The sequence below is a fragment of the Jaculus jaculus genome, chromosome 9, assembly GCF_020740685.1.
Source record: "Jaculus jaculus isolate mJacJac1 chromosome 9, mJacJac1.mat.Y.cur, whole genome shotgun sequence".
In the NCBI taxonomy this organism is placed as follows: domain Eukaryota; kingdom Metazoa; phylum Chordata; class Mammalia; order Rodentia; family Dipodidae; genus Jaculus; species Jaculus jaculus.
In genome coordinates this window covers 138,683,936-139,169,074 of record NC_059110.1, presented here as the reverse complement: position 1 = coordinate 139,169,074, position 485,139 = coordinate 138,683,936, and the positions used below count along the sequence as shown (strand labels likewise).

Below are 485,139 nucleotides of genomic sequence, written 5' to 3'. Positions count from 1 at the left end.
GTATTCAGGAGGCAGAGGTAGGAGGATCACCATGAGTTTGAGGCCACCCTGACACTATATAGTGAAGTCCAGGTTAGCCTGAGCTAGAGTGAGACCCTACCTAAAAAAAAAAAAAAAAGAAAGAAAGAAAGAAAAGAAAAGAAAAGAAAACCCAAACCAGAACTCATAGACAGCAAACCCTAGAATCAGTAAAGAGACTATTACAAGGAAAAACAAAGAGGACAAGTGTCGAAGGAGGACACCTGATGTTCTTCAGCCATCATAGGCTAGGCAAGCCCACAGGGTGCTAGAGGCAAGCCTGCAGGGTGCTGCACCAGCACATACACATGCATAAACCACACACACCACAGACAGACACACAAACAGACACACATATACCACATGCCCTCACCACCCCCCGAAAAAAGTTAGATGTGGCCATATATGCCTATAACTCCAATGCTTAAAGAAGCAGAGATGGGAGAATTGTCAGGGCTTCTGTCCAGCCAATCTGACTGAAAAAATGGCAACACCAGGTTCAGGGAGGGGTTCTGCCTCAATGAAACAAGGAAGAAGAACAATAAAGAAGGACTCCTGACTTACTCTTGTAGCCTCCACACACATCTCACATACATGCGTACACTACACACACACACACCTTTCCATATATCATGAGTACATCTTGTGGGGAGCATTATGACCACTGTCCATTCCTCTCCACAGTCCTCATCCAGGTGTGTCCCCAGCTCACTTGGATCTCAGCACTTGGTCTGTCTATGCCCAAGATTCTATAATCAAGTTATTTACTGGAATGTAAAAACTTTTACTGGTTAAAAAAGAGGGGAGATATGCCAAAGGCTAATGCAGAGCACTAAGAAAGTCACCTCTCTTCATAGGCCTTACTTGCCACTTTCAGGAGGACATGGTGCTGCTGCTATAGTGTGCAAGGTCAGAGAATATTTCATGAGGAAAAGCATTTGAAGAGCAGGGTAGACATGTGCCTTTAGCCCAACCAGGCCAATTCCTACCCATCAGCTAAAGAAACCTCACAGTGTGTTAAAAGATTAGAATGCTTTTCTCAGTGGATAGAAAAGCAGATGAAACAGGTATTTAGTGAGAATCAAGAGGTAGTTTTCAGGATCTTTAAAGCTATGATTTCTTTGTGGCCACAAACCCAGGTAGCAATATACCTTATATCATGGGCCAGGACACAGGTACACATACACACACAGCATATGCAATGATGTATATCCATAGAACACAGGCACACATTGACATATACATGTGCCCACATATGTCTAATGCAAGTACCCTAGAATGCAGAAAATCCTGGAAATCCCAAATGACCTGTTGACTTGTAAACTTTGTCCCAGCTAGTGGCTTTTCTGAAGCTTGGACCAAATCCATACTGACACACAGCCCAGAGACAGGCATGGCCAGGGAGTGTGGACCCTGACCACAGAAGTGCATCCCCATAGCTATTTCCAGTAGTACAATTGTCCCTTGGTGGCAAGAGAAATCATGCCTGCCTCCACACTGGGGTCTGGGCTGAGGACAGGAATCCTAGGGCGAGGACATGGCAAGGAAACTGCAAATTTACTGAGGATCTTGGAGGTTTGCTTCTCTCATATCTGCAAAGAGCTAGTTTTTCAGGGGTCAATATTTCCTCTGTCTCATCAGCAGCTACATAGAGTTCCCCCACACCCTAAGCAAGGTAGCAGCACAGCCATGATGGAAAGTCATGCAGCCAAGAAAGTCAGTCTAAGGTTATAACCAACATTAGTAGACAGGGACATCCTGGGAAAGAAGAAGCTCTACTCCTCTCAAGGCAATCCTACAGCCTACATTCTGTCTCCACTTACGGGCACTGGAATATAACCCACAATTGAGGTGAGGCAGAGAGAGGCCCTCAGGAATGGGGTTGCCCTCATGGGAATACATCACCTCATCTGAAATCTTGGCCCTGAGGAAATAGCAAGGGGACTGCTGGATGGGAAGAGTCCAGCTCTTGGGTAATGTTCCCCACACTCCCCATACATATACACCCAAGGAGCCTCTCTGCTCATAGAAACATGACCCCAACAAACCTGCCAGTTTTATGGAAGCAATGAGAAGACAAAGCTGTAATCACCACCTATGTGAAGAAGCTGACAGCAGGCTCTCTTACTTTCCTTTATTTGTCTCTCTGTTGGTGTTTGACACAAATGACCTGCCTGAAGCATAGAAGCCTCAGCCTGGCTTTCCTTAATCAGAATACATTGTAGGGAAGAGCTACAAAGACTTCTTGGTGAGGCCAACAGGACATCAGAGTTGAGACCTGAGTATGAGAATGGCCCAGAGAAAAAGATGTGGTTCAGGTAAAGCTGAGTATGGAACTTGCACACTTAGGGAGAGGGAATTCTGGTCTTAATACTTGGCTTCAAAAACCCAAGGAGGGCTGGAGAGATGGTTTAGTGGTTAAGCGCTTGCCTGTGAAGCCTAAGGACCCCGGTTCGAGGCTTGGTTCCCCAGGTCCCACGTTAGCCAGATGCACAAGGGGGCGCAAGCATCTGGAGTTCGTTTGCAGAGGCTGGAAGCCCTGGCGCGCCCATTCTCTCTCTCTCCCTCTATCTGTCTTTCTCTCTGTGTCTATCGCTCTCAAATAAATTTAAAAAAAAAAACCCAAGGAATTTTCATGGAGAGACTGTGTCCTATCTGCTACAGAAGCCTTGGTTTCCTCATCTATAGAGCAGATTGTTGTCAAAAGTGTTACCAGCCACTCCAACAAGTAAGTGAGAGAGTGAGGCAGGCCAAGTGTGAACTGCCTGAAGAAGTTACTGCTGGCCCATGACTAAATATTGGCTAATTCAAACAGCCTGTGAAAAGTTGTAAGAAATATTAGCACATGGGTGAGCCCTGGGCTTCCTATTCCAAGAAATACTCCACACCATAGGAATGGTTGTTCTGGGGTAGGCAAGACATTAGTGAGTGAAGGAATGAGTAGAAATGGTCTGACAGAGTATCAAGCTGAATCTGTATGTCCAGAATCCTAACACTGGCCTTCCATTCTCCTAGGAGGACTGTTAGGCCCACACACTGTCTTCAGTAAGAGCCAGATTTTATGGGGAACTGTACAATGTTTCAAATGTTCAAGCAAGGCTAGATGCCCCAACTAATGAGGCCAAGTGGTGGGGTATGGACAAGATTCAAGCAAGGGTAATACGAAGTGCCAGGGCTGGGATCATGGCTTGAGAAGGAAGCAGCACATGTCTACAACAGACCTGGAGTATACTTAACAGTCACATGCATTTCAACAGCCCCTACAACATGTATACTTCCTCATGTCCTGTGAGAATCCAGCTCGTTATTCCTTCCACAGATCCATACCTGTGCACTACTACTTATATAACCCAGGGAGGACTCTTCTCCTTTCCTAGACCCTGTGTCACCAAGGTGAAGCAAAGGGGTGGCCTGGGAGAATGGGAAGGGTGGAGCTGCCTGCACAGGTCACTGAAGCTAGTGTCCATTCCTCCTGTACTCACTCACTTTTGGGGGCCAAGCCTTTGCCACTGCTAGAGAACACTTCCTTGCCTGGCAACTTTGCACCCCACCTCTAGGTCATGTGGTTCCTAAATGCATTGAACTGGTGCCAGCTGGTCCTGGAGCTCTTCAGAGATGGGATCAGATAGGAAAGCCTGGTACCAGGAGGAAAAGTGGAAACCCTGGGTCCTGAAGGATGATAGGTACTTGGGCAACCTGTTCAGCCTCTGATGTCTAAACAAGAATAATAGTAAGGCCCAGGACACTTGCAGTGTTGAAGCTGGAGGACAAAGATGGGATAAAAGTCTGCTAAGCCTGTATCAATGACTTTCCCACAAGTTCTGTCCCCCATTCACATAGTTTTGGGTTTCTCTAGAGTATCTTGATCTCTTATGTTCTTTGGGGTACATGTGTATGATGTGGTATGTCCCTTTTGTGTATAAGCATATGCATGCAATATGGCATGTTCTATATGTGATAACATGTGTAATATAGCGTGTTATTTATGTGAGCACACATGTGAAGTGTTGTGTGCTCTCTGTGTGAGAACCTGCATGTGATGTGGTATGGCTTTTGTGTATATGAGCCCATGTAGGTGTTGTAGTATGTTCTATGTATGAATATATGTGTGCAATATATTGCATCCTTTGTATGTGTGCCCACATATATGTGATATGGTGTGTCCTCTATGTGTGAGCACATTTGTGTGATGTGGTATGTTCTGTATACAGTGAACACATATATACACTGGGTGTGTCCTTTGTGTGTGTGAACACATACATATGATTTAGGGTGTACTTTATGTGAGACATACACATGATTTGGTTTGACCTTTGTGTAGAATGAACATGATGTGTGCCTGATGCATTTACATGTATCTCTGTGTATATGTATGCCAGGTCTGGCATCTGTCCTGTAGTTGTATATGTTACTGTTGTCTCTCAGTGCCAGTAGGTTCACTCCTTCTATGTTCTCTGACATTCAGACAAATTTCCTCTTGACTGTATAACATAGCTGCAGGTCATTTTCCCTGATTGTGGAGAATAGCAGTGTCTGCAGAGATACCTAAGTCTTTGATATGCCTGCAGAGCTGCCTTCAGTCAGCACTCTATCACGTACTGCTGAAGAGTGATATGTGTCTATTACCTATTAGTGGACAAGATGTCATCTATCCCATGGCCTGATCCCAATTGCACAGCTACATTACCATAGAATGGACCCAGGATACCCTTCCTGGGTGAATGTGATAGAGGTCCACTCTGACCTCAGGATCATCATCTACACTGAGGGATGTCAACATAGAAAAGCCAGTGTACCAGCTGGCACTCAGTTCTTCCTTTCTCTGCTTTCTCTTCATTCCTCAGTTATACTTTAGCCTGGCAAGAGGCCTAGGTGCTATTATGAATCCCTGTGAGAAATTAAGATGAAAACAATATCTGAAATAGTTTCTGGAGCCAGTCACTTGCTGGCAACTGGGAGAAAGCACTAGCCAGTCAGGGAAACCCTTGCTCAAAAGTCACACCACAAAAATTTCCAGCCCAGCTGGAGATATAACTCAGCAGTTAATATGCTTGCCTGCAGAACCAAATGACCCAAGTCCGATTCCCCAGTAACCATGTAAAGCCAGATGCACAAAGTGGCATATGCACCTGGAGTCAGTTTTCAGTGGCTATAGGCCCTGGAATGTCCATTCTCTCTGCCTGCCTGTATTCTATTTGTCTCTGCTTATAAATAAATAAATAAAAATGTAAAAGGTCCATCCCTTTGAAGGAAGTCCTCTGGAGAAGGGAAAGGAGCTACATGGATGAGGGGGGGCCTTTCAAGCCTGGGTCGTGGTGCCTGCTAAGCAAATGCTATGTGTACTGAGGAGACTCCCAAGGATATCCTGCAAATGAAAATGGTCTGTGCAAAAGTGTGGCCCATAGACTTCATGCATGGGCCATGCAAGGCAGAGGGGGGTTCCTGGACTGGTCAGGGGCTACAGTGGTACCTCTCACCCTTACTTCTTGAGTTATGTCCTTTGGAAAACTCACTCCAGCTCCTTAATGCCATCTCTACTGACCCAAGTTGCCCAGAGATGACAACCTCCAAATGCTCCTCTGACTCCACAAAAGCCATAATGGCTCACACAAAGCATAAACTCCAAGCTGCCTCAGCCTGGAAGTCACATGGCCAGGCTTCCTACCTGAAGGTGATTCAGCCCCATAAGACCTCAGCTGCATTCTACAACCCTACCCCTTGGAGGACAGCCTAGTTAAGGCTATGCTCCAGACTCCATGGCAAATTCAACCCCACAACAAAACAGGACCCAAATCAAAAGTCCAATAAGGGCTGGAGAGATGGCTTAGCGGTTAAGCGCTTGCCTGTGAAGCCTAAGGACCCCGGTTCGAGGCTCAGTTCCCCAGGTCCCACGTTAGCCAGATGCACAAGGGGGCGCACGCATCTGGAGTTCGTTTGCAGAGGCTGGAAGCCCTGGCGCGCCCATTCTCTCTCTCTCCCTCTATCTGTCTTTCTCTCTGTGTCTGTTGCTCTCAAATAAATAAATAAACAATTAAAAATAAAATAAAATAATATTTATTTTAAAAAAAAGTCCAATAAGCAAGATTGTTGTTTCATATTCTTTAAAATCTTCAGAAGTGGCAGATAAGAAGCCTTCAGCACCCTGAAACATGGTCCAACCTTTTAAACCACTGGCCTTTAGGTGCTTCTGGTGCCCTAACCACCGTCCCTGACAACACAATCCTGGGAACCAGTGTCATAGGCACAGCTGATCTCAGCACTTCCTCCTCAGGGACCCCAGCCCCAAGTGCTGCAGGCACCCCAGCCACTTCTGTTTGCTCTGCCCTTGCAGTCCTTGCTGCAGCACTACCTTAAAAGCATTACTGTTACAACTGCTATGCAACAGGCACTGTGTCAGCAGTTGCATGCAGATGCTACCAGGACTGACACCAATAACATCTAACATTGATAACATCACCACCTGTTGTAGTCTGATTCAAGTGTCTCCCATAAATTTAGGTATTCTGGATGCTAGGTTCTCAGCTGATGGAGATTTGGGAATTAATGCTTCCTGGATGCAGTATATTGTTGGGGGCAGGGTTATGTATATTATAGCCAGCTCCAACCATGCCAGTGTTTGTCACACTTTCCTGTTGCTGTTGTCCATCTGATGTTGGCTAGGAGATGATGTCCACCCTCTGCTCATGCCGTTTTTTTCTCCTGCCATTGTAGATCTTCCCCTTGAGTATGTAAGCCAAAAAAAGGGCCTTTTCCCTCCAAGCTGCTCTTGGTGTGGTGTTTTTCTGCCAGCAATGTGAACTTGACTACAACAGTAAAGTTGGTACCAACAGAGGGGTCATTGCTGCTTGAAACCTGAGTGTGTGGCTTTTGACCTTTTGGAACTGCTTTGCAGGAGGAATATGGACAAATTTGAAATATTGGCCCAAGAGATACTTCGCAGTGCTGTAAGTACAGCTTTATGGACCATTCTGGTCAGAGTTGAAAGACCTGAATGCATTAAGAACTATGGACTGTGAGGTCTGGCTTGTAAGAGTGAGAATAAGCTTTGCCTAGACTGGGCAATAAGCAGTTTGTGTGAGAGGCTTGCTGTTATGTCCTTGTCCTGAGAACTTGTGCAAGGTTGCATTGCATAGAAATGGACTAGTGTGAACAAAGGGATATGGCACAGAAAAAAATCTCTGGTCTGAAACTTCTGACTGTTCAGCTGCAATTATATGAGAGATTGCAATCTTTAAGATTGGGTCCGTTGGCCTGCATTGGGACAACAGAAAGAATGCAGAATCTTTTGAAGGAGCCTGAATGCTAAAGAAGTGTCCTATTCTTCAAAATCTGCTTGATTTGCCCCTGGATTAACAAATTGGCACCTCACCTGGTATTGTGGAGTATAAGAAATGCAGGAAAGAGAAGGTCATTGAATTTGCAACATGATCTTATGTTTTGGAAATGGCCATGGGCAGTATGAAGTAGGTTTTCTAGATTGCAAACCTCATGGAACTATGAGGATGAACTGTGGCTTGCAATGGAGACACAGTGGAGATGCCAGGGCCACAAGACAGCTGCTGAGGAGAGCTTCTGGCCCCAGATAAAGTTTTCCAGGACTGTGAGTAGTCTAGTTGGAGGGGCAGAATTGGAACTTCTGAGACTTGTTGCTGGTTAGAATTATCAGACTTGGAGACTTGTCACTAGTTAGAGTTGTTGGACTCGGAGCTACAGAATTTGATGTTTGCCCTGGTTGTTTTAAAATCCTGTGTTGATTGAATATTTCTTTGCTATGCCCAGTACCATCTTTTGCAGTATGAATGCTTATTCTGTGCCATTGTGGGTCTTGGAGTTTTTGTTTGTTGGTTTGTTTGTTTGTATAATGGCTCAATTAGAAGATCTTAGACTATGGGATGTTTGAACATCATTGGGATTGAAAAAAAAAGTATGGAAACTTTTAAAGTTGGATGAATGCACTGCATTTTACATCATGTATGGTTATCAGTTTATGGGGGCCAGGGGCAGAATGTGGTGGTTTGATTCAGGTGTCCCCCATAAATTTAGGTATTCTGAATGCTAAATTTGTAGCTGATGGAGGTTTGGGAATTAATGCTTCCTGGAGGTAGTGTATTGCTGGGGGTGGGCTTATGGGTGTTATAGCCACTTCCCCCTTACCTGTTTTTGGTACACTCTCCTGTTGCTGTTTTCCATCTGTTGTCGGCCAGGAGGTGATGTGCACCCTTTATTCATGCCACCATTTTCTCCTGCTATCATGGAGCTTCCCCTTGAGTCCTGTAAGCCAAAATAAACCCTTTTTCAACAAGCTGTTCTTGGTTGGGTGTTTTCTGCCAGCAATGTGAACTTGACTGCAACATCACTACAGTGGCCTCCCGCCCACTTCCCCTCAATCGCTAATGGTGCCAATGCAGCTACCTTTCTGATGCTGCCTCCATTACTAGGAACTCCCTCCCCAAGACCTCATACCCTGATAGAAAAAAAAAAAAATTTCAAGAACAGAAGAACGCACTTGTAGCTATGTCAGCCTTTCATGTCACATAGACTAACAATGGCTGGCCCAGGCATAACAATCTATCATTCAATATTTTGAAGGAATTATGTCAAAGTATTTTGACAATGGAGTGGCCAGCACTTTCACTATAGAGATTATAAGAGGTCTGAGACAAGGATATGAGATGCTCCCCTACTATTGGAGAACTCTCTACCTTACAGTAATCCCTATGGACACAAGAATTTAACTTAATGCTGCTATTGCCCAATCTAGAGAAAATGCAGAAAATAACATCTCAATTACTTTTGATTTGATATGCTCATGGTACAAGGAGCTCATTTACAAATTGATGAACAGGTAGGATTACATAGATGAGCTTTTCCTAAGATACCAAATGAAAAGACCCCAACAGGATCTTTCTCATCTGTAAGACAGGATGCCACAAAACATTATATGAATTTCATAAGTAGACTACAGAATGCAATAACAAGACAGATTGATAATGCTGAAACTCAAAAGGTTCTCATTTTATAATTGGTCTATAAAAACTCTAATGAAGGTCTGAAGAGATTGCTTAGCAGTTAAGGCATTTGCCTGCAAAGCCAAATTATCCAGTACGCATATAAATCCATATGCACAAGTTGGCACATGCACCTGGAGCTCATTTGCCATGGTTAGAGGCTCTGGCTTGTTCATTCTCTTTCTCTCTCTCTCTCTCTCAAATAAATAATATTTTTTAAATGCTAATGAAGATTGCAAAACAGGTATTAACTCCTTTAAAGTCCCCAGAAGATCACACTTGTGGCTCATATTAAGGTATGTCAAATGTTGGGATAGCATCTTACAATGCATATCTTCTAGCTGCTGCCTTATGTCCCACCAAATGTTTTAAATGTGGGAAAGAAGGACATGTAAAAAAGGAATGTGAAGAAAAGCAGATTTAAAAACCATCACAAAGGCTGGCAAGATGGTTCAGTGGTTAAAGGCACTTGCTTACAAAGCTTGACAGCCTGTGTTCAATTCCCCAGTACCCACATAAAGCCAGATGCACAAAGAGGTGCTCATTTGCACTGGCAGAAGGCCCTGGGGCACCCATACTCACTCTCTCTGTCTGCCTCTTTCTCTCTCTCAAATAAATAATTTAATTTAATTAAGTTGTTTTTAAAAAAAAATCACAAAAAGGTCCTTGTAAAAGAAGCTTTCACTGGGCTTATAAATATAGGTCTAAGGTTGATGTTGAAGGGAAACCCATTCATGAAAACAGGAAATAGGGTGCCTACCCCAGTGCCCAGCCCCCAAACAAGGGACCTCAGATGTGGAACATGAATGCCATAGATTTCTCCCTACTCTAACAATCCCTTTCAGACAGAGCTTCCACCTCTCAACTAACATTAATATTAATATTCATAGAAAAGACTAACTTTAACTTACTTACAGATGGAACTGTGATTTTAAAAATATTATTATTTGTTTATTTGAGAGAGAAACAGAGAGAGTATGGCACTCTAGGGCTTCTTGCCACTGCAAACCAATTCCAGACACATGTGTTACTTTGTTCATCTGACTTTACATGGGTACTAGGAAATCAAACCTGGGTTGTCAGGCTTTGCAATCAAATGCTTTTACTACTGAGCCTTCTCTCCAGGCTAAAATGTTGTTGTTGTTGTTGTTTTTTAATGTAATAGGAGAAACAAAAACTGTTTTTACTGACATGACAGGAAACCTGCCACCTTATTATGATATGATTAATCCTAAGGACACCTTATATTGCTTTAAAGGGAGCTCATATTTTCCCCAGACTCATAAATCCTGAGTCTTCAGACAAATAAAAGTTAGGACAACAACTCTTTCTTACTAAAGGCAAATTGTCACAACTTCTGCTATTACTCTATTTTTCCCCTAGAGGACACCAGAATGCCTCAATTAAAGATCTCTCCTCAGCATTCTAGACAGTTCCCATTACAGAATCCCTACCTATACTTACCTTAATTAAATATAAATGGTCATTCCTTCCAAAGACTTTTATTTATTTTTAAACATGTTTATTTACTTGCAAGCAGAGAGATATAGAAGAGAGACAGAGAACATAGGCAGATGAGGGCTGCCAACCCCTGCAAATGGACTCCAAATTCATGCACCACATCTTGCATCTAACTTTATACGGGTACTGGGGAATTGTGCTCAGGTTGTTAGGCTCTGCAGGCGAGCACCTGAACCTCTCAGTCATTTCCCTAGCCCTCCAAGGGCTTTTAGATACTGGTACAGATATTAGTATTATTTCTAATCACATATGGCCAGCTACATGTCCTTTAACCAAGGCTTACTGTTCAATATTAGGAATTAGCAGGACCACCATGCACATAAAAGAAAATATGCTCTTATGTTGACCTAGATGGTACCCATGCCACCTTTACCCACCATGTAATACACATCCCTATTACCTTATGGGAAAGAGATTTATTAAATCAATGGAATTTATAGCCGTAATCAAATTTATCCTATGGGTCATTGCTAATAAAATTCCCCCATTCAAAATATCTTGAAATGAGGATCCACCTGTGGGTGGACCTCTTAAAGAGGAAAAATTAAAGCAAATTCATATATTAATAGAAGAACAAAGTCAATTAGGACACATTGAACCCTCAACTATCAATCGGAATACATCCATTTTCACGATTCCTATAACATCAGGTAAATGAAGACTTTTGCATGACCATAGACATCAATGCCCACATGCTTCCAAAGGGAGTATTATAACCTGATATTTCAAATCCAGGTTTAATATCCCAAAAACCAGCTTTTACAGATTATTGACTTAAAAGATTTTTTTAATCTGCCTTTGTATCCTGCTGATAAAAATATTTTAATTTCTCAGTTTCAGTTTCCTCAAATACTCAGTTGCCATTCATGTCTTATTATTTCAAAGAAGATTTAAAAAACTGTCCCATAGAAGTATTCAAGCTATACTTTGCTTTCACATAAGGTAATATCTCCAAATATTGCTCTTAAATGGCCCCAAAAACTTAACCTACATTGTCTTCAGAAGTTTTGGGGTGACATTAATTGGACTTGGATTTTTCCAGTTCTAGGCATCCCCACCTATATGTTCACAGCATCATTTAACCTCCTTATGGGAGACTCTGACTGCTTCCCCTCACACTGTCACTTCCAAAGGCCAAGAACAATTAAACTCTATTCAAACCCACATTCATGAAACCTTCCTAGATAACTAGGATACTTTGCTTCCATACTGAATTGTTATAATTAATATGACTCATTATCTTACTAGCCTCATTACTAAAGTTCTCTGCCTCTAAAATCCTAATATTAGAATTGTTGTTTTCTTTTGTTCTCATCATAGTAAATCTCGAATTGCTCCATATTTATCCCATCACATCGCTCTTGTCCAGCAAGGGAGACAGTGCATACAACTCACTGGTCATGATCCTATTTCTATTTTTCTTGGACTCTCTAAGGAAGAACATGAAACTTTGCCTCAACTTTTAGAGCCTTTATAAATTGCTCTTGATGACTACATGGGTACTTCTATGTACTCCTTCCCTCAAGATAAATGCATTTCTGTGCTGGTTCAGCTTAATGTTTTCTATACACGTCTTATTTCTTCATTTCCCATAAAGGGTGCCTTAACTGTTTTCATTGATGGTTCAGGAAAACCCCCAAAAGGAGTTATGACCTGGCATGATAAACAAGCCTGGTCTCACATGTTCACCTTGCCTCAGCCTACAACTCAGCAGGATAAACTCACTGCTCCTCTTCTTGCTTTGAAATCTTTTCCCTATCATTTTCTCAACATAATCACAGACTCGCTTTATGTTATTAATATTCCTCATCTTTACCCTGCTGCTCTAAATACACAGATAAGCATTTATTGCAACTTTTCATTTCTGTTCAAACTCCTCTTAGGGTGAACACCATCCCCTTTTTATTAGACATATAAGTAGCACTCTTCTCTTCCTGGTTCTCTTATTTTTGGTAATGACAAGGCTGACTCATTGTTACTTAATTCATTTTTCTCTGATGGTTTGTCTTCACACCAGTTTTTTTTTAATAAAAAAAAAACTGCTGCTCTATCCCTACATAAACATTTTCATATTCCCTTACAAAAGGCTAAACAAATTGTCCATTCCTACCTTACCTGTCAAACACATTCTCCTGTTACTTTCCCTCATGATGTTAGCCCCAGAGGTATCACACCTATCCAGATCTGTCAAATGGATGTTACTCATTATCAAACCTTTGAAAATTAAAATATATTCATATTACTATAGATACCTTTGCTGGCTAGAAAGATAGATAGATAGATAATTGGCAGGGCAGGGCTCACACCACTGCAAATGAACTCCAGATACATGCATCACTTTGTGCATTTGGCTTTATGTGGGTACTGGGAAATTGAACCCATGGCATCAGGATTTGCAAGCAAGTGTCTTCACTTCTGAGCCATCTTTCCAGCTGTGCATGCACATTTCTATGCTATCTATTATCACTGCCAATTCTAACAAAGTAGGTCTCCCTTTTCCATGTTTGTTAAGCTTAATATCCATAATCTCTTGTAGTGTGTGTTGGGCACATGTCATGTATCCCCCTGTATTTTTTAAAGATTTATTTTTATTTGTTTATTTATTAGAGAGAGAGAGTGAGAATGGGCATGCTAGGTCCTCCAGCCACTGCGAGTGAACTCCAGATACATGCACCACCATATGCATCTGGCTTACATGGGACCTGAAGAATAGAACCTGGGTCCTTAGGCTGCACAGACATGCCCCTTAACTGCTAAGCCATCTCTCCAGCCCCATCCTCCTGCATTTTAACTTAGTTACATGGAAGGATCCTGAACACTCACTTTCCTCAGATGACTCTCTTGATGAAGATAATGACTGAAGTATATCTCAAAAAGGAATGTCTTTATGTGTCAAATCCAGTGATGATTTAAACCCTATTAACACATCTGTGTACGTTCCCTTCTTTAAACAATTGTATATGAATAATCTAATTAAGGTACCCACAGATATTTTGAGATCATACATAGTAAAATATCATTTATTTATCAATACAGTTGGAGTTTCAGAACATATATTACCAGACTAGATGCTCCCCAAGCCTTCAATCTCACTCTATGCTCATACTCTGGTAATAATGGAAATTTATGATGGGCTTTTGGGGGAAACTTGCCACTAATAATCTCCTTTAATCTTCAAAATTCTAACTTTAGAAAACTGGAGTCCTCAAGAGCTACTAGTCTTACATAAGTTACCTGATGATACTCTTCCTTGTTGGAATTGGACATTGCCTTTTCTTCTTTCTTTCTTTCTCTTTCTTCCTTTCTTTCTTTCTCCCTTCCTTCCTTCCTTCCTTCCTTCCTTCCTTCCTTCCTTCCTTCCTTTCTTTCTTTCATTTGTTTTCTGGAGTAGGCTCTTACTCTAGCCCAGGATGATCTGGAATTCACTATGTAGTCTCAGGCAGGCCTTGAACTCACAGCGATCCTGAGACTACAAAATTAATTCCAGGTCAGCCTGAGCCAGAATGAGACCCCACCTTGAAAAACAAAATAAATTATCCAGATAGCTAATACTACCCTACAAAGATACTTGCTTGAAAGATAGGACTGCCTTAAAGCCACAAATTTATCATAATGGGCCAGTCCCCTTTGAACATGGACAATTTAAGTGAAAATATTATGATGACACTGAGTTGGGGCATATCTGCACCTCATGTCCCTATGTCTTTTCATTAATAAATAAGTTACCACATATGAAATCAAATTTTAGCACTTTTTCTATAAATATTATAGTCCCTGTCTCCATTGTGCCAATGTCACAAAAGACACACACACACACACACACACACAGCTAAATAGCATGGTCAAGCCTGGATCCCTGTTAACCTTAACCAGAAATGGAAAAGAGGGCCAGTCATAGAATAACTGATATCTTCTGTTACCAATGAAAAATAAAGAAGCACTCTGTTGGCATAATAATGGCTGTCATACTTACTGTAATCTCTATAGTTACTGCTGGAGCTACTACTGCTACTGCTCTTGATGTCTCTCTACAAACAGCTAAACAACCACAGGCTTATATGAATAATGTTACCAACGAGCTTTCAAACCAAGTAGCTATTGATCAAGTAGTTCTTAATAGAGCTGAAGAGATGGATCAGTAATTAAGGTGCAAAACCTAAGGACACAAGTTTGATTTCCCAGTACACACATAAAACCAGATGCATAAGGTGGAACATGTATCTGGAGTTTGTCTGCAGTGGCTAGAGGCCTTGGCATTCCCATTCTTTATCTCTCTTTTTCTGTGTGTGTGTTTTTCTCTCTCTGTCTCAAATAAATAAATTTAATTTTTTTTCATGTAATATATGCTTTATTGTGCTTCAAAAGGGTTCAGGGTTTGTTTTTAAATCAGGCTGCACACTGTTCATCAGTCTGATATCTCTCACCATGTCAAACTGGCTTCAGCTAGCAATACTTCATTAAACACAAAAGAAAAAAAATGTTTTGAGGAAAACGTCCAGTTCTGAGAACAGTAAATATTAGTTTAATTTAAAACAAAATGGGGCTGATTTATGTTTCTCTACACACCCTCCTCCTCACAGAACCAGGAATTTAATTCTTCCAACTCAGGCAGGCATTGATATTGATGGACGCTGCATGCATGCACCCTCACGTCACATGCATGTGCACACACACACATACATACACACAAACAAAATTCAGAGTATGTCAAATAAGAAAGATTTTGTTGGTGTTTGGATTGATCAAAACCCTTGCAGTCAACAGTTTACTAGAGTTAAAGGGTTAGATGTTCTGATTATGAGTCTATGTTAAAGGAATCGATTGTCATTCAAAAAATAAGAGGATTTTGGATAGTACCATAATTTTTACTTTAAAGTTCCAGAAACAATGTCAGAAAGCATTATTTTTCATTTTCTAGGATGAGGGAAGACAACTACGTATTTGCATTTAGTTAGAAGTCAAAACAACTCCAACAATAAGAAATAGGCAGTTCACATAGCTGGCCAACATCTGAGGTATCATCATTGTGAGATAATGTCTCAGTCCATTCCTACTTGCCGAGCTGATGCTAAGAAAATAGAAACCTTATGACTCTGCACAGAAAATTTAAGTGGGACAAGATAACTTGAGGCCTGTATTCAGGGCCTTAGAATCAGGGCAATTATGTATGTGACCTTAAGGTGAAAAGTTCAAGAGCTTCTGATTATGCCCCTTCATGTGCTTTGCCAATGCAACCTGGTCACAGCAGTCACCACAGATAAGAGGACAGCTTCTCTAGATCAACACACTGATCCCAGCAGAGAATTTGCAGGTGTTACCACTACACACATTATTTTTTTAATTTAGAGAAAGAAAGAGATAGAGAGAGAATTGATGTGCCAGGGCCTTGGCTACTGTAATTGAACTCCAGATGCTTGTACCACCTAGTGGGCATGTATGATCTTGCACTTGCCTCACCTTTGTTTGTCTGGCTTATGTGGGACCTAGAGAGTCAAGCATGGGTCTTTAGGCTTCATAGGCAAGTGCTTTAACTGTTAAGCCATCTCTCCAGCCCAATAAATATATATTTTTAAATGAAGTTTTTTGGGAGTAAGTCAGCCAGAACTCCTACTTCCTTCTGCTCCTCCCAGTTCCCTGATCCTGGTTTCCCTGCTGTTGGCTTAGGCTGCCCTGCCTGGACCCTGAGAGCTTGCTAAGCTTGCTACAGAACCAGGGCCCTTGCTACACCTTCCTGACTGAATGGCCCCTGGGTTCCCAACTCCCAGATACCTTGCTCCAGAGGATGCCCACATGGAGTGAGTAGGCCAGAGCTCCTGGCTCATGCCCCACCTCCAAGTTCCCTTGTTATAGTAACCCTGTTGCTGGCTTGGGCAGCCTGGTCTTTGCTTGTACACTGTGGAAGCAGGCCTTTTGCTCTGCTTGCCTGATTGAATAGTCCCTGGGTCCTCAAATCCCTGTTCCCCTTAGCCAGAGGGTGCATAGGCCATTGTGGAATCTGGCCTCTTGCCCCTGGCTCCACAGCCCCTAACCCCCTTGTGCTAAAGAGCATGTGCAAGTTGGATGAGTAGGCCAGAGCTTCCAGTTCCCCAGGTACCTTTGAAGTATTTGCAATCTCTATAATCTGCACATCTGTGGTTATAACCCCATCACACACCAATCAAGTTCACATTTAAAACAGAACACTCACTGAAGATCCTACAAGAAAAAATACTTGCTTCCATCTCAATAAAATAAAAATTATCCCCAAGATGGGTAGACCACAATGCAAAAAAAAACACAAACGTCAGAAAACAGAGATCTCCCAGAAGGATACCTAGTCCCACAATGGAAGTTTCCAACGAAATCATAGGAAACAAACAAACAAACAGTAATTGAATCCCAAAATGAAAACACAATAAGCAATGTGACCCTGATCAAAAGAATTGCTGAACTGGAAGCAAACCATCAAAAAAAAAAAAAAAAACCTGCATAAATGAAATTGAACAGAATCATCTCTTAGAGCACTTAGCTTTTATCACTAGGCTTATCTTAACTGAAAAAAAAAAACAAGAAAAGTCTAAAAAGTAATATAAATGAATTGAAGGTGAGTCAACAAATAAAGGATCTCAATAACCAGCTGATTAAGCTTAATTAAGACATGAACAAATGCAAGAATGAATTCCAAGAATCAGCCAGAAAATCAGACCTCAAACTGAAATCATACCTCAAAAAAAGGATGGACATGCTGCAAAGTAACACAACAGAAAACAAAAATCAAATAGAGCTTTTAAAAATCTCTCTAGAATCCCTCACTAACAGAGTCATTCATGTGGAAGACAGACTCTCTGAGCTGGCAGACATAACATAATAAATTGATCGGGAATCCAAAAAATTTGCTGCATTCAAAAAAGTCATGTGAGGGCTGGAGAGATGGCTTAGTGGTTAAGCGCTTGCCTGTGAAGCCTAAGGACCCCGGTTCGAGGCTTGGTTCCCCAGGTCCCACGTTAGCCAGATGCACAAGGGGGCGCACATGTCTGGAGTTCGTTTGCAGTGGCTGGAAGCCCTGGTGCGCCCATTCTCTCTCTCTCCTCTATCTGTCTTTCTCACTATGTCTGTTGCTCTCAAATAAATAAATAAATAATGAACAAAAAAATTAAAAAAAGAACAAAAAAATCATGTGAATAGAATACCAGGGAAATGTGGGATACCCTAAAATGACCAAACATCCAGATCATGCGTATACCATAAGGAGAGGAAATCCAGACCAGAGGCATAGAGAACATAGTCAACAAGATTATTGAAGAAAAATTTCCCAATCTTGCAAAAGAGAATCCTACCCATATACAAGAAGCTCATAGACCACCAAACAGATAGGACCAAAGAAAAAACTTTTCAATGCACATCATAGTTAAAACTCTTAACAATGAAAAAGAGAGAGAGTGCTGAAAGCAGCAACAGAGAAAAACACATTACATACAAAGGCAATCCCATCAAAATTACCTCAGCTTTCTTAATGGAACCCTGAAAGCCAGAAGGGCTTGGAATGGTACACTTTAAAGTCTAAAAAACTATGGCTTCCAACCCAAACAACTGTACCCAGCAAAATTATCCCTCATAATAGATAGTGAAAGGAAAACATTCCATGAAAAAACTCAACTCTATGATTATATGAACACAAAGCCAAACCTACAGAGAATACTTCAGGGGATACTCCACACAAAAGAGTCAAAAAACAAACCTCAAGAGCCTACAAGAAGAAAATCACAATAACCAAAACTAGAGAAGGCTCAAAAAAGTACAAAGCACAAGAAAGCACCAAACTACATAAAGCACCCCAACATGGCAGGGATTAAATAGAACCTCACAGTTATAACCTTAAATATTAATAGTCTTAACTCATCCATCAAAAGACATAAGTTAACAAGGCAGATCAGAAAAATGGACCCTAAGATGTGATATCTTGAAGAAACCCACCTCACCACTAAAGACAGACACCTCCTTAGGGTGAAAGGATGGAAAATTATAACCCAAGCAAATGGAAATAAGAGACAAGTGGGTGTTGTTATATCAATATCTGATAAAATAGACATCAAAGTAGTCAAAAATGACAAAGAAGGCCACCTTTCATTTATCAAGGGAATGATCCAACATGAGAACATCACAGGTGCACCACAGTTTATAAAACAAAACCTACTTGACAACAAAACATAAACAAACATCAACACAATCATAACTGGGAACTTCAATACTCCACTATCAATAGACAAATCACCCAAGCATAAAATCAACAAGGAAATAATAGAGCTCAACAACACATAGACCAACTAGACCTAATGGACATCTACAGAACTTTCCAATTCTATAGAATACACATTCTTCTCAGCCACTCATGAAACCTTCTCCAAAATAGGCCACATATGAGGCCATAAAGCATACCTCCATAATTCAGGAAAATTCAAGTAGCTTCTTGCATCATATAAGATAAGACTACAATGCTTTAAAGCTAGAAATTAACAAGAGACACATCAGGAACTTCACCAGCTCCTGGAGACTGAACAATATACATTTTCTTTTCTTTTTTTTGGGGTGGGGATTTGAGTTAGGGTTTCACTCTAGCTCAGGCTTTCCTGGAATTCACTATGTAGTCTCAGGGTGGCCTCGAACTCATGGCAATCCTCCTACCTCTGCCTCCCAAGTACTAGGATTAAAAGTGTATGCCACCAAGCCCAGCCATTGAACAATATACTTTTAAGCAATGACTGGGTTGTGGAAGAAATCAAAAAAGAAATCATAAATTTTCTCAAATTGAATAGTAATGAAAATACAATTTACCAAAACTTATGGGACACAATGAAAGCAGTCCTGAGGGGAAAATTGATCATGCTAAATGCCTTTATATCAAAGACAGAGAGATCCCAAATTAATAACCTAACTGTCTACCAAGAGGTGTTGGAAAAACAAGAAGAATAAAACCCTAAGAGTTCCAGACAGAAGAAATAATCAAGATCAGAACAGAAATTAATGAATTGGAAGCTAAGAAAACAATTAAGAAAATTGATGAAACCAAGAGCTAGTTCTTTGAAAAGATAAACAAGATTGATAAAACCCTGGCCAATTTGATCAAGTGAAAAGAAAGAGGAGTCTCAAATTTTAAAAATCAGACATGAAAAAGGAGAGGTTGAAACAGACATCATTGAAATCATCAGGACATACTTTCAAAGCCTCTACTCCACAAAATCATATAATCTGGAAGAAATGGATGAATTCCTAGCCACATACCACCCACCAAAACTAAACTCAGGGCAAATTAATATTCTAAACAAACCTATCACATTCATGAAGATTGAAAAAGTAATCAGAAACCTCCCCTACCCCCCCAAAAAAAGTCCAAAATCAGATGGCTTCTCAGCCAAATTCTATCAAATCTTCATTGAAGAACTGAAACCAATTTTTCTCAAACTGTTTCACATAACAGGAGAGCAGAGAATGTTCCTCAACTCTTTTTATGAATTTAGCATCACCCTAATACCAAAACCAGACAGAGATACAAGAAAAGAAAACTATAGGTCTATATTTGTGATAAATATAGATGCAAAGATCCTGAACAAAATCCTTGCAAACCAAATTCAACAATGCATCAAAAGCATTATCCACCATGATCAAGGAACCTTCATTCCAGAGATGCAGGGATGGTTCAACATATGGAAACTGGTCAACATAATGCACCACATAAACAAACTTACTCACAAGAACCACATGATAATCTCAACTGATGCATAGAGGGCCTTTGACAAAATATAATACCACTTCATGATCAAAAGCTAGAGAGAATAGTCATGGAGGGTTTATATCTCAACACAATAAAGACTATATATAAAGCATCTAAAGCCCAAACAATACTTAATGGGGAAAGACTTAAGGAATTTCCATTGAGATTGGTAACAGACTGGGGTGCCCACTCTCACCACTGATCTTCAACATAGTACTGGAAGTACTAGTCTGAGCAATAAGACAGGAGAAAGAAATAAAAGGGATTTAAATTGGGAAGGAAGAAGTCAATTTACCCCTATTTGCAGATGACATAATCCTATATATATGACCCAATAGTCTCCATCTCAAAACTTTTAAAGGTGATCAATTATATCAGTAAAGAGGAAGAATACTGACTCAACACATAAAAATCAGTAGCCTTTTCCAAGGACAAATATACAGAGAAAGAAATCAGTGAGGCTGTCCCATTTTCAATAGCAACAAAAAATTAAATATCTTGAAATAACACTAAGCAAGGATGTGAAAGACCAATATAATAAAAACATAAAATGTTTCAAGGGAATTATCAGAGGAATAAATACAAATGGCTAACATATACTTAAGAAAATGTTCAATATCCCCAACCATTAGGGAAATGCAAATTAAAACAACTCTGAGATTCCAACTTACTACAGTAAACATAGAAATCATTAAAAAATCAAATGACAACAAATGTTGGTGAGGATGTGGGGAAAGAAGAATCCTTATCATTGTTGGTGAGAATGTAAACTTGTACAACCACTATGGAAATCAATATGGATACTCTTGAAAAGTGTCAGGAGCCATAGAGCAAAAGCCTCTCCATTTTGCCTGGGCCTGCTTATTAGCTGAATCATTACTCAGAAAGCTGGTCCATCCAGCTTTCTGTTAGGTACTTCTGGAACATCTGTCAGCAGGCTGCTTACAAAATCTTATCTTTTGCAAAAGGCCAGTTTATGGTCAGGATGTAAAGCCTGGTGCAGTCAGGATTTAAGCCATTGAGGCAAGATTAGATGAACACCTAATTACATCCCCTCTAGGTTTCCTGACAATTCCAAAGCCATAAATCACATCAGCCAGCTTATTCTCCCACTTTTCTTCCCCTATATAACCACTGTGTAAAAAATAAAGACTCTGAGGCCTTGACAAACATCTAGCATGGTCTCCTTCTTGTGTCTGTTTGCCTTTCCCACCCAAGTTAGCTTCTCCTTGTGTCCTTGTTCAACTCCCTGCTGGCTGGGGCAGAAAAGGATGAATATAGAGCTACCAACAGACCTAGTTATTCCTTTACTGGGCATTTATCCTAAATGATCCATGCTTCACTACAGAGATATTTTCTCAACTATGTTTATAGCTGCTCAACTCATAATAGCTAAGAACTAGAATCAACCCAGGTGCCTATCATCAGAAGAATGGATAAAAAAATTGTGATACATTTACACAATGGAATTCTACTCAGCAATAAGAAAAAAAATTGTAGGAAAATGGACTGGCTTGGAACAGGTCATAGTCAGTGAACTCACACAATCATGGAAAGACAAAGATCACATGGTTTTATTCATCTGCAGTTCATAACCTGGACTAGCTTGAGTTGCTGACATACCTGATAGGCAACTCAAGGCCCAGACAATAGGGATGAAGGGGTTTGTGGGGAAGGGAAGGGTGGGTGAAAACAAACACAAAACTAAATCCAGAATTAACTGGTAACACAGAATCCTTTATCCTTGATGACAGACTAAAAGATATAACCCTCAACAGGGTAAGGGGGGAGTACCTAAAAAGAAGGACATTGGAGAGGATGGGAGGAAACCTAACCTTAAAAAAATTTTTTTTTGTGTCTCTGGCCTGTAATTCCCAGTGCCAGAAAGCCATTGCTGCCCACAGCAAGCTGTTGATCTGAGAGACCTACAAGATCCCCCAAACAAGACAAGCTTCTGTCAAAGCACCTGATTACCCACCTGAGGCAAAAGGTAAGACCCTATTGCTGAAGACCCCATATACTGCGGACATAGAGCATGGAGAGACTTGGCTGGAATCCAGAGTAGAACCAATCTCCAGGTAGTTAATCTGTCTAGTGTTGCAAAGCACTACATGAGCTACTGAGGGAAAGTGGCCAACAATGGTCTGAGCAACAAGAGGTCTAAGCTACTCAGAAGCAAACACCCTGACAGGATGTACACCCCAGTGTAATAGTGGCACACAGCTTTGGTGAGTGACCAATAGCTTTCTGATTGGCTAAGAGATCTGCTCAGTGTAAAGGAACCCATATCTGGAATTGAGAACTAGGTCAGAATCTTATGGAGACAAAGATTATGCTCCCCAGTGTTAAATTCTCATTAGTCTTTGGCTAAAAGAGGGGTTTCAAACAACAAATTCTACCTAAATTAATAATGCTTATCCCATTTAACCTATGCTGACTTCACTCTGTTAGAAAATCTGTTTGTTTGTTTTTTTCAGAAGGTAGCAAGACCCAAGGAGATAAACTACCCCTTGCACTTCAGCCAAGCCACAGCTGAAACCACAGGAATTGGGGAGATAAGCAAGAATGCTCTTCCATGGTGAACCTGGCAATCAGTGCCATGGTGAAGGAGAAAGACCCTGAGTATATTCAGCACTTACCAAATCAGAGATCCAGAGGCACCTAAGAACTCATCACTGATGTAGACTTAAAACACACCCACCACATCTCAGGGAATATTGCAGAATAAGGGGCAGAAAGACTGTAAGAGCCACAGATTGAGACATCACGTCCAGAGGTATTGCCTCTCCACAAAAGCTGACTGCTGCTCCCACAACACATAATCCACAATACCATGGGGAATACCTGCAACCCTAGAGGGTCCCCAGAGGAATGAGGACAGAGATGAGGGACAAGAGGGTAGCAATACATGATGTATCCATACAAAATATATTGTTAATAATAATTTTTAAAAAAATTTTAAAAAAGAAGTTCTTGGACTGGAGTGTTGTCTTAGTGGTTAAGGTGCTTGCCTACAAAGCCTAAGGACTCATGTTTGACTCTCCAGGTTCCACATAAGCCAGATTCATAGTGATGCAAGCACGCAAAGTTGCACATGTGCACAAAGAACAGGCATCTGGAGTTTGAATGCAATAGCTAGAGACCCTGACGCACCAATCCCCACCCCCACCCCCATAAAAAAGGTCAGTCTGTTGGGCTTGCCTTTCAAAAAAAGGAGGGCCGGAAAGATGGCTTGGCAGTTAAGCGCATACCTTCAAAGCCTAAGGACCCAGGTTCAATTATCCAGGTCCCATGTAAGCCAGATGCACATGGTGCACATGCATCTGAAGTTCATTTGCAGTGCCTAGAGTCCCTGGCATGCTCATTTCTCTCCCTCCTTCCCTCCCTCTCTCTCTCTCTCTCTGTCTGTCTTAAGTAAATAAATATCTTTTTATTTATTTTAAAATTTTTTTATTTCTATTTATTTGAGATAGAGAGAGAATGGGCACATCCAGGCATCCAGCTACTGCAAATGTACTCCAGATGCATGCACTACCTTGTGCATCTGGCTTACATGGGCCCTGTGGAATTGCACCTGGGTCCTTTGACTTTGCAGACAAATGCCTTAACCACTAAGAAATCTCTCCAGCTCATAAAAATCTTTTTTTAGGGCTGGAGAGATGGCTTAGCGGTTAAGCGCTTGCCTGTGAAGCCTAAGGACCCCGGTTCAAGGCTCGGTTCCCCAGGTCCCACGTTAGCCAGATGCACAAGGGGGCGCAAGCATCTGGAGTTCGTTTGCAGTGGCTGGAAGCCCTGGCGCGCCCATTCTCTCTCTTTCCCGCTATGTGTCTTTCTCTCTGTGTCTGTCGCTCTCAAATAAATAAATAAAAAATGAACCAAAAAACTTTAAAAAAAAAAAATCTTTTTTTAGAAAAAGAAGAAATTCTTTATAGACTGGCTGCTATTGAATCTGCAATTATTTGGCTGGGTGTTCATCAAAGAGCCTTATGGACACATTCTAAATGGACCTATGACACAGGATTTACCAAATTTTATGTGGCTCCCTAACTGGCTTCATTTAATGACACTTGGGAGAAACAACTATCTTCCTTCTTCCTTAGCCACTTAAACAATCCTATAAGTGGCCTAAGAGAAAAATTGTGACAATTTACAAATTAAAATAATAAGCTGAGTGATAAATCACTGATGCTCTGAATTATGTGGCTAAACACCCAAAATTGGTTCTGTGATCTCAACGTAAAATCCTGGGTATTTTCTGCTTTTTTAATTGCTGGTACTTTATGCCTCCTTCTTCTAGTGCAAATGATCATTTACCTGGTCTTCAGGCTCACCAAGACTGAAGCCATAATTACTATCTTGATGGCAAACTCCTCTCTCTACTTGATCATGTTCCCAGAAGAAATTGAAGTTTAGGAAACAAAAGCAGGGGAGTTGTTGAGATTCAAAGTTGAACTTTTAACCTACTCTTTGCCTGATCTATGGGTACAGTGCTAATCTCCAGCAACATGTACCCTTTATTAATCTTATATATGCTGTCTTCATGTATTTTCTGCTATTCTGTTCTTTTTAAAAAGCTGATACATTGTCTATATTTTCTTCTTTACCACCTCTGCATGCAGTACCAGCAGAATTCTCTTCTAATTCCTTCCTATCTTCTCTTTACATAGGATATGTTCATACCCTCTTTAAAGTATAAACTTTTTTCATGATTAGTTTTTAGAAAAAATCTTCAGATGTACTCTCTTTAAGCTCCCTAATTAGTTACCTACTACCCAAACCTTTTACCTATAACCTTGACAAAAGATGGATATACCTTTCCAGAGATGTACTCACTTTAAGTTCCTCAGCCAGCTGCTATTTGAACTTTTACCTATATCCTTTAAAATAAGCAGATGTAATTTTTCTAATGAAAGGACAAATACCCTTATGGGCTATATGATTCTACACCTGGGGTTTCCATCCTGCAATGCTGCTCAAAGTCAATTTTGTTTGTCTGAGAGATTTCTTTTCTTTAATTCTGTCATGAGATCACTTCCATTCCTGAAAATGTAACAGAACATAGACACCTGGAGTTGGTGCTAGGCCAACTAGTTTAGCTCCCATCCTATAAACTCCCATAACAACCATAATCTGTGTCTTTAGGTGAGCTTTTCCATTTTCTGGACCACCCTCTTGCCTCTGCTTGGGCAAGAACTTTGCATTCCTTCCTTCTCTTAAGCCTTATAATCTACATAATAAAATCTTCCCAAAGTTTATCCTCTGGTCTGTGGGTTTCATTCATCAAAATTTGTAGGACAAGAACCTGGAGGACTCTAATTCAGTAGAAGTTTTGCAAGACTGTGAGTGTCTGCCACCATAGCTCTTGAGTTATTGTCTACCCAAGAGTTGAAAAAGACTCTGTCACTCTAAATTCCCATGTCAACAATATGCTGGGGTCTCCTGCAGAGGAGGCTGGAGTTAGTGCAGCCAATCCTAATCCTATGGGGATATGTATAGCCTGGGATGAAAGTTCTCAAAAGCAGAGGAAATTGGGTATGGTGACATGGGCCTGTAATCTTAGCACTGAAAATGAGGAGGTAGTAGGATGTGAAGTTCACGGCCAGTTTGGGCTTGTAGTAAGTTTCAAGACAACCTGAGCTATGTGGTGAAACCCTGTCTCATAAGATCAGAAATAAATAAAAAATTAAGGAAGATCCATGACTGAGCCTTGACCACAGGAGCTACCTTAGTTTATAGTTTCCTCATTGCTGCTGTTCTGGCTGCTACTGGCCAAACATCTAGCTCTCTTTGCTACTAATATGCAGTCTTTCCTTGGCACAGGCATAATGTAGGCCCTCTTTGCTAATGAGCAGCCTTTACTTTGCATTCTTAGCTGAGAATCACTTAGAGGAAGAAAATGTGTACCATTGGAATAGCCCAGGTGGGGGCTGGAGAGATTACTCAGTGGTTAAGGCACTTGCTTACAAAGCCTAATGGCCTAGGTATGATTCCCCTATACCCATATAAAGCCAGATGCACAAAGTGGCACATGCATCTGGAATTCATTTGCAGTGGCCCATTCTCAATCTCTCACCTTGCAAATAAATAAATTAAATTAAATTAAAATAGTCCAGTTGGCAAGTGTGTTTGCCTGCTATATGCCTGCATACAGCTTGAGAGCTGCAGCCACTCTGGACTAAAACCAAACTGTAATGCGGGTCACTTTTGCAGGATCCAAGTGGCCCCTTCACAGCAGAGGGAAGGTGCTGAAGGAGTGAATATGGCCAAGAGTCACATAATAATAGCACATTCTTCTGGGACCTGGGAATAGGTCTCCTGTGCTCTTCTAGAGTCCTCTGCCTGGTGGAAGAGATGAGGTTGGGGTTAGGAGAGTACCCCAGCATAGTGCTGGAAGAGGAGAATCACTCAGAGATGGCAACCTCCACAGAAAAAAATAGCTTCTCAATGGACCATAAGGCTGCGGCCTAGCCTGTCTACCTTGTCTATGGGGATATTTGTGGCTTCTCTGAGTGTCAAGGCCTCTCTAGCCTGTCTTCAGCCCAGTTGTCAGGTAGCAAGGAAAGACTGAGTCTTTCCTGACTGGGCTGTTTTGATGCTTACATCTCTGTGCACTCATATGTATGACCTTAAGCCAGCCCTTTACCTCTCTTCATCTATAAAATGGGTATTTTTCAGGCCTGGTATCCTGTACCTGTTCAGTCTGGCCAGCAACAGACCTTACACCTGCTGAAGATACTGCTCCAGATGTAGGGAATGGAGTGGACATTTAGGATGGTGGAATAGGTACTAGTGATTATAAGGTCCCTATCCTTGAAGGTGCCCTTCATCTTTCTGAGAAGGGCTGTGAAGGCATGAAGCAGTCTTAGTCAGCCCTCAAGGGTGGAGATGGTCAACAACCCTGAATGCTAGGGATGTCTTCTTACTGTTTATTTCACAGCACTCATGACACCAAATGTCCAGTGCTATGGATGCCTGCCAACTGTGTATCCCACTGTGTAGTCCAATTTCAGCAGTGGCTCTTGGAATTAGCACAGACCCTATATTAAGGGATGACTCTCACAAATTACCCCACTTTAGATACCTGTGGAAATCCAATTCATCACTCACCATACCTCCAGGGTTCCCATGGCCCCTCACTATATTGGTTAATTTGCATACAGAACTCAAGAAAGCATTGTACTTACTGTTATGTTAGCTATATAACTCACAAATTCATGTTGTAAGAGGTTTAGTGTGAGCTATGGATAAAGAATACCAAGTTCCCATGCCTGCTCCAGTCACCTCAGTCTCCCAGCACCTGGATGTGTTCATCAACCTGAAGGATCTTCATCCAGGAACATTATGGGGACTTCCTCAAGTGAAAATTATCTGTTTTGGTTAAGCCACTCTCATGGGTGATCAGCTCAATGTTCAGCCACTCTCTCCTCTTCAAACGTAGGGGAGAGGTCCTCTAATGATGGCTTTGACTTTTTCTGACAGCCTCATCCTACAACTATCTAGGGTTGAAGTCCTAGTCAACTATCTCACTAGCATACAAAAGACATTCATCACTTTGCAATACAAGAGCTACAGTGTCTATGTGCCAGGAACTGAGGACAAACCCCAAATATGCTCATCATGTCTTATAGCACAAGGGATATGTAGAAAGGCCAGAACCAGAGAATGTTTCTGGGGACTGAGGCAAAGAGAGAATTTTGGACAGGGTTGAAGAAGAACAGGGTAAATTCCAAAAAGGGGCATGAAAGCCATAGTGAGTGGGACTATAGGAAAGGAAGAGGAGGAGTGGGAAAGTGGGTGGAAGTATGGTGGGTGGGCCCACAGGGCAAGAGAAATGACAGGGTGGGTGAGATCCCAGAGTAAGCTGCAATTGAAAGCAATACCAGGGATTCATACCAAAAAAAAAAAAAAAAATCTCTGAGTCTCCTCTACTAACTAGGAATAGTAAGGTCTATCCCACAGCCTTGTTGGGAGAGTGTGTGACAGAGTCTGGCACAAATAAGGAGCGATCTATCATCAAGCCCAAGCCCATCTGAGCCTCCCTCTCCAGTTCCAATCATACAGGATCAGTCTTCTCACTGACAGGTATAGAGCTCAAGACTGGCCTTGTGCTATGTTCTGAGTTCATTCAGCCATGTGGCCATTGGCCAGTGAACACCTTCTGAGGCCAAAGACCAAATGAGAAGTGTAGTCTTATGTGCATATGAGCATATGTGATGGGAGGCATGTATTGTAGTCAAAGGTATGCACACTGAGGACATACTTTGCATAAGTATGAATGCATGCACAGGTTATACATTGATATGTGTACACAGAGACATAGGTATATGTGAGTACATGAGCATATGGGGAAAGGCTACTAGTATTGCTAATTCCATGCCAAACCCAAGTGGGCTTCCCCCTTCTCTTTCTCTTTTACCACCCAGAGCATATACATAGGAGAAAGGTCTGTAACCTTGAAATATTTAGCCATAATATCCTAAAGCTCAGGATACAAGGTCCATAAACTTCAAGGGGTCTATGAAAATATTAAAACTAGGGGAAATTAACTTTCATTGGCTCATGTACCTACTTTTAAGCTTCTGTGAAATTACAGTGGATTTTTTTGAGGGGGATCCGAGGTTGAATCTCTCTCTAGCCCAGGCTGACCTGGAATTCGCTATGTAGTCTCAGGGTGGCCTTAAATTCATGACGATCCTCCTACCTCTGCCTCCCGAGTATTAGAATTAAAGGCCCGCACCACCACACCTGGCTCACACTGGATTTTTGTTTGGGGAATTTCTTGGAAAGAATACATTCCCAGATAAGCCCTTTCTCAGCCTAAGTAACTTTTGCTGATTCCAGAACCCACCCAGCCAGGAGAGGAGCAGGCCTAGCCCTGTGTGACCTCCCCCTAGAAAAAACCCTCTAAATGCCAATTTTCCTCAGCTGCTGGCAGTTTTATGCTTCCCCTCTGGACATCATGACAGTATTTCTGGCCCTTCATATTCAAACCAACTCTCCAGAAACTGGCTGTCTTGGGCTGCTCTTTTTTGGGACTTTTACTGCCCCCTCTGCCCCATCCTAGATAACCATCCTAGATATGGAAGCCTGAGGTCAGAAAGTGCTAAGATCCCTCAGGTTGCACATAAATGACAGTGCATGAGCTGACTCTGCCCACAGCACCCAAACCTAGAAGTCACTGGAGACATGGGTCTACTTTCCTCAGAGCCCAGTCCTGCCCTGTGGTAACTGAATGGTCTGATGCCAGAGCCTCAACACTACTCTGCTGAGTTAATCAATCTATAGTAGCTTCAGACTCTATAAAATGTGCTAACACAGTCCTTAGTGACTGTATAGGACAGTGTGAAGCATCTGAGACCATGTAGGTCTTGATTTTTCACAAGTAAAACAGAGTCTTCAGAACACTCACAATATCATAATATCCAGGTGGAGATGGGTACGCTCTGCTATCATCACATATAGTGTCCTCAGGACTAGCTGATGTGTGTGCTTAGACTACTAGCTTCTCTAAGACAATTCTGTTTGGTCTAATTCAGGAAATAAGCCCTAGCCTTTGAAAGGCACAGAAGTCACACAGTATTAGATTTTGCATTGGGTGGCCTTTACAGGCTACTATAGGATAAGGAGAGAGACTTCCAGGCAGCTCACAGGGGGCCCAAAGGCCTTGGACTGTCCCCACCTTCCTGTGACTCAGGGTGGCTGATTCATGTATTTTCTGTGACAGCAGTATCATGTACTCTCTGAGAACTTTTATCTGATTTATATATGTCTTTCCTTTCTTAAAAAATTTTATTTTTATTTGACAGAGAAAGAGGGAGAGAGAGAATAGGGGCGCCAGGGGCTCCAGCCACTGCAAACAAACTCCAGACACATGCAGCACCTGTGCATCTGGCTAACATGAGTCTTGGGGAATTGAACCTGGGTCCTTTGGCTTTGCAGGCAAATACCTTAAATGCTAAGCCATCTCTCAAGCCCCTGATTTATATATTTCTTATGTGAGGAAAACATCAGCTCCCTTCTGCAAGACAGTGTTGCCACATTGCAGCAATACTGACACCATGGGCCAGCAGGGAAACCAGCCTGACCTCCAAAAGTTATACAGAATTGATATGGTTGGAAGTGAGTCAGGCATGCAGGCCACTAATTTTGTAAAGGAGGAAATTCAGTTATTAGGCCATTCTAAGCAATCAACAGACAAAATCTGAGAAAGAACACACTGTTTCTTTGCATCCCTGTGGAACTGCTATTCCCGTGGAAGTGCCATAGATGATAGAGTTTGGAGTTTGGCACTGGTTCTGTCTTGTCCTCCTATGAGTCAGTGTCACTGTGGGGCAGGCAAGGCAAGGCTTCTGGCCAAGGCAGTGCCTAAAATTTGCCTCCTTGGGGTCTCAGAGCATCCTTGAGGCCAGGGTATCTTGAGAGTAGCACCTATACCCATCCCCTAAATAAAAGGGTGCAATAAAGGCTATGCAAGCATATGACCCTGGGCATACCCTAGAAGATCTAAAGAAAGTATCTCTCAGTGCTCTGGGTGGCAGTGGCCTGAGGACATCAGGACTGTCCCCACTGGCCAATTCAGTAGCACCAGAACCCACAGCACCCACTTGAAGCTGACTCCAGACTTCTTTCCATTTTCTTAACTTCTTCCCTTATACAGGAGGCTGCTCACCAGCTACTGAGATGCTACCAGGTAATCATGAAAAACGGGAACAGAGGACAAAGGAGGGCAGAAAGACTAGAACCAAGAAGCAGACAGATGACTCATTCAACTTTGTGGAGACTCAGAGTTAGGACTAAGAGTGGGTGCAACTTGAAGCATATGAGTGAGGGCAAGGAAAAGTGCTATAGAGAGGTGTAGCCAGATGAAGACCTTCTGTCAGGACAGTGTCCACCAGAGCCACATTCAGTAAGGGCAGCAGTCTGCACCATCTAGGCTGCAGGGGCAAGGCAGCCTTGGATAGATGAACATGGTTTCCCTTCTCAGCTGGGCATTGTTTACCCATAACAGATTAAGAGATGCTGTGGTACCTGCTTAACAGATGAAAAAGCTGAGACTCTGGGCTGCCTGTCTTGACCCCCACCCTCCCCTAAACAGATGTGGTGACTTCCATATTGAAGTTCAGGAACCTTGCTGAGCTGTCTAATGTCTGATTGAGCATGACTACATTGTGAGACAGCTGAAACCCTGGGAAGATTGGGAATTGTCTCTGTCCCTGACCAGGATGGGGGTGGGGCCATGTTGAAAGCAAAATGTGTTCTTGCTGTTCTCACTGAGTCACCTGGTAGGCTTTAGGAATCTAGTTTTTTCCCTGCCCAACTCTGCTGGACTGCTAGAAGGGGTTAGACTATAAGTCCAGGAAATGGCTTGAGGTAGAACCTAGGCCTGCTGCTGAACACTGATGCTGAGACACCATATGAGGTACTCAAGGGAGGATGATATTTTTCTCAGTACAACCATCTACTTGGAGTATAGGGAATGGAAGTTCAGCTACTAGCCAGCACCCAGTCTCCATGCTGGCTGGACTTCAGCCCAGGAAGCTGACTCCAGAGTTACTCCAGCCCCTAGGCTATAATTTGTGTCCTCCAGGGCTTGAGATATCCAAGTTTTAATGTGGAAAAATGGTTCCACTCTGTCTCACCCCATACCCCAAAATAAACTTAGATTAGGGGCAAAAAACATAATTACAAACGTTTTGGAAGACAATACAAAAGCAAGACTATACCCTTTTAGGATGTAGGCAAAATTCATAAATCAAAGCCTCATAGGAAACAACTGACAACTGTGACTATGCAAAAATTTTAAAACTTCTATATGATGAAAACAGTACCATTAGAAAGACAAAATGGCAATGTCAGCAATGTGGACAAAGCCCTGGCACTCATTCTATACATTAACCTCCCACAAATCAAAGGGAAAAAAACAACCCAACATAAAAGTGGCTAAGATTAAGAATGGAAAAATGGAGCCTGGAGAGATGGTTCAGCAGGTTAATGTGCTTGTCTGCAAAGCCAAAGGACCTGAGTTCAGTTGCCCAGTACCCACATAAAGCCAGATGCACAAGGTGGCACATGCGTCTGGAGTTTATTTCCAGTGGCTAGAAGCCCTAGCACACCCATTCTCTCTCTCCCTCCTCTCTCTCTCTCTCTCTCTCTCTCTCTCTCTCTCTCTCTCTCTTGTGTGTGTCTCATCTGCCTCTTTTCCTTACTCTCAAATAAATAAAAATAATAATAATTTTTAAAAGAATGGGAAAATGTAGTAAAGTGAATGAACAAATATAACAAAGGATGGAACTACCCTATTAATCACCAAAAGAGAAGTTGAAAATATTTCACTATCAATAGTGGTGTTAATGAGCTAAGACAGTATAATTCACATGTCTTATGTAGGGGTGAGTGTGAATGGACTTGGAGAAACAATCTGGAATCTTTCAGGTGTCCTGAGTCCTCGGTCAGCCCTGTAGATGATCCTGGTACAGAGGTTATATGTGATATGAAGATTTGAGAAGCTAGCCCTGAGGTTCTTTCCTTTCTAGTGAAACTAGGGCCTTGGAGGATCCAGTGTTTGGATAGCCATCTTGGCCTGCAGGTTTTATGTCTAGCTGTCCAAGGGGATGTGGACAGAGGACTTGGTGCAACCATACGGTCTAGATTCCACAGACCCCTTTAGCCTGGTGGAAATGTAGGATGAATACCTCAGAATTAGGGGTAAAAGCACAGAAGTGATGGTCTACAATGGTTTGGAGGGTCTGGGGCATATATGTATGTCACTAGGGCACTCCCCAGGCAGTAGCTCTACCCAATCCCTTCCTGCTAGTTCAGGACCAACCCACTCCAACCCCTCCAGGCCAGACTTGTATCTGAAGATTCCTTCTCCTGTGACTTGGCGCCAACCTTCCCTCATAGGCAGCACCATCTTTCCCTTTTCCCATTATACCCCAATAAGATGGAGGTCTCCTGCGTGCATTATATTTTATATGTGATATGAACCAGTAATTTGATCCAGACACCTGTGAAATTTTCAGCTGGATCATTGAGGATAGGTGGTAGGTAGCTTCATGGGGTTCCTACCTTAAAAATCAGGAGCAATGTCTGAAAGACTCTTCATGAGGAACAACATGGATTGTTCTAGGGTCACACCCTCTTGCCACAGGAACCTCATGTTGAGTCAACACTCATGTTGTTCCACCTTCCAGGAGAAGAGAGGAATGAAGAGGCTGTGGGGATAAGTCTTACATTCACTCCCCTGCTTGGGGCCACTTCCTCTCCTCACTGTGTCACGAGACACTGCCAGGTTCCACAGCTATGGAGGACCTTGCACCCTCCTGAGCTAGCTAAGATACAGGTCACCCTTTTCTCTTCCTCCAGTTCAAATCTGGCTCTAGGGCACTTCTAGAAGTCTCTTTCTCCTAGTGCTCCACAAGCTGCCACAGAGTCACTATAGACATGAGCTTCTCTCCAACTACTTCACTTTTGAGCCACAGCGCTCACTTACCACTGTCACCTGTTGCCATGTACCAGGGCTTAGGCACAGAGGACTCAGAGCCATATGAAGGCCTTACACACCCATGGAAGCTGTACCTCCACTGACCAGCCCCATTGTGTTCTGTTTGTTTTTTTATTTTCCACAAAGAATTTATTTTCTTTTCCTTTTTTCTCCTTCTTAGAAAAAACATGATTTACTGACTTTGGTATTTATTGTTTATTCTCTGTGGTATGCCCACAGGTAGCTCTCTGTCTTTTCCACCATGGTGTGTCCAGGTGACTAACCTACTTGGCTCATAGTTTGTGTTAGATTGGTGTTCACTGCAGACTGGTGAGAGGTATCAGCTAGGCATTAGTTGACATACCACAAAGGTATAGAACCCTCCCTAATACCTGTCTGCACTGCAGTCACTCTGGGATGATGTTGGTATTGAAAGACACATGGCCTAGGCCAGGGCTGAGTAGGGTTGTCAGACAGAGGAGTGGAGGCACTGTGTGGAATACAGGTTACTTCGCAACTCCTTACATAAAAACCTATTCCTGGACTGGAGAGATGGCTTAGCACATACCTGTGAAGCCTAAGGACCTCAGTTCGAGGCTTGATTTCCCCAAGACCCACATAAGCCAGATGTACAAGGTGGTGCATGCATCTGAAGTTCATTTGCATTGGCTAGAGGCCCTGGTGTGCTCTTTCTCTCTATCTGCCTCTTCCTCTCTCTCTCTCTCCTCTCTTTCTCTCACTCTCATAAATAAATAAAATTAAATATAAAAAATACTTTAAAAAAGAACATGTTCCTCTCTGCTGAGGACTCAATGGAAAAAGTAATGGTGTTAAACCCCCCTCCTCAGCTCTAAACACCCCAAAATACCCCACTGGGGTGTCCTCAGCAAAGCCAGCTCTGAATCTCAAAGTCACCAAAGGCAAGCAAGATCCAAGCCTGGCCTCAAATATGACTCATGAATTTAAAATGCAAAATACAACTTGTTTAATGTGGGATAGAGCCCATTCCCACACCAAACCAAGGCCCAGGGAGACTTTTCCTCCCCAGCAACAGACATGTCTACCAAGGACAACCACAGACTGGGGTCATTTCCAAAAGACACACTCCTCAGCCATATCCAGGGTCCAAGAACCAAGGGGGTGGCTTGCAGAGTGAGGAGGCTCAGGGCAAGGTTGGAGAATATACCCAGACCAGACAGCCTAAACTAGAAATCTGTTGGGAAGGAGGCATGGATGTTAGGCCACAGATTCTGGCCCTAGACATAAATCAGTGTGTGATCCTCTGCCCTGGGCTGGGCAAAGGGGCCATATAGCCCTAGGTGAGCAGATGGCCCCATAGGGGCCACACCCCCACTGCCCTGCAGGAAGAGTCTGCTGGAAGCCTGACCCTGGAGCCAGGCCTTCCTGTGGTGTGGCCAGCTCCTACCCACAATCTCGACTTCCAACAAACTGAAATGCCAGATGAATCTAAATATACCCAAGTTACCACTAAGAGCATATCTCAGGTTCCCTGTCCCCAGAGGACAATGCCACCTGATCTATGGAACAAAGTAAGTTAACAGTTACTCCCAACCATTGCACACTTATACTGTCACTTATACAGCAGGGCTCTGACACACTTGGGCCTCTGCTGCTCCTTGAATGGACTAGATACTTAGTGACTCACAATTGAGGATGATTGCTCAGCTACCTGGAGACCTACATTGGGGCTGGGTCTTTCCACACAGCCATGCCCAGCTTGAGAGGCAAGTCCTCCTCTAATTCACAGGCCTTGCTCCTCATCAGTAAATGACCCTGGGAAGTCTTATAGTTCCTGAACCTTGGCCATGGCTTAGTCCTTTGCCTCAAATCTCCTCCTGCTTCTAACAGAACTGCTATGCTTAACAACTCAGCTCAATTACCAGCTCTATGTTCCTAGGAGACAACAGCAACAATGGAAGAGAAGTGCAGTGTCCTTCTGGGACACTGGAGCCACCTCAATGGCTTTTCACCTCCTAACCTGAGACTGTGAATGGGTCAGTCAGCTTCAGGACTTTGCCTCCTGTGCAGAATCAAGTCTTATTATAGGGACATTCAATGTTCTTAGAAGGACAGTATCTGGCCCCAAGGCTAGCCTTCTTGGGACCCAGGGAGATGGGTTCAGCTCCCAGGGAGGACTGTGTGAGCCAGGGCCAGGGATTCTGTGAGAGACAGACAAGGCAAGCCCCTGCCCTTGGTTTACTCTGATCAGAGGTCTACATGACCAAGCAGAGCTAGCAAAGTACAAGGGTCAGCAGCTTGTCAGGGGGACATCTGCTGCAACCCAAGGGGGCACTGTGGGTATACCATGTCTGCTCTACCCGATAGGAACCCAATTCAGATGATTAGGGCTCCAGTCTTCCCCCCTATGTGAAGGCCAGGGGGCACAGGGAAAATATGATCACGTGCCAAGGAAGGGCCATATGTCTCCAAGAACAGGCAGTGGGGTAGTGTTCTGGCTCTAGCAAACCCACTTTCACAGGCTCACAGTTTTTAATACACGGCATCCACATGTGTTAAAACAGAAAACAAAGTATGTGATAAACAGCATCCCACATACTCTCAGAGTAAGAAACTACTTCTCTGCCCTCAGCCCCCCATTTGCCCCTAGAAAGCTTTAGGAGAAATACCTAGACACAGTCTTCACCATGTCCTTTACCCCTGCAATTCTGAGCTGCTTTTCCTCTGAAGTCATTTGAGAAAGGTATATATTCACACACAAGCACAAGCATATCTCAAAAATGCATGACCTCTGCAGCTTCTCCCTCTTCATTTAGCTGTAGACACCAATGTAAGTGACAACAGGAGGGCAGTACCATGAATCAAATCCATCCTGATGGCATAATGGGGTAGACAGAATGCTGGGCCTGCTCTAAACTTCACACATGTAAAGGTACCAGGGAAAAGTCAGGATCTAAGCATTACAGAAGATCCTTAAGAAGTTGACCCACGGGTAGTGGTAAATGATACTGACAGATGCATATGCCTTGGGAGATAAAAGAATGTATCTCCTTGGGACCTACTATCATATCTCTAGCACTTGCCCTACTCCTGGGAGTTACCCCATGGCCCAAACTCAAGGGAAGCAGTTCCACATAGCAGCTAGCACTTGTGGCGGCTGGCTGCAAGCCACTAAAGGGAGGCATTTGGGTCAAAATCATCACATGGTCCCAGGTGGGGACCCCCTAGCTACGTGACCCTACACAGATGGGGCCAAGATAGGGCAGTAGCGTTTGATAGCTTGTGAGTCCTTGTCTGTCTTCTCAGTCCAAGTGCCAGTTCAGAACATTCTGCCTCTGTAAGACCTCTGATCCAGGGTGTGATTGTAGAGTTTTGGTACATCATGGATGTTGGAGAATGTAGTGGTTTGATTCAGGTGGGCCCATAAACTTAGGTGTTCTGATGTTAGGTTTCCAGCTGATGGAGATTTGGGAATTAATGCCTCCTGGAGGCAGTATATTGTTGGGGGTGGGCTTATGGGTATTATAGCCAGTTTCCCCTTGCCAGTGTTTGGCACACTCCCCTGTTCCTGTTGTCTACCTGATGTTGGTCAGGGAGTGATGTCTATTCATGTCATTTTCCCTGCCATCCTGAAGTGTCACCTCAATTCTTTAAGCCATAAAACCCTTTTGTCCCAGTAGCTGCTCTTGGTCAGTTGATTTCTGCCAGCAATGTAAACCTGACTGCAACAGAGCATATGTTGTCATTGCAGGCTTCCTCTTATTTTGGAGACTGCCAGTAGGGCCAGATTCTCCTTTCTGGTGTCATGTCCTCACAGTGGGTAGGAATGGGTTCCTCTCTGGCTAAAGCATTCATTGACCCTACATCTGTCCCAGAAGGCCTGATCTCTTCCTGATGGGCAAAGTGCCACTGTGGGGCAGGCTGGGGTCCCATGGCTCCAGGAAGACAGAAAGACCCTCTGTATATCTTGCTGCAAACTGAGGGGCCACTTTGGGTGACCTGGTCCGAGAACACAGGACAACTGCCTTCTTGCCCCAGTTTCCAGTTTGATACCTTGAGAGGTCTTTGGTCTCAGCCTCTTTGCACTGAGGCCCTCACAGCTATCCATTGGAATTGTCAACAGAGAGGCAGGTGCTGTAGCAGGATCCTGAGAATGGGTCCTGCCAACCAAGAATGAGGTTGGCTTAGAAGTTATAACCTACAGCCACCACTGTCATTCTGCAACTATGTCTTGATCCATATACTGAACCTAACCAGGGCAGTTCTGTGTCTTATGGGTGGGACCCCATTTCCAGCTTCTTGGCTCTTCCTCTCCCACAACTCCAACATCACCCTGGATATGGACACTGAAGCCAAGGCTTTCCTCCTTCAGCTAGCAGAACTGCATCCTCCTGTAGATGAATAGCTTTCTTTGCACGATACATGGACTGTTCCTGTTGCTTGTATGTCTTGTGGTTTGGGGTTGATGGTAGAGCAGGAAACTTCAAGGTAAAGGCTGTAGACAGGTAGGCCTTGATCACCGAAGACAGACCTGGGAGCAAGACTAGAGATTGGCAAATATCTCACTGACTTTTGTATAGACAAATAGGGGAATAAGTAAAGAAGCATTGATAGCAAGATAAATGGACTATACACAGACAGAAGAATAAATATGTGAGCCAAGATTTCATAAACTCAAAGAGCTACTAGGTAGTAACTGAAAACATTGACATTGCCTTACTAAAATTAGCCACATGTCTGTGAACACACATCAAGTCTTCAGCTTCCTGGGGTTTTTTGTTTGTTTGTTTGTTTTGTTTTGTTTTTTTTGAGGTAGGGTCTCACTCTAGCCCAGGCTGACCTGGAATTCACCATGTAGTTTCAGGTTGGCCTTGAATTCACAACAATCTTTCTACCTCTGCCTCAAAAGTGATGGGATTAAAGGCTTGTACCACCAAGGCCAGCTCCTGATTTATTTTTTTTTATTATTTATTATAGAGAGAAAGGAGAGAAGGAGAGAGAGAAAAAGAGAGAGGAAGGGAGAGAGTACTAGGGCCTCTTGCCACCTTGCCACTTCAAAAAAAAAAAAAAAAAACTCCAAGAACACGTGTTTGGCTTTATATGGGTACTGGGGAGCTCTTTGAGAGGTTTGTAGTAGCTGTGAGGGCTCAAGACTTGCTCTCTGAAATACCATTCTTACCTAATGGATGCTGACCATCACTATATAGTCATGGACACAGACTGGTGCACAGAGTGCCCCAGTGTGGGGAGGAGGCCATGTACAGAGCAATACAGCCCATAGATCTCAGACCAGATCAGGGATCTGTCAGCAGACCTGGACAGTGGCCTCCATGGAAGGGGACCTGAAAAGGCCAAGGAAGGAGAAGACCCCTGAAGAACATAAGTGAAGGCAATGGTGGGGGAGGCACAGGATCTAGATGGTCCCTTAAGATCAGATTTAAGCCAGGCTACCTTGAGACTACATAGTGGATTCCAGGTCAGCCTGGGATAGAGTGAGATCCTACCTCAAAAAACAAAAAACAAACAAAAAGATCAGGTCAATGATTTTAACCTATACTACAGATCCATAGTAACAAAAACAGTGTGGTACTGGCACAAAAGCAGACATGTAGATCAATGGAACAGAATGGAGGACCCAGATGTAAGTCCAGGTAGCTATAGCCACCTGATATTTGACAAAAATGCCAAAAATGTTCATTGGAGAAAAGACAGCCTCTTCAGCAAATGGTGTTGGGAAAACTAGATATGTACCTGTAGAAGGATGAAAATAGATCCTTCTATCTCTCCATGTACAATAATTAGGTCCAAATGGATTAAAGACCTTAACATCAGACCAGAATCTCTAAAACTGCTAGAGGAAAAAGTAGGGGAAACCCTACAACATATTGGTCTTAGCAAAGACTTTCTGAATACAACCCCAATTGCTCAGGCAATAAAACCACACATTAATCACTGGGACCTCACAAAATTACAAAGATTTTGCAGTGCAAAGAATAAAGCAAAGAGGCAACCTACAGAATGGGAAAAAATCTTTGCCAGCCATATATCTGATAGAGGATTAATATCTAGAAATACAAAGAACTTAAAAAGTTAACTAATAAGGAATCAAACAAGCCAATCAAAAAATGGGCTATGGAGCTAAATAGAGAGTTCTCAAAGGAAGAAATATGAATAGGATATAAGCTTCTAAAAAAAAGTTCTACATTACTAGTTATCAGGGAAATGCAGATTAAAACTACATTGAGATTCCATCTCACTCCTGTCAGATTAGCTACCATCATGAAAACAAATGATCATAAATGTTGGCAGGGATGTGGAAAAAGAGGATCCCTTCCAAACTGGTGGTGGGAAGGCAATCTAGTCCAGCTATTGTGGAAATTAGTGTGGAGGTTCCTAAAATAGCTAAAGATTGATCTACCATATGACCCAACTATAGCACTCCTAGGCATATATCCTAAGGACTCATATCATTACCTTAGAAATACTTGTTCAAGCCGGGCGTGGTGGCGCATGCCTTTAATCCCAGCACTCGGGAGGCAGAGGTAGGAGGATCGCCATGAGTTCAAGGCCACCCTGAGATGACAGAGTTAATTCCAGGTCAGCCTGAATCAGAGTGAGACACTACCTCAAAAAACAAAACCAAAAAAATGAAAAAAGAAATACTTGTTCAACCATGTTTATTGCTGCTCAATTCACAATAGCCGGGAAATGGAACCAGCCTAGGTGCCCCTCAACTGATGAGTGGATAATGAAGATATGGCAACTTATACAATGGAGTTCTACTTAGTGGTAAAGAAAACTGAAGTTATGAAATTTGCAGGAAAATGGATGGATCTGGAAAGGATTATACTAAGTGAGGTAGCCCAGTCCCAGAAAGCCAAGGGCCACATGTTCTCCCTCATATGTGGATCCTAGCTACAGATGATTGGGCTTCTGCGTGAGAAGGAAAAAAATCAGTAGCAGAGGCCAGTAAGTTAAAAAGGAGATATAAAGGGAAGAGAAAGGAAGGGAGGAGGGTACTTAATAGGTTGGTATTATATATATGTAAGTAGAATGATTGAGATGGGGAGGGGATATGATGGAGAATGGAATTTCAAAGGGGAAAGTCGTGGGGGAGGGTATTACAATGGGATATTTTTTATAATCATAAAAAATGAGAAAAAAAAGATCCCCTTCACATAAAAGACCAGACAGGATTAAGACATAGTGAAGGGGGCTGGAGAGATGGTGTAGCTGACGCCATATGAAGACCATCATAAGTCTCAGAATGAGGGCTGGAGAGATGGCTTACTGGTTAAGGTGTATGCCTGCAAAGCCTAAGGACCCAGGTTTGATTCTCCATGTAAGCCAGATGCACAAGGTGGCACGTGTATCTGGAGTTTATTTGCAGGGGCTTGAGGCCCTGGTACGCCCATTGTCTCTTTCTCTGGTTGCAAATAATAAATAAAAAATACATATTTAAAGTCTTCAGTTAAAAAAAAAAGATCAGGTCAAGGTGCCCCCTGACCAATGCCTGAATTTCATGTTTTCACTATTCCAGGGAAGATGGGACTTGAAGCTGGCTCCAGCTTGACTAAAAAAAAAAAAAGGAAAATGCAGCACTGTGACTTGTCTGGCCCACTGGAGATGTGGAATGAAGTTTATGGAAGACTTTGCTTTGACATGCACTTGGGGCACTAGAAGAGAAATAAGACAGGCCTGCCTTCATGTTCCACAAAGGCCAAAGGGGACACAGGGACACACTGGGCATGTGGCTAAGAGTAGTTTGAATGCATCCATGTATCAACTGACAGATGCCAGTATAATTCTTGGTTCTCACATAATCTCCAAAGACAAATGAGTTGTATGGGGTCAAGAGGCAAGTGAGAACCCTGTTGCCTGGTCAGGGCTGAGCTGCTGAGCCTGAGCCAAACTGTGCAGTATCTATCACCAGCTTCACAAACAATCTGAGGCACTTTCAGGACTGTGAGCAAAACAATCCCAACCTTATTTTCCACAAGTGCCAACAGATGTTTAAAATTGGGGAGGAATCTCCAGACCGAAACGTTTCTCAGGCAGAGCCCCTGGAGCAGCTCCAGGGTGCTGCACGCCCATGGCTTGCACTGTTGTTCTAAGCTGCCCTTCACACATCGGGAATGTCAAACAGAGCTGACCTCAGCACCCTGACAGCCCTACTCCAAACAGCCTTGGGCTGTGCTGTCCTGCAGCAGGCAGGCTCTGGGGTGTTTGATTTAAAACAAGCTAGTTGGGTGGTGTATTATTTCCAACCAAACAATATTGAAGCCGCATGTACAACCATCACTATTGCCTCCTGCACATCATGCATCCCTCAAGTATGCTCAGCACATCTCACAAAAATGTGAAAAGAGATTATTGTTTCTCATTTCACTGAGAAAATAGAAGCAATCCGAAAAGAATTTCCATGTGCTCCCTCTAGGAACCTCCCCACCCCCAGCTAGCTCTGCGCATGCATCTAGGCCTAGTGTTTCCTCTACTTAGAAACAGTACAGTGATCTTTTCTTGGGTGGGGCCACAACACAGCAGCACTGTCCTGGGTGCAGCATGGTAACAAGCTGCAGTTTTAATACCTGCCTATCTTGGCTCTTTACTGAAAACTCCACAAAAAACAGTAGTGCCATCTCCATCCATACTCCTTGTCCTTCCTGAATCCTCTCCCTACGATTTAATACTGTGGCTGGGGCTATCAGTGGCCTAAGTTGCTTAGTCTGGGTGTCATTTCAGCTGACCAGCAACATCCTGCACAGAGTGTTATCACCAGTAGAAAGTGGATTCTTTTTTTTTTTTTTTCCCAGGGATGGTCTCACTCTGGCCCAGGCTGATCTGGAATTCACTATGTAGTCTCAGATGGCCTTGAACTCATGGCACTCCTTCTACCTCTGCCTCCCGAGTGCTGGGATTAAAGGCATGCACCACCAGGCCTGGCGAAAGTGGATTCTTAACACAACATGTGGTTAGGATCTTACAGTTATGAAGAACAGAACTCCAAAATTTACCCAGTGAACAAAACTTTACTGGGAAAAATAAGGGTTCAGCAAGATCACCCTTCTTTTTTAAATTAATTTATATTTATTCACAGCTTCCATGATTATAAACAATATTCCATGGTAATTTCCTCCCTCCCCCCACTTTCTTCTTTGAAACTCCACTCTCCATCATATCCCCTCCCCCTCTCAATCAGTCTCGCTTTTATTTTTATTATTTTTTTAAAGTTTTTGTTTATTTTTATTTATTTGACAGCGACAGGCAGAGAGAGAAAGAGACAGAGACAGAGACAGAGAGAATGGGCACGCCAGGGCCTCCAGCCACTGCAAACGAACACCAGATGCGTGTGCCCCCCTTGTGCATCTGGCTAACGTGGGTCCTAGGGAATTGAGCCTCGAACCAGGGTCCTTAGGCTTCACAGGCAAGCACTTAACCGCTAAGTCATCTCTCCAGCCCCTCTCTTTTATTTTGATGTCATCATCTTTTCTTCCTATTATGATGGTCTTATGTAGGTAGTGTCAGCCACTGTGAGGTCATGGATATCCAGGTCATTTTGTGTCTGGAGGAGAACGTTATAAGGAGTCCTACCCTTCCTTTGGCTCTTACATTCTTTCCACCACCTCTCCCGCAATGGATTCTGAGTCTTGGAAGGTATGATAGAGATATTGCAGTGCTGAGCACTCCTCTGTCACTTCTTTTCAGCACCATGATGCCTTCTGAGTCATCCCAAGGTCATTGCCATGTGAAAAGAGAAGGTTCTCTAACCAAAAGTGAGAGTAGCATTAATATATGGGTATGAACATTAAGAGAAGTGCTTACTTGGCAGTTACAGCTAAAATATATAGAGGGTAGAAAGTTAATTAAAGGGAGATTAATTATGTAGTTACAGAGAAGTCACCATCATTTATGCTATGGTCACTCATGCTCCTGCAGGAAGCCAAATAAACTCATTGGCACACCAAACTAGAGTTGGGTGGAAGTGTTACTTTTGTCTGTTTTTGGTGCTCTTTCTGAGGTGAATAGACATGAGTTCACATCTCCCAAGGAAATGTTAACACAACAGGAAGCAAGCCAGAAATCCTTTATAAAAACTGTTCTACTATATACAATAGATAGGAAGACCTTCTAATCTGCATCAAAGTGACCCCAGTCTTGGGATGTCCAGCCCCATGGGTAAGCTGCACATAGACCTATAGGGGCTGAGATAGTTCATTACGCACATTCCTGACTCCAGCAAAACTCAGATTTCATTTGGCCAAAGCCCTCCTCACCTCCTCTGGCCTCTTCAAGACACAAAACTCACATGTTTCTGAGTCATTTCCCCTTGAATCCTCCACAAACATCATCTAGTCTCCTTGCTAACCTGGCTCAGTCCTTCTCTGGGCAACAGAGATTCCTATTTGTGCCATGCACTGAACATCATGTCTGAGAAGCTCAAGTGAGGTCTGAAGTATGCTGAGGTCACATTTCTATGACCATAAAGTTAGGCATTCAAAACCCATGGAGCTTATTGCACTGGCATGGTGGCTAGAACCAGGACCCCATGCTGGCCTACAGGGAAGTGCACTCTCAGGGAGCATGATAGCAACAGAGTTACCTATGCTGCCAAGCACAGAGTGAACTGTATCCCTTTTAGACTCTATCTGTTCAAACACACAGGGAGCAGTTGAGAGGCTAGCCATGCTGGAGACATTCAGTGCTCAAGGAAATTCACACCCTGAATTCTAAGTGCATGGCTCACTGTAGACCAGGTCTTTCAGTAGGCATGTAGGCCAGGCAACTACAAAGATTTCTGGGAAAACAAAAGCTCTCTGACCTGGAATTAGGAGGTAGGGTGATGCCCATAGCTAAGATCCATAGGAGAGGGAGCAGCTTGCTCAGGCCCAGGGAGGTCTGTGTATGATTCATGTTCTGGGAATAGGCATGGTGCATGTGTCCCTCCCTGATAAAGTGGCTTCATGAGGGTGGCTTGTGAAGGGTCTGGTCCTGGGGAAAGGGCAGGGCCTGGCACTATTTCAGCCAGGAGGTTCAGAACATAGCCTGGGCAGGGAGTGGAGGGGCAAAGGGGATGGGGCTCAGCTCTCTCTTCTTTACAGACAACTTCTTTAAAAAAAAATCTTGGGCTGGAGAGATGGCTTAATGGTTAAGGCACTTGCCTGCAAAGCCTAAGGACACAGGTTCAATTCTCCAGTACCTACGTAAGCCAGATGCACAAGGTGCAGCATGGGTCTGGAGTTTGTTTACAGTGGCTATAGGCCCTGAAGCACCCATTCTCTCTCTCTCAAATAAATAAATGAAAATTTTTTTAGAAAATTTGTTCTAGGGCCGAAGGGATGGTTTAGTGGTTAAGGCACATGCCTACGAAGCCTAAAGACCCAGGTTTGATTCTCCAGGTCCTATGTAAGCCTGATGCACAAGATGGTGCATATGTTTGGAGTTCATTTGCAGAAGCTAGAGTCCCTGGAATGTCCATTCTCTCTCTCATTCTCTCTCTCTCTCTCTCTCTCTCTCTTTTTCTCTCTGTCTCAAATAAAAAATTTAAAAACCTAGGGCTAGAGAGGTAGCCTAGTGGTTAATGCACTTATCTGTGAAGCCTAAGTACCCAGGTTCAATTCCCCAGTACCCAAGTAAGCCAGATGCACAAGGTGATACATGCATCTGGAGTTTGCTGGCAGTGGCTAGAGGCCCTGGGGTGCCCATCCTCTCTCTCTCTCTTTCAAATAAATAGATAAATTTTTAAAAATCTGTTCTAGGGATGAAGAGATGGCTTAGCAGTTAAGGAACTTGCCTGAAAAGCTTAAAGACCCAGGTTTGATTCCCCAGTACCCATGTAAGCCAGATGCTCAAGGTTGTACATGCACCTGGAGCTCATTTGAGGTCCTGGCATGCCCATACACTCTCTATCTATCTGCCTCTCTCTCTCTCTCTGTAATAAATAAAAAAAATTTTTTTAATCTGTCCTAGGGCTGGAGAGATGTTTTAGTGGTTAAGGCACTTGCCTGAGAAGCCTAAGGACTCATGTTCAACTCTCCAGTTCACATGTAAGCAAGAAACACAAACTGACATGAGCATGCAAGGTCGCACATGTGCACAAGGTACATGTGTACCTAGAGTTTAACTGCAGTGGCTGGAGGCCCTGGTATGCCAATTCTCTTTCTCATGTGCACACATTTTAAAAAAGGGGGTCCAGTCTGTTGGGCATGCCTCAAAAAATGTGTTCTACAGACTCTTATGACTCATAACGCACAACTCCATGGTGAATACCAACAATTCCACTAAGGAGGGCCCTCAGTGGAGTGGGAAGGAGGAGGGAAATGATGACACCAACATATGAGGTGTCCATACAAAGTTTCTACTTAATAAAAAAAATCTGTTTTTATCTTTATTTCACTCAGAATCTACAGACTGTTTCAATACATTTGGAATTATGCAAACTAGTCTTATGAATAATTTACACATTGAAGCAAGTTCTGGTGCTGTCTTGTCCCTCATGTGTATAGCCCTTCAGAGCTAGAGAGGGATCCCACCTAGATCCGTCTGTGCTTTCACCTTGATGCTCACCATTAAGGAGGGCCAGGGTGGAGTAGCTGACCTTAGCCTCCAGAGTAGGAGAGGAAGGAGGAACAAAGAAGAAATGGCCTGCAATCAGAAATCTCCCTGTGTGCCAGCTTCTATGTCACCATTAGAAATTCATTGCTTTGGCTTGCATTGGATCAGTAGTATTTTCTGTTCTGTGCAAATCTCTTGAGGAGGAGGGCACTAGCAAGTTGTCAAGCACAGGCCACTCTGTGGGTTTTGTTTGTACAACATGTCACAGTGAGGGATCCCAGAGCAGTGACAACTAGTGTCACTGCAGTGTCCTACTGAGTGAGAGGATTCCTAGTGTTCAGTGAAGCTAGGCAAGTGATAAAGGCATACATCTTTAGGCCAATGTAGGGGATACTCCCAGGCAGGAAGACACAGAAATGAGGCTGAAATATCTACAGTCAGGTAGGACAGGGAAGAAAGCAGAGTGAACTGGGGCATCTTTGACCTTTAGAGTTCAATGCAAAAATGAAGAGCCTTGTGCAGCTGACAGGAGACTGGCTTATGTTCAGCAGCCCTGAATACTCAAGATAGTGCAGGGTGCAGACTTCCACAGAGAGTTAGGTTTTGAGTAAAGTGAGCTTGTGTATGTCTCTGGACTCCATTGGCATGGCCTGTGGATGAGCATGATGGGGGAGAGGTTATGGTAGAGCAGAGCTACTCACCTCATGGCATACAGAAGGAGAAAGAAAGAGAAAGGCCAAATATAGCTCCAAAGCCCCAATGACCTTCTTCTAATTGTCTCATCTCTGAATTTTCCCCTTCCCCTTCCCCTTCCCAATGATGCCATCAAATTGTGAGTTCATCAGTGTGACAGCTAATTGATTAGGTAGAGCCCTTATAATCCACTCACCCCTCAATGATTGTATTGCTCAGCAGAGAACTAGACCTTCAACATTTGAGCTGTTTGGGGAGAGACTTCATATCTAAAACAGAAAATACATGTTCATACACATAGCATTAAGACAGAAAGCCCAGCCCACAATTGCCATACAATCTGAATGTCAACTCACCATTCTGACATAGCTTTTCTTATCAGGGGAATATTATCCAACTGAGCATCAAGAGTTACCTTTGGAGTCTTAGCTTTCAAGAGCACAGCACAAGAGTCCTTGATGCAACTCCACCCTGTGGGGCCTGTTCTAGTCCTGGAATCAGAGTGGTTTCCCCCATGCTGTCCCACCACTATCCCAGGAAAACTTGCCCCAGAAAGATAAGCAAAGCATGTCAAGCAGCAAGACCCCTCCAGCATCCCTGGAGGGAACCTGAAACTGGTCTCTCCTGACTCATCAGCTGCTGGAATACTGCACCATCATTTGTTCCTCCTTCAGTAGCAGCTGAGCCTCTATCTAGTGCCAGGCAGGGGAAGAAGTAAGTACTATGTTCCAAAATCCTCACCTCATGGTAGACCCCACAGGGGCACAACCAGGCAGTATGTTGAAGTTCTTGCCCCTGTCCCAGCCCAGCCCAGCCCAGCCCAGCTTTAAGGCACTGGTTTGAGGCACACAGGCCCATCTAACCCAAGCAACACTTTCTGTTCACATCCTCTGCTGTGCTTGGCCTGCCTCCTCCAGACCTGTGCATCCCCTGACTCCCACAGATGTCTGTCTTTGAGACATCATTGGGAATACCATAACTCAATACCAAGAAAAGCTAAACATTTTTTGTTTTATTTATTTTTATTTATTTATTTGAGAGTGGCAGACAGAGAGGGAAAGAGGTAGAGAGAGAGAGAAAAAAAAATGGGTGCACCAGGGCCTCCAGCCACTGCAAATGAACTCCAGATGCATGTGCCACCTTGTGTATCTGGCTTATGCAGGTACTAGGGAATTGGGCCTCGAACCAGGGTCCTTAGGCTTCATAGGCAAGTGTTTAACCACTAAGCCATCTCTCCAGACCAAAGCTAAACATTTTAATAAAAAAATTTTCCCTTTGTCACACCTACAAGGCTCTCTATGAACAATGAAGGACCTGGGTATGGCTGGTGGCGCTACTTGTCTTTACAGGAAGCCTGTACAGGAGTTTAACTGCGTCTCTGAGTAGCAGTCAAATCTTGATGCCCAAGCACATGGAAAAAAAAATAGCATCTTCTATTCTTCTGAATCAGAAAACCACAAGTTGAAGTTGTTCCAGTCTGACCCACAGGCATAACAGTCCATGTGGGCCGTCCTGTGGGGCTGGCCACCCCCAAACTGCACAGCTGGGGAAGCTGAGTCAGAGCATCATGCCTGAGGATACTCTGAGCTGGCATACAACCTGCATGGAAGTACTACTCTGATGCGTTCTCAGGTTCTCTGCTGAGTGGAAGTTCTAGACACAACAGGCATTGCCCCCATCCCTTCCCATCCATGGTCTAGTTCAAGACCTCCATTCTGATGAATACAAAATCTCTTCCCCTAAGTTCTTCCCATAATTCACATAGAAGCTGGAAATATTCCCACCAAATGTCAAAGCTTATAGTATTTATTTAATAAATATTAAATGCTTACCATACATAGGCTTTGCCTGACTCCTTTCAGGGGTTCCCTACAGGTGGTGCTGCAGTCAGTTCTAGCTCCTAGAGATTTAGAACTGTCCAGCCCTCATAGGGTCAAAGACCTAGGCTTCACTGTATTCAGAGGGCTCCCTTGTTCTCTCCCCTCCCCACCACACTACCTCATTAAAGTCAACTCTGTAGTTCCTTTGTCTGATATATTATCTTCCTTTCATCAGAAAATCACAGGCAGAAGCAAGCAGATCAAAGAAGCTAAGGTTGCTTCAGAGCCAGAGTTGGTCTTGGCAGGTATGGTGGAGTGACCAGGGCAGGAAAGTAAGCAAAGACTGAAAAATTTAAAAAATAATGAAAATGAAATGGTGAAATCAAAACACTCTAAGAGAAAGTCAGGTGTGGTGGCTCATGCCTTTAACCCCAGCACTCGGGAAGCAGAGGTAGGAGGATTGCCGTGAGTTCGAGGCCACCCTGAGAATACATAGTGAATTCCAGGTCAGACTGGACTAGAGTGAGACCCTACCTTGGGAAAAAAAAAAAAAAAACTATAAGAGAAATGAAGACAGCCCTCAATGAGTTCAATAGCACCAGTATATAACTGCAGGAAGAATACCTGAGCTTAAGAATGTGACCGTAGATATTCTCCAAGTGGAAAAGAAAAAAAGACTGAAGTAAAAGATAAGCAATAGCACCCAAATAGCTGAGACAACTGCAGAAGGCATAGCACATGAAGGAAGTGCATACCAGAAGAGAGAAAAGGACAGAGCAAAGTCTGAAGCAAAAATAACTAAGAAATAATGTTAGATACCAAGCCAGTCTCAGCAATCTCAGAGAATAAATACCAAAAGCAAACCAAAACAACCCCACATGTGTCGCCTAAGGCATACAAAATTCAAACAAGAGAAAATAAAAGTAGAAAAACCATAAAAGAAGCCAGAGGAAAAAACACCTGTACTTCAGGTGAGTAAACGGCAGCGCATTTCTGAGAGATCATACAGCAAGTCAAAAGCAGAGTGTGGTATTCAAAGTACTAGAGAAGAAACACTGCCTTTGAATCTGCACTCCCATGAAGCTGTTCTTCATAGGCAAAGTGAGACATTTAATGTAATATTATCTCTTGATCTTTAATGTAATATTAAAAGCTCTTCAGAGAGAAGGGAAAATGCACAGTTCAAAACTCAGATCTAGGGCTGAGGAGCCTAAGGATCCTGATTCGATTCCCCAGGATCCATGTCAGCCAGACACACAAGGGGGCACAAGTGTCTGCAGTTCGTTGGCAGCAGCTAAAGGCCCTGGTGTGCCCATTCTCTCTATCTGCCTCTTTCGCTCTCTCTCTCTCAAATAAATAAACAAATAAACTTAGATCTACATACAGAAAATAAGTATGTTAAAGAAAGAATAAGTGAAAAACAAAAACTCTCATATGCTTATTTGTCTATGTGTGTGTGGTGCTGAACCAGGAAGGCAAGTGCTATATCACCAAGCTATATCCCAGTATTCTTCCTTTTTTTTTTTTTTTTGCCTAAGTTAGTGTGTGTGGAATACATGCATGTGTATATGCATGTTCACATATATGTGGGTTCATTATGTGTATATGTGTATGCATGTAAAGGTCAGAGATTGATATCAAGGGACTTCTTCAATTGGTCTCTACCTTATTTATTTATTTTAATATTATTTACTTATTTATTTGACAGAGAAAGAGGGAGAGAGAGAGAGAATGGGCATGCCAGGGCCTCCAGCCACTGCAAACAAATTCCAGGTGCATGGACCACCATGTGCATCTGGTTAACATGGGTCCTAGGGAATCAAACTTGGGTCCTTTAGCTTTGCAGGCAAACACCTTAACCACTAAGCTATCCCTCCCACCCTGCATATACAATTTTATGTCATTCATCTCCAACAACCTCATAAGAGTATGATGTGCACGCAATATGATGTACCAGTTATAATGAGCTCTGACAAGTGTATGCACAACTGACCACCAGCCATCCATATCTGGGAGCTGTTTCTCCCACCCCAGCAATCTTCTTGCCCTGCCCTGTTCCTAGAACCGTAGTTTTCCTGGACATGTCATAACCATTCCCATAAACTTCCGACCTCATGTGAATTTTCTGTATGTAAATGGCATATATACGTATGTATATGAATGTTCATATGTGTGAAGGCATGCATGTATGTATGGGGGGTCAGAGGTAGACACTGAGTATCTTTCCCAGTTATTCTCTTATCTTATTTTTTGAGATAGTCTCTTATCAAACCTGGAGCTCACCAATTCCTCTAGACTAGGCCATCAAGCCCTGGGTATCCTCCTGTTTCTGCCTCTCTAACATTGGTATTACAGCACATGGTGTCACACCCAGCTTTGATGTGTGTGTTAGGGACTCAAGTCCTCATTCTTGCATGGAAAGCACTTTACCCAATGAGCTATATCCCCAGCCCACTTATGAGATTTTTTTTTTATTTTAGAGACAGGGTTTCACTCTAGTCCAGGCTGATCTGGAACTCACTATATAGTCTCAGGGTGGCTTTGAACTCACAGCAATCCACCTACCTATGCCTCCCAACTGCTGAGATTAAAGGCATGCACCACCATGCCCAGGCACTTATGAGATTTTTTTTAAATTAATTATTTATTTGAGAGCGACAGACACAGAGAGAAAGACAGATAGAGGGAGAGAGAGAGAATGGGCGTGCCAGGGCTTCCAGCCTCTGCAAACGAACTCCAGACGCGTGCGCCCCCTTGTGCATCTGGCTAATGTGGGACCTGGGGAACCGAGCCTCGAACCGGGGTTCTTAGGCTTCACAGGCAAGCGCTTAACCGCTAAGCCATCTCTCCAGCCCACTTATGAGATTTTTAAAAATATTTTTATTTCATTTATTTTCAAGCTGAGAAAAAAATGAGCATTCCAGGGGTTCCAGTTACTGTAAATGAACTCCAGATGCATGTACCACTTTGTGCATCTGGCTTTATGTGGGTACTGGAGAATTGAACCCAGGTCCTTAGGCTTTGTAGGTAAGTACCTTAACTGCTGAGCCATCTCTCCAGCTCCCATCATGAGATTTTTGTATGCTACATAATATTTCATGATTCATCTTTTCAGTAATTAGTTCTCCAGAGAGATGCTGAGAGGATTGCCTAGTCACTGCTCCAAATATGGAGCCCTTAAGTGTGTCTCAGTTTTCCTAGTAATAAGTCAGGGTGTGAAAACACATTGTTGCATGACCTTTGTCCAGTCCTGTCCATATCTTTGGGCTGATTTATTTATTTATTTATTTATTTATTTATTTATTTATTTATTTATTTTGATTTAGAGTGAGTAGGTAGAACAAGGTGAACATTCTTGAGGATACTGGGCCTCTTCCCAGAGACTAATGCCTGCTACATCTCTGGTCACACAGGGGCTGTGCAGGCTATAAATGCAAGAACCTTACTGTTTTGCTCTAATTTCCTTGATCACTGGAAAGAAAGGTTTCTTTCATGTTAAGATTTTCAGGACTCTAACTATCTGCTTATGGCCAGAGTTGCTTGAGCCCAGAGAGCCCAAAACAACTGGATAGTTTCAGTGCCTTTGTGGCTGGCCTCCATGAGTGAATACCCATTAAGGCTAAACTAATAAACTTCAAGCTCCACTCTCCAGTGATGTATTTCCTCCAGTAAGAGTTCATCTCCCAAGCGCTACACTACTTTTCCAAATTGCCACTAGCTGGAGGCAAAGTTTTCAAAAAAACTGAAGCTATCAGAAACACTCAAACCACCACAGATGTTGTGTGAAAGGTGCACAGAATATGTGAGAAGTACCACAGAATAGAGAGACTTACATAGGAAAGAGGATAAGAAGACAGTGTGTACTCTAGGGAGACCCTAGCTTAGAGTGCTAAAGAGAGCAATCAAGTAGAATGGGGCAAAACACACAAAGAAAGTCAGGGAGAGGTGCCTGGGGCTCAAGTAACACCAAGACAGAAAGGGACCCAAGTGGAGGTAAGAGAACTTAAAATACAAACATTTGGACAGAAATCATGGGGATGCTGTACAGAAAAGTCTGTTATTCCAGGATATCAAGGGGATGGGAGGTCCTTGCTCAGAGCAAGGGGTAAATATAGGTGGAGGATGTAAGGATTTAGAAAAGCACTGGGTAAGGTGGCGAGAGATCAGGAAAGATCAATAACCCAAGACTTGTCAAGTAATAAGTTTCAGTGATCTGGACAAAACCAAAGACACTACATAGAAATTAAAATACTAAAAACCTCTTTTGTAGGCCAAGCAACATATTAGATAAACCTGAATACAACACTAGCGACCTTGAAGATAGATATAATGACATTATCTAAAATGCAAAAGAACAATCAGGAGAGTAGGAAAATATAAAATAAGGTTAAGAAACCTGAGGAAGAGACTCCTGCTGCAGAGTACTTGATGTAAATATCTCTCCTATTTCAAACAACTGAAAAGCTTAAGAAATATAGTGGGAAATGCTGATTCTTTTCTTTGCTGCTTCTTTTTCTGGGACAGTGTCTTGCTAGCTGACCACACTGGACTCCAACTTGTGGCCTCAAGTTATCACAAGCCTCCAGATTAGCTTAATGCCACTATACAGATCAGAAATGCAGGTTTTTAGACAACAGATGACAGTGCAGGACAGTGATTTGAGACCAGGGTAACAATCCACGTGACCATGGACCTCTTGGCTTACTCTCATAAACATGTTCTAACCCCACAATAAACAGAGGATCCTTGGGAGAACACAATGGTTCAGCTGAGCTGAGGAGACAGAGCTGCGTTCACAAAGGCTAGATCATCATAGCAGAGACATAAGAGCTATTTAGAGAAAGAATGGCAGAGAGTTTCACAGCAGGCCTAGCCTTAGCTGGTACAACACATGTGTGGAAGACCTGAGAGACCAGATAGCAGCTAGAGGGACCTTTGTCTGAACAGCTGTGGCTCCACATGCACTTGAGATATTTTGGGCAGTATTCACCCATGTTTCATCATGTGACTTCACTGAAATCTTTGTTCTGAACATACACCATACGCATTTTGCACCGCACATATAGTCATGCTACACAGTGCCAATGAATACTGCCTGAAACACCTCAGCTCAGATTTGAGGCTATTGTGTGTCATAAATTGCACTGGTTTTTTGTTTGTTTGTTTGTTTGTTTTTGTTTTGTTTTACTTACCTGCAAAGTTTCCTTCTCTTATAGAAACATGATGGCTTATTTATAGAAAACAAAGACTTTTTTGAGGTAGGGTCTCACTCTAGCCTAAGAGGCCTTCAACTCAGGGTAATCCTCCTACCTCTGCCTCCTGAGTGCTAGGATTAAAGGTATGTACCACCACACCTTGCAGAAAACAAAGACTTTTTACTGTTTTTCTTGCATTCATTCTTTAGCATGTAGGTATAAAGTTAGTATGTCTTTGAGTTAAATTGTGGTAAAATGCTTGATCAATTGGTATTTAAAGCCTGGTATGGTGGCACATGCCTTTAATCTCAGCACTTGAGAGGCAGAGGTAAGAGGATCACCATGAGTTCAAGGCCACTCTGAGACTACATAGTGAATTCCAGGTTAGCCTGGGCTAGAGTGAGACCCTATCTCAAAAAAAAAAAAAAAAAGTTATTTAGGTCATTAAATGAATCTGGGTCTGAGATCATGACAATTTCCAACAATTTTGGAAATGATCCTAAATATATTTCTGTCATTTTGTGCTTCATATTTATGCAAAGCCTCATTTTCAGCATTGAGGATTATAAAATGAAAATATCAATCAACTCTGAAAATATTGAAGATGCTGCATATCCTACAATTTCAAACATTCAGCCAGGATGTAATTCTTTATATGAAAATGAACAAATACACTCATCTCATTAGCATGCAAATTTGCTATATCGTCTTTTTAAGAAAACATTTTTTGCTACTTTTATTTATTTGAGAGTGACAGAGTGAGAAAGAGGCAGAGAGAGAGAGAATGGGCACTCCAGGGCTTCCAGCCACTGCAAACGAACTCCAAGTGTGTGCGCCCCCTTGTGCATCTGGCTAACATGGGTCCTGGGGAATCAAGCCTCAAACCAGGGTCCTTAGGCTTCACAGGCAAGTGCTTAACCACTAAGCAATCTCTCCAGTCCTGCTATATCATCTTTAATAAATTTATGAGTACCAAATAATTGTTTTAAAATAAATTTCTTTATGATTTGGTATTAGTAAATGTTTGATTTGTATACCTATTTTATGTTACTTGTATACCCAGAATCACATAAACATTTCTCAGGTGAGAAGGGGCTGTGAATGGAAAAAAATTAAGTTCTGGTCAAAAGAACTCTCACCCACTGCCTTCAACAGCAGCCTACCCACCAGCACCCAGTTCTCCTTGCTTTACCTACTCTGTAGAACCTTCTATTACCGTGTTTGTGATCTTTCTTTCTCCATCCAGAGATTGGCTTCCAGAATGCAGATGTTTTATAAGGGTGACTTTCCCTGATACATTGTAGGATTCAATAAATACTTAAGTGTATAGATGAAGAATGATGAGCTTGACCTATGGGAATCTGGTCTATAATCTAGAAATAAGGGATCAGAACAAGGTGTCTTGGAGTAAGACAGACAGACATAAGTGTATCCCACAAACTGCCCTGTGTGCAGAGGTAACCTGACACACAGCAGGGCCAAGATGCAGATATATGAGTGGTGCCAGGGTCTGGTTATGCACACAAAGAAGAGTGAATCTGGACCTGACCTCAGCCCACAAGAGAAGATGAAAAGAGTGCTTCCAGATGAATGAGCACTTGCCTCTAAATGAGAATAACTCTGTGTACTCAAGGCTGGGAAAGATTTGTTAACATGTAAAAGAGACAAATCATTAAAGAGTAAGCTGGGGGTGGTGGCACATGTCTTTAATACCAGCACTCAAGAGGCAAAGGTTGGAAGATCGCTGTAAGTTCAAAGCTACCCTGAGACTACATAGTGAATTCCAGGTCAGCCTGGGCTAAAATGAGACCCAACCTCAGAAAAAAAGAAAGAAAGAAAGAAAAGGTTGATAGTTACCTATTGAAAATTAGTAGTTAAGACAAAAGACACTAAGAATGCAAGTCATGAGCTGGGAGAAAAATATTTGCTTACATAGCTAACAAAAGATCATGTAAAGTGGAATAGCAGAAAAGAAAAAAATGATATCACTATGGCCAGATGAACATGGAAGGTGGCAACGCTCATAAATAATCAGGAGATTCAAGGCAGATCCTATGCAAAGCTCTTTCATTTTCATAGTCACCAGATTCTGAACTCATACCCAGTAAGGAGCAGAAAGGGAGTATGGGAGCATCAGGATCAGTCTGTGATCCCTTAAACTCTGCACTTATGCTGGCATATTTTACTTTTCTATCTACATGACAATTTTCTTATAAAATATAAAATTCTATCCTATTTAGAAAAAAGGTGAGTTGAAAATATAATTTTTGAGCCGGGCGTGGTGGCGCACGCCTTTAATCCCAGCACTCGGGAGGCAGAGGTAGGAGGATCGCCGTGAGTTCAAGGCCACCCTGAGACTACAGAGTTAATTCCAGGTCAGCCTGGACCAGAGTGAGACCCTACCTCGAAAAAAAAAAAAATATATATATATATAATTTTCATCTGTCTTCCCTTTGCTTTGCTTTCCCTCAGGACTGACGTTGTAAGTTGCTTGTACTTTTCTTCTCTGCATTTTCATTCCCAATACTTGCTGCAAAATAATCAATTTGAGACATTGACAAAAATGGAGAATCAATTCCACAGAGATCACCATCACCCAAAGCCAGTAATTTCAGATATGACTGTAACAAATGAACAGGTCAAGCTACTGGTAGTGAACAGGTTCAATGAGGATAGGGATCTCAACAGGGTTACAATTTTCAGAGCTTTCCAATGCAGCAGCCTTTACGATAAAGACTTATCAGTTAGTGGTCTTAAAGATGAGTTTTCATACTTAATAACAGCTGGTTTATCTGAATCTCAGAAAAAACTTGGCCATGGACAAGGTCTGGTTGTCTCCTACCCCCCACCACCTGAAAGCCCTGTTGCCATCCATAATCTAGACAGGTAGCCCCAAGTATTGACTTTGGCACCTGACTGAAGTCTGAGCCTACTGGTTAGCAATAGTCTCTGCTAACACATGGGGCTCCTCACACCTATGGCCATTACAAATCCAGGAATGGGGGTGCTAGGAAGGCCAAGAGTCTTGTGCTCATGCAGTCACCACACCTCTCCATGGGGATTTCTGACCAACGCTCCACTGAGCCTGCCCTGCTGGTACCTGGAACAGACTCTAGGAGCCCCTTGGAACTGAGGGTTATTCAGGGGTAAAAGTGTTTCATTTTTAGGAGCTAGTGGATTGTCAGAGAAAACATAATCGTGTGGGGACCAAGAAGGAGACAAATCAGGAACCCACTTTGTAGACATAGGGGGAGATGGGACTCATCTTGCCTGACCTGGGGCATGGTTAGCATCTGAGTTGTCTGAGGCTAGTGATATCCACCCTCATTTAGAGCTCCCTGGGAGGAAGCAGGAAAATCCAGGTTTGTTTGTTTTTGTTATTGCTATTCTCTGAGAAAAAATCTTGGGATTGGGGATAAAAACCTCAGAAGGCCTTTTCCCCTCCATGTCTGGTGACTTCAGGTGTTATTAGGGTGTAGGGGTACCATGGCTGGGTTACTTCCCAATCCCAACCCCTACTTTTTCATAGATGCAACTAGGGTCACAGATACTGAGCATGCCTGGGCCCTTGGGGTGATATGAGGAGCAGGGACAGGGTGACATAGTATGGGGACCCTATCCCATGGGTGGAAGGTTCAATTCAGGCAGGGACTTTTTCTGCCAGTGTGAAAAGGGTGTTCTCAGTTCCTTGGACTACTCCTGACCATGTGGTGACAGATTTACTTACTCCACTGGGTTTCAGGATTTCCTCATACCTCTGCAGTAAGTGACCCTCACAGCCTCAAACCTCGGCCAGGTCAAAGTCTTGAAAGGAAACAGCCAGGTGACAGGACCCTTCACCTAGAAGTCACTGGTGCCTAGAGGACTAAGGGATAAAATGAAGTTTGGGGCCCCAGGGGAATGTGGCCAGCTGGTCCTCCTAGGTTTAGTACCTGCCACTTGGACATAGCTATCCTACTCTTCCACAGGGGATAGGGGTGCACACTGCTGCGCATCCACAGCAGGGACCAGCACCAGGCACCAGCTGCTGTTCATGCATACTTTTCAAGTGAGGTATTTAATAATAATTTTCCAAACTGCCTGGCAGGACACAGCTTGAAATCAGTACATGAAAATGGTTTTAAAAGAGAGCAGCAAGCCCTGGTTACACATAAAACAGGGACCAAGGTACAAGGATGGGTCTGGGACAACCAGTGAGCCTATGGTACACTTTGGGAAAGTAGTGAGGCTTGAGGACAACATGCTGGGGAAAGGGTCTCAGAGCTTGGCCTCTTGTCGAGCCACAATAGAAATGTCTTTGCAGTGAAACATCTTGATGCCAAGGTTAGCCCACACAGCATAGACAATCCTTACGCAGATGGTTCAGAGCCAGTGGTTACTTGACAGGCACCTTCTTCTCCCCACCAGGCCTCAGCCTTGAATTGAATAGGGTATAAGTCCTCATCCTTGAGGTCATGTTCTGATGAGATTTCAGTTTGACCCAAGACCATGCTCCCACTTACCTCTGGCCCTGTGGCTTCTGAGTAGGATCCCAGGGGTGTGGTCCTCACAGCCCCTTGCACAGGCAAGGAAGGGTGCTGGCAGCCTGGAGCTGTTTGTAAGGGAAATCGACAGGAAGCCCTGTAGCCCTCCTCATGTCCTCTTCTCAACCATCTAGGACTCAGCCTCTGGGCTGCAGGGAAAGATCTGATGTCTCTGTCTCTGTTCCCACCACCAGCTTGTCACAGGGACACCCATGCCAAACTATTCAGGCAAAGCCTCAGAGTTTCAGGTTGTGTGGCTAAGGGGAGGAGAGTGCTTGAAACTCTTTCTGATTTCTGCCCAATTCTCAACAATCTGAGGAATTTTGGAGGTCTCCCTTTGGAATGTAAACAATACATCATCCCAGACTCAGTCAAGGTCAATGACCCTCACACAAACTGTAGCCACCCCTGAGCCTCATTACTGATATGTGTCTTGGGTCTTGTAACATGTAGTTCAGCTTTTATACATAGCAAGTTCACAGATAAGCCACAGCTTTCAAGTGCCAGAACAACTGCTACTTCTTGACTTTCCCTTTGTGTGTTTTCTTCACCTTCCATAGGCCTCTGTGTGAGCCAAGCTGACAACCCAGGCATTGCTGACATTATGGTATGAAGCTGAATGACATATGGGTGACTTCTTGCACCTAGAGTATCTTCATACCTATCTCTCCTAGAGAGAACTACATGGAGGCCAGGGGACAAGTGCTCTCCTAAGCACTGTACAAAGGCCACAAGGGAAGAAAAGGAGTCAGATTTTGTCTAGATACTCAATCTTATCATAAGAAAACAGATATTGAGGGGCACAGTGTCCACTGAGGTAAGGCCAGTGGGAAGAGACAGGTGTTTTAGCCCCTCACTACACCTGCCCTCAGTATTGTACATGTATTTATAGGAAAAAAAAAAAAAAGTTCCCAAAGGAGCAATGCCCTGTGAGAAGTACTTTGTCTGGCTACCAGTTGATTGAGGCAGTGTTGGTCTCAGACAAGTCCCACAGACCAAGCAGTAAAGACTGCATGAGTCAAGATCTCTGCAGCTACAGCTATTTCCCTTTGTTTCTCCTGTCTTATTGCTTGAGCTAGGACTTCCAGCACTATATTGAAGAGCAGAGGTGAGAGTGGACACCCCTGTCTTGTTCCCAATCTCAGTGGGAATTCCTCCAGTCTCTCTTCATTAAGTATTATTTGGGCCTTAGGAGCTTCATAGAAGGAGTTGGGGAGCTTTACCTGGTCTCCAATTGTGTGGCACAGTTTGAGAAAGATTGATTTGAGTTCTTCCATGAAGGTTTGATAGAATTCAGCTAAGAAGCCAACTGGTCCTGGACTCTTCTTTTGAGGGAGGTTTTTTATTACTTTTTCAATCTCGATGAGTGTGATAGGTTTGTTTAGGAGATTAATCTACTCTGAGTTTAGCTTTGATAGATGGTATGTGTCTAGGAATTTATCCATTTCCTCCATATTATCCAGATTTGTGTAGTAGAGGTTTTTGAAATAAGTTCTGATGATTCTCCCAATTTCACTTATGTCCCTTGTGATCTCCCCTTTTTCATTTCCAATTTTGTTAAGTTGAAGTGTCTCTTTTTTTGTTTGATCAAATTGGCCAGGGGTTTGTCAATCTTGTTTATTTTTTCAAAGAACCAGCTCTTTGTTTTTCAATTTTCTTAATTGTTTTCTTAGTTTCCAATTCATTAATTTCTGCTCTGATCTTAATTATTTCTTTCCTCCTGGAGTTTTTTGGGTTGGATTTTTCTTTCTTTTCCAGTGCCTTTAGGTGGATGTTAGGTTATTGATTTGGGATCTCTCTGTCTTTGTTATGAAGGCATTTAGGGAAATTTCCTTAAGATTGCTCTGGGCTGGAGTGATTCTGCTGCTGGTCAGGAGCTCAGCTTCCTTAACCCCATTGCAAACACCATTATCTAAACCAAACTTAGAGTTTTACAGAGAAAAAGTAGATTCCAGAAAAGAAATTAAAAGAATGGAAGCTAAATCCAAACCTTCATGGTCTAAAGGTCCATTGGTGTATGCTGAGGGACCGAGCTGTACCAAGGGGGTCCCTTCTATCCTGTGAGAAAGAAATGATTGGCCACTGGAGACAAAGTGCTGCCCCACTCATATATCTAAAATGCAGCTATGCCAGGAGCCTGAGATAACCTCAGAGCCCTCATCTAAATTTCTGAGTTTCAGGAGCTGGATCACCTTCAAGCAGGAAGACAGAGATCCTGAGATAGGAGGGAGCAGCACATAGGCAAAAGGGGACCAAGGAAGGTATATCTAGGAATAGACCCTTCAAAATTCAATTGTCCCACATGGGTCATGTGAGAGTCTGCTCAGCAGTAGAGGCCATGAGAGAACTTGAGGTCTCAGGATACAGAGACAGGACTCAGGAAACAAGACTAGCCACAGTCCCTTCAGACTCTATCCTGAGATTGAGAGCAAAAAGTGCCCTCATGGCCTAGAGCTCCAAAGACAATTTGAATGCCTGATGATAATGGCCATCTTGGGGTCACTTTAGCTTTACTAGCACCTAAACAAGACTAGAGGGATTTTTTTACAAAGTTGGCAGGATTTCCCTACACAAACTCTCAAAATGTGGATTATCCAAGAACCAGCTAACATGGTAGATACATCTCCAAATTTTTTAATGTTTTTTATTGGTCACTTCCATAACTGTAGACAATAACCCATAGTAATTTGCTTCCTCCCCCATCTTTCCCCTTTGAAACACTGCTTATCATCATATACCCCCACCCAATCAGTTTCTCTTTTATTTTGATGTCATCATCTTTTCCTCCTATTATGATGGTCTTCTGGGCCATTTTGTGTCTGGAGGAGCACGTTGTAAGGAGTCCTACCCTTCCTTTACCTCTTATATTCTCTCCACCACCTCTTCCACAATGGACCCTGAGCCTTAGAGAGTGTGATAGAGATATTTCAGTGCTAAGCACTCCTGTGTTACTTCTTTGCTGCACCATGGTGCCTTCTGAATCATCCCAAGGTCACTGCCATCTGAAAAGAGAAACTTCTCTAATTAAAAGTGAGAGTAGCATTAATACATGGGTATGAACTTTAAGAGAAGTGCTTACTGGACAGTTTGGTGAGCATAGTATATACATTTAGCCAGACACCAACAGACATTACACCCCTAGGGCTCATGACTAGCCCTGTTATAGGTTTTCAGTATCAGGGATGTACTCCTTCCTATAGAGCACGCCTTCAGTCCAATTAGAGAGTGGTTGGTTTCCCCCATAACAAACATGCCACTATTGCACATGTTGGCTCATTTGGCCTGGGTGGCCAAGTTTAAGGCTTGCAGTGTCCACTGTTGACTATATTCACTGGTGATTCCATTCTCTCCCACTGAATTGGATGTAGCATAGCTTTTTCCAGCTTTCTGCTTAGCTGGTACATGGAGGTGGTTTCAGCTCAGCTCCAACAGGATTTCTCAGTGACTTTGCAGCCCAAGTATGTGGAGTTTTCAGCACTAGGGTCTTACCATATATTCCTGTTGGGAAACCAAGAGCCTTGGCAATGGCCTATGATGTTTTGGGGGCATCAGGGACCTCCCTGGCCAACAACTTGCTGGAAGGTATCCCATCCTTGGCACTGAAAAATTTCTAGTAGCAATCTATAGCTTCTGAGTGTTCTGTTGTCCAAAAAAGTAGGTTTCCATATGACTTATTTATATCCTCTTAGATTTTGATTAGCCCTAGCTCCAACTTTCTTTTACTCAATCTCTTTCCCTGACTTCACTTAGGCCTTTTCACCTCCATTAATCTGTTCTTATACTTACATATATACAATACCATCCTATTATGTTCTCCTTCCTTTTATCCCCTTTCTAGCTTACTGGACTCTACTACTGAGTTGTATCCCTACTCACATATAAGTCTTATCATTTGTAGCTATTATCCACATATGAGAGGGAACATGTGACATTTGGCTTTCTGGACCTGGGTTACCTCACTAAGTATAATCCTTTCCAGATCCATCAATTTTCTCCCAAATTCCATAACTTCATTTTTCTTTACCACTAAGTAGAACTCCATGGTGTAAATGTGCCACATCTTCATTATCTACTCATCATTTGAGGGACATCTAGGCTGGTTCCATTTCCTAGCTATTGTGAATAGAGTGGCAATAAACATGGTTAAGCAAGTATCTCTAAGGTAGTGAGATGAGTCCTTCAGATATATGCCTAGAAATGATATAGCTGGGTCATATGGTAAATCTATTTTTAGCAGTCTCAGGAGTCTCCACACTAATTTCCACAATGGCTGGACCAGATTGCATTCCTACCAGCAGTGTAGAAGGGTTCCTCTTTTTGTACATCCTCACCAGTATTTATGGTTATTTGTCTTCATGATGGTAGCCAATCTGACCAGAATGAGATGGAATCACAATGTAGCTTTAATCTGCATTTCCCTGATGACTAGGGATGTAGACATTTTTTTAGATGTTTATATCCCATCTGTATTTCTTCTTTTCAAAACATTCTGTTCAGTTCCATAGACCATTTTAAATGGGTTATTTGATTTATTAGTTTTTTGAGTTCTTTGTATATCATTGATTATTTATTTTTTTGTTTCTATTCCATCAATTTCTGCCTTAATCTTTATTATTTCTTCCCATCTACTGATTTTAAATTTGTCTTGTTCTTCTTTGTCTAAGGCCTTAGGGTGAAGCATTAAGTTGTTTATTTGCAACCTTTCTAGTTTCTTAATACAGGCACTTAAAGCTATAAAATTTCCTCTTAAGACTACCGTTATTGTGTCCCAAAAGTTTTGGTACATTATGTTCTCCTTATCATTTGATTCTATGAAGTTTTTGGTTTCCTTCTTGATTTCTTCCTTGACCCATTCATCATTTAGTAGTGTATGGTTTAGTTTCCATAATTTTATGTATGCTCTATAGCTTTTTTTCTATTCATTTGTAGTTTGATCCCATTGTGATATTATTAGATGTATCAATCAATCTGATGTTATATATCTTTAGGGTAGTTGCTTAAGGTGTTAGGTGTGGCTCTTAATATTTTCTAACAACAAAAGTGACCCTAGGTGTTGTGTTTGCCTGGTATGAGAGTATTCAAGTAGGCTGGGTGGAACAAAATGCATGAAAAATTTAAAATTTAACTAAACAATACATGTTCAATGAAAAACAGCACAGAGTATTTATGCAAGGGTAGGTATTATGACAAACACATCCTTTAACATATCACAGTCCCTAAGGATGTGTGTTGCCCCACACCCTTAATCCTGTCCACTGGGAGGCTAAGATTTCTGATCTATAAAGGGTTCTAAGGTCAGCTTGTGACTAAGTGAGACCCTTCCCCAATGAACAACAGAAGAGAAAACGAAAACAAAGGCACTATAATCAGAAATCAACAAATGACAAGCCCCAAATATAGCTTATTTAAGAATGGTAAATCCAACCATTTATCAGATTTAATATGTAATTTACCCTGACATGGAAGGTGCAATTAACACTTCCAATGCAAGCCTATATACCAGGCTTATTTAGTGGGTACTGATCTGGTGTAATCCCAGTTACCTTTTGGGATGGCTTTGATCTCAATTATGCTGCACACCACTTGGGTACCTCTTTGCTGCACTGTGGCCTCAGGTAGGCTGGCTGGGCCACTAGGTCACTGCTCTGATTGCCTGTGCCAGGTGCTGTGTAGGTGAGTTCCCTTCCCTGTGTCTCTGGTGCTTGCTGGCACTTGTGCTGGTGGGGGGGGAGGGGAGGCTATGGATAGTAACTGAATTTCTCCCACTGGTCCTCATGATCATCTTCCTCGTGAGCTGCTCCACTGGTCCTTGCCACTCCTTACTTCCATGTATCTTGAGTTTGTGAGGGGCTGATGTGAGTTAAAAATCCCCTCACCTGGCTTTTCCTGCAGCTCAGTCCAAGCCTGGCAGCCACAGCCACACAGACCTGGTACCGCTGCTGCTGGAGCCACTTCTGTCTGATTCTGTGTCTGTGGTCTCTAGATGCTCTGGATCTCTCCTACTTCTCTGCTGTGGTTAATAATTTCTTATACCCCTTTACTTTTTAGTAGAAGAGTGAATTTAGCTTTTGGTTTTGTTTTTGTTTTGTTTATTTTTGGGGGTTTTTGTTGCTTTGTTTTGTTTTGTTTTGTTTTTCCTCTAGGCTGCTTTTGTGTAGTTCCTATACTGCCATCTTAACCAGAAGTCCTGTTTATTTTCACATCTCCAATTTTTAATGTGAAAGTGATTCTGCAATCAGATAAGCTCTGCTGGCTTCTGCACAATCTGGGGATGATTGTCCCTCTGTGCATGCCTGATCAGTTTAGAAATATATCTTAACAAGGAATCAAAAGCCAAGGCTATGGGGTACAGAGATTGCTCAATGGTTAGACATTTGATTTAAAAGCCTGATGACCAAGGTGTGATCCCTCAGTACCCACATAAAGCCAGATGAGAGTGGCACATGAACCTGGTATTCATTTGCAGTGGCAGGAGGCACTGGTGTGTCTATTTCTCTCTCTCTCTCTCTCTTCTCTGTCTCCTTGCAAATAAATAAAAAGTTAAAGTCACATGGTTCCAACCAACAAACTCTAGTGGGCCTGTTTATACACCAGAAAACCTACAACAAGATTATGTTTGATTCAAATAACATTTTTCCTAGTAACTCTTTAAGAGATAGGGAATATGGGAAAGCTGAGACTGAAAGATCACTGGCAAAGTACTCTTCCTAAGTTTGACTGTGGCCACCCCATCCACGGAATGAGGTCAGCAAAGTGACCTGGAATTATGAGTCCAAGGTATACCATAATATATGAAAGTAGGCAAGCACAGATCCTAGACTGAACCCCACCTGCTCTATGTCAAGGCTCACAATTTGCCTTCTTCCTGAACCCTAATGCAGAACCAACACTTTCTTTCTATGTAACTTCTCTACAAGTCATTTTCTTTTTTTTTTTTTAATTATTTATTTATTTATTTGAGAGCAACAGACACAGAGAGAAAGACAGATAGAGGGGGAGAGAGAGAATGGGCGTGCCAGGGCTTCCAGCCTCTGCAAACGAACTCCAGACGCGTGCGCCCCCTTGTGCATCTGGCTAACGTGGGACCTGGAGAACCGAGCCTCGAACCGGTGTCCTTAGGCTTCACAGGCAAGCACTTAACCGCTAAGCCATCTCTACAGCCCTCTACAAGTCATTTTCTTTCTTCTGTCTAACCTTAAGTTTGTGATTTTGATCATGGTGTTGTTCTCAATGGGGCTAAAGCAGCTGAGCTCCTGACCAGCATCAGGGCCTCTCAAGACCACAACAACCTATAGGAGATTTACTAAAAGCAGTCAATAAAGACAGCTGTACCCTAAAAGTAATCACTTCCATAAGCTCTTTTTGTCACCCACTTGCTGGCTCCACTCCAGGCATCACTCCCTATAGGAAGAGGCAAAGTGGGTGAGGAGCCAATGCTGAAGCATCCACATTTTCAGCACTATAGAGTGACTTCATGGTTGTAAGAAAACCCTTAGACCCAGTATCCACCACTGAGGCAACATCCAGGTAAAGAGCTTGGGATTTTCCTGTCTAGGTAATGTAAGGAGTTCCTGGTGGATTCAGAGTCAAGGAAGACAAACCAGAAGGGAAATTCTTTTTTTTGTTTGTTTTGTTTTGTTTTTTTTTTAATTTAATTTTTATTAACATTTTCCATGATTATAAAAAAAATCCCATGGTAATACCATCCCTCCCACCCCCACTTTCCCCTTTGATATTCCATATCATATTACCTCCCCATCTCAATCATTATACTTACATATATATAATACCAACCTATTAAGTACCAGAAGGGAAATTCTTATGTTCAATGGCTGAGCCTCTTCTAGTGCCAGCCACTCTGCTGAGTTATGGCTAAGTCATCTCATGTGACCAAGGGGCTAATATTAGGTGTCCAATGCAAGGAAGCTTATCAGATTAAAGGACAATCCAAAATCAGAAGCTGGTGGTATGAAAATACAGCAACTAGGTGAAGAAGATTGGATATAGATTATCAAAATCAAGAAGAGGAACAATCACTACTGAACCCACAAAGGTTTAAAGGATTCTAAAATAATACTATATACAAATAAGAAGATATTATATCAATAAATAAAATAATCTTGTAAGAAAATCTCAGGTGGCTTCAATAGTGCATTCTAGCAAATATTGAAAGAATCCTTCACAAACTACTCAAGAAAATAAAGAAAGGAATTTTTACAATTCATTAACAGAAAAGAACCAAAGTCCCTCATGAATATAAACACAAAAAATCCTTAGAAAATATTAACAAACCAAACCCAGAAACATATAAAAGCAGTCCATGTCCAGGGAAGATTTATACCCTAACATCTGAATGGGATACATCACTTATAAAAGAGAAAAAGACATATATTAATGTATAAGTAGAATCAAATGCCTAAAAATATCCAATACTCAGTCTTTAAAAAAATAAGAATGGAAAGAGGACATATATATAAAACCTATATCTGACATCATACTTCAAGTTTAAAGACTGATGAAAACCTTGCCAAGACCAGGACTAAGGCAAAAATGTCCACCCATGCTTCTAGTCAACTTTGTACTGGAGATTCTAATTAATTGCAATAAGGGAAAACAAATAAAGATTTTTGCATTAGAAAGGAAGAAGTAAAACTGAATTTTCAGACTACCCTTATATACATAATTCTAAGAAATCCACCAAAAATATTTCTGAAATTAATAAACTAGTTCAGCAAGATCAGAGAGCAGAAGTTCTGCTTTAGAAAAAGTTATATTTCCATATATCATCAACAATGGTCACATATAGTAGGAGCAATTAATAAAAAATTAAAATTCCAACAGTTTTTCTCTTAAAAAATGTGTGTGTGTATATGTGTGTGTGTGTGTGTGTATGTGAAAATGTGTATGGTGTGTGTATACATTGGCATGCTTATGGCACAGCACACATGTGGAGTTCTAAGAAAAACCTCAGGGTATTTGTTCTCTCCTTCTACCTTTTTTGATGTTGTTGTTGTTGTTGTTTGTTTGTTTGTTTTTGTGAGGTAGGGCTGACCTGGAATTCACTATGTAGCTTCAGGGTGGCCTCGACCTCACGGGGGGGGGGGGGGGGGGGGGGGGGGGGAAGAATTCTCCAACCTCTGCTTCCTGAGTGCTGGGATTAAAGGTGTGTCCACCATGCCTGGCTCATTGTTTTTCTGCTGAAAACACCAGAATTAGTGATTTCTCCATAAATAAACTTAATAATTCAGAATTTATCCTTCTTTAATTTGTCTTTATCAATTCTTTGTTAAAGATAGGATAGAACCCAACCTTGGGGTTCATAAATTTTGGGGAACACTGAACCCCAAACTCCTGAATCACCAGCACTTGGGAGGCTGAAGCAGAAGGATCACTGTGAGTTTGAGGGAAGCCTGAGACTAATTCCAGGTCAGCCTGGGCTAGAGCAAGATTCTATTACAAAAAAAAAAAAGCCAGGCGTGGTGGCGCATGCCTTTAATCCCAGCACTTGGGGGGCAGAGGTAGGAGGATTGCCATGAGTTCAATGCCACCCTGAGACTATATAGTGAATTCCATGTCTAAGCTACAGCAAAACCATACCACAGGGGGAGAAACATAACATGCGGATGTGGAGAGATTATTCCTTGAGTACTGTTGGTGATAGTGTAATCTGGTACTATGGAAAGTGGTATGGTAATTCTTTAAAAAAAAAAAAAACATTGAAAGAAAAGTGCATAAAAAGGACGGCCAACTGGAGTGGCTTACTTTTTCAAGGGACTGATTCACAGTATCCAAGATTACAGACTGATGTATAAACCATTTCAACTCATCAGCTTCCTACTCTTCTGTCTCACCATTGTTTCTGAGACAGTTTAGGGTAACGACCTCCAACCCTCAAGTAAAAGCAAAGAATGTCCTTGAGCCTGCCCTTGCAGTCTCTACTTTACTAGAGGACATAGAAGGATACAGTTTCTCCTTATCTCTTGGTGCCTAAATGAGTTTCCTAGATCTATTTTTCCATAAATTCAACCTGAGGCCCTCCCTAGGAAGGAGTTTCCCTTTCCTAGAATTAAGATTTCTGGAAAGGGCTGGAGAGATGGCTTAGCACTTAAGGCACTTGTTTGCAAAGCCAAAGGACCCAGGTTCGATCCCCAAGGACCCATGTGAGCCAGATTCACACATGGCATTTGACATGTGTTTTCCCATGGAGGAGAGTTAAAAGGGCAAATGATGAAGCTCAAGGAAGAATAAGAGGGAAACCATCAAAGCAGAAACCAAGAAATTCAGAGGAGAAATGAGTAATGAAGAAAGTTGCAATCATGGTTACCCTGAATTTAAAGAGTGGCACATGAGTCTGGAGTTCATTTGCAGTGGTTAGAGGCCCTGGCGTGCCTATTCTCTCTCTCTCTCATTACTAAACAAAAATAAAACAAAATAAAAGGTTTCTGGAAGGATTAAATCTGAGCCTGGCATTGTGGTTGGCTATCTCAGCCCCCAAAACTTGGTTCTAGGGCTGGTGAGCTCAGTCCCCATTCAGAACCTATAAATTATTCCAATTTGGGTCTCCAGGTTAGCTTGATTCAGCTCCTACCTTTGGCAGGGGATCTCTATCTTCTCTTAAATTCTAGACTTCCCTATTTCTGAGAACCTTACTCATGCCTTTTGGCATGAGTGCTACCTTCCTTCCTTCTTTAAGTACTATCTAAAATTTAATAAAACCTGGGCTGGAGAGATGGCTTAGCGGTTAAGCGCTTGCCTGTGAAGCCTAAGGACCCCGGTTCGAGGCTCGGTTCCCCAGGTCCCACGTTAGCCAGATGCACAAGGGGGCGCACACGTCTGGAGTTTGTTTGCAGAGGCTGGAAGCCCTGGCGCCCCCATTCTCTCTCTCTCCCTCTATCTGTCTTTCTCTCTGTGTCTGTCGCTCTCAAATAAATAAATAAAAAAATTTAAAATTTAATAAAACCTGCAAACTTTGTCCTCTTCTCTGTGGATGTTAATTCATATTAAAAAATCCAAAGATACCCCAAAATTTCCATATCATTTTGGTGCACTTACAATATTGATACACTGGCAGGAGAGCCCCCAATTCCTGTTTCACTTAATTCAATAGGAAAATAATTAAAAGAAGCAAAATAATAATCAGAAAATTAACAAGAAGGCAGTTCCAGTACAGTAGTTACAATGACTCTAATAGGGTATCAATACAGAAGATCTGGGAGTACCCACTGCTCCCATAAGGATGTACCTCGTACACATGTCAGAGGTACATGTTCAGAGCCAAAGTGCCCCCCCCTCCATCCAGAGCAGTGCTGGAGACATAAATCCACATTTTGTTACCCAGGGCTCCATCTTACAGATGCCTACAGACCAGATAGCCCCATGAACACTCTCCTTCCACATGGAGTGCACACATGTGCAGGTACTCTCTATCGGCCAGGATATGCAGAAACAATTTCTTAGACCTGTCTTCACATGGCTTCTCTCTTGCCTTTGTATCCCTCTTAACTTCATATATACATTAGTTTTGGAACACGGAGCATACTGTCCATGAGATGGTCCATAGATTCACTGACCCAAGCCAGTGGTCAAGAGAAACACCCCTGAGTCAAGAACTGGCTAGTGGAGCAGAGGGCAACTATTGTGGTCGTGGCAGCCCACAAACTTGCCTTCACTCACCTGCTGTGCTTAAGAATGCACCTTATGGGCTGGAGAGATGGCTTAGTGGTTAAGCACTTGCCTGTGAAGCCTAAGGACCCTGGTTCGAGGCTTGGTTCCCCAGGACCCACGTTAGCCAGATGCACAAGGGGGCGCAGGCATTTGGAGTTCGTTTGCAGTGGCTGGAAGCCCTGGCGCGCCCATTCCCTCTCTCTCTCTCTCTCTCTGCCTCTTTCTCTGTCTCTGTCACTCTCAAATAAATATGAATGAACAAAAAAAAAATTTTGGAAAAAAAAGAATGCACCTTATTCCACTGTGGCCATAAGTGGGTGATGGTGTGGGGTAGGGTTGGCCCAGAGTTCTATGTCTAGCATGAGGATCACAGGTATAGTCAGCATTACTAGGGGCTGTGTCTGGCATGGGTGGCCTTTCTAGTCCCCGAGCCCACAAAGTTGTGCCCACGAAAACTGGTACACTTGTGGCCCAGCACCAGCCAACATCCAAGGCCTCCTCCTGGCACCCTATGCATCTTAGTTCTGTGTTGGTATGGTGGCCAAACAAAAGTTATCAGGCCACCCAGTAAAAATTCAGGCATGATTCATGGGATCACCACAGCACTCATGGACATGGGGTATAAGCAGGCAGAGCCCCACATACTGTTTGCTGAGAACCAAAGTAGGAAATCACCAGATTAGGTTCCCAGGACCCCTCTGAGCAAGTGGAAAACTGAAATTCAAAATGCGTCAGGGTATGGATCCTCCTGCCTCCCCAGCCTGACTCAGCCAAACTCTGCAGCCCCCACAGAGTTGTGAAGTCCAGAGAGCCATTAGAGATAGGAGTGGCCACCCCCAGCATCCTGGCAGGAGGACACAATATATTCTGGAACTGCTGTGCCATGAAGGCTAGTTATAGGCAGCAAGTCCAACAGGCCTATCCTGGAGAATCTTCAACCTTCCTGGGCATCACTCAGCACAGGGAAGTGATAAAGAGCAAGGAAGGAAACAATGAGGTCAGTAGCCCATCAACATGATCCTGAGAGTCACATGAGAGGCTTGGAGACAGGATTAAACTCTTCATTTTCTTGTTTCTAAATTAAAAACAAAATTTTCTGAATATATACTACATACATGGAAGACTAGTTATGGATGAAGGATAAGGGAAAGGGGAAAAAGAAAAGGAAAAGTAGACAGGTAAAAGAGTAAAATGGGCAGGTGGTGGGAAGGATACTGGCACACAGAGAGAGAGAGAGACCATAGGCAGGAGTGACCTCCTGTAGTCATGTCCCCAAGCAATGCTTTCTCTACCTTTCTACCACAATAGGCACAGATTTTTAAATTCCCACAGTCAAATGGAAAGTTCATTGTTATTCAACTTCCTTACTGTAGATGTGAAGCATTTTCTTAATGTTTCTTTCTGTATTCATTTTCTATTGTTGTGTGACAAATAGTCAACCTAGAAACAACCTCCATTTTTATTCCACATTTTCTGTAGCTCAGAAGTGAAGCCTTAAGCTAAGGGCAGTGTTTTTGGCTGGCCTGCACTCTCATCTGGAGGTTCAGACAGCAAAATTTCCTTTCCCAAATGTACATCTTCAGGTTTTTGCAAGATTCACTTCCTTGTGATTATAGAATTCAGGGTTCTTTGGTTAAGGCCCACAGGAGACAGACAGACTCCATTGTATGAGTCCAAGTCTAAGGAAGCCTAAAGCTCTGGTGAGCTCATCCATTAAGTCAGGCCCAGCCAGGAGAATCTTTCTTCAGACCACCTCAAAGGCTATAGATGAGCAACCTCAGTTTTATTAAGAAATCTCTCTCTTGCCAGAAACCTAAAAGTCATGGAAGTGGCATCATGTCATTCTTTTGGGTCCTGCTTGTGAGCCAGTTGCTCCTCTATCCATGTTGCTACCTCTTTTATTTCCATCTCCCTGTCAATGTGTGAAAGGTTTTGACATTACACTCATCTTTCCTCATATACAGGGGATGTACTCCAAGACTCCAGTGGATGACTGGATCATGGGTAGGACAAAAACTCATAAGTACCATGTTTTCTCTATACACACAGATCTTTTTTTTTAAGTATTTATTTTTATTTTTATTTTATTTTTAAATTTTTATTAACATTTTCCATGATTATAAAAAAAATCCCATGGTAATTCTCTCCCTCCCCCCCTCCACACTTTCCCCTTTGAAATTACATTCTCCATCATATTACCTCCCCATTACAATCATTGTAATTACATATATACAATATCAACCTATTAAGTACCCTCCTCCCTTACTTTCTTTTCCCTTTATATCTCCTTTTTAACTTACTGGCCTCTGCTACTAAGTATTTTCTGTCTCACACAGAAGCTCAATCTTCTGTAGCTAGGGTCCACATATGAGAGAGAACATGTGGTGCTTGGCTTTCTGGGCCTGGGTTACCTCACTTAGTATAAGCCTTTCCAGGTCCATCCATTTTCCTGCAAATTTCATAACTTCATTTTTCTTTACCGCTGAGTAGAACTCCATTGTATAAATGTGCCACATCTTCATTATCCACTCATCAGTTGAGGGACATCTAGGCTGGTTCCATTTCCCAGCCATTATAAATTGAGAAGCAATAAACATGGTTGAGCACATACTTCTAAGGAAATGAGATGAGTCCTTTGGATATATGCCTAGGAGTGCTATAGCTGGGTTATATGGTAGATCAATCTTTAGCTGTTTTAGGAACCTCCACACTGATTTCCACAATGGCTGGACCAGATTGCATTCCCACTACACACAGATCTTTGATAAGGCTGAATTCACAAATGAAGCATGGAAAGAGATTTATAACACCAATGATAAGATAGAACAACTATAATAATGTCAGAAGCTGTAGGCATGGCCTTACCTTTCTTACGATGTTGTAAGATGACAGGATGACTCCTTGATGACATGAAGGGAGGTAACAGACATTGTGACCAAGAATTAGCCTATTATGTCAGGACACTTGGACAGACATGTTGCAATGCACATCTGTGAAGTAATGGAGGTGCATATACAGCATGGATATGTTGAGCAGAATGGTGACTCATGTCCTGGGAAGGACTTTAGGATGGCATGAAATTTCATCAAGCCTAACAAATCTTTAAGATAAAAGAACAGAGAACAGAACCTCAGAAGTGAAATCACTATTACCTATGCTAATGCCCATCTGCACAAAGTTAGTATTAATGCACTAAGTGATAGCACAATGTCCTGTATTTCTGTACTGACCAGGTTATTATCCAGGTGAACTGGCCAGAGACTAAGGGTACATCACAGATGAAAGACTGTGGCAGGAAATGCAACTGGACCTATTGTACACTGTCCCTATCACAGGGTGCTCATTCTGGCTTTAATACTCTTAGGTCACAAGAAGCATTTCTTAATGGTTGGAATAATATTCGGGCACTAGGAACCTTAAGAATGAGCAGTTTTTCTTTTTTGGTTTGTTATTTTTTTTCAAGGCAGGGTCTCACTTTATCCCAGGATAACCTGGAACTCATTCTATAGCCCCTGGTCTTGAATTCACAATGGTTCTCCTATATCAGCCTTCTATGAGCTCAAATTTATAGCTAGTTCATATTGCTATTGTCTCAAAGAGGCTGTCAAAGAGAAGATGCTCAGGGAATACATACACCATTTAGGCTCCTCACAGGAGATACTGAGACAAACTTGGGAAAAACATCTACACAGGCTGCTCCTCAGAGAAGATACTGAAGCATACTCAAGGATCGCATCCACCATATCCCTCAGTAAGGTCCTTACAGAGTGAGGAAATGCTGGCCAAACTCAGGAGGTCATTTATCTAGTGTCTGACAAGCAAAAACAGATGAGTAGATAGAGAGAGGCCTGTATTTGAATAGCCCGAACCTCATTTTTTCCTCAATATCTGGAAGAACACAGGAACTACTATGCCTGTGAGCCTTTAAAATCCTCAAGGAATCCCACTGTCAATGGCCATGGTGGCACAGGCCTATAATTATAGCACCTGGGAGGCAGAGGTGATAGGATCAGGAGTTCCAGGTTATCTTCAACCACACAGTGAGTTCAAGGCCAGCCTGGGATACATGAGACCCTGTCTCAAAAGCAGACAAACAACCTTTAAACTATAAAATCCCTGTATTTCTTTACTTTCATTTACTCTCTTTGTTTTACATTTTTCTTTCAATGGTTTTAGCTAATTCCTTCTGCTACCATTTATTCTTAAAACAAGGACTAGCATTAGGGGTAGTTTTACAGGATCTGTGCCAAGCAAAGATTAATGCCTTCCCACCCCTGACTGGAACCAATGGAAAGTCCCTCCTCGCCTCCCAAGGAGTCACCTCTGCTGCCCCACAGTGGAACATGTCACAGCACTTAGAAGAACTTCCTATTTGAACAATAACTGAACGAGAAGTTTCAAAAGAGACTTTGGCCACAAGTGTCACAGCCTTGTCCTTCCCTGCCCACACCCTCTGCTGCGGTCAGCCCAGCCCAAGGCACTTAGGGCTGCAGTCTCTTAGAGTCTCACTTCTGTTATCTCCCTGGCATCAAAATTCTGACAAGTTGAACAGGAAAACCCAGATCAGGACCACATGCTAAACACCTGGCCTCATCATCCTCTATTGAAACTTCTTTGGCATCTATCTGGGCCTTCTTGCCTGTCTCCCACACTTATCCCATTTACCCATATTCCTACTACAGTCCATGCACAGCCTCAGGATTACACAGGATTAGCACAGTGAATACTTGCAGGGCAATATATTCCTCCAGAAAGACCTGAAACACAGGTGGATTTGTTGAGGTAAATTATACCTTGCAAGGAAGATCTTGGAGCCTGATGCACCTGAGTCATAAATATCCCTGGCTTCAGTTTCCTGTCTGGAAATCAGATGAATTCCTACCTAGGGAAGTTTCTGTCTACATTGAATGAGATAACACATGAAAAGCCAGTGACACCTCTTCACATCCACTCAGAAGCCAATAGCTTAAGCTTGTAAAGGCTTTTATAATTTATAATTAACTTATGAAGTCAATAAAAAGTTGTAGGTGCAGCAAAAATAAGTAGTGCAACAACTAAGGTATTGGTGAGTTTGTGGTTGATTCCACAGGTTTGGTGGGAGTTTTAACAATTCCCAGCATGCTGTGTGCTGCAGCCCCAAAGAGCAGAGTGGTGCTAGCCAGAGTACAACTTATCCTTAGGTGTGTTTGGAAAGAATGATGTGAGAAACTTAGAAAACAGTGGAAGCCCCGACTGTGTGGCAGCTGGTTTTTACCCAAAGCCAGAGGCTAGCTATGCCCTAGCACATAGAGACTCAAGCCCTGCCAGCCTTGCTGGTCTCATTTCCTTCTGGAAGAATCTAGCTCTATTTCTGTAACAGGGTATTATAGGGGAGTTCAGGACTAGTCCTTGCACTCCAAATCCTGAGTTCATGTCTGTTATTTAACCAAAGAACTGGCAAATCAGACTGCGAAGGATAATTGTTGAATTGTTATATTAATTGAGGAAAGTATAAAACCAAGCAAAGGAAAATGGATATACACACATGGTCTGAAAGCCCATGTGGTGGGCCTAGAAGAAATATGAAAAGGGATTTAGAGAGGAAAGAGAAAAAAGTGCAGTGAGCTTCTGCCATGTGGATGGCAGGAGAGGGAAAGAGCCCATGTGGGAGTATAGGTAGAGGTAGGTGTTTCCTCTCATTTCAGCCCAAAAGACTTACTAAAACATGGAAGTTCAGGAGTCAGCTAAGAGAGCTTGTCCCCCTAGTAAGGATCTATTTATAACTTTACTATGGTGGGCTTCATCTTAAGGCTTTGGTGAGCCATAGTGAGTGCTGATAAGTCTGAGGTAGGGGCTGGCTCAAGAAGAGGACAGCCATGACACCAAGTTTAGGAACTGAGATTAACCAACCACAATGTCAGGATCAGATTTAAATTCTAGGAAAGGGGAACTCCCTCCCAGGGAAGGGCTCAGGTAGTTCATGGAAAAACACATCTAGGGAACTCCTTTAGACAAGAGATAAGTAGAAGCCAGATTCTTCTCTAATCTCTAGCAAAGAGGAGATTGCAAGGATATGCCCAAAGACATCCCTGATTTTTACTTTGATGGACCCAATCACCCTGTCTCAATTCCCTCTCTGAAGAAGTAACCCTAACTAGCATTAGGGAATCAGGTCAGAGACTGATCTGGCTTCTTCAAGTTGAATGGGGTCATTGGATGTGTCAGTTGAGAAATTTCTCCAGTGGAGCTATCTAAGGGACTCCAGAAGTGTATTGGAGGAAGGCAGGAAGACAGTTCTGGAAGAAAATGTTGAGAAGAAAGAATAAAAGCAAGGAATTAAGGGGGAATGGGCCCATAGCAAACGGGCATTTGGGGTTCCATTCTTGTGGACTTCTAGGTCTTGGAGAACATTCATGGGAACCTAGGTAGATGGAGTTAGATTGGCTCAGGACTGTCTGAGCATTATCTGACTGAGATCCACTCTCAAAACTGTTCACCAAATAGTATAGTAATGTCTGACATGGTCTGAATCTGTTCCTGTAGGTCTTGTAGAGCAGATGAGACATTTGCAGAGTTCAGGAATTTAATCTTGATAATGACAAATATGCCACCATAGCCTGCTGTGAGGATATCCAAAGCCATTTGACTTTGTATAATTTTTTTTATTATTATTTGAACCTCAGAATTTAGAAGGGAGATTACCATGTTCAGTGGTGCTGGAAGTGGGCAGGAGCTCACAAACCCAATGGTTAGTCTTATTACTATGCATGTTCTTGGGCCCATACAAGGAATGTGTGGCACATATATCTGGAGTTAGTTTTCAGTGGCTAGAGGCTCTGGCACACCTATTCTCTTTCTGTCTCTTACTCTTTCTGCCTAATAAAAATAAAATATATTTTTTTAAATGAGCCAAAATATATCCTTCCTTCCTTAAGTTCCTTGTTTGAAAACAATATTTTATTTGTTTATTTAAGAATAAGAGAGAGGGCTGGAGAGATGGGTTAGCAGTTAAGGCACTTGCCTACAAAGCCTGTGGACCCACGTTCAATTCCCCAATACCCATGTAAGCCAGATGCACAAAGAGAAGCATGCATCTGGAGTTTGTTTGCAGTGACTGGAGGACCTGACATACCCATTCTCTCTCTCTCTCTCTCTCTCTCTCAATCTAATAAATAAAATATTTTTTTAAAAAAGAGAGAGGGCTGGAGAGATGGCTTAGCGGTTAAGCGCTTGCCTGTGAAGCCTAAAGACCCCGGTTCGAGGCTCGGTTCCCCAGGTCCCACGTTAGCCAGATGCACAAGGGGGTGCACGCGTCTGGAGTTCATTTGCAGAGGCTGGAAGCCCTGGCGCGCCCATTCTCTCTCTCTCCCTCTATCTGTCTTTCTCTCTGTGTCTGTCGCTCTCAAATAAATAAATAAAAATTTTTTTAAAAGGTTAAAAAAATAAAAATAAAAAAAGAGAGAAACAGAGACACAAAGAGAGAGAGAGAGATTGAGAATGGGTGTTCCAGGCCTACTGTCATATCTGGCTTTATGTGGCAAACCATCAGGCTTTGCAAGTAAGTGCCTTTAACTGCTGAGTCATCTCTCCAGCCCCCTTGAGCTGCTTTGTTAAGTATTTTGTCACAACAATTAAGAAAAATAACCAATACATGAAATTGGTACCAATAGTGAGATTGTTACTGTGACAAGCTTACAATATTGGTTTGTAGGCCTTTGGAAGAGATGTGAAGGGACTGTATGAAGAGTTTGGAGGTGTAGGCTATAGAAGCTCTAGAATGCTATAAGCAGAATTTAATATTTCTGGTGAGAAATAGTGAAAAACTAGAATGGCAAGAGAAATGTGGACAGTGGAGGATCAGTTAATGGGGGTTTTCAGGGGAGGAAACAAAGATTGCCCTGGGGACTAGGCTAGAAGCTATTGATGTTTTAGTCTCATGTCCTGGGAACTTAAATGAGGCTGAATTCAAAAGCAATGAACTAAAATGTCTGGTAAAAGAAATTTTAAGACAAGACAGTATTCAGGCAATGTTGTGGTTACTGCTCACTATTATTACAGTCCACAGTGACAGAAAGCAACAAGTAGAACAAAAAGATATTAAAAAAATACAGTGTTGAGGAAAAAAGCATAAGTAAGTTTAAGGTTGGAGATGGGAGCTAAGAAAGCATTTAGAATTTTTAAAACATTAGTATCATTAAGGAGAAGTGCAGTGTTCTGCACTATGACAGTAGGAAAAGTACCCTGGGTACAAGACCCCACCCATTAAAAGTTTCAACTTATGATAGTGCAAGTTCATATGAAAGAAGGAAACCTGAACTGAGAATGCCACTGGTGGGACTTCTTACCTCAAAACCACTGCCTAGGAAAGTGTTTTCTCAGATCTAGCCACTAAGGAAAACAGAGGTCAAACATATGTGATAGAAATTACAAATTACATCTCAGCTGTAGTAGAACTTGACAGTGTCATCCATATGATGCTTGTGCTCAGTTTGCAGGTATGTAAAATGCAAGAGTAAGGGGTTCATAGAGACTTCACCAAGGTTCTAGAAAGCTGCTAAGGCCAGGTAATGTATGACAGTGTTGGATTCCCTATAAGCAGGCCCCAGGAGGCATTGTGTGGAATTGTAAAGGTGAAGTTTAAGTTGCAATGGATACCTCGGGATGTTGAAGATGCCAGGGCCACCTGACATCTACTGGGGAAAGTTGCAGGTAAGGAGTGGAGCCAGCCCAAGAAAAAAGTCATATGCCGTAGACAGCAGAGCAGGAAGGCAATGCTCCTCAAAGCCACTGAATCCAGCTGATTGCACAGATGCCAGATTTTGAATTGCATGGTTTGGTGTTTATCCTGTTGAGTTTGGGTCTTCCTTTGTATCAATCTTTCCTTATCCTCGTGCTTCTCACTTTTGGAATGGGAATGTTTACCTTGTGCCATTGTATATTGGAAGTATATAACTTCTTCAGGGGCTCACAAAAGATTTCCTTGTGTCTTTGAAAAAATTTGGGACTTTTGAACAGTGTTAGGACCTTTAAAGACTATGGAGACTTTTAGAGATTGACTAAACAAAAAGGAGAAAATGGGCTGGAGAATGGCTCAAGAGTTTAGGTGCTTGCCTGCAAAATCTGATGACCTGGTTTCAATTCTCCAGTACCCATGTAAAGCCAGATGCACAAAGTGGTACATATGTGTGGAGTTCTTTGGCAGCAACTAGAGTTCCCTGGTGTGCCCATTCTCTGTCTGTCTTTCTCTCTTTTCTCTGCTTTCAAATAAATAAACATTTTTTAAAGAGGAACAAGTGAATTGAACACTAGCATTCACATCCCTTGGCTTCCTGACCAGAGAAACAGTTTGACCAACTATCTCACACTTGAATCACCATCCCTTCCCTATCATGATGAACTGTACCTTCAATCTGTGATCCAAAATAAACCCTTCCTTCCTTAAACTGTTTTGCCAGCTATTTTCTTACATCAACAAGAAAAGTAAGTAATATACTGCCCAACGCACCTGTTGGCCATTCCCACCCCCAATAGTCCCTATTAATCATGTTGCATCCCTTGGTTCAAAGTGAAGCAACTTCCTCTGCCCCAGCCTCTAGAGCATCCCCAATGCAGGGACCAACCAGACACCTACAGCAAGCTCCTAGCTCTGTTCCTGACTGCCCCTGCTTATTGTCTCTCTGACCTAGAGGATTGCAGGCTCCTGAGAATAGACAAGGATGATCACTGATGTGTTCATTGCAGTCTTTGGAGCATGGGAAAAGCAGCTCAAATGTGGGAAGAATAGGTTTTTTCTCTCTTTGGTACTGAGGATAGACATAATTTCCTAAGCAGTGAAAGTATTCCTATAAAGTGACAGAGATAGCTACTAGGAAGGCCTGGGTTTCATCCTCAGAGAAATGCTTCTTGAATTCACTCTGATTCTATTTTAGATAAGATACATTAAATAGTTCAAGAAAATTGCTTGGCATGGTGGTGCACTCCTTTAATCCCAGCACTTGGACAGCTGAGGTAGGAGTACTGCTGTGAGTTCAAGGCCAGCCTGAGAGTACATAGTGAATTCCATCTAGGTCAGTCTGGTATAGAGCAAGATCTTACCTAAAAAAAAAAAAAAGAAGAAGAAAGAGAAAGAAAGAAAGAATGAAAGAAAGAAAGAAAGAAAGAAAGAAAGAAAGAAAGAAAGAAAATGACAAGCAGAGCACTTGCTCTCAGCATCCCTGTTGCAGTCCGGTTCACATTGCTGGTAGAAACCACCCAACCAAGAGCAGCTTCTGGGAAAAAGAGATTTATTTTGGCTTACAGGCTCGAGGGGAAGCTCCACAATGGCAGGGGAAATCGATGGCATAAGCAGAGGGTGGACATCACTCCCTGGCCAACATAAGGTCGACCACAGCAAGAGGAGGGTGTGCCAAACACTGGCATGGGGAAACTGGCTATAAAGCCCATAAGCCCGCCCCCAACAATACACTTCCTTCAGGAAGCATTAATTCCCAAATATCTATCAGCTGGGGAGCTAGCATTCAGAACACCTAAGTTTATGGGGGACACTTGAATCAAACCACCACAATCCCCATATTCTGTCTTCTTCTGGGTTTCTTCACTACCTCAGGGTCTACTTGAAGCTCAGACCTCTCTCCAGTGATAACCTAATTGTCTTCTCTCAAAATTATCATTTGTCCTTGGGCTCAAGTAGGATGGACAAAGCTCTGAAGCCACACCAACACAGGAGGAGAATGTCCTCAGAATAAGCTCCATGTGTATCCATAGGGACAAGGCATTAAGGGTCTCCTAATATCCCAGACTAATTTCTTCCATTTGTCGGGATCTGACTCAGGCATTCTTAGGGGATAAGTCATCCAACAAAGCATCATTCACCAGGAAAAGTGCACCCTGTTCATGTTTAACTGCATCTAGCCCTCCAATTCCCCTTTTAATTCCCTGACATTTGAGTCATGCAAATAACAGAATAGGAAGTGAAAGAGAACGGCTGCAAGCCCCAGGGAGCCCCACCATAACTAGGGCAGCTCATCAGCCCCGCCCCATTCAGGACAGATATTCACCCTGTCCCTACAACCAACTGCAGCCCACAGTTGGACATTTCCAGGCACTGAAGGCTTTGTGATTTTTTTCTCTTCAAATGAATTTATCACTCATTATTAACACACATGGAATTTTGAATATGATGGATATGTAACACCCTAATAAGATAAAACTGAGCCCAAACCTGTTGCTTATTATATAGCAAATCACAGTGCAGCTTATACTTGACTTTACAGCATTGTTGACACTCACATTTTGTGCACATGATGACTATGAAGCAGTCTGGGATCATTGCTGTCTTGATAGATAAGCTAGAGTTCTCGGATGGACATTTTTCAGAAATTAACTTCCACCAATGGGACCATACAAAGCCTTTTCCACACTCATGCCGGGGTTGGCCACAGCTATGACCACAGACTTAGGCCACACAGTCTAGAGATATGGACATTAGACAGGTGACCTGTGGATGTTAAGGCATTAGCCTCTAAGCAGAGAAGATACCTTTAGGGGAAACTTCTATATTAACACACCTTTCAAAGTCATGTGCTCCATGACTTTGGGTTAAACATACACAAAAATATGCCTGCCATCTTTTTTAAAAATATTTTTTATTGATTATCTGCTAGCAGAGAGAGAGAGAGAGGTGATATGCCAGGGTTTCTTGCCACTGCAAATGAACTCCAAACACATGTGCCACTTTGTATATCCAGCTTTATGTGGATACTAGGGAACTGAATCCAGAACATTAGGCAAGTGCTTTAACTGCTGAGCCATCTCTCCAACCCCACCATCTTTCCTTAACTATGACCTTAAACTGAACATGCTCAGAAATGCATCTGCCCTCACAGTGCTTTTCTATTCTTTTTACAGGGCTCCCTGAATAAAATTCCCATGATTCCTTTTTTGAGAGAGAGCATAGCTTTGGAAATAGTTCCCATGCTCTCCTTATTACTGATCATCTTTCTCTAGCCTTTTATGCCTTTGACCATGCTTCATTTGGACTTTGTATTCACCAAGATACAAAGATACACCATTGCATCAGTTACAAGGGCTTCTTGTGAGGACTTCTTGAAGTAGGACCAGGAAAATGCCCTGTGGACTTTCAGGCTCCATCCCACCACCCATAGGGCCTAACTTTCATGCCCTTTGGCTGTGCTGCAGCCATTAATTGACAATCATGAAGCTTTTAGACATAGGGGCTGCCTTCCAGGAGTTCCCTGTGTTCAGTATACCAGTCCTCCAGAAGACATGGCTTTCTGCCTTGGATTACGTTGTGGCTTTGTTCATACAGTGGAAAGTAGGAGTACATGTCCCACATAGATTCTGAAAGGTTTCTTAACTCCATATCAGGGTGACTGAGACCCCAGATGAAGAAATGCATGGTGCACTGTTAGCATATCAAACTCAGAAGGAAGTACTACAGTAACCTCTTCCAGAAGAGTAAGTATGCAGCATGTTTTGAGCCCAAATGAGTACCTGTGACGCATGAACAGGCCCAAGAGGTATATGCCACTCAGTCAGTTCACTATTCCATCTGCCAGCTGTACTTCATGAGCCCTGAGACTCCAAGGATCAGGGATCTCTACCTTCTAGTTATACAGAGTTCACAGGTGGGTAGAGGCAAACACTGTGGAAACCATAAGCAAAAGCCATGTGCTCCTCACTGGGAAGGGCAGCCCTGTGGCTAGAAGGGTCAGGGGTATCTCAGATAGGCATAGCCAAGATAGAAGTGTATCCTCATAGGTGAAAACAGAAGGAGGACACTGAGAGAAGAGTATCTCATTATGCAATACACTGGTTCTAGGAAGAGCCTGTGTTGCAGAGAGTGACAGTCTTGAACTTCTACCTCTGAGAAAAACTACTGAGTGGTCTTCATATTTGCCAAAGTGCAAAGATCCACTGTTGCATCAGTCATAAGGCCTTCTTATGAGGATTCTTTGAAGTAGGACCAATTGTTGATGGATCAGATTAGAACTAGTTATAAAACAAATAAACTTAAATTCCAAAATAAAGTCCATCTAAGACTTCACATCTGAGGTGGTTTGATTCAGTTTCCCCCATAAACTTAGATGTTCTGAATGCTAGGTTCCCAGCTGATGGAGATTTGGGAATTAATACCTCCTGGAGGCAGTGCATTGTTGGGGGCAGGCTTATGAGTCTTATAGCCAGTTTCCCCTTGCCAGTGTTTGGCACACTCTCCTGTTGCTGTTGTCTACCCAGTGTTGGTGAGGAAGTAATTTCCATCCTCTGCTCATGCCATTGTTTTCCCCTGCCATCATGGAGCTTTTTTCCCACAGGTTGTTCTTGGAGAGGTGATTTCTTCCAGCAATGCAAACCTGACTACAACAACATCTAGGTGGAAAATGATTATTTACAACATATTAGACTATCAAAAGGCTCTCTCCAGAGTGATTCGCCCTTCCAAATATGAGGCTATCCTCAGTCAATGAAACACTTCTGTGCAAAGTGTCTTCTGAGATTTGAGCACACAGACAAGGTTTCTCCTCTAATCACTTGCGCTTAGCCAATCTAGCAGGAGGAAGAAACCTTGATGACTAAACAGCATGTGATTAGACCTCGGGACTCCAAGCTGGCCTGTCTTATTGCTCCTCAGACCTTGGAATTAACTCTACATTTGGTGTTTGGGGAAAAAAATTACTCTTGGGAAAACATCTGGTCAGATTTTCTGAGCAGATCACAGTTTGACAAAACCCTAAATACATGTACAGGTGCCAATGTGTGGTAAAGCAGCTCCTCACATAGAGATAAGGAGATTTTCTACCAGATAACACTATGAGAACTAGCAGTCCCCCAAATTAGAAACACAATCCCACCAGACACCAGCACAGACTGGAGGACCAAAGCATAAATGCTAAGCATCAAAGCCATAATAGCACTAGAAGAAAATGCCATAAAAGCCCACAGAAGCAAAACGGAAACAATTTCTGCCATGCATGCTGGCACATGCCTTTAATCCCAGCCCTTGGGTGGCAGAGGTGGGAAGATCACCATGAGTTCAAGGCCACCTTAAGAGTACATAATGAATTCCAGGTCAGCCGGGTTAGAGCAAGACCCTAACTTGAAAAGCAAAAAAAAAAAAAAAAAAAGTCTTCAGGCCCAAAACAAAGACAATATAAAGATTAAAAACAAAGGAATCATAAAGAAATGTATAGCCAACTCGTGTCACATGCAGAGTATGTCTGTACATAAAGAACTCTGACAGCTCAATGAGCAAATTTTTTACTCAAAAAAGAAGGAAGGGCTGGAGAGATGGCTTAGCAGTTAAGGCACTTGCCTGAGGAGCCTAAGAACCCAGGTTTGATTCTCTAGGTCCTACCTATACCAAATGCATAAGGTGGTACATGCATCTGTGGCTAGAGGCCTTGGAATGCCCATTCTCTTTCTCTCTCTTTGTCTCCCTCTTTCTGTCTCTGATAAATAAATAAATATTTTTTTAAAAAAAGAAGAAGGAGGGGCTGGAGAGACTACTTAATGGTTAAGGTGCTTGCCTTCAAAGCCTAAGGACCCAAGTTTGATTCCCCAGTACCTACATAATATCAGATGTACATGGTGGCACATGTATCTGAAGTTCATTGTGAGTAGCTTGGGGCCCCGGCACACCTATTATCTTTCTTTCTTAAATAAATAAATAAAATAAAAAGAAGGAAAAACCAGGCATAGTGGCAAACACCTTTAATCCCAACACTCAGGAGGCAGAGGTAGGAGTATTGCTATGAGTTCAAGGCTACTCTGAGACTACATAGTGAATTCCAGGTCAATTGGACTAGAAAGAGACACTACCTCGAAGAAAAAGAAGAAGAAGAAAATGATCTCTAAGCATTTAAGACATACTCAGACACATGCATAATTAAAGAAATGAAAACAGCTCACCCTGGATGCTTCTCATTGGCCACACAACTGGAATTGGCCATACCCGCTGCTTCCAGGGAAGCAGCCAGAGTAGAGGGTGCCGGAGAGCACCAGGCTTTTTGCTGACAGTGTCTTCTCATCCATCCACTTCCCAAAAGTAGATACATTGCTACTGCTTTCTTCATGTATTATTTTAATGAGCTGGGCCATGAGATCCAAAGCCAGAGTTTGTTTCCTAGAGTCCTAGTTAAACTCTATGCCAGAGAAATGATCCTCAATCTCCTCATACAACTGCTAATGGATCAGAGCTGAACTAGTTATAAACCAAACACACTTAAATTCCAAAATGAAGTCCATCTACGATTTCACATCTAAGTGGAAACTGATTATTTACAAAATATTTGACTATCAAAGGCTCTTCACAGGCGGGCCTGGTCGCATACACCTTTAAACCCAGCACTAGGGAGGTAGAGGTAGGAGGATTGCTGTGAGTTCAAGGCCACCCTGACACTACATAGTGAATTCCAGGTCAGCCTGGGCTAGAATGAAACCCTACCTCTAATCCCACCCCCACAAAAAAAAATGCTTTTCTCATTTACATCACAGATACAAACTTGTACACATTTGTAATATGACAATTGCCCATAACCTGTATAACCTTCAAAATATAAAAGCCTCAGAATTCCATGAAGAAAACAAATCTTTTATAACAAAATAAATACTTGAAAAGCGGAAACAAATAGGCTTTTTCCATAGACAAAAATGCCCAGTTTCTTACCAGTGTGTGCTAGGCAATGGAAACCCTGAGAACAGGATCCTGGGAGATCTAGTGATCTCTCATAAAAGCAGGGATTAAGCACTCTTCACTTTCTCTCTTATTTATTATTTGTTTGAGAGAGAGAACAGCAAGAGAATCGGTGTACCAAGTCCTCCTGCCACTGCAAACAAACTCCAAATACATGTATTACTTTGTTCATCTGGATTTATATGAGTACTGGGAAATCAAACCTGGGCCATCAGTCTTTGCAAGCAAGCACCTTTAACCACTGAGCAATTTTCCCAGCCCTATTCTTCACTTTCTCTATAAACTTACCAATAGCAAACTTGTCCCCTGGAAATGAGCTGGGCTGAACTTCAACCTCCTATGTTAGCCACTAAACTCAAACTAACAGAAGCAGGAGGGCCTCATGTCTAACCAGACATTTCCTCAGCCTCTATGCCATGATGCATTAATGTCCTCAGGGAATGTCTCGACTGGAATAATTGCATCTGGTGGCTATTAGCTAGTCCAGAAACCTGGGTCAGACTTGAATGTATATCCACTGAACCACCAAGGTTTGGACCAGCCCTGGCCACACAGTCACACCACTATAAATCAGCATCTTGGGCTGAAGAAATGGCTTAGCAGTTAAAGCGCTTGCCTGCAAAGACCAAGGACCCAGTTCAATCCTCCAGAACTCATGTAAGCCAGATGTACAAGGTGGTAAATGCACCTGGAATTCACCTGTAGTGGCTAGAGGCCCTGACCCATTCTCTCTCTCTCTCTTTCTCTCACATAAATAAATAAATAAATAATTTTTAAATCAGCTTCTTATCTATGAAGTGGAGAAGGACTGCCTCTACCCTCCCAACCACACTGTCTTGCCTGACTACCCTATAGCCATTCAGCTGTCATGCTGGTCAGAGCTATCTATTACTATAATGTCCAACAGAACATGAGGGTGGTGTGGATGAGCATCAGGTACCTTGGGATGAATGGCTGGTTAGTGATCCAGACCCATACCAAGGAGATGCTTTCCAAACTGCCCAGCCTAGAAGCAAGCTTTCATGGCAGACAGGAGACCCTTCTCACCAGGCCTTAAACAGATTAGGCAAATTCCCACAGGAAGAGATAGGTGCTCTTCTGAAGGTCCTTTTCCTTTGGTGAAAGATTGAGCAAGGCCTACAGTCAAACAAGTGTGCCATTCTACCCAGGCCTGTTCTTGGGTGGGGCAGAGGCCTAAGGCAGTGAGTGGAGTCCCTTCCAAGCCCATGGCTCCTCCTCTTTGGACTCCTTAGAACAGGATTGGGATCAAACAACTTCTAAACATACCCACCTCCAGCGCTGTTCCAGCAACCATCTATGCTTCCCAGTTGTCTGCTAGACTCCAGTCTGCTTGTCTCCCTGCTCCAGATCAAACATCAGATGCATGGCACCTGCACAACCCTGCAAGGGGCCATGGTCCCCCACCCCCTAGGAGGAGCCAGGCCCAGAGCTTCTCACTCTCCTTTAGGCCACAGGCAACCTTGGATGAGTGGTCCTTGTGTTGGCTGTTACACACTTTCTCTTGTGTGTACTGAGCTTTTCAGCAAGGCCACTCCCTTACTTGCAAAGCATTTGTTACTTAACATGCTACAGTTTCTCAGTTGTTTCACAGATACACATATGTACATCAAAATAAAAACTCTGGAAAAAAATCAGTTGTTCACTGTCTTTATTGGGGAAAATACAAAATAACACAAAATAGGAAGAAACAGCACAGTGAACCCCAGATCACCACCACCTAGTTTCAATAGCTATCAACACATTCCATCTCCTTGGTCTCTTTCTGATCCCCTCATGTGCTGTGAAGCAGATCCCAACCATGTAATTTGTCTGTAAATACTATTGTGGAGTGCTGCACAAAAATTTTTTTCCCTAGGGAAACACAAAAACATGTCTTTTTGCCCCAGATAAGACACAGACAGCAGACCAAAGTATAATTACACCAAAATCAGGTTTTGGTGCACCAATTATTTTAATAGGGTTACTTACAGAGTAGGGTGAGGGTTTACTTATAAGAACATAGGGCCTCCAAAGTAGCAGTGCCCCTGAGAAATCTCATCTCAGCATGGATAATGACTTCCCCATAGCTGCTTAGAGCTCTCTGTGTCAGGATTATCCCCATGGATGCTCTTTCCTCAGCCTCAGGATGAGGGCTTACTTACAAAGCATGGAGACCCCCAAAACAGTCATACCATTTATAAGGGTCATCCCAGCATGGATGACAACTTCCCCATGGCCACTTAGATGGAGCACATTGATCCTTGATATTTACCCTATACATACTCTGTCTTTTCCCAAGACCACAAAACATCATGTATCATTACATACAGCTAGCACAGGAAGCACCTGAGATTTCAGATGACAGTCTGAAGACCTTCTTGCATCCTTCTTTCTATGGGGGAACGCCAATGGGTCTAATCTCATGAGTTTCTCATGAGTTGTCCCATTTACTTTTGATGAAGCTGGCAATAGTTGTTTGCTGCTTTCAATTCAGAGGCATTTGCCATATAAGAAGCAATAATTTTGTTTTTGAGACAAGCCCAATATACTGGCCTTTTTATGAGAGAGAGAGAGAAAGAGAGAGAGAGAGAAAGAGAGAGATTGAGAGAATTGGCATACCAGGGCATCCAGCCACTGCAATCAAACTCCAGACACATGCACACCCTGTGTGCATGTGCAACCTTACATGTCTGGCTTATGTGGGACCTGGAGAGTTGAACATGAGTCCTTAGGCTTCATAGGTAAGCACCTTAACCACTAAGCCCTCTCTCCAGCTCAGAAACAAGAATTTTTAATGAGCTTGACCTCAATACCATTATCATACCTAAAACTTAAATAGCTTTAAGCTGTCATTGTGCTAGAAAATGCTATGCAGGGTTCAGAAAGAGAAAAATCGTCAGTCTTATCCAGCAGTAGACTCTGTGAGGTACACAACTGACTAGCCAAGCAAAATGTTCCCACTGGTGCAATAGTGGCATGGCTGTTATGTGGGTAACCAGTTGTTCTGTGATTGGAATTGAGGCTCACTTCACAGGACAGAATTCATGCCTGGTACTGAAAAACTAGTCTAATAGCCTACGGTTTAGAAGGTCATAAGTGCTAAAGGGGAAGCTAAAGGGACATGTTGTGCCAATCAATTTTCCCTCTAAGCATGTATATTTATGCCCACAGATTATTATTGCTCTCATCTTTGGTCAAAGAAGCTTCTTCTTACAGTTGGTGGTGACTACTGGGGAGAGTCAAAACTCATAAAAGTGCTGAGAATAAGTGACTTTTGAATGCTCAGCACTAAATGTCTATCATACCCTCTAAGGCTCAGGGAACATTGTGAAAGAGGAGGGGTGTGGTGGTTTGATTCAGGGGTCCCCTATAAACTTAGGTGTTCTGAATGCTAGGTTCCCAGCTGATGGAGATTTAGGAATTAATGCCTCCAGGAGACAGTGTATTGTTAGGGGCAGGCTTATGGGTGTTATAGCCTGGTTCCCCATGCCAGTGTTTGGCACACTCTCCTGTTGCTATTGTCCTCCTTATGTGGGCCAAGGGGTGATGTCCACCCTCTGCTCATGTCATTGTTTTCCCCTGCCATAGTGGAGCTTCCCCTCAAGCCTGTAAGCCAAAATAAACCTCTTTTTCCCAGAAGCTGATCTTGGTTGGGTGATTTCTATCAGCAATGTGAACCTGACTGCAACAAGGGATAAAAGAATGTAAGAGCTAGAGGATGGGGAAGGGTGCTTTGGAATGCTATCTTCCAGACAATAAATGGTCATCTCATTCATGACAGTGGCTGGCATTACCTGCACAAGACCTGAACTATGTTGGGCCCACCAAGATTCTATCATTGTTGGTGATGGAGGAAAATAAAAAAAAAACATGATATCAAAGTAGGAGGGGGTTGGTGGAAGGGGTTTGAGAAAAGAACAAAAGAAGGTAATGGGAGAGGGTTATGATCAAAATACATTATGTACATGGATGAAAATTGTCATTTTTTAATTGGTTTAAAATAAAAAGGGAGAGTCACATCCAGAATCCCCCAATTTGTTGTTTTGTTTTGTTTCCAAAATTCAGAATCCAGACAGTATCTGTGAATTGTAATTTATTGTCTTGGGTCTTTTATGTGGAGGAGGGGTTGAGGTAGGACCTCACTCTAGTCCAGACTGACCTGGAACTCACTCTGCAGTAGTGAGTATTTCTAGGTTGGCTTTGAACTCAAAGCAATCCTCCTACTTCAGACTCCCAAGTGCTGAGATCAAAGGCATATGCCATCATGCCCAGCTGTCTTGGGTTTTATCAATACTACTATCCTCCCTCTTTTGTTTCCTCCTGAAGGAACTTGGTATTAGCCTGGCTTTCTCACACATGTTATCCACGACTTGTGGCAGAGTCTAGTGGAGCCAGTGTTACTTTTCAGTGAAAACATGCCCATGGGGAAGCTGTCACTCAAGATGCTCACTGGATCTGGACATCTCTTACAATGTGGACATTAATGAAGGATCCCAAGATGTGGAAAGCCAATTTCAATGTCCCTGTGTCTCTACTACAGGAATAGTCTGACTGACTACAGGTCACCAGGGTGCAGGGCATGTGCTGGCTCTTTCCTCAACTCCTAGAGTGGTTCCTCTAGGCTCTTCTTTCTATTCTTTTTATCCTGATTTTGATTTTGTTTGTCCTCTACGTATGTATATTTACATTTTGAGATAGTTATGGACCCATAAAACATAGCTTGCTATACACCTTTTAGTCCTATTTCCCTGTACCCCTTTACTCTATGTTACTGACTTATCTGCATCCTGAACCGCATCCAGGAAGACAGGTTGAATTGCTCTGCTTGAGCTGCTCACAAAGAACAGTTGGTAAACATGAGTGAATGTATAGATTACAGTCTTAATACAAACAAAATGTATCCTCTTTTGTCTTCCATGAGCTTGCCTGGACTTAAGAGAGCCACGCTCTATCTTCCATTGCTCTCTCTGTTTCTGAACATATTTCCAACAGTCTTTGTCCTGTGGTGCACCTTGACACCTGAGACTGGGCCTGCAACTGAACCTGTGGCCCTCACTGAGCTGAGCCTCCAGCCCCAAGGTCTATAGCCTCCACTGAATTGGATGGCCCACACATCAACTTTATGGCTTTAGACACTCAGTGGTTTTTTGGCTCCTAAGATTGTTATGTGGCAGAAGCAGGAAGCTTCAGTGTTGGCAATTCTCCTTAAGGCATCACCATGTGCAGAAGTTGTGCCTTCAGTCTATGGTGATTTTGTTTCCTCCTGCATATGCCAAGACTGTAGCATAAAATCTCTTCCTATCTTCCTCTCCTTCCTATTTTGGAACACAGTGTGCTCTGGGCACTTGCTGGGTATCCTCTACTGTTCTCCTTCTTTGCTCCCTCCACTTATTTCTATACTATATGTTTTGCTTCAAAATGTTCTTATCACTACCACGATGTGATCATCCATATACCATAACTTCTGGCATGCTTGGCCCAAGGGCCTGCCCACCACCTCTCAAATAAAGCAGGAATGTCTCCATTGCCTTCAGCATCACTTTCCACAAGAAAGACATGAATCTTTTTCCATGCTTTTCTTTTTTAATTTTTATTTTATTTATTTATTTGCAAGGACAGAGGGAGGAAAGAAAGAGAGAGAGAGAGAGAGAATGGGTACCCCAGGACCTCTAGCCACTGCAGATGAACTGCAGATGCATGCACCACTTTGAACATCTGAATTTACTGAAGAATCAAACCTGGGTCATTAGGCATTGCAGGTGAGCACCTGAACTGCTGAGTCATATCTCCAGCTCCCTTCCATGCTTTTCTTATGTCACCTGTGGGATTGTCTGTGCACTCAGAAAACAAGACTGAACCCCCTTTGCTATACAAAATTACCTATGTAGTGCAGTCTTAGAGTACCATAGCCATTGTCAACCATCCTCATGTACCCCTACCCATATTCAAATTCCACACTCTCAAACACACATGCTCACACCCACAGAGCACACCCCTGAATACACACCCCACACACTCATATTCACACAGGAATGTCTTCTTTCTTACTCAAACAGCGTCACTGAGAGTAAACTCATACACTATAGCACTACCCACCAAGCCATGAAACTATCACCAATATGCAATTCCAGGACATTCTTGTCACAGAAAATAAAGCCTGGATGGCCTTAGGTTTCTGTCTCAGTATCCCTCTGCCCTGAAAACCTGCTTCCTGGACCTAGCCAGGTCTATTCTGACACTCATGAGTAGAGCTGTGTAGCATGTGGTCTTTGATGAATGCTTTTCCCTCCTGCACAGTTCAAGGCTTGGTGTACTACAGCATGCTGGTACATTCCTCATTACTGTTTCTGCAGAACAACCCTTCTTCTCCAGCAATTGGTCTCTGTGGGTGAGGTAAGTCAAAGAAGCAGGAGACAATCCATATGCATGCAAAGTTGTAAACTGTGTCTTTCACTGAATAGCTGACAGAATTGGACTCCCTTCCTTAATCTAACTCTCAGGCTTTGGACACCAGGAAAAAACTGAATCTGCTGTTCATCTCCAGTGACATTCTCCTGCTTGTCTCCTGTCTTTCCAAGACAAGCCCTCAGTCCTTCCTAGACAGATATTAGTAAATCTTGCACCGGAATTAACTTCAGGCTTGACAATTACACCTAGAGACAGAGCCTACTTGAGCCTCCTTGAGGTATGATGAGAGGGGAGATTGGAGCCAGGTGGATGGTGACAGGAGTCTCTCTGGAAAACCAGTAAGGTGGCTGTGCAAGGCCTTGGCCACCCTCCCACTGCTTGCACAGGAATAAGACCCAGCCCCCATCCCTACCATGATGAGTGATACAGCTTTCCAGATAGCGTGGGAACCCAAGGCAGGACTAGGCATGAGCAGCCACTAGGGCCATTGAAGCAGGATCTGCATTTCCATTGTTTGCTCTTCTGCCTTTCTCAAGCTCAGTGCCTTCTCTCACACATGTTGGTCAACAATCTCTTCCATTCTGGCTTTCTCAATGTTTGTCCACTGGGACAGCTGTCAGTGGCAGGAGGCCCCATACCACATGATCATTCTTCACCTACCTTTAATTTACTTCTGACCCCAAGAGGCTTGAGCCCCTGGTCTATAGAGATCTTGTGGTCCTAGCTCCAGGGCAACCCAGACAGTCCCTCATTAGCTCAAACTAATGAGGATGCTGTAGAAGGTCTGGAGCAGTGCTGCCATGGAGACAGCCTTGTTCCAGTTGTCCCAGCACCATGCAGTCCCAGGCCAGCAGCAGGAGAATTGTGTCTTCCAGCTATCAGTTGCACAGTGGTCTTGAGGCACAAAGAAGCTAAAATTAACACTGTAGGCTCCACATCCTCAGCCACCAACACTACAGGGCAGGTGTCTCCCAGCTACTGCTTGAAAACAGACACCCTACCATCCCCCAAGCAGATGAGCATCTCACAGAGATGGCAGGACACAGATCTTGGGCTTTTCAAGGATGACAATCAAATGTCCTGGGGAGATGGACTAGAGGGTAAATCAGCTGTAACGGTGGCCTCCATATTCTTCTCTTCCTCTCCCAATTGGCCTCTTCTCAGACTCACCAGTGAGACCCTTTAATTACTTTTTGCCTGTCCTGCCTCAGGCCTTGGGGTCATACCAGTTCCCATGAAGACACTGCAAATGGGTGCTGGTGTGAAGAGAAAAAAGGGCAGGACTTGCATAGTGAAGGAAGCCATGCAACAGATGCTCATTTCTTAGCTCCCATAACTGAGGCTTAGACAGATCAACTTGTCTAACAGGTAACATCCTGAAGTTGGTGGGTATGGTGAGCAAAGTAATGTCTGAGCACCAAGGCCAAGCTCCTTCTGACTCTCCAGGAGACAGGTCAGAGGCTGGTGCTCACTGGGAGGAAGGAAGGCCCCGTTAGTGAATAGATTGGAACATAAACTCCAAATGTCCCACCACTCACCTTGCATGGTTTGCTTGAATCTTCAGTGGCAGGTCTTATTCTTCAGGGATCATGAGGCCAGTGCCCCCAGCGTAAGCACATGGCCCTTCAGGGTGACTATGCTATGACACTGTCAGGAGTAGAGAAGCTTCCTTCCAAAAGCCCCTAGAAAATATCACAGGGTGGAGAAGAACTCTGGGTCCCTCTGTGCCCGGAAGAACTATGTCCAGGGTCCCCTCAATGTGGTCAGAACTAAGAACCATGCCAGGCTAGCACTACCTGGAACTGTTGGCCAAGGTACAGTATAGCTTCTGGCCTTCCAGCTCTCACTAATATAAAGAACATTATTCCAAAGCTAAAAAGTCTTTCTCTATCATGGCACACATCTTGTGCTTTTTGATAATGCCATATGAATACTAGATGAGCATTTGGGTCCAGGCAACCCCAGCCCTAGACAACATTTGCCACAGATCACAGGGCCCTGTTTGCCTCTACTACAAAATGCCTGCTAACTATGCTTCTCCTTCCTGTCCTGCGTTCTCTCAAGGCTCAGAGAGACAACACTGGCTCAGACCCAAGCCGGAGGGCCAGGTGGGTCAGGCCTTTTCCCTACTTGCTGCTCCTATGGATAAGTATAAATATACCCAGTTGTCACCATCTCATTTCTAAAGAATAAAAGGGTGGGATCCCTAAGGTGAATCATGGGATGGGGGCTTGGGGCTGGAGGGGAATTGATTGGAGGGAGAACTCTTCTTCTCTCTTCCCTCCCTAAGCCCTGCTGTGGGTCATAGTAGGAAAGGAAGTTTGTAGAACAGAATTCATACTGTCCTGGGGTCCCCTCCTAAGCTGTTTCAAAGCTTCTTGATAACCCCGGGCGTATGTCTTTGATCCCAGCACTCAGGAGGCAGAGGTAGGAGGATCTCCATGAATTCGAGGCCAGCCTGAGACTATAGAGTGAGTTAAAGGTCAGCCTGGGCTAAAGTGAGATCCTATGTCAAAAAAAAAAAAAATCTTCTTGATGAAGGGACTGTGGGCCAGAGTATGAATTTCTGGGTCTACATACATTGTGACAGAGCCACTGGTTGTTAGCCAAGGATTTTCATCCCACCCACCACCTATCCTTACCACCCAGACACTGTAGTACCAAGTCCCCAACACTCTCCAGCTCCCCTTTCAAACTGAAGGGGTTGTCCTCCATTCAGAGACCCCAAACCCCTTAAATCTTCCTATGAGAACATTGGAGAAGAAATAAGAAAACCTTATGTTTGCAGATTCTGTTCTCCCAGGGAAGCACAGTGCCAGCACACATGGGGGATCATTTTTACCATTAACTGCCCCAGAGCATAGGTCTTGGGTGCACTGTTGTTCTGACCCATGTCTTAGCTTACCAAGTTACCTGTACCCAGCCTGGTCAGGCCCAAGCCAGCCACTCAGGAAAAGCCAGAAGCTTCCATGACGGTTTCCATGTCATTAAGTCTGAACCTTCTGCCCATCAGGAGAAGAGGGTCTTCCTGGGGGAGGTATGTAGCTCCCAGGAGGGGCTAGAGAAGTCACTGGTGGCATGAGAACTCCAGAGCCTGTGTGTACGGTCAACAGGAGGAGTCAGCAGGGCCCTGTGGGGCTTCAGTTTCAGGTAATTCTTCAAACTTTTTTTAAATTGTATATATGCTGTATACACCCTAGTGGTACCCCATGCACTTACCTGCCACAGGATGTGCTTGTGGCTGAAGAGGAACCTCCTGTGTTGTTCCGTTCTATCACTCTTCTGCCCATTCTAATTTGAGTTTGTCTCTTACTGATCCTGGAGCCTGCAGTGTGAACCATATTTCTGCTCCCCTCTTGGACTGGAGTTACAGGCTTGCATGGCCATACCCTGTTGTTTAATATGGGTTCTGAAGATTCAAATGTGAGAAGTCTCAGGCCCTCATGCTTGTAAAGGAAAACACCATTAACCACTCTCTCCACACTCGTTCTTTTTTTAATTGAGATGAATTTCACATACAATATTAATGATGTTAAAGTGCATTTAACAGAGTAGCATTTATTCCATTCACAGCACTATTTGGCTATTGTCTCTAACAAGTGCTAGGTTACCCTTCCCCCAGAAGAAATCCCAATCTCATGGGCTGTGGGTCGTTTCCTGTCATGCCAGGAACACTGCTGGTTGGCTGCATCCTGCCTGTGAACCCAAGTGTCCACAACATCTCATAGAACCTAAGCTGCACCACTCACATATTGTATCTTCCAAGTCCATCTAAGTAGTAGCTGTCAGAGCCTACCCCTTCTTAGACTGAGCAAGACTCATGGTATGAATAGACCATACTTAAGTTTGAGAGAGGCTGAGAGGAACAAGCTAACTCTCTGCCCTGCTCCTTATGTCCTCAGGCAGACTCAAGGGTATGAGCAAAGTACTCAGGTACCCAGCCATCAGCATGTGAGGCACTGTGTGTTTGGTATCCCGAAGACCTGTGCGTAGCCTGAAAACTCAGGTGGAGAATAGTGTTCATCTCAAGAAACCAGAGCTGCTTATTCTTGGAGCCAGCATTATAGAAAGGTCCAGCATTGAACAGAACTAACCAGACTGTCCCCAAGAATAAAGGACAAAAACTATGCTTTCAATTTTCACAGAAAAAATAATAAAATCTTTCCAAAATTAGCAGCAGACACTTACATTTAGAGGAGAAAGCATCCTGCAGGCCCTACTAGGACATAGCCTTCAACTGCTCAGAATATTGCCTCCACTATCATGGAAAGGAAGGAGATAAAGGGCAGCTGCCCTTGAGTGTACAGAAATATATGCTTCCCCAGCTCCAGGTACACCTTCAGGCTCTGAAACCATCAACTCCTGCCCAAGCCCAATAGACTTCTGGCTTTTAAGGGTGGACACTGGCCTGGATACTACCCCCTCAAGAACAAGAAACTGGTTCGGCCTCTTCCAGGGAACCCATCTATTATTTCATTCTAACTAGCCTCTCATTCTATGCCCTGACCTCCCTCTCTTGCCTAAGGGGCAGTACAGCCAGAGTGGGGTTGGCTACATGAATAAGCTTTTTGTGGCCCCCAAACAGGGCCAACGGAAGTCAAATGCTAACTAGCAGCAGGCCAGCTTCTGTTCCTAGCCTAGCATCATGAGACTTCTCAAGTTTCAAAGAGAGAAGCTCAAATGAAATGGGGTGGACTGGCCTCAAAATTCCCAGGACTGGGGTAAGCCAGAGGGAGCAATGGAGAACTCCTAGTGTAGGTCTGAGAGGACACAGCAGACCCTGGGGTCTGTGTGGGTGATAGTGGCCACATGACAGCCCTGGGACCTCAGTCTAGTAGTAACTATGCACAAAGAGCACATATGTACAACTGTGGTATTGAGATGTAGGAATAAGGGAGATCTCTTGCCTGATGCCCATTAACGAGTTACTGGAGTGGACTAACTGGAATCTTCAACACTTGTCACTCTCTACTGACAGATAACTGTCCCAGTGCTAGAGAATTATGAGTAGCTGACCCACCAGTGGCTCACTCTCTCCATTACATAACTTTGCAAGTGAGGATGACAATGGTGCATATCTCACTGGGAGAGGTGTCTTATGTGTTCAGCACTAAGGGAGGCATCCAAAACATTCAGTCTTGATCAGGTACGGTGGGGAAGGAGAGCAGCCTGGCCCTTTCAAATGACAGGGGGTAAGACCTGTCTGTCTTTGTGCAAACCTCCTGTCTCTTTCCTTATCCTAGGCCCTGTACCATACTCTTCCTGCCTTGAGCTCATGTCCTTGTTTTCCTTCCAAAACACCAGCTTACCACAAAATTCCTGACTAGTAAACAAGACTAGGATGCTCAGAGGTGCTAAGTTGGGGAGGCAATTTTAAAGCATCTCTAGTGTTTGTCTCTGTGATAGGTGGAGGTAGGTTCTTCTTTAACTTTCCCATTTCTACCCTTCCCAGTATACTTTGAATGTGTGTGAAAATTACAAAGTCCCATTTTAAATCTTCAGCGATTTTTGTCCTCCTCTTCACATTGGTCTTCTATGCTGGCCACTCCTGTCCCCTGCTCCACTGCACTGGAAACACCTCTCATTCTAGCACATCTGACACCCCCTCCTCAAGGTCCATGGGTTCAACTGAGTCTACTTGGATGTTTTTGTCTTATCCACAGTGACTCCTTAGGGGCTATAGGCGAGCCAGAAGTGATGCTGTCTGAGCAAAGACCCTGATTTCCATCCACCTTTGTGTTCATTCTGTCTCTTGCCTTCATTCTCACAAGGTTTCTCCTATTTCTGCATTTTCCTCTTGCACCAAATTCAGACACCTAATGATTATGTCTACAATGGCCAGTGTGCAAACTGTCACCTTCAGCTCTGGGTAGGACATGGGCACACAATCATATGGAATTTCATCCAGTCACCATGGTGGGGAGAGGCAGCTACTATATAGTGAATATTAATGAAGTGAAAGCCTTCTGGGAGTTGCAGCTTGGCTACTACAAACCCTACCATGGGGCCACAGTATTTTCTCATCACTTGCTTTTTAGTCAAAAAAGTAACAATTAAAAAAAATACTAAATTTATTTAAAAGATCTTCAAAATCAGTGTTTCACACACAAACTAAAGTTTACAGTTATCAAATGATTATCACAGTTTACACTCTGCTGTGGTTTGGATGAATTTGCATAATGAGGCTTGCTACCAGGAAGCTGAAGGAGAAGTTTAGTCTTTGTAGGAGCTGGTGGGAAGTTTTGGGTAGGACCACAGCCATACCCACTCTTGCTCTCCTTTGCTTCCTGTGTGATAAGACAAGGGGCTTTGTTTCTCCACACAGTACTGCTATGATATACTGTCTTGCCACAAGCTCAAAGCAACAAAGCCAGCTGGTAATGATCTGAAGCTCCAAAACTCCAACTAAACATTTTCTCTCTAAAAGGTGAATAAAAGGTATTGGTTAAAGTGACAAAAAGCTGATATACACTATGCTTCATTGTTTTAAATGTTAAGTACACAAAAACTGTAAGTCACATAAAATCAGAAAATTGACAATACAACTTATCCTTTCTTCATCTTTCTACTCACAGTGCTATCATTGTTTACTTCTGATCTACAGTCTTAACACAGATATATGTCGCACCATGAAACTGAAAAAAAAAATCAGCTGAGCCTAAGAGAACTACAAGTGCTTCAACCATTAAAATGTATGGTTTAAATGGACACACGTCTCAGAGCCTGGGTTGGGCTGTGCTGGGAACAGATGTGTAACAAGAAGTGCTATAAGTAAACACTCCAGACAGGCCTCAGAATGAGTGCTAACTTGGAAATAGGGTCGTTGTAGATTTAGTCAAATTAAAATTAGGTCATGGGATGGGCCTTAATCCAAAATGGCAGATGTCCTTATCAAAGGAGCAATTTAGACACAGAGACACAAGGGAAGGTAACGTTAACACAATGGGAAAAGATGGCCAGGTTAAAGGAGTGAGGTACGTGCAACCAAGTGCTCCCAGTACCGCTAGCAGGAAAGTGGGAAGAGGCAAAGAGGCTCTCACAACTGTCACTGATAACTTCCCCCAGACTCACCATACCCCTGAGACACCTCAAATCCCATGCTGGTCTCTGGTCTGTGGGAAGTTTTGAAGCCAACTACTTTTGGTATTTTGTTAAGCAGCCCCAGAAACTAATACAGTAGGTAATGAAAATATGAAGCTTACAGAGATTATCAAAACCCATCAGTAACCATAGCAATGGTTGTGAATGTTGGCCAATAGGTACTTTTTTTTTTCCCTGAAGCAGCTTTATCATTGATAATTAAAATTCTTTTAAAAGTAGCCTCATTGCCATTATTTTCTCTACTAAAAATGGCCCCCTGTCCAGAGATGAACCATATCCCCCACCTGTTCTTGCAGCTGTGGCTTCTGAACTCCTGGCATCAGAAGGATCTTGGGAAGCATCAGTACCTTATTACTAAAGCAGCAACTGCAGTATGTAAGTGTCTCAGACAAGTGTCCCCAAGAGTGTTGATGACTAGAGAAAGGTTCTAGGCTAAAGAGCCTCAGCAAGCAAAGAGAAGAGAGAGGTACCTCCCTAGGTTCCTGACCCAGCTCTCAACAGCAAAGGTATCTAAAGCCTCATCCCTCAAGCCCAGTGACAGCACTATTTAGTCTAGATCCACACATTCAACTCCCAGGTGTCAAGAGCACCAGAGTAACCAAAAGATTGTCATTATTTCAATATAATTTACAGGATCTGAAAGATGGCTTAGCAGTTAAAGGCACTTGCTTGCAAAGTCTGCTGGCTGGGTTAGGTTCCCTAGTAGCCAAGAAAAGCCAGATGTACAACGTGGCACATGTGTCTGGAGTTCATGTGTAGCTAAAAGTGATCCTGGTGATAACATATTCTCTTTCTCTCATAAATTAATTAATTAATGTTTTTTAAGTATCTTTTAGCCAGGTATGGTGGTACATGCCTTTAATTCCAGCACTCAGGAGGCAGAGGTAGTAGATGCCAGCCTGGGACTACAGAGTAAGTTCCTGATCAGCCTGGGCTAGACTGAGACTCTGCCTTGAAAATAAAAACTAAATAAATAAATTTCTTTTACAAATAATTGACCATCTAGTATATATATATATATATATATATATATATATATATATATATATTCTATAGTTTATAACATGGTTAGAAGTAAAATATATAAGAATAGTAGACATCCTATAGGAAAAATGGAACTACAGTGGCCTGTTTCTTTTTTCTTTTTAATTTTAAAGGTTTTTTTTTTATTTGCACATTTGTGGGGAGGGGCATGGGTAAAGTATGGACACATCTCTTCCCCTGGTTGCAAATGAATGCCCCTCTGGCTTTATGTGTGGGGCTGGGGAATTGAACCTGGGCTGGCAGGCTTTGCAAGCAAGTGCATTTAACCAATAAGCTGTCTCTTCAACCTCCTACATTTCTTATACCATAAATGAATAGTATTCCAGCTCACTTGGAGGCAGAGTGTGCTGAGCTCAGCATGTGCACTATAAATGCTGAAAAAATAGTAAAACCAGGACAGAGTCACAGATACACATTCTTTCCAGCCATATACAATCTTATCTTGTGGCATTGTGGGTCATAAGATAAATTTTAATAAAATTTAAAAGTTTCAAGTAAAACAAAATATAGTCTCTGACTACTAAGCATTGAACTAGAAATCAACAGTAGAAATATGTCTGGAAAATGGTTGTCTATTTGAGAATTAACCCACTTTTAAGTACTCCACAAATCAAAAAAGTTAAAAGCAGGCTAGAGAGAAGGCTTAGTGGTTAAGGTGCTTGCTTGTGAAACCTAAGGACCTAGATTTGATTCCCTAGAACTCATGTAAACCAGGTAGATGCACATGGTGGTACATGCATCAGTAGTTCATTTGCAGTGGCTAGTGACCCTGATATATTCTCTTTCTTCCTCTATGTTTCTCTCAAGTAAGTAAACATAAATTTAAAGTGTTAAAAGTATTTTGAACTGAATAAAAATAAAAACATAGAAAAACAAAACATAAGCAACAGTATTTTCAGCTAATGCATTAGAGGAAAATGAATAGCATGAAAATGCCCAGATTCTTCCTCATGAAGTTTCATAGTTACCTCATGAAGCCAGAAGAACAAGGTTCAAAACCCAAAGCAAAAAAAAAAAAAAAGCACATAGGAATAGAAGAGAAGTAAGGCAGGGGCTTAAGTATTTATAAAGGTTTGTTTTGTTTTTATTTTATTTTATTTTATAAGAGAGAGAGAGAACTGGCATGCCAGGGCCTCCAGCCACTGCAATCAAACTCTAACACATGTGCCACCTTATGCACATGTGCAACCTTGTGCACTTTCATCACCTTGTGCGACTGGCTTTCACAGGACCAGGTGAGTTGAACATGGGTCCTTAGGCTTTGCAGGCCCAAGGCCTTAACTTCTAAGCCATCTCTCCAGCCCAGAATTCTTTTTTTTAGTTGATAAATAAGCCTGTAGCCAACCTTGGAGGGCATAGAGACACAAATACCACCATCAGAATTTAGAGTAAGCAAAGTCTACAAATAACCAACAAACATCAAGATGATATTGTAGAGAACTTTCTGAAATCTGAAAATACAGATAAAATTCCATGAAAGTCACTGTGGTGGTTTATATTAGTTATCAATTTGACAGGACCTAGAATCTCATAAGAAACCAGTTCCTGGGCATATATATGAGAGATTATTTAGATTAGTTTAGCCTCTGGTCATGCCTATGAGGAATTATCTTGACTGATAAAACAGTCCATCTTAGCTGTGGTCTGCACCATTCCATGGGCTAGGGTCCTAGACTATATAAAAAGAGAGAGATAGCTGCACACCAGCATTAATCACTCTCTCTTTCTTGACTCAGGTGTAATGTGATGAGTGGCTTCACAGTACTGTCATTATGGACGTTACTCCCCTTGGAAATATATGCAAAAATAAATCCTTTCCTTAAATTGCTTTTGCTCAGGTGTTTTTGTCCCAACAATAAGAAAGTAACTAATACAGACACCAACTACCAAATCTGTCTAGAAAGAAATAGAGGACCTGGTAAGTCCATATATATTAAAGAAATTGAACTTAAGTTTAAGTTCTCCCCACAAAGGCAACTCAGGCCCAGAAGGTTTTACTAATGAATTCCACAGACATGTAGAAAGGAAGCAATGTCAATTCACACAAATGTCTCAGGTTTTCCAGACTTTAACTCATGCTATAAAACAGATGAGGAGTCAGGAAGAACGTTTATATAATTGATGGAAGTGTCCATTATCCTTTTTTTTTCCTTTTTTTTTTTTTTTTAACAGATCCTTGTGCTGAAGCAAATCATCTGCAAATGGTTTAGTGCCAGGTGACAGGCAAGAGGGCAGCCCCCTTTCCAGCCATGTCCAGCTTCCCTGGACTAAGGGCTCTCTGCACCCAACCTCGTCCTGGCGCATGGAGGGTGCACAGGACGAGACCCAGCTATCCGAGACCAACCGAGGCTCTTTTAGCGCTACCATATAATTCCACCTGGGTGGGATTCTGACTTAGAAGCATTCAGTCATAATCCCACAAATGGTAGCTTTACCCCATTGGCTCCTCAGCCAAGCACATACACCAAATGTCTGAACCTGCAGTTCTTCTTGTACTGAGCAGGATTACCATGGCAACAATATATCATTAGGGTAAAACTAACCTGTCTCACTAATATCTAAACCCAGCTGTGTTCATTATCTTGACAGTGGTGATGTTATGGTTGATACATGTCAAAACCTGTCAAACCATATCCTTTGAATATGTGCAGCCTGTCATCTGCCACCAATGCCTTGCAAAGCTTATACTGAAACTAGTGAATATGACTGCAGGGCTCTAGTCTCTGCTCAGGGACCGAGGAGTGAGGACTGGGAACATACCCTACCTGTTTTTCTAATATGATTGTGTCTCATAGTCCAGCCTGTGAGCACCTTGGCCAGGGTCAGTTACTCAGAGAGGTTTCTGGAACAAATGAGGGATTAGTATACTTACTCCTCAGTTGTTAAAAGTCTCAAAGTAAACTCAGGCCTAAGGGAAGAGAGACAGGAACCCTAAGACCTGAATGAGGCTTACAGCTAACATATGGACAGCAATGACAAAGGTGGACACAATGATTTCTGCTCACTTTGCCTTACATTTTTCCTCATCAGAATAGGGGCATCTTGATGGAAGTGCAGTGTATGATATCTGCTCTCAGTACATTGGATCCAATCCCTGTCTCAGGAGAAACTTAAACCAACCCTGGATGCTGGCCTTCCTAAGTGGGAAAGACAGCAGCTCCTCCCTGAGGCCAGAAGAAAAGAGCTTCTGTCTGGGGTCTGCTAAGTCTGCCCAAAGCACTAGCCCTTCCATTTGCCCACCCATTCCCACTTGACACTTTCTCTTTTTCCCAACATCCACACAGATAAGATGCCACTCCCCTTCCTGAACCAGGTGGTTGTTACCAGCTCAAACACAAGATTCCAGTGGATTACAGTCTGATCAGCTATTTGCTGGGATGGAGTTGGATGTTAGTGATCAGGAATCCATGATGGATAATGGTCTTCCTCCCTTAGCCTGGGGTCAGGGGACTTCATAGGTTCATTAAGGTGGTTCCTTTGTAGGCACAGAGGGCTCACTGCTGTGTGCAGCTGGAGGGAAACAGAAGGGGCCTTTTCCAGGTCTTCCTTCACAGAGGCTGACCCCTGCCCACAGCCCTGAGTGGATCTGATTGGAAGAGGAGCCGACTGGGCTATGAGCCTCTGAAACATCTCCTAGGCAGAGCCATTGCCAATCTGGGTCCCCAAGTCTATATGTGGGTGGGAGAGGAAGCACCTGTCTGTGGCCCAGACAACATCTCAACTCATCACTCTATGATGGATCCAGACAAGTAGCTTCCACCCAAACCACCCTTCCATACTATTTTGCCTCCCCCTGAGCTCCTATTTGTGTACACCGAGTACCGACTATATGCTTTACACACATCCTGTAAATGCCACCCTTGTTGACCCTCCAAAGACTCCATGACCCTGGTTGACCAACACAGAAACTGAATAGGTAGCAGGGCTAGGAAGTACAGCTGTGTACAGACAGGGTGGTGACACCCAGCTGTCTATCCCTGGCCCAACATCAGCCACCCATGATCATGGGTGTTCCTTGGCTATTTTTATGCCATCTATGTTTTCTTCATTTCTCTTGGGTTTTGTAAAATGACTTTTGGGACATTTTAGTTCAGCAGGGCAATTTTAAAAGAAGGGAAGATATCTCTGGCTCTTGAAGGTGGGAAGGATCCTGGGTAGGAAAAGAGTGGCTCCTCGTGGCCCCATGAGTGCCCCTTTCTTCCTGTTCCACCCCACCCTAAATTTTCCTTCCAATTACTGGAGGGGTAGCTACTTAGACCAGAAAAATAAAAATCAAAACCAGGCTTTAAGATGAAGCAGGTCTAACAACTATCACCTGGGTTGGTTGTCCAAAAGCTACACAGTGTAGCTAACAATGTTGGATGCCCACTAATCTAGAAACCACTCAGGACCCAAATGTCCAGGAAACTTCTGACCTTCTGCCTCCTAGACCCCTGGAAGGCCAGTGAACTGGCCTCCTCACCACTCTTTTATGTCTTCCTCAACAGCATCCTGAGGACTGCTCTGTCCAGATCCCCAACATCTCCTGACCATACCCAAAACACAGTTTCCCTGCCTTCTCCTTGGGCCTCTGCCTCTGTGGCCCATCATCTCAGTCTTTCCCCTGCTCCACCTGTCAGAGCCTTCCTTAGGATTTGTTCTCAGCCATCTTCTGAGCCAAAGTCCCATATATCTACTCATGGAACCATTCCCCACCTAGGTGGTCTCAACCTTCACCCACCTGCCCACTCCATACCTCCACACAGGGTACCTCATCTTCTGATAGCAAGGCAGGCATGGTAGAGGAAATGTTCCTTATTTAGACAAGAAGAAATGCCTGGGGAATGACCCCAGAGAGTTACCTGCCCCAAAGCCATGCTGGACCAACAGAGAAATGGAACTTAGTATGGACAGCAGACTAAGTCAGGAAAGGTCCTGCTAGGCTGAGAGATCCCAGAGGACAGAGAAGATGAAGCCCAGTCAAAGATGCTGAGAAGTGTGGCCACACAGCCTAAGACTCTGCCCATTTGGTGAGTAGCTGGGAGCCTGGTCAGGGCTCCTGTATCCCTTAGGAAGTGTCATTGTATGCTCTCCACATAGTCATACAAGCCAGATACCGAGATACACAAACAGAAACCAACATATAGAAGCATACAGATAGATACTCAGACACAGCCAAACACAGACACAGTTAAGAACCCTTCATGTTCTCCCATCTGATAGATGTTCCATTTGTCTGCAAGCCCTTCCCAGATCACAGCACCACAGCACCCACTCTCTCCTCATATGAGAATATTTGGGTTATTTTATTTCTTTTTAATTTAAGCACTTTTCCATCTTGCTTCTGATCAAACTGATGACTGGAAAGTATGTGGCTTGTCAGCAGAATTTTGAAGATGATATTACAGAGTCCCTGATCACCGTGATCTCACCACCAAACCTCCTGTTTTTACAAACCATTGCCCGCCCCTGCAGTAGTGCACAATGGTCCAGTGTTGACACTGGATTCCTCACGTTCCCCAGCATCCCCCATGTGGCTTCAGCATGGAAAGGTTGGAATTGGGTCATATGCTCCCTGGAAAGCCCTATCTTGGGGCCACATCTTCCCAGTGGCCATCCCCCCAGGGCCACATCTCTCAATATCTTCCCCAGATCCACCTTCCCCCCAACCCCATCCTGCCCACAGTGCCATATATTCCCTAAAGACTATGTCTTCCCTAAGCTACATGTCATGCCTGGCCTTGGTTTTTGCCCCTCAAAACCCCTGACATGGCTACCTGACACAATCTCCCATTGTTACCTGTTTGCTTCCTCCTATTTGGGTGGATATGAATAAGTGTGGATGGACAGTCTCAGCAGTGTTAATTAGGCCCAGGGAAGCTCTTCAGAAGGAATAGAACCCAAGCACCCACTGTGTACCAGACCTACAACCCACCCTGGGAGCTGAGGTCCTTCACTCCACCCAGGACTCAAACCTCTGTGGGAGACATAGACCCCCATCCCAGGCTGATGCTGTGGTGGCAATGCTGAGCAAGGGAAGAGCTTTTGGTACCCTTCCAAAAAAAGAGGAAGTAGTTGGAACCAAAAGAGCAGAAAAGTCCAAGCATGGCCATCTAATCCTTGAACAAGGACTAGAACCATGCCAAGTTTCCCTCCCTGGAAAGCTCCCAGCTCCTACCACCAACACAGCATGGCACCCCCTAGACATCGACCCCTGCCCCTGAAGTAACTAACATCTGTCACTCATAATTATGATTAGTTTATTGTGTACAGTGGACTGTCCCGACTGGCACACAGTAGACTTTCCCTCAGCATCTGCCAAATGAATGGTCAGTGAGGAGGATCCTGGGGTCTCACAAACCTTCTTGAAACCTTCATCAATTACTAATATGAAGCAGCATAGAAAAGGTAGGCAAGGGGGTGGGGCACAACCAGGCCAGGACTGTACACCACCAGCCTCCACCGATGAACTCTAGGAGCTGATGTCCCCACATTTACCCCATGGAAGGATATGAATAGTCTGGCTGGGGCCAGTTTCCATCACACTAAGCCTGCACTAAACAGTTTTAAACAGTTTAATCAATTAGTGTAATGTAGCCTTGGTGTCAGCTGCAGTTCTAAGGAGGGCTCCCACCCCCACCCGTGAGAGCATAGCGCCTTCCAGCCTTGGGTAGGTTCTCCCCGGTGGTAGGTCCCAGAAGAATGCCTGAAAACCTGACCCTGCAGCTCGTGCCAGACACTTAGCTTTGGTGCCAGGTCCTCCCTGTGGCCTTTCTTTATCCTCTGACTACACGTCTTCCCAGCTCAAGAGGCAGCACCATATGCCAACCACAAAAGTGAGAGCTCCATTTTGTGGATAAGAACTTGGGTCATAAGAGAAGACTCCCCATGGCACTGGCTTGTGTTGTCTTATACATGCACATGCATGCATACATGTGCATAAATACTCAGAAACTCATAGGTATGCTTGGGTGGTAAGCAAGCTTCTACAAACCAGGGGGGAGGGGGAATACCTGCCCAGGGTGAGACCACTCTGAGATTATGATCAAAGTTATAAGCCTGTTCTGCAAAAATGCACAGACATACAACTTAGTATTCATATACATTTTAGGGGATTTGTGTGAACCCAGGGCTGTCTGAGCCTATGAGGCAGCTCAGCTCCATGGTACCAAGGCATGTAGATAAGTTATGGTCCTGGGGCTGCTGGAATTTATCACCTCCAGTTCAGAGTCCTAACAACAAAGATGTGTTATCATTTGACTCTGGAGGTCAGAAATCACAGTGCCCTAAACTCAAGGTTTCACAGTCCTGGTTCCTTGCCTTTTCTGGCTTCTGTAGTACCAATACTCCTGAGCTTGTGGCCTCTTCTTGTGTCTCTGCATCTCTCCTGACTCCCTCTTCCACTTTAGAGGGCCCAATGACTATACTGGGTCCACCAGAGGATCCAGGACCATCACCATCTGATGAGCAGCTGTAATTGCCCTTGCATACCAAGCTTCAGGGTTAGGATGAGACAGACCTCGGGACTAAGCACATGAAGGACAAGGTTCAGATCAAAGGTCAAAACACAGCTGATATATCACAGTACAAGTTTTTAAGGAGAAATTCCTTCTTTTCCCAAGGCCAACCACTGGTCTCAGAGCTGACAGAAGCCAGGAAAACAGAGGAATCATTGAAAATCTTAAGAAAGGCAACTCTTTTCCTGGCTACTTATGTCTGTGCTCCTGAGGAAACACCATAAGTAAAGGGTCAGGAGATATTAAAGCCAGTGACCACTGGACCACCATGGACTATCTCTGAGGGTCTGTGGAAAAAGAGGTGGGAAGAGTTGTAGTAAGAAAGACACTGGCGGGGCTGGAGAGATGGCTTAGCGGTTAAGCGCTTGCCTGTGAAGCCTAAGGACCCCGGTTCGAGGCTCCGTTCCCCAGGTCCCACGTTAGCCAGATGCACAAGGGGGCGCACGCGTCTGGAGTTCGTTTGCAGAGGCTGGAAGCCCTGGCGCGCCCATTCTCTCTCTCTCCCTCTATCTGTCTTTCTCTCTGTGTCTGTCGCTCTCAAATAAATAAATTAAAAAAAAAGAAAGAAAGAAAGAAAGACACTGGCAAAACATGGGTGAATATATTATACTCAATAAAATATTTGCCCAGAGGGATGTGTCTATTTTTCTTTATACTTTTCAGTATTTGCAAAATTCCCTTGCTAAATTGTCACTTTGATAATGGGGGGACGGGGAGCTTTTAGCAATCAGTGAGGGGAAAAGTTCTGATCCATGTCAACATGTCTTGGCCCCACCAGAGACCTTAGGTAGAAACTGCTCACCACATATTCCAGAGGCCCAGTTAGTCTTTTCTCTGATCCAGAACACTTAGAGCCTTCTGGAGGTAGGATCTAGGAGCTAAGAGTAGAAGAGCCCCGATTTAAACCCAGGTCCAAGACTGGCAGAAGAAAAGTAGAGGCCAGAGGCATGGTTTTGCAGCTCCAGTAGACTGTGGAAGCCTCAAGAAGGTACTCATGGCACCAGTGGTAGTAGTCAGAGCAAGTGATCTGTAAGATCTTTGAGTTCCTGGACTTATGTTCCCATGATTCATGGCCTTATGTTCCCACAACAGATAACGATGTTCCTTGTTCCTACCAGAGACTGCACACAGAGCCACTGTTCCCATAAAGACAAATGTGATACCTATGATAACCTGTAAGAGGCCTAAGAGAAATATATTTGCTTAGAAAAGCCATTGCCCTACTGGGCTGAGAGTTACTGCCTCACCCTGGCACTGGCCCTGGCCAGTGGCCATAGAAGCCTGGGAGCCCCAGTAGATTCAGCAAATTCGCACTGGCACCCTCCACTGTTCTCACACCCAGAGCCTCTGCAGGCATGCCCTTCCCAGGAGCCAGCTTAGTTAACTCTTCCCTTTCTCAAGGCCTGAGTCTCTTATACTCACTCTACTCCCTTGGTCACCATAGTTAAAACTGAGTTCTGGCTAAGGTGTAACTTAGTGGGAGAGCATTTGCCTAACATGCACAAGACCCTAGTTTCAATCCTCAGTACTGATAGAAATAAAGAAAAAAGAAACTGAATTCTAGGGTTCCTATCTATCACCTACTCTCCACCCCTACTGGTACCTTGATTCACATTGGTAGGCTTATATGTTGATAAGCCACTGGTCTGCCCTCAGAAAGGCAGGCAGATGGGAAGCTCCAGTGCTGGCAGGATCTTCATGAGGCTATTCTGGCTGGCCCATCTTGCCTGGGGTTCTCACCCCACTGAGGCCACCTCAGTGTGGACCCACAAGATTCTGACAGAGACACCTACAGCTGAAGGTTTCTTAAGTCCTAATGAACCACAAGGCAGGTCTGTGGGTAGATGGGCCACCCACCTCTTTGGCATACCCCATTCAGTCCCTCTGGGCAGGAACAAGGCAGTAAATGAGGTCCAGGGCAGGATAGTCACTTGCTAAAATCTGTAGGGTCCATCCAGATGCCAAGGAGATGTGGATGGCCACACAACCTGGTGGCCTATGGGGGAGGTTGTGGTAGTTTGAACATATGTCCCCTAACAGACTCAGGTGTTTTATTAAAACTTGGATTCCCAGGACTGGGCATGGTGGCACACACCTTTAATCCCAGCACTTGGGAAGCAGAGATAGGAGGATTGCCATGAGTTTGAGGCCACCCTGAGACTACACAGTGAATTCCACATCAGCCTGAGCTAGAGCAAGACTCTACCTCAAAAAAACCCAAAAAACAAACAAACAAAAAACATGGATTCCCAGACTGAAGGAGGCGTCACTGGAGGTGGATTGGATTTTTACCCCTAAGGTATGCAAAGTACTCTGAGTTCTGCTTGGGTCCCTGCTGTTTGCTACTGGTTTTGTGCTTGCTAGTGGTTCTGCCTGTTTGATGATATCTTCCTGCTTGGATATGTAAAAGGGGGTCAGCTTCTTCCATCATCTTGGAACTTACCCTGGATCTGGAAGCCTTAAATAAACCCCTTCCTCCCATAAACTGTCTGATTTGGAAATTCATCTCAGCAATGTGGAGCTGACTACAACAGAGTCCAAATATGCATTCTCAGATGTCCTCACATTCCTAACTGTAACACGGAGCCCTGATAGGTAAGATTATGGGAAGAGGCAGGACTACCCAGACATAGTAGGATACCCACAATGTCCTAGTGAGGAGCATGGCAAACCATAGCCTATTGCTGAAGCTGGGCTCCCCCAGTGTGCTCCAGGAACTGATAAAGGGTTCAGGGCCACAGAGCCCTCAGGACTTGGCCAGGAGGCAGCAACTACAGGAGCAAGCAGGCCTGGCCAGAACTAAAGTGAGATCAAGGCCTGTGAAATGGGATGAACAGGGAGGAGATGCAGGCAACAGTGATATTTGGTCTACAGGTTTTGAGAGAGCGAGAGGGAGGGAGGGAGAGAAGAAGGAAGAAGAAACAAAAGAATGTTGGTAGTTGTCTTGATACCTACAGCAGGACAGAAAACAGTAGGGGATGGTAAAGTGCAGGACAAGAGGATGGGGGAGGAATGACAATGCATGGGGAGGGAACAGTGCAGGAGGAGGGGCCAAAGGAAGTGTGAAAGGGAAGTGAGCCAGTGCAGAGGAAGAGGTTAAAAAGGAGACAGAAGTGGAAGGGACAGACAGCAAGGCAAGAAGAGGTATGTGCAACTTGATAGAAGGGAAGGTAGGATTTGGTACACAAGCAGGTCAAGACTTTGATCTTCTACATAGCTCCCCAATAATCTCTGGATATAACTCCCACTGCACCATCACATGTGAGTGCTAGAGCTTATGGGGTCCCTTAATACAGCTCTGCCCCAAAAGTGATTGCACATCAGAGGCCACTGTAGGGTATACATGAAGGGTCCTCGAGAGACCCTCCCAAGTATCTGTTTTTCTAGGGGCCTTCCCCAAGGATAATGTGGTGGGAAGACAGGATATTCGGTCTGAGAAGTGAGAAGAGATAGGAGACTGTGACAGTAGGGGAGCTTAGGTAAAGGAAGTAGGAGGTACAGCACTAAGGAGAAATGGGGACCTGCCGGCTCCTTTCAGCACTGTGGGTCCTTCCAGCACCATGGCTGCTTCCAGCACCATAGTTCTTTCCTACCCTGCAGGAGGCAGCCCAGGCCATGGGAAAGGAGGCTCCTATAAGGTACCCACATATACCCATCTGCAAGCTGCGGAGGCTCAGCCACACTTCTCTACTTCCTAGATCCTGCCAGCCCCAGCCAAGGCTCCAACAAGGAGGTCACTTTTTCACCTGTCCAGTTCTCCCCAATCTTGGCTTCAAGGCCAGGTGTGGTGGCACATGCCTTTAATCCCAGCACTTGGGAGGCAGAGGTAGGAGGATTGCTGTGAGTTTGAGGCCACCCTGAGACTACATAGTGAATTCCAGGTCAGACTGGGCTAAAGTGAGACCTTATCTCAGAAAACCAAAACAAAAAAAGGAAAAGCCAAGGCCATTTACTAGCAAAGCTGACCCAACCTCCTTGCAGAAATAGAAGGCAACCAGCCTGTCATTCCTGTTCTGCAGCTTCCTGTAGGCCCAGAAAGCAGGAACTAGGAGGGGCTCAGGTCCCTCCAGCCCTGAACTTGGCACCTCTGTGTGATACCTAGTCCTGCCTGCATAAGGTATTATAATTACCATCCACAGTTGGGCCCAGCCCATCACAAACCTTGCTGTTTCACCTGCTTCTTGTTACCTGCAGACTTGTGCCAGCCCAACCCAAGCTGACACACATGAGCCTATACATATTGAAACAGGCACACACTTAGTGGTGCACGCCCACCTAAACTAGCATACAGCCTTGTGCTTACTGGTCATTATCAGGCTCTTCTAGGTCCCTCTGTGTCTCAACAATTCATAAATGAGCAGTTTGGTCTGTTTACCCCCTACTCCAACTTCTTATTCTGGAGTGACCCAAATTTTATGTTTTTTGGCTATGAATGGAAATGGAGTCTGTGAACAAAATCATGTGAAAATGTGGTCATTAGGGTGGGCCCTAAATTCAATGGCTTCTATTTTCACAAGAGAGAAATTTAGACACAGAAACACATGGGACATTAGTTACATGGCAGGGAGAACAACCCCAGAGTAATTTGACCACAAACCAAGGATGCCTGGAACCACTAAGAGATAGAAGGACCATCCTGCACCCTAAAGAGGAAACATGGCCCTGGCCACATTAATTTTGGATTCTGGCCACCAAAACAGTGTGAATATAAGTCTGTTGTTTAAGCTCCAATTTGTGAAGATACGCTATGGTAGCCACTAAAAATTCACACCCAATCAGGATATGGGATCAATGACCAGGACCATCCAGGCATTTGGGGGAAGCTGGAGTCAAACAAACAAGAATGAATGAATGGAAAGAGTGGGCAGGTGCTGAAGGGTTCAGTAGGAACAAAGAAGAAGCCCATGGCTAAGGCCAGACAGCCCTTCTGGATTACAGAAGGCCTGTTACAGGTGCCCATCTGATGGTTGGAGATGGATACCACTATCTGCTCAGATCCTGGTCTTTATTCTCTGAAATAGAAGCAACCTGCTGCAGCCTAGGAAGGCTCCCAGATGCAGAGCTTACTCTTCAAAAACTCAAAACCAAAATGAAGGAAAAAAAATACATATTTGGCTTCTTGGTCCCATCATAATAATAATAACATTGAATGGTATCCATTGAAACCATCACTGTGTACCATGACCCAGCTCCCAGAGACACATCAGACCAAGTGCATTGGCTTAAGATAACTGTTAAAAACAATATCAACTGGCGCACCAAGTCATCTTCAGACACATGAGTTTGTTTCCTATAGACATTTTTTTACAAAAAATAATAATAACTTAGTTTTCATTTTACAGCATTCCAATGGGTCAGGATGTCCCTGGCTAGGACCTGGTGGGTTCAGAGCAGTGTGTACCTTCCTGGCTTGAGCACCAGGCTTAAGTACCAGGCTAGACCCACACCTCCAGCCTGCAGCCCACAAAAGGATTTGAGCAATTACAGCCTTAAGTAGTGGCTCATTTGAAGGAGGACAGCACCACGCTGCACTGTAGTCACTCTATGCTGATCTCACATGGGTTCAGCCCCCTCTCCACTGCATCCCTGTACATCCTTTGGAAGTCACTGAAGCGTGGGGCACAGCCAAGCCGTGCTTCCCCAAAGTGCATGTGTCCAGTGAAGAGGAAGTCCCCACGTCCTGGCCGCACACCACACTCAAGCAGTGTTGTGACATGGCCCAGCCAGTGGCCATCACCGTCAGGAGCTGGCTGGAAAACCCTGCTCTTCTGCCGGTGGATCCTATTCACCCGCAGGTGAATAACTGATTCCTGTCGCTCTGGTGCATGCATGACATCCTGGATGGAGCCACGGACCACTGCAGAGGAAGAAGACACAAATCAGCAGATCCAAGGAGTACTTCCAGCCAAAGAAGGTACATAGCATATGACATTCCAGGCACATCCCTGGCATCATAACCAGGAGCTGAGCCCATCCTACCACCTAGGGAGGGCCTTGGGAAGCTCCATGATGAGTAGCTATCCCTGATATTGACACTGTTAGAGACCAAGGCATTTCATTGAGCACTAGCCACACTGTGTATCTGCTCAAAATTAGGCTGGAGAGATGACTTAGCAGTTAAGGCTCTTGCCTGTGAAGTCAAAGGACCCAGGTTTGATTCCTCAGGACCCACACAAGCCAGATGCACAAGGTGGCACATACGTCTGGAGTTCATTTACAATGACTAAAGCGTGGGCATGCCCATTATCTCTCTGTCTCTATCTGCCTCTTTCTGTCAAATAAATAAAATAAATAGATATTTAAAAAAATATTTTAGGGCTGGAGAGATGGCTTAGCAGTTAAGGTGCTTGCCTGTGAAGCCTAAGGACCCATGTTCAACTCTCCAGATCCTATATAAGCCAGATGCTCACAGGTGAGGCAAATGCAAGGTCGTACATACCCACTAGCAGCAGCTCAGCAAGTACCACTCCTGGTCCAAGCCCAACCCCAAGAACATAACAATAAGCCTCCATCTTCCAGACTATATCCCTGAATCCAGTAGGGCCTCCAATACTCTAGCTACCAGGGCATTTGAATGAGGAACAGGCAAGCTTGGGGATAGAGCTAACAGAAGGACACTTGAGAGAGAATTGCTGGGAACTGAAGAACTTTCAGAGTCCATAAGGGCAGTGAGCTGCTATGCAGAGTGGGAACACTAAAACACCTAGAATGACAAATCCAGCTCTGGGTGTGTGCATTGTGTGCAGAGATCTACTATAATGCACACAGAAGCACTATTATCTTGACTCCTGGAGGGAGCCACATTTAGCAGCTGCAGCAAACCCCTTACAAAGGAAATCAATGCCAGTTTGGAAAGTCATCAGGCCCCTGAAAAGGACAGTCACAGGAACCAGGTACATAAGACTAGAGCCTCAGAGGCCGACTCACCAAAGTCACTGGTGCAGATGGCAAGGAGGACCTCAGTGTCACTGCAAGGCCGACATGGAGCTGAGAAGAAAACAGAATAGGGTAAGGACATAGCCTGGATAATGCTAGTCAGTCATAGACCCTCCCAACTCTGATACTGCAGAAGGCAGACATATCAGCCTGCCTCTATGACCTACACTTGGGGGTGTATTCTGGTCAGACTCAACACCACAAAGTTGTGGTCAGACCTCTGGCCAGCTCCAACTCTACCATGGAGGTACTCAGCAGAACGGGAGGCAAAAAAAGTAACTTTGGCTAACCTAAGGACTAACTTCAGGCAATCTCTTTGTTACCCTGGGCCTCTAAAGCTCACACTGTGACCACAATGGCATGTGCCTAGAAAGAGAAACCTCAGACAGAGGGAACTCTATTCCACCATTTACCTTGTTAGTGTAGTTGGGTCAGATAAGCAACTCTACTCACTAAAAATCACACTTATGGGTTGGGGATATGGTTCAGTGGTTAAAGGAACTTGCTTTCAAAGCCTTCTGGCCTGGGTTCAATTTCCCAGTGCCCATGTAAAGCCAGATGTATGATGTGATACATGTATCTTAAGTTTGTTTGAAGCCACAAGAGGCCCTAGCATGCCCATTCTCTCTCTCCTCACAAATAAATTTTTTAAATATGAAAAAAAAATGCACTCTAACATGCCCATCACAATGCAAAGCCAACCCCCAGACCAAGAAACTATGTCCCTACACTGCTCAGCCAAGCGGTCCTACTCTAGCGTCCATATCCACACCCTAAAATAACAGGAGAATTTCACTCAAAAACAGAGCTTTTGGGTTGGGGAGATAGCTTAGCAGTTAAGGTGCTTGCCTACAGTGCCTGACTCATGTTCAATTCTCCAAGTCCCATGTAAAGCAGATGCACAGTGATGCAAGCATGCAATGTCACACATGTGCACAAGGGGGCACACACATCTGCAATTCGACTGCAGTGGCTGGAGGCCCTGGTACACCAATTCTCTCTCTTCCTTTTTTTAAGAAAAAAGGCCAATCTGTTGGCCTTGCTTCAAAAAGAAAAAAGAAAAAGAAAAAAAAAGCTCCATCCTATAGATAGCATCAATATGCATATTCCTCATATCAAAGCCCTGAGCATTGACTATAAGGACCAAGGCTAAGATTGCTCAAAGAGGTAGCTAACAGGAAGGGGTGTGATAATAAGGATGGGGGGGAGGGCTTGGGCCAGGGTCATTAGTTCAGACCATTCCCCAGCCCCCCCCACCAACCCTGAAAAAAAGTGTGCACCCCAAGTGCCTGTCAAATTGAGCCCTGTTCTGAGGCTCCATCTGAGGCCCCCCCAAACCCAGGCCTGGTTTCCTCCAGAAAATCCAAAAGTGCACATCCTCTCAGAAGGAGCTCCCTTACTGCACAGCCACTTACTTAACCACATTCTCCAGGGACAACCCTCACTTGCCCTTCATCTTACTTCCCCTGGCATGACACAAAAATTCTGGCTCAGTGGCTTCCCCACAAATCAAGTCAAATAGGCTCAGGAGAAAAGAAGCTTGTTATTTGCTGTGATTTATAACTCAAGCCTCTGTCCTCAAATTTTTTTAATATTTTCTTTTTATTTGTTTATTTAAGAGAGAGATTCAGAAATAGGCAGCTAGAGAGAGAGAGAGAGAGAGAGAGAGAAAGAGAGAGAATGGGCACCAGGGCCTCCAGCTACTGTAAACAAACTCCAGATGCATGCACCCCCTGTGCATCTGGCTTACATGGGTCCTGGGGAGTTGAACCTAGGTTCTTTGGCTTTGCAGGCAAGTGCCACCGCTAAGCCATCTCTCCAGCCCCTTGATTTTTTTTTTATTTGGGCCTAAGATTTCCAAGTCAACAGAAAGCCTGAGGTATAGATGTGCATCAACTGATGAATGGATAATGAAGATATGGTACATAAACACAATTGTATTTTATTCAGCTGTAGAGAAAAATGATATTTTCAGGAAAGTGGATGAATCTGGAAAATATTACACTAAGAGCAGTAACCCAGGTACATAAAGACAAATGCTGTATGTTCTTTCTCATATGTAGATCCTAGTACTGAATTTTTACATTAGTATGTAAGATGAAGTAAGAATCAGTAATAGAGGCCAAGACACTAGAAAGAGGCCATGAAGGGGAAAAGAGGGTAGCTTTTAAGGGGAGAGGATAACAGATATGTAAGTAGAGGGAGGGAATACTGGGGGTGGAAAGATCTAAGGAGGGTTAGAGGAGAGGGATAGAAGAGAAGAGGGTTGGGGGTATTTAACCAAAACCAAAGACAATACAAATAAAACCAATGGAAATCCATTTATTTGTTAGGCAACAAAAAATAAAACTTAAGCCATAGGTTGTCACAGGAAAATATCAGTGCCAGGGTTAAGAAACCTGCTTTTGGTCAGGAAGGTCCAGCACCCCCCCCAAAAAAAAAACAACAATACAGGCTATTGCCAATGGATCTAAGACCCTACTGCTGAAGATAATACATGAGCTGGTTGCTAGGCCCTGGGAAATCAAACTGGTACTGAGCTGGAAGCGTCCTCTCTGCTGGCTAGCTGCCAAAATGCTGGAAAGTACTTTGCTGGCTGCTGAGGGAGAAAAGTCACCAACAGTATTAATTAGGAGAGAACCTTGTGAACTATATAACTAGTCAGCCAGGCAAGATGAAACCACTAGTGTAATAGTGGCATGACTATTGTGGAAGTAACCAACTACTCTCTGACTGGACTGAGGTCTGCTCCATGAGAGGGAATTCAAGCCTGGTACTAAAAACCTAGTCAAGCTGGGTGTGGTGGCACATTTCTTTAATCCCAGCACTCAGAAAGCAGAGGTAGGAGGATCACCGTGAGTTTGAGGCCACCTGAGAATACATAGTGAGTTCCAGGTCAGCCTGGGCTAGAGTGAACCCTACCACGAAAAAACCAAACAATAAAAAATAAAAACCTAATCAAAGCCTGAAAGTCAGAGATCCTAGAGGGGAAGCTACCACTGCTGTTTGGCTAAATGGACATGTTGTGGCCCTCAAATTACCCTCTAAATACTCATGTTTATGCTCATATAGTAGTGCTGCTGTCCATTTTGATCAGAGAAGCTTCTTTTTGCAGATGGAGGTGACTACAGGGAGACTCAGACTCATCAAAGTGCTAAGAAGCATTAAATAAGACATCTCTATCACATCCACCAAGGCTTAAGGAACATTGTGGAAGAGATGGTGGGAAGAATTAAAGAGCCAGAGGATGGAGTGCTTTGGAATGCTGTACTTTGGATGCGTGGTGGCTGTTGCAATTATGACCTCACAGTGACTGTCATCACCTCCATAATAGGCCCATCAACATGTCACCATGGATGACGAAAGAAGGCAAAAATAAAATGAAGACATCAAAATAGTAGAGGGACTGGTGGGAGGGAGGAAAGGCATTCAGTGGAAGGGGTATAGCAAGTGGGGGCAAGAGAGGAGGACAATGATCAAAATGAATTTTGTGGGCTGGAGAGATGGCTTAGCAGTTAAGGTGCTGGCCTGCAAAGCCTAAGGACCCAAGTTCATTTCTTCAGAACCTATGTAAGCCAGATGCACATGATGACATATGTGTCTGGAATTCATTTACAGTGACTGGAGGCCCTGGCATGCTCATTCATTCATATTCTCTCTCTCTCTCTCTCTCTCTCTCTCTCTCTCTCTCTCTCTCTCTCTCACACACACACACACACACACACACACACAAATATTTTTAATTTTAAAATGCATTGTGTGTGTGTATATTTTAATAAGAAAGTTTCTAAAAACAGAATTCTGAGGTGTGAAATCTCAACAGACAACTTTCCCTATAAAAGCTTAGGGACAGCCCTTGTTTTGAGAGTCTTTGGCTCTGGATAAAGCTCATCCTACGTGCCTGGCCAGCCCTGAGCTGAACTGGGCTAAATTGCCACCTGCCTGGAGACTACATGGATTACACCTGAGTGCTGGTGACTCATCTCCCTGGGGAGCACTTGTGTGTGCACCTCTGGAGGGCAAACAGGTCATGTTTCCAGGCCAACAGGAGTTCAGATGGGCTTTCTGAGATCTTGAAGGTACATGGCCCTTCCACTTAGAGGCAAGCTAAGGTAAGGCCCTAGGGTTTAAAATATCCCAAACAGGCAGTTTTTGTGGACCCTGGGCTGGGTGTGCCTATAAACCTGGCCTCTAGTCTTGCCCCAAAAGACAGGAGTGGACACTTCCCAGACGCAGCACTTGCTGACTCACTGGCCCACCCACCTGCCAACACCTTCACTTCTATTAAGTTATCAGAAAAAGTAGAAGCTGCAGAACAAGAACAACCTGTTGGCATCAGTACAACCATCCAGGGAGCAGCGCCATCCCAACACCAGCTCCACACTTAGCCTTCTGCTGATTAGGCCTGGCTGCAGGACTCTTGGGAGCCTGTAATGTGCTAATCCCTCTGATACCTATCCCAACCCTGGCTGCCTTAGAGCTCCTCCCCTTCCCACAGCCCTTATCACTGGGGGGTCACATGACCTTCAACCCTGAAACTGCTGGTGGGAAGTCCTGCAGGCCTGGGGTGTGCCCCCTGTATTACACCCACATTGGCTGAGAGCCAATTGCCCATACTGGGTGTGGACAGACATGAGTTGGGCAGGGGCTGGAATATAGATAGAGGATAGGAAGTATAGGAAGCCCAGGGTCTCAGATTTTGAGCAGCATCTAGACTCAAGGTATGAACTCTCCACCATGGCAGTTACCTAGCCAGTGCCCACAAGTAGGCTACAATCAAGCCCATAGTGACTTGAGAGTCCCCTTTAGTAAAGAGGAGAGGGGGCTGGAGATCCAAACCACACACTGATGAGAGGTGGTGCTAAGGGTCCCTAGGAGCTCCTTCAAAGCACTCAGGTTGAGAGTTAGCAGAACAGAGCCAGAGTAGCTCCTTGTACAGGGGTGCTGCCCCTCCATCCTGGAGCTTGTATCCTGGCAAGGAAGTCAGTGGAGACTAGCCCTTTCCTCCCCCTAAATGAGGAGAAGGTTAAGATGAAAAATAATCACAGTGGACTGATAAGCCATCAAGACAGGAACCAGGGCTATGGAGCTAAATAGAGAGTTCTCAAAGGAAGAAATACGAATGGCATATAAGCATCTAAAAACATGTTCTACATCACTAGTCATCAGGGAAATGCAGATTAAAACTACATTGAGATTCCATCTCACTCCTGTCAGATTGGCCACCATCATGAAAACAAATGATCATAAATGTTGGCGGGGATGTGGAAAAAAAGGAACCCTTCTGCACTGCTGGTGGGAATGCAATCTGGTCCAGCCATTGTGGAAAACAGTGTGGAGGTTCCTAAAACAGCTAGAGATTGATCTACCATATGACCCAGCTATAGCACTCCTAGGCATATATCCAAAGGACTCATCTCATTTCCTTAGAAGTACATGCTCAACCATGTTTATTGCTGCTCAATTTATAATAGCTGGGAAATGGAACCAGCCTAGATGTCCCTCAACTGATGAGTGGATAATGAAGATGTGGCACATTTATACAATGGAGTTCTACTCAGCGGTAAAGAAAAATGAAGTTATGAAATTTGCAGAAAAATGGATGGACCTGGAAAGTATTATACTAAGTCAGGTAACCCAGGCCCAGAAAGCCAAGCGCCACATGTTCTCTCTCATATGTGGATCCTAGCTACAGATGACTGGGCTTCTGCGTGAGAATGAAAATACTTAGTAGCAGAGGCCAGTAAGTTAAAAAGGAGACATAAAGGGTAGAGAAAGGAAGGGAGGAGGATACTTAATAGGTTGATATTGTATATATGTAATTACAATGATTGTAATGGGGAGGTAATATGATGGAGAATGGAATTTCAAATGGGAAAGTGTGGGGGTGGGGAGGGAGGGAATTACCATGGGATATATTTTATAATCATGGAAAATGTTAATAAAAATTAAAAAAAGAAAAAAGAAAAAAGACAGGAACCAACTAGAGGATGGGGCACTTCACAGAGCATGTCCTCTGCTTCTTAGCTTCTTAGCACATGAGGCTTCCTTTCTATTTTGAAATGTGGCTACCAACCCTTAATACCTGTCAGGGTCACCCCTGAACTCAATCTTCCGAAGGAGCCTAGACAGCAGGGCACCACGCCACCTCACAAGATGGCTGGGAATGAGGAGACATGTCTAGTGCAGCAGGCCCCACCTGGTGAGCCTGAAGTGCAAGTGACAGCACTAACCAGGAAAAGCCTCCTGCTGCCTACCTCTCCAGGTATGTATCTGCACATCACTGTTGCTACAATCCCCTCACTGGGGCCTGAACTTGCCCTCCATTCATAGAGTCCCACAACAATGGCAAGGCTATAAGCCAACAGGACAGAATGGAATCAGGGCTCACCCCAGCTGTACCAGCTCCCTAGATCCAGATGGAGCCCCACCCTTGCTGGTCACCCCCACAGGACAGGCAAGGGAGCTCCTCCAGATAGCCTCTGCCAATCCATCAGCCTTGGATTTTTATCTGTAGTCAGGGTTACTTGCTGCCTCTTGTGTTTTGCCAGATTTCCTAAGTGTCAGAGGGAGTGCCGCTGCTCAGGTGCCTGGCAAGGCAATGAAAACAGCACACATGGGGCAAGCAGGTCCTGCCACTCCTTCTGGATGGCAACCAAATCTTGGGGCCCCAGATGGTGGAAACTTCTCACCTGACCCATTTGTGCCCCCAAAGAAGCAGCCTGCCTCTTGTTTCTGGTTCCCTGACTTTGGTGCAACTCAGAAGTCCATAATGTAATCCAATAAGCCTCAAAGCTAGCACACTGTAAACACTCTCGTAGGGCTATCTAGAATAGCAGCAGGTTTCCGTTCATGCAAACATTTATACCCACCCCCTCCACACACACACACACACACACACACACACACACGTCTTAGTTTCAGTCCATGGTACCTATATTCTTTTGCGTCAGCACAAATGACAACTGATTCATATGAGAGCTCATCTGCCTCTGGCACAACCATGGGGATCAGATGGTGCACTCAACCTCCTCTGGCTGGAGCTGCCTTGGCTCTGGCTTCTATCACAATTCTTAAATTGCTTGAGGACCAGAGGAAATGATGAGGGAAAGTCTGGCACTAGCCAATGAGGCCTTGGGAGCAGGCCCACTCTGAAGAGGACAATGTCACTGTTACCAGATGGCCAATGCAAACATTCCACATTACATACCCATTTCTTAGGCATCAATAGTTCAGGAGCCCCTTTCCCCACAGCATCCAAATACTCTGGAGAGAGAAGACAATGAACCCCCCAACCTTCCTTCCTGAGCCATCAGGAGGGACTTGTGGAGTGCTCCAGGAAGGGTAGATACCTGAGCCTATCTCGCAGCAATGCCAGTCAGGTCTCAGCTCTCAAAGCCTACAGCCATCTCACTCTGGGTCCCCATCCTGAGTTCTGATGGTCACTGTATCACTGTGTTGCTCTCACTAGGTACCCATCATTGGCAGGATGCCCCAAGCCACAGCAGGCTCAATTCCACAGACACCCAGGGCCACATGTGTATGCTGTAGAATAATGAAGGAACCTTAATCACCTGCCTCAAATGAAGCAAAGCCCCAGGCACAGGAATAATATGACAACCCACCTAAGCCACTGTCTTGTGTGGGACCCTGTGGTCTAAGTACAGCACTGTGGCCTAGTGCCTACAACCAGGGCCACTGTAACCTCAGGAGTACCCTAGCCCTGTAGGGTCTTGAAGCTGACATCTCCCTAGTGTCTACCTGCAGAGGCACAATCCTCAATGCCACCCAACACATCTATTTCCATTTGCCACATAAAGAAAACAACTGGTTATCTCAAACAAACAACCAATCTCAAAGTAAAGCCCACAGTCTCATCCTCCAGGCACACCTGCACCTGACAGCAGCTTTGCCCTTGCCTGGTCAGAATTGCATTTCAGGGCTACAGCAGACACCAAAAGACCAGGCTGGTTTATGAGGCAATTAGAAGGGTAAAAGCCCCATCTAAAATGAGTTATGAGCAATCCTTTAGGAACCAGAACCCTAAGCCATTATCAGGGAACCTTCACCCCTACATGCTTCCCCAAGATCAGAAGCACAGGTTCCTAAAGGTACATCACAACCAAATGTGATCTTCTTAAAGGGGACTTTGGTTGAAAAGGCTGCATTTCAAAAGTAGTTTAGTTTCATGGTCAAGCACTGCCCCACCTTGCAACTTCTCTAGGAAGACAGGGGCCTCAGAGGGCAAATGGACCACACCCAAGTCATAGACATGTAGTGTTTCACATAAGTGAGCAGAGGAGTGGCTGGAGAAAATCAGAGTGGCCAGGAAAACCCCCACTGTTATCCAGAAAAAATTGGAGTACAGGTTAGCCTGTGCCAGCCCCCAACAGGGTACTCACCAGACAGCACATGCAGGTCCAGTCCCCTGTGCCCACTCATCAGCTCGTACTGGAAGCCTGTGGTCCTCCTGCTGATATCCTGTTGAGGTGTTGCCTCCACAAACAGGCCACCCTGCTCAAGGCTGAAGCACTGCACCTGGCTGGGCTCACTGCTCTGGTCCTGCACCAGCAGTGTCAGTTCTCCAGTTTTTTCCAAATAAATATTGGCTCCTGAGGAGTCCCTGAAGAGTTTGATGCACACAGTCAAGTGCCGGGCAGGAGAGAAGGTATTGGGCCGCAGGTTGACAATGAGTGCCCCAGCTGGGTACAGCCATTCCACAGAACCTGCTGAGCAGCGTAGGTACACCTGTTCTACCTCCTTGCTGTGTGCCTCACGGGTCAGCCCACTGTGGGAAGAAAGGACAATGTCAGAGCCTCATAGCCCAGTTTGACAGCACCTCACATATGGTCCTACCCAGAGAAGAATGTGTATGGATGATACCTACCATGGTCACTCACACTCAACACATGCTCAAGTGGCCAGAGTCCTTGTACAGCCTCCCTGCTAGTCTCCTTCCAGTGAACCTGCTACAACAGCTGAGCTGAGCCAGTATACAGTTTTGTTGGTGTAGATGACACCAGCTCCCCAGACCCTATAAGCCCTACATTCTATAGCAGGGGCCACCAGAGCTCAGCAGATCCCTAAGCCAGAAGGATGGAGCCAGGAACAGAGGGTGAGAGAACAAAGTAAGGACTGGATCTTCCAAAGCATCCAAGAAACCAGGCCAGAAGGACCATAACATGAGTCAAAGTTTCAGTAATGCAGGACAATCAGGATATTAACAGGAAGATGTTGTGGAACACAACAGAAGATGAACAATGAGGCTAAAGCTCACATACAAGAGCACCAGGGTCTATAGTGGTACCATGCCCCAGAGAGCAGTTTCCAAACCAGTCAGAAGGGTAGTAATGAAGAGTAAGTAAGATATTCCAATTTTCCTTAAGCTGAGGACTTAAACCAGTTTTTCATCCATTTCCAAATCTAATGTTCCTTGCATTTCCAATTGTAATTTTTAAAATAAATCCAAGTTGTCATGAAAGCAAGATCCATTATAAATATGAAGGAAACATCCTCCTTGAGGCAGGGATGTGGAGAGGTGTGAGGACAAGAGGGCAAGACCCTCTAGAAGAAATTACTAAAACAAGGATGATCCTAGACCTCATAAATAAATGCAAAAGAAAATAACACATGTAGTGTGCTATAGTCTCATGAGGCAGGTTTTTTGTTTTGTTTTGTTGTTTTGTTTTTCGAGGTAGGGCCTCGCTCTAGCCCAGGCTGACCTGGAATTCACTATGTAGTGTCAGACTGGCCTCACAGTAATCCTCCTACCTCTGCCTCCCTAGTTCTGGGATTAAAGGTACTGCACCTAGCTAATGAGGCAGTTTGTTTGTTTGTTTTAAGAAATTGAAATCACCAAGTGATATAGTTTCTCTAGTTCAAAAATGTAATGCAAAAAAGTTTTTTAAAAGACATAATGCAATTGTCAGCTTGTCACTAAAAGTTACATCATAACCATAAGTGGGTCTGGAATGAAATCAGTAACTTCAGCTGAGTTCTATTACATGAGTTTGGTTCTGATCAGATCTGGGTCAGGTTTACCCACATTCTTGGGATTTTTATGTAAAATAAACAAGGCTACATATCCAGAGCCATGTTTTCTGCAAGGAAGAAAATGCTAGCACATGGCAAATATTTCCTTCATGCTCCTGGACTCCCCCCCCCCACCACCCCAAACTTCACTTTTGATACAAGGGTGGCTGCAGATTAGGGCTACAAATCACTCTGCAGACCACATCAAAAAGAAGCATCAGGGGTAAAACACCTCTTGACCTACTCCCCACCCAATAAGGCCTTGGGTCAGGAGCAGCCAATCTGTAGGTCACACAAACTTACAAATCACAGTCAATAGAACTTACACAAGCTCTTGACACCTATGTAGAGATGAGCATAATTATAGTGATGTGTGAAAATTAGACTAAATGGTGAGTGACTGATATACATAGCTATAATCAGCTCTATCCTCCTGCAGCCAAAGCAAACCTAATTGTTGTGTCTCTCCCTTCTATCTCCAGCATCAAGGGAAGTTGATAATTGCTCCAACTCTCTCCCATATAAAGCACTCAGACTGAGGTTTTCTTGCTTGTTTGCTTGCTTGCTTGCTTTTTTGACATAGAGTCTCACTGTAGCCCAGGCTAACCTAGAATCCACTATGTAGTCTCAGTATGGCCTCAAACTCACAGTGATCCTCCTACCTCTGCCTTCTGAGTGCTGGGATTAAAGGCATACACCACCACACCTGGCCAGACTGAAGTTTTGCTTCCCTCGCAGAGTCCTGGGGGTCAAGAGGGTGGAGACCCCACTTCAGAGGTTCTGCAGGCCTGGTAGCATTGTACATCAGTGCAGAGGGTTGGGGAGAGGAATCCCATCAACACCCATAACACAGGCAGGTACAGAGAGAACCCAAGGGGGCAGGTGATCATCAGCCCATTGTATTCTAACCTATGTGTGGAGTCTGTCATCCTGTCATGTCCACCCAGCTCAACTTAGTTAGAAGGAACAAAATGAAGGGGGACCCACAGAAATTAGTGCCTGTTACTTTACCTCTTCTCATATCCTTGCTAGCCTAGGGAAGAAGAGAAGGGTCAGGTGCCCATCCTGGAACAAGCAGTGGTCTTCCCTCACATTCTCTTAAAATATTCAGAGCAATGGGAATTAATTCAGGAGGCTGGCAGAAGACCTTTTACATCAAAACTGTGCAATGCACCCAACCCATTTAAACAGTTACTCAGGAAACTAAAGCAAAGGGTTCCTGAGCCTGGGACCAGACAGATTTTTGATGAAGACAAGACCAACCACCCTATGCAGATTCTGACTGGAACACCTAGAGTCCTAAATCTCTTATTCCTAATATGCAGGAGTACAAATGCAAACATATCCTCAATGGCTACTGGTAATGGGACCTCTCCATTTTCACGAGATGCAGGTGATATGCCAACTACACAAAAATAAAGCTGCTATTTTCTACTCTATTTTCTACTTCCCCTTGATGCTGGAGATAGAAGGGAGAGACACAACAATTAGGTTTGCTTTGGCTGCAGGAGGATAGAGCTGATTATAGCTATGTATATCAGTCACTCACCATTTAGTCTAATTTTCACACATCACTATAATTATACTCATCTCTACATAGGTGTCAAGAGCTTGTGTAAGTTTTATTGACTGTGATTTGTAAGTTTGTGTGACCTACAGATTGGCTGCTCCTGACCCAAGGCCTTATTGGGTGGGGAGTAGGTCAAGAGGTGTTTTACCCCTGATGAACATATGGGGTATGGCATGGTCAAATATATATGCATAACTGGTACACCCATCTTCCCTCTCTCAAATAAATAAATTAAAATAAAAAGTAAATATAAAAAAAAGCAGCTATGTCCCATGGTTGTGATGACGCTAAGAGACAGACAAAACTTGTTCTATCCCACTTCATAAAACTGAAAAGGCTGATTTGATAATAGATTAATTAAACTAAATTAATGTTCTGTGTGCTTGGGTGCATATTCGGGAGCAAACACACAGCCTTGCACATGCTAAACAAACAGCATATCACTGAGCCACATCCTCAGTGCAATACATCTTCTAAAAGTCAGCAGATGGTCACACATTTGGGTGGTCTTATGAGAAAGTGTAAGTCCCAAGTTGACACTGCTGACACTGTCCCTACCCATAGCCCTGCCACCAGGTCAAGATGAGGATCTCCGGAAGAGTTTTGGGTCAGGATGAAAGTTTTTTATTTCATTTCCCTGTCTTGTAGGGTGACCACACCTGCCATGCCCCTGCTGATAAGAGTGGTAAAGTCCATGGTACACCTTTATGGCTAATGGCTAATAAACCAGGGAAAAGGATTTCAAAATCTCCAACTTGATTGCTTGGAAACACCTAGAAGCTTACATGAGTCAAATGTGAGTGGCCAGTGCTGTGAAGAGTGTCTCTCTTCCCACCAGGGGCCAGAATCCACCAACATTTTGAGGCTTAACATTTCTGAACAGCTCATAAAAAGTCACAAACCCTTTGGAGTAGCAAACACACCAGCATGTTCTGCAGTACCTAGCTAACATGTAAAGTGTACTGATAACTGGGGGCAGCCAGTGGCTATAAGACAAGGGAACCTTATGTATGCTCCCAACTGCACACACAGCTCTAGGCTTTCTTCGGCTGCTCTGTGTCAGGCTCTGCCTTGGGAGAGTGGCTCTTGAGGGAGTTCCAAATCAGTAGTTTGTTGGCAGTGATGGGAGAAAAGGCCCAGTTAAGCAGAAGGCTGCAGAGCTACTGGGCACCTTCTCCCACTGCTGAGGTTGGAGGTCCCTGCCTAGTTCTGGAGGTGAAGGATGACCTCCTGCCACTCTTCTGGGCTTGGCAGAAGGTAGCCTTTCAGACACACAGTCCTCAAGGAACCTGTAGAGGAGGTCGAGAGACTGGAAACCCCACTTACAGGCAGGACCAGTTTTCTGGTTTTAGTCTGTCCAAGGCTTGGGGTTAGGGTGCACTGATTGAGTGGAGCAGGCTGTGAGCAGGGAGCTAATTACCATGGGGGAAAGGGCAGCCCCAGAAGAGCTCAGCATCAGAGGCTCTTGGCCAGCTCTGTGCTGGCGCCAGCATTCCCTAGACTAGCCCTCCCCCAGACCTCCATCCGCCCTCGGCTCAGTCCGGGTTCTGCCAGACAGGAGAGATTTCTGCTGGGGAGGGAGAGAGCAAACTCAGAGGAGGTGCCCGAGCTCTCAGGAGCCAGGATTCAATCTTCCAATCCAAGAAGCCTGGCAGGAGACTTGGGGAGGGATAGACTGTGGTCACTGTGGTTTCCTCAGAAAGCTGGCCACCGTAAGTGTCCAAGATGACCAGCAGTGCACTGCTGACGCAGAACTTGGGCACTGCTCAACCCCCAACCTTCTCAGAAAATCTTCTTCACCAAATTCACTCTTCACACATGCAAAACCCCAACCCCCATTCCTACTCCCATGAGCTGTCTACGCTGAAGCTGGCGCATCTGATGGGAGGGGAACTGCGCGGGCGCCCTGCCCACTGGGTGCCCCATACCAGACCCAACGGCTGCCCCAACACAGCGTTTTCAGAGGAGATGCGCATCTGCGCAGTGAGCTCCGCAAACAGCTGAACTGGCAACTTGAAGCGCGTAAAACTGGCTGTGTGAAGCGACAGGGCCCGTCGCGGTGCCGGACGCACTCTCCGTGGCGGTCTGGAGTATCAGCGGCTTCCCCAGGATCCCACCGGCGCCTAATTGGACTTGCGCTCTTTTCTGCAAGTCACACTTAGTTTAAAAAAAAAAAAAAAAAAAAAAAGTCTTCGGCTTCCACCGCCGAAGACGGGGGAGGGGGTCTTAGAGCCCCGCGCGCGGCTGCCAAGGGCGGCTTGACCTTCACTAAGCTCCACCGGGGCCCCACCGCACACAGGTGTCCTCGGGTAGTCGCTCCACAGATGTGGATGGCACTGCAGTGAGAGTCCCATTTCCACCCCAAAGCCACCGCGCACTCGGCGCTGCCGCTGTCCCTCCTCGCCGAGCCACAGACCCGGCTCCTCCCGGGAACAGAAACCTGGAGGGTGGGAACACCGACCCCATCCATCGCGGCGGCCCGAGAACTTGAGGACCTACGGGGACCTCGATCCGCTGGCAGCGAGTAGGAGGCCGCTGCGCTCTCCTTCCCCGAGAGTCCTTTGGATCCAGATCCCGACATTGAGAACTCTTTTGTTATGGAACCGGAGTGGGGGTAGGGGGCACCGGACTCTTCCCGCAGGGCGGCCCGACCCAGCTGTCCTTTTTGGTTTGGCCCCCAGAGCTTAGGACTGAGAGCCCGGGCCAGGCAAGCTGGGGTCGCACGGTGAAACTCACCTTCCCTTCCAGCTGCACAGGTCGCTCGAGTACTGAGCGCCCGCGCCGCCCAGCAGCACCACCAGCACCAGCAGCAGCGGGGGCGGGCCCGGGCCCGAACCGGGGGACCGGGGCAACAGCAGCCCCGTGCTCCGCCCGGGCGCCCGCGCCACGTTCCGCATGCTTCGGTGGGCTCTGAGCCCGGCCCGCGCCCACCGAGTAGACCCTCGATCCAGCGAGACAGATGGAGTAGCTCTGTGTGCAGGCTGGTCACCTCCCGCGTCCCTGGCGCAGCCGCCCGTCCATCCCGGCCCGCCTGGGGCCGCCAGCCCCACCGGAGGCGCCCGAAAGGCACGCACAGCCGTGCGACCGCGACCTCCGCCACCGCCCGAGCTTTTGAGCTGGCGAGTTTCGGGCTGCGGTCCGGCTCGCCTGCGGGGCGGGAACGAACGGTCGCCCCGCCCTCGCCCGGCTGCTCCGCCCGGCCCCCAGTTCCGCCCAGCGTGCCAGGTCACAGATCACAGTTCTCCACGCCCCGCCTAGGAGCGTTCCGACTGCACTCCACGGCTACCCAGTGGTCAGCATCTCGTGGCACTGGACGCCAGGACGTGTAGCCCTGGATGGAATAGGCAACAGTTCTACCGAGGAAAGCGTGCAATGGGTGGGGACATGATTCTGGAGGAGAGCCAGGACTGGAGTGCGGAGGCCCTAATGGATCTAGGGGAAGTGGGAGTGGTTCGAGTGGGGAAGAAACTTGAGAGCCCAAGTATGAACCAATCCTCTACCGGAGATCCTGACCAGCGGCCACCCGCTCTCAAATCCCCACGACAGCCTTAGTAGCCTCTAGGCTTCAGCTGCGGCTCCTGGCAGTACCAGTTCTGAGACCATCGAACCTCTTAGTGCCCCAGTGAGTTTCTGACACTCCTCCACCCAACCCTGTTTATAGCAGAAAACTGCGGTGTGTTCTGGAATGGCAGACTCCACAACCCATAGGCAGGCTTTGGGTGTGCAGTCCCCAAAGTCACCTCACCCAAAGGACATGTGGCTAGGGTTCACTTCCCCACTTTAAAGGTAAGGTTTGGATGATTCTTCTTTTTTTTTAATATTTTATTTATTTATTTGAGAGACAGAAAAGGGGAGAGAGAGAGAGAATGGGCGCACCAGGACAATCCAGCCACTGCAAATGAATTCCAGATGCATGTGCCACCTCGTGCATCTGGCTTATGTAGATCCTGGGGAATGGCTTTGCAGGCAATCACTTTAACCTCTAAACCATCTCTCCAGCCCAGGATGATTCTTTCCAATGGGGCGAGCCTACGCAGTGTGAGATCCCTCTTGACCCTTATTCTAGACAGTAGTATACGTGCCCACACACAAGCACGCACGCACGCACACACATAGGTTCCACAACACAATCTGCCTGTAGACATTGCCACACCCTCCTCTTCCCCAGCATAAAATTGCCATCTGAGAGCTCAGTTCTGGCAGGACATAACTGAGGATTGTTCTTCCAGTATCTTCCTTCTCTAGGTAGAAGAATCCATGTAGGAAATGTGGGCACAGCAGCCTCAGCAGGATGGAGACAGGGAAGGAGAGAAGCACTTACCCTGGTCTGTGGCCTGTTTCAGAGAAAGCAGGGAGGCATGATGAAGAAAGGAGCAGCTGGCAATTCGTAATAGCTAAGAGCTGGAATCAACCCAGATGTCCATCACTAGAAGAATGGATAACTAAGATGTGGTATGTCTACACAATGGAATTCTATACAGCAGTAAGAAAAAATGACACAAAGAAATTTGAGGAAAAATGGTTGAACCTGGGACAGACCATTCTCAGTGAACTTACCCAATCACAGAAAAAAAATTGCCACATAGTCTCACTCATCCACAGCACCTAACCTGAATCTACCCAAGATACCTTACACACCCAGCAAGCATCTCATGGACTAGACACTAGGAGGGATGGGGAGGGAGGGGAGGGCATCGAAGGGGTGGAAAACACTAATCTAGCCCCAAACGGCAATGGTACCATAAAATTCTACTTCCTAAAAGGCAGACCAAATGGCTGAACCTTCACCAGGCCCTTACAGGAAACACCTGAACCATAAGACACTGGAGAGGGTGGGATCAAATCTAACCTAAGTCCTCTACAACTTCCCTCCCTCCCTCTCCCTCTCCCTCTCCCTCTCTCTCTCTCTCCTCTCTAACTCCTATATATTAGTTACCTTTTGTCCTCATTTTCTTAGGGGACACTGACCTGTAACTCCCAGTACCAGTATGGGGCTATCACCCACAATGAGCTTTTGATCAGAGAAACCTACAAGGTTTTCTAAAAGAATGACAGATTTCTGTCAGAGTACTTGATGACCCACCAAAGGTTAGTGGTAAGACCCTATTGCTGAAGACACCATATGCAGCTGACATGTAAAATGGAACAGCATGGCTGGAAACCAGGAGAGAGTCAGTCCCCAGTCAGTGCATCTAGTGCCAGAAGGTGGCACATGGGCAACTGGGGGAAACAACCAATATCTGTCCAAGCAACTCATGGTCCAACCTACTTAGCAGCAATTAACCTGGTGTGATGCCCACACAAAGTGCAATAGTGGCACACAGCCATGGTGGGGAACCAACTGCTCTTGATTTGGCTAACTGATCCCCTCAGTGGTACAGGACCCATAGCTGGAGCTGGGAAACAAGTCAGAACAATAACCAAACATAAGCCCACTCTCCAATATCAAGCTACCATCAATCATGGGCTACAAGAGGGCCTACACCTATTAAACTCTCTATAAAAAAGTAAAGGCTATCTCATTTGTCCTGGTGCTAACTTACTCTCTGTTGGAGAATCTGCTTCTCTTTTTCAGATAGATGCAGATCCTAAGGAGAGAGCCACCCCATCATACCTCAAAAGGGCCCTGGCTGAAACTAAGGAAAATTGGAAAAACAAGCAAGGTTGCTGTTTTCCTGATGAACCGAATACCAGCACAAGGGGGAAGGACACCAACACAGAGAAAAATCAACTCCTTCCAAATCAGAGAGCCAGAGCCCCAGAGGCCCCCAACACCTCATCACTGAAGCAGACCAAAAATGAACCCAACATGGCTCAGGGAAATTTTGTGGAAAAGGGGGCAGAAAGAATGTCAAAGCCACATGTTGGGTCATAATATACAGAGACATTTATCGTACCAATAACTGTGGGCTCCACAATGCATGACCCATATACCTCAACAAGGAAGGGCCAATGGGGAGGGGGTAGGCCATGGATGAGCCTAATAATGGTACCAAACTGCCTGTACTTGCAGAATAGAAAACTAATAATAAAGAAAGGAGCAGCTGGAACTCTAAGCTGCCCTGCTCTGCTGATCTGAGGTCCAAAGCCCCAAAGAACATCCAAGGGCCTTATGTTAGCATCTGTTTTTCAGCCTGTATACTGTTGCACCCGCACATATACTGTTGCACCACACATATACTCAGCCTGTATATATTTCAGGAGGAATTTCAAATGACCAGTTGAGGTGGGAGACTGCAAAAATGCACCATTCCATGATAAGAGGCCTGGAAGTGTAGTTTATTGGGTGGTAACTGTACTAGGGGACAGGAGAGAGATGGAATTACAAGTCTTCAGGACAGAGGAAGAGTCAGCACCACACATGGAACCAAGGTCACTCAGGAAACCTGAAGCATCTGAGGAGATAGAAAAGACATCTACAATTTAAGGATCAGTTTAGAGCAGCCCTGGAACTAAACAGGTCTTTCTACCTGGAGCAGAGACGCTACCTAGCACATAAAGTGATGTAAACCTGAGATGCAAGTCCTTGTTCAGTGTTTGGAGGCTTCTTTACTAACCCACCCTTTATTCAGAGCATGAGCCCTAAACCCATTGCTGTGGGTTCCAGGGTGTAGAACTGATGTGAGAGCCAGATGGCCAAGTGAAACCAACAGGCTGCTGAGCAAAGGATCCTGCTGATCAGATACTGAAAACTGCAACCATTTTCTGGGCAGCAGTGCTTCTTACCCAGGGTTCTGTAGGGTTGAATACAGCATTTACACATAATCCAACAGGCCCCATACATCTTGGAAGGGCTGCAAAGCTTGTCAAAGTTCAGCCTATTGCACCATGGGAGCAGGTAGGAGCAGTGTCCAATGCAGACACTGAGACCTAACGAGTCATTTGCCCAGGGTCTCAGGTGGGCCAATGCTGGTTCTATCCCAGGGAATGATACCCTGACACTAGGAATGTAAGATGGTAGATACAAGACTATGTACATTTCTCAAAACCAGTGGACCATATAGCATAACATACAGTGAACCAAAACTCTGGCCTTTAGTTAATGATGTCATCAATATTGGTTCATTGACTGCACATGTGCATACTAAGATAAGGTATTAATCATAGGGAAAATTCAGTGAGGAGAAGGGGTAGATACTAGAGAATCCTTTCTATGATCTGCCCAGTTTCTATGTAAACCTAAAAAATAAAAAACTAATTTAAAAAAACAAAAATAGAGCTGGACGTGGTGGCGCACACCTTTAATCCCAGCACCTGGGAGGCAGAGGTAGGAGGATTGCCATGAGTTCAAGGCCACCCTGAGACCACAGAGTGATTTCCAGGTCAGCCTGAGCTATAGTGAGACCCTACCTCATAAAATAAAATAAAATAAAAAAGGGTAAAATGAGCACTTGCCTAGCAGAACTCTTGGAAGAATCCCTTAGGACATTAAGGAGGTTGGCACTGCCTTCAAGGACCCTAATCCTCTAGGATCACTGAAGCAGGAATTCTCAGATTCCCATCTCCCTGGCTCATCAGCCAGCCCAGGGTGGGGACAGGGCAGCAGAACTAGTTCCCAGAGCTGCCACTGGGATGCTACACTCTGCTGATACTTAAGAGGTTGTGCTACAGAGGACCCTCAGGGCCTCCTTGACACCTCTATAGATCACTGTCTTGCACCTGCAGTAAAGTCTTCTGCAAAGGAAACATTCCCAAAGATAGGCTCCTGGGGGAAGGAGGATTAGGTAGGTCAGGCTATCTGAGTCTACCCTCTAGACCCTATCTCCTTCTACTGCTAGGTCCTGATACATTGACCAGGGACCCACTGAGACTGGCCAGTGCCTTCAGCTTGGGTGTGTTATTCCAAGATGGCTGAGAAGAGGCCAGTTCACAGGCTAGACCCAGAAAAGACCCCAACATCATCATCCCACCCCACAGTGGGGATAGATGGCCCCCATAATGGTCCTCACAGCACTGGAAACACTTGTAGGTTTTGCTTGGTCTTGAGGTTGCAAATGTGTACTAATGGTTGTTTGGTTATTCAAAGTGGCCATCACCTGAAGGCCCTCACTGAAGAATCACCTATGACCTGGAAGCTTCCAGAAAATGTTCAGTGTTCCAAAACCCTATAGCTTTCTCTCTTACATTTGAAATCATTGCAAAGGTTTGTCAGCCACAGTCTGACTTTGCCCTTACTGTCCATAAGAGTACACTTAACCCTAATTTCCTGCTCAGCCCTGGCCTCCAAGTCAACTGTAACCAGTGTCCCCTTCTGAGGTCACTTTGTTGACCTTCTTGCAAGGACATAATTATCATAATTGTGGTCAAATGATGCATGGAGAACTAACGCTTGTAATTTAACATTTAGCAACTGCAGTGAGTAACATGTAATTACAACATGAAACAGCCCAGCCAGCCTCAACCCAGGAACCTTCACCTAGCTCCCCCTAACCTAATTTACTATCTGAGTCAGAGAAAAGTGGGAGGAAGAAAGTCACAGCCATCTTGGCTGAGCCAAGGGCCTCTCTGGAGTCCTCAGATCTAGGGCCTTGACATCCATTGCTGTCAGGTTCGCATTGCTGGTAGAAATCACCCAACAAAAAGCAACTTGTGGGGAAAAAGAGGTTTATTTTGGCTTATAGGCTTGAGGGGGAAGCTCCATGATGGCAGGGGAAAACAATGACATGAGCAGAGAGTGGGCAGCACTTCCTCACCAACATCAGGAGGACAACAGCAACAGGAGAATGTGCCAAATACTGGCAAGGGGAAACTGACTATAATGCCCATAAGCCTGTCCCCAACAGTACACTGCCTCCAAGAGGCATTAATACCCAAATCTCCATCAGCTGGGAACCTAGCATTCAGAACACCTAAGTTTATGGGGGACAGTTAAATCAAACCACCACATTCCGCTTCAGGCCCCCATAAACTGATAACCATCCATTTTGTAAAATGCAATGTACTCAGCCTATCTTTAAAAGTCCCCATGTTTATTTTATCAATCCTAGTGATATTCAAATATCCCCATAATACAAGGTCTTTTAACTGAGATATAATACAAACAAAATCCTCCCCAAAATCCATAAAGACACAAAATAAACATTCACACTGCAAAAGGTAGCATTGGGCATAGGGTAATATTCAACCAATACAAGATTTAAAAAGCGCAAACATCAAACTCTGTAGCTCCAAGTCCAACAACTCTAGTTAATGACAAGTCTTCAAGTCTGATAATTCTAACCAGCAACAAATCTCTGGAGTTCCTATTCTGCCCCTCCAACTAGGCTATTCACAGTCTGGGAAAACTTCATCCGGGTCTGGCAGCTATCCTTGGCAGCCATCTTGGGGTCCTGGCATCTCCACTGGGTCTCCACTTCAGCCCACAGTTCATTCTCACTGCTCCATCAGGTCTCGATGCAGGCATCCAGCAAACCTGCTTCACACTGCCCATGGCCATTTCCAAAACACAAGACTGCATTGCAAACTCAATGACCCTCTCTTTCCTGCATTTCTTATACTCCACAATACCAGGTAGGGTGTCAATTTGTTAACCCTGGCAAAGGGGGAGGGAATAAAGCAAACTTTGAAGAACAGGACACTCCTTGAGCATTCAGGCCCCTTCAAAAGAGTTTACATTCTTCCTGTTGCCCCAGTGTAGTTCAGTTGGCCCAATCTCAATGATTGTAATTTCTTAATTGCAGCTGAATGGGCAGCAATTTCACCCAAAGATTTCATTTTTTCTGTGCCATATTCCTCTGCTCACACCAGTCCATTTCTATGCAATGAAACACTGTACAACTTCTCAGGACACAGTTATAACAGCAAGCCTCTTGCACAAACTGCTTCTAGCCCAGTCCAGGCAAAGTTCTTTTTCACCCTCACAAGCCAAACCTCACAGTCCATAGTTCTTACTGCATTCAGATCTTTCAACTCTGACCAGAATAGTCCATCAATCTATACTTACAGCACTGCAAGGCATCTCTTAGGCCAATGTTTCAAATCCTTCCACATTCCTCTTGAAAATCAGTTCAAAAGGCCAAAGTCACACAGTTAGGTGCCTAGCAGCAATCTCACTACTTGGTCCCAATTTTACTATTGCAGTCAGGTTCGCATTTCTGGTAGAAGTCACCCAACCAAGATAACTTGTGTGGAAAAAAGAGGTTTGCTTTGACTTATAGGCTCAAGGGGGAAGCTCCATGATGGCAGGGGAAAACGATGGCATAAGTAGAGGGTGGCCATCACCCCCAGGCCAACATCAGGTGGAAAATAGCAACAGGAGTGTATGCCAAATATTGGCAAGGGGAAACTGGCTATAATGCCCATAAACCCACCCCCAACAATAGACTGCCTCCAAGAGGCATTAATTCCCAAATCTCCATCAGCTGGGAACCTAGCATTCAGAATACCTAACTTTATGGGGGACATCTAAATCAAACCACCACAACCTCCATAGCCTTAGGTCCAAGTTCAAGCAGACTCTGTCTAGTATGTAACCCTGGGTGGTGCCCATTCCATCCCTATGGGGCACAACAGTGCACACAGTTCTGTGTGGAAACTGATAGAACACGGATTCAGGGGCAGAAAACTGTACTTTGCTATTGGGCACTTGGACTCCCTTGAGTCAGCTATTATAGGGAGAAAGTGGCTTAAGTAGGGGGTTCAATAACAGCACATGTGAACTCATATATAGAGGTGTCAGTGTGACATGCAAGTGGACCCTAGACGGCCAATCAAATTTGTGCAGAGACCAGGACCAAGGGAGCTGTGATAGAGAACAAGGCTGTCCACAGGTCTTACCCAAGTGGGGCTGAGCACTGGGGTCTGTGATTTGTGGCAGCTGACATATCTCAGCTGCTGTCTGTGAAATTGGAGAACAGGTAGTTCCTCCAAAAGAAGGTATAGAGAATCTGAGTACCCAAACTGAAACTGAAGGGCAAGGGCATGCTCTCCCCCAACATAGGAAAAAAGAGAAAGACAGTGAGAAACAAACTCAGAGAACAAGGTGGAACATGGTGGGTTCACCATATGACAGTGGCCAAAATCCAGGGTCTGGCCAGCTGGCCAATGTACATGGGCCTGTGATCACTCAGAATCCCAGCCAGAGGGGTCTACTCTCCCATTCTATAGGAGACCACAACAAAAATACTTGGAAGGAATCAGCCTTCTTCTGTCTAAAAGAAGAGGGATATACCCATGTAGCCAACATGTGGATGCTCCATGTGTGTGCCTAAAACATCAGAAACCTTATAATGGTTGAAGGCACTCTCTTCACCTCCTCCAGGCTGAAGGCTGCGTCTGTTGTGTGTGTGTGAACACACACACACACTGAAAACCATGTGAGGTCATGGGTTCAGCTCTAAACACTACAGGAGGAGCACTGTCTACAAGCTCAGGGCAGGCCCTCCCCCACAGAGAATGGCTACCTTCACGTCAATGACTCAGCAGAGCAGGCAGGGGCAGCTGTAAACACCTGCTTCACCAAGGGGATGTCAGTGGGACCTGAGTCCACTCATATCATCAGCCCATCCAGTCCTGTCTCTATAGAGGAGCAAGACTGGGAGTGTGGAGTTCAAGGCTTCTCCCAACTGGAGGGGCTAAGAGCCAGGCCTGCAGCTATGGGGCAGTGAGAGCTATGACAGAGCCACCCTAAAACAGGGCCTCTGGCTAGGTGCATATGAGACATGGGAAAGGGCAGAATCCTAAAACCTAAAACATGCCCTAAGGGTTCCACTGGGCAGATGGTTCCACCCTGAACCAAGAGACAATGGTGGGCCAGGTCTTCTGTCCCCATCATAACAGCATGTCATTATGTGCACTCCTGTGTTCCTGAGGCTTCTGGATTCTGGGAAGAACATCTACAGAGCTGGGCATAAAGAGAGCATCCAGAGACCCAGTTATGTACTTAGCAATGGACAATAACCCCCTGCAGAGTGTCAAGCAGGAGGGAACTATTACAGAGGGCTTGATAGGACCCCCTAGAAGTAAGGGAAAGTTGGAGCAGATACAGTGAGGAAGAGAGGATGATAGGACACAGGGATAGCCTAATGCTATCAAAGTGTACCTAAGCAAGATGGGCAAGGATAATACTTGCCCTCACATAGCCCTCATGCTGCCTGTGGCTGAACAGTAGAAGGAAATGCACACTTAAGAAACCTTCAAGAATGGCACATGAGTAAGGATGTTTAGTGAGGTCCTCTTGGGGACTACAAAGCTGCACATGAGCAGCGCCTTCCTCAGCATTTCCCTATTTAGGAATGAGGGGACCCTTCAGTCCACATGGTAGGTACTAAGACCCCTTGCTGCAATGTGGGCTACTCTGGATCAAGCAAGATATACAAAGTCCTAGCTCTAGCTCTTCCCTATTCTCCCCATTGTTAGACTCTTGCATCCCTAAAGCCAGTGCTGTGCCTCATGAAAGCTTCTAGAAGTAAGACACCTTAGAGGGTCCCTCCATGAGCCTAGGATGGTAGGCTGAGCATTTAGCTGTCACTTCAGCTTTAAGAAAGTCAACCAGGCCCAGGAAAGCAGCATCCTTTTACAGTCCCTTGACCCTCACCCTGATAGAACTGATAGAACACGGATTCACATCCCCATGCTACAGCCCACTCACCCCATAGATGCTTCACCTTGTCTAGCCTGGGTAGGAGCTAGACAGAGCCATTCAGAACCAAAGGCACTCACTCCTCAACCTCAGCTTCATGTGCAGATGGTCTTTGACCCACCTAGTGTGGCCAGTGTAGACTAGTGCACTCTTATAGCTTTCTGGAGTTGTTGTTCCTAGGAGTATCAGTGTTTTGGGAGTGTGAGAGGCCCAGCCCAGTCTAGAGGAGCCTCTCAGTAGCCTGATTCAGGAAAATCAGCACTCAGCCATGTGGAAGGCAAGTGATATTAGCAGGAAAATTAAAACGTTCATCAATGCTTGAGTACTGAGACTCTTCTAATTGCCTGCATGGTAGGGTTGTGTGATAATCTGTAATATATCCCCCAATTTTCTACAGTGATTATATTTTGCTGTTATAAGAAAATGATTTAAAAGGGAATAATGGGAGAAGAAGTGGGATGAAGAAGAGAGAGGCTGGTCTGGAGAGATGGCATAGCGGTTAAGACATTTGCCTGCAAAGCCAAAGGATCCAGGTTCGATACTTCAAGACCCACGTGAGCCAGATGCACAAGGGGGCACATGCATCTGGAGTTCATCTGCAGTGGCTGGAGGCCCTGGTGTACCCATCCTCTCTCTCTCTCTCTCTCTCTCTTTCTCTCGCTCTCTCTCAAATAAAAAAATAAATAAAATATATTTTTAAAAAAGAAGAGAGAGATTATTCTGGATTTGGGAGGAACATTGTTGACCCAAAAGATAACTGTAGCCTAAGGACCAGGCCTGGGATCAGGCTTGGGGTGTTACTGACAGGAGGGTGGCTGAGGGGCTTCCAGATACAGATATTTGACAAGTGTTCACCATAGATGTGAGTCATTTGGGACTACCATGAACCACCACCTGGTTTCTACCCAAGTAGACTAATCATATCCAAGTGCAAGGGGAGAAGAAAGGGAAAGGCTTGACCTACTCGGCAGGAAACTGAAATTTCCATTTCTTAAATTTTTGTGTTTATTCTTATTTATTTATTTGAGAGTGACACAGAGAGAGAAAGAGGCAGAGAGAGAGAGAGAATGGGCATGCCAGGGCCTCCAGCCTCTTCAAACAAACTCTAGATGCATGCGCCCCCTTGTGCATCTGGCTAACGTGGGGTCTTTAGGCTTCACAGGCAAGCACTCAACTGCTAAGCCATCTCTCCAGCCCTCCATTTCTTTTGAGATTTTAAGCAAAGACAGTTTTCCTCATCCTGTCCATTTCCCAGCCCTGAACTTAGCCTCCCTGTCCTATCACCCCACAGAGGCTGTGATTACTAAAAATACCAGTGGGGATGGCCAGTCCCTCACTGCCTTCTAGAAGTTTTTTTACCCTCTGTAGGGCCCAGTGTCCAGTATCCTGTCTCAAATATCTACTGGAATTTGGTATCTATCTTCCCACCCAGCCCCCTGAATGAATCAGTGGTCTTTTACTAGCCTATGTGTATCATAAAGAAAACAAGGTTAAAAAAAAAAAAAGAGAGCGAGAGAGATAAAGGGTCTAGAGAGATAACTGGAGTGTGTAAGACATACTTTTTAAATTTTGGGGGGGCTTTTTTTTTCAAGGTAGGGGCTTGTTCTAGCTCAGGCTGACCTGCAATTCACTATGTAGTCTCAGGGTGGCCTTGAACTCATAGTTATCCTCCAACTCTGCCTCTCCAGTGCTGGGATTAAAGGTGTGCACCATCATGCCTGGCATGGCATATTTGACAGCATATAAATAAGACTGTGCCAATCAACAGAAAGGTCAACTGTTCTGAAAGTATGGGGAGAAACCATTTCCCCATGGTCTTCTAGTAGTCCCTAGTGTGTTCCTTGGACTTCCTGAGTGCTGTGCATGTTTCTGCATATTTAAAGTTCTATATGAAATACGGTTCATGGTGGTCTGGTTCAACTCTAACTTCCAGAACAAACTGCAAGGCACTGGTGGGCAGCATGGGACGGGTGTGTTGGGCAGCATCTGCCTTTCAAACAAAAAGCACAGTGCAGGGCTGAGGGCTGGGTGGCATGGGTTCATGATCCATGGTCTGCCTGCCACTCCAGGAGGGGTAGGTGGAGCCCAACAAAGCACAGCCTGGCCCCAGAAAGGAGGAAGGAACAAAGTGTCAACTGGAAGCTTTTTTCTGTGGGCACTTTTAGGTTTCACAGACAAGTGCCTTAACCACTAAGCCATCTCTCAGACCTTTTGTGTGAGCACTTTTAAATGTCATCTGTTCTCACTTTTTTGAAGTCCAGGGAGGGTGGTCAGAGTGCTGCCATCTCCTGAGTGACCAGCATATTCAGCACCCTGAAGCCACTTTCCTGACCACCTCCTGGCCCTGCCCATATTCATCATCCCTTCCTGATTCTTCTCAGAGTTTCAGAGTCCCATGAACCCCACAGCCTCACAATATCCATCCTATAATGGCTATAATCAGAACTCAAACTGAGCTGAGAAGCTAAAAGCCAAATATCATTCTCAGGTCAGTGGTCAGGGCGGTGCTACTCAGATGGACTGGGTCCATGTCATTCTATCTCTGTCCACCATGCCACTGCCCACCCTCCCCATTCTCTCTCAGTGCCTTTCCTGTGCCCCAGAAGGTAGCTTCCAAGGCAAAAGGCAGTAGCACCAAGCAAGCACTGCGTACTGTAGGGTTCAACCCTTACCCACATTTGCCACAAGACCCTGGCTAGAAAGAGACATCCTCCAAGGCATCCAAGGAGAGGGTGACTTGCACAATATCACCCTGACACTGGGAATCTAAACCTTATCTTCTGTGGTTTAGGCTGCAAGGAATATCATCTTAAGGGAGAAGAATACATGTTGGACTGTCCTGGCAGGTGCTATGCTCAAGACCCACTTGAGGAAACTCCAGTCGTAAACTTCTACCTGTGACTTGGAGGATAAGCCAAACGTAAGTGGACAAACTGGCATGACAAGCATGTGCCAGGATGTGGGGGCACATACAGTCATGTGCAAATGTGTGTGCCAAATGTACAAGGAAGAGAAATGATGGCCTTAGCCCCAACCTTAGTTCAGGGTAGTGTTAGTTTTAGTTGTGCTGTTAGTTTTTCAGGACAAAAGCTTCCAGTGCTTTCTTAGGACAGACTGACCCTCAAAAATCCCAGCAGGACCCCATGACAGCCCCTGTAAGGTGGGCTGGGCCACCAGAGGCCCTGCCATTGCTGGAATAGTGACCTGACCAATGTCACAGACTATGTTCCATCTGACTTCACTTGGGCTTCACTTGGGGTTTGTTTCACATTACTCCCTGCTGTGCATAAATGACTTCCATACATCATTAAGAATCTTTGACTATCACTCATTCTAAAATCACAATCTTAGATAAACTTTGAAGATATCTTTCTCTGGAAAAGGTGGGTTCTGCTAACTCCTTGCCAGCCTGACTCTCCAGGGCCACAGTGAAAGGAACAAAATCTCTAGTACACACTCCCCTGCGGAAGGCTCAGGTTTTGAGAAGCACTTTCCCTCAGCTAAACCTCATGTATTTCCTGTACTTCCAAAAATGTCCAGGCAGGAAGTACAAAACCTCAGAAAGCAAAAAATAGCTAAGCCTCCCTTAAGAGTTATGGCCCCCAGAAACCATGAAGGTTCTAGGTCTTTCAGGTCTTGTTGTTATTATTAGTAGTATTAATTATGTTGGTATGTTTTAAAGAAGGGGACAAAGAGAAAGAGAGAGAGAGAATAGCCATGGCATGTTGGGGCTCCTTGCCACTGAAGATAAACTCCAGATGTATGTGTCACTTTGTGCATCTGGCTTTATGTGGGTACTGGGGAATTGAACCCAGGCCTGAAGAGTTTGCAAGCAAGCACCTTTAACTGCTATGGCATCTCACCAGTCTGTTTTGTCATTTTAGATCCTATTTGACTTAAGCTTACTTCATTCTCAAAAGGATTAATATTAGGCTTCAGTCTGTGGGCCCTCACTTATGTGTGGAGGATACAAACACTCTATAGCAACAAGATACAAATAGAACTGACTGCAGCCTGCCTAGACCTGGGGGTCCCTCGCTACAGGCTACTTTGGCTCCCTCCTACTCTCAGTGTTCAGGGAGACAAGCCCTTGTATCCTGGGAGGATAGCAGCCTGTTTTCAGAAGAACCAGTGTCTCTCATCTCCAGTGGGGGAGGGAGAACACAGCCAAGCTACTGAGAGAGCCTAAAATTGTCTGTGGGCTGTTCCATGGGCTCCACCCAGCTCTGAAAAGATCTCACCAAGGCTTCTCTGCAAATGCATCAGGTTCAGCACAGAACCCAAATCCTATTCTAGCACCAGCAGACCTTGAATCTTGAAGTTTAATGCCAATCCTTCAATTTTATACATCCACAGTATTTATTGTCTTCTACACATTTTTAAATCTCAGGAGAAAATGCCAAGTAGTCCCCAGTCAATCTGGTATGGGTAGTGTCCCTCATAATCCATGTGCAGATTTGTTGATACTGTTTGGAGGTATGGCTGAGGCAGGATAGAAAGGCAAGGAAAATAAAGGGGACACAGAAGAGAAAGAAGTCCCTCATCCCTGCTGACTGAGAATCAAGAGATTAACAAAGGGGCTAAAGAGATAACTTGGTGGTTGAAGGTGTTTGTTTACAAAGCCTTCAGGCACAGGTTCAATTCCCCAGTACCCACATAAAAACAGATCCACAAAGTGGCACATGCATCTGGAGTTAGTATGCAGTGCCAAGAGGCCCTGGTGTGTCCATTCTCTCTCTCTCTTTGCAAATAAATGAATAAATAAATTTTATTTTATTTTTAGGGAGAGTGAAGTAGAAAGAATTGGTGTTCCAGGGCCTCAGCCACTGAAATTGAACTCCAGATGCTTTTGCCACCTAGTGGGTATGTGTGACCTTGCACTAGCCTCACCTTTGTGTGTCTGGCTAACTTGGGATCTGAAGAGTAGAACATAGGTCCTTAGGCTTTGCAAGCAAGTACCTTAAGTGCTAAGTCATTTCTCCAGCCCTAAATAAATATTTTTTTTAAAAAAGACTCACAAAGAATATTATGAACAATGTTTGTAGTTAAAACATGTCTTGACTTTCTTGTGACATACATATAATATGAATTCCATTGACCTTTTGACCTGTTTCTATCTCCTCAGCCTGTACACTAGTATAGTGTACCTGATAAACTACCATGTGACCTCATTTACTAAAGAAAAGTTCTTTTTTATTATTGACAACTTCCATAATTATTCCATAACTTCCCAAGTAGATTGAAGACCAGTGCATACTGAAGACCAGCAACAACTAAAGACCCATGTGGATCAAAAACCAGTGGCTCCTCAGGAAGCCTCCAGGCCTTCAGTGCCGGATTAGGACTACTGAGGCATCTGGACACATGGACTGAGAGCTACTAGGTTTCTTGATTCTTGAGCCTGCAATTGCTATTGGACTACCATAAGATAAGCCAATAAATTCCCTTTTTATTATAATTCATTCTAGCAGTTCTGTTCTTCTAGAGAACCCTGACTAATACACCTCCCATGGAGTGGTCCTTCAATCCAATTAGAAAGCAGTTGGTTTCCCCCATAACAGACATACCACTATTGCATCTGTTGGCTCATTTAGCCTGGCTGGCCCAACTTAAGGCTTACAGTGTCCAGTGTTGTTTATCTCCACTGATGACTTCTCTCTCTCCCATGGAGCTGCATGCAGCATAGCTTTTTCCAGTTTTCTGTCAGCTGGTCTACACAGAGTAGGTTTTCAATGAGGCTCCAGCAAGATTTCTCAGTGACCTTGCAGCCCAAGCATGTGGAGTCTTCAGCAATAGGGTCTTACCATCTGTTGTTAGTGAGAAACCAAGAGCCTTGGCAATGGCCTGTAATGTTTTGAGACATCAGGGACTTTGCTGGCCAACAACTCACTGGAAGGTATCCCATCCCTGACACTGAAAATTTTCTAGTAACAATCTATGGCTTCTGTATGTGCCATCATCCAAAAAAGTAAGTTTCCATATACTTATTCATACCCTCTTAGATTTTATTTATTTATTTAAGAACAACAGACAGAGAAAGAGAAAGAGAGAGAGAAAAAGAATGGGCACATCAGGTCCTCCAGCCACTGCAAAAGAACTCCAGATACGTGCGCCATCTTGTACGTCTGGCTTACGTGGGTATTGCAGAATTGATCCTCAACCAAGGGTCCTTAGGCTTCACAGGCAAGCGCTTAACCACTAAGCCATCTCTGCAGTCCCCCTCTTAGATTTTTTTTAAAGTTTTTTTGTTTATTTTTATTTATTTATTTGAGAGTGACAGACAGAGAGAAAGAGGCAGATAGCAAGAGAGAATGAGCACACCAGGGCCTCCAGCCACCGCAAACAAACTCCAGACGCGTGTGGCCCCTTGTGCCTCTGGCTAACATGGGTCCTGGGGAATCATGGTTTGAACCTGGGTCCTTAGGCTTCATAGGCAAGCGCTTCACCGCTAAGCCATCTCTCCAGCCTCCCCTCTTAGATTTTGATTAACCTTTCCCTACTGTTCCTTTACTCAATCTCTTCCCCTGACCTCACTTGGGCTCTACTCCCAGAAATCTGCTCTTCTACTTACATATATACGATACCATCCCCTTCAGTCCTCCACAAAAAGTTCTTTAAATAAGAATACCACTAGTGGGCTGGAGAGATGGCTTAGCGGTGAAGCGCTTGCCTGTGAAGCCTAAGGACCCCAACTCGAGGCTCAATTCCCCAGGACCCACGTTAGCCAGATGCATAAGGGGGCACACACACCTGGAGTTCATTTGCAGTGGCTGGAGGCCCTGGAGCACCCATTCTCTCTCTGTCTCTCTTTCTGCCTCTTTTTCTGTCTGTCACTCTCAAATAAATAAACAAAAATTAAAAAAAAAAAAAAAAAAAAAGGAATACCACTTGGAAGGCAGGGGTAGGAGGATTGCTGTGAGGTTGAGGCCACTCTAAAACTATATAGTGAATTCCAGGTCAGCCTGGGCTAGAGTAAAACCCTACCTCAAAATAAATAAATAAATAAATAAAATAAGTACACCAAACATTTTATTTAATCTTTACACCTTTAACAATGCATTTTCAGAAGCTACCAAAATCACATATACAGCTATTAAATTTGACTCTCTTGAGAATCTCTTGCCATTCTAGTGTGTTTAAAATTCTCTTTCTTTTATTTCTCTTTCCCTACCTTAATGTCTGTGCTTAAATCTATATTAGACACCCTCAATTTTTAAAAGATTTTAAAATTTTTTTATTTACTTATTTACAAGTAGAGAGAGAGAGATAGACAAAGGAGACAGACAGAGAATGGGTGCACCAGGGCCTCTAGCTACTGCAAATGAATTCCAGATGCATGTGTGCTCCCCCGCCCCCTTGTGAATCTATCTGGCTTATGTGGGCACTGGGGACTCAACCTGGGTCCATTGGCTTTGCAGGCAAACACCTTAACCTCTAAGCCATCTCTCCAGCCCCAACTGCCCCCCTTTTCTGAGATTGGATCTTGCTGTAGCCCAGGCTGACCTGGAATTCACTCTATAGTCTCAGGATGGCCTCAAACTTGTGGTGATCTTCCTACTTCTGCCTCCCAAGTGCTGGGATTAAATGTGTGTGTCACCATGCCCGGCCATTTGTTTTCTTGTTTTGTTTTGTTTTTGAGACAGTGTCTCCCTATGCCTCCCTATTCCAAGCTGGCCTGAAACTTGCTACAATTCTCCCACATCAGCCTTCCAACAGTAAAACCTTTTCTTAATAAACCCCAAATTTTCTTCATACTGACTTGTCCTAAAATTCTTTTCTGTGGTAAAAGTCAAGAATCTTGGCTTCACTTGAGTACTGGTCTGTGAAAAGAACTCAGGCTGCTATAGCCAGCATTGTTGAGCCATATCACCCACTGCTACAGGCAGGGCCTTCTGGTGGCGATTAGAATTAGATAAGGACATCCAATTCAGCCCAAAACAATGACATTATTTATTTATAAGAAGCAACAGAAGCTTGGTGTAATGGCACATTTTTGTAGTCCCAGCTACTTGGAAAGCTGAGGTGGGAGACTATTCGAGTCAGAAGTTCAAATCCAGCCTGGATAACATAATAAGATGATAAAGACAAAGAAGAAAAGTGAGGAGGGAAGAGGAAAAAGAGAAGGAGGACCCTAACAGGTAGCATGTTGACTTTGTCTCCCTATATGATACCCTTGCCAGGTCATAATCTGGCAACACAAGTCTTCCTTAGATGCTGACATTGTGCTCTTGGACTTAGTCAGCCTCCAGAACTATAGGCCAAATAAACTCCAATTTCTTATAAATTATCCAGGCTGTGGCCTTATTGTAGCCACAGAAAATAGACTAAGACAGGTAGGCATAAAACAAATAGGTCTATTGACGGCAGGCTGCAGACTTGTGCTTTGTTGAATAGCTGGCAGGAGCACAAATCCTCAAACTCAGACGGACTGGCAGGAGCCACAGTGTCTGGGGACAAACCTTCCTTTCTGCCCATCTGGTAGTGCCCGGTGTTGCTGATTACTACTTTTTATTCTTATGTGTGTTCAAGTCACAAAGCATAGCAGTAATTCTGATGAGCACCAACACAATGGTAGGAATACTACACATTCTTAACACACATGCTCTGAGATATTCTGGAATCCAAATGTTCATTTTAAAAAGTTAACTTATTCCTATTTGTTCAGGGTTCCACTTATAATAGAATTCAAAATTTTTGTTTTGTTTTGTTTTCCAAGGTAGGGTCTCACTGTATCCCAGGCTGACCTGGAATTCACTATCGAGTCTCAGGGTGGCCTCGAACTCACAGCAATCCTCCTACCTCTGCCTCCCGAGTGCTGGGATTAAAGGCGTGCACCACCACGCCCGGCTGAATTCGAAAATTTTAAAGTTTGGAAATAAATTCAAACTCTCTTGCAGAAGGTCAGCTGAAAAGTTCACCTACTAAGAAAGTCAAATCTGCAATACTGATGTGTACAAGGCAATTGGCCATCTGAAGAGCAAGAGGAAGTCCCAGACTCAGGGTTACTTCTCCATTCATTTGTCCAGAGGGAGAAGCTATCATACCCAGCCTCCACTGAAGGTGCCCCCCAGGAGTACACAATATGTGTCTAAGGAAGCCAGAAAGCCATACATATGTGGAATTATCTGGCATCTGATATGCTCTGTCACCCTGCAATCTGTGTAAAGATGTGTGCCCAGGTAAGGAGACACTGGCCTGTAGCTCTCACAGATCACAGAACAATAGTATAAACTCTGGGAGAGCTAGGATTACTTCCTGGCCTTACCATCCCTGCCGATCAAAATAATCAGATAATCCAAACCACCGCACAGACCTGTGTAATTTCTATACCACCATATGAAATTGATCAAAAAGCACTTTGGACAATTTGAATGATTTTGGTAACATTTTTTGTCTCTGAGTGGATATAAATGTATACATAATTTTATTTTTTAAATTTGGCTATAGGGGCATTTGCTCATTCTAGTGCTAGCCACAGTTTCAATGCCACATGTCAGTAGAGCCTTCATGGAGCTAACGTACCAGAAAAGAAGATAAACACTAGGATTTTAGGTTCCTGAGTAAGAAGCCAACTCATGACCTCTCCAGCATGAGGACCTCTGTCCTTCATGGCTGTGCTAATAGGGCTAGAATTGCCTGGGTGTGTAACCACCTTGAGTTAGCCCCAACAAATGTCCTCTCAGGCATGAAGATTACTCTTAGCTCTTCTCTTGTGGAGTTAGCCCCCAATGATTCAGGATCTGTCTTGAGGAGCCAATTCTTCCCCACCCTGTTGTCCATGATGCTTCCTGGCCCTGCATCAGCAACCAGTTCACGTGATTGCTGGTTTCTGCCAGCTACAGGGACTTGGCAGTGCACAAAAAGACTCTGTCCCTGCCCCCACTACGCAAGCAGTTTAGAGACAGTGGTAGAGGGCACTTAACAGAACGACTTCCTGCAAAACGATGAGCAAGCACTGGGGAATGAGATGGGTAGAATTGGGGTGGCACACAACAGCTCACAATGGGGGGATAGCCACACTTTCCCAAGGGGGCAAGTGTCACAAACAGCTGACATCTGAGTGGAACTGGATTCAACTTAATTCTGGAAAGATGTCCCTGCACACTGTAGAGATGAAGGGAAAGGCAGGAAAGATACAGAGGTGGCTCTGCCTAGAAAACATGTGGCCTAGAGTGACCATAGCACAGCTTCTCTTTGGTTAACCCAGAGACTTGCAGGCGAGTCTCAATTCTCCTTGCACCCTTTGTGGCTGGATAGCTGAGTTTGCTCTTCGGGGATCTGGGCTGTACTCTCATACCTGTCCACTGATGTGATCCCTCTGTGTTCGCAGGACTTCCCATGGGACAGCATCCTCTATCCAATGTCATAACTTTCAAAATGTGGCAATGGCCACAGGGACAAATTCACTTTATACAATAGAACAACCAAAGATAGACTGTTCTGTTTAGGCATTGCTTATTGTGGCCCACTACATTGACCCTGTGACACTAGTGGTTTGGAAGCTGCTCTAGGGCCTTTCACCCCTGCCTCCCACAAATGGAGCTTGTCCTAGGGTGGATACCAAGGAATGTTTGAGGATTCAGGTAATCACTGTGACAGCTGTCCTCTCTTTGATGACATGACCATTGAGGACAACCTGAAATTGTTTGATGTGGATTAAAAAAGACCCACAGCGAAGCTCAAGAATGTAAAGGGGCAGAATAGTGGCTGCAAAGCTAGCACCTCACAGTTTGGCCCCTGGTAGTAAGGACTATTTCATGCATTGTGGAGAACAAGTATATCACCTACATTAACCAGTTTAGCTTTTATTTAAACAATGAATGAAATCTCCAGTTCACAAGGAGGTATAAAAGTTCACATAGGCACAGTGGCTAAGTTGCTCCAGGGTCACTTGGCCAAGGCAGGGCAGAGCTGAGAGGCAAGTCCCCATATGGTCCTGAGCTATTGGTTTCACTCTCTATCCCAGGCTCCTGTCCAGAAGCAGCCTCTTCTGTAGACCATTATAGCTCTGGACCAAAGACGGTTATAATAAGCATGTTCTAGCATGTCCTGTGTAGTAGAACTACAAGTTGTTCAATACTGAAGCTTTCTTCTTGGAAAGTGTCTTCCTTCCATGAATTCAGGGAAATTCTTGAGGTGGTTGTCTCTAGGGAGAAATCTTGTCTTGGGTGTAGGCTAGTAGCTTCTTAAGATCACCAACTTTGACAGTCATGTTGGCTTACTGCTGCTTCCCCCCAGAGGGAGGACATTGTCATTTAACAGAGTTGTTCTGCCCAAGCTGCCCAAGTCAGCCAGATAATGTACCCAGATGCAGCTCTGAAATCACCTGGCATCCACCCCTGAATTTTTCAGGAACTACAGGGACAGCTGGCTTTTGATTCCTCTGAACCACCTTCAAGGACTAAGTGTTCAACAGGGTAGTTCCTTTTGCTTGAAATGTCCCACTGGAGGTCAATCTACTTCTATGCTTCTTTTTGTTTCATTCCTCAGCTCATCCAGGCCCACCCTATGTTCATGTCTTCATCCCGATTCCAGAGAGTACCTTATCTGGCTAGATGAGCCCAAAGATTGGCACGTCTGTGAATCCTTCACTGGCCACAGGAGAAGCAACTCAGCCTCAGACTCAAGGATTACAGTTTATTTGCTCAGGTGGACAATTTTCCAGGGAGTAGGAAAGGCTTGGGGCCCAGTTCTTGTGTGGACAGCATACAGGAGTCCACATGTCCTGGCCTCCTCTCCTTCTCTGTGTCATCATAGCCTCTTCAGTTTCCTGAAAACAGAAGCACCCAATGAACAAACCTAACTCAGGCTCTGCTTTCTGTGCTGGTGGGGATCTAGGCCAAGACAAATACATGATGCATAATGCTGACATGGAATCAACCCAAAATGCCTGCCTTTGCTCATTAAATGTTTCCTGCCATAGCAACCTCATCCCTTCCTACAGTGGATCTGGAGAAAATCAGAAGGAAGTCAGGCTGTGGCTCTGGGTGGGGTCTTGCTGTCCCCCTGGGAGCCATACAGAGCTGCCTCATCATCTGCCATGAGATACTTTTTCAGGTATCTGTAGACTGTTACAGAGTGCAGGATCTGCGTCACAGGTTTGACTTTCCTTTCTCAGGAACTACCCATGGCCCTGGGAACTCCTACAAAATCCTCAAACAACTGCTTGTGGCTTTTAGCAGTGCCATGAGAGAAGGAAGCCATCTCCTCAGAAATGATGGTGTATGGTCCAGGGAGGTCAGAACCCAAACAGCACAGGGGCTGTCCAGACCAATGACTGTACTAGGTAATAGGAAGTGTTGGTGGGCTCCAAAAGGGTCTTCCCTTTGGGGCTGAAAGTGGTCACATTCAAAGAGAATGGCTGATGTGGAGTAGTGAACAAAGGAGAAATGGGCATCACTGTGGGAGAGGGAAAGCCAGTTACCCCCACCCACCTGCTTTCCCATGGTGCTAGTCCAAACCTTATTCTCCTGGATAATTTGACCCTCTGCTGTAGGGCAGTGATGGGTTTGGTATACTGAGTCAGGCACACACCACACAGGACTCATTCTCCAAATATATCACAGGGTTGCCTTGTAGAACTCTAATCCCAAGGCTTGGATTCTAGAAGCATGTGCAAACAAAATATTGAATTTGTGTGATCATGTCTACATCAGACCTTTGTCCTTTAGATTACAATTCTAAATATCATGAGCCACAGGTCTTAAATCTGAAGAGTGAGGTACAACCAGCCTTTAAACTAGTGACACAGTAGAGAAGATGGAGCTTCATGTACAGCAGCCTGTTTTCTACTGGAGGATTGGAGAGTTCTTGGGGATGTGCTGGTCACCATGCATAGTTCCCCACAGTCCAGGCCCTGCTGACTTCCAACAGCATCCTTGAAGGGGAAGTCAGCTGGAGTTTGGTTGATGTCTATTTCATTTGGAAACTGGTAAAGCATATTGGAGTTCTCCCAGCTTGAGCTGTCATGACAGCCTGTCGAGCTTTTGCTTTAAGGCAACAGCTTAGCCTTTGCTGATAGTACCCATGGCAGATTCTCACTTGTGTCCAGCAATGCCTATGTCATGCCACCTGCAATGAGGCTTTGCCTTTTGTGCCAGCATCATAGGAGCTGCTATGCAGCTCTTAAATTTCAAATCCAGACATATTGGTCCTTTTTATTCTTTCTTGAAACCTATTGCCATTTTCTTTTCTGTTACACAAGCCCACTTCGAGTGATCTGGTTTGGATTTTTTTTTTTTTTTTTTTTTTTTTTTTTTTAGGTAAGGTCTCGCTCTAGCCAACAGTAACCGAGAATTCACTATGTTCCTGGAACTCACAGCGATCCTCCTACCTGTCTCCTGAGCTGAAATTAAAAGCGTGCACCACCACACCCGTCTTGGTTTGGATCTTTGGGGTTTTATTTTTTTTTAAATTTTTCTCCAGAAAGAGGCTCGTTCTAGTCCAGGCTGACCTGGAATTAGTGTGAGTGGCCTCACGGCAATTCAACCTCTGGTTCCCGAGTGCTGGGATTAAAGGCGTGCGCCAATACGCCAGGCTTGATTTGGAGTTTTAAGTCACAACCTTCGGACAAAGTATGATGGCTCTTATGAGAAATACCGCAAGAAGTATTTTCATAACACTCGCTTTTGCTGCGCATTGCAGTTTGCGACTGTCTCCATCAATGTATCAATTCCTTAATCAAGGTGAGGTCCCAGAAGTCACGCAGGCCAAACACAAAGACAATCGGCCACCACCGAGCGCCTACAAGGCAAGAAGCCTAGAGCGACTCCCGCCCGCCAGCCGGCACAGCCCTTGGCTCGGGAGGCGGGACGCGACGAAGCTACTTTTGATTGGCGAAGAGACACGTGGATCCCTTAGGACAGGCTTCAGGTAGCGCAGAGGGCGGGAAGAATACGTCGCCGCTTTCTGTTGGCGCAGGGACGCATCCATCTTGGAGGGCGGAGCCAGCGGAGCTGCGCGTCCCGCCTCGGCTGAACGCCAGTGCGCGTGTGCACACGGCCGCGCCTGCTCGGCCATGCAGCGTCCCTGTGAGCCCGCTGTCCCTGGCCCGCCGGCTCAGGTGGTAGGTGCCGCCAGTACGACAGGCCCTGCGCCGCGTGCCCTCCCTTCTCCACCCTTAACTGGAGTCGCGCCTAGCAGCGGTCTTCCCTGGTCACTGGGCGCTCGTCTTCCTCAGACTGTGCTGCCCACGTGAAGCCGTGGGGTTCTCTGGGTGACAGGCTGCGGGGTACTCGGCCCATCTAACCTGCCGGCACTCCCGCACCCTCTCCGGGCAGAGTCAGAACAGGGCCAAGGAAAGTGTAGCCTTGCTCCATAGGTTCAACATTGACTAGCGTGTATTTTTTTAATTAATTAATTAATCGGGGGGGGGGGCGGATCTAGCCACTGCAAACGAACTCCAGATGCATGTGCTACTATGTGCATCTGGCTTAAGTGGGTTCCGGAGACGAGTCGAACCTGCTGCACAGGCAAGCGCCTTAACTGCTAAGACATCTCTCCAACCTTGGCTTGTATTTTTTATGTCAGATTTCCTGAAACTGGGCACAGGCCCATCTTTGATGGAAATTCACACCTTTTTGTGTGTGTGTGTTTTGAGACAGATCACATGTAGTTCAGGTTGGCCTCCCGACTCCCTAAGTACCAGAGGTATGACCTTGAGCTAATCCTCCTGCCTTCACTTCCCATATGGGATTACAAGCAGGTGCCATCACACACATCTCCACATTTTATCTTGTAGATCTTGAGAAAGATAAAAATGTTATTTTCCTTTACAAAGTAAATTCAAAGGTCTGGAGATGTACTTTACCATGGACGGACAAAAGGCCCTGGGTTCAGTCCTTAAACCTAAAATAAATAAATAAATTAAATAAATGAATAAATAAAATGTAAGTAAATTTTGAGGGAACTGGTTTCAAGGACAAAGAAGATTGAATATCACTTTTGAGTCACATTCTCAAAGTTTCTTATGTAGAGAACTTGAATTGTGTCTTCACTATTTATAAGCTTTTCATAATCATATTTGGGTTTAATAATCACATCTGTATTATGTATCAATATTATTTATTAAGTATATTAGGTATAGATACATATATTAGCTATAGATGTTTTCTATTGAGTTCCATGTAGATATTGTCTATATGTAGATGCTTTCTTAGAGATCTATGTAGATGTTGTCTATGTTATATATATGTACATACATGTATGACCCATTGGTTTTCTTGTCCAGAAACTTGTCTACTTTTATTGATCTGGACATTAACTCAAGGGTGACAGCTGACTATAAATTCTGTGGCTGTTCTTTATTGCTTACTATGACATATAAAATTAAGAGAGTTCAAGCTGGAGAGAAGGCTTATGGTTTAAGGCGATTGCCTATGAAGTCTAAGGACCCAGGTTTGATTTCTCAGTACCCATGTAAGCCGAATGTATAAGGTGGCACATGCATCTGGATTTTATTTGCAGTGGCTAGAGGCCCTGGCATGCCTGTTATCTCTCTATTGCCTCTCCCATAAATAAATAAATAAATTTAAAAATTAAGGCAATTCCAAGTTAAGACCAACATATCAGAGAGAACATGTGATTTTGGTCTTTCTGCATTTTAGTCATTTAATATGATTCTCTCCCGATACATTAATTTTCTTGCAAATTTCATTTTTCTGTACTGCTGAGTAGAATTCCATTCATTGTGTACCACATTTTCATCATCTATTTATCTGCTACTTGTAGTATCTATAAGAATGTACATATAGGGGAACACGTGTGGATAAAACCTATGCACATAGGGCTTGGGAGATGGCCCAGCTTGTAAAAGTGCTTGTTTGTAAAGCCTGTAAGCCTGGGTTCAATTTCCTAGAATACATGTAAAGCCAGACACACAAAGTGGTCCATGAATCTGAAGTTCATTTGCAGTAGCAAGAGGCCTGTAACACCATATACTTTCTCACTCTTTTCTCTCTCTCAAATAAATAAATAATTACAAATATAGAAGATTTCTTTAGGGCTGGAGAGATGGCTTAGCAGTTTTAACTGCTTGCCTACAAAGCCTAAGGACCCAGGTACAAGCCCTTGGACTCACCTAAGACAGATGCATAAGATGGCATGTGTCTGGAGTTCGTTTGCAGTGGCTGTAGGCCCTGGTATGTCCATTGTCTCTCCAATAAATTCATAAATTTTTTAAAAAAGATTTCTGGATGGAGAAATGGCTTAGCAGGTAAAGTGCTTGCCTATGAAGCCTAAGGACTCATGTTCGACTCTCCAGGTCCCACATAAGCCAGATGCAGAGTGACAAAAGTGCACAATGTTGTACATGTGCATAAGAGGGCACATGTGTCTACAGCTTGATTGCAGTGGATGGAGACCCTGGTGTGCCAATTTTCCCTCCTCCCTCCTCCTCCTCCTCTTCTTCCTCCTGCTCCTTCTCTTCTTCCTCCTCCCTCTTCTTCTTCTTCCTCCTCTTTCGCCTCCTCCTCCTTCCTCTCTCTCTGTCTCTCTCTCTCACTCTCTCATAAAAGCAAAAATGGCCAGTCTGTTGGGCTTGTGTCGAAAAAAGATTTCTAAAAAAAATAAAATAAAAACCTATATTGGTGAAGGCACTTGCCTGCAAAGCCTAAGGACCCAGGTTCAATTCCACAAGGTCCACATAAGCCAGATGTACAAGGTGGCACATGTGTACAGAGTTCATTTTCAGTGACTAGAGGCCCTGCTGCACCCATTTTCTTTTTCTCTTTCTCTCTTTCAAATATATAAAGTATTTTAAAAATAACTTTTAAAAGTGAATATAAAGATAGGAACTGGAAGAGGTGGGAGGAATGGGTAAAAGAATACTTGTGACATGTAAACAGAAGGAAGGAAATAACAATGAGGAAGGAAGTAAAGGGGAAAGGGGAAAAGGGTTGGAGAGGACCCAGAGATCAACAAAAAGAAATTGTATTTGAAATGCCATAAATAATAAAGTAAGGTTAAGCCGGGCGTGGTGGCGCACGCCTTTAATCCCAGCACTTGGGAGGCAGAGGTAGGAGGATCGCTGTGAGTTCAAGGCCACCCTGAGACTACAGTTAATTCCAGGTCAGCCTGGACCAGAGTGAGACCCTACCTCGAAAAAACATTCCTATGATGGTTCCATTGCTATCAAGTTTTACTGATTTTATTCCATACTACTTACAAACTTTTGACTTTTCTGGACTCCCTGAATTCAAGTATAGAACAAAGAGAAAGAGCTCCGACATGTACTTTTGGCCCAGGTTGACTCTTGCAGGAGAATGAAGGGCTCACTCTTGCAGTTTCTCTAAAGCTATGTCTGCAACCTAGCACATGTTGGGTTTTTCTCATGAGTGGGAGATGCACAAATGCCTGTTTAACCAGAATGAGGATTCTTCTGCATTTTGATTAAAAATATGAGCCAGGGGGGCTGGAGAGATGGCTGAGCAGTTAAGTGCTCACCTGTGGAGCCTAAGGACCTTGGTTCAAGGCTTGATTCCCCAGAACCTATGTAAGCCAGATGCACAAGGGGGCACATGCATCTGGAGTTCGTTTGCAATGGCTGGGAGGCCCTGGTGTACCCATTCTCTCTCTATCTGTCTGCCTCTTTCTCTCTCTGTTGCTCTCAAATCAATAAATAAAAATAAACAAAAAAAATTTAAAAAATAATGAGCCAGGCATGGTGGTGCATGCCTTTAATCCCAACACTTGGAAGTCAGAAGAGGAGAATCACTGTGAGTTCAAGGCCAGCCTGGAAGTACAGAGTGAGATCCAGGTCAGCCTGCCTGAGCTAGAGTGAGACCCTACCTCAAAAAAAGCTTAAAAAAAAAATTACCAATGAGTTAGGCAACAGTTTAATACTTTCTGGGTTTTTCCCCTTTCAAAAGCATCTGAAAGTTCAGGGAAACCTAAGACAGGATAAGTTTTATGGAACAAAAGAATGTGAAGAGTTTGGAGGGGAAGAGTGGATATCTTTGCTTTGTCAGATATGCCCTTTCTAAAGGGCTGTCTGAACTTCCTGTAGGCCAGGGGATACTGAAGATACCTCAGAGAAGTGGGGAGGGAATGTAGTTCTTCATGGTTGTTTGTTAACACATTTCTCTGAATTCCAGTCTATTATCCTCCCAGTACGCAACGCTGAGCAGTGGTTGGATGAGTGTTTGAGGTCTGTTTTACAGCAGGACTTTGAAGGCACCATGGAGCTCTCTGTTTTTAATGATGCCAGCAAGGTATTTATGGGCCTTCTTTTAAGTGATTCAGCTGTCTACAAATCCCATTTAAGGGAAGGTTCCTGACCTGCAATGGCAATCTTGCAGGACAAGTCTATGACCATCATTGAGAAGTGGAAAGTAAAGCTGGAAGATTTTGGCATTCCTGTGGTCATTGGAGGCCATGACTCTTCTTCTCCTCGAGGAGGTAACATATCTACTTTATTAAATTGTAATGCATGGTTTCTTATTAACTTACAAACTTAAATGGTTTCAAATTACTCCGATCCTGGGAAAATAGATCCTGGTGATCATTAGGTCTGCTGTCCACTAAGAACCAACTGGAATTCAGTCTCTCATTTTTGGGTACAGTTTTGTTGTTGTCTGAATGCTTACATCACCTCTCAATTCATAGTTGGAGCTTCATCTCATGTACAGGTGTTAGGTAGTGGAGCCTTTAGAAAGTATGAGGTCATGGGACTGGAGCCTTATGAATGAGATCAATGCCTTTATATTAGAGACCCCAGATAGTCCTTCACCCTTAATTGCAGTTACCATCTTGTTGCTGAGGAAAAACACCCAGCCAAAAGCAGTGTATGGAAGGAATGGGTTTATTTCCATTTATAGTCTTGAGGGCAAGTTTCAAAGCATGGCATAACACAGGCTGGTTATCTCATCTTGTCACATAACCTGGGAGATAGCAGCAAGAGTGAGCTAGCTACTGCATGTCCAGTAGGTCTGGACTAATAAATCTCAAGGTCCAGTCACACCTCCAGGAAGGCTTTACCTCACAAAGACTACCAGTTTGGGATTGAGTATGAGGCTTAATCACACACACATTAGGCTGTGGGGAACATTTCATATTCAAACCACCACAAACTTTATCCTGTGTGAGGATACCTCAATGGACCGGGAAGCAATCTTCCCCAGACACCAATCTGCTAGTGCCTTGATCTTGGACTTCCATCACATGGAATGTGAGTGATAAATTTTTGTTATTTTATAGCAACTCAGTGTACAGCATTCTCTTAAGTGTACAGGTTACTACAGTCAAAGGCAAACAATGTATTTTTTTGTCTCTATGGATTTGCCTATTCTGGACATTTCATCTGAATGCAGTCATAGTAGTGCTCTTTTGAAACTGGTTTACTTCATTAAGTACAGTGTTTTTCATTTTTATTTTGTTGTTTGTTTGTTTGTTCTTTCTTTCTTTTGGTTTTTCGAGGTAGGGTCTCACTCTAGTCCAGGCTGACCTGGAATTCACTCTGTATTCACAGGGTGGCCTCAAACTCATGGTGATCCTCCTACCTCTGCCTCCCAATGTTTTATTTTATTTGAGAAAGAAGCAGAGAGAGAGAGAGAGAGAGAGAGAGAAAGAGAGAGAGTATGAGAATGAGTGACCAGGGCCTTCAGCCACTGCAAACAAACTCCAGACATGTGTGGCTCCTTGTGTGCATGTGCGACATCGAGTGCTTTTGTCACTGAGTCTGGCTTATGTGGGACCTGGAGATTCAAACATGATTTCTTAGGCTTTGCAGGCAAACACCTTAACCATTAAGCAATCTCTCCAGCCTCTTTTTTTTTTTATTTGAGAGAGAAAAAGAGCCATAGAAAGTGAAAGAGAGAGAAGTACAGTGTTTTTGATGTTCAGCTATAGTAGTATGTATCAGTATTTTATTCTTATGGGAGAATAATTCAGTTATATGAACCTGCCATATTTTGTTTATTCACCCATCAATTGATGGACATTTAGGTTGTTTCACTTTCTGAAAAACTCTTGTAAATGGTGCCAGTACAAATATTTATGTACACATTTAAATTTTTTTCATTAATTTATTTATAAGAGAGACAGAGAGAGAATGGGCATGCCAGGGCTTCTAGCCACTGCAAACCAACTCCAGATGCATGTGCCACTGTGTGCATCTAGCTTATGTGGGTTCTAGAAAATTGAATCTGGGTCTTTAGGCTTCACAGGCAAATACCTTAATGACTAAGCCATCTCTCCAGCCCCTATGTACAAGTTTTTGTTTGAACATTTGGAAGAGAATTTCTGGATTATACTATAATTTTTGTTTCTTTTTGTTTATCAAGGTAGGGTTTCACTCTAGTCCAGGCTGACCTGGAATTAACTATGTAGTCTCAGGGTAGCCTCGAATGCATGGTGATCCTCCCACCTCTGCCTCCCAAATGCTGGGATTAAAGGCGTGCACCACCACAGCCAGCAAATACTATAATTTTATACTTAACATTTTGTGGAAAAGTCAGACTATTGTCTGTGGTGCCTGTACTCTTTTATTCTCCTAGTAGTCCCAGTTTCCCCTATCTTAGCACTGGTTGTTGTTTTGTTTTTGTTCTTCAAATATTTATTTATTTATTTATTTAAATATTATTTATTTATTTGCAAGGAGAGAGAGAAAGAGAGAAAAGAGACAGAGAATGAGCACGTCAGGGCCTCCAGCCACTGCAAACAAACTCCATACACATGTGTCACCTTGTGCATCTGGCTTACGTGGGTCCTGGGAAATCGAACCTGGGTCCTTTGGCTTTGTGGGCAAATGCCTTAACCACTAAGCCATCTCTCTAGCCCTAGTTATTTTCTTTTTATTTATTTATGTTTTTTTGAAGTAGGGTCTCACTGTATCCCATGCTGACCTGGAATTCACTATGTAGTCTCAGGGTGGCCTCAAACTCACAGCAATCCTCCTACCTCTGCCTCCTCCCAAGTGCTGGGATTAAAGGCATGCACCACCACGCCTGGCCATTGTTTTCTTTTAAAATTATTATTATTATAGTCAACTGAATGAATGTGAGTATCTCATTTTGGGCTTGTTTGAATTTCCCAGTGACTAATGATGGTGAGCCTCCTTCATGAGCTTGTTGGCCATTTGTGTATCATCTGAGAAGTGTCTATTGAAATCTTTGCCCATTGTTGTCTTGGGTCATTTGTCTTTTTTTTAAGGCAATTTTCTTAAAAGCCTGTCTATTTTATTTTATTTATTTATTTGAGAGAGGGAGCCCAGAGAGAGAATGGGCACTCAGGTCTAGCCACTGCAACAAACGAATGAACTCCAGATGCATGTGCCACTTTGTATATCAGAGTTTACATGGGTACTGGGAATTGAACCAGGGTCCTTAGCTTTTCGGGCAAGTGCCTTAGCCACTGAGAAATCTCTCCAGCCCTCATTTGTCTTTAAAAAAATTTTTTTTCTTTTTGAGGTAGGGTCTCACTGTAGCCCAGGCTGACCTGGAATTCACTATGTAGTCTCAGGGTGGCCTCGAACTCACAGCAGTCCTCCTACCTCTGCCTCCCGAGTGCTGGGATTAAAGGCGTGCACCACCACGCCCGGCTAAAATTTTTTTAATATTATTTATTTATTTATTTATTTATTTATTTATCAGAGAGAAAGCAAGAAAAAATGGGTGTGTCAGGGCCTCTAGCCTCTGTAAACAGATTGCAGATGCATTTGCAGTATGTACATGGGTTCTGGGGAATTGAACCTGGATCCTTAGGCTTAGCAGACAAGCATCTTAACCACTAAGCCATCTCCCCAGCCTTCATTTGTCTTTTTTTAAAAGAATCTTTTAATTTAATTTTTATTTAAATATTTAATTTAATTTATTTCTTTGAGAGAGAAAGAATCAAATAAACACACAGAGAGAAACAGATAGAGAGAGAAAGAGAGAGAATGGGCACACCAGGGCCTCTAGCCTTCAAACAAACTCCAGATGTATGTGCTACCTTGTATATCTGGCTTACATGGGTCCTGGGGAGTCAAACCTGGGTCCTTTGGCTTTGCAGGCAAGTGCCTTAACCACTAAGCCATCTCTCCAGCCCTAAAATGATTTTTTAGATTTATTTATGTATGTATGTATGTATGTATGTATTTATTTATTTGAGGGAGGGAGGATGGGCACACCAGGGCCTTTAGCCACTGCAAATGAACTCCAGACTCTTGCACCACCTTGTGCATCTGGCTTTATCTGGATCCTGAGGAACTGAACCTGGGTTCTTTGGCTTTATAGGCAAGAGCCTTAAAGCCTTAACCGCTAAGTGATCTCTCCAGCTCCCAAATGTATTTTTATTTCATTATCTGAGGAGGAGGCAGAAAGAGTGTGGATGTGCCAGGGCCTCCTACCACTGCAAATGAATTCCAGACATATGCTCAACTTTGTATATCTGACTTTATGTGGGTACTAAGAAATCAAACCTAGTCTGTTAGGCTTTGCCAGCAAACACCTTTAACAACTGAGCCCATCTCTCCAGCCCTCATTTGTCTTTTCATTGCTGAGTTGTACAAGCCATGTATATATTCTGCATGCTAGAGCATTACTAGATGTATGATTTGTACAAATTTCCTCACATTTTTGTGTGTCTCTTTGTTGTTGTTGTTTTAAGGTAGGGTCTCACTCTAGCCCAGGCTGACCTGTAATTCACTATGTAGTCTCAGGGTAGCCTCGAACGCTCCATGATCCTCCTACCTCTGCCTCCCAAGCGCTGGGATTAAAGGCATGCACTACCATGCCCAGTTTCTGTGTGTCTTTTTTATTCTCTTTTAGTGCACAAAAGTTTATAATTTCGATGAAATCCACAACTTTTTGTGGCATACCTTTTGGTGTCATATCTAAAAAAACCATTGCCAAATTAAGATTATGAAGACTTATCCCTGTTTTTTTTCCTCCAGATTTTTATCCATTTAGATCTCATATTTAGTCTTTAATCCATTTTGAATTAATTTTTATAAATAGTAGCTGGTAAGGGTCTAACTTTATTCTTTTGTTGGTAGATATTATATCTTGTTTGAACAGCATTTATTTAAGAGACTATCATTTTTCTATTGAAAATCAATTAATCATAAGTGTATGTGTTTACTTCTAGACTATTCTATCACATTGGTTGGTATTTGTGGTCATCCTTATGCTAGTACCACAGTTGGGACAATTGTAGCTTTGTAATAACTTTTCTGACCATTCTTCTATCTTGTATATGCAAACAAATACCCTGCCACTGAGGTATGTTCTCAGTTGAGTGGATTGCTTTCTAAATTTCCTACTGGACTGCTTAATTTTAGTAGATATACAGACAGATGCTTTTTCTTATTGTTGATACTGCATCCTACAACTTTGCTAAATTTATTAGCTATAATAGCTTTTTTATTTCATTTTATTTTTTTAATTTTTATTTATTTATTTATTTGAGAGCGACAGACACAGAGAGAAAGACAGATAGAGGGAGAGAGAGAATGGGTGCGCCAGGGCTTCCAGCCTCTGCAAACGAACTCCAGACGCGTGTGCCCCCTTGTGCATCTGGCTAACATGGGACCTGGGGAACCGAGCCTCGAACCGGGGTCCTTAGGCTTCACAGGCAAGCGCTTAACCGCTAAGCCATCTCTCCAGCCCTATAATAGCTTTTTTTGTTGTTTGCTTATTTTCAAGTTAGGGTCTCACTCTAGCCCAGGCTGACCTGGCCCTCATTCTGTAGTTCCAGGCTGACCTCAATCTCACAGTGATCCTCTTACCTCTGCCTCCTGAGTGCTGGGATTAAAGGCATGCACCACCATGTTTGGTTTAGCTTTTTTTTTCTTTTTCTTTTTTAAGACCATGCCATCTGTAAGCAGAAATACTGTCTTCTTCCTTTCCAATTAAATTTTTTTTGGGGGTGGGGGAGTGAGCCTTATAGCCTAGGCTGGCTTAGAACTCACTTTTTATATAGCATAGGGTATTGGATCATTGAACTATGGTCCTCCTGCTCTATATCCTGAGTGCTATGCTTACAGACATGTATAATCATGCCTGGCTTCTGATTTGATTAATTTTTTTTTCTAGTTTAATTGCTATGGTTAAAATTTTCAGCGAAATATTAAACAGAAGTAGTAAAAGTAGCCATTGCTGTCATCCTGATGTTAGGGAAAAGTTTTTCATCTTCCACTGTTGAATATAATGCTAGCTCCGAATTTTAGGAATGCCTTTTAACAAACTGAGGAAGTCCTCTTCTGTTTAGTTTATTGAGTGTTTTTTTTTTATACCAAAGCATTTTATTTGTCAAATGCTTTTTCTGTATCATTTTGAGATAGTCAATTAGTTTTTTTCCTCCATTCTATTACATTGATGATATCCTGTGTTTAACTACTATTGCATGAACTCTTCCAACAGAGTTCACCCTAGCAAACCAGTGAGTTTATTGGGCATCCTTATGGAGCATGGGTGAGGATTACTTACAGGAGTGTGGAGGCCTCAAAGCAGCCATAGCATCAAAATGTCTCATCCTAGCATGATGACAACCTCCTTATAGCTGCTTAAATGATTTTCTACCCTTTATATACTCTATATTCACCCAAGGCCATGACCATGATACTTTGTGTGTCATTGCATACATCTGGCACTGAGATCCCAGTTGTAGGTCTGATGATCCCTTCCTTGCCTCTCTCTTTTCATGGAAGAATGCTGACAATCTCAATCTGAGGAGTCTTATGTGTGTTGTTGTAGCTGCTTCTGGTAAAGATAGCAATAGTTGTTTTGCTTAGAGGACCACATCACACAACTACTCATATGTAAGACCATGGTATGTAATATTTCTAATATATTCTTGGATTCTATTTCCTAGTGTCTTTTTAAGGGTTTTTGCATGTATGTTCATGAGGGATATTGGTGAATAGTCTCTACTTCTTATAATATCCTTGTGGCTTCGGATTCAATAATACTGGCTTGTGGGAAAACTTAGGAAGAGAGGATGTCTTCTTCTTCTTGGAATCATTTGGAAACTACTGGTGTTAATTCTTTGTGTTTGGTAGGATTCACTGGTGAAGCCATTAAATCCTTTTTTCTATGTTTTTTTTTTTTTTGCTGTTAATTCAGTGGTTTTAATTTTAATCTTTATGGTGTGGCTTTTTTATTAAAGAGAGAGAAAAAGTTGGCATGCCAGGGCCTCCAGCCACTGCAATTGAACTCCAGACACATGCACCACCTTGTGCGCATGTGCAACCTTGTGCATTTGCCTCACCTTGCCCGTCTGAGATAAGTGAGATCTGGGGAGTCAACATGGGTCCTTAGGCTTCACAGGCAAGTGCCTTAACTGCTAAACCATCTCTCCAGCCCTAATTTGAATTTTTTATACATATTTATAATGTATTTTGGTTATATTCACCGCCATTACCTTCTCTTGTCCCCTCCCCCTCCTGTTGAATGCTTTCTTCTTCCTAACTAGTCCCAGTTATACTTTGATATCTCATTTTAATTAAGGTTGCTTGCATGATCATGGGTGGGTAGCTATTTATTAGATCATGGACCGTTTACTAGAGAATACATCATTGAAGAAAAATTCCCTTTCCCCAGCAACTATTAACTCCTTATGGAGGGGTAAAGGCCTCATGAGCCACTCCCCCATCCATCATGAAATGTTGATAGGCTGGGTTTTTTTTCTTTGTTGGGTGGTTTTTGTTCTTGAGTCAGTTTGTTCCTGAGTCACATTTTGGTTTGTACTTCCCAGGGTTTCTTCTTTGCTTCACCCAGGTCACCTAGTTTGCCAAAATGTAGTGTTGATAGCATCCTCTTTTTTTGTTCCTTTTTATTGACAGTTCCCATACCTATAGACAATAAACTATGATAATTCTCTCCCCATCCCACTTTTCTCTTCACAAATCCACACTCCATCATATCCCCTCCCTCTCCATTAGTCCCTCTTTTATTTTGATGTCATCATCTTTTCCTTCTATTATGAAGGTCTTGTGAAGATAATGCTAGGCACTGTGAGGTCATGGATAGCAAGGCCAATTTCTTTCTGGTTAATTGATAGCATCCTCTTTTAACCCTGCAGACTGTCATTATGGTTGGCTGTAATATGCCCACTCTTGTTCCTCAATTTGGTGATTTGAATCCTTTTGCCTTTTTTCTTAGTCTAGCTATTTTGATTTCTTCAAAGACCTAGCTTTGTTTTGTCTCATTTACTCAATGATTCTGATAAGAGGTATGTGGTTTTATAATTATTGTCAGCTGTTAGCCTCATTGAGAGTCCCCTGTAAGTGACAAGTCATTTCCCTCTTGTCATCAATTTTTTTCTCCATGTCTTTTGGTATTTTCACTCTGTGATTCTTTTGGTTTTTACCTAATTGGAGTTCCTTTAGCTTTTTGATATATCTAGGATGTTTTAATTTATTTCTTCAGTTGTTTTTTTCCTACTTATTTCTCTCCTTCTCTTCACATCTATGTATCTGGTATGCTTACTGTGGTCCATGTTCTCTGTTTTTCTTGATTTTTTTCTCCTCTCTGTTCTTCAGGTTTCATGACCTTTATTTTTCTATTTTCAAGTTTCCTAATTCTTCTGCCAATATAAATATACTCTGGAAAAATCAACTTCTATAATGTACTTCCAGCTTTAGAATTTTTATTTGGTTCTTGTTTCTTAATTCTTTATTTTTATTAATACTTTTTTATGTTATGGCATTTTTAAGGCTTTTTTATTTTTGTAATCATGATTTCCTTCGCTTTGAATATGTTAATAATGGCTGCTCTGAATTTGTGCCTTAAACCTGATATCTGGATGTTCTCATGGGAAGTTGTTTCTGCCTCTCCTTTGTCCAAAGTATAGAATATGCTTTCCTGTTTCTTTGCATGTCTCCCGGTTTTTGCTGGACACTGACAGTTTAGATAATACTTCACAGTATACCTTGCTGCTTCCATGCTTGTTACTAATATCACTTACCTGTTTGGTGAATAGCTGGGTGGCTTTGATGCTTCTCAGAGGCAGGTCACTGGGATGTCAGTTGGTCTTGGCTGAGCTGTTAGCCTCTTTCTCTGACCACATCATGCTGTTTAGCTGCAGTAGCTGCTGATGTTTTGTTTTCCATGGTGCCATAGCAAAGCTATAGAGAAAGTCTAAATTCAGTGTTTGAAGTTTTTCTGTTTTTAGGAGGGCTCTTCCCAACTGTCTCTTTGGCTTGTGTCAAACTCTCTGGGCAGCCTGAAGTTTGTCAGCAACTGCAGATAATCCACTGGGCTCCTCTTAGATGCCTGTTCCCACTATTTCTGTACTTCTTTTTAAAGAAACTAGGCTTGGATCTTTTCATAGTGCTGCAAGAAAGGTCTGTGTCCTTGCCTTTGTTTTGCTAAGCTTGCTTCTCTTGGGCAGATGCTCCAGTCATAGCTCTGTGCTGGGACAGTGGGAGCTCCCCTCTGCCTAAGCTTTTCTTAGGAGATAAGGGCCTATGACTGATAGGACAGTGACCCCAGTGTCATCTCAACTTGCCTCTCCACATAATATGCCTGCCCCAGGAGCCAAAGCAAGGACACTCAGGGTTCTAGTATCCTCTGGGACACCGCTGTCAAGATAGAAGGAGCCTTCATCCAAGAGAGTGTGCTAGGGAGCAGGTAGGAGCCCTCAGTGCTCAAGCTAGCTCATCTGGGACTTAGTTAACAGCAGGTACCTGAGACAGGATGAGAAATGTGGGTGGTGTTCTGTCCTTCCTGCATGTAGTAGCCAGGAAACACAGCCTTGTGTCCCTGTTACCTATTGCTTCTACCTTGCTCTGCTGTGAGAGGGAAAATGGTCTCAGTCTATACCATAGCCATTCACTGTGCTTACTGAGTTTTGGTAGATTTTGTTGGATAATGATTTCTTCATTGGCTGTATGCCTTAGAGCCATTTCCAGAGACTGTACATGTTGTTATTAAAGAATACTTCTCACCAGCTTTATTGGAGAACAGAACACCTTATGCTGTTATGTGGAAGCACAATTCCAGTCACATTCTTTTGCCATTTTATTTCTTTTGTTGATTATTGGCCCTAACTCCTTGTTCTGGTATTTTAGTGGCTGACCAGAATTTATGGCGTATGCCTTGAACTTACTTCCCTTTAAGTGTTTGTGTGCAATATAGAATCAGAACCTGGAGCATGTTCCCTTGTGACCTCTGCTGCTACTCCATACATTACTTTAAATGATTGTGAATCCTTAGCACACTGTCACTAATTGAACTTATATGGTCCATACTCTTTGAAAGAGACTTGAACAAAAAGAGAATATTACTTATATTTTATCATATGCTCCATTTCTAGCACCCTCCATTTCTTTATGCAGAAGAAGATTCCTGTTTTACTGTATTCCTTCTGCCTGGAGAACTTCTAGAAATATTTCTTATAGTAATGGATTATTTAGCTTTTATGTATATTCCTCTAGCAAGTATGAATGTTGACAGGTAGCACTAAGAGTAATGAGCCCCCACATCACAAGTATGATTTCCTTTCTACCTTTGCTGACTCCACCCCTTCCCATGCAGATGAGCTTGCCCCTTAGGGAGCCAGCCTGTAACTCTTTGCCTACCTGCCCTGCTCTGTTTTGCCTCTCCCTTCTTTCCCTCCATTATTTGCCTTCTTTCCTCCCTTCTTCCTGATGTTCATTTCCCTTTTCCAGGTGCTCAGGGAGAAGAGAAGGAACAGGTGAGGTGGGCAGCCTTCTGTGTATGTGTAATAATTCCCTTTGTGCTGTACAGATGGGCAGTGAGTTACCTGAGAGCACCATCCAGTCCCTGACTGGAGCTCTCCATTCTCCCAGCTTCACCTCTTCTTCCACCTCTGGTATTTTTACATATTATCTTGGACTTTCTATGTAGATAGTCTAATCCTGAATAGATATTATACTCTTTTTATGTTTAGTTTTCATTTCTTTTTATATTTTTGCTTGAAAAAGAAGTATAGAAGGATGGTATACAGTCACATTAGTAGGGGCAGAGTCCTAACTGCTCCTGAAACAAGTGATAACTAGAGACTGTGATAAGGAGGCTGAGACCAGAGGAAGCTAAGCTATACCTACGTGTCACCATCCATAGAATATGAACTGACTTCATAGACCACCAAACAAAAATCATTTACTTATTTTCACAAATAAATGTCTGCTTCAAATAGGTAACATTTGCTTGAAATGTGGCAGTGTGGTGAGGAAGGGTCTACAGTGAATAGTCTCCATCTCAGAGGCAATGGGACCACATATTCCCTGGTTCCTTTGTTATTATGTTATAGTTCTATTGTCAAGACTTGTTGAATTTACTGTAACTCTTGTGTTACATGTTTTGTCAATAGGTAAATTCCAATATTCAGAACTTATAACAGTAGTGTTGACAGAATTATAAATACAGAACTACTCATAGTAAACATGGTTGGTGTTGACTCAGAAGGAGCTAAAGCCACTGCTACACATAGGTCCTCAATTTCCTGAGTGTCACAACCCTGTGGAGCCATTGACAATCTTTTTTTTTTTTTTTCTACAGCAATTCTTTCTTTGGTTTCTATTTACATGCTAGTTTTTAATCCCTTTAAAACATTTTCTTCTTGGGCTAAAGAGATGCTCAGTGGATAAAATGCTTGTTTTACAAGCAGGAGTACCTGTAAGATCCCCAGAATCCACGTAAAGCCAGAGGAACTGAGTGAGAATTAATGACATTCTTTTGTGGCACAGTGGTACAATGGAGTCCATGTGGTTCTATAGAAGGGCAAATTTTCCTGCAATAGATTAAATAGGATGTATTATATTATCCATTAGATAATATAGATCCAAAGGTCTGGTTTTTTTTTTAATGGGTTAGGACTTATTTATTATGATTTCATATCATCATAATGTGGCCCTTGCTAAAGTCAGAGAAGCACAGTTCCATTGCTCCTCTCCAGGAGTGAGGAATGTTAATATCTACTCAAAGCTGTTTTTTTTTTCTTGCTGTGACCATGGCAACCAGCTCCCCTCACAAAGGAACTGATCTCCCTACACATGGAGTCCCCACACAAATATTTGACTTTCTTTAAGGCAATAATATTAAAGCAAATTCCTTGTCTTTGCCAAACACAAGATTCATTGTGAGAAACTTCTGGTGTTCTCAGCGAGATACATTTACTGTCATATACAAATTCAGGGGTTCATTTTTTTTGTCATAAAACCTGACTTCAATAAGCCACTTTTGGAATAGAATTGATAATTTCAACAATCATGTAAAAAGTATGTCTCTGTTTTCCTTTTTTTTTTTTTTTGCTCCAGATAGGCTGACCTGGAATTCACTATTTAGCCTCAGGATAGCCTCGAACTCACATGGATCCTCTTACTCTGTCTCCTGAGTGCTGGGATTAAAGGCTTGTGCCACCATGCCTGGCTTGTGTTCCATTTTTGCAAGCAACTCCGTGGTTGATGTTCCTGTGAGGTACTCTCTGTTTGCTTTGCTATACAAGGATGGTCAGGTTTCCTGATATTGAGTAATATTGCCTCCCCTGGTCATTTCCTTCTACTTTTATTTATACCTATGGTTCTTTTCTTTGTTTGAGGTACAATCTCACTCTAGCCCAGGTTAACCTGGAATTCACTGTGTAGTCTCAGGCTGGTCTCAAACTCATGGCAATCATCCTACCCTTGCCTCCTGAGTGCTAGGATTAAAAGTATGTGTTACCATGCCCATCTTATACCTTTATGGTTCTTTAGGGTCATTTAAAAAACTGGTTTGGGTTAGCTAAGCTCTAGGGTTTAATGCTAGAAATAAAACTGCTACCTTGTAAAAGCCCTGCAAAAGGGTGATGCTTTGGGCTGGCTCCTTGAGAGCATGGGCTGGACTGTTTCCTATCTTACTTCTTGGTCACAACATTGTCCCCTACTGGGGTTTTCTTGTGCCAGGCAGTAACAAACCATGTGGGAGACCTCTTCCCTTCTTATAACAGAAAGTGGAGGAGTGTCATGGTTGGCTGAAATGCACAGTTGGCTGGTGTTCTTTTGGGTTTGACAGTTTTCTTCAGCTTTTCTTAACTTGGAATACCCAAGAGATTTATTGTTTCAACTCCACACACATCTGTTTTTCTTTGTGTGCCTTTTCTTGGTGGCATCTAATCTAATGTGATTCGGGTGTTGGCAGCCTCTTTTCTAGGGACAGGCTTCTTGCTCCTCAAAGCTTCACTTGTGCCCTCTTCTGGACTAAACTTCCTATTATGCACCTGCCCTTGGCTTCCAGTTCAACATGTGTCACTTTCTGTACAGTGCTCCTATTTTGAAGCCTCTGTGAGTGCCTTACTCACAGAGTGATCTTAAGCCTTCCCTGCCTGACATCAGTTCCTACAAGCAGCTCATGCTTCCCTGCAAACATAAGTGTTTCCTGAACTACCAGGTATTCTCCGGTGGTCTGTCCTGCACTGTTGGAAATTCTGTTTTAAATTCTAGTATTTTTCCCTCTTTGATTCCCTTTGCAGTGATAATTTTGTCTTTCATCTTATCCCTTTTCAGCGCCATTCATTTGGCAGTTACTGTAGGTCATTGTTTAACTTCAGCTCAGCTGTTGTAATATCCTTAAAAGAAAGGATTTTTTACCATTTTAAAATTAAAAGCATTAAAATTTTCATAATCCCCTCCCATCATATTCCTTTCTTTCCCCCTTAATTTAACCCCCTCTTCTTTCAACTATTTCTTCTTCTATTTTGATGTCTTTTTTCCCCTTTCTTTTTTTTTCTGTTTTTTTGTTTTTTTCAAGGTAGGGTCTCACTCTAGCTTTGGCTGACCTGGAATTAACTCTGTATTCTCAGGGTGGTCTCGAACTTATAGCAATCCTCCTACCTCTGCCTCCTGAATGCTGGGATTAAAGGTGTGTACCACCATGCCTGGCTTCCCCCTTCTTTGCTCTCTTCATCCATGACACATGTTGATGGACCCAGTATTATACAGGTCTTTTGCAGATAATAGCAGTTGCTGTGAGGTCATATATGCAACACCACTTTGTGTCTGGAAGACAGTGTTCCCAAGCATACCTCCCCATCCTTTGGCTCTTAGCATTCTTTCTACTACCTCCTCTACAATGATCCCTTAGCCTTGGAGAGTATGATAGAGTTGTCTCATTTAATTGAGATGGTTCACCTGTTAATGCTCAACATGTTGCAAGTTTTGAGTCTTCCCAGTAGTCACCACCATCTGAAAAAGAAACTTCTTTGGCCAAAAGTGAGAGCAGCACTAATATATAGACATAACAAATATTTATAGGGCAATTTGGTGGCATAATATAGCCACTTAGACAAACAACAGTAGCAGCTTCCACCCTAAAGCTTATGACCAGTCATAGGCTTCTGACTAGGTTTTCAGTATCAGGCTTGAATTCCTTCCTGTGGAACAGACCTCAAGAGCAGTTGTTTTCCCCTGTAACAGACATACCACTAATGCACTGGTTAGCATCTTTTGCCAGGCTGGCCAGTTATGTAACTTGCAAGATCTTTTACTGGTTAAGATTTTTGATGACTTTTCTTTTTGCTCTCAGCAGGCTGCGTAGCACTTCTAGCATTATGGCAGCTGGTCAGCAGGGAGGATGCTTGATTGCTCAGTGTCCTGCAACTGAAGCTTGTGGTATCTTTAGAAGTAGGGTCTTACCATCTAGTTCTGGTGGGCAACCAAGAGCCTTAGCAATACTCTGTGTTATTTTGGGGGCCTCAGGGCCTTCCTGACCAACAGCTCACTGCAAGGTATCCCACCCTTGGCACTAGGATCTGCCTGTAACAACTTATAGCTTCTGGGTATAGCATTATCCACCCCCAAGGGTACTTCTGCCCAATTTTTTTTTCTTAATTATGTTCCTTCAGAATCCAACCTGACTTTTTGATAGAAATGCAAAAGTCCCTGGTTATCTTAAAGTGTAACTAACTTTATCATATTGAAAATTGAATTATAAAAGAGCCTCTTTCTCTTTTACCCAACAGTTGGATATTCTAAAAATCAAGCAGTCGTACAGAGCACAGGGTCTTACCTTTGCTTTTTGGATTCAGTAAGTAGCTCTGTTTTATTTCTAATGGCTAATGGTTGAATAATGATCATGCATTTTTAAGTAGTTCTTAAAAGTCAATTTTATGATATATTATGGTATGAGATAGAAAGATAGATGGTAAAATGCTTGCCTCAAAAGCCTGAGAACCTGAATTCAATCACCAGAACCCACATAAAAATGCAGGTATAGTGTGGTACACTTATAATCCTAGCATTGGGGAGGCAGAGGATGGAGGATCCCTGGGCTCACTGGCCAGCCAGTGTAGCCTAAGTGTTGAGCTCCAAGCCATTGAGAGACCCTGTCTCAAAATGATGGATGGTGTTCCTATGGAATGACAGAGGTTGTCTTCTGGCCTCCACATGTGTGCAGCACACCTGTATGTGCATTCCACATATACAAATATGTTCTCACACATGCATAAGAAAGTCAAGCTTAATGAGCTGTTGTTGCTTATTTGCCTTAACATTTAATTAGTTAATTAATGATGAATAAGATTATGTAAAAATATAAAATTGCACCACAGAGAATATAAACAAAACAAAGATAAGTTAGCATAGTCTATGCTGCCCACTGACTTCTTAGTCTATAAGGTGAGTTGTGAGAACCTTCTTCCCTCTTGTCTTCCTGTGCCCAATCTCCCATGGGTCAGCATGCTTAGGGCCTTTATGTGCTCAGCTTCTACCTGAGCAAAATTAATTTTTTTTTGTAGGGGGGTTTTAAGGTAGGGTCCCACTCTAGTCCAAGCTGACCTGGAATTCACTGTATAGGCTTAGGATGGCCTCGAACTCTCTGTGATCTTCATACCTCTGCCTCCCAAGTGCTGGGATTAAAGAAGTGCGCCACCACACCTGGCCAAAATTAATTCTTTACAAAATAACAGTTTCATGTCATATTCATTCAGCTCTGCTCCTCCATTACTAATAATCTCTGCTAATCTGGATACTTGTTAGATTCACGGTTGTGTATATTTGCTAGCCAGGTGAACCTGCCTGTCAGACATATGGCTCCCAGATCACTCCCCAGGCCCCCTCAATGTGTTGTGCTTCTGCTCCACTGCCCCTGCCTCTTTGATCCCTATTGCCATATTTTCTTAGGTTGAAGTACCTTAATTTCTTAATTTTTCTTCTGTGGAGCATCCAGGTTCTGTCTTTTTAAAAATGTCTATTTAGGCCGGGCATGGTGAAGCACGCCTTTAATCCCATCACTCAGGAGGCAGAAGTAGGAGGATCGCTGTGAGTTCAAGGCCACCCTGAGACTACATAGTGAATTCCAGGTCAGCCTGAACTAGAGTGAGACCCTACCTCGAAAAAAAAATCTATTTATTTGATAGTGAGAGACAGACAGACAGACAGATAATATGGGCATTCCAGGGTTCTTGATGAAACTGCAGATGTACTCACCACTTTATATGGCTTTTTTTGCTACTTGGGAATCAAACCTGGTCTATCAGGCTTTGCAAGCAAGTGCCCTTAATTCCTGAGCCAATTCCCCAACCCAGTCCAGGTTTGTTGTTGTTTTATTCCCTTTTTAATTTTTTTTAATTTATTTACTTGAGAGTGACAGACACAGAGAGAAAGACAGATAGAGGGAGAGAGAGAGAATGGGCGCGCCAGGGCTTCAGCCTCTGCAAACAAACTCCAGACGCGTGCGCCCCCTTGTGCATCTGGCTAACGTGGGACCTGGGGAACTGAGCCTTGAACCGAGGTCCTTAGGCTTCACAGGCAAGCACTTAACCGCTAAGCCATCTCTCCAGCCCTTATTCCCTTTTTAAATATTGTCATTTATTATTATTTATTTATTTTAGAGAGAGAGAGAGAGAATGGGCATGCCAAGCCCCCAGCCACTGCAAACAAACTAGATGTATGTGCCACCTTGTGCATCTGGTTTACATGGGTACTGGGGAAGCAAACCTGGTCCTTGCTTGGGTCCTTAGGCTTCACAGACAAATACCTTAACTGCTAAGCTATCTCTCCAGCTCCTTACCAAAAAAAAAAAAAAAAAAACCATCACCTTACAGACTCTTGGGGGTTCCTGTTTCACACTCTGGGAGGCGTTAGCTGGTCCCTTGTCTTAAGGGGCCAGCAGTACCTAGAAAGTCAGAGACTCTGCTATTAGTGTTCATTATGGACACACAGACACCACCTTATATTTTCAGACTTTATCACTCTTTTAGTGGGTATTTGTAGCTAAAATAAGAAATGCAGAAGACATAGCCAAAGAGAAAAGGGCCCAGAGAAAAAAGAGTGGTGAAAGGATAATTTTGGAGGGATCTAATGATAGTTTGAGGTCAGACCAGTACATGTCCCTGTGGCTCAAAAGAAGACTGTTATGAATCTGCCAGCTAGTTTTTGTGAGTGAACAGAATGAAATAATATGGATGCACCTTGTGCTTGGGTTTGCTTTGTGCACAAGAAAGTTTCTTGGTGGTCATGTGGATGATGTTAAAACAGGAGGATATGGGCTGGAGAGATGGCTTAGCGGTTAAGCGCGTGCCTGTGAAGCCTAAGGATCCCGGTTCGAGGCTCGGTTCCCCAGGTCCCACGTTAGCCAGATGCACAAGGGGCGCACGCGTCTGGAGTTCGTTTGCAGAGGCTGGAAGCCCTGGCGTGCCCATTCTCTCTCTCTCCCTCTATCTGTCTTTCTCTCTCTGTCTGTCACTCTCAAATTAAAAAAAAAAAAAAAAACATAGGAGGATACTATACACATGTCACTCCAGGAGTTACAGAGGAGCTAGATATGGCTTCTGCTGAAGTCCAGCCCACTGTTCACTTCATAAGCCTGGCTTAGGAGAAAGTCTGCCATGATAAGGGTTGGACCTGTGGAGACTATAGTGGCTTTGATGAGAGGGGAGTGGCTGCCAGCAGAGTTCAGAGGATGAAAGGTAACTTCTTAAGGATCCTTGCGGTTCTGCCTTCTGGCCACCAAGAATGCTTCCTGGGAAGTGAATGTAAGTACACTCTGTGCAGGGGTTTAGTAACCATAGTTCCCGACAGGAGTTCCTGGTGGGTGAGTGGTCTCATTTGCTATGCTTTTGCATTTCAGCCTACAATAGAGACATTGGTTGGAACCCAAGTGAGTGTTTATAGGCCTTTTTTTTTTAAATTTTTTTGTTTATTTTTATTTATTTATTTGAGAGTGACAGGCATAGAGAGAAAGAGAGAGAGAGAGAATGGGCGCGCCAGGGCCTCCAGCCACTGCAAACAAACTCCAGACGCGTGCAGCCCTTGTGCATCTGGCTAACATGCGTCCTGGGGAATCGAGCCTCGAACCGGGGTCCTTAGGCTTCACAGGCAAGGGCTTAACCACTAAGCCATCTCTCCAGCCCTATAGGCCTTTTTAAATGTCATATTCAGATCCTATAAACAGCCGTCGGGAGGCCTGAACAGTCAGATCCTTAAGTTCCTGTTAAGAACTACAGTTCCACTTTTTACTGGACACTGTCAAATCATCTGGATTGTTTCTGTCATTCTTGGAAACTTGTAGACTAGAGGAAAGCAAACAAGCGTCTAGCTGTTTTGTTGTTGCCTTGTTTTTGTTTCTTTTTTTCAAGATAAAGTCTTACTCTACCCTGGCTGACCTGGAATTTACTATGCAGTCCCAGACTGGCCTCGAACTCACAGTGATCCCCCTACCTCTGCCCCCCAAGTGCTGGGATTAAAGGCATGTACCACCATGCCCAGCAAGTCTGGCTTTTAAATGAACAATGCCAGGGCCTCTTGCCACTTCAAATGAACTTCAGATTCATATGCCACTTTGCCCATTTGGTTTTATGTGGGCACTGGAGAATCGAACCTGGGCCATTAGGCTTTGCAAGAAAATGCCTTAAGTGCTGAGCCATTTCCTCATCCCCCAAATGTAGTTTCTTTTCTTTTTTCTTTTCTTTTTTTTTTTTTTTTTTTGGTATTTCAAGGTAGGGTCTCACTCTAGCCCAGGTTGACCTGGAATTTACTATGTAATCTCAGGGTGGCCTTGAACTCATGGTGATCTTCCTACCTCTGCCTCCCAAGTACTGGGATTAAAAGCATGCACCGCCATGCTAAAAAGTTTTTAATTTATTTATTTGAAAGAGAAGCAGAGAGAGAGAATTGGCACACCAGGACCTCCTGCCACTGCAAACGAACCCCAGACATATGCACCATCTTGTGTATGTGGCTTATATGAGTACTGGGGAAATGAACCTGGGTCCATAGACTTTGTAGACTAGTGCCTTAACTACTAAGCTATCTCTCCAGCCCTCAACAGTGTAGTTTTTTATTTTTTATTTTTTAAATACTTTATTTGAGAGAGAGAAAAAGAAAGTATGGGCACACATGGCCTCTAGCCACTGCAAATGAGCTCCAGATGCATGTACCACATTGACTTTATGTGGGCACTGTGGAATTGAACCTGGGCCAGTGGGCTTTGCAAGCTTGCATCTTCAACCTCTGAGCCATCCCCCCAGTCCAAAATAATAGTCTTTATGTATGTATAGAAGTAATTACATGGATTGGGCTTCTGGATTCTTAGAAATGTGTGGACCAGGGCCTGTGGAACCTTGCTGAAAGAAGTGTGCTAATGAGGGTGGCTCTTCCTTCCAGCCCTAGATATGAATTCAGAGTCATCTCATGCTTGCTGGTGTTGGCTGTTGTCTCTGCAATGGATGTATGATTAAGTGAACCAGCTTTCTTCACCATGATAAAGCTTCCCCTGCAATCAACACTTTCTTCCCATAACCTGTTTCTGATTGGGTGTTTGCCCCACCAATTAAAAGATAACTGCAAGTGTTCTTGTTTTAGCATTTCTCACCAGACTTACCTGGAGAGGTGTCCCATGAGTTCAAGCATAACATTTTAGTAACTACCCAGTTATATTTTATAATCTCATCACAGTTTCATTCTCTTCATTTTAGACTTTGGTTTTGGGATCTAAGGAGCGCAGAAATTAATCAGTTATGCACGTTGGTCAGAATACCCTCGTCATTTGTACATGGTCCCATTTACTTGTGTTTTTCTCTGTTTAAATATTTATTTTGCTTATTTGTTTTTTTAAAAAATATTTTTGGGCTGGAAAGATGGCTTGGCTTAGCAGTTAAAAGTACTTGCCTGCAAAGCCAAAGGCCCAAGGTTTGATTCCCCAGGACCCACATAAACCAGATGTACAAGGTGGTGCACATGTCTGGAGTTCGTTTGCAGTGGCTGGAGACCCTAGTGTGCCATTCTGTCTTTCTCTCTATCAACTAAATAAATAAAGATAAAAATATTATTATTGGGTTTTCTAGGTAGGGTCTTGCTTTCAGCATGGGATTAACTAGAATTCACTATGTAGTCTCAGGCTGGCCTTGAACTCACAGTGATCCTCTTACCTCTGCTTCCCAAGTACTGGGATTAAAGGTGTGTACCACCATATCTGGCTAAAAAATATTTTATTTATTTATTTGAGAGAGAGAGAGAGTGAGTTGGCACACAAGGGCCTCCTGCAAACAGACATCAGACACCTACACCATTTTGTGCATCTGGCTTTATGTGGGTACTGAAGAATCTGACCCAGGACATCAGGCTTTGCAAGCAAGTGCCTTTAACCATTATTTCTCCAGCCCCACTTACTTTTTTGGGGGGTGTTTTCAAGATAGGGCCTCGCTCTGGGACAGATTGACCTGGAATTCACTATGTAGTCTCAGGGTGGCCTTGAACTCATGGCAGTCCTCCTACTTCTGCCTCCCTAGTGCTGGGATTAAAGGCATGCACCACCACACCCAGCATACTTACTTGGTTTTTGAAACAGTTTCATTATATAGCCCAAGGTGGTTTTAAACTCACAAATCCTTCTGCCTAATCCTTCTAGGGATTACAAGTGTACTCTACCGTACCTGACCCTGTTATATTTATTTATTTATTTGTTGTTTTTTTTTTTCCTTGAGATAGGGTCTCATGTCATCCAAATTGGCCTCCAACTTGCTATAAGTAGCCACAGATGATCTTGAATTCATGGTCCTCCTGTTTCTACCTCCCAAAGTACTAGGATTACAGGTGTGTACCACTGAACCCAGCTTTGTATATTTGTTTTAATAATGTTGTATGTACACTTGGCCCTTCCTTAACAGCTACTCTATGACTAGTACTACCAACCTCCTGGTCCATGCTGCCCTTTTAAAATCATCTTGGATTCTGTACAAATGTGAAAAAGAAAGAATTTAAGAAAGCTGTAATATTTCTAACTTAACAGAGTGCCATTCTGTTCATAATACTTCAGGGTTCTTAAACTTATTACTATGTTGTTAAGATTTATCCATAATGTTGTCTGTCATAGCTCATTCATCTTTTTTTTATCTCTCTCTCTCTCTCTCTCTCTCTCTCTCTCTCTCTCTCTCTCTCTCTCTCTCTGTGTGTGTGTGTGTGTGTGTGTGTGTGTGTTTATGCATGTGTATGTATGTTGAGCTCAGAGGACAACCTTGGGTCTTTTTCTTGTTCAGTGATACATCTGCATTTACCATGCTAGCTGGCAGGCAAGTTTCCAAGGATTCCTTTGTCTCCATCATTCATCTTGCTGTACAAGGCTTGGGATTCTACTCACTGCTGCATCTAACTTTTTATGTGAGAATCTGGAAATCTGAACTCAGGTTATCATGCTTGCACATAAAGCACTTTTATCTACTGAGCCATCTTCCCATCCCCTTATTTAGTTTTTAAAATAGAATTAAAATTTATTTACAAGTTGGGCATGGAGGCTCCCACTTACAATCTCAGCATTCAGAGAAGCTGAAATAAGAAGATCACCAGGAGTTTGAGGCCAGTCTGGTCTATTGAATGAGCTCCAAGTCAGCCTGGGCTAGAGATCCTGCCTCAAAAAAATTATATACAGTGAAATGCAAGATTTCAGTGTGAAATTTGTGTACGAAGTGAACATCTTGGTATGTTTTGAGGGCTTGTATACAATATCCCTGATGAAATCAGCATTTCCTTTTTGCTTTCCCTCCCTACCATCATCATCCATGGTGTCTCACCTGACAGTGGTTTATTCATTAGTTTTTCTTATTTTTTCATTGTGTTACTATACACAGCTTGTTTCTATAGTCTGTGAATGTACATAGGACTGCAGAATTATCTAAGTTACACTGAGTGTGAGAAGAAAGCCTGTGAGCTATGTCTCTAATCCAGCCCAATCTCATCAGAGTGAGCCCTGAGTTCCATCCGTTGGGGTCATGCAGACAAGCCTACATTTGCTTCCTTGCTAGTCATCTCTGCTGGGAATTTCTAGGATGATTCCCACTGTTTCCTCCAAGAAGATGGTCAGTCTTTACCCATAATAGACCAGGCATCCCAGGAAGTTCACCCCACTCATCATGGTCATGAGAGTTATTTCTGTGAGGTCTTAGGACTCAGTTTCTAGCAGAGTATCTATCACCTGTATTAGAGTGTCAGTAATCTGGTTGATGAGAATGTCAGTCTGGGAAAGCCCATATAGCCAGGTTGCTGAGTTAACTGGTAGCAGTTAGATTCAGGAGAAGCTTCCTCCAATTGACTTGAGAGTTTCTTGCTGATGAGTCTATCATTTTTCCTCTTACTTTTCCCAGGGTAAACACAAAAGCATTGTTGACATCTGCAGCTGATAGAACAGGTCAGAGATTTGTACCCATGGCTGTTATGTGCTCTGAGCAGGTGCTACTATTGACACAGGTGGGTGTGCCCTACCCTGAGGCCATTTGGAATTGCCGTCCTGATAGCCAGGAGAGCCACTCTGCTACTAGCCTCATGTTCAGGAGCCAACTGTCTTGAACCTTGTATATATGTCTCCCATCCTTCAGTTTTGAGTCCATAGGAAATGTCAGAGGCAGCAGGCTCGTAGTGACTGCCAGCATCCCCAGTGTGCTGAAACCTGTAAGCTGGCACTAGAGAGTGGGTGAAAAGAACCAACACAGATTCAACCAGAGAGGAAGACATTTTTTTTTTGAATATGTGTAGTATGTGTCATGGTGTGGTATGTGCTGTATATAGTGTGTACGTGTGTGTGCTGATGTGGTACCCTATGTGCTTACCTGTAATGCCCAGTGGGCTTGCCTGCAGTGGCCAGAAGAGAACATTGTCCCCCTCCATCATTGATTTACCTGATGTGTTGTTTTGTTGTTGTTGTTGTTTGTTTGTTTGTTTTATAATAGAGTCTCATACTGATTCCAGACCTTGCCATTCACAAGCTCTAGGGATTCTCCAGTCTGTCCTCCCCATAGGACCGGGATTTTGTATGTGCATGGACATACTCAACTGTTTATGTGAGTTCTGGAGATTTGAACTCAGGGTGTCTCAGGACTCTTCAGGCCCTGATGCTTGCATAGGAAACATACTTAACCATTGACCCATCTCTCCAACCCAAGAATGATCATTTAGATCTTTTAACTAAGGAATTGGAGAAATGGCTTAGCAGTTAAGGCATTTTCCTACAAAGCCTAAGGACCCAGGTTCAACTCCATAGTACCCACATAAGCCAGATGCACATGATGGTACATGCATCTGGAGTTTGTTTGTACTGGCTGGAAGCCCTGGTCTGCCCCTCCCTCCCTCCCTCCCTCTCTCTCTCTCTCTTTCAAATAAATAAATAAAAATAAAGTATTTAAATCTTTTGTGGCAACTAAGTCACTTCATCCTCTTTTTTTTTTTTATTAAAAACATCTTTTAAAAAAATTATTTATTTATTTGAGAGCGACAGACACAGAGAGAAAGACAGATAGAGGGAAGAGAGAGAATGGGCGCGCCAGGGCTTCCAGCCTCTGCAAACGAACTCCAGACGCGTGCACCCCCTTGTGCATCTGGCTAACGTGGGACCTGGGGAACCGAGCCTCGAACCAGGGTCCTTAGACTTCACAGGCAAGCACTTAACCACTAAGCCATCTCTCCATCCCAACTTCATCCTCTTTTGCTGTTATTAAACGTTTGGTCCAACTGTTAATAAGTGAAAATGTTGGCCATTGGCTGATACAGCTATTTCATTTCCGTTTTCATCTAGTTAATGCAGGTGCTAGAAAGTGGGAAAGTGTCTTGGGTTGTCTGAGAGCACTGTTGAAGGCTCAGTTCTGCATAATTTCATCTTCACTGTATTTAGACAGCATGCCTGTTGGTAACCTACTGAAGGTAGATGTGGCCAGCTGAGTGAGGAAGCCATCTCTTTATCACATGCCATCTGACTTTTGTATTTGACTTACCTATTTTCATGTAGAATTGCTTGTTAAAAAAATTGGGGTCTGGAGAGATGGCTTAGTGGTTAAGTGCTTGCCTAAGGTGCGTGCCTGCGAAGCCTACAGACCCACATTTGACTCTCCAGATCAGATCCCATGTAAGCCAGACGCACAATGACACAAGCATGCAAGGTCCCACATGAGCACAAGGTGGTACATGTGTCTGGAGTTTGATTACAGTGGCTGGAGGCCTTTGTGTGCCAGTTCTCTCTGTCTCTCACACACACACATAAAAAAAGTAAAACAAAAACAAAAAACACAGGAATTAGCCATGTAGAGCCAGCTGCAGCTGTAGGAATATCACTGTTTTTAGCCCTAGTGTTGGTAGTTGACAAGAAAAGGCTCTGTTACCATGGGCTCTGTTACTGACTCTCCAGAAGACCCTGAGAAGCATGGAGGGGAAGAGAGGTGGGCCTGGGACTCAGGTCCCACTGGTGGCTTTTTTTTTTTTTTTTTTTTTTTTTTTGAGGTAGGATCTCACTCTAGCCCAGGCTGACCTGGAACTTACTCTGTAGTCTCAGGCTAGCCTTGAACTCACAGCATCCTCCTATCTCAGCCTTCCAAGTGCTGGGATTAAAGATGTGTACCTAACACCTGGCTCCACTAGTGTTTTTGCTGGCTAAGTTTCTCTTGTCTGGTGGTACAGGTAACCATAAGTTTCATATGAATGTATCTGCAACTTAGGTGATAAATTTTCATATGAATGTGTCTGCAATTTAGGTAAATTCAGTTTTTTGCAAATTAACAGTACTTTGCCAAATTATAAAGATACTTCTGCCAAGTTATTTTTCATGTGGGTTAAAGTGTATTGTAGTGAACATTTTTCCTCCATTAAAATAAGCAGTTGGCAAAATATTCAGGGCTGCTTGAATAGAATTTAGAGGTTCTGCAAATGCTCTGTGTGTGTGTGAATGTGCACGTGCTGTCTCTTTGTGACATGTTGACCTCTCATCTTTTTGCCTAAGGGTGCAAATTGTATTTGTTCACATAAAATGGTTGTAGGTTTCCCTACAGGAAGCTCCATGCATATGAAGGTCAGTCAGGGCTATAGGGGGCAATAATCCACAGCACAGTGCCCCCTGTCCTTCTGTTTTATTCATCTTTTTAAAAAAAATTTTTTAATTAGCATTTTCCATGATTATAAAAAAAATCCCATGTTAATTCCTCCTCTCCCCCCCACACTTTCCCCTTTAAAATTCCATTCTCCATCATATTACCTCCCCATCACAATCATTGTACTTCCATATATACAATATCAACCTATTAAGTACCCTCCTCCCTTCCTTTCTTTTCCCTGTTTTATTCATCTTATTCTTTGCTTCAAGAAAATTATGAGCTTATGTTTGAGGCCCAAGGTCCAAAGGAGTTTCAGTTGCTAGGAGGCAGCTAACTTCAGTGGTTGCTATTCACCAAAAGATTGGAGTGACATTAACCAAAACAGCAACACTCTTATTTGAGGAAGCTGTTCCTCTTATTAAGTCAGCTGCATGCATTTGTGAAACCTGTCCATATTCATGGCTCAACTTTTGCTCTTTGAAAAAAGAGTTATGTTCAGAATATTCTTGCAGAATGGTTTTATGAAAAATGAAAATTTATCCATCAAAGGTTTTATATGAATCTCAGTAAATCTTGGCCACATCATAGCTGTCTAAATTTCTGAAGGTGCTTGCAGTCAGATGCACTATATTTACTCCTTGTTTCCGTCCACACCATAGTGTTATTCTTAGCAAGTTTGCCTCCTGACAAATACCACTAAACTTTTTTTTTTTTTTTGAGGGCTTAATGCCACAGACAATAGGGAGCCTTGAAATGTTATATTTTTGTGGCATTCTTGTTTCAGTGCTTCAGAAAGAACATCCTCTCCAACATTTATTCAGCTGCTCTTGCAGAGAGCTGGTTCCAAAACCTGCTGATCAGGGAAAAAGCATGTAGAAATACAAGCTGTCCTGCTGATTGCAGGTGTGTACCCACCAGGTCTTACAGTGAACTCTGTTTTATTTTATTTATTTTATTTTATTTTTTAATTTTTTTTTTTTTGTTTGTTTTTTGAGGTAGGGTTTCACTCTAGTCCAGGCTGACCTGAAATTCACTATGTAGACTCAGGGTGGCACGCCAATCCTCCTACCTCTGCCTCCTGAGTGCTGAGATTAAAGGCATGTGCCACTACTCCCAGCTGAGCTCTGTATTTTTAACAGACTTTGTGGTGGTTTGAATCAGGTATCCTCCATAAACTATGTGTTCTGAATGCTCGGTCTCCAGCTGTTGGCAATTTAGGAAGTGGATCCTTAATGGAGATATGTCTTCTGAGGTGTATGGTGTGGTGGGGGGAAGGTGGGTTTTGGGGTTTTATAGCCAGCTCCCCCTTGCCAGAGCTTGGCTCACTTGTTTGGTGGTGTTTTCTACCTGCTGTGACAGAAATAATGTTCATCCTCTGCTCATGCCATGCTTTCTCCTGCCATGATAAAGCTTCCCTTTGAGTCCATAAGCCAAAGTAAACCTTTCCTCCCTTCAGCTGCTTTTGGTTGGATGTTTTGTCCAGCCATGCTCAGTGATTTTTGTAGCTAATACAAGTGGCTTGCAAACTGCTTTTCGGAGCTGTAGTACTTTGACTTCACCTGATGAGAGAAAGTTGGTTTCAACTAACAGGTGTGGAAGTTGAAGCCCATGACCATGGTCCCATTGTTCACCTCATAGCCGGACACCAAAGAACTAGAGAAAGAGAAAGCCTGGATATCCACATCCCATTTTAGGACATACCCTAGTGCACAAAAGACCTCCACCTGGCCCTACCTCTTCAAGTTTTCTCCACCTTTCCAAAATGCCAAGCTAGAAATCAAGCCTTGGATACATGAGCCTTGGGACTAGAGAGATGGCATAGCAGTTAAAGGCTTGATACATGGTCCTCCTTAGGGAACATCCCAGATCCAAACTACAGCACCCAGAAATAGAGGAGATGGAAAAACTCTTTACTCATTCTGTGTTGTTGGTGTTGCCTCAGACCAAGAAAACACAAAAGAAACTGGGAGCAAGGTTTCCCACAATATAGATGACAGAATCCTTGGCAAACTGCCAGCAAACCAAACCCAGTATCACATGGGAATTTGTTCCCAGTGGGAGGCAAGACTGCCTGGCACCTAATGCTATTAGTATTGTGCAGCATATTACAAAAAAATGAATGATCACTATAGGACAATTCAATAAGTGGCCAAAAAGCTTCTTACAAAATCAAAGTTATTCATGATAAAAGTTCCAAACAAACTTACAGGAACATCTTTTTGGAGGTGGAGTCTTGCTGTGCTGTTTCAGCTGGCCTTTACCTCCTGGATTTACACAGTCCTCCTGCCTCAGCTCCCAAGTAGCCAGGATTACAGGTGTCTGCTTCCTTGCCTGGCTTACAGTTGCTATTCCCCTGTGAGCAACCAGACCCTGAATGGGAGTAAGGAAAGCAGCTGCCTTTGTAGCTTCTGAGTAACACTGTGTGGAGGTTCTGGTTCAGCATAATCAGATAAGAAAGGAAAATAAAAGGAATTTAGATTTGAAAGGAAAAATTAAACTGTCAATTTGCAGACAACACAATTTTATATGCAGAAAATCCTAAGGAATCTCTCAAGTCTTCTAGAACTAGTAAACCTAATAAGCAAGCTCAGCACAATCCCAGAAGACAAGATCAAGATACAAAACTCAGCTGCATCTCTATAGGCTAGCATTGAATACTCTGAAAATAAAAGTAAGAAAGTAATATTCAGAATATCAGAAGCATAAAACTCATATGCCACAAATTTTACAACATTTACATTCTTGACACCAACAGATCTTTGCAATAAAAGGATTTACTGAGCCATGACAGCCATGGTCCAAAAAGGACAAAACATCTCCTGAGACAAGTTTTTCCAGCCATGGCACTGGATAGGGCATAGCTGGAAAAATGTTCAGAGGACCTAGATACCAGAATGCTCTATAATGAAAGTTGGGGAAGGCAGGAACAAGTTGTTGACATTGAACTCCCCTTGACTACTGATAGAAGGGGTAGGTTCACAAAGTCAAGTGGCTCTGGTGGTAGGTGGCAGTGACCAGGACAGGCCAGCCTACCTCTGAACTGAGTGGGTATGGAATAAGAGGCACTGGTACCTAGGCAGTCACCCAGGATTCCAGGCACAGTCTTAATATACATTAAGAATGTAAAACATGGAAAGAATGTAAGAGCTGAAAGATGAGAAGGAGTGCTATAGAACACTGTCTTCTGGGTATGACATGGCTGTTGCCATTACGAACACATAGCAACTATGGTTACCAGCACAAGATTGGCCCATCAACATTTGGTCATGGATGGGGAGGAACTCATAAGGCCCCACTCATCCCAGAGGAGGTATTGGCAGTTACTGGTAACAGGGAAATCATTCTCTTCAGTGGTATAACCACTGTTAAATTGCCCATACTCCATTAAATGCCCCTGTACCCATAATCATGCAAGCACCCATAATTAAACTTAGTGGGATGTGTGCATGCACACACACACACACACACACACACACACACACACACACACAACATGAAAGTAAGCCGGGCGTGGTGGCTCACGCCTGTAATCTCAGCACTTGGGAGACAGAGGTAGGAGGATCACCGTGAGTTCGAGGCCACCCTAAGAGTTAATAGTTAATTCCAGGTCAGCCTGGACCAGAGTGAGACCCTACCTCAAAAAACATGAAAGTAGGAGGGAAGGTAGTTGGTAAAAGGGGGTCTAGCAAGAGTGAGAGGGGGATAAAAGAAGGTAATGGGAGTGAATATGATCAAAATACATTGTATACTTGTATGAAATTGTCAAAGAATAAATTTTATAAAAAATAATGTAAAATAGCTAGGGACATAGCTTAGTGGTAGACCTCTTGCCAGGCAAGTCCAATAACCTAGGTTCATTTTCTGAATCACCAATAAGAAGTCAAAACACAGCCAGGCGTGTTGCCACATGCCTTTAATCTCAACACTTGGGAGGCAGAGGTAGGAGAATTGCCATGAGTTCAAGGACAGCCTGAGACTACATAGTAAATTCCAGGCCATCTTCAGTTTGAATGAAACCCTACCTCAAAAAAAAAAAAAAAGAAAAAGAAAAAGAAAAAACAGCTAGTCATGATGGTACATGACTATAATCCTAGCACTAAAGTAGAGGCAGGAGGATCAGTAGTTCAAGGCCATTCTAGGCTCCCCCCCAAAAAAAGGAGGAGGAAAAGAAACCCATGTAGAATATTTTATCCCACCTTCGCTCTGTCTCTCTTTCCTTTCACTCCTAACCTTTGTAATTAAATTTAGGCCTTTTTTTTTTCTTTTCAAAGTATTAGTGCCTGTAATCCCAGAATTTAAGTGGCTGAAGTCGAAATAGTTGTATGAGTTTGAGGCCAGCCTGAACTATAATGTAAAGCCCTGTCTCCAACAACAACAACAAAAAATGGAATAAGAAGAAGATAGGAATGAAAAAAGAGGAAAGAAATGATTCTTATAAAGCCAGACATGGTAGTGCACACTTATAATCCAAAACTGAAAAACTTGGAATTTAGGGAGTAAATCACAACCTTGACTAAACAAAGAATTCTTTGTTATATGATACCAGAGACACAGTTAACAAATTGGGCTTCACTGAATTTAAACTTCTGCTTTAGTTTGGGTATAAATTTAACAATGAAATGAGAAGACAAGCCATAGGTTGTAAGGGGAGATTCAGCATCTGTATCAGCAGGAGTTAGCAATTTACCAGTGGCTCACTCAGTCCTGAACAGAAAGACTGTTGGTGGAAATGCAGACATAGAGTCCAGCTATGGCAGGCCCCAAGTAACAGCTACACAGACTCCTGGAGATGGGTGACACTTAAAACTGAGCTTTCTGTGCCTTCCAATCCCTCTCCTAGTACCCTTCTCTATGTATCAGGAAACAGTAGGCAGAATACTTACTGATGACATGTTTACATGCTTTCTCTTTGAGACTGGAAAGGAGGAAAGTATGCCCATTTCAGGACATCCATCAAGCAACCCAGTGAGGCAAAAAAGATAAAGATCCATACCAGAAAGGGGACAAAAGTCAAATTCTAAAGGAATATACAGAAAGTTTAAGAATTAAACACAGAATTATACATAAAACTTACAGTTTTAACCACTTATTTATTTATTATTTTGAGAGAGAAAGAAACTATATGCCAGGGCATCTAGCCATTGCAAATGAAACTCTAGACACATGTGCTACCATGTACATCTGGCTTACATGGGATCTGGAAAATCAAACCTGGTTCCTTAGGCTTCATAGGCAAGCACTTTAACTGCTAAGCCATCTCGCCAGCCCAGTTTTAACCACATTTAATGGCACAGTTCAGTTAATTTTGTATATTCACATTGCTGGTAACCACTATCACCTCTATCTCTAGAACTTTCCATCCTCCCCAACTGTAACTATCCCACTCAATAACAGCTTCCCATTCCTCCCTCCCTCCCTCTTTAGTCTGAGGAAGATTTGACTGCTCCAGGACTCACATAGCAGAATTTGTCTTTTTCTGTTGAACTTAAATCTTTTTTGAAAATTTTTTTGAAGACCTTGATAGGTTTTAGGTATCTTTTAGCTGATAATTTGAATATGTAAAGCCTTTTATTATCTGCCATTTTTGTTCCTTTATCTACTCTCCTAGCTGGTTATTGTGGTTGACCAAACTTCTCTGGAGTTCATTTGAGGTCTTAGTGAAAGTCCATCTCCATGGAGATTTCATTTAGTCTCTTTAAGGTGTCTGAGAACCATGGTCTGAACCCGTGTCACCACATCTGTGGTCTAGAAGTCTCCCATGAGGCCTCCTGCAAAAGTCGAAGCAGGTTTGCCAGCCCCATCAACCCTGGGCAGAGCAACTGCTTCCTGCAGCCCCGTAGGTCAGAACCAGTCTTTAGACTCCAGTTATGGCTTTAGCCAGCCAAAGCCTTTTGAGTGGTTGTTGGCATTTTTCTTTGGCTTTGGTTCTTGTCTTCTTGTCCTGTCAATGCTATGGTTTTTAAGACTGAAATATCTGATAAAACTTACTTTCTTGATCAAGGCATCTTTGTTTATTTGCATGTACTAGTTTGTCTCTTCTGTGAGTAGAAGTTGGACATGGATTGGATCCATGCTCCAGCACTGCCAACTAGTAGCCGGTCATAGGCAGATGTCTCTCAAGCTTGCTTACTTCTTTATAACTCAGAACTTGTGGGAAAATGGAATAAACATGTGTGATCACTATGACATCATGCAAATGGTCTTTGTCCAGGTTCCTGACACAGAACTTCTGAGTCCTGTGGGATTTCTCAGGTGGCAGGAGTTTGTTCTCAGAGGTGGGCTGATGGTCAAGATTGAGCTGGTCATCAGAAATAAGATCTGAATTAAAAGCATGAAGCAGGTCAGCCTGAGCTATAGTGAGACCCTACCCTGAAATACTAAAAAAAAGGGGGGGGGAGCATGAAGCTTTCAGCCCCATCCCCATCCACCAGGGATGGACCAGGGCTGATGATTCAACTGGTAATTGATCATATCTACTTAATGAAGCCTTTGTAAACCTCTAAGAAATGATGAGACTCAGAGAGCTTCTGGATTGTACACATGCAAGTGCAAGAAGGTGGCTCTAGTTAGTCAAGGCCCTATTACATTGATGGTGAGAAGAGAAAGCCTGCATATTTTGTGTCACAGTGTTGTGGTGAAAAGCTCTTTGGACTATATCATTACTCTTCAGAACAGGCCCAAGAAATGACTAGGTTTGTGCATTTGTCCTCCACAAGATATTCCTCAAAGCTCAGGCCTGACCAGGAGATTCCTTGTTAAGCTTTCAAATCTCATCTGAAAACTAAGCAAGACTTAAAAGATGGTTGTATTCTCTGTAGTAGGTGGGCTTGGCTAAAGTCTGTCACCACCTTCACTTGTTAGTGTTCCCAGAGGCCTTCTATGTCTGACTGTATGGCAGTTCTTCAAGCAAGGGTACCTCTCTCAGAGCTGCTTCACTGGAAGCTCCTGGTGACCTTTAATCTCAAATCTCCAAGTAGCAGTCTTTTCCACTGGATAGTTTTATGTCAGGAAGGGAATAGAATTTCATTCTTAATGTTCTTTAAAAAAATTATTGAGAATTTTAATATGAACATACTGTAATTTAGGTTATCCTCTTCTTAAAATATTTATTTATTTCAGAGAAAGTGTGTGTGTATGTGTGTGTGTGTGTGTGTGTGTGTGTGTGTGTGTGTGAGAGAGAGAGAGAGAGAGAGAGAGAGAGAGAGAGGCATAGAATGGGTACACCAGGGCCTATAGCCAGTGCATGTGAACTCCAGACACATATGCCACCTTGTGCATATGCCTTTACATGGGTACTAGGAAATCAAACCCAAGTCCTTAGTCTTTGCAGGCAAGTGCCCTAACTCTCTCTAGCCCAGGTTATTCTCTTTTTAAAAGAAAAATTATTTATTTACAAGGAGAGAGAGGGGTGGTGTGTGTGTATGTATGTATGTATGTGCACTAGGGCCTGTTGCCCCTGCAAACATACTCCCAATCTGGCTTTATGTAGATACTGGTGAATCGAACCTGGGCTGGTGGGCTTTACAAGTAAGTGCCTTTAACTGCTGAACAATCTTTCCAGCCTAGGTTATCCTCTTTTGACCCCTCTTCCCTGTCCACATCCCACTTAGGGCCCTCATCTTTGAAGGTAGTTCTTCCTCTGTTTTGTTGTCTAATTACTTTTGTCATTCTCTCTACAAAATATTTATGGGTTCATAACAGTGCATGTCTTATGGGGGTGTTGGTAATCACTGTGGGGTCATGAATGCACCAGTCTGTTACTGTCAACAGAATATTGCCCCACAGTACACATTCCTAACCTATGGTGCTTACATTTTTTCTGTCCTTTCTTCTGTAATGTTCTTTGAGCCTTGGAGGGGGTATTAGAAATTTCCTTTATTGTTGGTGAAGCTAGGTCTGTTCTTGCACTCCAAAAAGTTTTTTACCTGGAAAGGTATTGTGGTTTAAATGTAAATGCCCCCTGTAGTAGACAGTTTCAAATCCCTAAGATGAACTTCCAGACTGTGGATATGTTTACATGGCCTTTCCAAACCCCAATTTCCTTGGCTACAATATTGGAAATACGGTAGTATTCATTCTGTTTCTAACCATCAGGAAAGTGAAATCAATATCACAAGAGAATGTGAGAGCTTAATAAAAGGAATGAATTGAAAATCCATTTGTGGGCTGGAGAGACGGCTTAGCGGTTAAGCGCTTGCCTGTGAAGCCTAAGGACCCTGGTTCGAGGCTCCGTTCCCCAGGTCCCATGTTAGCCAGATGCACAAGGGGGCGCACGCGTCTGGAGTTCGTTTACAGAGGCTGGAAGCCCTGGCGCGCCCATTCTCTCTCTCTCCCTCTACCTGTCTTTCTCTCTGTGTCTGTAGCTCTCAAATAAATAAATAAAAAAATTTAAAAAAAAAAAAAAAAAAAAAAAAAAAGAAAATCCATTTGTTTGTTCAGTGAACAATTTAAGGGTCCTCCTATCTCTGCCTCCCAAGTGCTGGGATTAAAGGTATGCACCACCACACCCAGCTCCAACTTTTTTAAAGAATTAATTAATTTATTTTTATTGATGACTTCTATAATTACAGACAATAAACCATGATAATTCTCTCTTCCCCTCACTTTCTCCTTCACAACTCTACTTTCCATCATTTTCCCTCCCCCTTCTAATCAGTCTGTCTTTTATTTTGGTGGTCTTATCTTTTCCTTCTGTTATGAGGGTCTTATGTAGGTATTGCCATGCACTGCGAGGTCATGGTTATCTGGACCATTTTGTGTCTGGAAGAATGCATTCTAAGGAGTCCTACCCTTCCTTTGGAGCTTATATTCTTTCTGCCACTCTTCTGCAATGGACCCTGAGCCTTGGAAGGTATTCTAGAGATGTTTCAGTGCTCAGCATTCTTCTGTCACTTCTTCTCAGCACTGTGTTGCCATTTGAGTGCCCTGTTCACGTGTGTGCAGAGACCAAAGTAGTAGAACATTGAGTATCCTTCTCTATTACTCTTCTGCTCTTGTTTTCTTGAGACTGAGTCTCTCACTGAACCTAGAGCTGCTGTTTATGATCAACCTGACTGACCAGCAGGTGTTAGCTATTTGCCAGTCCCTCTCCCCACAAGACTGTGGTTACAGGCATCTGTGCCTTTGTACATGGATGCTGGGAATTGAACTCAGGCCATCTCAGGCCCTCAAGCTTGTAGAGCAATTGTTCTTACCCTCTGAGCCATCTCCCCAGCCCCTCACCTCCCACTTTTAACATGGATTCTAGGGATTGAACTCAGGCCCTGATGCTTGCAAGGCAAACACTTTACCAACTAAGGTATTTCTCTATCTTTATGTGTGTATTTCTTAAATAATATGGTTAATTTTGCTTGATTTTTAATTTGGTGTAGTGATAATACATCTTTTATTCTGTCATAAATTTACTGATGCAAGCAACTGTGACTGAGTTTTACCACTAAGTGGTCTTTGAGGGCAGTAATACACAGTTTGTTTTTCCATATGGTATTTATGGACTTGGATGCACCACACATGAACAATGTTGCTGAGAACATTACTGTCCAAATGGATGAGAAAGGTCTTTCCCTCCTAGGTGGTGAATTACTGAGTCTAGGAAATATGTACTTCTGGTTTTACTGAATAAGGCCAAACTACCTTTCTCTTAAAATAGTTGTGACACTCTCAGGCATATGAGTGTTTACATCCACAGCCACACTTGAACTGCCAGGATTTTCTGTTATCCCACCATATGATGATTGCTGGTCCCTGTTAACCAGAGTTGCTTTATGAGTTTAAAATGTATTCTTCACACAGGACGATGTGATGATGCCCCAGAGGGTGAGACTACAATATGAAGCTGCCGTTCAGCACCCAACAAGTGTGAGTACAATACCTTCTCTATGTTGTCACCACCTTTAATAAAATTTCCTATAGTTTTTTTGTTGTTTTAAATTTTTTTTGAGGCAAGCCCAACATACTAGCATTTCTTACATGAGAGAGAGAGGGAGGATTGGCATGCCAGGGCCTCCAGCCACTGCACTCGAACTCCAGACACATATGCCACCTTGTGTGCCTGTGCAACCTTGCATGCTCGTGTCACTGTGTCTGACTTACGTGGGACCTGGAGAGTTGAACCTGAGTCCTTAGGCTTCGCAGGCAAGTGCCTTGACTGCTAAACCATCTCTCCAGCCCTGTTTATAGTTTTGTAAAATGGAGTAAAAAGAATCCATTTATGATCAGACAGTCAAACCAGAGGGAGATTTGTTGGCTGACATGTTTCTAAACACTCAAAGATGTCTTTCTCTGGAGAAAATCTTGTTTTTTATCCATGATGGCAAGAATGGGAACTGGAGGCACAACTCCACATTGCCATTTGTAGTAGCCTAAAGAATTTAATGTCCCTAAATGAAGCCAGGATTTTTGACTTCACTACAGATAAGATTTTCAGGATGAGCACAACTGGATTTTTATCAAGAACAGGTTTTGAGGGGCTGGGGAGATATCTCAGTTAGTAAAGTGCTTACTGCACAAGCACGAGGACCTGAGTTTGGATCCCAGCACCCATGTAAATAAAGCGGACATGGTAGTGCATGCTGTAATCCCAAAACTGTGGAGGAGGAGACAGAAGGATCCCCAGGACTTGCTAACTAGCTTGTCCAGCCAAATGGGTGAACTCTGGGTTCAATAAGAGACCTGTCTCAAAAAATAAGGTGAAGTGCAATTAAGGACAATGCCCAATAGGAACCTCTGACCTCCACATGCATGCAAACACATGTGTACCCACACAGGTGCATGTGTGCATGTGCACACACACATTTTAACATAGATTTAAGCAGGGGCATTAATAGAGAAGTGTTTAGGAAAGAGATAGTATACACCCAAGTGTGGGCATGGACTTCTCAAGAGAGAGTCCTGTGTAATATCAATAGCTATATACAATTTTGGTGGTTCCTGAAGTTAGATTGTTCAAAGGGTTTGTAAGGAACTATTTGTTTTCTTTTTTCTTTTCTTTATTTTTCTTCTTTCCCCACTTTCTCTTTCTGTCCCTCTCTCTTTCTTTTCTTCCTTCCTTCCTTCCTTCTTTCCCCCCTCCCTCCCTCCCTCCCTTCCTTCCTTCCTTCCTTCCTTCCTTCCTTCCTTCCTTCCTTCCTTCCTTCCTTCCTTCCTTCCTTCCTTCCTTCCTTCCTTCGTTCCTTTCTCTTTTGATAGATGAGTTCATAGGGTGGTTCCTGAGGTGCATTAGACAGGATTATGGATGATAGGACAAAAAACATTGGTCAGAGTGGTCATAAGAATCCTTACTATGTTAGGTCACAAAGGAATTAAGGCATGTTTTTAAAAATATTTTATTTATTTAAGAGGGATGATGGGGGGAGAGAGAATGGCCACACCAGGGCCTCTATCTGCTACAAATGAACTCCAGATGCATGCTGCACCTTGTGCATCTGGCTTACATGGGTCCTGGGGAATCGAACCCAGGTCCTCTGGCTTTGGAGGCAAGTGCTTTAATCACTAAACCATCTCTCCAGCCCAAGGCATGTTTTTGTTTTTTAATTTTAGGCAAGATCTCATGTATCCCAGGATGGCTTCAAACTTTGTATGTAGCTGACAGTGACTTTGAACTTCTGATCCTCCTGCCTCTACCTCCTGAGTACTGGGATTATAGGCATGTGCCACCACTACCAGTTTATGCAGTGTTGGGTATTGAACTCAGGGCTTTGTGCATTCCAGGCAAGCATTTTACCAACTAAGTACTTATCCCAAAACATGTTTATACTCTAGTTAAGATTTGTAGAAAATTACAGTTTCATAGCTGAAAAAAGAGTGAGGTTAATTTCCAAGGTCTTAGGTTTCTTAAGCATACTCCATGCTATTTTAACATTCTTACTTGAAATATCTCTATACATAAGGAATATTGTCTTTATGTAGGTAACCTTCACAACAGGTTTTGTTATTTGTGTTGGAATTCTTGACTCTTATTTGGCAAGAGACTTCAACCAAAATCTAGGATGAAGGGCTCCTTTCTTTCCCATGTCTCAATAATTTTTTTCCTCTCTTCTAGTCCTTAGATTTCTTATTTTATATACAATTTTTAAAGGGCTGGAGAGATGGCTTAGCGGTTAAGCACTTGCCTGTGAAGCCTAAGGACCCTGGTTCGAGGCTCGATTCCCCATGACCCACATTAGCCAGATGCACAAGGGGGCACACGCATCTGGAATTCGTCTGTAGTGGCTGGAAGCCCTGGCGCGCCCATTCTCTCTCTCTCTCTCTCTGCCTCTTTCTCTGTCTGTCGCTCTCAAATAAATAAATAAACATAAACCAAAAAAAATTTTTTAAATGAATAGAAAGAATTGATTTGTTTATACCAACATATTTGAAGCCAAGCCTTTGATGTGAAAACCAAGCTGAGTGGTACTTTCAACTTGTCTTTGGAATCTCACAGCTGCCTGAGTGTCCTGAGTTCCTTACCCATTACCTTCGAGGAAGAGCCTTCCTGTTCTGGCTCTCCTAAAGTTTCAGAGGAAGTCTGAATTGGTGGCAGTCACTTGTTTTATGGCAGTCTTTCCCATGTAGCTACTCACCTAGGACAGATTGCTTCCTCTTCCCAGGGAATTTTGACTCAATGTCCACAGTATGAGGTCTGCTTGCACCACATTGGCTCCTATATCCACATTGAACTGGCTCCATATCCACATTGCTCAAGCCCTTATGTCCACATTCTTCTAGCCTTCATGCCCATGTTAGACCCTCATGCCCATGTTGTACTGCCCCCTCTTGCATGTGCAACACTGGCCCTCAGATCAATGTTACACTGGCTTTCATGTCTACGTTATTCTGGCTCTTGTGCTCACATTGTACTGACCCTAATACCCGTGGTGTACTGGCTCTGAAAAGCAGGTTATTCAACGTGAAAGGCTTGTGCAACACTCCCTGAGAGAAAAATTTCAAGGTGTTTGGCCTCTTATAACCAGGGTGACTTGTTCTCAGAATGAAGCTTGTTTGTACATCATTTGCTTTTAAGAAATTCAACATTTTTCACTTCTTTCTCAGTTTCCCCACCCCTCCATCCTGAGGATTTGTCATTGTTGCTCATTAGATGCATAGACAAAGTACTCAGGTCTCCCTTCTCCTGAGTATGGCATTTTCATTGTTTCAAGTCACAGATGCAGTATGCCTATAAGATGAGAAAATGCATTTACTAACCTCTAGAGAAGCCCCTGGGCTGAAGTAACACATACATATCCCTGTGTTAGGGTGTTATATCCCAGGTGGGGTGTGTATCAAGGTCTATACATGCCCTTTAGACTGCCTGCTTTGCCTTTCCCTTCCAAGCCCACTCCAGGCCCTTGATGCTGCTTCTGTCACACTGGTCACTTCTCTCTGCACACAAGATGGACATTCATCTTCACCATGGAGTTCTCAGGACCACTACAAATGTGGAGTTGGGCCAGTGGCGCCGGAAGGACTGAGCATGACAAACAGTAGTATTTGCCTTAGAATGTGTAAGACCAGACAGGAAATACACATAGAATATAGACTGCCTTTCTGGGAGCAGAGGGGTCCATGAAGCTGCCTCTACTGTGGGTATACAAGGTTCTGGGGTGAGGGACTGGGACCCAGGGGTGCTGCAGGGCTTCTGTATGAGTTGTATTTCAATGAGGACAGTAGAGCTCTGTGGCTTTCACTGGGTTCTGAAAGCATCATGACCAAACAGAGCTGAGGAACCACAAATATGTGTAAAAACACATATTCATAGCAGTCAGTGACCACAAACTCCAGAAGTTGCTTTTTTAAAGGTTAAAGGTATAGAATATTTAATTTCCCCTTTCTACTTAGGAAAATACTTGCCAGTATCTGGCAGCATGTGCTATTATGGGACTTGTGATAACTCTGTTCACTCTGAACAGTTGTGCCCTATGGATCTCCAAGATTGTTGTCATTTAGCCTCATCCAGTAGCTCAGAGGTTTCTACCCTCCAAAGACATCAGCAGGTTCTCTGTCACATGGGGGAAAAGACTGTTGTGGACTGATTTGTTTGTCAGGAAGCAAGTCCTCCTGAGTGGATTTCTATGCTATATGTGTAAGGGAAATACAGAAGCTGGTATTTCCAGAACCTTCCCTAGTGGCTCTGACAGTGAAATAATGCTGGATACAGAAATCGAAGAAGGAAAATCTAGCATGTTGAGACTGTGCTCGTCTACAGAGAACTTTACAGAACACAATACTCTTTCCCGACAGCCCTGACTTCTAGGAAACTGAGGAACATAGAGCTTGTCCTTGCTCAGTGGAAAATAGGTATCTGTGTAGTTAGGCCCTATGTCCTTGTATAAGATTCCATATGTTTCACTCAAATGGTTACAGTTTCCAACAGAGTAAAGACAGTTTCCAAGTATTTTAGCATGTTACACATTCAAAACTCGTAAAGAATTTTTTAAGTGTTGACATTATAGAGAGCCAGATTCTTTTAATATGTTTTTGTTTCTTTCATTTCCCTAAAACTAAACAGATTGCCTACATTAATGAAGGTTACTTTTATAGCTTTCTGTGACACTCATCTAAATGAACTATGAGGTTTAGGGATGTTCATTAATTCAAAAAAGTTAAACTGTCACTTGTCTTAATGTTAGTTAAAACAACCTTGATTTGTATTTTATAGGTTATTTTAAGTTCTAGATTCTGACGTTTTGTGTGTATATGAATGGGTGAACACATGACACTGGACACATGAGAAGGTCAGATGACAGCGTTGGAGTGTTGGTCTTCACCTTTCATCTTATCTGAGACAAGGTCTCTCTTGTTGTTTGCCACTACAAATGCCAGACTAGCTGGCTTATGAGCTTCATGATTCTGCCTCCTATTTCTAGGCATATTAGATTACAGATGTGTACACTACTCATAGTCAGCTTTACATGGGTTCCGGGAATCTAAACTCTGGTTGTCAGGCTTGTGCAGCAAGTACTTTTAACCACTGAGCCATCTCCTCAGTACCTGAGAGTATAGATTTTCTGGCCCAGTTTCTCAATGAATTTTCTGGATACTCCATCCAATATTCTAGAGAGAACCTGTGTCACATTTTGCTTCCAACCACAGGTGAATGATCATGACCAATTGGCTCCTTCAACACAAAATTAGCAGAAAATATGGTTACTATTGATGCTGGGTTTTTTAATTTTTTAATTTATGTATTTGAGAGTGACAGGCACAGAGAGAAAGACACAGAGAGAGACAACAGGCACGCCAGGACTTCCAGCCACTGCAAACAAACTCCAGATGCGTGCGCCCTCTTGTGCATCTGGCTAATGTGGGTCCTAGGGAATCGAGCCTCAAACCTAGGTCCTTAGGCTTCACAGGCAAGCGCTTAACCGCTAAGCCATCTCTCCAGCCCTGATGCTGGGTTTTAAACCATGACCTCCAAATAATTCTAATCTATGGTTGCTGGTTGTTGGATATGCCAGTTATGGTAGTTTGTTCTGAAGTAATATAGTGAATGTTGGCAGTATGTTCCTTTGCTGTCATTATTTCTTTAAGGCCATTCACTAGAAAACCACTTACAAAGGCAAGACCCCTAATGACAGCTTTTATAATGTGCACCATTGTTTAAATCACTATAGAACTTTGGGAGTTTTTCATTGGGATATCATTGGACAGCTCTGAGTCTGATATTTATCCTTGTCACCGTTTTCTGAACCTTTGCAATGCAGATCATTTTTTGAGCTGATAAGGTGGAATGGGCAGGTTTATATTTGCTCTACAGGATCTAATGTGACCACAAGGGCTTTTCCACAGTCTCTGATCAGAGGCATGGAGGAAGGAGCTGTGGGAAACATAGCTTCAGCGATACTAAGGTTGGGCAGGAAATTAACTTCATCCCCCTGCATGACTCCTACAGGGAGACATTGTGGTGAGTGGGGCCTGTCTCCTGGCATCTGGACAAGTGGACACTAGCAAGCTGACAGTCCTTCCCCAAATCCCCACAATAGAACAGGTAAACAGCCTATTGTCAGTGTCACAGTATCCAGTGAACTGTGGGCTCAGTATTAGAAATAGGCACATGGACACTAGTTATGGGCACTGAGTACAGGAGAGTTGGGGAGTACGAACCTTCTTCTCTCAGGATCCTTCTCCACAAGGTGACCTTCTTTGTTGTCTCACAATGAGGGAAGGAAAAAGGCTTCAAAGGCTGTAGAGCTGTCGATTCCTGTCCTTTCAAATTCTCACCTACTGAGGATGGAGTCTCACCCCAACTACAGTCTTAGTGACCACCACCTAACCTGTGAAACAGGAGCTTCACACCTAAGTACAGTCTTAATGACTATTCTCCAGGCAAGGTAGGAGCTTCACCCCAAATATAGTCTCACCAACCCTTGTTCACCTAGTGAGGTGGGAACTTCACCTTTAAGTCTTCCTCACCCTTAGTGTCTCCTCTGCAAGGCAGGAGCTTTATTCCAAGTATACATAGTTTTACCAACCCTTGTCTCACTCAGGCATGAGTACATTCCCAGAGTCTGGTGGCAGTTTTCTCAAGGTGAGTTACAGTTCAGGAGTGACCCTGGTAATGAGAGAAGTGAGCTGGTCAGAGCAAGCAAGGGCTAGTGTCATTGACTCTCAGTCTGATAATGTGGGGTTCATCTGACGAAGTCCTAGAGGACAGGGCCAGCATGTCAGCAAGGGCACAAGGACACTTTAGCCTGTGAGCCCCATACCCAGGCTGACTATTCACATACATTGGAATCAGAATGTGTCAGACCCGCCCTTGGAAGCTATCAAAGTGATTTAATTTTACCTGAGCATTGGAGTAACTATTTTCAGTCAGTGTTCTTGGTTCTTGGGGGAATGATAAGGTTATATAAAGACAGTGACTCAAGATCCTGTGTGCTATAGTTCGGGTGGGTCCTAGAGGCCATGGCATGATGGACACTCCTTGCTTATCTTCCATCTTTCCAGGAATGGTAGCCAGATTCCCTGTCTGGGCTTCTGAACACCTGGAGGACCTGACCCCTTACCATGGATATATGAGAAGTGTTCAGACCTTCTTCTAAAGCAGAAAGTGGAGCCAGTTCTTCTAGATTGTAATGCTGGGGACTTGGACTAGCACTTAGATGAAAAGTGAGAAGCTGAGAAGAGAGGGTGTCATGTTAGAAGCCAGGAGACAACAAACCCAGGACCCAGGGCAAAAGAGGTATCACACATCAGAAAGCTCATGTAATGCCACTGCAATGCAATGGTATTGGCAGGAAATAGAAGGTGAGTTGTAGGGTTGCTGATGGATGTATTCTGAGATGGTACATGTTCTGTCACCAGGACATTTTCTAAGGTAGAGCCATGTTCTGAGGAGATGGCATTGTGTTCTAAAGAGATAGTGACATGTTCTAAGATAGGTGTGTGTGTTCTGAGATGGGGCTATTCTGAAGAGATGAGGACCTGTTGGGGACATTCTGAAATTGAGCCATGGTCTAAGAAGATGAGGTTTATTTATTTTCATGGGGCAGGGCACACACTATGGCCTCTTGCTGCTGCTACTGCTGCTGCAAATGAACACTGGATGCTGGGACCACCTTTTCTGCCTGGTTTATGTAGGTGGCTTGAGAACTTAATATAAGAGGCAGTCTTTGCAAGCAAACCCCTTTAAGCGCTAAGCCATCTTCCATGCCCTGGAGCAGTGTTTTGAGATGGGGTTGTGTTCTAAGCTGGGACATGTTCTGAGATGGCCTATATTCTGAGGAGATGGGCACATGTTCTAAGGTAGAGAATACCAATGTTTCTCTGCAAGGGTATCATGGGGTAGGGGGCTTGATGCTACTGTGGCCCTGTAGACAGAAGAATCTGTACAGAGGGAGGCTGGCCAGGAGGAGACAAGCCTGTAGTACTAACTCATCTTCTTTAGAATAATGCTTTTCCCAACGCTGTACCTAGCATGTTCTCAGAGATTGGTGGCAATTTTTTCAAAGTGAGTAATGGTTCAGGAAGTAAGCTATTAGGAAAATGCAGGTGTGTGGGCCTTATATTTGGATCATCTTAATCTGAATATATCAAAGGGCAAATGATATGTTTGATATATCTCAGTCTAGCCAAGGGCAGTGTTTTATTACTAAGACATTATTCAGGTCCAGTGTGGGGTCTGGCATCCTCCCTTCCTCTTGACCCAGGTTTTTTGCCTAACTTGACTCAAATTACATGCTTTTCACAAGTTCTATTTGTTGTTTTCACAGATTATAGGGTGCCAAGTGAGGAGAGACCCCCCACACTCCACAGAACGATATACACGTTGGATCAACCAGCTGACGTCAGATCAGCTGCTGACGCAGGTGACAATTATTGGTTATTTGTTGTTATTGCAAGCTTAACTGCTTCGGGGTGGAATAGACAGCCCCCTCAGGAGCCATGTCCAACCCCATGCCTATAGATATTCTATCAGAGTGTGGTCTTGTGTCTTTACTTACCAATATGTTATTGATTTGACAGTATCACTTAGGCATACCTCTATTGCACTGAGATCAGATGGCACAAGCTAATAAAAGTTATTGGCCAGAACACAGGTTGGAGTGTATCACTTAGGATCCCCAAAAGGCATTTCAGATTCTGTACATAGTTGCCCCTGACATGTTACATGGAGCCAGGTGGATAGGTACAATATCAGCCACAATGGCCCCAGAACCAGATAACAGAGTATCTTTACCGGTGGACAGATTACTGTAGCAGTAGATAAATGATAGTTGTGGCTCTGGTTGGAGAGTGTATGTAGAAGTGGATGGAGGGTGGCTATGATTACAGATATAATATTAAACAAAGGGATAACTAGTAATCATCATTTTAGTCTTACCATTCTCATCAAATGAGGACCAAAGGGATCATTAGTTGGCGATCATTTGTGGATTTCCTCTGTAGGGTCCTCTGGCTGCCCCTACAGACACAGAGTGTTTTGTGATCTTCCTGCACAGAGGCAGCTGAGGCATGTGCCAGTCATAGAGCCCTGGCCCCTTGTTGCTGTTTCTGGACCGTAGGCTATGAATTGATGTACTCTTAGTAAACTCATAAGCATGCTCAGAACAAACAGACATTGAGCTGACTGGCTGCTTCAAGGGTTAGTGCCTATGAGAGCTGGAAGGCAGCATGGTATCTTGTTTCATCAGTTGGTTCTAAGCTAGTGAGGCCGGTGTGCATTCAGTTTCAGGATGGCTTGGGATGGGGGTCATTGCTACACATCCTATAAAAGCAGTTTTCATAGGAGGCCACATAGCAAGTGTTCAGTGTTGGATAGAATCTCTCCCCTGGGAGATTAGGTTTTGTGTCTGTGGAACAAATTGTTTTTAATCTTTATGGTTTTTATTTTATTTTTTAACTTTATATTTTGAGGCAGGGTCTATTTGGCCCAGGTTGACCTCCAACTCAAAATCCTGCTTTAGCTTCCTGAATGCCAAGATTATAGGTATACGTCACTGTGCCCAGTCTGATGTCTTTGAATTAGGCTTGGATACTTTGTAAAGAAATTGAGGGAGGAAGAGGACCAAAGGAGCAATATAGGGAGCAAATATAAGAAAAGTGCAATGATATATATCTGTATATCATTCAGAATGTCATCATGAAACATTATTTTTTAAACTATATACATATATATATATATTATAATTAGTTATGTATAAAGTATGTATACAGCTATGTTGGTACCATCATTAGTCTCCTCTCTGTTCTCCCCCCTCCGCAGGGACACATCTTGTTGGGTAATGTGGGTCATGCATTGTGGGGTTAGCCATCAGTTATGGGTAAGAGGCAATGTCTCTGTGCATAATGTCCCAACATGTGGCTCTGACAATCTTTCTACCCCCTCTTCCGCAAATTTCCCTGAGCCATGATGGGTTCATTTTAGGTCTACTTCAGTGATGATGTCTTGGGAGTCTCTGTGTCTCTGGATGTCTGGTTTGGTAAGAGTTGAGTGTTCTCTGTGTCTATCTCCTTCATCCTTGTGCTGGTATCAGGTTCACCAAGAAAGTAGAACTCTTGCTCATTTCCCCAATTATTCTTGGTTTAACTTGGGTCCCTGGTGAGGTAGATGGGCTGATTCTCTCCTCAAGATATGTGTCCATCTGAAAAAGAAAAGCAAATTTTTCAGTGGAAAGTCAGCACCAGCTAAATGGATAGCTATTATTACTTTAGAGAGATTTAATAGGTCTAGGCCCTCTTGTAGCCTGTGATTGATGAAAGCTTGATAATAGAGAGCAGGCTCATGTTTTGGATATGGTTCTAACTTGTTTCCCACCTTCAGCTATGGGTTCCACTGATCAGAACAGTCAGCCAAATCAAGAGCAGTTGGTTACCCACATGGCTGTGGGCCACTATTACACTTGTGTGAGCATAACATCAGCTTATTTTCTGTTGAGTAGCTTAGACCATGAGTTGCTTGGACAGATATTGGTCATTTTCCCCCAGTTGCTCATGTAGCACTTTCTGGCACTAAACAAGCTAACTGCCTGGGGACTGACTCTTCTAGATTTTAGCCTGGTCACTCCATGTTTTGTACAACAACATAAAGAGGGAGAAAGAGAGAAAAACAGGAGAAGATTAAGGTTAGCCTTCATCATACCCTCTCCAGGGCCCTGTGATTCAGGTGTTCCCTCTAAGGACCTGATGAAGGTTCAACCATTTAGTATGTCTTTTAGGATGTGGAATTTTATGGTACCATTGCCATTTGGCTCCAGTTTTTGTCCCCCACCCCCACTTCACCTTCCCCTCCTGCCCCACTCTCCCTGTTGTCCAGTCCTCAAGATGCTTATTAGGTATGTGAGTGTCTCAGGCAGATTCAGGTTAGGAGCCACAGATGAGTGACACCATGTGACGATTATCTTTCTATGATTGGGTGAGTTTGCTGAGAATGATTTGTTCCAGGTTTTACCATTTTTCTTCAAATTTCATTGTGTCATTTTTCCTTACTGCTGTGTAGAATTCTATCACGTAGATATACCACATCTTGGTTATCCATTCGTATAATAATGGACATCTGGGTTGATTCCAGCTCTTAGCTATTATGAATTGAGCAGCTACATTGTTGAGCAAATCTGTCTGAACTGAGGCATGGAGCTTTTATGGTAAATGTCCAGTAAAGGAATAACTGGATTTTTTGGTAACTCTGTATCAACCTTTTTAGGAGTCTCCATATTGCTTTCCATAGTGGTTGTATCATCTTACATTTCCATCAACAGTGAAGGAGTGTTCCTATTTCTCCATATTCTTGCCAGAATTTGTTTTCATTTGATTTTTTTTTTCTTTATTTGATTTTTTGAGGTAGGATCTCACTCTAGCTCAGGCTGACCTGGAATTCACTGTGTAGTGAGGGTGCCCTCGAACTCATGATGATTCTCCTATCTCTGCCTCCCGAGTGCTGGGATTAAAGGCGTGCACTGTCATGCCCAGCTATATTTGATTTTTCTAATGTTTGCTATCCTTATTGGGGTAAGGTGGAATTTCATGGTTGTTTTAATTTGCATTTCCCTGATGATTAGGGATGATGAACATTTTCTTAAGTGTGTGTTTGCCATTTGTATTTCTTCCCCTGGGAACTCCCTGTCCAGACTTTGTCCCATTTTGTGAGTGGGCTGCTTGACTTTTTATTGTTTAGGTTTTTGAGTTCTTTGTAGATTCTAAAAATTAGGCCTCTGTTAGTTGTATAGCCAGCAAAAATTTTCTACCATTCTGTGGGTAATCTATTGGCTCTGCTTATTGTATGCTTGTCTGTGAAGAAATTTTTCAGCTTCATGAGATCCAAATGGTTGAGGGGATATTTAAGATCCTGAGCTACTGGGGTTTTGTTCAGGAAGTCTTTTCCCATTCCTATATCATGGAAAGTTCCTCCTATTTTTTCTTCTAATAGTAGCTGAGTTTCCAGCCTTATATTCAGGTCTTTGATCCATTTGGACTTGATTTTTGTGCATAGCAAGATGTGTGGATCGAGTTTCATTTTGTTGCATATGTTTATCCAGTTTGTCTAGAACCATTTCTTGAAGATGCTGTCTTTTTTTCCAGCTTGCATTGTTGGGGCCTTTGTCAAATATCAAGTAGCTATAGTTACTTGACCCAAAGTCCAGGTCCTCGATTCTGTTCCATTGGTCTATAATCCTGTTGTTTTTTTTTTTTTAATTTTTTATTTATTTATTTGAGAGCGACAGACACAGAGAGAAAGACAGATAAAGGGAGAGAGAGAATGGGCACGCCAGGGCTTCCAGCCTCTGCAAACGAACTCCAGACGCGTGCGCCCCCTTGTGCATCTGGCTAACGTGGGACCTGGGGAACCGAGCCTCGAACCGGGGTCCTTAGGCTTCACAGGCAAGCGCTTAACCGCTAAGCCATCTCTCCAGCCCTATAATCCTGTTTTTATGCCAGTACCAGTACCATTTTGGGTTTTTTTTACTATTGCTTTGTACCATTATAGGTTTAGATATGGTGATGCCTCCAGAGGTGTTACTTTTGCTGAGGATATGCTTGGATATCCAAGGCCTTCTGCCATTCCACATGAATTTTGAGATCATTTTTTTCTTTCTCTGTGAAGAAAAATGTTGGATTTTATTGGTATTGCATTAAATGTGTATATTGCCTTTGGTAAGATTGTGATTTTCACAATGTTAACTCTACCCATCCAGGAACATGGGAGGTCTTTCCATTTTCTCAAGTTCTCCTCAGTTTCTTTCTTGAGTGTTTTTATTTTTTTCATTGTATAGGTCTTTCACATCCTTGGCTAATGTTATTCCAAGGTATTTTATTTTTTTGTTGTTGTTGCTATTGAAAGTGGAACAGTGTTGCTTATTTCTTTCTCTGTATCTTTGTCTTTTGCATATAGAAAGGCTACTGATTTTTGTGCACTGATTTTGTATCCTGCTACTTTGCTGAGGAGTTAATCACCTTTAAGAGTTTTGAGATGGAGGTTCTCAGATCTCTTATGTACAGAATTATGTTATCTGCAAATAGGGCTAACTTAACTTCTTCCTTTCCAATTTGTATCTCTTTTATTTCTTTCTCCTCCCTTATTGCTTGAGCTATAACTTCCAGTACTATGTTGAAGAGCAGTGGTGAGAATGGACACCCCTGTCTTATTCCTGATCTCAATGGGAATTCCTTCAGGCTCCCCCCATTAAGTATTATTTGGGCTTTAGGAGCTTTGTATATAGCCTTTATTATGTTGAGATATTAACCATCCATGCCTATTCTCTCCAATGTTTTGATCATGAAGTGATATTGTATTTTGTCAAAGGCCTTTTCTACATCTTTTGAAATGATCATAGGTTTTTGTGTTAAGCTCATTTATGTAGCATATTACAATGACAGATTTCCGTATGTTGAACCATCCCTGCATTCCTGGGATGAAGCCCACTTGATCACGGTGGATAATACTTTTGATGTGTTGTTGAATTCAGTTTGCAAGGATTTTGTTCAGGATCTTCATGTCTAAGTTCATCAGGGTAATAGGCCTGTAGGTTTCTTGTGGCATCTCTGTCTGGTTTTGGCATTAGGGTGATACTAGCTTCATAGAAGGAGTTGGGGAGCTTTCCCTGTTCTCCAATAGGTATGGCACAATTTGAGAAAAAGTTGGTTTCAGTTCTTCCATGAAGACTTGATATAATTCAGCTTAGAAGCCATCTGGTCCTGGACTCTTCTTTTTTTTGGGGGGGGGTTATTACCTTTTTAAGCTCGATGAGTGTGATAGGTTTGTTTAGATTAATCCTGCCCTGAGTTTAGCCTTGGTAGATGGCATGTCCCCAGGAATTCATCCATTTCCTCCATATTAACCAGTTTTGTGAAGTAGAGTTTTTTGAAATAAGTCTTGATGATTCTTCCAGTTTCACTTATGTCTGTTGTGATCTCTCCTTTTTCATTTCTAATTTTGTTAATTTGAAGTATCTCTCTTTTTCACTTGATCAAATTAGCCAGAGGTTTATCAATCTTGTTTATTTTTTCAAAGAACCAGCTCTTTGTTTCATCAATTTTCTTAATTGTTTTGTTAGTTTCCAGTTTTCTGCTCTGATCTTAATTATTTCTCTCCATCTAGAGCTTTTGGGGTTGGATTCTTCTTGCTTTTCCTTGCCTGTAGGTGAATGGTTAGGTTATGGATTTGGTCTCAAAGGCTTTTCATGCCATGAATTTTCCCCTAAGGACCACCTTTATTGTGTCCCATAAGTTTTGGTATGATATGTTCTCATTGTCATTCATTTCTAGAGATTTCACAATTTCATTTTTTATTTCATCCACTACCCATTTATTGTTTAAAAGTGTGTTGTTCATCCAGGCATGGTAGCGCTCATCTTTAATCCCAGCACTCAGGTGGCAGAGGTAGGAGGATCACCATGAGTATAAGGCCATACTGAGACTAGGTAAGACCCTATCTCAAAAACAAAAACAAACAAAAAAAAGTATGTTGTTCAAGGTCAGCCTGGACTAGAGTGAGACTCTACCTCGAAAAACAAAACTAAACAAACAAAAAAGTGTGTTGTTCAGTTTCCAGTATCTCATGGGATTCCTGGTGCATCTTTTGTTGTTAATTTCTAGCAATACAGCATTGTGATCTGGTACCATGCAGGAAATTGTGTCAATCTTCCTAAATATATGGAGGCAGGCTTTATGACCTAGTATATGATCTGTTTTAGAGAAGGTTCCATGAGCTGCTAAGAAGAATGTGTAGTCTGTGGTTTTGGGGTACAATGTTGTGTAGATAACCGTTAGGTCTAATTGATTTATAGTTTTGTTGATCTTTCTCACTTCCCTGTTAATTTTCTGCTTGAATCTATTGCTGATAGTGGAGTATTGAAGTCCCCATCTATGATGGTGTTGGTGGTTATTTCTGTTTTGTTGTCAAATAGGTTTTCTTTTTCTTTCTTTTTTTTTTAATTTATTTATTTATTTATTTGAGAGTGACAGACACAGAGAGAAAGACAGATAGAGGGAGAGAGAGAGAATGGGCGCACCAGGGCTTCCAGCCTCTGCAAACGAACTCGACGCGTGCGCCCCCTTGTGCATCTGGCTAATGTGGGACCTGGGGAACCGAGCCTCGAACCGGGGTCCTTAGGCTTCACAGGCAAGCGCCTAACCGCTAAGCCATCTCTCCAGCCCTTTTCTTTTTTTTTGAGGTAGGGACTCACGCTTGCTCAGGCTGACTTAGAATTCACTATGTAGTCTCAGGATGGCCTCAAACTCACAGTGATCCTCCTACCTCTGCCTCCCGAGTGCTGAGATTAAAGGTGTGCACTACCACACCCTGCTTAAGTAGGTTTTGTTTTATGAATTGTGGTGCACCTGTGTTTGGTGCATAAAGATTGATGATTGTGATATCCACTTGTTGGATAATTCCCTTGATAAGTAAGAAGTGGCCTTCTTTGTATTTTTTGATTACTTTTAATTTGAAGTCTATTTTATCTGATACTAGTATAGCTATGCCTGCTTGTTTATTTCCATTTGCTTGGAATATCATTTTCTACCCTTTCACCTTGAGGAGGTATCTGTCTTTAGTGGCGAGGTGGGTTTCTTGAAGACAGTAGATTGAGGGCTCTAATTTTCTGATCCACTATGTTAGCTTATGTCTCTTGATGGGTGAATTGAGGCTATTAATATTTAGGGTAACAACTGACATTTGATTTAATCCCTGCCATATTGTGGTGGTTTATGTGTGTGGTTTTTTCATGTACTTTGTCATTTTTTGTGCCTTTTCTGAGTTTGGTTATTGTGATCTACTTCTTGTAGGCACTTGAGGCTGGTTATTTGATTCTTCTGTGTGGAGAATTCCCTGAAGTACTCTCTGTAGGTTTGGCTTTCTGTTCATATAATTGTAAAGCTGAGTTTCATTGTAGAAAGTTTTTCTTTCACCATCTATTATGAAGGATAATTTTGCTGGGTAGAGTAGTTTGGGTTGGAAGCCATAGGTTCAGATCATTTAAATGACTTTGGAACCCTTTCTGGCTCTTTTCTATTAGGTCTAATCTAGTGAAGACAGCATTCATACAATTATTGGCCCTTTGTTGCTTTTCTGCAAGTTCTACTATTTGCTTGGTCAGGGTTGCAGAGCTTTTATCTTCATCTTGGGGTTCTGATCCTATGGTCTCTTCTATATTTTGATTAGAGACATCCATTATGGGACTGGGCAATCTTGTTGGATTTACTTGCATTTGATTTTTCATATTATTCCTTTTGCACTGTGGTCTGCCCATCACAGTGTAGGAGTCTTATTTAATTTAGGAGGAAGCCGTAGTCTACCCTTGAAGTGTCTTCAGTGATTATTCCCTTTCATGTTTGCTTCCACTAGGCTTTTTTTTTGTTTTGTTTGGGTTTTTTTTTGTTGTTGTTGTTGTTGTTTGTTTTTCGAGATAGGGTCTCCTAGCCCAGGCTGACCTGGAATTCCCTATGGAGTCTCAGGGTGGCCTCGAACTCATGGTAATCCTCCTACCTCTGCCTCCCGAGTGCTGGGATTAAAGACATGCACCACCACGCCCAGCCTTCCACTAGGCTTTTGATGGCAATGGGGCCTGCCTGCTCAGAGGAAAGGAGTCTGTGAGGCTCTGGTGGGGGCTTGGGGACCTGATGAAGCGGTTGTTGTTTTGTTATTTGGGGTAGGGGGGACTGTGTGGTCAGGTGGCCTCAGGGGATGGGGGTAATGAGGAATGGAACAAAGCAGACTGGTATTCTTGCTGGGCTGTGGAGTGGGGGAGGAGGGGAATGCGTGCTGGTTCTGCAATGCTGAAGGATGAAGGGATGGGACAGTGGGTCCCTTGGGACCCAGTAGCAGGGGCTAGATGCGACTGCCAGGTCCTATGACAGGGTATGGTGGGTATATGGGACTTATGTGGATCAGGTGACATGCCATGGGGAGGCATGGAGGTCCCCTGTGGTGGGAGAGTCTAGGAAGGGGGAAACCCTAGCCTACTGGCCAGTGTCTACTTACAGAGAGACAGTGCTGTATGGAGGTCCCTTGAAAATCACTGTTTTGTCCACTGGCTGTTCAAAAAAATAAGTGTGAGTAATTAAAAAAAAAGCAGGGTTCAGGAGATGGCTCAGTGGTTAAAGGCACTTGCTTGCAAAGCCTTCCAACCTGGGTTCTATTCCCCAGTACCCGCATAAAGCCAGATGCACAAAGTAGCATGTATCTGGAGTCCATTTGCAGTAATAAGAGGCTCTGGAGTGCCCATCATCCATCCATCCATTTCTCCCCCCCCCCCCCTTGTCTCTCTCTCTCTCTCTCTCTCTCTGTCTCTGATTGCAAAAAAATAAATAAATAAAAATACTTTTTAAAAAGAAAGAAAGAAAGAAAAAGTATGTTATTAGTTCCTGTCTTCTGCTCACACATCACTGTAGTTCTTATCCCTTCCTTCCCAAGCAGACCAGGCTTTCTAACTGTAGAATGCATTTTTTCAGGACTCTAGATAAATGGAGTCATGAGCCAAAAAAGACATTTATGCCGCCTTGAAGGATGCCTTTGCATTCCATCCTGGGACCATATGAAACATCATATAAAATCTACTTAGGGTGTTTCTTATGGGCTTTCATGGTCAGTAGTCAAAGCTAACATTTTTTCTTAGAAGTGAGTTGAATATAGCCAATGATAATCAATCTGACTGTCTTAGGGCCTTGCATTCATGGTGAATGGTGCCTAAAGAGGGCCACCACCACCACCCCTCCCAGGGCCATGTCTGTGGGGCAGAAACCAACTCTCATCCACCTTGCTTCTGGTCCCACACAGACACTCAGTCAACTTCTGGGCATTGTTTACATAGTCTTTGGCCTTGTTTTCCTGAGAGGCTAAGCTGTCAGTATGTCCTCTGAAAGCCTTTGTAGACAGTAACCCTTGTTATTTGGGGTAGGGGGGACTGTGTGGTCAGGTGGCCTTGTTCCTCACCCTTTCAGATCATGGACAAATGTGACCTTTGTAACTTGGGATCCACACTTCTGTAAAATGTCCTAGAACAGAGACTCCACCACCCCTCAACCCCACTTCACTGTCAAGTAAGTAAAATGCAACTCTAATCGGTCTTCACAGCCATAGTGCTTGTGTGTGTGGTTCTGGAGGTGGAACCCAGAGTCTCACACATTATGAAACCACTGAATTGTTTTCCTACTGTCTGTACCAATTCATGCTTTTGAAGAGTATGTGAGTTGTCTGGTTTTCCATGTCCTTGCCAACCCTTGGTAAAGTATCTGTTAAATCCTTTGCCCATCATTTTGTTGAGTTGTTCTTACTCTTAATTTTGAGTTTTGAGAGTTGTTTATGTATCTTAGATACAAGTCCTTCATCTGATACTATAGGCTTTGAAAATAATTTTTCAGAGTTATGACTTAATCTTGTCATTCTTTAACAGTGTCTCAAGAGAAGTTTTAAAACTTTATACCTAACACATCAATATTTCTCTTATGACTTAAATTTTTGGTGTAATATCTGAGAAATCATTTACTAAATAGGTTCATAAAAGAATTCTCTAGATGGAGAGATGGCTTAGCAGTTAAGGTGCATGCCTGCAAAGCCTAAAGACACAAGTTCAATTCTCCAGGTCCCACATAAGCCAGATGCACATGGTGGCACATGTATCTGGAGTTTGTTTGCAATGACTAGGCTTTTTTTTTTTAAATTAGTTTTGTATTCAGCAAATACAGGCAGTTTGGTACCATTATTAGGCTCATCCATGTCCTACCCCCTCCTCATTGGCCCCTCCTTGTTGAGGTATATGGGTCATGCATTGTGGAGCCCATAGTTATTGGTACAATAAATGTCTCTGCATATCATGACCCAACATGTGGTTCTGACATTCTTTCCACCTCCTCTTCTGCAGAATTTCCCTGAGCCATGTTGGGTTCATTTTTGGTCTGCTTCAGTGGTGAGGTGTTGGGGACCTCTGAGGCTCTGGCTCTCTGATTTGGTAGGAGTTCATTTTTATCTGTGTTGGTGTCCTTCCCCCTTGTGCTGGTATCCGGTTCATCAGGAAAACAGCACCCTTGCTTGTTTTGCCAATTTTCCTTAGTTTCAGCCGGGCCCTTTTGAGGTATGATGGGGTGGCTCTCTCCTTAGGATCTGCATCTATCTGAAAAAGAGAAGCAGATTCTCCAACGGAGAGTAAGTTAGCACCAGGACAAATGAGATAATCCTTACTTTTTTCATAGAGAGTTTAATAGGTGTAGGCCCTCTTATAGCCCATGATTGATGGTAGTTTGATATTGGAGAGTGGGCTTATGTTTGGTTATTGTTCTGACTTGTTTCCCAGCTCCAGCTATGGGTCCTGTACCACTGAGGGGATCAGTTAGCCAAATCAAGAGCAGTTGGTTCCCCACCATGGCTGTGTGCCACTATTGCACTTGTGTGGGCATCACAACAGGTTATTTGCTGCTATGTATGTTAGACCATGAGTTGCTTGGACAGATATTGGTCATTTTCCCTAGTCGCCCATGTAGCACCTTCTGGCACTAGACGCACTGACTGTCTGGGGACTGACTCTCTCGTGGCTTCCAGGCATGCCATTCCATTTTATGTGTCAGCTGCATATGGTGTCTTCAGCAATAGGGTCTTACCACTGACCTTTGGTGGGTCATCAAGCACTCTGACAGAAATCTGTCATTCTTTTAGGAAACCTTGTAGGTCTCTCTGATCAAGAGCTCATTGTGGGTGATAGCCCCATGCTGGTACTGGGAGTTACAGGTCAGTGGCCACTAAGAAAATAAGGAAAAAGATAACTAATATCCAAGAGTTAGAGTGACGAGAGAGAGAGGGAGAGGGAGGGAGGGAAGATGTAGAAGATTTAGGTTAGACTTGATCCTACCTTCTCCAGTGTCTTGTGGTTCAGGTGTTTCCTGTAAGGGCCTGGTGAAGGTTCAGCCATTTGGTCTGTCTTTTAAGAAGTAGAATTTTATGACTAGAGGTTTTGGTGTACCCATTCTTACTCTTTCCTTCTCTCCCCCAGCCCTCTCTCTATCTCAAATAAATAAATAAATAAATAAATCTTAAAAAAAAAGAATTCTTTTATGTTTCTCACCTAAATTAAATGAAAATTGAATAGTTTTGCTATATGACCTGAGTTGTCTTAATCAATTGGGTTACCATAACAAAATACCATTTGCCAGGCAGTTTAAACAATATAAATTTATCACAGTTCTAGGGGCTAAGAGTCTTAGCTCAGGGTCTGGCAGGGTTTGCTGTGTGGCAAGGCCCTCTTTCTGGCCAGTTGGCCACAACTTCGTTGTGTCTTCACTTAGCAGAGATGGTGACTGCGTCCTCTTATAAAGACTTTAATCCTGGTTTGGAGAGATAGCTTAACAGTTAATGCACTTGCCTGCAAAGCCGAACTCCCGAGGACCCATGTAAGCCAGATGCACAAGGTGGCTCATGCATCTGGAGTCATTTGCAGTGGCTGGAGATCCTGATGCACCTATTTTCTTTCTCTCTCTCTCTCTCTCTCTCTATCTCAAGTAAATAAATAAAACTCTCTTAAAATAAATTAAGACTTTAGTCCCATTGTGAACTCCACTATCTGAACTCATTTTAGTCTAATTAGCCCACAATTAGGCCTCATATCCAAATAATATCATTCAAGGGCAGAAGATGGTTCCGTCTGTGGCAGGTGTGGGTTGAATTTCATTGTTTTGTGCATATATGGTGAGTTCATGCTGCTTTGTCTGTTGAGACTCTTCCTGCTGCGTTGCCTTGGCATCTTGCCAAGAATATGTTGCTCACAGATATATTGGCTGTGTTTTTCTACTGTTTTTTTTGACCTTTCTACTGTTTAGATTGCCACAGCTTTTTTTTTGTCAGTTCTTTTGGTCCTTCCAGGGCCTTTGCACTTTCATACACATCTGTTACTTTCTAACTTGAATGTTTTGATGAATTATGCTAATATGTTTTAAGTTTTATTAACCAATCTTGACCTAAATCAAAGAATAATCTCCAAAACTTTATAAAGTTCACTTGATAAATGCTGAAAAAATTCTGCAACAGTGAGAGGAGAGCAAGGTGTTAAGAGACATTCTTGTTGCACACCTGTGTTACATGCCCATGCCCCTCTAGAATTTCAACTCCAGAATTTCCTTTAAAAAAAAATATCTTCTATGTCTCAGTATGGATTCTATTTTGTTCTGTCCTTACCATTGCAAGAAAGCGTTAAATTAGTTCCTGAAATCATCAGGAGTCGCTGCCTTGGGCTCTGCTGAGTCTAACATGAACAGCAAGAAAGTTACCCTTTGTAAAAATTGTTTATTTGCATGTGTATGAGCGTGTGTGCACATGTGCAAATGTGTGCACACATGCCAGGGTCTCTTGCCACTGCAAATGGATGGGGTAGCTAGGGAATTTAACTTGGGCTGACAGGCTTTACAAGAAAGTAGTGTTGTTTTTATTGTTGTTGTTGTTTGGTTGGTTGGTTAGTTGGTTTTCCAAGGTAGGGTCTCACTCTAACTCAGGCTGATTTGGCATTCACTATGTAGTCTCAAGGTGGCCTCAACTGTCAGTGATCCTCCTACCTCTGCCTCCTGAGTGCTGAGATTAAAGGCATGTACCACCACACCCAGCTAAGAAAGTGCTTTTAACCGCTGAGCCATCTCCCCAGCCCCAAGTTCTCATTTTTCATTTAGAAAATATCTTTATGGCTTTGTAGTAAGCTTTATTACACTGTGTAAGTACTCCCATTTTTTTCTTCTTTTGTAGAAACATTTTAGCTATTCAGTTATCTTAAGTTTAGAATCAATTTCTGTAAAAAATATCTGAGATTCTGAGATGTCATTGATTGTATACACAGTTGACATACTATTCATAGCCTATAATTTGATTCATCTTATCATAATTATAGTGGTCATTGTTAAACTCATTTTATATTTTACTGCTATTGTAAATAGTTTTTAAAATGTCAGTTTTTAAAATGTCAGTTTATAATTGCTTGTTAGTATGTAAAAATACCATTGATTTTTACATCCTGGCCTTGGGTCCTATGAGAACACTAAATTTTATGAGTGCTGGTAGCTTTTTTGTATCACCTAGAATTGTTTGCATACATAGCCACATTGTAAACAGTCTTATTGCCACTAGGTAGAAAGCTCCTTTGGTACTAAGTGGTGGGAGGTGCCTTTTTGCTGCTTCTGACCTAGTGACAAGGACTTGTTATTTGTTTATTTTTAAAATATTTATTTATTTATTTATTTGCAAGCAGAGAGAGAGATAGAGAATGGGTGTGCAAGGGTCTCTAGCCACTGTGCCACTCTGTGTATCTGGCTTTAAGTAGGTATTGGAGAATGGAACCCAGGTCGTTAGGCTTTGTAGGCAAGTGCCTTAACAGCTGAGCCATCTCTGCAGCCCAGGACTTGTCTTTTAAATACAAGAAAGATATTGGCCTTTACATTCCAAGTATTCTGAATATTCTGAGAGGCTGTGCCTTGATTGAATATTGAATTTTGTCAAATGCTTTTTCTGTATCTTTTAAAATAATCCATGGCTATTTTATTATGATTATATGATAAATTATGAAGATTACTTTTCAAATATTAAGCCAACTTGAATTCCTGGAATTAAACCACTTATTGAGGTATTTTGGCTTTGTAATATGCTGCTATAATCTGTTAGAGATTTTTGCACCTATGTTCACAGGGACTGTTTTCACAATTCACTGGTCTACAGTTGACATATGATTTTTTTCTTTTTTTGTATCTAGTATGTGTAGTGTGGTATATTTGTGTGGTATGTGAGTGGTATATGCATGTATGTATGCAGATATACATGCCTCATGTGCATGAAAGCCAGAGAAGACTATCTGGTGTCCTCCTCCCCATTGCTCATCTGCATGTCTCTCACTAATTCCACAGCTTTCTGTTTTCTTGAGCCCCAGTGATTCTCCAGTCTCTGCTTTCTGCAGGACTGGGATTCTAGATGTGTGTGGCTATGTCAAGTTGTTTACATAGTCTGCATAGTTGCTAGAAAACAGTGGCCGTCTCAGGCCTCTTCAGGCCCTCATGCATGAGCAAGAAGAGCTCTTCACCATTTAGCTGTCTCCTCAGCACTGATACATGATGTTTTTATCTGACTTTGGTATCAAGTTAATGTTGACATCTTAATATGACTTTCAATATGGTTCCTCTCTTTTTTAAAAAAAAAATTTTATTTTTATTTATTTATTTGAGAGTGACAGAGAGAAAGAGGCAGATAGAGAGAGAGAGAGAGAGAGAGAAAATGGGCGCACCAGGGCCTCCAGCCACTGCAAACGAACTCCAGACACATGTGCCCCCTTGTGCATCTGGCTAACGTGGGTTCTGGGGAATCGAGCCTCAAACCGGGGTCCTTAGGCTTCACAGGCAAGTGCTTAACTGCTAAGCCATTTCTCCAGCTCTGGTTCCTCTCTGATTTTACTAATTTGACACAAAGAATTTTGTGTGAAATTCACGTTTTTGACTATTTTTTGGTAGATCATACCAGTGATACTTTTTAATCAGTTCATTTTTTCCCCCCCAAGGTAAGGTCTCACTCTAGCTCAGGCTGACCTGGAATTCACTATGTAGTCTCAGGGTGGCCTCAAACTCATGGCGATCCTCCTACCTCTGCCTCCCAAGTGCTGGGATTAATGGTATGCACCACCACACCCGGCTCCTCAAAATTTTAATAGATACAGGATATTCAGGTTTCTGTTTTTTTCTCATCAAACCCCTTAACTGGATTTGGGTCTGTGAGAACTGTAGGACTGTCCTGTGGGTAGAACTGCCAATCTCTTTTCACTAGGGTCACCTAGCTTACCTTTTAGATGAGGCTTCTGTTATTGTCCCCAGCTCATGCAAGGAAGCCCCACAGCTCGAGCTGTGTGCAGCTTGTTCTTTTTTCAGGGTCATCCTCTGTTTCTCTATACTTTTAAGCTGTTTATCACCCTTTATAGTTTCAGTGCTCTTCCACTCTCTCTGTAGTACAGTCTGTATTTTGTCATCCTGACTCTTCTCATTCATTATATCACATAGAGGTATCTTTTAGTCTACCTTCTTACAGAGAAGTCTCTATTTTCTTTCTTTCTTTTTTTTTTTTCTTGGTTTTACGAGGTAGGGTCTCACTCTAGCCCAGGCTGACCTGGAATTCACTATGGAGTCTCAGGGTGTCCTTGAACTCACGGCGATCCTCCTACCTCTGCCTCCCGAGTGCTGGGATTAAAGGTGTGCGCCACCACGCCTGGCCACACCAGGGCCTTTAGTCACTGCAAACAAACTCCAGATACATATGCCACTTCGTGCATCTGGCTTTATATGGGTACTGGGGAATAGAACCCAGGTCCTTAGGCTTTGCTGGCAAATGCCTTAACCACTGAGCTTCTCTCTCTAGCCCCTCTGGTTCCATCCTGAAGAACATTTTTATTGGAAAAAAAATTTAGAATAGCCTATATAATTACATAATTATAATTCTACAGTCAGTGCAAATTACAAAGAAAACCTCAAAATGTTTCCTATGTAGCTTTGCCAATTCTGTTTTCCTAAAACTTTTTTTTGGGGGGGGAGGGTAATGCTCACATTGCCTCCAGCTTGTAATTCTATCACTTGGGAGACTGAGGCAGGAGGATCATGAGGCCAACCAGGCTTTATCTACAAAGGAATCAGACAGTGCATGCACAGGCATTTGCTGTGAGCACATTTCTTGGTCTCCAGAGAGCATTCACACATTCTTCTACACATGGCTTTGCTTTGAAGCTGTTCTTGGAGATGTGGTCCTGTCCTGAGGCTGCAGCTCTCATACCTTGTGTCTCATGCTTGGCAAAGTCCCCTTCTATACTGCAGAAGGACCAAGGGCAGGCAATGAATGTCTGAACAAAATCAGCTGGGCTATGGTGGTTACAGTCTACACACATGAGTAAACACATGGTATTACATACCCCCAAAGAAAGAAGAGTTGCTTTCACTATATGTGAATTGCTAGAAACATATTCAATTTTAAATAACTCTTCTAAACTGAGTGAGATCTAGAAGGTATCCACATGATTATGACACATATTCCTGATAACACAGACACAAGGATGCATAAATACTTCCAAGAACTCTGGTATATGATCAAGGAATCAAACTGAAGAATCCACCGGGCATGGTGGTGCACCTCTTTAATCCCAGCACTCAGGAGGCAAAGATAGGAGGATTGTCGTAAGTTTGAGGCCACCCTGAGACTACATAGTGAATTCCAGATCAGCCTGGGCTAGAGCAAGACCCTACCTTGAAAAACCACACACATACATACATACATACATACATACATACATCAACTAAGAATCCACAGGGTAAAAGGAGCTGGGAGTTGGAGAGACAAGTCAGAAACTGTAGGTGCTGGCTTGCAAAGCCTGAAGGCCCATATTCAATTCCCCATACTAACATAAAGCCAGATGCACAAAGTGGTACATGCATCTGGAGTTCATTTGCAGTGGGAGAAAGCCCTGATGTGCCCATTCTCTCTCTCCTTGCAAATAAATAAATATGTTTTTTAAAAAAAGGAACTGGAATTTTCAAAAAACACTCTAGTTGTATGCATCTGGAGTTCATTTGCATTGGCTAGAGGCCCTGGCATGTCCATTCTCACTCTCTCTCTCCCCCTCCCTCTTTCCCTCCTTCTAGTAAATTTTTTTTAAAAAGTATTAAAAAGAAAAGTAAGAAGACGCTGAAAGTATAAAGAAAACAATTCCATGGGGCTGAAGAGATGGCTTAGCCATTAAGTCACTTGCCTGCAAAGTCTAAGGACTTTAAGATGTTTTCAGCATCTCTCATGTTATAGCATTTTTGGGATTTCATTCCTTTTATGACTTAAAATCATCCTGTGGTATTCATGCAATATTTTTTTTTCCAATTCTGTTGAACATAACCTAGTACCTTTGAGGAACTACTCCACTGTTTTCCAACATGGTGACACTATTTTCCATTCTTACCAGCAATTAATGAGAATCCCAGTTTCTCTACATCCTCAGCAATACTTGTTATTTTATCTTGTTAGTAAGATCATCCATGGGTAGAGTCACTGTGGGTTTGGCTGATAGCCTTCTGAAAACATGGTGGTGAGTATCTTCCATGAACACATTTGTACATTTGTTAACCATTTATACATCTTTGGAGAAATGTCTATTCAAGTCCTGCTCATTTTTACTTTTTATTATTTTTTAATTGTGTGTGTATGTATGCATACACACACACGCTCACATCTTCAGGGTCTCTTGCCATTTTTTGTGTCTAGCTTTACATGATGGCTGGGGAATTAAACCTGGGCAGGAAGGCTTTGCAAACAAGCACCTTGAATCACTGAGCCATCTCCCATTTTTAAAAACTCTCTGCCCTTTAAAAAACTGGGTTGTGTTTTTATTGTTGAGCACTAAAACCTCACATGTATTTTAGATACTAGACCCTTGCCAGATTATACAATTCATAAACATCTTATGTGCGAGGTTTTTTTCCCTCTTTCCTCACAAGAACCTTTGAAACAAAACCTTAATTTTGCTGGGCATAGTGGCATATGCCTTTAATCCCAGCACATGGGAGGCAGAGGTAGGAGGATCACCATGAGCTCAAGGCCACCCTGAGACTACACAGTGAATTCCAGGTCAGCATGGGCTAGAGTGAAACCCTACCTTGAAAAACAAAAACAAACAAACAAACAAAAACACCTTAATTTTGTACAACCAGCTTATCTACACTTTTCTTTGGTTACTTTTTTGGTGTCATACCTAATAAACTATTGCCTAACCCACAATCATGAAGATTTATACTTGTGCTTCTAAGAACTTTACAGTTTAAACTCTGTTTAGGCCTTTGATTCATTTTGAGTCAGTTTTACATATGGTGAGAGTAATAGGGATCCAACTTTATACATTTGATATGTTATCTGGTACCATTGGAATATCTTGATGACCTTGTCAAAAATCAGTTGATAAAGTTCTTCCTCATAAACATTGGGACCTGAGTTCAACCCCCAGAACCAACATAAAACTGTCCTCTAGGACTGGAGACATGGCTGAGTGGTTAAGGCGCTTGCCTGCAAAGCCAAAGGACTCAAGTTTGATTCCCCAGGACTCACATAAGCCAAATGCACAAGGTGGCGCATGTGTCTAGAGGTTGTTTGCAGAGGCTGAAGGCCCTGGCGTGCCTGTCCCCCCCACCACTACCACCGCCAATAGATAAATAGTGATTAACTTTAAATGTTTTTAAAAAGCCCTCTAACCTCCACATGCTTGCACACATATTTAAAAAATCAACTGATCCCAGCACTCGGGAGGCAGAGGTAGGAGGATCGCCATGAGTTCAAGGCCACCCTGAGACTACAGAGTTAATTCCAGGTCAGCCTGGACCAGAGTGAGACCCTACCTTGGAAAAAAAAAAAATCAATTGATCATAAATGTCTGGCATTATGTTTCTCAATTCTGTTTCACTTCTATGACTGTTGTCTTTATATAGGTAGCACTGTGCTGGCTCCTATATAGCTCTGTACTTCATTTTTAAATCAGCAAGTATAAGTCCAATTTCTTTTTCAAATTGGTTTTAACTGTTTTAGATCTCTTTGAGTTTTGAGATCATTTTTACCATTTTCTACACAAATCAGGCAGCTGGGATTTTGATAGGATTTTGTTGAATCTATAGATCAGTATTACTTTTTTAACAATATTAAGTCCTTCATCCCAGGAAAACATGATGTCCTTCCTTTTATGTAGGTCTTCTATAATCTTAAGTCTTGTGATTCTTCTTAAATTTATTTCTGTCTTCTTATGTGCTGTTGTGATTGAAGGTGTGTTCTTAACTTCATTTTTGGAGTACATATTTGCTAGTGTACCTGAGTTTTGTATATAGCTTCATCCTACAACTTTTCTGATAACACTGACACAGATTGTGTATACATTTGCTCATGTGTTCCCTAGAGTGTTCTACTTACAGAGTCATGTCAGAGTTTTACTTCTTTTCCAAGCTGGTTTCCACTCATTACTTTTTTTGTACAGGTGTGCTGGCTAATGTTTCCTTTCAGTGTTGAAGAAGATGGTGAAAACAGATATCTTATCTTGTTCCTAACCTTGGCAACAGCCTCCCAGCATTTTGCCATGTTAAGCATGGCATCAGCTGTTGTTTTATAAACACCCTATAGCAGACTAAGGAAACTTTTACTTTTAAGTAGCGTTATGATGACTGAGTGTTGGGCTCTGTTAAATGTTTCTATATCTTTGAGGTTTTTTTATCCAGTTTTCTCTTAATGTGTGCCATGACTGTTCATATAATGGTTCATTTATCCTATAGTAATACTATCATGGTGTATGACTTTAAAAAAATATTTTATTTTTATTTATTTATGTGAGAGAGAGATACAGAAATAGGCAGGTAGAGAGAAAGAGGGAGAGAATGGGCATGCCAGGGCCTCCAGCTACTGCAAACAAACTCCAGATGCATGTGCCCCACGTACATCTGGCTTACGTGAGTCCTGGGGAGTTGAACCTGGGTCCTTTGGCTTTGCAGGCAAGCGCCTTAACTGCTAAGCCCATTTATGGCTTTTTTTTTTTTTTCTGATAGCTCAATGCAGTTCACTGACATTTTGTTGGATTTTTGCATCTGTATTCATAAAGACTGGTATGCTGCTTTCTTTCCTTTTTTTTTTTTTTTTTTTTTTTTTTTTGCCTACCTTTGGTGTCATGAGATGTTGATAGAATTAGTTAGGAAGTCCTCCCAGCTTGTCTGTTTTTGGTTTGTGATGATGAATATTAATTTAGGTTAACATTTAGTTGTGTTCTCCAGGGCTTCACCTGACCTGGGCTTTTCTTTGTGGAAAGGCTCTTGACTTCTTTCCACCTCATGCTCATTAGACATGAGTTGGGTTTGTTCTCTTGAGTCAGTTCTGATGATTATGCCTTTCTAGGAAACTCTGCACTCAGTTTCCTAACCGAGTCATCACCCACAACCTTGCATGCTACTTCAGGTTTTTCTTCTTGAAGCTGAAAGCAGGCTGTTTACTGTCAGTTCCCACATATAGGTTCCCTGTCCAACAGAGGCAACCCTACTACTTTTAGCAGTATTAGCCTAGCAATAGGGATCTGGAGGCTAGGTGAGCTGGCCACTGATTTCCACCTGTCAATCTTGTGAGCTAGATGTCTCTGTAGAATGTCTTAGCCCTTATTCCACAAAATTCCTTTGTTGCTTTCTTAGTAGCATGTGAGAAATAAATTGTAGATTCTGAGAACTGTTCTTTTCTGTTAATGCTTCTAGGTGTTCACCTCACATGGCCCTACAGTGATCATGCCTACATGGTTCTTCTCTCGAGCCTGGTTTTCCCATGTTGGCCCATTTGATGAGGGAGGACAGGTAAGTGCCAATAAGCAGGACTTGAACCCTCATGAATTCCCCTGGGTTGGGGGTGGGCTCCTGTTCTGCTCTGCTCTATAGGCTCCTTTAGGACACCTCTGGAGCCAGGGTTTAGAAAACCACTTAAATCTCTTCTGAGCCCTCCTGTGGGACCCATGAGTGTCTCTACCTTTGCTCACTCAGTGAGTATGCTATGATCCATACCTAATCTAGTGCAGGCCTTGGCTTCAGGCCCAGGTTACCTGATCCTGGATTAACAACTGTGGGTAGGAAAGGTGTTGGTTGGGCTCTCCCTGGAGCTGTGTTCCTGTTGGTCCCTTGGGGGCATTTTCACCTGCCTGTGGGAATTAGGACCCCTAACCCAGCAAGCTGGCCACCAAGCACCCTGGCCATATTGGCCTCCAGGTGCTGCCTGGCAGCATTGTTGAGAGTCTGATGGAATGTTCTCAACCTCAAACCCATGAGCCTGAACCCTAGCTCAAGCTATGTACAGGTTTGTTCTCCAAAGCCCCTATTTGTATGCACCCTCCTCTTGGGATCCACATTTGAGTGGTTATTGCATTTCTAATTCAAAATGTCCCTTCCCTCCCCCATAACTTCCTGTTTGCTAAGGGTGTGTGATTTAACTCAAAGGCTGGTGTCAGGGCCTTTGCTAAGAAGAGCAAGTATTTTCAACTATGGAAGTATTTGGTCCTGCTTGGAACTGGTAGGTCTCCATCCTTCCTTCTTAGCTGGTTTCCTGGTTTCTGGCTCAATGTTGTCCCCTTCTGCTCCATATTTTGAAGTGCAACCTGTTCCTGTTAACATTCATCTCAGCCTCCTGGAGATGGGTTCCCTATGCAGCGTCTCACTGAGTGCTTTCCAGGCATCCAGCTCACTTTCTCCCTTTCCTCCACAGTGTTGTGATTTCTAATCCTAAGACCATTGCAACAGCCCCTCTGCTCATTGTCTTGCAGTTGTATCTATTCTTAAATTATTTACCCTGAGACATTTTCTGCCACACAGCATGGAATTTAGGGCAGTCAAGACTACAGACCTCTCTGTCTAGCCCTTTGTGTCACCCCAAACTTATTTCTCACCTGTTTTAAGAACAAGTTGCCAATACCTGTTTCTCTGGTGTGACCTGAATCACCCACATCACCCTTCAGTGTCCAAACTGATTTATTTTCTGTTCTTTCTTGAGATAGGGTCTGGCTGTAGTACCTAGGATTAACTGCAGCTTCTGGGTTTCAGTGATCCTCCAAGATCAGTCTCCAGGTAGCTGGTGCCATACCTGGTTACAAATGAAACACCTTCCTGTGGCCTCTGTGCACTGGGGTCAGCACACAGCATGGGCAAGGGATATTCTCTTACTCTTGCAGGGGGTGCCAGAGGACATGCTGTTCTTCTACAAGCACCTCAGGAAGGGGGGCAAAGTCTTCCGGGTGGACCACAACCTGCTCCTCTACCGCTACCACCTACATGCAGCCACACACTCTGTTCTTGAGTAAGTAGGTTACATCAGGTTTTGGAAACATGCAGATAGGCCCCAGGACGTGTGAAGTGCCAGTATGGTCAGGCTTAGATCATCTATAAGTCACTGGTGTGCTCAGGCCCAGTGGGGTCAGGACTCTGCCATGAGGCTCAGAATGATGGGCTATGGGGCAACCCATTGGAGGGTGGTCTGTGAGATATAGAAGGTACTGTGATTCCTTGGAAGGAGTTCTTTGGGACTATTGGACATGCTGTCCCGCAGCAGTTAAAACCCTAGTACAGAGGCCATACATCCTCCTTCTCCCTGGCTGTACCTTGGGTCCTCATGAGGCTCTCTCTCACTTGCTTCTCACTTCTAACCTGGCATGGCTCATCTTGAGACCTTGGAAGCACTAGAGGGAGTAACCTCAGGTACCCTGTGACTAACTAAAGAAATATACCTGTAGTTATATATTTGTGATTCTGGGTTGGAGGTGCTTTGCTCTTGGCCTGGGCAAGGCTGCCTGAATAGAAGGTATTCCCTCACAGGCATGTGCCTCACCACCAGGTCCCAGCATATTGCTGACTCTGAAAACCCTGAACCGTAAACTGTGCTATCATAAAGAAGACCCAGCTTATGCAACAGAAGCTGCCCTGCTATATCTAACCTTTACCACCACAGATAAAAGGAACAATCTTGTGTCATGAGGCAGATGCAGCACTGGTGAGACCCTGGAGGGCATTCAGAGGACAAGGCAGTTCTGAAGGTGCCTGTGTTCCGCAACACACAGTGAAACCCACAAAAACAAAGGAGAAACACATACACTGTGACATTCTGCTCCATCACTGACTGAGCACATAGGAAATCTGTAATCGTTGAGAAAGTCCAGGAGCCCTGCTGACCAGTAAAAAAAGCCAGCTAACTTAACTATCATGCATAGGCCCTGGGTTCCATCCCGAGCACTTTAACCCCTCAGTACTGAATCAGCTGTGGTGCATAGTTGTGGTCTTAGCTATCCAGGAAAGTAATGAAGGCAAATAGGCTAACCAAAGACTAGGGGACAGTACTAATGGATCCACATATTAATAGAAGGCTACTCTGGAGAATATTTCAAGAATTCACACAACCCAGTAGCAATTCAAATAATCCAGGGGAAATAGGCAAAATGCCTGAACAGATAAGGCAGCTTGTACAGTTTGTAGTCCATCATTAGTATCAGGGAAATAAAATCATGACATACCCCTCTAATGACTAGAATTAATGCCTAGCAAGTCTAAGGTTAGCGAAGACATGAAACTCACACATTGTTCTCAGCAGTGGAAATAGTTCATGCTTTGTGAAAACTTGGCATTTTGTAAATTTATCAAATTGATATCTGCCTGCAGTGCAGCAATCCCACTTCTCAGCATATCTATCATGTTCAATATAATAGTGTGCTTGCCTAGCATGCCTGAGGCCCTGGGCTCACTCCCCAGCACTGCAGGTCAATGATGGATGGATGGATGGATGGATGGATGGATGGATGGATGATAGACATTTGGAAATAATCCATTTGTCTTCAGGTGAATGATACATTTTTGTAATGTAAATAAAGAAAACAAACTACTGATATAAAACAGTACTAATGTAAAACATACATGGATAGTAAAAGAAGCTGGGGACAGAAATAGAGCCACAGTGGGTTCCACCTATGCTTAGTCAGAGCCAGAGCTCTGTGACCAAGTGAGCTATAGCTTCCTCAAGGAAGTAGGGACTTGAGGACTGAGGAGTAGGATACCTGTATTGTCCATAATCCCTGACATGCATGCTTAAGATCCACAAACTTTATAAATTATACTTGAATTAAACATATGATACTGTTTCTACAAGGAAGAAACCCTTTCTCACTGTCCATGATAAAGGTAGAAATTGGGAGACAAAATACCATGGCAGCTGTTGGTGCTGAGGTGCAGGTATTTCTGACCCAGGAAACTCAAGTATCCTCCCATCATGCTGTAGGCCACATGAATGTGTACTGCCTAGAGGATGTGTATACATTTTGTGGAAGGGAAGTCCTTTACATGCTGGTCTGTGTAGCACAAGCCACCTAGGTGGTGACCACAGCCCACCCAGGAGGCCCTCATCCTGAGCCCATAACAGAATGGCCTATGTGTGCAGAGCACCCTCCTTTTTGTATCACACAACTTTGCCACCCACAGCACAAAATAAGTGATCTAATATGAGTTTCTGTATTGGATTAAAGTCTTTGAGCTGTGGGCCACATTGCTACCCATGGTAACACTTTAATTATAACTTCAGGCTTACTGGAGAATCATGTTCATCCAAACTCTCAGAAGTCCTGTGGTAGCAATGCCTTAATTCTGTCTGGGTTATTTTTGTTTTTGTTTTTGTTTTCAGAGGTAGGGTCTCACTCTGGTCCAGGCTGACCTGGAATTCTCTATGTAGTCTCAGGGTGACCTCAAACTCATGGTGATTCTCCTATCTCTGCCTCCCAGGTGCTGGGATTAAAAGCGTAAGCCACCACGCCTGGCTTTGTCTGTTTTATTTTAAATTTATAATAGCCTGTATTTGTCACTTGCCATTTTTGTGTGAAGTATTTCATACATACTAGAAGTCTTAAAAAGGAATAATGTCTTTTTAAAAAATCAAACATTAGCTGGGCGTGGTGGCGCACGCCTTTAATCCCAGCACTCGGGAGGCAGAGGTAGGAGGATTGCCATGAGTTCAAGGCCACCCTGAGATGACAGAGTTAATTCCAGGTCAGCCTGGACCAGAGTGAGACCCTACCTCAAAAAAAAAAAAAAAAAAAATCAAACATTTATTATACCTGCATGTTCACAATGACAAACCCTTTCCAGAAGGTTCTGAAAATGCTGACATGTGATCCGTGAACCAGTTCCCCAGGCTGCTGTCTACTAACCCTAAACTGAGGCCACAGCCTCCACTTAGCAGAAAGAAACAGGCATGTTGTGTGCCAAATGGGCCTGTTCTCCAGGTAAGATTCCCAAGAAAAGCAGGGCCAGAGCCATAGACTTTTGGCAAGATGTAGATGTGTTCATCTAACCATTTTGTCATCCTACCTTCCCATATCTATCAGCATTCCTGGCCAGCGAACACCTGAGGAAACTTACTCCAGTAGCTTTGAAGGGTAGATCTAGCCCTGGTGAACAGATTTGTAGTCCTGTGTAGAGTCCATTTTTCTGTCTATAGAAGTCCTTGATTTTCTGGAATCTAGGTTGTCTTCCCTTTGCAATTAGACCCATCATCCCCTCAAATGGACTTAGTGGATTCCTAGCCAGTATGTGGACAAATACATTACCAACATATCTCCTGTGCTGAGTCCCAGGCATTTATCTGCAGGATCTTCTTTTTTACACATACACACTTCACAAGTACACTCACATGCAGAAATGCATGTGTGTATTCCCTGTACACATACTTGTACTCCAACCAACAAGCACACAGCACAAATGCTCACATGTATGAACATGTAAGTATCTGTTCCCTGTACACACATAATCCAGCCACACAAGTACACTGCACATGCATTCCCACAGATGTGCAAGTATACAGGCATAGAGTGCAAAGCCAACCCTTCTTGTGTACCTGACCACATCAAGTTGAAAGCATCCAGGTGCTGGAGCTGGAAGTTGCAGTCCTTCACTGCCACAGAGGCTAGGGATAGACCCACCCACTTGACCCAGGAGCAGAGCCCCACCTGGAGAACAAGAGGGTGTTCCAAGGCTTCTCAAAGTGCATGAGGCTATGTGATAGTTACTTATGGCTGTGGCAGACAGTCTGGGAACATGGTGTCAGGTCTCCCTTGGACCTGGTCTGTGTCTGATATACTTCACCCATGTGTGGATCTCCAGAATCAAGAGGGCAGGTGAGGTGGCTCTGGAGCCCACAATACCTGACGAACCCCAACTGTCCTCCCTGACCGTAGGACGACCATTTGGACCCACCGTGTCCACTTCCTAGAGGAGCGGGTCCTACCCCTCTGGGAATCCTTCACCATCTGGAATGCAGGCAAGCAGGGGCGGAGGTTGTACCGCAGCCTGACCACCACCAGCCAGCGCAAGGTGAGTCTGACCCCTCCCTGTCCTGTCATTTCACCTCATCATGTCAGTCCCCTATCCTATAACATACAACCCTTCCCCACAGCAGGCACCAGCCACCTGACCTGCTGTCCTATGTTTGTCCCAGGTGGTGGCCTTCTGCGATGTGGATGAGAAGAAGATCAGGAAGGGCTTCTACTGCTATGAGGACTCCCAGGTGTGTGATGCTGTGGCAGAAGCACCAGGTCATCTTCCGGGAAAGGGTCACACACAACACCCGGGAAAGGGTCACACACAACACACTTGGGATGAGGGCTGGAAGCCAAAGCCTTTCCCCAATGCCCTAGCAAATGTAGTTCCCAGGGATCTCCAGGGCTTTGTCTTATATGTTCTGGTAGGTATGGGCCTCAAGGTCAGCCCACCAGGGTTGGTTCTGCATGTGCTATAAGATGGTTGAGCCACTGTAGATCAGGGCACAGCCACCCATCCTGCCCTGATTGGCCCAAGAACTCCATCTGCCACTTGAACAGTGCCAGCTGCCATGAGCAGGGACTGGGGCACTTCTGTGTGGAGCCCAAGTGACTCATGGCTGGCATCTTCTCCTCTCTAGGAAAAACCCAAGCCACAAGTCCCCATTCTGCACTTCCAAGCAGCCCAGCCACCCTTTGTCATCTGTGTGAAGCTGGTAAGTGTTCACTGCAGTCATGGGTCATCAACCTGTGACACCCTGACCACATGACTGGCAAGGGATTAGGCCCTGGCTGTGTAATCATGGACATGAAAACACACAGCCCATCACTGGCACCCTTGTTTTAACCCTGGGATAGGTGGGGGGACAGCTTCTATCATGGAAGCTAGAGACAGCTGGAGAGTAACCTCCGGGGAGCTGAGAACAAGGTTTAAGGCATGTAGGCATGGGTGACATCTTTGTCAGCCTTGTAGAACTGGTCTTGTTTCTAAAAATGTCGCTAAAAGTGCTAGTAAGTCAGCACTTGCTTGTCACATTTCATTCTCTTCAAAGTCCTTATGGAAAGTGAGCTATCTATCTATCAAGTGAGAAGGCATGGCCCGCCCTGAGGTTCAGCAGCTTCACTAGGTGCCACAGATACTGGCATCATCCTCTCTGCTCCAACTGATGGATGTGGTAGCCCTCTGCTAGGACGAGCAGAGGGAAGCCAAGCTTCCACACACAGCCATCCACCATAGCTGTTGGGAGACAGAAACCATCCACACACAGGGTCACAGAGGGGCCAGTGGCTGGTGGGCCATGCTATTAGGAACAAATGGGAACCTAGGCCTCCACTCACAGCAGCTTCCAAAACCAGGGCTAGGCCTAGGTACAGCCACCCCCCATCCTTGGAAAAGGTGATTCCTGTGGCTTGTGGAGGCATTGTCACACAGCAGCAAATGACTAACAGGCAAACCTGGAAAATAGAAACACATAGCAGTTTCAAACACCACTGGAGCTAGTGACGTCATAGTGGCGGGGAGACTGCTCCTTAGTCTCCTTGGGAAACTGCTACTCCTCAGCCTGCTTCCTATCTGTCCATGGGCATTTCTCTTAAAATCGTAAGAAAGACCTACCTCCAGTGGTGTAGATTTTGAATTTATAAACTGATGGTATTTTTGCCACTTAGATAAAACTTGTCTTTAGGAGTTTTGCTCATTCTTAGATGACCATTCCTAACAATTTACAAATCATTGTCCATACTTATTTCTAGAGCTTCTGCTTTTTAATTATATATTTGATACAAATGGCAGTTATTTTGGTATAAAGATCAAACTAGGGCTGAAGAGATGGCCTAGCAGTTAAGGCACTTGCTTGTGAAGCCTAAGGATCCATATTCAAGTCTCCAGGTCCCACATAAGCCAGATACACAAGGTGACTCAAGCACACAAGGCTATACATGCACCCAGGGTGGCACACACATCTGGAGTTCAGTTGCAGTAGCTGAAGGCTTTGGCATGCAATAGTACATGGACTCTGGTCTTTTCTAACCAATCACCTGCTTATGTTCCAGCACCACAAGGCACTGCAGCTGTGTGATGTGCACATAAGAGAAAGGCTGCAATTCCTAATTTCAGATTTTTTTTGAAAAGTATTTATTTGAGAGCAAGAAAGAGGCAGATTGAGAGAAAATGGGTGTACCAGGACCTCTAGCCACTGCAAACGAACTCCAGATGCATGTGCCACCTTGTGCATCTGGCTTATGTGGGTCCTGGGGAATTAAACTTGGGTCCTTAAGCTTTCAGGCTAATAATACCTTAACCATTAAGCCATTTCTGCAGCCCTCAGAATTTTTCTCATATTTTTTATTTTGATAAGCTGCTCTAAAATGGGACCCATGACATGCAGAAAAAGGCTTCACAGGGGTTGGCATGGCTGGCTTGCAGGTTGCATCCACCTCTCTGTCTAGTTGCACAAATAGCTTTATTAGAACCCAGAAGATGTGTACTTATAGAGCCAAATTACTACCTCTTCCTTAAGAATAATGCAGAGACTGAAGAGATGGCTTAGCCTTGCAAGCATGAGGACATAGTTGTGTGTCCTAATCCCAGCAATGAAGAGGCAGATCTCTGGACCAGCCAGACTAGTCTAATTGGTGAACTCCTGGCCAATAGAAAACCCTATCTCAAAAAGGGTTCCTGAGGAATAACACCCAAGGTTGTCCTCTGGCCTCCACATGTATGTGCACAAGTGCATATGCATACACAGTTATACATGCATGAAATGAAAAAGAGTAGTACAGATGTTCTAGAACAGCATGACTAAGCAGATGGGTAAAGTGCTCACCCATGCAGTGCTGCCCAGGCACAGAGAAGAGCCACAGGCAGCACTGAGATACCCAGCTCACAGGATGGATAATCTCCCCAGCTTGCAGGACACATGACATCCCCAGCTCACATAATGACTTAGCATCAACACAGAAGGATATATGTAAAATCCTAACCACACAGTGGGACTGTCCGCAGCTCATGGGAATGGAATCAATTTTTGTGTTCCTATGTCTAGTCCTCCCTCAGCATGAGAGTTCACATGTACGTTGTGAACTGCTAGATCCTGTGGATGTGTTAGGACCAGGTGTATGGGTGTTGTCCCTACTATTCAGTTGTCCCAGTGCTGCTCTGTCCACCAATTCCTCTGGTTTCCCCAAGAAGGGAAGTGCAGGTCATGTTGGTGGCACCCTAAAGCAGAAGGATCCCAGCCACCCACAATGGGACAGTCAGACTCACTTTCCACCTTTTGGGGAACTCTCTCTTACCGTCATTGTGGGCATGTCTAATTGCAAAGGCTAAACAGCTCCTGTCTGCTGGACACTTGGATTACCTCTGCCTTGTTACTAATCATGCTTATCCCCGTTGTCTACTCTGTCAACTGGTGACAGAGTTCTCTGCGCCTCTGAATGCTAATCTCTGTTTTTTGTCCTGCAAACACCTTCCCCTTTCAGGTCTGCCCTTTCATTCTCTCAGTGAGCATACAGAAGCATCCAGTAAGTGGTGCCATGTTTAAGATAGCGTCAGAAATCACTAGGGCAGACTCTGGCCCAAGCCCAGATACTTCTTGTGCATATGGGGGAGGTGAAAGACAAAGGTCTGGGATGGATAGCAAGTGTGGACATTTCTGAATTCAGGCAGAATGTTTTTCACTCAGGTGTTTCTAATTAGAATCCATTGGTAACAGCAGTGATGGAATGAGATGGGGGTCAAGATCGCTACCAGCTCAGAAGCCTAAGAGGAATGGGATGGTCCAACCCATATCCTACCAGCGGCCCCAGACTCCTGAGGCAGGAATTCCCAAACTGCCAGCTCCATGCAGGAGGCTCAGGGTTTAGCCACCCAGACAGACCAACATACAAGATATGATGAAGCTTTTGGGGATCCAAGATCATGACCCTAGCCCCTCTACTGAGATAGGAGTGACAAAGGCAGGAGGGAATCAGAGGATAGGAAATCAGGCCCTGCAGAGGTATGAAGGACAAGTTAATCAAGTTCTAAGAACTGTGATGGGGTTGGAAGGTGAATCAGCAATGAGAGAGGTTAGGCATATTCTGTAGAGGGCCAAGGCCAGGTGACAGGCCTCTCAGACCCTCACTAGTGACCAGCAGCACTAGCTGCTGTCCTTCCTGGTCTTTGCTCTTCAGGCCCTCTATTCATGACATCAGCAGAGAACCAGTGCATAGTGAGCCACCTGACAGGCAAATGTAGGCAAACTCATACCCCACCCCCAGGGCTGGGGCTGAGCAGAGACCTGATCCTGCCAAACTTGCTCTCTTTGCACAGGACCTCACAGGGGGTGAGTTTGAGGACAACCTGAAGACACTGCACCTGCAGGAGGGCCGGGACTTCATTCACTTCAGCTGAGGCTGAGGCTGAGGCAGTCTCCTCAGGTGGGTCTGCACTGCAGCACCTGTGTGTTCTGACCCTCATTACCTGCTTCACTTCCATCACATAGGCCACTTCCTGTTACTTTCTGCTTCCTCTGATATTCTGTCACATTTACTGATTTAGCACTTCAGGCTTCCTTTTCATCATTCAAGGTCTCAGAATCAGCACTTTAGATAAATTCCCTGCATGATAACTTTCATCAGATACCTTGTGATTTTTCTTTAAGGTATTTTTTTTTAAGCAAGAGTCTGTTATCAAAGTTTGGGTTTTATGTTCTAGATGGGTCTATTAGGCCAACCTTTTCTTCACCTTCCAACCCACCTATATTACCTTTCTCATTACTAAAATCAAATACCTAACAAGATGCAACTTAAGGACAGAAGGATTTATTTTAGGTTATGGTTTGAGAGTATAGTCCATTATGGTGGGGAAGATTTGGTGGAAACTGCTCTCAGCTAGGACTCTACTTCCTCACATCTTGGTAGAAAAGGAAACAGTGGAACAGAAGCAGGGCCAGACTCTAACAAGCTCCACCTCTCAGATCTACTTCTTCCAGTGAGGCTCCATCTCCTACAGGTTTCACAACCCCCCACAGTATCATCATTGAGGAACAAATGTTTAAGGACACTAAACCACAGCACTATCCTTACCAGTACTATAGCTGAACTTTCAATTCAGTGACCTGTCCAGGATGGTCAGTTGGCCCAGCACTTCTCATTACTTCATTATGTATTGAGACAAACTGGCCTTCCTTGTCATCTTCTTGCTTTCAGTGTGTGTGCAATTTGAAAGAAACAGGTGCACCAGGGCCTCTAGCGCACTGGAGACAAACCCCAGATACATGTTTCACTTTGTGCATCTGATTTTACATGAGTACTGGGGAACTGAACCTGGGTCCTTAGTCTTTGCAGGCAAGTACCTTAACAGCTCCATCTCGCTAGCCCATCTTTACCTTCTAAGTACTAGCATTAGAGACATGTGCCTACTTTAAGCATTTAATACGCTCTCTGATACTGTCACCAGGTATATAGAAGGACAAAATCTTCCTGCTGATGGAGCCACAGGCATCTAATCCCCAACCAGCATTGTCTGCCTTCACTTTACTTAATGTGCTTCTGAGAGTACATGGAGGGCCTTGGATATGTTCTTTTTTTAAATATTTTCTTTCTTTATTTGAAAGAGAGAGAGAATGAGCACTACAGGAGAACTCCAGACACATGCACCCCTTGTGCATGTGGCTTACGTGGGTTCTGGGGAACCAAACCGGGGTCCTTAGGCTTCGCAGGCAAATGCCTTAACCACTAAGCAATTTCCCCAGCCCTTGGACATGTTCTTTACAAGCTGTGACTAGTTTGTCTTTTCTCAAGAATGGTGTCATTTAGAGATTTTAGTATAATCTCATTGTGTGTGATAACAATGTATCATTTTTCACAACTTGCCCTTTTTCTTACCATTCTTTGGTGGTGTGCTTTTCCAAGTTGGATCATTTCTCCCACATACTAGCTCTTCTTGGATGGACCTTGGCAAGTCAGCAGGCATGCCTGGCCATGCTGACAGCTAGGTTCTCTGCACTCTGCCCCCAGACAAGGCAGAGATGCCTTCCTGCCTCATTATCCACTTGAAGAAGTCTACATTTAGAAAACCCACATTTAGGGGACCGCAGCAATGGGTTAGTGGCTAAGAGCGCTTGCTACACCAGTAAGAGGGCTCAAGAGGCCTGATCTACCCCAAGTTCAATTCCCAAGTGCCCATGTAAACAGCTGGGTATGGTCACACACATATGTAACCCCAGTCCTGTGGGCAATGGAGACCATAGAATTATTGGTGCTCTCTGGTCTGTCAATCAGACCAAAAATGGCAACTCCAGGTTGAGTGAGAAATTCCCATCTCAAGAAAACACACAGATGAACACTAGAGGACACCAAACAGTCTCCTATAGCCACCACACATGAGGCATGTGCATATGAGGCATGTGCATCTGCACAAGTGTATACACACTACACCACACATACTACACATTCAAGAAATAAAAGCATTTCATTCATGTGGTCAGTTTATTTATGGCTCTCCTTACTATGTGTCATTGTAGCAGACACTGTCCAGCTTTTCTGCTGCCTAAAATTTAACCACAGAAGCCATGGCTTTCTGTCAGGGCTGTAGTAGACACAGGTAACATGCAGAGCTTTGTGTATACTTTTGTATACAGCCCCACAGTAAAGAATGACTAAGCCCCAAGAATTAATGGTGCCAAGATTCAAAACCCACTGCACTAAAAAGGTTCACTTCCCTGAACGGCTTTTATTTTTTTTGGGGGGGGGGGGAGTCCTCTTTCTTGAATTACAGTAGATCTCACAGCAATGCAGATCTTACTTATTCCTCAACTCTAGTGTCCCTGTGGGGAGCTGATGGCCATTGTATCTTCCCTCTCAGTTCTACAGGTCCACCAAACACATTTAGTGCCAGTTCCTATCACCCTGTCCAGGACTGCGTATTTAATCAGCATGGGTTATTCCAAGTAATGAGATCCCAGGGGCACATGTGAACTCAGCACCTCTTGCATTATCTGTCCCAGCTGTCCCCCTGGATGGCTTATGACTCTCAAAGATTCTCTATTCTCTCTTCCTCTGCTGGGGGCCTAATCCACATGTAGACCTTTGCTTCCATTATTTCCCATCCCATGAGCTCTTTCTGGTTTTTGCTTTCCTAATCTCTACCCCTTTTACTTTTGAGACTGTTGCTTCCATGTAGTTTCTGAAATTTCTAACAGTCATTATAGGTTGGTTCTGTAGAGTCTTGCTGGTGATGCTATAGACTTGTATTCCTATTCTCTGAGGAAATCAGCTTTCTCCTCCCAGAAGTTTGAGTTAGCCCATCTAAGCAAAGCTGACCAGGAACCAATTTAATCAGATTTTTCACTGTAGGAGTTTTGCAGTTCATAGGATGGTACCAGGGGGCCTCAGGGGAGATGTGTTCTTGTTACCCAACATGCAGAGATCCAGATAGGGCTCATCCTCCCCTGTCAAGGATAATGCTGTGTAGGGTCCAAGTTTCACCAGGGTTCTCCTGTTAGATTTGGCCCTCCTACCCCTATCAGAACTTCACAGTTGGGTCTCTACTATGACTACACATAGCCCCGGGCATGTGCAGGCCCCAACTATCTTCACATGCTCTGTTGTGAGCATGCTGCCTTCCTGCTGCTTTTCAGCTTACAAGGTCCATTCACAGCTGGGTTAGATAAGTACTTTATTGTGGTCACAGTATCTGGCTTCCTGCCTGCCAAACACACCTTTGGAGAGCTTTCCTGACCCTGCCCCCTTTTTTTATGGTATGTGTGTGAATTGAGGATTTTTTTCCCCAAGTATTTAATTATTTTCGGAGGGAGGGAGGGAGGGAAAGAAAGAAAGAGAGAGAGAGAGAGAGAGAGAGAGAGAGAGAGAGAGAAAGAAAGAAAGAGGAGAAAAGAAAAAAGGAGAGAGAGGAAGGAAGGAAGGGAGGGAAGGGGAAGGGAAAGGAGGTAAGAAAGAAAAAGAGAAAGCAAGCAAGCACCACAGCCTCCAACCGCTACAAATGAAGTCTAGATGCATGGTGCACTGTGCATCTGGCTTTACATGGGTACTGGGTTATCAAACCTTGGTCCTTAGGCTTTGTAGGCAAGTACCTTAACTACTGAGCCATTGCTCCAGCCCTGTCCTGACCCTCTGTTCCTACTTTCCTGCTACCTTCTGAGTCTATCCTCACAGCGCTCAGTACTGTTGCCCTGGTGGTCCTTGCTGCCATTGACCACCCTGGCTGTCATGATGCTGTGAGTGGGAGGGGCCACTACTTCAGAAAGAGAGTATCTCAGGCCATCAGGCATCCAGAGAGCACAGGTTACCACCTAGTTATTGATGGGATGTGCAGAGAAGTAGCTGGCCAAGAACTGTGTGGTCTTTCCTTGGGTCACTCAAAGGGAAGCTGTATTGTTTGCATGTCATTGGTGGGTCTTTGATACCCCTCTGGAATTGTGCTTTTAAAATTACACTAAAAGCAGATCATTCTGTTTCCTTAGAAGACGCATGCTGTGTCCTAGCAGACTGGACAGCAGAGCCTTTCCCATGTGTGGCTGCACCAAGTGACCTCAACCAGGTTTTTACCTGGGACAGAAAACTCTGCAAGTCTAAGAAGATGCATAAAGCTGTAATGAAGTATGAGCCAGAGCCTCACACATGCCTAGGCCTCTTGCACAGTGCTCCAGTCACTGTTACCAGGTCAGCATAAGGAGAACAGAACCTATCGTAGGGCCTAGTGGCTTAATTCAGGTCTAGAAAGCAATAAAAGCAGTAGTATAGCACACTGTCAAGCCCAGCTCTGTAGGATGCAATCTGTTAAAATGAGCAAGGAGATTGCCAAAGGCCTGGGCTTGTAACCCTGGTGGCTTCACCTCTGATGTGGGAAGTATCTCCAGTTCTCCAGACATATCTGTATATAGCCTCAGGCCCATAAAAACAGGAGGTACTCGCTGTGGGGATATCCAGCCAGCCACATGAGGCTTCCTGGGCACTGTCCAGCAGTCCTGCCATGGTATAGGACATAGCGCAAGGCCCATGAGGCAGGAATAGGGCTACCACAGAAGGACATAGGTACACAGGCCCTGGACAGGAGAACCTCATCTTAAGATGCATGGGTGTCCACTTTTCACAGGTGTGAGAAAATGCAAGATAAAGGCCCAGGCCTCAGGGCCAGAGAAACCTCCCATGTTGCCACAGGGACACAGCTGGTTCCTTGCTTAGACCTCTGTGGGAGGTGAGCTGCCATCTGCCCAGCTCTCTACACTATACCACCAGTGCTTGACAACCATGATACACCACACAAATCACTCAATGGCTACAGCACAGGAGAGAGCAAGCCTAGCCCCTAGTACTACAGGATGCCTCTGGAGGGAGGGAGTCTAAACCACTTGCAGCCCACAGTGAGTCTTCCCAGTTCCATTCACACACCAGTCCCACAGACAGACAAAGGCTGAACCATGTGGTACATGATTTAATGGGAAGTACAACTATATTAAGGAATGGTAGAATCACAGACAACCCCAGCTAACAGAGCACTGCACACATGAGGAAACACTGCCCTCTGGTGATAGCCTCTGAGTCCCAGCAGCAGGTGTCCCAGCAGAGAGAGACCTTAGGCCCCATGGCACCAGGTTTCTATAACCTGTAGCTTGCAGCAACACCTCAGTGCGAATGTTCCAGCAGAGTTGGCTAAGGGCTCCGCTCCCAGGAGTAACTTTAGTGCACACCAGGCTGTGGAAAAACATGGAAATGTCATGCTGGTCACTAACAGACACTAAGCCACACTGTGCTGTGTCTCAGACCCTGGAAGCCTGAACCCTGTGGTGATAGCTTTGTGGCAACATTGCATCTAGTAAAAGTAGAAGGTTACTAAACTGCTCTACTGCATGTATATTAAGTTTTCTTAATAAAAAAAAAAAAAGCACACTTTACTCAATCTGGTATCAAGTTCACTGTGCATACATAAGACAGGAGAGATTGCACCACTGACAGTCTGTTGTCACCAACCCTGGAACCAGCCAGGCCTGTGCTTACATATATGGCTGCAGCTTTTACAAACAGAAGGCCTTGGGGAGACTTGGGGACACCAATGCAGTACCACACACATGAAGTAACAAGGGCCAATGGGACAACACTGAAGGTCAGCAAGATAAAGAACCATAGGGAAAGAAGGAAGGAGCTGACCAACAAGACTACATCAGCCAAACAGAAAGGCCCCAGGGCCAGAACAAGCCATTCCAGATTTCTTTGGATGCAATGTGTCAAGAGAGTGTTGCCCCAGGGTAATTAGAGCCTGAAGAGCAGAACTGTGTAACAAGTCAACAGGAGGGGAAATGAAATCCAGATTAGAAACATTAAACAGGAAGGTCAAATAAGAAACAAAGATGGTGAATATAAACTCAAACCAGTAATTATACAGCAAATGTGAATACACAAAACACTCCAATTAATGAATATTTTAAAGTGGAAGTTAAAAGGCAAGACCTGGCCGGGTGTGGTAGCATGTATGCCTTTAATCCCAGCACTCAGGAGGCAGAGGTAGGAAGATCGCCGTGAGTGCAAGTCCACCCTGAGACTACATAGTGAATACCAGGTAAGCCTGAACTAGAGTGAAACCCTACCTTGAAAACCCAAAAAGGTGTGATCTGACTGTAGGCTGTTCATTTATAATGTTTATAGTAGTTGAAAGTAAAACAACTGTAGACCACCTGGGTGCCGTCATACAAACCACTGGGCAAAGGAAATCTCAGGGCAGGAGCATATGACAGACAAGGCAGCACAGAAGCATGTCACACTAAAGCTTGGAAGCACTAGTTAACAGTGTCAAAATACATCCCTATACTTGACAAAACGAAAGACAGAAATTGTGACAATCACAATACTACTTAACTCTCTCAGTAAACTGATGGAATTTGTGTAGAAATGTGTGGCAAGCAGCCTCAAGGTGCTGGTATAGCATCAATGCTATAACCCTGCAGGAAAGCAGAATGTCAGCTTGAGGTCTTGGTCCTGTACCTACAAGGAAACTGCACACACTGAAAACCAGTCCCTTCTCTCAGACCACCCTGAGGTCTCCACCCAGAAGCTGGAGAGAGAGCCTGGCCTAGCTGAGGGATGCAGCCTACAAGCCAGTAGGGCCACACTGAAAGCCAAGCCTAGCCGAAGGACAGAGGCTGACTGGATGACTATGGAATGCAAACTGATCCTGCCCACCCCTTCAGGACTCCAACTTGAAACTGGGCCTTCTAAGAACAGGGAGCCCATGATCAAGGGCAGAATAGGGAGCCCCTGATGCCTATGCCTATGCCTATGCCACAGCTAACATTCAACAGAGAAACTTGCAGCCAAAAAAGTAGACCCACCTGCTGAGCCCATTCACTCAGCATTACTAGTTAAAATGATGCCAATGTGACAAGATTTCAAAAAAGATGATATCCAACAGCCTCCTACACAACAGAAACAGGAGATTATCAAGTTAGGAAGTGAAGGTGAACTATGCACATGAGAGCAACTGGATAGTACGGCAGTAAGTGGGATCAGAAGGAAGTTCTGGAGATGATGATAACATGATTCAGTCAGCGTGTGAACAAGTCAGGAACTCTCCAAACCAAGATGCGGAGTGGAGAAACAACAAGGACTAATCCAAGAACTGGGCAGCCATCACAAAAAAAGTGCAACATTTCCACTCCCAAGACTGGGAGGTAGAAAGTGGGAGACAGAGAGTTTCCAAGGGCAAAGGGGCCCTGTGAATGTCAGAGGCCTAGGGTCACAGTCCCAGACCTCAATTCCTTCCAGCTCACACAGCTCCAGGCTACTCTTTCTCTGATCAGTAACCTCAGAGTAAGCGACCGGCCCTACAAAAGGAGAAAAGCAAAAAATATGTTTAGTCTAAGGATGAAATCTTCAGTCCAGGAAGAGTCCAAAGGCATGACAGAACTAAGCTCCCATGACCCTGAAACATCTTAAAATCTCCTGTGACAAGAATGTAGGGCAATCTGGGCATGGTGGCATATGCCTTTAATCCTAGCACTCAGGATCACTGTGAGTTCAAGACCACCTGAGACTACATTAGTGCATTCCAGGTCAGCCTGGGCTAGAGCAAGACCCTACCTGGGGGGGCGGGGGGGAAGTAGGGCAGCAGACTCAGCACATCTCAAAGCCTCAGAGATGGCAGACAAACTAATGCCAGAGAAGGTAGCAGGTATGAGCTTGGGCACAGGCATCCAAGGAGGTATAGAGACCTGGCAGGATTAGTGTCCAGGGAGGTGGAGACAGGGACCTCTTCTAACCCTCTTCTCACACAATAGAAGCTTCCTTCTTAGGAGACAGGAGTTGGGTCACCATGTGGCCTCCAAGAACTAGAGACCCAGCAGCCACACATTGTAAGGACCCAGCTTTCCCATAGCACTGTTGCCCCTAACTGCAGGACCCAGTCCACTTTAGACCAGAACTCAGTACAGTGAGCACTACATGTGCCATGTATCCTTGTATCCTCACAATTAGTACCTTGGGGACCAGCTGAGGTCTGGGTACACCAAAGAGGTCACATAGGCGATTCCGCTGCCCTCTTACGACTGAGATCTCTCCATCCCTGAGAAGAAAAGAGGGAAGCATGAGCCCTTGCCACATGGTACAGCCCCATTTCAGATCTAGTGGCAACCAGGAAAGACCCAAATCCCAAAGCAGACACCAGGAAATCCCTGGGTGGATGGGGAGGGGTGGATTATGATCAGGATACATTGTGTGTATGTATGGAGGTTGTCAATAAAAAGTTAAAACTTTGACGCACGCCTTTATTCCTAGCACTCAGGAGGCAGAGGTAGGAGGATGGCCATGAGTTCGAGGCCACCCTGAGACTCCATAGTGAATTCCAGGTCAGCCTGGGCTAGAGTGACACCCTACCTCGAAAAACCAAAAAAAAAAGTTAAAACTTTACCGGACATGATGGTACATGCCTTTAATCCCAGCACTCAGGAGGCAGAGTTAAGCAGGCAGATCATCAAGAGTTTGAGGCCAGCCTGAAACTATATAGTTAATTCCAGGTCAGCCTGAACCAGAGTGAGACCCTACCACAAAAAAAAAAAAAAAAAAAAAAAAAGGTTGAAAGTTTAAAAATTAAGAGGAAAAGAGAAAGTTTGGCAATGCCATTGAGAAGTATCGGGCATGCTTTCTTTTGTGTTACCAAGAGAACCAACAACACAGTATGGGGCAGGGGCCACCCATCTCCTTGCTGTCCTTATTCAAGCTGAATGTTTTAGAAAATGGAGAACACTGGGCTGGAAAGATAGCTTAGCAGTTGAGGCGCCTGCCTGTGAAGCCTAAGGACCCATGTTCGACTCTCCAGATCCCACATAAGCCAGACGCACAAAGGTGAGGCAAGCACAAGCATCTGGAATTTGGCTGCAGTGGTTGGAGCCCTGGCGTGCCAATTCCCCCCACCCTTCTCTAAAATAAAAAATAAAAATTTAAAAGAAAATAGAGAACATCACTTGTGGTTAGAGAAACTTCTCTTTTCAGATGGTGGTAAGCACTAGGAAGACTCAGAAGGAACCACAGTGCTGAGAAGAAGGGATAGTGGATTGTTCAGCACTGAGACATCTCTATCACACCTTCCAAGGCTCAGGGTCCATGGCAGAAAGAAAGGGTAAGACTCCTTACAATGCAATCTTCCAGACACAAAAATAGCCTGGATATCATGGCCTTGCTATGCCTGGCACTACCTACACAAGACCCTCATAATAAGAGGAAAAGAAGATGACATCAACATAAAAGAGAAACACATGGAGAGGGGATATGATGGAGACTGGATTTCTGAGGAGGAAATTGTGGGGGGGGGGGATTATCATGATTTATTGTCTGTAGTCATGGAAGATAATTTTTTAAAAGTTTCTAAAAAGTGGAGACCATGAAGGAAGGCTTGTCCTGTGTGCTACAGCTGCTGTCTCCTCAGATATCAGAAGGCACTGAGTTGGATTTCTACTACGAGCAAAGATATCCACCCTTCAGGAGGCCCTTGAAACACCCTCTGGCCTTCCAGATACCCTATGACTCTCTTGGGCTCATTTAGACAGGGAGGCCATATCCTGGTATAAGCCCCACCTTGGAAGGAAACTGTTCTGAGGGATACATACAAACAAACTTCACACCCTCCCCTGCTGAACCACTGTGGTCAACTCCAGCAGGTCCTTGAGGCAAAAGAATAGGGACAGCAGCTGCTATAACCACCTGACACCCACCCAGTGGTACCCAGACCTGTAGGAGGCACCCATCCTCAGCCCTGTGTGACACCATGAGCCTCCACATGAGAGCCAGAGCCCAGCCATCAAGGTCGGGAAGTTCTGTCTGTTCTCATCAAAAGATAAGGAGTAGGAAAGGTAACACGAGGCTCAGGTGGACCCTACTCACCAGGCTGTGTCATTGAGCACAGCCATGACCTCTTCCAGGACATCAATGTCCACTGCATCACTGGAGGTGAGCACCATCTCATACACCTGGCTTGCAGTTGTCTTCCGGATCTGGGGCAAGAACAGCATGTCAGCAAGAGGAAAAACAGTCACCACCCAGGGAGCCCATGGGTCTCATGAAACCTCATAAAGGGAGAAATGAACTGCACCCAACCCAGATATTGCTGTCACAGATATGAGGCAGGAAGAGAGGAACCTGTGCTGGCCTGGAAGCCTTTGGTAGAGGACTGTCACCAGGGACTCTGTCCTGCCCTGCTATTCTCTCACTATTTCTTGTGACAAAGTATTTCTTATGAAGCTTCCTCTGACCTAACCCTGCAAATGTATGTTTGTTTTTTTTTCAAGGTAGGGTTTTGCTCTAGCCCAGGCTGACCTGGAATTCACTATGGAGTCTCAGGGTGGCCTCGAACTCACGGCAATCCTCCTACCTCTGCCTCCCAAGTGCTGGGATTAAAGGCGTGCGCCACCACGCCCGGCCGAATATGCATTTCTGGCAACAAGAAGGAGGATGAGCTGTGGGTCCTACCACTCTTCCTCTAAAACTACTGTATTTGTGGAAAGAAAACGTCACCTTTGGGTTAAGGAGTTCTTTAATGAAAGAAAGGGAAATCCTAAGAAAATTTAACCCTGGGTAGAAAAGCTGGGGCTGGTGCAGGGCACTGCCCCTAGAGTGGAGTGAGTCCCTTCAGGTGGGACCTTTTTGTCCTACACCTGAGCTGTTAGGACCTCATTCTCAACAATGCCTCCTATACCCGCTGCACTGAGTGCCAGTGCCTGCAGTCAGATGCCTACATTCCTGTCATATAAACACCATACAGTAAATTCCTGGTACCCCGGGGTTGTTGCCCATTCCTGGGACCCACAGGCACATCATTCCACCCTCCCTCCACTTCTAAACCCTTCTTGAAGTCATACAAACATGCATCCATCTTTACAGGTCTTCTGCTAGCATAGGCCTGGGTCCCAGGCAGATGGTATCAAGGTGGGGCAGAAACTCACCACAGGGAATGGGTGGCAGAGGAGGAGCAACAGCTGTAAAAGTACCTTCTTTCTCACATCACCACAGAAGTACACCATCCCACAAAGCCTACAAGAGACCCATAGGAAACATAAGGCTATGCTGTTTGGGCTATTACCCAAAGGACCCATGGCTATTCAGAAGGCTGAGATACAAAGGAGATCCAAAAAGAACACAGTGCAGGCCCAGAATGTGTGTACACACCTGTGCATTGTACACTGTCATGTTGCTACCACACGTGTGCCTATGCACAACCAGATCCCTGCATTAACATCTGTAAAGGTTTAGCCACCCTGGCAATGAACACTAACATGAGTGCACCCCTCTACATGGTGCACTAGCATGTGCTCCCATGAACATACTTATGTATGCTCAGATCTCTCCATAGCACATGGATTTATATCTGTACATTTGTGCTGGGTGCACTATTCTAGGGGCATGTGTTGTGCACATTTGTATAGTTATGCAATGAATGCTACCATGTGTGCACATTGGTTTTCTGTGTGCCTGTGTGTAAATACTGCACTGGGAAATCAGGCTCTAGGACAGGATACCTCAAAGAAGATCAACAAGCCTGCAGTGGCCCTCCACCTTTGGGTGTCTACAGGGCTATTAAGGTGAGTGGCTACTTTGCCCTGGCTGACTGTCCACCTGAATCATCCCTAGAACCACAACTGTTCACAGTGTGTTGGGGTGCCAGGTTTGCCTCACGTAACGATGACACCCAGATGCATATGCCCCCTTTTCTGGTGGTATTTATGAACTTTCCACTACTCTCATGAAAGAACCAGCTCTGGTCCCAGCAGATGGACATATATGGCTCATCTGTTCTGACCAGAGCCTCCACAAGTGCCACTACTGACCACTACTGAATCACAGGACAGTCTTGTCATTCTTTACCATGGCCTTAATTGCACATTTAAACAGCTATATGATTAAAACTGTATCTCCCATTAGGAGCCACCAAATCCTTCTTATGCTGCCTCAGGCTTAAAACTTACACCGCAATGCTTGACCGGAGTTTCTGGATGTCTTTTGACCTCTTGATTTCTTCCTTACAAAGTGCAAGCAACTTCACACAAAAGGGGTGGCTGAAAGAAAATGTAATTGCACAGTGGAGTTTTCAAAGCAACACATGACATACACTGTGATAGCATCCAGTAAAAACTGTGGGTGACATAGAACCAGCTCAAGGATGTAAGCACATGGACTGAGGTCAAGGCCAGGGAAAGGAACCACCAGAAAGACGACAGAAAAACTGCACACAGCTCCTCAGTATGGGACAAAAACTCAGAACCCAAATGGCAGTGAGCAGAGACCCCAGAGAGGACAGAAGATAACTTGAGACCCAGCTGCTCTGGATTCATCTAACAGTTTGAAAGCCAGATCTTGAAAGCATCAAGCAAGCCCATATTGGGATTGCTCATGTGGGAAGCTAGTGTGGCACACAGATGGTTCCAGAGCTTGATAAATAACATCACATTATGGTGTCTATTCCTTTGGGTAGGAGGCTAAGGAACCATGAACTTCCTCATGTCCTGAGTCTCACAGCTTTGAGCCATCTATAGTGAGCACAGGCACAATCCTGGAACCCACAGCACTTATAAGCCTTGTTCTGTCCCATTTCTGTCTGCCACCCAACCCAGCCCTTTCTCATGTCTCAGGCTCTAGCACCTTCCAGAGTGGCCCTGACCACCTATCTAGCAGATTAGATACCTCAGCCTCTTCTGTCTTAAGATACGCGCTTGGAGGGCCTGGTGGTTACCTATAATCCTAGCACTAAGGAGACAAGGGAGGATGATCATGAGTTCTAGAACAGCCTTAGCAACACAGACTCCATGTCTTTTTGTATGCATGTATAAATGTAGACAACTCAAGAGCTTCACCAGATAGGAAGCACTGAGAAAGCAGATGCTCACTTCTCCTCAGTGGTGAAGATATCAAAGCACCCGTTGGCCAGAAGTTGGTCCAGCATCTTCAGCAGTGACACAGAAACCCTGGGAGAAGATGAGCAAGCATGAGACTCATACCATACGCCCAAGAGCTTAAAGCTACCAAGGTAAGGGATAAGCAGATGTCATAGTGAGTAGAAAAACCCTTCTTGCTACATCAGTTCTTCCTAGATGGGCTGGGAGTCAGATAATCCCAGTCAAAGTCTAGAGACTGACAAACCAGTGTTACTTATTTTTTCATGTGTGTATGTATAAGTGTGGGCACATGCGTGCCACAATGTGCATGAGTAGGTCAGAGGAAAACTTTCGGGTTCTTCATCTTTTCACTCTCTTTCTCTGGATTCATGTTCTCCTGGGATTACAAGAGCCCACCATGGCTTCCAGCTTTTTATGTGGGGCCAAGGGAATCAAACTCAGGTACTCTGGCTTGAGTGGTAAGTACTGAGCCATCTCCCCAGCCCCAAGTATAATTCTTACAGAAATATCAATAAGACCATGGAAAGAAAGAATGAAGCTGGAACCAACACTGTCCCTTTCAGGAGTTATGTACAATGACACTATTCACAGTGGGACTCCTAATCAGAGATGTGCAGATGGCCAAGCAGAGTCCATATTCACTTGCATACTTGCAGGCTTTGGTAAGGTGTGAAACCAACATAGAGTACAGCAAAATGTGCTGGATAACCGGACATTTACATACAAAATTAAGATGAGTATGCATCTACATACACTGTCCCATGCAAAAACAAACGAACAAAAAAAAACTAACACAGAATTACTGAGGGGCTAAAGATGGAACCAAAAACTGGAACTTCTAGAAGAAAATGTAAGAGGGAACTCTCTGGGACCTCCAATTCAGCAAAAATTTTCAAGCAATGACAGCAGACACACGGAAGGGCAATGAAGTACAAAATGTTTATTTTGTGAAGCCATTAAATGAAAAGACATGTGAGAGCTAGGTCCCTCAAATCAGATCCAACAGAGATCCAATATATGAAGCCATCAAAACACAACAGTAAGGGGAAACTCCAACTAACTCACAAGCTGCAGATTAACTGACACATCCTCAAAGAGGATAGCATGGCAGATAGGCACCAGGAGTGCAAACTGAGCATCCAGCTTAATTGCCATCCAAAAGACTGACCACACCAATGCTGGCAAGAGTGTGGAGCAGATGGGACACCTAGCACTATTGTGGGAGTGCAAAACACTGTCACTAAGACCTAGTCATCCACTGCTTGTTGTTTATCAGAGAAAAGGGAACATGCATTCACAAAGATTTCGTTCCTGTATGTCCATGGCAACTGTGTGTAAGGCCTGGAAAGGAGAAGCCAAAACAGATGAGTCAGTTCCTGTCCACAACAGGCCCTGACTGGGCAACAAAAGGGATGGATGAAGTAACTTTGCTGACTGAAATGGGCAAAAAGAACACACAGGTCTAACTCTGTAAATAAAATTGTACAAAATGCCAACTTTGATGGTATATCAGTGGCTGTCAGGGTGGGTAGTAGGGAAGGGCAGAAGGAAATCTTGGTGGCCAGGGATAACTTCATGCTGCACATGTCCCAAGGAACCAGAGTGTATACTTCATGTATAGTTTCTTTTGTCTTTTATGTATCAACGAGGCTAATTACAAATAAAAAACAGCAAAGGTGACTTCCTATTTTCCAATGGCAGAGCTGAGCTTCTAATGGCCAGGCAGCTGACAAGGCCCTGTGTGGAGCACTGCAGCCAGAGTTCATGCCACTTGCACACTCTTGGAGGATTATGTAAAAATGTTCACAATTCTGAGGTTGAGGCCCACAGAGTTATTCCATCTCCACATAAAAGCAGTTACCAAAAAGCCAGGACCATAAATAAATAAAAAGACTAGAAAGCAGATCCTATTTCTCAGGAAGATAACAGCTTTGGGTGCTATCACTTAGGATCTGGGGATTCTTCCAACAGACAAGAGTTTCATTCCACCTCAGCTAGTGCTTTACTTATAGCATATCCATTTCCTGTGCACACAGAAGTCATTTCCATTCCCAGAGTGCAGGCAGAGTTGGAGCTAGTGTTTACTTTGCTCTGCTTGTGTGTCCCATGAAGGTGTGGGCCTTGTGGAAATAAATCAAGGTATGAATGCTAAGCTCCCAGCTTTGAGGCACCACTCACCTGTCATTCAGGAGGTTGTCTTCAAAGACTTGCAGGAGTGTATTACTGAAGTTCTCTAGAGCCTGTACATCCATCTGAATCCCCTTCATGTACTGGAAGAGGCTCTGTGTGGAATACCTGACCTGCAACATGAGAAGCAGCCTTGAAGGGAAGCATGACCAGTTACTACCCACCTTCCTCAGGGATAACTACAGTGATAAAACAGAAACAACTTCCAACTACAAAGACAGGAAGATCCTGAAGGTGGTTGGCTGGTGGTACAGCAGACATGGAACCATCCTTGGAGCACACAAGAACACTCTGAGCAGTGGCAGTGCAGCCTGAGCCTGTCTGTATTGTTACACTTTCACTAGGACACAACAACTGTGGGGCCACCACAGAATACCAAAATATTGCACTGCAAGATCCAGAACTCAACCACAAAACCCAGATTTACTCAGGCCACCATGTGCAAGGATGAGACACTAGCCCTGGAAACTTGAGTGCCAGAGAGAAACAGGAGATTCACAAAGAAGACAAAACCAAAAGCATAAAGCCCTTGTCTGCTAGCTCAATCTAATACCACCAAGGAGAAGGGAAGGGAAAGTGGCACAAGGGGACTATGGCAAGCCCACTGTTGTAGGAAATGGACTGGGCATACAGACTGGTTCCTCTGTCATGAGCACATGTATGCCTCACTGGAAAGGTAAAATGCCACAGAACAAGCAGCAGATTCTTCCAAGAACAAATGGCAAGAAAGTAGTGGTGGGAGGAGGTGGGGGAGAGCTACTTATCAGCTCTGTGGCAGTGAAGGTGCATCTCAGATTGACCCAGGCAAGTCTGAAATGACTGAGGGCACGGAACCAGGGTTGTATGTGACAAAAACTTCACCTTTGAGATACAAGAGTACTTATGTGGTAGAGCCATACAATTTGTAGATTTAACTTAAATTCTCCCCATTCCCAAAAAAACAACAGTACTGTGTAGGTGCCATGTGTATCATGCAGCAGGAACAGGGGTGACAAGGCTGGACACACCCCATGTTGCATTTGTTGCACTTTTGTGCTACTGTAAATTTCCAAAGGAAAGATTTAAGAAAAATTGCTACTTATACAGAAGGATATATAAGTATTCACAATAATACAGAAAGCCAAATGATTTAGAAGAAGTAGCCCAAAACCTCACGTCTTGATTTTCAGGCCATATGTCCATCGACCAAGCAATAAGACCATCCATTTATCATGCTTGTGTGGGGCTGTCCAAATGACAAGGGCCCAGGGCAAAGGCACCAAGAACACAATTTGTATATATGTAAGTACAATGATTGAGATGGGGAGGTAATATGATGGAGAATGGAATTTCAAAGGGGAAAGTGTCGGGGGGAGGGAGGGAATTACCATGGGATATTTTTTTATAATCATGGAAAATGTTAATAAAAATTTAAAAATTAAAAAAAAAAGAACCCAACCCACTTCTATTTAAAATGCTGGTTTTGCCCTTACCAAGCTCTACCATGTGGAGACTGTTCTCTAGATTCCTGCCCTTGAAACCAAGATCACTTGCCCCCCACCCCCCAGAACACAGGCAAGGACATGGACCTCTGGCCTCAACCAAACAAAACAAGGTGGGAAAGGGGGAGATAGAGGGAGCACAACAAAAGGAAGATGTCATCTGCCCCCAGAGGCCCAGCCTTCTGTATAAGGTTCCAGCACTACTAGGCCCCAGATAAAGGAGCCTGTGTGTCCCCTGCTCTGCCCAGCCAGATGCTTCCTCACCGTAGACTCTGTCAAGCCTCCCACAGATACAGCCAGCCCCAGCAAGACGTGGTATTGGTAGGTGGGCAGCCCCAGGAGCTGAGTGATGAGAGGAAAGGCCTGGGAAGGTGCATTCCAGTTCACGGAAGCCACATCAGACCTGCAAGAAAGTGAGTTCCTCAAAGCCATGCTCAGAGGGCCTACAAGAGGGGGCCATGTCTTTAAATTACCTGGGAAATAGCCTTTCCAGTTCTCCTCGGTGAGGCACATGGGGAATGGGGGGGCTGTCAAAGTGCAAGAGAGTCAGAAACACGTGGGCGGCATGAGCACGAAACCGATCAATCTTCTCACTTGCCTGCTGGGCCACGCAACACATAACACGCTTACAGCTGTAAACCGAGGGTATATAGATCAGTCACTGCAGCCACCTCAGCATGAGTGTTTCTGTGTCCTGCCCATCGTAACATCCCAGAAGCCATTTGAATGCTGATGTGGTCTTGGAAACGAATGAGAACAAACAGTATGACGGGTGTGTGGCAGACAGGGTGGATGAAGGATAAGGAAAGGCCAAGCTGAGAAGGGAGGAGAGGGATTAAGGTGGGGAGTGGCACATAAATAAGCCAAGAAACACCACAGACAACCCAACAGTAGAACCCAAGGCCACCAGGTAGCAGAAGCAGAGACCCACAGGGAGAAGCCCCCACCTCCAGGGACTGATTAAGCAGTGATGGTCTGATCTGGCAGGAGTCTGAAGTATAAGACCCTGAGCCTAAAGGCCACCCCAACCTCACCCTCCAAAGCTGGCTGTCAAACAGGTCAGACCTAAGGGAGGTCTAATGCTGGGGGAAAGAGTGCATAGGACATGAGACAGAGAGAACCTGGTCACAATCCACAGGATGTAGAGGATCAAGACAAAGGTTGGAGATGCTAGCCCTAAGAAGGCATGGGGTCCCTGAGTTGCCTCAGCTAGTCTTTCCAAACACTCACATGTGGGCTTCAATAAGTGTGGGTTCTGTTTGTGCCAGCAAAAGTGTCAAGTCCATCAGACTGGTCATGGCAGCCTCACGGACCCTAAGGACAAGAAGACATGAGAAAGTCAGTGTGGAACAGGGATTCTAAGCCTTTGTTTCACCAACTACACCCAAAAGGTCCTACAAGAGTCCATGTGGGGGTTTTCCCAGGGAAGAAAGGTCTCATGATACTAATAGCCACATGCAGGCTCAGTTCCAAGAGGCCCAAGCATAAGGGAATTTTCAGAGACTACAGAAATCCCACTTCACTGGTACCATCAGCAAAACCTAATGCAAGCATCTGGCAGCTCTTATCAAGTTCTTTGACAAGGAATGAGGAATGTGCTCTAAGTCTCATAGCATGTCAAGCAAGAGCATTCATGTTTAAGGCACAATGGACAGGTTGCAGCAGCAAAGCTCCTGACAAGCACATACAGTCGTAGGCCCCTCCAGTGAGAAGACTATCCCCCCCATAGAGGCTAGTGCTTGAACATATGCATAGAAAGAAGCTGACTCTTGTGCTGTAGAAAACATTGCAACCTTCTCAGACCTTTTTAACTGTTCCATCATTGGTTCCATTAAAGGAAAAACTACTGGTCCAATTCTAGAGTAAATGTAGCTTTTTATACTTGGGACACAGGTACACTCAGCCAGGGTCAGGAAAGGAATCTATAAATCCTTGAAGCCAGGATCCCTGCTTCTCCCAAACCCTCATGGGAGACACTGTTCCCACTGTGAGGGCCACACGTCCTGCTGAGGGTGTGCTCACAGACACAAGAGTGGTTCAGGCCAGGGCTCAAGATGGTACCCAGGTCACTGGGTGCAAAGCCTACTAGGGGACAGGAGAAATCTGCACAGTACTCCACAGGATATGGTGGGTGGACCTACAAAGTGTGCTGGACGACATAAGTAGGAATGGGAATACAAGGCCCAGAGATAGGGGTATGTGTGTGTGTGTATTTGGGGTGGGGTGGGTAGAGGGGGAGAATCCTACAAAGTATGTCAGAAGATGTGGAGGTGGGTATACCTGCAAAGAAGTGTACAGAGCAAATTTAGAGAATGGAAGAAGGGCAACAACAAACAAGTACAAAACTAATAGACCTTCAGTACATGTCTGGCATATAGAAAGTATATGGGTTTTCAAAATATGGGGATCTATACAGGAGGTTGACCAGCCAGGCATCAGGATAAGAGGAGAAGGGGTTAACTGGTCATCTAGAATAAGAAGAGAAAAAGATGAGGCAAGGAAAAAAAAATACGGCTCTTCATCCCACACGAGGTGATATGCTTAGTCCTTCCTTTTAAATTTTGATCATCAAGACAGTTTCTTCTCTCATCCCATTGGCTTTCTCTGTACTCTACTGCCTGCAGCCAGTCTGTTACTCCAGCTCCCGGGATTGAATGTGAGCAAGGCACCAAGCAGAGGTGCTAACTTGGTACTCAGCTCACTATGACACTGACTGTCCTCTCCCTCACAGCATGTCCTTCTGCAACTGGGAAAGATCCCTGCCTTAGAGGGGGAAGGGTGGGTATAAGCACAGGCACATCATTACACACCTAGGACTTCACAGCAGCTAGCTCCTATGAGAGTTTCTGCCAGGATGTGTTGCCTGTCATTTCAATTCCTGGTTCCCATCAGAAGCCAAGAGAATAGATAAATGGCTAAGCCCTGGGAACTCTCTACCCAAGGCAGGGTTTCTGCAAGACAATACAGGCTTCTTCCTGAGATGCCACTTTGAGGGCCATCCTCAAAATGATCTTGGACCCTCCTGGTCCTACATGGTCATTAAAGATAAGTTACAGATAAGTGGGAAAGTCCACAAATGGGGCTCTCATAAGAGTCTCATAAGAATACTGTATTCTGGGGGGGGGTATTACCATGGGATATTTTTTATAATCATGGAAAATGTTAATAAAAATTATGAAAAGAAAAAAAAAAAGAATACTGTATTCTGGGCTGGAGAGATGGCTCAGGAGTTAAGGCACTTGCCTGCAAAGCCTAATGAACCAGGTTTGATTCCCTAGTACCCACATAAAGTCAGATGCACATGGGTCTGACACATGCATCTGGAGTTTGTAGTGGCTGGCATGCCTATTCTCTCTCCCTCTCTCTCCCCTTGCAAATACTTATTTTTTAAAAAAGAAAAGAAAAAGAAATCCTGTGGTGGTGAGATGGCTTAGCAGTTAAGGCACTTTCTTGCAAAGCCAAAGGACCCAGGTTCGATTCCCCGGGACCCATGCAGGCCAGATGCACAAGGTGGCACATGCTTCTGGAGTTGATTTGCAGCAGCTGAAGGCCCTGGTGCGCATGTGCTCTCCCTCCCTCCTTCCCTCTCTCTCTCTCCCTCCTTCTCTCTCAAACAAATAAATAATTTGTTTTTTAAAAAGAAAGAAATCTTGCCAGGTGTAGTGGCTCACGCCTTTAATCCCAGCACTTGGAAGGCAGAAGTAGGAGGATCACCACTGTGAGTTTGAAGTCAGCCTGAGACTACATAGTGAATCCCAGGTCAGCCTGAACTAGAGTGAGACCCTACCTCGAAAAACCAAAATTAAATAAAAAATAAAAATAAAAATACTGCATTTTGCGAATCCATCTGCCTTTCAGTAAGAAGAATAACTAGGGGAGAAAGTAGGAGCAAGGAAGCTGGTCCAAGGCTGCGCTGCACAACAGGAAGCACAGCACAGCGTGAAGAAGGGCTGCAGCCACAGAAAGTCTGCCCCGTCATCGTGCCATGCACGAGCAGTACGAGGTACAGTCCTCCTCTTCACGTCGCTCAGGAGACGGCAGGGAAATCAAACTGCAAATGCTGCCCTACCAGGTCCCCACGTCCCCTCTGCTATCTGTGGTGTAGTCATTCATGCAATCCAGCAGTGTGGCATAAACTTCACAAACGTTCTCTCTGCACACTGCTTCGCTGGGGGCACTGTCTGCTTTCACACCAACAGTCTGGCAAATCCTGTAATAAAAATGTACAAATTATCAAACCTCATCAAAACAGCAACTCAGAGACTACACAGAACTCAACACAAAATCAGATCTCTATCATGCCTACCAAGGATCAGGAACATAGTGGAAGAGGGGCCAGGAAGATTATAAGAGCCTCAGGGTGGATAGGAATAGCCTGAGCACCATGTGGCTCCCACACAGAGACTGACTGGCACTGCTTGGTCCCCAAAATGAATACCAATAACCCCACTGAAGAAGACCCTCAGCAGAATTGTGGTGGGGGACAGTACAGCCTTTTTATTTAAAAAAAAATCTATAATACATGTAGTATAATGCAGTATAAATTTCTAACAGGTTCATTTGGGTTTTTAGTTTTTTGTTGTTGTTGTTTTGAGGTAGGGTCTTACTTGAGCCTAGGCTAACCTGGAATTTACTATGTAGTCTCAGGGTGACCTTAAACTCATGGTGATCCTCCTGCCTCTGCCTCCCAAGTGCTGGGATTAAAGCCATGAACCACCATGCCCAGCTAGTTTTAAGATATTTTAAACAACAAACATTTTTAAAACTTGCACATTAATTACTGGTGCACATCTCTGAGCCCATCCTCACATCACAATGATCTGATGTGTCTTCCTGAGAGTAATATGCAACATAAGCCAGGAGCCCCAAGGGCAGACTTAGGAAGTCACTCAAACACAAGCTTCCAGGCACTCCTTTCCCTTGCCAGCCTCAAGTAGAGTGTTGTTCCCCAATTCTATGTTCATCTAAATATCTGTTTGTTTTCTGTAGTACTGGGGATGGTATCAGGGTCTGGCTCATGTTAAACAAATACTCTACCACTGGGTTGCTCCTGTAGACCTAATGACTCTTTGATTTATTTCGGATAGGTTTCATGATGCTGCCAAAGCTGGTCTCAAGCCACTGTCCCCAGTTTCTGAAGTGGCCCCTCAAATAAAGATGCACTCATATGGTAGGGTTAGTGTTCACTGTCTCTGTGACAACTTACACTTGTCCCCAAGTGTTTAATGTTCAGTATCTTAACAACTCATACCTCTGTGACAGCCTGACAAATCCATGGTAGTTACTTGGCCACTGGACCACAGGCTCACCTTGAGATTGCCTTCAAGCTGTCCCTCCTGGCCTCAGCAAAGCTCACATCCTTGGGAGAGATGCAGGTGACTGCTCGAAGACCTTCAAGAACCTTGGGGTTAATAGAATCCCCAAAGAAATGTTAGCTACAAAGGTAAACACACTCTTGTTTTGAGGCTGGCATGAACTCGATATCCTCCTGACTGCCTTTTAACTGGGGTAAAGATATACACCAGTGGCCAGGTGTGGTAATATATGCTTTTAATCCCAGCACTTGGGAGGCACAGGTAGGAGGACTGCCATGAGTCTGAGACCAGTTTGGGACTACAGAGTGAGTTCCAGGTCAGCCTGAGCTAGAGTGAGACCCTACCTCGGGGTGGAGGCAGAGGGAGGTTGGTATGTACCACTATGCTTGGCTATAAACACACTTCTGTAACACATATAAGTGTGGCCCTGAAGCCACAGGACACAGCCACTATGGCTAGGGCTTTCTGGGAAGGAGCTGCCTCCTCCACAAGTCCACATAATCTGGTTCAACTTGGAAAAAATACATAGGAAGTGGCCTTCCTCAACTCCACTCTGCAGTACCCTGATCCCAGCAACTGCTATGGATCTGGCCTCATTGCTGTGAGGTCTCCCTGTCTATTACTCAAAACGGGGACAGGAAATCAATGCTGTTCTGGACCTCAACAAGTGGGCTGTTTTTTTTTTTTCAATTTTTTTAAATTATTTATTTGAGGGAGGGGCAAATAGAGAGAGAATGGGCACATCAGGGCCTTCAGCTGCTGAAAATGAACTCCAGATGCACATGCCACCCTGTGCATCTGGTTTACTTGAGTCCTGGGGAATCAAACCTGGGTCCTTTGGCTTTGCAGGCAAGTGCCTTATCTGCTAAGCCATTTCTCCACCCCTATTATGGTACTACAAGTGGTATTTCAGTTCTAAAAACTGCTTCATGATTATCTATGTTTCAAGCAGGTAAGTGTGGAGGGGACAGCTTGCACAAGGCCTGCCTGTCCTGTGGATAGAGAGCTCCACCCAGCACATCACTGTAAGCTATCTGATCCCACAGAAGCAAAGGGCGCCAACCAGATTACATAGAAGCAAACATGGTAAGCTTGTCTTCCTCCATTGGAATTTGAGTAGCATCTTGTGGGTGGATTGGCAGGGCCAAACCTGGTATTTCAGTCGGTGGAGGGAAACACATAGCATAATGGATAAAACAGGTGGGAGTAGGGGGACCATGGTCTCCACAGCTTAGCTCCTTCCAGGGAGCAAAGATGAGCAGGGGATACAGCTATGAATCAATATGATCATCCCCAGTAGAGATGAGGACCCATGAGACCATGAGGCAGAAAGGGGGACAATGGGAAGGACTCAACCAGGAGTAGACAGAGCTAAGAAAAGGACACTGAGGAAGGTGGAAGGGGTCTATCATCTGGGGCAGCCCAGGTATAAGAAATGGACAAGCCCCCCATTCTCAACTCAAGGGTTTCAATGGTTGAACCCTGGTAGAGGAAACACCTCCTGGCCTTTTGAGATCACAGTGGGGACAGGACAAGGTGCCTGGGAAACCCACCCCACACACTTACAAGGCAGATAATATAGCCCAAGCCTTGGAGTGGGGTGGGATATCTGAAAAAGAAGTAAAATGCCATTATGTGATGTGTCCTTCTGAGAAGAAGCCCACAGGACACCAGGCTGAAACATGGAGCTGGCAGCCTCTGTTCATACCCAGGTTGCCTGCCAGCACAGCCACAGACAAGGTAGGGCATGAGACACATTAAAAAACAAAATGTGGTGTACTCACTAAGGCAGCAACAGCTTCTTCAAACGATGCCTTCCTCTGCTATAAACCTATGTTCCACTCTACAGTGTGTCCTGCAGGAGCAGGTTGGCCCACACTTGAAATTCAGGCTAGGCTGCCACTCCCTGGCATGGACTCATGCCAGAAATCCCTTCCCAACCACAGAGGCATGAATTGATTAGTAGTAGTCAGTGCATTCCTGCCCTACACTTCCACAAGCCTGCCCTACCCTCCCTTTACCCTTAGGGTGCCCTAGGCAGCCTCACCTGCTGCAGATGACCTCTCAGAAGGAAGCCTGGGAGGGCACCCAAGGCTGAGGAGAAGCCACAGCGGGTCATTTCCTCTGGGCTCTGGAGCTCAGCAAGGTACTGTGGAATAAGCTCCTCTGGAAAGAAGGAAGGAAAGTCAAGAGAGTGGCCTGCTGTCTTTGTGTCCCTGAAAATTACAAGCAAGATGCATCAGGTAACCAGGACAACAATGAAGCAGACCTATTTTCAAAGTAGTACATGGAGAGAGAGAAAAAAGAATTTATATCTGACAGTTTTATAATTTTTTAAGAAACTTTTCTCTTTTTGAGACAGGATCTCTTTATTTAAACTAGGCTAACCTTGAACTCACAAACATCTAGACTCTCCAGGGATTGTGAGCTAAGATACCTTAGCTGGTATTACAGATATGCACCAACATATCTAGCTTTCATAACCAATTTTAAGTACATGGTTTTATTCTTAAGAAAATAAATACAAGAAGATGGTAAGAACAGCAGATATATTCATAATCCTCATCTTTACTCACTAAGAACAAAAATGCTTATTATAAAATTGTCCTCATAAATAAGAGGATTCCATTGCAGACAGAGAGCAAACTCAGTTCCAAGTTGGATAGGAGGTTTGGGGACACTCTGGTGTGAACAATCCTGGCAGGGTAAGAAGAGGAGCAGAGCATAAAGGCAGTGCTGGGCAAGAGTGCATGGCTCTGAACACAGCGTCCCCCTAGGCAACAGGATCAGAGGACATAAATGAGAAACAGGAACTAAAGAAGAAGAGTGCTTAGACTAAGGGGACGGGTAGAATTCTAAGAGAAATGAGTAGCTAGCTAGATTCTTTAACAATACAGTTCAGCAGGGGGAATAGAGGAAGACCAGACACCACCACTGAGTCCTATCTGCCAAAACCAGAGAACTCTAGTCATTACTATTCAGTGACAGCAAAGGCTACTGGAACACACATACCCTCCTAAGCAGTGCACTCCCATCCAACCTTACATGCAAAGCACTCAACTGACAAAAACCAGAGGGAATTTAGCTCAATAACCATGTGAATAAGCAGCATCCCATTATTCTTACAGGTTAATTTTCAGCAGCCTTCATTTATTTTTTTAATATTTAACTTTTATTTATTTGACAGACAAAGAGAGAAAGGGGGAGGGAGAGAATGGGCGTGCCAGGGCCTCCAGCCACTGCAAACAAACTCCAGATGCATGTGCCTCCTTGTACATCTGGCTAATGCAGGTCCTGGGGAATCAAACCTGGGTCCTTTGGCTTTGCAGGCAAATGCCTTAACCACTAAGCCATCCCTCCAGCTAGATCATCTATTTTCAGAAGACAGATATGACCTGATACTCTCTTCTTAAAAAGTAAAAACATCAGGGGACTGGAGAGGTGACTCAGTCATCAAAGGCACTTGCTCACAAATCCTGGTGGCCTGGGTTCAATTCCCCAGTACCAACATAAAGCCAGATGTACAAAGAGGTGCGTGCATCTAAAGTTTGTTTGCAATGGCAAGAGGCCCTACCATGCCCATTTGTTCATTTATATTCATTTCCTCCACCCTCTCTCCTTGCAAATAAATAGTAAAAATATTTTTTAAGTAAAAAATAAGCCAAGCTGGGTGTGGTGGCACATGCCTTTAATTCCAGCACTCGGGAGGCAGAGGTAGGATTGCCGTGAGTTCTAGACCACCCTGAGACTCCATAGTGAATTCCAGGTCAGCCTGGGCTAGAGTGAGACCCTACATCAAAAAATAAAATACAAGCCGGGCGTGGTGGCGCACGCCTTTAATCCCAGCACTCGGGAGGCAGAGGTAGGAGGATTGCCATGAGTTCAAGGCCACCCTGAGATGACAGAGTTAATTCCAGGTCAGCCTGGACCAGAGTGAGGCCCTACCTCGAAAAACCAAAAAATAAAATAAAATAAAATAAAATACAAAATAAGCCAAGCATGGTGGTACATGCTTTTAATCCCAGCACTTAGGGGGCAGAGGTAGGAGGATCAACAATGAGCTGGAGATCAGCCTAGAACTACAGAGTAAGTTTCAGGTCAGCCTAGGCTAGAGTGAGACCCTACCTTGAAAAGCAAAAGAACAAAAATAAGTGAAAACATTACATTATTGTTCTACTTATATAACAGACTAAATACAAAATAATGTTACTATCACTATATAAAATTATCTGTGGTTAAGAAACAGTGTAAAACATAACTGGTTTTAAAAAGTCTGCCAGAAGACCAAGTTAGAGTATTTTATTTTTATAAAATTACAGAATGTAGAGTTAGAATACTGCATGGGTGATTTTTATGCACATAAATAATTTAAATAACCTTAAACAGTCATTCACATACTTTAGATGTGATAAGGGAATCCTATGGGCCAACTAACATAATATGTAACTTTAATGTTTCGTAACCTAAAAAGTAGTATTCATAAACTTGATTCCACAAATAGTATTACATGATGTCCTCGAAATCAGATCAACATCAATACAGTGGGTGATGGACATGCATAAATGGCATCCAAGTAGTACATGGCTGCACATAGCAGATAAGCTCGCGCTGCTCTTATGAAGAGGAAAAGGAGCAAAACATTTCAACAAGCCAAGAACACGTAGTAAAATGTCACAGTAACATGAAGATAGTGAAACACATCCCACCACACAACACAGATCTAAAATTAAGGAACAGCGTGAACAAAACCCCAGAGGGGAGGCCGGGTGTCGGTGAAGTTGCAGCCAAACAACAATTAGCCAAAAGAACTTGAGAACAAGTGTAAGGAAAGATAACCATGGTGATGAAAATGGAGATGTGGGGCTGGCAAGATGGCTCAATGGGTATAAAGCACTTACTATGCAACTCTGAGTACCTAAATTCAGACCCAGATGCCATATAAAGGCAGGAAGTTATGCCAGGCTTCTGTAATCCCAGTATGACTACAGCAAGATGTGAGGCAGAAACGAGCATTTCCCGGAAGCTCACTCAAGGAGGAGTGAACAACAGTAGAATTCCTTGCCTCTGCAAGGTGTGGCAGAACACACCTTTAATCCCAGCAGAGGTAGGAGGATCACCACGAGTTCGAGGCCACCCTGAGACTACAGAGTGAATTCCAGGTCAGCCTGAGCTAGAGTGAGGCCGTACCTCGAAAAATAAAAAAAAAATTTTTAAATCCCCTGCCTCCAACAAGAAGGAAGGTGAGGACTAACATCCAAACATCCAAAAGTAATCCTCTGACCTCCACACATGTGCCTTAGTATGTACCTGTCCCCACTCACACACATGAAAACATGCACAAAGACACCAAATAAAAATGTTTAAATAAAGAAAATAAGCAGGGCACGGTGGTGAATACCTTTAATCCCAGCCCTCAGGAGGAAGAGGTAGAAGGTAGCCCCATGATTTTAAGGCCACCCTAAGACTACATAGTGAATTCCAGGTCAGCCTGGGCTAGTGTGAGACCCTACCTCAAAAAAAAAAAAAAAAATGAAAGAAAGGGAGAGAGGGAAGGAGGGATGGGGAAAGGAGAGAAAATAAATAAGTAAATGAAGGTATGAGAGAACCAAGAGACAGCAAGGGCAGAAGATGACAGTGGCAGAAGCAGACAGGAGAGGAAGAAAGTGGCAGGAACAACCGCAAAAGAGAAACGGGAAGAAAGAAACGGACAAAGAAGGGGTACATCAAAGATTCAAGGGGCTTCAACAGATAAATAACGGGAACAAACTGGAAGAAAGGAGACTTTAAGGAAGCAGTATTGAAGCAAACGTATTGACTATGCCAGTGGAATAGCACCCTGCTTCAGGACAGCTGTCCCAACACAAGTGTCCCACTGAAGCATCTTGTTCAGAGAGGGAAAAAACTCCTCGGGGAGATAAACTGGCCTGATGGAGCCAAGGACATGATTTGCCCTGAACCCATGTGGCCCAGTAGGAGCTGTGTAAAGGCCAATGCTTAACTAGTACTTCTTACCCCACAGTCCAGTGCACTGCATGAGCTGGGTCCTGGTAGATTAACTCCAGAAGGAGGTACAGATACTGTTGCTTTTACTTCCTAGCTCACCTCACTGGTCTCCACTCTATCCCCATTTTCTCTATGGTTTCCTACTAGAGGCCCAGCACATAGCTCACTCACCTTCAATGTCAGGTCCTGCCTCCCCAGGCTCCTTTCTGTAGTATTCATTGCATAGAGCAGCCAGAGCTGAGACAGCTGCCTCCTGAAACAGAGGAGGACATGAGGGCACAAGGGCTCTTCCGGAGAAGTCCCCAGCACAGACACATAAGTCACTTTGGTGTCCTAGCAGTGATTATGTTTTAAAAACAAATTATACCATTCCTATACTCTGGCCTCTCTTCAGATCATGTGTATCTTTTACCTTTTAACAAATTATGCCATTGCTTTCCAATGTGTCTACTCACTGATACCTGTCACATGCACAAATCACTTTAATTCCCTGCACTAGGGTAGGATTAGGATTTCGTATTGTGCAAATATCACATATATGGCACAACTAGTAAGATGAAGCCATACAGGAGCCTTCAGCACCAGGAACAGGAGGGTGTACTAAACAGAAGTGAGATACCAGTCCCAGCCCTGGGAGTTGGGGTGGAACAGGATGACACTGCACCACACCTATCAGGAGGTAATGGTGTAGTATCTTCTTGGATCACAGAGGACACTAACTCAGTTCAAACCTTTGATAGCCACTCAGCAAGCACATAGCAAACACTGGGCTTATAGGTTCTTTTTTCTTTTAATAATTTTTTTAATTTTTTATTTATTTATTTGAGAGCGACAGACACAGAAAGAAAGACAGATAGAGGGAGAGAGAAAGAATGGGCATGCCAGGGCTTCCAGCCTCTGCAAATGAACTCCAGATGCATGTGCCCCCTTGTGCATCTGGCTAACATGGGACCTGGGGAACCAAGCCTCGAACCCGGGTCCTTAGGCTTCACAGGCAAGCGCTTAACCGCTAAGCCATCTCTCCAGCCCTATAGGTTCTTTTAACTGCCTCCCACAAGCAGGAGAGAGGAACTGGGGAGGGACAGGGTAGTGACCAGGAGCACAAGGAGAATTCTTGGTCCACAAGAACAAAAGCACAGAGATTCCATTTGTACATATTGAGAAACAGCAAAACAAGGAATATCACAATCACTGTGCTCTGGCCTGAGACAAGCACTGAATGGAGTTAATGTCACTCTCCACAAGGAAAGCCTGCTAAGCATACCTTGACCTGTTGTCTAGAATGAACTGAAACCAGCTGGAGACTTCTGAGAGTGTCATTTATCAGCTGCTGCCAGCCATCTGTCAAAGAAGCAAAGAAATTATTTTCCTCCTCAGAATACTCAAATAAAAATTTTAAAGATGGCAGATAACTTCTGCTTAGTCTTAAACCAAATGGTGACCTCTAGAATGCATCTGGGGCCATCTTAAAGTAAGCACTTTTCAGGCTGCACAGAAGAACAAGGATCCAAGTTCCAGTGCGAAGCCTGCTTCAGACTGTTAAATGTCAGGATGCTCCTCTGTGTGGGAAATGCCACCTCCAGTAAACCAAGAGCTTACTCACATGCTTGGGAACATTCTGTTTTACTTTACAGATGCAAGCTTCTAGTGGTCTCTCCCTATCTCTCTCTTTCAGACAATCTCACCTTGTTTTCACCAATAAAAATACATCATCCAACTCAATATATCCAACAAATGAGTCTGTGATAAATGCTAACTTCATTTGGCTAAACCAAATTAGTAACTTGAAGCTGGGGGACAGAGGCAGGCCTAGGTAGGGGCTGCCACTGCCACATAGCCCCTGGCACTGATTCTGGCGTTCTGGGTTATGCGGACATAGTAATCCAAGTTGTCTGTATGAGAAAGGCCTAACGTGAATGCCTAGTGCTGAGCACAGTGGTGAAAAGCACCTAACAGTGCCAAAGAAGATACCAGGAAATGTCCTTCTGGCTTGCAGGGAAAGGGTGTTAAGAATTCACAACAATTTCAAGACAGGGTATCCCAATATGGAGACCCTTTCAACTACCCACACCAAACTTAAACAGCAGTGTAAGAAAGTGCTATGTGTGTCACTAAGAAGAAATACACTTACCAATCACAGTGTCACCTTTAAAGGGCATTCTGGAAAGTGACAAGTTCTTTATTAAAATGCACACTAGGGAAAAAAAGAAAACACATTACTTTTCCAAAACTGCTTCTCACACTCCCTTGATCTCACTATATCGTGAACCATGTACAGTCAGCACATAAGATTTTTCCTACCCACATTCCCTGCTAACTAAGCCACAGGAAAGGCCAGGCTACCTCCTCAGATGGCCACTTAGAAGAAGTCCTACTCCAGACTTAGCTACACACAGAATCTTGGAGACTTCTCTACAGAAGAGACCATGTGCACCCAGAGACTCAAGCTTGAGTAAAGGGTGGCGGACTCCATCCTCAGACTTACCTGCTTGTCTCATGAGTTTTCCTCCAAGACCCCTAAAAAATCAGAGAATATGAAGAGTTAAAAATTTACACATAAACATGGGCTGGAGAGATGGCTTGGTGGGTAAGGCACTTGCGTGCAAAGCCAAAGGACCCATGCTTGATTCACCAGGTCCCACATAATCCAGATGCACAAAGTGATGCAAGCATGTAAGGTCACACATGTGCACAAGGTGGCACACACATCTGGAGTTTGATTACAATGGCTAAGGCTTTGGCACACCAATTCTCTCTCACTCTCTCATAAAAGAAAGAAAGAAACAAACAAACAAACATTGAACATCACACCAAGCAACAGATAGAACTCCAGGAACCCAAAACTACTGAAATATTAATAAGATGTATTTCTCCATGGAAGTAAGAGCTACCTTTATGGAAAAACATGAAAAGCCATGACAACATTATCTTCTGGCAGTCTCCTGCTATTTGAACTTTCCTCACTGATAGATACATCACACAGTACCAACCGCAAATGCGTCTCAACCTCACTTCACAACAATGCCACGATGACTACCATGTGGCCCATCAGTGGTCCACTAAAGTTCCATCATCACCCATCCTGCCCGCCAGCACCTACCCAACCTGTGACACTAAAGGCATGAGCTGAGATGCTGTCAGACAAGAGGACACAGCACTGGCTTGGGAGCTTTGATGTCTGGACTACATATTAACAGGATCTGCCTTAAACAATTAGGAAACCAGACTAAATATGTGGAACACTGGAACAGATGCTGGAAGGCAAGAGCGCAGCACTGCTGAAGAAAATTCTAAGGTATTGATGTGGGTGAACACCCAGCAGAGCCCAGCCCTCCTGCCAAGCTATGAAGTGAAATGGACAGTGGATAAGGCCAGTGGCTGGAACCTGTGACAGAGATGCAGAGGACACAGGCGGGGGGACAGCCTATGCTGACACTGAGCTGCACATGTCAGGAAGGACCCTGAAAACATGTGGAAGGAGAAGGTAGGACACCCCTTGGGATACTCTTGGGCTGGGAGCAACCCTCATCAGCCAAGGAGGAAAGGTTGTGGTAAGATTCTCAGAGGAGCTACATCAGCAACAGGCTAGCACTGCTCTGGAAGCTTCAATACAAGGCTTAAGTATAAACACAACAGAGAGAAGCAGACACTATTAAAAGGAATATAACAAAATCCAATCCCAGAAATGTAAATTTCAGAAAGTGAGAATCTAATGGATAATTACCAGGAATACATGACTAAAACTAGAATTATCACTTATGACAGGCTAGAAATGTCCAAGAATATGAGGTCATTAACATCCTACCCTATCCCCACATGTTCAGAAGTATGGAAGGAAGCATAAGCAGGTGAGAAAAGAAACAAAGCAGAAAACACACACACCCAACACAGAAAAACTTGACCCATATCTGAAAAGAAAAATTACATTAAGTGCAATTTAGCAGCAGATTAAAAAGAACAAAAGAAAAATTTAACCTATATAGACAAAAAGCAGACCTGTTGTACCAGGAGCTGGAGCAGACACTGATTGCAGAGGGAAGGAGTGTCAAAGGGATGTAACATTCTGATATCTCCATCATACTGGTTACCATTGTGTAGCTGGCAAAGCTTGTCAAATTTTACACTCAAAATTGATTAGTTTTATTATATATGAATTGTTACTCAAAAATGTCTATAGAACAGACCAGAAGAATAGATGACTCTCATTCTGCATTCCAATGTTAGGATAAGAATGGTGAATTGGGCTGGAGAGATAGCTTAGTGGTTAAGGTGCTTGTCTGCAAAGCCAAAGGATACCAGTTCCATTCCCCAGGACCCACGTAAAGTAAATGCTCAAGGTGGCGCATACATTTGGAGTTCATTTGCTGTGGCTGAAAACCTTGGCACACCCATTTTCTCTCTCTCTCTCCTTCTCTGTCTCTTTCTCTTTCATAAATAAATAAATAATGGTTAGTAATTAAGGACTACAAAGGGGAACACTAACCCTCTCACCACCAGTTATCCCACTAGAAATTTGGTTTGACCCAAAGGTCACTCAAATACTATACTATGACTGGCACAAACATGGACCCCAAAATTGTCATCACCCATACAGTCCCACTTGACAACTGAGATGCTACTCTTATTAATATTTTATCTATCTATCTATCTATCTATCTATCTATCTATCTATCTATCAGACACAGAAATAGGATGGGTGCACCAGGGTCTCTAGCCACTGCAAACTCCAGAAGCACACACCACCTTGTGCATCTGACTTTACACATCAACTGAGAAATCTAACCTGGGTCCTTTGATTTTATAGGCAAGTCCTTAACTGCTAAGTCATCTTTCCAGCCCAAGATGCTACTTTTTTGACACTGTGTAGCTCACTGCAAGTTCTCCAAGTAAAATCAGATTGTTCTTCCAAATTTATGTGCTATTTTAAAAAAGTTCTGGGCTAGCAAGATTGCTCAGTGGTTAAGGCACTTGCCTGCAAAGCCCATGGACCCATATTCGACTATCCAAGTCCCACATAAACCAGATGTACAAAGGTGAGGAAAGTGCAGGGTTGCACATGCCCACTAGGTGGTACAAGCATCTGGAGTTTGGTTACACTGGCTACGGCCCTGGTGTGCCAATTCTTTCTTTTTCTCTCTCTCTCCTGCTCTCTCTAAAAAAGTAAAATAAAATAAATGTTCTTCTGTAACATTAGGCAAACACTGAAACATTAAATATATTTTTCATAAATTTTTAAAAGTCAGTTCTTCCTGTCATGAGAAAAAAAAAAAAAGGAAGTGTGACCCAAACCTGCACAAGGTTCAGGAGCAGCTCTGACATAGAAAAAATGTTTCAAAAAATTCTCACTAGAAAGCCAGGTGTGGTGGCACACACCTTTGATCCCAGAACTCGGGAGGTAGAGGTAGGAGGATAGCCGAGAGCTAAGAGGCCAACCTGAGACTACATAGTGAATTCCAGGTCAGCCTGAGCTACAGTGAGACCCTACCTCGGGGGAAAAAAAATGCTCACTAGAAAGAACTACTCAAAACTGGAACTTGTTTAACAGTAACACAAAAGCCAATTCCAATGGGCCTAGAGTACCAAATAAATCACAATCTGAGCCCGTTAAAAGTTCCCAGCCATGGGGAAATGACTCAACAATTAAAAGTATATGCTTAAAAAGCCTGACAGTCTGGGTTTGATTCACCAGCACTCACATAAATCCAGATGCACAAAGTAGCACATGCATCTGGAGTTCATTTACAGTGGCAAAAGGCTCTAGTACACCCATTCCCTCTCATTCATCTTCTCTCTCTCTCCCCCTCCCTCCCTTCCTCCCTCGCTCTCTTCCTCCTCCTCCCTTACTGGAAAATATATAAATAAAATATCTTTTTAAAATTTTATTTTTATTTATTATTTATTAGTGACAGAGAGAGGGGGAGAGAGAGTGTGAGAATGGGCGCACCAGGGCCTCTAGCCACTGCAAACAAACTCCAGATGCATGTGCCACCATGTGCATCTGGCTTACATGGGACCTGGAGAGTTACAATGGGGTCCTTAGGCTTCACAGACATGTGCCTTAACCACTAAGCCATCTCTCCAACCCTAAAATATTTTTAAATTTTCCAGGTACTCCACAGCTTAGTGTAAGTATACTCTCTATCCCCTGGCCCATCTTCAATGCCCACTCCCTGAAAGTATAAAAAGCTGTTGGCAAGCTGTGTAGAAAGGAGGGCTTTGAGAATATGGGGAGACAGCCTGATGTTCAATCCTATACAAGTTGCATTGAAAAGCCACAAAAAGAGTTGGAGAGATAGCTTAGCAGTTAAGGCATTTACCTGCAAAGCCTAAGGACCCATGTTCTTTCCAGGTCCGTTAGCCAGAAGCACATGCCCACTAGGTGGCACAAGTGTCTGCAGTTCTATTGCAGTGCATGAGGCCCAGCACACCAATTCTATCTCTCCTTATGTCTCCTCTCTTTCTCTCTCACTCTGAAAGAAAGAAACAAGGGAGGGAGGGAGGGAAGGAGGCAGGCAGGCAGGCAGGCCAGCCACAAAGAGAAATGAAACAGCAGGAAATAAAACTGAGTAAGAGAAAAGACAGGCAGAGCCTGTCTAACAAAGAACTCAGATCCACAATACACAGTGCTTTGATACCTCAATTAGACAGGTATGAAATTCTTAAGGAACTAAAGGTCTAAACAGTCACTTCACAGAAGACAGAGCAGCACCCAATCAGTATACAAAGATGCTCAGCAACCCTAGTTACTGGGGATGTGCAAACTGCATCCATGCAATGAACTAGACACATAAGGTACCAGCACACACCACAATGATGGCTCAGGTGTGGTGCTAACCATACCAACATGGAGTAAAGGGTTGGGATGAACTGTAGAGAAGCTTATCAGTATTTCAAAGACACACACATGCCACATAATTCAGCAAACCACTCCTTATACACCTAAGACAACAGACCCACATGCACGCCAAGACACATGTATTGATGTAGCCAAGCAGCTTTATTTCATACTCTACAATCTCCTATCCTGGGTGGCACACTGAGTATTCACATAGCACATGATGCTCCGCAGCAGTAAAAAGAAACAGAATTAAGCCCGGCATGATGGTACATGCCTAAAATCCCAAAGGAGGGAGGGAGGGAGGGAGGGAGGGGGGAGGGGAGAAGGAAGGGAAGAAGAGAGTGAGAGAGGGAGAGGAGAAGGGGAAGAGGAAAGGGGAAGAAGGAAAAGGAAAGAACGGGAGGGGGAAGGGTAAAAGGAGAAGGGAAAAGGGGGGAAAGGGAAAAGGGGGAAAAGGGAAGAGGAAGGGAGGGGGAGAGAAGAGTGGGAAGAGAGGGGAGGGGAGAGTGAGGGGGTAGGAAAAGGGAAAGAAAAATAAGAACAGAACAATATGCACTCAACATGTGCACATGAGTGAATCTCAGAAATATCCCAGGTGAAAAGAAACACAACCAAAACCTAAAGGAAAACTGCAAAGGCCAAGGACAGGTGGAAATGCTGGCAATATCTGCTCTGAATCTTGGGTGGGGACACACTGTTTTCAGCCACAGCACTGCCATCCACACTCTGCATCAAGGGGGGTGTCATGACCTGTCAAGTGAGCTTCTACAAAGCCTGAAGATGCAACCCTCACAGCCCTGCACACTAATTTGAGTGACAGCTACATCTCTTCAAACAAAGTGGACGCAGATCACAATGGTGAGGACAGAAAAAGATATGTTGTTAGCTACTCTAAAGTGCATCAGGGGCCCAGATTTTCCTGGCAATATGCATTTTCATTAAGACACAGTACATAAGAAGTTTCACTTTATAGGCTTACCTGTACAGATGACGATCAGAAAGCTAAAATTAAAGAATCACAAGTAAGTTATCTGAGACATTGGGATAAACAGTACAGAATGTATATGACAGTGACAACAATCAACACAAGCGTGATGGCAGGATGGTAGAGCTAAGCTTTTTTAAAAATTTATTTACTTATGAGAGAACAGAGAGACGGGGGGAGAGAAAATGGGTATGCCAGGGCCTTTAGCTACTGCAAATGAACTCCAGAAGCATGTCCCACCTTGTGTATCTGGCTTATGTGGCTACTGGGGAATCAAACCTGAGTCCTTAGGCTTCATAGGCAAGCACCTTAACTCTAAACCATCTCTTCAGTCCCGCAGAGCTAAGTTTTGTTGGTTTTTCGAGGTAGGGTCTCACTCTAGCCCAGGTTGACCTAGTATTCACTACATAGTCTCAGGGTGGCCTCAAACTCATAGCAATCCTCCTACCTCTGCCTCCGAAGTGCTGGGATTAAAGGTGTGCACCACCATGCCCGACCTTCATACATCTCTTTTTTTTTTTTTTTTAATTTATTTGAGAGCGACAGACACAGAGAGAAAGACAGATAGAGGGAGAGAGAGAGAATGGACACGCCAGGGCTTCCAGCCTCTGCAAACGAACTCCAGACGCGTGCGCCCCCTTGTGCATCTGGCTAATGTGGGACCTGGGGAACCGAGCCTCGAACCGGGGTCCTTAGGCTTCACAGGCAAGCGCTTAACCGCTCAGCCATCTCTCCAGCCCCATACATCTCTTTTAATTCCTACCAAAACTAAAGGCAGCATCCCTGCCATCACCCACATTCTGGCTCAGAGGTAATGGCAGCTCCATTCTCTCAGTCAGTGCACAGGGCTGCCACCCAGCCTCACTCTATAACCTTGAAGGCTGGACAAGAATTCTAGACTTCACTTTAAAGTGAGAAATATAAGTGAACTAATAAAATGGCCTTGCTGCCATCAAAAAGATTTGAAACAAATGGACCAATATTATTTTTTTTCAATTTTTTTTTATTAACATCTTCCATGATTATAAAAAATATCCCATGGTAATGCCCTCCTTTCCTCCCTCCCTCCACTTTTCCCCTTTGAAACTCTATTCTCCATCATATCCCCTCCCCTTCTCAATAAGTGTCTCTTTTATTTTGAGGCAAATGAACCAATATTATAAAAAGAATCAATTGTGCCGGGTGTGGTGGTGCACGCCTTGATCCCAGCACTCAGGAGGCAGAGGTAGGAGGATCACCATGAGTTCGAGGCCACCCTGAGACTACATAGTGATTCCAGGTCAGCCTGAGCTAAACTGAGACCCTTCCTCAAAAAAAAAAAAAAAAAAAAACAAAACAAAACAAAGCAAAAAACAAAAAAGGACCAATTGTAAGAAGTTGAAAACTTATTAAACAAAAGAGTAAACCACTTAATTTCTTTTATTTATTTAATTATTTATTTATTTTTGCTTTTTTTCGAGGTGGGGTCTCACTCTAGCTCAGGCTGACCTGGAAATCACTCTGTAGTCTCAGGGTAGCCTTGAGCTCATAGCAATCCTCCTACCTCTGCCTCCCGAGTGCTGGGATTAAAGGCATGCGCCACCATACCAGGCCCACTTAATTTCTTATGTAGGATTCTGATTCTATGGTCTCTAGTTTACCTCTTCTGAATCACAGAAGGCTTTTTGGGTGTGTGTTGTTTTGCATGTACATGTATACACTTCATGAGAAGGCCAGAGATAACATCAAATTGTCTTCCTCAGTCACTTTCCACCTTAATTTTTTAAACAGGGTCCAACACTTAACCCAGAGCTTACCAAGTTGGTGACACTAGCTATGGCCAGCAAGCCCTCAGGATCCTCCTACTATCTCTGCCTCCTCAGAGCTGGGATTACAGGGACATACCACCATGCCTAGCATCATTATGTGTGCGAAAGATCTGAAGTCAGGTCCTTGTGCTTTTACAGCAAGCATCTTACCCACTAAGCCATCTCCCCCGGCCTCATAGAAGGCTTTTCAGAATTTCAGAATTCCAGAAAAACACAACCTGTGCCCCAGATGCTGCAAAATTCTGGAATAAACTTCATTAGACTCAATGATCATGAAGGCACAGGTGAAAACAAAAGGCCTTCATGTCATGGGTGCCCCTTTCCTCCCTCCACAATGACATGCCTGATCCAAGACAGAGGGGACATGTTGATCCTTCACCGGGCACTCCCATCCACTGAAAGACCAATGCCAGGGATCAGAGTGAGATACCAATGCAACCCTGAGACCTACGGACTGTGCTGCCCAGCCAACCAACATAATGGCCTTTGTTTATGAGGAGAAAAGTCTGAACCCTCGGCCCAATCCAGGCAAACACCACAAGAGTAACACAGATGGGAAGAAAGCATCAAACCATCATGCCAGTCACCCCAGTGTACATAGAAAGACAGACACAGGACAAGAGAAAGGTTCAGAAGCACCACACAAACCTGCTGGTGGATCTGCTTCAGGCCTTGCACTGTCTTTTCATCCATAAAGTCTGTGACAGGCCTGCAGAAAATCAAACATAGTATTGAGGTCCTAAGTATCAAGCCTGAGCCCTGGTATACACTAAGGAACAGGTAGTCTCAGATCATTTTCTTGTTCATGTTTTCACACTTTTAAAAAAACAAACATTTATTTATTATTTATTTATTTGTGAGAGAGATAATATGGGCATACCAGGGCCATATGTGTTACTTTATGTATCTGGCTTTATGTGAGTATTGGAGAATGGAACCTGGGTTGACAGGTTTTGCAAGCAAGTGCATTTAACCACTGAACCATCTCCCCAGCCCCACTGGAGACTTTAGATAAAGCTGTGTTGATCACAGCAGCTGGTCATAGAGTGCTTCCGCTATGCTCTGACCTGCTAGCTACTTTGCTGAAGACAGACAACCCTGCACACCAGACTCCTGTTGACACTAAGAAGCAGCAAGTCCTCAATAAAGACAGATGGGATCCCACAGGGGCTTGCTACCATTCTTAGAAAGGCTTCTGCTACAGCTGGCCCTTAGCTAGCATACTGTCAGCTGGCCTTCAGCAAGGGTTCCACTTTTCCTGACTCACAGGACCAAAACTGTTGATGCGAACAGTGGCTCGCACTGAGTATCTGCTTTAGCCTTGGGAATCTACAATCTGCTACATGTCAGGCAGAGGTGCTTAGCAGCAGCACTCGGGGGGTCTGCAAATCCTCTGCCTGCTGGGCAAAGCAACAGGTAGCACCAACATCTAGGAGATTTGCAGTCCAGTGCATTGCAAGACAGAGCCACATGCAGCCCTAACATCTTGGCACTGGTTCTCAAATGTTTTCCTAGAAGACAACACCACAGTGCATCACCACAATGCACTGCGCAGTAGTAACACAGGCCCAAGTGCCATTTTCCGTAGCCAAGAAAGGCAAGGTTATCAACTCCAGATGTCTATTCCACTTATACAGACTGGAGGCCATGAGCTATATTCTGGAGAGGATGACAGGTAAGAATGGGGTCCACATCCCCATCTGCTATCATCCTGCCCCAGGGAATCAACTAACACAACAGGAATTCCTTTTTTGTTGTTGTCTGTTTTGGTTTTTTCCAAGGTAGAGTCTTACTCTACTAGAACTCACTCTGTAGTCCCAGGCTGGCCTCAAACCCACAGCAATTCTCCTACCTCAACCTCCCAAAAGGCGTGCGCCACCACACGTGGCCTCACAACAGGAATTAAAATACAGATTTCCTTCAGTGGAGTCCAGGAGCAGGTCACAGACACCACCATGTGTCCATGAGATCTTTATTTTGGAGTCAGTGGAAGAAAATGGAGAAGGAAATCAAACAGCTTTTGAGCTCATCATCCTGCACAGTCCTGACTTAGTGCTTTGCTGTTATCCTATGCATGTAGCTAGCAGAAAAGACACTCAATGGAAACTTTCAAACATGCTTTCAAGTATCATGGATTATTAAAAGTGACAGGTAAACTGTTTAGTGCCACCACTGAATATAGGTGTCTTTGTTGTTGTCACCTGAGTCATGGCCTTGGGATGACCAGGGGAAATCAGGCAGCAGGAGTCAGCACAATTACCTCATGGCGGCTAGGCAGCAGCCCCTCCCCTAAAGAGAGGTACCCACTAATCACCTTAAGGTAAAAGTAACCCTAACAACACAAGTGTCACAAATAAACAGGAGTCAGAATGGATGAGCTGTTGTCAAACCTGAGACCACTGTGATTTCACAGCTTTCATATGGCATCTCCTACCTGCTACTCTGTGCTGCCAGCTTGTACAGGGCGGAGGTGACCTCCGCGCAGGCGAGAATGGCCCCATGCCGTGTGTGCAGATCCGAACTCAGTGTCATCAACAACAGCACTGGGAACACTACAGCAGGCAAATTGAAGACAAACATGGGACAGCTCATCACTCAGAAGCACTCCTATCTGAGGTCACCTATGTCAGGGTCACTATCCAAATGACCACATCAAAGGTGCAGTCTCTAGCAGGCAGAGCTCCATCCTGAGCAACCAGGGCAATACGGCAAGACACAGCATACAGACCAGAATGTGCATCTGCTCAGTAATAGATCTAAGAAGGAGGTCATGTCTGCAGATGTTGGCCTGCTAGACGGCAGTAGGGGCTCTGCTTGGAAGGACTGGCAGAGTAGAGGCCACGCGGCACTGATGAGCAACAGGCATCTCCTCATTTGGTCCTTTTCACTAACAGCAGAGAGCCTCAGCCTCTGGAACTCAGAAGAGATAGCAGAACTCCTCGAGATCCAACTACACACCAATCTACTGACATCAAAAGCTTAAGTAAACCTCCAGAAATTGTCATTGTCTTAAATCTATATAATACGACCCACAGATTCCTTGTTCTGTGGATGGTGCTTGTATTTGGTGCCACTGAGCTGCCAATGGATACACACTCTGGATTTGCCTTCATTCTCTGTCCTAGTTTAACCCATAGTTTGCTTTTCAGCAAGAGACATAAAATATCATCTTCAGCCACCAACAGGGCAACACATCTTTCTGCTACACCGTGCAAGGTGCCTGCAGGACAGGGAAATTCATACCCACCATGAGTGGCGCTGTACTCAGGTGCTCGTGCGGTCAGGTTGTGCAGTGCCTTTGCAGACAGCTCTCGTATGGCCCTGAGGAGTTCAGAGAGCTGTTAGCAAGGAGCACATCTACATATATGCCAGCATTATTCACAACAGCCATAAGGCAGAAGCAACCCAAGGATCTATAAGTAAATAAATGGGTAACAAAATGTGGTAGATATAAACAATGGGGTACTTATTCAGCTTTCAGAGAAAATGAATTCTGACATTTGCTACAACATAAAGGGCACCTGCAGAAGACAGGTGAAACCTGTCTGAGGCTAATTTTGTAAGGCCCCAAGCTAAGAAGTTTTTATATTTAATGGGTTTTCTGAAGGAAAAAAAAACAGTAAAATATATGGGACAAAAACTTAAATTTTAGTCTCATGGATTACATATTTACAGTTTGGGTTTCAAACATCTTACTGGATGATAAGATGTTATGAGAGGAAAATTAACCCTTCTGGATTCATCTAGGCCCTCTGCTACCAACATGAATTTTGGGTGCTATAGATACCTACATGTCCAGCACATAACCTCCTAAAGGTGGGGGTGGAGGGGAAGGGCTTTCCTAACAGATGATCACAGCTATTCTGGGTGGACAGCAGGGCACCTAAGCTAGACATTCCCCACTCCATAAAGTCTCACAGAGACTGCACACAACTACGCAAGCATGACTGCTTCACCACATAGCAGTGTTCAACACTTTTAAGGCCTTGGTCCTCAGAGAAGCTAGAACAGATTCCCAAAGGGCTGAAAAGACTTTCTGCAGGTAGCACCTATTCTGAACCTGGTACAATGAAGCTGTTCATATTACCTAGCATTCACTATGCTTCAGCTTTACATCTGTCTTTCCATAAGGAGCTGACCTAGCCTGTCTAGAGGTAGAAGAAAAACAATGGCCCCCATGTCTATACTCTGCATTATACACTAGGCTTTCCTCTTTAAAAACACACATTTTACCTGCCAACTTAATACCAAGATAGCCCCAAAACCACTACTGTAATTAAGAAAAACACCACTAAAGCCTTATCAGCTCCTAGAAGACAACACAGAAGATACCATGGGAGGGCAGAACAGAATCTGACCAGGAAGCCCAAGCTGCTCCAGCCAACTGACCTGCTCCATGCCTAGACAGGGGCTGCCCTCTGTTCTACATGGACATTCACATGGAAACAATCTCACCTTAAATACACCTGACCAAGAGCTCCAGAAATGCAACCAGAGACAGACATTAACCAAAATACCAGGTATAGAGCCTGGAATTTATATCACTTCTCAGAAATAATTTTAAAATATAGTACATCTACAGTTAGAAAATATAACTCAAAATTTACAAAATCACTTTCTCTGCTGAAGGGAAATGAAAGAATTTCTACAGTCATTAAAAAAAATAAAACCTACCCGTCCCAATGGTTAAGTTTCATGGAGACCAGGTGGTCTATCAGTGGCTGAGTGTACTCTGGGAAGCCAGCAATAAACACACTGAAAGAGACAATATTAAAAGTTGTTTAGATAAAAATAGTTGGTAGGAACAAATATGAGCAAGGTACAATGACATATATGTGTAAGTCATTATTTTTATGTATTACCTATTTTTTTGTTGTTTTGTTTTACAAGGTAGGGTCTTGCTGTAGCCCAGGCTGACCTGGAATTCACCATGTAGTCTCAGAGTGGCCTCAAATTCATGGCGATCCTCCTACCTCTGCCTCCTGAGTACTGGGATTAAAGGCATGCACCACCACGCACGGCCATCTAATTTTTTTTAAAGAGCTACTAAGGGTGTGATGGAGCCAGAACCCTTGCACATTGCTCATAAGAATGGAAACTTGCACAATCACCTTCAAAAATAGGGCATTCTTTCAAGGATAGAAGGTGCCTACCAAATAACCCACCTGTCTCCTGCTTAAGCAACTGCTGAGCGAAGAAAGCACTCATCCACACAGATCTGTACACAGGACACAGCTGCTACTCCTGAGAGGGGGACTGGGAACACCCCTGACATCAATGTGCAGCTGATGGAGAAGCAATCTGTTCATCCATCCATGCATGGGCACTTGGCAGCCCAAATGAATTGACTTTCTTCCCCCTTCCTTCCTTCCTTCCTTCCTTCCTTCCTTCCTTCCTTCCTTCCTTCCTTCCTTCTTTCTCTCTCTCTCCCTCCCCCCCACCTTCTTTATTTACATGTATACATGCGTGAATGGGCACACCAGGGCCTCCTACTTCTGGAAAACAAATAACGAAAACTTGTACCACCTTCTACATCTATCTGGCTTATGTGGACAGCTGTGGAATTTAACCTGGGCCCACTGGCTTTGCATGCAAGCACTCTTACTGCTGAGCCATCTTTCCAGCCCCAGAATGGACTTCTTGACATATACTAATGGATGAATCTCAAAATAATCATGCTAAGTGAAAGAGCTCAGAAAAATAAAAACAAAAACAGTATGTACTATTTTATCTCATTTAACCAAATTCTAGTAAATAAGTAAATAACAAACTATACCAACAGAAGAATAATTTGCTGAGTGACAAGTATGCTGAAATCCTGGTATCCATTTCATGGTTTCATGGTCGTCCATCTTTGTCAGACTTAGCAAACTGTACACTTAATATGCTTGTAATACATGTCAGTTACATGTCAATAATGCTAAGAGAATATCATTCCAAAAGAAGGTAAATAATAGGTCAATATGCACATGGAAAGATGTCCAACACAAGCCATAGCAAAAAGGCTCTGAAAAGTAAGATGTTCAAAGACTGACAGCTACCAAGTATTGGGAAGGTACAGAGGAGCCAGAACCATATACACTTCAGGTAGGGATGCAAAATCATCACTACTTTCAAAAAAGTTCACAGTTCTCCACAAAGTTTAATCTTCAGGAAATCTCTTTTCAGTCTTATAAACAATGTCTATAAGAACCTTCTTCATGAACTGCAGAGATGGCTCAATGGTTAAGGCACTTGCCTGCAATGCCTAATGACCCAGGTTTGGTTCCCCTCTATCCACACAAAGCCAGATGCACAAACTAGTGCATGCATTTGGAGTTCATTTGCAGTGGACAGAAGCCCTGGCACACCCATCTCTCCCCTCTACCCTGCCCCGTGCGGTCTCTCTCTCTCTCTCCTTACAAATAAGTGATTTGGAAGAAAGGGAAGGAGGAAGGGAAGGAGGGAGGGGAACTAAAGAATGAACCTACCTACCTTGGGCTGGAGAGATGGCTTAGCAGTTAAGGCATTTGCCTGCAAAGCCTAAAAACCCAGATTTGATTCTCTAGTACCCATGTAAAGCCAGATGCACAAAGAGACACAAGCATCTGAACTTCGTTTGCAGTGGCTTAGAGACCCTTGTGTGCCCATTCTCTCTGTTCCATCTCTCTTCTCTCTATCTCTCTTCGCTTGCAAATAAATAAATAAACTTTAAAAAAAAAAAAAGAATCTTATTCATCAGAGCAAAGAAAAAAACCAAAACAGTATTGAACAACAGGTACCCTAGGCAGATAAAAAGCAAGCCCCAGAGCAACACAGTCATCGACAGCACTAAGATGTACAAATCACCATGCTCAGTGAAAGAAACCAACCATGAAAGAGTATGCTCCTCAGACAGGGTGACTCTACCTTGACAGGCAAAATCCCAACACCTGGGGATGGGCAGGCTCCACCAGAGGTAGTGGGAGCACTCTATCTGATCAAAGTGCAGTCTCTCCAGGCACAATATCAGCACTGTCTGAACTGTAGTAATGAAGGGACAATGAGGCATAAGTTGTGCCTTAAAATGAAAGTTATAGCTGGACATAGTGGTGCATGCCCTTAAGCCCAGCATTCGGGAGGCAGAGGTAGGAGGACCACCATGAGTTTGAGGCCACCCAGAGACTACATCGTGAATTCCAGGTCAGCCTAGGCTACAGTGAGACCCTACCTCCAAAACCAAAACAAACAAACAAAAAAGAAACTGAAAAATAAAAGGGTTGAGGGTACAAATTAGGGTGAATGCTCACCCAGCATGCTTGAGAGCATGGGTTCCATCATAGGACCACTGAAAAATAAGTTAGATCTCTTGGAAATAACATGGTAGAATTTAGAAAACAATCTTCAGGTGGGACGGACCTTCATTTCTCAAAAACCAGAACAATAAAATATGAAAGTAAGGTCGGGAGAGATGGCTTAGCAGTTAAGGCATTTGCCTGCAAAACCTAAGGACTCACGTTCAATTCTCCAGTTCTCACGTAAGCCAGACACACAAAGTGACACAAGCGCACGCACAAGGTCATATACATGGGTATAAGATGGCCCATGCATCTGGAACTTGACTGCAGTGACTGGAGGCCCTGGCACAATTCTTTCTCTCTCTCTTTTTCTGATAAAAACAATAATAAAAATATTAAAGTGATACATTAAAACACAAAATCCCCAGGAAAAATATCTGCCAAGATAAATGCTCCAAAAATAAAGTCAAGGGCTGGAGAGATGGCTTAGCGGTTAAGCGCTTGCCTATGAAGTCTAAGGACCCCAGTTTGAGGCTCAATTCCCCAGGACCCACATAAGCCAGATGCACAAGGGGGCACATGCATCTGGAGTTCGTTTGCAGTGGCTGGAGGCCCTGGCATGCCCATTCTCCCCCCCTCCCCCGTCCCTCTCAAATAAGTAACAATAAAGGGGGGAAAGTGAACTATTTATAAAAAATAAAAAAAATAATAAAGTCAAAGCAAACAACAAACCTAGGGAGGGGGTTACCTGCAACTGGTTTCACAGGATACTTCCTTAAAATAAATGAGTTCTTCCCACAATAAGGACAACAATCTGCAAAAAGTCAGTAGAGTATGGAAGCACATGCTTAGCTCCTTCACACAGGAAAGGAAAAGCAGAATTCAGCACACCTTCCAGGCAGCTATGTGGAGCTCACCAATGTCAAGGGCTAGGACAACCAACTATGAAGCACTGCTGGGCAGTCTCTGAAAATAACTGCCATAGGAACCAGGAATCCGGAACATAAATACCCTCTGGTCCCCAATTCTACTTTTCTTCTTTTGGGAGTGTTTTGTTTTGAATATAGTCCTGTTTATTTTTAATATTTATTTATTTGAGAGAGAGAGAGAGAATGGGAGCACTAGGGCCTCTAGCCACTGCAAACGTACTCCAGACACATGCACCACCTTGTGCACATCTGGTGTACGTGAGTACTGGGGAACCAAACCTGGGTCCTTTCGCTTTGCAGGCAAGCACCTTAACCACTAAGCCAACAACACTCTAGCCCCTTGTTTTCTTTTTATTTAGGTAGGGTCTCACGCTAGCCCGGGCTGACCTGGAATTCACTATGTAGTCTCAGGATGGCTTCAAATTCACAGCCATCCTACCTCTGGCCCCCAAGTACAGGGATTAAAGATGTGTGCCACCACATCCGGCTCTTATGGTTTGTGTTTGTTTACAGTGCTGGGCATGAAACCCAGTGTTAAGCATGCTAGGCAACCACTCTGCCACTGAGCCACACCCCAGCCCTCAAAGCCCATATTTTTTGGTTTTGTTTTGTTTTATTTTGTTTTAAGGGAGGATCTCATCCTAGCCCAGTCTGGCCTCAAACTCACAGCAAGCCACCCTTCAGCTTCCTAATGTACATCACACAGCTAAGAAGTTATATCATGACCATACACTGCTTATAACAAAAATGGCTGAAGAGAGGTAGAGAGATGGCTTAGCAGTTAAAGTGCTTGCCTGCAAAGCCTAAGGACCCATGTTCTACTCTCCAAATCCCATGTAAGACAGATACACAAAGGTGAGGCAAGCACAAAGTTGCACATGCCCGCTAGGTGGCACAAGTTCGATTGCAGTAACTGAGGCCCTGGCAGGCCAATTCTCCTCCTCTAAATTTTTTTTAATTAAAAAAAAACATGCACAGCAAAGCAATTTTTTAAAATATGGAATGCCTCTCAAATTTGCATGACCTCCATGTGCAGGAACCATGCTAATCTTCTCTGTATAGCTCCATTTTAGTGTATGTGCTGCCAAAGAAAGCACTTTACGGGGGCGGAGAATGGACCACAGTACTTTGTCTTCCCACCACATTCCACAGGAATTTGGAGGGTGTATTATCCTCCCCTATGGATACTTCACACTTTGTCCACTGGTTGAGGGACTTAGATGCTTGTGATTTTCCTTGTGAACATGGGTAGGGTATTTACCCAATAGCCAACCATCTCCTTTCTGCTTGCTGTCTTCTGCTTATCAGTTTCTTTAATTGAATTCTACCATCTTCATTAACCTGAGCACAGTTTTAATAAATTGTTTTGGCAAGAGATGCAACGGTGGCACATCTGTCATGGTGGAAACCAAATGCCCTCTAATTGGACTGAAGGCCCATTCCATAGGAGGGAATACATCCCTGATACTGGAAACTTAAAACAGGGGTAGCCATGAGCCATAGGGGTATAACGTCTGCTGCTGTCTGGCTTAATGTATATACTATGCTTATCAAACTGCCCAGAAAGCACTTCTCTTAATGTTCATACCCATATATCAATGCTACTCTCACTTTTAGTAGAGAACCTTCTCTTTTCAGATGGCAGTGACCTTGGGATAACTCAAAAGGCATCATGGTGCTGAGAAGAAATGACAGGAGTACTCAGCACTGCAATATCTAGATCACACCATTCCAAGGCTCAGGGTCTATTGAGGAAGAGGTGGTGGGAAGAATGTAAGAGCCAAAGGATTGGTAAGACTCCTTACAGCCTGAGACTATATGGTCAATTCCAGGTCAGCTTGGGCTAGAGTGAGTCCCTACCTTGAAAGACAAAACAAATAAATTAAATAAAAATTGGGCTGGAGAGATGGCTTAGTGGTTAAGTGCTTGCCTGTGAAGCCTAAGGACCCCGGTTCGAGGCTTGGTTCCCCAGGTCCCACGTTAGCCAGATGCACAAGGGGGCGCACGCGTCTGGAGTTCATTTGCAGAGGCTGGAAGCCCTGGCACTCCCATTCTCTCTCTCTCCCTCTATCTGTCTTTCTCTCTCTGTGTCTGTCTCTCTCAAATAAATAAATAAATAAATAAATAAATAAATAAATAATTTTTAAAAAATTAAATTAAGTAATAAACCAATAGGCTATGTGGGACAAAAGCTTTCACTGCCTTTACTGTATGAGTTTCAAATTTGCACAAATAATAATGTACATGTTGAACACACACAGCCTATATGTCTATATATGTCTTTACTACAACATAATGTAAGACAACTGAAGTGTCTCTTTGAATGACTTCCCAAGAAACCTTTGATCACTTCGGATTCTGGTCTACACAGAACTTCATCAGCCTAGATACTAGCCCAACTGAGGGCAGCCGCAGCCCCTCCCTATCCAAATTCATGGACAGAGTGGAGGGCACAACCCCTACCGGGTACCTACTCCTTCCTTGCATCCATCATCTGCTGCCTTTCACAGCCTGTAGTAGTTTGATTCAGGTGCCCCCCATTTACTTGGGTGTTCTGAATGCTAGATCCACCAGCTAGTGGCAATTTGGGAATTGAAACCCTCCAGAGGCAACGTATTGTTGCAGGCAGGCTTATGGGTATTATAGCCAGCTTCCCCTTACTAGTGTTTGGCACATTATCCTGCTGTTTCTGTCCACCTGATATTGGCCAGGAAGTGATGTCCACCCTCTGCTCATGTTATCATTTCCCCCTGACATCATGAAGCTTCCCCTTGAGTCTATAAGCCAAAATAAATCCTTTCCTCCCACAGGCTGCTCTTGGTCAGGTTCTTTGTACCAGCAACGTGCTAACTGCAACACAGCCCCATATCTCCAATGACCCCTACTCCCGTGGACTAGCCTCTAGGCCCTAACACATACATCCCCACCACATTTCCAGTCACCAGAACACAGCTCTAACAAATACACTGTGCAGGGGACCCCACATGTCTAAGTTCTGTGCTCCCAGCTCCTGTCAACACCTTCTACAAGCACTGTACCTGCTGCTGCTACTGCTGCTGCTGCTGCTGCTGCCGCCACACCTAAGGACCCAGGTTAAAAGAGTACTATTCCTTTAATCCCAGCACTTGGGAGGCAGAGGTAGGAGGATCGCCGTGAGTTTGAGGCCACCCTGAGATACCATAGTGAATTCCAGGTCAGCCTGGGCTACAGTGAGACCCTACCTTGAAAATCCAAGAGTACTATTCAGGGAGGCAAGATCCTGGCCAGAGGCCCATAGCCTACTGCTGGGCTGTACTCACACACAGCAGCTGATGTGCTGCTCTAACTGAGCATCACAAAGGTATAAAATTTGATGGAGAGATGGTTTAGCGGTTAAAGCACCTGTGCTTGCCTGGAAAGCCTAAGGACCTAGGTTTGATTCCTCAGTTCCCACATAAGCCAGGTGTACAAGGAGGTGTATGCATCTGGAATTCACTTGCAGTGGATAGAGGCCCTGGCACACCCATTCACTCTATCTGATTCTTTCTCTCCCTCTCTCTCTCTCCCCCCTCTCTCACACACACACAAATGAGTTAAAAAAAAAAAATTAAACAATTGATAAAGAAAGAAAGATGGAGCCAGCTCACATTTTACTGAATGGTTTTACAGAATGAACATAATGAAGTACATGTTAAGTTTTAGGCTGGTGTGGAAACTTTGGTGACAAGCAGAATTTGCCAAAGCCAAACTTAACTTCCAGTTATTTTACCTATGAAACTTCAGATAAGGGGATAGAACCTCTCATACAACAGATAATAAAGTACTAATAATCAGAGAACACAGAATAAATACAAGGGCACAAGATACGAAATGCTGAGCAGAGGAGAAGCCGATAAGGCTATGACACCTGGGCGGAAAGCTGTTATAGAGAAGGACATGCACAGCTTTGGGGTGGCTATTCCATGTTAAGGTACTAAGCCCTGCACAGAATAGCACCAACCCAAAACAATGAGAGAGGGGTGCCAAGTCCTGTGAGCACTCTGAAGTACACATTTACCTGCCATATACCAGAGAGCCTGAAGTAAGTATAAAACCAGTTTCAATAACTTCCCAGTTCAACTTTTTTCTGTGAGAGATGAGGAAGGGCAGAGAGAGAGAATTGGTGTGCCAGGGCCTCCAGCCACTGCAACTGAACCCAGGCACAGGTGCCACCTTGTGCACACATGCAACCTAATGCGCTTGATTCACCTTGGGCACCTGGCTTACATGAAATCTGGAGTTGAACAAGGGTCCTTAGCCTTCACAGGCAAGCGCCTTAACTGCTAAACCATCTCTCTAGCCCCAGTTCAATTTTTTAAATCTCCACACATAAGCTGTATTAGCTTTGAGCGGATGTCAGTGTAATGAAGAAAGAAAAAACAGTGAGGACTGAATTACAACATCTAAATCAAAGAGAATACTATAATTATGTTACACATAGTAAACCTTACCTTATAACCAGGAAGCAGTTAGATATGTTACCAACTGCAAAATAATCTGCTGCTGTCAAAATATCAATTCCATGAGGGAAAGTGCCCTGAAAAAAGTAAATGCTATATGTAAGTTCTCTCTTTCAAGACATTGCATCTCAAGTGTCTCAGTCTCATGGTCCCCTTCACTGAACACAAAGACCCCAGCATGGCCCTCATTCCACCTGCTGAGCAGGAAGGCCATGCATACACACAGGGGAAGCTTTTGCCTGGCTATGAAGCCTGGACCAGGGCCCACATCTCACAGTCATGAGGATGGATGAGACTGGTAGAAGCAACCACCTTCAGGGCTGACAGCTGACCCCCAAGGGCAATGAAATAGGCAAGTTGTGAGTCCCCAAAACTCCAAACAGAAGGTATCTCCGTTCACACACACCGAGCATATTACAGTGGAGCCCGGCCCTTACGTCTACGTGCTATTATTAGTTTCACCCTACTATAAAATATTTGAAAATCCAGAAAACACATAAATAATTTCTATAAAAATACAACTGTAAAAGGCCTTATAGCTATTAACACAGAGATGGCTCCATCCAGCAGCAGATGAGGTTCATGATCCTTGCACAGAGCTGCCACAAGTCTGATAGGCAAAAGCCAATTTTAAAAAAACAAAAAACAAAAAATGCCCTTGCATCCCTGTGTATCAACCCAGAGAGTGCACACAAACACAAGGTGTCACTCTTCTACAAAGGCAAGCACATCACAGGGACCGAGGTGCATCTGCTACTGTTATGTATGTGTGTAACCAGCTCCAAGGCAACTGGTACAAAAGAAATCCATCTAAGATTTAAGCCTAAATTTCTGTGTGGAATTCAGGCTGTTTACTACCATGGAGACAATGTCAAAAACAGCAGCTTATTCCTCAAGCTATGTATAAAAGCCAATTAGTCCAAGGACATGGTGGGATGCATCACCCATGTGGGGTCCAGAATAGCTAAAGGCCCAAACCTAACTAAAACACTTGGGGTCAACCATACTCCTGTTCCCTGATATCTGCCCTCAGGGTTGCCTCAGGCACAGAGCAAGGGGAGAGGCCACTGTCGCCAGCCAGGTAATGGTGGTGTCAGTTGAGCTAAGGCTGCACAGTTTAGCCAGCTGAAGAGGATCGTCCACAAGGCCCACCTTCAAGATCTTCCTCCTTGCCTTTATAGGCCAACCCAGGTCACTAAAGTCCCACAGCCTGTGTAAGAACTGAGTAAGCAAACATCATTCCAGAGACCTTCCCTCCTGCCCCTCAGCCCAGGCTCTGACCCCTCTCCAGCCTTCTGCTAGCCTGACCATACACTCCAATGTGTCAGAATCTCACCCAACATGGTTGAACCTAGGCACCACTTTCCACTATCTGTGGCAGGTATCAGGGTCAAAGAACACAGTGTAGGCAACCCTAATAATAGCTACTATGCTATTAAGTACCAAGCAGGGTCATGGAATCAAGGTTTCTGAAAGGCAAAGCCAAAACTTATCCTAACACAGCCAGCTCCTATTTCACATGGGTCAGAAAGAGGCCAGGAGTCCAGGGTCTAGAGACCCACTCATCTCCATCCTGCTTGTTACCTGCCACACGCGATGCCACTGGCAATATGTGAGGCAAGATCTTGACCTGCATAAAACATGTATACTTATAGTCTCCCATTAGGCAGGCACATGGTGTCAGGATACTCTGGTCATGTGATGGTGAGTCTGGGGTCAGAAGTCATTGTGTTTATTAGCTTGCTCTCAGGCACATTTTTTACCCACACCCAACAATGCAAGATCTGAAACCACAGCTTTCAAGATTCCCACCTCCAAGCCTACAGGAAGTTTCGGGAGTTAAGGCTTATAAAGTGGCCATACCTGTCTCCCCACGTTCTCCTGGAAGGCAGCCTAAGGAACAGAAAGAACAAATAGAGCAGGTGAGTAAGGTTTGCTTCTGCTAAACATCAGAAGACAGATTCAAAACAAACACAGTTCAGTGTAAATGACCCATGGCTTTACTTTTTAAATAAAAGTCCTCTTTGTTGGCTGAATAGGGCCTGAGGGTGGTTTGTCACTGTTTTTTATGTCCTAGTGTTCTTTAAAACCACAGTTTAAGAATTCAATTTATAAGATCAGACACATCCTGAAAGTGGCCTTTCACTGGGAACACATCTTCACACCAGAGCCCATGTAAGGGCCCCGAGAACAACAGTGAGCAAGCCATATGGGTTGGTGAATAAAAGCTAATCCCTGAAACATTCCTCCCTGGAAACTTTATGACCACAGCTCAACACCATCCTCAACATCTCAAGGCTGCCTCCCACAGGGCACCTACCCATCTCCAACCAACTCTGTGCCACCCGAGCCCCATACACCAGGCACAGAGCAGGAGCTAAACTTAAAAGTTAAGCACGTAAACCAGGTGCAGTGGCACACGCCTTTAATCCCAACACTCAGGAGGCAGTGGTGGGAGGATTGCCATGAGTTCAAGGCAACCCTGAGATGACAGAGTTAATTCCACGTCAGCCTGGACCAGAGTGAGACCCTACCTCGAAAAACCAAAATAAAAAAAAAAAAAAAAAGTTAAGCACGTGTACATAAACTTTATATAATGCATCTTCATTCTTCAGTGGCTCTTGTTCCTGCCTCCTATCATGTCCTGATTAGGGCAAGTTGTCTGAGCAAGTGACAATAATGCTTCACTTTCTGTTTTGTCACCCACAGGAACCTCAGACTCTTCCAGAAGCATCCAGGGCTATGTTTCAATCTGGGCTAGAAGCATTTGTAGGCACCACTCTCACTTGGAGCTGGAGCAGAGCTGCACACAGTATGCTACATCTGTCAGCAGCAGCAGGCACAGGTGAAGGCCAGCATGTGTAATGTCCAGGGCAGAAGCAGGAGGCCAGAAGAACCACCTCTTGCCTTCATGGACACTCCAAAATGGACTGGAGGGTTACTGAGAGCACACACAGATGTGCAGGAAGAAAACAAACAGGCATGGGACCCCACGTTCTTCACAGCAAGCTCACAGAACTAGTAAGTACCGAGAACAAGGCAGGACCTCTCAGGACAGAGCCTCATGGTGGGATGGAGACACTAGATAACTCACCCCAAGATGGCTCATGGACTTCTAAATGGAAAGAACAAGATGCTTTATCCTACTTACCATTTTATAGCTTTTACAACCAACTTTTTAAAACAATATTTTTGTTTATTTTTATTTATTTGAGAGTGACAGATAGACAGAGAAAGAGGCAGAGAGAGGAGAGAGAAGGAAAGAAAGAGAATGAGCACGCCAGGGCCTCCAGCCACTACAAACAAACTCCAGATGCGTGCACCCCCTTGTGCATCTGGCTAACGTGGGTCCTGGGGAATCAAGCCTCAAACCGAGGTCCTTGGGCTTCACAGGCAAGCACTTAACTGCTAAGCCATCTCTCCAGCCCTACAACCAACTTTTAAAGAAACAAACACCAGGGCTGGCTCAGAGGTTAAAGGTGTTTTCTTGCAAATGGCCTGGGTTTGATTCCCCAGTACCCATGTAAAGCCAAATGCACAAAGTGACACATGCATCTGGAGTGCGTTTGTAGTGGCACCATTCTTATTCTCTCTTTTATTTTCTGTTTGTTTTGTTTTTTGTTTTTGTTTTTGTTTTTTGAAGTAAGATCCCACTCTAGCCCAGGCTGACTTGGAATTTTCTATGTATTTCAGGGTGGCTTCGAACTCATGGTGATCCTCCTACCCCTACCTCCCAAGTGCTGCAAGTAAAGGCATACACCACCATGCCGGATCTTTTTTAATTTTTATTTATTTGTAAGGAGAGAAGAAGGGAGAAAATGAGAATGGGCAATACCAGGGACTCTTGTCACTGCAAACAGACTCCAGATGCATTGCCACTTTGTGTATCTGGCTTTATGTGGGTGCTAGGAAATCAAACCGGATCATTAGGCTTGATAGTCAGGCACCTTAACTCTGAGCCATCTCTCCAGCCTGATGTTTTTTGGGTTTTTTTTCCTTAATTATTTTTAGTTATTGTGTTCAGGGGCTAGAGAGATGGCTCAGAGTTAAGGCACTTGCCTGCTAAACCTAATGACTTGGTTCAATTCCCCAGTATCCATGTAAGGCCAGATGCACAAAGTAGTATATATATCTAGAGTCTGTTTGCAGTAGCTGGAGGCCCAGGCACACACATTATTTCTCTTCTATCTCTCTCTGCTTGCAAATAAATGAATATTTTTTTTCATTTTTTTTTTTGAAGTAGGGTCTCACTCTAGCCTAGGGTGGCCTTGAACTCATAGCGATCTCCTACCTCTGCCTCCCCAGTGCTGGGATTAAAAGCATGCACCACCATGCCTGGCAATAAAGTATTTAAAAAAAAAATAATATCAGGGGGCTGGAGGGATGGCTAAGCAATTAAGGCGTTTGCCTGCAAAGCCAAAGAACCCAGGTTTGATTCCCCAGGAACCACATTAGCCAGCTGCACAAGGGGACACACGCATCTGGGGTTCGTCTGCAGTGACTGGAGGCCCTGATATGCCCACTCACACTCCCTCTCTCCCTCCCTCCCTCCCTCCCTCTCCTTCTTTCTCTGTCAAATAAATAAATAAAAACAAAATATTTTTTAAAAAAAACACCAGGATTGGAGAAATGGCTTAGTGGTTAAGGCGCTGGCCTGCAGAGCCAAAGGACACAGGTTCAATTCCCCAGGACCCACATAAGCTAGATGCACAAGGGGGGGCACATGCATCTGGAGTTTGTTTGCAGTGGCTAGAGGCCCTGGCACACCCATTCTCATTCTCTCTCTCCCTGCCTACTTCTCTCTCTCTCTCTCAAATAAAGAACTAAAATAATTAAAAAAAAAAAAACACCAGAGAAAGGCAATATAAAAGATATATAATGTCAGGTTGGAGAGATGGCTTAGTGGTGAAGGCACTTGCCTGCAAAGCCTAAGGACACAGCTTGACTCTCCAGATCCCACATAAGCCTGATGCACAAAGTGAATCAAGTGTGCAAGTTTGCACACATGCACAAAATGGCGCATGCAGCTGGAGTTCTATTGCAGTGCCTGGAGGCCTTCGTGTGCCAATTCTCTCTCGCTAGCTCTTACTCTCTCACAGTTTAAAAAAAAAAAAATGCCAGCCTGTTGGGCTTCCCTCCAAGGGAGGGAGGGAGGGAGAGAGGGAGGGATGGAAGGAGGGAAGGGGAGGGGAGGAGAGGAGAGGAGAGGAGAGGGGAGGGGAAGGGAAGGAGGAAGAAAAGAAGGGAGGGAAAGAAGGGAGAGAGGGAGGGAGGGAGGGAAGAAGGAAGGGAAAGAGGGGAGGGGAGGAAAAGGAGGGAAGAAGGGGAGGGGAGAGGGAGGGAGGACAGACGGACAATGTCAAACATAATGTAGGAATAGGAACATCATCAAAAAGGTAAAAACTAATACAAGACAACAATCTTAGAAGCTAAGAGGTTGGAGAATTGATCTTACCTGATATGAAGGCTGATAGCACACATAGAAAAATGGGAAGAATGCCAATAAACAGGGCCAGGTAGGGATCCCAGCCTTGATACTGAAAGCATCTCTCTAAAGAAAATTATGAGTCAGACAAAAACCTCATCCTTTAAATGAAAGACTCCTGTCTGTGTAAATGTTATTAGGATGATGAAAAGACTCACAGACTGGGAAAAGGATTTGCAAAGTACATATCCAAAAAAGGACATAAAGAACTCAAAAAAAGAGAAAGAAAAAACCTAATAACCCGATCAGACAATGGATAAGATTTGAACAGACCCATCTTAGCCAAGAGGACACACAGATGGCAAATAGGTATCCCAAAGAAACTCAGTATCACTAAACATCAGAGAAATATAAATTACAACTCCCACACAGGAGAAAAGAATGGAAGAAAGGAAGAATAGGGGAGAATAAATCAAGATTTAATATATTATGAATAAGCCATATGGAAACCTACTTGTTTGCTAGCTAATAATATATGAGAGAGAGAGAGATTGATTAATTGATTGATTGACTGATTCTGGGAAGAAATATCCTATGGATGTGAATAATGGTACACCCAAAAGTCATAAATTCATGGATTGTTACTAGAAAATTTTCAGTGCTCGGGGTGGGATACCTCCCAGTGAGTTATTGACCAAGGAGATCCCTGATATCCCCAAAACATTACAGGCCATAGCCAAGGCTCTTGGTTGTCCACCAGAACTATAAGGTAAGACCCTACTGCTGAAGACTCCATATGTTTGGGCTGCAGGTCACTGAGAAATCAAGCTGGAACTGAGCTGGAAGCCTCCTCTCTGTTGACTAGCTGTCAGCATGCTGCAAAGAGCTATCTATACAGCACGCAGTCTTTTGGGAGAAAGTCATCAAATGGTGTTAAACAGCAGTGGACCCTGCAAACCTCAAAGCTAGCCAGCCAGAGCACATGTGCCAGCTGGTGCAGTACTGGCATGTATGTTATGGGGGAAACTAACTGCTCTGATTGGACTGGAGACCTACTCCATGGGAGGGAATACATGCCTGGTACTGAAAACCTATTTAAAAGCCTACAACTAGAAGCCAGGCGTAGTGGCACATGCCTTTAATCCCAGCACTCGGGAGGCAGAGGTAGGAGGATCACCATGAGTTCAAGGCCACCCTGAGAATACAAGGTGAATTCCAGGTCAGCCTAGACTAGAGTGAAACCCTACCTGGGGGGAAAAAAAAAAAAAAGCCTACAGCTGGGGAAGTCATAAACCCTAGAAAAGTAATGGCTACTGTTTAGAACAAAACATCAAATCTAATGCTAGATGAAAAAGATTTGAGGGGCTGGAGAGATGGCTCCATGGTTAAGGCACATGCTTACAAAGCCTGATGACCCAGGGTTCAATTCCCCAGTAGCCCCATAAAGCCAGGTGCAAAACGTGAAGTATGCATCTGGAGTTTGTTTGCAGCGGCAATCTGGCACCACCATTCATTCCCTCCCTCCCTCCCTCCCTCCCTCCCTCCCTCCCTCCCTCCCTCTCTTTACATACAAATAATATTTTCTTTTTAAAAAAGACAAAAAAAGATTTGAAAACTTTTCAGTTAAACAGACTTTTTAGAGCCTTTATAGTGACTGCTGCCATAGCTACACACACATCCCTCCCTCTATTCCTCATACTGAGCCTCCTACAAGAGCCTTGCCAGTCTCCTGGCCTGTCTTTAGCTCAAGGAGAAGCCTATTTACAAAGTCTGCTAAATGTAGTTTAGTATGCAAAAGCCTGGAGCATTTAGCAAAAATGTCACTTAATTCCTTCCACCAAGAATCATGAGGACTTTGCTTACTTAAGGTTCAGGGCACCAGCAGAAGCTCCGATTCCAGGGCTGCAGTGAGGATCAAAACAACAGGCTCAACCTGCCTCCTTCCATCCCCATCACCTAAGAAGCACTGTGACTGCCAGACAACCTCTGGGCACTTCCTAGCCCAGACCTCCAAGATGTAAGCAGTAGGCCCAGTTTACTGGACCCTGACTAGGTGAAAAAGCACTTCACACACTCAGAGAGTGAAACACTGCCAAAATACCAGCCAAGAAGCTGAAGAGCCTGTCTGAAAAAGCAGTATTAGGGCAAGAAACATTTCACTCTTTGTCACCTCTGACAAAGAAGCATCTTACCTTCTCGTGTTAAAATCCTGCAGTCCACTATGGAAGCAGAGCTGAGCTCTGAAAAAGAATTTCTTGGGGGGGAGGGGCGCACGCCTTTGATCCCAGTATTTGGGAGGTAGAGGTAAGTGGACAGCCATGAGTTTGAGGCCACCCTGAGACTACACGGTGAATTCCAGGTCAGCCTGGACTAGAACGAGACCGTACCTCGAAAACCCAAAAAAAAAAAAAAAAATTCTTGCCAACATAATAGGGCTTTCATTTTAACTTAAAAAAAGAAGAAAGAAATAAAAAGTGTCTTATACTGTTTGTTTGGGTTTTTTTGTTTCATTTTGTTTTGCAAGGTAGGGTCTCACTCTAGCTCAGGCTGACCTGGAATTCACTATGTAGTCTCAGGGTAGCCTTGAACTCACAGCGAGCCTCATACACCTCTGCCTCCCGACTGCTGAGATTAAAGGCATGCTATTATTTCTTCCCATAAAATGTCTTAGGTTATAGAAAATAGCAAAGAAAACATGCAAGTTAACTTTTAAATATAGACTGAGCATAAAATTGCATTGTATCTCAGAATTTCAGTTACTGCTTATTGGGTGACTATGAAGGCAAAACTGTGAAGACCTCCCAAGGAATCACAAGATTTCCTACTATTGCTACAGACAAAATGGGAACCATGTGGAGATACAGAAGTGACTCTGCCTCTCTTTTCAGACAGTTTTAAAGGACTCTGGGAAAGGAGCTTCTGTCATGACTGCTTCTTGGTGCAGATGCAGGCTGGCCACTGGCAGCCACAAAGACCACAGGAATCCAGAGCCAAGAAGACTTCAGGTATTACCAGACCAGAGCTCCACCTGCATGGCTTCCTCAGCAGTGATTCCATGATCTGTCACTGGCACAGCTGGGCTTGCTGAAGCCCTACTCCAAGCCTACTCCTGAGCACCCATTGTGCTAGCCACCATACAAGGCATAGGCTTGAGGCAGCAATGGGCATGAAGTGACTAAGCACATAGAACCTGAACACATGGAATGCTGCAGCATAGTCAGAGGCCAGTAGCTGAGTAACAGCTGAAAATCCCATCACCTGTAACAGGCAATGGAAAAGACAGGGAACACAAGGTGGAGTATGCATCTGGAGTTCGTTTGCAGTGGCTGGAGGCCCTGGCGTACCCATTCTCTCTCCCCCTACTCCCCCCTTCTCTATTTCTCCCTCCCTCTTTTAATCTCTAATAATTACAACTAAAATATTTTTTAAACAACAAAGGGCAGAGACCACATGATCATATCAAAGTCTAATAAACACCCATGATTTTTTTTTTAATTTTTTATTTATTTATTTGAGAGCGACAGACATAGAGAGAAAGATAGATAGAGGGAGAGATAGAATGGGCACGCCAGGGCTTCCAGCCTCTGCAAACGAACTCCAGATGTGTGCGCCCCCTTGTGCATCTGGCTAACGTGGGACCTGGAGAACCGAGCCTCGAACCGGGGTCCTTAGGCTTCACAGGCAAGCGCTTAACCGCTAAGCCATCTCTACAGCCCCACCCATGATTTTATATATTTTATTTTTATTTATTTATTTGAAAGAGAAAGAGGGAGGAAGGGAGAAAGAGAGAGAGATAGAGAGAATGGGCACACCAAGGCCTCCAGCCACTGCAAATGAACTCTCCAGATGCATGCACCCACTTGTGCATCTGGCTAACGTGAGTCCTGGGGAACTGAACCTGGGTCCTTTGGCTTTGCAGGCAAAATGCCTTAACCACTAAGCCATCCCCTAATCCACTAATCATCCACTCATGATTTTAAAACATAAAATGAAACTTGCTTTAAGAAGAAACTTAGATGCTGCAACAGAAGTCCCCACAAGTATGCAGAAAGTAATGCTTCCTGCTCCCCAGCTCTAAGCTGACTCCTCAAGTTTGCTTTCCTCTCCATCCTGAGACCTGGCTCCTTGCCACTCTACCTAGCCATTCACAGAATACACCCACGTCACTGCCAACTATACCATGGCTCCCTCTCATTACTGACACCAGATGACACTAACAAATGCCTTGCAGGTCCCAGCACCCCAGTCCCACCTTGACCTTTCCTTTCATTGTCTCCCAGCCTGGCAGTGGCATCACTGTGTTATTGAGTCTCCTGTCCCCATTACTAGCTAAGACAAAAATTTAAAGCCAAAATACTTGAGCCATGGAAGCTTCCACCTCCATGTGCCTTGTCGCCAGCAACTCTGCACCTCTCCCAGAAGTGGCCTCGGTCTTGACTATGTACAGTTGATAGTTTATACCTAAAGGAAAGATTGATCACAGCCTGCTAAGACATCATAGCAGATGCACTCCTGACAAAGAGCTTAGTTTTGCCACTTGAGGTCCTCTCAATACCGGCTTACCACAGTGCTCATGAACATGGTCTGTCACTGATCCCAGCAGGCAGTCAAGTACACTGCTAGCCACAGCTGCAATGCCCCTATGAGAGCAACCCTAAGAAAACAATATTCTGACATCTCTTCCCCTTTCTATCCATGAGACTCAGGTCTCACCATGGTTGACTTGGAAAGAAGCCACAGGTGGATAAAGCAGGAGACTGGCCAACACCTCTCCAGTCACTAAGATGCTCACTCACTTTCTGTTCAAATCCATCTCTAAAGCCAGGCTGAGGACCTGAGGACCTGAATGAGTAAGCGCAAAACACAAGTCTCACCAGGAGCTACAAGACTAAGGCCCATCCAATGAGGCCCATGCCAGTGTGGCTGACAGCTAACTATGACACATCCTCCTATAGCTCAAAACCTCCAGCAATCTGTGTTGCCATTATCCCTAGTACCTGTCTGCCATTCCTGGATCAGTCCTGCTATCTATCTCAGTTGGGTTAGAATCATGGGATCATTTCTCTTCTGCAGGAATCAGGTTGAACTGAGCTGAGTCTGGTCACTGAGCAGCAATCCATTCATCCATCTGTGCTTACCCAGAAATATCCACACCAAATCAACCTGTACTCTCTCAGCCACATGGAACAGAGGTCTTGAAACCTGAAAGTGCCCTGTCAATTCTACCATGGTGACTATTCTCCTCAGCTCCCTTATCTATTCTCCTTGCTGTCCTCATCAAATGAGCACCCAGGGATGGAATATGGGCATGTCAGAGAGACCAGAGTCCACATACAGATGGCCACAGTTATGTCCCACCTCCAGAAGAAGAACATATGGAAACAAGGAAACTTACAGAGGCTGCTCTCCTGCAGTTCACATTTCGGTCAAACACCGCAGCAATGACCAGTGCACTATTTAAAAATAAAAAAGGAAAACAATTAATTAAAAGAAAATATGCAAAGTTACAGACCACATGAGAGTGACACCTTTCTTCCAGCGCTCTCTCACAACTTGCTCACTTGCCTAATATCTGAGTGTGCCCCACAGACAGCAGGTAGCCCAAGGCTCCTGGGGTCTGCAAGAGATTTGACTTCTGAAATCAAGTGCCATGACAAGTCTATGGGTAGTTTGCATTGGATCTAATGAAAGCCTCCAGACAGTATATACTCAGGTCTCCAGAGCCTTAGAGCACAATGTCCTTTACCTACTGGGGTGAGAGGTACCCCCCCAAAATGCAAAAGCACAAACACTGTTGGAGGATGAGAAATGGCAGTATCCAGTTGGGCACAACTAAAGTGGTAAACACCAACCTCTCAGGCCACAACATCTAGACTACACACTGTGCTGAGAACTTTATGCACCCCACAGGCAGCTTGCCCCATGGAAACATTCAAGCGCTATGGTTTCAGTATCCCCCTGTAGGTTCATTCCAGTGTGGCGTACAATGTGCATGCTGACTCTGTCTGGGGCTCAGAAGCAGGGCCATGGGACATGATGAGGATTAGCTGAGGTCAAGAAGGTACAGACTAGGGACTGGGGAAATGGCTTAGCGGGAAAGCCAGATGCACAAGGGGTTGGCACATGTGTCTAGAGTTCGTATGCAGTGGCTACAGGACCTGGTGTGCCCATTCTCTCTTTATCTCTGTCTCTTTCTCTCTAAGAAATAAATAAATAAAATATTTTTTTTAAAAAAAAAGAAGGTACAGGCCATGAGCTTTACAAAAGGGAAACACACAACATGCTCTCTTCTCTGCCCCTTTCAATGTGACATCTGTGCCACCTCAAGACTCTGTCAGCAAGAAGGCCATCATCACATGTGGCCCCTTGACCTAGAACTTGGACTATGAGCCAAAATATGCCTTTCTTTGTTTAAAAAAAAATCTGTCTCAAGTATTTGCTATAATAATGAGAAATCTGCTAATAGGCAGCCAGTCAAAACAGCCACCATGAAACCACCTCACTATATAGAAGGCAGCTCTTAGGTCTTAACCTTGCATGACAAGCCAACCCTTTTCCACCCTCATGATATTCAGCAGGCTTCAGACTTCATTCAAACTCTTCATTAGATCAGCAAATTCTATTGTCAAAATTCAGAAAGTCCCTGTTCTTCCACATCTCATGTCTGTCTCCTTCATCTCAACACACCCACTTGAGGCTCTGGTGTAGCCTCCACCCTCATGGGCAGCATTTCCAGGAATTCATTTTGTCATCTGGAATGTCTCTGCTCTGTCCCTCACTCTCTTGGAGTCCTCATAACTCCCCATCTCAGGTGATGGCAAGGTAAGAGACCCAGGGGCCTAAGAACATACCCACAGAAGTAGAACTCAAAGGAGTCCTTTATTCAACTTTCTGTGGTATGCAGTAGACACCATTTGCAGCACAAGAGACAGAGTCCTCCCAACCTCTACATTCTGGGGCCACCATATTCTACAGGGGCCCAGGCAGGTACAACTGGCATCCATGGATAAGGCTGAGGGCCTGCATTTTGTGGAAGGAGGAGCAATGGACATCCTGGAATAATGGTCACCAAACATCACCTCCGGTGGAAGGAGCCAGGACACTAAGGTGGAGTCCAGGAAGCAGCAGAAGATAAAGGATAAATGGCAAGCCTTTAAGGGATCTGAAAGTAAGAAAATGCTTAAGAAGAAGAGTAAATCACCTTGAAAAGTCAAAGATGCTACCAGCTAGCCTGAACAGCCACAGCTGGGAGGACTCATACAACAAAGAAATGACAAAGTTTTGCTCTACGACTACTACAAGGTGACTATCTTCCTGGTCATTATGATGATTTCACATGGCCACAAGAAGGAAATCTGATTTACAACTGCAAGGAGTCCACTGTACCTCACCATAAACATTTTAAAATTATTTCTAGGGTTGAAGAGATGGCTTAATAGTTAAGGCATTTGCCTGCGAAGCCTAAGGACCCAAGTTCTACTCTCCATATCCCACGTTAACCAAATGCACAAAGGTGAGGCAAGTAGCACATACCCACTAGGTGGTGCAAGCATCTGAAATTCAACTGCAGTGGCTGAGGCTCTAGTATGCCTATTCTCTATCTATCTATCTATCTATCTATCTATCTATCTATCTGTAATAAAATTGTTAAAATATTTCTATGCCAATGAAGCACAATGACTTTGTGAACAGTTTTTGAATCACAAAACTGACAGCCATGTAAATATTATCTTTAAAAAACTCAAAGCTTCCAAGCTGGGCGTGGTGGCACACACCTTTAATCCCAGCACTGGGGAGGTAGAGGTAGGAGGATTGCTGTGAGTTTGAGGCCACCTTGAGAATACAGAGTGAATTCCAGGTCAGCCTGAGCTAGAGTGAGACCCTAGCTGGGGAAAAAAAAAGAAAAAAGAAAAAAACCTCAAAGCTGGGCTGGATGGAGAGATGGCGTTAGCAGTTAAGGGTATGCCTGCAAAGCCTAAGGATCCAGGTTCAATTCTCCAGGTCCCACATAAGCCAGATGCACATGGTGGCACATGTGTCTGGAGTTCATTTGCAGTGGCTGGAGGCCCTGGCATGCCCATTCTCACTCTCTCTATCTCTCTCCCTCTCTCTGTCTCAAATAAATAAATAAAATAGATAAATAAAATTAAAAAAAAAGAAGAGTCTTAAAAAAAAAACTCAAAGCTGGGTTGGAGAGATGTCTCAGTGGCTAAGACACATACCTACAAAGCCAAAGGTCCCAGGTTCAATTCTCCAGTACACACGAAAGCCAGATGCACTAGGTGTCACATGAGTCTGGAGTCTAGTTGCAATGGCTGAAGGCACTGAGTGCACTCATTCTCTCTCTCATTAAATCTGCTTCTTTCTCTCTCTTAGCTCTTGCTCTCAAATAAATAAAATGTCTTTTAAAATATTTTAAAAAGAAAAAGAAAACATATTTGGCATTTATTGTGAATATGTTGGAATTGCTGGAAATTTGAGTACTACTCTAGATTCAAGTCTTGCTTTTTAAAACCATGTTTTCAAGCCGGGCGTGGTGGTGCACACCTTTAATTCCAGCACTCGGGGAGGCAAAAGTAGGAGGATCACTCTTAGTTCAAGGCCATCCTGAGACTACATAGTGAATTCCAGGTCAGCCTGAGCTACAGTGAGACCCTACCTCAAAAAACAAAACAAAACAAAAAAAATGTTTTCTAGGAAAATAAATTAACTAAGAATTTCTATTTTCTTGTAATGCCTGCCTCAGGGAAATGTGGGCCCCAAGCGATACCACTGAAAGATCACACCATGCCAAACTCTTGGAATTTCCTGCCTACCAGCCCTAATTACTATCTTAAAATATGGAACACTGGCTAGTGAGGAAAGGATGACACAGAAGATACCTTAGCATTGTCTATCTTAGCAAGCCAACTATGCTATGCCCTCTCCAAGGTCACAGTCAGTGTCTCCAATCAAGTATCTCCACTCGGGTGGTGCCAGTAAATATCCTACTCTACTCAAGAAAACTGACCATAGCCCAGTTTCAGCCAAGCATTTGTTCTGGAGGAGTCAAGCAAGAAAGGAACCTGAAGTTGATTTTATACTGCCCCCAGCAGAGTATCTAATCACCCAGGCACTGAGTAAGTCCAGGATAGGTGACAGGCATGTTTTCTGTCTCAGGATGAAGGAGACCCTGAACTATATTCATTATACCTCAGCTGGATGTGTCACAATAGATGGTTTCCAGTAGGAAGCTTTACAGCTACACATGTGACCTAATGACTTAGAGCTTGAGTGGCCCCTAACTGGGCCCTCTCCCATCCCTATCTCACTCTCCTCAAGTGTGTGCAGGGAGGGTACTCCTCATACATGCCTGCAGGCATCTCTCCTATACTCAGCATCACCACTAGAAGTCCCAAGTGGTAGCATTAAGGTTTGACTAACTCACTCCAGTTCTTACCAGACCATCCATTCCACAGCCACTCTGACAAGTCTGGATGCTCGCAGAAGCCCGAAATTACCCTGTTCCTAGAAGCCTAGGAACATCAGAGCCCTTCACCTTAGGACAGTGAACTTACCACTTAGTCTCAGACAATGAACAACAACCAGGCCACTCCATACAGACCTCCCCAAGGTATGTGCAAGCAATGTGAGCCACAGGCTACAGGACCTAGGACCTGGAGCCAGAATAAAGGCTGCCACAGCAAAGGGAGCATGGGCAGTGTGCCACAGGATCCTAACCCAACCAAGAGAAGCTCACACACTTTATTAGCTTTTCCTTAACAACTTTCTTAAAAGTGCTGCTTCACCAATAATGCTTTTATTTATCTATTTTTTAGTTTGTTGAGATAAGGTCTCATTCCATAGCCCAAGTTGACCTTGAACTCTTAGCAATCTTCCTGCCTCAGTTTCCCATGTGGTGATTACAGGCAGGAGCAATTATTTACACATTTTATCAAACTTCACAGAATGTACTAGGACAAATGTCATGCTTTGAAACACTACTTCTTTAAAAAACATTTTTTACTATTTTTATTTATTTATTTTCAAGGGGGTAAGAGAGAAAATGTGTGCACCAGGGCTTCTAGCTGCTGCAAAAGAAATCAAGGCACAGGCTTACATGGGTACTGAGGAACTGAGCTCCAGTCATTGGGCTTCGCAAGCAAGTGCTTTAATCGGTAAGCCATCTCTCCAGTCCCAACACTACTTTTAAATAACTATAAACTTCTAAATTAATTCAACAAAGCATATCTATAGGTACTTATGAATACAACAGATGTTTTTCTAAGATTGCTTCAATTTGGGCTTTTTTTTTTTTTTTTTTTTACTTTTCTATTTTCAGAACAAAATTGGCTTATCTGGAACACTCAAATGCAAACAAGTTTAATGACACTGGTTAAATATAAACAGGAAAGTGTCTTCCTAAACCACTGTTCTCATGGGCACTACCACCCACCCAGGTCTCAGTTTCCCACCACAGGATAACCTGAGCTAGTCACAGCAGTGAAAGCCACCATCTGAGTAAGAGGAGCTGAGGGTGTGTCTAGCTGCTTACTTTCTCTGGGTAAGTTGAGAGATAGCTCACCAGGATTTCCCAACACAAAAGGATTCCTCTTTCTGGTCCAAGCTAGGGGGAAGCTGTATGTATGCCTCAGCTTGCTCCAACTCACCCCACTTCCCCAACCTCTAGGCACCTCAATTCAGCAAGTCCAGCAAACTCTAAACTGTTTTTCTCATTTGTTTGATTCCATGTAGACTCAAATGCAAATACATTGCTGTACTTTAGTAACAATATTTTTTAAGTATCAGACTAATAACTAATAGATAATTCTGGTGACAGTTTTTGTAAGCTACAAATCGCATTAAAATGTATGCCCTGCCTTATAGCTGGATTTCCTAGACCATAAACAGAACCAGAGATCACCCTGCTTAACACAGCAAAGTGTTCAGGTGTTTGGGGGTAACATCCAAGCCAGCATGGAGGTGGGTGGCCTCTCTGGTCAGTGCTGTGCTGGCTTTTTCCTGAAAGCAGAAGTTCTAGAAGCTGGGCCATTCAGAGAGACTGAGTAGCACAAGACATAGCTTTGAGCAACACTTGCAGTTTCCTGATTTTTTTTTTTTTCTTCCAGGACAATCTTGCCCTCAAGGAAGAGATCTTGCTGAGCCAATCCCAGGCCCTTCACAGGCGGCCCACGCTGCCCTACCCGTTTGCACAGTGGAGGCCAGAGTCAGGAGCTGCCCCTGGCACAGGTGGGCCTGCGCCTGGGCGGGGTAAACGTCAACAGGAGCTCAGCTTACAAAAGAGTTTCAGGTGAGGAAATCACAAGAAGGTGACAGGCACAGCAGGCTGGCAGCTTTCTTTTCCTTCCTGCAGATCAGGTTAGAGGGAATCTTATAGATAATGCTCAACCTTTCCATCACATTTTCACTTCCCGTCTCAGTGCTTCTGGATTGCCAGCTTTTCAGGAAAGCCCATGAGTGCCACAAACACAATTCCAGCTTCAGCTATCTGTGCACAAGGCCAAAGGAAAGACAGATTTTCAAAAGCAACCAACACAGTTTCAAAATGATAAAATTCTGCCTTTAAAAAAAGATTCTTGAAATAAAGAAGGCAATACAAGGCATAAATAAAGAAAAAGAAATAATAAAGAAAAACCAGTCAGAATTACTAGCAGTGAAGAACACAGTTAATGAAATAAAAAACTCTGTAGAAAATCTCACCAGTAGAATGGATGAAGGAGAGGACAGAATAGCTAAGCTAGAAGACCAGGTGGCAGATCTAATATAGTCCAACAAAGAGAAAGACAAAGTTACAGAAAAGTATGAATGGGAATTTCAAGATATTTGGGATACTATGAAAAGATCAAATATAAGAATTCAGGGCATAGTAGAAGGAGAAGAATTCTGCTCCAAAAAAAGATTCTTTTTTCATTTTTCTAAAACAGAGCAACAAAATGAAGTCACACCATGAGGGAGAAGAGCAATTAATCTAGTTTCTTCAGCCAAAAGTTTCTTAAGAAAGGTCAGTCATTACCCCTTGTACTGGTCCCCAAGAACTCAGGAATGAAAACAAGAATAGCACTCCTCACATCACCTCTCAGGTTCTTTCTATCAAACATTATTATTTCATTTTTGGAACCTATATTTAGATCTCAACTGTGCTTTTACAGGATCCACTGAGGAGTTTGTGAAAGTAAAGATACCAAGATTTTATCATGTGCCAGAATTAATGGACTTAAAACCTAATAATTAAAGCATGGTCACTCATGACAAACCTCAACAGCAGGTCTGGAGGGCACACCCTACCGATACTGGGCGGGTGAAGGCTCCAGGCAGGAGGTAGTGCATGCCCCATGCTCACTGGTGCACCTGACTCACCAGCTGCCCTCCCCCGCTGATGCCTGGAGTCAGATGGGCTGGGAAGGGCCAGGCACAGGTTCCTAAGAACCTGTTCAACCAGCTGGAAACTTGCAGCAGCACAGCTCCAAAGAGCACTACTGCCCATCTGGGGCAGGCGTGGGCAGAGAGGCCAGAGGCTTCCTCAGAAAGATCTTCATAGCATCCAGCACTGCTGCTAACTACTCCTAGATGAGGTCAGGGAATGAGGAGACTGCCAAGGAGAGAGCTAGAAACCACAGCTATGGCTTCCATGTGTGACAAGTAAATGTGAGCTCCCTAGCAACCCCTCAAGCTTGTTTCACAAGTCAGAAAATCCAACTTACCCAAGCTAAAGAACAAATGGGCTCACAAGAGTTTCTACAGACTGTGGCTAGACATGGTCACACACCAATTATTTCCTGGCTAGAGACAGTAGGGTTATTCTAGAGACTAAGTTGCTCCTGAAGCCTCAGGCACCTGGGCAGTCCTCCTGATCCCTCAGGCCCAGCTCAGAAATAATGTCTAGAAGGCCACATCTGGGTCAGCTCACCAGATTCCCAACAGAAATAGCATTCTCCACACCATGCCTGTCACCAAGGGCTCCACATCTCCCTATGGGACACCCCGAGGGCAGATTCAGTTCATTTGAGCTCTGGGGAAACCACGCCAAGCTCCATCTGAGCTATCTACAGCAGTCAGCAGACAGAAAACCTCATGGCCAAGAGCCTATGCAAGGCCAGCTCAGCTCATAGAACTCAACTTTGCCTTTTCTTCCCTGAACAACAAAGGATGACCCTGAAGTAAAAGGTAAAATCATGCAAACCCTACACCACTCTCTGTTCTTGTGTACTGAGAGTAGCTGGAGCCTAAGAACAAGTGACTATGCAGAAGACCCAAAACCCACCATTCCACACCTGTAGCCACAGCACTAAGTCATCAGCAGACTTCAAGCCCACTTTACCACTACCAGCTGTTTTCAGAAACTGCTGGCTTCCATTACAAAATTTACATGAAGATCAGTGTTTCTGATGTGAGTTCTGAATACAGACTGGCCCCTGGGCAGGAACTATATGTTCATTGCTTCCACCCTGGACCAGCTACCCCACAGATTCCTTTAGTCTTGGGGACATTGTTGGCCTGTTCCATCTGTGCCTCTCTTCTTCAAGGCAACAGCTTGGCTATAGAACAAGGAAAGAGCCATACATATGCTCCTATACCAGGAGTATAGCACCAAGCCTCACAACTCTGCACATTTCCTCACATCCTCCTACCTGCTGGACCAGAAACACAGTAGGCAGGGGACATTGCACAGTACCAGGGAGTTTACAGCTCTTTGGGGGGGGGGGGGAGTCAGACTGAGCAGAATCTGGATTGCTTTCACTTTGAAACAGGAGGGGGCTACATATCTCAGTCAAGGCCTATGCAATCCCCTAGAAGGTCATCAGTACCATGTAGGAGGCAGACCTGGCCCTGGAGCCACACCTTTCTGCCACTCAGCAGTTTCCCTCAACATTCTATCCCTCTTTCATCCTCAGAGGAAACAGAACAGTAACAACAGCTGCCCACTGCACAGAAGTGCTACAGAACTAAACAATATGCCACCAAACTGAAAGAATGTTACTGTTTTGCTCTGGGATAGCCATGGGAATTTTTTTTTTTTCTTTTGCTCCCCTATTTACAGGATCAGCTTCCAAAATCTTGAGGATTAGGATAAAATAGCATAACAACAATGATCCTCAAAGCCATATGAGCACAGGTCCCCTATACATGGCAGTGGATCAGCAGGCAGAAAGGCCACAGCTGTGGGCAGGACCCAGCGCCCAGCAAAGGCCCCTGGACAACCAGGCCCTTGTCTCTCCCCAGTGCCACTCATGAAGAACACCAAGCCCACAACCAACAGTGCATCAGAGGGGCCTTCAGGGACAGTCACACTTGCTCTGGGTCTTGCAGGCTGCAAATATACCATTCTATACAACCAACACCAGCACCCTGGGGTTCTGCCACTCCCCTCCAAGAGATGAACAAGAAAGGAGGAGACAGACATGTTTATGACTTCCTCAGAAGCACTTCACCTTGCAGAATGGGACAGGGTCTGCTAGATCAGGAGATATGGCCTCAACCACAGCCATTCAGGTAGGCAAATGGACTCCGGATCCCTCTCAGAACCTGGTACTGTATGAGGTGACCTACACAGGCGCAGAGTAAAGCACCGTCCGCAGAACTCTCTGGAGCTGACACTGGTGCTGCCAGAAGCTGCCCCACAGTGTGCTGGTGGCAGACCAGGCTACAGGCCTCACCACCAATTCACGCAGGCAGAGGAGACCTACGTAAATGTTCACATCACCAACACACGGAGCCCCTTAGCACCTCAGGAAGCAGCAGAGTGAAGCATCAGGCCTCTCTAACTCAAGACAGTTTGCTCTCCACCCAAAGTTGTATGTCAACTGCTACATGGATATGCTGGGGACAAGCTCATTCTGTATCCTTCCAAGCATGAAAAATACCAACTTCTGAAAGTCAAGCATAAGACCACTGGCGCCATACCCATATAGGATTCTGAAGGCCACTAAATAGTCTCTACCAGGAGCCTAAGCCCAGGAGCTACCACTCCCACCTGAAATCCCACCCCATTAAAAAGATGCACTGGGCCAGGCATGGTGGCACATGCCTTTAATCCCAGCACTTGGAAGGCAAAGGTAAGAGGATCACCATGAGTTCGAGGCCAGCCTCAGACTACATAGTGAAGTCCCAGGTCAGCGAGGACCTACCTCTAAAAAACAAAAAATAAAAGAAGCACTGGACTCTGGTGACCATAGGAAATGCCACTCCACTTCTCCTCAGGACAATACCCTGCTCCCTATGCACTGTTTACAAGTTGCCAAATGAGGTTGAGGTATGCATGACAATGCTGCCAGTGAGTGCCATGCAACTTAGGAAATCAGGTCAGACAGAACCAGCATCAGAGAAGGCAGATGCCCCAATACACTCCAGAACTCACAAAGTATGGGCTAAATGGCTAAAATTTTAAGGATGTCATGGGTCACCCCACCATGCTACTTATCCCCCACACTGTTCCAAAGTAGAGACTACATCATCCAGGGACCTGCCAGCCATAGCTCAAGCCAATATTCCTCCTGGACACCTCCCTGGAAATCCCCACCCTCAGAATGGAGTTGCTCTGAAACTGGTTTTATTTCAAAAAGCAAGATGGCCAACCTGTGGGCTTCTCTGGGCCACACTAGACAAAGAAGAAATCTGTGAGACCACACATTTACATAGAGCATGAACATATACTATCTATGCCCTGCTCATGGAGGATGTGCCACATACAGCACTACCAAGGGATAACAGAGGGACATCTGCCACATAGCACAAACACTCCATAGCACAACAAATAGGCTTTACCTTGAAATGGCAGTTACGAAGGGTTTTAGCTCCTGAGGTTCATAGGCACGTGCAAAGGCCCAGCACACATAGCAGGCAGCATCCCGGACGTTGGCACCCACACTGCAGGCACCTCGCTTCTCATCATAGGTCAGTGCCTTCAGGATCACAGGGACAACTGGCAGAAAACAAAGACAATGAGCAGCTAATAGAATCCCATGAGGTAGGAGTACAGAGGGACCATATGTGCAAGCATATGACAAGAGTCATGACCTGATCAAAAAAAAAAAAGAAAAAGAAAAAAAGACCACAGCTGAAGTTTAGGAACTGGCTCAGCATTTAAAGGTGCTTGCTTTAAGACCTGACAGCCCAGGTTTGACTCCCCAGTACCCATGTGAAGCCAGACTCACAAAGTGGTGTATGCATCCAGAGCACCTACAATGGCAAGAGCCACTCACACACCCATACCCTCTGTGCCTGTGTCTCTGGCTATCTCTTAAATAAATAAATGGATGGACAAATGAATAATTTTATTTATTTATTTTATTTTTTATTTTTTTTTGGTTTTTTGAGGTAGTGTCTCACTCTGGTCCAGGCTGACCTGGAATTAACCCTCATCTCAGGGTGGCCTTGAACTCATGGCAATCCTTCTACCTCTGCCTCCCAAGTGCTGGGATTAAAGGCGTGCGCCATCACGCCCGGCATGAATAAAACTTTTAAAAGGGAAAACAAACACCTGAAGTGAAAACAATTTCCCAACTAAAACAGCTTTAAAAAAATCAGTTTAAACTTCCCCAAGCAGCACATGAAGAAGTTACAGTTTCTTCAATAAAACTGGGCTGTGAAGGGTTGTGGCTGTGCCAAGGAGAATCCAAAATGCAGAAGCCTACTACCAGGACAGAAGGAGGGACATGTTTATGGGGAGCCATGGGGACACCTACAAACTGGACAAATAATCTAAAACCACAGGACATTATCACAAAGCCTGAGGGGACACTGTGGTGCCTGAACAAGTCAGGAGCCCTGGGAACTCCAGACTGAAAAAGCAGACACAGCAAGCCAGTCATGGGTGGCCCTGCATCAACAGGACTATCTGCACATTTCACCATCTGAAGCATCTGCAGCAGCAAGAAGTGAGGTCATGTGGGTTCCTTTTCTGGGTCCACTGGACACATCCCATGAAAGTTGACACTAGCTGGTGATAGAACTTATTACGTGTCAAGAATGCTTGAACATTAACATTTTACTGTACTCATGCACTCTTTAATATTTATTGGAAGGACTACTCCAAGTCGACACACCATAGAAAATGTCAACATTGATGCTTCTTGTAGCACTATTCATAATAGCTAAATTATAAGAACAACCTAGAAGCTTACCAACAAAAGAATGGATAAAGAAAATGTGGTACATATACAGAATGGAATTTTATTCAGCCATAAGTAAGAACAAAGTCATGTTATTTACAAGAAAATGGATGCAACTAGAGATTAACATGTTAAGTAAATTAAGTCAGCCTCAGAAAAGATAAATGTTGTATGTCTTCTTTCACATGTGAATGCTAAATTTTACATAGAAATAAAATCATATTTGTACATATAACATAAAAGTAGAAGCAGGACTGGAGAAATGGCTCAGCAGTTAAGGGGCTTACCTGCAAAGCCTAACAATCCAGATTAGATTCCCCAGCACCCACACAAAGGCAGATGCACAAAGTGTCACATGCAACTGGAGTTCATTTGCACACCTATTCTCTCTCTCTCTCCTCTCTAAGCTTGCAAATAAATAAGTAACAATTTAAAAAAAATTAAGTAGAATGGGCTGGAGAGATGGCTTAGTGGTTAAGTGCTTGCTTATGAAGCCTAAGGACCCTGGTTCAAGGCTCAATTCCCCAGTACCCACGTAAGCCAGATGCACAAGGTGGCGCATGCATCTGGAGTTCCTTTGCAGTGTCTGGAAGCCCTGGTGCGCCCATTCTCTGTCTCTCTGCCTCTTTCTCTGTCACTCTCAAATAAAAGAAAATAAAAATAAATTTAAAAAATTTAAGTAGAAGCAAAAGTAAAAGACACATGTCAAGGGAAACAAAGGAGGCTAACAGGAGGAGGGGAGTGAATATCCAACCTGAAACACACTACAGCCCCTGGACATCCAAGGCAGAGGTCATCAACCCAATTGCTTCTCTTGCTAATGTCACACTGTGTTCCTGGGCATAAGACAGAGCCATGTTGTGTTCATCCTAAGGCTGGCTGCTCCTGGCCTGTTCAGTGCAGATCACAAAGCGAGCTACACAGACATTCAGACTTCCCAGTCCAGCTCCATCTCATGTCACTCCAAAGGTACCTTATCACCACACAGAACAACTCCCCTGGATCATTCAAGGCCTCCACAGCTCCTACCCATATCCTCATAGGTTCTGCAGACCCCCTATCTGCCAGGACTCCCACTGCAGCATGAATCTCAGGACCTCCTTTACCCCACAATGTCCCTCTCCATCCAATGGAAGAGATAAAACACGAGGCAAATTCCCCAAATCAAGGAGCTACTAAGCGGCCAAAAACTGGGCCCAGATATCTGAAAGATTCATTTTCATCATTCTTGTACACACCTGATGTTCTCCTAAATGGAGACATAAAAAGAGGGAACCACCATCACTGCTGTGGATTAGATGCTATGTCTACAATGATCTCAACTTGAACTACACCAAATCTTCAGTGCTGAAAGGGTCCTCAGCTGTCCTACTGCAGCAAGCCTAACTAACTTGAAGTTACTCCCAGTTTATCAGTATGGGTCAAATCCACTGCTGTGCTAATTAACAGGGCTACCCACTAGGAGCCAAATGATGTCAAAATAATTGAATATGGCATCTATGGGAGAGCAATGTCCATAAGTGAGGTGTCACTGGCAGCCAGAATCCCTAGGGCTCATTTGGGCATGGCAGCCCAGATGCTCTGGGCAAGGCCAGCTGGCAAGCCTCTGGCCTCAGGGAAATCTGGATGCTCTCTCCAAGTGTCAACTTATCACTCACAGGACAAAATCAATTTCCAAACAGACAACTAGAAGTGGCAGCATCAGCAGCATCGGCACTCAGCGTCCACGTCACACCTCTCCTACATCAGACTCTACACCAAGAGACTGCCCAGTGCCATCCAGGAGCAGCTCCACTAGGCAAACACGATCCTCACACACCATAGTGCCCAGCTCAGCCAGGGAACCTCAATTCTTGTCCCCAAATTGAAGTGACATGGTTCTCAAAAATGCCCTTTTCACTGGGTAGTAACATAAGCCAGCCATGAGAAACTCAAGCAATAGTCTTGCATGTGCTAAAAGCATCTGTCCTGGCACACAGAATTTCTTGAATGTTCAGAAAACCAAATGCCTAGAAAGTCGTTTGGTGGGTCCAATTATCCCAGGAATACCAGGATACAGGTGCCCACTCATACTTTACCTGTTTCCTGCCATGTCACAGGTAACTGGCCTTTAGATGTCATAAACGTGCTGAGCCTCCCATATATTCCTGTGTCTTTCCACAGTATCACATTAGAGAAGCAGTGAGCAAAGCTCATTAGGGCCTCGGGCCCCACAGCCAACACTCAATGTTGCCCAGCAGAAACCCAACTGACCTCCCCCCTGCCCCAGCCCACACACAGCATAGTCTTCAGAGACTGCATTCTGCTATCTTCCTCCTAAAAACCCCAAGCACCCTCCATTAATGCACTGAAAACACCAGGGATAGACACACAGTGTAGGTGAGGCAACTGCCACCACCAACCTGCAAAGCCTGGCTTCTAGGCAAAGTATGACCCAGCAAGGGTAGGATACTCTGACACAGATCACTGGAAAGGAACTGATTTGCAAAAATAAAGCAGCTTGGGAAAGAGCAATAGCCGATCCTATCCCCAGAAACAGAGAAGTCACTCTGTTGCCTCTAATTCGTCCCAAGGAAGCAGGAATTGCAGCCTGACATGGGAGGAAAGGTTAGGCCTGCTCTGTCACTCCTGAGTGAGGCCCCAGCTGCACTTAACCCTCTGGACTATGTCCAGCCACTGCCACATAAAGGAGAGGTCTGGGGCTTCCAGCTCTGATATTCAGGAGACAAAGACCAGAACAGCCTTAGAGGCTGAAAGAACACTGGGTATTCATAAAGCTTATGTGGCAGGGTGGGGTTCGATCTGGAACAATAAACTCTTTGCCCTTAAACTTTTATATAAAGTCATTATCAGAGAAAAATTCAGAAACAACTCTTTCCAGATTCAACAGGTTTAAAATAAGAAAACTGTTCAATAGCTTTAAACAAAAACCCTTCTCATGGTTCCAATTACACAGTGCAAATGCATGTCAAATATATATCATACCCCAGAGGGCTTCCTTTTGGCAACCCAGAGTCCAGCAATGTAATTTAAATGCCCTTCTCTCTAGACAGCATGTCATTTGTTTAATACCAACTGCCTAAGGAAAAAGCAGCCTCCAGGTGAGAGAAATGATTTAACCCCCAGAGCCCCACTTTCCTTACTACAGGGTCTACAGCCATGGACAAAGAAATCCAGGCATCCTCTGCAGAGGAGAAATGGGCAGTAAAATCGCCTCACAGTTACATCTTCTGACAGTCACTGAATTGCACTAATTTTAAACAAGCAATCATACTGGGCATTTGTGGATTGTGTGGATTCCTAAGGCGTTTCTGGTACAAACCCCAGGCCTTGTTCAACCTTCCTGTTTCAGGCTGGATGGGAAGGAATCTGCAGAGCTGAAAGTGTACAGTGGCATGAACAACAGAACGACATTGTCCCAAGGAGTATGAAGAACATGGACTCTTCCAGACATATTCAAGGAGGCCCAGCATTGGCAGGACAATGCTCCTCTACCAGTGACTGGGAAAGCCCCTCCAGCCATGTGTCTTAATGATCCCCTGAGATCCCCTCACAGGCACCTCACAATTGCCAGATGGCACTGCCCCTTATTCCATGGGACCCTTCTCCAGAGAAATGCAGTAATAGGAAAGGGAATTTCCACGTCGGGTGAGGTCTCACTCAGTGGAGGGACCTTCAGAAATTCTAAGAGACTCAAAAAGCAAGACCAAGCAGGCCGTGGTGGTATACACCTTTAATCCCAGCACTCGGGAGGCAGAGGTAGGCCTGAAACTCCTGGAATCATGACCCTTATGCTGTTTCCTCAGGTATACTGTCAAAGCAATGGAAAGTGACTAGCATGGGAGGCAAAGCAGAGATGAACCCAAGTAGGAGCCTATTCTGTAATAGAAGATGACAGCTTACCTAGAAACACAAAAATCAATGGATTACCATGAGCATGACTTCCCATGCTGAGTGCTGCCTGGATGCAAAACAATGCCTAAGCCCCCACCACTGGGCATCTGTGCAGTGTGTAAAAGAATGTCCCTTCATAGTACCCACAAAGCACCCAATTGCAAGAGGTACAAGGAAAAGATGTTCTGTGGTCAGAACATCTGTGTCTCTTCAAGAGGCTGAAGCAGAGAGATTTCCATGAATTCCAGAGTTACAGAGCTCACTCATGTCCTACCATGCATTCCAGAAGTTTGGACAAAAGATAGCAAGGATGAGGCCTGCAGGATTCCAAACCGAGAGGAAACCCATGCTCCATCCTGCTGGTAGAACCAGCATCTGCCACAGGATTACATACTCTCCTCTCTACAGGAAGAACCCCACACTTACTTGTGGATTCTGCTTATACTCCAGCCACCACAGGCAACAGTGCCAGCCTCCTAGTCCAAGATTCAGGCCATCTACAACCCATTCTCTACAACCTGGAAGTTAACTGGCAACCACCACTTGAAGATAGCGCAACAGGTCTAAACCATCTGCCTTTTCAACAGAGTGGAGAGTCACCTTCACATACAAGATATTATTCTATAGCACAAAGAAGAAATATGCAGCCCCTACATGAAATATAGTATCCAATGTCACCAGATGTACTGACAGCAATTGACCAGTGGGAGGTGACAAATGAGGCTCCAGGGGGGAAGCCAAACACTGTAGAGATACCTAGCTCACTTCCTGCCAGGCCCTATTTCACGAGCACAGACTAACCAAAGCTTGAGCTTGAACTAGGCAAAAAGACATGAGGCCTCTGTGAAAATCAGCTCATGGAAAAGCCTTCCTACTCAGCCTCACAGACCCCACCCTACTTGCTCATGACAGCATGTGCACAACCCCACAGACCCTATATTTTATGTCCATGACAGTGTTTTCACACAGTCTCACAACCCCCACCACCCTATGTTCTCTACGACTAGACATGTTAACAGCTCCATACACACCATCCCCAAGTTATCTTAAGTGTGCAAGCAAGGTCAGTATAGCCTCCCAGGGGAGCAGAGCACAGACCCCCTCAACACAGAAAAAAGGAAAAATGCTTGTCACAACTGCCTAAAGCACAAAAATGCCACAACAAACAAGGCCACTGAGATGTAGGTGGAGGTACTTTCCAGGAGTCCAAGGAGGCCCTGCAAACACATACACATAAGGTCCACCCCAGCTAACCAAAATAAAATAAAATAAAATAAAACCACTCAAGTGTTGGTCAGAGAGGTCCCTGATGTCCCCAAATATTACTGGATATCGCCAAGGCTTTTGGTTGCCCACCAGAACTATATGATAAGACCCTATTGCTGAAGACTCCACATGCTAGGACTTTGGGACACTGAGAAACCAAGCTGGAGCTGAGCTAGGAGGCCTGTTGGCTAGCTGTCACGATGCTGGAAAGAGCTATGCAGCCTATTGGGAGAGAAAAGTCATCAACAGTATTAACCAGCAGTGGACCCTGCAAACTCTATGGCTGGCCAGCCAGGCCAAAACATGCCAACTTGTGCAATAGTGGCATGTCTGTTAAAGGGGAAACTAACTGCTCTCTGATTAGACTAGAAACTAGCTCAATTGGAGGGAATTCTCACCTGGTACTGAAAACCTAATCAAAAGCATATGGCTGAGGAGGTCATAAACCCTGGGGGAGGGGGGAACAACTACTTTAGTTGTCTCACTAAATAGATAGTAGGCCCACCAAACTGCCCTCTAAATACTTATGTTTATGCCCATTTATTAATGCTACTCAGAAACTTGTAGTTAAAAAATCTTCCCATTTCAGATGGCAGGGACCACTAGGGTGACTCAAAACTCAACAAAGTGTCAGGCATGGTAGCACATGCCTTTAATCAGAGCACTCGGGAGGCAGAGGTAGGTGGATTGCCATGAGTTCAAGGCCACCCTGAGACTACATAGTGAATTCCAGGTCAGCCTGAACTAGTCAGACCTTACAACGGGGGGGGGGGGGGGGGGGGAAGAACCTCACCAAAGTGCTGAAAAGTGACAACGGAGTTCAGTACCAGATGATATAATCTCTATAACACCCTCCGTGGTTCAGGGACCATTGTGGAGAAGGTGGTGGAAAGACTGTAAGATTCAAAGGAAATAGAGGAGTTGCTAACACTACCTTCTAGACACAAAGTACCCTCAACATTCATGACCTCACAGTAGCTAATGCTACCTACACAGAACCTACAAAATGAGGGGGGGGGGGAGGAATGATGACATCAAAATAGAAGACAGACTAGCTGGAAAGAGGGATTTAATAGACCAGAGGGAGAAGGACTTGGGAGGAGGAAAAAGGAGCATAGTAGGAGGGGATTATGATCATAGTATCTTGTTTTTATTTATAGAAGTTAAATAAAAATGTATTTAAAGCTGGGCATGGTGGCACATGCCTTTAGTCCCAACACTCGGGAGGCAGAAGTAGGAGGATTGCCATGAGTTTGAGGCCACCCTGAGACTACATAGTGAGTTCCAGGTCACCCTCAGCTACAGTGAGACCCTACCTCGAAAAACCAAAACAAAAAAGAAAAAGTTTTTTAAAACCTCAGGGGATGGAGAGATGGTTCAGCAGTTAAAGGCACTTGCTTGCAAAACCTAATGGCCTGGGTTTGATTTCCCAGTACCCACACAAAGGCAGATGCAGTAAGTGGCACATGCATTTAGCATTCATTTGCAGTGGCAACAGGCAGGATCTCTGGTAAGTGTGTGTAATATCCCTCTCTCTCTCCCTCCCCCCCCCCCCCACACACAGTCTCTCTGCTAGCAAATAAAATATTTTGGGGGCTGGAGAGATGGCTTAGTCGTTAAGGTGCTAGCCTGTGAAGCCTAAGGAGCCATGTTCAGCTCTCCATAAGATCCCACAGATGCACAACAGTAAGTCAAGTGCAAGGTCTTACATGCCCACTAGATGGCGCAAGCATCTGGAGTTCAACTGTAGTAGCTGAGGCCCTGGTGCACCAATTCTCTTTCTCTTTCAAAAAAATAATAACAATAAAATTAAATTTAAAATATATATTTTTAAAAACTCAGCACCCAAGCTGGAGAGATGGCTTAGCAGTTAAGGTGTTTGCCTGAAAAGCCAAATGACCTCGGTTCAACACCCCAGGACCCACATAAGCCAGATGCACAAGGTGGCACATGAGTCTGGAGTTTGTTTGCAGTGGCTGGAGGCCCTGGCACACCCATTCTCATTCTCTTTCTCTCTCTCTCTCTCAAATAAATAAATTAATAAATAAAAATTTTAAAGCTGGTAGGTGTGGTAGCACACTCCTTTAATCCCAGCACTTGGGAAGCAGAGGTAGGAGGATCGCCATAAGTTCAAGGCCACCCTGAGACTATATAGTTAATTCTAGGTCAGCCTGGACCAGAGTGAGACCCTACGTTGAAAAAAAAAATTAAAAACGAAGCATCTTCTCCATCATCAGTCTTCAGCTCCCTGCAACTCTGCCATTGTTCTTGCTATCACCAACTAGTAGCCATTACAGAGGAAACAGCCTATTGGTTCCTGCCCATTGCCACAGGCCACCAGAGGGGAAGGACATGGCATGAAATAACAACAGGACAGGAAGCACCTCCAACCCCAGCAAGGGTGTACTCACTTGCTGATGCTATGCCTCTGGCACAGGAACACCCACAGCTAATGACAGAGTGGCGAGTACACAGCTTGAAAGAAGCAAAACCGGCGTCTAGGAGGATTAAAGGCTCAACCAGGAAGTCAAGAGGAGCGCTGCATGACTCATAGCCAGGGTCCCCAACCCCAGAGCCTAGGACTGCAGTGCCCCAAGACAGGGTCCTTGGCTCCAGCCTCTGAAATATCAAAGACATTTTAGAGTCAGCAGGACTCCAGGGAACTGCCATACCTAAGATGTACCCCCTCCCAAGCTTCAAGTTAACAGCCATGACACACAGAATATATAAGCTCCAAGAAGGAACAAGTGGCCTGAGGTAACATTGGAGTACATCAGACATGGTGGTATGGCACATACAGTTCCAAACCATCTTCCTGATGGGAAGGGCACAGCTTCACTAGATAGAGCTCAGAATCTTTTCTGTCACCATATTGCCTGACAATCAACTTTGGCCACCAGAAAAAATGAGGCTCAGTTGCCTATCCACAATTCTGACTTCTAATTCTAATTTTTAGTGCCCACTACAAGGCTCATGCTTGAATTCCACACCATACTCATACCATGTAATGATACTGAACACCTAAAGGAACAACATGTGTACTAATTCCTGGGGTACAACAACAACTCTCCTTGAGACTCACTTCCCCTGAAAGTCAAGTCACTTCACGGACACTATTACAGTTTGAATATGAAGTATCCCTGAAAAAGGCCTGGTCTCAAGATGGCTGGACTCAATCACTGAGAAATGACTGCATCATGAGGGTTCTGACAACCAACAAATTCATACACAGATCAACACAGAATTTGATGGCAGTATAGTAAGGCAGGGAAAACCTTAAGGGATGGAGCTTTTTGTAGGAAGGAGGCCACTGGGATTAAGTCTTCTATGTTTCCCCCTCTCCCTTTTGGACACCATGAAATAAGTCACATATTTCTCTGCCATTCACTCCCATGACATGCAACACACTGCTGTGATACTCTTGCCTTACCTCAGGCCCAAAGCAATGGATCCAGCCAATCTTGGACTGAAACCTCTAAAATCTTGAACCAGTATCTTTCCTCCTCCTTGTTTATGACAGGTTCTTTTGTCACAGCAACAAAAGACTGCTTAAAAAATGGCTGAAAAGCCAGGCATGGTGGCACATGCCTTTATTCCCAGCACTTGGGAGGCAGAGGTAGGAGGACTGCCATGAGTTCAAGGCCACCCTGAGACTCCATAGTGAATTCTAGGTCAGCCTGGGCTAGAGTGAGACCTTACCTCAAAAAAAAAAAAAAAATGGCTAAACACCCCCCCACACACACCCCTTATGGGGACTATATGCAAACGCACCACAGGAAGACATGGAAATGAGAACACAGCCCAGGCTCCAGTACAGAAGCCAATAGTCCCAATGGCCAAGCACAACCTAGAGCCCCTTTGTTCACCCCTATGAGCCCCATGATCCAGAGGAAGTAGGCATATGGGCTTCCAGGAGCAGTAGGAGCCTGTTCACATGAAGAAGCCCTTCACACAAAATGATGGGGTCAACAAGCATGAAAATGAGAATAGAGAATGCATGAAAACCCACAAAGGCACATGAAAAACAACTTTCAACTGTGACCTGCTTCTGGAAGGCACACTTATGGCCCAGGTAGTACACCCAAGTATTATGCCAAGCTGTTTTCAATGTCTGCTGCCATGGCAAGAGCAGGGAATGTAGAAATAAGCTCAGCAAATGAAAGGTTTTGACTACTCATTAAAAGAATCAAAAAATATTATTTTTTCTTTAAAATAGCATCAGCACCATCAAAGTGTCTAAAATAACAGAAAACCATGGGTAGAAAGACACCACACCCTGAGCACATTGCACATCCAAACAGGACAGTACCATGTGTACTCTAAGTGTTACAGCTCAAGGCTGACCCAAAGGTGATTTCCACTCTCAAAAACAGGGGTGGAGAGGTGACTTAGTGGTTAAGGCACTTGCCTGTGAAGGCTCAGGACCCAAGTTCAATTCTCCAGGTGCCACATGCATCTGGAGTTCATTTGCAGTGGCTAAAGGCCCTGGCACACCCATTCTCGCTCTCTCTCTCTCCTTCTGTCTCTAATAAATTAATAAAATAAATATTTAAAAAAGCATACCCAGGCTGGAGAGATGGCTTAGTGGTTAAGCGCTTGCCTGTGAAGCCTAAGGACCCCGGTTTGAGGCTCGGTTCCCCAGGTCCCACGTTAGCCAGATGCACAAGGGGGCACACGCGTCTGGAGTTCGTTTGCAGAGGCTGGAAGCCCTGGCGCGCCCATTCTCTCTCTCTCCCTCTATCTGTCTTTCTCTCTGTGTCTGTCGCTCTCAAATAAATAAATAAATAAATAAAAGCATACCCACCATGTGACACAGTAATGAGGTTTTACAATGTGCAAGACCCCCACAGACATATGAACAATAAACACTGGGCTATATGTCACCTTGACATGCTGACACTTTCATTTGATAAACAGTAAGTTGTTTCACAAAGAATCCCAACTCCGATTAAACAAATATCACATATTTTAAAAAGATTAAAGAGGTTTTTAAAGACCTATTCTTATGTATATATGCATGCACACATTCACATACACATTATGCACCCTACTCTTAAAAAATGCACACAACAAACTAAAGAGAATTAAAGCAATGGGGCTGGAGAGATGCCTCAACAGTTAAAGGTGCTTGCTTGCAAAGCCTAGTGGTCCTGGGTTCGATTCCCCAGTGCCATGCACAAACCAGTGCATGCATCTGGAGTTCGTCTGAAGTGGCAGGAGGCCTTGACTTGCCTATACACTCTCCCTCTCCCTCCTCCTCTAACTGTCTGCCTCTTTCTATCTCTCTTTGATAAATATTTATTTGTTTATTTATTGTTATTAGTTTTGTATTCAGCAATACAGGCAGTTTGGTACCATTATTAGGCTCATCCATGTCCTACCCCCTCCACATTGGACCTTCCTTGTTGAGGTATATGGGTTGTGCATTGTGGAGTTAGCCCAAAGTTATTGATATGATATATGTCTCTGCATATCATGACCCAACATGTGACTCTGACATTCTTTCCGCCCTCTCTTCCACGAAATTTCCCTGAGCCATGTTGGGTTCATTTTTGGTCTGCTTCAGTGATGAGGTGTTGGGGGCCTCTGAGGCTCTGGCTCTCTGATTTGGTAGGAGTTGATTTTTCTCTGTGTTGGTCTCCTTCCCCCTAGTGCTGGTATCCGGTTCATCAGGAAGACAGCACCCTTGTATACATCATACCTAAAAATATTTTTCAAAAGAATTAAGACAATGGTAAAATTTGCATATTAAAAGCCAAGTATGGTGGCACATGCCTTTAATCCCAGCACGCAGGAGGCAGAGGTAAGGCCAGCCTGAGACTACACAATGAATTCCAGGTCAGCCTGGGCTAGAGCGACACCCTACCTCAGAAAACCAAGAAGAAATATAACAATAATGATGACGAAGACAACAACAACACAACAGCCAGGCATGAGGCTCACAACTTTAATACCAGCACTCTGGGATGCTGCCTTGAGTTCAATGTTAGCCTGAGCTACTTAGTGAGTTCTAGGCCAGCTTGGACTAGAGTGAAATCTTGCCTCATTAAAAAAAAAAAAAAAAAGAAGGAGGAGGAGGAGGAGGAGGAGGAGGAGGAGGAGTAGGAGAAGGAGGAGGAAGAGGAGGAAGAGGAGGAAGAAGGAGGAGGAGGAAGAAGGAGGAGGAAGAGGAGTAGGAAGAAGGAGGAGGAGGAAGGAGGAGGAAGAAGATGAAGGAGGAGGAGGAAGAAGGAGAAGGAAGAGGAGTAGGAAGGAGGAGGAGGAGGAAGAAGAAGGAGGAGGAGGAGGAGGAAGGAGGAGGAGGAGGAAGAAGGAGGAGGAAGAGGAGTAGGAAGAAGGAGGAGGAGGAGGAAGGTAAAGGAGGAGGAGGAAGGAGGAGGAAGGAAGAGGAGGAGGAAGGAGGAGGAGGAGGAAGGAGGAGGACGAAGGAGAAGGAGGACGAAGGAGGAGGAGGAAGGAGGAGGAAGGAGGAGGACGAAGGAGGAGGAAGGAGGAGGAGGAGGTGGGAGGAGGAGGAGAAAGGAGAAGGAGGAGAAAGGAGGAGGACGAGGAAGGAGGAGGAGGAAGGAGGAGGAGGAAGGAGGAGGAGGAGGGAGGAGGAGGAGGAAGGAGGAGGAAGAGGAAGAGGAGGAAGTAGTCCAGCGTGGTAGCACACGCCTTTAATCCCAGCACTCAGGAGGTAGAGGTAGGAGGATTGCCATGAGTTCGAGGACACCCTGAGACTCCATAGTGAATTCCAGGTCAGCCTGGACTAGAGTGAGACCCTACCTCAAAAAAAAAAAAGACACAATACAGATTTTATCAAGGAAATAAGACCAACAGAATAATAGAAAATATCTGCAAATCTTTTGTCCAGTAAGGGTTTAGTATTCATACAATATACAAAAAACTCTTACAATTCCCCAGGCCTGTAATCCCTGCACTAGGCAGGCTGAGGCAGGAGAATTATAAAGTCAAGGTCAGCCTAGACCACACAGTGATACACCGCCTAAATAAATAAATGTCTCTCTGGCTCACTTCCAACAAGGTTTTGGTTGCTGAGGGTTTTGTTATTGTTTGGGGTTTTTTGTTTTTGTTTTCTGAGGCAGAGTCCAACTAGGTAGCCCAGGTTGGCCTCAAACTTGTGTTCCCAGCCTCAGCCTTATAAACTCTCATAATGCAAGTATGTACCACCACACCCAGGCTAAAGATAACCAATCTATTGAAGACACATTTGTCAAAAGAGAAACATAGTCTACAAGTACACGAGAAGATGTTCACCAGTAGTCACTAAGGAAAACATAGTTGGAAACATCAAATACTTTGGTATTGCCCACTTGGTTAGAGATCATCTTTTATTTATTTATTTGAACGAGAAAGAAAGAGGCAGAGAGCAGTTGAAAAAGGGAAAGTATCTGAGAGAGAGAATGGGCATGCCAGGGTATCCAGCCACTGCAAATGGACTCCAGACACATGCAACACCTTGTGCAGCTGGCTTATGTGGGTCCTGGAATCAAACCTGGGTCCTTTGGCTTTGCAGGTAAGCACCTTAACCACCACACCATCTTTCAAGTCCAAGAACATCTTTTAAAAAGGAAGCCAACTGTGGTGCACTGCTGCTGGAGGTATAAGACATACTGTGCTATAGACAGCAGCTTGGCTCCTCATGAAGTGAGGAGGACCGCCATGTCATCCTCAATAACACTCCTGAATGTGTGTCAAGAAGAGAGAGCAACAGGAACTCATCCCAAAACTGCTGCAGCACTATTCCCCACAGCCAAAATGCTATCAAGTGACAAGCACACATACAAAGAGTTTGTAGAATAGTCTTTAGAAGGCAGTTCAGTAACAGCATTAATGCATAAGGTGACCTGAGAGCACTCTCCCTACCACATGAAGACACAGAAAGAAAGTACTCTCTGTAAAACATAAAAATGCCTTTGCTGCACCAATGTGGTGGTTTCTTAACTTGGACACAAATCCTCCAGAATTGAGAAATCCATGTATGCTTGTCAAACTGCCCCACCAGTGGATTCTGTTACACCTAAGCAGACAAAGACAAGAGCATTCCCAGGCAGTGTCAGCAAGTCAGGAGGGTGTCTTTATTGAGGGCAGGTGGTAGCAGCATCAGAAAACAAACACACATTTGATTTAAACCATGCAGGGGCTTAGATAACATGCCTTTCAAATAACAGTTTTAAAGCTAGACATACTGGAGTATACCTGCAATTCTAGCACTTGGGAGGCAGAGACAAAAGGATCATAAGTACAAGGCCAATCACTGCTACATAGTGAGTTCAAGGCTAGACTCTATCTCACACACACACACACACACAAAAAAAAAAAAAAAATAGCAACTTGATAAAAATTCTACATGATGGAGCTTGGGAATGGGTCAGCAGGTTACAAGCTCTTGTCATGCAAGCATGAGGGCCTGAGAGAGCCTGAGTTTGATTCTCAACACCCATATAAATAGCTGGTTGTGGATATGCATGCGCACATACACACGTGCACAAACACATACATGTGTAACCCGAGATCTGCAGGGGGCTGACACAGGAGAATTGCTGACCAGCCAGTCTAACCAACAAAAGCAGCTCTAAGTTTAGAGAAAGACTCTGTTTCAAGGAAATAATGCATAACAGCAATAGAGAAGGGCACCTTACATTCTCCTCTGTTCTCCATGTGTGCACCATATGCATGCACATCTGCATACACCCATGGTTGTACTATACCCATGAGTATACATGCATACACCATACACATACCAAAAACAATCTACATGAAATATTTAAATCAATAAAAGACAAAAGTTAAAATGCACTACAAATATGACAAGGCAATTTTAAATATATATAATAAACATCCTCCTATAATATATATAACTTTAATGCTTATATATATATACTTACTTATTTATTTGAGAGTGACAGACAGAGAGAGAAAGAGGCAGATAGAGAGAGAGGGAGAATGGGCGTGCCAGGGCCTCCAGCCACTGCAAACGAATTCCAGATGCATGCGCCCCCTTGTGCATCTGGTGAACGCAGGTCCTGGGGAATGGAGCCTCAAACAAGGGTCCTTAGGCTTCACAGGCAAGTGCTTAACCACTAAGCTATATCTCCAGCCCTATATACACTTATTTAAATTAAAAACACAAAGTCTGATTTAAACAAAGGAAAAGACCTAGCAGAATAAGACAACCTGCTAAAGATGCAAGAGCTAAAGGAATTATAGAAATGCCAAGTTAAAAGAAAAGAGATAGAAAATATAACCACAGAGGTGGGGAAATAGCTCAGTGGGTAAGAGCACTTACTGTGCAAACATGAGCTCAACATAAACCTGTTTGATTTCCAACACCCACATAAAAATCTAGGTATAGGGGCTGGAGAGATGGTTCAGCAGTTAAAGGTGTTTGCTTGAAAAGCCTAACAGTCCAAATTTGATTCCCTAGCACCCACATAAAGCTAGATGCAGAAAATGGCACACACATCTGGGGTTAGTTTGCAGTGGCAAGAGGCCCTGGTATGCCCATAATCTCACTCCCTCCCCCTTGTCTGCATCTGTTTGTCTGTCTCTCCCTCTCTCTAATAAATAAATAAAATGTTTTTAATATTTTTATTTTTATTTATTCATAAAAGAGAGAGAGAATGGATGTGCCAGAAAGAACTCCAGAAGCATGTGCACCTAGCTTACATGGGTTCTGGGGAGTGGAACCTGGGTCCATAAGCTTCTCAGGCAATTGCCTTAACTGCTAAGCCATCTCTATGACCCTAAAATGTGTTTATAAAAAAAAAAAAAAAAAGCTAGGCATGGCCATGCATGCCTATAACCCCCAAACTGAGGGAAACATGGAGACAGACTCAGATAGACGTCTAAATAAAAAATGGGGAGCTACAGTTTCAGTGAGAGACTGTCTCAGAGAAATAAGGCATAAAAGCACTAGAGGAGGACACCCAATGTCTTCTGGCCTCCTCATGCATGTGCACACGGTGTGTGCATCTGCAGACACACATGTATATACACCATACACATACACACACAAAACTACACAGTCAGATAAGAAACTGACATCCAAACATTATCAGGGAGAAGTTGCAAAACTCAGAAACAATGAGAAAAATCTCAACGCAGCCCCAGAGAAGAGGCAGCCAGCAATGCAAGCAATCACATGGACAACCATACCCCACTCCTAACCCCACACAACATCAGGATCCTAAGAGGTAGTGGCCCAGGAGGCAAGATCAAGACCTTCTGTGAAGGGCCCTGCTGAGTGGAACAGACTGGAGGTATGGGCTCTGGACCTATTTCTCCCTTCTTCCTGTCTGTGAGATAAGTCTAGGACTCATAACTACACCAAGTACTTACAGAATGTCCAGCACTTATTCAATGAAGGGCGATTCTTAGTTAATTCTTGCTTTCAGAACCTGACATAAACTTGAAACAATAGGACAACCTACCAAGACCCTGGAAAAAAAAAAGTGAGAGTCAGACATTTATATACCTATAATCCCTTTCCTGGGGAAGCTGGAGAAGGAGGATCATGAGTTTCAGGCCAGTATGGACCACATAGCAAGAACATGTCAAAAAAAAAAAAAGAAGAAGAAGAAGAAGAAAGAAAGTAAAGTTAACCAGGTATGGTGGCATATACCTGTAATCCCAGCACTCAGGTGGCTGGAGGAGGGAGACCAGTCAAGTACTATACAACAGACCCCATCTTGAAATAACAACAGAAGTTCAGAGTAAAAGCAGCAGTGAAAACCATAGCACAGGAGAAGGGAAAAGTAAACAGACCAAAATGAATGAATGTCTAGAAATAATAAAAGGCTAAAAGATACCCATTACAATGGATAGAGAACTGATGGAGTTGGGATACAGCCAGAGAGAATGCACTGCCTTGAAGGACAAGCTGGGCAAACAATATGAGGTGGTAGACAGGGCAGACATCTCACTGTGGAAGGGAGAAGGGTTGGACAGTCTTTCCCTGCATCTCTCTGCTCATGATCATTATTGCCTTTTATATTTTATTTTATTTATTTGTAAGCAAAGAGGGAGGTGGGAGGGAGGGAGGGAATGAGAATGATTGTCCAGGGGCTCTTGCCACTGCAAATGAACTCCAGATGCATGTGCCACTTTGTACATCTGGCTTTATGTAGGTACTAGGAAATCAAGCCCAGGCCATCAGGCTTTATAAGCCAGAATCTATAATTGCTCAGCCATCTCTCCAGCCCCTGGTTATGTATCTACTAATGCTATATATACAATGGGGTGGTGGGAGCTAATGTCAATTTTTTTTAACTTGTCCCTGTTCAGTTTAACTGGCATCTGTCCATGGTTGTGAGTATGACGAATCTGCCAGGGGACTGAGTCTCTGAACTTCACCTGGAAGACTAACAAGTTTGAGGCAGGGGCAGAAGGATGCAGCCCCAGTGCCCCATACTATACTGCTGGGCTGGGCTGGGCTGGGCTAGAAGAGGAAAAGCAGGTAAGAAAATCTGTGGGAATCCTCAAGACTTGGCCTAAGTTCACAAACCCAAACTGAGTTTCCCAATCAAAGACAAAGCAGGCTGCTGCTCAGAGTTTCAGGTTTCCCTTTAGACACAGAGCAGTGGCGCCAAACAGCACCAGGAGGGACGGGAAGAACCAGGGCCTGTTTACACAAACAGGAACAAAAAGCCTTTCACCCTCACTCATTCACCCTGAAGGCTAACAAGAAGCCACGAGGAACCCAGTTCCACTCAGCTCAAAGTCAGGAACCAGGGGAACATGTGCCCTACACAAGCTTCCCACAGGCCAAACTGCCGCAGCCAGACCTCCCACTACGGGACACCTCCCCACAAGGGCACTGCTCACCTTCAGATAGCCCAGGAGAGCCCTCGGTAGGAAAAGAGGACACAACGGGGGCTTTATCTCCTAATAGTTCCCTAGAATAAATAAGCTCAAGATCCACAAAAACTCTTGATATTGCTTAAATATGGGCTGGAGAGATGGCTTTGCGGTTAAGCGCTTGCCTGTGAAGCCTAAGGACCCCGGTTCAAGGCTCGGTTCCCCAGGTCCCACGTTAGCCAGATGCACAAGGGGGCGCACACGTCTGGAGTTCGTTTGCAGAGGCTAGAAGCCCTGGCACGCCCATTCTCTCTCTCTTCCTCTATCTGTCTTTCTCTCTGTGTCTGTCGCTCTCAAATAAATAAATAAAAAATTGTTAAAAAAAATAAAGAAATGAAGACCTGGGCTGGCTTGGCATGGTGGCACACGCCTTTAATTCCAGCACTGGAGAGGCAGAGGTAAAAGGATCACTGTGAGTTTGAGGCCACCTTGAGACTACTTAGTGAATTCCGGGTCAGCCTGAGCTAGAGTGAGACCCTACCTCAAAAGAAGGAAAAAAAAAAAAAACAGACTGGAGAGACGGCTTAGCAGTTCAGGTGTTTACCTACAAAGCCAAATGACCAGGGTTTGACTCGCCAGTACCCACATGAAGCCAGATGCACTAAATGGTTCATGCATCTGGAGTTGGTTTGCCGTGACTAGAGGCCCTGGTATGTCCATTCTCTCAGTCTCTCTCCCTGCCATAAAAATAAATATATTTTTCAAAAGGAGACAGGCATGGTAACACACGCCTCTAATCCCAGCACTGGGGAGGCAGAGGTAAGAGGATCGCTATGAGTTGGAGGCCACCCTGAGACTACATAGTGAATTCCAGGTCAGCCTGGGCTAGAGCGAGATTCTACCTAGAAAAACTAAAATAATAAAAAAGAAATTAAAACTAAAAAGCAGCACACACACGGTAATCTCAGGTTGTTACATGAAGCCTTCCATTCATCTATCTCAGGAAAATAAACAACAAATAATAAAACCTCCCCAAACCTTCTCACATACCTTGGCCCGATCCCATTAGAACTGCCCAACTATGAATCACTAAACTTGTAAAAAAAAAAAAAAATTTGACAGGGTTGGAGAGATGGCTCACTGGCTAAGGCACTTGCCTGCAGAGTCTAATGACCAGAGTTTAATTCCCTAGTACCCATGTAAAGCCAGGTGCACAAAGTGGCACATGCATTTGGAAGCTGTCTGCAGTAGTTGGAGGCCCTGGCGTGCCCATTCTCTCCGTCTGTCTCTCCTCTCTATGCTTGCAAACAAACAAACAAATAAATGGTTTCTTTAAAAATTAATGAAGTCCACTGATACTGTGTTTTGTTTTGTTTTATTGAAAAACCAAGTGTATCACTGAAGACTATCAGGCAGGGCTGAGTACTCCATTACTGGTCTACCTCCAACTCCTGACAGATGAAGACCCTCAACACTGCAGGGCAGGGCACAGACTTCTACAGCCAGTGACAAGGAGCCACAGCCCTCAGCTGGCCAGCCATCCTCGAGGGAGTTCTAAGCAATGAGAGCAAGGAAGGAGGAAAGCAGCCTGCCCTGTCTTACCCAGCTGTTTCTCTAGGTCAGCAGAACTCCTCATCTCCATCTGGGGACAGCAACACTTGTCCCCTTTAGCTCCAGGTCTTTGAACACAGTGAAGGGCAGTGCCTAAAATCAAGCCCAAGTCTAGTAAAGTGTACAAACTACTAGGACATAGTTCCCTTCAGTCCAGGTGGGACTCACCTTATTGCACATTTGTAGCCCATGGTAGGTACAAGCTAGAAATGGACTCAGAATTGAGGTTTTTTTGTTTTTTTTTTTTTCCCCAGAGATGGCAAGAGTGGCAGAGAGATGGGGAGGGGAACAACTGGCACACCAGGGCCTCAGCCATGGCAATCAAACTCCCAGGCGCTTGCATCACCTAGTGAGTATGTGCAGCCTTGCGCTTGCCTCACCTTTGTGTATCTGGCTAATGTGGGATCTGGAGAATCAAACATGGGTCCTTAGGCTTCACAGGCAAACACCTTAACCACTAAGCCATTTCTCCTGCCCTGTTTTTTCTTTTTCAAGGCAGGATCTCACTTGAGCCTAGGCTGACCCGGAATTCACTCTGTAGTTTCAGGGTGGCCTTGAACTCACGGTGATCCTCCTACCTTAGCCTCCCAAGTACTAGGATTAAAGGTGTATGCTACCACACCCAGCCTAACATCAGCATTGAGACTCAGCAAAAATAGAACAAAAATAAAGCAAGGAAAGAAGCACGGGACTTTGGAAGCACAAGGAGAAAATGGAATTAGAGGAAGACATGGCAAAGAGGAAAATTGATGCTAGAAAGGGGCCATCATAGAGCCAGCTCAGGATCAGGCCTCTAAAGAACTCAAGGATATAGCTTCTCTAGACAGCCTCTCAAAGCTGCAACTCTAACTTAAAAGGAATCCCAATCAAGAAATCCTAAAAGCCAGGCTCTTAGAGGGAAGGCCAGAAACAGAATTCCTCTAAAACACTCAGAACTAGCACAAGGCTACCAGAGACCCCACAGCTCTACACGCAGGATCCTGGGGAGTGACTCGTCAGCCCTGGCAGAGAGATCTCCACTGATCCTAGTCTTACATACGGCACAGCCCTACATCACAGACACAGGAGATCCAGCAGCTTGGTCCACAGCACAGGCAGAAGAATAATGCTGTTTAAGAGATTAGGGGCAGGGGAGACTAAGGGATAAGCCATGAAGTAGAGAAACACGCATGCCATGACCAGCCATGCTACTTGCCCTCTGCTCCCTCTAGCATATGAAAACATCCCTCGGATGGTTTGGGTGGAGATGCAAGGAGGGAGAGTGGCATAGCTGACGAGACTCTCAGCACCACCACACCCAACAACAGCTGTCCATGTCCAATTGGGATGATGCTATCCAGAGAGTGGCTACTGTTCCAGATGCCCATCCCACTCCCAGGATAGCTCCCCAAGAAGGCATCTCCTCCCTATGCCACAAGATAAGACAGTCACCCTCCAGGCAGGGTTACTGGGCTTAGTTATTTAACCTCTCTGTGCTCATCTGATGGATGCAGGGGGCACTAGCATGGAGACCCACACATATAAGGCACTCAATGAGCACCAAATGCCATCCCCATTTCTCTAAGATTTGACTCTCCTGTCAGAAACTTCATCACAAGATGCCTGGTTCATGCAGAGGACTGAGAACACACACAGGGGTTCGAGCCTCACTGAAGACAAGAGAAAGGCTACTATATAAGGCTTAAACGACAGAGTAAAAGAGGATAGGGAAGGCAACAACATGAAGAAGCATCTGGACGCTGAAAGCACAAGGACCTGTGGTAAGCAAGGTAGGCCATAGGAAGCCCAGACAATACCTAATGGGTAAGTCCCTACAACAAGGAGTATGCAGGAAGCCCTGTCATACAGAAAGTAAATGAATCCCCGTTCCAGAAACTATCAGTGAAAGCGAAGATGCAAGAGCAGGCTGGAGAGATGCCTCAGTGGTTAAGGTACTTACTTGCCTGAGAAGCCTAAGGACCTAGTTCAATTCCCCAGGACCCACAAAAGCCAGATACGCAAGGTGGCGCATGCATCTGGAGTTCGTTTACAGTGGCTGGAGGCCCTGTTGTACCCATTCTCTCTGTAAATAATAATTTTTTTTTTAAAGGAGGTAAGAACAAGGTATCAAAGCAGGGCCACTCAGAGCTCTCAGAAACCAGAGACTCTGGCTGTGGAAAGGAGAAACTTCATGAATGCATTCAAAGATATAGTAAAGAAAACTGAGAATGTTAAAGAGGAGGAAAGAACCTGTGGGTAAAAATAAATCACAAATGAAGAGCCAAGGATCCCCTTATACAAAGCTCAGAGCACTTGGAAGCTATTTAGCTATGGCTGCCAAGTCAGGCAGGAAATCAACCCTGAAACTGCTAGACGAAAAAGTAGGGGAAACCCTTCAATATATTGGTTTGATATTGGCAAAGACTTTCTGAAGATAACCCCAGTTGCTCAGGAAATAAACCACTGATCAACAACTGCTGGGACTTCATGAAATTGCAAAGCTTCTGTACAGCAAAGAATACTGTAAATACAGCAAAGAGGCAACCTACAGAATGGGAAAAAGTCTTTGCCAGCTATACATCTGATAGAAGATTAATACCTAGGATATACAAAGAATTTGAAAAACTAAATAATAAGAATCAAACAACCCAATTAAAAAATGGGCTATGGAACTAAATAGAGAGTTCTCAAAAGAAGAAATATAGATGGCATTATGACCATCTAAAAACAATGTTCTACATCCCTAACCATCAGGGAAATGCATGCAAATTAAAACTACTTTTTGATTCCATCTCATTCCTGTCAAAATGGCTACCACCATGAAAACAAATGACCATAAATGCTGGCAAGGCTGTGGAAAAAGAGGAATCCTTCTACACTGTGGGTGGGAATGCAATCTGGTACAGCCATTGTGGAAATCAATGTGGAGGTTACTGAGACAGCTAAAAATAGATCTACCATATGACCCAGCTATACCACTCCTAGGCCTATATCCTAAACCTTGTCTCACTACCTTAAAGATATTTGTTCAACCATGTTTATTGCCACTCTCACAATAGCTAGGAAATAGAACCAGCCTAGATGTCCCTCAACTGATGAATGAATAATAAAGATGTGGCACATTTATGCAATGGAGTTCTACTCAGCAGTAAATAAAAATGAAATTTGCAGGAAAATAGATAGATATGGAAAGGATTATACTTAGTGAGGTAAACCAGGCCCAGAAAGCCAAATGTCTGAACATTTTTTAAAAATTTTTTTTGTTTTATTTTTATTTATTTGATAGTGACAGACAGAGAAAGAGGCAGATAGGGAGAGAAGAGAGAGAGAATGGGCATGCCAGGGCCTCCAGCCCCTGCAAATGAACTCCAGACGCTTGCATCCTCATGTGCATCTGGTTAACATGGGTCCTGGGGAATCGAGCCTCGAACCAGGATCCTTAGGCTTCACAGGCAAGCGCTTAACCACTAAGCCATCTCTCTAGCCCTGAACATTTTTTTTTAATTGGCACATTGTGTGTGCCAGTGTGCATGCACACGTGCATGGATACATCAAGACCTCCTACCCCTGTAAACACCAGATGCTTCAGCCACTTTGTGTGTCCAGTTTATGTGGGTGGCTTGAAAATTAAACCTGGGCTGGCAGGCTTTGCAAGCTAGCACTTTTAACCACTATGCAATCTTTGCAGCCCTTTTAACAGAACTTTTTTTGAATCTTTATATAAATATCTGATTGAAACAAAAGTAACTGAAAAATGTAAAGAATATAAAGGTAAAGCCTAGTGAAAGCTTAAGTCTTAAATATGAGGGTAGAAAAGAAAAAAGAAAAACAGTGTTCTTGCCCTAAGGAGTCTATACTTGTGCCTTAGTGCTCTGGTGGTTTTAAGCGTGATCAGGATCCTGGTACCATCACACTGTCTCCCTTCCTTCTCTGTCCCCAAATTGATATCACATTACAGCCTTCACTCGAGCCAGATTAAGTAATTTGGGGGAGAGAATGAAATGACCCCCAAATTAAGAATTTGAATTATCTTAAAGAAGTTGTGAGGGTGCTCAGTTGCCTACACACCACTGACAGCACAAGTCCGCTCCTCAGCCAATGCAGGCCCGGGGCATGCTCCAGCAGGTCCCTGTGACAAGGCAGTGAGGTTAGTGTCCTTCTTACCACTCTGGTTTCTGGGGTGACCTTGACAAAAATCCCTGAAAACAAGGGTAAGAGGTAAAAGAAACATGGATGGTTAGATACCTCTGGCCCCCACAGCAAGGACACCATGAGCATTGTCCCACTGGGGCCATGTATTTCCTGATAAATCTGCATTTACCTGTTGTGGCATGTATATGCTGCAGTTCTGAGGGCAAGTCTCACACCTGAGTTTTTATTGTACATTAAATGCTTAGCAGTCGGATCTTTAGCGCAGAGCTCAGCATCCTGGGACCCTCTGACCCATCTGTGACTTGGCAGCCCTGGCACGACCCCCACACAGCCAAATGCTGAAGCCCTATAGTGTACCTCAGGCAGTACCAGGCTCATTGGGTCCCTGCTCAGTGAGGCTGTGTGGAGCTCAGTGGGTGCAAACACATGAATTGTAGCTGCAGGCGGAGGAATATCAGGTGCATCTCTACGCCCTAAGGGCTCAACTCCTACACTTAAATCCCTCCCACTGGAACAGCCGGCTCCAGTTTCAGGGAGCCAGCGTGAGAACAGAGCCTGCTCCTCAGCCCTCAGCACCTCACACAGGACGTGAATCTCAGCACTGCCCACCTCCGGTAAGTGCTTATGATTTCTTCTCAGATTCAAGCTTCTTTCTAAACTACTCTCCAGAATGCCACAAATATATGTCTGGATGAAATGCTTGTTGTGGTTTACTATGCCCTACTCTGTGCCTTAAGGTTTACTCAGGACCCGGCAGGTGCACTGTGGGGATGCAGACCATGATTACAAAACTCCTAATGGGGCTTATTCTGAGAACATGAATAAGCTTATTTGGAAATCAAGTCCTCCTTTCTGCTATAAAATTTATAAAAGATAAACCAAAACAAAAATGTATCTTATTGCTTAACTGTTCCCCACCTTAAAAAGAAATTAAAATAAATTTCAACATAAATGAGGCATGGATCATGTATGTTTATAGACAGCTATGGATTGTAATTCCTCTTTAACTTTTCAAAACTTCTGACATTTAAAATAAATTTTGTTTTGTCATAATTTTTCAAAAACAAAAAACCAACAAAGTAAGTTTTTCTCTGGTTGTCAAGGTCATACACACACACACACACACACACACATGCACACACTGGAGTATTATGTTAATATGAAATTTTTCATAAATCTGTATGAAAATAATTATTGACCAAATAATGGACTGACACAACCAGATTTCTTTTCAGCAGAATTGTCTGTACTGGTTATCTTAATGTTAATTTCACATTATTAAAGGCTCTCATGCTTTATACTAGTTATGTTAAGAGCAAATAAGGAAAGATAGCTCTGGTCTGATGCTGGGCTCAGTACTGTGTACACATTCTGGACTGATATAACAGAGCCCCTTGGCTGTTTTCTGGATCCTTTCTTCCAAGCATACTCCAGAAAACTGCCTTCTCCTGAGGTCATGGTCATCCTGAAGTTTACCTTCATCTTAACAGAAAGACTGGGAGGGAGTGGCGGCAGTCACTGCAAAACCTCAAATGGAGTAAAACTCACAAATCTTGTTCTTGCGACACCCCAGTGGATAGACGACAGTGGCATGCCCTTGTGTGGCGCAATAATGCCACATCACAGTGCTGTAATTATAGCATGCCCTTCAAGACGTTCCACCTGTGAGGCTCCGTGCCAGGCAGCTGGACACTAGCAGGAGTTACAGCACTGCCTCAGTTTACAGGTCAGTTCACAGGACAGGCATGGCTACCCACCAGCCCGTGAGAGTTGTCCTATAAAGCCAAGCTTTAATTACCACCACTGTGTCCTATCAGAGCTCTTTTTAAATACTCATCTGTTCTCTGAGTTTTAAACTCCTTCAGAACTTTTTACACATGCCAACCTCCTACTGTTACCTGGACGACTGAGGGCTACACTAAATGATTAAGTGTCCACACTTAGGAACTTGCTGAAATTTAGTGCTTTAAAGACAAACAGAACCTTATGACCAATCGAAACCACAGAGTTCTCAAAGTACTATGTGGGCAGGTGTCCCAGATGGCACACCGTAGGCAAGACGAAGGTGCTTGCAACCCGAGGTTCTCTCAGAGGCAAAGTCAAGCAACTGAGCCCAAAAGATGTTGAAAATACTAAAGGCATATAGTTGACATCTGGATGTCAGCAAAAAAACTGGAACAGCTCTCAAGCTGGATACTGTGCACATATTAGGTCACTATACCCACTGTTTTCGTGGCTTTTAGCATAGAGATAGTCTATACTATAGTCTGAGATGACTCAGAAAGAGAGGTGTGTATGAGAACATACCTGCCCCAGGGAAGACAGAAGAAACACAACAATTCCTCATCAGCAGCTCATGACCCAGGCTGGGTGACTGTGGAGATGCCACCCATCTAACCTCCCTGACCATCAAATGAGAAAGGCAAAGAAAGATGTGGTAGTGGATAAACTTCCTCTGGGGTCGCATTTTTTAAAACTACAGTTTCACACATAGCTCTCTAGGGGGATACTTGCAAAGCAGAAACATGCCTACCCCAGGAAAGGGACAGCTAAACACTTCTCATGGCCTTTAGGAAACACTTTAATTCTGAATGCAAATCCAAACTTACTGTAAACAAAATTCTAGGCTTTACTATTTTGGAAACAGAGTGCTCTTTGGGGAATATTTAACATCAGCAGCTGCCAGAGAGTAGAAAGTCCAGCAGGTATAAACTGACTAGCTGGGACTATTGCAAGCCTCCACTCCCACAGAGTATGTGCCCAACTGTGGTTGTGGCTGTGAGTTAGCTTCTTCGTCCTTGTAAACTCCACTAGAGTAGGACAGAGAAGTCACAGACTGACATCATCATTAGAAAGCTTACAAAAGCATCAATTTTATCCCACTTACTTCTCTAGTTTTATAGCAAGTGAGCTACACCCGCCTTACACCTGCCTCCAAGGAGTGAGCTCCCTGCTTTAATTAGCAATTGTGCAATCCTGAGAGGTCAGCTTATCCAAAGTTACTGAAGTTACTGCAGCTGGAATCCATTCTGATGCTGATTCCTTTCCAGCAATAAACCTCACAGTAAATACTATCATCCTGGAACAGGTACCACTGGCACTCATCCTGCCCAGCCCGCTTATTGTCCTGGAGGCTAGCATGCCAAAGAAAAGAAAGCCAAGAGCATTCAGGGACTTCACATTATATTTGACTTTAAGATGATAGGTAGATAGGTAGATTCAGTTATTTTAATAAAACACCTATTATTTCCAAATTATTATTTTGGGGACAAATATAAGAATTGGCATACCACTTAACCTCCTGTAAGATATAAGAATATCTGACCACAACAATGTCTTTATTTAACCACCTTGGTATTTATATCTTTTGCTTAAAAGCATCAGCAACATTTAGTAACATTGCTTCTGAAGTCCGTTATTATTTCCCTAATTCCTAAGGATACTTTCTGGCCTGCCCAATGCACACAGCACAGTGTCCACATCCACCCTCAGTAACTAGGAAGCAGCTCACACTCGATAAATGTTTGCAACTGTCATCATTTTGATCATCATGCTCCCAGCTAGTGATGAAATCACCAGTCTCAGATCTGTGCCATGACATATCCTATATAGCCATGGGAACCTGACTTGAAGAGGTTCTCACGCCTTCAGGATCAGGAGTGTAATGAGCATGCCAGCACAGGCCCCACTGACTTATCGAGCTGCCCGCATCGGCAGGAGTAAGGCACAGCTTCTCAGATTCCCTGACAGAGGCAAGGAAACTGCTCTTACTGTCCAGGATAGATCTGCCTCCAGAAAAGGCTGAGTCCACAGATAATTTAATCACATTTTTCTTCTTAATAAGAGGGGAAAGAAAAAGTCACAGAGTTATCATAATGTGTTTATTTGCTGTTTTGCTATGGTACCTTATAGCTTTTGCAGAAGTTTAAGTGGGAATCCAAGCAGGACCCCAAAGGAGAACTCAGGCTTCCCACACCCCAAAGAGGACCCAGGGCCCTGGCCTCTCCCAGTTATGAGGAAATGGAAACTCTTGCTTCTCATCCAAAATCTGTGCTTTATTCAGTGCTATGCAGACTCTCATGGTAGAAGGCTTTCAGTATCAGTAGAACCCTCTCCTCTCTTCCACCCAGACACTTCTCAACAAAATACTGTCTTAAACTTTGATAAATGGGGAAGCTGGAGAAGGGCACCAGAGCTCTTTGTGAGCTTATAGCTATTGTTTTGAGAAAAGAACTTTGTACCCCAGGTAAGCCTTGAACTTGTAGTCCTTCTGCCCCTCCTAAGTGCTAGAATTACAGGTTTGCATCACAGTACACAGTTGTTTGTGTTTTTAAGAAATATAGGACTGAAGAGATGGCTTAGCAATCAAGGCTAATTGGTTGAATTCTAAAGAACCTACGTAAGCCAGATGCACAAGGTGGCACATGCATCTAGAGTTTGTTTGCAGAGGCTAAAAGCCCTAGTGTGCCCATTCTCTTTCTCTCTCTCTCTGTATCTGTCTCTCTCTCTCTCTCTCTCTCTATCTCTCTCTCAAATAAATAAATTTTTGCAGTTAAGACACTTGCCTGCAAAGTCTAATGACCCAGGTTCAATTCCCCAGTACCATGCAAAGTCAGATGTACAAAGTGGTACATGCACCTGGAGCTCATTTGCAGCAGCTGGAGATCCTGGTGCACCCATTCTCCCTGTCTCCTATCTCTCTTTACTTATAAATAAATAAAAAAAAATGTTGAAAAAACATAAATAAACTGGCAGCAAAACCAAATAAGATCAGATAACCTTCTCAGAATGTGGGGAATGGAGACTTTGCTCCGGCAGCTGGCCACCCCACCCCCAGGCACACACTAAGATAGGCAGAATGAGAACTGAAGACTGAGACTTCAGGGGCTATTCCTATTTCTATAGGGCTGGTTATTCCAGGTGAATGTCTGACTGTATGTCTAAAGGGGTATAGCTGTTAACGTATTTCTCACATACTTGGTTTTGCATATGAAAACACTTTCAATCACTACCACTGAATTTTATTTTTAAATGTCTGAAAATACGCAGAAGCAAGAGAACTTTCCTTTTCCAAATGTCCTATACAAATCATGGTGCTCGGCCTGAATTCCACATGCTCCGCCTAGGCTTCACTCAGAGATTCCCTGGCTGTCTAAGTCCACAGATGCTCACAACGATAGCTCCCATAGTAGGAGGCAGAGTGAAAGCTGGGCACTTGGTTGCCCCAGGGGACACTTGGGGCTTGGGAGAGAGGCAGGATGCCTTTCTCCCTCTATGCAGGTGCCACTTGCTCTGGTCATAAGAGGCACATAAAGGGCAGGGAAGGGGAAAGGGGAAAATCTGTGAGCTTGTTCCAAAGCACTGATGAGGTAAGCAGTAGATAGAACATAGTCACTGAGGGACTTTCAAATTCACTTTAGCAGCTTTGCAAACTGCTTTAGTCAACCTAAATATAGCATTTATCCTTGTATTGAGCTATCTTAAATGCTAATTATGAAGGCTACAGGTATAGTTAAGCAGTACAGCATTTCCTTGGACTTTGGTATCAGAAAAAAAAAGTTACTAATTTTGTTGACTTTCTTATGTTTTTATTTATTTGAAAGAGGAGACAGAGAGAATGGGCACGCCAAAGCCTCATGTCACTGCAAATGAACTCCAGATGTGTGCCACTTTATGTATCTGCTTTATGTGCGTACTGAGGAATCAAATCTAGACCAGCAAGCATTGCAAAGCAAGCGCCTTATCTACTGAGTATCTCTCCAGCCCTTAAGTTGGCTTTTCGTTTGTGGTTTAGGAAGTCTAGTGTCCAATTCTTCTTTATTTCTAAATACTCACATGCAAAATATACCAATAACATGACTAAACAGGGCTGAGCTGCCTCCAAGCACTTAACTAAACAGTGTCTTAGTGTTTGCTCCCACGAGCACTCAGCTAGGCAGTTCTGGAATAGGATGATATCAGAAACTTAATAGAAGTGGACCAAAGGAAGGTCTAGACTGCAGGATAAAAGTCCTCAAAACTCAGAGAATTACAAGTGTTCACAGAATTGACACTAAACTTTCCTGCACTATGTTCTCCCTGCTCGCAGCCAATTCTTTCAGGTCAGTTGAGAAAGAATCACAGGGAGCTGACAGCTGGCAGAGCAGGCAGGTAGGGGTATACGTGTCACCTGTTGTCTGCAGGTGCTCAGCTCCAATGCTGCCTTCAGTGTCACAGTGCAAGCACTGACCCACTAACCCTGGACCTGATACCAGCTTCTGTCTGCCTTTGCAGCTTCAGGTGCCAGATGGGAAGGATTGTCTTTGTCAGACCTTCAATACGTGGAGCTAACTGCAAATAAAAGTACTCAGACGTGAGATAAAAGACGGGTATTTGCCTCCTTCAAAGCCACCACGTGCAGGCTAAAGAGGAACCAGCACTGACCACACCACTGAGCAAACCAGCATACAAACACAAAGGACAATGAGTCTCCTAAAGGAACGAAAACCAAAAAAGCCGCACTATATTCCACGGCCCCCAGGAAAACCCTTCAAGTACAAATGCTTCCAATGTCCTTTCACTTGCAATGAGAAGTCACATCTTTTCAATCACATGAAGTATGGTCTCTGTAAAAACTCCATCACCTTAGTGTCAGAGCAAGATCGCATTCCCAAGTGCCCCAAGTCTAACTCACTGGACTCTAAGCAGACCCATCAACCAGAGCACATCTCAAAGCCAGCCACTTCCAAGTCCCTCTCAAATGGACTCTCCAGCTTTGATCTGAAGGCTCAGCAGGGCTTTGTCAAGGAAGATGCCAAGGAGAACCTTGAACTACAGGCACGGGGGACCCAAAAGTGTCCACAGAAGCCAGCCCATCAGAAGGAAATAGCACCAGAAGCTATTCTGAGCTCTCAGCCCAGCCTAGACAGTGGGGTTAGACCTTCAGCATTTGTTCCAGTCGGGGAGCACAGACTTAGGGGGCCAGAAGATACAGAAGCTCCTGAAATACTGGCATTAACCAGCCCCAGTGCCAAAGCCACCTCTTTCCATGCCAAGTCTGCATTTCATGCTCCTGGCTACCCTTGGAAAGCTGGCTCCCCATTCCTCCCACCTGACTTTTCACATAAAATACCATCTACAAAGGGGTTCAGTGCCATCTCCCCTTATGTTCACCCTGCAATCCCAGAGTACCCTCCTCCCTTCTACACAGAGCATGGGCTAACTGCCATTTACTCCCCCTACCTATTGGCTGGTAATGCACCTGAGTGTGACACCACCCTGCTGTCTGTCTATGGGGCCCAAGACCAAAGACACTTCCTTCCTCACCCAGGGCCAATCCCTAAGCACTTGAACCCATCTCCATCAACATATGATCACTATAGATTTTTCCAACAATACCACTCTAATCTCCCAATTCCTTATGGATTTTACAGACCAGAGTCTGCATTTTCCTCCTATGGTCTCAGGCTCCCACCTGTCACTGGCATTACACGAGACCAGAGCTCTCGCTTTCATGAAGAAACCACCCTGGCCTACCCGGCCTCAAGTCCTTCAGAGTTAAACCTTTCAAATTCCCACAAAAAGCACACAGACTATGAGAAGGAAAGTCCAATTCCTGAGGCAAAAGACCCTTCCAAAGATGGGCAGAGGGACACAGAAGGGGCCAAAATGAGCCCTCGTGCAGGCAGCGCTGCCACTGGCTCCCCAGGGAGGCCAAGCCCTACCAACTTCATGCAGACAAGCCAGACCTGTGAAGGCTTGTGTGACCTCTCAAACAAAGCAGCCTCCTCAGGAACCTTGGAGAGACTCCAGCAGCCAGAGCAGAGCCCCACAGCCTTTAAGCCTATCCAGAGGAGTACAGAATGCTCTCACTTCCAACCTCCTGCAAATAGGACAGAGTCACCAAAAAGGTAAGAAAATTCATTTTCAAAAATTTCAATGTAATTATTTTAGCTGTCCAACAGTCAAGTTCACGCTTGCTTAAAATACTTTACATATTCACTTTCTTAAACCTTCTGTTGACTTCTTCTAGCCTCCAGGACATGAATGGAGACCCTTCAGCCCAAACAGAGAGCACCTCTCTTATCACAGAGGTCCCACCCTCCAGCCCAGAGGAATACTCCAAAATAAGCCCCCTCAACCTCTCTAAGAAGTCAGAGACAAACCCTGCAGCCTCCCATGGACCTATGTATTCAGGCAGTGCCCAGGCAGAAAGCCTGGGCTTCTCAGAGCTGCAAGACCTGCCTCTCAATCTCTCTGTGAAGGACACCTGCAATTCATGGACTCAAAGGCCTATCCTTCCCAGCCCACCACAAGCTACAGAACCTGCTGCTGCTGCTGCTGAAGAAGAAGAACAAGAAGAACAAGAAGAAGAAGAAAAGACTGAGAAAAAAGGTTCTGCAGATGGGTCAAGCCATGTGGAGTCACAAGACAAGGATCCCAGCAAGAAGGTCCCAAGTGCACATATGGTAGATAGCAGTGATGAACAAAAGCAGACAGCAGCTGTGGCCCTCTGTCAGTTGGCAGCCTACAGCCCAGGGAATGTCCAAGTTGGTGATGGAGAGCCCACAGCCCAGGAGTCCAACCGTCAAGATGTACATACCCTCAGTTCTACAGAGAACCAGGGGGCTCAGTGTGGCCTCAAACCCAAAGGACAAAAGAGGACAAGTCAAAGGGATGCAGGAAAATCCCAGCAAGGAACTAAAAAGCCAAAGCCAAATAACATGGTACCAAGAGTGTTCACTCTGCGCAAAAGAACCCGGGTGTCTTGAGGTTTCATATGTACAGAGCTGTGGCCATAAACTTGACTCCACACCAAGGTACTAAGCATTCCCTTCACTTTTTTGCTTCCCTCTCTCTCTTTCTGTGTGTGTGTGTTTGTGTTTGTGTGTGTGTGTGTGAGTGTGTGTGTGTGTGTGTGTGTGTGTGTAGTGGAGTTTTATCATGTTGCTCAAGCTGGTCTCAAATGTATGATCCTCCTGCCTGAGCCTCCCAAGTTCTGCAATAACTGGTGTACCCACTTTGCCCTCACTTTTTATCAAGTTAATTTTTATAAATATAGTTTCTCTTTACTTCTCAAAGAAGAACACAAAAGGCTGTAATTCAATTCAGTTTTTGTAAACACTAACATAAACATTAAAGGTGCTTCTACTTCTGGTTATAAAAAACATCTGAGTGGCTCATACTCTGTTTAGGTCTTCATACTTGTGAAACATCAAAGAAATGTTCAGAACCAGAAGGCAGTGTAAATCAGCTTACAAAAAAAATCCTGTATCAGATACTTCTTATAAGTATTTTTAGGACTAGATAACTATTCTGTTTTTCTATTAAACCTAGCTATGTGTTTTGAAGTAATTATTTCTGGGAAAATGTAAGAAAGAGTTTCAGTATGAGCATCAAGTGCTATATGTAAAAAGTGTGATTTGTTCTGACTCAAAGTGCAGAAGCATCCAGAAGCTGATTTTTTTTTTTTTTTTTTTTTTTTTTTTCTTTTCAAGGTAGGGCCTCACTCTGGTCCAGGCTGACCTGGAATTCACTATGTAGTCTCAGGGTGACCTCGAACTCTCAGCGATCCTCCTACCTCTGCCTCCCAAGTGCTGGGATTAAAGACGTGCACCACCATACCCAGCTCAGAGGCTGATTTTTATAAGTAATTTATTTCCATCATAACAACACATTGCTGGTGAAGGTATGATCAACTCATTCTATTTGCTTATAATGTCACAGAATTTTCTGACTTAGCCTCACATTCCACTCCCTAACATGATGTACATGTTGCTAATTTTTCAATAAACTCATACGTGAACTTTAAGGACACATAAAATGAAGTCCAATGTAAGCTCTGTGGTATCCTTTGAGTATTCTGTCATAACACCTAATGAGAAAGAGGTGACAACTTAGGGTAGCAATGAAACTGAGAAAATGTGTGGGTAGTGGCCATGGAGTCCAGGAATGTGCTAATCTTTGTCCTTGAGGCTCTTCAGAGACCATCCAGCAGTCATCAAGTATGTCTTAGGAGTCCCAGTAAAGAGCTGTCTACTCCCCTAGTCCTCAACAGCTATTCTTCCACTTCTGGACATAAGCAGCCTTTCACCCTACATCCTATATTCTAGAACCAATCTGTGGGAACTGAGCATGAGGACTGCCAGTGCCTGGATAAGAAATCATTCTTCTCACTGGGCAGTTCTCAACTCCCTGACAGTACTAGCAGAGGAGCCCTGATGAAATTGAGCACTGACAGCACCTGGAAAAAGTCCAGACCATGGCCACTGCTAAACAAAATTGCTACTTACTTATGTCACCAAGATTTCTTAGCACTTAAGAGCTAAAACTGAAAATAAAAGTAAGGCTAGCCAGGCATGGTTGCGTACACCTTTACGCCCACCACTGGGAGGCAGAGGAAGGAGGATCACTGCAAGTTTGAGGCCACCCTGAGACTCCATAGTGAATTCCAGGTCAGCCTGGGCTAGAGTGAGACCCTACCTCAGAGAAAAAAAAAAAGGTAAGGCTGATATAGACGCTGCCTTATTCTGGTTTAAAAAAAAGTGTGACTCCTCAAAGATAAATAAATCCATGTTGTCAACAGTTGTGTTTCAGTAAGAGGTTGTTTAGGCTGGAAAACATTACTGAGAAGCACCTTACAGCTGTGAGAAATTAAAGGTGACATCTCAAATAAAATAAAATAATAAAGTGACAGCCCCACTTTCACTTTCTGCTCTGTGAAGATGCATGGCAAGGGTCAATAAAAGATTCATAAGCAGACCCTGTAGCACCAGGACAAAATTCTCTAGAAAAGATAGCAAAACACGAATTCAGGAAGGAAAGGGTGGAATGAAATCCCTGTAAAAGAAAGAAGATGGCTATGGACTTTTTTAAAAAATTGGTTAGTTAGTTAGTCATTACAGAGGTAGGAGCAGAGAATGGGCACTCCAGGGCCTGTAGCCACTGCAGACGAGCTCTAGACACATGCAACACCATGTGCATCTGGCTTACGTGGGCACTGGGGAATAGAACCTGGGTCCTTAGGCTTCACAGGCAAGCACTTTAACAGCTAAGCCAGCTCTCCAGACCTTTATCTTATTATTTTAAATATTTTATTCACTATTTACTTGAGAGAAAGAAGCAAAGAGAGAATGGGTGAGGGCCTCCTGCCACTGCAGACAAACTCCAGACACATGTGCCAGCCTGTGCATCTGGCTTTATGTGTGTACTGGGGAATCAAACACAGGCCGTTAGGCATTGTAAGCAAGTGCCTTTAGCCACTGAGCCATTGCTCCAATCCTGAAAGTTTTGATATAGGGTAGCAGACATGATATTCAATGCCTGGCTTCTATGAACATCACTTAAAAAAAAAAAAAAGACACAAGAAGCTGGGGGGGGAGTGTATGCCTTTGATCCCAGCACTCTGGAGGCAGAGGTAGGAGAATCACCATGAGTTCAAGGCCATCCTGAGACTATATAGTGAATTCCAGGTTAGAGTGAGACCCTACCTTGAAAAACCAAAGAATAAATAAATAAATAAAATAAAAAGTCACAAGAAGACTCTGTGGAAAAAGCACTTGCTGTTCAAGTATGAGTACCTGAGTTGAGATCCCCAGAACCCATTCAGGCTGGATACAAAGAAGCACAAGTGTCCACAATCCCAATGATCCTACAATAAGATGGGAAGTAGGGAAAGGAGATTCCCTAGAAACTCATGGGCTAACTAGCCAGATGAATTCAGAGGCAAACAAGAGACCCTGCCTCCAACAAGGTGGAAGATGAGGACTGAACCTGAGGTTGTCCTCTAGCCTCAATACATATGCTATGATACACATAAACACACACAATTTAATATTAATAACAGTAATGAGTAACAATAATAAATGACATGAGTTTTACCCTCAAGTGACATTACAAATAACAAAACATATTTTGCAACTTTATATAAGAACTTCAAGCCAGACATGGTGGCACATGCCTTTAATCCCAGCACTTGGGAGGCAGAGATAAGAAGATCACCATGAGTTCAAGGCCAGCCTCAGACTACATAATGAATTACAGGTCAGCCTGGACTAGAGTAAACCCTTACCTCTAAAAATAAAACTTCAGATAGCAACTTTTTAATTTTTTTTAATTTGCAAGCAGAGAGACATAGAAAGAAGAGAGATGGAGAAATTGGGCACACCAGGGCCTCCAGCCACTGCAAATGAACTTCAAATGCATGCATCACTTTGTGCTGCTAGCTTTACAGAGCTACTGGGCAATCCAACCCAGGTTGTTAGGCTTTGCAGGCAAGCGCCTAAACCACTAAGGCATCTCTCCAGCTCCAGATAGCAACTTTCAAGAGGGATACCGAGCTTGTCATACTTTGAGAAAGCCATGCTGCAAACCAACTCTACAAATGTGGAAAGCAAGTAAGGGAGCCTTCTTTACATTTAGGGAGATCTCCTATGGAGACGGAAGAGTCCTCTTCCCAACCAGGGAGGTGAGGGAGCCCTCTGTTCCCACTGGAGAGGGGAGCTCTCTCTATGCTGAGATGCAGGGCAGCCTCTCCTCACCTAGGGAAGAGGAAGAATCTTCTTCCTACCCAGGGAGGCAGGAGAGCCCCTCTATTCCCACCTGGGGAAGCAGAAGAGTCTTCTTCACACCCTGGCAGGTGGGAGACTCTTCTGCTCCAACCTAGGGAGAGAGCCCTCTATTCTCACCTAGGGAGGGAGAGGAGCCTTCTTCCCACTAGGGTAGGTGGGGAAGCCAGCTATCTGTTCCTACCCAAGGAGGAAGGGGAGCCCTCTTCCCAGCATAGGAGATGGAAGAACTTCTGATCCCATCTGAAGAGCCAAGAGAACCCTCAGGGCTCACCAGACCACTAAATATCATTCCTAAAACTTATACTGTAGGGCTGGAGCAATGGTTTAATGATTAAGGCGCTTGCCTGTGAAGACTAAGGACCCATGTTTGACTCTCCAGATGCTACATAAGCCAGATGCACAAAGGTGAGACAAGCACAAGGTCACACGTGCCCATTAGGTGGCACAAGTATCTGGTGTTCAATTGCAGCAGCTGAGACCCTGGTGCTCCAACACACACACACACACACACACACACACTCCCTCCCTCTCTCTCTCTCTGCATATATATATATATATATATATATATATATATATATATATAGAGAGAGAGAGAGAGAGAGAGAGAGAGAGAGAGAGAGAGAGAGAGAGACTTATACTGTAATGATACAAAACTAATAAACACACATATTTTCCAGCATGTCTGGGCTCTTTTCTATATATACTAATATGCTTTGGCAAAGAACAAAGATGTGATCCTGCTCCATAAGGAAACTCCTTGCCCGCAGGAAGCCAGGATGATTGATCCATCAAGAGTTGTGCTCCATATGCTCAGAACACAAAACCTAGCATCTGCAGACAGGAAATCCTCCCCATGTTTGGCTGGCATAAGGCTTCAGCCCCTTCAGGACATGAGACTCTGGGGGACTGATAAAAGCTCAGTGTCAGCATCACCTTAAATGATAAACAAGGAGAACCTGGAAATCACCCCTTCCTGGGTACAGTATGAGAAGGTGCTCCACCAATCAGAAGGTGTTCAGCTTGGAGAACTAGTTTAGACACAGCACTGTGGGCCTTCAGCACAGAGACCCACCCTGTGAAAATACCACCCTTCACAGAGGGCAGCTCAAAAGTTCACTGTCAACTGCAAACCTATTGTAACCAGGGCAGCCCTTCATCTGCCTATAAAACAAAACACTAGGACTCCATTTATTTCCCAAATACTACCTGTCTATTCACCCGTGACTGACTTAAGAGCTAAAAGTGCCTTATTTTATAGACAAAAAAAGACAAGCTTTCAAAGTTACACAGAACTGGGGCTGGGGAGATGGTTCAGCAATTAAAGACACTTGCTTGCAGAACTCTGATGGACTTAGTTAGACTCCCCAGTACCCACATAAAGCCAAATGCACGAAGTTTCACAGAATTACCACATGGCCCAGCAATCTCACTACTAGATACACATGAAGGTCCTGAAAATGGGTCTCAGATATGCACTCTCCCACTTTCCATAGGGGCCAGGAGGTGAGAGCACAGGACATGCACAGTGGGGCACTACTCCACTTTACAAAGGAAGGACATTTTTTTCCCCCAAGGCAGGGTTTCTCTAGCTCCAGCTGACCTGTAATTCACTATGTAGTCTCAGGGTGGCCTTTAACTCTCTACAATCCTCCTACATCTGCCTCCCTACTGCTGTTATTAAAGGCATGGACCACTATGCCCAGCTAAGATTTATTTTTATTTATTAGAAAGAGGGAGGGAGGGCTGGAGAGATGGCTTTGTGGTTAAGCGCCTTCCTGTGAAGCCTAAGGACCCCGGTTCGAGGCACGATTCCCCAGGACCCACATTAGCCAGATGCACAAGGGGGCGCAAGCATCTGGAGTTCGTTTGCAGTGGCTGGAAGCCCTGGTGTGCCCATTCTCGCCCTCCCTCCCTCCCTCCCTCTCTCTCTCTCTCTCTCTCTCTCTCTCTCAAGTAAATAAAAATAAACAAAAAAAATTTTAAATAAGAAAGAGAGGGAGGGAGAGAAAGAATGGGCCCGCCAGGGCCTCTAGCCACTGCAAATGAACTCCAGTCACTATGTACATCTGGCTTGTGTGGAGCCTGAAGAATTGAACCTGGGTCCTTAGGCTTTGCGGGTATGTGCCTTAACTGCTAAGCCATCTCTCAGACCCGAAAGGACAGTCTTATACAAGCTATAACACAGTAAGTCTTCAGATCATTATGTTATATGGAATAGACCTGACACAAATAACAAAATGTTGTACAAACTACACATACATGAAGTCCCTAGGATATAGGCTAATCCGCAGGAATAAGAATTAAATTGGAATTCGGGGGTTGGGACAAGGCTGGCTGGCTAGAATAATGAAAGTTGTGGAGTGAGATGGAGGTGATGGTTTATACAACATGAATGTAATTAATGTCACTCAACAGTATGCTTAAAATGGCTAATATTTTATATGTTTTACCACTTTTGTTTGCTTGTTTTGGTTTGGTTTTTCAAGGTAGAGTCTCACTCTAGCTCAGGCTGACCTGGAATTCAGTTTGTAGTCTCAAGGTGGCTTCAAACTCACAGCAATCCTCTGTCTCCCAAGTGCTGGAATTAAAGGCATGCACACCATACCAGGCAAGTTTAAAAACAAAAAAAAAAAAAACCCTAGTAATACAACATACCAAAATTCATTGAATTATGAATTTTAGATGTGTGATCTGTGTGGTGGGTATATTAAATCTCAATTTAAAATTTAAAACCAAATCAAACAAACAAAAAGTTTCTAAAAAGTCCTCTTCCTATGCTATTCTTCAGGGTGGGAGGGGCCAGATAGAATATAAAACAAACTGCATGCATTTACTAGAAGAGAAGAATATGGGGATGATTTCCCCATCAGCAAAGCTAGAGACAGCCATTGCTTCTCAGCACTCAAGGAAACCTGTCAAAAAGTGTCTGGGGGGCTAGAGAAATGGCTCAGCTCTTAAGGATGCCTGCAAAGCCTAATGACCCAGGTTCGACTCCCCAGGACCCACATAAGCTAAATGCACAAAGTGGTGCATGCATCTGGAGTTCTTTGAGGCAATTGTTTCAAAAGAAAAAATCAGAAAAAAAAAAAACTGTTTGATTCCCTAGGACCCACGTTAACCAGATGAACAAGGTGGCGCATGCATCTAGAGTTCATTTCAAGCTCTTTAAAATAAATAATATTTTGAAAAAGTCAATAGCTGAAATTAAGATATTCTCTGAGAGGTTTCACAGTTAGATTTGCACAGGCAGAAGAAAGAATCAGTGAACAGAAAAAGAAGAATGTCTCAGTCTCGGGAGCAGGAACAAAAATAAAAAGGAACAAACCCTAAGAGATCTGAAGAATGCAATCAAACAGACCAGCATGCCTATACTTTCTATACCAGAGAGGTAGAAGAGAAAGAAGTAGGAAAAATATTAAAGAAATCATGGCTGAACACATCCTAGCATAGCTTGAAGAAAGACATAAATCTATACACTCTTCAGATGTGCAAAATACTGAATATATAAAAGTCTCCATTCAGTAAAGATAGCAAGGAAGAAATAAGGGGTCATAACAAGTGTACAAAGAGATCAGAATGCTCACTCATCTTCAAAAGATAAAATCAGGAAAAAACTGTAAAATTAAAAATTAGGAGCATATGTGTATATTTTATTAGAATATTAATGCTAACCAAATACAGCCCATTCGTATTCTCTACATAGGAAATAATAAAGACCCACTATGCTAGATGAGTCTACTCATACTCAGCATGATGCCCCATGGAAAATTTCATACTGCAAAAAAATCAAAGAAGAAAAAAAAACAGCCCAAAGGACCAAAACAAAACAAAGAAAGAAGCTCACGCATTTAGACCACCTCAAATATAGAAGACCAAGTAGGCGTTTGATAGTGGCCATCAGGAAGACTTTATCCACCAAAGCAAAGATTACAAAACCAATTTAGGTACACGTAGAAGAGTGTTATGCACATATTCATATGTATGTACATGGGAAGACTTAGCAGAACTTCCTTAAAGAGATGTCCAAAGAAAGTAAGACCCTCCTTTTGAGACTGCCCAATAGTGTAACTGGCCTGTTCCATGGCTGTGGGCAAAGGACTGGTTGCCTTCAAGGAAGGCATCAGCAGAAACCTCTACCTTCCAATCTGACTTCTACAGGGTTACTTCCTCTCCCTTTAGCATTCATCCAGGAAGCTTTCCTAGGATATAAAAGGAAGTTCTGGTTGCCAGCATGCAACCTACACTCTATCTTTGTAAGTATCTCTGTAAAGTATCTTAGGTATCTGAGTTTCCTTCCTTTTTTTAAATTTTTTTAATTGATTTATTTGAGAGGGAAAGAGGCAGAGAGAGAGAGAGAGAGAGGGAGAGAGGGAGAGAGAGAGCGCGTACCAGGGCTTCCAGCCACTGCAAATGAACTCCATATGTATGCGCCAACTTGTGCATCTGGCTTACGTGGGTAGTGGGGAATCAAATCAAGGTCCTTTGGCTTTGCAGGCAAGCGCCTTAACCGCTAAGCCATGTCTCCAGCCCCTTCCTTTTTTTTAAGTGTCTGAAGTAATCCAGGCTGGCCTTGAACTCACATACAGTGATATGGTTTTGAACTGTGAATACTCTTGTCCCTATTCTACCTTCAAAATACTAGGATTATTGTGGTTTTGTTTTCCAAACTAAACTAAACGGAAGGCCACATGGGACACAGTAACTTGGAGGAATCAGGGAAGCGCTCAGCTGTGCATACTCTTAAAGGATTAACAAGATTACTTGCAGAGGAATGATGTGAGGTCTAAACAAAACAAGTAAACATCCTGCAGATGCTCAGTAAGTGTTAGCATCACTATCCCCATGCCTACCACAGAATCCTTGTCAGCCCTGCCAGATATGATACTTCCTCTACTAGGAGATAGTCCAACTGTTCCCTCAGCCCCCTGGCACAGAAAGAGGCTGTAAGAAGGTTCCGCTCACATGGAGGCACCACCAGAAAGGAGGATAATTCCTCATTGAAAGATCATGGGCTAACTGATCATGTTTCACAGGTTTTTTTAATTTTGGTTTTGGGTTTTGGAGGGGTTTTATTCTTTGGCTGTGGGGTGAGGGGAGTTGAAGTAGGGTCTCACTCTAGCCCAGGGTGATCTGCAATTAACTATGTAGTCTCAGAGTGGCCTCAAACTCACAGCAATCCTCCTACCTGTGCCTTCCTAGTGCTGAGATTAAAGGCATGTGCCACCACATCTGGCATGTTTCACAGATTTAAACAGCTGTTTGCAACTCCTCATGAATTCTTCTTCTCACTCCAACTGGGTGGGATCAGTGTCACCATCTGATGTCTTGAGACAGGACACAGCACACACAGAAGCAAGTATCAGGAAAGAAAACCAGAAAAATAGCCCTGGCTCATGACTCCACAACAAAGCAGTCAGGAACCTCAAGAAACTAGGATTCAGGCATGTCCATAGCTGAACTGTGGGACTGAACTGTCCCAACCCAGGGACTTGCTGACCTCATGAAGTAGGCCAAATCACCACCTGAAACAAAATTCAACAGCTTTTTTCATTATCTGTGACACCTTCCCCCTGCTACCAACTGTGTCCAGTTCTATCTTATAAGGATATTTTGACATCGTGGAACCATTCTAATTCCTAAAAAATAAGACATAACTGACAACCTCACTAGTCTAAGGTTTTAGAAAGCCGACTTAACAGTTAAAGACACTTGCTTGCAAAGCTCAGGTTCAATTCCCAGGTACCCACATAAAGCCAGACATACAAAGGGCACATGTGCTTGGAGTTCCTTTACCCTAATATGCCATACACATACACTCCTTTTTCTCTCTTTCAATCTCTCTCTCTCTCTTGCAAATAAAAAATATTTTTAATTTAAAAAAAAGGAGAAGCAGCACTGACCACTCTACTTCCTCCCTGTGCAGTGAACATACGCAGGTACCTCAAGCTCCTGTCTCTATTCTTCCTCAATATGATAAACTCTAACCTGGAACTATAAGGTAAAATAAACTCTGCCTCCCTTAAGCTGATTTTTGTCAGGAATTTTGACACAGAAATGAGAAGTTCACTAATACACAGATCAAAAGACAAACAAGAATATGCATTTACAGGGCTGAAGAGATGGCTTAGCAGTTAAAGCACTTGCCTGCAAAGCCAAAGGACATAGGTTCAACTCCCCAGGACCCATGTAAGCCAAGTGCTCAAGGGGATACACATATCTGGAGTTTGTTTGCAGTGACTGGAGGCCCTGGTGTGCCCATTCTCTCCCTCTGCCTCTCTCTCTAATAAATAAATAAAATTTAAATTTAAAAAAGAATATGCATTTACACAAAAGCTTGTACCAATGATTATCAGAACATTATTCATAAAAGTAAAAAGGTAGAAACAGAGGCTAAGGAGATGGCTCAGTGGTTAAAAGTACTTGCTTACAGCTGGGTGGTGGCGCACGCCTTTAATTCCAGCTCTTGGGAGGCAGAGGTAGGAGTATCTCTGTGAGTTCAAAGGCAGCCTTGGACTACACATTGAGTTCCAGGTCAGCCTAGGGTACAATGAGACCATACCTCAAAAAAACAAAAATAAGCTGGACATGATGGCACACACTTTTAATCCCAGCACTTGGGAGGCAGAGGTAGAAGGATTGCCATGAATTCGAAGCCACCCTGAGACTACAGAGTGATTTCCAGGTCAGCCTGGGCTAGAGTAAGATCCTACCTGGGAAAAAAACAAAAGCAAAACAAAAAATACTTGCTTGCATAGCCTGCTAGCCCTGGTTCGATTCCCCAGTACCTACATAAACCAGATGTTCAAAGTGGTGGGCACATGCATCTGGAGTCCATTTGCAGTGGCAAGCGGCCCTGGCGCACCTATGGCACATTCTCTCTCCCTCACCCCCATAAATAAATAAAATTTTAAAGTATAAATAGTCCAAATGGCTAATGAGAATAAGCAAAGGGCAGTGCTTACATGCAGTGGAATACTCATCAGCAGTGAAAAGGAATGAAGCACTTCAATAAGATGAACATCAGAAGCACACATTCAAATAAATTATTATTTTAAGTTCGAAAACAAAAGCATACATGATGCAGAATCCATTTATATGAAAGGTCTGAAAAAGGCAAAATAGAACAGCAGACAAAGGGCCTATGCTTGCACAGGGTTTGGGAGTGTAGGAGGAGTTCAGCTTGGGGAGATGAACATATTTTGAAGTTAAAATGCATGATGCTGCAAACCCTAAATATGCTGGAGATCACAGCACACTCTAATTGAGTGAACTCTGCAGTATGGGAACTACCTCAGGAAAGGTTGTTTTGTTGTTTGTTGTTTGTTTTTAAGCAGAAAGGTCAAATAGAATTTGCAGCTGTAGGACTGGAGAAATAACTTAGTGATTAAGGCACTTGCCTGCAAAGCCAAAGGACCCAGGTTGGATTCCCCAGGACCCACGTAAGCCAGATACACAAGGTGGGGGCATGAATCTGGAATTCATTTGCAGTGGCTGGAGGCCCTGGTGCACCCATTCTCTCTTTCTCTATCTCTATCTGCTCTCTCTGTCAAATAAATAGATAAAAGTATAGTTTTAATTTAATTTTATTTGAAGATGGCAGCATAGGAACCATGCCAAAGCAGCCTAGGGGAGAAAAAGCCAAAAAAAATACCCTCTACTACTAAAAAGTGAGGTGTATGAGGCATTAAAATGGCAGCAGAGAGGTAGGAGAGACCCAGAGCATCCAGAGCCCACACAGGCAGGCAGAAGCGGCACCAGCAGCAGCGGCACCAGTTCCGCAGGGCCACAGCTGCCAGGCACAGCTAGAGCTGCAGGAAAAGTCAGGTGACGAGATTCCCACTCACACTGGAGCTCTTCCCAAACTCAAGAAACATGGAGAACTGCAGTGAACAACAGAGGAGCAGATCATGAGACCGAGGATCACGTGGACCAGCGAGAGAACTACAGCCTCCATTGACCGCCTCCCCTCCCCCACCACCAGTGCAAGCGCCAGCAAGCAGCAGAGACCAGCAGAAGGGAGATCACAACACCCAGCACCAGTGAACAGAGTAGCGATCCAAGGACCCAGGCCGCCTACTTGAACCAACAGTGCACCAAACAGGGACCCAAGCAGGACCAAAATCATCCCAAAAGGTAACTGGGAATACACCAGGTCAGTACCCACTAAATAAACTTGGTATATAGGCTTGAACTGTAAGTGCTAATTGCATCTTCTATATCAGGATAAATTATATGTTCAATCTGATGGATGATCAGATTTCCCATTCTTAAATAAGGTATATTTTGGGCTTGTTATTTGTTGCTTCATGATTTATAGTGGCTTTGTTTCCTCTTCTATTGTACATTAGGGAAGGGTCTCACTTGGTCACAAGAGGACTTGGAACCCTCAACAACTTCCTTGTTGTCAGGATTAAGGGAGTGGGGCACCACACACCCTAAGGAACAGCTAGAGGATCTGGTTGTCATAATACCTACTCTTGCATAAATACTCTGTCCTGTTTTTCATTGAAAGTATACATTGTTTAATTAAATTTTAGAATCTGCCTGTATTTTGTTCCACTCAGCCTACTTGAATACTCTCATAGCAGGCAAACCCAACACCTAAGGTCACTTTTGTAGATACTCTGAGAATCTTGAGAGCCATACCTAGCACCTTAAGCTCCCACTCTGAAGATATATAACATCAGATTGACTGATACATCTAATAATACTGCAGCTAACTAGAGAATCCAAGCATTAAATTAATCCAAGATGATGGCTTAGCAGTTAAGCGCTTGCCTGTGAAGCCTAAGGACGCCAGTTCAAGGCTAGATTCCCAGGACCCACCACATTAGCCAGATGCACAAGGGGGTGCATGCGTCTGGATTTTGTTTGCAGTAGTTGTAGGTGCTGGCGCGCCCATTCTTTCTCTCTCTCTCTCTTTCTGCCTCTTTCTCTCTGTTACTCTCAAATAAATAAATAAACTATATATCTATATATAGAGATAGATAGATATAGAGATAGAGATGATATAGATATATAGATATAGATATACACATACACACATAGACACACACACACATATATATATACTCACACACATTATAACACAAGAAACACCAAAAATCAAGACAATATAAATCCACCAAAAAGTATTAAAGATTCAGAAATGACCTCCAGTGAGAATGAGTTACAGGAAATACCTGAAAAAGATTTCAAAAGAATGATTACAAATACATTCAAAGAAGTCAAAGAAGAAATCAAAGGAATTAAAGAGGAAATTAAAGGAATCAAAGAAGACACAGGACACCAATTTAATGAAATAAAGAAGTCAATACAAGACTGTGGTGGTTTAAATAGAATAGGTGGCCCCCAATATATTCAGATGTTTGTTTGTAGTTTGCATCTGTAGCCACCTGCTGGAGGCAATGTCACTGGGTGATCTTAAGGTATGGTGGTGGGTTTCAGATTTCAATCTAAAGATATGCAAAGTGTGCCTAGCAGGAGTTCCGGAAGTGTGCTGTGGCTTTTGGCTTTTAGGCTTGTGACCAGGTAGCAGATCTAATACAGTCCAACAAAGAGAAAGACAAACTATTAGGAAAGTATGAATGGGAATTTCAAGATACTCGGGACACTATGAAAAAAAGATCAAACATAAGAATTCAGGGTATAGAGAAGGAGAAGAATTTCACTCCAAAGGCATAGTAGGCGTCTTCAACAAAATCATAGAAGAAAACGTCTCCCAAACTGGAAAAGAGGTGTCAATGCAGATACAGGAATCCTTTAGAACACCAACCAGATAAAACCTGTAAAGAACCTCTCTTTACCATATTGTAATCAAACTACCAAACACACAAACCAAAGAAAAAATATTGAAAGCAGTTAGAGAGAAAAATCCAGTTACCTACAAAGGCAAGCCCATCAGGATCACAGCAGATTACTCAATACTTTACTCAACACTCAAAACTTTAATTTTTTTTGGGGGGGGGGGCAGTTCGAGGTAGGGTTTCACTCTAGCTCAGGCTGACCTAGAATTTACTATGTAATCTCAGGGTGGCCTCAAACGCATGTCACTCCTATTATCTCTGCCTCCCAAATGCTGGGATTAAAGGCATGCGCAACCACACCCGGCTCAAAAAAATAAAAAATTTTTAAAAAGGAATTTGCAGCTTCAGAGGACCTCACTCGTCGTGGTGTCCAGTGCTGTCACTACTAATGAGCAAACAGACCACACAACTGAAGCGTCTTGCCCTGGACAAAAGCCATACCCTGGGCTGGAGAGATGGCTTAGCAGTTAAGGTACTTGCCTGAGAAGCCTAAGGATCCAGGTTCAACTCCTCAGAATCCCTGTAGGCCAGATGCACAAGGTGGCACATGTGTCTGGAGTTCTTCTGCATTGGCTAGAGGCCCTGGTATACCCATTCTCTCTCTATCTGCCCTCCTCTCTAATAAATAAATAAAAATAATTTTTAAAAACAAGCCACACCCTACACAGCACATGCCGCACACTGCTGGACAGCATCCTCTCTGTCCTTCTCAGCTTCCCTTCTCTCCCACAGGGCACTTCCAGCCTCTTGAAGGGACTGAACCACTAACCAAACAGCACAAAACCACAGCGTCACCTCTCTACCTCTACCCAACAGTGGCCTGAGGCTCACGAACCTTCTGCACATCAACTGTACTGTGCTCCCTGTCCCCAAAGTCACCTACAGTAGAGTTCCTCTATGATTCCACCTTGATTCCAAGCCCAACTCCACATTGGCACAAGTCTTGCCACAAAAGGACACTATCACAACAAGTCCTACAGTTCCAAATGTTCTCAATGGGTGACAGCATCCTAAAGAGTGAAAAACAGCTGGGTGTGGCAGCATGCACCTTAAACCTCAGCACTCGGGAGGCAGAGGTAGAAGGATGGCTATGAGTTCAAAGCCAGCCAAAGAAGACATTGTGAATTCCAGGTCAGCCTTGGCTACAGCAAGACAATTCCATGGGCAAGGAAACCAGACATAATCAGGATTCACAACCCTCAAATCCCAGCACATGGGGTTTCAGAAGTATGCAGCCATCGAAGGCTGAAGAAGCAGAGTATGTCATAAAGGCTAAAATGAAAAAGAAGACTGAGAAATGTGCAACTATCATATTCTTATGTGTCCACAGTGGGCCACACTGGGGAAATGAATACCCTAAGCAATCCTAGCAGGCTACAGCAGCCTTGAGGATGCAGACCCTTACCCAGTTACTTACCTCCAGCAAGTCGTGAAGGCAGCAGAAGGCCTCGTCTCCCCAGTTCCGCTAGCGCCAGGCACCCACCATGCCAGGCCTTATCCGTCTCCTGAAAACTAAGACCAGAGTTCTGACGTCAGCTCCTGGTTCAAAGCCTAAAATTTAGCAAGAAACACAAACTGACCTATAATCTATTCCAATGAGCCTTATTAAACCAATATTTTGGGCTGGAGAAATGGCTTAGCAGTTAAGGGGCTTGCTTGTGAAGCCTAAGGACCCAGGTTCAATTCCCCAGAATCCATATAAGCCAGATGCACAGGATGGCACATGAGTCTGGATTTCATCTGTAGTGGCTAGAGGCCCTTGCATGCCTATTCTCACCCCCCAACTCAAATAAATAAATTTTAAAATTTAAAAAAAAAACATTATTTCTAGGTTGAAAAAAACAAAAAGCAATTTAATAGTAATAAATGCCACATCAATAGCCCCCTCTTCACATAACCCAATAATGAGTAAAAGTATTGGGCTGGGCCAATACCAGCCCAGAGATATTCCACCATCTGTGACATCAAACAAGGTAACCTTCCCTAAACAGAGTGCTCTTAGCATGGCCACAATGCTGCAGCCACAGCCTACTCCTATCAGAAAGCTCAGAGTCAACGGGGATTCCATTCAATTCACAGGACATTAGTAGAAGAGGAATGAAAAGATTCCTTTAAACAACACCTACTGTTTACTTGAGTTACTTATTTACTTACAATTTCAGAATTTAAAAAAATCAATGAAAGGGGGATGGAGAGATGGCCTAGAGGTTAAGGCACTTGTCTGTGAAGCCTAAGGACCCAGGTTTGATTCTCCAGATCCCACCTAAGCCAGATGCACAAGATGGCACATGCATCTAGAGTTCATCTGCAGTGGCTAGAGGCCTGACATGCTTATTCTTTTTCTCTCTCCCCCTTTCTCTCTGGTTCTAATAAAATAAATAAAAATAAAATATTTTTAAAAAAATCAATGAAGGGGGCTGGAGAGATGGCTTAGTGGTTAAGCACTTGCCTGTGAAGCCTAAGGACCCCGGTTCAAGGCTCAATTCCCCAGGACCCACGTTAGCCAGATGCACAAGGGGTTGCACTCATCTGGAGTTCATTTGCAGTGGCTGGAGGCCATGGCGCACCCATTTTCTCTCTCTATCTATCTGCCTCTTTCTTTCTCTGTCACTTTCAAATAAATAAATAATTTTTAAAAAATCAATGAAGGGGGATAGAGAGATTGCTTAAGTGGTTGAGGGGCTTGCCTACAAAGTCAAAGGATCCAGGTCCAATCCCTGGGCCCATGTAAAGCTAGACACACAAGATGACACATGCATCTGTAGTTCATTTGCAGTGGCTAGAGGCCCTGGCACACCCATTCTCTCTTTCTCTCTCACAAATAAGTAAAAATAAAATATTTTAAAAGGTTTTAAAACAATCAATGAAGGGCTGAAGAGATATGGTTCAGCAGGTAAGGTGCTCACCTTCAAAATTTAACAATCTGAATTTGATTCCCCAGTACCCATGTAAAGCCAGATGTACAAAGAGGTGCATGTATCTGGAGTTCATTTGTAATGGCTGGAGACCCTGGTGTACATGCTTGCACATGCATGCTCTCTCTCTCTCTCTCTGTTGCAAATAAATTTTTAAAAATTTAATCAACGAAATAAGCCATGCATGATAGCATATGCCTGTAATTCTAGCACTTAAGGAGGTAGAGGCAGGAGGATCAGGAGTTCAAGTTCTATACAAGAAGTTGGAGGCCACCCTGAGGTACATGAGCTTCTACCTGACACAATTAAGAAAAAAGCATTTAGAAGTATTTTGTTAGTTTTATTTTGCTTTGAGACTATGATGCCAAGACTGACTTCAAACTTCTAAGCTCAGGCAATTTTCCTGCTGCAGCCTCCCACGTTAGCTGGGACTACAGGTATACACCTTTGCAGTGAACTGAAATAGGGACTCAACATTTTACATTTAATGAGAATGTTCCTGGATAACTCAGGCACTTCAGGGTGTGGCCTGTCAGTATCACAATGTGAGCAACTGCTCTCAGATGGGTCAGGGTTGCTATGAAGTTTTCATGTTTTACTGCCAATGTAAACATAGAACTACCTATCACTGAAAAGCAGAGCAATGAGAGAGCTTTTACTAATTCTGATCAAATTCATTTGACAGTAAAGGAATGTATAGGAAAACCACTAAACTGTATTCCCACCTCCTATAAGCATAGAAGAGCTGGGTATGTGGTTCAGTTGGTAGAGTGCGGGCCTAGAGTGCACAAAGACCTGAGCTTGATCAACAGGGCTGCATAAACTGGGAATGGTGGTATACACATGTAATCCCAGCAATCGGAAAATAGAAGCAAAAGGATCAGAGTTCAAAGTCATCCTTTGCTACAAAACTAGTTCAAGTCTAGCCTCAGCTACCTTATCCCAAAAGAGGAGCGGGGGGAAGGAGGGAAGGAGGTGTATTAGGTAAAATACTTGGCCTTATGAGCATGAATACCTGAGTCAATGTACAGAACCCACAGTAAAAGAAAAAGAAAACTGGGGGGGGAGGGGGATTCCTCGGCAGTTAAGGCACTTGCCTGCAAAGTCAAATGACCCAGGTTCGACTCCCCAGCACCCACATAAAGCCAGATGCACAAAATGGCACAAGTGTCTAGAGTTGTTTTTTTTTTGTTGTTGTTGTTTTTTGCAGTGGCTAGATGCTCTGGCATACTTATTCTCTCTCTTCTCTCTCTGCTTGCAAATAAATAAATAAATTTTTTTTGTTGTTTGTTTATTTATTTGAGAGTGACAGACAGAGAGAGAAAGAGGCAGATAGATAGATAGAGAGTGGGCACGCCAGGACCTCTAGCCACTGCAAAGGAACTCCGGTCGCATGCGCCCCTTGTGCATCTGGCTAACGTGAGTCCTGGGGAATCGAGCCTCGAACCGGGGTGCTTAGGCTTGACAGGCAAGCGCTTAACCACTAAGCCATCTCTTCAGCCCTTTTTCTGTTTTGTTTTGTTTTGTTTTTGTTTGTTTGTTTTTAGAATTTTTTTTTTTAAAAAAAGAGGGAACTAGCCAGGTGTGGTGGCACACACCTTTAATCCCAGCACTCGGGAGGCAGAAATAAGAGGATTGCTGTGAGTTCAAAGCCACCCTGAGACTATATAGTTAATTCAAGGTCATCCTAGACCAGAGTGAGATGCTACCTTGAAAATAAAAAGGGGGGGCTGGGGAGATGGCTTAGCAGTTAAGGTGCTTGCCTGTGAAGCTTAAGGATTCATGTTCAACTCTGCAGGTCCCAGGTAAGCCAGACACACAAGTTGATGCAAGTGCATAAGTCACATATGCGTACTAGGTCATACTTGCGCACAGGTGGTGCACATGTCTGGAGTTTGACTACAGTGGTTGGAGGCCCTGAAGCACCAATTCTCTCTCTCTCTCATAAAAAAAAAAAAAATCCAAAAAAGGAGGTAGGGCTGAAAAGATGGCTCAACAGTTAAGGCGCTTGCCTGCAAAGCCCAAGGTCCTAAGCTTGATTCCCCAGTAATCACTATAAGCCAGATGGCACAAGGTGGCACATGCGTCTAGAGTTCAACTACAGGCTGGAGAGATGGCTTCGCGGTGAAGCGCTTGCCTGTGAAGCCTAAGGACCCCGGTTCGAGGCTCAACTCCCCAGGACCCATGTTAGCCAGATGCACAAGGGGGCACACACATCTGGAGTTCATTTGCAGTGGCTGGAGGCCCTGGCGCGCCCATTCTTTCTCTCTATCTGCTTCTTTCTCTGTCTGTTGCTGTCAAATAAATAAATAAAAATTTAAAAAAAGATATATCTAGAGTTCAACTGCAGTAGCTAGAGGCCCTGGCAAGCCCATTCTCTCTCTCACTCTATCTGCTTCTTTCTCTCAAATAATAAACAATTTTTTTTATTTAAAAAAAATGGCTGTAGAGATGGCTTAGTGGTTAAGGCACTTGCCTGCAAATCTAAGGACCCATGTTCAACTCTACAGGTCCCACAAGATAGACACAAGGTGATGCAAGTGTGCAAGGTCCTTGTGCACAGGTGGCACATGCATCTGGAATTCAATTACAGTGGCTGGAGGCCCTACTGTGCCAATTCTCTCCCTCTCTCTCACTCTCACATAAAAGAAAAAAAAAACAAAAAATAGGACTGGAGAGATGGCTTGGTGGTTGAGATATTTGCCTGCAAAGCCAAAGGACCTCAGTTTGATTCCCCAGGACCCACATAAGCTGGATGCACAAGGTGGCACATGTTGGGCCTTGAGAGGCCCAGACATGAGGCCTGGTGGAACTTCCTGAGCCTACCTAAAGTTTGGCGACCTGTCTCTAGCCAGCTATGACTCAGCAGGATGCCTAATGGCCTCTGGCCTGCTACTTCTGCACAGGAAGTTATAGTTATCACGCGTGCGCTTAGAACCGATTATTTCAAAAGTCACAGTATGCTATTGGCCCTTGCACCTTATCCCCTCCTGAGATCCCCGCCTTTGTTCTCAACACTATATAAACACCTGCCTATTACAATAAAGTGAGATCCTGCTTTGATAAGATTCCCAGCTCGATGTGTTCCTGGCCATTGACACCCACCCTCCTCCTCAACCCCTTGGGAGGAACCAGCAGGCCTGGTCTTTCCTCAGCACTACCTGCCAGGGAACCCCGACAGGCATATGCATCTGGAGTTCGTTTGCAGTGCTGGAGGCTCTAGTGTACCCATATTCATTCTCTCTCTCTCTCTCTCTCTCTCTCTCCTTACCCTCTCTCACTCTCTCAAATAAATAATTAATTAATTTTTTTTTATTTCGAACAGTTTGGTGGTGGATGCTTATAATCCCAGCACCGGGGAGATGGGAGACAGGCAGATCCCTAGAGCTTACCAGCCAATCAGTCTAGCCTATTTGGCAAGCTGTAGGCCAGTGAGATCCTTACTCAAGAAAGGTAGACCCCTCCTGAAAATGATACCTGAAGTTGTCCTCTGGCAAGTGTGCGTGCACGTGCACGCACGCACACGTGAAGCCATTGCTCTCATGATGGGACACTAGCATGGACCTCCCTGAGTCATTAAAATACTGTTGCCCTTACATTCACCACCACCAGTGACTGAATCACAATTACAACTTTTTTTAAGTGCCAGATTTCTCATATTGTTTCTGCCCAGAGGCAATGTGACTTATTTCCAAATCCTGGGGATTTTTTGTTTTGTTTTGTTAAATATTTTTATTTACTTGGGAGAAAAGGAGGGGGAGAGGGATAGAGAGATAAGAGAGAAAGAATTAATAGGGTAAGCCAGGGTCTCTTGCCATTGCAAACCAACTCTGGGCACATGTGCTACTTTGTACATCTGGCTTTACATGGATAATGGGAAATCAAATTTGAACCAGCAGGCTTTACAAGCAAGTACCTTTAACCACTGAGCAATATATCCAACCCCCGTTTTCGATTTTTGTTTGTTTTTATTTTGTTTTCTGGGTTTTTTTTTTTTTTTTGGTTTTTTTTTTGAGATAGGGTCTCATGTAGTCAAGCTAATCTTGAACTTGCTATATAGCTGAGGCTGGTCTTGAATCCTCCTGTCTCTACCACCCACATGCTGGGATTACAGGAGTAGGTCACCAAGCCTGGCTCCACTTCTCCTTGTGTCCCTCAGAATTCTAATTGCAAAGAAAGGCTTCCTCATATTTTCCATAAACATCGATAACCAATGCTACAATTACTCCAATACAACCAATGCTATTTCTAAACTACAAGTCCCACCAGACAGTCTGAAAGATTGATATCACCACTGCACACTCATACCCAAGGTGGCCCAACTCTCACAGAATAGGGGGACAGAAAGAAACTCTGGGCAAGTAATAACAGTCATACCCAAGCTTAAGGCCATCCTAGAGAACAAATGATACAGAGATAGAAAAGCACTGGATACTGGGATGCCCTAAGTGTACAAGAATGAGAACCAAGGAAGCTTAGGCCTCTCTGCAGACCCAACATCATGATCCTTTCACCTACACACCAGTGTGCTGTTTTGGGTTCAGGATTTTAATGGAAGTTAGTTAGACCTTCCCTTCCTCTAGAACACAGCTACAAAAATGAGAGGCATTTTATATCTGCACCTATTAAAATATTAGAAGCATTGGAAGGTTAAATGAATAAGGATGATTAACTTAGGTTAAGCCTGCAAACCAGGAGGAAGGAAATTGGTCTGGGAGGAATGCAGGGTCCTGAAACACCCCAAGGGAATGGGCCAAAAGTACCAATGAGGCTAGAGGCAGGAAAAAGATGGGAGAGAAAAGCTCCAGGAGGGTCTAAATAAAAAACTCTTAGTGGAGGCCGGGTGTGGTGGCGCACGCCTTTAATCCCAGCACTCGGGAGGCAGAGGTAGGAGGATCACCATGAGTTCAAGGCCACCCTGAGACTACATAGTGAATTCCAGGTCAGCCTGAGCTAGAGTGAGACCCTACCTAAAAAAAAAAAAAAACTCTTAGTGGGGCTGGAGAGATGGCTTAGGAGTTAAGGTGCTTGCCTGCAAAGCCAAAGGACCCAGGTTCGATTCCCTAAGACCCATGTAAGCCAGATGCACAAGGGGGCACACACATCTGGAGTTGGTTTACAGAGGCTGGAGGCCCTGGTGTACCCATTCTCTCTCACTCTCACTCTCTCTCTACCTGCCTATTTCTATATCTCTCTCTGTCTCAAATAAATAAAATTGTTTAAAAATATAATTAAAAAAAAACTCTTAAGTGAACAAGGGGATGCAGAAACAACCTAAGAAAAAAACCAAAGCACACACCTGAGCTTGGGCAAGGATGTACAGGGTGGGCTGGAGGGCTGTGGGATCCAAACCCTTCCCAAACCTCTGCTCTCTAGGACAGCAAAAAGAAGAACTAAAGCCGGTGTGGTGGCACATGCCTTTAATCCCAGCACTTGGGAGGCAGAAGTAGGAGGATTGCTATGAGTTCAAGGCCAGCCTGAGCTAGAGTGAAACCCTACCACCCCCCCAAAAAAAGAGGAAGGAGATAATGACCTAGCTGCCCTCAGAAGCCAGAAAGCAAGATACAGCACTTAGGGCATCACCAGTATACCCACCCCCATCACCTCCAGAAAGAAATTCAGGGACAAGGCCTAAAACAAAGTTTCAGAATCTTAGGAAAAGAACCTGTACATATTTCTCTTCCCAACACTCTACAGAGCAGTCCCAATATGAAAAGTATTTTCTATTAGGCATATTTTACTGCATGTAGCATCATCCCAAAAAAGATAAGCAGTGTCTGACATACTGTCTCCTGCACACCACAAACTGTCACTGAACAGCCAGAGGCTAAGTAAGGAAGGGCCTGCTCCAGAAGGAAGTCGACCCAGGCTGCTAAAGAAGATATCTCTAGAGACCAAGCAGCATACACCAGAATACCCAAAGTTCTGACAACCCACTTTATGCCAGTCAGTCACAGACACACTGGGTAATAGGCCCAGAACAGCACTGCCACCATAAAGTAGAGGCCTGGACTAAACTGACACCCCTTCATAATACTCTGCTTCCAAAACCTAGAAGATATCACACAGAAAATAGCAATCCCTGAGAAGGGAATAAAACCAATGTTTCTACCTACAGGCATGCTATACTAGTCTGCAGGCTCAGACTCACAGCCATTCATACCTCATCATACATAGGCCATGTACCTCTCAAACCCAGAATTTAAAAAAAAAAAAAAAAAGCTTCAATTCATTACAATTTAATTCAACTTCAAACCCAGGTGGCCATACTAACTAACAACCCATGATAGGGACAGATCCAGAACATTCCCTCAACCCAGATGCTCAGTCCACAGTGTGGGCCAGAAAAATGAAAATCTATACATGCATGGGTTCAATACTGGCTTAGCTTCTTCCTTAGGGTTCTAAATACATGATGCTGTCAAAAGAGCAACAAACCTGATAACTGGAGTTCTCAAGTTTAATTGAAAAGGGAAAAACAGGTTTTGGGGTTCTTATAAATAGCTTAATTGAAAAAATGTAATAGCACATACAAAAGAAAAGCCACTAGTTTGTCCTTGAAGTTGAGAACATACCTGAAACAGTCCAACACAGAACCCACTACGTCATCAGCCAGCTCCCTGGGAAGCCTTCCAGCCATTCTACCAATTCTGAAAAAGAAAAGCAACAGTCCATCAACAACATGTGATGATCATCATCCTGAGCAGGTCTCCTGTTCCCCAGAGAACAGAAAGGCAAGCTTCAAATCTAACTCAGCAACCAACCCTCATCATGTCAGGGATAAGACAAGTGAATCCTCAGACATGGGGATAAAGGTGTGTGGTCCCTCTCTCCATATTAATGTGAACACTGAGCCCATCAATGATCATGAGACACACCCAAGCACCAGACAATTGATGCTCCAACCCAAGCCCTCCCACCTGGCTGGACTATTCCACTTCCGTAGGAGACTAGCACAGGCCCTACACAGAGGAAGTCCAGAGGACTGAAGTCAGGCCAGAAAAAAAATGATCCTCCTAACTTTTCTCACTGTGCATTTATTTGTCCATCATACTCAGCCAGGCTGACGTGGACCAAGAAACATCTACTGCTGACATAAATGTGGAAGTCCATCGCAGCCCCTTCAGCCCATAGGATGCTTTAGGACATTTGAACAGGACATCCCAGGGAACCTGTGGGCAAAAAGCAGATCTGTCCCACTATATTTTCTCCAAATAGGGTCTCACCTTTGTATGAATCCACTATACACAGCCTCATAACCTACAGGGAGCCTAAACATCAAGCTCAGTAATTATCTTTAAACATGCATTATAAAGCAGTAACTCTATTTGAAAACCTGTGTAAACCCATTTAAAGTTATTTTGGGCATGTATATGTATATGCTGTAAGTTCATGTGTACACACACTCAGGTGGAGGCCAGTGACATAACGTTGTCTTCCTTTATTGCTTTTCCTCTTTGAAATTAAGTCTCTCACTGAACCTAGAACTCACAGATTCAGCTTAATAGATTGGCTGGCCAGAGCCATTAGTTTCTGCCTCCCCAGCACTGGGATTATATAAGCAAACACCACTACGCCAGCATTTTACATGGGTGTTGGAGATCCAAACACAGGTCATCATGCTTGCTCAGCAAGCACTTTCAGGCACTGGGTCATCTCCCCAGCCCCATGTAAAGTTTGGGTGTTTTGTTTTTTTCCTTTCAAAATACTTTATTTACTTGAACGAGAAAAAAAGGCTAGAGAGTTAGCAATTAAGGCACTTGCCTGCAAAGCCTAAGGACCCAGGATTGCTTCTCCAGGTCCCACATAAGCCAGATGCAAATGGTGATACATGCATCTGGAGTTCGTTTGCAGTAGCTGGAGGCCCCGGCACACCCATTCTCACTCTATCTTTCTTTCTCTCTCTCTCCCTCCCTCCCTCCTTGGTCTCTAATAAATAATTAAGTAAAAATAAATCTTTTTTTAAAAAAAAGGGAAAAACATTGGCATGCCAGGGCCTCCTGCCACTGCAAATAATGCATGTGCAGTTTGTACATCTGGCTTTACATGGGTATTGGGGATCTGAACCTAGGTTTTGCAAGCAAGTGCCTTTACTACTGAACCATCTCCCCATCCCCCATTAAAGTTTTTAAAGCCTGAAGAGGCAATACTGAGACACACATCTGCCCCTCAACTAGAGCACTCAGCACCTACCCTCACCTAGAGGACCTATACCTACCCTTTAGCTGCAGACCACCGCACCACAGTGTCCTTGTCCTTCAACCCAACCAGCAGCTGCTCTGCAAAAACCAGAACACAAACCATCAGCCTTGATAAATTCTTAATCCTCTGGCTTACACATAGCCCACACCACCCATCTCACACATCACTCCAAAGACACATTACAGAAACAACATTACTAATATGGTGAAGCTGAGCATGGTGGTTCACACCTATAATCCCAGCACTTGGGAGGCACAGGTAGGAGGATCACCGTGAATTCGAGGTCACCCTGAGACTACATAGTGCATTCTAGGTCAGCCTGGGCTAGAATGAGAGACCCTACCTCGAAGAACCAAAGAAAAAAGAATCTTATGGTAGCTGAGGAGATGCCTCAATAGTTAAAGTGGCTTGCTTGCAAAGCCTACCAGCCCAGTACCCACATAAATCCAGATACACAAAGTGGCACATGTTTCTGGAGTTGGCTTGCAATGACAAGAGGCCTTGACGCGCGCACACGCACGCACACACACACACACACACACACACACACACACACACACACACATTCTCTATCAAATAAATAAATAAAAATGTTTTTAGAAAGGCTGGAAAGATGGCTTAGTGGTAAAGGTACTTGCTTGCAAAGCCTGACAGCCTGGGTTCAATTCCCAAGCATCCACATAATGCCAGATGCATAAAGTGGTACATGTATCTGGAATATGTTTGCGGTAGCTAGAGGCACAGACATGCCAAAACTCTCCCCCATCTCTTTCTCTCAAATAAATATTGTTTTTAATTTTTTTGTTTGTTTATATTTATTTATTTATTTATTTGAGAGCAACAGATAGAGAAAGAGGCAGCTAGAGAGAGAGAGAGAGAGAGAGAGAGAGAGAGAGAGAGAATGGGTGTGCCAGGGCCTCCAGCCAGGGCAAACGAACTCCAGACACGTGTGACCCCTTGTGCATCTGGCTAACATGGGTCCTGGGGAATTGAGCCTCGAACCGGGTCTTTAGGCTTCACAAGCAAGCATTTAACCACTAAGCCATCTCTCTCCATCAAATAAATATTTTAAAACTGTATTTTTTAAAAAGAAATCTTAATTTTTTAACAAAAACTCTTTATTTTATTTACTTATTTGTAAGCACAGAGAGAGAGAGAAGAGAAGAGAAACAGAGAAAGAATAGGCATGCCAGGGCCTGTAGCCACTGCAAACGAACTCCAGATACATGTGCCCCTTGTACATCTGGCTTATGTGGGTCCTAGGGAATTGAACCTGGGTCCTTTGGCTGCACAGGCAAATGCCTTAAACACTAAGCCATCCCTCCAAACCCCCCTTTTTTTACTTTTTTGGTTTTTCAAGGTAGGATCTTGCTCTAGCCCAGGCTGACCTGAAATTCAATGTTAGTCTCAGGGTAGCCTTGAACTCATGGCAATCCTCCTACACCTCTACCTCACGAGTGCTGGGATTAAAGGCGTGTGGCACCACTTCTAGATAAAATGAATCTTAATTTTTATAGAGTATGGTGGCACAGGACTATAACCCCAACATTCAGGAGGTTAAAGCAGAAGAACTGCAAGTTGAAAGACAGCCTGGAGTACATATGAGACCCTGTCTAGGAAGAGAACAGAGAGGAAAGGAAAGGGATAGAGGAAAAAGTCTTAATTTTTGTGGGGCTGGGGAAGGGTTTCAAGATAGGGTCTCACTCTAGCCCAGGCTGACCTGGAACTCACTCTGTAGTTCCAGGCTAGCCTCAGACTCACAGTGATCCTCCTACCTCTAACTACTGAATGCTGGGATTAAAAGCATGCTCACCAGGCTGGAGATGGCTTAGTGGTTAAGGCATTTGCCTGAAAAACCAAAGGATCCTAGTTCAACTCTCCAGTACCCACATAAGCCAGATGCACAAGGGGTGTATGCAGCTGGAGTTCATCTGCAATGGCTGGAGGCCCTGGCATGCCCATTCTCCCTTCTCTCTCTCTCTCTCTCTCTCTCTCTCTCTCTCTCTCTAATAAATATATATATGCAATTAAAAAAAAACATGCTCACCATGTCCAACTAAGAGTCTTAATTAAAATTATAATAAAAAGCATGTCCTCCCCTGTTTTTAAATAACCACAGGAAGCTCATTTCTCTCACTTCCCAACAAGAGACTATAGCCCATCAGGGCAGTCAAAAGGGAGTAGCATTTCTCCCCAGATGGAGGACAAGGGCAAGGGCCTCCCCAAGCCATAGGAGAATAAGTCCAGAAACACTAAACCAACTGGGAAGGGTTTCTCAGAGGCAGATGAGCCCTCTGTGGCCACCCAGAGACAGTTAGAAAGTCATCCCAGGTTACACAATAAGGGACCCTAAACCTTGGTCAGAGGGCAAGCCTATGAACTGACATAGAGAAAAAAGCTACACTGTGGACAGAGAAAATAAGTCAGCATACTGGGTGGTCTTGGGTAAGAAAAATGGAAGGGAATGTGCCTGGGGCAGGTGGGCAACGGGGAAGAGGCAGAGAGAGCTCAATCTGGGACTTTGGAGCTCAGAGTAGCTTGAAGAAACCCAAGACAGGTGCTATTAACATCAACTAAGAAAGGGGAGCCCCAAAGGCATTAGGGGTCAAGGAAAGGATCAAACACAAGTGAGGGCTGGCCATGAGATCAATACCCACAATGATCAAGGAGTTAGTATGGACACTACATATAGACAAGTCTAGGAGAAAACCTGACCTGAAGGGATCCAAGTGGGTGTGAGTGGACAGAAAACAATGAAGGGGTAGAGTCAACTGTCCCTGAACCTCCAAGCCAGGATCCCCACAAGAGGGAAGTAGTGACATAATACCTCATCCAGCCTAGGCAGAAAAGATGAGTGAGTAACAGCCAGTCCAAGGTTGACCTCAATATGAGGCTCTGCTGATGGTTGGCCACCTGTGCAGCAGCCTCTATGCTGGGCAAAGAGGCACAGGGTCAAGATATCCCTGCAAGGTGTAGGGACCTAAAGGGGCTTGAGATGGTCCCTGAGCAAAGTATGCTTGCTCAAAAAGGAAGGGTGTGGAGACCTGAACCTCAGTTTCCTTGGGAGTTATGCTTTCCCAGAGACATCCAGAGGGAGCAGTTCGTGGGTCTGGTTGAATGTTGTGGAAGAGCTAAGAGCCAATGGAATATCTGGGGCACCTGGAGTGAACATCCATGGAGAGGTCAAGTCAGCAGCCATATGCTCAGTAAAGTGACACAGGTCACCAGAAGAAAAAAAGGGGTGGGTAGGCAAAGAGAGGGATGGCCTAAACCATGTCCCAGAAGTGGGCATACATGACATCTGCTGCAGATCTCACTTACCTATGACACTTTCCACCCCCTCTGGGACATCGTAGTCCTCATCACCATCCGAAGTCACACTGTCAGACAGCAGCTTCTGTTTGCTCCTACCATGGGCAGACAGCTGCAGGTTAGCAGCCAATGACCGGCAGCCACGCTGATACCTACATGGAAAAAAGTACTCTCAAGGTCAGTTGGCACAACTGACCCTAAAAATAAGTTTATTGGTGAACTCTTCATCTTGGAACCATAAATAATGCCTATGAAAATACCACACACTATACAGACAGGAGGAAAAGGAAGAGCACCAAAGTGCTATTATCAGAACAAACTTCAGAAAAAGTCAGCCTATATCACAGAGGTATATCCTAATTCTGAACAGTCCTGCCCACAGCAAAGCTTCATGGCAGAAAGACAAGGGTAGAGCCTGACCACAGTGTACACATGGCAGAAATTATTTACAAGCAGGTGGCTATCTTCCTTAGTTGCTTGGCCTTCTGACCTTTACCCAGGCCACAGGGATGCTCCTTATTCATGGCACATCTCATCAATCACTGGCTCCTGTAGAGTGTACTTGAATACTGCTCACAAGATCCCCCACACCGTGGCCCTGTTGCCCAGCAAGGAAGGCATACAACATTTCTCCCTGGATGTACTATAAAGGGGTTGGGCCATCTAAAAACTACTTAGCAACATAACTCTGCACAGTTCCTGCCTCCGTTTGGAAAGAGGGAATGTGGTACTACTGGTGAGCCACTATGAGGACAAAAGAGAAAGCAGGCACAGGGCACTGAAAGCTTGAAAATACCACTTTTCTTATCAAAGTGAGATTGGGCTGACTTCCATGCAGGCCTGGTGTCTAACACGTCCAAAGTGAACCTTTGAGGCCACAGCCCAAGGCCAGCTTCCTAAGGGTAAACACACAGGCTGTGGAGTCAGAACGCAGCATAGTGTCAGCACTGATGCTGCCAACTGCAACAATGAATGGCTCTCCAATTTCCTTGAAGAACAGAAAGGTGGGAGCCAGTATTAAGGTGGTCTGGGGCACCTCCTCCTCATTTAGCCTGGAAGAAGCAACACTCATAAGAATCAGGATGCCAGAGTGACCAAAGCTCACATCCAAGGTAAGGTCACAAAACGCCTATCTGGCTCTAACAACCCAGCCTAAAGAAGACAGCAGACCTGGGCTAAAGAGATGACTTGGCAACTAAGGTGCTTACCCACAAAGCCAAATGACCCAGGTTCAATTCCCCAAAACCCACATAAAGCCGATGCACAAGGTGGCACATGCATTTGGAGTTTGTTTGCAGTGGTTAGAGGTCCTGGAGCATCCATATTCTCCCTCCCTACCCCCCCCCCTCTAATTAATTAGTTAAGATCAGCCAATACCCTTCACCACTATAGGACTCTGACCAGAGGAACAGCTGACCCCACCCCAACCATGCCCATAGAAACTTTGAGGAAAAAATGCCACAGCTTTAATCTGCTGAATTTGGGGTATAGATAACTACCACAAGATACTGTCAGGACTGTCACTGGGAGAAAAGGACTCACTAATGTGGCCACTGACACTAGGGAGTGCATCACAGATCTCATAGGAAAAGCACAAACCATGATGTTCAGTGACCAAAGACCAGCAAGCATCAAGTCACAGAGACAAACATTGGACAGAAACCAAGCCACCATGCAGGGCACATTCCCCCCACCTCATCCCACCCAGCAACAAGCATGGTTGTTTACGCCTGTGACACTTTTACTGAAAAGTAAGTTGTGTACGAAATTAAAACTGCAGCACCAAAGTAGGAGAGATCCAGGGCATCCAGAGCCCACACAGGCAGGCCTAAGTGGACCCTGCAGCAGCGGCTTTGGCTCTGGCAGCAGCTGCTCTGGCAGCGGCAGCAGAAGCAGAGGCTCTGGCTCTGGCATTGGCAGCGCCAGCTCTGGCAGCAGCAACAGCGGCGGCGGCAGAGGTGGATCCATCAGCAGCAGCTCCAGCTCCAGCAGCAGCAGCAGTGGCAGCTCCAGCAGCAGCAGCAGCAACGAGGGCTCCAGCAGTGGTGGTGCCAGGTCTGTGGGGCCACAGCTGCCAGGCTCAGCCTGCCCCATAGGAAAAGCCATTGCCCAGCTCCAGGAAACAGAACAGTGGTCCCGGAATCCAGCCAGCCTACTTGAACCCACAGGACACCAAAGAGGGATGCATAACTGAGACCAAAATCATCCAAAAAGGTAACTGGGATTGCACCAGGGAAGGGTCTCATTTGGTCACAAGCTGACTTGGAACCCTCAACAGACCAGAAATCTTAACCCCTTTGTTGATAGGAGATATGGTTGTCATAATAACTACTCTTGCATAAATACTCAGTAACGTTTTTCATTGAATGTGTACATTGTTTAGTTATATTTTAGAATCTATCTGTATTGTGTTCCACTCAGCCTACTTGAATACTCCCATAGCAAGCAAACCCAACCCCTAGGAACACCCTTGTAGACACTCTGACAGTCTTAAGAGCCACACCTAACACCTTAAGCTCCTACCCTGAAGATATATAACAAAAAATCAATTGATACAGCTAAGAATATCCAGCTAGCTAGAAAATCCAAGCATTAACTTAATCCAAGAGGCAAAAATATATACATAACACAAGAAACACTAAAAAGAAAGACAATATAAATCCACCAAAAAGTATTAATGCATCAGAAATGACTTCCAGTGAAAATGAGTTAGAGGAAATGCCTGAGAAAGATTTCAAAAGAATGATTGTAAATATGTTCAAAGAAGTCAAAGAAGGAATCAAAGAGGAAAACAAAGAAATCAAAGAAGACACAGAACACCAATTTAATGAAATAAAGAAGTCAATACAAGATATAAATAAGGAAATAGAAATAATAAAGAAAAGCCAGTCTGAATTACTAGCAATGAAGTTAATGAAATTAAAAAAAAAAAAAAAAAAACACTCTGTAGAAAATCTCACCAGTAGAATGGATGAAGGAGAGGACAGGATATCTAAGCTAGAAGACCAGGTAGCAGATCTAATACAGTCCAACAAAGAGAAAGACAAACTATTAGGAAAGTATGAATGGGAATTTCAAGATACTCGGGACACTATGAAAAAAAGATCAAACATAAGAATTCAGGGTATAGTAGAATGAGAAGAATTTCACTCCAAAGGCATAGAAGGCATCTTCAACAAAATCAAAGAAGAAAACTTCCCCCAAATTGGAAAAGAGGTGTCAAAGCAGATAGAGGAATCCTTTAGAACACCAACCAGACAAAACCTGTAAAGAACCTCTCTTCACCATATTATAATCAAACTACCAAACACACAAACCAAAGAAAAAATATTGAAAGCAGTCAGAGAGAAAAATCCAGTTACCTACAAAGGCAAGCCCATCAGGATCACAGCAGATTACTCAACACAAACTTTAAAAGCTAGAAGGGCTTGGAGTGATGTATTCCAAGTTCTGAAAGATAACAACTGTCAACCAAGGTTACTTTATCCTGCAAAGCTATCCATTCAAATAGACGGAGAAATAAGGACATTCCATGACAAAAGCAGGCTAAAGGAGTATTTGAAGACAAAACCAGTTCTACAAAAAATACTTAAGAGATTCCCCCATGCCGAAGAGAAGGAAAAGCACACATATAAGGAACCTGGAAAAAACAATACTCAAATGCTAGTGAACACAAGAGAACAAAGGTAGAACCAGAACTACAAAAAAAAATGGCAAACATAAATACACACCTTTCAATAATATCTTTTAATATCAACAGCCTCAATGCCCCAACCAAAAGACAGAGATTTTCAGACTGGGTTAAAAAGCAGGATTCTAGCTGGGCATGGTGGCGCACACCTTTAATCCCAGCACTCGGGAGGCAGAGGAAGGAGGATCGCTGTGAGTTCGAGGCCACCCTGAGACTCCATAGTGAATTCCAGGTAAGCCTGGGCTAGAGTAAGACCCTACCTCGAAAAAAAAAAAAAAAAAGCAGGATTCTACAATTTGTTGTCTCCAAGAAACTCACCTTTCTACAAAGGATGGACCTTACCTTAGGGTAAAAGGATAGAAAAAGGTGTTTCAAGAAAATGGGCCTAGAAAACAAGCAAGGGTTGCTAACCTAATATCTGACAAGGTATAATTTAGTCCAACATTAGTCAAGAAAGATAAGGAAGGTTACTTTATATTGATTAAGGGCACACTCGAACAGAAGGACATTACAATCCTAAATATATATGCACCTAACATCAGTGCTCCCAAATTCATCAAACAAACACTACTAGAACTAAGGTCACAGATAACACCAAACACAGTGGTAGTGGGGGACTTCAACACCCCACTTTCATCAATTGACAGGTCATCCCAGGAAAAAATAAACAGAGAGGCATCTGGACTAAATGAGATCATAGAAGGAATGGACCTAAAAGATATATACAGGACATTTCATCCAAATGCTACAGAATATACATTCTTTTCAGCAGCACATGGAACATTCTCTAAAATAGACCATATATTAGGACACAAAGAAAATCTTTTTTTTTAAATTATTTATTTATTTATTTGAGAGCGACAGACACAGAGAGAAAGACAGATAGAGGGAGAGAGAATGGGCGCGCCAGGGCTTCCAGCCTCTGCAAACGAACTCCAGACACGTGCGTCCCCTTGTGCATCTGGCTAATGTGGGACCTGGGGAACCGAGCCTCGAACCAGGGTCCTTAGGCTTCACAGGCAAGCGCTTAACCGCTAAGCCATCTCTCCAGCCCCCTCTTTTTTTTTTTTTTAATTTTAAAATTATTTATTTATTTATTTGAGAGCGACAGACACAGAGAGAAAGACAGATAGAGGGAGAGAGAGATGGACACAAAGAAAATCTTAACAAATACAGGAAAACTGAAATAATTCCTTGCATTATATCTGACCACAGTGGAATCAAACTACAAATCAATAGCAAGAAAAGCTATAGATCATAAACAAAATCATGGAAACTAAACAAGGCATTACTAAATGATGAATGGGTCAATGAAGAAATCGAGAAGGAAATCAAAAAATTCATAGAGTCAAACGATAATGAGAACACAACATACCAAAATCTCTGGGACACAATGAAGGCAGTACTAAGAGGTAAATTTATAGCTTTAAGTGCCTGTGTTAAGAAATTAGAGGGCTGGAGAGATGGCTTAACGGTTAAGTGCTTGCCTGTGAAGCCTAAGGACCTCGGTTCAAGGCTCAATTCCCCAGGACCCATGTTAGCCAGATGCACAAGGGGGCGCTCGCATTTGGATTTCGTTTGCAGTGGCTGGAGGCCCTGGCGCGCCCATTCATTCATTCTCTATCTATCTAACTATCTATCTATCAATCTATCTATCTGTCTATCTGCCTCTTTCTCTGTCTGTCACTTTCAAATAAATAAATAAAAATAAACAAATAAAGAAATTAGAAAGGTCGCAAGTAAATGACCCTATACTTCACCTTAAAGCCTTGGAAAAAGAAGAACAAGGCAAACCAAAAATCAGTAGACGGGAAGAAATACTAAGGATTAGGGCAGAAATTAGGGAAATAGAAAGAAAAAAAAAGACAATCCAAAGAATCAATGAAACAAAAAGTTGATTCTTTGAAAGGACAAACAAGATTGATCAGCCCTTAGCAAATCTGACCAAAAGAAAGAGAGAAGAGACCCAAATTAATAAAATTAGAGATGAAAAGGGTAACATCACAACAGACACCAGAGAAATTCAAAAAATCATAGGGACATACTATAAAAACATATACTCCACTAAGTATGAAAATCTGAAAGAAATGGAGGATTTCCTTGATTTATACGACCTACCTAAATTAAATCAAGATGAGATTAATAACTTAAATAGACCTATAACAAGTATGGAGATCCAAGCAGTTATCAAAAATCTCCCAAATAAAAAAAGTCCAGGCCCAGATGGATTCACTGATGAATTTTACAAGACCTTCAGGGAAGAACTAACACCACTGCTTCTTAAGCTTTTCCATAAAATAGAAAAAGAAGGAATCCTACCAAACTCCTTCTACGAAGCCAGCATTACCCTGATATCAAAACCAGGCAAAGATAGAACAAAAAAAGAAAATTACAGACCAGTCTCCCTCATGAACATAGATGCAAAAATTTTCAACAAAATATTGGCAAACAGAATACAAGAATATATCAGAAAGATCATTCACCACGACCAAGTAGGCTTTATCCCAGAGATGCAGGGATGGTCCAACATACACAAATCAATAAATGTAATACATTATATAAATGGATTGAAGGACAAAAATCACATGATCATCTCAGCAGACACAGAAAAAGCATTTGACAAAGTACAACATCCCTTCATGATAAAAGTCCTACAGAGATTAGGAATAGAAGGATCATATCTCAACATAATAAAAGCTATTTATGACCAGCCTACAGCCAACATATTACTAACTGGGGAAAAACTGGAAGCTTTTCCACCAAAATCAGGAACAAGACAAGGGTGTCCACTGTTCCCACTTTTATTTAATATAGTACTGGAAGTTGTAGCCATAGCAATAAGGCAAGAGACGAGCATAAAAGGGATAAAAGGGGTACAAATTGGAAAGGAAGAGATCAAGTTATCTTTCTTTGCAGATGACATGATTCTATATATAAAGGACCCTAAAGACTCTACCAGCAAACTGTTAGAGCTGATAAACACCTACAGCCACATAGCACGATACAAAATAAATACACAGAAATCAGTAGCATTCCTATATGCTAACAACAAACACACAGAGAATGAAATCAGAGAATCACTGCCATTCACAATTGCATCAAATACCAAGGAAGTACAGGATCTCTACAATGAAAAATATAAAACACTCAAGCGAGAAATTGTAGAAGACACTGGGATATGGAAAAACATCCCTTGTTCCTGGATCAGAAGAATCAACATTGTGAAAATGGCAATCTTACCAAAAGCAATTGACACATTTAATGCAATCCCCATCAAAATTCCAAAGGCATTCTTCAAGGAAATAGAAAAGACAATCCAAAAATTTATTAGGAATCACAAAAAAACCTCAAATATCTAAAATAATACTGAGCAACAAAAATGAGGCTGGTGGTATTACCATACCTGATTTTAACCTATACTACAGAGCCATAGTAACAAAACAGCATGGTACTGGCATAAAAGAAGACATGTACATCCATGGAACAGAATAGAGAACGCAGATGCAAGTCAAAGTAGCTACAGCCACCTGATATTCGATAAAAATGCCAAAAATACTCACTGGAGAAAAGACAGCCTCTTCAGCAAATGGTTCTGGGAAAACTGGCTATGTATCTGTAAAAGGATGAAAATAGAGTCTTCTCTCTCTCCATGCACAAGAATTAAGTCCAAATGGATTAAAGACCTTAACATCACACCTGAAACTCTGAAACTGCTAGAGGAAAAAGTAGGGGAAACCCTTCAACGTATTGGTCTTGGCAAAGACTTTCTGAATACAACCCCAATTGCTCAGGCAATAAAGCCACAGATTGACTGCTGGGACCTCATGAAATTACAAAGATTTTGTACAGCAAAGGACACTGTGAATAAAGCAAAGAGGCAACCTACGGAATGGGAAAAAATCTTTGCCAGCTATACATCTGATAGAGGATTAATATCTTGGATATACAAAGAAATCAAAAAAATTAAATAATAAGAAATCAAACAAGCCAATTAAAAAATGGGCTATGGAAATAACTAGAGAGTTCCCAAAAGAAGAAATATGAATGGCATATAAGCATCTAAAAAGCTGTTCTACATCCCTAGTCATCAGGGAAATGCAGATTAAAACTACATTGAGATTCCATCTCACTCCTGTCAGATTGGCCACCATCATGAAAACAAATGATCATAAATGTTGGCGGGGATGTGGAAAAAGTGGAACCCTTCTACACTGTTGGTGGGAAGGCAATCTGGTCCAGCCATTGTGGAAATCAGTGTGGAGGTTCCTAAAACAGCTAAAGATTGATCTACCATACGACCCAGCTATAGCACTACTAGACGTATATTCTAAGGACTCATCTCATTTCCTTAGAAGTACATGCTCTACCATGTTTATTGCTGCTCAATTCACAATAGCTGGGAAATGGAACCAGCCTAGATGTCCCTCAACTGATGAGTGGATAATGAAGATATGGCACATTTACACAATGGAGTTCTACTCAGCGGTAAAGAAAAATGAAGTTATGAAATTTGCAGAAAAATGGATGGATCTGGAAAGGATTATGCTAAGTGAGGTAACCCAGGCCCAAAAAGCCAAGTGTCTCATGTTCTCTCTCATAAGTGGATCCTAGCTACAGATGACCGGGCTTCTGTGTGAGAAGGAAAAACTCAGTAGCAAAGGCCAGTAAGCTAGAAAAGAGATAGAAAGGGAAGAGAAAGGAAGGGAGGGGGGCACTTAGTAGGATGGTATTGTATATATGTAAGTAGAAGAATATATTACTGGGAGTGAAAAGGACCAAAAATGAGGTCTGGGGAAGAGATTGAGTAAAGGAAAGGTGTGGAGGGACAGCTAATCAAAATCTAAGAGGATATAAATAAAACATATGTAATCCTACTTTTTTGGACAATGCAACACTCAGTAGCTGTAGATTGTTGCTAGAAAATTTTCAGTGCCAGGGATGGGATATCTTCCAGTGAGTTGTTGGCCAGGGAGATCCCTGATGCCCCCAAAACATTATAGGCCATTGTTGAAGCCCTTGGTTTCCCACCAGGAATAGATGGTAAGACCCTATTGCTGAAGACTTCATATACTTGGGCTGCAAGGCCACTGAAAAATCTTGCTGGAACTGAGCTGATAACCTCCTCCATGTAGACCAGCTGACAGAAAGATGGAAGAAGCAATTCTGCATGCAGTTCAATGGGAGAAAGAGAAATCACCAGTGAAGATACTTATCAGCGGACACTGCAAGCCTTGGCCAGCCAGGCCAAACGAGCCAACGGGTGCAAAAGTGGCACGTCTGTTATGGGGGAAACCAACTGCCCTCCAATTGGACTAGAGGCCCACTCCATGGGAAGGGATACATCCCTGATACTGAAAACTTAAAACAGGGGTAGTCATAATCCCTAGGGATGTAACATCTGCTGTTGTCTGGCCAAATGTATATACTATGCTTATCAAACTGCCCAGTAAACACCTCTGTTAATGTTCACACCCTTATATTAATGCTACTCTCACTTTTGGTTGAGAATCTTCTCTTTTCAGATGGCAGTGACCTTGGACAACTCAGAAGGTATCATAGTGATGGAAAGAAATGACCACAGTGTTCAGTACTGCAGTATCTGTATCACACCTTCCAAGGCTCAGGGTCTAATGCAGAAGAGGTGGCAGAAAGAATATAAGAGCCAAATGAATGGCAGGACTCCATACAACATGCTCCCTCCAGACACAAAATGGCCTGGATATCCATGGTCTCACAGTGCCTGATACTACCTGCATAAGACCATCATAAAAGGAGGAAAAGATCAAGACATCAAAAGTAAATGAGATGGTGCACTCCCTTAATCCCAGCATTTGGGAGGCAGGGGTAGGAGGATTGCTGTGAGTTTGAGGCCACCCTGAGACTGCATAATGAAATCCAGGTCAGCCTGAGCTAGAGTGAGACCTTACCTAAAAAAAAAAAAAGGTAAATGAGAGACTGATTGAGATAGGGAGTGGGTATGATGGAGAGTGGAGTTTCAAAGGGGTAAGTGGGTGAAGGGAGGGTATCACCATGGGGTATTTTTTATAATCATGGAAGTTGTTAATAAAAAAATTTTTTTTTAATTTTTACAAAATCATTTTAGACTCTAAAGAAAAAAGAAACACAGTAGATGGCATTTGCTGATCAGCCCATGCAACCATCACCACATAAGGTAGATACCAGCTTATACCCAACCCACCTCCAAGTGGCCACCTTTGGCTTTAGGAAGGTCAGCCCCAGCCGCTGTACAAGCTTTACCCCAAGCTTCCGCAACAGAGTCTGGTTGCTATCAGGAAGTTTGCATCCATCCAGGCACTGAAGCACAGTGTTGGCTGTGGATAAAAACACACAGTATGAAAGGAGGTTGCACATACCCCTAAAACCAGCAAATCCTACAAGCCCATGTCAAGTCACCAAATAAGCCACACTGAACCCCTGAGCCTTGATCCCAAGACCTCTTTCTCCTTAGGACACATGTCAACAGCATCTATACCTACTTGGTATCCTCACCAGGCAGCAAAAACTAAAATAGGGCTGGGGATATGACTCAGTGGGCAAAGCAATTACTGTGCAAGCCTGATAACCCAAGTTCAAATCCCCAGAACCCACAAAAAGCTGGATATATACCATGACTATAATCCCAACAAGCCTACAATAAAAGGGGACATGAAAATAGGACAATCTCAAAACTCACAAGCCAGCTAGCCTGGCATCTATAGCAGTGAACAAGAAACTCTATACCTCAAAGATGATGGAAGATGAGAAATGACCCATCCTCTGACCTTCACACACATGCATGGCATGCTCATACACACACACACACACACACACACACACACACTAAGGAGCTGGACATGGAGGCACATGCCTTTAATCCCAGAATTCAGGAGACAGTGATAGGAAGATCACTGTGAATTTGAGACCAGCTTAAAATTACAGAATGAGTTCCAGGTCAGCCTGGACTAGAGTGAAACCCTTCCCTGAGGGGAATCACTAGGGAAGGCACAGCATACAGGGAAGCCAACCTGCTGCCTGCTGCAAGTAGCCTTCAAGGGCCTGAAGGGCACAGAGACAGGCATAGGAGAGATCACACAAATGGATTGGAGCTTCCAGGATACAATTCATTCATCCAGTGATCACTTAACACTGTGTAGGAATGGAGATAATGATAGGACTGGAGGCTGAGTCCAGGAGAAGCTTGTGGAAGGGTCTCTCACACACAGAAGGCACCTGGCATGACTCTGGAATATCTAGACCATTCAGGGAACCAAGATGGGACTAGGAGAGAACAAGGATGGCATTCCATGCAGAGAGCAAGGGCCTAGGATAGAAGCAATGAGCTGGATATCAGGAGATGGCTTTACAGTGAAATGGACAACTAACACTATGCACATAAAGGGAGAGGAGGAAACAAACAGGCTGGGATATAGCCAAGAGCCTGGATAAGGTTTAGAGGACAAGATGACCGAAGAGTGAGAGAACATAATGAGATAATGTGGTGGGGAGGGGGTATGAAGCTACAGGGAAGGTGGATAAAGTGGCAAGACAGGGAGATAAGGTTACAACGGGAAGGAGGAGAGAGCAGAAAGGGAATGGGGAATGAGCAATGAGGTGATAGGAGAAATGGTGGGTTGAGCCAGGTGTTGTGGCATACATCTTTAATCTCAGCACTCAGGAGGCAGAGGTAGGAGGATTGCCATGAGTTCGAGGCCACCCTGAGACCACATAGCACATTCCTGGTCAGCCTGAGCTAGAGTGAGACACTACCTCAAAACAAAGGGGGGGAGGTGAGAGAGGAGAAGCATGAGGTAACAGGAAAGGGAGGTGGAAATGAGAAAGGAGGGAAGACAAGGCAATGAAATGTGGGGTGATATATGGATAAAGGGAAAATGAGGTGGTAGCAGGGACAGAAAGGATGAAGCAATGGGGAGGGATAAGGAATTAAATAACAGAGAAGGGGGGATGATAAGAGTGGTAAGGAGAAGACAGGAAAGGGATGGGAATGAGATGATGGAAGAACAGAAGATGAAGAGATGGGCTGGGTGTAGTGGCACACACCTTTAATCCCAGCACTCGGAGGCAGAGGTAGGAGGAATGCCATGAGTTCAAGGCCACCCTGAGACTACATAGTGAATTCCAGGTCAGCCTGAGCTAGTTTTCTCTGAAAAGAGAAAAACTAAAAAAAAAAAAAAAAAAAAAAAAAAAAGATGAAGTGATGGGGAAGGGATGACAGAGGAGGGAAAGAGATGAGGTAAGAGGGAAAAGAGGGGTACAAGAGCAAGATAAAAAGGAGGATGAGGGTCACAGCAATAGGAATGAGGGATGAGATAGTGGATCAAAGAAAAATAAAACGGTGAGGAAGAGAGAAAAAATGAAACAATGGGGAGAGGGATGAGGTGTGAGATAGGAGGGAGGATAAAGTGATGAAGACAAAGGGTGACAGGGGAAGAAGTGAAGAAATAGGAAACAGTAGTGGCACAAAGAACAAGTCTATAATAAGGTCCCTAGAGACCAGTGGTTACCTTAGGGCCATGACCAGTGCCCTTCTAGGATGAAGACAGGGCAACTGGGGTACTGCAAAACCCAGATCTCCAGAACAAGGCCCAAGTAATTTCCTCTATGTCAAATAACTAGGACAGTTTACCAAAAGTTACATTTTTAAAACACAAAAAGAGAAAACAAAGAGTTATGATAATATTCAAATATATCGTTACAGATTCTAATACCTAGGTAGTACACTTAGTTATTTATTCACAAACTCATCATAAACACAATGATCTTAAAATAAACCTTACCATAGGGTAGACAGTCTTCACGTTTTCCATGTTTAAATGTTTGGGCCTGAAAAAAAATAGTAAGTTTTTAATGCACCTATGAATTAAAATCATAAACAAATTACCAGAACAACTCATTGCATCTTCCAAAATTTTTATTCTGGACACGTATCACCCAACACCAACAAAAGAGATTCAGTATGAGAAAAAGAATTCAAGTGCTGGAGAGATGGCTTAGCAGTTAAGGCACTTGCCTGCAAAGCCAAAAGACCCATGTTCAATTCCCCAGGACCCAAGTAAGCCAGATGCAAAAGGTGGCACATGCATCTGGAGTACATCTGCAACAGCTGAAGGCCCTGGCACATCCATGTTATCACTCGGTCGCTCATTCTCTCTCTCTCTCTCTCTCTCTCTCTCTCTCTCTCTTTCTCTCCCTTTCAAACAAATAAAATTTTTAAAAAATTATAAGGTCCTGGAAAAAGGGACCTTCCAACAGTACCCTCACAGCAGGAACACATCAGAGTCTAGTCCTCTGAGGGGCACAGATGCTAACCTCCAAATGTGCAGACTGAATTAGTCTGCAAGGAGTCAGGAAAATCTCAGCAGAATCTACATTACCTGTATATAAATAAAGGCACCAAACAATAAAAGTTATACACCAAATGATCCACACAAAAGCAAAGAGTAAGAGGAATCCTCTCTCAAATCTTACTATCTTAGTCAGCCTAGGAGGGTTCCAACCTTGCCCTGCCACCTTACAAGTCTAATTTCTACCCACTGCCACAGGTGCTAACTCAATCTGGAACCTCTAGCTCATCTTCCCTGTGATGGCAGCCACTGCCAAATACACAGCACTATGAATGAACATGGAAACTGTCTGCCAAAAAAAAATTTGATCCTTACTATAATATTAGTCCTCTTTAGAACACTGGTTCTCTCATTAGAACACTGGTCCTCACTCACTAGACCTCTAATTCTCTCATTCAACATTGGTTCTCAGGGCTGGGGAGAAGGCTCAGTAATTAAAGGCACTTGCTTGCAAAGCCTGCCAGCCCCAGTTCAATTCCCAGCCACCCACATATAGCTAGCAGGCATTCTTTTGTAGCAGCAAGACCTTAGTATATACAGATGTGTGTGCTGGTTTCACACATACACACACAAACATGGAAAAAAACATAAATATACAATCCCAGAACTCAAGAAGCAGAGGCAAAAGGATTAATATACGTTAAACACCAGGCCAGGGCTATATAGAGAGCCCTGTTTCAAGAAACATACACATACATTAACACATATATAGAACACACAGACAGTCAGGTGTGGTGGCACATGCCTTTAATCCCAGCACTTGGAAGGCAAAGGTAGGAGGATCACCATGAGTTTGAGGCCACCCTGAGACTACATAGTGAATTCCAGGTTAGTCTGGACCATAGTTAAGACCCTATCTTGAAAAAAAAAGAAAAGAAAAGAAAAAACCACACAGGTACATGCATACACTTACACACAAATAAAACATATAAAAACACACATATGGTGCATGTATCTGGAGTTCATTTGCAGCTGCTAGAAGCCCTGGCACACCCATATTCATTCTCATCCTCATCTTCCTTCCCTCCCTCCCTCCCTCCCTCCCTCTCTCTTTCTCTCTCTCCCTCCTACCTGTTTCTCTCTGCTTGAAAATAAATCCCTGAGTTCTAGCAGACATCTAAGGAAATAAACAAAAATACTACCTTGTACAAGCTCTGAGAAAATACTTGCCAATTCCTTATGCAAGATCAAGGTTGCTCTGCTATGAACCCAAGATTACAGTAGAAAACTGCCACTGACCTCTGAGGAACACAAACACAAAATCTCTGGGGCTGAGAAATGGCTTAGCGGTTAAGATACTTGACTGCAAAGCCAAAGGACCCAGGTTCAATTCCCCAGGACCCACACAAGCTAGATGCACAAGGTGACACATGTGTATGGAGTTTGTTTACAATGGCTGGAAGCCCTGGAACACCCATCCTCTCCTCCCCTCCCCTCCCCTTCCCTTCCCTTCCCTCCTCTCTCTCTCTTTTTTTCTCTCTCATATATAAAGAAAAAAAATTAAAAATCTATCAAAGGCATATTAGTAAACTGACTACAACAACAAACTAGAAGAACTTCACCACTAGGAATAAATGGGTTTTATCAACTTTATACTAGGAATAGATTAAATGGGTTATCTCTCATTAGAAAGGAATGCAAAGCTGGTATAGCATCCAACAATCAACTAATGAGATACACCAAATTAATAGAATAACAAACTAAAAACACATAATCACCTTAATAGAAGCAAAACATCTGATAAAATGCAACACCTTTCCTGATAAAAGCCCCAACAAATTGTGAAAAAAAAAGTCTTCACATGATAAAGCAGCTAGTATACCTGCTGCTGATGTCACACTCCCTACAAAAGCCACTTGCTAACCCTTAGTCTGACAACAAGAAGCCTCCACATTTGAAAAAGGAAAGTGTCCGATGGAGGAATAGAAAGATCTTCCCAACCTCACCAGTGGGGTTCAGGTGGAGAAGCAGAAGCTTCCAGGAAGAGGAATGCCTTGGGAGCTATAGGTAGACTATACTGAAACTAACAGAAAAGATAAACACATCTTGTGCCCCTCCCTTCCATATACAGTCCTCTACCTGTTGGGAATGCCTGAAGTAGATTCCAGTGGCACACAATTATCACAACCACTTGGAGATAACAGATAGGACAGGGACACTGGCTTTAATCATAACGATAGGGACACTATGGCCAGGTGCAATGGCACGTGCCTTTAATCTCAGCCCTCTGAAGGCTGAGGTAGGGAGGATATCTGTGAGTCCAAGGTCAGCCTGAGACAATATAGTGAATTCCATCCAGGTCAGCCTGGGCTACAATGAGACCCTATCTCAATAAAACAAAAATAAAATTAAGGGGCTAGAGAAATGGCTTGGCAGTTAAGGCACTTGCATGCAAAGCCAAAGGACCCAGGTTCAACTCCCCAGGACCCATGTAAGCCAGATGCACAAGGGGCACAAGCATCTAGAGTTCGTTTGCAGTGGCTGGAGGCCCTGCCAAGCCCATTCTCTTTCTCTCTCTACCTGCCTATTTCTGTATCTCTCTCTCTCTCTCTCTCTCTCTCTCTCTCTCTCTCTCTCTCTCAAATAAATAAATAAATCGTTTAAAAAATAAAAGAAAAAGATAGGGAGTTTGAGCTCTGGCCATCCATACTTACTGGCTATTGGTTGTGTCTCTCTGCTGTGGATGTACAGAGTGAGCTAGCGTCCTCTGCCATAATACTTCCCCTCAAATCAGTAAGCCTGAAATAAACCCTTTTCTACCATTAAAAAAAAAAAAAAAATAGGGGCATTAAAGGCCTAAAAGCAGCAGGTTAGTCACTTTCCAGACAGCATGACCTAACAAAAGAAGTAAATAAAATGTACACATTACTAACTGGGATGGTGTGCAATGTATCAGCCAGGCAGTACAAGTGAGTACTGAAAACAAAAGCGCCAAGTGTCTCTTAAAATAGGGCTGAGGGGGGCTGGAGAGATGGCTTAGCGGTTAAGCGCTTGCCTGTGAAGCCTAAGGACCCCGGTTCGAGGCTCGGTTCCCCAGGTCCCACGTTAGCCAGATGCATAAGGGGGCGCACGCGTCTGGAGTTCGTTTGCAGAGGCTGGAAGCCCTGGCGCGCCCATTCTCTCTCTCTCTCCCTCTATCTGTCTTTCTCTCTGTGTCTGTCACTCTCAAATAAGTAAATAAAAAAAAAAATTAAAAAAAAAAAAATAGGGCTGAGGGGAGCCAGGTGTGGTGGCACATGCCTTTAATCCCAGCACTCAGGAGGCAGAAGTAGCAGGATCGCTGTGAGTTAGAGGCCACCCTGAGAATACAGAGTGAATTCCAGGCCAGCCTAGACTACAGTGAGACCCTACCTCAAAAAAAAAAAAAATAATAATAATAATAATAATAATAATAATTGGGCTAAGGGACTACAGAGATGGTTCAGTGGTCAAAGGCACATGCTTGGAAAGCACGATGGCCCAGGTTCAATTTTCCAGTACATATAAAGCCAGATGCACAAAGTGGCACATGTGTCTGGAGTTCATTTGCTGTGGCAGGAGGCCCTGACACACCTATTCTCTTCCTCCCCACCTCCCCCTTCCCCCCCCTTCTCTCTCTCTCTCTCTCTCTCTCTCAATAAATAAATATGAAATAGGACTGTGGCAAGAACACCACTGGAGAGAAGGGCAGAAATACTAACTAGGTAATGACCAAGATCAAAGGTCACGGCCAAGCTGGGTGGTAGCAGTGGTATAAAGGAGCATACCAGCCAGTCAGCTGGACACAGCAATGAGGCAAGACACAGAAATACAATGAATGGCCAGGACCCTCAGGCTCAAGCTGTGGCTCACTCTGGGAAGAGAGTTATACCAGGAAGAGCCTGGTCTTCTTTTCCCCAGGGCTCAAGAGAAAGCTCAGTGGATAAGGGCACTTGCTTGCAAAACCTGGCAACCCGGGTTTAATTCCCCAGTTCCCACATAAGGCCAGAGTCACAAAGTGGCATATGCATCTGAAGTTCAGTGGTAAGAGGCACTGGATCACCCATCTCCCCCCTCTTCTTGAAAATAAATAAAAATATTTTTAAAAGAATAATAAATAGCTGAGCATGGTGGTACATATCTTTAATCCCAGCACTCAGGAGGTAGAGGTAGGAGAATCGCCAAGAGTTTAAGGCCATCCTAAAATTACATAGTGAATACCAACCAGGTCAGCCTGGGCTACAGCAAGACCCTACCTTGCAAAACCAAAAAAAAAAAAAAAAAAAAAAAAAGACTATAAACTTTTCTCAGTCTGTAGCCCAGAATGACTAGGAACTCATGGCAATCCTCTTGCCTCAGCCTCCAACATCTTGGGATTACAGGTATAAACCATCATACCCAGCTTAAAAACATCCTCCTTAAAAAGAAAAAAAAGAGGGGGGAGGGGATATGAGTTGGTGGTAGAGCACTTGCCTAGCATGTGTAAGGCCCTAGATTCATCCCTAGCACCACAGAAATAATAATAAAATCAATTATACTAGTAGTAATAAGTAAAGAAGAGTGAGCAAGCCTGCGCACAGTCTATCCAAGTGCTTGGTATAGAAGTTGGAAGCAGCTAGCCCAGGTGAGTCAGGGTACAGCCAGCTACCCAGCTACACAGGCCACCACTGTCACAACAGCTAAGGATGGACCCCATCTCCTCTTCTCAATCTACAAAGAGGAAGGCACTGACAGCCTCAACCTCATGAAGCCACTATGACATAGGTCTCCTTATTCGCAAACATATTCACCAGGGACCAGAAACATAGAACTGGACTTGAATGCTTCCTTATCAAGTGAATACAGATACACTCTGTGTCTAAAACTTATTTAAGAACTCATTCCTAGGGCTGGAGAGATGGCTTAGCGGTTAAGCACTTGCCTGTGAAGCCTAAGAACCCCAGTTCGAGGCTCGGTTCCCCAGGTCCCACGTTAGCCAGATGCACAAGGGGGCGCACGTGTCTGGAGTTCGTTTGCAGAGGCTGGAAGCCCTGGCGTGCCCATTCTCTCTCTCCCTCTATCTGCCTTTCTCTCTGTGTCTGTCACTCTCAAATAAATAAATTTTTAAAAAATGTTTAAAAAAAAGAACTCATTCCTAGATTCAACTTATGTGAAATTTAAAACTAAAAGTCAATTCACTTCACATAAATTCAATTCATCCAGTGTCATATATTTTACATTTTATATTTATATTTTATATTTATATTTTAAGTCACTGATTTAAAAAACAAACACACCTCTCCAGCAGAAACATGGAGTACAGATGTGGCACTCAGAACCAAAACATGCCAGGCATGGTGGTACACACCTTTAATGTCAGCACTTGAGAGGCAGAGGGAAAAGGATTACTGTAAATTCAAGGCCAGCTTGGGACTACAGAGTGAGTTCCAGGTCACCCTGGACTGGAGTGAGACCCTACCTGAATGAAAACACACACACACAGCACAGCTTCTGGGTTAGTGGGGTGAGGAAGTTCTCATCATGTATAAAAAGCTAATCACACCCAAAAGAACTTCAAATTGGCCCCTCCTTTAGCTCTCCTTAGGAAGATGGGTATGCACAAGATGGGTCAAGTGGGCACAGTAGGTACATGATATCCTGGGACATAATTGGCTACCACATCTGCAAATGCTCGCTTCAGCTTCTATTGTTCACACACATAATCAGAAAACCAGCAGCATGGCCAACCTGCCTGGAGAACTAACGCTGCATCTTCGTGAGTAGAATACCAATTCTTTTTATTCCTGTACTTTCTTAACTTGGACAGAGATCCATTCTAGAAGCTTCCAGCTGGATCCCGTGACGTGGGCTCTCAGTGTACATGACGGATCCAGAAGTAATGAGGAAAGAAGAGGAAAAGGTAACTAAAATACACACCACACACACACAAACGCACATATAAGTATAGGACTTTTTTTTTTTCGAAGTAGTCTCACTCTGATCCAGGCTGACATGGAATTAACTATGTAGTCTCTGGGTGGCCTCAAACTCACAGCAATCCTCCTACCTCTGTCTCCCGAGTGCTGGGATTAAAGGTGTGTGCCACCACACCTGGCTTTTTTCTTTTCTTAATATATTTTTATTTGTTTATTTGTGAGCAGAGACAAAGTGAGTATATGCACACCAGAGCCACTTGCAGTGGCAAACAAACTCTAGATGCATGTGCCACATTGTGCATCTGGTTTTATCTGGGTGCTGGGGAACTGAACCCAGACCAGTAGCCTTTATAAGCAAGCACCTTTAACAGATGCGCCATCTCCCCAACCTAAAGCTTTGCTTTAAAAAAAAAAATTATTTGTTTGCAAGCAGAGAGAGAGAGAATGGGCAAGCTAGAGCCTCTAGCCACTGCAAAAATTCCAGATGCATGTACCACTTTGTGCATCTGGCTTACATGGGTACTGGGAAATCAAACCCAGGTTGTTAGGCTCTGGAGACAGCACCTTAGCTGCTAAGCAATCTCTCCAGCTTCCCAACTTTGATTTTTTACTTAAAAGTAAGGTATCTTCCCAGTCTTCAAAAGTTTGAGGAAGGAGGACCATAAGTTTTAGGTCATCTTAGGTTATATTGAAGGTTCATTAAAAAAAAAAAAAAAAAGGCATCAGCCAGGCGTGGTGGCACACACCTTTAATCCCAGCACTTGGGAGGCAGAGGCAGGAGGATTGCTATGAGTTCGAGGCCACCCTGAGATGACATAGTGAATTCCAGTTCAGCCTGAGCTAGATACCCTACCTCCAAAAACCAAAAAAAAAAAAAAAAAAAAAAAAAACAGGCATCACATCTTAACAGTATGTCTTCCCCCCAATACCAATCAGTGCTTGGCCTGTACCACAAAAGTGAAACTGTAAGGCAGTAAGGAGGATGGCCATTGAGCTATACAGAGGGAGATACCTTCCCCCTACCACGGAAGCATAAAACAAAAACCAATCTACAGGCTGAAGAGATGGCTCAGCAGCTGAAGAACAACAAATCTAGAGACACCTGCAGAAAAGCACAGTACGGAAGCAATTACACCACCAACAATTTGCAGAAAAACACCTCTCAGCACAGGAGGAGAAACGGTGGGGTCTATTTTTGTTGTTCTAGAAATTAGCCCAGTGCATGGTGCAAAGAAAATGAGTTTCCAAGTAATCATCCTAAACCACCACACCTTTTGATTGCTACCCACCCAAGCTAGCTTCCCCTCCCTGGGGCATGCTCTCCAAGCCCTGAAAATCACAAGTGTGGAGCAATGTGGAATCACGTTTTCCCTGCTGCCAAGCAGGAGATGCTGGTTTGAGGCTCCCTGAAGGCACTGCCAAATCCAGGCCAAAAAAAGCAACCCCACCCCAGGCCCTTGGAGAAAGGTCCCTACACCTCAGCTCAGGAGTAGCTCTCACTAGGCCTCAGAGAAATATACTGATCCTCTGCAGCCTTAACTGGCCAACATCCAGGCAGACAGCTGAGACCACAACACTCCACAACAGCAGGCCACCTTGGGCACATTACTACAGACTCTGTTCTGGTCTTTCAGGAGGACACTATCATAAGTACACCACCTCACAGATGAGACAAGATACAGGACAAGTAAAGCTCAGGCTGAACTGGAATTCACTATGTCATCTTAGGGTGGCCTCGAACTCAGTGATCCTCCTGCCTCTGCCTCCCGAGTGCTTTGATTAAAGGTGTGTGCCACCACGCCTGGCTGATGCCTTCTTTTTATTTTAAATGAAGCTTCAATATAACCTAAGCTGACCTAAAACTTATGGTCCTCCTTCCTCAAACTCCTGAAGACTGGGAAGATACCTTACTTTTAAGTAAAATATCAAAGTTGGGAGCTGGAGAGATTGTGTTTCTTAGTGTTCCACACTAATACTAAGAAACACCCATCATAAAAGGCTCAGCAAACCAGTGGTAACACTACAAAGCACTTTTGAACATGTCACACATGCGGTCAAGCCCTAGGCAAAAGAAAATCGCAGTACCCACATAATCAACCCAGTACACAGCCAGGTCCTCACCTAAACCAGTGAGCTTCCCATGAAATCCTCGCTACCTTTTCACAGATGCAAAAGTATCTACATCAGATCACCTTCACCATCTCTTCCCACAGCACTGTGGGGAGAAGACTCCTTCTACAACAAACAGCCCAGAAAATTATGACTTCTAACACATGCCCCCAAAAGAACAATAAGCAGTAGCCTGTAACTAGGCAATGAGTACTCAGGTTAAGAGGACAGGACCCTGCCATAGATGAAGCCACCATACCACAACCAAGACCCAGCCCTGGGAGGATGCCCATAACAGATGCATCACCTGCCTAAGAGGCAAACACTTCTTGAGAAGAAAGGAGTCTCCTTAATTGATGAAGTTATGAATGGCTTGTATAAATGACTGACTAGAAGGAAAGCAATACTAACTCTAACAAAGTTGCAGCAAAGTACTAACAATTTTAAGCATACAACAGAAATGTTTAAAGTGATCAAAGTATCACATCTAGTATCTACTTTTGCTTTAGGTGAGAGCAGACCCCCTTCACAGGAGAGATAGTCAAGCCTGGCCCAACACGGTGCCCAGCATGATCTGGGTCTTTTGGAGATAGAGATGGCACAGCACCAGTCAGCTCAGAAAACAATAGAGAAAATTGAACATGTGCTTTGTCATCATTGCCATTATTTCCCACCTCATTTAATCAATCTGCTCATCACAATTCATAGTACCCCTTTACCCCCTCCTTCCTCAACCCCAGTCCCAAAACTTTTGATCAGCCCTGACTACAGATGGAGCTGACCATCTCCAGTCTGAATGGAGCAGTGCCCCAGATCACAGAGCTTCTGCCGCTTCAACACTAATGAGCCAGTACAGCTTCTTGGGGTACCAGCTGCCCACTGGGCTCAGTTTTAGGTGTGACCATTCCCAGGAAAGAGGTTGAAGTGGGGACGTTACAAGCGAAGCAAAGCAAAGCACAAGGTGAAAGAAATAATCCCATTAACAGAAAAATTTCAAACACAGGAAAGCTAAACCACCTAAAAGGTTTGGAATGTTTGTTTCCGTTTATTTCTGTTTTGAGGCAAGATCTCTCTATGTAACCCAGGCTGGCCTCAACTTTATGATTCTCCTGCCTCAGCCTCTTAAATGCTGGGATAACATGTCTGCACCACCACACCTAGCTCTAGAATTAATTTGTCACAGCAACAAAAAGCAAAAGAAAAAGAAAAGGAGAGGAGAGGAGAGCACCAATGTTAGGAGCAGAGAACTCCAGCACCTCTCAAGTCTGCTATTGCCACACATTTCAATTTCTAATACCTTTATATAAAAATAACCATTTCTAGGGGCTGAGGGGATGGCTCAGCAGTTAAAGGTCCTTGCTTGCAAAGTCTACTGGCCCAGGTTCAATTCCTTAGTACCTACAAAAAGCCAGATGCACAAAGCGGCCCATGCAACTAGAGTTTATTTGTGGCTCTGCTGTGCAAGTATGTATGGGGGGAGGGTCTACACACACACACACACACACACACACACACACACAAATAAAAATATTTTGAAAAATAGAAATAACCATTTCTCAATCAACTGACAAATACCAAAGAGTAGTAATAACATCTCTTGCCATGGAGAGCCCAGGGACTAGGGTATCTCCATAGCACAGAGAGAGTGCTCCAGGCTTAGAGTGAAAGCTGCACAAGCAGAACTAGGTACCTGCATATGGGGAAGGACGCCCAGTCTGTCTAAGATGCCTGAAGTCAGACAGAGGAGCCCAAGTTTCCTCAGGGCAGGGACGTACTGACCCTGACACTTCGCTAGTCAGCAACCTGGCTTGGAAAACTGTCCACTGCCCTCCTGCTCCTCAAGCTGCCAGCTCCCTTGGGTTTTCAGGGACAGAAGGACCCCCTATCTGTCTTTTCCAGGTCTCAGCCCTAGTAGGTCTTCCTTTCAACTCTTCTCACTCCCCTGTTCCCTTGAGGGGCAGCCCTGCCATGAACAAAGAACCCTTCCTTGACATTCATGTAATAATTCATAACTACAGGTAACCCAATATAAAATAATAGTCCTGGGGGCCCAAAGGGGGAGCCATTAACGCCATGGGGGCACTTCAGGGTAGGATAGCTTCTCATCCTATCTGAACAGGACAAAAAACAAACAGCAAATGGGATGGGTTCAAGTGAGAACAAAGAGGAACAAGGAGCCACACTATAGGATGAGAACGTGTGCAACAGAGGAAGATGGAGGAATAGCTAAGACATCCAGGTAAAATAAACTCTGAACAGGATAGGGGACACATGACAGCTAATCCACACAGCAGGCACAGGGGCACAGGGGTGAAAACATTACCCTCCCATCACTGTCAGGCTCCCACATCCACAAGGCTAAGAGAGACAAAGTGGCAGGACAGCACATGGGAGCTGGGAATGTGACTTCAGAGGTGCCTCAAATGCACCCGCTGGACCACACAACAAGAGCAATCTCTAGAAGACAAAGGTCCAAGGGCAAATTGAGGATAAAGTATCAACAACCAAGGCTAAGGTCTGATGGAAGAATGTGAGAGGGAAGGTTAGGGAAGGTATCAGCACCAGTCCATGGATGGGCCAGGTGAGAGGGAGAAGTAGGACTGTGAGGTGCTTGGATGGCCTACAACAGAGACCAGAGGCCAGGACTGATGAAGAGGACACTGGCCACCACCACAGCCTCCAGCACTAACTTAGCTTATGCCAGCAGTCGGAAAGATGACCCCATGTTTCCACTCAAGAGGGATGAGGAGGATGAAGTCTGTAACACACAAAGTCCCTTCCCTTCAAGTGTAGAACCATACATTCCTACAGGATTCACATTCACGTAAAACACTGAGTTCTAAGAAATGAAGATACAGCCAGAGTTGCTCAGTCTCCTCAAAGTCTAACTAAGAAACCCCTTCCCTTGAAATTATGGGACCACAGCACTCAGTGCTCACGTCCCATGCCCACCCGTATTTTCTCCACCCAAAACCCTTCCCAGAGTACCAAGACAGGAACATCTATCTGGGAGATCTGCCCTGGGCACACTGAGCCCTAAACTTCTTGAGACAGCGGGGGTAGAGCTCCATGAGTGTTCATAGAAGACAGGCCAGAAGTCCAGATGATGGGTTGGGCCCTCTCTAAAAAGCATGACAGGTGCTAATTAAGCCTCCACAAACTTCTGAGGCAAGAGAAGTTTGTTACTTCCATATGGAGCAAGATGCCACGCCTGTACCTTAGGTCACCAAGGGAAATGAAATCCAGGTACATCTGAAGCATGTCTACAGGCCAAGGCTAAGACAGCCCCATCAGGTGGTGGGAGGGCCCTAGAAGTGCTAACACAGACCAAGTCCACTAGCCCCTCTGGGCTGCCCATATGGTTGATCTGGTCAACCACTGCCTGAACCTGGGCACCTGACCCCTTTAATCCTTTAAAGTTACAAGCAAGAAACAGAAGTTTCAACATGTCTCCTGACAGGTGTCCATTGGGCAGGTTGGGATGGGCCTGTGGGCCCTTATGCTCTTGGTTAGCCCAGGTCAACCTGTGCTAGAGTGAGACCCTACCTTGGAGGAAAAAAAAAAAAAAAAGAAGAAAAAGTATGAAAATTAAAAATAAGAAAAATAGGGCTGGAGAGATGGCTTAGTGGTTAAGGCATTTGCCTGCAAAGCCAAAGGCTCCCGGCTTGACTCTCCAGGACCCACATAAGCCAGATGCACAAGGGGGCACATGGATCTGGAGTTCATTTGCAGTGGTTGGAGGCCCTGGCATGCCCATTCTCTCTCTCTCTCTCTGCCCCCCCCTCTCTCTCTCTTTCTGCCTCTTTCTCTCTCAAATAAATAAATAAAATATATTTTAAAAATTAAAATAAGAAAAGTAAATTTTATACAACTTCACTATGAAGGGAAGATACAATGCTAATAGACACTAAACAAAATAGCATAGTTCTGCCACTAATCAACACAGGCACTTTCACTGACAACAGCCTATCTTTAGCAACACAAGTTCCTACCCTTTATTGGTAACTCTAGGAAAAGCCACACTGGACAGTGGATAGGACCTTCTAATCTAAGGAGAAACCATGAGTGCAACCATCATGTAACAAAGAAAGAACATTAATCTTTTAAAATATTTATTATTATTTATTTGATAGAGAGAAAGAGGCAGAGAGAAAATGGGTGTGCCAGGGCCTCCAGCCACTGTAAATGAACTCCAGAGGCATGCACCACCTTGTGTACAATAAAACCTAGGCTTTTTGGCTTTTCAGGCAAGCACCTTAACAGTTAATCTATCCCTCCAGCCCACACTAATTTTTTGTTGGTTTGTTTGTTTTTCAAGGTAGGGTCTCACTCTAGCTCAGGCTGACCTGCAACTCACTATGTACTCTCAGGGTGGCCTTGAACTCACAGTGATCCTCCTACCTCTGCCTCCCGAGTGCTGGGACACACTGATTTTTAATATTTTTCTTCCTCAAATTTCCTCACTTGCATTAATCCTAATGTTCAAAGTAGGACAAAACCAACTCCTGGAGCTAAAGAGACAGCTTAGTAGTTAAGGTGCTTATCTGCAAAGCCAAAGGACCCAGGTTCAATTCTCCAGGACCCACGTAAGCCAGATGCACAAGGTGGTTCATGCATCTGGAGTTCATTTGCAGCAGTCAAATGCCCTAGCATGCCCATTCTCTTTCTCTGTCTGCCTTTTACTCGCCTCTCTCTCAAATAAATTAATTTTTTTTTAAAGCATGAAAAAAAGTTTTTAAAAAGCATGGTCTGTACATCCAGAGTAAAGGGGCGTTGTGCAGAAATGAACTTGCCAAACACTTGTTTCCCTCTTACAACAGTTAAGAATCACTGCTGCGAGAGGACTATGCTTCAAGGGAAATAAAATCAATCCTAGTTTCGATGTGACTTGTTCAGGGTTCACCTGTTTCGCCTAACCCACACTAATGAACAGGTGGATAAAAATGAAGCCAAGTGCATCAAAGGAAACATGCAATCCTGAAGCACAATACACCTGCAAGTTTCATCATGCACAGGACACCCAGCCCTCTGCCTTCAGGTCTGACAAGCTCATGGTGAAACCACTCCACCCGCCGAGTGCAACTTCCTCCTGCCCTGGAGCAGATCAGACTCAAGTGACCCTCCAAAAGAAAAAAGGAAGCACGTGGGAAACTGGAAACTGGTGGCTCCCCAGAAGCAGCAGGGGCTTCAGGAGGCTCTAGAGAAACTGTCCCAGGCACTGGGAGCCCAGGGAGGCCAGACCACCAGAGCTGCTGATCCACAGCAGTTTCATTCATACACTTGTCCCAGAATTTCATCTGTCTGCGTCAGACAATTGCTCACCATTGCTCAGGGCAAATCTCTCTAGATAAAGCAGAGGTGCTGTTGCCAAACTACCAAAGCACTCTCCACATCTTCCCCTCCTTTGCCAACACACACCCAGTGGGGGGCAGGAGCCTCAGCTTTTCTAAGCCTCTGGGAAACCTTTTTACACCTTAGAAAGGAGAAAGAAAGAACTTCTTTCCCTTTGACATGGAACTTACAGATGTTCAAATAAAACACACCTCCCCACGTTTGCCAATTTAACTCCACTACTCAACCCACTCACACAGCTGGCAGGGAACAGGGGATGGGGCAGTGAGCTTGCCTGTCTGTGAACTGTGCACCTGCCCCATGAAAGAAACAGAAAACTTGAAAGCCATATAGAGACAAGCAAGACAATCAAAAAGGAAAAGGAGCCAGGGATGGTGGCATACACCTTTAATCCCAGCAGTTGGGAGGCAGAGGTAGGAGGATTGTCATGAGTTTGAGGTCACCCTGAGACTACATAGTGAATTCCAAGTCAGCCTGAGCTAAAGTAAAACCCTACCTCAAAAAAACAAATAAAATAAAAATAAATAAAAAGGGAAAAGAGCAATGAGCAGAGTACTTGCAAAACTAGACCAAAATAATAATAATAATAATGTCAGCCACTGCAACTTCCCCAAACTCCTAGGGATGGATCCAAGGGCACTGGCCAGGACAAGCACTGACCCTGAAGTGGTGTCCTAAACCCAGCAGGCTGCAACAATCTCCTGAGGTAGCCTACTTTCTCTGACCCTATCAGCCACCTCTACACACTGGTAGGGCAGGGCAGATTAGGGAAATCCCTGGATCAGGCTGGCAAAGAGGTAGCTGCAAGAGGCCTGTTTGAAGTCCCTCAAAAATGCAGTTGGGTATGGTAGCACACTCCCATAATCGTGCACTTTGGAGATATGAACCAGCCTGGGCGACAAAGCAAGATTCTTTACCACCTCCCCCTAAAAAACAAATGTAGACGGCTCCCTGAGAAAAAACACTTGAGATCCACCATGTCTGCTCACACCCATGTACCATACATTTATGCCATACAGGTTCAATACCCTTCCCTGCAAAGGCACTGTTTTTGGTTTTTGGTTTTATTTTTTGGGTTTTTGTTGTTGTTGTTGTTGTTTATTTTTATTTATTTATTTAAGAGCGACAGACAGAGAAAGAGGCAGAGAGAGAGAGAGAGAGAATGGGTGTGACAGAGCCTCCAGCCACTGTAAATGAACTCCAGACACATGCACCCACTTGTGCATCTGGCTAATGTGGTTCCTGGGGAATTGAGCCTCAAACTGGGGTTCTTAGGCTTCACAGGCAAGCGCTTAACCACCAAGCCATCTCTCCAGCCCTGCAAAGCCACTGTTAAACAACAGGTTCAAGCTACATTTTGTCAGACTACTCTGTGTCCTCTTGACCCTAAGAATTTTCAATAAGATTTGGGCAACACTGGGTGTGCACACTTGTGATCACAGCATTGAGAAGGCAGAGGCAGAAGGATCAACACAAATTCAAGGCTAGCCTACTCTACAACAGTGAGTTTCACTAGCCACAGCTATATTGTGAGACCTTAAAGACCTATGCCAAAAAAAATGCACTTACACCCAAACCTTCAAATCAACCACCTCAACCCACCACAAGAATTACCTAAAACTAGATGTACAACATCCCCCAGGATCTCTGGACCAATGGTTATGATCTCTGCTGGTCCCTCCCCTGCCCCATATCCCACTATCCTCAAGGCTCAGCCCCAGCTTGCACCAATCTCCATTACTGCTGCTATTAAAATGAAAATTCTCAGGTTGGACAAAGTGGCACATGCATTTGGAGTTTTGTTTGTAGTGGCTAGAGGTCCTGGTGCACCCATTCTCCCTCCCTCCTCCCTCTACCCTGTCTGAATCTCTCTGCTTGCAAATAATATTAAATAAATTTTTTAAAAAGTATTTAAAAACAGGGCTGGAGAGATGGCCTAGTGGTTAAGGCATTTGCCTGCAAAACCTAAGGACCTGTGTTCAACTCTCCAGATCCCACATAAACCAGACGCACAAAGCGATACAAGTGCACAGAGCCACACATGCACACTGATGGCACGAGTGTCTGGAGTCAAATTACAATGGCTGGAGGCCCTGTCACGGCAATTCTCTCCTTCTCTCACATTAAAAAAAAAAGGCAGGGCTGGAGAGATGGCTTAGCGGTTAAGCGCTTGCCTGTGAAGCCTAAGGACCCCGGTTCGAGGCTCGCTTCCCCAGGTCCCACGTTAGCCAGATGCACAAGGGGGCGCAAGCATCTGGAGTTCGTTTGCAGTGGCTGGAAGCCCTGGCGTGCCCATTCTCTCTCTCTCCCTCTGTCTTTCTCTCTGTGTCTGTCGCTCTCAAATAAATAAATAAATAAATAATTTAAAAAAAAACGGCAGTCTGTTGGACTTGCCTCAAAAAAAAAAAAAATTATTTTAAAAATCACACTGGGCATGGTGGCGCACACCTTTAATGATAGCATTCAGGAGGCAGAGGTAGGAGGATCACCATGGATTCGAGGCCACCCTGAGACTACGTAGTGAATTCCAGGTCAGCCTGGAGTAGAGTGAAACCCTACCTCGAAGAACTAAAACAAAAAAAAATTTAAAAAAAATCACAATAAAACCCTCTTTAGGCACCACCACACAAACAAGAACCTCTAAGGTTATGGGCTGTGTACTTGCAAACCCCAAGAAGCCTGTCAGAAACATATGCCCCACGTTTCATCAATGTGACAGGCATGCTTACCTCATATGTATAAAGCCTTGGATTTGACCCCTTCCCTGTAGCAGGAACAAAAAAAGGGGGTGGGGACTATGAACAGAGGAGAGCTCTCAGGACTCTGCTAAATTCAGTCCCCCTACACACACACACACACACACACACACACACAAAGCTACCCCAGAGAACTGAAAACATTTAAGTTCAAGAAAAACTTCTGGGGACTGGGAAGATGGCCCAGTGGTAAAAGGCACTTGCTTTATAAAACCTGCTGGCCCAGGTTTAATTCCTCAACATCCACATAAAGCCTTGTAGGCAATTTTTTTTGCAGCCGCAAGACACCACACACACACACACACACACACACACACACACTCATTCAAATAAATAAGTCGTTTAAAAAGAAAAAGTTCACAGCAGTATTAATCACAATAACAAGTGCAACCATAAAGAGAAGCACAGCACTGACACATGCCACAAGGTTGGATGGACATCAAGGACAGCATGGTCAGTGAAAAAGCCAGATACAAAAGGCACACAATACACAATTCCAGATATGTAAAATGTCTAGGGCTGGAGAGATGGCTTAGCAGTTAAAGTGCTTGCCTGCAAAGCCTAAGGACCCATGTTCAATCTCTCTCCATATTCCATGTAAGCCATACACACAAAGGTGAGGCAAGCACAAGGTCGTACAAGTGCACTAGGTGGTGCCAGTGTCTAGAGTTCAACTGTAGTGGCTGAGGCCCTGATGCACCAATTCTCTCTCACTCGCTCTTGCTCACCCTAAAAAATGAATAAATAGGGGGCTGGAGAAACAGCTTAGTGGTTAAGTGCTTGCCTGCAAAGCCAAAAGATCCTGGTTCAATTCCCCAGTACCCACGTAAGCCAGATGCACAAGGTGGCTTGTGCATCTGTAGTTCACACCTACCCCTCTCTCTCTCTCTCTCTCTCTCTCTCTCTCTCTCTCTCTCTCTCTCTCTCTGCCTCTTTCTCTCTCTGTATGTCTGTCACTCTCAAATAAATAAATAAACAAAAAATAAAATATCTAGAGCGGGAACCTCTACATGCAAGTGCAGACCAGAGACTACTGGCACTATACACACCACACGCATGGGTTGATGACAATATGCTAGAGGAAGATAATGACAGCTGCACAAACTGTGGACAAACCAAAACAACTGAATTATTCACCTGAAGGGGCAAAATGTTCCTGGCACATGAATCATGCCCTGGTTTTGAACTGCTGTAACAGCACATTCATGTGCAGGGCATCCATGCATGGGGAGGAAGCACAGGACATAAATGTCATTTTCCAGGTTTCCTTCCTATATATTTTTTTGAGGCAAGCCCAATAAACTGGTTTTTTGTAAAATGTATTTTTTTATTTGAGAGAGAGGTAGCAAACTGGCACCTCAGGACCTCAGCCACTGCATTCAAACTCCAGATGCTTGCACTACCTAGTGGGCATGTGCAACGTTGCACATGCCTCACCTCTGCGCATCTGGCTAACATGGGATCTGAAGAGTAGAACATGGGTTCTTAAGCTTCGCAGGCAAGTGACTTAACCACTAAGCAATCTCTCCAACCCTGGCCCCCCTTTTTTCCCTTTTTTTGTTATGAGGGAAAGGGAAAGCAAGAGCAATAGAGAACTGGTGCACCAGGGCCTGCAGCCACTGCAATCAAACTCCAGACACATGTACCATCTTGTGCACATGTGCAACCTTGTACACTTCTGTCACCTCGTGTATCTGGCTTATGTGGGACCTGGAGAGTCGAACATGGGTCTTTAGGCTTTGCAGGCAAGCACCTTAACCACTAAACCATCTCTCCAGCCCTTAAAAGGTTTTAGGCGTTTTGTTTTGTTTTTCAAGGTAGGGTTTCACTCTAGGCCAGGCTGACCTGGAATTCACTATGTAGTCTCAGGGTAGCCTTGAACTCAAGGCAATCCTCCTACCTCTGCCTTCCAAGAGCTGAGATTAAAGGTGTGCACCACCACGCCTGGCCCTTAAAAGCTTTTTAAGCATAATTTTATTTATTTCTAAGCAGAGAGAGAGAAGAGAGACAGAGAGAATGGGCATACCAGGGCATCTAGCTGCTGCAAACAAACTCCAGATACATGTGCCACTTTGTGCATCTGGCTTTACATGGGCACGGGAACAGAACCCAGGTTGTTAGGCTTTACAGGCAAATACCTTAACCACTAACCCATCTCTCCAGCCCTTTCCTACATGTTCTAGATCACAGCCCACAAAATGTTAATAATGACACAACTTGAAAACAACAAATACCAAGATGTTCCTCACTCATATGCCACAATGAATGAGATGCTGCAGCAGCCAATGCAGTGAGTCCAGTGAGTCTCTACCAGTCCTTTCTATTCCTAGTGGCCTGACCAACTCCAAGATGACTGGACATCTGCATGCTCTCCAACAAGCCCTGACTCCTCCCATCCTACATAAGCACAGAGAGGAGGACAGATAACAAGATGCCACTGTGATTGGCTGTCTCCAATCACATGCTCCAAAGGGCTCAGTTCTCTTCGGTGTCAACTGGCAACCTCCTCTGCCTCTAAGACAAAGGACAAGAACTGCTCTCAAAAAAATCTCACCCACTGCGAGCAAATGAAAGACCAAGGAGTACTGACCCTGAGCCTATAGCCCCAGAGACCCATCCATACCCTCCTGAATACTGACCCTCAAGACCATGGCCTTGGAGAGTCACTGTGACCTCCTGAATGCTGACCCTGAGACTATAGACTCAGAAAGCTGTTATTACCTTCTGAACACTGACCCAGAAGTTTCCTGGTTTTGGCCACTAGACCACATGCTCTCTGTGGAATCCATACTAGAGCTTTTCTCCATGTCAGTACTAAATGGACACAGAACAAACAAGCACAGAAGAACTGTAATAAGCAGGTGATAAGGCACAAAAGGGCATCTCTGTATAGGTGTCAAGGTCTGTGCTTAAACACAGACACCAGAAACACTATAACACACATATGAAAACAAAGTAAGATTTCACATTGTCTGCCTCATTTTATTAAGGTTGGCTCCAATAACTGTGCTTTATAAAACTAAGCAAGAGAAAACCCTCAAGAGCCTCCCTACAACTCCATAGACAACACTACCCTCTGGTGGCGATTCAGGGCTCTGCAGCCTTCTATGAATAGCAGCCAAAGGCTACTAGTGAAAAATGAAACTACAGTCCTTTGAGGCAACTGATATTCCAGTCACTTCAACTGGAATCCCATCAGACCAGCACCTGCTGTCATGAAGAGTGCCATTCTCTGCTGCCTCATAGCTGTACAAGCTGTCCGCATGGGGCAGTGCTTACCAAAGCCTGAAGCATCCCGTCCATGGCAATGACCCCTTCAATAGTCTGGAAGGAGGAATGGGCCAAGGTACATAGGCTCCAATCCAGGAAGCTAGCCATCTTTCTCTGCTTTACATCAGGACGTGTGATAAACCTAAAGAAAACATAAAAACCGGGAGAAAACTCAACAAGGCTGCATGATAAGAAGTCATCCACACCCAACACCCACCTATGTAGCCCTCGGGTATCCTCCTAGTCATGCTGTGTCCCCATACAAGCAGACTGTGTGTATTCCTAGGTGGTCTTCTTCATCAGCTCCCTTTTTCTAGGAAAATGAGTCACTGCCCATCATGACAGCCAATTCCCCACCAGAATCTCTCAGGTCACACACAAGGTTCACCACCTCACATGGAGCCCCAGGCAGTGGGCTAAGTGAGCATAGAGCTCACAAAGGAGTCAAAGCTAGAGTGACTGGGTAGAACATCCACTGTCCCTCCTATGCTCTGGCCATCTCCACTAGGACCTGAACTTAGTTTTGGTCACTTTGTCTGTCCTGCCTTCCCAGCCTTACATCTGGCTCATCCAGTTGACCTTTATTAGAGCAGCCTCCACTTCCTTGGTGAAAAACTCTCTCAGGACATACCATCCAGCACTGTCACACTGTGGCTCTGCCCTCCCCACCCCACCCCCGCCCCCCAGGGTACACACAGAAGAGATGTATTGCAAAGCCAAAGTGCATAGCTTGTTCTCTTCAATGCCCCTACAGGACACTCTGAGGGACTCAATTTCAAACATGTCCCAAAGGGCTCAGCTCTCTTTATTGTCAATTGGCATTTCCAAACAACTTGGTCAAAATTTTGCCTGGCCTTTGTGGTCCTCATGTTCATACGAGAAGGCAGATGAGCAGGGCCTTTTCTGGACAGTACCTACATGGCCTCTGCATTCTTCCTCTGCTTTCTTTCACCTATCATAGCTCATGTACACAAAACCACCCCAAGGCCCAGTGACACACAAATCACCATTACACTTTAAGAATATGTAATGGGCTGGAGAGATGGCTTAGCAGTTAAGCGCTTGCCTGTGAAGCCTAAGGACCCCAGTTCAAGGCTCAATTTCCCAGGACCCACGTTAGCCAGATGCACAAGGGGGTGCACACGTCTGCAGTTCGTTTGCAGTTGCTGGAGGCCCTGGTGCACCCATTCTCTCTCCCTCTCTCTATCTGCTTCTTTCTCTCTCTGTCTGTCGCTCTCAAATAAATAAATAAAAATAACAAAAAAAAAAAAAACAGTAACAACAACAACAAAAACCCCAAACAAACCAACAAACAAAAAAATATGTAATGTCTCTTGCTTAGAAAAGAAAGAAACAAAGGTGCTAACAGTAGTCTCCCTACCTTCCGTGAGTTCAGTACACACAGTGGAAGTACCTGACTGACTAGCAAAGAGTATTCGGCAAACTTTAAGAGGCCAGGTAACAACACTCATGTGCCCTTCTCAAAGAATTGTTTTAGTGAGACTGGGAAAGAAGCCCAAGGGCTTTCATTAAAATCTGTACTCCATGGCTGAAGAGATGGCTCAGCAGTCAAGGAACTTGCTCAGAAAGCCTAACCAACTGAGTTTAATTCCCCAGTACCCACACATAAAACCAGATGCACAAAGTAGCATGTGTGTCTAGAGTTCATGTACAGTGGCTAGAAGCCCTGGTGCATTCATTCTCATTCCTTTTCTCTCCACCCCTCCCCCCAAACAACCAAGAGGGGCTCAGAGTGGGGAACAGGCTTAAGTACAGGCCAGGTGACAAGTAAACCACAAGCACCACTATACCTCTACTCTTCCTCCCACTCCTGAAAAACCTTCAAAAGCCAATTCAAGCTTGCTTTCCCTCTGCATCCACAGCTTACCAGCAGTGCCTTCACAGAGAAAAGAGAGACAATACTATATACATGTCTGACTCAAGTCCAAGCTTGAATAAGCTCACACAAGGTAAGTCTCCAAATTAGGGATAAATGGAAGCCTCCTCTAAGTTAAACAAATACATTATATATGCTTTCCTCATTTAAAAAAATATATATGGAGGCTGGAGAGATGGCTCAAAGGTTAAGACTCCTACCTGCAAAGCCTGACAACCCAGGTTCAATTCCCCAGTACCCACAAAAAGCCAGATGCACAAAGGGGTACATGCATCTGGAGTTCATTTACAATGGCTGGAGGCTCTGGCATGTCCAATCTGTCTGTCTCTCAATCTCTCTCTGGTCACAAATAAATAATATATATATATACACATACATACATACATATATAAATATGGCTGGAGAGATGGCTTAGTGGTTAAGGCACTTTCCTGTTAAGACAAGGGACCTAGGTTCAATTCCCCAGAACCCACGTAAGCCAGATACACATGGTGGCACATGCATCTGGAGTTTACAGTGGCTAGAGGCCGTGGCATACCCATATTTTGTCTCTCTCACATAAATTAATTAATTAATTAAAGTAAAATTTTAAAAACTCAATTGAAATATGTGCGTGTGTGTGTTCACAGCAGAAAACTAAAAAATACAAGTGAACGAAAGTGGGAAACAGGGGCTGGAGGGATGACTTAGTGGCTAAGATGCTTGCCTACAAAGCCTGACAACCCAAGTTCAATTCTCTAGTACCCACGTGTTGCAGCCATGTTCACAGTGCTGGTAGAAATTACCCAACCAAGAGCAGCTTGTGGGAAAAACAGGTTTATTTTGGCTTACAGGCTTGAGGGGAAGCTCCATGGTGGCAGGGAAAACGACGACATGAGCAGAGGGTAGACATCACCTCCTGGCCAACGTAAGGTGAACCATAGCAACAGGAGAGTGTGCCAAACACTGGCATGGGGAAACTGGCTATAACACCCATAAGCCCACCCCCAACAATACACTCCCTCCTGGAGGCATTAGTTCCCAAATCTCCATCAGCTGGAGACCTAGCAGTCTCTCTGCTTGCAAATAAATAAACATTTTTTTAAATTGAAAACAGGGCTGGAGGGATGGCTTAGCAATTAAGGAGTTTGCCTGCAAAGCCAAAGGACCCAGGTTCAATTCCCCAGACCCACAGTAGCCAGATGTACAAGGTGGTACATGCATCTGGAGTTCGTTTGCAGTGGCTGGAAGCCCAGGTGTACCCATTCTCTCTCTATCCCTCTTTCTCTGTCAAATAAATAAACAGAAATAAAACATTTAAGTTTTTTCTCTCCTTTTTTTTTTTCCCTTTGGTTTTTCAAGGTAGGGTCTCACTCTAGCCCAGGCTGACCTGGAATTCACTGTGGAGTCTCAGGGTGGCCTCGAACTCACGGCAATTCTCCTACCTGTCTCCCAAGTGCTGGGATTAAAGGTGTGCGCCACCACACCCGGTTCAAAAATAAAATATTTAAAATGGGAAACAGTGCATTCCAGAGATACATACACAAAAATAAACAAAAAGGGGATCCTCCCACATATATTTTGGAGAATTTTTGGGTCCTAAGCTTTTTTCTTTTTAGGAGAAGCCAGATCCCAACCAGCACTATTATCCCAATGCTGCTTTGAGATGAGGGAAACCTACCTTTCCCCAGAGTGCTAGGTGATAAGCATTGTTAAAGCACTGTTAGAATTGTTATCAGGCTGGAGAGGTGACTTAGCAGTTAAGGCACTTGCCTGAAAAGCCAAAGAACCCAAGTTTGATTCACTAGTACCCACATAAAGCCAGATGCAGAGGTAGCACATGTGTCTGGAGTTCACTTGCAGTGGCTAAAGGCCATGGTGCTCCCATTCTTTCTGTCTCTTTATCTCACAAATGAATGAATACATAAATAAATAGTTATTGTTGAGACCTGAGAATGTAGCTTGGTGTAGAGCACTTGCCTAGCATGTACAAGGCTCTGGGTTCAATCCCCAGTACTACCACCAAAATGGCAAGTCCTTTAATTTCTTATTGTAAGCTGTTTATAATAATTATTTTCCTATACATAAGCAAAGACATTGGAGATAGAACAACTTAACTCCCTACTTGGCAGTTACCTGGCTTCTTTGAACAAAAGGACTTCCAGGCCAGGCATGGTGGAACACACCTTTAATCCCAGCACTTGGAGGTAGTGGTAGGAGGGTCACCGTGAGTTCAAGGCCACCCTGAGACTACATAGTTAATTCCAGGTCAGCCTGAGCCAGAGTGAGACCCTACCTCAAAAAAAAGTTAAAATTCTTGGCTTACACAGTATGGCCGGCGACATTAGCACTCGCGCAACTCTTAACAGGGAAAGCAGAGACTGAATTCTATCTGCCTTATTTCCAACAGACTCAGGTTTAACTTTCACTCACGAAAATAGCTGGGAAAATTTTATTAATCCTTTTTTTTCTAAAAAAAAAAAAAAAAGGAACCTGAACTTCAGTAACACCGCTGGAACAATCTGCAGCAGCGGAAGAGACTGAATTTTAGTTGATTTTCTGTGGTTGTTGGTTGCTCGCTAGTCTCACGGTTTTGGAAGCTGCACATTTTTTCAAAGGGACTGAGAAACTGCTGAAGGCTTGGTTCTCCAGGCAGCAACCCGACACTAACCAGGGAGCTGGGGATCTTCACACCATTCCGGGGTCTGAATGGGGTGTCCTTTTGAAGGATGTGCAATGCTCAATCATAAGTGTGACAAAAACTGGCAAGCAGGAAGCTTATGTACTCAGTGACAGTATGTTTGTCTCCAAGAGACATTTCATTTTGAAGACATGTAGTACCACCCTCTTGTTGAAAGCACTGTTGAAGCTTGCTAGGGATTACTGTTTGACTCAATAAAAGCTTCTTTCATTCTCCTAAGAATTTCATGAAGCCTTCTCACCAAGGGTACCCACACCGGAATTTCCAAGAAGAAATAAGAGTTTCTGAATGCAACTTTCCCAAAGGCGTAGCATATTATACGGTACGTATGAATTCTGACTCGGGTAATCAGTCAACCAGGTCAAACCCTGGAAATTCTGATGAGTGAGCCTGACCCAGCAGTTATGGACAGTGTTACTGCAAAGGATGTCACTTGTGAGAGTGGAATTCGTGACCTGACACCAAGTTCTGTCATTGATCCCACACTGTTCAATTCCCGTGGATATTCAATGAATGAAATGAAATCAGATGGAACTTATTGGAAATTCATATCACTCCAGAAACAGAATTTTCTTATGTCAGCTTTGAAACAAACTGAAGTCAGACCTCCAATGATGACCTGATCAGAAAAGTTGTGGACATCTTCAAGCCAGCAAAGTTTGTGACCACTTTGTTTGTTAATCATAGTTCTAAATGTCGCACAGTGCTTTCTTCACCCCAAAAGATTGAAGGTCTTAAACATGCTAGAGCACCATGTTCAATGATTACAATTTTGTTTTTACCAGTTTTGCTAAGAAGCAGCAACAGCAGAGTTGATTAAGAAAGATGAAGAAAACGTGTAAAAAGAGAAGACACATAGAAGATGGTGGCTGTTTCCTAGATGTTGACACTGGGGACCATGCTGTCCATGACCACCACCTTGTCATTGCAGAAAGCCCTAGGTGTAATGATAGTGTAATCATGTTGAAGTGCATGCATTATTGTATTAAGGACTTAGATATCTTGCATGACTGTTGTCTTCTGTGTTTAGGTATTCTATGCCACTCTTGCTGTGAAATTGAAGTGCATGTAGAAAAAACTTTTACTATATGAAACCTTACAACTCATGTGGAAACAACTCAATTTGGTTTGATATAATATTTCTGCAAGTATCATCCAAAATTCTCTACAGACAAGGCTTTCATCCTCATTAGGTATTGAACTCAGCTAACCATCTGGGACTGTTCTGTTAAATTGCTGCCAGAATTTTATCATTACCTCCACTTTCTAGAATATATTCTCTACTAATATTATTTAAAAACCAGTTTCTACTTCATACAGATGTTTTTCGCAACAGCAATTAAAGTTTTTCTTCCACAAGTTGAGTCCTTAAGAAAATGATTCCATTTCATTTGTGTATAACTATTTGAATGATTGTTCCTACAATTGAAGTCCTTAGCTTTCTCCCCTCACCATGGTGTCTTGCCTCCTACTCCACCCCCCAATTAAAGCAATACACTGTTCCACTGTGGGTTTGTATACTAATCTTATACCCCAGATGGGGGAGTGGGGGAAATGGTCCCTGGGCTTAATTTTCCTTTAAGGCCATAGGAATGTGGCCTTTTGGGCTCTTCTAGAAGATGACAATAATGTCTCAAAAATGAAATTAAAGGTCCCCTGGATGATTAGTGGGAAGACCCATACTCAGTTGATAGATCAAGATATAACCAAGCCCTGTGGAAACCATCTGTTATGGGATGCTCTTTAGTAGTTAGCTTCTAATGCAGTAGTGTGCTGCCTTTACTAACTTGCTAAGAAGTGATCTGAGGGAATTTTTACCAATAAGTCTTAAGCAGGGAGATTTAGCGAAGTGGTGTCCTGGACTCAGATCATTCACCTTCGCTTACTTGCAGCAGCCATTGTCACCAGTTTCCACTAATGATGTCCTATAAACTTGGGTTTAAAGTTAAACCTATGGCTTTTCCACCGTGACTTGAAGTGTGTGATTTGTGACGTGTGTGGATTGTCTGGCTTAACATGTTCCTTTTGGTCTTTGTTCACATGAACAAATGAATGACTGCCCAGAATAGAACTGTTGCCCTGAGAGCCATACAGCAGAGTGCATGAATGAATAATGGTCTTCTGAAAATACTCAATGAGAGAAGACTAGAAATGCCAGCTTTCTAGAGTTGCCATCTTTTAGCTAATTGGCAAATACTGTGGGATTTAAGCAACAGATAAGAGCAAAGTTGACCAGATTTTGTATCTATTGTCCTCACATTTTTTTAAAGATTTTATTTTCTTTATTTATTAGAGACAGAAAGAGAGGGAGAGAGAGATAGAGTGATAATGGGTACACCAGGGCCTCCAGCCACTGCAAATGAACTCCAGATGCATGTGCCACCATGTGCATCTGGTTTACATGGGACCTGGAGAATCAAACCTGGGTCCTTAGGCTTCACAGGTATGCGCCTTAACCACTAAGCCATCTCTCCAGCCCGCCTCACATTTTTTTCCTGACAATTTCTAGATTGATGCAGTGATGTTTTGTTCCTTCCATATTTACAAATGAAACACCGTTTTTTAGTGTTTCTATACATAGAACCTACTTGGTTTGAAATTAAGTGGTTAGAAGAATTCTGGCTTTAAATGTTACACATGCTATTAATGGAATGTTTCACTAAGGAGCTTTCAGCCAGCTTTATCAGTTTGCCTCTGTGGTGAGCCCAACGCTTAACCTTTTGACTTGCTCTGTTGCAAGGAACAATGCTTAGGACGGCGGATTTTGTTCTTGAACAGTGTCCCAGCAGATTTGTCCCAGACATTTGTTGGCCTGAGGTTTGATTTTTCTCCCCTCTCAATATAATTAAGAATTCTGATGTTGAAAAATCACACAAATTTATGTGGAACAAAGCCTAAAAATATGAGAAATGTAGATCAAATAGTAATCTAAATGTGATTCAGGAGGGAAAATTTTGGTGTCATAATTTCTCTCTTAATTGGTGTTGCACTTTAATCAGTTGAAATGTATTTCTGTACCACAATGTAAGCTTCAATAAGTTTGCTTAATTAATTTTTTAAAAAAGTTTAAAATTCTTTGCTGGGTTGTAACAAGCCAAACACATCAAAGCTACATGGGGCCACCAACATTGTAATAAAGTGTTGTTTATGAGCTCAGAAGAAAATAAAAACTTCCCTGCAGTGGGATTAAAAACCAAAGAAGGCAGAGATCAGCTGTACTGGAAAACAATCAGAGCTTTTAAGTATGTTCATGACCATTACTTAGAGGATGTGGACTGGTTCATGAAGGCAGATAATGACACCTATGTCATCCTGTGGTGCCTCCTATCAAAGTCATTACCCTGAGCAACCCATATACTTTGGGAGAAGATTTAAGCCCTATGTGAAGCAGAGTTACATGAGTGGAGGAACAGGATATGTGCTAAGCAAAGAAGCTGGGAAGAGGTTTGCTGATGCATTTAAAACAGAAAAATGGGGCTGGAGAGATGGCTTAGCCATTAAGGCATTTGCCTGAGAAGCCAAAGGACCCAGGTTCAATTTCCCAGGACCCACGAAAACCAGATGCACAAGGAGCACATGTCTGGAGTTCGTTTACAGTGGCTAGAGGCCTTGGCATGTCCATTCTCTCTGTCTCTCTTCTCTTTCTCTCTGCTTGCAAATAAATAAAATTTATTAAAAAAAAAAAACAGAAAAATGTATACATATTTCACTTAGCACTGGGAAAATGCATGGAAACTCTAAATGTGGAAGTTGGGGATTTCAAAGACACCACTGGAAAAGAAACTATCCATCCTTTTGTGCCAGAACACCACTTAATCAAAGGTTATCTATCTAGGCCGCTGCGGCGGTTCCGGCAGGCAGTGGGCGGGCTTCCGCGCGGTGCGGCTGGGCTCCGCACTCCGACGCCGCCGTGGCCCATGGGCAGAGTGGGCTTGGGAGGCCCGCATTAAATGGAAGAGGAACACGTCCCTGTACAATGACCTGGGAGTGAGACCAGCGACTCCAACACAGAGGCCGGTCTAAAAACTTCAAGCTCCTGCAGTCCCAGCTGCAGAGAAGAAGGCGGCTCTCACCCAGGTCAAGAGCCAAAGGACAGAACAAAGTACAGTCCTTGCCCCAGTCATTGACCGAAAGCAGGGTGGCTCCTCAGATGACCAGCAGATTGTGGACACACCCCCACACGTAGCAGCCAGGCTGAAGGACCCTGTTCCCAACGGTTTTTCTGCAAGGGAAGTTCTGATTCCCTTAGCTGATGAGTATGATCCTATGTTTCCTTATGATTATGAGAAAGTAGTGAAGCGCCAACGAGAAGAGCGACAAAAGCAGCGGGAGCTGGAAAGGCAGAGGAAATAGAATGGGAAAAGAGGCGTAAAGACGGCATGAAGCTAGCGGATTTTCAAGGCGACCAGACCCCGATTCTGATGAAGATTATGAGAGAGAGAGAAGGAAAATAAGTATGGGAGGAGCTGCCATCGCCCCACCTACGTCTCTTGTAGAGAAAGACAAGGAGCTGTCCCGTGATTTCCCCTATGAAGAAGACTCAAGACCTCAATCACAGTCTTCTAAAGCTGCTATTCCTCCACCGGTATATGAGGAACCTGATAGACCACGATCTCCAACTGGGCCCAGCAACTCATTCCTGGCTAACATGGGCGGCACAGTAGCGCACAAGATCATGCAGAAATACGGCTTCCAGGAAGGCCAGGGCCTGGGCAAGCACGAGCAAGGGTTGAGCACAGCTCTGTCGGTGGAGAAGACCAGCAAGCTGGCAGCAAGATCATTGTGGGTGACTCCGCAGAGAAGGGCGAGTCTCAGGATGCATCCAAGAAGTCGGATTCAAATCCATTAACTGAAGTACTGAAGTGTCCTATGACACTTGGTTGGTGCTGGAGAGGTAGATGAAGACTTGGAAGTTGAAACAAAGGAGGAGTGTGAAAAATATGGCAAAGTTGGAAAATGTGTGATATTTGAAATTCCTGGCGCCCCTGATGATGAAGCAGTGCGGATATTTTTAGAACTTGAGAGTTGAGTCAGCAATTAAAGCTGTTGTTGATCTGAACGGGAGGTATTTTGGTGGTAAAAGCATGTTTCTACAATTTGGATAAATTCAGGGTCTTGGATTTGGCAGAGCAAGTTTGATTTTAAGAACTAGAGCCATCTCCGATTCTCCTTAATGAACTGCACACTGAGCAATGACAGAGGCATCAGCCTTCCTGGCTGTTGGATACTGAGAGACTCTTGGATGGACTTTAAGATATATGTTGATTGATCCCTTTTTTATTTTGTGGATTTTTAAATACAGTATAAAAATCCTTTTAAAAAAAAGGTTATCTATCTAAACCCTTTTGGTACTGGAACTCTAACTATTATCCTCCTGTAGAGGGTCCTGGTTGTTGTTCTGATCTTGCCATTTCTTTTCACTGTACTGATTCTACAACTATGTATAAATTAGAATACCTCATCTATCATCTTCGTCCATATGGTTATTTATATAGGTATCAACCTGTCTTACCTGAGGATGTACTAAAGAAAATTGGCCAAACAAAAATAAAGGTAAAAAAGTAAAATTAGGCAACTCTTGAAAGCAAAATGTGAGTGAAATGAGGTGAAACGTTCTACCATTGTACCGAAGGACTCCTGAACTCTGACATTCCCAGTGAGGAACTAGCTCTAAGTGACCATTCCACATAGAAATCATTAAATGAATAACTGCAACCTGAAGCTTTTAATGAGCTGTGAAGTCTGTTAAAATGTGTTTTGATACAGTAATATATAAATGTGTGAAGAATTTGTGACAGGAAAAGAACTAGGAGATTTTGTGACCTGATCCCAACCATGTGCAATATTATCACTGAGAAACAAAGACAGTTAAATTGGCTAAAACTGCAACTGCACTATGTCAGTAACACAATGCTGAACAGATCTGCCTTAAAGAAGATTTCAGGAGAAATTATTGCTCACTGCTGTTGATCAACTCATTTGTAGTATGAAAATAAGCCAACCCCTTATAGTTGTCTAGTGAAAACTTTGCTATAGTTATTTCTAATTGGTAGTATTTCTTCAAGAAGAAGGTAGAATAAAATTGGCACTTAAGTGCATTAATAAAACATTTTGAGATTATCATGGAAAAAAAAAGAAGTGACAGAGGAGTGTTGTGGTGGTTTGATTCAGGTGTACCCCATACACTTAGGTGTTCCAAATGCTAGGTTCCTAGCTAATGGAGATTTTGGGAATTAACGCCTCCAGGAGGGAGTCTATTGTTGGGGGTGGGCTTATGGGTGTTGTGGTGGTTTGATTCAGGTGTCCCCCATAAACTTAGGTGTTGCGAATGCTAGGTTCCCAGCTGATGGATATTTGGGAATTAATGCCTCCTGGAGGGAGTGTATTGTTGGGGGTGGGCTTATGGGCTTTATAGCCAGTTTCCCCATCCCAGTGTTTGGCACACCCTCCTGTTGCTGTGGTCCATCTTCTGTTGGCCAGGGGGTGATGTCCACCCTCTGCTCATGCCATCGTTTTTCCCTGCCATCGTGGAGCTTCCCCTCGAGCCTGTAAGCCAAATAAACCTCTTTTTCCCAGAAGCTGCTCTTGGTTGGGTGATTTCTACCAGCAATGCGAACCGGACTGCAACAGGTGTTATAGCCAGTTTCCCCATGCCAGTGTTTGGCACACTCTCCTGTTGCTATGGTCCACCTTATATTGGCCAGGAGGTGATGTCTACCCTCTGCTCATGCCATCATTTTCCCTGCCACTGTGGAGCTTCCCCTCAAGCCTGTAAGCCAAAATAAAACTCTTTTTTCCCACAAGCTTCTCTTGGTTGGATAATTTCTACCAGCAATATGAACCTGACTGCAACAAGTGTTCAGCATTGAAACATTTCTATCACACCCTCCAAAGCTCACAGTACATTGTGGAAGAAGTGGCAGAAAGAATGCAAGAGCCAAAGGGTATTATACTGCTTACAATGCTGTCTTCCAGACACAAAATGGCCTGGATATCCATGACCTCATAATGCCTGGTACTACCCACACTGGACCTTCATAATAGAAGGAAAAAATGATAACATCACAATAAAAGAGACCAATTGAGAGGGGGAGGAAATATGATACAAAGTGGATTTGTGATGGAGAAAGTGTGAGGGGGAATTATCAAGGTTTAATTTCTATAATTATGGAAGTTATCAATAAAAAAAAGTTTAGAGTTGGGCATGGTGGTGCACACCTTTAATCCCAGCACTCGGGAAGCAGAAGTTGGAGGACTGCCATGAGTTCAAAGCTATCCTGAGACTACAGAGTAAATTCCAAGTCAGCCTGGGCTATAGTGAGAACCTACCTTGAAAAAAACAATAATAGGGGATATGATGGAGAATGGAATTTCAAAGGGGAAAGTGGGGGGGAAGGAGGGTATTACCATGGGATAGTTTTTATAATCATGGAAAATGTTAATAAAAATTGAGAAAAAAAACAATAATAACAATCAATTTATTAACTAATTTAATTAAATAAATAAAAAGTTGTTTTTTTGTTTTTAAAGTTGCCAGGCATGGTAGCACACGACTTTAATCCCAGCACTTGGGAGGCAGAGGTAGGAGGATCACCATGAGTTCAAGGCCACCCTGAGACTACCAGTGAATTCCAGGTCAGCCTGGACTAGAGTGAGACCCTACCTCAAAAAAAAAAAAAAAAAAAGGAAAAAAGAAAAGTTAGTGAGATACCAACTTTCAAAAAAGAAGTGGGCAGTGTCCCTGAAGATGAACCCTGAGGTTGTCCTCTAGCTTCCAGCACATATGCACACTGGCACATACCCACATTAAAAATTATATACTGCCAGAACCACCAGGCATGGTGGCACACGCCTTTAATCCCAGCACTTGGGAAGTGGAGGCAGGAAGATGTCCACGAGTTTGAGGCCACCCTGAGACTACCTAGTGAATTCTAGGTCAGCCTGGGCTACAGTGAAACCCTACATCGAAAAACCAAAGATATATTGACATTCTCCTAATTTACAAATCATGCTCACATAGCCTTCACCAGCATCTTTGGTGTCTTTTTGAATACCCTAAGCAGACTTTAATCACCTTGGCAAGCTTACCAGAAAAATCATCTGTTTGAGTTTTCCGCTTCACAGGATATCTGGAGGGATTTGTTGTTTGCTGTTGTTTTTGTTGTTGTTGTTTTGACAAAACCCAGGACTTCGCCCATGCTCAGCTAGTGCTCTGTCAAATTAATTAGACTACAACCCTATCTGGGAACCTTTCTTCAAAGCCACACCCACATGTACTCATGGATATCCAGACAGCAGCATGAGATGCTTCTGAGACAACTCTCAAAAGCTCACAACTGGGCTGGAGAAGATGGCTTAGTGGTTAAGACATTTGTCTGCAAAGCCAACAGACCCCAGTTCAATTCCCCAGGTCCCACATAAGCCAGATGTACAAGGTGGCATATGCATCTGGAGTTTGTTTGCAATGGCTGGAGGCCCTGGTGTGCCCATATTCATTCTCGCTCTCTCTCTCTCTCTCAGATAAATAAATAAAATATATTTAAAAAAAAAAAAAAACACTTAAAAGGCCAAGTGTGGTGGTGCCTTTAATTCCAGCACTCGGGAGGTGGAGGTAGGAGGACTGCCATGAGTTCAAGGCCAGCCTGAGACTACATAGTGAATTCCAGGTCAGCCTGGGCTAGAGTGAGACCCTAGTTTGGAAAACAAAACAAAACAAAACAAAATAGCTCACAACTGCTGCCACCTAAACAGGATGGTCACACCACAGAGAAGAATCCCAATTGCACTTGTACTGTCTATACTCCCATTCAAGGACCATAAGGCATCCCTGAAAGCTACAAACTAGTACCAACTAACACCACAAGCCTCAAAAGCAGCACAGAGAGTAGTGACTTCTGGTTCAGATGTCTTCTATGAGCAACCAGAGCTGCCTGTGCCCTTAGAGGGCCAGGATCTGAGGGATATAGAGACCTCCCAGAATTTCAGTCTAATGATTAACAAATACACAACAATGTGTAAGACAAATCCTCTTAGAATGTGTAGGTCACACCTCAGCCAACAGCACAGGACAGCTGAAAAAACTTACTTGGACACAAGGACAGCAGCTGCATCTCGTGCCTTGTCACTGACCACCAAATAGGACTGCAAAAATTTGACAAATTTCAATTCAGTATTAATGCTTCTCTAGGCTTTCAACAATAATCACACATTATTTATACAATTAGAAAAATTAAATGTAAGATGAATCCTTATTTTACTCTTATCATTGCCCTTAAAACTGCCCATATGACACCAATATGCTTTACAAAAGAAATGGGACTAAAGCCGGGCGTAGTGGCACATGCCTTTAATCCCAGCACTTGGGAGGCAGAGGTAGGAGGATTGCCGTGAGTTCGAGGCCACCCTGAGACTACATAGTTAATTCCAGGTCAGCCTGGACCAGAGTGAGACCCTACCTCAAAAAAAACAAAAACAAAAACAAAAAAAGTAAGAAATGGGACTAAATGGGGCATGACACATGCCTTTAATCCCAGCACTCAGGAGGCAGAGGTAGGAGGATCACCATGAGTTCAAGGCCACCCTGTGACTACACAGTGAATTCCAGGTCAGCCTGGACTAGAATGAAACCCCACCTCGAAAAAAAAAAAAGAGAAAAAAAAAAGAAATGGGACAGAATAGTTGAGGTAGGACTTTACAGTAATGGTAAAGATGTATCAGACTGGAAGGGTGTAGCTCAGTTGGCATAGTGCTTGCCTAGCATGCATAAAGCCCTGGGTTTGAGCCCCAGTACCACAGAAACTGGGTTCATGGAACATACCTATAAGCCAAGCACTAGGGAGGTAGAGGCAGGAGAATAAGAAGCTCAAGGTTATCCTCAGCTACATAGCAAGTTTGAGGCAAGCCTGGAGTATATAAAGACACTATTTTCAGAAAGAAAGAATAGAAAAGGAATTATGTATATAAATATATAAGTCAAAATCTTATTTAAGCTGGGTGTGGTGGCACATTGCCTTTAATCCCAGTACTCAGGAGACTGAGGTAGGAGAATCACTGTGAGTCTGAAGCCAGTCTGAGATTACATAATGAATTCCAGGTCATCCTGGGCTACGGCGAGAACCTACCTCAAAAAAACAAACAAAAAATGCTAATTTAATTAAACTCTAATTTCAAGAGAATACAAGCATGAAAGTATACAATTAGCAGCTAAATATTTCAAGACCATATTTACCTGTGCTATTTGCAGAATACGGTCCATTATGGGCAGCCGTGCTTCCCCAGGATGAGTATGGAGGTTCCCATCAAGGCGTGAAAAATCAAAAGGGATCAAGCAGGTCATCGAGAGCCACAGTAAAAGCATGTAGCGAGTTTCCCATGTCTAAAAAGTTCAATCACAGAAAGACTCCTGTATAAAGGACAGAGCTGCCGAGCATGCTGGGGCACACAGGTAATCCCAACTCTTGGGAGGCTGAGGCAAAAGAATCTCAATTCAAAGCTAGCCAAAACCACACAGTGAATTCCCGTCTGGCCTGTGGTACAAAACAAGACCCTATCTCAAATAAAAAAATATATATAAAAAAATTTAAGTTATAATAACAAGCTGACCAACCACATTGACTGTTCTATTGGCTTCACTGTGCCTACCACAAGTCCTTGGATGAACCATTAAGCCTACCATAATTCCAAAAATGACTCTAGGGTTAAAGAGATAAGTTTAGCAGTTAAGGTACTTGCCTACAAAGCCTAAGGACTCAAGTTTGATTCCCCAGTACATATGTAAGCCAGATGCACTGGGGGGTACATGTGTCTGGAGTTTGTTTGTAGTGGTCCCAGGCCCTAGCAAGCCCATTCTGTGTGTGTGTGTGTGTGTGTCAAATAAATAAAATAAAACAACTTTAAAAAATGACTATATGGAGCTTTATAAGTCCTCTTAGGACATAATGAACCTAAGGGTAGTCTTGGACACCTAGCATAGTTACACTGAGTTAAAAGGAATATTTTTTTTAAATAAAGGACCTATTTTAAAGGAGAATACTGAGCTGAGGAGATGGATTAACAGTTAAACTGCTTGCCTGTGAAGCCTAAGGACCCAGGTTCAATTCTCCAGGTCCCACATAAACCAGATGCACAAGATGGCACATGTGTCTAGAGTTCATTTGCAGTGTCTAGAGGCCCTGGCACACCAATTCTTTCTCTCCCCCTCTCTGTATCAAATTGAAAAAAAATTTTTTTAATAAATTTATAAAGATAAAAGTAAAGGGAAGTCAGCGTGGTGGCACATGCCTTTAATCCCAGCACTCAGGAGGCAGAGGTAAGAGGATCACTGTGCATTCAAGGCCACCCTGACACTACAAAGTGAATTCTAAGTCAGCCCAGGCTACAGCAAGACCCTACCCCAAAAAAAACAAAAAATAAACAAATAAATAAAGGAGAATAGCTTAAAGCAACATGTTTAGAAACTGGAAGAGGGAAGAGCAATACAAAACAGTATAAAATAAAACCAAAGCCTGGAGAGATAGCTTAGCAGTTAAGGCCTCTACCTCCACTGCCAAAGGATCCCACTTCAATTCTCCAGGACCCATGTAAATGAGATGCACAAGGGGGCACATGCATCTGGAGTTTGTGTGTAGTGGCTGGAGGCCCTGGCGTGCCCATTCTCATTCTCTTTCTCCCCGCCCCCCTGCCTCTTTCTCTCAAATAAATAAAAATATATTAAATAAAAAAATAATAAAATAAGCCAAAAAAGAAGAATGGAGTTGGCAGTGCAGTGGAACCAGCAGGAAGGGCTAAGGAAGAACTCACCTCATGGTCTTTAGGATTCTGACCTGGGAACATATCTAACACAGGCTGCACATCAGACACTTCATGAGGAAATAAACGCAGAAAAACTTTGTATCCTCGAACCTGAAAAAAAAAAAAAAAAAAAAAAACTTTGGAATATTATATAATTAGAAAATATAGAGCAGCAAAATCATTTTTATCATATCATAAACTACCACCTGGGCTAGGGAGATAGTTCAAAATGTTTGTTTATCTCACAAGCATTGAGGACCTGAGTGTGATACCAGCACCCATGGAAAAGCATATGTGACACATGACAATATTGCCAGCAATGGGGAGGAAAAGAAAGGAGGGGCCCTGGAACAATCTAGCCAGTCTAGCCTAATGGATAACTCGAGGCCCATTAGAGACTCTGTCTCAAAAAAAAAGGTGGGGCTGGAGAGATGGCTTAGTGGTTAAGGTGCTTGCCTGCAAAGCCTAAGGACTCATGTCTGACTCTCCAAGCCCCATGTAAGCCAAACACACAGTGATACAAACATGCAATGTCACACACGTGCACAAGGGGTGCACGCATTTGGAGTTCAAAAGCAGTGGCTAGAGGCCCTGGTATGTCAGTTCTCTCCCTCTCCTCCCAGCCCACATTTAACAAAAAAAAAAAAAAGGCTAGTCTGTAGGGCTTGCCTCAAATTAAAAATAAATAAATAAATAAGGTAGAAGGGGATGGAGAGATGACTCAGTGATTAAAAGTGTTTTCTTGAAAAGCCTGCTGGTCTGGATTCAATTCCGCAGTATGCATGTAAAGCCAGAGACACAAAGTAGCACATGCATCTGGATTTCGTATGCAGTGGCAGGAGGCATTAGCATGCCCATTCCCTCCCCCCACCTTCTCTCACAAATAAATATATTTTTCTAAAAATGTAGACAGGGAACTAGAGAGATGGCTTAGCAGTTAAGGCACTGCCTGCAAAGCCAAAGAACCCAGGTTCAATTCCCCAAGACCCACAAAAAGCCAATGGTGCATGAGTCTGGAGTCTGCACAGCTGAAAGCCCTGGCATACCCATATATTCTCACTCTCTCAAATAAATAAACACATTTTTTAAAAATAATAATAATAAATACACTACTGGGCTGGAGAGATGGCTTAGCAGTTAAGGCGCTTGCCTGCGAAGCCTAAGGACCCATGTTCAACTCTCCAGATCCCACATAAGCCAAATGTACAAAAGGCAAGTGCAAGGTCTCACATGCTCACTAAGCATGCCAATTCTCTCTCTTTCTCTCCCTCTCTCCCTCTCCCTCTCTCTCTTTCTCTCTCTCTCTCTGATTCTCTCTAAAAAAAAAAAATATATATATATATACTGCCCACTCATTAAAAAGACAATACAACCCTTGGAGACACAAGACCAAACATACAAGAAAGCTAGCTTTATTTCTTAAATTGATTTTTGTTAAATTATTTGGCTAACAAATAATAGTGTGCATCAGAAATATCAGTATCTACCAAGTGTAGTGGCACAAGCCTTTAATCCCAGCTCTTGGGAAGCAGAGGTAGGAGGACCGCCATGAGTTCAAGGCCACCCTGAGGCTACATAGTGAATTCCAGGTCAGCCGGGACTGGAGCAAGACCCTACCTCAGAGAAAAAAAAAAAAAGTAGGGTCTCACTCCAGCCTGGGCTGACCTGGAATTCACTATGTAGACTCAGGGTGGCCTCAAACTCACAGTGATCCTACCTCTGCCTCCCGAGTGCTGGGATTAAAGGCATACACCATCATACCTAGCTTTAAATAAAAACTTTTGCTTCTACCTTGTTCAAAGACTATGCTCAGAGAATTAAGTCCCCCATGAACCTCAAAGGGCCCCATTTACACCTCCATAAAATATCAGTGTTTTCATACCAACCAAAGTTGCTGTAGAGCTGGAATGCTTGGACGTGTATCCAGGAACTCATAGACCCCATACAGAGATGGATCTGAGTCACTCCCATGATATTAAGAATGGTTGGCAACTGGGCCTTACCTGGAAGCTTGTAGTGAAAGCAGAACATCAGTCCCAGGAGCTCTTTCTCAAAAGCTGCAGTATAAACTTCCCAGAAAACATGTCCACACACTTAAAGCTTGAGGAACATGTCCATTTCATCATGTTTTTCTGCTTTTTCCTTATAAAAAGCTTTTTGTTCTAGCCAAAGGATACCCCAGATCACTAAGATCCTAATTGTAACACATAGTCAAAAGGAAGAAACACGTTCCCCAAGAAATAATTTTCTTGTGGGTAACTTCTAGACCAAATATATGAAGAAATTATCTATCAGACCTAGAGCACCACATGAATGTTACCTTGGTGATGATGTAAAGGAATTTAAAAGCCAAATGTACAAGGGCAGGTGGAGATGTCTTGTCTTGTACTATGTCCAATAATAAGTTCATCATCCATTCTAGAGGAAAACAGATACAAAGCACTTACCATAAATTAAACATTAACACAATACAGAAATAAAACAATAAAATAAAAATTTTAGGCTGGAGAGACAGCTTAGCAGCTAAGGTGTTTGCCTGTAAAGCTAAAGGATCCCGATTCGACTCTCCAGGACCCACGTAAGCCAGATGCACAAGGGGGCACACACATGCCTCTGGAGTTTGTTTGCAGAGGCTGGAGGCCCTGGAGTGCCCACTGCTCACTCTCTCTCTCTCTCTCTCTCTCCTTTCACCCTCTCAAATAAATAAATAAAATATATTTTTTAAAAAATGGTTTTATTCAGGACATAATGGTTCAATATTAGTATGTCTACATAACAAAGTATCAATAGAGCAAAGGAGAAGTACTGTTTATCTGAGCCATCTCTGAAAGGTACTCAACTTAATAGTCATTCACACTTTTTTTTTCTTTTTTTCCAAGGTAGGGTCTCACTCTAGTCCAGGCTGACCTGGAACTTACTATGGAGTCTCAGGCTGGCCTCAAACTCACAGCAAACCTCCTACCTCTGCCTCCCAAGTGTTGGGATTAAAGGAGTACGCCATCATGCCTGGCTTTCATTCCCACTTTTAAAACATAGGGAAAGGACTATTCAGTGCCATACTTAACAGATGACACAGCTACCATGATGTGTAATAATGAGCTGACCCAATGCAATAAGATGGAAAAGAAAAAGGTCTGAGAGATGGCTTAGTGGTTAAGACACTTGCCTATGAAACCTAAGAACCCAGGTTCAATTCCCTAGTACGCACATAAGCCAGATGCACAAGGTGGTGCATGCATCTGGAGTTTGTTTGCAGTGGCTGGAAACCCTGGAATGCCCATTTTCTCTCTCTCTCTTTCTCTCCCTCTTTCCCTCTCTCAAATAAATAAATAAATTTTTTTCAAATATTTTTTGTTAATTTTTATTTATTTATTTGAGAGAGGGAAAGAGGCAGATAGAGAGAGAGAGAACTGCAAACGAACTCCAGACGCATGCGCCCCCTTGTGCATCTGGCTAACGTGGATCCTGGGGAATCGAGCCTCGAACCGGGGTCCTTAGGCTTCACAGGCAAGCACTTAACCGCTAAGCCATTTCTCCAGCTCAAATAAAAATATTTTAAATAAAAGAAAAACATTAAAAAAATTAAAAGGAGAGTGTCACACACAGTGCACGGCCATCTCCATGGAGGTTGTGTTCAGAATCCATCATAGAGAGTGTAGGCAGGGTACCGCACACTCTGAAGAAGAGAAGGCAGTTCAACAAAGCTGAGGAGCTCAACAAAGCTGGAAAGAGCTATGCTGCACATACCATTTTGGGATAAAAGTCATCAACGATGTCATACAGCAGTGGATCCTACAAGCCTTATGGCTGACAAGCCAGGGTAAATGTACCAATTGGTGCAACAGTGGTATGTCTGTTATGAGGAAAATCAATTGCTCTCTAGTTGGACTGGTGAGCCACTCCACAAGGGGGAGTATATGCCTGATACTGAAAATCTAGTCAAAAGCCTACGGCTGGGGAGGTCATAAGCTCTAGGGGAGTAATGACTACTGTTGTCTGGCTAAATGCAAACATATATTATGCCCACCAAACTCTAAGCACTTTCATTAATGGCTGGGGGTTCTTTTTGTTTTTTGTTTTTCGGTTGTTCGAGGTAGGGTTTCACTCTAGTCCAGGCTGAAGTAGAATTCACTTTAATGGTTTTTTTAATAATTTTTATTTATTTTGGGGTTGATTTTTTGTTTTTTCTTTGAGGTAGGGTCTTGCTCTAGCCCAGACTAACCTGGAACTTACTATGTAGTCTCAGACTGGCCTCGAACTCACAGCAATCCTCCAACTTCAGTCCCCCGAGGGCTGGGATTAAAGCTGTGTGCCACCACACCTGACTTATTTATTTGCAAGCAGAAAGAAGAAAGAGAGAGAAAAAATGGATGCATCAGGACTTCTAGCCACTACAAACTTCAGACACATGATCACCTTGTGCATCTGGCTTTTCCTGGATACTATAATCCCAGCACTCTTGACAACAAGATGGGAGGGACAGAATTCTCAGAAGCACTTGATAAACACAGCAAAGCACAACATAGAGCAAGATTCAGAGAAAGCCTGCCTCAAATAAAGTTAGAATAGAGAGGGCCAACCTAAAAGGTACCCTCTGACCTCCACATGTGCATTGTGACACGTACACACCAACACTCATCTACACACACACACATGCATATACACAAAAAAATAATAATAATAAATCAGAGGGCTAAGAGTGTTGTAGAGTTTAATGTATAAGGCCCAGAGTTCCATCCCCAGCACCAAATAAATAAATAAAATTTTAAGAACTGATAAAAATCAAGACCTTAAGTCAGGCATGGTGGCACATGCCTTTAATCCCAGCACTCAGGAGGCAGAGGTAGGTGGATCACTGTGAGTTCGAGGCCACCCTGAGACTCCATTGTAAATTCCAGGTTAGCCTTGGCTAGTGTGAGACCCTACATTGAAAAAAAAAAAAAAAACAAGACCTGAGAACTGGGCATGGTGGCACACACCTTTAATCCCAGCACTCGGGAGGCAGAGGTAGGAGGATCATCTTGAGTCTGAAGCCACCCTAAGACTACATAGTGAATTCCAAGTCAGCCTGGACTACAGTGAAACCCTACCTCAAAAAAGCCAAAAAAGGCCGGGCATGGTAGTGCACGCCTTTAATCGCAGCACTCGGGAGGCAGAGGTAGGAGGATTGCCATGAGTTCAAGACCACCCTAAGAACACAGAGTGAATTCCAGGTCAACCTGGGCTACAGCAAGATACTACCTTGAAAAAAAAAAAGAGAGAAATAAAAAAACAAGATCTGAAATGTAAGGTCTTAAGTGAATGTAAATAATAGCAGATTAGAAAATGCAAAATATTGGCAAACTTGAAGACAAAATCATAAAATCATCTACAGAACCAAAGAGATGTCTCAGTGGTTAAGGCACTTGCCTGTAAAAGCTTAAGGACCCATTTCAATTCTTCAGATCCCACATAAGCCAGACGCACAGGTGATGCAAGCATGCAAGGTCACACATGCACACAAGGTGGCACACGCATTTGGAGTTTGGTCACAGTGGCTGGTGGCCCTGGCAAACCAATTCTCTCATCTCTCACTCTTGTTCTCTCACATAAAATAAAATTAAAATTAAATAATAAAATAAAACAGTAAAATGGCCAGTCCATTGGGCTTGCCTCATTAAAAAAAATAAAAGTCTACAATAAGGAGGGGGAAAAAACTAATAAAACAGGGCTGAGAAGGCAAAGACAGAAGGTTCTCTAGGGTTTATCCCTAGGACATGTGGCTACCTAAACTAACCCATCCATGAGCTACAGGTTCAGTGAGAGATCCTGCCACAAAAAGAAATAAGGCAGGGGCTGGAGAGATGTTCAATTCCCCTGTACTCACATAAAGCCAGATGTACAAAGTGACACATGCATCTGCAGTTCATATGCAGTGGCTAGAGGCCTTGGCATGCCCCTTCTCTCTCTGTATATCTTATCTGTCTCTCTCTGTATGCAAACAAATAAATAAATATACTTTTAACAGAGCAGGGTGTTGTGACACATACCTTTATTCCCAGCACTCAGAAGTCAGAGGTAGGAGGAGGGCCATGAGTTCAAGGCTACATTAAGACTACATAGTGAATTCCAGATCAGCCTGAGGTAGAGCAAAACACTACCTCAACAAAAAAAAAAATTAAATAAGGTAAATAAAGGCTGGAGAGATGGCTCAGCTGATAGTGATTGCTATATAAGCATAAAGGCCTTAGAGGGCCCAATTCATCCTGAGTCCCATTTCCCAGGACTGTAACAACTGAGTGTGGCAATACATGCCGATAGCCCCATCCCTGAGAGAAGCAGAGATGAGAAAATCACTGGGGGTTGCTGGTCAGCAAAATATGACCAAAATCCAGCACCTCCAGATTCAGTGAGAGACTCCATCTAAAGGAGACATGCAGATGAGCAATATAGAGGAGGGCACCCAATGTTCTATGGCCTTTGCATGCACACACAAACACACTCACACACGGTACACACATATGCATATACCACACACACACACACACACACACACACACACACACACAGGATACACACTTATGCAAATACCTCACCCATGCAAAAAAATAATAAGATGGAGACTGATTGAGGAAGACATCTGAAATCAAGCTCCAGCCGCCACAAGCACGTGCACATATAAGAAACTGAGGCAATTGGCTTCGGGCTTCTGGCGCACGGCCCACCACCTGGGGCTGGTGCTGCCTAAGGTGGGAGCACAAGCGTGTGAACTAGCGGCTGCAGCGGCCAGGAGGGAACCCCACAGCCGAGGCTGGGAAGGGGGTGCCCGGGCTTCCGGGCCACTGTCCTCTCGCTCTTCCTTGTAGCCAATGCCGTCCGCCCGAGAGGCGCAGGCGCGATGGGGGCCAACGAGGACCAGGAGATGGAACTAGAAGCTTTACGTTCTATTTATGAAGGTGATGAAAGCTTCCGGGAATTAAGTCCAGTTTCATTTCAATACAGGATAGGTGAAAATGGTGATCCCAAAGCCTTCTTAATAGAGGTTTCCTGGACAGAAACATATCCCCAAACGCCTCCAATTATATCTATGAGCGCTTTTTTTAACAACACCATTTCCTCAGCTATAAAGCAGAGTATATTAGCCAAGTTACAGGAAGCAGTGGAAGTTAATCTTGGAACCGCTATGACCTATACATTGTTTGAATACGCCAAGGAAAATAAGGAGCAGTTCATGGAGAATCACCATCCTATTAACTCCACAACATCCATAAGCAACATCATCTCAGTTGACTCCTAATATAGCCCCATCAAGTAAGAAAAAAGACAAAAAAGAACATCTTTCTAAAGCACAGAAACGTAAGCTGGCAGATAAAACAGATCATAAAGGAGAACTTCCTCAAGGCTGGAACTGGGTTGATGTCATAAAGCATTTAAGCAAAACTGGCTCTAAAGAAGATGAATAGTACTTAGAAACCAAGAAAAAGCAAGAGCACCCTTTAAAAAGTAAATTGGGTTCAACATCCTTCATTATTTGGGGGAATATAAAAGTGGCTTTTTATAAGACACAGTTCTTTTGTATGTTTCTTAAAAATGTAAGTGGAAGGATCATGAAGAGATCTGGTTGTATTAAAATTGTTTTTCACAAACTTGCCTTAATAAAAGGTGAAAGTGTAACTTTAGAATTCTTTATAAAGCCTGTTGAGCTTTGTTAAATGGATGACTGAGTAGAACATTAATCAGTGTTAATGTAAATGACCTTATCTAGTGGATGTGGTATATGCTAAAGGAGTCCAAGCCCTTTTCATACTGCCATCCCAGTAGAGCCAAATACTTAGTCTACAGTTGTTCCATGGCATGAGCCTATATCCACAGGCTTCTCATCTGGAAGTCTCCATCTCTTTTCTGCTTAACGACTAAGGCATAACTTGCCTTGGAAAACTTTAATAGTGGTATTTGAACTTTACATAATTCTCTTTGTAATTAATCTTAATTTTTCAACAGTGAGCTGCTTCCCTTTAACAAACTGATGTATTTATACTTTTTTCTTGATTTGAGTCAAAGTCTTTGATCAGAAGAGCTTTCAGTGACATGTGTAATAAGAGAACTTGAAAACAAATTTGCCAAATACTTTAGGAAACATTTGAATAAGTGCTAGCTCTTATCTAAAACACTTCTCTTTGCTGCATATACCAGGATGGGAGTAAAAGATGCCTTAATATTTAAGTTTGTAGTGTTGGAGATAGTGATCTTTATGAATTTCTACTTATCTGCTATTGTGGTGTTTTTAATTATTGGCTGACTGAGGTCTTGAAGTTGGCACGTGACAAAACCACATTTCAAGTTGTGAGGGTTTTTTGTAGTGTCTCTTCAAGTATGCAAATGTATTTTTTGCCCTGTGTGTCTTTTCAATACTATATGTAGAAGTCTTTCAAATGCTGAGCTCTTACACATGCTTGTTAAAAAAAAAAAAAAATTGAGCCGGGCGTGGTGGCGCACGCCTTTAATCCCAGCACTCGGGAGGCAGAGGTAGGACGATCTCCGAGAGTTTGAGACCACCCTGAGACTACATAGTGAATTCCAGGTCAGCCTGAGCCAGAGTGAGACCCTACCTCGAAAAACCAAAAAAAAAAAAAAAAAAGAAAAAATCACTAGTAGAGAAACCATTGCTACAGTTTACTAGGAAAGTTACTGATGTTTATATGTGATTTACAGTGACTGTGTGTGTGTTCCCCAGCTTGAAGAACACTTAGAACTCCATTATATCCAGAAGGGGGGATTGTTAAATCCAGAAGGGGGGATTGTTAATGTGTCACATTATACTTGAGTAGTTTATGTCTGAGGTTTTAAAGAATAATTAACTTTTATTAAAGACTTTATCTTAGCATAAGAGCAATTTGAGATATATCCATAGATTTTTACAAAGTTAGTCTTGGCTTCAGTTAAATTGTGTGAGCTGTAAAGTGAGAATAGTTACAGTGAAAGAGTTTACTCTCCTTGTGAAAAGCTGAGTCAAATTTTGCTTCTTGGGTTAATATTGAAATAGAGGAGCATTAGATGATGACATCTTTTGTTTTCAAGGTATGTGGAGTTTTATTGTCATATTGATTTGATGTTTTTTCATTTTAAGAAACATCTTGTAATGAAAAATATGTGTTTGTTCTGCTCTGAAGATTACGAAACTGGTCAAGCTTATGGTTCTTCAATTACAAAGAAAAATGCTAGTTAAATACCAATGAAGTATTTTTAGTCTTTTATATGAAACGTATAAATTTCTGGGGGTGATGGTGGCAGTAGTGCCTCTTGTTACCATATGTAAAACACTTGAACACTTTCATCAATATTGCCATCATCTGATGAACACTCCAGTATATTTTCTCAAAGTCTGTTTAATTAAAGTTGTATAGAATGATGTAACTAATAAGCAATAAAGTCTGAATTATTATTATAAAGAAAAAAAAAGAAACTGAGGCAAGATTGCCAGAACAGCCTAGGACGTGGTGAGACCTTATCTTGAAAACAAAAGTAGGGCTAGGAAGATGCACAGCAAGTGCTTGCTTACAAAGTCTGCTGTCCCGGCATTGATTCCCCAGAACCCACATAAAGCCAGAAGAACAAAGCACAGCATGTGTCTGGAGCTCATTTGCAACAGCAAGACACAAATGTCTAAGTAAACAAACAAACATTTAAAAAAAAAAAGATTTAGCCAGGCATGGTGGCACATGCCTTTAATCCCAGCATTCAGGAGGCAGAGGAGGAGTTCAAGGCCACCCTGAGACTACATAGTGAATTCCAGGTCAGCCTGGGCTAGAGTGAGACCCTGCCTTGAAAAAGAAAAAAAAAAAAAAAAAGCAGGGTGTGGTGGCACATGCCTCTAATCCCAGCACTAGGGAGGCAGAGGTAGGAGGATCACAGTTGAGTTTGAGGCCACCCTGAGACTACATAGTGAATTCCAGGTCAGCCTGAGCTACAGTGAGACCCTACTTCAAAAAACCAAAACAAAAATATATATATATATTTAAACACAGGTCTGGAGAGATGGCTTACAGGCAAAGGCACTTGCCTGTGAAGGCTAAGGACCCAGGTTCAATTCCCAGTATCCATGTAAGCCAGATAGATGCACAAGGTGGTGCGTGCATCTGGAGTTCTTTTGCAGTCGCTAGAGGACCTGATGTGCCCATTCTATCTGCCTCCCACCACACCTCAAAAATAAATAAACAGGGTTAGAGAGATGGCTTACGAGTTAAGGCATGTGCCCACAAACCCAAAAGACCCAGGTTCAGTTCCCCAGTACTCACATAAAGCCAGATACACAAGGTGGCACATACATCTGGAGTTCATTTACAATGGCTAGTAGCCCTGGCACACCTATTTTCTCTCTAGCTGCTTTCCCCTCTCCCTCCCTTCCTCCCTCCCTCCCTCCCTCCCCCCCCCCTCTCTCTAATAAATAAAAAATTTTTTTAAAGCAAGTAGGTGTCGAGCATTGTGGCACATACCCTTAACGCAGCACTCAGGAGGCAGAGGTTGGAGGATCACAAACAGTACGAGGCTACCCTGAGACTACATAGTGATTTCCAGGTCAGCCTGAACTAGAGTGAGACCCTACCTTGAAAATCAAAAGAAAAAAGTAAGTAGGTGCTGGGCATGGTGGCTCACTCCTTTAATCCCAGCACTTGGGAGGCAGAGATAGGAGGATTGCCATGAGTTCAAGACCACCCTGAGACTACATATGACAGGTCAGTCTGGTCTAGAACGAGACCCCTGCAAAAAGAAAAACAAAGGTAAGTGGGCTCAAGAGATGGCTTAGCAGTTAAGGCACTTGCCTGCAAAGCCAAAGGACCCAGGTTCAATTCCCCAGTCCCACATAAGCTAGATGCATAAGATACATGCATCTGAAGTTTGTTGGCAGTGGCTAGAGGCCACTTAGCACACTACGAAAGACTAAGCAAAGAAAGAGAGTGAGCTCAGTGGCTCAAGCCTGTATTCCTAACACTACAACTAGAGAGGCTGAGGCAGAAGGATCAAAAGGTCAAGGTTATCCTGGACTATAATGAAACAGTCTTTAAAAAAAATTGAAGGGGCTAGGGAGATCGCTCAGCAGTTATAGGTGCTTGCTTGCAAAACCTGCCAGCCCACGTTCAATTCCCCAGCCATCCATGTAAAGCCAGACACAAAAAGTAGTGCAAGTGTCTGGTGTTTGTTAGCAGTGGCAAGAGACCCTGCCACGCAAAATGTGCACACACCCTCACATACATGCAGATGAATAAAGAAGTACATTTTTAAAAATTAGGAAGAGGAGCCAGGCGTGATGGCACACGCCTTTAATCCCAGCACTCGGGAGGCAGAGGTAGGAGGACTGCCATGAGTTCAAGGCAACCCTGAGATGACAGAGTTGATTCCACGTCAGCCTGGACCAGAGTGAGACCCTACCTCGAAAAAAAAAAAAAATTAGGAAGAGGGCTGGAGAGATTGCTTAGCGGTTAAGGCATTTGCCTACAAAGCCAAAGGACCCAGGTTCAATTCCCCAGGACCCACGTTAGCTAGATGCACAAGGGGGTGCATGAGTCTGGAGTTTGTTTGCAGTGGCTAGAGGCCCTGGTGAGCCCATTCTTCCCCCCTCCCTTCCTCTCTCCCTCTTTCTCTGTAAAATAAATAAAAACAAAATATTTTTTAAAAAATAGGAAGAAGCTGGGCGTGGTGGCACACGCCTTTAACCCCAACACTTGGGAAGTAGAAGTAGGAGGATTGCCGTGAGTTCGAGGCCACCCTGACACTCCATAGTGAATTCCAGGTAAGCCTGGGCTAGAGTGAGACCCTACCTCGGAAAAAAAAAAAAAATAGGAAGAGAAGCTGGGCATGGTAGCACATGCCTTTAATCCTAGCACTTGAGAGGCAGAGGTAGGAGGACTACTGTGAGTTCAAGGCCACCCTGAGACTACATAGTGAATTCCAGGTCAGCCAGAGCTAGAGTGAGACCCTACCTCAGAAAACCAAAAAATAAAATAAATAAATAATAGGAAGAGAGCTGGGAAGATAGTTCAACAGTTAAAATGTACTTGCTAACAAAGTCCACTGGCCTGGGTTCAATTCCCTAGTACCCACATAAAGCCAGATGCACAAAGTAATGCATACATCTGGTGTTCCTTTGCATAGTAAGAGGCCTTGTCGTACCCACTCTGTTTCCCTCTTTCTCACTCCCCATGCCTTCTTTCTCCTTCCAAATAAATAAAAATTAAAATAAGCCCCATGTGATGGCGCACGCCTGTAATCCCAGCACTTGGGAGGCAGAAGTAGAAATATCACAGTGAGTTCAAGGCCAACCTGAGATTACAGTGAATTCCAGGTCAGCCTAGGCTAGAGTGAGACCCTACCTCGAAACTTTAAAAAAAAAAAAAAAACATTAAAATTAAAAATAGAAAGAGGGGCTACAGAGATAGCTTAGCACTTAAGGCATTTGCCTGCAAAGCTTAACAACCCAAGTTCAATTTCCCAGTACCCACAAAAAAACAGATGCACAAAACGGTGCATGCGTCTTCTGGAGTTCTTTTGCAGCAGCTAGAGGCCCTGGCCCACCCACTTACACTCATTCTCATATTCTCTCTCTCCTTGAAATTAAATAAAAATATTTTTTAAAATAGAGGCTTAGCCTCATCTTGAAATCCTGAACTCTGAGATGCAGACCCAGCATGACAGCTTTATCTTTATCTTCTACCCAATCTTTCTTTCTACCCAATAAACTTGGCCTCACATTCCACGAGTCAATGGTCTTACTTGTGGGACACCAGACCACATGACATCTTGGGGGCTCACCCTGGATCCACATTTCAAGACCTCCTTCCCAACTGTGGGGCGACCAAACCTGGGAAGGACCCCCAATTTCAGCCCAAGAACCATATCTCCATCCGCTGCATGTTCCTGGTTTTGGAGTTGGTAGCAAGCCAATGACAGGGAACTTTGGCTCAGGGCTGCCAACCCCCTCCTTTATTGGATAAGAAACCTCCAGAGGTGCTTTTTCCACTCTTTTTTTGTTTTGTTTTGTTTTGTTTTGTTTTTCTTTTCTTCTGGCTTTCTGGTTTTTGTGCTTGTCTGGGTCCAAGAGGGAAGCTGGAAGCAGCATTAATTCCCCTGGTCGAAGGATCGAAGGGACGCCCTTGACCTTCTCTGGCTCCATTCGGATTTCGAACTGAGGTTTGTTTCTGGTTAAGTTTCGCTTTGACAGCATGTCTGTCTCTGGCTGTTTTGGCTTGACAGCGCATCTGTTTCTGGTTCAGTTTTGGTTTGGCAGCCACGTGGCAGTGTTATTGCTAGCATGTTTGTGTTTGGTGTTGTGCTCATTTCTTTTGTCCTGTCTTTGAAGATATGGGTTAAAATCATTCTATTGAAAAATCTTTAAAAATGGTTAAAAAGCACTTTGAAGATCTTCAGGAAAAAAAAAAAAAGATAAACAGTAAAATGAGCTAGGCCTATTATCCCAGCTACTTGGGAAGCTGAGACAGGAGGATCTCCAATTCAAGGTTCCAATGTAATAGCCTGACTGTGCATTTTAAACCATGTGTCTTTTAAACTGCTTGATTAAAAATAAGTAAATAATTGTAATTTGAACTGTGCCTGATATTTCCTCTTTTGTTTGCACTTTAAACAAATAAGACATTATTTATAGACACCTTTTGGTTTCTTTATTAATCCAAATAGTCCAACAGGTCTCTCTTAAAGCCTTTGCTGCCATTTGATTTATTTTAAAGTTTTTTGGTTTTTGTCTTTAAAAGTCAACTAAAGCATATGGTGAGCTAAAATTTTATGTAAACAAAGCCATGTTACATGATCTCATAAATATAATTACTGACTTTATGTTCTAGGTACATAGAGGACTATTAAAAACATCAAAATTCTAGAGCTGGGCATGATGGCACCCTTAATCCCAGTACTTGGGAAGCAGAGGTAGGAGGATCACCTTGAGTTAAAGGCCACCATGAGACTACATAGTGAATTCCAGCTCAGCTTAAGCTAGAGTGAGAACCTACCTCAAAAAAAAAAAAAAAAGAAAGAAATCAAAATTCTCTCTGAGGGGTGACTTATAATTTTCCAGGTATTTACAAAGACTGTAATGTCCTGTTACTTAAAAGGAAGAGGCAAGCTGGGCATGGTGGCACGCGCCTTTAATCCCAGCACTTGGGAGACAGAGGTAGGAGGATCACCGAGAGTTCGAGGCCACCCTGAGACTAAATAGTGAATTCCAGGTCAGCCAGAGTGAGACCCTACCTCGAGGAAAAAAAAAAGGAGGAGGAGGCAACTGGCCTGAGTTCTAGGCCAGCCTGCCTCCCTCAAGATAGAAACAAAGTATGTGGATGAAGATGTGTGTTTGGGGCTGGAGAAATTGCCTAGTAGTTAAGGCATTTGCCTGCAAAGCCAAAGGACCTAGGTTCAATTCTCCAGGTCCCATATAAGCCAGATGCACATGGTTTGTTTTTTGAGATAGGATCTCCTCACTCTAGCCCAAGTTGACATGAAATTCACTCATTTGTCAGGCTGGCCTCAAATCACAGTGACCCTCCTACCTTTGCTGGGATTAGAAGAATGTACCATCATGCCTGCTCAAGGATTTTAATGTTGTAATTTTCAATAAAACACTGGACATCATTACATACCCAGGAATTTGGTGGAAATAACCTTGATATTTAGAATAACTATGACATAATGCTGCTTTTTAAGAGTACATCAGTATTTTAACCATTTCAATTTGGTAAGCCTTTATTAAATACTTAATAGGTGCCTAAGTAGTTTTAAAACAAAGCATGTCTTGTATGTTGTTTGTTTCTCCTAGCTTCTTATCCTCTTTCTACCTTATTTAACTTGTAAGCAATAATTCTTATTGTTTTAATAAAGAGTTTATTTTACTACAAAAAAAAAAAATAGAGGCTTAGCCGGGCGTGGTGGCACACACCTTTAATCCCAGTACTCAGGAGGCAGAGGCAGGAGGATTGCCAAGAGTTCAAGGCCACCCTGAGACTACATAGTAAATTCTAGGTCAGCCTGAGATAGAGTGAGATGCTACCTTGAAAAAAAAAAAAAAATAGAGGCTTATAACTTTAACAGCCCAAGCATTTCAAAACAATAGTGGGGGGCTGGAGAGATGGCTTAACGGTTAAGCACTTGCTTGTGAAGCCTAAGGACTCCAGTTCGAGGCTCAATTCTCCTGGACCCACGTAAGCCAGATGTACAAGATGGCGCATGCATCTGGAGTTCATTTGCAGTGGCAGGAGGCCCTGGCGCGCCCATTCTCTCACTCTCTCTGTCTCTCTCTCTTCTCCCCCCTTTCTCTGTCTGTCTGTTGCTCTAAAATAAAAAAAAAAAAAAAACAGTAGCGGGTCACATATCACACATACTCTGAAAGACAAAGTCAAGACACAACATGTGCCAAACACAGAAAAGGACCATTATCTTTAACCATCATCCATGTCTTCTAAAAGTGACCTATTTCCATTTCCCAGAAGATAATAAGCAATGAGAATTTCTTAGCACTGGATAGTACACAGTACAGGGTACATACTGTGAGCCACAGGAAAGCTTTTGGCAATAAAGAGAGCAATGCAGGTCCAAGGCTGTTACCTTAAGAGGTCAAGCAGCACCAGTGATCACATCTGTTCCATGAGGACAGCTAGGAATCCAAGACCTACTACCAGATAAGGCCTGGGACACCCACTGCTACTCTCACCACAGCTAGCCCCTCAGCCAGACATCAGGCACTTGCTTGCTGGCCTCTCCAAAGAACCCCTCTTCACTAATATGAAGCATGAAGTGGGGTATTCAATCCTGCCTGCAGACTCACCTATGACCTGAACAGTTTACTTTAAAAAAAAAAAGTCAGGAGCTGGAGAGATGGCTTAGCGGTTAAGCGCTTGCCTGTGAAGCCCAAGGACCCCAGTTCAAGGCTCGACTCCCCAGGACCCACGTTAGCCAGATGCACAAGGGGGCGCACGCATCTGGAGTACATTTGCAGTGGCTGGAAGCCCTGGTGCGCCTATTCTCTCTCTCTCTCTCTCTCTCTATCTCTCTCTCTGCCTCTTTCTCTATCTGTTGCTCTCAAATAAATAAAAATAAACAACAACAAAAAAAAGACAGGCATGGTGGCGCACGCCTTTAATCCCAGCACTCGAGGCAAAGGTAGGAGGATCACCATGAGTTCAAGACCACCCTGAGACAAGAGAGTGAATTCCAGGTCAGCCCAGGCTAGTGTACGACCCCACCTCAAAAAAACAGGAGCTCTCTGGGCTGCCTGACCACTCCTGAGCCTCCAGGTTTTAGTGAGTTTCCTTTCATCCTGGCTGGGCCGAGGTGAGGGAAGGGTCCCCTGACCCTTACTTCCCACATGGTCTCTCTACCCCTCCTGTCCTCCACATGGCAGGATTTCTTTGTACTTTTTCTTTCCTCTCTCTTTTTTTTTTTTTTTTTTTTTTTTTTTGGTTTTTCGAGGTAGGGTCTCACCCTGGTCCAGGCTGACCTGGAATTAACTATGTAGTCTCAGGGTGGCCTCGAACTCATGGTGATCCTCCTACCTCTGCCTCCCGAGTGCTGGGATTAAAGACGTGCGCCACCACGCCCGGCTCCTCTCTCTTTTTACATTTCTTCCAAACCCACCACATGGGCTTTCAGACCACATGGATGTATTAATTTTCCTCCCCTTGGTTCTGTACTTCCCTCAATAACTATAATAATTAAAAAGAAAGGGGGGCTGGAGAGATGGCTTAGCGGTTAAGCTGTTGCCTGTGAAGCCTAAGGACCCTGGTTCAAGGCTCGATTCCCCAGGACCCACGTAAGCTAGATGCACAAAGGAGCACACGCATCTGGAGTCTGCATTGGCTGGAGGCCCTGGTGTGCCCATTCTCTCTCTCTCCCTCTTTCTCTTTCTGTCTGTCGCTCTCAAATAAATAAATAATTAAATAATTTAAAAAAAAAAGGGAAGGGGAGGGGAAGGGAGGGGAGGGGAGGGGAGGGGAGGGGAGGGGAGGGGAGGGGAGGGGAGGGGAGGGGAGGGGAGGAGAGGGGAGGGGAGGGGAAGGGAGGAGAGGGGAGGGGAGGGGAGGGGAGGGGAGGGGAGGGGAGGGGAGGGGAGGGGAGGGAGAAAGGAAAAGAGGGTGGGAGGGACAGACAGACCTAGCCAGGCATGGTAGTAAATGTCAATAATCTCAGTACTTGGAAAAGCTAAGGCAGCCATGGCAGCATTTCGATACTATCTCAAAGAAAACAAGAGAACAACAACAAAACAAAAAAAAAATGTATTCAATATCAAACAGGTTCAAATGTAAATAAAGCAATGAAACAGAAAAAGTTGGGCTGGCTACAAGTGGTGGTGCAAGCCTTTAATACCAGCAGTTGAGAAGCAGAGGTGGGAGGACTGCTGTGAGTTCAAGACCACCCTGAGACTACATAGTCAATTCCAGGTCGGCCTGAGCTAGAGTGAGACCTTCTCTCGAAAAATAAAAAAATAAAAGTTGGGCTGCAGAGATTGCTGAGAGATTAAGGCACTTTCCTGCGAAGCCTAAGGACCTTGGTGCAATTCCCCCAGGACCCATGTAAGCCAGATGCACATGGTAGCACATGCATCTGGAATTGGTTTGCAGTGGCTAGAGGTTATGGTAAGCCCATCCATATTCTCTGTCTCTCATATATAAATAAATAGCAAAACATAAAATCATTTTGCTTATATTAAAGCTTTGAGCTGGAGAGATGGCTCAGCACTTAAGGCACTTGCCTGCAGAACCTAAGGACTGGGGTGCAATCCCCAGTACCTATGTAAAGTTAGATGCAGAAGGTGGCACATGTGTCTAGAGTTTGTTTGAAGAGGCTAGAAACCATGACACACCCATTCTCTCTCTCTCAAATAAATTTAAAAAAAAAAAAAACCTTAGTATCTACATCTACAAAATGTAAATGACAGATGCCTTCCTCAGCTGTTATGCATGTGAAATAGGGCCTATGTGACTGAACTAAAATTCCTGAAAAGTACCACATCTATTTCAGATAAGAATAAATTGACTGATGAATTCCTGTGACCATGGAGAAATGGAAATGTTGCAGGGTCAGAGCCATATTTCCTTTAGCCCATTAACAGCTATTTATAGCCCTTCTCTGTGTTCGACCTAACATTCTTATGATTATTAGGTCATCAGATGAAACCTTTCTGGAATGTACTAACAGACTACTAGCTTCCACCAACCCAAAGGCGCAAAATGTTATCAGAAAACATCTGAAACTATAGGAGAGATTTCCCCCACTTTGCTATAACTCACTAACCTGTTTCCACCATGTATTTGGAAAGTGCCTTGGCTTATGACCTTCTTTTCTTATGTAACATAAAAACTTCATGAAATTGTTAGCTGTTCAGATTACAGAAATTGAAGTAACCTAAATCCTAATTCTGGTCCATGGTCACTCATATTTGGTTCCATAATAAACTCTCTCTTATTCTTTTTCTCTTTTTACTATGTGTGTGTGTTGCCTTGAGCCACTGCAAATGAACTCCAGATGGATGTGCCACCTTGTGCATCTGGTTTATGTGGGTCCTGGGAAATTGAACTTGGGTCCTTTGGTTTTGCAGGCAAATACCTTAACTGCTAAGCCATCTCTCCAGCCCAACTATCTCTTATTCTATTTGAAATGAGAGTTATGTTTCACTTCATGGCAACTACCAGAAAAACGTGTCCCCATACATAATAGATTAAAATACATAAGGAGAAAAGATATACTTAAATAGCAGAAAGCAGAAAGTAGCTCAAATACATCAACACACAGCCTAGAGTGGTATCTGAACCTCAAGACACTCATTATCACATGTCCATAAAACCAACTAGCAGGCAAATATACTGGGGGGAGAGGGGCACTTCACCTGACACTGCTTGCACCATACACAGGGTCTATCCAGCCAGCATCATACACAAGGCCTTCATGGTTATCTGTACTGGAACCATCAAAATCATCAGCTTCTATGCTTACCAAGGTGTGGGTCCAGCAAATGAGGCTGTTCCTGGTATTTGTCCATAATTACTAAAAGGAAAATAACATGAAAATTAAGTTATTACTATGCCAAGCACCAAGTGAGCCTCAAAAACCCTATTACTGTCCCTCAATAACATCCATAGGGTAGCTCCCTCTCTTCCCAGCCCTTGAAGCTTCCATGCCATACCCCTCACTGAAAGGTGCTACACAGCCCTGATGTGAGGTGACCCCCACCACACTCCAGGCTCTTGAGAGCCACTACTGTAACCCATCTGGTCCTTGCTCTACACACCTTCCCTTGGATCCTCTTCTACCTCCCTCCCTCACTGGTCTCTTCTCTATTCCACTTAATCTCCATCATCCTCCCCTTGTTAGACATACCCCTTCCACTCCTTCAATGCTCTCCTGCCAAGCATGGTGTTCTCCAACTCTTCAAACCCAAATATAAGACCAGCAGCTTTCTACCCCTACCAATGACTAAATCTGCTCTACCCAACCTAAAGATATCTTTGCCTCTACAGCTTTCAACCAAACTCCACTTGCCATGCCACCTTGCCTTTCCTAAAATGGGAGACATCATCCAATCCAAGAAGGACATGGAGAAATTTCTTTGGCTAAAAGGGTCCAAATAGATAGCTTTACTTAAGTAAAAAAAAAAAAAAAAAAAAAAGCTCTGGGGAATTTGCCTGCAAAGTCTAAGGACCCAGGTTCAGTTCCACATAAGCAACATGCACATGATGGCACCTGCATCCAGAGTTGGTTTGCAGTGGCTAGAGGCCCTGAGGGACCCATTTTCTCTCTCCATCTCCCTCTCAAATAAATGAATATATAAAAATAAAATATACATTAAAAAACAACTCCTGTTGGGGTGTGGGGGTGCATGCCTTTAATCCCAGCACTCAGGAGGCAGAGGCAGGAGGATCACTGTGAGTTCGAGGCTACCCTGAGACTACATAATGAATTCCAGGTCAGCCTGGGCTAGAGCAAGACCCTACCTCCAAAAACAAATCCTTTAAAATAAATAAATATGCTGAGCGTGGTGGTACAGGCCTTTAATCCCAGCACTCGGGTAGCAGAGGTAGGAGGATCGCTGAGTTCAAGGCCACCCCAAGACTACACAGTGAATTCCAGGTCAGCGTGGACTAGAGTGACACCCTACCTCGAAAAACCAAAAAGTAAAAAAATACTCTGAAAAATCTAAAGGCGTGGTTGGACAGTATATGATGACTATAAAAGATCTGTCTAGGAGCTGGAATGAGATGGCTTAGTGGTTAAGGTGTTTGCCTGCAAAGCCAAAGAACCTCAGTTCCATTCCCCAGGACGCACGCAAGCCAGATGCACAAGGGAGCGCACCAGGCCCTGGGGCACCCATTCTCTCTCTCTGCCTCTTTCTCTCTCTCTCAGTTAATAAAATATATATATTTTTTTTTAAAAAAAAAGGGTCTGTCTAAACATGGAGGACTTAAACCAACCAAAGAAATCACTTTCCACTCTCCTGACCTGCCCGTAACAGCGGTCCTCGCTGCACGTGGCTCGCTCCCCGAGTCCCTGAATCAGAGAACAACCCCGAGCCCCGCGGATGCGGCATCTCCTTCCCTGCTGGCTGACTGTTCTCTGCAAATCTGCTCTCGTTCTCTCCCTGTCCATACATCGATGCCAAATATCCCGCCAAGGGAAGGGAGGAGCAGGCCCGGGAGATGCCGCTACTGCCCTCCTCCCGGGTCCGAGCTGATGGCGGAAAGGCAGCTGGGGACGCCACCCTCCAGGTCAGGGTCAGGGGGAACCCCGCCGCCCCCGCCGCGCCCGCACCGCGGAACCGCTCCTCCGCCACTTCCCGGGCCGCACGCTCGTCGAACACCGCCCGCAGGCGACCGAGCAGCTCGCGGGTCTCCGCACTCTCGCCGAACGCTTCCAGGGCAGCGCCGTGGACTGGAGCGTCATCCTCCACCTCCTCTCGAGCGTCCGCAGCGGTAGCATCGCTCAAGACCATCCCAGCAGAAGCATCCATCAGAGCCACACCGACACTAGAGGAGCAGTGTACCGCTCAGGGAGGTGCCGCCAGACAGCTGCCAGCTCCTCCCCGCAACCTTTGACTCCCGCTACAGGAGGCGCCTGCCGACAAAAGACCACCGGCGAATCTGTCAACGCGTGAACAACGCATGCGCCAGTTGTCAGGTGCATTCCTCCAACCCATGAAAACCCGCGCTGAGCGAGTGGGCGGAGCCGTGCCCGGAGCTTGAGCTCGGGGAGGGACCGGTGGGAGCGGAAGAACGTACGAAGGGGTGCAATCTGATCTCAAGTGCCTGGCGAGAGCTGAGGCCGTGGAAAGGCGCGAGCCTGAGTATATGGGCGGAGTTATTTGGGGGCGGAGTCCGGATGGCAGCCGAGTCCCCCGTGGGAGCGGAATCAGAGTGGGTGGAGTGGACACCAGGGCCGTGGGGGAGGAGCCCACGATGGGAGTGGTCCGTAGGGGGCGGGGCCTCGTGAGGAGGAGTCTTGTGGAGCTGGAGTCCGGGTAGGGTCTACCTAACTGATGTCCCAGCCCTACCGTTCACCTCTGGCAGTCTTACGATCCCATCACCGGCTACCCACTGCGCGAAACTGCACACTCCATTTACCAGAGGAACACGCCACTGAAAAGTGGGGTGCTCCCGAAGGACCACAGCAGCCTCGGCCTTTCGTTCTCCTGACACACCATGGCTGGGTGGCGCTGCTGCAGAGGTTCAAACGTCAGCTGCGCTCATGAGCGAGCCCTCCAGCAGGAGAATGGCGCGTCAGCCTGAGCCAAGCCCCGCTGGAAACTACGCAGCTCCCAAGAACATGCTCACACTGCCCATCCTCATCGCAACCTGTTAGACGCCCACGCAGCCGGACCCCTGAAAATCAACCTCGCTCACAAAGGACTCAGGAATGAAACCAGCACACCGCAGCGGAGGCCCAGGCATTCACTGTGGCTTTTTTTTTATTTTAAATTGACCATTAATAATTCTATTTTTTATATTTATTTATTTGAAAGTGGGGGGGAAGGCTAGGACCTCCAGACACTGCAAACAAATTCGAGATGCGCCTGGAGAATCAAACCAGGATCCTTTGGCTAAGCCATCTCTCCAGCCCTCCACTACCTGAGTAGTTTCCTCATCGTGCCCAGGCACGGGCTCCTGTACTCAAGCCCGAAGTGGTTCCAGTGATTCAGGTAGTTAAAGAGTTGGTACAGTAGCAGACGCTTGTCGAATCCAGGAGCCTTGGGAATCTTCTGATGGTAAGCAGTGAAGAAAGATCTGGGGAACCCCCCAAACATCAACGCAATTGCCAGTTCAAACTCAGAATGGCCATAGAAGGAAGCTGGATCATAAACAATGGGCCCTTGGTCATCCTCCGCCACGTTTCCAGACCAAAGGTCCCCATGGAGCAGGGCAGGGACAATCTCTAAGCCAGAAAACAGATCGGGTATCTTCACCTAGGAAAGCAATGATTGCACACAGTTATCATGGGACTCGGAGAGCCACGTCTCATCGTTCTACTCCTGGAAACAATGCAGAGACCCACAGATTTCTCCACAGTCCAACCATGCACTCTACCAGCTGGCCCAGAGAGGAACTTCACTGAACTCTGCAAAGCAACTTTTCTAGCTCCCTGTTCACTTCCTACTCCAGGACTACTACAGAACTACTACAGAACTACTAATCCCCACACAAGAGAATCTCAGAGGTTACTCTTACTGTTTTGTAGAATATGAACCAGTTTGGTAACAAACTCAGCAAAACCGCTCTACTGTGTTTATTTTACTACTCATGTATCTGCACCTCTTCTCTACCAGGCTGATTACTTTTCTAATAAGTTAAATTTTCTTTTATGTGTGCTTACCCCTGACTGATACATAAATTGTGCTTTTGTATTTTGAGTTATATTTTTGAAACCAGTAATGCTGAGACCCACATCTTCATTGAGGGTGACACTTGGGTTCTTTAGCATAGACAAAGTGAACAATGGCAAAGATCACCACTTAAAATTCCACCTAAGGATGTCTCAAGTTAACTACCTATTGACCTAGGCAGTAAGAAGTAACTTAAGGAGCCAAAGAGGTCACTAGTATCCTCTAACACCAGTGTTCCCTACTCTGGTTGTCTTAGAGGAAACCCCACATGCATGTGTTTGGCTAGTAAGAGGACAGCCACCTTCCAGAGGACTAACTGCTGTGCCTACCTGTAACCTTGACCACAATTCTCTTGCCTCACGATCAGCATAATCCTTCTCAATAAGGTCCAGCTGTGCTTGGAGCCGGTGCTGAGTGAAAAAAGTTGGCCAATCATCCTGCCATTCATTTACCTAAGCAACAAGAGAGACCAGTATTAGCTGGGCATAGTGGCGTACGCCTTTAATCTCCAGGCAGAGGTTGAAGGATCACTGTGAGTTCAAGGTTGACCTGGGACTACAGAGTGAGTTCTAGGTCAGCCTAAGCTAGAATGAAACCTAAATCGGAAAAACAAAAAAGGGACCAGTGCTACAGCTCAGAGCCACAGGACAGTTTTAGTGGAATCTGTTTCAGAGCAGCTACTAAATGAACACAACAAATACAACTAGTGAGCCAAATAAAGCTGATCATAAGTTGGTAAAGTGCTTGCCAAGCATCCAAAAGCTCTGGATTTGATTCTCTGTACCTTAAAACCAGATGCACAAATTGGTGCATGTGTCTGGAGTTCATCTATAGTGGCTCGGGGCTCTGGCACACCCATTCTCTCTCTCATAAATAACTTTTTTAAAAACTGGATGTGCTGGGCATGGTAGCACACACCTTTAATTCCAGCACTTGGGAAGCAGAGGTAGGAGGATCGCCCTGAGTTCAAGGCCACCCTGAGACTACATAGTGAATTCCAGGTCAGCTTGGATTAGAGTGAAAGTCTACCTCAAAAAAAACCTGGATGTCAAAAAAAAAAAAAAAAAAAAAAAAAAAAAAAACCTGGATGTGACCAACCATTTGCATAATCCAGCGCTTAAGAGGTGGAAGCAGGAGTTCTAGGTCATCCTCAACTACATAGCTAATTCAAGGCAAGCCCTAAGTGCTGAGATTGCAGGCATGTGTCAAGACACTGGGCTTGGGCTGGACAGATGGCTTAGTGGTTAAGGTGCTTGCCTATGAAGCCTAAGGACCCTAGTTCGATTCTCCAGGTCCCACGTGAGCCAGATGCACATGATGGCACATGTATCTGGGGTTCGTTTGCAGTGGCTAGAGGCCCTGGCGTGCCCATTCTCACCCTATCTCTCTGTCTCAAATAAATCAGAAAAAAATATTAAAAAAAAAAAAAAGACTCTGGGCTCAAAATGAGTGTTGGAGCTGGGCATGGTGGTATACGCCTTTAATCCCAGCACTTGGGAGGCAGAGGTAGGAGGACTGCCAAGTGTTTGAGGCCACCCTGAGATTACATAGTGAATTCCAGGTCAGCTGAGCAGAGTGAGACCCTACCTCAAAAAATCAAAAAAAAATAATAAATAAATAAAAAGAGTGTTGGAAAGAGTGTTGGGATCAAAGGAATGTACCACCATGCTGGGCTGATTTTTTTTCTTTTTTTTAATTTTTTGTTTATTTTTATTTATTTATTTGAGAGCCACAGACAGAGAAAGAGGCAGATATAGAGAGACAGAGAATGGGTGTGACAGGCCCTCCAGCCACTGCAAACGAACTCCAGATGCATGCACCCCCTTGTGCATCTGGCTAACTTGGGTCCTGGGAAATCAAACCTGGAACCGGGGTCCTTAGGCTTCACAGGCAAGTGCTTAACCACTAAACCATCTCAGTAATTGGGCTTCTTCCTATGGAAGCCAGACACACAATGATGCAAGCATGCAATATTGCATATGAACCACAAGGGGACTCACGTGTCTGGAGTTTGTTTGCAGTGGCTGAAGGCCCTGGCGCGTCCATTCTCTCTCTAATAAATAATATATATATTAAAGTAATTGTGTTTTTCTAGGCATGATGGCACAAGTCTATAATCTCAGCACTTGAGAGGTAGAGGCAGAAAGTTCAAGGCCAGTCTGATCTACATAGCAAGACCCTAAATAAATTAACCTTCTCATTGCTGGGACAAAATACTCAACCAGAAGAAGCAGGAAGGAAAGGGTTTATTTCCAGCTTACAGTTTCTAGGGGAAGTTTCATCAAGGTGGGGAAAGCATGACAAGAGCAGTCATATCTCCACATATAAGCAAGGAGGAAATAGAGTGGGCTTGCTCTGAACATCTGGTGGAGCTAGACTAATAAACCTCAAGCCCACTGGGCATGCTGGCACATGCCTTTAATCCCAGCATTGGGTGGCAGAGGTAGGAGGATCACGGTGAGTTTGAGGCCACCCTGAGACTACATAGTGAACTCCAGGTCAGCCTGGGCTAGAGTGAGACCCTACCTTGAAAAATAAAAAAAAAATAAGAAAAACCCTCAAGTTCCCCCACAAGTGACAAACCTCCTCCAGCAAGGCTCCACCTCCCAAAGCTCCACCAACTAAAGAATAAATATGAAGTTTAATTAAAAACACATGAGTGACTGGAGAGATGGCTTAGCAATTAAGACACTTGCCTGCAAAGCCAAAGAACCCAGGTTTGATTCCCCAGAACCCACATAAGCCAGATGCACAAGGTGGCATGTGTCTGGAGTTTGTTTGCAGTGGCTGAAGGCTCTGGGATACCTATTCTTTATCTGCCTCTTTCTCTGTCTTAAATAAATAATATTAAAATAAATGAGGAAAAAGTAAACAAAAACACATAATGGCTGGACATGGTGGCACATGCCTTTGATCCCAGCACTTGGGAGCCAGAAGTAGGAAGACTGCCATGCCTGACTACATAATGAATTCCAGGTCAGTCTGGGCTAGAATAAAACCCTATGTCAAAAAAGAAAGAAAGAAAGGAAGGAAGGGAGGGAGGGAGGGAGGGAGGGAGGGAGGAAGGGAAACACATGAGATGGCTTAGCAGTTAAGGTGCCTGCCTGCAAAGCCTAAAGACCCATGTTCCATCTTTCTATAGCTCCCACATAATCCAGACGTACAAAGGTGAGGCAAGCACAAGGTCACACGCAAGCACTAGGTGGTGCAAGCATCTGAAGTTCAATTGCAGTGGCTGAGACCCTGGCATACCAATTCTCTCGCTCACTAAAAAAATAAAAACATGAGGAGGCCAGGCCTAGTGGTGCAAACCTTTAATCCCAGCACTTAGGAGGCAAAGGTAAGAGGATTGCTGTGAGTTCAAAGCTAGCCTGAGACTACATAGTGAATTCCAGGTCAGCCTGGGCTAGAGTGAGACCCTACCTCAAAGAAAAAGGTGGGGGCTGGAGAGCTGGCTTAGTGATTAAGGCACTTTCCTACAAAGCCAAAGGACCCAGATTCAATTCCCTAGGACCCATGTAAGTCAGATGCACAAGGTGGCCCACACATCTGGAGTTCATTTGCAGTGGCTGGATGTCCTGGCATGCCTGTTCTCTGTCTTTCTATCTGCCTTTTTCCCTCCCTCCCTCCCTCCCTCTCTCTCTCTCAAATAAAAATAAAATATTTTTTTAATTTTTTATTTATTTATTTGAGAGTGACAGACACAGAGAGAAAGACAGATAGAGGAAGAGAGAGAGAATGGGCGCGCCAGGGCTTCCAGCCTCTGCAAACGAACTCCAGACACGTGCGCCTCCTTGTGCATCTGGCTAACGTGGGACCTGGGGAAACAAGCCTCGAACCGGGGTCCTTAGGCTTCACAGGCAAGCACTTAACCGCTAAGCCATCTATCCATCCAAAAAAAAATTTTTTTTTTTTTTTTTTGGTTTTTCGAGGTAGGGTCTCACTCTAGCCCAGGCTGACGTGGAATTAACTCTGTAGTCTCAGGGTGGCCTCGAACTCACGGTGATCCTCCTACCTCTGCCTCCCGAGTGCTGGGATTAAAGGCGTGCGCCCGGCCTCAAATAAAATATTTTTAAAAGCTAACTTGGTGCCAACTGGGATGACTACAACTAAAAAAAAAAACAACAACTGGGCATCATACACCATATAGGCCTTTAGTCTCAGAACTAGGGAGGCTGAGGTAGAGAGACTACTGTGATTTTGAGACCAATATGGGGCTACAGAGTGAATTCCAGGTCAGCTTGGCCTAGAGTGAGACCCTGTCTTGGAAACAAACCAAAAAAAAAAACAAGTGCGAACTAGAGTGTTCACATGAGTTGGTGGGAATGTAAGCAGATATAGCCACTTGGAAGAGTATAACAGTTTAAAAACTTTTCTTTAAAAACTTAATTAACACCAGGTGTGGTGGCACACGCCTTTAATCCCAGTACTTGGGAGGAAGAGGTAGGAGCATTGCTGTGAGTTTGAGGCCACCCTGAGAATACAGAGAGAATTTCAGGTCAGCCTGGGCTAGAGTGAGACTCTACCTCAAACCCCTCCCTGCCAAAAAGAAAAATAACTTAAGTAGGGCCGGCCAGGCATGGTGGCACACACCTTTAATCCCAGCATGTAGGAGGCTGAAGCCTGGACTAAAGTGAGACTGCTGCTAAAAAAAAAAAGTTGGCAGAGTCTGACGTGGGCCTTCGATCAGGCAGTGTCATGAGCTGTCTGGCCTTTAGCCCATCATCCTTGGTTAAAGAAATGACCAACCAGTATTCTCTTCAATCAAGAACAAGCCCATGATGATGCCATTTGGTCAGTTGCCTGGGGGTCATACAAGAAGGAAAACACTGAAACAGTGGTCACAGGATCCCTGGATGACCTGGTGAAGGTCTGGAGATGGCGTGATGAGAGGCTGGACCTACAGTGGAGTCTGGAAGGACATCAGCTGGGAGTGGTGTCTGTGGACATCAGCCACACCCTTCCCATTGCTGCATCCAGCTCTCTTGATGCTCACATTCATCTCTGAGACTTGGAAAATGGCAAGCAGATAAAGTCTATAGATGCAGGACCTGTGGATGCCTGGACTTTGGCCTTTTCTCCTAATTCCCAGCATCTGACCACATGTGGGGAAAGTGGGAAAAAAGAATATTCTTTGGACACAAGAGGAAAATTCATTCTCAGTATTGCACATAGTCCTGATGGGAAATACCTGGCCAGCGGAGCCATAGATGGAATCATCAATATTTTTGATATTGCAACTAGAAAACTTCTGCATATGCTTGAAGACCATACTATGCCCATCCACTCCTTGACCTTCTCCCCGGACTCTCAGCTTCTCGTCACGGCTTCAGATGATGGCTACATCACAATCTACGACGTACAACATGCCAACCTGGCTGGCACGCTGAGCGGCCATGCTTCCTGGGTGCTGAATGTTGCATTTTGTCCTGATGACACTCACTTTGTCTCCAGTTCATCTGACAAAAGTGTAAAAGTTTGGGATGTTGGGATGAGGACTTGTGTGCACACCTTCTTTGATCAGCAGGATCAGGTTTAGGGAGTAAAATATAATGGAAATGGCTCAAAAATCGTGTCTGTTGGAGATGACCAGGAAATTCATATCTACGATTGCCCAGTTTAAGCATCAGTGTCTTCAGGGCTAGTGCCTCAGAGAACATACAGGTTGTTCATGGCATCCCTCACCTTTTCAGACACATTTGAAAGAAATACAGCATATGTTGTAGCCAAGGCTTACATTTTGTAGATAGCGAGTATAAAACTTTTCCTGTTTTATTGGAAATGCTGTTCATACTTGAATGTAAATAAAGCCTTCTTAATGCAGAAAAAAAAAAGTAGGAGACTACCATAAGAGTATAACTTTCCTTAGGTATTTACTCAAGACAAAGTATTCATCCACACAAAGACTTGTACACAAAGGTTCACAGCAGGTTTATTTGTGAAAGCAGAAACTAGAAACAACCCAGACATCTTCAAATGAATAAGGATAAGCACGTTGTGGTTTATTCATACAGTGAAATGGACTTTTTTAAAGTTAAGTTTTTAAAATTTTATTAACATTTTTATTTTTATTTACTTATTAGAGAGAGAGAGTGAATGGGTGCACTAGAGTCTGTAGCCACTGCAAATTAACTCCAGATGTATGTGCCACTTTGTGCATCTGGCTTATGTAGGTTCTGGGGAATCAAACCTGGGTCCTTAGCCTTTGCAGGCAAGACCCTGAACTGCTAAGCCATATCTCCAGCCTAGAATGAACTTTTGACACTTGCAACATGAAGGATTGTTATGAATGAAGACCAAAAGATTTGACATAGCCAGACTTTCTTCTTTCATTAAGTATAATAGATCTGATTTTCATTCATGTCAAATATGTTGGGGGTTTTTTAGTATTTTTTTTGAGGTACGGTATTGCTGACTTAGAATGTAGTCTCAGGGTGGCCTCGAACTCACAGCAATCCAGCGATCCTCCTACCTCTGCCTCCCAAGTGATGTGATTAAAAGCGTGCACCACCACACCCAGCTCATATGAGAGTATTTATACAAAACGCAAGCCAATCTACAGTCACAAAAATACAGACAAGTCTAGGTGTGGTGGCATTCGCCTTTAATCCCAGCACCTGGAAGGCAGATGAAGGTAGATCCCTGTGAGTTCAAGTCCACCCTGAAATTACATAGTGAATTCCAGGTCAGCCTGGGCTAGAGAGCAAAACCCTACCTCAAGAAACAAAAACAACAAAAAGGTGGTAGTGGCCCAGGAGCAGGAAAGAGGGGCAGGAAGGGGTTGCAAAAGGGCATCATGAAAAAACAGAGTACTTGATATCATGACTGCAATGAGTGGTTCATGGCCACCCATGTTACCAAATTGTATCCTTGAAATTGGTATGATTTGTGTTAATTACACTTCCCTGGGAAGGCATGATGATGATGCAATCCCAAGTGTTGCTCTGTGAAATCACTGAGGCAGAGCTTTTGGAGAACACTCTGGCCCTGGCAGGCAATCTGGATGGTCCTGGTTGTCATCTCCTCAAGTCTCTCTTGCATGCATGGTCTGATAGCCTGTGGTTTAACCTAGTGCCAAGCATACCCTCAGAACTGGGTTAGTGGCTCCCAGCAATGAGGTCCACCACATAGCATCCTACCATTTCCTATTTACTTACTGTCATGGTTAATCATGATTGTCAACTTGACTAGGTTTAGAATCACCTAGGAGATAAAACTCTAGGCATATCTGTGAGGGAATTTCTAAATCAGGATAATTTAAGTGAGAAAACTAATTGTGGGTAGCACCATTTCATGACCTGAGGTCCTGGAATGAATAATATGTGAACATGAGCTGAGTAGCAGCATTCATCACTCTCGGCTTCCTGACAACAGACTGAATGTGTCCAGGTGCTTCATGCTCCTGCTGCCATGATAGACTATACATATATCCCTCAAACTATAAGCCAAAATAAAGTTTCCTCCATTAAGTGGCTTTGTATCAAGTATTTTCACACTATAAAAAGGGAAGCAAGGGGCTGGAGAGATGGCTTAGCAGTTGCAGCTCTTGCTTGCAAAGCCAAGGAACCCAGGTTTGATTCCCCAGGACCCACATAAGCCAGATGCACAATGTGGCACATGCATCTGGGGGCTGTTTGCAGTGGCTGGAGGTCCTGATGTGCCCATTCTCTTTCTCTCTATCTGCCTCTTTCTTTCTCTCTCTCAAACAAATACAATAAAATAAAAAAATGTTAAAGGCAAGCAACTAATATACCTGCCTAGACTCCCTATGCCTGAGCTCTCCCCTCCTAATGGAGGATGTCAAGGTAACAAAAAACAATTTTGTGTTGGGAACAGAGTGCCAGCATTGGCAAGCCCAGCCCTACCACCTAGACAGAAAGGTTGTGACTCCCAAGCCAATAGAAAGATAATAGCCTTGCTGAGCATGGTGGCACACATCTTTAATCTCAGCACTTGGGAGGCTGAAGTAGGAACACTGCCATGAGTTCAAGGCCAGTCTGAGACTACATAGTGAATTCTAGGGTGGGCTGGATCCTGGGCTTGCATGATGCCTCAGCCCACCTTCTTCAGTTCGTTACACTAGTCAGACACCCTCTTTCAACATTGTTGTCCTGACCTGGAATGCTGATTTGTTGGCCACATACTACCTTCTCCCTCCATGCTTACTTTTACACCTGCTGCTCATCATAGGGGTCATAGCCCGCACTTCAGAAATCAGGTGACCGAATGTGCTGGTGCCTGGGAGACCGGCAATCAAAAGAGCACATGATTGGCACCAGAGTCTTGGGGAAAGTCATTACTAAGCAGGGATTCCATGCCTCACCCAGGCACTCACCTGTGGGATGAAGCCACAACATGTCACAGTGTGGAAGCCAAACTTGGTCACACCCTGGAATGCAGCATCCTCAGCTCCATGGCCTGTCAATAAAGAGCCCAGCCTCAGGGAGTGAGCTGTTCACCTTTCTCTGAAATCAGACCTCAACAGAGTATCCTAAAGGCCTGGCTACACATGCTTAAACAAAGGTGGTCTGAAGATCACTCACTACACAAGGTATTGACCAGCCAACACATTATCTGCCAGGACTTTTTCACCTCAGCCCACTGGACAGACAACATGGCTGGCCAGGAGCCAATTCTACAGGCTTACTAACTTTCTCAAAATTCTTACCCAACCAGATACTCAACAGTGGACACTAAAAGCCTTAAATTTGGCCAGCCAGGCCAAATGAGCCAATGGTTGCAATAGTGGCCCTTCTGTTATGGGGGAAACCTCTCTATTTGGACTGGAGGTTCACTTCATGGGAAGGAATACATCACTGATACCAAAAACCTGCAACAGGGGTAGTCATGAGCCCTAAGGGTGTAACATCTCCTGGTGTCTGGCTAAATGTGTATATTATGCTCACCAAACTGCCCAGAAAGCACTTCTCTTAATGTTCACACCCATATATTAATGCTACTCTCACTTTTGGTTAGAGAACCTTCTCTTTTCAGATGGCAGTGACCTTGAAAAGACTCAGAAGGCATCATGGTGCTGAGAAGAAGTGACAGAAGAGTGCTCAGCACTGAAATATCTCTATCACATCTTCCAAGGCATGAGGTTCATTGCAGAAGAGGTGGCAGAAAGAATGTAAGAGCCAAAGGAAGGGTAGAAATCCTTACAATGTGCTCTTCCAGATACAAAATGATCTGGATATCCATGACCTTACAGTGCCTGACACTACCTACACAAGACCATCATAATAGGAAGAAAAGATCATGACATCAAAATAAAAGAGAAGCCAGGGGCTGGAATGATGGTTTAGCAGTTTAAGGCATTTGCCTGCAAAGCCAAAGGATCACCGTTCAATTCTCCAGGACCCACGTAAGCTAGATGCACAAGGGGTACATGTATCTGGAGTTTGTTTGGAGACCCCGACGCACCCATTGTCTCTCTCTCTCTCTCTCTCTAACTCTACTGTTAAATAAATATATAAGTAAAATATATTTATTTTTTAAAAAGAGAGAATCCAGGCATGGTGGCACACGTCTTTAATCCCAGCACTCAAGAGGCAGAGGTAGGAGGATTGCTGTGAGTTCGAGGACACCCTGAGAATACATAGTGAATTCCAGGTCAGCCTGGGCTAGAGTGAAACTCTACCTTAAAAAAAAAAAAAAAAAAAAGCATCATTGGCTCAGATCTAGTGTAGTTGATGGGCTGGATCCAGGGTTACAAAACAATTTGAACATACCTATTGTGTTCTCCCTCATCTTGGACTTGTCCCTGATCTTCTGGTTGTAAAGGTGCAAATCTGCCATCTGACCCCCAAGCTTTGATGCCTGACTAAGAAAAAGAAGAAAGACAGCAATTGAAATAGCAAACAATGGATAGACATGGCTAGGTGGTTAAAGTCACTTGCTTACAAAGCCTGTCTGCCTGAGGCTCAATTCCCCAGTATCCATGTAAAGCCAAACACACAAAGTGGTGCATGCATCTGGAATTATTTATTCTTTTTTTTTTTTTCCAGGTTGGGTCTCACTCTAGCCCAGGGTGGCCTTGAACTCATGGTGATCCAGCGAAGCCTAAGAACCCATGTTGGAATCTCCAAGTCCCATGTAAGTCAGATGCACAATGATGCAATGTGGCATATGAGCACAAGTGGGTACACACATCTAGAGTCTGTTCTTAGTGGCTGAGGGCTCTGATGTGCCCATTCTCTCTCTCTCTCAAAATAAATGAATTTTTAAAATATATTAAAAAATAGCCGGGCGTGGTGGCACACGCCTTTAATTCCAGCACTCGGGAGGCAGAGGTAGGAGGATCTCCGAGAGTTCGAGGCCACCCTGAGACTACATAGTGAATCCCAGGTCAGCCTGAGCCAGAGTGAGACCCTACCTCGAAAAACCAAAAAAAAAATAATAATAATAATAATAATAATAAAAGCTGGGGCCAGGTGTGGTGGCACATGCCTTTAATCCTAGCACTCTGGAGGCAGAGGTAGGAGGATCACCATGAGTTCAAGGTCATGAGAAGAAGTGACAGAAGAGTGCTCAGCACTGAAATATCTCTATCACATCTTCCACCCTGAGACTACATAGAAAATTCCAGGTCAACCTGAAACCCTAACTCAAAAAAACCAAAAATAAATAAATAAATAAAAGCTGGGTGTGGTAGTACACACCTTTAGTCCCCACACTCAGGAGGCTGAAGTCTGAGGTAGAAGGATTGCTGTCAGTTCAAGGCTAGCCTAAAGTTGCAGAGTTAGTTCTAGATCAGTCTGGGCTAGAATGAGATCTTACCTCAAAAAATAAAATAAGGAGCCTGGGCGTGGTGGCAGACACCTTTAATCCTGGCATTTGGGAGGCAGAGGTAGGAGGATCGCCATGAGTTCAAGGCCACCCTGAGATTACATAGTGAATTCCAGGTCAGCCTGGGCTACAGTGAGACCTTACCTCGAAAAAAAAAAAAAAAAAAGTGACAGAGTGTTCAGCACTGAAACATCTCTATCACACCCTCTTATGGCTCAGGGTCCATTGTGGAAGAGGTGCCAGAAAGAATGTAAGAACCTAAGGAAGGGTAGGACTGCTTACAATGCAATATTCCAGACATAATTTGGCCTCAATATCCATGACCTTGCAGTACCTAATACTACCTACACAATACCCTCATAATAGGAGGAAAACATCATGATATCAAAATAAAAAGAGAAACTAATTGAGAGTGGGAGGGGATATGATTGAGAGTGGATTTGTGAAGGGGAAAATGAGGGAGAGGAGGGAATTATCATGGTTTACTGTCTATATTTATGGAATTTGTCAATAAAAAAAAGTTTTAAAAAAAAGCAACTAAAGCCAGGTGTGGTAGCACACGCCTTTAATTCCAACACTCAGGAGGCAGAAGTAGGAGGATCACTGTGAGTTACTAGGCCACCCTGAGACTACATAATGAATTCCAGGTCAGGTCAGCAGGGGCTAGAGTGAGACCCTATCTCGGCGGGGGTTGGTGGGGGGAAGCTACGCGCACACACAAAAAAGGTCTCTGGCAACTGGGCTAAGTTATTCAGCAGCTCAGCAGGGACTGCTCCCTACCTGTCTCTTTCTGTCCCTAAATGTCTCCACTGTCTCTTTCTTGCTTTCTTCTCTTAGTTGGTCCCTGTCTCTTTTTCTATTTCTTTTTTTTTTTTTTAATCTATTTCTGTCTCTATCTCACTCTCCATCTGTCTCTATTTCTCTCTGTAGCTGTCTGTGTCTGTCTCTCTCTGCCTATCTCTTTCTTTCTGTCTCCATCTGTGTACATATGTTCCACTATTTCTTTCTCTGTATACATGACTCTATATTTCTCTCTGTTCCTCCCTGTCTCTGTGTGTCTGAGTATACATGAGTCTCCCTCCCCCAACATCCCTCCACCCCTTTCTCTCTCACACACACATACACTCACCTGCTCAGGCTCTTCATCTTCAGATATTCCATCACAAAAGCAGCCCCTCCTCCAGGTAGGTCAATCACCTTCATGGGTTGAGGTGCTCGTACCAAGCCAGTGCTGCGGAGGGCCTCCAGGCTCACCATTTCCCCCTCAAACATCTGCCGGGCCTGCATCCAAATGCCATGAGGCTCATAAACTCTGTAAATTCCAACAGAGGGCCTGCCAGCCAGGCAAAGGGACTCTACCTTTGAGCAAAAGCTAACGTATGGGAATCACAAGCTCAAGCCCAAGTGCCTTCAGCTTCTGTTTTTGTTTAAATATTTTTTTCTGTTTTTAATCCTTTTTTATTTATTGACATTTTTTTCTTTCTTTCTTTCCTTTTTTCCTTTCTTTCTTCTTCTTCTTTTTTTTTTTTTTTTTTTGAGCTAGGATCTCACTCTAGCCCAGGCTGAACTGGAATTCACTATATGTAGTCTCAGGATGGCTGTGAACAAATCGGTTCTCCTACCTCTGCCTTCCAAGTGCTGGGATTAAAGGCATGCGTCAGCACGCCCGGCTTTCTTTTCTTTTCTTTTCTTTTTTTAAATATTTTTTGTTTATTTTTATTTATTTATTTGAGAGCGACAGAGAGAGAAAGAGGCAGATAGAGAGAATGGGCGCTCCAGCCACAGCAAACGAACTCCAGTCACGTGTGCCCCCTTGTGCATCTGGCTAACGTGGGTCCTGGGGAATTGAGCCTTGAACTGGGATCCTTAGGCTTCACAGGCAAGCACTTAACCACTAAGCCATCTCTCCAGCCCTTTGTTTTCTTTTTGTTGTTGTTGTTGTTTTTCAAAGTAGGGTCTCACTCTGGTCCAAGATGGCCTAGAATTAGCTATGTAGTCTCAGGATGGCCTTGAATTCTTGGCGATCCTCCTACCTCTGCCTCCCGAGTGCTGGGATTAAAGGCATGCGCCACCATGCCCGGCTGTTTTCTTTTTTTGAGGTAGGGTCTTGCTATAGCCCAGGCTGACCTGGAATTCACTATGTAGTCTCAGGTTGACCTCGAATTCATAGCAATCCTTCCACTTCTGCCTGGGATTAAGGGCATGCACACCATGCCTGGCATAAATATTTTTTATTTATTTGAGAGAGAAAGAGAGAGAGAGAGAGAGAGGAGTATGAGCATGGTAGGGCCTCTTGCTGCTGCAAACAACACATGTACCTGTGCATCTGGCTATATATGGATACTGGGGAATTGAACCTTGGCCAGCAGGCTTTGTGAGCAAGCACCTTTAACCACTGAGCTAACTCCTCAGGCCCTGAATGCTTTCAGTTTCTGAAAACCAGTGCCACTCCCACACCTCAGAGAATGATGTACAAAGAAGCCCTCTTTAGATAGGAAGATTCTGGTCAGCCCAGAATCCAAGGAGTGTGGAGTAGGTAGATCCTTATAGCAATCCCTTGCTGTGGAAGTAAAGAGGCACAGGCCCCAAAAGGGTGCCAATGGGTACAGGGAAGTAAGGATACAGGTGAAATGCAAGATAACCACAGGTCTGGGACTAGACATGAGTCCCCCAGGTTATCATGTTTTTCTCAACCTCTAAGCAGGGACAGCCTTGGGCATGATAGAAGTGACCTGGGCTCACATTTGGGTCAGAGAAGGTGGGACTGGCAGGTTGGCAGGGTCTGGCTCAGTTCTAGCAGGGAATAGGGATGCTACCAAAGAGAAACACATAAAGCTTGATCCTAAAGCCTCTGCTGGGACCTAGGGGCCTTCTTGTATTTAGGACATTTTCACAAATATCCCATTTTACCATAAGTGAATTCTCATTATATATTTTCTACACTTTCATGGAAAAACATGCATTTTGTTTATTTACTTATTTATTTGTGATACTTGCGATTGAACCCAGAGCTTTGCACATGCTAGGCAAGTGATCTACCACTTAGCTACACTTCTGTCCCAAACATTCATCTACAAATAAACTTTGTTAATACTTCTCTCTATAGAATTGTAGGTTTAAAAAAAAAAACTATAAAAGGCTGGAGGGATGGCTTAGCACTTAAGGCATTTGTCTGCAAAGCCAAAGGACCCAGGTTCTATTCCCCAGGACCCATGTTAAGCAGATGCACAAGGGGGCACATGCATCTGGAGTTCGTTTGCAGTGGCTGGAGCCCTGATGTGCCCATTCTCTCTCTCTCTCTCCCCCTCTCCCTCTCTTTCTCCCTCTTTCTCTCTGTCAAATAAATAGATTAAAATAAAATATTTTTAAAAACTATAAAAATACTTTTTGTTTTTTCTAGGTAGGGTCTCACTCTAGCTCAGGCTGACCTGAAATTCATTATATAGTCTTAGGGTGGCCTTTAGCTACAGCAATCCTCCTACCTCTGCCTCCGAAGTACTGGGATTAAAGGCATCTGCCACCACACCTGGCAAAAAAAAAATTTTTTTAAAGGGTGGGATGGAGAGATTGCTTAGTGGTTAAGGTACTTGCCGATAAAGCCAAAGAACCCAGGTTTAATTCTCCAGGACCTACATAAGTCAAACATACAAGGTGGCCTATGCATATGGAGCTCATTTGCAGTGCGCTCTCTTTCTCTCCCTCTCTCTCTGCCTCCCCCCACCAAATAAATAGAATTAAATTAAAAAATAAAAAAAAAAACTAAACTAGGGCTGGAGAGATGGCTTAGTGGTTAAGCGCTTGCCTGTGAAGCCCAAGGACCCCGGTTCGAGGCTCGGTTCCCCAGGACCCACGTTAGCCAGATGCACAAGGGGGCGCACGTGTCTGGAGTTCGTTTGCAGAGGCTGGAAGCCCTGGCACACCCATTCTCTCTTCCTCTATCTGTCTTTCTCTCTGTGTCTGTCACTCTCAAATAAATAAATAAATAAATTAAAAATAAAAATAAAAAACTAAACTAAATTTAGGCTGGGTATGGTGGCACATGCCTTTAATCCCAGCACTCCAGCACTCAGGAGGCAAAGGTAGGAGGATTGCCATGAGTTCGAGGCCAGTTTGGGACTACAGTTAGTTCAAGGTCAGCCTGGGCTAGAGTTAGATGTGAGGGTGGGTGAGACAAAAAAGAAAAAAAAAGTAAAAGTAAAAGAAAAAGGGGAGAGGTGAAGGCTAAGCATCCTCAGTGGGAGAGCACCTGTGTAACCCATCCATGCTCCTATAATGACCCCCCCCTCCAACCTATAGCAAAGAACACCCAAAATTCAGTCTTAATCCCACCTGCCACCTGCTCTCCTGTATTGTCTAAGCATCAACAGTGGGCAGCAGAGAGCTCCAAAGTGAAAAGTGGGGTGGGACTGAGCACACTGAAGGTTTCTGTTCTGATTCAGTATCTTGGTGGTTCTATTTACCAGTAGTGCAAAGAATGCCCTGATGGTACAGGGAAGGGTCTTGAAGAGGCTGGAATTCTCTTCTCCCCAAGGTCTGCATATCTTCCAAGACCACTGCCCAGAATTATATTATGTAAGACCTCCAGAGCAGCCTGTCTGCTTTCAGAGCCTAAAGCTATTCTCTACTTGTGTGTTAATGTTTTCCATGTATTCTTCTTCTGTTGCTTTTTATTGTTGTTGAGACTAGGGGGGTGGGTGTCTCCTCATATAGCCCAGTCTGGCCTGGAACTCACTATACTACAGCAGCCTCTGGAGTACTGGAATTACAGGTATGTGCCACCATGCCCGGCTCTATAACATTCTTAAACAGGAATATTTTAAGGAGGCCATGGAAAACTGCATAGCTTGCCCTAGGAGTCCTGTCTCTTCCCACCTCCTGGTAAGGGTGTCAGGGTGGAGACCAGATCTGGCAGAAGCAGCCTAGAGCTGAACCTCCCTCCTTCCCACAGGCTTAATGATTACAAAAATTAAGAGCCTGTGACTGTAGGCAAAAACAAGCAAGTAATTATGCAGCAAAGACAAAATCTGCAGCAAAAGGAAGCTAGCTTGCCTGCAGGTGCTAACCCAAAGGCTCCAGACTGACCTATCAAGCAGCCGTTAAGGGACACCAGGCCCAATCCCTAGAGTCATCTGCTTCCCCTGTCATTCCCCCAACCCTATCGCTCTCCCCTCCCCCCAGACCCAGGCTGCAGCGCACCTGCGTCCGGCGATTAACCTTGACAAACACCGGGCCAGAATCAGTGTCGTAAGCCCGGCCCTCGCTGATGCAGCCGGTTCCAGGGCTCCCAAAGGCCCGCAGGGTCGCAGTGCGCAGCTCTGAACGCAACAGCTGCTCCATGGCAACTCCGGGACTGGGATGCAGCGAAATGGCGTAGACGCAGGGACTGGGACACGGTGGGAACAGAGGACGAGGGCGAGTGCACCGTTGTAGTAGGGACTGGACCCAGGGACGTGGCCTGCAAGATCTGAGCCTCCACTAGAGTGCGCGCTCCCGGTGCACGCTCCCAAACTGGCACGCATCAGGGTGAGGGGTGGGGGCATGGGACTAACCGCTATCTCCTTCGCCAGGGGCGTTCTCCACCCAGGCTGCTGTGGGTGTGGAGGTGGCCCACGCCTTCCTGCTGGGATTATTCCAGAAATTGTCTGTCCCCAGCCTGGCTCACCCCAGGGGAGCAGAACCCCAGATCTGGTCCTGAGTGTTCTGGAAAGACAAAGGGACAGAAAGGGGTGTCACTGTGTCCAAGCCTGGATAATTCCAGCATATTATTGGAAGCCCACCCCTAGGGCCTGTGCTGCTTGCACCGAGATGGAAACAGTCCTCAAGGGAAGACCTGGGCTGGGACTTCTCACCCAGAAGACACAGGGCACAGTCCAGAGACCACAGCTGTCCCTTTAAGGCAGGTTACAAACTGGCTAGGTTCTCACACTGTCCAGAAAAGGGAGGAAGTCTAGACTTGAGGGTGCCCTAGCCAGACCTCAGTGGAGCTGTACCCATAGGAGATAAACACTATTCTGGGGGCTGTAGTAGCAACCACCCATCCCACCTAGAATGGAACTCTTGATCTCAGTCACCATAGAAAAGGAGCTCCAAGACATACATGCCCATGTGTACACAGGCACATACATCCAGGCATCCATGAACACATACAAACACATGCACATATAGGCATACATGCCCATGTGTGCAAGGCGCCCCCTACACAAGCATACAATACAAACATCCATCAGCATAGTCAGTGTGAAGTAACCCAAAGCAGGTTTGGGAGGTGGTTGCCTCAAACCCTGATCCCACCAATGAGCCCCTGGTATCCCTCTCCTACTCTGATGGCTCTTTATCCAGCCAACCATAAAGGGCCTAGAAAAAGAAATTAGGCTAATGACAGCATAGCTGAGCTGTCACTGGATGCTAGGACCCAAGTGAATGTCATCTAAGCCTCACAACCATCCTGAGAAAGGAACCTGTCATTAGTCCTCACCTTCCTTTTCAGGAAACTGAGGTACAGAGGAGTTAACTTGTCCAGGGTCCCACTGCTGGAATGTGACAGAGGATTTGAAACTGGACCCATTTGACTCTGGGCTCATACTCTCAACCATGGTTTCAGGTCCCGGGTGGGGCTTGACTCTTCCCAGGAAGTCTTCCCGTAGCACACTGTCCTGGGCTTCCGTTTCAGCCTCCCAGTTGCCAGCCCTACAACTCTGTTCCCTTATTAGACATCCTCAGGTTAGAAACATCATCCTTAACAGGAAGCTGCTGTAAAGTTTAGTACATGAACAGATCAACATCTGTGTGAGGCTATAATCAAGAAATCTGGTCTGATGGAACCCAGCAAACATCCCTCTCTACAGATAGCAAGAGGCCTCTGGGGAGCAAAGCCTATATGTGTTGGCTATCCCTGTGACACTCTTAATCAGTCCTTGGTTCAATACTGAGTCCCCTAGAGGCTCCTTAGTAACCCCTGTGTCTGGCACCTAACCAGATGACTAACTAGACTCAGCAGTCACATCAATTTGGCCTTCAGATGTGGCCTGATTCCCAAGCACGGTGGCTAAGTTCTCAAAGTGAACAAGAACCAGCAGACACAAAAAGCCTTTCCTCTTTCTTTTTAAAAATTAATTTGAGGCCAGGCATGGTGGCACATGCCTTTAATGCCAGCACTGGGGAGGCAGAGGTAGGAGGATCACCGTGAGTTTGAGGCCACCCTGAGAATACATAGTGAGTTCCAGGTCAGCCTGGACTAGAGTGAGACCCTACCTCAAAAAAAAAAAAAAAAATATTTGAGAGAGAAAGCGGAAGAGAGAAAGAGAGAGAGATTGAGCATGCCAGGGTCTCTAGCCACTGTAAGCAAACTCCAGATGCCTGTGTATCTGGCTTAAGTAGGTCCTGGGGAACCTGGGTCATTTGGCTTTGCAGGCAAGTACCTTAATCACTAAGCTGTCTCTCCAGCCCACAAAAGCCTGTTCTTACCTGGCTCAAAGGCCAGACATCTCCACTTTCACCTTTTACTGGTTATGATTCTCCAAGACCACACCAAAGGGCTTGACAGGATATTGCAAGGCCGCTACAGAAAACAAGTGGGACAACCATCTACAGGAAGGACATCTGTCACCTGGTGTCTTCCTCTCTGCAGATGTTTGCTCCATTTGAGATCCACCCTGCCACTGCACTTTTACAAAGCATTTCTGACAGTAAATCTGGAAACTTGTTATTAGCTGACATTTTGATTGTGTATGACATCTCAGGTTGGTCAGACCATGTTCTTTCTAAAAAGCTTCCATTACTTTAGATGTTCAGCAATTTAAGATTCTTGATTCTTTCTGTGTGGAGGCTCCTAGGCTCATCTCTGTCACTAGAGTCTGAAAATCTCCCAGGGATACATCTGAGCAAAGTTGAATATTACTCCCAGGAAAGATGACTGGATCATCTCAGAAGGGAAACCTATTCTCTCACATCCCCTTAAACTGTTTCTCATTCTGCTCATTGAAAGTTTATAGTTGCATATGAGGGGCATGCAGAAAGAGCCTGTGAAAATAGTACATGAATGTATAGGAAGTCCTATATCTGAGGTCTCATGAGTGATGATTCAGAGGCAGGATGGTTATGATACTAAGTCTCTTAAAATATTAGCAAGGCCAGGTGTGGTGGCCCATTCCTTTAATCAAAGCACTTGGGAGGCAGAAGTAGGATCACTGTGAGTTTGAAGCTAGCCTGCAACTTCAGAGTGGATTCTAGATCAGCGTGAGCTACAGTGAGACCCCATCTTGAAAAAAAAATTAGCAGGGATCAATTTTATAATATATATACAAATTATTATTTTTTAAATGTTGGGAGCTGTAGCTGCTCTTTGACCATGAAAACTTCAGCTGGTCTTGGATCTCCAGACACAGAGGCCTTATGGTATGGCCTTGGAAAACAGTCTTCAGACACAGAGGCGTTTGTAGAGCAGACTTTAGGCACATAGGCACTGTCTAGAAAGTTTTGTTTTCTGTATATAAGCTTGTGCTTGCCTGAATAAATTTGAGACCTTGATCAGACTCTAGACTTGGTCTCCTTCTTTGTGCCTCTTGTCTCTCATCCAGGTTAATTTCCCCTTGGGTCCTTGTTTAACTCCCTGCTGGATGGGGCATTTAAATTCTGCTTTTCAGTCAAACTAGCTAACCAGAGAGCTCCAGTGATGCAGCATAATCTACTTTAAGGACATTTCTCATGACATCATTTTCCTTGGATACAGCTAATGGCTTTCCCAGGATCAGAATAAGTAAGCTAAACTCTTGGTAAATGGTGGTCCAGGAATAACCAAATCTGAAACTGAGCACAAGCTCTTCAAAGTCATGGTTCTCTTCCTTTCCATAAATCCCTAACCCACAAAAACTGGAACTCTAGAGCAGGAGAGATGGCATAGCGATTAAGGCACTTGCCTTACCAAGTTCAATTCCCCAGTACCAGCCTGGCATGGAGGAGCATGCCTTTAGTCTTAGCACTTGGGAAGCAGAGGTAGGAGGACTGCAGAGAGTTCGAGGACACTCTGAGAATACAGAGTGAATTCTAGGTCAACCTAAGCTACAACACCTCTACCTCAAAAAAACAAACAACAACGACAAAAAACAAAACAAAACAGTAATACCTAGCAGGGCATGGTGGTGCATGTCTTTAATCCCAGCACTTGGGAGGCAGAGGTAGGAGGATTACTGTGAGTTCAAGGCCAGCCTGAGACTACATAGTTAATTCCAGGTCAGCCTGAGCTAGAGTGAGACCCTACCTTGGGATAAAAAAATACCTCAGTATCCCCATGTAAAGCCAGACACAGGGTGGTGAATGTGTGTCTAGTTTGTTTGCAGTAGCTGGAGGCTCTTAAGCACCCATTTTTTCCCATCTGTCTTTCTCTCTCTTTCTAATTGGTTAATTTTTTTAAAAAAATACCCTGGAACTCTACAAGTATCAGTTCTACTTCTGGCTTCTGCGATAATGCCTTGACCTATATAAGATACAAATAACATAAGCAAGAGCAGATGAATCCACCCTCTTCAATGATATCCTGGTATCCATCCCTTTAAACATTGGTGAGCTAGACCTGATGTGGTCACTGATTGGCTTCTTCCTTCTAATATAGTCCTACAGTAATTTATTTTTTTATTTTTTGAATGTTTTGAGGTAGGGTCTCACTCTAGCCAAGGCTGACATGGAACACACTCTGTAGACTCAGGCTGGCCTTGTACTCACAGTGGTCCTCCTACCTCTGCCTCCCAAGTGCTGGGATTAAAGGTGTTTGCCACTATGCCCAGAAGTTCTGAAGTACTTTAATTCTCCTTTATCATTTTCCAAATTTCACAGTATAAAAACAGTGTTTAAGGGCTGGGGAAATTCCTTAGTGGTTAAGGCATTTGTCTGGGAAGCCTAAGGACCCTGGTTCTATTCCCCAGGACCCACCTAATCTAGATGCACAAGGGGGCACATGGGTCTGGAGTTCGTTTGCAGTGGCTGGAGGCCCTGGTGTGCTCATTCTTTTTCTCTCTGCCTCTTCCCTTCCCTCTCTCTCAAATAAATAAATAAATAAATAAAATATAAAAAAAACCAGTAAGTAGAACCACTGGTCAAATATCAACAGTCCACAGAGCACAGGGGCTGTTCCTCTTCTTTGCTCAGTACTATTCTTTTTTTGTTTTTCTTTTTTTCTTTTTTGGTTTTTCGAGGTAGGGTCTCACTCTGGTCCAGGCTGACCTGGAATTAACTCTGTAGTCTCAGGGTGGCCTTGAACTCACGACGATCCTCCTACCTCTGCCTCCCGAGGGCTGGGATTAAAGGCGTGCGCCACCACGCCCGGCTTGTTTGTTTTTCGAGGTAGGGTCTCTAGCCCAGGCTGACCTGAAATTCACTATGTAGTTCCATGATTTATAAAAGACAAGTAGAAATGGCCAGTTAAATAAATTTTAGGAGGCTGGAGAAATGGTTCGGTGATTAAGGTGCTTGCCTATAAAGCCTAATAACATAGGTTTGATTTCCCAGTACTCACGTAAAGCCACATGCACAAAATGGCACATGTGTCTGGAGTTTGTTGGCAGTGGCTGGAGGCCTTGGCATGCCCCTCACCTCCTTTCTCTCTCTCTCGGCTTGAAAATAAATAAATAAATAAATAATATTTTAAAATAAATTTTAGGGATTTTTACCTTGGAATATTATGTGTCCATTAGATATAATTATGTCAATGTACATTTATTAATGTAAGGAAAATTAGAACCTATCTGGGGGGAAATCAAACTAGAGAATAATAAATATGTGAACCTTATGCCAATGTACTTTTTTTAAAAATTATTTATTTATTTATTTGAGAGCGACAGACACAGAGAGACAGATAGAGGGAGAGAGAGAGAATGGGCGCACCAGGGCTTCCAGCCTCTGCAAACGAACTCCAGATGCGTGCACCTCCTTGTGCATCTGGCTAACGTGGGACCTGGGGAACCAAGCCTCGAACCGAGGTCCTTAGGCTTCACAGGCAAGCGCTTAACCGCTAAGCCATCTCTCCAGCCCAAATGTACATTTATTAATGTAAGGAAAATTATAACCTATCTGGGGGAAAATCAAACTAGAGAATAATAAATATGTGAACCTTAGGAAGAAGTCTTGTGGGGGTTTTCTTCCCATTGGTGCATAAATATCTAGACATATATGCTAATTTTTATACATATGTTTTGCAATGTTAGAGATTGAACCTAGGGCCTCCCACATGCTAGGCAAGTGCTCTATCCACATCTCCATGCCTTTTTTCACTCATTTTGAGACAGGTCTCACTAAGTTGCTCAGGCTAGACTTGAACTCACTCTGTAGCCCAAGGAGGCTTTGCACTTGAAATCCTCCTGCCTTCGCTTCCAGTAGCTAGCAAGTTTGCACCACTACGCCTAGCTACATTAGTCTATTGTTCGTATAATTTTAAATACTGCTGCATATGTTCTATAGTCCTTACAAATCTTGTTGTGATGGTCAATTTTAGATGCCAATTTGATGGGATTAAAGGACACTAAGCCAGTAAAGGATTATTTCTGGTACTTGAATAAGCAAACTAAATAAAGAGGGTTCATTTTTATCAGAGGTAGGTAGACACTATGCAATTCGCTGAGTGCTCAAAAAAAAAAAAAAAAGAGGAGTCTCCCTCTCTTTCTCTCTCTCTCTCTCTCACACACACATACACACACACAGAATTTTCCATCTTTCCCTGTCTTTGGACAACAAAACTCCAGATTCTCTGGGCATTACACTCTAGGAAATGCACCAGCCACTCCCAGGTTCTCAGGTCCTCAGCCTTAGACTGACAGCTGTGACCCTGGCTCCCCAGGTTCTCGAGCCTGAGTACTTGGACTGAGCCACATTATTGTCTTTGAGTCTCCAGCTTTCAGATGGCCTCCATCACTGTGTAAGCCAGTTCCCCTAATTTAAAAAAAAAAAATCCCTTCCCACATTACCTATATGCACATATAATTTATATCCTATTGGTTCTGTTTCTTTGAAGAGCCTGGACTAATACACTTGCTAAGAATTTAAAAATGTAATTGAAAATGAAAAGAGGGGGTGAACAGAATAGAAATGCCAATGTCATATGTTCGTTACTGTCTGCCAAGTGGATGGAAACCCCATCTGGAAGCCTTTAATGTAATAATAAATATTCAAGAGTCAAAAAAAAAAAAAAGAAATTCACTATGTAGTCTCAGGGTACCCTTGAACTCACCACAATCCTCCTACCTCTGCCTCCCAAGTGCTGGGATTAAAGACATGCACCACCACACCAGGCCCTGTACTATTTATTTTTTTAAGTTGTTGTGTTTTGTTTTGTTTTTTGCTTATTTTATTTATTTGAGAGCGACAGGACGGAGAGAAAAGAGGCAGATAGACAGAGAGAGAATGGGCACGCCAGGGCCTCCAGCCACTGCAAACGAACTCCATATGCATGAACCTTCTGTGCATCTGGCTTATGTGGGTACTCGGGAATTGAGCCTTGAACCGGGGTCCTTAGGCTTCATAGGCAAGCGCTTAACCACTAAGCCATCTTTCCAGCCCTGTACTATTCTTTATTTGAACAAAAAAAAGGGCTGGAGAGATGGCTCAGCAATTAAGGTGCTTGCCTGCAAAGCCAAAGAACCCATGTTCGATTCCTCAGTGCCCACATAAAGCCAGATGCACAAGGTGGTACATGCATCTAGAGTTCCTCTGCAGAGGTTAGAGCCTGTCATGTCCACTCTCAGCTGGCAAATAAATTCCCAGCACTTGGGAGGCAGAGGTAGGAGGGTTGCCATGAGTTCAAGGCCACCCTGAGATTACATAGTGAATTCCAGGTCAGCCTGGGCTAGAGTGAAACTCTACCTTAAAAAAATTATATAGATAGATAGATAGATATAGATATAGATATTTCTTTTAAAAAACACAGCATGTGAGGATGAAGTATGAGGATCTCAGTGAGTTTGAGGCCAGCTTGGGGCCACAGGGTGAATCTTAGGTCAGCCTGGGCTAGAATGGACCCTGCCAAAGATATAGGGGGCAGAAGATAGGAGAGACTGGGGCAGGGGGTGAGACGGAGAGAAGGAGAAAGAGAGGGAGAGGAAGGACAGAAAGAAACTTACTTATTGGCACAAAGTATTACATAGGTTTCTAAGAAAACAGCTAGGATAAATGTAGAATGAAAAATAAGGAAATATATAGACTCAGGCATCACTGAAACTACTGAAAATTTATTCAAACTTTTAGGTAAAAAGATTTATCAACATCAATACCATTCACAAAATTTCTCATTATTACAATGCTGAAAGACAGAAAAAAATATTAGTCCAATACTCATTTTATAAGCTGCAAAGGAACGACAACTTGGCAAGCTGTGGAAAACAGCACAAAGTTGGAATTACAGTAGTTGAAGGCTCCTAAAATTACCAAATTAACTTTAAGGCTGGCAACTTGGTCAGTCCCAAAACCAATCTATTGACCTGCTCTGCCCTTAGTAGGATCCAGAGATACTGCACAAAGAAAAGAGAATGTATTTGATTGTATAATTGGTCATTATTCAAGGCTTCTATTAGGATGATTCCATGTGATGGTAAGATTCCAAGTCTTAGCATGACAAAGTATGACTGAACAGGTCAGAGATATTGCTGACGTGGAGAGGCAGCAGGTGGACATACCAGTCACTTCCCTGCACAATGGGCACCCTCCATTCTTCCCATACAGTCACTCACAGTTCTTTACCTTTGGAGCAAAGCATTACTAAATGTTTACATCATCAGTATGGCCTTATCCAGGCAGGAAATCTAACAAAATGTAAAACCTGAGGTCATCATAACCTTTCCTGAGGCAACCCATACTTCAGGAGGCTTGGAAATAAGCCACTGAGTGACTGCACGCAATCCAACTATGGGGTCAACAAGAAGAATTCATGAGGAATAGGACTGTGGAGAAACAAGACCCTCAGCACACTTCTTAGAGACTCTGCCTTCTGGTGGGAAAACAGCTCATTGGGTGATGTTCCTCATGATGTTTAGGGATGAACCTCTGTACCCTGACCCAAAATGATTCCAGTGGTTCAGGTAATGAAAGAGCTGGTACAACTTCAGACGTTTCTCAAATCCTGGAGCCTTGGGGATTTTGCTGTGATAGGCAGAGTAAAAGGAACTACTGAAGCCCCCAAACATGCCAGCTATTGCCAGCTCATACTCTGAGTGACCATAGAAGGATGCTGGATCGAAAATGATGGGCCCAAAGGAATCTTCTGCAACGTTTCCTCCCCAGAGGTCTCCATGAAGTAAAGAGGGAATGATTTCCAGGTCACGGAAAAAGTCAGGGATCTTCAACTGCAGGGAGGAAGATAGTCAATGCATATGGGGAAGCAAATGTTTTCCCAAGTGCTGTTCCATATATTTGAGTAACAGCAAAGTATTCATGTATGTCTGGCCCAGGGTGGGGGGAGTAGAGCAAATGGGACAGTGACATATGCACTGCTTCCTGTCCAGGACCAGACTCAGAGATAACACACCTGCCTTGGTGCCTTCCCCTTATCATGACTCAATGGGGCATATTGTTGGCACTAGGCATTCAGCAGTGGCCCTGCTCACCTGCAAAGCAGACCAGAGCTCAAGAGCTTCCCGGTCCCCAGACTTCTTCTCCACCATGTCGATCTGGGGCTGAATGCGTTGCTGGGCATAGAATGTAACCCAATCCTTCTGCCAGTCATTTACCTGCATAGAAGACAGCAAAGGAGAAAGTAGAGTTCACCAGAAAATGTCTGAAGGATGGCTTGAATACACAGAAGTATCCCAAGAGGAAAGGACTGCAGAAAGTGTGCAGCAGATGTAGCAGCCACAGGAGGGATGACCAAGTAGCACAGAACCTTGAAACAGGCTGAGTGAGACCTTAGGTCGTCTAACAAGCAGTGGGATCAAGACATTGTAGTCTTTAAAGATTGAAGAGCACTGGGACATATTCTATTAATTACACCCACTCTGGAACAGAAGACACAGCTAGTAGACTTTCCTGATTCGTATGGCTCATTTCTGACCATCTGCTCATAGCTGCCTAGCCATATTTTAACCTTTGTTCAGAAAGTGATAATGAGAAAAGTCCTATGAATCTTATGTAAAAAGGTTCCCAAAGGGCTGGAGTGGTGGCTCAGCAGTTAAGGTGCTTGCCTGTGAAGCCTAAGGACCCAGGTTCAATTTCCCTGTACCCACGTAAGCCAAATGTACAAGGTGGCACATGCATCTGGAATTTGTTTGCAGTGGCTCAAGAACCTGGTACACCCATTCTCTAAGATAAATAAACAACAACAACAACAAAAAAATCAAAAAGATTTCCCCCTCCCAAAAAAAGATGTCCAGACCACTGGATATTCCCACACAGGAGGGACACAAGACAGACACACAAGAGCAGAGCAAAGCCAGGCAAGGTGGTGCACACCTTTAATCCCAGCACTCAGAGGCAGGAGGATTGCCATGAGTTCAAGGCCACCATGAGACTACATAGTGAATACCAGGTCAACATGGGCTAGAGTAAAACCCTACCTCAAAAAACCAAGGGTTTGGGGATTTAGCTCAGTGGATGAGTGCTTGCCTAGCAAGCACAAGGCCCTGGGTTCAGTCCTCAGCACTGAAAAAAACAAAAAACAAACAACAAAAAAACAAACAAGGGCTGGGTGTGGTGTTGCATGCCTTTAATACCAGCACTTGGGAGAAAGCAGAGGTAGGAGGATCGCCATGAGTTCAAGGCTACCTTGAGAATACATAGTGAATTCCCGGTTAGCCTGGGCTAGAGACCCTACCTCAAAAAAAAAAAAAAAAAAAAAAAAAACACAAAACACAAAACACAAAACACAAGGGCTGGAGAGATGGCTTAGTTGTTAAGGTGATTGCCTGCAAAGCCTAAGGACCTATGTTCAACTCTCCAGATCCCACCTAAGCAATATGCACAAAGGTGATTCAAGTGCAAGGGCACACATGCCCACTAGGTGGCACAAGCATCTGGGGTTCGATTTCAGTGGCTGAGGCCCTAGCATGCAAATTCTCTCTGCCTCTCTCTAAAATAAATAAATAAAACAAGAGCAAAGTAACCCACACAGCAGGATGTGACACAGGAGAACACAGTACCATATATAGATGCACATAGACACATGTACACAAACACACCTAAATGGTGAGTTAGAGGTAAGAAGAGATAAAAGAGAAATGCCAGCTGATGCAACCTGCCTGGGACAGGCAAGACTAGAGAGCACCATTCAACGCCCCAAGGCAAGGTAACAGACAAGCTTCTACAACTTTAAAAAAAATCTATGAAGGGGGCTGGAGAGATGGCTTAGCGGTTAAGCGCTTGCCTGTGAAGCCTAAGGACCACGGTTCGAGGCTCGGTTCCCCAGGTCCCACGTTAGCCAGATGCACAAGGGGGCGCACGCACGCATCTGGAGTTCGTATGCAGAGGCTGGAAGCCCTGGCGCGCCCATTCTCTCTCCCTCTATCTGTCTTTCTCTCTGTGTCTGTCGCTCTCAAATAAATAAATAAATAAAATTAAAAAAAAAAAATCTATGAAGGGCTGGAGAGATGGCTTTAGCGGTTAAGCGCTTGCCTGTGAAGCCTAAGGACCCTGGTTAGAGGCTCAGTTCCCAGGACCCACGTTAGCCAGATGCACAAGGGGGCGCACACATCTGAAGTTCGTTTGCAGTGGTTAGAGGCCCTGGCACGCCTATTCTCTCTCTCTATATCAGCGTCTTTCTCTCTCTGTCTGGTGCTCTCAAATAAATAAATAAAAATAAAAAAAAATCTATGAACGCTGTGCCACCAGGAAACCCCTGGAAGCTTCTAGATTCTGCATTATTTCCTTCTCAGGAGCCATCTGTTTGTCCCCCAAAAGCAGAGCTTCCATCCTACCCACTCCATATTTACTGGGCATTAAGCAGAACTTCCCAGGAAGAAACTTCCAGAGGAGCATACTTTAAAACCACAAAACTGAAAGGTACAATTCCTTGTCACTGTGTTGTCTCTGAGAGTTCAGTACCTTGGTATCCACAAGGAATTGGAGATATTCAAGACCTTATTCTAAAATGATGTATATTTTGCACAAAACCTACATGTACCCTGCCATATGCTTTAAATCATCTCAAGATTACTTACAGTATTTAATATAATATAAATGCTATATAAATAGTTGTTATATTATATTATGAAATAACAGCAAGAAAAGTGCCCACATTCAGTGTAGATATAACTTTTTCCTGAATATTTTCAATTCAGTTGGGTGAATTCAGATGCAGAACATATGGATATGGGAGATTAAATGGCAATTTAAAAATTTATTTATTTATTTATTTGCATATGTTTATGTATGTGAAAGAGAGGGAGGGAGGGAGGTAAAGAGAGATGGGGGGAGAGGTGCACCAGGGCCTCTTGTGATTGCAAATTAACTCCAGACACTTGTATCATTTTGTCCATCTGGCTTACAGGGGAGGCTTGGAACTTGAACCTGGGCCAGCAGGCTTTTGCTAGCAAGTCTCTTTAACCACTAAGCCATCTTCCCAGCCCCTGACTGGATATTTAAAATAAAACACAGGGGCTGGAGAGATGGCTTAGCGGTTAAGCGCTTGCCTGTGAAGCCTAAGGACCCCGGTTCAAGGCTCGGTTCCCCAGGTCCCATGTTAGCCAGATGCACAAGGGGGCACACGCGTCTGGAGTTCGTTTGCAGAGGCTGGAAGCCCTGGCACACCCATTCTCTCTCTATCCCTCTATCTGTCTTTCTCTCTGTGTCTGTCGCTCTCAAATAAATTAAAAAAAATTTTTTTTTTTAAATAAAACACAGGATTTTTTTTTTTTTTTTTTTGAGGTAGGGTCTTGCTCTAGTCTAGGCTGACCTATGTAGTTTCAGGGTGGCCTTGAACTCATAGCAATCCTCCTACCTCTGTCTCCCAAGTGCTGGGATTAAGGCATGCACCACCATACCCAGCTGAATTTTCTAAAAACCTAGCATCCTGGGCTGGAGAAATGGTTTAGCAGTTAAGGCACTTGTCTGCGAAGCCAAAGGACCCAAGTTCAACTCTCCAGGACCCACGTAAGCTAGATACACAGGGGGGGAGGGGAGCACAAGCAGCTGGAGTTCATTTGCCATGGCCAGTGGCCCTGGCATGTCCATTCTCTCTGTTTGCCTCTCTTCTCTCTCTGCTTGCAAATAAAACCTAACATCCTATGTTGTTACTTCTATCTGTTTCTCCGTGTTTATCTATGGTTTTGCTGTTGTATGTTTGTTTTGATTTTTTTTTTTTTTTTGGTTTTTCGAGGTAGGGTCTCACTCTGGCCCAGGCTGACCTGGAATTAACTATGTAGTCTCAGGGTGGCCTTGAACTCACGGCAATCCTCCTACCTCTGCCTCCCAAGTGCTGGGATTAAAGGCATGTACCACCACGCCCGGCTGTTTTAGTTTTTTTTTTTTTTAATTTTTTTATTTTAAATTATTTATTTATTTATTTATTTGAGAGTGACAGACACAGAGAGAAAGAGGGAGAGAGAGGGAATGGGTGTGCCAGTGCTTCCAGCCTCTGCAAACGAACTCCAGATGTGTGCGCCCCCTTGTGCATCTGGCTAACGTGGGACCTGGGGAAGCGAGCCTCGAACCGGGGTCCTTAGGCTTAACCGCTAAGCCATCTCTCCAGCCTGTTTTAGTTTTTTTGAGGTAGGGTCTCACTGTAGCCAGGCTGTTCTGGAACTCACTCAGTAGCTTCAGGCTGAGCTCAAACTCACACTGATTCTCCTATCTCATCCTCCTAAGTGCCACTACACATGGTTCCATATTATCTATGTAAGGTATGTCAATTTCTTATAAACTAGCAAAGAGAAAAAGAATGTGAAGAGTTACAAAATCTCACTGGAAACAAAGAGGCTGCTGCCCCCTTTTTGTTTCAATAGCCAATCTGACTATCAACTAGAAATGAGTGCTGTGCCACTCACCTGAGGGAGGTATCCACAGCATGTTACCACATCAAACCCAAACTGGTTCACGAAGAGCTGCTCTTCCTGCCCACCTCCTTTCCCTTGCATACAAAAAAGAAAAAAAGAGAAAGATAACTAGTTGTCCCCCGTGTTCCAAGAGATACTTGAACCCATTCTTAGAACTCAGCATTTCCTTGTAGTCAGTGTGCCCTTACTTTCTCATGTCCTAACCCAGAAACAAACAAGTACCCTGGTCTCTATTAACTACCAGGTCATTCAGAACAGAGATAGTTCCAGCAGATTTAATAGCCAAGGACACTAGCAGAAGCAGTATCAGAAGATGCATGGGATTAGGGGAGTGAACAACACTATATCAAAAATAAATAAATAGCTAGGCATGGGGCATGTCTTTAATCCCAGCATTCAGGAGGCTGAGGTGGGAGGATCTTTGTGAGTTTGAGGCCAGCCTGAGTGAGACTACATAGTAAATCTCAAGTCAGCTTGGGCTATAGTGAGAATCTACCTCGAAAAACCAAAAAAAAATAAAAATAAAAATAAACAAACAAGACTCCTTAGAGAAGAAAAAAATAGATCACATAATCAATTAAGAAACAATGGTAGTGAGGGGGTTCAAGGTAGAGTTTCATTCTAGCCTAGGCTGGCCTGGAACTCAGGCTATAGTCCCAGGCTGGCCTCAAGCTCATGATGATCTTCCTAACACTGCCTCAAGAGTACTGGGGTTAAAGTGTGTGCCACCACAGCCAGCATAGTATCATTTTTTTTTTTTTTTTTTTTGAGGCAGGGTCTCGCTCTATCCCAGGCTGACCTGGAATTCACTATGTAGTCTCAGGGTGGCCTCGAAGTCATGGCAATCCTCCTACCTCTGCCTCCCAAGTGCTGGGATTAAAGACGTGCGCCACCAAGCCCGGCCATAGTATCATTTTTGATAAAGTACTGTACTTTGAAATGGTCTTAGAGGTAGGAGGATTGCCGTGAGTTCAAGGCTACCCTGAGACTACATAGTGAATCTCAATCCTATGCAGCTCCCTAAACTCAAGAAAATCCCAATGGGCTGGAGGGATAGCTTAGCAGTTAAGGCATTTGCCTGCAAAGCCAAAGGACCCAGGTTCAATTCCCCAGGACCCACGTAAGCCAGATGTACAAGGTGGTGCAGGCGTCTGAAGTTTATTTACAGTGGCTAGAGGCCCTGGTATGCTCGCTCTCTCGCTCTCTCTCTCTCTCTCTCTGCCCTTTTCGCTCTCAAATAAATAAAAAAAAAATTATATTAAAAAAAAGAAAATCCCAATGGACTGAACTCCACACAGTTTGTAAGTGACAAGAAAGGCAATCCAACAGGGCCCATCAGTATATTTTCACAGGTTGGGCAGGATGATAGGACCTGTTAGTGTATCTTCCTTCACAAGATAAGCACACTGACAGGACCTGTCAGAGATCCTTATAGAATATGCAGACTAATGAAAACTGTCAGAAGGTCCTCTCAGGACTAGCAGGCTGATGGGACACATCAGTAGGACAAGGATAAGCAGTATGATGGGACCTATCAGCAGATCCTCACAGGACAGGCAGACAGGTGGGATGTATCATCAGATTCTTACACGTGGGAATGCTTTAAGGACCTGTCAGAAAATCCACACAGAAAGTACAGATTGATGGAACACATAAGTGCATCCTCACAGATGGGCAAGCTGATGAGATCCATCAACACATCCACATAGTAAGGGCAGGCTGACAGGACATAATCAATACACCTCACATAGTAGATTCTGGGTTATCTGCTTTCTGACTATCAGCTACTGTGAACAGAGTCAGTACATGTGCTACCTATGGATTATCAACTGTAGAGGCTGAAAATACTAGAAAATTCCCTCAGTCCAAACACCACACTAAGCTTTAAATAGGTCAGTTATGAGGGCTGTCATTCTAACCTTTAACAATGACGTGTAGGGTTGGAAAGATTGCTCAATGGTTAGGGTGCTTACCTGCAAAGCCTAAGGACCCAGGTTTGATTCCCCAGTACCCATGTAAGACAGATGCACACAGTTGTACATGCATCTGGAGTTTGTTTGCAGTTACTAGAGGCCACGGCACACCCTTGTCCCCCCTGCCCGTGATAAATAAAGTACAAAAAAAAAAAAAAGAAGAAGGAGGAGGAGGAGGAGGAAGAGGATGTGTACTTAAATGTGTACTTAAAGAAAAGACACTGTTTAATGGGGTTTCAAGTCCAGCAAACATTTCCTGACTTTCAATACTTGTAGGCCACACTGTGCTGATCACATGCATGATGTCCATGCAGCCTTAGAATAACAGGCTGCAGCACTACCTCATCCCTGAGCCCACATATCTGAATGACCACCTCCAATAGCCCACTCAGGCTCTTACCCACTGTGCTTGCCTCCTTCAGGAGCACCTCTCCTCGCTTCTTGTTCTCAAGGTGTAGATCTGCAAGCTGGGTTCCAAGCTTTGCAGCATGACTATTAAAAAAAAAGTCAGCAACTAAATAAATGATACAAGAATAGGAGATGCATATCCATTTGAAAGGTCCCAGGGCACATGAAGCAGTTCAAACATTTTGAGGACAGAAGCTCTATTCTACTGAAACAAAAAGTAAAGTCAGGTGTAGTGGCACATAAGTGTAACCTCAGCACTTGGGAAGTAGAGGCAAGGAATCAGCCTTGGCTTCATAGTGAGTTACAGGCTAGCCTGTGGTACATGAAATCCTATCTCAAAACACAAAAGCCAGGCATGGTGGCGTACACCTTCAACTGGGGAGGCAGAGGTGGGAGGATCACCATGAGTTTGAGGCCACCTTGACACTACAGTGAATTCCAGACCAGCCTGGGCTACAGCAAAATCATACCTCAAAAAAAAAAAAAAAAAGAAAAGAAAAAAGAAAAAGAAAAAAACAGAAAAAGCAAACAAACAAACAGGGGCTGGAGAGATGGCTTAGTGGTTAAGGTACTTGCCTGCAAAACCTTTGGATCCAGGTTTGATTCCCCAGTACCCATGTAAGCCAGATGCACAAAGAGGCGTGCATGTATCCAGAGTCCACTTGCAGTGGCTAGGAGCCCTGGAGTGCCCTTTCTCTCTCTCTGCCTCTTTCTCTTTCTCAAAAAAAAGGGGGACTGGAGAGATGGCTTAGCAGTTAAGGCACTTGCCTGTGAAGCCTAAGGACTCATGTTCAACTCTCAAGGTCCCAAGTAAGCCAGATGCAGTGATGCAAGTGCACAAGGGGTGAATGTGTCTAGAGTTCAACTGCAGTGGCTAAATGCCCTGATGTGCTAATTTTGCCCCTCTCTCCAAAATAAAAGGCCAATTTGTTAGGCTTGCTTCAAAAAAAAAAAAAAAAAAGAGCTGGGCATGGTGGCACACACCTTTAATCCCAGCACTTGGGAGGGAGGCAGAGGTAGGAGGATTACAGAGAATTCAAGGCCAGTCTGAGACTACATGGTGAATTCCTGGTCAGCCTGGGCTAGAGCAAGACCCTACCTCAAAAAACCAAAATTATAATATAAAAATAAGGGGTGGAAGGCTGGATAGGATGGCTTAGTAGTTAAGGCATTTGCCAGTGAAGGCTAAGGACCTATATTTAACTCTTCACATCCTACATAAGCCAGATGCACAAGGTGATGCAAATGTGCAAGGTCACACATGCACACAATGTGATGCACATGGAGGCCTTGGCTTGCCAGTTCTCTCTCACACTCTTGCTCTCTCACATTAAAAAAAAGACGGTCTGTTGGGCTTGACTAAAAAAGAAAATACTAGTAATAAGGGCTGGAGAGATGGCTTAGCAGTTAAGGCACTTGCCTGCAAAGCCTGAGGACCCAAGTTCAATTCTCCGGGACCCACGCGAGCCAGATGCACAAGGTGGCACATGCATCTGGAGTTCATTTGCGGCAGCTGGAGGCCTCATTGTGTCCATTCTCTCTTTCTCTCTAACATATAAATAAATTATATATATATAAATAAAAGGCAAGAGGTTCCAACTATTTGACTACCTTTTTCAGCTTCATTCAACTTTGCATTGGGTCCTTTGTCATCATCCTACTTTGGCCTTGAACTGACAGAGTACATGCTACTCATTTTGCAGAGCCATAACTCCTCAAAATCATGTCCCAAAGTACAAGATCCAGTAATAAAAGAACCACATAGAGAAAAAAATATATAAAGATATGTCAAGACAGACCTGCTCAGATATCGCATGTCCAAATGCTCCATCACGAGCATACTCCCACCTCCTGGGGCATCAAGAACCTTGATGGGCTTGGGTACTTTCACTGTGTCTGTCTTCAAAATAGCAGTTAAACTTGCCATCTCACCTTCAAACATTCTTTTTGCCTGTCAGTAAAATAATGGAAGAAAAAGAGGGAGACCAAGGTCATTGGGGAAAGACTATACAGATGTTTTCTTCTGGCATCTTATTTTATTTTTTATTTATTTGAGAGAAGGCAAGAGGCAGAGAGAGAATGGGTGCGCCAGGGCTTCGAGCCACTGCAAACGAACTCCAAATGCATGCGCCACCTCGGGCATCTGGCTTATGTGGCTCCTGGGGAATCAAGCTGGGGAATCAAAGTCCTTTGGCTTTGCAGGCAAGTGCCTTAACTGTTAAACCATTTCTCCAGCCCTGGCATTACAATTTTATTTTAGTTTTTTGTTTGTTTGTTTGTTTGATTTTCAAAGCAGGGTTTCGCTCTAGCCCCAAGGCTGACCTGGAATTCACTCTGTAGTCTCAAGGTGTCCTCAAACTCACAGCAATGCTTCTACCTTTGCCTCTCAAGTGCTGAGACTGGCATTACAATTTTAAATCAAAGGTATGCTGGACTGAGAACTCTCCAGATGCATGCACCACTTTGGGCATCTGGCTTACATGAGTACTGGGGAATTGAACCTGGATCATTAGGCTTTTCAAGCAAGTGCCTTAACCACTGAACCATCTCTAGAGGCCCCACACATCTTTTTTTGTGTGGTTTTCAAGGTAGGGTCTAGCTCTAGCCCAGGCTAACCTGGAATTTACTATGTAATCTCAGGCTAGCTTCAAACTCATGGCAAGTCTCCTACTTCTGCTTCCTGAGTGCTGGGATTAAAGGCTTGTGCCAACATGCTAGTCTGTTTTCTTCCTTCCTTTTCCTTTTTTGTGGTCCAAACCTCAGTTTTTTTGGGGGGGGGACTTTTTAAATTTTATATTTAAAATTTTTTGACAACTTCCATTATTATAGACAACAAACCATGATAATTCCCTGCCCAACCCCTGTACTTTTTCCTTCACAACTCCACTCTCCATCATATCCCCTTTCCCATTCAATCAGTCTCTCTTTTATTTTTGATGTCATCATCTTTTCCTCTATTATGAGGGTCTTGTGTAGGCAATACCAGGCACTACTATGAGATCATGGATATCCAGGCTATTTTGTGTCTAGAAGAGTGCATTGTAAGGAGTCCTACCCTTCCTTTGGCTCTTACATTCTTTCTGCCACCTCTTCCGCAGTGGACCCTGAGCCTTGGAAGGTGTGACAGAGGTGTTTCAGTGCTGAGCGCTCCTCTGCCACTTCTCAGCACTCTGGTGCCTTTTAGGTCATCCTAGAGGTTTTTTCTTTAATTTTTCCACTTTTGACATTTCACACGTGAATGTGTATATATGTAATATATTTTGATCTTACTCACCCAATGACCTTGTCTCATTTTCTCCCCTTCCATGACACCCTTTTTTTCTTAAACTTTTTTATTTATTTGAAAGAGACAGAAAGAGGCAGATCCCATGAACACCCTTCTTCCCCAGTAATCTCCATCTTACTTTCATGCCCATTTTTAATCCATTGAATTTAATTAGGGTTGCTTTTTTCCCCTTCTTTTCCTTCCCTCCCTCCCTTTCTAAACAGTGCATCATGTAGCCCACCCTGACCCCAAACCTGTTATATAGCCGATGATAACCCTGAACTTGTGATCTTCCTGCCTACCTCCTGAGGGCAGGGATAATAGGCGTGAGCCACCATGCCAGGTTTTACATGATGCTGGAGATGGAACTCACAGCTCTATCCACTCAGTCACAACCTTAGCCCCATAAATATTTCTTAGAGGCAGTGTCAGTATCTTTCTCAAAAGTGCAGTCAGTAGGTCACACGACCAAAGACAAGGTCTCTGCATGGATGTTCAGATGCTCTTGATAACCCCCACCACTTCAGTATGAACCGAAAACACTCAGAGCACAGAAAATCAGGACCAGCAAACTTTTTCTGTAAAGGGCCAGAATAAATATGTTAGGCTTTGTAAGCCATACAACTCTGTACTGACTCTGCCCTGTGTGTTCAAAAGGTCACTATCCCTGAGGTGGGAACCAGCCACAGGTTCATAAACAGGAATAGGAATAAATTTTTCTATAAGGCCCTCTCCAAGCCCACTTCACACGATTCCTACACTAGAACACAGGGTGTCTGATGGCTTTTCCCACCCCTGAAGAGGAAAAGCCAAGTGCCCTACACTCCTAAACTCCTACCCCATGCCAATCCTCTCACTTGTGGGTGACAGCTTTCAAGAGGGGCCAGAAGACAGGCTGGGGCAGAATTTTGTGGTGGGTGTGTTTCTTCCTCTTTCCTCCAGTCTCAGCATGGATGTGCTTGGCATGCAGGCCGTGGGATGAACACAGCCTCCAGGGCACTGCACATGGTGTTGGCATCTCCATCTTCACTAGTGACCACTGTGTCCAGGAGACATACAGCCTCTGCAGAGCCTTCACGGATCCCACCAGCTTCTTGATGACCTGGATGGCAGCCCGGGGGTCCAGTCCATTCTCTACCACTGAGAGCATTTCCACTCAGGCAGCAACTCCTGAAGACACTCACATGACACCGAAGGAAGACACTGGGGAGCAGGGAGCTGGTATGGGACACTCCCGGCCGCGGTGACTAAGCCGCAGCCTCCTAGCCACTGACTACCCATACCTCATTTTTTAAAAAAATATTTTTTATTTATTTGCAAGCAGAGGGAGAGAATGACAGTGAGGGAGAGGGAGTGGACATGCCAGGGCCTCTTCCCACTACAAGAAAACTCCAGGTGCATGAACTTTTCATCTGGCTTTATGTGGATATGGAGGAATCAAACCCAGGCCATCTGGCCTTGCAAGCAAGTGCCTTTAATCACTATGCCACCTTTCTAGCCCCGACACCCCACTTTAAAAAAAAGTGCATGCAGCCGGGCATGGTAGCACCTGCCTTTAATCTCAGAACTTGGGAGGCTGAGGTAGGATAGCTGTGAGTTCGAGCCCAATCTGAGATTACATAGTGAATTCCAGGTCAACCTGGGCTTTCAAGATCTTACCTTGAAAAAACCAACCAACCAACCAAACAAGCAAAGAGTGCAAATATCACCAGAAGTCCTACTTCTCCCCAACCACAGCCATTGCTCACCCCTAGCCAACCACTAGCTTCCACCATCACAGTTATTTTGCCTGTTTGATCTTTTTTTTTTTGGTTTTGTTTTTCAAGGTAGGTTCTCACTCTAGCCCAGGCTTACCTGAAATTCATTCTGTATTCTCAGGGTAGCCTTGAACTCATGGTGAACCTTCTACTTCTGCCTCCTTAGTGCTGTGATTTTAAAGACGTGCGTCACCATGCCCAGCTTTGTTTGATCATTTTTGTTGTTTGAAACAGGGTTTTGCTGTGTAGCCCAACTGGCCTTAAATTCACAATCCTCCTGCCTCCAGTGCTGCTGTTTGATCATTCTGCAGAGTCATACTGCTCTGCAGTCTGGTGTCTTCATTCCAGTGTATTCCATATATTGGCTCATGAACAGTAAAAGTTTACTCTCCTGTGTATAGTGCTTCACAGTGTGAATGTACCAAACTATAATCACCCAATCAACTGTTGATACAGACAACGAAGCTTCCAATTTGGGGTTACTATGAAAGGTGTTGCCATGGACATTCTTCTACTTATTCTCTCAGCTACTAACTGGGATCTTGGCAAGTTACTTAAGCTTTCAATGCTTCTATTTTCTCATTTGAAAAATGGGTCTAACCACAAAATTTAATAGGCTTGCTGCTATGATTAACCAAATTAGCAGGTAACACACAGTGTAAATATGCTGTATTATTACTCCCTTAGAGAGGCAAAGTTTCTGAGAAGAAAGAACTGTGTTCTAGGAAGAACCTTCAGTGTTTTCTTTAGAAGATAGAGGGGAATAGGACCCTGACTAACCTGAGACTAAAGAAAGAAGTAGTATGTTTTTTAAATAATGCAGGAGAGGTGAAAAGAGTGCCTGTGGAGCTGGAGAGATGGCTTAGCAGTTAAGCGCTTGCCTGTGAAGCCTAAGGACCCCGGTTCAAGGCTGGATTCCCCAGTACCCACATAAAACAGATGCACAAGGTGGCACATGCATCTGGAGTTCCTTGGCAGTGGCTGGAGGCCCTGGTGTGCCCATTCTCTTTCTCTCTCTCTGCCTCTTTCTCTGTCACTCTCAAATAAATTAAATTAAGAGTGCCTATGAACCCAGCTAATGGTCATGGCTCCTTCAGAGAAAAAAATTTACTGCTATGTGGCCTGATGTTTCTAAGCTACGAAAGTAGCTACTCATGAATAGACCCACAGTAAATAAGATCTAGAAAACAAATCTCAAGAAGGCCTATGAGACCCTACCTCGAAAAACCAAAAAAAAAAAAAAAAGTCTGGATGACAGACTTGACTCCCAAAAAGCAGAGCACAGAATATTTCCAACACATCCAGTTCATGATTCACCATGTGACAACCAAGAGCAAAACTGCAGGAGTGGAGCTGGACAGATGGCTTAGTGGTAAAGGCGCCTGCCTGTGAAGCCTAAGGACTCAGTTTCTATTCCCCAGTATCCACGTAAGCACAAGGTAGTGGATGTGACTGGAGTTTGTTTATAGTGGCTGGAGGCCGTGTGTGCACCCATTCTTTCTCTCTACCTGCCTCTCTCTTTCTTTCTCTCTAGTAAATAAATTAAAAAATAAATTAAAAAAACCTGCAGCAGTGAGGCTCCCCTTATCTTCCACGAGACCCTTGAGAAAAGCTTACCATACAAACAGAAAGGGTAGGATGGCTAAATAATTTTTGATAACTTAATATCTTTGTTCTGTGGGCTTTCGTCCCTGCGAATTCAAATAAGCCCCAGGCAGGCTCGTCCACGCATGTCCTTGCTCAAAACTCACCAAACAGGGGCTGGAGAGATTGCTCCGCCGTTAAAGGCCCTGGCTTGCAAAGCCTAATACCCCCTCCCCCGCCCCGTTGTGGAAGGGGGAAGAAACCTCAACAAACACTTAAAAAAAGTCTCTTCTCAAAGGAGTGACCTCAGAATCGGGGAAACCACTTCCAGCACCTTGGCAAGGAGGTCCGAGGCCCGCGCGAATCCGCGACCATGCGTCGCGGTCGGGGCGCAGCGCTCGCCCGCTCGGGGTGGGAGGGTCGCACCCGCGGCGCTGCTCGGGCCGAAGGCCGCGCGTCGCCGTCCCTGAAGACGGGCTCGCGGGGCCGCCCGTACTCGAGCCCCGACGCGCTGGCAACCGTACCTCCGCTTTGGAGTTCACTTTCACAAACACTCTTCCGGTGTCCGTGTCGTAACTCTGGCCCTGGCTAATGCACCCGCCTCCCGAGTGACCCGAGGCCTTCACGCAGGCGCAGCCCAGCTCGCGCTTCAGCAGCTCCTCCATGTTGGCGCCGCGGCCGCACAGCGCTCAGACCGGCCGCGGAAGCCCTCCTCCGCCGGGGCGAGACAGGCGCGAGCGCGATTGGGTGGCGGCAAGGGAGGGCGGAGCCTCGCAGGGTTAGGGGAGCTAGGGTCTTCCGGGGCTCACCCCGCTCTCCCTCTCCTGGCCGAGGACGCCGGGCCCTTCGGTCCACGTGACTGCCAACCTTACTGGAGCGTCCCGCCTGAACGTCTGATTATCGTCGGTCGAGGACTGTCCTCAGTTCCTTGCGGCATGATAAAAATATGTTTTGCTGTCGATGTGTCCGTAGAGTCTTGAAATTGGGAACATGGAGCTGGGCTTCTGAAGTTGATTCCCAGGCCACCCATCTAAAGCTGGACATGGCATGCCTGAAACCCTAGTGATGAGGATGGTAATTGCTGTGGTCTACTGAAAAATGGCAGTTCCAGGTTCCGTGAGAGACTGTCTCAAGGAGACAAGCAGTAGAGTAATAGAGGACAACAGCCAGGGTTCTCCTGTGGCCTTCAGGAGCACACGTGCACACAGTGTACTACCAAGACACACACACTGTGGAAGCACAGATCTGAACTCCGTAAGATGCAGTGGCAGCCTAGGGACAGGAAAGAGGTGCAGCCTGAATCAAGGACCCCAGAAACATTCCAAAGTAGGTTAATTAGAGGGTGTGTTCATGCTTAAACAAACAACAGTGAAATTATAATCTGTAATATGGCCAGCAAGGATGTCAAAAGAGGTAAACTTTGCTTTCCATGGAAGTCAAAGATAGTGGAATATCATCAGACTAAAACCAAAAGAGTATAAGTGTCCAGGGAAAATACATTTTCAAGGACTAAAGTGGGGCTGGAGAGATGGCTCTGTTGTTAAGGCATTTGTCTACAAAGCCTAAGGTCCCAGGTTTGATTCCACAATACCCACTTAAGCCTCTTGCACAAGGTGTTGTGTGTATCTGGAGTCTGCAATGCCTGGAGACCCTGGTGTACCTGCATTCTCTCTCTTTCTCTCTCTCTCTCTCTCTCTCTCAAATAAATAAAATATTTTAAATAAATAACAATAAAAGAATGACGGTGATATAAGAACATTTTAAAACAGATTCACTTCTCACTATGAAGTTAGCTGCCTTTATTTTTTATTAATGCTACTTCCCACCAGCAAACTACCCCAGAGGAAAGCCTGAAGGATGCCTTTCAGCCAAAGGAAAGGTGTCTCAGATTGCCAGGAAGAAATATAAGGACAGAGAGCAAAGAAAGAGCACAGATGTAAGAAAACCTAAGCAAAACAGTATTTGATGGCCCTGATTTAAAAAAAAAAAAAAGGCAAAAGTATAACTTTGAGGGAAAAAAAAAAAACAACTAAAGATAAGGAAGGAGATCTCAAAACAAAAGCTTCAACCATAAACCACATTAAGCTAAAAATTAAAGTTTCCCCAGCTTCAATTAAGAGATATAATCTGGGGCTGGAGGAATGGTTTAGTGGTTAAGGCATTTGCCTGCAAAGCCAAAGGACTCAGGTTCGATTCCCCAGGACCCATGTTAGACAGATGCCAAGGGGGTACATGTTTCTGTTGCACTGGCTGGAGGCCCTGGTGTGTCCATTCTCTCGCTCTTCCCCCTCTTTCTCTTAAATAAATTAAAAAAGAAATAATCTGCAAAGAAAATTATATATATTTATGGTCCATATAATAATGTTTTGATATATGTATGCATTGTAGAAAGATTAAATCAGTGCCAAAGGACATCATTAGTTGGGTTTGGGGCATTGTTTGTGGGTTATCCTCCTGTAAAGACACCAGCTCTAATGGTTAAACAATTGTTAGAACTCGAAAGTTTTTAAAATATTTTATTTTATTTACTAGAGAGAGAGAGAGAGAAAGGGAGAGAGAGAGACTGAGAGAGAGTGGGAGAGAATGTACACACCAGGGCCTCCAGCCACCACAAACAAACTCCAGACACATGTGCCACCTTGTATAAATGGCTTACATGGGTACTGGGAATCAAACCTGGGTTCTTAGGCTTTGCAGTGCAGTGCCTTAACTGCTAAGCCATCTCTCAAGACCAGAACTCAAACTTTCAAGAATCTCAGGTTCTAATGACTGAGCTGGACAGGTGTCCTAAAACTCAATTCTTTTTGTTTCTTTTTTTTTTTTTAGGTAGAGTCTTTTTCTAGCCCAAGTTCACCTGGAATTCACTATGTAGTCTCAGTATGGTCTCAAATCATGGCAATTCTCCTATCTCTGCCTCCCAAGTGCTGGAATCAAAGGCATATGCCACTAGGCCCGGCAAACTCAAATTTTATAAAGACCCTATGTTGTAGTTTGAATGCGAAATGATCCAACAGGCTGCTCTGTTTGAACACTTGATTCCCAGTTATTAGTGCTGCTGAGAAGGTATGGGGCCTTTAGGAGGTGGAGCCTTGCTAGAGAAAGTGAGTCAAGGGGGAAGGGGAGCATTGAGGTTTTATTGCTGGCCCATTTCATATTTGCTCTTTGCTTCTTGCCTGCTGATTTGAGGATGTGACAAGCTGGCACTTGTTCCTGCCATACCTTCCCAACTATGATGGACTCTAGCCTCTGGAACTATAAACCTTAAAATAATCTCAGGGCTGAAGAGATGGATCAGTGGTCAAATGTGCTTGCTTGCAAAGCCTAATGGCTCGGTTTGATTCCCCAGTGGCCACATAAAGCAAGATGCACAGGTGGCACATATATCTGAAGTTCATTTGCAGTGGCAGGAGGCCTTGGTGTACATGTTCATTTTTTCTCTCTCTCGCTCCCCTTGCAAATAAAAAAAAACTCGTTTTTTACTTCAGTTGCTTCTGATCAGGTATTTGCTCACAAAAAATGAGAAAGTAACTGAGACGCCTTGATTCCATTATGGATTCATTTCTTTTTCTTTCTTTCTTTCTTTCTTTCTTTCTTTCTTTTTTCTTTTTTTTTTTTTTTTGTTTTGTTTTGTTTCTTCCAGGTAGGTAGAATCTCACTCTAGCCCTGGCTGACCTGGAATTCACTATGTAGTCTCAGACTGGCCTCGAACTCACAGCAATCCTTCTACTTCTGCCTCCCAAGTGCTGAAATTAAAGGCATGTGTCACCATACCCAGCAAACTCATTTAATCTTAATTAACCTTCCCAAAAGCTTTGTCTCTAAATAAGGTCACATTGGGAGTTAGTATTTCAACATGTGAATATGTAGGGCACAATTAAGTTCTTAGCAAGGTCTTTCATGAAGTTGGGGTGGTGATTGGGGTGTGATTTTGGAACCCTACTCATATGCCCAGCAGGCTCTGGCTCCTGAGATGCATTTCTTTTCTTTTGGTTCTCCAAGGTAAGGTTTCACTCTAGCCCAAGCTGACCTGGGTGGGATTCACTATGTAGTCCAGGGTGGCCTCAAACTCATGGTGATCCTCTTACCTCTGCCTCCCAAGTACTGGGATAAAAGGTGTGCACCACCAAGCCTCGCCTGAGATGCATTTCTAACACTGGTGCTGACCCAGAACAAAGAAGGAAAGATGTACAGGACAGTTAGTGCTTCAGGAACAGCATTCCCTCAGGCAAGTTCTTCCCTGATTCTAGAGTCTTCAACATAGAGAACACATCACCTACACATCCTATGTTGGCTTCCTGCCTCACTTCTTCATCCCATCAACTTCCTGGGATCACACCGAAGACAGATTACTTGCATGATGGGTATATTGATTAAATACAATAACCAAGAATTCCCAAGATGGTGGCCAGGCTCCTGGTGCACCTGAGTCTTCACTAGCCGAAGTAATAACCTAGAGGAGTCCTTCTGACCTCAGTGGAGTTACTGTTGTTGGAGTTTGGGTCAAGGGGCTGAAAGTTCTCTGTCCCAACTGGACCTGGAAAGGGAAGGCAGGTGACTTGATTACATGGGTCCTCCCTTTTAGGGTCCATTTGCTTTTTCTACATTCTTTTTTAGAATGAAGGAGGGTTGGGGGCTAGAGAGATGGTTCAGCAGTTAAGGTCCTTGCCTATAAAGTCTAATAAACTCAGTTTGATTCTCCAGCACCCATTTAAAGCCAGACACACAAAGTGGCACATGCATCTGGAGTTTGCAGTGGCTGAAGGCCCTAGCACACCCATATTCATTCTCTCTCTCTTTCTCCCTCTCCCTCTCTTTTTCTCTGCTTGTAAGTAAATAATTTAAAAAAAAAATAAGGATGGGGTCTGGAGCGATGACTTAGTGGTTAAGGCACCTTCCTACAAAGCCTAAGGACTCATGTTCAACTCTCCAGGTCCCACGTAAGCCAGACACACAGTGATTCAAACGCACAAGGTTGCACATGCACACGATGGGGTACACATGTCTGGAGTTTGATTGCAGTGGCTGGAGGCCCTGGTGCACCAATTCTCTCTCTCATTCTCTCTCTCTTTCTCTCTTTCTGCCTCTTTCTGTCTCTCACTGTCACAAAAAAAAAAAAAAAAAAAAGGTAGTCTGGGCCGGGTATGGTGGTGCACATCTTTAATCCCAGCACTGGGGAGGCAGAGATAGAAGGATAGTTGAGAGCTCGAGGCCACCCTGAGACTACATAGTGAATTCCATGTCAGCTTGGGCTACAGTGAAATCCTAACTTGGAACACTCCCCCCCAAAAACAAGGTAGTCTGTTGGGATGGCCTCAAAAAAAAAAAAGGGGGGCTGGAGAGATGGCTTAGCGGTTAAGCACTTGCCTGTGAAGCCTAAGGACCCCGGTTCGAGGCTCGGCTCCCCAGGTCCCACGTTAGCTAGATGCACAAGGGGGCACACGCGTCTGGAGTTCGTTTGCAGAGGCTGGAAGCCCTGGCGCGCCCATTCTCTCTCTCTCCCTCTATCTGTCTTTCTCTCTGTGTCTGTCGCTCTCAAATAAATAAATAAAATTAAAAAAAAATGGCCTGGGCATGGTGATGCTTGCCTTTAATCCCAGCACTCTGGAGGCTGAGATAGGAGGATTGCTATGAGTTCAAGGCCACCTTGAGACTACATAGTGAATTCCAGGTCAGCCTAGGCTAGGGTGAGACCCTACCTCAAAAAAAAAAAAAAAATGAAGGGGCTGGAGAGATGACTTAGTGGTTAAGGCACTTGCCTCTGAAACCTAATGAGCCAGGTTCGATTCCCCAGAACTCATGTAAGCCAGATGCATATGGTGGTGCAATATGTCTGGAGTTTGTTTGCACTGTCTAGAGGCCCTGGTGCACCCATTCTCTCTCTCTCTGTCTCATAAATTAATATTAAATATATTTTTTAAAGTATGCAGCTGGTTGTGGTGGTGCATGCCTTTAAACCCAGCATTTGGGAGGCAGAGGTAGGAAGATCACCATGAGTTTGAGGCCAGCCTGAGACGACATAATGAATTTCAGGTCAGCCTGGACTAGGGTGAGACACTACCTCAAAAGTGGGGTGCGGGGAGAATGGAGGAAGGTTCCTGGCTGAAAATCACAGTGCCTTGAGCTTATTGTGACCAACCTGCTACAGGTGTCTCCTGGCAGGTCTGGGCTTCAACTGAGCCCCTGAACATTCCCAGATCTTGTGTTGCATGACTTTTCCTAGGGAGACATAAACAAGTGTCTGTTTACCCCAGATAAAGCACTGACAACAGATCAAAGAAATAATTCCAGGGCTGGAGAGATGGCCTAGTGTTTAAGGCATTTACCTGTAAAGAAAAAGGACCCAGGTTCGATTCCCTAGGACCCATGTAAGCCACATGCACAAGGTGGAACAAGCATCTGAAGTTCATTTTCAGTGGCTGGAAGCTCTGGCACAACCATATTCTCTCTCTCTCTCTCTGCCTCTTTCTGTCTCTTTCAAATAAATAAACATAAATAAAATATTTATTTATTTATTTGAGAGTGACAAACAGACAAAGAGAGAAAGAGGCAGACAGAGATAGAGAACAAGCGCTCCAGGGCCTCCAGCCACTGCAAACGAACTCCAGACACATGCGACCCCTTGTGCATCTGGCTAACGTGGGTTGAGGGGAATTGAGCCTCTAACTGGGGTCCTTAAGCTTCACAGGCAAGTACTTAACCACTAACTCATCTCTCCAGCCCCAAATAAAATATTTTTTTAAAAAGAAATGATAGGTTGATATTGTATATATGTAATTACAATGATTGTAATGGGGAGGTAATATGATGGAGAATGGAATTTCAAATGGGAAAGTGTGGGGGTGGGGAGGGAGGGAATTACCATGAGATATATTTTATAATCATGGAAAATGTTAATAAAAATTTAAAAAAAGAAAAGAAAAGAAATGAGCCAGGCATGGTGGTGCGCACTTGAATTCCAGTACTCAGAAGACAGAGGTAGGAGGATCACTGTGAGTTTGAGGCCAGCCTGAGACAACATAGTGAATTCCAGGTCAGCCTGGGCTAAAGTGAGACCCTACCTCCAAAAATAAAAATTAAAAAAGGAAAGAATTACATGAAAATTTATTTGTTGAACCAATGAGTTTACAAGGGTTACTTACAAGAACAGGGGTAGGTGACTCAAAGGCAGCTTCTTCACTGAAAAACCCACCTCAATATGGGTGATAACAAAAGCTGCATCATTGGAATTCCCTACACAACAGGCAGACAGCTCCACCAAGTCTCTCTATCCCATCAAGGGTTAACTGTTCATATAACTTTGGGGAATGGCCTTATGAATCTTGTAAATTTCATAAGTTTTCTGAATCTTATAACCTTCCCTCCAGAAGGGAATTTTTCAACTTGGTGGCAATACTGATACAACACTCTACTTCTTCCTCCAACTCTTACATTCTTTTCACTCTCTCTCCCATAATGTTCTCTGATCCTTAGATGGTGATGATATATATGTCTAATTATTTTCTGCCATTGTTATAGTTAACTTCTCATGCTGGGACAAAACACCCAACCAAAAGCAGGTAGCAGGAGGAGGAGAGGTTTTATTTTGGTGTAACAATCTCAAGTGGAAGCTTCATGATGTCAGGGGAAAGCATAGATGAGCAGAAGCTGCACACCACTTTTGCCACAGCAGGTGGAAAACAAAAGCAAGACAGTGCTACAAGCTCTGGTAAGGAGGAGCTGGCTATAAAACACCAAAGCATGCCCTAAGAAAAACACACCTCCTTTGGCAAGGCTCCATCTCACAAATTGCTGTCAGCTGAGGACCAAGCATTCAAAGCACACCAATTTATGGGAGACATTTTTTACTCAAACCACCACTCATTTACAGCTGAGTGTTAGGACACTATGCCTAACCATAGTCACTTATTCTCAACAATTTTGTTACAAGTCTCTGCAGTAAACACCTCCTAGTGCCAAAAAAAAGTTACTTTAGCCCGGCATGGTGATGCACACCTTTAATCCCAGCACTTGGGAGACAGAGGTAGGAGAATCGCCAAGAGTTCAAGGCCACCTGAGACTACATAGTGAATTCCAGGTCAGCCTGGACTAGAGTGAGAACCTACCTCGAAAAAACAAAACAAAAAAAATAAATAAATAAAAATAAAGTTAAGCTTTGTCCACCTTCCTCCCAGACTGTGCCTCCTCCACCTTTACTGGTGGTTATATCCCATAAAATACTAGCCAGAATGAGTGTTTCTATGGAGCTGATTCATGTTGTCTTGTCTTAGCTTTGGTTTAACTCTCTCCCCATACTTCCTACCCCCGTCCCTCTAAACAGCCCCACCTCCGATGTTCTGTCCCTCTCTTAACCTGTCAGGTAACTCCTCCTCTCTCCTCTCTCCTGGTCTCATTCTAGTTTTTTTTTTTTTTTAAATTTTTTATTTATTTATTTGAGAGCCACAGACACAGAGAGAAAGACAGATAGAGGGAGAGAGAGAGAATGGGAGCGCCAGGGCTTCCAGCCACTGCAAACGAACTCCAGACACGTGCGCCCCCTTGTGCATCTGGCTAACGTGGGACTTGGGGAACCGAGCCTCGAACTAGGGTCTTTAGGCTTCACAGGCAAGCGCTTAACCGCTAAGCCATCTCTCCAGCCCTCATTCTAGTTTTATGCCTATATTCCTGTTGCTTACCACCATTTGGACTCATCTCCAATTGATCCTAGAAAGGAACCACAGATGAGACAGTATATGTGGTGTTTGTCTTTCTATACCTAAATGACCTCACTTAGAATGATTTTTTTCATCTCCATCCATTTTTATGCAGAGTTAATTATTTCATTTTTCTTACCACTGAGTAGAATTCCACTGTGTATATGTACCACATCTTCATTATCCATTCATCAGCTGATGGGCACCTGGACTGATTCCAGTATTTACCTATTATCAATAGAGCAGCAACAAATATAGTTGAGGAATTATCTCTGTAGAGAAGAATCGAGTCTTTAGGGTATATTCCCAGGACTGGTATAGCTGGATCAAATGGTAGAACTATTTTCATCTTTTTCAAGAGTCTCCATACTGATTTCCACAGTGGTTGTACCAGTCTGCATTCCTACCAATAGTGGGTAAGTATTCATTTTTCCCCGCAGCCTTGCCCACATTTGTTGTCATTCAATTTTTTTTAAGTTTTATAAATATTTTATGTATTTAGTTGTGGGGGGGTTGAGAATGGGTGTGCCAGGGCCTTTAGCCACTGCAAACAAACTGACTTTAAGTGAGTACTAGGGAATCGAAGCTGGGTCCTTTGGCTTTTCAGGCTAGTGCCTTAACTGCTAAGCCATCTCTCCAGCACCCATTGATTATTTTTCTTACGATTTTATTTTTATTTATAGAGACAGAGCAAGGAAGCGAGAGAGAGAGAGAGAGAGAAAATGGGCACACCAGGGCCTCTAGCCACTGCAAACAAACTCCAGATGCATGTGCCACCATGTGTATTTGGCTTACATGGGACCTGGAGAATGGAACCTGGTTCCTTAGGCTTTGCAGGCATGTGCCTTAATCGCTAAGTCATCTCTCCAGCCCCCCCCACCCCAATTTATTTTTTTAATTGTTTATTCTTATTTTTATTTATTTATTTCAGAGCAACAGAGAGAGAGGCAAAGAGAGAGAGAGTGTGTGTGTGTGAATGGGCACGTCAGGGCCTCCAGCCACTGCAAAGGAACTCCAGATGTATGTGCCACCTTGAGCATCTGGTTTACATGGGTCCTGGGGAATCAAGCCTCGAACCAAGGTCCTTAGACTTCACAGGCAAGCACTTAACCACTAAGCCATCTCTCCAGCCCCCCAATTGATTTTTTAAAATTAATTAATTTATTTGAGAAAAAGAGAAATGAGAGGGAGAGAGAGATAGAGGCTGGCTGTACCAGGGACTCTAGCCACTATAAACAAACTCCAAATGCATGAACTACCATGTGCATGTGGCTTACAAGGGTACTGGGGAATTGAACCTAAGTCCTTAGGCTTCACAGGCAAGCACCTTAACCAGTGTGCCATCTTTATAACCCATTATTCCATTTTTAAATTTTTTATTTTTATTTGAGAGAGAATGGGTGTGCCAGTGCCTCCAGGCACTGCTAACAAACTCCAGATGCATGTGCCAGCTTGTGTGTCTGGCTTACGTGGGTCCTGCGTGAATTGAACCTATGTCCTTTGGCTTTTCAGGCAAGCACCTTAACTATTAAGCTATTTCTATAGCCCTCATTCAATTTTTTAATAAAGGCCATCCTAACTAGGGGGAGAAGAAATCTCAGAGTTGTTTTAATTTGCATTTCTCTGATGACTAAAGATGTTGAACATCTCTTTACATGTGTAATAGCTATTTGTATTTCTTCCTTTGAGAATTCTCTGTGCAATTTTCTACCCCATTTTTTGATTGGGTTGTTTGGTGTTTTCTTTTGAGTTTTTTTGGTTAATTTTTGAGTTTTTTATAGAGTCTAGATATTAGACCTTTGTTGGAAGTATAGCTGGTGAAGATTATCTCCCATTCTGTGGGATGTCTAGTGACTCCGTTGATGGTTTGTCTGTACAGTAACTTTTTGGTTTCATGAGCTCACAGTGGTTGAGTGTTGATCTAATTTCCTGTGCTCCTGGGATCTTCTTATTCAGGAAGTCTTTCCTACATCTATAGCATGTAGTGTCTTTCCTGCTTTTTCTTCTAGTTGTTTTAGAGTTTCAGGTCTTATATTGAGGACCTTAATCCATTTGGAAATAACTTTTGTGCAGAATGAGAGAAGTGGGTCTAATTTCATTCTTCTACATGTGGTTGTCCAATTTCTCCAGCACCATTTGTTGATGATGCTATCTTTTCTCCAGTTTGTATTTGTGGCCCCTTTGTCAAAGATCAGGTAGCTGACCAGGCATGGTGGCTCATGCCTTTAATCCTAGCACTTGGGAGGCAGAAGTAGGAGGATCACCATGAGTTTAAGGTTATTCTGAGACTACGTAGTGAATTCCAGGTTAGCCTGAGCTAGTGTGAGACCCTATGTCAAAAAAAAAAAAAAAAAAAAAAGATCAGGTAGCTGTAGTTGCTTAGATTTATAGATGGCTCTTTTATCCTATTCCATTGATCTGTGTGCCTG

The 485,139-nt window shown here is 44.0% G+C and overlaps 6 protein-coding genes, 1 non-coding gene and 5 pseudogenes across 11 annotated transcripts; 7 read left to right on the top strand and 5 right to left on the bottom strand.

Moving 5' to 3' along the window:
* Positions 1 to 113,161: 113,161 nt before the first annotated feature.
* Metrnl (meteorin like, glial cell differentiation regulator) lies at positions 113,162 to 129,551 on the bottom strand. The gene is made up of 4 exons (XM_004655626.2): positions 129,219 to 129,551; positions 123,283 to 123,668; positions 114,872 to 114,931; positions 113,162 to 113,801 (listed from the first exon to the last, which is right to left on the bottom strand). Exons 1-4 carry the CDS (start codon positions 129,377 to 129,379, stop codon positions 113,482 to 113,484), a joined length of 927 nt encoding a protein of 308 aa, XP_004655683.2. The 5' UTR covers positions 129,380 to 129,551; the 3' UTR covers positions 113,162 to 113,481.
* A 23,489-nt stretch (positions 129,552 to 153,040) lies between these two features.
* On the top strand, positions 153,041 to 236,889 carry B3gntl1 (UDP-GlcNAc:betaGal beta-1,3-N-acetylglucosaminyltransferase like 1). Of its 3 annotated transcripts, XM_004655023.3 has the most exons (13): positions 153,041 to 153,127; positions 157,155 to 157,271; positions 157,359 to 157,458; positions 171,940 to 172,004; positions 192,055 to 192,120; positions 200,451 to 200,546; positions 221,413 to 221,508; positions 222,870 to 222,994; positions 226,908 to 227,043; positions 227,168 to 227,236; positions 227,630 to 227,704; positions 231,301 to 231,407; positions 235,454 to 236,889. In XM_004655023.3, exons 1-12 carry the CDS (start codon positions 153,080 to 153,082, stop codon positions 231,379 to 231,381), a joined length of 1,074 nt encoding a protein of 357 aa, XP_004655080.2. In that variant the 5' UTR covers positions 153,041 to 153,079; the 3' UTR covers positions 231,382 to 231,407; positions 235,454 to 236,889. The 3 variants fall into 3 exon arrangements, with proteins under 3 accessions (XP_004655080.2, XP_045015135.1, XP_045015134.1); XM_045159200.1 differs by lacking the exons at positions 153,041 to 153,127; positions 171,940 to 172,004; XM_045159199.1 differs by lacking the exons at positions 153,041 to 153,127; positions 157,155 to 157,271; positions 157,359 to 157,458; positions 171,940 to 172,004 and adding an exon at positions 179,579 to 179,656.
* On the bottom strand, positions 236,405 to 433,526 carry Tbcd (tubulin folding cofactor D). The gene is made up of 39 exons (XM_045159196.1): positions 433,222 to 433,526; positions 431,410 to 431,460; positions 414,764 to 414,861; positions 412,453 to 412,554; positions 410,882 to 411,028; positions 409,739 to 409,794; positions 396,086 to 396,218; positions 376,150 to 376,195; positions 373,554 to 373,686; positions 363,673 to 363,815; positions 360,368 to 360,428; positions 358,725 to 358,799; positions 350,652 to 350,746; positions 302,831 to 302,987; positions 292,464 to 292,521; positions 283,507 to 283,536; positions 281,635 to 281,720; positions 273,655 to 273,735; positions 272,228 to 272,301; positions 271,415 to 271,532; positions 269,629 to 269,689; positions 267,167 to 267,189; positions 261,835 to 261,866; positions 261,481 to 261,543; positions 260,614 to 260,690; positions 259,521 to 259,602; positions 255,394 to 255,512; positions 253,341 to 253,432; positions 252,101 to 252,241; positions 249,262 to 249,345; positions 248,505 to 248,663; positions 248,296 to 248,434; positions 246,542 to 246,663; positions 244,355 to 244,432; positions 243,437 to 243,526; positions 242,417 to 242,504; positions 241,359 to 241,468; positions 239,460 to 239,544; positions 236,405 to 236,684 (listed from the first exon to the last, which is right to left on the bottom strand). The coding sequence occupies exons 1-39, from the start codon at positions 433,418 to 433,420 to the stop codon at positions 236,670 to 236,672; spliced, it is 3,603 nt and encodes a 1,200-aa protein (XP_045015131.1). The 5' UTR covers positions 433,421 to 433,526; the 3' UTR covers positions 236,405 to 236,669.
* On the bottom strand, positions 278,157 to 278,262 carry LOC123463774. Its single transcript, XR_006639157.1, has one exon. It is a non-coding gene; the product is annotated as a U6 spliceosomal RNA (small nuclear RNA).
* On the top strand, positions 327,422 to 350,074 carry Znf750 (zinc finger protein 750). Of its 2 annotated transcripts, XM_045159198.1 has the most exons (4): positions 327,422 to 327,494; positions 333,154 to 334,769; positions 334,892 to 335,678; positions 349,967 to 350,074. In XM_045159198.1, the coding sequence occupies exons 2-3, from the start codon at positions 333,343 to 333,345 to the stop codon at positions 335,628 to 335,630; spliced, it is 2,166 nt and encodes a 721-aa protein (XP_045015133.1). In that variant the 5' UTR covers positions 327,422 to 327,494; positions 333,154 to 333,342; the 3' UTR covers positions 335,631 to 335,678; positions 349,967 to 350,074. The 2 variants fall into 2 exon arrangements, with proteins under 2 accessions (XP_045015133.1, XP_004655082.2); XM_004655025.2 differs by lacking the exon at positions 349,967 to 350,074 and having other exon boundaries at positions 334,892 to 335,786.
* LOC101606175 lies at positions 396,262 to 401,469 on the top strand (annotated as a pseudogene).
* Positions 401,479 to 406,235, top strand: LOC101606468 (annotated as a pseudogene).
* On the top strand, positions 404,571 to 405,972 carry LOC101594259 (annotated as a pseudogene).
* On the top strand, positions 419,294 to 421,622 carry LOC123463460 (annotated as a pseudogene).
* Positions 433,527 to 434,407: 881 nt separating the features above from the next.
* On the bottom strand, positions 434,408 to 451,656 carry Fn3k (fructosamine 3 kinase). Of its 2 annotated transcripts, none has more exons than XM_045159694.1 (6): positions 451,271 to 451,656; positions 447,204 to 447,386; positions 445,018 to 445,109; positions 443,622 to 443,704; positions 435,616 to 435,738; positions 434,408 to 434,869 (listed from the first exon to the last, which is right to left on the bottom strand). In XM_045159694.1, the coding sequence occupies exons 1-6, from the start codon at positions 451,612 to 451,614 to the stop codon at positions 434,531 to 434,533; spliced, it is 1,164 nt and encodes a 387-aa protein (XP_045015629.1). In that variant the 5' UTR covers positions 451,615 to 451,656; the 3' UTR covers positions 434,408 to 434,530. The 2 variants fall into 2 exon arrangements, with proteins under 2 accessions (XP_045015629.1, XP_004655083.1); XM_004655026.2 differs by having other exon boundaries at positions 434,411 to 434,869; positions 447,204 to 447,355; positions 451,271 to 451,556.
* On the top strand, positions 440,031 to 441,109 carry LOC105943805 (annotated as a pseudogene).
* Positions 451,657 to 459,265: 7,609 nt separating the features above from the next.
* On the bottom strand, positions 459,266 to 474,729 carry LOC101595424 (fructosamine 3 kinase related protein). Its single transcript, XM_004655027.2, has 6 exons — positions 474,545 to 474,729; positions 469,214 to 469,365; positions 467,407 to 467,498; positions 465,025 to 465,107; positions 460,657 to 460,779; positions 459,266 to 460,395 (listed from the first exon to the last, which is right to left on the bottom strand). Exons 1-6 carry the CDS (start codon positions 474,683 to 474,685, stop codon positions 460,057 to 460,059), a joined length of 930 nt encoding a protein of 309 aa, XP_004655084.1. The 5' UTR covers positions 474,686 to 474,729; the 3' UTR covers positions 459,266 to 460,056.
* Positions 474,730 to 485,139: the final 10,410 nt, after the last annotated feature.

What these genes read in the sequence shown, in the direction of transcription:
- B3gntl1 (XM_004655023.3), top strand. Translation starts at nt 153,080, where the DNA reads ATGCAGCGTCCCTGTGAGCCCGCTGTCCCTGGCCCGCCGGCTCAGGTG. An exon ending in ACCTTTGCTTTTTGGATTCA is followed by an intron (nt 172,005 to 192,054) that starts GTAAGTAGCTCT and finishes TTCTTCACACAG; the next exon opens with GACGATGTGATGATGCCCCA. An exon ending in ACTGCTATGAGGACTCCCAG is followed by an intron (nt 227,237 to 227,629) that starts GTGTGTGATGCT and finishes TCTCCTCTCTAG; the next exon opens with GAAAAACCCAAGCCACAAGT.
- Metrnl (XM_004655626.2), bottom strand. Translation starts at nt 129,379, where the DNA reads ATGCGGAACGTGGCGCGGGCGCCCGGGCGGAGCACGGGGCTGCTGTTG. An exon ending in CTGTGCAGCTGGAAGGGAAG is followed by an intron (nt 123,669 to 129,218) that starts GTGAGTTTCACC and finishes TTCTTCCCACAG; the next exon opens with TGGGCTGACCCGTGAGGCAC. An exon ending in GGACCTGCATGTGCTGTCTG is followed by an intron (nt 114,932 to 123,282) that starts GTGAGTACCCTG and finishes TTTTCTTCTCAG; the next exon opens with CTCCATGTCGGCCTTGCAGT.
- LOC101595424 (XM_004655027.2), bottom strand. Translation starts at nt 474,685, where the DNA reads ATGGAGGAGCTGCTGAAGCGCGAGCTGGGCTGCGCCTGCGTGAAGGCC. An exon ending in GACATGCGATATCTGAGCAG is followed by an intron (nt 467,499 to 469,213) that starts GTCTGTCTTGAC and finishes TTTTTTTAATAG; the next exon opens with TCATGCTGCAAAGCTTGGAA. An exon ending in GCTGTGGATACCTCCCTCAG is followed by an intron (nt 460,780 to 465,024) that starts GTGAGTGGCACA and finishes TCTTCTATGCAG; the next exon opens with GTAAATGACTGGCAGAAGGA.
- Fn3k (XM_045159694.1), bottom strand. Translation starts at nt 451,614, where the DNA reads ATGCCCCCACCCCTCACCCTGATGCGTGCCAGTTTGGGAGCGTGCACC. An exon ending in GATGAGGGAGAACACAATAG is followed by an intron (nt 443,705 to 445,017) that starts GTATGTTCAAAT and finishes CTTTATTGACAG; the next exon opens with GCCATGGAGCTGAGGATGCT. An exon ending in GTTGTGGCTTCATCCCACAG is followed by an intron (nt 435,739 to 443,621) that starts GTGAGTGCCTGG and finishes CTTGTTGCTTAG; the next exon opens with GTAAATGAATGGCAGGATGA.
- Tbcd (XM_045159196.1), bottom strand. Translation starts at nt 433,420, where the DNA reads ATGGATGCTTCTGCTGGGATGGTCTTGAGCGATGCTACCGCTGCGGAC. An exon ending in TTTGCTGGACCCACACCTTG is followed by an intron (nt 414,862 to 431,409) that starts GTAAGCATAGAA and finishes GTTTTCCTCTAG; the next exon opens with AATGGATGATGAACTTATTA. An exon ending in TGAAGCAGATCCACCAGCAG is followed by an intron (nt 267,190 to 269,628) that starts GTTTGTGTGGTG and finishes CTTTAATTTTAG; the next exon opens with CTTTCTGATCGTCATCTGTA.
- Znf750 (XM_045159198.1), top strand. Translation starts at nt 333,343, where the DNA reads ATGAGTCTCCTAAAGGAACGAAAACCAAAAAAGCCGCACTATATTCCA. An exon ending in AGGACAGAGTCACCAAAAAG is followed by an intron (nt 334,770 to 334,891) that starts GTAAGAAAATTC and finishes GACTTCTTCTAG; the next exon opens with CCTCCAGGACATGAATGGAG.